Source organism: Thermobia domestica, chromosome 14 (assembly GCF_964235325.1).
Source record: "Thermobia domestica chromosome 14, izTheDome1.hap1.1, whole genome shotgun sequence".
Taxonomy (NCBI): domain Eukaryota; kingdom Metazoa; phylum Arthropoda; class Insecta; order Zygentoma; family Lepismatidae; genus Thermobia; species Thermobia domestica.
The window spans coordinates 31,755,358-32,332,073 of NC_137467.1; the positions used below are offsets into that span (position 1 = coordinate 31,755,358).

Genomic DNA, 576,716 nt, shown 5'->3' on the forward strand with positions numbered 1-576,716 from the left:
ACCCCCTTGCCGATGGGAACTAAAGTTAGACTTGAACGGCGTCGAGTGCGTTACTATATGTATATATGTCAGCGATCCTGAAACTATAGATTTTACACTAATATCGGTCATTTTGGACATGCTATTTTTCACACACCCTAACCCCTGTGGCGACGACGTTGGTCTTGAACAGTGTCGGGAGTGTTATTATATATCTCAGCGACTTCTAAAACTATGAATTTGACACTAATATCATCATTTTGGACACAATATTTTCCATGACCCCTCCAATACCCCATGAAGATGGAGTAAAAAATTGAACTTAAACGCCGTCGAGAGTGTTTTCTTTCTCAACTCCTTTTCATCCCTTCTAGGTCAAATATGAAAAAAAAATCTGAAATATATGTCTAATTATTTTAGATGAGAAGTTCAAATTCTTAATTTTATGTCTCTAACTCTCAGAGATTCCGAGATAGGGACATTTTAATATAATAATTGGCACCCTTATCATCCACCCTTTCTCATCGAATTTTCAAAACTCCTTTCTTAGCGGTACCTTAAGTCACAAATCCTATAAACTGGTATTTCACTTTGGTCTACATTACAAACACCCTCATCCCTGCATGGAAATACATATTCCTTTAATTTCCACCATCAAGGAGTAGCGAGGGATTCCACCAAAGAGATGGTATGGTTTCTCTCCAATATTTATCCTTACATTATGGACTATAACAACGTTGCAAAAGACATTGTGTTAATTCATTTGTTTGATTCCTGGTGTAATATTTGTTAATCATGGTTTCATGTTGTGAATATTTCAAATTTACTTTGATGTTTATTCGTCTTCCCATACTGAAAAATAATATACATTAGTTTTTGAATACAAACTATACGAAAAGATTTGCCAAACACTGTTTCGCTTCAGTGACTTATATTCTAAACGACAAGTTTTACAAATTTGCACGATTAAACTTTGGCGACCTCACACAATAAAATATGTAACTGATCTTATGCTCTGTAGTAGTTATATATATATATATATATATATATATATATATATATATATATATATATATATATATATATATATATATATATATATATATATAACATTGTAGTTATATTTCAGTGCAATGCCTTATTTCCATTTCGTTATCTCACGTGGTTCTCCTGTGGTAATTTAACGGAGGTTAGAAAAGGACTTACCTCTTATTATTATTATTATTATTATTATTATTATTATTATTATTATTATTATTATTATTATTATTATTATTATTATTATTATTATTATTATTATAACTAACTCTATGGCCTATGGAACCCGGAGGTTCAGTGCCGCGTTCACAAAAGCTCTCCACTGACTTCTATCCTTAGCTAATTGCATCCAGTTTCTACTTTGTATTCCTATCTCTGTGAGATCCATCTTAATATTGTCCTCCCATCTGCGCCTAGGTCTTCCTAATGGTCGTTTTCCTATGGGTCTACCAGTCAAGACTTTGAAAGCGTTTCTACTTTCTTCCATTCTAGCTACATGACCTGCCCACCTAAGCCTCCTAGACTTGACGACTCTAACAATGTTGGGTAAACCGTATAAACTATGTAGTTCCTCGTTATGAAGTTTCCGCCATTCCCCATTCTCGTTCCTCTTGGGTCCGAATATTCTTCTCAGGATCCTGTTCTCAAATACTTTCAGTCTATGTTCTTCCCTCAGAGTAAGCGACCATGTTTCACAACCATACAGAACAACAGGCATGATTATCGTTTTATATATTTTAAGCTTCAAATTCCTCGACAGAATTCGCGACGACAAGAGATTTTGAACCGAATAGTAACACGAATTCCCTGCTTTTAGTCGACATTTAATTTCTTCGTGAATATGATTTTCGTCTGTTAATATTGATCCTAAATATTTGAAAGTATCCACTTTATCAAAAGTATTATTTAATATTTTAACGCCTCCACAATTTGCCGTATTACGGTCCCGACGCACTTCCATGTATTTAGTTTTCTCTGCATTTACTTCTAAACCCATGTCCCTGCATTATTATTATTATTATTATTATTATTATATTGCATTTTAACCACATTTTATTTAATGGCACTAAAGGATTCTCGACTTTTTTCCTGGTGTACCTAAAATATATATATAGAGAGAGGTTAATCTTTTTAAATTAAAACTAAATGAAACTATAATTTACGTTTTCCTAAAAATGGTATATTGAGAAGCTATCTGTTCTGATCCTAATCTTATTCTAAAAATCAACTTGAACCCTGGAAATTTGAATAACTTAACTTTCTAATAACGACATTACCCTTGCTTAGATGTCAATTATCTTATATTTCGTTATATACCATGATAATATTTTCTAGTCTATTGTGAATGGCTGTATACATTGATATTTTACCAAATAAAGTTTGCCTAGCTAAGATCTACTGGTAGCACTGAAAATAAAATTATTATTATTATTATTATTATTATTATTATTATTATTATTATTATTATTATTATTATTATTATTATTATTATTTTATGATCATGCTTTTACAAAATAGGACATCTTTCGGGAATTCCAGGCCTGAGAAGATGCCAATTGATTGTATAAAGGCCCTCAGCGCCCATGGCCTGCAAATTACAAAGGGGAAAGGAATCTGAGGAAGAGACCATTAAGGTAAACAACTATAGAAGATTCCTTTTTATAGAGAGATTTATTCCAGGGCGCTGTTCCCCTTCCCTCCGTTGCCCCTAAGTAATCTTAACAGCCAAGTTATAAGCTACCACATTTATATAATTGAGTGCTAGTACTAATGTATAAATCCTTCCCTAAGTGCTAGTAACGTTTTTAACCTCAACGTCACTAGAAAAAAAAAAATCGTGAAAATAAATTCATCTTAATTCATTGCATATTGCCACACAATACAGAGATAATGAAATTAACAACAATTATAATATATGCAAATTAATGTAAAACAAAGTAAGTTACTCAGCATATTATTAGAAGCCAGGTGAACCAAATTCAGAAGCTCGCGGCGTCCAAAGCTGTGGAACGTAGCCTCTGTTGCCGAGCTGAGCCCGTTTTTGATCGATCTTTATTGGAAGATTTGGCTACTTGCCCACTAAATATCGTTCAGTTGAGCCGAGCCTGTCCCTAGCCAAGCTTAGTCACTAAATATAGTGATCTTTAGACTATGGGCTCCTTGCCCACCAAATTTGGTCCAGATTCTGATAGTAGGGCCTAGTTACCGAGAAATAAAGAACTACATACAAGTCGAGCCTATCCCTGGGTAGTGTTGCCACATCTGAAGCTGAAAAACTAGCGAGGTTCTGTTCCAAAAGTAGTGGCTTTGATAGATGTTTCTTTTATTTTTTGTTTTATCTTCAGATTTTGACTTTTGTGTAGCAAAATGCGAAACAAAGTTAAATTTGCATCGTAATTTCAAAGTTTTGTATCACACTCTCGGCAGCTAAGAAAAATTCTTCTTCTTCTTCTTCTTCTTCTTCTTCTTCTTATTATTATTATTATTATTATTATTATTATTATTATTATTATTATTATTATTATTATTATTATTATTATTATTATTATTATTATTATTTTACGTAGTGAAATAGTAAACATTTTCTATGCATCACAAATTACATCACACATCATATAACAAGAAAATATTTTTTCATATCCACGTTCACATTACAAACTTCATTGAAAAAAATGTGACAAAGCATGAATAGTTCACTGGTAGACGCTCAACTCTGGTACAAGAGGACTTAGTTTAGTCTCAGGATGGCAGATAACATTATGTCAGTGAGTTTTCTCGAGGTTATCCTATTTAATGCTACATTCTCATTCCACCCACCTTTTCACAGCCATTTACTTTCAAAAGTTATTTGTCTCCTCTAACCGACAAGGCGTAATAGTGGGGCGTTAAACTAAAGATTTCATAAGAAAATTTTATATGAAAAGATGGAACACTCTTAAGTTTCCTCTACTAGAATTGAAACTATAGGAGTTGCGGTGGCTTAGTGATGCAATGCTCACATCTGGTGTATGGGATCCCTGATTCGATCCCAACTCTATGCAAATTTACTTTATGGTCAACAAAGGCCGAGTGAATGTTTTTCTTTCTTTCTTTTCTTTTTCTTTTTCTTTTTTTTGGACGGTTATAACGTTTCCTTCCATTTTTCATTCCATCATTTCGTTTATTTTTCTCATCACGTAAAACTGAAATATTTCATTTTCATTTTTTGAAAGAAAAAGGAAAGAAGAAAGAACAACATGAACTATCATCGTGAAAAGTGAATACAATTCACTTGCTCTTTATTCGAACCCTAGTCCCCCAGACCTTAGGCAATAAAACTAAGAAACAGTGTTTAGAAATTTTAATGTGTTAGCATTGTTCTGAGTCAATACTCCTAATTTGCTATTCTGAAACTAAAGCGTTTTAAGTACAACAACAACCTGTAGAGTTTCTTCCGAAGAAAAACGATATTAGCCGAATAGCCGTAGGCGGGATTTTATCGTACCTAAGGCGGTCAGATTTCGAGTTCAACAACAACGGGAAAGTGGAGTGTGCGTTACTCATTTCCATAAGGAAATACATACATAAGACGGAAAACTGTTGAGCAAGTGCCACAATGTAAAAAAGAGGATCATAACTTTTATTAATATTCAAAAATTAACCAAAAAAAAAAATGCTTGTGGCTGGCTAATGAAGTCAATATGTCCGGTGGTGACATGACTGATGACGGAGATTTGGGAATTCCGATGCGCCCTCTATTTATGGGTGACGTATACGGTCCGTTTAGTACAATGAATGGCGGTAGTAGTCAGGGAAATGGACGACAATTAGAACGAAGTGCAAGCAGTGACAGAAGCTATGATCCACGACGGCTAAAAGTGAATCGGTTATTAAGTGCTGGAACTCCAAAAGAAAAATGGTTTCTGAAGTTGGTCAGTGTAGCAGCTTTCATTGATATACGAAGTTTTTTGGAGGTAAGTCCATTTTTCATACTGTATATGTATAAAGTAAGAAAGAAAACATACTTTTAAACAGATTCTATTAATGCATGACTTTAAAAAAAAAGCATGGAGAGCGCTGTAAATTTAGAAATTCTTACATAAAGTAACAAACAAAAATTACTTTTAAAAAGATTTTATGTCTGCATAACAAAAAAAAAAAAAAAAAAAAAACATGGGAAATAGTAAATTTAAAATTCTTAAATTCTCAAGTGATTCTATTTGAAAATAAAATGAAATTTTTGAGTTTTACGTCTCACGTTTATGCTAACTAGGCTAAGGAGACAGTGATGATGATAAATTAATGAAATTGAGGAATGAAGAAAGTTGGGGGATACAGGAGAATCCTTAGTAAACCCACACACATAGTGTTTGTCCACCACAAAGTTCATTTAGCGCGAGTTGGGATCGAACCAAGGACCTCACGCACCAGAAAGTGAACGCTCTACCACTGAGCCACTGCGGCCCCGTGACTCTATTTAAGAGAGCTTCGTATGTTTTTTTTTCTTTAGCCATGCAAAGTATATGTTTTTAAGAGTAATTTTCTTGAAAACTTTTTTTTTTACTTTCCAGTACAATTGGTTTAATTTGTTTACTTTTCTAAAAAGCATTTTATTAAAAATACGTTATTTTATTTATTTTAGTATAATTTAGTTGTTTTTTTTAAAAAAAGAAGTATTCTTCTTAAACATTGTTTTATTTTATTTCAAATGTTATAAAAAAATCGTAAAAATCTGACATTTTGTTCGAACTCAGAAATGTTAACCCCTATGTACTAGATAATCCGCTTTACTAAAGAGTAAAGCTGGTTGCACATAAAAGAATCATATCTCACACTAAAATCAAACAGGAAAAAATGAAATGAGCTTTTTGAGTTTAACAACTCATGATTATGCCTTTCAGGGTATAGGAGACGGATAATTAATGAAAGTGAATGATTCTGAAATTAGAATTTTTTTAGGTCCCAGATCGAACTCGGGACCGCGTGCACCAAAGATACACGTGCCAGCCATTAGACCAGCGAGGAGGGCTAAACTCATGCAAGAGGTATAATGAAAATATATATGTAACTATATAGACATATATAAAAGTAACAATGAAGTGTTGTATTTACCACCCGACTTATGTTGCTGTGCAAATTTCATCATTATATGACTTCAGTAAATTAGTATAATTAGAATTACAAGATTTGAGAACACGGTTGGGCAATTGGAAGTTAGAGAAGAGAGTTTAAAAAAATCTTACTGGGTAAAAGTAAATTAGTGATAGAAAGTGCATGTTATATCGTACACGTAAAAATCTGTAAAAGTATATTGTATAAGGCCCACCATTATTTGTTGAAGTTTAGCATCACTTTCCAGCTGATACAAAGCTTTTCGGAAGATCCAAATTCAATAACAGGATAAATTATGTTAAAGTTTGTAAAATCACCCCTAAAATTAGATTAAATTTCCAGAAAAATCGGGATTTTCGGGAGGTTCGGACCCCACTAAACACTCTACAAACATTCATATGTTCCAGCACCGAGGCTATGTATACCTATAAATTGAGGTGCAGTCAGAGCCACCGTAATGCGTTCAGTATAGTCACCCACCGGGAATCGAACTAGATCTCGTGCACCAAAGCCGCACGCACTAGCCACTAGACCAGTAATCACCAAACCGTCGATCACGAGCTACTGGTAGCTCGAGGTGACATTTTCGCGCGGGGGGCGGGGCGGGCGGGGGTGACATTTTCGGTAGATCGCATTAACGCTCCGGTTGGCTAACCTTGATTCCTCCGCCTATTCCTTCCTAAACAAATGTAAGATTTTTATTTTAAAAGTTCGAGCTCAGATTCACTAGCTTCATTGGAGCTCGAGCTCGTTCGGAATCGGAGCTTACTCGGTCTCGTTGTAATTTAGTCTTACTAATCTCAATGAGTCTCACTCTAGCTTAGACTTGTACTTCCTCGAGCTCAGATTCACTAACTTCATTGGAGCTCGAGCTCGCTCGGAATCAGGGCTTACTCGGTCTCGTTGTAATTTAGTCTTACTAATCTCAATGAGTCTCACTCTAGCTTAGACTTGTACTTCCTCGAGCTCAGATTCACTAGCTTCATTGGAGCTCGAGCTCGCTCGGAATCGGAGCTTACTCGGTCTCGTTGTAATTTAGTCTTACTAATCTCAATGAGTCTCACTCTAGCTTAGACTTGTACTTCCTCGAGCTCAGATTCACTAACTTCATTGGAGCTCGAGCTCGCTCGGAATCAGGGCTTACTCGGTCTCGTTGTAATTTAGTCTTACTAATCTCAATGAGTCTCACTCTAGCTTAGACTTGTACTTCCTCGAGCTCAGATTCACTAGCTTCATTGGAGCTCGAGCTCGCTCGGAATCGGAGCTTACTCGGTCTCGTTGTAATTTAGTCTTACTAATCTCAATGAGTCTCACTCTAGCTTAGACTTGTACTTCCTCGAGCTCAGATTCACTAACTTCATTGGAGCTCGAGCTCGCTCGGAATCAGGGCTTACTCGGTCTCGTTGTAATTTAGTCTTACTAATCTCAATGAGTCTCACTCTAGCTTAGACTTGTACTTCCTCGAGCTCAGATTCACTAACTTCATTGGAGCTCGAGCTCGCTCGGAATCGGAGCTTACTCGGTCTCGTTGTAATTTAGTCTTACTAATCTCAATGAGTCTCACTCTAGCTTAGACTTGTACTTCCTCGAGCTCAGATTCACTAGCTTCATTGGAGCTCGAGCTCGTTCGGAATCGGAGCTTACTCGGTCTCGTTGTAATTTAGTCTTACTAATCTCAATGAGTCTCACTCTAGCTTAGACTTGTACTTCCTCGAGGTCAGATTCACTAATTTCCTTGGAGCTCGAGCTCGCTCTGAATCGGGGCTTAGTCGGACTCTCGCTCGCTATCCATTTTTAGGAATCGTGCTCATTTATTGAGTTCAAGCTTGGTTGCGCACGAGAGCCTGGCTCGCGAATTTCGAGATTCAAGACTACCTGATGCATTTCACTTTTGAGTAATATATATTTTACATTTTAAATTTTATTTTACTTTTTGTAACAGTTTCTTCTCCAACTGCTGTCTTCTCCAAATCGATAAATCTTCGTGCTAGTTACTAAGTTCGTCTTCTGCATCTTGACCTGCTTTTGTCCATTATAAACTTTAGCTCTATCCTATTTGAAACTTTCTGGCTGTTTTAATTTTTTAATCTCGTAGTTTTTCGGATAGCTGGAATAATTATAGTGATACCAGCACTTCGCATTCTACGAAAAATTTCAAATAAGATAAGAACAGCTTATATATAGAAAATATTAATTAATACCTACAAGCACGAATATTTATCAATTCGAAGGGGTGGAGAAATAACGGCAGTTGGCGTTAAAACTATAAAAATGCTACTCACAACTGGGATGAATCAGGTAAGCTTCTTCATTGTAATGATGTTTGTGTTTGTTGGTGGTGAACCAAAGGATACAATCTTCAGACTTTAATTAATTTTCTAATTAGGACGAAGAACATCAAATTAATCCATAAAATGAACTACAGTTTTATATCTATCAAATGTTCGTATTTGTTTCACAGCAAATAAATGAAACAAGTTTAAACTTAAAATTTAAACATTTTTTCAGTAACAAAAAAGATGGTAAAAGTAGTACGTAGAAAGGCCCAACGTTGTCCGCAAATAAAGAAATGGCCGCAAGAATTCTGTAAATAGCCTATACGATCTCTTCCCTTCCGTTACCTAAAGCTTCAAGTTAACTATGTGGCTTCACCTTTGTATATAGTTCTAGCCTACATTCTATTCCCTTCAGTTACCTAAAAACTTCAAGCTAAAAATATGACTTCATCTTTGTATATAGTTCAAATTCTAAATAATCAACAAACTTTTCCCTACAGTTACGTAAAAGTATACCAAGTCAACTATATGGATTTGTACGGCGGGCAAAAATACATTCAGATTTTATGTAAGATTGTATTTTATACCGAGATTGTACTTTGAGATCTAATGCTACCATTTATAGCGAAATTAGGAATTATATGTTAGGGAATTCTATAACTAAATGTTTTAACACAATAATGCAAAGATCGACAAATAGGTACAAGTTCTACGTCTCCATTTGCTAGTAGTCTAGCTTCAGATTAATAGACAGAAAACTAAAAAGCTCTCAATCCCTACTTTCTCTCACTCATCTTTCATTTTCGATGTTATTTACTATGTGTTAAAATAGATTCTCCCTGTTTCACAGCAGCCCCCTTGCCTCACCTTGCCCATCACAGGCTATTTAAATTATAACATTCGGAAGGTGAAGATTTGGGTACACAGAGTCTGTAACACCAAAGTTGGAAATTGTACAAAGTATATTCGTACTTCTCTGAGTGATCAAGTCTTGAAAGTCGAGCAGAACATTATAAATATCAACATCTCGTGGAGCTACCATGAACTTACCCAAATCGGTCTAAACATCTCAGCAATGTATTGGTTGGTAAATCCCTACCAATGCAAATTAGATACAAACGGGAATTGAATATAATGTTCTACCTTGCCATAGTGCTCAGTGTTTCACCGATGTGGCAATCTAAAGACATGTCTCGCCAAACACGAATGGTCCTGGAGAGTCGTGACCCCTTGTCAAGAAAGCCGATGTCATTCGTTCTGATATGCGCGACCTTCTTGATACCATTTCAGTTACCAATGCTTATTCAGATAAAGGAAACAATAATAATGAACATGACATGACATTGAATCATATGTAAGACCACTGCCCAGAAGTCTAGCGCGGATGCTCGTGACAATCCGTAACAGCCATGTGCAAAAGATGGTGTGACAAAGTCGCTGAATATCCTGGACGTCGCTGCATCCTTCCTTCCTTGAACCATCAATTCCATATCCACATCACTGTGACTGCATTTCGTCTGTTGTATCCTCCAGTTTCGCAAAAGAGTACCGCTTTCTCGACATGATACCAGGGGTGGATCCAGGACCGACTTTTTTGGAAGGGGAGGTTGTCATACTGCTTCTTTTAAGGGCTCCAAACTTTGGGATGGGTTATATATATATATATATATATATATATATATATATATAATAAGAAAGTTTCCTCTTCTGGAGGGGGGCAATTGCCCCGATCGCCCCTCTCCTGGATCCGCCCCTGCTATCAAAGGCGGGAATCTGTTAGTATTTAACCACATTGTCTCTTCCTCGGTTACTGCTACCATGTAGCGTATCCTGGCATAAATGAAGCAAAGCAGAGTGGAACTTTGCTGCTAATCATCATGTTCAAGAAATTCTGCAAATTTTGGGTCGATCAGGCGCCTTCTTCGTGATCTTTTAACTTAATTCACAGTAATGTACTTTTTTTTTATCGCCCTGTACTTTAAAAAGTTACGAACTGAATGTATCACATTTAATATTTAGAAAAACTTGGTTAGTTAGTGGTATTCCTTTATTTCCAAATTAATTACGTAGGATTCCGAACATTTCAGTTTGCGACCAAGGCCAATATCAGAAAAACCATTCTTTTAGCGACCAAGTTTTATAGACAGGTAGATAAGATTTACGAGCCACGGAAATATGAAGACTGATCAATAAATAATTATCATAAATGAATAAAACATAATTACCCGTACTAATTCTCCAAATGTCGGTGTCTTCTTCAAAATAGTCCCCATTACGTGCAATGCACTTGTCTAAACGTTTTTGCCAGTCATCAGACATGCTGGAAGCTATTTTTGGACAGATCCTTCAAAATCTCCTCCACAATTTTCACTACTGACCCTGAAGATGCGAAAAGCAGTCCCCGGCGGTTTCTTCAAAGTTGGAAAAAGAAAATCATAAGAGGTTAAATCAGAACTATATGAAGGATGGGATACACACGAAACGTTTGTCTTTGCAAGATAGTCAGTACAATTTCTGTACTGTTCTCAGCGGGTTGAGCGGCTGCCAAGGTCACATTCCTGACGCCATGGTCTTCAAACTTGCTCGTCAGTTCTTCCACTCACAGACTTGATTCATTTTCTGTGCTTTACTGTTGTATTCATCTCGTAAACACGTCTTTATTGATCAGCCTACGTAAAATTTTGCTTGCGATCAGTCTCTGATTGGTTCTGTAAATATACGTGTATCTTTTAGAAAGCAAAGTTTACCGAAGTAGTTATCATATTTCTTTTTAAGTTATCAGTAGTCAAAAATAAAAACACAGACAAAATGGATGAAAAGCAAACTTCACTTAGGTCAAAATGTGAAGCAGTTAGTAATTTGTTAAAGCTACTGGAAAGCTGGTTATGAGATTAAGTTAAAATCCTATGACATAACTTATAAAATATGAAGTTTATTTTGCGAACACTTGAAAATCTGTGACATTACATTGAATCAATTTACTCTTCTCTAGCATGACAATGAAACCACTATATTATGGACTATTGTCTTCTTGTAATATCATCTGACGTTTTGACCTATCTCTTCTCTGAGAAGTTCTCATCATCTTTAGCTATTCTGATATCAATGAATAGGTTATCTTATCACACACGTAGTCTTACCTTCCTTATGCGTCAGAGTTTTCGGGCTTCCATTCAATTTTTCTCTCATTCTCTGAATATCAAGTATGATGTAAATGAATAGCTAGAAATTTAATTGTCCACAATGAATGAATACTATATTGTCTATACGTTTAAATAGAATATAATCTATTTTCTTTTATTTATTTACCTTTTCAATGTTCTTTTGAAATCGAGATCTTAAATTAAAGTACAGTAGGGTATCGCTAATCCCAACTAATTGTTACCAAACCCTGTTTGGATTACATGATTGTTCGGATTACCCGGAATAACAGTAAAATCGCGGTTTGAAGCGGGTGAACGGGTCTATTGTGTTATAATACATAGCGTATAGTATTTCCAAACACGTTTTCTGACTACAGTATACGTACTGTACTGGAAAAATGTTTAAAATGTTGGAAAAACTTGATGTCTTTATTCTTCCACGTACAGCACGTACAGTAGTTACAAATCTTTCCGTCAGTACTGTACACTACCAATATTTTACGTTCAGTTTTGTGTTACAGTACAGACTTATTCTACTACCTTACTGTATTTCTCTCATACTAAACCTATAAGTTTCAATATTGTACAGTACGTACTGTATTCTATTTTTAACTTTGTGTAATTGTCGTAATGTAGCTTAAGGCGTAAATACAGGTAGGCTATTAAAGACAAAATCTGTATTTAACGAAAGCTTACTTTGTTTTCTACAAAAGCATGCAGGCATTTTCATCCTTTTACTTATTAATTTCCTAAAACCGCGTGTTTCCACCACAAAAATAAACAAATAAATAAAATTTTGCTCTCGGACTTGTTCGGATTAATCGGATGTTCGGATTAGCGGAACTCAACTGTATTCAAATTTATAAATGAATGAAGAACCTCCTGCGCTATTGTAAGGAAGCATTAGTGTTGCTTCTAGAGAAGTATTTTGTACAATTTCTGCTATTCACGTCACGATAAGTAACAGAAGTCTCAATATTTATGCTACAGCAGGACCTACTGTACAGATGGTGATCAGAAAAATGGAAACACCTGTAGTTGGCAACACGTCAGATGTATGGGTTGGCAGTGGTGTCGTGGCGCCCGCAGCGCCGGACCGCTGGTGGTGGTGTGTTAGGTCGGTCTCCATACTACGTCAGGCGCAGTGGAACAGCAGTGTCCAGTGGCTGCAGCAGACGGAGGTAGTGTAAAATGAGAGACCTCTCAGATTTTCAAAGAGGGCAAATTGTTGGTGCGCGGTTATGTGGAGTGAGTGTGACGGCAGTGGCTACTGTGTTAGATGTGTCGCGTGGGACAGTGTCGAAGGTGATGACGGCCTACACAACACACGGGAAAACCACATCGGGGAAGCGGAACAGTAGGCGGAAGAAAATCATGAGTGACAGGTCACGCCGGGTATTAAAGCGCATTGTCACGCAGAACCGTCGTGCCACTGCGGAGCAAGTGACGGAGGAACTCAAGCACCTCCCCCACCCTGTTTCGACAATCACAGTCGGCCGCGAATTACATGACATGAACTTACGGGGTCGTGTTGCACGGGGCAAACCGCTCAACAGGGACCATAACGCTTTCGCACGCCGCAAATGGTGCCGCGACCATGCAACTTGGACCGTTGAGGACTGGAAACGTGTGATATGGTCGGATGAGTCATCCTTCACCCTATTCCCAACCACGGGCCGTGTTTATGTGTGGAGAACGCCCAAAGAAGCTTATGATCTGCAGTGTCTCCGCCCAACTGTGAAACATGGCGGCGGCTCGGTGATGCTGTGGGCCGCCATATCATGGTTTTCATTGGGTCCTGTGGTCACACTTAGCGGACGAATCACTGCCAATGATTATGTCGCAATTTTAGGAGACCACTTGCATCCTATGGTCCGGATGTTGTTCCCGGACAATGACGCCATCTTCCAGGATGATAGTGCACCCATTCACACAGCTGGCGTTGTTGCAGCGTGGTTTGAGGAACATCGGGATGAAGTTCAACACCTCCCCTGGCCCGCCCAATCCCCAGATCTCAACATAATTGAACATCTGTGGTCCGTCTTAGAAACACGACTGCGGCGACGATTTCCACCTCAATTCTCTCTCACAGAACTGGCCGATGCCCTGCACGAGGAATGGTGTAAAATTCCACTTGCTACCATTCACGACCTCTATGCCTCCATCCCACGTCGCATCAAGGCTGTTCTGAAGGCGAAAGGTGGCCCGACACCATATTAATCTGGCAAGTTGCAATTTCGTTCAGGTGTTTCCATTTTTCTGATCACCATCTGTATATCCTCTGCATACACACATCCTGGAAACTTGTCTTTTTGCTTGAATTTAACGATGTGTGTGTTCTTGAAGGATTTCTACCGGTGCATATAGGCTTATTCGAAGAAGGAAACTTAGCAAGAAAACAAAATTGTCATTGTCCTAATACAGTAGAGCGTCGATTATCCGAAGTAATTGGGGGACATGGGTGTTCGGAAAACTGGTTTGTTCGGATAATCGAACTGTACTGTACTGTACTTCTACAGCCAGTGCCAAACCGACAAAAGTGTGCTGATTGTTGAAACACAGCGACTGGCGGCTTGGCCGGTCAGCAGCGCCTTATGAAGGCCCCATTAGAAGCAATGTTCCGCCAGCGGTGGCTCAGTGCGGCGACTACTGTGGGAAATTTGGTTTGGGAGTGAGGAGGATGATGGACGGTAGGGTGGGAGAGTAACAGGTGCGAGCGAGTACACAGTTCGGTTAAGCGGTCGTTCGGTTGACCGACGTTCGGATAATCGACGCTCTACTGTATTCTTAAACTTCTTCTTCACTATATAATTAGCATAATTCCTTTCGACGCGGAGAACCAGAGTTCGTTACCCAATTAGCTCATGAGGTTCAGATTGCACGTTAAGCTTTAAGGTAGGATCTCTGATCGCGTTAAAGAAAAAGTCATGTTCGTTCTTAATTAGCCTTTTGCCTTTCAAGTGCGGATATATCCGCATATTCTTATATTCAAAGTAACACAAAAGGTATTGTAATAAAGTAGCTCTGTTTAACCGACAATCACGGAGCCTGGCTCTGGCTGGATAACGAAAGAGTCTATTAAAGTGAAAATTGCCACTTCATGTCCCCTAAATTGAATAACATCTCTAAAATGTTTAGTATGGATTTACAATTCAATAAATTTAATTTATCAAAGTCATAAGTTTCGACCAGCAACAATCTGTTGAACGAAATACTATATATTGAATAAAGCACACTAGGCTATCACACCAACAACACAATTTCGACCATCAACACTCAGTTGAACGAAATACTGTGTATTGAATAACGTACACTAGGCTATCATACAAACCACACACTTATCTACAGTATATGTGTGCTGATTGAAGAAAGGAAGAAAAACAACTGAAAACATAACAATTGAGTCTATAATGCTGAATGAAGCACAGTACTATTTTCTATAAATATAATTATTTACTACTACTTAAATATACTCATGCTTCGCACGGGGGCTGTATTTGGAAGTCAACGCCTGTGGGAGTATCACTATTGATCTCAGCGACCGCGAAAACTATGGATTTGATACTAATATCGGTTATTTTGGGCTATTTTTTTTTTTTTTTTTTTACATGTCTCGGATCCCCCTCCCCCCGCTGACAACCCGGCCCGCATAGAATTGTAACTAAATTTGCAAGTCAGCACTAATGGAAGTGTCACCATTGATTTCAGCGACCGCGAAAACTATGGATTTGACACTAATATCGGTCATTTTGGATTACTTTTATATGTCTCGGTATCTCACCCACCCACCCCGGTGACCCCGGCCCGGAGCCGAATAGCGTGAATTTCGAGGTTAATGCTATCGGAGTTTCACCATTGGTAAACGCCCCCTGAGACCCCCCTGGTTCGCATTTTGACAAAAAACGTTTAACTCTGGTCTGGAGCCTAGACCAAAGTATTCGTGACTAAAATTTGGTAACTCTCGGTCAATTTGCCTGGTTCCCAAGCCGGTTCCGGTAAACGCCACCCCGAGACACCCCTGGTTCGAAATTAAAAAAAAAGGAGGCTTCGTCTTGATCTGGGGCCTGGGCCAAGGTACCCCTGACCAAAATTCGGTAACTCTCGGTCCACTCCTCTGGTCCCCAAGCCGCATACAGACAGACAGACAGACAGACAAACACACAAACAACCTTTATTTTATTTATGTTAGATTAGATTTAGGCTTAAAAACAGAAACAAATGAGTTTCGTTTCACGGTGTGAAACTATAGTACACTTTCAAACTATGTGAATTCAATACTCAAACTTGAAGTAGTACGTCTATAAGTGCTGGTTGCAATAGATTAATAAGATCAAAAATAAAACTTATCCCTCGGACGCTGAATTCATATTAAAAAAAAAAAAAACTGTTAGGGCTACCCCCGTTATCTCTTACTGTTTTGGGTCTATGGTGATAAATGCTGAAACCGGAAATCGTTAATTTAAACCGCTTCCGTTTTAAAAAAGGGATAAGAGAGGAAATAGAAGATATTATTGGGACGCTGAATCGATTACAATAATAATAATAATAACAATAACAATAATAATAATAATAATAATAATAATAATAATAATAATAATAATAATAATAATAATAATGATAATAATAATAATAATAATAATAATAATAATAATAAGAAGAAGAAGAAGAAGAACGCTTCCCGATATCTATTAGAGTTTTTGGTATATAGAAACTAAATTTGACACCGGAAGTACTAGTGAATTTCAACTACTTCCGGTTTCAATAGGGCAGGTTGCCATTTTGGGACATGGCAACAGTTACAGAAAACGTATTACCGTTTCTGCTCCATGGAGATAATTATTGAAACCGGAAATACTTAATTTTAACCACTTCCGGTTTGCATAGAGGGTCAAATGAGTTAATGGTAGCTATTCATGGGAAACTAAATCAATTTCAAAACACGGCATCTTGATATCTTTTATTACCGTTTCTGTTCTATAGAAATCAGTATTGATACCGGAACTACTAGTAAACTTCAACTACTTTTGGTTTCGGTAGACTGCTGTGAGTTGTGATACAGTAATCAAGGGAGGGGCTAAACCATCCAATGTAAAGCAAGATTGAAGCCCATTTTATCCAGTGTATACCTGAAGCGTCAAGGGGGCTATATCCCCTTTGGATCCACCACTATATATATATATATATATATACAGGGTTTTCATAAAGCCTGGACGTATTTAATTTGCTTATAATTTTCATAAAAATGCTCATAATGAAATCAAATAAAGTGCAAACGGTAGCGGAAGGATTAAATTTTTAGTTGGCAACACTGTTAGATAAGCGGCAACTCTGAACACGTTGAGAGAGGGAGAGGGAGGGCAAGGGTTAGTTTCTTACCAAATTCCATCCATTGTTGTTTTCATTGTTGTTTCAATGTTGACTGTTAAAAGTAAGTTGTAAGCTGTATTGGTGTGTGTGTCTTTTAAAGAAATAAATAAATGAAAAACTCCTCTGAGAAGACTATTTTTTTTTACCGTATCAAAGATGGTGTCGGTGAAAGAGAAAGCGCAATGTGTTCTGTGGTACGCAGAGCTAAAATCACCAATTCTCGTGTGTCGAAAGTTCACCAAAGAGTTCAAAAAGCCGGCACCGACTGAGAGTGCAATCCGAAAGTGGCATACTAAGTTCTTGCAGACAGGAAGCGTCCTGGACTGTCCTCGAAGAGGGAGGCCGCCAACATCGCCTGCAACAGTGAGCAGGGTAAGGCTAAGGGAAAGCATCATCAACAGCCCACAGAAGTTGATTCCTAGACGGTTCTCAGATGAAGCAACCTCAGATGTGGCGGTGAATGAACTGAGCTGATGCAGATTACAGGTAAAAATTTAATCCTTCCGCTACCGTTTGCACTTTATTTGATTTCAATATGAGCATTTTTATGTAAATTATAAGCGAATTAAATCTGTCCATACTTTATGAAAACCCTGTATATATATATATATATATATATATATATATATATATATATATATATATATATATATATATATATATATATATATATTATAACGAAATACTTTGGATAGTTTAATAATTACCTGTACCTTGGGCAGAAAGTGCTCATACATGTGCACTATACTTAATAGAATGTTAATTTAATATTAACAAAAGAAGAATGTTTTTAATATCTGTAAGAGATATAGATAGTGTTATGTAATTAGTTGCTATGTAGTTGTTGTTTATGGATACCTAATCATCTTGTATGTGTGCATGACAATTTGAATGAAAATACATAAAAGTGTATCAACTAATAAACCATTTGATACCGTTTGTCGACTTTATAATTTTGATAGAAAAGGTGAGAATAATAATATGTATAATTATTAAAGATATTTTTACATGCAAACTATTACTACCACTCGAGATTCATATATCATCGATCGAACCAGGTTAACGACTACCCTTGGTGAGTCGTTATAAAAATTTTGGTGCCGAAACCCGGGACTTGCTGTAAATTCATATCCCGAAGCAAAGTAAGGGTGAATTTACTTTTGTAATAAAGTTAATGAATACAAATTTCACCAGACTAAGAAGTGGTAGAATAATTATAAGAAAAATGAACGGTGAGGCAATTGAAAAAGAATCCAATAATAGTGACGACGGTGAACATAGTGTAGCACCAGGAATGACATCAGAAGACCGAATCTTGCTAGCCTTACAGCGACAATTGATTCAGATGTCTACCGAATTAAAGCAGACGATAGAGCAGAAGTCCGATGAATCCAACAAGCAATACGAGGAATTAAGCAGACGAATGGAACAGAAGTCAGATGAAACGAAACAATTAATTATTCAGACGATGAACGATATCACCTCGCAGTTCGAGGAAAAGTTAAAAGGAATATCTGAGGAGTGCCAGGATAATCACTATCACCTGAGCCAAGAAATCAGTGATGTAAAAAAGGATTTAGAAGTAATAGAATCTTCTGTTCAACAGCAAAAGATTCAGGTCATCAATAATTCTAACAACATACGTGCAAATACGCAATTGATAGCTACTCTACAGGAAGAAATTAGAACGCTACAGGTTAAGGACAACACATACCACAATAATATGGGTAGTGATCGCTTGGGGTTTCCCCAATCACCAGAGATGGTTTCGCCTTCACCTGTGTCTGATGAGGATATTATTTTGGAAGAAATTCATCCGAAGAGGACAGATGGGCGGAAAAGGGATGGTGCAACGACACATCACGTCATGGATAGGAATTGTCCGCCAATAAGTACACGGAATGATAAAAGTAAGGTAAAGTTAAGTGTTAAGATGAGTGAAATACGGGCTATGAGTAAATTCAGTGGTAAATGTAATGAAAACGCTACTTCTTTCCTGGAAAAATTTCAGGACGAATGCAATATAATGTGTATAGATAGATCACAATATATGAAATTAATCCCTCATGTATTACTCCCACCATGTTCTTTATGGTTTAAAGCCGTACGTGATCACATCAATACTTATGAGGAATTCAAAGCAGCGCTAATTGCGAATTATGAAAATGACTTTTTGCTTGCAAATCGAGATGCCACCATTAGAAATCAACATTTCAATCCTCGTTTGCACAAATCAGTTGTTGAATTTGTTGTAAATACATACAACGAATTAAAAGTCGTTAATCCATTGCAATCGGAATCTAGAATAATAGCATCGATTCGAAATTTGCTCCCATTTAAGTTACAACAGATCTTGTTTTCTACACAATGTATGAGTTTCAATCATTTATTAATGCTTGTCCAATGCTATGAAACTCAATACCATGCTATGAATCAACGAGAAGGAGTAGGTAAAAGAAAAAATAATTCAGATCATTTTGTACCTGTTCGGAATCTAAATATCCGTAGTGTGAACGATTCGGAACATAACCTAAGCCGAGTAAATTCTAGCAATCAAAACGAGCAAAATAGGCAAAGTTATGTAAGGAATCAGCCTAACCTAATTAATCGTAGTAATCCTGATGTCAAATCATCCAACAGAAGTAGACATAAAAACAATCGAAATATAGGGCGAAATTACAGGAATACAACAAGCTACATGGATAGACGTAATTGGAGGTCAAGAGATGGCACTTCGTATCAAAATCAGAATCACGATGAAATACATGTACAACATGTTGTGGAACCTAATCATGATTGTGCAGTACAATGTACTTTATTAGAATCATATGCAAGTATGAATGTAAGCTGATTACCGTTAATGAAATTAGGTTAAACCCATATCAGTTATAGATTCTTGTGAACTTTTATTTTTAAGTTTATGTGTTAATATCAATAATGAAAACAATTCTTATAACTTCGCTATACAGACAATATGAGGAATTATAATTCGATTCATAATTGATTAAAAACAAAGATTATTTATATTAGATTGACTTGTGTTGAAAACTTAACTGCCAAAGATTATGTTAAGTGTAAGATTTATTCTATTAAGTTAATTATTCAACGACTATCTTGAATGAGATTCTTCTATATTTTGATGCCTTATTGATCCAATGTTTATTTTAAAATATCACCTAATATAATTATTATATAATGCGCCCTGGATAATGGTAACTCATGTTTGTTTCTTACGATTTTGACTTCGCACCCTTCAAAGATTAAATAAATGGGCGACGACATTTTAATAATAAAATATAATAATAATATAATGAATGATAATGAAATAAATATAATTAATGTAATGAAAAATAAGTATTAATGAAGTGAAAGATTTGTTATAAATGTATCTATATCTATGATATGTAATCAAGATACATACGAGGGGCGATCAAAATGTGATGGGCATAAGTAATGCAAGACCATTATTGTAAACGGACCAGTGGTTCTTGAAGATAAAAGTCAAGCTTTCTTATGACTTTTATATTCAGTCCAATTGTCGGGTGACATTTTATATAACGAAATACTTTGGATAGTTTAATAATTACCTGTACCTTGGGCAGAAAGTGCTCATACATGTGCACTATACTTAATAGAATGTTAATTTAATATTAACAAAAGAAGAATGTTTTTAATATCTGTAAGAGATATAGATAGTGTTATGTAATTAGTTGCTATGTAGTTGTTGTTTATGGATACCTAATCATCTTGTATGTGTGCATGACAATTTGAATGAAAATACATAAAAGTGTATCAACTAATAAACCATTTGATACCGTTTGTCGACTTTATAATTTTGATAGAAAAGGTGAGAATAATAATATGTATAATTATTAAAGATATTTTTACATGCAAACTATTACTACCACTCGAGATTCATATATCATCGATCGAACCAGGTTAACGACTACCCTTGGTGAGTCGTTATAATATATATATATATATGTAGTGTACATATATAAGTTTATTTTCTATGTAACACCCTTGAAATGAAGTAAATTCCATATAATAAATTCATTGTGTAATTTCGTACTGCCCAGTATTTAATCAGCTTATCCATTTGAATAAGATAAAAAGTAAAATTGCGATATTTTATCTAAATGTACTATTATTATTATTATCATCTTCACTTAATATCTTCATTTGAACAAAGATAGCAAAAGCATCAGTGTCATAGAAACATAAATTCTGTTATCAACTAAAAGCAAACACTTTCTGTACGTTACCGGTGCCTATAGTTCTCAAGAACGTGAAATGGAAGAAATACAGATCGAGCCTTTGCCAAAATATTCGAGCAACAATTCGACGCCGGCAAATCGAGTAAGTATAGTCAGTTTTTCTTCTGATTTAGCTAACATTCAGTTCTACTATAACAACTGTATCAACTACTTTTTCCTGTCTCAGCCTTCAGTCTGCTGTACATTATACGTTAAAAACTAGGGATGGCCAATTCCGGAATTTTTACTTTCCGGAATTCGGAAAGTAAAATCGGAAAAATTCCGGATTTCGGAAAAATCCGAAAATTAGGAACAAATCCGGAATTTAGAAAACTCCGGATTCTTTCTGATTCCAGAAGTTTTCCGAAATCCGGGAAGTGAAATTTCCGATTCGGTAAAATAAATTTTCCGGAATCCGGATTCCGGAACTTTTTGCCCATCCCTAGTTAAAATCGTACTCAGTTAAAAGTTCTAATTTGTTCATATTTACCAAATTTATTTAATTATTCTTTTGAGCTCTGTCATGGCTAAGCGGTTAGCGTGCGCGCCTTTGGTGTTGGAGACCTGAGTTGGATTCCCAGCGGGAGTGGATTCCCATGTTAAGCTATAGGTCCACGTCTCATGTGTAACCTCGTTGTTGAAAGAGATGCTAAACTCAAAATCAAATCAAAATTTATTTGTTGGTTTGATTTTGCCCACCAATTAAGATGCGGATACAGTGTCGTAAACAGAAGGCTGACCAGACTCAAGCTCCCCTAGTCTTTAGAACAGTGAAATCGAAATTCGAATCGGTTTACATGCAGTGCTTTTCATTGGTGATTTGTGATGTTATTTCGTTTTTTAATCGGCTTCAAAAAAGATGTAATAAATTCCACCTGTTTATGTGTATGTCCATATCTATATCCTTATATCTTAGGGTGGTCCTTATCATTCGACTTCCAAGGTATTTTACTATATAATAAACAATATAGTAGTAGGTGTAGCGTTATGGCTTAATCGGTTTTGATTGGCTGAGGGACGTCAAGTGACCTGATGGTCATGTGGTATGACGTAATATTGCTCAATGTCTTTTGATATTGGCAGGGGTACCTAGTATTACCCCTTAAATTTTGAAATTATCAAAACAAAATTAGTCATGGTAGCATAAGACCGGCTTATGTACTTCTGTGAATTTTGGGGGTCCATTTCGTAAAAAGTTGGTTTATAAGTGAAAAAAATGCCAAAAAATCGGAGGTTTCTAGCGCATTTTATCCACTTTGATAAGGTTTTATTACCTTATAGGGTCTATGGTTATGTGGGTGAGTATGGGATCCATTCCATTTCTTAAGACATGGGCGTTACATGTGGAGCAATGGTGTGGCTCCCAGATATCTATTTTTCAACATAGAGCAGTGACTACTCGAAAACTCTCATTAGATAGATATAAGCCCAGAGAAAGTGAAGCTAAGGCTTGAAGCCATTATCCGTTTTCAGGGTATGTGACAGCAAGAAGCCTGGCTTTATCTTAGAGGTCATCAGTTGAGCTTAGTAGTGAAGCTATATGATGCTTTATTATAGATTCATTCCAGACTGACTGGATATTTCTTATTGCGAGCACTGACAGATCTAACCCTACTAAATCAGTCCATTTGGCCATGCAGTCCTCCATCTTGATTAGTGTTTATGTCGATTTCCCGCTGGAATAGAGATCCTATTAATTGTCGAGAGCCATACGTTGAAGAGAGAAAAGACGAAATGGCAATTTCTATGGCGCGACGAATCCCAAGACCTCCATTTCCAACTGGTAAAGAAGCTTGTAGCCATGATTTGAAGTCTAAGTAACAGTTGAATGGGTGCTAATCGGGCTTTTTTAATTTTTTAAAAGTCGAATTTCCCTAGTAAGTCATCTTCTCGCCAACAAGAACCTCAGAGGAAGTACAAAAGCCTTGATATTGAAAATGATGCTCTTAATATATAATACGTAGAATGGGCTGAAATTTTGGCTAATCTGGAAAAGAATAAATCGAATTTAGAGATCTTTTCTGATAATATTTTGCTCCGTGCATCGGTTGAGATGGCACCGCCTAACAGTTCAGCATTAGATGATTTTAGAAGCAGAATTCCTGGTGCTGATTCATTAAAACTCTGATAGAGATTCTCATGTTGATCATTTGTGGAGCCCAGAAAACTCACTTCGCATTTGAAGTAATTTAAAATCAAGCCAGTGGTTAATGCATTAGTTAGACTATTGTTTAATGTAAGAAATACTAAATCCGTATTTCCTACTATATGGTTCCATCGTCCACAGAAAGACAACTACACAACTCAGTCAGTTGTCATCTTCCTCACAAATACAGGAACCTGAGAATGGATCAGCATATCAAACAGAATTTCTTTAATGTACTTAAATTCCAGAAGAAAGAAAAAAAAAAAAACTAGGTATTCCACATCACTCCCATTTTACACGGTAAACACAATATATTGCATGATTAGAGATTCTCACTTCACCTATGAGGTCACAGAACTATATAATCTTTAATAATGCAGTATATTGTGTTTACGGTGCAAACTAGGAGTGATGTGAAATATCTAGTTTTTTTTCTTTTTTTTTTTAATCGTGGAATTTAAGTATATTAAAGAAATTCTGTCTGATATGCTGATCCATCCTCAGATTCCTGTGTTGATGAGAAAAATAACTGACTGCGTTGTATACTTGCCTTTCTCTCAGGAGGATTGGCATGATTGATTCTCAGTGTTCTTTTTTATGTCGTCAGCTTCCCAAACAGAGTATAGGCTAAGGCGGTTCTAGAAGGTAAAAACTGGGAGAGGAGCAGCCAGACCCCAGACTATGGTAGGTGTATCATGAGTTTCTTATACACCTTCAAAAATATATAAATAATAGTTAAATTAATTTTGTCACTCAAAAACTGGGGGGCCTAGTACTCCCGCCCCCAAGCTAGATTCGCCACTGGGTATAGGAAGTAAAACATTGAACCTACGAGTGTTTGCGCAAGTGGCCGAAAGGAGTAATATACAGGTTTTAAAATACCTCAACATAGTTACATAGGCATATTTATATATATATATATATATATATATATATATATATATATATATATATATATATATATATATATATATATATATATATATATAGGGTGACCGCGTGACTATGTTACAAAATTTAAGGGATGATTCCTGACACGGAAACAAGAAAAAAAGTTCAAATAAACTTTTGTCCAACGTACATAATTTCGGAGCTACAAGGTGCCGAAAGCGTGGGAAAATTACATTTAAAGCTCTATAGCTCGACTATGGTGAATGATAGAGCTAATGCGGCATGGTCACGTCAGAGACACCGAAGCTGCTGTATTCAAAAATGCTTAGGTCGAGATCGTGCAATTCGTGCACAAGGGATTTCCCAAAGGAGCGTAAAGATTCCCGGATAATCTGTCAAGAAAGATGGGTCGAAAAGGATACGGATGAATAGCTATCCCAACTGCTAGCAATAATGCGTCTGTACTAAGTCGATATCTCGCACAAGCGCAAAATGGCGAACAGTTTTATACGTGCCATGTGTGGTTGCATAACGCGCGCCAAATAATAGTGGGAAAATATGAAAGGAATATGTGAATAAATTGGTACAAATGGTAAATACATGATAGTACACTGTCCTGCTCATTGTACGTATAGACGCGTTTAATAAAGGGAATAATCATGAAACGTACTAAAATGTTGTACACACATCACACTAACATTGTTTTCTTCCATGTAGTTTTGTCATTGAAAGCAAGTAAAACTAAGGAGAAAAACCGGGGGATATGGGTGTTTTCTTCCAGGCAGAAATATTATTTTATTTGATGATACGAGCCGAGGATACTTTTTACGAGAGGGTTTTTTTTCCGCCATCACATGTTAATGTGACCACTGCCAGAGAACAACAGTAAAATATCCGTTTCTTATCATTAGCCGTAATGAGCGTTACCCGAACATTGAAAAAGAACAAGGAAAAACAATTTATCAGGACGTTTGTTTTAGTCGCTGCTTCTGATGTTTTGCAGGACTGATTCCGAGATTTTGTCTAGAATGCTTAACATGTCGTCATATTGTTATCGTTTAGAAGATATTTTGTTTTCACAGACGGTGTTATCACTTGAAGTACGCCACAGTTTGCAAGTTCGATCACAAGCATTTGTTCTTCCTTCTGTCGTAGAAAACAATCGAAGGTAAGAAAAGTATAAGACAACCCTTCTAGAAGGCGTTGTGGAAAGTGGAAGGTCATTCTTCATGTGGTTTGTTCGTAGCGTACGAGTTCCTTAGTGCAGTTTGTGTTTTGCTTGTTCGAATGTAAGATCAAATGCAGTATTCGATAGCAGAACTTGCGGACATGACATTTGGATACGGTCAAGCAAATAGCAACGGTCGAGAAGCTGATAGGTTATATTGACTGAAGTATCCACAAAGAAGACATCCAGCCCGTACTATGTTTGCCAGACTTTTTCAACGCTTACGAAATACGGGGAATTTACAACCTCAATACTACGACCAAGGAAGACGAAGAACCACAAGGACTCCGGACTTTGAAGAACAAGTGCTTGATCGTTTCGCCCAAGACCCAACAGTAAGTACCCAGAAAGTAGCACGTGAAAGGGGAGTAGCACAAGATACTGTTTGGAAAGTAGTACACGAGCAACAGTTACACCCCTATCGTCCGCAGAGGGTTCAGGCCTTACGTCCAACTGACTTTCAACCTCGCGTTCGGTTTTGTGAGTGGTTTCTCCAACGCTCTGTAATTGATCCACAGTTTGCTTCCTACGTGCTTTTCACCACCGAAGCTTGTTTTACGAAAGACGGGATATTTAATAGTCACAATAGTCATGTATGGGCAGACGAAAATCCTTATGCAATTGTGGAAAGGGGCCACCAAGACCGATTCGCCATAAATATGTGGGCGGCTATTATCAGTGATCAGATAATAGGTCCATATTTACTACCACCACGATTAACTGCACCAGTGTATACGAGATTCCTGCGAGATATACTTCCAGAGTTACTAGAGGATGTCCCTCTCGGTGTTCGTCAACGGATGTGGTTTCAACATGATGACGCCCCAGCCCACTTTTCAGCTAGTGCTCGAGAGTATTTGAATCAAACGTTTCGTGACAGATGGGTTGGAAGAGGCGGTCCTTGTAATTGGCCTGCACGTTCCCCAGATTTGACTCCACTTGATTTTGTCTTGTGGGGTCTTGTCAAAACACTTGTCTATGAAACGCCTATAGACAACGCAGAACTATTAGCACGAATACTCGCTGCCTGTGATACTATAAGAACATATCCTGGGTTGTTACAGCGGATGCGTCAGAACTTACTGCGAAGCTGTAACGCCTGTGCTGAAGTAGAGGGACGCCATGTCCATCACCTATTGTAGGATAATTGGGAGATTTGTCTCGTTTACAGATAATTGATGATGTTCTTGGCTGCATTCAACCCTGCTGTAAAATGTTGATTGAAGACATTATTCCCATTCTTGTGACTTTTGTTTTTAGGAAACAACCTCTTTTGCATTATGGTTGTTTCGCTCAGTTTTGTTTATTTGTATTCAATGACAAAACTACATGGAAGAAAGATTTTAATAGTGTGATCCTTTTACAACATTTTATTACGTTTCATGACTATTACCTTTTATTAAAAGCGTCTGTTCAATGATAGGACAGCGTAATATCATGTATTTACCATTTGTACCAAATTATTCACATTTTCCTTTCATGTTTCCCACTCTTATTTAGTGCGCGTTATGCAACCACACATGGCACGTATAAAACTGTTCGCCATTTTGTGCTTTGCGAGATATCGACTTAGTACAGACGCATTATTGCTAGCAGTTGGGACAGGTATTCATCCGTATCCTTTTCGACCCATCTTTCTTGACAGATTATCCGGGAATCTTTACGCTCCTTTGGGGAATCCCTTGTGCACGAATTGCACGATCTCGACCTACGCATTTTTGAATACAGCAGCTTCGGTGTCTTTGACGTGACCATGCCGCATTAGCTCTATCATCCACCATAGTCGAGCTATAGAGCTTTGAATGTCATTTTCCCACGCTTTCGGCACCTTGTAGCTCCGAAATTATGTACGTTGGATAAAAGTTTATTTGAACTTTTTTTCTTGTTTTCGTGTCAGGAATCATCCCTTAAATTTTGTAACATAGTCACGCCTCACGCGGTATATATATATATACACACCGCGTGACTATGTTACAAAATTTAAGGGATTCTGCATTAATCGTCCAGAATACAATCCGCCCTCTCCAAAGGATTCTTCTATATCTGCTAGTGGTACAGGTTTCATTCTACTTTCCTCGGTCTGTGTTTATCCCTGCAAATTCTGCATCGCATTTTCTAGTATAGCAGACAAAACTGTTTTGCTGCTCTCATTCGATACACAGTATATTCGATCGAAAGCGAAAGCGAGTTACAGCGTTATCTATAACTTGTGAGGATAAACAGAGACCAAAATGTTCAATGTTAAGACAAGAAGAAGAATGGAAGGTCACAATGTTTATCACAATAGATAAGTTTGCTTCTTTCTTTTCTATTCAAAGTTTTAAACCATTCGGAGGCTATATATTTCTTTGGCATTGTTCTCAAGTTACCCATTGCAACAAAACATCTAGTTCATAAATGAATAAACAAAAGACTATATAGGTTGCTGTTGAACCAAGAGAAATGTCGTCAGAACGAATGTTTTCATTTTTATATTGATTACGTGTAATGCAGCTTACATATAGAGTTTTAAGTACCGTGTTCATATTCTGCCACAATCAATCTTCTGTTCTACTGCATAATTTTCTTACCTGTTTGACCTCCCTTATCCTGGATAGTGTGCTCGCAGAGGAAAGTCATCTCTCATTAAATAAATTACTAATTGATACAATCTGATATTTAATATTATGTTGTTTTACGTATTCCATGGGCGGCGATTAGGGGGGGGCAAAGGGGGGCAGTTGCCCCCCCCCACTTTTCTGAAATGGCCTATTAATGTATATAGTTTCAACCAGGGAAATTCGTATATGAATATTGATATACAAATATTCAGATCATGTCTTGCCCCCCCCCCACTTTTAACGTCCAATCGCCGCCACTGACGTATTCAGTACATAAATATTATCTTCTAGCATAATAGAAGCTACCAACAGAACCTGTTCTACCATGTGCTACACGTGCGTTTGCACGGGGCCGCAAGTATCGAGGGTTGGTAAATTCTGTCATAACTATACTATTTAAAGTAAATAAATATTCCTTGTTGGGAACAAACTTCATAACGATGCTAAATTTACTAAGCTGACCTTCTATTTGAATAGTATTCATAAATCATGTTTATGCCGCATTGGTTTAAGATCACATGGACAGTGCTAAAACAAAAGGCCAAACAAATCCCAGACGTTTTCACTGGTCGATTCCAAATTTTGCGTAGATTGTCCAGTTCTGATTGAATATTTAAAAAACATGGCCATTATTTCTTTATTACATTTTACGGGTACACTGGAAATGTTGAAATTTAAAAAAAACTAAAGCATCATATCCTACGCATTATACATTCCAACACCACATACTTGTATACAGGAGTTGTATGTGTCTCAGGCGTTTGTTTCATGACCAAATAATAACGAAAAAGGAAGGATAACCATTTATCCGGTCTAAGATGAATCTTTATTTTTGGAGTGTTTTGCCCAATGAACACCATATATGCTCATATGCGAATACGCTGTGTAAAGTGCGCAGGTATATATATATATATATATATTAAAATGCTAGGTTTGTATGTTTTCTCCAATCCGTTCGACAATGAGATCTCCAAAACCACAAATACTAGAAACGTTCCTTTTTCGGTGATCAATTCCAAATTTTGTGTGGATTGTCTAGTTCTAATTGGATATTTTAAAATATCCCTGTTATTTCTTTATTACATTTTTAGGAGTGCACTGGAAGTGTGTATTTTTTAAAGCATCATATCCTATGCGCTATACATTCCAACACAACATAGTTGTATGCACGGGTTGTATATGTCTCAGGCGATTGTTTTATGGGGAAAGTCTTTTTTGAGGGAGGGAGGGGTATAGACAATTTCAGTTAAGGGAGAAGATTGTATTTTCCTGTAATTAAACATTTGTACTTCTATTATTAAAATATGTATAATTGACTAAACAAAGGTAAATTTAATGGAATATCGTTTCAACTTAAACTTTACTCGTGAAAGACGTTTTCCTTTGTTGTTTAGTAATTGTCCAACGAATAAAAAAACTGCGGAAGTGGATAACAGGGAAAAGAAAAAAAAGTTCTCATTAAATTGATAAGTAATCAATGTTTTCAACTTCTACTGTTGGAATTGACTCACGTGTTCTTAAGTAATGTTAAAATATCTCTAGGACAAATGTTTATTTTCAGCTATAATAATAATAATAATAATAATAATAATAATAATAATAATAATAATAATAATAAACAACTCATTCGTAAAAGAGAGTTGAAGTTTGAGTTTCTGTATTTTGTGTCGTTATGCAACACCTAGTTTATGAAGGACATGTCCAATTATTAACGTGGGCTTCCGAATCAGGACAGGGGCTTCAACGCAGTGCAGTTGACGGGCGGATAGTATACACCGTTCCCCACCACACTTTTTCATCTTCAAAGAACCTGGATTATAGGACTGCACGAGATCCGGCAATCTTAAGAGAGAGGTCTAGTGCAATCACCAGCACATTCTTCTTCATATAATTTTAAAATGAATACAACACTTTCAATAAATATCATAGAGAAAATAACATCCTCTAGACCACAGAAATAAGAGATGAAAAGATCAAATCTAGTAAGGAGATATAATACGAATTTTCAGTACTCTAAAATAGTCATACATATATACGATATATACGATTACGATTTCTACGCACCAAATTTCATTTAAAACCGCTTGAGAATCTCCAAGTGCATTGCCAGAACGAACTTTAAAAGAATTAATTTCTCCTATTAACTTCTACTTTATATCAATTGTTAATATGTACTTTATTATTATACTCATTAAACAACAGGATGGCGAACATTTATAATTTCCTTGAATACTAAAGTTTTTCCACATGGTTTGTTTTAGGGTTCTGTTAAAATGTTCCACGATATGTTCTTTTACGAAGATACATGCTCAAAATTGATAATTTCGCAAAATATGATCTCTCTATGACTTACTGTTCCCGAGATATGGCTCCTTGAATATCCCGAAATCCGAACGTTTTTGACCAATATCTGGGGAACGGTTTCCAGTGGCCAGTGACCACTGGTTTGTATTTGGTACTAAAATGTTCGCCATCCTCTTACAGGGTGTCTATCGGTCACGAAAGTCACGAACCACGAAAAAGTCACGAAATCAGAAAACGGTCATGAAAGTCACGAAAAAGTCACGAAATTTAGCTTTTGGGTCACGATTTTTTTAAACTGTACAAATGTAAGTACAGATTGGAAAATGTTGTTCTATGAAACGTCAAAATTCACCACTAAATACGTCTGTGGTCGGCTTTAGACGCTACCAAATCGCAAGCAAAGTACGTTTCTATCTCATGGATGAAAATTCGGCCTAATTCGCACGCAAATTCGCTTTTGAAAATGTTAAATTTTATGATTTGGTAAAGAAAAGGTCACGAAATTTCATTTTGGAATTTTAGTAGACACCCTGTCTCAGGTATTGATCAACACCAATATGATATCTCTATGTCTTACTGTTCCTGAGATATCGGAACTTTTTTGGCCAATATCTCGGGAACGGCAAGAGTGACGCGAAAAATTCCATCATTCTTCCAGATAATTTTGATGCTTTATGGAATGGTGGGCTCAAAATTGAAAAATTCGCAAATCACACACACACACACACACACACACAGAGAGAGAGAGAGAGAGAGACTTCAGTAATGAATTTTGTAAGTTCATTGAAAGTAAGAATTTTGCTTTATTTCTTAAGACATACACATTATACTGTACCTAGATACATTTCCTTGCATCATTCAATTGTTTTAATAAAGTTTAGCAAATCACCGGAGGTTAAATATGAGAAATCGGTGGTTTGGCTTTTACAAAAGTACGTTATGAACTACATATCAGCACTTGAAATGACAGGAATCTCATACTGATGCAGCATATATTTACAGTGTCAAAACACACATTAATACGGAACACCAGATGCCAGATGTATTACGAGTAGATGTATCAAAAGTCCGAAGCTCCGAGTAATAAATAAATAAATAAATAAAATCAATGTAGAATGGTGGAATTTTTCCAATTGCATTCGCCGTTTGACTTCCACACAGGTAAGGCGCTCAGTGTTCGTAGGTCTCTTTTAAGAAAATTTCCCGCAACTGATATAATTTTCCCTCTTCTTAGCAAATTTTCCCAAGTTTTGTTGACTGTCCAATTCCTGACAGAAATTATGTGATAAGATTAATGTAGCTATATTAAAGGAAGTGAAAACATTTGTTTCATTAATTTCCTTTTTGTTTGTATCTTCTTACTTTTTCCTTCACTTTTTTTTTTTCACAAAAATACACAAAAACATAGGCCTACCAAGCCAGCAATGGCACAAATTATGCTACTTTGAACAGACAGACACACACACACACACACACACACACACAAAAAAAAAAAAAAAAACTATTACTTTGTATTGCTTATTTCTGAAGAACAAAGAAAAATTTAGGCCTTTATATTGATCAATCAATCAGCGCGAGAATTTCCCTGGATTTTCACGTTTTATCGAAAATTACCTTTTTCCCTTTTTGCTACATTCCGTACGAAATTTCCCTCAAACTACGAACATTGCTCTATGTTTAATGAAAAGCAACGTTTCCAGTTCAGCCGCGTTCTCAAGCGGAACGTAAGGCTACGCAAAAATGACACGAGGGACATGCATATTGTTATGTAAGAGGAATCTTGAGTACCTTAAACCCGTTTGCCAACAATGCTGTCGAGAGACTAAGGGGAACAGCCTACTGAACTGGCAATATTGCTTTTTCATTTAAAATAGAGCGCTTTACCAGTGTGGAACCTAAATTTCTGATGCGATTGGAAATAATCCACCATTTTAAATTGAAAATAGCCTATTTCCAACAAATTTCTTCTCTTTCCCTTTCTCCATATCTTTACTCACAGAGTAAAATTAGCCTATGCCTCAGTCTTTTGATGCGCATCTTTTGTTGTAAGTATAAATACATTTACTTACAGTTCTTTGAAGATAATAATACATTTTGTAACTCCCCGCTAACAAACACATTTTAGATCTACTTTCAAATACTATGTCTGACTTTCCAGAAATATCCACATCGCACATCCTTTCAATTGTATTGCAGGTCTAACTCAATGTAACCATGTAACAGACTTGCAGAGGATATATGTTCTAACCTCCTTGCAGTAAATATAATAGATTTTCTACTCGGGTTTTACCTGACAAGATATGCAATTAGATCTCAAAGGTACGATCGGGGCAATCAATTTTGCTGCTTAACAATTTGTATGAAAATACAATATTCATATGTTCTCTCCGCTGTTTCAAAGTGTGTATAATGAAGTTTTGTGTTATTTGTGAATATGTATTTTGGACACAGGCCGGTTTTTCAGTAAGTAATTCCAAGCATACCATTTCGATCATGTCAATCTTTGTGTTTGGTTCCAAGAAAGAGTTACGTTGAGGATGGAAAATGGCGTCTTTGTGCATCATAGGAGTGTTTGTTTAGTGTGTTTACAAGTATCTTATAATTATTTCTTATATTTGGTCAACTGCGTATATAAATTCAATTAACTGTGAAAAACATTCACGTTCACTATGAACAGTATGATTCACTGAAATAAGATGTCTAGTTAAACAATTGACGATCACTCATTATCATATCCAAAAACATAATTTACAATTCAATTCAATTTAGCTTACAATACAATTCAATTTAGCTTATTAATCAATGACTCGTTAATACTTCAGGCAATACATCTTGTTAGTGCCAATACTTAATATAACGTATCAAAGAAATGTGATCATTACCGTACAATTCAGAATTAATTTTCAACAGGCGAACTTTTTCTGCAAATGACGGCGGTCAATACATTAAATATCATAGAAACACATAGGGATGCGCACGAGTCGAGATTTAAGCCTGTTTCAACTCGTCTCGAGAAAATGTTGTCTCGACTCGTAAATATGTTTTTGTCTCGACTCGACAGTTTCTGTCTCGACTCGACTCGAATTCGAGACAACATGTCTCGAAATTCGAGTCGAGACAAAATATACGAGTTAAAATATACGCACACATCAACCAAAACATTATGAATACCTACCTAATTGTCAGTATGTCCACCTTTGACATGTATAATAACGTCGACGCGTCTTGGTATGGACGCAGTGATCCTTGGTAGGTCGCTGTAAAGAGTTGACACCACATGTGCACACACAGGTCACCTAATTCCCATACATTCCGGGGAGGGGCGATGCGCTCTGACGTCACGTTCAATCCATATTTCTTATGGTATTGGGAACCAAAACCATAACTACTCTGTGTAGTTTATTGTTTTATACTTTAGTGTTTACATAATCCTTTTAAAAAATATCTATCTACAGAAGTGAAAGGTACCTATATGTTCTAGTTCTTGGCATTCAAGCAGTCTATTTATTGTAATATACTATCTAAAATAGTTTCGTATCATACTATATTATGTACAACAAATGTTACATTATACAGTGTGTTTGAAAAAGAACTCCCTAGTTTTAATGCGTCCTAGAATCTGTACAAAGTGACATACACTATTCTAGTTTGTGGTCTTTGATTCATCAACTCTCCAAATTTGGCTCCCTTGTAGTTGGCAGGTCTGCTTGACCTTGAGACGGCACCAGTGTTGTTTTTTCCTGTTTCCTCAGTTCAGTCCAGGCAGGCGTGCAGTGCAGTGCAACTCAGCAACAATGTTGCGCAGTGTGTTATTTGCTTATGAAAACTGAGTCAGTTATAACAGTGCAACGTAATTTTAGACGTCAGTATGGTGGTGAACTATCTACAGCAAAAACTATAAACCACCTACACCTGAAATGTTGGTTAATACGTGATGAGAAATGGAATATCGTCTCGACGTGCGCAGGGCCACAAATGGATCCCACGTTGAAGTCTACCAACATTAAACAAAACCTGAAGGAATTCTCTTTCATGATATGTACTCATTGATGTAAGTTTTCATTCATTTCGCAATTAAATTTATACATAAAACTAGGGAGTTCTTTTTCAAAAACCCTGTATATTACCCGTAAATCGTGATATGCTGCAACACATTAAAGCCTCAAAATAGTTGGGGAAGAGAATAATCTAGAAGTTATGTAGCCCTATTGCGTTCATTGGAACAAAAATACAATAATTATAACTATACTAAATTACTATAGACTGCCAATTGCTCATTCAGGGAATTTTTGAAGTTCACTTTATCGAAATATTTTTATACAAACTAGATATAGGCTACGGATAATAGTTTTATACAAACTAGATAATCAAATATTATTATTATTATTATTATTATTATTATTATTATTATTATTATTATTATTATTATTATTATTATTATTATTATTATTATATTTGAAGTACAATCAAATATCATGACATTAATTATTAATTTTAATTAACTGGACAACTCAATTGTAAATATCTGACAATTTATTACAATTCCTTTCTTTCATTTTATTCTTAAATTATCTTAACGATCAGCTAGAGTCTACTGCTTCTTCTTCTAAACACTCCTTTCGACATACTGAATCGACTGACAATTTCTTACAATTCCGATCTTTAATTTTATTTTATTCAGTAACTTACGATCAGCAAGAGTGTACTTCAGCTTCTAAACAGCAATTGAGCTGAAAATTAAATCTTGATCTCGAAAGATTAACTATTAAGTTTATGCGTTCTGTACCTTTCTAAAGTAATAAATGCTGGAATTGGTTTCAAGGCTGTTTCTGAGTGAATACTTTTTTCAAAATAATACTAAAAATTATAGAAAGATTTTCGAGACATTCGAGTCGAGTCGAGAATTTTACGAACAGTCTCGAATCGAAAATTCGAGTCCAGAAATATATTTGTCTCGACTCATTTCGAATTTTACAGTGTCTCGACTCGAATTCAGGTCGAGTCGAATCAAGATTCGAGACATGTCTCGACTCGTGCGCATTCCTAGAAACACAATACAGGAGCACATGAAACAATTACGCTTTATATAGCAATTTTGAGATATTAATAAAAAAAAATTCATTACTGATGCTCTGGAAATGTTAAACTTCTTAAACATAAGCCGTCTTATGCAGAGTCGTTTTGAAGTATGATTAACACCATATTAAAGGCCTGACTACTACAGGAACCTTATGTTAGTCGAACTCTTTAGTATGGCACTAATCACGCGTCAAAATGACTCTGCATACGGCCCAAGACTACTTAACATTTGTTACTTAATTATATTTGTAGCACATAGGAACTTCCTGTCTGGTGCACCTACATATAACACCAATAAAGGTAATTGTGAATGAATGAATGAAGAGTTAAGTATTCTAATTGTGATCTCACAAAATAGAATATCATCAATGTCACATCCTTTTGAAAGTCATTACCTAGTCTAATAATAAAGTCAAAGCTTCTATATGAATTGCTTATAATTATCTCAAGATGGCATGTGAAAGTTAATTGAGGATTCAATAAGACTCCTAAATCTCTAATTAACTAAAATATTTTCCTTAAATAGAGTATCCATGTTTAATACTTTTAAAATGCTCTTCTTGAATTTCATCTGCCTTGTTTCTTTGGAAACTAGGTTTAACATATTTTGAAAGTTGCTTTGTAATAAACGATGTTTTCACTTGGAACAGAGATACGATGTAAGTAGCCATTAATATGTCGTTGCTGAATTTATAATAATACCCTGAAGTCATGTTTTGGAAGTAACCGAGGAGCAATTACCACTGTACCTTGATAATAATAATTCGTGAAAGAATGCAGTTGAACAGCAGGAGATAATGTTGATGGGTAATGATTCTGCTTACTAATTTAAAGTGAAAAGATCATAAACAAAATAAAACGCTGGTTACTCATAAACAGTTTCTTTAGAAATACCAATGAGGTTGCAAGAAGTGCCAGTGAACAATAGTTTCTCTTTAGAAACGTGGTATGAATTGGTCGACAGTCTATTTTATTGAAATCATTAACGTTGCACGCTTATACTTGCAGTGTAGCCAAATTTCTACAACTTAAGATATTAATAAACAATTTGCGAATTTCAAGTACGGGAAATCGAACTAGCGTTGTTAATGGTAAGGGAATGGAAAATATTTTGGGTTCCGGTACCGGAACATAAATACAAGTTTTAATTCAGTTCTGTTCCGGAAACAACCGAAGTACAATTTGAGTATATCGGTTCTATTCCCAGAATCGAAAACCACTGCGTTTTAGGTTTCGGTACCTGAACCTAAATAAAAATTTTAATTCTATTCTATTCTGGGAACAAAACCAAAATACATTTTGACATGTTCGTTCTGTTCTCTGAATCGAAAACCACGTTGTTTTTTGTTTCCGATACCAGAACTTAAATAAAAAGTTTAATTCGGTGCTATTCTGAGATTTATTCAAATATGTTCCCTACTAATTATTTTTCAAAATGTAAATAGGCAGTACAATATGCAGTAATATTCTTCGGATGTTCGTTGAGTATTAAAATAAAATGTTCGGAATGTATTTGCAGTTGGTCTGTTTGGATACATAAAGAATATTCACGGAATATTTAGCAATTGTGGAAAAGTAATATCAGAGTATTCAGGGAATGTTCTCCGTCTGTAACCGACCAAATGTTAAGATAGTTTTGGGTATTAACTACGAAGCGTGTCTCAGAGTGAAACTTTTCCCTGGAAATGATTATTCCCTTGTCGGTTTCTAGTTATTTCAAAGTCAAAGTGAAATGTGACATTATTAATTGATATCGTGGCATACTATTCTGGTTTCATATCAGAAGAGCCTAAACAAAAAGGCGAATACAAAAGAGCACGAGCCAAAACGGGCCCTGGACAAAACATCTACGTTAGGAGGGCCCCGGTCAAAACGGCCCTACGTACAAACGACTCTGCATCAAAAGAAACTCGGATCGAAACGGTCTCACATCAGAAGGACCTAGGTCAAAATGGCCCTACGTCCAAACACCTTTGCATTTTGAAACGGCCCCGGATTAAAGAGAATCTTCGTCAGAAGGACCTGAGACCAAAGTATGAAAAATGCATAGGGAGGCAGAGATCGAGACGGAGACTTGTAATTCGAGATTCGAATGTCTTGATCTTGTCTCCCATATTGGCAAAAGTTATTACTTTGTTAATCTATACATACGAAAACGGAATGATTACCCTTAGATGACCACAGCCATAGTCGTGTACACGGGGAAAGGGGGGAAGGTAATTACCACTTCTGATCATTTGGTGATAATTTTATTATTATTATTATTATTATTATTATTATTATTATTATTATTATTATTATTATTGTTATTATTATTATTATTATTATTATTATTATTATTATTATTTCACTAACCAATAAAAGTGCGATAAAGCTTTCTCCCTTTCTTTCTACGTGGATTGCACTTGGAAATGTAATCCAAGGTTTCCGTGTTAGGTACAGTGCAATTTTGATTCATTTAAACACAATAATAAAATCTTCGTCACAGATGACCCTTATTTGTTCTTGGTATAGTTTTAGGCTAATAGCTGGTGGTTCTTAGCTTCTTCTTCTTCTTCTTCTTCTTTTGATTTTTCCTAATTTTACTAACTTACAGTACAAATTAAAAATACTATGTGTCAAAATAATGGGGTTTAATGTTTTCTAGCCCTGTCTAATAACATTTCGAAGTTAAGTCCCAAAGTTTCCCTATAATTATGAATTTATTTTAATGGTTGTACCTATAGAATTTCAAACGTACACTAGCACCTTATTTGCTAAAAGCACATGCCCTGCACAATAATAATATACGATCACAACTTAATTTATCTTAACTCTTGTGTGAGGTTGACCAACTCCGGGGAGGGGGGTGCAGAATAAATCTCCCGGACGTATACCTGGAAGGAACACTACTTACACACTAGCGTGCTAAACATCAAATCATTCAGCTGCTATAAATCCTACTTCCCCACGCTAATACACTGTTAACTATTTACGTGTAGAATATTGAAGACTTGGTTTGAATTGGATACGTTTTCAATGCGCATGTGCCGTCAGTTTCATTCAGTTGTATTGTAAGTTTCTATTGGCAAAGCAATATGTGAGAATTTTCTTTTCATTTTCCTCTCTATTTTGCTTCTGTAACCTGGCACCGGAGTTAAGGTAAATTAAATTGTGCTCAAATGTCACTTCCTGGAAGAAATTTTGTGTTATAAGGAAGCCTGAGTCTCGCTTATAGTCTCGGATTTAGCGCATACCCTTTTTTGTAAACCTTCCGGAGTAAACAAACGTATTCCTACTAGTTATAAATATTTTTTTTTATATTAGCCGAAGGAGAAAAAAAGTTCCATAATAGTAAAAATACCAGACAGCGGCCAATATTCCTACTCATGTCAAGGTTACACTCTTTATAAAAACGCGTATCTCAAAAATCGTTGTGAATTCGATCATGTGATGACAACATTTCTTGATTAGCATGTTTTTCAAAGAATGGTAAAGGAAACCTCGTCCTTTTTTGAGACATTTACAAATCTCTGTCCTTCTATTATAGATAGCCACATCCGTCTGAGTTAGATGATTGTCACGAAACAATACGTAAATGAGGAATCATGGTGATCAACAAGGCTCCGATTTCAATGACATGACCCCGGTGGGAACACTCGGTCGAAAAAGTGTCAAACGCTTTTTGAGGCCAGCCATCCTGAATGAGGTTTCGTGGGTTTTCCTCATTCACACCGGGCAAATGCCGGGGTGGTACCTAACTTTTTAAAGGTCCCAGGCCGTTTACTTCCTTTCGCCATCCTTTCTTCCTTCCCTTTCCCCGGATAGTGTGGTCGCCGACAGACGTCATTCCTCAAACGTGACGGGCTAAATGGCCTTTTATGCGGAAAGCCCAGAAATCTAAATCTCCTCCTTCTATGACATGACACATTCTTATCCTGGCTTTTGTGTGTGTGTGTGTGTGTGTGTGTGTCTAATTAAATATAAACACACTTCTGACTCTTGTGGACACTAAAACATGTTTTTTATTGGTCATGTAAATGTACATTTGAACCATATTTTATCTTTAGTCAGTATTTGTGTTTGAAGTGGTACAAAAGCATATTTTTGATCATATATAGGCGAATTTTACTTGCTTCAGTCAGTAACGAGGTTATTTGGAACTTCTTTAAAAAATAAATATTCGGCCTTGTGTAACAGATCATGTAAGCGGGGGGAACGCGCCCCCCAGATTTTAATCAAATTTAAAGAACCTATACTACTTTGTAGAACTTTTATCGGAAAGAGGATTTTTTTTTTATTCATCCAACCCTACCCCGACTTAAAATGCTAACGACGCCAGTGGACAGATTTTGAAAGAGTGAGGGAGTCAAAGCGGATGACTAGAGTAGAATCAATCATTTCGAAAAGAGGAATCTATCTGTGCCCGTCTCTCTTGCTATTTCCCTGCAAATATACTTGAAATACAATTTTTTGTTGCACAATGCTGGAAAATATTTCCATCCACACCCAGGGGAAGCATTAGGGATAAAAGTAGTACTGTAAAATTACTGATAATCCACATTGAGCACTGTCGGAGAAATTACCCAGGAAGAATGCCCCTTCCCCCATACCACCTCCTGAAATTATCAGTTTCAGTTATAATAAGACCAGTTCTTTTTTTTTTCCCTTTACACTGAACGTACGGTTCTTTTTCGAGTATTACGGATATTTCACAAAAATTGGACGGAATTTTGTCACAGATCCTGGTATCGCTGAATTTCAAGATGCCTAAAATCAGGTGCTCTAGTAACGTGAAGTTACGTGATTTCTAAAAATAGGAGTTTCACGTTTCTCATATTGACTGAAGAGAACCAAATCTTTGCTTTTAGATTTTATAGTTTTCTAATTTTTTTTTTTTAAAGATAAATTCATGCATATCTTCGAAGTTTTTAGGTAATATAGATTCGAGTCCTAGTGGTTAATACAGACACTTTTCAACAGAAACGTGATGAAACGCCCGATAACACGTTTTAATAGTAGCCAATGTTGTGGATTTGTATACCGGACAAACATACAAACAAACAAGTAAGTATTCATTTTCGTAAATAAGATAAACTCTGGTAAACAATAAAAGGATTGGTAAACAATAAAATAACAAAAAGTTTCCCTGGTCTAGTGGCTAGTTCGCTTGTCTTTGGTGAGTTAGGTACTGAGTTTGATTCTCGGTGTAGGGATGGGCACGAGTCGAGTCAAAGGTAATTTTCTCGAGTCGAGTCACTGTTTTGAGGTCGAGTTTCAAGTTGAGTCGAGTTAGATAAATGGCTCGCTCGTTTTAACTCGTTTTGAAATCATGGCCTGATTAGACTGGAAAGCGAAAGCCATGAGAAATCTAAGCTGTAATGTGGAATACTTTTAGTGTTACTCACAACAGGAGTGCATCTCGTCTCGTACTTTTAGTGCATCTTGTGGGGTACTTTTATTATGTCTCATCTCGTCTCGATAACGAGACGACAATAGATGTTTATAACGAGACAGCCTCAAATGTCGTGAGCACCAATATAAGTATGTCTATTAAGTTCTTACCATCAAGGCTGAGACCTGCACGATCGAATTTTTGAGCTCAACCTGGGTAGTGATGTCAACCGGCTCGGTTCGGTTCAACTGAGCGAACTGCTCGAGCCGGCTCGATTGGGACGAGCCATCGGCTCGGTTGGGACAAGCCATCGACTTGGCTCGAACCAGCTTGGTCGAGATAAGCAACTGGCTCGGCTCATGTGAGCCATCGGCTCAAGCCAGCTTCGTTAAAACGAGTCCATTGGCTCGGTTGGACTCAGCTCAACTAGATGGGTAGAACTGGTTCGGTTGGGTGAGCAATCAGCTCGGATGAGCCATCGGTTGGGTGAACTGTTGGCTCGGATCACTTCTCGGTTTGGCTCGATAGTGTTAGTGAAAGAGCCGAGCCAAGCCGAGCCACTCGAGCCGTAGACAACATGTTTGACCGACGCCCTATAACTTTTAACAATTTTTGGCTCGAGCCCGAATACTTGCTGTTCCGGAACTCAAACCCAGAATCTCGTGACCGATGTTCTTGCCTCCTAAAGACTTCACGATGACCGAGATCGACAGTCAACTATTTTTCAGTATTAACATACAAACCGTATACTCTTCATGGTTATACACGGTGTTATTATTATTATTATTATTATTATTATTATTATTATTATTATTATTATTATTATTATTATCATAAGAAGTTGTAGTACTAGTAGCAGTAGTAGCAGTATCATTGATAATTATATTGTCTATGTAGGATACCTGAAGAGAGTACTTGGAACTACACACAAGGTTTAGCTCGAATTGGCCGAGCCGAGTTCTCGAGTCGAGCTCAAAGGTGTCTGTTTCGAGACGAGTCGAGTTTCAAAGAAAACTTGCTCCAGCCCATCTCTATCATGGTGGCACAACACCAAACGCACTTTCCACGTTCAGATTCCACTTTTAACGGTAAAACTTGTTTTATGTACCCTTGTGGTTATATTGTTAGAATACACATCTTGGAATGGGAGACGCGTTTTTGATTTTCGGCAAGGGCTCATGTAGTTCGAAAGGTCCACGTCTCATACAGTCTCGCTGCTGAAACTGACGTTAAACTCCAACTGAACCATTCATTTTATATATCCCTTACAGAGGACATAAATAGAAATAAATTACTCAATAAAGTCACATAGCCTGGGTTCGAACGAGGGACCTCTCGCACCATCGTGTAACCACGTCGTGTGCCAAATTTCCTTTTGCTTTCTATAGGCGATAGAACACAATTATAGGAATAAAAATTAGGATACTAGTGAACAAATCATGCAGAAGCAAGAATAAGAAAATGAAGCTATTCTAAAAAATTACAATATTAGAAATCCCATTAGCGTGATTCTTATAGTTTAGAACATACTGGCTGTTGTTACAAATAATAAGTATTACGTAGTTTAGATCTATAATAACCATAAAAAGATTACTGGAAGTTTTATGTGTTAAGTAATATATATGTTTCGCATTGAAAATGCACCGGAAATTGCAGTGATTGCAGAACAAAGAAGGAGGCGTAACTAACATGTCAGAAACTAAACTTCCATTTAAATATTTTTTATAGGTCATTTAAACTGCAACGATTATTTTTTATAACGCATTACGCCTTTCGAAATAAAATATCTATTTTTACCAATATGGAAACAAAGAACTAGGTCATTAGGGAAAAGAAATATATATTTTTAAATGAATCACACAGGATATGATACATTTACAAAAGGGTTCGTAGTCTATCTTTCGTAGATGTCAATTCATTCTGTTGAGAGAGATCGTACAGTTTGTTTTCACGCCAACATGGAAGACGACAAATTTCAACAAAAGAGTCAATCGGTGACTGAGCAAAGTGTGTTTTATGATTTTTCAATGGAATCAAGTTTCAGGAAGGTGACAAAGAAGGTCAACATGTACGAGCTATTATTAAATTCTGTAAGTTGAAATGAAGTATTTTACTTTCAGTGTCTGCACAGTAGTTATTCTCGCTTGTAAAACATCTGTATGTAGTGTTTCCTTGTTTCAAAATTTCATTCATAAACCTTAACAATAATAACTATCGCTGGCAGAATTCGAAAATAAAGTTAAATACTATACCAAACCATTATAATAAATCGTCAAAAACTAGGAAGAAAGAACACCAACTGTCTTTTAAATAGCACTAAAAATAGGGTTGTCATAATTTTTTATCCAAAATACGGACAGACCTTAAAATGACGACCTATCAAAGATACGTTGCTCAAACACACACACACACACACACACACACACACACACACACACACATACACACACACACACACACACACACAAAAAAAAAAAAAATTTGAAATTTCTTACCTAAAAAATTAAAAATCACCTTTTTTGGTTATCACACAATTGTTTTCTGTAATACTTAAAATACATGTTTTATTTCTGGAAACTAACATGTTTTATATTTTTTCATTAACACAAATATAATAAATCATGCTATTAAATTACGAATATTAAATTCAACCAAAAGAACCCTAGAATGGAAAAATGAGATACTTTTCAAAAACATAACCTACTGTATTAATAGTTACTAAAATATATGTTATATTATAAGAAAAAAAAAATCGCTCGAGATTTTAGTGATTCCCGACTCGGCAATTTTCGGGCAGCTGCAAAAACTGTTAAATACGGACAGTTTCCTATTTCATGCTTTGCACGATCGGAAACGGACAATGACCCAAAAATATAAACAGTTCGTACAAAATACGGACATATGGCAACCCTAACTAAAAGGCATAAAATAATAAAAAGCTGCAAAAAGCAGAAAATAGTAATAAAAACACTTAAATGCAAAAAATAATTCCTTACTAGTATTTATTTTGTTTTTACCTCTGTGTATAGTGTAAAATTAGTTTCGAAGACATTTTATGATGTATTAATTTGTTTAGCTCGCACGGACTTATATAGATATAGATATAGATTGATAGATAGATAGATAGATATAAATAATAGCAATGAATTATGTTATGCTTTTAGGGCTTATTATTTTCTTCTTTCTGGTGCTTTATATTATTTTCTGCTATTTAGAGCTTTATATTATTTTCTACTTTTTAAAGAGCTTTATATTATTTTCTGATTTTTTTGTCGTTTTATATTATTTTCTACTTTTCAGCGCTTTATATCATTTTCTGTTTTTTGACACTTTGTATTATTTTCTGCTTTTTAGCGCTTTATTTTATTTGCTGTTTAGTGTTTTATATTATTATCTGCTTTCTAGCGTATTGTTTAAAGTAGGATAATGTGTTTTGTTTTAAATATTTATCTAAATTTTAGGACTTTTTTGAAGTCGATTATTTATCTCTTTAGTTCGTTTAATTTTTCTACTTTTTTGTTACCCCAGGAGTGTAGATAAATACCTAAGGTACTGAGAGGACACTGACTTCCTATAAAATGGATAATCCTACTAAATATGCGTGAACAAATATACTTTTTAGAATCGGTATATCTATGTTAATTTATGTGTGAACACGTACACAATGAAGTCAGTTTATTACGATATTAATATTATTAACTGTTGAAGAGTTTTATGATCCAGTTCCGAAGACTATCATTAGTGTGAAATCACCGCGAAAGCATACCCTTTCAACCAAAATGTAACTCAATAAAATTAGTGCACCTATGACCAAGTTATATGTGATCATTCACACGATTATGGTATTAATACTGTCAGCTGTTGAGTCTTATGGTCTAGTTCCAAAGATTATCGTTATATCCTCATGAAATTTACATGAAGCCACGGCCGAAGGATATTCTTTTAAAAAAAAATCAAAATTAGTGCACCTATGTCGAAGTTATGCGTGAACATACCCACGACATTATATAGCCACGAGTAATTTTGTAATTAATTGCCTTATGCACTGTGCAACATTTGATAACTGTCAAATAGTGCGCATATTTCCGTAAGTTCTTTAGCTAAACCATTGTGGCAAAAATTACCCATGTCTCAAATAAGATAATTTTCATTTATTTATCACAAAATAAAGAAAAAAAATTGCAGTGAAGAGAAGATCCTTGTGTTATCCTACAACTGTGTCTAAAGCATACGGGAGCAATAAATGAATAAGAATACATTTTTGACTATCAGAAAGAATCTATCTATAGTGCTATATCAGGAAGAATCTATCTATAGTGCTATATCAGAAAGAATCTATCTGTAGTGCTATATCAGAAAGAATCTATCTATAGTGGTATATCAGAAAGAATCTATCTATAGTGCTATATCAGAAAGAATCTATCCATAGTGCTATATCAGAAAGAATCTATCTATAATGCTATATCAGAAAGAATCTATCTGTAGTGCTATATCAGAAAGAATCTATCCATAGTGCTATATCAGAAAGAATCTATCTATAATGCTATATCAGAAAGAATCTATCTGTAGTGCTATATCAGAAAGAATCTATCTATAGTGCTATATCAGAAAGAATCTATCTATAATGCTATATATAAAAATGAGAGTGACCATGTTTTGACTTTATACCTCTTAAGCCACCCGACGATCACGATCAAATTTTCAACATAGATGAGGTTCGGAGCTAGGATGATTTTTATCATTTCACTATAACGGTACGATGTAGGGGAGGCGAGGGAAGAGATACAAAAAATAAATGAAACTTAATAACTCTTGAACCACGAGAGCGATCTCGATCAAATTTACCACAGATGAGATTCGGGTCTGGGGTGTTATATATATATATATATACAAGGGCGGATCCAAGGGGGCTATAGGGGCTACAGCCCCCTCCCTTGACGCTCAGATATACACTGGATAAAATGGGCTTCAATCCTGTTTTACACTGAATAAAACGTCAAACTATGGTTTCGCCCCTCCCTTGATCATATCCTGGATCCGCCATATATATATATATATATATATATATATATATATATATATATATATATATATATATATATATATATATATATATATATATAATTTAACTTTGACTGTGCAACTTAGGGGAGAGGAAGAGATATTTAAAAATAATCGAAAATGACCGATATTAGTGTCGAATCCATAGTTTTCGGGGTCGCTGAGATAAATAGTGACACTTCCGATGCCGTTTAAATCCAAATTCACTCCCGGAAGTTGCGGGGGGGGGTATATAAAAATGATCAAAAATGAACGATATTAGTGCCGAATCTATAGTTTTCGGGGTTGTTGAGATGAACAGTGACACTTTCGATTGCGTTTTATTTCAACCCATCGGAGCCGGTAATCAATTGCAAATAATATACCCCTATGTGTATTACGGTTAGGAGTGTCAATGTTTTTAGGAGAAATCGAACAATTCTAATCGGTTACTTAACAATGGATATTTTTCATATGCAGTACACTAAGAGAAATGCCCGTTCTTTGCACGGGAGAATAGCTTTATATGGAAAATTTTTGAATCCTTTCCCCTTAGGATATACACAGGCGATGAACTTCTGTTAATGCTCTAATATCGGCCCTTTTTGATTGTTTTTACGTCGCCATTTCTATTCAGGGGCGTCATTTAGGGGGACAGGAAGGGGCAATTGTCCCTCCTGAGTTTAAGATTTACATAAATTATATCAATAGAATAATAGTAAATCAGTGAAAAACGCAAAAAATTACTTATATCAAGGGGTCTTGCCCCTTCCAAGCAAAATCTGAAATGACGCCAAGGGCGCCGATCCTGGGGGCCGGGCCCCCCAAAGCTCATGCGGGCTCCTCTATTGTATTTATGAATATACAATATTTGGCATAATTTGAATGCAATTTGTCTTAAAATCCTCATATATATATACCTTCTGCATCTGAATGCCCCCCCCCTCCAAATTTACAGAGAAATCGGCGCTCTTGAATGACACTCCCGTTTCTATTGTTCTTAACAAATAGAGAAGGAGTGTATGAGTTTTCGATGAGGTTTGCGCCGGCCTTTTTCGTGCGTTCTCTCACAAAATAGAACCGGGAATTTAATAACGCATTTCCTGTGTGCTTTGAATATTGATAAGAATGGTTTAGGTCATATTTAAAATAGTATACACGATATTATTATTATTATTATTATTATTATTATTATTATTATTATTATTATTATTATTATTATTATTTGCTTTTATGGGGAAAAACGGCTACACTAATTCAGTTGTAAAAAATCCTTCCTGGCTGAATCGACGTTAAAATGCCGTTTGAGACACGTTGTTTCCACGTACGGTTTTTCTTTAAAAAGAATAATAATACACACTGATAACACGTTTCCATGTAGAGCAGTTATAGTTAGGTGGAAGGGGGAAGATATTAGATAAAGGTTAACACAAACAGGTTCTGTAAAAATGGAGGTCGTGCATAAGAACTGATAAATATGTACACTCAAGACATAACAGAGATACCCTAGTACACCTTCTACGTGATTTTGCTGTATTATATTTTTCTCTTTGTTATTTAGAGATTGTATTTAAGTTCAATGCTCGGCTTTTTGAGTGCCTAGTCTTGTGCTTTATAACTTTTCCCTTATGGTGACTTACTAGTAGTAAAGACAATTTTGTATGACACCACCCATTCACTGTTTTTTCTTTACATATCAAATACTCTGGATAAGGCAGACTCTCTTCATCCTTACAACACGTGAAACCCGTTTTCAGGCAGTCCATATTATACCGTCATAGACTTCGCTAATCACGAATTTCTATGTGAGAAATGGGAGCATAAACAAGCATTTATGCTTTGCTATTCTTTTCCCGTTCGGAATCATTTATTTGAAGTGCTCCGATCATCGGCAGAAAATACAGTTTCAAAATAAATGGACGATTATTTCCTACCTTTCACGAAACAAACCTTCACTGATTTCGCTCTTACTATTTCAAATGTCTCATCTGCCTCGCAAAAACGTATATTCCTTTCGAGCGATAATTTTCGGTCATTTCAGAGCAGTACGGGCTATCTTCAGAAGAGAATTTCAATAATTCATATATATTATGAGTTTTTTTTTTCTTTCTTTCTTTCTTTCTTTCTTTCTTTTTTTTTTTTGACAGCGGTCATCATAAGTATACCTAATTACCTAGATTAAAGAAGGCAAAACTCATACAATTGATCAACTCAATAATAATAATAATAATAATAATAATAATAATAATAATAATAATAATAATAATAATAATAATAATAATAATAATAATAATAATAATAAAAACAAACTACATCTGTTTAAAATTCTGTGTTTATCAACTTAATTTTTGTATACATATTGCTAAAACATTAGGGGCCTTATGCAGAGTCTTTTTGGATAGGTGCTGATTGCCACGGGTGCTGACTGCCACAGCCAATTATTGGTGCTGACTGCCACGACTGTGGCTGATTGCAAATATGAAGGTGCTGACTGCCACGACGGCATGCTGACTGCCACCAGCCTGGGAGAAACTGTATTTGGAAAGAGAGGAATTAATCCCTCATACTAAATTTATGATTATTAATTAATTTAGTAGAGAATAATTAGGGATTAATTTAGTAATCATCACAGCAAATCTATGTGGCATCCTATAAGTTACAAAGTTGCTCACTTAAGTGGAACGGCATACGCTTGGATGTTTATAAAGGGATTGTCTTTTCTGTTATATGTACAATTTGCACATTTTATTGTTTATATTAATTGTTTCATTGCATTATTTAATGGATATGAGGGTCTGAAACCAGCTAACAAGGGAAGTTTGGGAGAAGCTCGCCAGCAGAGAAATAAGCATGTCATTTGAAGGACCAATTCATGCTGATTACAACAGGTAATAAAACTCCTGTACGTTGAGAACTGTTCGAGATATTCAGCTTGGAAATTTATATGAGAAAATGAGTGGATGCACGTTTCAATGCGTTAAGTATTCTCTCCCATGGCGAAGCCTGATGGTTTGAACTTGCTATTGCTTGATTACTGGGGTCCATTCACAGACAAATTGTCCATTACAAGTTGCATGACGGATGGCAAAGACCTAATGGTTGAGAAGATTCCAAAGAATTGCACACGATTTGTGCAACCATTTGATGTGTTTTGATTCCGATCAATCAAAGATTATGGCAGGAGATTTGTACATAGTATGAAACTTCTTCATCTGGACGCTATAATGTACCAACGAAACAATCAAATAAAGTTCGTGTCCATACGAATCACTTCCGATCACCGCTATACATTGGATTGTTTCAGTTTGCGTTCTATAAGGCAGGTTACGAACAAATTATAGGCCTATAACCTTTGAATCACTTGTCGAATTTGCTTTTTGCTTTGGTTCTGCGAACTGTTCTCTTGACGGATGCAACGCAATTGCACATATAAAATGTTCATGGTCCAAGGGAGTCTTTTGCCTCGTCATTTCTTCATAAAACAGAAGAACAACAGTGATCAATTTTCATCTCTAACCTATGATTATTGTGAACAATATAATGACTAATTGTATCTATCAAAACCGGTAGTTATTGCGAAACACTTTTTTTTTCTGTTACTTTCGATAGCTTTTAATTCGTATGTCAATATTCGTTACTAATTATGTTGTACTTAACGCGTATAAATGCGTATATCCTCATTTTCTCATATAAACCTCCAAGTTGAATATCTCGAACCGTTCTCAACCGTACAGGAATTTTATTAGCTTGTTGTAATCAGTATGAATTGGGACTTTAAATGACATGCTTAGTATCTCTGCAGACAAGTGCTTTATCCTGAACTTCCCTTGTGAGGGACAGCCAGCAGTGCTTTCTTGATGGAACTTTCAAGAGCTGCTCGAAACAATTTGCGCAGCTGTACATAGTTCAGGCTGACATAGGGAGTTCAAGTGAGAATACATAAATCGTACCAATTTTGTACGCACCGCTCCCTGACAAAACTGAAGTACACCCATGTCCAAAATTATTGTTGCATATCTATAACTGTCTTCTTGTAAGAATATAATTTGATAATTTTGCAGAGTACTTTTAATACTGATATGTGTATAATCAGGAAATGTATATTTGTGGTAAATTTCATAGGGAAAGAATTATAAATGCGAAAATCATAATGAGTAAAATAAAATGTAACTAATGGACAAGAAAAAATTATTTTCGTTTTATTGTTCTTATTTACTGCTCTTTTGACATGAAATTTACCATATACTTGTCTTTGCCGATTATACACATACTAACATTATAAGAAATACCGGGCGAATTCGTTATCAAATTATATTAGTAGAACAACATATTTATAGTCATGCGACAATAATTTTGGACATGAGTGTACATACAAAGACCTGTTTACCTTTGTTAGGTGTTGGTCTGAACAACACGATCCTAGGGTTCATCTAGTTTCTTTCATGCTTCTTGGCGTCCGGTAATGTTACGTCTAGCAACTTTCTCTCAGGCTCGTGGCAGTCAGCACGCCATCGTGGCAGTCAGCACCTTGATATTGGTAATCAGCGCCAGTCGTGGCAGTCAGCACCAATAATTGGCTGTGGCAGTCAGCACCCGTGGCAGTCAGCACCCCACCGTCTTTTTGAGTATGATTAGCGCCATACTAAAAGCCTGACTACTACAGGAAACACATGTTAGTGAAACTCTTTAGTATGACACTAATCACGAATCAGAACGACTCTGCATAAGGCCCTAGAAATCTTAATTGCCCCCACTTGTGACCCCGAGATAGTGGCAAATCTAGAAGATAAAAACTGGGGGGGGGTAACAGCAAGAACCCAGACTATGATATATACATATATCATGAGTTTACTTATAAACCTTCAAAAATATCTTAATAATAGTGTAAATTATTTTTGTCACTGAAAAAATTGGGGGGAGGGGTTCTAGTCTCCCAGCCCCGGGCTAGTTCCGCCACCTCGTGAATATATCTATGATGTTCTCTGTTCATATTGGATTGAATTGATTCCTTTACATGTTCTATTTTAACTCCCATAACAAAAGCAAGGAAACAGTTGTTTCTCTTGTTAATATATAAGACAAAAGAAGTAATACATTCCATAAAAAGAAAGGAAAAGTCCATCCTTATAAAAAAAATATGAAGAATATGACATGTTAAGTATTTTTATTACTTTGTTGCGAAACATCAAAACATTTCGGTGAAAAGTCAGACTGGAAATAAATTATCTTGAAAGCTGAGTTTGGAAATGAACTAATTACACGGTGTTATAATTTGAGAAATGAACAAACAAAAATTTTTCAGTATTGTAATGTCTTAGTTCGTAATGCAATCAAAGGGACTTATCAGCAGAGTTGCCAAGCTCAGAAAAAAAATATCGATTTTCTCTTAATATGATAAATTATGTTCTTTAAAATTATCATATATTACAAAAAAAAAATATTGTATGTTTGTTATGCATATGATAATTGTGCAAATAAGTATAATACTACTAATAATATATAATGAACTTATCAACTAATCTCCAGTTTCGAACTCCAAATCGGAGTCACTGTTCTCAGCAGTTTTTAAAAACCTTACTAACACCAGTGGCGTAACTAAAGGCTTAGGGGCCCTCCGCAGACAGCCTGGAGTGGGGACCCTTCTCTACGTCCCACTTCACGATTTGGGGGCCTCCTAATGGCTTGAGACCCCCCCGCAATGCGGGGTTTATCTGTCCCTTATTTACGCCCGTGACTAACACTACTGTGAACAACAATATTTCCGCCCCTCGTAAAGGTAATTGAATTTAAAGGACGTATGCAGGCTTGTAATTTGCCAATTCTCAAATAATTATTGATTTATTTTAACAGGAATGATTGTTAAAAACTCAGTGTTTGTGTTTTATAAGATTTAATGTACACCTACAATTTATTTGTACATTCAAAAAGAGTGCGTTCTAAAATTATCGTATACTAGCTGAATCTGTGCTCTCTACACAGCGCATCATACACATATGAGCATGAATCTCCTTGTCATTCCTCATAAGATCTATACATGTCCCTTTACAGACACAAGTGAAAGACGTCTTGATAAAAATTGGCAATGGGTATCATAAAGAGGAGATATTTTTCAATATCTCGCACCGTTTGCAAGATTTAAGCCTACTTCCGGTTGGAGTTAGAATTGTCGTAGGTATGTTATATTTGGTATATGTATGTATCGTAATGAAAATCGACAAAGGGATATCATAAAGCAGAGACTTTATCGATTTTTTTAGTACCTCGCATTGTTTGCGAGATATGATTCTACTTCCGGTTTTGGAGTTACAATTATTGTCGTAGGGACGTGAAATATGGTATAGGTCTATGTATGTATCTTGATAAAAATCGGCAACTAGTGTAATAAAGGAGAGATATTTTCAGTCATTTTTTTCAATATCTCGTACCGTTTGCAAGATTCGATCCTACTACTGGTTTTTATTGATTAATTGATTAACCTTTACCGCCCGTTTTCAGCAGAGATGCTATATGAGATGTCGATTTACACTTTAAAATGTAATCTGAACTATTCTTTCTGTATGCTCCATCTGGGAATCGAAAACAGGACCCTTTACACCAAAGTCGTGCACGCTAGCCCGTAGACTAGCGGTGAATGCTTTACAGTTTTGAAGTTAGAATTGTTGTAGGTAGGTGAAATATGATACATGTATGTAATTTGATAAAAAGAAAAAAAGGAAATGGACATCACAAAGGGGAGATTTTGCGATTATTTTTCGATATGTCGCACATGATCCTACTTCCGGTTTTAGAGTTAGAATTGTCGTAGGGAAATGAAATGTGGTATACGAGGCCTGTCTAAAAAGTATCCGACCTTAATTTTTTCCACGCAAAGTAGTGATTCTCAGGCGGCGCCACCGTGCACGGTGAAAGGAGGAACCTTATGCGCATGCTTGAATTTTTTCACCGCGTGCGCGTGTGCCAGTCGTGAGCTGGTGGTCGCGAAGTGAGATGCTGTTGGTAGTGTTCGTCGGATTTAGTGTTTCTCGCAAGATGACTGAACGAATTGAGCAAAGATACTGCATCAAATTCTGTCAAAGGCTGGGTGATCCTCAAAGCCAAACAATTCGTAAGATTCAGCAGGTGTTTGGAGAAGATGCGATGGGTGTAACACAAATTAAACAATGGTTCAACCGATTCAAAGATGGCCGCACATCAGTCGAGAGTGAGCAGCGTAGCGGCAGGCCCCAAACTGCTCGGAATGCAGCTGTTGTTGAGCGGGTGCGAAATTTGGTGATGGCAGATCGCCGTTTGACAGTGCGGGAGATTGCAGAAGATGTTGGAGTGAGTAAAGATTCTGCACATGCAATTTTGCGTGACGATTTGAACATGAAACGAGTGGCTGCTAAATTTGTACCCAAGTTGTTGTCTCAGGAACAAAAAGACACCCGTTTTGACGTTGCACAGGACCTTCTGGACACCACCAACACTGATCCTGGGTATCTGAATTCCGTGATAACTGGAGATGAGTCATGGGTGTACGGGTACGACCCAGAAACAAAACAACAATCGTCTCAATGGAAGCATCCCGATTCTCCAAGGCCGAAGAAAGCGCGGCAGGTGCGAAGCAAAATCAAGGTGTTGCTGACTGTTTTCTTCGATGCCCCTGGAATTGTGCATCACGAGTACGTACCGGAAGGACAAACAGTGACAAAGGAGTGCTATCAAGATGTTCTCAGGCGACTCCGTGACGCAGTCCGGCGCAAAAGGCCAGACATGTGGACAGCGAAGAACTGGCACGTCCATCATTACAACGCCCCAGCACATTCATCCCAATTGATCCACACGTTCTTAGCCAAACATGGAATTACAACCGTTCACCAACCTCCCTACTCTCCAGACCTGGCTCCTTGTGACTTCTGGTTGTTTCCAAAATTGAAAACGCCTCTGAAGGGATCCCGTTTTGAGAGTAGAGAAGACATAATGCGGAACACGACGACGGAGCTGAACAACATTCCAAAAGAAGACTTCCAGCGGTGTTTCCAGCAGTGGAAGGATCGGTGGGCTAAGTGTGTGGAAGCACAAGGGGCCTACTTTGAAGGGGATTAGGGTCCCAAATCTGTCAGGTATTCGCAACTATTTTTCTGGCCAAAGGTCGGATACTTTTTAGACAGCCCTCGTATGTATGTAGCTTAATAAAAATCGGCAAGGGGTATTATAGAGGGGACATTTTTTCTATTATTTTTTCAATATATCGCACCGTTTACGAGATATGATCCTACTTCCTATTGTAGTTGGAATTGTCGAGAGAAAAATGATTCTTTTTTTTTTTTTTTTTTTTTAGTTTTACGTGCCATGATTATGCCGGGTAGGCTACAGAACACGGTGATTATGAGAAATGAATGAAATGGTGGGATGAAGAAACATGGAGGAAACGGGAGAACCCGGGAAAACTTACACACAACGGTGTTTGTCAACTACAAAGTCCAATGGCGCGATCCTGAGATCGAACCAGGAACCCCGCACACCAGGGGTGAATGCTCTACCATTGAGCCACCACAACTCTAATTGTCGAGTGAGATGCAATTCGGTATATGTATGTATCGTAATGAAAATTGGCAAGGGGTGCATAAAGGAGAGATTTTTCGATTATTTTTTCAATATTTCGCACCGTTTGCGAAATTATGAGCGTACTTTCGGTTGGACTTAGAATTGTGGTAGGCATATTAAATTTGGTATATGTATGTATCGTAATGACAATCGACAAGGGGTATTGTAAAGGGAAGAGTTTTTCGATTAATTTTTCAATATCTTGGTCTGTTTCCGAGAAATAAGCCTGCTTCCGGATTCGAGAATTCAGATCTTGTGTTTAGGAGTTGAGATGTTAGATGTCATATCCTAGCGAATTTCGTTCACGGAATGCAAATTTTGCCACTTTGCTTTGCGCTAATTAGCATAGTAATTATAATTCGGCATATCGGCAGTTTCGCCGAATAGTAGGTGAAGTGTCTTTGATGAATAAAAGTTTTTGTAAAGCATCAGTTGTTTGATTTTGATAAATGGGTGGCTACTGCAATGGACTTCTGTTGGAAAATCTTATTCGACTTAACCGCCACGAAAAGTTTTAATATGCTTGAATTTCAGTTTCAATCCGTAGGTCAGTGGGGCAAGAAATACCTCCTGTAAAGAAGAAAAAAGATATACTCCAATGACGAAGAAAAAGGGGACTGCAGTATGTCAATGAATGGAGAAAGAGATTTACAAGTTTATTTCCTTCAATTATTTTAGATTTGGTACCATTTCTGACTCATGTATGATCAGTGTTTTCTTTCTTCTTGTATGCAGTATGTAATAAGCAAATATATTACATACACAATTAATTATAATGTCATTGATATATATGGTGTTCATTGAGCAAAACACTCCGAACAATAAAGATCCATCTTAGTTTAGAGAAATGGTTATTGTTCGTATTTCATCATTTGCCCATCAAACAAATGCCTGAGAGATATACAACCCCAATATACAACCTTGTTGTGTTGGAATGTATAACGCATAGGATATGATGCTTTTTTAAAAATTCCAACACTTCCAGTGCACCTCTAAATAATTGTAATAAAGAAATAACAGTCTTGTTTTTTTTTTTTTTAATATTCAATTAGAACTGGACAATCTACGCAAAATTTCCAATCGACCAGTGAAAACGTCATCTTCCTAGAGCCTGTAGTTTGCGAGATTTCATTGTCGAAAGGATTGACCACGAACATGTAAACGTCCACAACATATAGTTTAAAAGAACTCGGAAGATGGAAGCACAATTCATATGCATTGATTTTAGAGAAGGCTTATTAAAATACAAAGGCTTTGAACAACAATTTTATATCATTAACTTTGTGAAAAAGATATAGTTAACTAATTTATTTAAAGTACTCGTACTTAAATGTTTGGCTTTGTTAAACGTGAAATCACACATAACCGTAAATGAAAGATTTGAAAGCCATAGTTATACGCTGGAGCTCGGGCGCTTTTAATTGCTATTGTAGGATTTTAATAGATGAGATTCATAAATTATCTCAATGACAGTATCGTATAGCTATAGCGTTAAGAGTTAAATTATTGTATATCATGATAAATTATCGCATGGTTGGATAACCTGCTTATCAGTTATTTGTTTCAGATGAAGATGCTCCGCCCTCTTCACCAATTTTCGAAATTTTTCAGACTGTCCCCGTTGTTTTTCCTTTTCAGATTAGTAGGTTTTCACTTTTTAATTCTTCCGGTTTGTAATTTCCATTCAGGAAACATACGCTGTAGTTTTTGTTTTGAATTCAACCGTGAATTAGTAGTTAGTACTGTCTATGTAAAAATTAAAAATAAAAGCTTGTCTCTGCTTTTGAGGAAGTACATATTAAAAAAGAAAAAAATAATGTTATTTTATAAGAGAAGTTTTTTTTTTTTTTTTTTTTTCAAACGTAGATCTCCATGAAATGGATGGGCTGGGATCTAACCACTGGCTAAGGGAGGACTGGCTCCTCTGGAAAACCGGTCAAGTGCCAGCTAAGCCCTTCCCTTTATTTAATAACGAAAATAAAATGAATACTTTTCCCTGAAATAGTGTCATCATTTTTTTCTGGAATGATGCACAAAAGAATTCGTATACATTGTTTGTCTTTGTTAACAATAAGTTTTCAATGTTAAGGCAAGTATTATGCAATTCAATTTTGCAAGAAGACCTGCCCTTTCACCCTCATTATAAACTGTTTTACATTTTTGAGAAACTAACATTCTATCTGGAATACCTTTTGTTTTGTTAGCCTTTAAAACGTGGGAGGTACTATTGAATTACCCAGTACTATGCTATAAGTTACAGATTTTTCTGAGACATCCTACATATAAGAGGTAATATTTAGTTGACAGTATTGGAGTAACCCTCCACCCCGCCCTCCAAAAAATAACTTCTCTCAGTGTAGCACTGACCAGATATCCATGAAAGGTCCACAGGAAGAATGAAAAAGAAACCAAATGACAATGCTTCAAAAGCATTGCCAGAACGAATTTTTTAAAAAATTATTTTTTCTTATTAACTTCTACATGCTTTATACCAAGTTCTATGCACTTTATTATTATATTCATTCAACAGTTATTGTAATATATCTATCCATTTGTAATTTCCTTTAGTACTCAATTTTTTCCACATGTTTTGTTTAAGAGTTCTGTTAAAACCTTCTAGGACATGTTGTTTTGCGAAGACACATGTTCAAAATGGAGTGCTCAAAATTGAAAAATTCGCAAAATATATGATCTCCCTATGACTTGAAGTTCCCGAGATCTGACTTCTTAAATCTCCCGAAATTCGAACTTCTTTTGGCCAATATCTGGGGAACGGTGGCCAGTTGGCCAGTGGCCACCAGTCACTATTTGATACCAAAATGTTTACCATCTTCTTAGGTGTTGATCAACACCAATGTTATCTCTCTGTGACTTAGGTTCCTGAGACATGACTCCTTAAATCTCCCAAAATCGAAACTTTTTGGGCCAATATCTCGGGAACGGTAAGAGTGGCGCGAAAAATTCCATCACTTCTTTTAGATAGTTTTTGATGTTCTATCGAATGGAGGGCTCAAAATTGAAAAATCTGCAAATAACAGACAGACAGACAGACATAAAGAACTCAGTAACGAACTTTTTAAGTTCGTTGAAAATGCTAGCGTCACATCACAAGTTTTTCAAGAAAGACAATTATGGATGACACTTGTCTGTTTACTCTCACTGTATAGATATTCTAACTCAAATATCTAAGGTAGTGTTTCTACTAGGCATAATATTATGTGGCGGCTTTGCGTCTCCTCGGAACTATGTCAGCCGCCCCTTTCCGGAGCAAAGGTATATTAAATTGCGATTACATGGCACTCTTGACAAAGGCACACCTCTTAACAAATAGCATCCCAGTGTAGCCCCCTCCCTCACATTTTGGTTTTGTCCCACCCCCGGACAAAGTTTTCTGGCAGAAAGGCTCATCTAAAGAACCGTCGCGTTATTAGTTTGATTCGTTTTCTGTCTGATTGGTATCAAATTTCCTGTATTTCAGACGAAAACCGAAAACTGAGTTAGAAGATTGTTCTTTCACTGGACACTTCATGCTTATACCCAAGACATTCTGTACTTCAGTTCGGGAAAGTAACTGAAGAAAAATTTGGTAATAAGAATTTGTCATATAAAAAGTTTTAATTTAATATCTTAATTTTGGTTCTTTGTAGGAGTATCCAGACACCTTTTTAGGATGTTCCAATCACCGAGGAGAGACACCACTGCAGGTGGCTGTATTACGGGGAGACCAAGATATGGTTCAGCTTCTGTTGGACAAAGGCGCTGGAGACATCGAAGATGCGTTGCTCATGGCAGTGCAGGCGAACAACTCTGAAATGGTTGAATGGCTGTTGCAAAGACGAAGAGCCGAGAAACATCGAACAAAGTGAGTAAATACTTACTTTAAAATATTGAAAACTTAACACTCGGAAACATACTTAATGCACATATCATTGCATTTAGTAGCAAGAATCATACATGATGGAAAAAGACCTACTGTAGGAATTTGCATAGGATTTATCTTACCATTAAAATATCAACGTGTGTAATGTCAGATCGCATGAGTTCGTCCTTCATTTGATTTTCCGAAAATCAATCAATCTAGTAAGTAATCAGTAAATCAAAATGACACTATACAGGATGTTCAGAAAATAAATCAACAAACTTCACATACGTGTCGAATTGGCCGTAAGGTGGCTACACTGAATAGAACAGCAGACAATCGTCACATAAATGTTCAGGGCCTGAAAGCAAGAAAAATGTTTACCTGTAACTTTGGTGTGAAACGCCTAATTACAGAGACTCACTCAGCCAAGATAAAAATAAACAACTCTACAAGCAATTAGACTAATATTTACTTTAAAATTGGCTCTAATTAGACGTTTCCGACCAAGATCGCAGAGACACTGTTTTCTTGTCTTAAGGTCCTAACACGTATGCGAAGTTTGTCAGTTCTTTATTCACTATAGTCACCCTACCACCAATTCCACTAACTATCTTAAATTGATCCCATTTCCGTAATTTGAAGTTTCCGTCCAGAATCGCAAATAAAAACATTTCTCTTGCATTGAGGTCCTGAACACGTTTGCTAAATTTGTCGCTTTATTCCCTTAATACCCTGTATATGGTGGGCTTATCCACAGAATCCAACCTATCTTGACCAATTGGTTTGCTTAATATGAATGTGACACAACACTACAGGAGGAAGGCCACAACTGCCCTAGCAGTAAAGACGATAGGCCCAACAATGGGCAGCAATAGGGTCGTCCTACGTTGTAAGGTTTTCCGCTTTGCCGGACGTTTGCCAACGTCAACCCCGAAAAAAAAAAAAAAGAGTTCGAGAACGAAAAGTTTTGATAATGATGGGCAAATTGTTGGTTAACAGATACACTTTAAAACTGCGTCGGGCCAACGTCCTTTGCAACCATTTGCCAATCATGCCGACCATTACCCTACATAGGGCCTACCAACTGTGCAACTAGGATGAAGGCTCTCAGTCGATGCTATGGTTTCTTCCGGTTTGAATATTATCTTAATGCATTACTTATGCAATTCCACAAAGTACGATATCGTTAAAAACTCAACGTTGCACTGACTTGGGGAGATTAACTTTAAAAGAATGCCTTAGACGAGGGTTATCTCACCGTGACAATATTTTATGACTTTTTATTTACCATACTAAAAAAAGTAAGGTCACGATAATAATATAACACGTAACACGTCTATAATCAATTTAGATAAACCTAGCTTTTCGTTCACGATTCTTTTGTTACTATACTAAACTTTAAATTCTTAGTTTCATATCGTGTTGAATACGTTGAAACAAGGAAGGGTAAATCTCATGTGCAAAGCTTCAGATGACTACTACAGTAGGTAAAACTTTTATTTATTTATTTATTGAAGTTTAACGTCCCTTTTCAGCACCAAGACTGTATGAGACGTGAACCTACAGTTTTAAGGTGGAATCCGAACTACTGTAGTGTATTTAATGCTCTTTCACTAGAAAGTGAACCCATGATCATGCACACCATAGTCGCACGCGTTAGCCACTAGACCTACGTGGAGGGCTAATTAAAATATATGATGTTCCGGTTGACTAGTTAATTGGAACTTAATATGTCCGTTTCCAGCACCTATGGTGAATGTATTGATTAAAATATTGTATGAACCTGCTTAGTTTCAAGCGAGTTTGTGGTTCATCAACCAAAAGTCGTCTCTCTTGTATTCACCCTATATATTCGTTAGTTCAACCAACAAACCAGCCACTTGGCGTAACATCCCTTTTTGTGGCCGACTGAATACGTCAAGCCTAACGATGAACACGTGATCACTGCACTACGTCGCTCTGTCTCAAACATGCGTATCAAGAGCTTTCTAGACCTAGTGGTTGTAATGTCTTTTATTCACGTGACTCCTCAGTTTGACTGACGACACTAAGTGGACGCCGAAAATATGGAAATACGGAACGGATATCGAAACCGGGACCACGCGGACGTGAGTCCAACGCTCTAACAATAGATTTCTGGTGTCCTCTTGTTCCTTCGTTCGGAAGACCAAAAAAAAAAAAAAAAAAAATCTCAAGAACTACTTGATGGAACATCATCAGTTTTGACCAGAATGTGGAGGGTCAAAATTACATCTATCAAGATCGATGATAAAGGTGATCCATCCATCGAAAGGGTTAGAAATCGACCATTTTCGATTTAAACGTTGATTGCTGTAAAAAAAAAAAAAAAAAAAAAGTTAATAGATAATGAGAAGCGCTTTTATGCAATCGATTAACCCTTTGCGTTCTGGGTGTCATTTTCCTATGTGCGTACTGTAATACCGGTTTCATTTACTGTTAAAAAGACTGTCTAGACTGTTATATAGGGTATAATTATTGTGCGCGCGTTAGAGGAGAGCATTCACATTACTGATAAAAACAATTTTTTTGCAATGTGCAACATTAGGACTGAAAAAGGGAAATTCTGTTGTTCTGGAGGGATTTATGCTGCTTCAGGTTGGCAACACTGACCGGGGATCAAAGGCAAAGGTTTTCCATTTTTCGATCTTGAAGTTGCTAATTGTTTATCGTCAAAACAAACACATTTGTCTTGTAATTGAATACTGCCTTAGACCTGCCATCAACTGAGACAACACATTTTTAGTCTTTTCTGTCATTAAGGTGCTGTTACCTAAGGAGAAATAGTAGAACTAAGTCTTGCCCTGCATCCACTAACAAATTTCATCATCTCCAGGATTAATACAACCCTTAATAAGGGACAGGCCCGTATCCAGGGGGGTCTAGGGGGATCGCCCCCCTAAATTTTTGCTGCCCCCCTAAATATTTTACAGTAGGCTTGCAAAACAAGTATAATATGTTTATGAACTCTATCATATGTTTGTATCGGCCCCCCTAACTTCAGCAGGCCCCCCCTAAGTTTTAGGGCTGGCTACGGGCCTGATAAGGGATATATTTTTTATGACATTCACATGAATGTTACTGGTACGCAAGGCATTAAGCAACTCATGAATACATTTTATCTCTCTCCTTAATACTGTACTAAAACCGGAAGTGATAGAAATCCACTACAACTTCCGGTTTCAATATTGAGCTACATAGAGCAAAAACGATAATAGATAGCGGTTCTATTTAGCATTCTAAGAAAAGGTACCATCTTCTTTCTTAACACTCTATTCAAAGCGGAAGTGGCACAAATCATCCACTTCCGGTTTCAATATTGATCACTATGCAGTAAAAACGGTAAGATATATAGCGAGAAGTGTTTTTTTCTGAAATCAATTAAGCATCTTAAAGATATGTTCCATCTCAACACTGATCTTAATCCTAAAACTGAAAGTGGTAGAACTGACTATAACTTCCAGTTTCAATATTAATTAAGAAAATGTCATGCTGTGAGAACCAAACTCTTTAACGTGATGTACTCGTGGCACTGCTTCTTGTTTATATGTGCTTTTGCGGCCTCATCTGGAGGTCAAACCCAAAACTACGACTTATACAGGAACTACTGTGTTAAACACCTGTCCACCAAACAGCCTAACTGGATTATCTATGATACCATAATTTGCGTGTCGCATTCTCAGTAAAGTAGATAGACAGAGCAAGGGACAGTTCGAGCAAACCTCACGTTCATACAGGCAATATTGAGAACGTAGATAGTTTTTACAGGTATACCAACTCGTCGGTTGGTGACTACTTATACACTGTTAACACTTTTCTATACATTTTTTCTACAGTTGATTGATTGATTGATTGATTCATACTTGAGTCCTTTGTCAACAGCGAGGCTATATGAGACAAGATCAGAAGTTTAAAAGGAGGATCTGAACAGTTGTAGTACGTTCAACAGTCTACTTCGTTTTCATTTGTATTCATTCGATTGAATTTAGTTAAAACAATCTCTGAGAAATTTTCTTTTAGACTTTACCTATTTTATTATTAGACCTATTATAGCTTCTATCCTCTGTTTCAATTTGTAAGGTGTCTGGTTTTCCAGAAAAAAACTTTACACAGTGTAACGGTATACTGTTACAAAGGTAGGCTGAACTAAAGAGAACCAAGTACCGGATGAATGCCGTTATTGCAATCTAACTCAGGCTAACTAAGAGCATCTCATATATAGTGTGCTCGTAAAATTGCGCGACTCAAAGTTTGATTGAGTATATCTTTTGAATAAGAATGATAAAGATCTGAGACTTGAAACAAGTCTAAGAGTGTTCTACATAGATATTTTCGAAATCATGACCAATATTGGAATTTATAATGTTTTTGTATACGCCAAGAGCTGTTACACTAAGTGTTTGGTTGGTTGATTGAACAAAAGAACGGATGGGGAAAAATACAAAATGAAGGACTTTTGGTCTGTGAACCAAAAGAGTTAAGGCTGAAGATGAAATGTATTATTGAGACGCTTAATCGATTGCAGAAAACAGCTCGCTATCTATTACGGTTGTGTCTCTATAGCGGTCAGTTAAAACCGGAAGTAGTATTACAGTGGAGATGGGATATATTCTTGGGACACTTAAATTGATTGTACAAAACCCCATCTCATTATCCGTTATCGTTTTTATTCCGTAGCGATTAACATTAAAACCAGAACTTGTTTATTTTTGTCACTTCCGGTTTCAGTACTGGGTTAATAGAAAGTATGATACATATCCTTACAAGGAACGGACATGAACGTGTCATCCGAATCAAATCTAGTCCATTCGATAAACATAACAAAGATATGTTCATGCACAAAAAATTAGATGCCATGGACAACGGAGTAAGTCCCTGGGTCCCATTAATCCTGTTAGTATAAAGAAAATCGTAGACTCCCAGTGAAATACCTATTGCATCAACACCTTTCATTGGAAAATCGTGATTTATAGTTCATTATCTTCAGCATGAAACAAGCTTTCCAGAGGTGTTATGTATTGGAACCCATAACGTACTTGAACAGGGAAAATTGGAAGAATGTCGTTAAAATTCCCTCCAGAAATCTCTCCCATCAACCTTGGACTCATCTGGAATGGTCCCGGATAAAAGCACACAATCCAAATGTATCTCTAAAAATACTATAGGGGTTAGGAAATTGTGTATACTAAGTTTTGTATTAATAGACGGAATAAATATGAAGGAAAAGCTTGTTTAACAATACACTTATTTTCCTCGTATCTATTCTGTCTATCAATACAAAACGTTGTACACTATTTTCCTAACCATTATAATATTTTTATAGATACATTTGGATTGTGTGCTTTTATCAGGGGCCACTCCAAAAGGGTCCAAAGTTGATCGGAGGGATTTCTGGAGAGAATTTTCCCGACATTCTTCCAATTTTCCCTGTTCAAGTACGTTATGGGCTCCAATACGTAGCACTTCTGAAAAGTTTGTTTCATGCTGAAGAGAATGAACTAAAAGCCATGACTTTCCAATGAACCGTGTTGATGCAATAGCTATTTAACTGCGAGTCTACGATTTTCTTTATACTAACAGGTTTAATGGGCTCCATAGGGACTTACTCCGTTGTCCATTGCACCTAATTTTTTTGTGTATGAACATATCTTTTATGTTTATCGAATGGACTAGGTTTGATTCGGATGTCCAGATGACACGTTCATGTCCGTTCCTTATTAGAACACTAAATCGATTTTTTAAAAAAAGTTCTAAGTATCTCTTATTGTTCTTCCTCTATGCAGATTAATATTAAAACCGGAAGTTATAATTATTTTGTAACACTTCCGGTATTAGTAGCGAGTTGAGAATTGAGATGAAATTTATTCTTGGGTCTTCAATCAGTTTCAGAGAATCGCTTCTTGCGATCTATTACCGTTTTTGCTTTATAGTGATCAAGATTAAAACCGGAAATGGTTCATTTCTACCACTTCCGTTATGAGTGTCACCTCCATAAACGAGCTAGATTCTTAACTTATGATCCTCTGCATCCTGGTTAAAATAGATGTTGATCCATCCAGTAATTCTGGAAATGTTTTGTCTCGTGGACGAACGGGCAGATTAAATTACGTGTATAAAGGTGTTTTGGTAAAACTCTTAAAAAAACTGCTTGTATTATTATGTACACTATCACATCACGCAATCGGGAATGATTTGTTTACAAATGAAAACATATCTCAGAAAATTATTATCCATCGTGTTAGATTTTATAACACACTAGAAGGTTTCGCAAGCGATATTGCGCACAATTGTAAAAAAAAAAAAAAAAAAAAAAAAAGATCGACTTCTCAAGAGTCTTTGACGTCTGAACTCTGAGAATTGTTTGTGACTCAGACTGTAAACTTTCTTTTAAAAAATCAATGCCTTGTATTATGTTTCTTTATATCTACAATATTACGACTTATCCTTTGAAACAATCACTGCTTGTACTTTTTTAGATCTACGAAATCTCCCAACATCCGCTTCTGTACACGCGCCCATTAGCTGCTAGAGAAAAAAAAAAGCGAACCATCGATGCGATGCGATGCGATGAACGCAGCCAGCACGAGAGTTGTTGCTGACAAAGATGTGTTTTGTTGATCAATATTGTAGTTCGCGAGAGCAGAGAAATGAGGGCTATGCTAATGAAAGACCAGCGATTTAACAACACGCAACAGGTCACGTGACTTCCTGCTATTTCGTACAAGATTTTTGTATTTCTTAATGTGCAAGTAAGGGTTTCATTTATAGTAGCTTGTTGCCCTGTTAAGAGATTTCCTTGTTAGATTTGGTATAAAGGTCATCAACCCACTTTGAATTTAATTTGAATGATGTTTATTTTCATATAATCAAACTCAATTTCAGGATTAGGAAGAAGTTTGGACTAATAGGATACCTAAGTATGTTTCAAGTTTATTAAAATGCGTTTGTGTGTCGTAGACGACAATGTAAAATGAAATGAAATGAAATCTTTCTGCTCAACTCCCGTGATTATGCCTGTTAGGGAACGAGAATACTCGTAGAGAACTCACGGACACGATGTTGTCCACCTCACTTACTTAGCCGGGGATCGAACTAAGGGTCCCACGCAACAGAGGTAAGTGCTCTGCAATTGAACCTCCGTGCACGACAATATAACTGAGCATTAAGTTTGTTGTGTTGTCCTTATGAAATAAATAAATAAATGTATTAATAACAGCGTTGTTGTCTATTTAAAAAAAAAAAAAAGATTTTAAGATTGTGCTTTCAGCTCTCCCCGCTGGTCTTATGGCTAGAGCCAAGGCCGGATTTATGGGGGTGCAAAGGTTCATGTGCACCCCCTCTTCGTTGTAAATATACACTACCTAAAATGAGAAGCTTGCAGTGAAAATAGCAACAGTTTCCGAAAAATTTCTGCTGTCATGTTTCCGTTTGGGCTTAAAACAAAAAGAAGTTTTGCAAAATCGATAGTTTAAGTCAATTTTCTAAAAATTGAAAGAAAAGGATTCACCCAGAACAGACACTTAGCATTTCCAGGACATTTTCTCATTCACACCACAGATACCTAAAGACATTTTTAAAAAGTTTCAATTCAATTCAAATGTACTGGTAGTTATTGGTACACCCCCCTCAGAAAATCCTGGATCCGACCCTGGCTAGAGCGTATGTCTCTGCTCCATGTAGTCCCGGGTTTGATTTTTGGTGAGATCGCATAAAAATAATTTCACATTCATTTTCTTCTTTTAATCATTAGCCTCTTTTAGCCTAAAGGGTGTAATCATGAGATATTAAAAAAAAAATCATGTTGCTTTTTGCATAACAATTTGCAAATTCTGTTATAGCGCTTTCGGCGAAAAAAGAAAATAATTTATTTATTTATTTAATTTATTAATTTATTTTATTATTTTACGTGACATGAAATAATAAAAAAAACACTTTTTTGTATATCACAAACATATCGAAAGCAAAATAAAGAAAAAATAATGACAATTACATTTTAAAGAAACTTAAGTACAATGCTTCTATACACTGAAAAAATCTATAATTAAATTGCCAAATATCAATGTAAAATCTTTTTCCCTTCATTTTGTAAGATGATATACATTTTCTTACATTAAATTCCTTTTTTTTAGAAATTTATAATAAAATATGATATTTTTATTGATAAAATGTAATTTTACAACACTTCGTATTAGTAATATTTACTTTATAGGTGTAAATTAATTTACATAGAGGCTTGGCAAACAAATTGCCACCGTTTTTTTAATTACCTATGAGATACAATGTACAGTGCACAAAAAGGAGTTTTTTTTGGGGGGGGGCATAAAATGAAGACATGGGACTAAGACATGTTAGGAAGCAACATTACTGGAAGGACATAGCAGACTCCCTTATAAATCTCACGCATACATTAATGTCCACTGAAAAGCCCCGATGGGGCAAACTAGGATCAAACCAGTTACACCACGCACCAGATCAGTGCCATGCCGTGGAAAATCAGCGCCCGGGGCGAGAGTATACGACGGTGCCCCCATACATATATTCCAAATAATTTTTCCTTTCTTTGGCCCCTTTTTCTCCCGATTTTTTCGCCCCCCTTACTTCGGGGGCCAGGGCCGTCGCCCCGCTCGTTCCCCCACGGCAGGCCCTGCACCAGATGTAAATGATCTACCACTGATCGAACGTGACCTCATATTATTCACGAAGTCGCAACAACAGAAAGTAAACTCAAATAGGCTCACGTATCATTTGACACGCTACGAAGCAAATATTGCAACAATTTTCAAGATACCAACATGAATATTCGAAAAAGTAGGAGCGCTCTTATCCGGTTCTTTTGTCTGCAAGGAACAAACTTACCTTAATAAAGTAATGCGTTACAGGAAATACAGATTATGAAGTGTGTAAGCATTTAAAATAGTATTCCACAGATATCGATGAAAACCGTATTTCTAAAACAGTATACTCTAAGCGCAATATGTTGTAATGTACCACGTGCTAGTGTTTATAAACAATGACATCTGCTCCTGTTTGTAAACATCAACCACGTGTATTTACGTTAGAGTACTACACACCACGTGTGATTACTACAAGAAGCATACTACGGACTACCAGTACTACCTGGAAACATGGAAACAGCAGCATCACCACCGCCCGGAGCGCCTATTTATTGGAGAGCATCCAGTGGACAGGCATCAGTCTTTGATTGGTCTGTCCCTCCTCTTGCTTGCCTGGAGCATTAGGAGAAACCCAACCTCAAAGCTTCTAGTGTGCTGCATGACTCTAGGTTTTTCCTTTCCTCTTCGCTTAGCCTACTTCGGGGCTCTGTCGGGATCCCAACAACAGTTGCTTAGCTTGCTTCGGGGTCGGGGCTGTGTGACTCTAAACCCCTCATTGCTTGCCTGGAGCATTGGGGTTTCCTACAGAGATCTTGTCCTTGGACGCACCTAATTTCTACCTCACAATAGAGAAAATTGTATTGAAGTATTCCTGTAAATACTGTTATTGTTAGAGGATTTTTGTAATAAACCGGTAGTGGGGGGTCAATTCCGGACTGATTTATTCAACCTAGCTCTACCAACTCCTGCACTAGCAGGACTTTTACAATATGAAGGTGTCGTCTGCACAAAATCTGTACGTGACAGAACAAAACAACTAATGATTTTGAAATTAAACCATTAGATTTAACTCTGCCATTACTATTTCATGTCACAAAATCCTCACAGTCTGTGATTATCCGAATAATTTTAAGAGCACTTTTACAAACGTGGATATACTAAAGACAATTTCGTAACATTCTTTGTTATCTTTATGTACCCATATTATTGGTATGATGCCATTTTTCTTGTTTCATCTTCTTAGGTCTCAAGATGTAGAGAGTCCTTGCGAAAGATGTTGGTATGTTTAGTAATTATTATAACACATCTTGCTTGAGATTATTGTTTCTTTGTTCAAAACTATTTTAGCTTAAAACAAGGAAGAAAATTGATAATAAGACAGCAATTAACTAATCAGGAAATTGTAGAAATTTAGGTTAAAAAAAAAAACTAGTTTATTCCTATCACTGGTACCACAAAGTAAAGTTGTGGTTGCATGTTTCGCACTTAATTATCACTAGATGTTATAACGACACCACGCCACAGTTCGATTTATTTAAGATATCTCACGATGATATCACAAGGATTGAAATGCACTATATTTCAAAATATATTATTAATTGCTTCACAACAATTCAATACACACTTCTATATTACAGTATATGGCGTCATGTTGAATTATATCTATGTTTGCTGCGTACAGTGTGTTGAGTCCAAAAACTTGATTTTGAGAAAAAATAGGTTTAAAGATTTTGTGCTGATGCTTGTAAACGAAATTGTCAGAAAAATATTTACATGCACAATAAGTCAATTATTAACTAACAAAAGTAGCAGGTAAGTAGTTTCAAACCAATGACAAAGGACTAATATACAACCAATATTATTATGAATAAAAAATGTTACACTAAACAATGATGTACTTAACACGGTTTACACACACAACATTGCACATTTCAAGTTGGAGTGTAGATAGAATAATTTGCAAAATAATGTTGTCACCTTATTGCATTTTGAACAGAAAATAACATGGAAATAAAACTGACTTCTTCATAAGTTAGACAAAACAATCTTTGTACTCACAATAAATTAACAATGTAAATTCTTTATCGCAAAGTTTCTAGGTTTCAGTTACTTCCAATTATTTCTCCCCTTTGTCCTGTCGCTAGTTATACTCTTAACTCGACATTTTTCTTCTGCCGGTCCCTTTCTGATTAGTTTTGTTTGTTGCATCTTCTCCGTTCTCATTTTCTTCACAATCAGCATGATCTGGGTATACATACACGACGTCATGGGATGTTTCCAAGTTCTCATAGAAGTGGTGAAAAACAGGTGAGATGAATTGAAGGAGATCTAGAAGATCAGCCTCCTTCTTAGCAGAAATCAGATTAGGTTCTTTGTACCTTAATTGTGGGTTCAAACATTCAGCATTCTTTCCTCTTCTTTTAAAACCGACAGTTCTGAATGGCCCCTATTCATCCAGTGATGTTTTATAAAATATCATACCAGGTTCTGCTTTCCTGTCCTGAAGCCATTTCACTTGTTTCCAAACGAAGGGATTGCCATCTAAATCTTTATGCTGCTACAGATCGCTCGTGCAGACGACATAGAGCAACTGAGTCGTGCTATTGCAATCTCATCAAACATATTTCAAACTACAATAATGTTAGTCACAGCTAAACCTTACTTCAAATTTATTTTGGAATATTTTCGCTTTTATTCAAAAGAACAATAATTACAATGAAAAGATCGCTATCGTTTGAAAGTGGTTCACACAATAATGATCTTGGCTTTCAATTACAATACCGATCAGAGCTAAAAGTAACTTTACAAAAATACAATTGCGATCTCTGTGCTGACAAGTGTTAACTATCAAATTAATTTGACATATGTCAGCTGTGAAAAAGGGGTTAAGTCACAGAAAGTGTAGTCACACTCTACCCTGCCGTCTTGGAATTGAAAGAAGTTCGTGTACAGCTGGATAAGTATTAATGAAGGACTTAACACATTTACCCTGCATACTAAGGACTTATTTTTTCTCAACACTTGGGAACACAATGTTATAACTTGGCTTAGAGTTGGAATGTGACTTACTCTCTTAAACCCACATGTAGCTCTTTGAATTTTCAACCTGGCTACAGTGATAACCCATTTTGCCACTTTTTGGACTTAACACACCGTATGCAGCAAACACAGATATATTGACAATTACTTATAAACAAATCCCTGGTAATGGAGACTGTTACCATAGCAACCGGATTACTGTCCTAACAACAAGTAAACCAACATTTACTTACATCTAGCGACAGAAAAATAAAACATTTACAAATCAAGGTTATTCATGTTTGTTTTTTTTTTCACATTTCTTCTAATTTGTAGCTAGTGCCAGATAAAATAGTATTTTTTTCTTTTTCTTTCAGTTACCTCCCTTACGGGAAATTTATAAAGGAAGTCCCAGCCTTAGAGCCTTGTGGACTATGTCACTATATTTGTTTTAATTATAAATTGTTTGAAATATGATTATGTACTAAAATGGTACGAGCCAAGATGGCCGAATTTGCCTGTTTTAAATAAAATTGTTTATCACACTATTAATGTAATTAAGAAGGATAAGCGGCGCATGAACATGTTGAAAATGTAAAATAGTAACAAATAATTAGTATAAAAATTGTAACAAATAATAAAATTGTCCAAAGTAATGAATTGTAAATAGTAAAAATTAAATAAAAGTTGAGAGCAAAGCTCTCCAATACTTAGTGTTTACAGCACCATCTCTTATCCAAACCAAATAGTATTTTTGTTCTGAATATTAAATAAGATAAAAGAAGTAAATGCAAGATTAATACATGTTATCGTTGTAATGTATGTTTTATTTTTTCCAAAAAAAAGTTTATTTCAAAGTTTTTGGCTTTTTATTTTTGCTAATTTTATATAAAATATCTTATTGAAAGCTAAAAGTAAAAAAAGAAAATTTGTTTTCATGATCGGGTTCGATACACGAATGAACAAATTGTTCAAGAATTTTAGTCTAAACCATCATACCAAATGTATGTATACAATTCTACAATTTAAGGACTTTATACACTACGCAATGTTTGTCAAATGCATCCGATGTGAACATCCATTGACACTATTATGTACAAATACCTTGGAAAATCAGATGAATCAGGACAGCACGGGACACGACTGGGACAGATTGTAACATTTAATTTATTATATATAGCTATTCTGGAACAGTTAGTTACATACTTGCCCTAAGTTCGTCAAAATAGGATTATTGAACTGCTTAAGATGTAATTTACTCCATGAATGTTCAATGATAACTCATAGAATAAAATAGATTCAAATTTACGTATTTTCGAATACTTTTCAACATTCACCTTATATTTTCATAAAATTTATTATTTGTAAATTGAATTTAAATCCATTCATAATGGCTTCCTTATGTTTTATATCTTAACTGCCTGGAAAAATCTGTTTGGCCACAAAACTTAACAGCGTAATTGTACAGGTCTGGCCATAAAAGAATATGGTATCTTCGGTACTGGACCACTGTCCATGACAACATTTACATATTTAGCCTATTCATATTATCGTTACAAGATTTCATAACGTAAAATGGCCTTTATGCCTGTGTAGTTTTAAAACTATATACTTCCTGTGTGAGAGTGGGTTTGATCTTAAAACCAATCTAAAATGAAGAATGAAACCTCAGGAGCAAACATTTCTTGTATAATTTACTTTCTATTTTTTTTTTCAAACATGTTTCTCTGTTTCTGAAGACTAATTTCCCGCTTTGAATACACCTATTTTAAACTTCTTATAAGCATACGTTTTAGAACTAAAATTCCACAGACTAGGCTACTAATAACTAATAGAGTTGTATCAGTGTATTCACAGCTTCTTCCTGTTTCCAATTAGTTCAAAGAGTACAATCTCTCTTTGTATATCTCGGGATAATGATAGACCAATTTCTTTTCTTCAGTAGAAACCAAACATCAACACTGTATGTAAGAATGATTTCTACCTACTGAAACAAAGTTACTGTTTGTAAAACCTCTAATATTTCCTCACTTTGAATATGTGATGTAACTCTATCAGACTGAAATGAAGAATTAGTGTACCGTTTGTAACGTATCCAAAATGCCTATATCTCAAGCGATCAAATCATTTAACTCCAGATACAGAAAGCTGGGTCTTCTAAAGCTTGCAAATAGACGTTGTTTGCATTGACTCACACTTTTCTTTAAGATTTGGCGCTTTCAATAACTTTTCTACTTATTTCAATGATTGGAACCATTAAATGCTCATCACGATCAGAATGCAAGATCAGGGTGCATGGAATGACCTTCCACCCAGCACACGACAATCTCGCTCAATCAATCTATCTAAGAAGTCGGACCATCCGTGAGTCTCTCTCTGGGCTTACTGATATCTGACAGAAATACTGATTTTTATTCTTCTTACCTTTTATTTATTCTTTTATTCTCTAAATGTATCTGAATATATTATATGTTTATTTGTAATACCGTAATCTTTGAGTGCGTGTGATATACAGGATGTAACATAAATGCATGGCCGAAAGTGATGAGGTGATTGTAGACATCCAAATAAGTAAAAATGTTCCTATGAACATGGGTCCGATGACGCTTCGTTTCCAAGATACAGGGTGTTCAAATGTCGAGTTCCTCCAATGGCTCACTATGGGAAATTGAATGAAAATGTTCAATATTACAGGAATAATACAATCAAGTGGAATTATGCCTGTACAAATACATTTACACTAAATAGAGAATAAAACTAATCAATATTTGAGGTTAGCGGGTTGTCAGTGTAGCCAACGTGATACAAAGTGTTATGTTTTCAAATAGCACTAGACGTCCACATGTTTAGCATATGAGTCCTGATATCAAAATGTTCCTAAACATGAGGCAGATTCCGTTTCATTTTCGAAAGTCAAGGCGTCCAAGTTTGAAGTCAATTAATGGCTCACACGGTTCATAGATCACAACTATTGCATGTTTCCAAAGATAAGTAATCGAGAAAGATATTCGATGGAGGCCACAGTGTTCGTTTATACATACATAAACTTCGGAAGACAGCGTCCTATGTTTAGGAACGTTTTGATATCAGTAATCATATGCTAACGTGTGGACGTCTAGTACTATTTGAAAACATAATACTTTGTACCAGGTTGGCAACATTGTCAACCAAATAATCTCAAATGTTAATTAGTTTCATTCTCTATGTTAGTGTAAATGTATTATATTTGCACAGGCATAATTCCACTTGATTGCATTATTCCTGTAATATTGAACATTTCAATTCACTTTCCCATAGTGAGGGGACTCAACATTTGAACACCTTGTATCTCGGAAACGAAGCGGCATTGGACGCATGTTTATAGGAAAATTTTTACTTATTTGGATTTCTGCAATCATCTCGTCACTTTTGACCATGCATTTTTATTACACCGTATATATATATATATATATATATATGTGTGTGTGTGTGTGTGTGTGTGTGTGTGTGTGAGAGAGAGAGTGAATGAGGGTCTGATTGTAATTTTTATTGTCATGTCAATGTGTGCCATTTCAAGTATCATTGTAAAAAATACTTGTCATTGTAATATTAATCCTGAATATTGCATGATCAAGTGTGAGAGAAGGCATGATTAGCCTTAACTTCGCCACGTAAAATAAGACTAAACAGGTACGTATTCTATATTAATCCAGAAGAAGCACAGTGCAAGACCATCCAGAGGAGGGGCAAGGGTATTGAGGAGTCAGAATCTCACTAATTTCAAGTCTCTCTAACAGGACCTACGCAGGGGGTGGGTCCTGTGGGTCCGGACCCTCCCAGAAATTTCGTCTTTTGCGTAAATTTAGCCTAATTTTAGGAGCAATTTTAAAAATTTTAATATAAACTACCCTCATATTGAGTTTGGACACTTCCCGAAATAAATTCCTACGTACGATACTGCTCTTTAATAAGATAAATAGTCAGATCTTTAGTTTATTATCCTACGGTCATGCCCTTTAACCGAAAGGGGAAGGATGAAAAACACAAGTAATGAAGGACTATGGTAAAATAGGTGGAATACAAAAGTGAGGAAGAACCAGAGAGAATTCACAAAAAAAGATGTTGTTCATCTCAAATTTACATGGGCTAGGATCGAATCAAAAGAGGAACCCGAGAAAATATACAAAAAATATGTTGTCCATCCCAAATTTACATGGGCTAGGATCGAATCAAGATTTTCTTCTACCTCAAATTAGAACTGTCCTACTGATTCCGTTCCTCCACCTAATAAGAATTTTATTTATTGTCAGACATATGGATGATTTTTTTCTCAACTATACGACCTGGAAAATTGTCAAATTTTCAGTTTATGAATGCTTACTAATATGTTATTTTTGTTATGGATTGTAGCACATTTAAAAAAAAAATACACAAGAAAAGGAATGTTTGCAATACTGCACTAAACACATACGCAGCATAAACACTTATTTGTGTATAGTTTTTACCATGAACATTTCAAGTTAGAATTAACAGCTTTCAAAAATTTTAAAATTTACCATATTATTGGGATATACGTATATAAAATAAAAAATTCTTCTCGAAACATAGTTCTCAATAAAGTAATGTTGACATTCAGCAAAGTGATTTGTGAAAACACATGTTACTTAAAAAGTGTAAGTTTTTACTGAATAGGCTAACATCCGGAGCGTTTACAGAAATCATCGTAAGATGATATCAATGTTCAGTAAAATGATTTGTGAACATTTATTATTTAGGAGAGTACAAACTTTTACTGAACATTGCCTTTAGAACATCGAAGTAAACTTTAGGAGAGTGACGCCAGGGGCGTCATTTAGGGAGGGCAGGAGGGGGCAATTGCCCCCCCTAAGAGTTTGAGGAATACATATACCTTAATCGGTTGTCTACTAATATACTAGTACAAAACGTAAAAATCTTATGTCGGTGGTGCTCTTGCCCCCCTCAAGCGAAGTGTGAAATGACGCCCCTGAGTGACGCACTTCTTCCAGTGTTCGTACTATTTATTAAAAGTGTCTAAAGGCTATTTTAGGTAATATTATGTACAGCGCGTATCACCCACATCGTTACTACTTTTGTTGAGGCCTTGATTAAGCGTCTGACCTGGAAGAACAGGTATTTATTATCTTGAGCAAAGTCCGGAGAGTTCAAAGACTGCAAGGTATTCGTCCACCAAGTGCTGGACGCGTTCAGTGTGCTGGAACGTTATCATGACGGAAAATTAACTTGCTTCATTGTTGTTATCTAGAGACAACTAGAGACAACACGGTTTCTAGAGATAACTAAGTCGCACTGTACCTTTAGACTGATAAAACAATACGCGGTTTCTAGAGATAACTAAGCCGCACTGTTCCTTTAGGTTGATAAAACAATACACGGTTTTTAGAGATAACTAAGCCGTACTGTGCCTTTAGATTGATCAAACCAAACACAGTTTCTGGAGTTTACTAAATCGTAGTGAAACTATAGATTGATATATTTTATACCGTTCACCTCTTATGGAAGTGAATAAATGTAGTAATATATTTGATATTATTTTGTGTCAACTTAGGTTACGAGGAGAGGAGACTCCGGAATCAAGTTCATCAGGAAATGGCGCCATCCCACAGGCTCGTAGCAATCTCTTTAGCCCAGACCTGACGCCACTGATGGTCGCTGCACGAAATAACAATTATCAACTGGTAGAAATGTTAATCCAAGCAGGAGATACTATTAAAGAACCACATAGACCAGGGTGTAAGTATTAGTATCTAAGATGTTTAATATGTCAAGAGTTCTGGCGTAAATTATTAAAAAAGTAACCCTTGTAAGGAAGAAACAGATGTACAAGGAGATAATCATTGTATTATACTTAGAGTGTGGAAAAATCCTTTCATAGCTAGCAAAATGTAAATGTGTTAACTAAATAAGTTATAGATATTGCTTTTCCTTAAACTTATATTAAAGAACGCTTAAAACAATGCTTATTGGTTATGATCTACTGATTTTCTAATTAATCATTAATGACTTGATTAACTGAATCCTGTCTACCAATACTTGTCTGAAAACCAGTCTAGAAGAAAAAGAATTCCAAAATTATTTCAATCCTATAGAAAGTGAGAATATGCGACATATATTTGATATGCCCAACAACTTTGTCAGAAGCACTACCATAAACCAACTGCAAAAACCCTTACAATATTCTTTAATAAATGTTTCTTGAAGCAACTTTTACTACTACACTTAAAATAGCTAAAACGATTGGCAATTTTTTTCTTTTAGGCAATTCATTCATTTTTGATTCGTTCAATGAGTCTGATTCCGATTCCAAAGGAACTGATTCCTCGCAATACTCCCTTTAATGTTCAGAGGAACCAGTTCCTCCGAAACTGAATCGGGTTAGGAATCATTTTGGTTCCTGTTGTCTTTCCTTCACTAATTATTTAAAACATTGTTTTTGATGTAACAAAAAATATTACTATCTTAACTTTCACTCTTTGAATATTCCTAAATTAATCAATATTACAAATATTCAACGTTTAAAACAATAAACGAAAATACTACACCAGGAACCACCATATTCCCCAACTCCAGTAAGTTATAGAACAAAATTCTGAAAAACCTGAAACTAACCATTATGTCGGATTTTTTGTACCAAAAGCAAGTGAAATACATGAATTTTCATTCATTTATGAGGCAAGTGAAATACATGAATTTTCATTCATTTATGACCATCCAAACATTAACTGGTATTCTATGTAAAAATTAAAATTTATTACAACATAACCTAAACATTATATAGATGAAACAATTCAGCTGCATGCCTCTTAAATATTAAATACTTCTCACCCACACTGAAAAAAAAATTGAAGCAATTCTCTTCTGCTTTGCAAATTTAACTTGACAATTTAAATAAGATAAAATAAAACGACCCGCTCGGGAGAGTAATACTTCGGGAAGTAACTTTTTCGCGCGCTACTTAGCCAGCTGTTTTACGCGATACCCTCGCTAGCTGTTTTAAGTTGATCACAAAATTTATATCATGGGGGTCAAGGTGGGACTAAACGAGCCCTGCGGTGCTTCGAAATCGCCCCCCCTCCTCCTCCCCCTCCTCCTCCTACTACTACTACGGTACTACTAGTACTACTACTTATCTGCACGAAAGTAAGTAAATAATATTTTTGAGTATTATTATCATATTATTTTAACGGAAAAAGTGTTAAGAAATTTTTTTAAAACACTTTCCTTGGGCAGGGTTTGAACTCACGCCAAAAAAAGATTTCCATTACTAGCACGTTGCGCTGTCACGCTCGGCGATGAGGGCTGACAGCAGCAAGCGTTTGGATTTCTGCTATATGTACGCTACGTGCCAAGAAACGGATAACGCGAACCAATCAGAACCGTGTATGTACTTCCTACTTCCGGGAGCATTACTTCCCTGAGTGAGTCCTAAAATAAAAGAGAAATTCCTGAGAAAATAACTCATCAAATATAAGATTTGCAATTTAAAATATTCAAATCTCAAATATACCATTCAACTCCGTGCCATATTTCATTCCCATCATGCACCACTCCATCAACAATTATTACCAGAATGAAGTGAACCAAATATCTGAACCGAAAGAATCAATCACTGAATCGAAAGAATCGAAATAATGAATGAATTGCCTAAAGGAAAGACTTACCCAGCAGCCCTTGACTTAATAATAAACAGTAAAGAAGTTCAAGTACACCATCATCACTGTTTATTTTCAAACAAAGGCTGATAGGAAACGTGGCGGAACGACGATTGATAACTATTAGCAATTAACGTTTCTCACAGAGTGAGATGTTATTGTATTATAAATAGATTTACTATACCTGTTTACTATATTTGTTTACTATATTTAGTTCATTATATTAACTATCACTTAATATCGTATTACTATAATTAATCATTACCTTAACTATATATTAATTAATTCGTTTGTTTCTTGTAATGCTTAATGATAATGCAATATTCTATTCTATTCTATTTCATTATATTCAATAGGCCAATGTACCCAACCAGAGTGCAAAGATCTTTGGACCACGGGCGAAGGCTTATACAGTTCAATGGCAAGACTACATACCTATGAAGCTCTTACAAGTCCTGTGTATATAGCACTCACTTCTGCCGATCCTATTTTAAAGGCCTTTGATCTTGGCATGGAAACGAAGAAACTGGCTTATATGTTACCTGAGTATAAGGTAACACTGACATAATTTCTCTTTGCCTTAATGCCCTGCTTAAATGTCTTTGTAATATTCTTTGGTATATACATGTATGCAGGGGTGTAGCCACAGGTTTGTGTAGGGGGGGCCGTCGTTTTTCAGGGGGGGGCAGCTACAATGTACAAAGCCAAAAAATGTGTTGCTTCTAGTGTTTTTGAGGCCTGAAGGAAAGGAAAATTTTGGTTTCCTTCTGGAAAACTAAAAACACTATTTTAGCTTCTTCTTCTTCTTCTTCTTCTTCTTATTATTATTATTATTATTATTATTATTATTATTATTATTATTATTATTATTATTATTATTATTATTATTATTATTATTATTATTATTATTATTATTCAAGATAGTTTTTATTATGCTTAATCAAGAACTACTGTCCGGGACCAGACGCTGTAGCGGGACAGAAGATATGCCAGGCCTTTGGTGAGGGTGTCGTGACGACGCGAACAGTGCAGCGATGGTTTAACAAGTTAAGGACGATGATGAAATACCCGAAAACACCACGTGCCGGAAGACCAACACATGTACAAAGAGGAACTGGGACTACAATTCAGTGTGTGGAGAAACCATTCGGCAGCACATCCATTAACTTGGGAAGCACTACAAGTTGGGTCGATCGGTCTCACATGTTTTGATTCCGAGCCAGAAGGCAACGCGGCAGTCGCCTGTGTTTATTTACTATTTCGGAGCCATTTCTGGACAGGGCTAAACATGTGATAAAAAGTGGGTCCTATACGAAGCTCCATGGCGCCGTCATCATTGGTTAGCATCCCATGAAGCGATTCCAAAACAGCAGAAACCATCACTGTACCAGAAGAAAGCCCTTCTCTGTGTTTGGTGCATCATGCATCGGGAACTGCTACCAGCTGGTCAGCGTATCAATGCAACTGTGTAGTGTCAGCAGTTGAGCTGTGCTCAAGAAAAACTCAAAATTCTGGAGCCATCACTTCTGAATTGCAAATGGGTCCTCGTTTACGGAACAACGCTAAGTCCCACGTGGCTAGGATGACTCAGGACACCATTCTCCGCCTTGGGTGGGAAACAATATTGCAACCACTATATTCCCCGGCAGTGCTTAAAGTGACATCAGATGAGGTGACGGTATGGAACAAAAATGACCACTTAGAGCAGTAATATTGACAGAACCCTAAAGAGTATCTCTACTTCTGGCATTTTTGCACAATTTTTGACGTGAAAAATCTATAGAAAGAGAGAAAGGGAGTAAATGAGGACTAATATGTAAATGTTTTACTGCCCACTATCATCAGCTTAAGAGAAATAAATATGTATAAAATGAAGAGTTCATTTTTAAAACGTCCCTTGCCCATTTTTAACTCAAATTGAGGTAAGGCTTAAACTAGATTTTTTTTTTTTTAATTTTAGCTATAATTACTGTGATTTAATTTCGAAATCCTTAAGAAAAATATTTTCAGTTTGACTATGGATTTTGAAACTAAGTAACAGCAAAAATTAATAAATAAATTTTAATTTACTCACTATCTGAATTTTAAATCAAAAATGGACAAAAGACGTTTTGAAAACAAACTCTTCAAGTATTCAATGAATATTGTTTTCCGTTGTATTCCATTGTAATGTATTGTATTCCATTCAATAATATGGAAAATTTAAATATTGCTAATCATCACTGTTATTTACTTTCGAAGCAGCAGCAAGGACATTTTTGATAGTACAAACATATTTGTTGACTCTATGCTAACATCGTACGCCTTTCTATGTGTAAAAATTGCTTTTTTATATACATGTAAATTTCAATTTAAATCCGTTACTTTTAACGGTATGCCATACCGGCCGATTTTCTAACTTTCGGATGCATAACCGGCTCATACCGGCTTACTTTAACCACTGTTCCCCGGGTATTGCACCGTCCGATTATCACCTGTTCCATTCTTTGGGCAATCACCTTAGAGGACGTCAGTTCAAATATCTAGTAAAAGTCCAAAATGCACCTGATACCTTTTTCGTTTCACGGCCCACCAAGTTCTACCGCGATGGATTCCATGGCCTCCTAGAACGTTTTCAGAAGGTCGTAGATGCTGATGGGGACTATTTTTGATCTTCCAGGTTAGGTGATATATCGATGTTCGAAGGTGGTGGGTGAAAAAGCAACAAAACTTTTCTTGGTTATCTTTATATTTAAATTTAAGACCTTGTATACAGAACCTATCTACACAAGATTGATTTTATTTGAAATTTCACTTAATTTCTTTAGGGTTTCCTGACAAAAATATTTATTTATTATCCGTGACTAAAAAAAATATTTTATTACACTGAGTAGAAATAAAAGAGAGAGCGAATGAAATCCAAATTAAATAAAAACATTGTTTCTCACCAAATTTTCCATCCTCTATGTCTTTTAAAACACTTGTTAAAGCATATAAAAATATGCTGTACTTACAAATTAGTTTAGTACCTTTGTTTTATGCCTGTATTTATAGTACCTTGTTGAAATGTTTGTCTTCAAACTGTCAAATATAAATCGCAGTAAATTGTGTAATCTGCTGTCACAAAAAAGTATCCTATTTTTCGATCGGTATGGTAAAACAATATTTCTCCATACTATTTTACCGTAAATTATTAATTGTCAATAAACTTTGTTACTTTTAAATGAATGAAGCGAGATAATTTTACTATGATGTTTTAAAAGCTGGTCATTTGGAGGGGCAGGAAACCATTTGAGGGGGGGCTGGCCCCGATGCCCCCCTGGCTACATCCTTGCATGTATGTATACTTCGTTTATTTATATGATATTTTGAAGGCCATTGCATCTTACCTTCCAAAAGGGAAGCTTTGGTAAACAGTAAAATGGATCATGCACTAGAAGTTCCAATTTAGTCCGGTAGATGTTAGCTGTTGTAAGATGTTTACTGCCATCTAACGACGAGATTTGTAACTTCTACTACCTTTGACTCAAATCCCATTTTCGTGATCCTAATAGTAAAAGGTAAATCATCCTTAGGTCTGAGATTGTCTATTTCCCATTTCAAAACCCTGGACCACAAAGATTTGAAAGATTTGTTTCATCATGCATGTTGGAAGAATTTTTTGCCCACACAAGTACCAACTTGCTGTCCAACTTACTAGAAGAAAGAATCGAAGGAAAGAGTCACGTGATTTCTTCCGCTGTCATGATTGGCGGACCTAAATATAAAACAACCAACTTCCATGAAAGAGCACATACACGGTAAACATGCATGAAGAACGGCAAAACCATCATGCATGTTTACAGAAGATTTTGAAAACTTTCAACATGCATGAACGAGGCCATACATGATCAACTTGTCCGTGGTTTTATCATCTTTTCATGCATGTTGGAAGATTTCTTCATGCATGTGTCTGCGTGTATGGGCCCCTAAAACTTATCGGAAACCAAAACTAATCTATATAGCTTAATGTTTATTATTAGGATCACGTATGAGACTTAAAAGGTTATGTTCTTAGTATGTTCGTCTGTCCATAATTCTGCATGATAACTCTTGAACGAATTCGAGCTTCCTCGTGGCTAAGTGGTTAGCATACGCGGATTTGGCGTGAGGAGACCGGGTTCGCTTCTCGGTGGGTTGGGAAAATGCCACATACCCTTGTTTAAACTGTAATGTTCTCACAACAGTACGCAGTATAATTTAGTATTCTGGCTTGAATTAAATTATTTCACTAGTTGTCTCTTCATCCCTTTGTAAATGATTCGCACCGAACAATATAACATAATCATGGCACAAGTGAGGTTGAGAGAGAGTTCACACTCGTATAATTTACTTCCGTTTTCGGAGGTTTTTTTTTTTTTTTTTTTTTTTTTACCTAAAGATGTTTAAAGTAGATTCTATCATGTTCTGTGGGTTAATTGAAAGATTTAGAGAAAGAATGTGTTTTTATATAAATACACATTTCGACACACACACACACACACACACACGCATATATATATATATATATATATATATATATATATATATATATATATATATTTCTAGCTAACAATGCTATATTTTCAACACACCTTCATATTCCTTGAGGGCAGATAGTTAATAATAATAAAAAAAATAATTTGTGTTAAATTAGCTTGCTAATTGGAGCCATTGTATTTAAATCTATACCATATATCACTTTACATTAATTTTCTCCAATAAAACATTTTATGTAAGTTTAACGAATGATACACAATTCTAAGAGTGTTCAATTAATAAAATATGTAATGTAAATGTGATGGCCGATACACAATTCTAAGAAGCCTTCCTCGCTGAACTCGTGGCTAGCACGTGCGCCTTTGGTGCATGTGGTCCGGGGTTCAATTCCCGGTGGGAGAACACAGAAAAATATATTTCACTAGCATTAATTTTCATTAATCGTCCGAATCCTTTGGCTTAGTAACCATGGGACGTTAAACTAAAATTTTATTTCATATCATTGTACGACTCTATAGATGTTTAATTAATGAAATATGTTATGTAAGTCTGTCGAAAGATACACAATTATATGAGAATGTTCAGTTAATAAAATACATAAGAAGAACTAGTAACACGTAAAATTCACAACGTGTTATTCTCAGAAAGCCTAATTTCGATTAGGCTTTGAAATATTGCAGATGATTATTTACAAATATTGTCCTCAGGGAACATGGAGGGGAAGTGTTAAAAATATAAATAAGTCACTTACGTTAAGTCACAATGCTATAGTATAGGTCTAAAAATGTAGTTTTATGTTCCCTTTTCATTTCATGAAAAAAATGTAATCCTTAAAAAAAATCCAAAAGTAAAACCGATATAAGTGACAAGTATATCAGTAAGGATTTGAAATTGCTTTTCTTCAAAAACTTAGCAGTTGTCAACTCTTTTCAAGTATTCTGTAATTACATTTCTCTTTATTGTTATCGTTATTTCTTTATTTGCAGAAGGAGTACCTGAAAATGTCTTCAAACTGTACGCGTTTTGCAGTGAATTTATTGGACCAATGCAGAACTACGAAAGAAGTACAAATCATTCTCAAACAGAAGCCTGGCTGCGAAGATCCAAGACCTCACACTTACTGTCGTCTTCATGTAGCCATCAACTATAGACTTAAAGAGGTTTATTTCTTTATTTCTTTCTTCACTTTTGAATGCGATTCTGAAGCTCCCGTTAATAACTAGTTATTTTCAACTGGCCAATGTATGACGTAACAGCACGCTTTTACAATCGTAGAAACGACAGGGAGAAACAGATAGCGCAAAGTAGGACAGGGGACGAGGTAGAAGAATGGAAATACAAGTGTTGTAGCGTACGTGTTACTATTGGATCCACGAGTAGTGTGTCTGCGAGTAGTGTAGGGTGCTACGGCTCATAGTGTCCTTCTTGAAAGCCTGTTGAAGCTTTTGGTAACCTTCCGTTGCCGATTTTTCAAGCAAGAAACAAACTTTCAAACACACTCTTTGTTTCTTTAAATTTGCCGTAACGATTTTGCGGGCGGCAAACGAGAATAGTTACGAAAAACAACACTACGACAAACGTTAACCTCTTACGCAGTCGCTGCTTGAGCCTCTGATTTGGAAAGGTGTCTACTAGACCCACCTAGCGTAAAGAACTCTCTAGTATGCCCAGAAACGGCCGCGTACTTTCAATCCGGTTTCTTTTGGATTCCTCTCGTATTACATAATGCTTGTTTTTCTTATAAGCAGTTAAGCAGTGCTGACGCACAAGTTTGTACATAGGCCCTTCTATTCAGGGCCGGACTTACGCTGATTGGACTGATTAATACAAATTGAGCCCCGTGATAGAGTGTAATATGCTCTCGGTTGTCAAATATATACAAAAATGCATCGCAATATACGCTTTACTTGACAATCTCAGTGATTGTGGCATCTGGAGAGAGATTTTCCGAATTGAAACTGATCAAAATTTAAGCTGAGATTATCAATTCAGCAAAAACATTTAAACAATTCGGCAATTTTTATCATTAACAGAAGTTTAAACTTCGTCAAAATTGTAAAATATTTTGCAGAGAAAAAAAAGCAAAGAAAATAACAAAAAGAGATATGATTGATTTATAATTTACGAATGTTGGGTAATTTTTAGAAGTTCAAAATTTGTAATTTGTTTCCAAAAGTACATTTAATTTTACTTATTTTTAATTTTTGTGAAGAAAAATATTTTTAAAAATAAATAATTTCACAATCACGAAGTAGTGTTTGATAATTAAAATTAGCTATTAATTTAGGATAACTGAATCAACTACCGAATTGGCAACAATGGGAATAAACTACAGATGGCAACAAATGCATTCACATCAAAAAAAAGTTGTAGTAACTATTTGCAATAAATATTTATAATATCTCTATGTAATGTGTCTAACATTATGTGACATGTAATTCTCCCTTTTATTTTCAGTTTGTGACTCATGCTAATTGCCAACAAGTTTTAAGATCTGAATGGACACGAAATATGCCAAAATGGTGGCATTTTTCATTTTATAGAAAAATTCTTCATATCATGTTTTGTATGCTCTTTATGCCTCTCATCTCCGTTTTATATATTCTGGGTAAGTTTATTTTTAGTTTCATACACTATATTCATCGTACGGTTAGTGTAGCATAAGAACAAAAAGGAATAAAATATTATCGAAATAAAGATCAAATTAAATTGTGTTATATCACTTACTAAAATGAAACACTGAATTCGTAAATCAAATTAAAGAGTGAAATTAAACGAAAGGTGGTTACAATCTCTTACTGTCATGAATGACAATATTTTATTGATGACCCAAATGATTTACAGAGGAACTGGTACATATAGAAAGGAAGTATATTAGTATAGTGGATGTCTTTTGTAACCATGTAGTCACTTAACTGCAAACATTTAATGGAATTCAGATCGACATTTGACACGTTATGTAAGCTTAATTACATAACAAATAATTTATAAACTTACTCAATACTAGCCCGATTATAAGCTGAATATTTAAGTATTCAAAATCCGCGTGTCACTTTAGAGATCTCCCAAAATTATGTCACATGCAAATAGACAGTTTCAGTTTTGTATTGTCATACTTTGCCTACTGCAGATGAAGTTTAGCTTTGACCAGTCAGTGGTCTTTCTTTCTGTATTTGAAATTTTTGCGTTCGTGGAAACTTCTTGGAGACTTCTCCATTGCGACTCCAAGATTTGGTACAGGATGATTTTTCGGTTGAAAATCTGGTCTTTTTGTATGAATTATTGTCCTTGTTTGTTTCAACTAGTTTTCCTTTCTAATTTGCTAAAAGAACATTATATTGTAGTATTTTAAAGTTTAAAAATCTTAGGAAAGTGATAATGACAAAATATCGTTTTTATCTAATGATGGAAAAATAAGAAGTATTTTGAAGTCTAATTCACCCTAAAGTTTGCTTTCAATTTTTCTTGATTTTATCCGAAATGTTAATTACTTTTATCTAGTGACAAACACCGTTATATCACCACAGGTGCTTTTCAACTATTTGCAAAATCCTTGCTTCTGCTTCCAAAATTTAAGAAGGATTACAAATCCTGTCCTTGTGATTTTAAAAATAATATTATGCACGTATACAAAATCTAAAATATTACAAAAATCTTCGTTCAGTTTGTAACGTATATAGGAACCACCATTTATAATATAACGATCAATTTATATTATACATAGATTTTACGTTACATTTCAGCCCACAGTCCGTGTAATTCCTAAAATATGTCAAAATGATCAAATCACATTAAATCAGGCACGACAAATTATATCACTATTACCTTTATTCTCCAAAACTTCATTAATTATACTTTACTTTTCTTTTTCAGTTGTCATGGCAACGTTTTTAAATAAACGCATATTACACCTATAAAACCAACATATATTTTTAACGATTGAGATTAAATCTTATTTCTTTCTATTTAGAATCAACAACCTATAAATTATTTTCTTTTTCTTCTTCTACACGACAGATTGAGTACTTTTATGCACCGTTGCCCAAAACCAAGATATAAAAATAGAAGAAATTATAAAATAAATATACAATATCGTTGTAAGTTTTACCCACAGAACTGACTTTATGATTTTCATTAATAAAATTAGTGATGATTTTTTTTTCATTCATAGTTCTTGATTTGATTGCATTAGCTCATAGCATAAAAGTATAACATAACATGAAGTTTGGGAAATATAGATCATAGATTATGAAAGTGATGGTCATCACTGAATAAACAATAAATTAATAAATTACCAGCCAAACGCTATTATAAAAGAATAGTAGGAAGCAAGGGCGCCCATCAGGGGGGCAAGGTGGGGCGCTCTCCCCCCCCCAAAGAGAAAATCGTACTTGGGAATATCGAAAGCCCAATAGAATTTTTACATTAGTTATATCAAAATTTGAAACTATATTTGAAACCTCGCTTATATTTGCCCCCCCTTGGAAACCACAACATGGACGCCCTTGGTAGGAAGTGTTGCTGTGATAACATTAAACGCTGTTAACTACTAATGCATAACACACAATCTATCGAGAAACGGTTAAGAATTCCAAATTTTTCGATAAGTATGGTATAAAAAAAAGCAATGATAGAAATATGAAAGTGGTTAATTTAATAAAGTAACTTTTAAAAGAATGATTTCAAAGAGAAAATAATAATTTTCGGTAAAATATTCCAACTTTTATATGTTTGTTGTTTAACATTAGATTTATAAATATCTGTGAAATCTTCGAAACTACTAATTGAAAACTTATACATGTACTTTATCTAATGAAGGTATATTGAAGTATACCGTATTCATTATATGACAGTTTTGCTTTCAAATTTAGATTATAAGAAAAATGCGTATATAAATTCAGAAATTAAATAAAATAAATAATAATTAAGAAACATTCATGACATTGATAACTGTTCATAATATTATGGTATCTTTTGTTTCATTTATTTGCAGTTCCAGAAGCAGTCATCACCAAGAAGCCATTTTGTGTACCCTTAAACAGATTTCTATTTATGACGAGTTCGTATATGATTTTTGTTGTGCTCCTAATCATCTCATTGGCAGAGAAGAATGCAAGAAGTTATGAAACATCCGTGTCATGGTAAAATATAGCTAATGATAACTTTCAGTATATATAGTATGATATATAATAATATTAGATTGGTACGAATGAAATGTAGACTTTGAAATTTGGTGGAAAATTCACCTCAGCAACACAGCACATAGATGGACAAGAGTCACGTGCCTAACGTAAAAACTCAATACACTTCCACATAACAGTATGGAAATCCAAATAGTCAGGAAGCAGTGTGCTGTCAAACAGAGCTGCACGAAGGTTCACGATAAGAACACACAATTGCGAGAAATTTCTCGTAATTCAAACTTGGATATTGTGCATAGCAAGTCGTAGAAACAATTGGGCCGGAAATAGCAAATTAACGCATCATTCGCCGTTGATTTGTTAAATTTAATCTCGGTGACAGAGCATTGCAAAACTAGACTCGTGGGCACGGACCAACATAATATTTCGATTAACTCCTCAAGAACATCGTGAAAGCAGGCCTTCAGAAAAGTGTTAGTGCCATTACAAACAAGTTAGGCACATGTCATATCACTGTCGTTCGGGACTCCGCGCAATCAGTAAGGTGAAAAAATTGAATTTATGAGTGTTACGTGAGTTGATACCGATTAATAAGGATTTCTATCTGAAAGTGCGCTGTTTTCTGATTGTATGGAGTAACCAGGAAGTATTTTTTCATTGGATTGTCACTTCTGATGGAAAAAGAGCTATGGCGACAATTGTTTAGATCGTGACCAATGTCCAGAACGGTTTCCAAAACCCACGAAATGTTTTATTGCTTATGAGGTGGTCTATGGTGCGGGTAATAAACCATATATCTCTTCGTCAAGTTGAATTTTCCAGCATCAAGCAATTGTCAACAGACGTTGTGTCCTCGGATTTTTTCTAAAAATTTTAGTTTACCAGTTACTTTAGAAGAATTTTAATAACGGTTTTTTATATATAGGAATTCACAAAGGATATATAGGAATTCACAAAGGATATATAGGAATTCACAAATAGTTAATTTGATTCCACGTATTCAGTTTAACTTTTCACTATAAAATTCCTTTATAACAGATAAAAGCACTATGATCCACTAAACAAATTTGTTATATGTTGAATAAATACCTGTTTAGTGATTTTCACCTTCATATAAGAGAATTTATAGTTAAAAATTAACTTCAATAGATGAAATCAAATTGATTATTTTAAAAATCATTTGTAAACTTCTATACATAAAACATTCTTTTAAACAGGCTAGTAAACTAATATTTTTTAAAAAATCTAGTGACAATGAAAATGTGTCAATTATTGATTTAACTAAATGTTTTTTCAAAATACTCTCGGGTGTATTTGTATTTTACAGGAAAATGCACCCAACCACTTCTGAAACAAATTGGATTCCAGCAACTCAGTAGAAATTGATGAAAAAGATCTCCCAGAAGATTGAAATAATTCAGAAAAAAAAAAAAACTTAGGTACAAATATACAGTAGGTTTACGTTTCAACAGTTCTTTATGCCTAAGACATCGGATAATATGCAATATAGCAGACTCTTCCTTGTCAGTAGTTAAAGTCTCACTGCTGAACGAATGAATCTCCCATTCGGCTAATTCTGAACCAATAGCAAGTAAAAATAGTCTTCAAAATTCGTTTTCAAGTTATTACTCTTTTCTTTTTGTTCTTTTCTAATTCTTACTCCTGAAATTCCGAGATGGAAGCCAATAGATATATCTTGCCTATGCACTTAAATATAAGAAAGCGTTAGTGAGTGTATTTTGTATTTAAGTGCTCAGGAGAAAGATACATTGAATTGAATTGAATTTTATTGCGTTCAATGACCATTTACATTGTTGCTTGCCATGTGATATAGAATATGTCAATGATATGATTATACAAATATATATATTCATATAATGCTAAAAACATAACTACTTTTACAATATTTCCAGATGATAGAAAACATGATAAAATATTGTGGTTCCCTTATACAGAATATACAGGGTTTTTTTTTTTTCTTACAAAATATAAAAATATAATATGCACAAAAATTACATTTACGGCTTAGCAGATCCTAGGTCAGTTTGCAAGAATTCCTCTACACTCTAAAAGCAGTGGTTTAACAACAGAGTACGTACTGACTTTTTGAAACTTTCATGTTTGGAAAGAGATTTAATTTGATTAGGCAAAGAGTTAAAGAGTTGTACACCTTTGTATACAATTGTTTTCGAAAGCAAAACGGTATTATGAAGAGGAACTTGAAGATGTGACTTCGTTCTCGTATTATATCCATGTTCATCCGAGTTCTTTTTGTTCAGTTCTTGTTTCTTGTGGACCAAAAGTAATGTTTCGTATATATACAATGAAGGAAGTGGGAGAATATTTAGGTCTTTGAATAGCGTTCTGCAAGAAGTATAAAAACTTTCTTAAATTCAGTGGACGAACCCCAAAAGGCTATTCCATATCTGATTTTGCTGTGAAACAGTGCATGGTAGGCTGTTAATACTGCTTTTCTGCTTAAAATGGGAACAAGTGATCTTATTAAGAAAATTACAGAGGATAATTCATAAGATAATTTTGCAATATGTTGAGACCAGGGCAAATTATTATCTATCAGAAGACAAGAAACTTGACTGTTTCGGCTTGCTTCGTTATTTTGTCGTCTATTCGAAGTGCTGGGTATGATGTCAATTTATTGTGGTTAGAATGAAAGTATAAACAGGATGCTTTGTCGGCGTTTAGAAACTGATAGGAACATCTATCAGTTTTTATCACAAAATTTGAAAAATGAGAAAAACATAAAAACAATTTCTAATATTGGATTTTCCTATTTATGGTTATCAGGATTAACCGGTCTTAGTTGCCGTTTGTTTAAGCACTAAATTTTCAATATTAGCACTGAGGAAGGAGTTAGAAATATGCCGAAACCGTATGTAAGTATTGCATATTATCGGATGTTTTAGGCATGAATAGTGGGCCTACTGTCTATGTTGTTCGGGTAGATCGTTTTTTCTCAATTGTTTTCGTCTCATTTTTGGAATCTCATTCTGACATCGACTTGGATTTCATTCTTCCGTGAATGCAGTCAAAATGAATGATAGTGACATTTTTAAAATTATATCTAGTATTCATATTCTTTTCCTCTTTTTCTTCTATACACTCCGACAACGAGCTGTTTGTTCCTTCAAAGTTAAGTGCGTCACTGTTTCTATTGGGTCTCCGGCGAATGAATGTAATAATCAATAAGTATCTGATATTTTGATGTTTATAGAGGGTGTTTCAAAACAACACCCACAACGCTTGGGGGGTGATTCCTGACACCAAGATAAGACAAAAAGTATACGCCAATTTAGGTGCACAGATGCTTCTTTTTGGAGTTATAGGCTGCCAAAAACATGAAAAAAGAACTTTAAAGGTCCTTAGCTCCAAAACCATGGGAACTACCGTAGTCAGGTCAAGACTTCACTTGGGAACTAACATGTGGTCTTTAAAAAAATACATGTTTCAGAATCCTAAGGTACTCACGCATCAATTTTTATAGAGGGAGTTTGGCTACGGGCATATAATTTGAAGTACTCACCAATTACCTCTATAAAAATTGTTGCGGAAGCACCACAGGATTCTAAAACTTGGATTTGGATGGGGCACATAATAGTTCCTAAGTGAAGTCTTGACCCGACTACGGTAGGTCCCATAGTTTTGTAACTATGAACCTTTGAAGTTCATTTTTTTTCATTGTTTCGGCAGCCTATAACTCCGAAAGGAAGCATTTGTGCACCCAGGTTGGTCTTATCTTTTTGTCTTATCTTGGTATCAGAAATCACCTCCCAAACGTTGTTGGTGTTATTTTGAAACAACCTTGTATATTAACAATATTGTTTAATTGTGAAGTTATTTAGCTCTCATAAATTTTGTTACAAAAAACGATACAAGTTCGTTTTATTTAACTTCGACAAGAGTGCAATAAAATTTACTCGTACGAAATTCATCTTTAATTTACCTACAGTATTTTCAATTATTAGTTGCTGAACTTTGATTAATATATACTATGAAAAATATATAAAAGAAAAGAAAGATAGAACATGCCAGTACGAATTTACGTCTCTATCTATACCTGGAAGTTACTTTGTATATGAACGAAATGAATATTATTTTTTGTTTTTATTAGATTTATTGTGTTTTGTTATAGTTTCGGTGCAAATGAGTGGCAGCATTATCTATTCTCATTTTTATTTTATTTTATTATTTTTTTTCCAGGTACGATTGGGCAATTTTTGCTTGGCTTTTAGGAAGTATGTGGAGCATTTGTATTAACGTTTTCCATCAAAAATTTTCTTTTCTACTTTTCTTCTGGCATCAATATGACATTGTGATGCATATTATGTTCTTTTTTTATTATGTGGCATGGCTTATAGGTAAGGGTAACAATAATTCTTTGCAAAAATAAATAATCCCAGTTTTTCAACTTTTATGTAATTTGGACCGCTTGGATGCCAAGCTGCCTAAAATCTAAAATATTAAGTCTAAAATATAATGCCTTCATACAGGGGTTCCTTTTGTAAACAATAAGTATGAAACCTTTCAGTTTAACGTCTCACGATTATGCCTGTTAGGCTAAGGAAGACTGATGATTAGGGCAAGTGAATGATTGATGATGGAAGAAATGGTGGAATGAGAGTGTTGAGGAAACGGAAGTAATCCGAGAAAACCCACGGATGCGATGTTGTCCACCACTGTTGTAAACAGTAAATTACAAGACTATAAACTGCATAGTTATGGATTTAATTGCCAATATAATCAGAAAAATGAATTGTTTGTGAAGAGTTCAACTTCAAGTTTCTCCCCTGGAAAATGTTGTTTCGAATTTGAGTCAGTTGTCATCCAAGGGGTCCACTTTAAAAATAATTTAAATAAAACATAATTAACTTTCTGAATAATAATAATTCTTTTTCATTTTCATGAAAAATAGTGTCTTTCAATGAATTTTCAGTAATTTTTTGTTCTTTTACCAATCGGTATCGCACTTGATTCCAGCTTTCTAAATCAACATTTCCTTACCTATAATAAAAGGTTGTATGTTTTGGGACATTAATAAAGCCAAAGGGTGAAAGGGAACAAGCTGTCCATTAAAATTAACTTCTCCAAAAGTACAAGAGGCGGTGATACTATGTTTATTGTTTTATGTCTATTGCCGGCAAGTGCAAAACAAATAATTACGATTAAACATTCCATTCATATTCTGTAAGATACTGTATTTGATAGTTCAGTGCAGACATATTTATTGGGTTATCGATGTGTTTAGTTTTCGTCACGTATGCGCTGGATTCTTACTCTTCTGAAGAGTTAAAAAAAGACAGTCGGATTCATGCTGTACTTAGAAAAAAAAAAATACAAATCTTTTGAACGTACTCATAGATAAGTGCACAATGGGATCGCTTTTAATGTTTTGCTGCTTAGAGGGGTGAGAGAGTGTGAATGTTCTGGGTATTTCCTAGAATTGACGATCTTATCTACATCTATCGTCATAGGTGAAAGAGGGAAAAAAATAATGACAGTAGCGTTTTATAGATAAATTAATACAACATTCAAATCTTAGTAGATGAATGGTAAACTAAGATAGATATTTATTATACGCGGTGTTTTGATATAGCAGAAATAAGCTGTAATATGTATTACTTGAAAAATACAAATTAATACGTAGATAATAATCACTTACTGCCTTTAAAGTGCTTTTATATTGCGAACTATAATTACTTTTATTTTTGTAAATTTGTCACTTGTTGAGGTTGGCCACCAATGTTGAAGTTGAATGTAATCAATGGTGGCTAACTAGACGCATGTTTCACTATATAAATCTGCTCAAGTTTTATTCATTTGTTTAATTTTTTATTCACCTGGTTAACGAAGATAGCTTAATAATACCAACAATATTTCATCTTGTGCACCAAAGCTCAATATACACATGATATGAACCACAACAGAAAATATTTCGTTTATATGTCTTTTTACGATGTCTTTCAGGATATTGGCTATACAATTGTGATACTGTATGTGGAAAGATACATACTGCAGAGTTTCATGGATATAATCCTATTCTGATTGGAGAATGCTTTTATGCAACAGGTTGTACAATGGCGTTCTTAAGAATTCTTTACTGGTAAGTTGTTACAAGTCGATTTAATTTGATGCATGGCCAATGCTTAAAATGAAAAATGGAATGAAATCTTTGAGTTTTACGTCCCATGCTTATGCCGGTTAGGTTAAAGGAGACGGTGATGATGAGTAATGAATGAAATGGTGGAATGAAGAAAGTGGGAGGAAACGGAAGAGCCCCGAGAAAACCCACGCACACGGTGTTTGTCCCCCACAAAGTTTACTTGGCGGGGGCTGGGATCGAACCCGGGACCCCAAGCACCAGAGATGAACGCTCTACCACTGAGCCGCCGCGGCTCAATGCTTAAAATGAGCCGGTGCACGTATGAAAATTAGATTGATTTATTTTGCTGTACGTCCTTATGCAGTGGATTGTTGGATTTTCAGCACTGCCAATTGTATTGTTATTTTCTTTCCTTTTTGTTACAGCGTAAAATATAATTTATTTATTTATTTATAATTATTAAACGAAGCGAGCAAAGATATATGATTCCCTGAGAAATAGAGCTCATCTGTAGGAGTAATTAATTTATGAAATCAGATGAAAGATGCTCCAAAACCAAACCAAATGTGGTAGTAGTCAACTTATGCTTAAATTTCAACTAAAAAGCCTTAAAGCTTCAGCTTATGAATGATATAAGTTAATTGTGTGTGTGTGTATGTTTTTCGTACTGTACATTATAATACAATTTTAGTTTGCTTTTGTCTTGTTATCCTGAGAATGCCCATAGCTTTGTTTCCTGAAGTACTTGTGTACATGTGTTCTGTTATTTTGTCATGAAAAGCTGACGAAGTTTACTTTAAATATTGAACGACTTTCGAGTACATTACAAAACACTAATCATAGTAACCAAGAGACGTATCCCGAAGAGGAAAGGCGTACGGAAATGTGAGCAACACAGAACGTTAAGTTTGCTTTCCCACGCGTCAAAAATACTGTACAAAATTATCGCACGACGAATAGAAGGGAAAATCGAAGAACGGCTGTCGGAGGACCAGTTTGAATTCAGGAGAAAAAGGGGAACAAAGGAAGCAATACTGAGTCTACAATTTATCATGGAACAGCACATCAGAATAAACAAACCAATTGTGATAGCATTTGAGCTTTTGACAACGTAGATTGGAATATCATGTTCAGAGCGTTGAAAAATCTGAAAGTAGATTACAGAGACAGAAGAATAATATACCATCTTTACAGGAACCAGACAGCTGTTATAGGAAGAGATCAGAAGGAAGCAAGAATAAATAAAGGAGTGAGGCAAGGATGTGGACTTTTACCTCTCCTGTTTAACGTCTATATAGAAGAGGCTATGAAAGAATTCTTTGATAAAGAAAGGTGTAAAAGTTAATGGCCAGGTTTTCAGCACAATAAGGTTTTGCTGATGAATAGCACTGATACCAGAGAACGAAAAGGATCTGCAGGGATCACTTTCAAACTTGAACGACCAACTGAAAAATCATGCAAAATAAAGATAAATAAGATGAAAGTGACAAAGTGCACAAGAGCAGGGCAGGAAGGGGCAAACGTATGGCTAAGATGGAGAGAAAATCAAAGATGTTAAGACGTTCCCCTATTTAGGAAGTCTAATATCCTCGGACGTAAGAAGTGCAAAAGACGTAAGTTGCAGAATAACGCAAGCTAAACAAGCATTCAATAGGAAAAGAGAACTGCTAACATTAAGAAATGTGTCGTTTGATGTTCGTAAACGATTTATCAAGACCCTGGCATGAATCGTGGCGCTTTACGGATCAGAGACGTGAACATTGAGAAAAGCTGAAATATCCAAGCTGGAAGCATTTGAAATGTGGTGTTGGCCCAGAATGCTGCGCATATCATGAACTAAAAGGAAAAGAAATGAAGACGTACTAAAGAAAGGTAATGAAGAACAACAGATCATGAAGATAATAGGAAAAAGAAGAAACAGCATGATTGTCCGTCTTATTCGGTACTCTGATTGGATCACCGTGCTGATAGAGAGAAAGATAGAAGAAAAACAGGAAGAGGAAGACTAAGGATAGAGTATATAAATGCAGTTACGAAGAAGAGACCTTATCAAAGTATAAATTCTCTCTTTCAAGGGAGAGAAAAGTTTTAAAATTTCCATATTGCCCACCAACCTATGGTTGAGGAAAACAAGAAGAAGAATCATAGTAACTCTAGGAATGTTTTTGATTTTTAAAATATAAAATGTTTTGAATATTGCTTGAAATTATCCTAAGTAATCATTGCTAGACTATGTCTTATTCCTTAATGCAAGCATCAAAATCCGGGAAAATCCGGATACACATTCATACTATGCTTGGCAACACATATAAATTTCGTTAGATTTGCTTCGCAAAAAATGTTTTTGATATTCACTGAATCAATCCGAATCTAGTTCGAAGGTAGATCTATAAGATCTCTAAGAAATTGCAGGATTCGAATAAAATTGCATTTCGTTGTGCTGAGAAACACGTATCTTATTTTTCACAACTGTTCCTCATACTTCTCAATATTATATCTAAACGTACCATCAAGTTGTTGTACGATGTTATTTTCCCAAAACACTTGATTCTAATACCGCATTCAAGTGAACTTTTGAATTTGTGTGTTTCGACATTTTTTTAAAAATTACTTGAGTCATTAAAACCCATAATATTGGTCCAACTCCCATCTCTCTCAGGGAGCAACAAACATGTAAAGCAGAACTAATGAATCCGTAACTTCACATCCAAAATTGCAATCTAATTATTTCTATTATAAAAATTCTGTAGGTAGAGTCTAAATAATGTATACAGAATATCAAACCTTCAAGTTTTCTTTTATAAAAAGAGTGCCTTATAAATTTTTTTACAAAGTTCTTGTAAGTGTTTTTTCTTAAGTCTTTAAATGTTTCCAGTGAAGTACAAAGATCCTCGGTGCATGATATGGCCTCGGAATAAAGGATAGTTATCTTGGCCACAGCGACCTCAGACGGGATCGGTTATACTCTGTAGCTTATAGCAGCCCCAGGAGAAGGTATTATGGAATATCTTCGTCGCTCATAGGAGCCTCAGGAGATGATTTTAAAAGATTATACTCTGTAGCTCATGGCAGCCCCAGGAGAAGGTATTATGGGATATCGATATCGCTCATAGGAGCCTCAGGAGATGATTTTAAAGGATTATACTCCATAGCTCATGGCAGCCTCAGGAGAAGGTATTATGGGATATCTTCGTCGCTCATAGAAGCCTCAGGAGATGATTTTAAAGGATTATACTCTGTAGCTCATAACAGCCCCAGGAGAGGGTATTATGGGATATCTTCGTCGCTCATAACAGCCTCAGGAGATGATTTTAAAGGATTATACTCTGTAGCTCATAACAGCCCCAGGAGAGGGTATTATGGGATATCTTCGTCGCTCATAACAGCCTCAGGAGATGATTTTAAAGGATTATACTCCATAGCTCATGGCAGCCTCAGGACTAGGTGTTAAAGGAAGTCTTCGTAGCTCATGGCAGCCTCAGGAGTAGGTATTAAAGGAAGTCTTCATAGCTCATGGCAGCCTCAGGAGTAGGTATTAAAGGAAGTCTTCGTAGCTCATGGCAGCCTCAGGAGTAGATATTAAAGGAAGTCTTCGTAGCTCATGGCAGCCTCAGGACTAGGTGTTAAAGGAAGTCTTCATAGCTCATGGCAGCCTCAGGAGTAGGTATTAAAGGAAGTCTTCATAGCTCATGGCAGCCTCAGGAGTAGGTATTAAAGGAAGTCTTCATAGCTCATGGTAGCCTCAGGAGTAGGTATTAAAGGAAGTCTTCGTAGCTCATGGCAGCCTCAGGAGTAGGTATTAAAGGAAGTCTTCATAGCTCATGACAGCCTCAGGAGTAGGTATTAAAGGAAGTCTTCGTAGCTCATGGCGGCCTCGGGAGCAGGTTTTTGGAAGGTTAGCGCTCAGCACAGGTCGGATAATTTCCTCGTCCCGTTGTCCTCTTTTACAGCCATCTTTTTGGAGGGCAGGACTAATGGAGGGAGAGTCGGCTATCTTCATATTTCTCCGAATCCTCTTCGTTTGTTCTTGGAGGTGTATTCTCCTTCCGTCGTCTGTCACTGTTTATAATTGTAAAAAGACGTGTTTGTGATTAGAACATGTGGCTTGCAGTATGTCTGTCTGAGTCTGTGGATCCATACAATATACAGCTAAATAAAATTAGAAAGCATAACCCTACTAGGATGAATAAATTAAATTACAGACAGCACAAAAATGGCTATAAAAATGTTGAAGATAGCGATACAAAATTATAATAAGAAGATTGTTTAGTCACACAACAAAAGAGTGGCAATATGAAAAATAATTAAAGAAGAGTTTAACATGTAAATGCATAGTACCCACATAAGTAGCACAATATATGAAAGCGTAAATATAAAAAATCCAAGGGACAAACTCTTAATAAAAACAATAAAATTAGTAAGACTAACATAATAGAACTATTTTTTTAATGTGAGAAATCGATATTCTTAAAACCGTTAACAGAGAGTGAAATAACTATGATAATAAAAGAAATGAAACGAATTTAATTCACCAGGTGCTGATGAAGTATTAAATGATTCGATGAAAAGTTGTTACAAATACTTAATTAAACCGTTATGTTATCTGCCAAATATTTCAATCGTTACAGAAACATTTCTGATAAACTAAAAATCGCTAAAATTAAAGCGTTACACAAAAAAATAAACGCAATGAAATAGAAAACTATAGACCGATTTCGTTGCTACCCATAATAGTTAAAATTCTGGAGAAAATGTTTAACTGGCTAATGGATTTCATTTGTAAATACTCATTTTATCCAAAGCGCAACATGGTTTCTTGAAAGGTAAATCCACTGAGACTGTCATTTTTCATTTTCTTGAAATCTGTAAAAAGTTTTTGGATGGGAAAGAATTATGTAGAAATATTTTTAGACCTAGCAAAAGCCTTTGATTTAGTAAATCATAATATATTACTAGGAAAACTTCGTTGCTATGGTATTAGAGGCTCAGCAAGTAAATGGCTTAAATCATACATTAGATCGGAGGCAAGTAACTGAAATCGCAGGAATAATTAATAATGAAATTAAAAATGTATATCAAGTGAGAAAGTTGTGGAAGAGTACCGCAGGGATCAATTCTAGGGTCACTTCTTTTTCTTCTTTATATAAATGACCTTTCCAAAAAATATTTGATAGTTTATGTGTGACTATATGCAGATGATATAAATATACTAGTTATTGAGAAAGATGAAATTGAATTAACTTCAAACTGTCAACTGGCAATGAACCAACTTTCAAATTGGATGAATAAAAATGAACTAATTATTAATACAAATAAAACGTATGCCTTAAATTTGCATAATGTTAAAAGTAATCAAACCAATACAATAATAAGAATAAACAATAAAATAATTAAATATGTAGAAACTGATGATCTTTCTCGGAGTTAAAATATCTAATAAATTCAACTGAGAATCACATATAGAACATGTAACAAGTAAGTTAAACAAACTGTGTTATACGTTTTCATTCTATAGTAAAATATGGCTTAACGTTCTAGGGAAGTACACTTAAAAGTCTTGTCATCTTTAGGCTACAGAAGAAAGTAGTAAGGAAACAAAGAACTACTTATATTTATCACATGATCATACAGCAAATGTCATCTTTGAGTGTTGCTATGGACTATAAGGAGACAGGTTGGCACTTAGATTCTTTAGGTATGGGTTCCCGTTGACACATAATCCAACAAAAAGTACATTTACTAAAAACTGAAACTTAGCCCCTTTAGAACTAAATTCATTCAGTTATTTTATTGTATTAGATCAATTTTATCTTACTTTGGTAATGTAAAAACTAAATGAATCGGTGATAGCAGAAAGAGCCTAAGTTCATTTTATGTAGATTTGAGATGTTAAAGGAAAACTATTTAAATTCAGGACTACAGTCTCTTTTGTACTCGATCTATAGTTCATTGTTGCTTTTACACCGCTGTAACACCTTCTACACTTGCCCTTCCTATAGGTCTACACAAAGTTGGTATACCTCTAGAGAAATAGAAAATTCATAAACCAAATTTCAGAAAAATAGGACTTAGTCCTTTCTGCAACCATCGATTCATAGTATATGTTCTATACTTGACGCCTCTAAGTTATGTACACCAAGGATGATAAATTATAAGTATCCGTATGTATATATATGGTGTTTCAAAACAACACCAACAACGTTTTGGAAGTGATTCCTGACACGCAGACAATACAAAAAGTATAGACAAACATGGGTGCACAATTGCTTCTTTTCGGAGTTATAAGCTACCGAAAACACGAAAAAAGAAATAACTTTAGAGGTCCATTGCTCCAAAATTATAAGACCTACCTTAGTTGGGTCAAGATTTCTCTTAGGAACTAATATGTGCGTTATCCAAAAATACATGTTTCAGAATCCTAAGGTACTCATGCAACAATTTTTATAAAAGAAGTTTGGCTACGAGCATATAATTTGAAGTACTCACCAGCTACCTGTATAAAAATTGTTGCGGAAATACCCCAGAATTCTTGAATTTCGATATTTAGATAGGACACATACTAGTTCCTAAGTGAAGACTTGACCCGACTACGGTAGGTTCCATAGGATGGAGCTATGGACTTTTATTTTTTTTATTTATTTATTTATTATTTTTTTTTTACGTTTTCGGCTGTCTATAATTCCGAAAGGAAGCATTTGTGCACCGAAGTTGGTCCATACTTTTTGTCTTGTCTTGGTGTCAGGAATCGCTTCCCAAACGTTGTCGGTGTTGTTTTGAAACACCCTATATATGAATTTATATATAAATTCATATATATATAAATTAATTGTTTGAATCCACAAGAACTTGACTGCTATCTGTTTCTCTTTGTGTCTAAATACAGGTTTGAGCTACATCACAGAATGGGACCATTGATCATTTCGCTCAGTAGCATGATGTACAATATTTTGCTGTTTCTCATTGTGTTTGTTTTGGTAATATTTTCGTTTACGATGGGCCTTAATTCCATTTACAAATACTACACTAATAATATTGTGGATTCAACGGATGGAGACGAAATACGACAACCGGAACAGTTCACAACGTAAGTATTTAACAACCCTTTGCGACTTCCTATCTTCATTTATTTTTTCCCCTTCGTTTGTTCTTTTTTTTTTCCTTTTCGTCCTCAAAAAATAGTAATGACAAGGTAGCTGCCATTATTATTATTATTATTATTATTATTATTATTATTATTATTATTATTATTATTGTATTTACTCAAATTAAAGAACCTGTCGAATATAAACGCCCCTTAAAAAATCTGTTCTTTTCTGTCATATTTCCCGATATCTTAGTTTCCTTCATTTTCAAGAATAGTTGAAGATGTAAAGTTGAAGTTTTTTTTTTTTTTTTTTAAATATAGAAGCAACTCGCACGATGTAAAATAGTGGGAGTCAAGATGTTATTGTGAATATATTTACCAGATGTTTTCAGCAAGGTAAAAAGGAAACAAAATATATAAGCGGATTTATTAAATACGACGCTTCTCAGGCAAGTTATTTTATAATATTCATGTACTTCATGTAACTACTAAATTTTGCGGGGGGGAGGGGGAGGCACGGTGACTCAGTGGTAGAGCGCTTACCTCTGCTGTGTGCGGCTCGTGGTTCGATCCCCGACCAAGTAAGTTTGTGGTGGACAACATTGTGCTCGTGGGCTTTCTCGGGGTAATCATGTTTCCTCCCACTTTCTCATTCCACTATTTCTTCCATCATCATTCACTTGCTTTAATCATCGTCTCCCGTAGCCTAAAAGTCGTGGGACGTTAAACTGAAAGACTTCATTTCACTTTTTACTGAAGTTTGCTATTCATTAAAACAGTTGAGTTGAGTTGATTTTAGTTTAGCGTCCCTTTCAGCAGCGAGGCTATATGAGACGTGGACCTACTGATTAACGTGGAATCCGAACCACATGAGCTCCCGCCGGGAATCGAACCCGGGTCTCCCACGCCAAAGGCGCGTACGCTAACCGCTTAGCCACTCATTAAAACAGTGATCCAAGTGAGACGGTATGCGGTGGTATGCCATACCGCCTCTGATTTTTCAGTAATGAGCACATACCGTCTCTGTTTTTTCAGTGATCAAGACAATATTTAAATAGACGGCATGTAGAGTCAAAATTATAATAAAACATACCGCCTCTGCATTTTTTTCCACTTCGGACACTGCATTAACATCTGAAACAAATCGATTGGTACTTTTTGATAGCTGTAGTAAGCTGTAGTTCGTAATTGTAGAAATTCAACGACTAGATGAGCAGTATTAGTATATACTTTTTGAATACAGTATTTATACCAATATACCTTCTTTCAAATATATTATTTGTAATTTCGTTCCATCATCACTTTCTACACACAATTTTCGATACTTTTAATTAATCGTATGTTTGAATAATGTTTTTGTTACATATTCTTTTGGATAGATGATTTATGTAGTTTGTTTTGATTTTCAGTTTTATTATTGTTGATAATAATAATAATAATAATAATAATAATAATAATAATAATAATAATAATAATAATAATAATAATAATAATAATAATAATAATAATAATAATAATAATCAATCCTGGTCTTTTTCGATCAAGTATCATTTTTTGCCTGATTATGTTACCTTGAATTTCGCTTGTTAACATTTTTACTGACTACGATATTACAAATGATATTAATAAATTAGATTGTTTTGTAAATACGATTGCCAAATACCTCTATATCAAATATATCAAATTTCATAATTTCTAATAACACATATAGAAAATGAATATTATATCTATAATTACTTATCGAGTGTATGGAACGTATTGTAATATCATCAAGTTACTCATTTAGCAATGTTCCTTTAAATTTGTCTTCTAATATTTCAAATATACACACGTTTGCTTATCCTCAGGGCCAAATAGTGGCTTAAGTTCTTTCCTACAACACGATCTTCACATTGTCTTCTTGTGTCTCAACAGAGGTAAATAAATAATATTACGTGCATTCTCTATATACTAATGGTCGCTTATCTTTTCCAATGGTAATAGCTTGCTCTTATTTTTTTCATCAACGTTATAACAATGTATTTATGTTGTCCTCATGTTAGTGCACTAACTAAATTACAATAATCTTTATAGATTTTTAGGTGTTCTCACCAGGTTATGGCGTATGCTGATACGAGAACAATAGGAAGGAATACAGAGGTCTTATTAAACGCTTACAGGGGCATTGATTTAGTAGTAAGTGCACAGAAAACTAAATACATGGAAGTATGTCGGGGTCGTAATTCTACATATTATGGATGCGTTGAAATATCAGATATTTTCGACAAAGTGGATAGTTTCAAATATCTAAGATCAGTGTTAACATACCAAAACAATATTCATGAAGAAATTGAATGTCTACTAAAAGCAAGGAATTCGTGTTAAATTATTATTCAGTTCAAAATCTTTTGTCTTCGCGAATTCTGTCGAGAAATTTGAACTTTAAAATATGCCTGTTGTCCTGTATGCAAAACATAGCCGCTTACTCTGAGAGACGAACGTAGACTGAAAGTATTTGAGAACAAGATTCTGAGACGAATATTCGGACCCAAGAGAAGCGCGAATGGAGGGTGGCGGAAATTTCATAACGAGGAACTGCATAATTCATATTGTTTACCAAACATTATTAGGCTCATCAAGTCTAGGAGGCTGAAGTAGGCAGAATAGAAGAAAATAGGAACGCTTACAAAGTTTTAACTGAAAGTTCAAGCGGAAAACGAGCATTCGGAAAACCTAGGCGTAGATGGGAAGACAATATTAAGATGGATCTCGCAGAAGTAGGAATACAAAGTAGAAACTAAATTCAGTTGGCTAAGAACAGAAATCAATGGAGAGCTTTTGTGTTTACGGTATTGAACCTCCGGGTTCCATAGGCCATAGAATTAGTTAGTTTTAGGTGTCCTTTTTGATAGATCTCTCCTAATAACCACTATACCATAACCACTCAACAACAGATAACTAGCTGTTGAGTAGTTAAGGCGACGTGTTGTTTAGAAGGAATCCATCGGAAAACACAAATTTATAAAGATTATTAGTAATTTAGTTAGTGAGAGCCGTAGTGTTGGAGGAATGTAGTGTAGGAGGAAGATGGAGGAAGTAAAATGGACAGAGAGAGTAACAAATAAAAATGTCTTAGAATGGATAAGATAGATAAGAAGACATCTCTAACATCCTCCTTAGGGAGGCCAATTGGATTGAACACATTGCGAAGAAATTGTCTTCTTCATACCGTCATAGACGGAAAACTGGAAGGAAAACGAGGAATAGGAAGAAGAAGAACATAGCTGATTGATGATTTGAAAAGTAGAAGAAAATATTGGGAATTAAAAGAGGAAGATAAAGATCGAGAAACATGACAGAAATAGAAATATTTCCAGACTCGAACCTAATAAAGAAAAGAAAGAAAGAAAGAAAAATAGCCTCATTAGTTCCAAGACCTGCCGATAGGCAGAATGCTTAGCGCTATTATTCAGATCAAAATAAAGCGAAAATAATATATAATGATATACACTTAGGTCTCCTTCAGCCGCTATAGGGAATCAAAATTTCACTACGTGGCAACATCGCAGATTACCTTGGAACCATTAGCATTGCTCCTCGAATTCATCAAGCAGTTACGCGGATTGTTACACTAGTAAGTAGTGCTAGCGTCAACGTCTATTGATTGTAACTGCCATCTAAAAAGAATCGATATAACTATTTGATAAATTGGTATATCTTCTCTGAGGTTCTTTATCTGCGACGTTGTCACATAATGTAATTCGTGTCTCCAGTTATACAATTATATATATTTTTCGCTTTATTTAGACTTGTAAAATAATGCTCTACAATCTGTGGGCGCAAATTTTAGAACACCCTATATATATATTACTATTGGAAAAGAGCACGATTTTACTATCGGGAAAGATAAGCAACCATAAGTATTGATAAAATTCACGTAATATTATTTAATTATTATCTTGAGACATAAGAAGACAATGTGAAGATCATGTTGTGAAAAAGGACTTAAGCCACTATGTACCCTGAGGATGAATGGCCGATTGTTCCATTCGAAATATTGGAGGAAAATATGAAAGGAACCTTACTAAATGAATAATTTGATGATATTATTCATATAATTAATTTGATTTTCTCTTCAAAGATTCCAAGGTACTTTCAAAGCACTAATTTGGGCAGTGTTTGATGAAGGTAATTCGGAATATGCAGACATCGTTGTTGGCAAAAACGCCACAGACTATAGATCTCACAGTTTTACACAAACGTTTGGTACCAGTTTATGGGGCCTGTATCAATTCGTAGCTGCAATTTTGCTAGTCAACGTTATGATTGCTATGATGTCAGACACGTTCCAAAAAATACAAGTAAGTTCCTTTTAGGTAATGTACTATTAGTATATTATAACGACCACTAAATGTGTATTATTATGAAAATCACCAATTTGTAATTAGTTTAATGCTTGTTTTGCATATTTTATATGTCGTTATAGCCCTCAGTCCGTATATTTACATAATTTAGGTTACTGTTTTATCAAAATCCATCTAAACACTTCATTTAGATATTACTTTTTTTTATTGTAGTACGTAATAAATTAAACATTTACGCACTTTTAAATGTACATGTATATATCACAAGATGGATTCTCTATATATTATATGTTTTTTGTTGCTATGACGACTTACAAAACATGTCATATCACTATTACAACAGAACATCAATCATAATAATAGAAAAGAAATTACATCTATTTCTCTTTATATTTTCTTCTTCCTTTTGAACAGCTTGTGCATATTTTAAAAGCACATTTTGCTCGTAAATACAAGTTATTATATAAAAATTACACAATACCGTTACAATATACGTAAATAACTACCATAAATAATAACTACTGGAGAAATTAAACTGACACATGATTACACACATTTCCTTGGACTATCTTGGTATACATGTATGAGTTATTAATCGCCGAAATTTTCAATAGGAAACTCCTGTCTTCCTCAGCGGTATTTTCTTAAAGCATCAATTGCAAACAAATCATAATCACATGACATCAGTGATCATGGCATAAAAGTTGAGTTAACGTTGATTTTCAGTTTAACGTCCCTTTCAGCAGCGAGGCTGTATGGGACGTGGACCTACTAATTAACATGGAATCCGAACCACATGAGCTCCCGCCGAGAATCGAACCATGGTCTCCCACGCCAAAGGCGCGTATGCTAACCGCTTAGCCACGAAGGAGCTCACATGGTATAAAAGTGCCAATCATAAACCTTTCTTCTAGAATTTATATATATTGGTGTATATATTATCAATTGTATATATTGATGCGTTACTTTCAATAAAGTGAATACTTTCAAATATCTAGGATCAATATTAACAAACCAAAACCATATTCACAAAGAAATTAAATGTCGACTAAAAGCAAGGAATTCGTGTTATTATTAAGTTCAAAATCTTTTGCCATCGCGAATTCCGTCGAGGAATTTGAAGCTTAAAATATGTAAAACGATAATCGTGCCTATTGTTCTGTATGGTTGCGAAATCTGGTCGCTTACTCTGAGAGAAGAACGTAGACTGAAAATGTTTGAGAATAAAATTCTGAGTTGAATGTTCGGACCCAAGAAGAACGGGAATGGGGAATGGCGGAAACTTCATAACGAGAAACTTCATGATTTATACGGTTTACCAAACATTGTTGAGGTCATCAAGTCTAGGAGGCTGAGGTAGGCAGGTCATGCAGCCAAAATGCAAGAAAGTAGGAACGCTTTCGAAGTATTAACTGGAAGTCCACGACCATTAGGAAGACCTCGACGCAGGTGGGAGGACAGTATTAAGATGGATCTCGCAGAAATAGGAATACAAATTAGAAACTAGGTCCAGTTGACTAAGAATAGAAGTCAGTGAAGAGCTTTTGTGAACACGACATTGATCCCCCGGGTTCCATAAGCCATAGAGTTAGTTAGTTAGTTAGGTATTATATATATGTATATGTATCCAATACGGTTAAAGTCTTGAGACTATATACTGTACTAATCTTCTACTTGTGAATAACGTAATGTATTTAATAACTCTCCAATTAATCAATCAATCACACGTATCAATCAGTTATAGTGAAAAACGTGACAATGGAGCATTAGTTGGTGGATACTTATGACAAGCCAAAAGCAATTGGAAGTCTATTGATTTCATCACGTTACTTACAAGTAGAAAATTAGTACTGTTTATAGTCTCAAGGCTGTAACCCTATAGTACACCTGGATCAATCTGGAAAATTTTTGTGTAATTTCAACAAAAGTTACAGAGTTGTCCTCTGAAAGTCCAGATATTTTAGAGTGCAACTTTTGTTACTGATAATAGTAAGGCATTTGTATATAATTTTATAATTCTAGAAAAAAAGTTTTTGTTTGCTACTCCTAAACCACTAACACCATATGATGTAATTATAAATTTTACTTTAAGAAAATGCCACTGAGGAAGATGGGAACACCCTCTGAAAATTTTGACGATTAAGTGATAGGTGTATATCAACATTAGTCCAAATGAATATTTGTTATCATGTGTCGGTTTACTTCCTTGAGCTGATACCACAATTAATATTATTACAACTACTATCATTGTAAAGAATATTTTGTAAGGGTTAAGTTACAAAATCATCAAAATTGATTTGCTGTAGTAAGTATTACTTAAACATTTCATTTTTAATGGAACGTGTATCTGTTTCAGATTTATATTTAACTATGTTGAATGTAACAGGTTTAACACTTATTCTTCTTCGTAATGAAATTAAGTGTTAATTGATAGGTTTTGTGTGATAACTTTTGCCTCGTTTTTGTATTAAGCTAGAAGTCTGAGAATTTCATATATAAAAACCATTTTACATTAAACTATATCCTATTTATTAGCACGTAAACAGTATATACAGGATGTTTCAAAACAATACCGACAACGTTTGGGAGGTGATCCTGACCCCAAGATAAGACAGAAAGTATAGACCAACCTGGGAGCACAAATGCTTCCTATCGGAGTTATAGGCTGTCGAAAACATGAAAAAACGAAATTTAAAGGACCATAGTTCCAAAACTGTTGGATCTACTGTAGTCGGGTGAAGACTTCATTCAGAACTAATATGTGACCTATCCAAATATCCATGTATTAGAATCCTGCTATATTTCCGCAACAATTTTCGTAGAGGTAGTTGGTGAGTATTTCAAATTATATGCCCGTAGCCAAACTCCCTCTACAAAAATTGTTGCGTGAGTACCTTAGGATTCTGAAACATAGGCCCATATTTTTGGATAGTGTACATGCTAGTTCCTAAATGAAGTCTTGACCCGACTACAGTAGGTTCTATAGTTTTGGAGCTACGGAACTTTAAAGTTAATTTTTTTTTCATGTTTCCAGCAGCTTATAACTCCCGGACGGATTTCTTCACGCAGGTCTATACTTTTTGTCTTATATTGGTGTCAGGAATCACCTCTCAAACGTTGTCGGTGTTGTTTTGGAACATCTTGTATATACAGGGAACAGGAAAGATTTCAAGATGCATTTGATCTGTTGTTAATTGCATTTTTTTTCTAAGATATGTTTAACACCAGCACCACTTTCTCATTTTTATTCTGATGACTTTCACGGGGAAATATGCACCTTCTTTTATATTTTTTCTATTACATCGTTGCTTAGATATGATTAATTTTGTAATGAACAAGCGAATATCAAATCGACAATTTTAAGACACTAAATTAAGGGAATAGAATAATATTTTACCATAGAAATCAATTTAAGATGGCGCCGACATTGTTCAAGTTGAAGTCTTAAAATTCGAAGAAGTCAACTAAAAATAACCTAACTTTGTCAGTGCGAGCAGTCTATCCAATAAATAAGCTAATCTTTTCTGTGTTTGGTCCCAGGCTGAATATATGATGGGAAAAGATTTGAATTAACCTATTAGGATGTAATTCGAAGGTATTAAATTAAGACTGATTTTTTTTTTTTTTTTGGTCAATATTAAACACCATCATACTCTCAAAGAAATTACCAAAAAGTGTATCTATTGAATATATATTTAAGGTATAGTTGGAACTAATTTAACATTTACTTTCTATGATACATTTTGTACTATTTAACAATCTAAGAACTACAGTACATATAGAATATTATTTCGGTATATATATTTTTTTTCTATCTAGGACCAAGCTGACACTCAGTGGAAATTTGCCAGAACGAAAGTGTGGATTCATTATTTCGAACCTCACAATACAGTTCCCACGCCATTTAATTTAATTCCATCAGCTTCAGGCATTCAAAGGTTTATGAGGCGTCTTCTGCGAAAGATTGTCAGGAGGTTGAATTCTATCAGTATATCTAAATGCTGTTCAGTAACGGTAAGTATATCAAGTGGAAAGACACATGACATTTTAGATTAAAATATGTTGAAAATTTACAGGATATTCCTGAACTCATATCCCAAGTTTTGGGATGTGATTTTTATAATGACAATAAGCCATAACATTTTTTGTGAAGAAAAGTGAAAAATTGGCTTTGTTCCTGATTGTGTTCGCCGGAATATATGGGAAAATAAACTTTGAAATAAACAACAAAGGCTCTTAGTTAGGGTTCTTAGACTTTTAGACTAAAAATCCGGGACATTCTGTAAAAATGTACACTAAAAACTGGAACACAGTACAGTATAATCATAGTTAGGGTTCCCATATTTCTAGACTAAAATACCTAGACACCATATGAAAATTTATTGTATTTTCATCGTTATTTTTCTTCATTAACTTTAGCTTTGTATTTCAAGAATGGAGGCAATGCCTGATCTGAGTATTTCGCCGATTCAGCAAGTTCCTGTTTCTTTCTTTTGATGCCGTCTACAACATCTGATTTGCCTCTGTGACTGATGCTAAATATTGACCCGTATTTGATATACTCCACTTTTGAATTAATTTGATCGAACTCTTTCGTATAAGGATACTATGTTCTTAAACTGGCTGAAAATATACTCTTTCTCATCGTCATGACGGTGAGTGATTGGGAATGAATACGTAAGAACAACACTGTCTACGCTCTAAAATTATCTTCTCGGTAAAGGCCACAATAATATACAATTTTTAAGTATGATTTCACAATTAGGGGTCCACCCACCATTAACTGTAACTGATAACTGTTATTTACACACTTTAAGCAGGCGACTGTAAAATGCTACAAACCCATTAGCTTATTTCTATCAGCTGAATATGTAACGATTAACTTATTATTGTTATATTTTACATGTTACATTCAGCCCACAGTTCGCGTAATTTTAAAATATGTCAACACGTTCAATAATACAAGAATCAGACACGACACATTGTAACACTATTACCTTTTTTTTTTATACTCTTTCACATTTCCATTAATAATAATAATTTTTTCCTTATAGTTGTCATAGTAACTTTTAAATAAACAACTATCTGTTGTTATGGTAACTAGGGGTACAGTTTATACATATAAAATCAACATATATTTTTAACTACTAAGATTAAATCTTATTTCTTTATATTTAGAATCAACAACATATATCTTCCTTTTTTCCTCTTATTCTACTCAACAGATTGTGTACTTTTAAGCGCCGTTGCCCAAAATAACTACAAGAAAATGGAAGTAATTTATCGCATAGATATACAATACCGTTGTAAATATCAATGACTTTTTTTCTCTCTCTCTTTCTTAAATCTCGCACGAATGATATTAATTTATGTTTTGGAGGGAAACCGAGACATTTTGATGTTCGGAAGAAAAATCTTCGGGACAGGCGGACAGAGGCTGTGAATTCGGGACGGCTGAGATCCCAATACATACTATAAAAGCTAAGTGGGTTCAGAAAAGACTAAGTAGAGATTTTTTTTTTTTACCTGAAATAATCAATAGTGTCTAATTTAGTCTTGTGGATACTGCAGGAATTTTCCAAAATAGAAAAGAGAAAAGTACCATCCTGTAGAAAGACGATTATGTTACAAATCAATCTTCTGTTGAAAATATAGTGTCATGTAAGGCAAATATAAAAAAAATGTAAATAATTTCATTGAATATTATAATATTTTATTGTAACTAATTACGGTATATAACGAAATATTTTTGAAAATAATACACTTCACAATTTAAGTGTGTGGAAAAAGCTAAAAGAATGATATATATCTAATGTAATCTCAACCATCTTTCCAGCAAAAATATTATATTATATTAAGAATCCCAAAGTTCTGATAGGAATAATTTTCTTATAATCATAATTATTCCAACATTCTGATGCGAATATTCTTTTATAATCATTTATTTATTTGTCTATTTACTTATTTATTTATTTATACACTTATTTTATTTATTTATTTATTTATTACAATAAATTTTTATCGTCTTTTACTAGGGGAGCATATGTACGAAAAACATGTCCCATGGCAGCTTTCGTAGAAGATAAGACGAGAGGGCGATTTTTTAATTTAGAGGAGTCTACTGATGAATATTTGCGATGGTATCACTCACTAGTGCGTGGCGTGTAGATATGAAGACGTCATCAAAATGTCAGATAACTCGATTCAAGAAACAAGCATTATCTCCGTTGTTTATGGACTGATTTTCTTTTTTCAAAGCTCATTTTAAATTAAATTGAATTTCCCGTAAAAATTGTTATGTAAATATGTCCTCTAAAATAAAGGTATAGGAGTTATTTAATAATTTAATGAATTATTGAACAATTATTTATGAAATAAACAAAAATAACTCCGAAATCATTAATTTTAGAGAAAATACTTACATAACAGTTTTTATGGAAAATTTAATTTCCTTTAATAGGAGCTATGAAAAAAGAAAATCAGTCCATAAACAACGGAGATAATGCTTGTTTCTTGAATCGAGTTGTCCGCCATTTTGAAGACGTCATCATGTCTATACACTACGCACCAGTGAGTGACACCATCGCAATTATTCATCAGCAGGCTCCTCTAAATTAAAAAATCACTCTCTCGTCTTGTCTTCACGAAAGCTGTTACGGGATGTCATATGCTCTCCTACTAGTATTTAGAAAAACCTTAAGTTTCTAAGGCATTGTCAATATAAATGAATAATAAATATAATGTTTTACAATTAAAAAAATCATGTCTAGATGTTACTTTCACAAAGTAAAGAAATAGTGTTCATTTTTCCATGTGTGTAAACGGAGCGTAAAACAAACTTTATGTCTCGTTTTATCACAACTTTTGATAGTTCGATTTGAATCGTGTGTGCTCTCAACGCCCCATGCATATAAATATACCTTTAACAAAACTCTCCGACTGCTTGTTGTATGGGCGGATTATCACTCTTGCGTCCTAGGCTAGCTATTTCCAGAACCGCCTACCCCCTCCAAAAGAAAAGTAATGTAGTTTCAAATATATTTCTACTTACCAAATTTAAAGAGGCTTTTATTCCTGTTTCCTGTTCTGTTTTAATACATGAAAAAAATTCTGTATCGAACTCGTAGATTTGTTGTAAGTTATAACGACCAAATTGTCGTCGACAGTTCGGCGGATCGAGGATTCAGTGGCGGCTACACAAAATCTGATTGTTGAATATTTGTTTATACGGCAGAATCATTCGAAAAGGGAAAGACATATTGTAATCTATAATGTATAAACGCCCACATAGAAAATTTCTAGTACAATAAATTAAGACATTCTGTAATATATAAGAAGCGGAGAGTGGAAGCCAAATATGCCGCCCCGGGTATCAGCCTACTCAGCCTAGGCGCTAATACTAGGTTCTAGAATGCGTCAGAATTTACTGGACAAGTTTAAGATGGTGGCACAAATTGTTACTTCATAACCAGGAAGTCCCAAATTAGAATACGGTAGCCGTCCATTTTGACAGGTTTTCCAGCTCAGTTTCACTACGTGAATGTTGGGATTGTACTCATAAAGATACTGTGGCCGATTCCCTTCGACATCCTTTCCATTGTTGTAATTGTTGCTGAATGGCAATAACTCTCATGGAAATTGTCCTAGCAAGTTATGTCTAGGATATTGTTAAATAAATAAAGAAAATCTCAAAAAGTTTCGGACAATTCAGAATTAATAATTAATGAAAACTCTTCTTTATTAAAATAAAATTCAATATACGTTGTATACCAAATTATTCATATCGCTTCTCAGCACTTCATAAAATGCTTTTTGTTTAATCAAGCTTCAGTTATTTTTAGATGATAAATTTCTTACATTTAGAGGCATTTTGTTAAAAAGAAAAGAAAAGAAAAGAAAAGAAAAGAAAAGAAAAGAAAAGAAAGGAAGACAGAAAACTTTAAACCAGTATATAGAAAACAATGTTGTGTATTACCTAGCCTAATCAAAAGAATATTAATTAAATTTCAGAAGGAGGTCGAAATCGTAGTCAAGAAAAACAATCGTAACGAAGTGGTAAGTATCAACCTTTTAATTTGATTTTATTATAGCTTCGTACGTACTTCTGATCAAATTATATTTGTGAACGATTTCTTTTCACGTTCAAAAGTGCTTACAATGTATATAAACTAGACACAGTAAGAATTTTGAAATCAATATCTCCTGTTTTGTCCCTCAGGAGCTATTTCATATTTGATATTATGATTTTGTCTATCCTGTTTGACGAACAAAATTGATGGCTTTAAGGATGGGATAAATATTAATGCAGTTTGAAATAATTTGAGGTTGTTATTTTAAACCTAAAGAAAGCTACATTTACAACCTGAGATAAACACGATCTCTATCCGCTCATCCCTTGTTAGTGCCATTTCGTATTACGCCACCTGAAACAAAAGAAAATCTGTCAAAACTTTGCAACGGTTGGCCGTAGAGCTAAAAACATTTCATTACTGGATTCCTGCAAAAATTTCAGTCCTATTTGCTGTATTACACGATAGGGTTCCCAATAAAAAAAAAAAAAAGTTTCCAGCATTTCAAGATGGCGGTCGATGGTGCCATATGTCTCAAACCATTTTCCCCCTCGTCTCTTATTATCACTTTTTCCCCTTTTTCCCAATTTTGAACGGTTTGGATTTTATTTGGGTGTTTCCACACTTTTGGACCATCCTGCATATATTGTTATAGTTATTAGTATTTATTATAAGTATACTCAAAGTTTACTTTCCTACTATTGCAAAGTGTGTGCCTCCAGTAACGACTCCTGAGGAAAGGCGCGTTCAGTCTCCCTCAAAATCCGGCATTGCCTCAGACAAAGCCAATTTACACTTGCCTTTGCTTAGAAAAAAATCTAGTTTCCTTGAGGAATAAAGGTAACAGAAACTGTAACTTTAACTAGAGTAGCGTAATATGTTAAGATTCTCGTTTTGTGCCATGTGCGTCTATATATAAATAAAAGTAAATCTTGGACGTATCTGTTTTTTTTTTTTTTTTTTTTTTGTTTTGTTTTGTTTTGTTAAAGAACAATGATTTCGACATCTGTGAGAATTCCTGGTATTTTCTTTAAGTTCACTTTAGCTCAAAGATGAAGAAGCTAGAATATGTAGAAATTTTCTTCCACATATTGTTTATTTTTAACTCTTAACTAGTACTGCAATAATATTCACACTAAACTGTTAATCAGTTTAAAATTGGTTTATGCTTTAATTCATTCCAAAACTATGAATAAGTATAAAAATCTTGTTTTGTAACCAAACAGCGTTTAGCTAGTATGATATGGTTTAGTTGTATGCTGTACATTTCAAAGTAAGATTTTTGTACTTAAAGTTCATAATTTTGGAGTAAATTAAAACATGAACCAATATTTAATTCATTAACCATTTAGTGTGGATATTATTGAAGTACAAGTTACAAGTTTAAGAATATACCATGTGTGGAAGATAATGAAATGAAATGAAATCTTTGAGTTTTACGTCCCATGGTTATGCCGGTTAGGCTAAAGGAGACGGTGATTATCAGAAATGAATGAAATGGTGGAATGAAGAAAGTGGGAGGAAACGAGAAACAAAGTTTACTTGGTGGGAGCAGGGTTTGAACCCGGGACCCCATGCACCAGAGGTGAACGCTCTACCACTGAGCCACCGCGGCCCTCGTGTGGAAGATAAGTTCAAGATATAAATGACACTATGTTCTATGTCTTAATGGTAAAGTGAATTTGGAAAAGGCACTAGGAATTCTCAGAGATACAGAAATCATTGTTTTATTAAAAAAAAAAAAAAATACGCAGGTACATCCACAATTTTACTTTTATTTACAGAGTAGCGTATTTACGTTGGAAAATAATGTTATTCTTTTCGTACGTACAAGACGTAATTTGGAGACTAATGCTCACTCTATGTTCTCTTAGTAGTTCGCCTGTACACGTATAGTCCTCAGTCCTGTTACGCTAATTCAATTTGTAAACAAGTTTCATGTTATGTGGGTGATTTATGTTTAAGCATGTTGAATACTTTTACCGTCTAGTTTCTCAGCTCATTGATTTAAATGGGAAACTGTTGAATACCTGCACCATTTTGTTTCTCAGTCCATTGATTTAAACGGAAACAGTTGAATACCTGCACCATCTTGTTTCACAGCTCATTGACTTAAATCATAAACTATTGAATACTTGCACCACCTTGTTTTACAGTCTTTCTATTTAAATAGAAAATTATTGAATACCTGCACCATCTTTTTTCTCAGCTCATTGATTTAAATGGGAAATAGTTGAATACCTGCACCATATTGTTTCTCAGTTTATTGATTTAAATTGAAAATAGTTGAATATATCTGCACCATCTTGTCTCTCAGCCCATTGATTTAAATAGAAAACTGTTGAATACCTGCGCCATCTTGTTTCTGAGCCCGTTGATTTAAATGGAAAACAGTTGAATACCTAAATCATCTTGTTTCTCTGTTTATTGATTTAAATTGAAAACAGTTGAATACCAGCACCATCTTGTTTCTCAGTCCATTGATTTAAACGGAAACAGTTGAATACTTGCACCATCTTGTTTCTCAGCTCACTGATTTAAATGAAAAATTAATTATTGAATACCTGCATCACCTCGTTTCTTAGCCCATTGCCTTAAACGGGGAAATGTTCTTGTTATTTCTTCCAAATAAATTAGGATTCATACCGTTTGATTTTACTGATTTCTTCTTGAAGCCTATTTAAATGGCTTTAACTTTTTGAAAATTAAATTGTGTACTACAAGTCTTTAACATTTGTAAATGAAACCTCATTTAAGTATACCTAATACTCAATTTACTCCATATATCATATAATAATAATAAAAAAAAATAACTTTTAGAAAGTAAGGAAAATTTAAATAGACTTGAAGAACAAAAGAATGACAAGAAAATAAACTTTCACCAGTGAATTAAAATCAAAAAGAAAAGACAAACTTTTTCTCATAAAAGTGAGAGGCTATTGTTGAATAAGAGTTAGGCTGAATTATGTGCACTGTTTTATTTTATTTTCTGTCAATATTCTGTCTGAAATTATTCTTTACTTACATATATATATATATATATATATATATATATATATATATATATATATATATATATATATATATTTTTTAAAGATCATGTTTCATATGAAGTAACAAATGTGTATTCTATTCCGATTTTGTTTGTAATCACGCAAATACGTCTAAAATACAGTGTATTATAAAAATAATCACTGAAGCTTGGATTTTTATGACATATTCTTATACCCTGGCACCTTTTCACATGTCCAATTAAATAGAAACACAATTTCAAAGCACATTTTTGGTCATATTTACACGAGTTTCACTTGTTACTTAGAAATATATTTACCAGTATTGGCAACGAGGAGAGGGTCATTCAGCTGTTCTCTTATGAAGCCCTATTTTAACAAATAATTATCATGAAAGCTTTTCCTATATCAGAAGATGAACTCTAGCTGTAGCGTACAAGAAATTTTGTTAAAAACGAAAAAGAAAACTGAAACTTGTTACTGCTGAATTTCAGGGTTGCTGCGGTTGTTTCAAAGATCACGACAAAGATAAGAAGGAAGCAATGAAGCAAGAGTATCAAGAACTCATGTGTGATCTCATCAAAAGATATATGCAGGTAAGACCACACTTAATTATTATGCGGAACAACGTCAAACATAGTGTATTTTTGCAGAAATTTGTGCCAGTAACGCGAAACCGGTGTCGTTATCAGTTGCTTCCTCAGCTTGTATATGCCGAAGTGTTGTGCTGGTACTAGTGAAATGCTACCGAAAGAAAACGTTATTGCGAAGGCTACATCATGGCTCTTTTCCACGTACAGTTTTTGTATAACCGAATAGCGAAACAGTGTTGGGAAAAACGTTTAACTATCAGAGTGGCCGTAGGTAAAGATATCGTGGCCAGGCTAATATAAATAGGACCCATGCAGAAACATTCAGTAACAAAATGGAGCCTATTGTAGGTTATCAGCGAAAGTGTCCTGAAAGGTGCTTCGTAGAATTCGTCGACTGGTAGATTAGCAGAATCCATTATTCTAACATGGAATGGCCCAGAGATTTAACCTGGAGCAGTCTACTACAACCTCCGCAGGTTCACAACTTTCCGAGGTGCCATATTGCTGTACACAAGAAAAACTACTGCAAACTGTAGTATGATACTTGGAGCGGGGGCTCAAAATGGAAGACAGTTGTCACGTTGGATGATGTCTACATTTGCATCACGTATAATGGTAACATTCAGGGAGTTACGTACAGTGACATCTTTTGCAAGAGACGTACCGAGTTCAATGTACCATGCAGAGGAAGTTTATCGCAGGGAATTGCGATTGTCATCGGATACGGTTACAAAGGAAAGGTGATGGTGCGTAAGGTGGACTAAAACGTGGAGATGAATGTTGCCTACTTCCAATAATCCATCGTGAACTCAATCTATCGAAAAGATGTTCCTGCACATGGACAAAGCGTCCATCTATTCTCTAGGGTTTTATCATGACATGAAGCTGTGTTGATTCCTTGCACGACATTCCTGTCAAAAGCTCTGATGCCAGCACAATTGCTTTCTACGCATTTAGATTGTTAACACGAATAGTCTACATCATTCTCACTGCGCATGCAAACCATGCCTCCAATGTAGTTTGTTGAAATGGAAACTACGATCATTCTCACTGCGCATGCAAACCATGCCTCCAATGTAGTTTGTTGAAATGGAAACTACGATATCAGGCGATAGTCCAAAATAATATAGGTAAAATAGAACACCATTGGTGGTAGCGGTGAGATTTCTCGTGAAGTGAGTACTCTTCAAAATCGATCCGATATAAACAGAATAACTTTCTGTATAAAAGCTTGATAGCGGAAAATTGATAGCAGTAATCTAATAGACAAGAAAAACCCATCACCAAAAGAATTTTAAGACTCATAACTTTCAGGTCAGTTGTCCAAATTTATAAGCTTCGACCAGTGTCCGAAGTGGAAGAAAAGCAGATGCAGTATGTTTTATTACGATATTGACTCAACATACCGGCTATTTAAATATTGTCTTAATCACTGAAAAACCAGACTGTATGTCCTCATTATTGAAAAACCAGAAGTGGTATGGCATACCAGTGCATACCGTCTCACTTCGACCACTGGCTTCGATGCATTTTATATTCGCATTGAAAGAAAATACTAGTTCCAGTATTATTCTTCGTTTCTCAACACTTGCAGAATGATTGGTTTTATATTTTATGTAGTTAATTTTCTTTTATTCTGCTCCATATTTATATTTCGAATACTACCAGTTCTTTTCCATCTATCTTCCATTTCTGATCGAAGTTCACGTTTCTGCTCAGAATACTCTGAAAAATATTTGGTACATTATCGTGTGCGAATTTTTTTATTTAATGACTACCAAAGTACGCCTTCTTTCTTACTGTTAAGATTCTTTCACTTTTCCTAATCTTACTTTCATTTTCCGTTTATATACCAGATCATCATTAATAATGCTATCTAGGTACCTGATAATCTAAGAAAATTGTCCTCTTTGTTCCTCCGTGTTTGTTACTTTAATTGAATATTTTCTTCTTTTCTGGAAACGTCATCAGCACCATTTTTATTACTGTATTACCAGATCTTTACTTTTACATTTAAGTTTTGTTTTCTTTATAAGAACAGTTAGTGCAAAGATTCAGTGACTTAATTTTGATTCATTGACTTAATTACCATTTACTCTTAAATTCTAGCTTTTTAAAGGTAAATTATAGACTTTCAGTCAAGCAGCTACAGAATCATCCCTATTTATCCTAGGATCATGGTTCGTACCACATTCTCTTCATAATGTAACAGGCTTTCAAACGGTACCATTCGCATATATTCATCATGTATTTGAGGTGGGAAAATCGCTAAAAAGGGATTTTTTTGTTAAAATCAACCCTTTTTGCCCCTTTGAACATCCCTGTTTTAATAGAGAGATCTGAAAAAAATACGAAAAACACTAAGGGGTACACTGAATGTGTGTGCAAAATTTCAATCTTCTAGGTGCAAAAATAAGCCCGCCAAAAATAAAAATAGGCATAACAAAAAATATTTTTTAAAGTTATGACGTCATCATCTATATTTTGACTCAGAAAGGCGTAAAACCATACATGATGTGTTCTACAATACCTCCAGGCTTGGGAAAAAAAAACGAAGTAAACAGCATTATTGGTACTTTTTTAAATCGAATAATGAAGACATTACTCTATCACCTAAAAATAGGTGATAAAATTTAAAAGGGTTAATAATTGTTCCTGTATTTCCCATCAATTCACTGTTTTTACAAAAACACTATTCACGTTAATAGTTCATGCGAAATTCCACATTATGCCTTTAATTTATGCCCCTATTTGATATCCATCAATTTATTTTTGGTTGCTGTAAACATTAATTCTACTGGAAGATTTAACACTCCGCAAATTTTGTGAATTTTAGGACTAACGGGGTAATTTTTTTTTTTTTTTTTGGTTTGTGTAGTTTGTCAGTAAGATTTTTTTTCTGAAAGCTAGTTCAGCATTTTTATTGGCATCAGGTGTCAATTTGTAAAATGATTTTCAGTTTGACAATTCAACTCCGAAGCAAGGACTGTGTGTTCAGATCCAATATTTGAAGTGATGTAAATATCCTCAGAAAACACCTGTTGAGGTCATATTTAGGTTCCGTAATAATACTGCAAATCTTCTTAACGGTGAAGTTGTGTATGAAGTTGTGCGAAGTTGGGTTTAAGAATGAAAACGCTCGATTTAACATTTGCTCTTGGCCCAGATTCTCTCGACTGTCTTGAGCTCCTCCGTGGCTATGCGGTTAGCGTACGCGCCCTTGGCGCGGGAGACCCGGTTTCGATTCCCGGCGGGAGCTCATGTGGTTCGGATTCCACGTTAATCAGTAGGTCCACATGTCACATAGCCTCGCTGCTGAAAGGGACGCTAAACTGAAATTCAACTCAACTCTCGACTGTCTTGTGTTATTCTTCAGGCTTCCCCCTCTAGGTAGCGATCAAAAATTAGACCAACCCTATTTATTATTTTTAGTCTCATCAGAATGTATGGTTGAACAATTTGGTTAAAGTATTGGTGGGCTGAGGAATAAGCAGCATATGGACCAGGGCAGCTTTACCAACTATAAAGAAAGAAACATCAGGTTCATGAACAAATGTCACAGAAACTCCACTTGACCGGATGATACAGGAGATTATATCGAATTTCTTGCTCGGTCTTCGAAGTTTAAGGAGGTCAGATATGGAAGGAGATTTGTTTTCATGGTTGAATATTATTATTATTATTATTATTATTATTATTATTATTATTATTATTATTATTATTATTATTATTATTATTATTATTATTATTATTATTATTAATAATAATAATAATAATAATAATAATAATAATAATAAAACAACTTTGACATTCAATTAGTCAGACTAGCAACGTAGTACTGTCTTTTCTCAAGTAAATATTTTTCTTTGTCTGTTTTTGGATTTAACTAAATTTTCTTTTCACTTATCAGAGAAGGTCATTTCTTTTAGTAACGTCAGGGGTGTAGCCAAGGAGGGGCCATCGGGGCCGGGCCCCCCCAAATGGTTTCCTGGCCCCCCAAATGACCAGCTTTTAAAACATCATAGTAAAATTATCTCGCTTCATTCATTTAAAAGTAACAAATTTTATTGACAATTAATAATTTATGGTAAAATAGTAAGGAGAAATATTGTTTTTTTCCATACCGATCGAAAAATAGTATAGTATCTCTTCCTTATACCGATCGAAAAATAGGATACTTTTTTTGTGACAGCAGATTACACAATTTACTGCGATTTATATGCTTTAACAAGTATATTTATATATGCTTTAACAAGTGTTTTAAAAGACATAGAGGATGGAAAATTTGGTGAGAAACAATGCTTTTATTCAATTTGGATTTCATTCGCTCTCTCTTTTATTTCTACTCAGTGTAATATTTTTTTTTTTTTTTTAAGTCACGAATAATAAATATTTTTGTCAGGAAACCGTAAAGAAATTAAGTGAAATTTCAAAGAAAATCAATCTTGTGTAGATAGGTTCTGTATACAAGGTCCTAAATTTAAATATAAAGGTAACCAAGAAAAGTTTTGTTGCTTTTTCACCCACCACCTTCGAACATCGATATGTCACCTAACCTGGAAGATCAAAAATAGTCCCCATCAGCATCGACGACCTTCTGAAAACGTTCTGGAAGGCCATGGAATCCATCGCGGTAGAACTTGGTGGGCCGTGAAACGAAGAAAGTATCAGGTGCATTTTGACTTTTAATAGGGATTTGAACTGGCGTCCTCTAAGGTGATTGTTCAAAGAATGGAACAGGTGATAATCGGACGGTGCAATACCCGGGGAATATAGTGGTTGCAATATTGTTTCCCATCCAAGGCGGAAAATGGTGTCCTGAGTCATCTTAACCACGTGGGACTTAGCGTTGTCCCGTAAACGAGGACCCATTTGCAATTCAGAAGCGATGGCTCCAGAGTTTTGAGTTTTTGTTGAGCACAGCTCAACTGCTGACACTACACAGTTGCATTGATACTCTGACCAGCTGGTAGCAGTTCCCGATGCACCAAACACACGGAAGGACCTTATTCCGGTACAGTGCTGGTTTCGGCTGGTTTGAAATCGGTTCATGGGATGCTAACCAATGATGACGGCACCGTGGAGCTTCGTATAGGATCCACTTTTTATCACATGTCAACGCCCTGTCCAGAAATGGCTCCGAAACAGTAAATAAACACAGGCGACTGCCGCGTTTACTTCTGGCCCGGAGTCAAAACATATGAGACCCATTGACCCAACTTGTAGTGCTTCACAAGTTGATGGATGTGCTGCCGAATGGTTTCTCCACACACTGAATTGTAGTCCCAGTTCCTCTTTGTATACGTGTTGGTCTTCCGGCACGTGATGTTTTCGGGTGTTTCGTCAACGTCCTTAAACTTGTTAAACCATCGCTGCAATGTTCGCGTCGTCACGACACCCTCACCAAAGGTCTGGCATATCTTCTGTCCCGCTACAGCGGCGTTTGACCTCCATTTGAACTCGTTCAGCATACATGCTCTTATGACGCTCTGTGGATGTCCCATGTTCCCTCTGTCTTTACGCAAGTTCACGGTGTGTCTGAATTGCCACAACCAGGTAGTATGTTGGATATACCAACACCAACAACTGACGTTCGCCTTATCTCCACTCGCATTCAACTCACGGTGTGAGGTCCAATATACGTTTTGTCCCGGGCAGTAGCTCTTGATCAAGCATAATAAAAACTATCTTGAATATAATTTATGGATAATAATAATAATAATAATAATAATAATAATAATAATAATAATAATAATAATAATAATAATAATAATAATAAGCTAAAATAGTGTTTTTAGTTTTCCAGAAGAAAACCAAAATTTTCCTTTCTTTCAGGCCTCAAAAACACTAGCAGCAACACTTTTTTTTGGCTTTGTACATTGTAGCTGGCCCCCCCTCAAAAACGACGGGCCCCCCCTACACAAACCTGCTGGCTACACCCCTGAGTAACGTTATGGATTGATAGCTTTCTTAGTATCAAGCGGTCATTGATAAAAGTATCAAACCTGTACGTATCAAACACTGTTTTTTTACCTATTACAAATGCTGACATGACAGACCAGCAGAGAAAAATTTACTTCAATTTCATCATGTCGTGGCAATAATTTCTTAACCTTTCATATTATTATTATTATTATTATTATTATTATTATTATTATTATTATTATTATTATTATTATTATTATTATTATTATTATTATTATTATTATTATTTTAAAAATGAAACTTTTTGTAGCTTAATTCAAGATCTTTCAAAAGAAGTATTGAAACTTCACAATATCATGATTAGTAATGGAGATAGGATCATTTAAAAGGACTTATATCTCTCAACACGGCGGCCATTTTGATATCGTCACCACAGGAGTTCATGCCATTTGGCCAAGTGTCTTTCAATGTTTTTTTTATTCCATATATATAAAAATATGCAAAATGGCACCTTGGTGTCAAGAAGTGAAATATTTTGGTTAAATTTGCATTCTCCATTGACTAAAATAAAACAGTGAAATAATGACAGAAAGTGATCGCGTTTCTGTTTTAGGAAATTACTTTTTTTTTCTTTTTTACAAAATTTATTTTCATTTACGCGAAATTTTCCTCCTTAGTTCATGTAAAGAAAATTGGGGCATATGACAAGTTTATTATACTTCCTAAAGATAACAGAGAAAGACTGTAAAGTTTTTCTCAACTATCGAAAAACGTTTAAAATGTCAACCTATATTGAAGACATATGCAAATGCTACATATAATATAATGAATAACACTAAACCTGGTATACATTTATTGATATTACCAGTTATTTATCAAATTTTAATTATTTAATTTTTTCTCTTTTTAGGTTCATTCTGAAGAGAAAGAGAAAAACCTTGTGAAAACTGAAAATCAAAATGGCAGAGACAGCATAGAGGTTGGGATGTATACAAGATAAGATCACAAGCAACAACAGAAACACCAACTGGGCCGCAGTGGCTCAGTGGCAAAGCGTTCACCTCTGGTGCGTGGTGTTCCTGATTTGATCCCAGCTCGCGCCAAGTGGGCTTTGTGGTGGACAAACACTGAGTGCGTGGATTTTCTCGAGGTTCTCCCGTCTCCTCCTACTTTATTCATTCCACCATTCCATTCATTTCTCATCGTCACCGTCTTCTTTAGCCTAGGCGGCAGTAAGATTTCATTTTCATTTCAAAAACACCAATATAATTATTGGAGATTTTATCTGCTATTTTAGCCTTGTCTGGCTACAAAGACAACCTATCTGAAATACGAAGAATGTTCTCCTTCCAGGAGCTCATATATGGGAGTGCCATCCCGGTATGGCCTACTGGGATAGAGAAAATTTCCGGAAAATCCCCGTCAGGACTGGGAATGAGTCGCGTTATACTCCAGAGCGTAATACTGAGAAGGATCTTCAAGAGACCTAAAGGTCAGAAGCAGGCACAAGGAATAAAAGAATTTCGCCTTGGCACTATTCCATCACCTCACTGTATATTTAGTGATTCTAACGTACTTCACATACGTGATCATAACTAAGGGAGCGTAAACAAAAATGCTCCACCACATAATGTATATATATCGTGTTTCACATTACACATGATTCATGAACTCATATACAAATGAGAAAATACAGGGTGTTCGGAAACAACACCAAAAATATTTGGTAGGTAAATCCTCACACAAGTATATATATATATATATATATATATATATATATATATATATATATATATATATATATATATATATATATATATATATATATATATATAGAGAGAGAGAGAGAGAGAGAGAGAACAACATTGATGCACAAATGCGTCACTTTGGACTTATAGCCCGCAGAATATTGGTCGGAACCATAAAATAAAAGGTCAGAAGTCGAGAACAAAATGTTGGATGAGAATCTGTTATGAAAAGAACATAGAGCTTATTTCCAGCCTAGATTCCATGAATGTGCAACAAAAGCGGCGGCAGGGTTAGCCTTGAAGAACAGAAGGAAATTCATGAGGTCTTCTAGAAACAAACAAACAAACAAAAAAAGATAGATGAGGGACTGAAAACTGGCACACATTCCATTTCCACTGGAACTGATGAAATTAACTAATACAGTAAGGCACAAAACAACTAATTCAGTAGAGTCGGGTTTATCCGAACTAATGTGGATCTGGCTAATCTCGGATAATCGGGACTCGGATAGTACAAGCTTTCTGCAGGATAAAGGATGGTATTATATGTATTGTAGTAAAGGCGCGAGGTACAATACAATAACTAAATAGGTTTATATTGAGTGTACAGCAAGTTAAAATGTGAAACATACACAGAAAAATAAAAATGTAGAAACTCAGTAGCGAAAATTACGTCATAAAATAGCCCTGAATTTCGAAGACAGTATGTGTGGTTGCGGAGCTGTTCCATGAATACGCGTAGGGTTGTGAAGGTTTATTAGGAAGAAAAACTAGTGAAAGAAAGGCTAGATTTTCTGAAAATGACAGCAAGAGCAGCTCGATATGAGTTGTAATTAGGTCAGCGGTAGTGATAAACTGACAATGGAAAAGTTGTCGGTTCGGATCTTAATAGGGGAACACATTTCTCAGTTCAGCGCCGGCTACGATGCGAGTAACTTGGCCTCTGCGTTACACTTCAGTCTAGTGTGTCTTTCTGTGCCTTTAGTTTCATTATGTACAGTGCTCTAGTGTGGGTTTATTTTTCACGTATACATGTTATATTTGAACAGTTTCATACCGTGGATACATAAAACATTCGTAAGATGTTATGTGAACGACTTTTATGTACAATGAAGGAGTGGTGACTTATACTGACAGTAATGGAGAGCATGTGCTTTGCGTTGAATTGGTGGATAATTTTGTGGTTGTAGTAAAAGTATCTTTATACCTGATGGAATTCAGTGATAATCAACTTATGTGTTCCTTCTCAATATGGAGAAGTTCACAATGTTGTATATGAACGTTATTCACAGGAACACTTCTATTTTACCCAAACGGGTCGTAAGCTTGTCAAAATTCATATAAAACGTAACATTCCTTCATTGGCACTGTAAGTGGATTACGGTTGTTTATTAGTTTCACTAGAGAAATTCAAAAATGTGCGGTATGTGACTCACCTGAACACGTTTTGTTCAAGGATGTCCAAAGAAAATAACTTATCTGACGGATCCATTAGCAGAACGCAATTCAGTTTCTCGCAGTGTCTGTATACCTCATAATTTACCAACAGATCTATCTGCTCACGATTCCGGTATTTACATTTTTTTCTCCCGGTGCTTTGTCAAGTCGCGACAAAATTACCTTCTTCAACTTCACAGAAGGAAGCAAAACTTCCCATGTCAATCTCCCCATTCGTCCTGCTGAGCCTTTAGGAGAGTCTGCCAACGTTTCGTTCTTCAGTGTATTGTTCCAACCAATTTTTGGTGACTTGTATCTCCGAAATGACTCATTTGTGTACCCATATTGAAATATAATTGCTTTCATGTTTTCGTGTGAGAGATTATTTCCTGTAGGTTTTTGGTGTTTACGAACAACTTGTATATTTGTTTCTAAAAGTATCCACCACATTATTTTTGATGTGAATCAATGTAATTTATTTTGTAAGTAAAATATCAATAAAAATATTTTTATATATACCCAACTTTTTTGTATATTAATTTATTTATACATCATAATTTGTTTCCTTAGAAGATGATTTTGATCAACATGTATGCATTTTTCGGATAATTAGATTAGGATTCTAAGTTTTGTTCATTACCCCTGTAGCACCCTATACATTGCTAAGATAAAGTTATGTAAGTGTCTAATAAAGCTACAGTTACCTACATCTAGAACCATAAAGTGTTAAAAATATCTAAAACCAGCTTTTACGCAGAATATTGACATAAAACAGGACATCCTCTAAATCAAAAGAAGAGTTCTATTGATTGGGTGTAATAAACTGGTTAAGTTTATATACCAGATATATTTATTGTAATGTTCCAAGATGAAGGGGAAACGACCAGATGGAGTGACATTAACCCCTTGGAAAATGTGGCAACGACTGGTATGGGGCATCACATGTGTATATATTTTTGCAAATTCTTGTTTACCTTCAACATGCAGAAAGGCAGGAGATGCTCCTGAGACAACCTGTAAGCGAAAACACGCGAAATATTCCAGACTAAAAGATCATATGTTCGTCGCCTTTGCTACTGAAACCATGGGGGTTTTCAGCCAGGAAGCTAGGGAATTCCTAAAGAAAATTGGGTTGAAATTAATTCTCAAGACGGGAGATCCGAGAAGTGAACAATTTTCATTTCAGCATATTAGTTTAGCAATACAGAGAGGTAATGTGGTCAGCATTTTAAGTTCCTTCCTTTCTTCTAAAATAGAAGATTTTTTTTTTTTTTACTTGAAATGAATTGAAGTTTACGAAAACTCTGAATTCAGAAGCTTATTCAGGTAACTGGACGAATAGCAGAAAACCCATAATGATATGATGAATGGTTAGGAGAAACAAAATATGCACAGAGAAACTCGAAAGACGTTCCAGTATCAGTTTCAATAAGCTCAAAGCAGCAGGTCATTTTTCTTTAAATACGAAATTATAGTAATATAATTTAATTATTACAATTTTATGAATGAGTACTTCTTATTATATAATTTATTGTAATATGTTCAGCTTGAAAAGCCATCTTATCAATAAACTTCTAGATACTAATTTGTGCTCCCCTATTATTATTATTATTATTATTATTATTATTATTATTATTATTATTATTTATTTATTTATTTATTTATTTATTAATCGTTCAAGTATATGATATGCCTAAATTTCTTTGAAAACTTTTTTCAGCATTCTCAAGACTAAGTAAAGAATCTTCTTATTTATAATTTTTCCTATTCAAAAATAAAAACTTTTCGTTGTTCCTCAAAATACACAACTTAACTCTTTTTCCTTCAGGGGGCGCGGTGGCTCAGTGGTAGAGCGTTCACCTCCGGTGCTTGGGGCCCCTGGTTCGATCCCAACATGCGCCGTGTGAACTTTGTGGTGGACAAACACCATGCTCGTGGGTTTTCTCTCCCACTTTCTTCATTCCACCATTTCACTCATCTCTCATCATCACCGTCTCCTTTAGCCTAATCGGCATAACGTGGGACGTAAAACTTACAGATTTCATTTCATTTCATTTTCTTTTTCCTTCAGTGGTTGGTAGCGGCAGTAAAGGTGTCAATTGTAAGAAATGTTGTAGCGTATTTCTGTGTTGACAAATAACTTTTCTGTGCTCGACGTGAGTTCTATTCGCTTCTTCAGCGGTATTGCGTTTCATAAACCAATAATGCCAGTAGTATGCAATAGGACAACCCAGACTTGACTCAACAGTAGTTACACACCACTAAGCAATAAGCCTAACTTGCATAGTTTCCGTTGTCATATCTATCTTTATTACCATAACCTGGTACACCTAGATATAATAAAGCTATCGCTGAGATGCCATTATTTATATACATTAATCTCTAGGCTGCTACACAATTATCGTAATTAGCAACTCCTCAATTGGACTTTGAACTTGAATCACTAAGGCATTGGCTTCAATGACAGCAGACATAAATGACACCTTCTTTATGGACTATTTTATTCACGGACTCGACTTGGGACAGTACGATATGCATAACACGCGTAAAAACAATAATTTAGATTATGTCATCTCAACTTTTCCGCCAGAAAGTGCCATCCAAAAATTTGCTTGTTTCAGACTACGAATCTCTAGAAGTGACCTTCCGCATTCCCTGTCGTACTCCCTCCCCCAACAGCCAGCAATCCAACTCAAAAACAAAGTTTCTACCTGACTGGAAGAAGGCTTCCTGGCACGAAATTTGTAAAGCACTACAGGTGTTACAATGGACACTTCTACTAGAAGGAACAATAGACGAGGCAGTGGACTCCTTCGCCGATGTTCTTCATGCAACAGTAAATGATTTTGTACCACCCAAAAGATAAAAACAACGAAATTTCCACCATGCCACGACGAAGACACTCGTCACACATTGCGGAATAAGAAAAAAGCTTGGGAACTGCGGTGTGAATTTCCAAATGAACATACTTAAGAATTTTTCTGATATACGTCACGCAAAACAACTATTGAGAAGCAAATACCTAGACCATATTTAAAAAATTTCAGATACCAGCATCAACAACCCTAAAGAATTCTGGTCTCTTATCAGATCTGGGTCCAAAACTTCTAGCATACCTCTTGTGACGTACAACAGTGTATCAAGTGCAGAAGCTGACGAAAGAACAGATTTTTTGAAATGAATTCTTTCGTAACAAATTCTCAAACGCAAATATACCACTCACTTACCCCTTGTTCAATCTGTTTGCCCATTCACGTTATCTCATATATCTAACACTCCACCACAGGTTGAGTCACTCTTATTATCTCTCCGGCCCGAGAGAGCCTCTGGCCCTGGCAATATAAACTCTATCTTTCTGCGTTCCACAGTATCTATTATTTCTTTTCCTCTTTCGCTCATTTATAATAGACATTTCTTAGAAGACTATTTTCCCTCTTCTTGGAAAACAGCTCGTGACTCCCCCATCTATAAATCCGGACCGAAAGATCATGTGTCATCCTACAGGCCTATCTCGCTACTCTCAAACATATCCATCGTCTGCGAGAAAATTATCAAAGACAAACTTTTCCAATACACCTCTCCCTATATTAACACAGTCCAACATGTTTTCGTGTCAAATAGCTCTTGCCTCACTAACCTCAGTAACCAGCTTAATCACGCTATAAATAGTGTTTCCAACAATGCACAACTTGACACCATTTATTTCACTTTATCTAACGCCTTCGATTCCATTAACCATTCTTATCTAATTTACAAAATATATAGGGCCTAGATTTGGTGTTCATGGACCACTCTTATGTTTGTTGAATACCTACTTGCAAGGTCGCACCCAGAGAGTTGTCTCGATCTTGGCGGGATCGATTTCTAACTCTCTACCTGTAACTTCCGGAGTAGCACAGGGAAATGTACTTGGACCACTCCTATTCATATTGTACATGGATGACCTGACTAGTTGCTTCAACTCAAATTCCAGCAAAATCCTATTATTTGCAGATGACTGCAAAATCTTCAGAGAAGTGAACAGTATAGAAGATTCTGAGCTACCTCAAAACGACATAGATAATTTTTCCTCCTGGTGTAACACATGGCTCCTAAAAGTTAATCCCGATGAGAGTAAATTCATGACAATCTCCCTAAAGAAAAATATTGTACACAGTTCATACAACATAAATGGTTTGCCCATTACGAGAGTAAATAGTCATAAGGATCTCGGAGTTTTACTTTTGACACAAAACTAACTTTCGCAGAACATATAGGGCCATATGCAAAGTCATTCTGACGCGTGATTAGTGCCGTACTAAAGAGTTTGACTAACATGTTTCCAGCAGTAGTCAGGCTTTCAAAACGACTCTGCATAAGGCGGATAAACACTATCACTAAGCACTCGATGCGTCTTCTAGAGCTTCTGTACAGATTAACAGAAATACGGAATATCTCTTCCTTTAACAACTTTCTGCAAGACAATAATCTCTCCTAAATTGGACTATTGTTCACCTATCTGGACAATAGCAGCTCCTACAAACCTATCCCGGCTAAACTCAGTTCTAAACTTCTTCCTTGCAATAGTACGCCTGAGAGTATTTTGCATACGTATGATGACAAAACATGAACTGCTACAAACACTAAATATTCAACTATCTGACGCTCGTCATAAAATCAGTGACCTCAGATATCTGCATAAACTCACACATGGTCAACTCAGGTCCGAAACGCTACTCTCATAATTGTACTTCCGCATCCCCTTCATACAGTACGACCTAGACTTTCAATTGTTAACCTTCTTTGTTCTACAGCCTTCCTAAACTATACAATGAAATATCACATACACTCATAGAATTATTTAATTCTGAAGCTACATATAACTCTGCACTACGACGTCATTTTAGTGGATAAACTTCAATCAGCTATTGTCAACCTTCTTGTTATCACTTACATATTGCTATTTTGTTGTTGTTCCTATTATTGCTATTGCCATTACTATTATTATTATTGTATTATGTTTAATCTCTTAGATTTGTTAGATATTGCAGTGTAAACTGGCGTTCAGTGTATCTGGAATTGTGTTCGTAAATAACAATTCGATATTTAATTCGATATTTGGTCTAGGAATTAATTCGTGCGGTTGGTACGCACACATTGAAGCTGTAGTACAAACACAAAATACATAAATACCTTAAGAAAAATATTGTCCATCGCTAGCCACCACTTTCGCCCATCTGTCAGGCAATGTACGGATTCCGTGGCGAAAGAAGTCCTCATCCTTGGAAGCGATCCAGTCAGAGACCCATGTTTCGATATCTTCTGAAGAAGTAAACCGCTGTCCAATCAAATCGTTGTTCATGTAATCGAACAAGTAGTAGTCCGAAGGAGCAACGTCTGGTGAATACGGCGGGTGGGGTAAAACTTCCCATCCGACATTTTCTAAATAGGTTTTGACCGGTTTTGCGACATGTGGGCGAGCGTTATCATGTTGAATAATAAGTTTATCAAGTCTATTCTCCCATTCTGGTCGTGTTCTGGCCAGAGCTTGCTTCAAACGCATTAATTGTCGTCGATAACGTTCTCCATTCATAGTTTCACCCGGTTGCAGCAGCTCATAGTACACCACACCTTTCATATCCCACCATATGCACAGCATAACCTTTGCACAGTGAATATCTCGTTTTGGTTGTGATGGACCTGGTTCACCTGGTTTCACCCAGGCCTTTTTTCGTTTAGGGTTCTCGTAATGGATCCACTTCTCATCACCCGTAATAATTCGATGCAGAAACCCCTTTCTGCTCTGTCGTTGAAGCAGCAATTCGCAAATGGTTTTTCGTCTTTCAACGTCTCTGTCTTTCAATTCATGTGGAACCCAATGTGACATCTTTTGAATCATTCCCATGGCTTTCAAGCGTTTGGAGACTGTTGTTTGATCAACGCCTAATGCTGCTGCAAGTTGTTCCTGCGTTTGACACGAATCCTGCTCGAGCAATGCTGTCAATTCTTCGTCTTGAAATTTTTTTGGCTGTCCAGCTCGCTCTTGGTCTGCCAAGCCGAAATCACCACTTCTAAACCGTGCAAACCACTTCTGACACGTTCGCTCAGCTAGAGCATGGTCACCATACACTTCCACCAAAATACGATGACTTTCAGTCGCACTTTTCTGCATGTTAAAGTAATGCAGCAGGACACCCCGCAAAAACACTTTATCAGGCACAAATTGCGCCATGTTCACTTAACCACAAACTGGTGTTGTTGACGCTTTAATCCACTGCCCTATACTACGAACGATACGCGATGACAGGGGTTTGCAACACGTGTGGATACACGGAACTGTGGGACGCTCCGTTCGTTGCGCCATTTCTTGTCCACCCGCACGAATTAATTCTTAGACCAAATAATATATTATAAACAAACATTATTTTTTTTATTCAAACATATTCAAAATTCTGTCGCATTTTCCGTCACATATCCTTCGAATTCCCTACATCAATGATGTTACTCCTGTTCAGATTGCCCGTGTACATATTTAACTCTGATGCCCTCGTTCCAACGTAAAAAGCCTCATATACTTGTCTTCCTAATAGTGTTGAACATTTTGTGATCATTTTTACTTCATCGATGGTATGCTTTAGGTCTTCCAGGTGTGTTAAAATTTGACATATTATATTTTGAACTATTAATATAAAATATAGAGGAGTAAAAGTGAGTACTTAAAATCTTTAGATATATTTAGTTAACCCTTTCTAGGCCACCTTTTCTGTTGTGGGTAGAACGATGCCCCTTTCAGTTTACTGTATTATTGGATCATCTAGGTTACTGGATTTCGGGTTAATTTACAGCATGGAGTCGATCTTGAGGATCGAGGAAGGCCCATTCCCCGAAAACGGCTTCCCCTCCTAGGATCTGGATATTTGACAACAAAACACATCGAACCCCATCGAAGTTATTCTGAAATTGACGCTGTTGGTTTACAATAACATAATTTCATTGTGAACAGGTGCACTACTGGGACAAGGAGTTGTGCATCTTGAACCATCTTTACACAAATGAAACATCTCGATGGTTGCGTACAGTGAATAAAACATCTATAGGTTTGTTGCCCATTTACTTAGCAGCACAAGTCGCTAGCCGTATATCATCGTTGTCAATTCATATAGAATGTTATTTCAAAATGTAGAATAAAAATTGGACTTAGACGAATTAAATACAGTCAATAAAAACCAATATTGTAATGCTAATGAATGCTTTTATACTCTATAGTGTTGCATGCTCATTGCCAAAATAAAGTACTTGGGGAAGAAAATTGAATAATAACCGGAAAACGTAATCAACCATTATTCACATACTTCTAGTAGATGCAAGGTAAGTTCAAAACCAAAAGAGAGATCATTGTTCGAGTGCAATTACCATTCCTCTAATGAAAAAGACTCATGGCTGGGAATTACGATTCCTAGTCAGCAAATAAGAACAAACTGTCTCCTTTACTAGGAAGAATCCTTCCCCCTGCCCATAAAAGGGTTAAGCTGTGAACTAAGAGTTCGAAAACACTTGAGTAAAAGGAAGCACTTTTAAGTAACTATATTCGGATAAAGGACAATAAAACTCACATTTCAACTTTATCCATTGCATACACTATGTTCCCATTCGTCACCGGACACCCCTCAAAAAGTGCTTAGGATCGTCTGTACCCATCACACAACCTAAAAAAGGCGCTGTTGGCTGAGAATACACTCATATTAGCTACAGCGGTGAATATAGACAGACGAAGTGAACTTAGTTGAGCGGAAAGGATAATGATCCTTGGAGCCCACAGGTTTGAAAATTCGACCCGTGAGATTTTCAAAAAAAATCGGAAACCTCGATCAGTACTGAATGATGCTCTTATGAAATAGAAGCGAGAGGGGTTATGACTAGATGTGGGTCGGGTAAATACCCAGTGGGTAGGTAAATAAAAAATGGGTATTTACCCGGGTATTTACCCCTTTTGTATTTACCTACCCAAAAATTGGGTATTTTACGAAAGTTCAACTATTATGAAGTTTTAAGAATTGTTAATCATACCGGTGAAGTTTTTCTGGATTTTAGGGTCTCTCGAGCGTGATTTCCCTTTCATTCACTATAAATATGCAAAATAATAATAAATTGACCCCGTTCAAGTGCGGTGCGGTTTTGCAGGCAATTTTGACCATGGCGCACCCGCGATACAATTTTGGATATGTTATTCTAGATTAAAGCGACATCTAAAACCTATTTTTTATTTTTTTTTTCTCGAAGGTAATCATCATAGGTAAAGATGAGATCAAAATATTGAAACGAATTTTTTGAAAGGAGGAAATAGTGGGGGTGAGCTGTTACAATTTACAGACGATGCCCTCGTGTACACCTATACATACATCTAAGTTTGAACAACATCGATAAAGCCAATCTTGAGAAATAATTCACAAAACTTTTCCGATTTTACGTCATTGCTTACGAACAAATCAGAGTTGAGAATCAGTCGGAATTGAAACTTGAGGGATTAATGTCTCCTCGGGGTACCTTCATTACCACCCACTTGTCGTCTCAAGATTTGATCTGGGGCTATTTTACTAATCCACCTATGCCCTTTCTTCACCAAAGTGTGAACGGTTTTTAAACTTGAATTAGTTTCACCAAGACTTAAAAAAAAAAAAAAAAAAAAAAAAAATGTAGTATGACTTTAAGTTGAGATTGTCCAAACATAGAAATCATATATAAACCCTCTTTGTTGAATCTTTGGGAGACAGCCCCAGTTTTAAATAAAGTCTCGATACGCCACCGATTTTCAAGAACCCGATCAAGTTATTGTGTATTTTTATTTGAGAACAGGTGTTTCGAGACTCCTTAAATCCAACAATTTTTCACGAAATGTGAAGTTTTGAAATTTTAAAATTCTCATAAAACAACTCAGACACCCGACACACAAATAAAAGATAAACTAAAGCTGGATCATGTATCTAAAGCATTACCTATCAGAAGCTACAACTAGTTGAATAAAAATGACCAAAATTATCAAAATCTTTCCAAGTCGAACATTATGGAGTTAAAATTGATCATGAAAAGATTGTGCCTTATGTCTACTAGTTTCGAACTTTAAAGGACATTTTAGAGTAGTTTTATCATGAAAGGAGAAAGTGAGTTCGGTATATTTGGTGTAGTCGCATTTATTATAAGAAGAAATGCTGAAGAAGGAAAACATTACATTAATTTTTCATCAAATACAGACATTTCTTAATTTTTTATGGCTTCTTAGGTTCAACGTTACTATTTAGGACTTTTGATAAAATCTTGATGTTTCTTAAAACAAATACCAACGTATAGAACGATAACGAAGTCTTACAGGAAGTGTTGAACGAAAGCCTTGCCAAAGCGATCTTCGTTAGTGGGTGTCCCCTGTCACTTGTTGATCACCTTTGTGGATTGAATTTTTAAAGAAAACTCTTCCTTCGTATGTTCTTCCGTCAAGGTATCGCTTGACTACGAGTTACTTGGATGCTCAATACAGTGAAATGCAAGGGGAAGTTAAAAAGAAGTTAGAGGAATCAAGAAACCTACATTTACAGTGTGACGATTGGGAGTAACTTGAGAAATGAATCTATCATTTATTTCGTCATTTCAAAGCCTGAACCTGTTTTTGTTGATTTCATGTTGTCGAAAGAAAATAAACACGATGCACATTACTTGTCTGAAGAGATTATGAAAGTTCTGTAAAAATATAACCCTGAAATTTTTTTAGTAATCATAGGAGATAACGCGTCCAACATGAGAGCAACTTTTAAATGAGTAAAACAGAAGTACCCTAGTATAGTATCTTTGGGTCGTCTTGTTCATCTTCTCCATTTGCTTTGTTCTAACATCATCGGATGTCCATCGGTAAAGACATTACTGGGAAGTGTAATTGATGTTGTTAAAACAATCCAACTTAGCCATCGCTTGCAAGCACTATTTGCACAAATCTCAAGGGAGAAATGGGTTACAATTTCGTTAAAGTTGTTGGGAGAAACAAGATGGGGAAGCCATTTACACTGCCTCCAAAGTTTGCTTGTCAATAAAACTGGATTTCAAGCGCTCGCTGTGAGTGAGGAATCGTCATTACCTTCAGAAATCAAGAAGAGACTTCTTGATGTGTATTCTCGGTTTGTATTGAAAACCTTGTAGCCATTTTGAAACCTATAGTGGATTTGATTAATTGCTTCGAGTAAAATGAACCTCAGATAGACACTGTGCACTCAAAATTCCAGAGCCTTCATCAAACTCTGATAGAACAGTTACCATCATCAATCCTTTTGAAAACCGAAGAGCACTCAATCATGGAAAAAATTAAAGAAAGAAGTTAATTCGGCTTGGGTCCAAGTTATCTGACTGAGATCTTCTCAGTCCCGCTTTCCAGGGCTGCAAATTGACCTCTGAAGAATTGCTTGATGAAGTAAACTTGGTTTGTGAAGTTGGAAAAAAAATGTGATTTAATTCTGTTTTACTGAGAGCACATTTGATTGACTGTGGGGACAAGGAAGGACTTTTGGCAAGGAAGTTTTGTGGGACAGAGTGGAACAAATGAGCACACTGCTTTGGTGGAGAGGGTTTCGAAGCATCACTGAATTAGTTGATGTCGCCATTCGAATCCTTAGTGCTCCGGTTACATCTGCTGCCAGAGAAAGAACTTTCTCTACATTTAATGGATCTACAGTAAAACCAGAAATCGTTTATCATCGAAGAGGACAGGAAAACTAAAATATCTTGCCTATAACTGGAAACTTTTCAATAAGAAATTACCTGAAGTTTCACGGATGCAACACTCAGGACCAGGATCTTCAAGGAAAAAGTCACCAGTTGGCATGGAACAGAACAAAACACCGGACATATTGGAAGAGGATACAGAAGAAATGAGTGACATAGAAGAAAATGAAGAAACGAGTGATAGTGATGTTGATACTGAAGAATTGTGTGATAATTCCGACTTTGATCTTACGGTTGATTCTGAATAGGACAGTAAAATTTGTGGTAGTTTTATTTATAGTACTCCAAATATGGTAGAGGTTAATTGCTGTTCTGTACTGAATAATTTAAGGTATAAATATTTCCTTCACTGATTTACTATACAGATTAACGTTGTTTATCACATTAATATTTTAAAAGTATTTATTGCAATAGCATTATTAGTATGCTATTCCAATAAATACTTTCACAAAGCATTATTCTTAAACTCCAATTAGTGAACACTCCTAAAAATCAGGAATTAGTTACTTAAGTGTTTTATGAACTGTTATTCCTTATTTTATTTATAATTTTCTTTCAACGACATATTTAGTAAATAATTTGATCTATCAATTTATTAAATTTAGTTACTTTGATTATTCTACAACTTTTCTAATCATACAATTACTTCTACAGAATGGCAAATTAGGTAAATATTTAGTTTCTAAGTATTTTCTAGGTTATTAGGCTAGGCTACTTACTAAAGTCTTGTTTCTTTACTTTGAAATAACTGTATCAACAACTTAGTTGTTACAATGTAGTTTCTTAAACAGTATTAATTTATTAATTCAGTAAATCAGGAGTAAAATATAACTTTTTTTTTTTTTTTTTTTTTTTTTTTTTGCATAATTGACAATTCAGGACATCTCATTGTCTATAGATAAAATAACAAAAATAACATTATTTTGAGTGAAGAAAGTAACCATCTGTTTGGAATATCAGTTCAGTTTTCTAATTATTAAAAAAGTTGTCTGTCATAAGTACTATTAAATTTTTTTAAGGTAATGTAAACTTTAAATCCTTAAAATAGGAAAGTAATTATTAATAATTCATTTTCCGCGATTAATAAATTTGGTAAACCAAAAGAAAAAGTGGTTATTCATTTGAGTTATAGAGATACTGCTGCAACTTAAATAGTTTAGGTAGTGTGTTCATCGGTGATTTGGAAATCTGGAGAAGGTATTAGAAGATAAAAGAAGATGCGCCAGATCGAGAAAAATGGTGAAAGCAGTTTCGTCAGACACGAACCCGAGGCAGAACTTAAATTCCGTGTCATTAATACCAGGAGCTGGTGACAGACAGAATACTTAATAATAGTGTATGATTAGTTTGGTGACAACTGACTGCAGTTTCTTTAGTCATCGTCATGTTCTGTCATTTTATTTATTTATTTATTTTTTTATTTATTTTCGTGTTGGTTTGATCCACTATCGAATTCCAATGTTCAGCTGATTGGACGCCTCAGGGGCACACTAAAGTAAGAATTCACGGCATAGAATGGACAATAATTTTCCGCCAAGGGTAATAGAAGAAAATTTAGTGTAAGTAGAAAGAGAAATAATGTTGAGTAGCTAGGAAATCCGTACTGTGTTACTTAATAAACATCAAATTCATTCTTTAACTACTAGAAAAATGATTAATTAGATGGTTATTTAGTGCTCCTGTTGCAGGTGATACAAATGACCATTATATTTTTCATTGACAATAATAAAATCCATTTATTGGTAATAGAAACATAAAATATCCACTAAAATACCCATTTTGGGTAAATACCCGGGTATTTACCCGCTGAAATAAATACCCAGGTATTTTACATCCCTAGTTATGACATGCCGATTCACGCCCATTAAAGCGAAAATATTGTGACTCGATGCTTGAAACGTGTGGTGAAGTGAAACCGGAAACCTCATTAGTATGGCAACAATAAAGCATAAAAAGCAGTGAAAGAATAATGGAATTTTTCACCTATGGTTGGTACCATATCTGTGATTTTGACTGCTTTACATTTCCAAATTTGCTAATTTTATAAGCATAATAAAGCATAATTTACAGAAATAAACCTTAATGCTTTTTATTCCAGAACCTGTATGTGTACATCAAAGAAAAATATGTTAATATATTTTATGACAAAGGAAAAAAAATGATCAACAAAGGCTGTTATCAATGCCGCAAACAATGGATATCAACTACCAATTGCCTTCACGTGTAACAATGGAAAGTTCGAATTCCTTCTCTCTTCGCACCTTCCGCTCAGAAGGACTTTTTTGTTTTCTCACTTTGTGTTAAAAGGCAGGCAAAGCTGGTTGTGCTTATTCCAAGATGCCAAAATCAAGAGTTTATGCAATCTCAAAGTAAGAGAATTCTTAACTGACAATTTCAAAGTACAAGGCGGTAACCTACTTTGTACTCTTTGTTCTGAATTCATTAAATATGAGAAGTCTACTGTGCAGCTACAGGTTTCTTCTTGGAAACATCGCTTAAGGAAAACTACACAAAATATAGTATTTATTGATATAATTTTAGTAGGAAAAATAGTTTCATATACATTTTTAATAGAAATCCTTAAAAATGAAGTATAATTCAAGGAACAGCATATTAAGGCATAATTTAGGAAAAAGCATAATAAAGCATATTATAAGGAAAAATAAAGCATAATACACAGCTGTATAAAGCATTAAGTTGGTTGCCCTACTCATTAGAGATGGTGGCATAGGAGTTTTGATCGGCTTCCAATACTGCTGCAAGTGATCGAACGGTCCGGCGGGAGATCGCCGCACTTGGTTTTCATGGTCGAGCAGCAGTTTACACGCTACACGTCACAGCCCGCAATGCGACCCGTCGTTTACAGTGGTGCAAGGAACGCCGCCAAAGGACTCTCGAACAATGGAAATCCGTTCTATGGAGTGATGAATCGTGCTATCAGATGTAGCGATCTGATGGGCGTGTGTAGGTGTGGTGTATGCCCGGTGAACGCTGTTTACAGGACTTTATTGTACCCACAGTGAAATTCGGCGGACGTAGTATGATGGTCTTGGTCCTGTTGTTTTAGTTCGGGGAAACATGAATGCCGAAGCATACCAAACAATTCTAGGCAATTCTGTGCTACCGACATTATGGGCATAATTCGGTATTGGCTCATACCTGTTTGAGCACAACAATCCTCTGTATACGGCAGAAATTACAAACACGTAGTTCGAGGATATAGGTGTGAAAAATCTTCATTAACCAGCCCAAAGTCCATATTTCAATCCCATTGAACACTTTGGGACGAGTTGGAGCACCGTTTCAGAGCCAGGCCATGCCACCCAAAAACACCACTGAACTGTTTCCAGCTTTTAAGGATGAATGGGCCAACATTCTCAACACGTAACATAAATTGGTGGGAAGTCTTCCTCGAAAGGTTGTGGACGTCACTGCAGCAAAAGAGGGCCGTACAAGATACTGATATGGTGCTGGATGATATAGATTAATGTACTGGTATGGGTATCCGGTAACGAACGGTGACATAGAGTAAATATCTATTCTTGGCACATACTGCACCTTCCTAATTCTGATAGGATTAAAAATTAAAAGCAACTTTGACCGATACAAAATTTATTTCCTAATTTATATGTATTTACATCATACATATGAACTTGTAACATATTTTTTTTTTTTCAAAAACTAATTCGTATACTACATTTTTAAAAATTTGCTCCCATTTTTTTCCTACGATTACTAGCTTTTTACTATCTCCAACTAAGGTATGGCACCAATTGGAGTGCAATTTTTATATTATACACAACAGTGAATGTTCACAGACCAGTATAACCTAAAATATTTCTATTTCTATATTCAACCTAAAATATTACATAAAGCAAATCGATAACGTATTTTTGACAAAACCTGATCAACATACTTTATTATTATTAGTATTTTACATAAATGCTCATATTTCAATCTCACAATCATATTACTATACAATAATAAGAAACATTTTAAATTTATTTAAGCTTTATTGTATTAATACTACAGTACATTTGCAACAGAATATTTGACTTAAAAGATCGTAAACAATACGAGTTTTCAGGATAAATAACGAATCAAACCAATATCGCACGCAAAAATTATATGGTTGGTAGCGATTAAGGGAAGGGGGAGGGGGTTCTTCTTTAGATTATTTCAATCCAACTTATATTTTAGAATACAGAGTTTTTACAAGGAAGGCTACCGAGCCCTGAAATAATCTCTCCGCTGCGTACACCTTCGAATCTTACTAGTACATAAACCAAACTATTAAACTGCTTATTACTAAAGATTAGCTGAGAAAAAAAGCTTGTACGAAAAATTTACACTAAGTTAAGACTTTAATGCCGACCATGTCAACATTTGAATTTAAAATCCGTTATAATAATAACACTGCTCAACAAGAAATTGTCTATTTTAATGTTTTTACATTTACGGAATGATTTTGACGTGCTAATTACGAATCTGGTATTAGTTTTCCTCAAATGTCGATTGTTTGGAAGGAATTTTACAAAATCGTCTTTGTTCAAGAACGCCATTTTAGAAGAATTTCAGCCTTTACTTCGGCTGTCCATAGATGACAACACGGAACAAACTCTTGTGGATTAATTAGCAAGTTCCGTTTCGGAACATATGCGTTCTATGGTTACAAATTTTGAATACAGCATTTATTTTGAATGAAAATAACTGTATAGAAAAATATAATTTATTTTCCCCCCTTACTTTTACAAAAAATATCAACTTTTACTTAAGTAAAGTAAGTAAATTTCTATATGACTCGACTTGGATAGCCAGTTGCACACCAATCGCATAGCATATGTCTGCATTAATTCATCTTTTCCTATTTTCCCACTTAGTGGTGTACCCCAAGGGTCAGTGTTATCGCCACTCTTATATATACTATATGTTCGAGATTTGCCTGTTCCTCCTGACCCTATCCACACTTTTACCTTTGCAGATGATACTGCTTACCTTGCCTGTGGGAAATCTATTCAGCATATCAATGCTATACTTCAAGAAGCAATAAATAAGTTCTGTGACTGGTGTAATACTTGGCGACTCCGTATCAACTCCACTAAAACACAGGCACTTGTCATCATACCATCTGGACATACCAGTCGGGTTCGACGAAATAGGCCTCTTTTACATCTAACTATAGCTGGCACACGCATTTCTGTTACACGAACAGCGAGATATTTGGGTGTTATCTTTGATGACCATCTTTCATGGCGTGGACACCTTCAGCATCTCATAACTCTGGCGCAAAATAAACTAAATCTTCTAGAGAGATTAGTCGGCACTTCATGGGGCCTTCATCAAGATACGGTGTTAAATACTTACAAAGTCTTCTTACGACCATCTGTACTCCATGGACACATCGCATGGCTTAATGCCAATAACAAATTCTACACCCGCCTCCAGATAATTGAAAGACATGCATTACGACTGGCATATCGCATCAAACTGCCTAGTCCTACCCGGCTACTCTATGATCGTATTCCATTTCCACATCTCCTTCTTCACTTAGAAAAATTGCGTACCAGGTACATCATTACTCGTTGGAGGCAATGCCATCCCATCCTTCGCAGTAGTATACGTATCGATGCTGAACAAGACGTTCCACCTCGTCTACAACCCACGCCACTTCAGCACTTAATTACAGTGTATGTTCTTACACATCCTGACGAACACATAGACGACTTTCTACTAGCATATCAACCACCAGATTTATCACCCAACATCTATCCATCGTTTGCACCTTAATTCGCACTAACAAGGGCTTCATATTGTCTCTCATTATGTGTCGAGTCGCCCCGGCACAAGAAGATAACCCTTCATCTGTCTAACTAACCAATATCACTGTGTTGTGGTGTCTGACTTGCACTGCATCTTTCATCCCATCATACATACAGAACGACAAATAATGAACATACGTTGACTGACGATTATTAATCAATTGATGAATAAAGATCCCCATATAATGGATAAATAAAGATATCAAATAAATGAAATAAAACCTCTTTGTCCTTCCACTTTATCCTTAGTTTCCCTATATAATTAACTTCACTCCCAAGAGAAGGTATTCCCTTCTACGGGTTTTGCATGGTAAAAAAAAAGCCAGTTGCATACAGTATTGACTAACTGTAGTGATAACTATATTAGTGGCATTTCATTTAATTTCACTAGGTGCTGTGTGGAAGATAAAATGTCAGCAGACTCATCATTTTGTTGTGGATATTACATAAACCCCAAACAACTTAAACATTGTGCTTGGAACAAAGTTCTGTGTTGCATATGAAGCTTACTTTCGAGTGCCCATAGGTGATCAAGACAAACATTGGGCTCCACATGTGTGTTGCGGTAGTTCCCGCTCTACATTAGAAGGTTGGTTACGGGGAACCAGAAAGTGTATGCCATTTGCTATTCCTCTAATTTGGAGAGAGCCTACTAATCACCATTATGACAGATACTTCTGTTCAGTTGACGTGGCACACTATAAAAACAGAAAGAATAGGAGAAAAATAGAATACCCCAGTTTACCATCCGATCCATTGCTCCATTTCCACACAGTGACGAACTCCCTGTATCCAAACCACCAGAGATATTGTCATCGGAAGGAGAGCCAGAGTAATTTTCCGATCTTGATATTAGTTTTTCTCATTAAACCAGGAAAAAGGAACCACATTTGCTTAATCAGCAAGAACTTCATGATTTGATAAGAGATTTAGATCTTCCCAAATCAAAGGCATAACTTCTTGGTTCACGTTTAAATGAGTGGAATTTTCTCCTTCCAACATGTAAAATATCAAAATATAGGAAAAGGCATAAGACATTTTCACAATTCTTCAAAATGGAACGAAGTTTGTGTTATTGTCATGATGTTAGTGGTCTATTTGAAGCTGTTGGTTTCCCACATCAACCAGAGGAATGGCGTCTTTTCATAGACACATCATCTAGAAGTTTGAAGGCAGTTCTTCTGCGCAATGGAAATGTGAATCCTTCTGTACCAGTTGCACACTCAGTCCACATGAAGGAAGCCTGCGAAAACGTGAAATTATTGTTGGAAAAGATTCAGTACCAAAAATATAAATGGGATATTTGTGGAGATTTTAAGATGATCGGTTTTCTTCTAGGTTTGCAGAGTTTCTAGGTTTGCTATATTAAATATTCGTCTTTTCTTTGCCTTTGGGATAGCAGAGCTACTGACCGTCATTAAACACTCAAGGTACGGCCAGAAAGGAAACATTTACTTCATGGCACTCACGATGTCATACATGAACCTTTAGTTGAAAGAGAAAAAATCTTACTGCCACCACTCCACATAAAATTAGGACTTGTAAAACAGTTTGTTAGAGCATTAGATCCTCATTCTGCAGCTCTTTCTTACATAAGACAAATGTTTCCACAGTTAACTGAAGCGAAAATCACAGAGGCGTATTTACTGGCCCATGCTTCAGTCTGAAGGACTTCAGAATAGAATGACTCGAGAGGAAAGCAGTGCTTGGGAAGCTTTTAGGGCGCTAGTGCAAGGTTTTCTTGGTAAAAATAGGAGTGAAAATTATAGGGAGTTAATAGATTCTTTAATGACCTATATCGCAATTTGGGTTGTAGAATGTTGTTGAAATTGCAGTTTTTGTTTTCCCATCTTGATTTTTTCCGTCCAAATTTAGCAGATGTGAGTGAAGAACATGGTGAGCGCTTTCATCAAGACAATGAACAAATGGAAAAAAGATACTAAGGGCGCTGGGACACCGCGATCATGGGAGATTACATTTGGACATCGATTTCTGATGACAAATCAGCTTCGCACACGCGAAAAATCAAGCGTACTCATTTTTAAAATGTTCTAAATTATGTGCTTGTAGTGAAAGTGGATATATTTTTGCAAAGTTTTTATTATTTTGTGCGTTGTGTTCATACTCCATAGTGATAAGTTAATTCTGCATAATTTCTTCAGTGAAGCATATTGTAAGATAGCAATTAGCTCTATATTTCTCGATAAAAATCAAAACCGGCCCAAAACTGCTGCTTATATAGACTAGCCATTTAATATTCACTTCTTCTGCGTATAAAAAGTGTTAGAAATGTAATATATTTTAGTTGGAAATAGAGGTTAGGAACTATTACACGGAAATGAAAAATGACTTTTTTCATTTTTCTTTGTCAAGTTCCAGTTGATTTCATAACCAAATTTCTAATTTTCTCCCCAACATTTTGTGTCGTCTCGTGAATATCAATTCAAAACTTCCAGAATCAATTTCTGATCAAAAAAATATCTGACGTAATTTGACTAACTGTACCAACAGTGTTGCCAACTCAAGAAATTAAAAATACTTAATTTTGAGGAAAAAATAAGAATTTTCTCAAAATTTGTTGAATAAATTTCCTTTCGCATGTAATGTTGCAAATAAACTTACGCAGTTTAAAAGCCTGTTCCTTTGCTTAAAAAGCAAGGCATAACCGGTTGCGTTAGGGCAAATGGTTTCTTAGTTATTACGTTTTAACGAAAAATGGAGGGAAAATACGACAAATTACCCGATTTCTAAGGTTAAAGACGAATTTTAAGGCGATTTTTGACATTTCAGGAAAACTAATGTTATGCACGTTATTAGTACCACCCGACGATATTTAAAAAAGAAAAGAAATCAGATAAACATAAAGTTGGTCAAAATTTGTTACCCAGTGTAATTATTCGAAATAATACGAATAAGATGGAGGTTTCTCCATGCTGTTATTTTCTCCATATTCATAGGTCATAGCAATTATCTTTTGAATTAATTTTCGGAGTTAAAAACCTCTCTAATGCGTAGCTACTGAACGATTTGCTACCGGTTACATGTATCACTTTTGTAGCAGATGCAAAACAAAATGCTTACTAAAAAACTCTTTAGTAATGACATACAATAAAGCTTTGTCTAGAAACAAGTGCATAAAATGCTATATTCAATATGAATATTGTTAAACATATCCTTATTTTTCTATTGTAATTAAATATATTATATCTATTTCAATACGAACAACGGAATTATTTTAAACTCTTAATAGCAATCATACATGAATAACATACTTAAGTATTAATTTTAAAATTACTTATCAAGAAAACAAGGATTTTTTCTTTGCTTTACAAACGTACACGAATATTTCTTCATAGTTACCACGACAGATATAGATAGAATTATTAAGCTTAAATAAGTTCTATAAATTACATTTATAGAAGTAAACATTTTTATATTATGTATTTTAAAACTTATATTATTATTATTACAGTGAATTTTATTCTTATAGTTTACACGCAAACAAAACCAACCTTTTTCTTCGAAGCTCAAGATCTGTGAGTAATATAATTCAGGGGAAAACCAGGCCAGTTTACCTTGTGCCTGCTGGAGACAATAGCGACCAGATAACTTTAAAAAAAAAATGTGACAACACTGGACTCATTTAAAATCCATTTGCGGCCAAAATGTCCTTCAAATAGTTTAATTGCTAATAAGAAAAGTTGGTTTGGTTTAAGTTCTACTATACTACTACTTTTTTAAAGGCTCAAAAGGTATCAACATTAATATAGTTAAAACAAATGTACCGATATTTTTAACTATTGTATAAATCGTTTTTCTTTTGTTGAAGAAATATCTGTGTAAATACATTATTTTGACATTTATATTATTATTAGAGCTATTCTTTTCTAATGTATTTTCTTAAAGGCTCAATAGGTTCAACATTTATATAGTTAATACAAATACACCTTTTTAAAAATATTACATAAATCGTTGTCCTTTTCTTGAAAGAACACCTGTGTAATTACGTAAAGCATTCTTTCTATACACTAATACACTTTACTTCCTTCCATCAACTGCATAAAATATATCTGACGACATTGAATTATTTACATCTCGAGCCAATACTTTCAGTCATCTCTACAACAGTTTGCATACGATTCTGAAGCATAATATATAGCGGGTGTTCTAAAAATGGCGTGCACGGATAACAGAGATCTATTCTACATGCCAAAATAAAGCGAAAATGTTATATGATAGTTTGACCTCCGGGACATTCTTCAGCCGCTATGGGGAATCAAACTTTCACAATGTGGCAACGTCGCAAATTAACTTGAAAGCATTGACATCACTCTGCAAATACATCAAGCAGTTGATTGATTGATTGATTTTGAGTTTTACGTCCCGTTCAGCAGCGAGGCTATATGAGACGTGGACCTACTGATTAACGTGGAATCCGAACCACATGAGCTCCCGCCGGGAAACGAACCATCAAGCAGTTGAATCGATTGCTACACTAATAAATGATCCTAATATCAAACTATATCAACTTTAGCTGCCATCTGGAAAGAATCGATGCAACTATTTGGTAGATTAGATCTACTCTATGGTTCTTTATTTGTGACGTTGCCACATAGTGCAATTCGTGTCTTCAGACAAGATCCCAAAAGGTATACAAATTATATATATATATATATTGCTTTATTATGACATAGAATAGTGCTCAGTGGCCTGTGGGCGTCACTTTTAGAATATTCCGATAAATTACAGAACATGTTTTACAGAAACCAATTAACGATTTTCTACTTTGTAGATTTAAGTTTTGTTCGTGCAGGTTACCTGCATTAAAAAGTTACCGAACAGAATGAAGACTTTCTCTCTGCATTACATTACTAAGAATAAGACTTCTTATACGATGTAACTATTAACAATTAAATTAACAGAATTATCTACAATTTTAACTACATTAATTTATTTTCTGAGTTTAACGTCCCCAATTTTGCTTTTAAGCTAAAGAAGAATATATTAAACATTATTCAAAACCATAGCTTGGTAACTATATTACTTGCTTTGGCTATCATTTCGTTGAATGAACTGAATTTTGAGTTTAACGTCCCTTTCAGCAGCAAGGCTATATGAAACCTGGACCTACTGATTATAACGTGGAATCCGAACCACATGAGCTCCCGCCGGAAATCGAAACCGGGTCTCCCACGCCAAAGGCGCGTACGCTAACCGCTTAGCCACGAAGGAGCTCTATCATTTCGTTGAGAACATAATAATCACATGACCTCTAGGGAGTGATGTCATTCAAATCATTCAGCAGCCGGTTCTGTGATCAGTATAGTAAGCTGACTTAGTATTATTCTTACTATATATATATAATTTATTCCAATCATACTAGTAAAAATGTCTAGGATTAAGTCATATAGCATCTTTATATTATATTTTCTATCTTGATTTTCGACTGCATCTAGAGGTGAAGAGAGACTTTTAAGAACCGCTTTGGACGAACGGGCTGAATGACACCACAATGGTAATAGTATTAAAAATGGAAAACTCCTGCCAAGTTTCAATATCAAAAGAAATACTAATATACAATAGACTTAGCGTGTTTGTTACAACCTCTGCTGCAGAAGATTCATAAGTTTTATTTGAAACAACACATCTAGCACTCAATTGTAACTTTTCCTTTCTTTCAAGTTTGACCTTAAGTTGTATAACATAGTATAAAATATGAAATGCTGTGCAAGTCAAGAAACAAGGGAGTTTGAGTATATAGTTAATACTTGATACAAACATTCATAACGCCATTTTTATTATGCTACATTCTCCAACCGTACATTACATTTAACGAGTCAAGCCAAAATTTACCGACCTTTCATCACGTCACCTTATATAAAACAATAAAACAAATGATACAATCAAAATAATTTCTTAACTAATGTTCACAACTTATTTACATCATGCTCGAGTTGTATAACATGATTATATAACTATCTCAGTTGTACACCTACCTAACATAACGTATAACATATACAACGCTGTTACCACTCTACTTCAAGTTATGGGATGCAAGTGACTCGACGCAATGTCCTCGAAATGTTATCCGTATTTTGCAAACAATAAGAAGAAGAAATGAAAATCCAAAGAATCTTAACTTGAAATGGTTCTTAATGGAAAGAATGAAAAAAGACACACGGCAAAGATCAATGTTGTCATTTCAGCCATTTTGTGGCTAAATCTCTCCATTTCCCCATGATTACCTACTAAGCATATAGTGTAGCTACTAACTATGGTTTCAGCTAATTCCGCATTCATAATTCCTAATTTTTAGTCATTTGTCTTCCAATCAAGCTATCAAGTAACCTGCTATTTTGCTAAACTTTCTACTTACAAGAATACGTATTTACATCGTCACACCATAATGCATTTTACATGCAGTACCTCGAGTGTTTAGAGTACATTTTCGGCTTGGACTTATTTTTTAGAATTATGTTACATTAACAATACTACCGATATATAGCTAGAATTACCGAAGTACTGAAAACGACGAAACTAATCTAAGAGATGTATAGCACCTCTTGTCAGTGATGCCACAAAAGTGTACTGTAAATACGAGGCGCATCCAGAAAGTAACTTTCCCACGCGTCCCATAGCTAGGAAACCGTATGTTGCGCGAAGCGACTGTGTGCACGTGAGAGAGTAAGGTCCTAGCATAGCGCATGCGCCAGCGAAACTTCCCTAGTGCTCTCAGTAGCGACTTGGCAGTGGTTGAAGATGGACGTTCCTATTTCAGCTCCCGTCGAATGTCAAGTGCGAGCAGTAATAAAGTTGTGCGCCTGGTGAGTGCCGAAGCAACTGACTCCAGAACACAAAGCGAGGCGCATGGGATCAGCATTGACATTTTTACAACCATTGCTACAGGTCTCATCATGCACATTTTGGCATCCTGCTACCAACTGCTTGCTTGACTTTAGACTCATAGACGTGATACAACTGACGATGGATTTCAATCGGCGCTATGCTCTGTGCATTCAAAAACTTTATCACTGCTCGCACTTCACACGCGGCGGGAGCTAGAATAGGAACGTCAATCGTCAACCACTTCCACAACGCTAGTGAAAGCACTAGGTAAGTTCCGCTGGCGCATGCGCCATACTAGGCCCTTACTCTCTCTCACGTGGATGCAGTCGCTTCGCGCAACATACGGTTTCCTAGCAATGGGACGCATGGGGAAGTTACTTTCTGGATGTGCCTCGTATTTTAAGTTTGAATTACAGATGAAAACAATTAGTTTGAGAATGTTCAGAAGAATATTATAGTTTGCTTTGGTTGATGCCTAAAATTTGAAAAAAAAAAGAAGAAGAATGTTAATATTTGTAGCTAAAAATTTAGCAACTGAAAAGTCTAAACAATAATTTCATAACCACAAACAAAGAATTATAATATTAAATAATTTCACCTATAGTTTTGCCACTTTTAGGCAAATTATGTGCGTTATTTAGCTATTTCTTTAAGATACTCGCTGGGGACACTACCTACAATTAATTGTAAGAAAATCATTATGATTTCGAGTTTCTTTTTCCTACTACCAATAGTCTGAATTAAATGCTGCTATTTTCATTAGAATTGATATACATTGCTAATGATCAATATTGAAAAGTCGTTATTATCTGTTTATTATTGAGTAAATTAAACGGAAGACAAGGTTTCTAAAAGACCCATTTGTGATTCTTTGTTTTTCTATGTATTTCTTATTAAATATGACAGGATATATAGGTAAATACTTAATTTCAGTAAAATGGATATTTTTGCTAGATTAGTTTGGCAACTGCATCATTGTCATCATCGTCTCACACAAAACTAAATCTATGTAGACAAATATGCTACAATATATTGCAATTTTAATTTTTTTTAGTTGATTTTTTTATTTTTCCTACAACAATTACGTTGACCATAGCTACTATTAAACCATACGCATAGAACATGCACACTCATAAGAAGCAAATCAACAGAAATTACTATTTTATGGAATGCATTATACGACAAGTAAGGAAGCTCGTACACATTTTTATATAGAGGAGTTCGAGTAGCAGACTTTATGGTTATTAACACTTTAAGCCCTTGTAAAGTGACTGTGTTGAGTACTACGACCTGGCTAATCAATAGCTTTTAGAAATTATTGTCATTTCTATTTATCTAAGGATGAAGAAATGAATTTTTATACAGGGTGGTGCCGAGCCCACTGACAAATTTCAAACTTGAATATTGCTCAGTCGCAATGGGGCATGGGAGCACAGAACATGGTGTTATCTCTGTTCGTAGTTATTACGAAACTAAGTCTGTGCCAGGAGTGCAACGATTTTACAGACGAAACTTAAGAGTTCGCACTGTTCTTGGAGCTCCATATTTCACATCCAACACACTACCAGACTCTTCAAACTTGTTCATCCAAGCGAATATGGTACAAGACAGAACCTTATCATGTCGACCAAGTATCATCTATTAATTAATTAAAAAAAAAAAGAAAAAAAAGAAAAAAAAAGCACTTCTGGAATAATTTAGTTTCGTAATAACTACGAACTGAGGTAACACGATATTCTGGGCTCCAATGCTTCATTGCGACTGATTATATAACGTGACATTCTCTCCTCTTTTGGTTCCCACCCCGTCAATCAAAATTATTATGTCTGTGCAATAGTCAGTCGGCTCTGCGCCATACTTAATACAGGATATTAGGTACATATAGTGAATAAAAAGTCCAGTTTAGCTTTATGATCTGCTACCTAAACAGGACGACTTATATTTGAATATGTAAGTATTCGACCACCTTCATCACTTCTATACATACGTAAGTCTTAACCATGACTGGCCTTGATATTCCAGTTTCTCCTACTTCATTGCTTATCATAGTACATTTTCCTACTGGAACATACAGGTTATGGGAATTTAGTTGAAAATCCATTTGCATATTTTGTACCTAGAAACTTGGAAGTACAAATTTACATGTTTGCTTTGCTTGTATTCATTGTAATTAATATTCGTGTGATTTTTACATCAAATAAGTCGTATCACGCCTACAAGAAATCGTGATTCATCAAATACGGACCTCACGATCATTATAAGGCTCAAAGTATTAATATTGGAACATCACATTTTTTGACAATTCTCATTGTTAACAATTATATTTATTTCATTAATATTAAAATTTAGATTTGAACTTGTAGACCGTTCAAGTTTACGTGTGGATTCGAAAGTAAGGATTTTAACATATTAGTCAAGAATGAACTTACGCTAGTGTGGACAATTAAAAACACATACATACATGGCTGTGAGAAGTCAACAGTGAAATGCCTTACCTTTTTCACTCTTCTTTCTGAGAACAAATACGAATTCAATAGTTTTAGTGCTACGCTTTCGCTAACCACCTTAAAACAAGCAGACCCCGTGCTTAAGTGCACAAGCATTGCGATCGGAATACTGCAAACCGCGGAGATAAAAATAACATCAACACAAGTTGTTGAAAATGGCTGCAATGCTTTGACTTGTTTACACATGGATATAGAAGCAAGATCCATACAAGATGAATGTCTCGCAATGTAATGAAGACACTACAACAACATAGCTTATTTGCCTGCCACATTCAAATCTTGGTAAACACTGTAAACACAGAGAACATTAAAGAATATAATTATAATCCTATATTGTGCTTACGTAAAAGAAGAGAAAGAAAAGAACTTGTTAAATTTTATCTGAAACAGACAGAAAAGGTCGCCATAGCATAAAGAAACCGTAAACTTCGCATTATTATCATGACTACCAGGAAGTCCTAGTATTAGGACAATTTTTCGTGAACAATGATCTGGAATACGTATCTGTTCGACGTTATGCCAGAACAAATAACTGCATGACACTACGAAAGAGTCTTCAGTATGATTACATCAGAAAAGTCCTTTTCTACGTCACAAAAGCGTAAGTAAAACACCCATTTAGACACATTGATTTAATAATTATCAAGCGTGGACGGCTTCTCGTCCACTTCGTAGAATGTAAACGAAAAATCTCATACATCCACATTTACTTTACATACACACACATATAAATGTATGTTACCAAAGAATTACAAAATACATTCTGTCCTTATATTTTATCCACATTTGAAGAAACTGCATAGTTATGTGGAAGATACAGTATACAAAAAAGATGCTGCTGATGGCACAAGTCGAATATTTATTTCTTTCACATAAATATTTAAACACACACCTTTCATAAAAAGACAGTTTATTGGACACATAATTGTATTAGTAATTTGCAATTTTATTTTAAGAAAGTGGAATACAAATATTCAATATCAAAATGTCCGACACCTAGAAAAACTGACAAAATTTACAGTCGAGGTAAGGTATGTAAGGGATGATATGAATTACCATTAATTTTGTTTTGACGACGAAATGGTCTTTTGAAATTCAATATTTGATATATGTTATAATAGTCAGTCAGTCAGTCTTGGTTTTGTTAATTGCACACTACAATTCACTTACAATTAACGCACATTTACACTTAAGATCATGATATAACAGCGATTTTCAACCCGTGTTTCCCGATGAACCCATTTTGCTGCACGGACATGATAATGATAAAAAGAAAAGGTTGCAGATCTTAGACGTGAAACGTGTTCAGATTATGTAAAATTTTCAAAATTTCTGTACAACAATCATACGACTAATGAATTTATTAATTTAACTATATTTCTACTAGAAATTTATATTAACCCATCGCGTTCCAGGTGTCATTTTCCTATGTGCGTCCTGTAATACCACGTTTTCATTTACTGTTAAAAGATTGTCTAGATTGTTATATAGGAAATAGTTACTGTACAAGCGCGAGGATAGCATTCACATTACTGATTTAAAAAAAAAGTATTTGCATTGTGGAACATGTGGACTAAAAAGGGAAATTTTGATGTTCTGAAGGGATTTTATGCTGCTTTAGGTTGGCAACACTGACTGGAGATCTAAGAAATTTTTTCCCGATCTCGAAGTTGCCAATTACTTATAGCATTCACATTACTGATTAAAAAAAAAAGTATTTGCATTGTGGAACATTTGGACTAAAAAGGGAAACTTTGATGTTCTGAAGGAATTTTATGCTGCTTTAGGTTGGCAACACTGACTGGAGATCTAAGAAATTTTTTCCCGATCTCGAAACACGATATCGAAGTTGCCAATTACTTGTCGTCAAAACAAACACATGTGTGTCGTAATTGAACACAAATATTGCCAATAGTTTATTGTCAAAACAAACACATGGCTCCCTTACGCCTGCCATCTACTGAAACAAATTTTTTTTTGTCTTTTCTCTCAGTAAGGTGCTGTCACCTAAGGAGAAATAGCAGAACTAACTCATGCCTTACATCCACTAAAAAATTTCATCACCTCCAGGATTAAAACGACCCGTAATAAAGGATACGTTTTCATGACATCCCCATGGATGTCACTGGTATGTTGCAACGGAGTATTTTATGACATCCACATTTATGTCACTGGAACGCAAAGGGTTAATAATAAAAGTAAGTAATCAATGAAGTTCCTCACTGAAGACAAAAGGTTGAAAACCACTGATATTACAGACAACTGCACTTTCGCGACTGTACAGTAATTACACTGTAAGCAACATCCTGATAAAACAACCCTCTCACACAAAGCTACATATATACAATATGGCAAAATAAAAATCCTGAACTACATACTGCATTAAGGAATACATTTAACATAAACGTATTAATACAACGTAGTGTTATTATAGCGTAGAGAATTAAATAGGACTTAGTACTATTACTCACAACGTGAAATGTGAACCAAAGATACATGCAATGGTAAAGATCGCAATTTGAGGGCTCATAAAAAAATCGAATAATACCACATGGAAACTATGAAACCATTATGAAATGTTAGTAGCATTTTTCGAAATATATGTATAAAAAAATGAAAAAATAACATTTATTTAAGGATATGATTTGACGTATATTTATATTATTTTACTTTTCTTTCAGAAAGATTCCACAGATAGGTATAAACCTTCACGTGTCCAGTTTAGAATTTTTTAGAAGACATCAATAAAGGTGTCAGCACACACTGAAACTGTGTGATTGAAATAAAGTTGCTTCGTGATACAAGGTGAAACTGTAAAGAGTTTGTTCGGATACTATTCGGAAAGAAATTCTGTAGTGTGGAGGAAGATTGAGGGGGGGGGGGAGAAAGAAAATAAAAGGTTGTATTGATGTACTATCTTAAAGAAGATATTTGTATTAAGACAAAGTCATTAAAAAAGTGATCCGCCTGTGAAGGTAGAATATTTATGAAAATTCTCTTTGCCCAAACTACATACATACTATTGTAGTTAAAATTCGACTATTTAAACAAAATAATTATTCCAATAAACGAGTATTTCTCTCATTAATAAAGATTCGAATAACGAAGGGGAAAAAATCCAATAATTTTAACAGAATTGCTACTGACTTAATTTTCTTTGGTAATATTTCTGTAAGTCTAACGATTAACCTTCAGAACGAAACGTTACTATATAATTGCTTTACTTAAAAAAAAAAAAAAAAAAAAAGTTTTAAATGTATTCCCACTGCCTACACCAATACAAATAGCTTTTCTTTACCCAGATTGAAATCCGAATTATTTACGCGTACACATACATATATATGTATATACATAGATGATACATTATATAAGCATAGAAGCAACATACAAACATACATGTTGTTTATCATAGTTCCTAAAAAAAAAGAGCCTTATTCTGTCCGTTGGAAACTTGCCACAGAACAAAGCACCACAGCCAGGGTGATGAGAACCAAACGCCACCAGATATAATTGAAAACATGGCCTTTGGTATTATCACGCATGCGCTTCACAGCCAATGGTCTAGATATTTGTAAGCTACGGGGTAACTTACGCAATCTAGACAAACAGATTTATAGGCTATATGTATATATGTATATAGATATATAATTCCAAAAAGTGTTGTAATGTAAATATACATTTATTGGCAGAATGAATTTTACCAATGTTGAGATAAACTCTACTGAAGTTGGACGTACATACAGCATTTTCTACTTTTAATTTTTATATAGTGTACAATACAGTGAAACCTCAGTCACCTACTTATTATGAACTTAGCAGTGTCTATCATAAAAAAATGTTTTCCCAGTATAAATATATGATCATTCTTAATTATTCTTTTCATGTGGTTTATTCCTAATGATTTCCCAGTATAAATAAAGGATCATTCTTAACTGTTCCTTTCATACTGATTTATTCCTAGTGATTGTTTGTTTCATGTTGGTTTAGTCGTAATGATTATTCCTTTCATGCCAGTCTATTCCCAATGACTTCCTAATATAAACAAAGAATCATTCTTAATTATTCGTTTTATGCTGGTTTATTCCTAATGATTTCTCAGTATAAATAAAAGATCATACTTAATTATCCCCTTCATGGTGGTTTATTCCTAACGATTAATGATTAACACTTTAAGACATTAATGGTTTTACTTACCATCACTCAAGTTTACAACTTAATTCAGTTGGCCTCAGGCTTCAAGCAAAGAAAACTCTGCTCAGCAAGCACACAGTCATACATTCCAACATTCCATCAGTTTTCTACACCATACGTAATATTAACTTCATTTGTACGTGTTTTTGTTATATGCATACTTGTGTGTTTACGAGATTTGAACAAAGCAATGCATCAAATGGATTTTTTTTTTAAATGGCAATACTGGTGATATGACTCGTGTATTAGACAGATAAAACTTACTCTGCATGCAGAGAGCTAATGAATGGAATGTTTGTGTGGAAAGTAATGTGAACTCTTACATCTGTTAGTACAGAAATATGTATTCAAAGAGTGGGAATCTACTTGAAAAGTTTACCAAAACGGTTTCGATCATTTACACTGTGATCATTCTCAACAGATAAAATCATTCACACGAAGATCGAATCATTTTATGAAAATGTCTTGCTCCTTAGGTGCAAGAGTTCTGAAACTGAAAACTGAACAAACGAGTTCTTGCAAAGTTTCCACCGACCTGGAAAATCAGGGAATTTAAGCGCGAATTTTTACTTCTTTTTGCCTTATCCGATTATTTTGGTAGTGAATATTCTATATATAAAAAAAGAAGTTAATTGGCTTTGCAAAACTTTTCTGCCCACACACCTCTCTATATATGTACAGGCATAGTAGATGACGAACTTTCTGACGAGAAAAATATAGTTGCTTTTTATATTATATATAGGCCTACAAATTTGTAAATCGTGACCTGGAAAAGATAGAGAATTCGTGCTCGCCAAATAAGTGGGAATCTGTATTCATAAACTTGCTGTTTTTGAAGAAAAGAATTCTTGCAGAGATTCTTCGGTGAAACACTGGATATTTTACTCATCTTCTAAAAACACGAAAAGTCTCAATTCGAATTTTTTTTTTTCTTTTTGAACATAATTTTACAGATAACATATAACATTTATATAAAATTAAAGGGGAAAAATAATAATTCATGTAACTGATAGCATTACAAACTATTTTATACATTAATATTCCATGTCAATTTTAAACTTTCGATAACAACTGTATGCAAGCTAGTTTCAACTTCTGATGTTGACATCATTTCTCTTCTGGTTATTGCCAGCTCAAGCGGAAAGACAAAAGCGACCAAGCAATCACTAAATCTCGACAAACTATATTTTTTTAAATAATATTAAAAATGCGTTAATTGCTTTCGTTAAATACGTATGCAGGGAATTTATCTAAGAGGTTCAGGCAAGTCTAACAGGCTTAGGTAGACAGGTCATATAACCAGGATGGAAGAAAGGAGGAATGCTTTCAAAGTCTTAACTGGAAGACCAATCGGAAAACGACCATTAGGAATACCTAGGCTCAGATGGGAGGACAATATTAAGATGGATCTTGGAAAAATAGGAATGGAAAGTAGAAACTGGATCCAGATGGTTAAGGATAGAAGTCAATGGAGTGCTTTTGTGAACGCGGCATTCAACCTCCGGATTCCATAAGCTATAGAGTTAGTTTTGGTTAATTTCTTCAATACGTATGCATTCATTTCAAATTTGTTCAAAAGATGCTTTAACATACGGTTACGAAACAGAAGCAAAAGAGTTTAGATCAAAATAAAGACACCTCAGGCTAAAATACCAAAAACTGAATAAAAAAAACGTGGTCATTCACCTCTGAGAAACAAGACGATCACTCTGTATGCATGATTATGCTTACGCCATGGCGTTGCACCTAGAATATTATCGAACTCCTGAAGAATGTTAATGATGTACATCCTACGAATTCACCTGACATGAAGCTCTGTGACTGTGAAAAGAGTTTAATGTCTTCTATGCATGTCGGAGACGATGGTCAACACAAATTAAAGACTACATTTGGAAAACACAAGAAATAGCACTTGGATAACATAGTACGAAATTCATTCTGTCAATATCTGCTGTTCTCAAATTTTGACAACATTAAACAACAAAGAGAGAGTTTCAATTATTTTAGGTTTAATATGATGATAACAACATGTAATGATTAGGTTTAATATAGACAAAACTTTATGCAATGTTACATTTGGGAAAATAATACACATCCACTGTAAAATCAAGCTTAATACAGACACAAAACTTTATGCAATATTATATTTGGAAAAATGATTCACATCCATTATAAAATCAAGCTTAATAAAGACAAAAAACTTTATGCAATGTTACATTTGGAAAAATAATAAACATCCAATATAAAATCACGCTATCTTCTTTACCATAAGCGGAGATATTGAGGCCACTGCACCTAAAATTTTTAGTAACAGACATATTTTTCTTTTTTTGATTATGTCTCCCACATTGACTCAACTAACTCCGCCTATGTTCCTCGCATCCGAAAATGTTACATATGATCACATAATTACAATCTACATACACAAATGCATTCAACACTGCTATTAACTTGAACTGACAATATATTGCATACAACATTTTATTAGTCATTTAAAATACTGGCACATACACTGTTTATATTTAATTTTAAATTTACTGACAGAAGCATATTTTACAATTACAGCATACTCCTATATACAATATGCTTAAGAACATGGAGGGAAAAAACGTAATTCATTGGTATGATACACTAAGAGAGAATATTTATAACAAATCACAATGCCCAGTAAATGAACATACTACCCAGATGTGTTTTTCCCCTATTACTACAGAACTAATACATCGATTTGGGTAGCTTTCTTTCGGCACAGAGAGCACAATTCTCCCTAAGTCCATAATTACATTCATTTGTTTACACGTTTAAGTGACAAGAGAAAGCATATGTACTTCTGCCGAAGACTATACAATCAATTCTTTACAAAACATTATCATTTGCAGATCAATTTAATACACAATCTAAACGCTAATGTTTTTCTTCTCATTTACACTTTTTTTTCAACAGTTTATATAGTTAAAATTTTAGAAATATAAACACTGAAGATTATGTACAAAACAGCACACTGCAGCTTGTTCACATTATCCACTCAAGGACATTCACATAAAAAAAATCATTTTCTGCCATGTTTATCACACTTTAGAAGCGCACAACGCGCGGAGATCACTTGTCCATTATTCAGAACGTGTGGCAGAAATCGCCGTCTGATAAAATGAAATAATAGGATTTTTTTCTTTTTTGTTTGCTTGTTTTTAGTTCGACATCTCACAATTATGCCCTTTAGGCTAAATGAGGCAATATTTTGCAATAGATTAGCCTGATTTACAACTGTCTGATTTATCGCTATATACAACGAGGATGTTTAAAACACGTACAGAAGACATAGGGTACACAAAGAGTTTAAACTGGTTATTATAACTACAACAATCTACGGTTGTACCCACAAAAAAGGAAATCGTTGCAAATGTCATTCTCTAAAAAGATGGTTTCAAATGTATTTTATCCAGTGTAAATTAGAGAATTTCGGAAGGTTTTGACTTCCAAAATTAGCCCCCCCCCTCCCCGTCCCTCCGCCTGTTTGGGAACTAAGCACATATCTATCTATATGTATAAGAAAGTAGTTTAAAATATTTATCACAAGGCGTATCAGCGAAAACCTATTCACATTACATTCAAGTTTCTCAGATTAAATTACAAGGTTCGTTTTTAATAAATCTAAGACATTTTTCTCTACGATATTGGCGTAACAGATAATAACTTTGCTACCACTCCACAAACTCAAGCGAACTTTACTCGTTAGAATGTTATAAATCCGAAAAGACAGAATTTATATTTTATATATATATGTATATTTTAAAATTTACTTTTTCCGTTCTTAATTGCATTGAACGGCCACAAATTAACAAAATTTTGATCAAGCTGCAGAGTCTACTTTAACAAAATACAAAACATCTTTTTTTCCCCTAAAATATTTAAAACTTCTTGATACAATTCATCTTATACTAATTCCACTTCAACCATAAAATGTTCCTAAATGAACTATCGTATAGGTACATTCACAGAAAGTCATCTTACTACCAACGTCATACTTCACATTTACTGGTATATCACTAAAATACTCATTCGTTATTAAGCAGGATAATTACATATCTATGCTAAATGTACTTCAATCTTTGTTTTCTTTCTTTTAAATTCCATTATGGCACATACGCTAACAAAAAATAATGATTTAAAAGTTATATATACAATTGGAGTAAAATACATATTTATAATCTGACATCGCCAAACCTAAAATGGCAAGACCTGGGATTGAAATCACGACCATACATTCTGTCACTAAGTGATCACTTAAACAAAAATAGGAACCGTACATTTTAAAAGAAATTAGCTTTATTGTTTGTTGCCATACAATATTTGGATGCCAGAAATACCAGAGATTGAATATATATATCTTTCACAAGTAAACAACAGAAAGGTCCTACTTGTAGATGAATAGATGTCTCTAGTAGTACAAAGTACAGAATATAAGATAAAAGTGCATAGGAAATGTGTTGTAGCAGCGATTCTATCTCAAAAGCGCTCGCGACACACTGTTTGCCGGTACGTTTCAAGAAGGTTGAAAAGTTTGCAGCATTGAAATTTCAGCACCGAATTATTTTTAGTAGATTTATATTCTTATTTTCCTTCTTCTTTATATTATTATTATTATTACTACTAGAACGAGATCCAAGATTACCTTTATACTTGCGAAAGTGTTAATATAAATTTTATTGAAATAGAAATTCCGTATTAAGCTTTTCTTTCTTTTTTTTTTAAAAAAAATCTAGCATAGTTTAAGAGCTTGACACTAAAAATAACACAAAATTTACCATTTTTCTTTTGCTTGTGTTTCATAAGTGGAAGGAAATAATGAAATGCAACTTAGCACAATCGTAGATGTTATTCTGCAATAAAAATTATGAACCTAAAGAATTTTTAGTGTTGCCATCCATAGAAATTACAGTGATGCCAGAATAACATTTCCCTCAAAATCTAAGTTTAACCGAAACATGAATTTCAGAAACGTTATGAGAAACACAAGGTCTCTGAGACCCATAAGTCAGTTTTGTATTATATTTACTTTGATATGTATTTAAGGTCTTTTATAATAAAAGGGCCAAATAAATTTACACCTTCACGAGCAACCAGGGTTGCCACCATTGTGTTTTAAAATTTACTACTGGGTCTCAGAGATCCATGTTTCGGTTGAAGCGTTAAGGCAGCGACTAGAGGAAGGAACTCAACTACATTTGATTATGTATCATATTGCCTTGGTACCCTGTGAAGTACTATTTAAATAACATAATTACTTAATTTTAATAACTGTGTGTGTTAAAACTATTTTGTTTATTACAAACTAAATACAACTATTATTTAAAAAGTAGTTCACAAAGATTCCAAAACAACATGATACCTAATCAAATGCAGTTGAGTTCCTTCCTCGAGTGGCTGCCTTAACTTAGATTTTGGGGGAAATGTTATTCTGGCAATATTGAAAATTCTTCAAGTTCATATTTTCTGTTGAAGAATAACATTTTCGATGACTGTGATAAGTTGCATTTCATTATCTCCTTTCACTTACGAAAAAGGAAAAAAAAAAAGTAAATTTTGTATTATTTTTAGTATGTCAGGCTCCTAAACTCTGCTTTCTAAGCATTAATTCACTACGAAGACTAAATTCTTATTTCGTGCTTTGCATTTACGATTATTTTATTTAAAAAAAGAACAGGAACAAAGGGAAAGAAAGAACAGAAAAAAGAGAAAACAAAAGAAAAAGAAAGATGAAAAGAAAAAATAACGTATTTACAGCGACCTCATATTAATTGATACACAAATATATCTATAGTACTAAAGGTATACTGTAAAATCGATTATTAATACAATCATACTATATTCATAAAGAACCAGAAGACTTTGATCAAACACAATCACATCAATTACATCATTGCTTAGAAATCTAATAATGTGCCTTTTTCCTCATTAAATCAGTCTAACAAAAAAAAAAAAAAAAAAAAAAATCTCCTTTTTTTCTTCTTTTTCATCAAAAAAAGTAAATACTACATTATATATACAGGGCGGTAGGTAACTCCACCTACAAACTTTGGGAGGCGATTCCTTATAGGAAATGAAAGAAAAAAGTTCTAATAAACATAGGCTGAAAAATGCCTCCTTTCAAAGTTATGATCCATTGAAAATTCGAAAAATCATTTTTCAAAACTCCCTAACTTAGAAACTATAGAAACTATCCCAAGCGGTTTAAGGAATTACACAGGAACTAGTGTGTTCTCTATCTAAATATCCATGTTTTACCATCCTCCGTTATCGGTGAAAGGAACTATAAAAAGGAAGTTGAAGTATAGGAATACTCCTTTAAGTACTAATGGTGCGTTCCTTTCGCTGGTACCAGTGAATTCTGAAACATCGATATTTAGATAGAGCGTATACCAGTTCCTGTGTAATTCCTTAAACCGTTTAGGATAGGTCCTATTGTTTCTAAGTTAGGGAGTTTTAAAAAATGATTTTTCGAATTTTCAATGGATCATAGCTCTGAAAGGAGGCATTTTTCGACCCATGTTTATTAGAACTTTTTTCTTTCATTTCATATAAGGAATCGCCTCTCAAGTTTGTTGGTGGAGTTACCTACCACCCTGTATATTTGTTTTCTTTTATCAACACGAAACCAGACATTCTGAAATTATGAACATGACACAGACCACAATGCTTAAAAATGAAGGGGTACGAAACTTCCTATCTCTATACAAGTTTCATTTTAAAAATTCCTGTAACAAATGAATACAAAAATATGCAAAATTCACTTATTGCAAATTATTTACAAGACTCATATAACAAATCATTTTTTTTTTTTTTTTTTTTACATTTAAAATATTGTGAATTTTACTTTTGATTTAATATGTATCCTGGAAATCTTCACTAATTATTATTTCTTTTGTCTTCGCTTGTTTCATATTGTAAAATCACTGCCGATCAGCTTACTATGAACACTCCACAAATTCTAGAAATGAAAAACATATAATTTTATTAGTATATGCAGTATAAAAGACATTTACTTACTATACACTGAAGCCTATATTGTACAGAGTATACATATTTATATATATGTGTGTGTGTGTGTGTGTGTGTGTATGTAAAGAAAAAGTATACACACTTTAATGAAAGATAATTGATATGTGTGCTAGTGCCATGTTTAATTATCCAACACTAGTTTAATACATATTACTATAAAGTACAAGACGAGTTTTTTGCGCCTGTACAGTGACTGAAAGTGTTCGAAGTGACTGAAAGTGTCGGTTGCCGGTTTCTCAAATCATAGCCGAAGAAGTACTACTTGTATTAGCAAGTGGTCTTCCAGATCCTGCCTTGTGCGCATCACAAAATAGTACCATGCGTCTTAAACTTTTCACAGAGCTGTGTAATCGACAGGCCAAGTAGGAAGTTCAACTTTAACACGTTAGCTGCCTTGTCGGTTCGATCGAACCTACTGGATGCTCTCCTTCTAAAATTAATATTTAGGTCCGATGGGACTCACAATTTCTAATTCGTCGAGTTGTCGTTAGAATTCTTGTATAGTAAAGTGCTGCCTCTAGTGTTGATGAACTGTAGTGTTTCTATCACACATGATATGCGAGAGATTTACGCTGTGGATTTTTTATTTGATGTTGCTGATTAACACCGTTAGGGGCGCTGAATATCAAGTAAGAAGTATTTGCTGCTTTTGTAGGGTCAATCAGACCTACGTACTGCTTTTTGAATGACATGTTAGAAGTTTAACAACGGAGTCATTATTTATTCTAATTTATTTTGACAAGTTGGCAGTGTCCACGTCATTTGGTGAAGTTTCAGGAAGGTCTAGATCACTATACTGTTATTGCTAATGAGGTCGAGTTCTGCGCATATTTCTTCGTATTTTTATTGCACAAAGAAACTACTTATTAGCACTAAAACCAAGATGAATACATCCACACTTCTTACACAAAGCTAGCTTGCACATATAATAATGAGAGAATGACTTTTAAACTAAGTTGCCAATTCAACTGTAATTTATCTCCTTCCCCATAAAAAGAAGAAAATAAAAAAGTATGTCCGATCGGACCCCCAACTTTCATGTGCGCGGATTCAATACCTTGCCTTAGATTATGTTGCAACATTAACATCATGTTTAAAAATCATAAACAAAAGAACAATAATTTAAGTAAGTACGTTTGGCACTCTACCGATAAATAACAAACTCACCCTTGGCAGCCAACGTGTTAAACTCACACCTTCAGTGACAGTTAAACTTCAGCGATATTTTCAAACTTTGAATACCATTTTATAAAACTGACTATCCGTTCTTCAAGTGTCAAGTGTGCACAGACATCTATTGAGGAAACTCCACACTACATATTGTAAAGATAATTAATATATTTAAAACACTATACTATTTAAAACAAATTCTGCATTAATGGAATGCACAATATAAATGTGCTAATGTGCTTTTCTAAATTTCTATTGCACAAAATGTGCCAAGTGGACTTTAGAATACAGACTTGGTTTTTGAACTTAAATTGTCTTTCGTCTCCTGTTTTGATGTTATCTTTTGTTATCATGCAACCCTGGAACACAACACTTTTTATGGTACACATTTCTAGAACTGGTGAGAATAAACTTAAACTATTCTTCGTTAAAGCACTCAGTTGGTCTACTAAGTTGTGTTTTTATAACAAGTGTATATATGCTAATCCAGGTGTTACTGTTGTGTACGACTAGCTAATCAAATTAGTTCACACCGTTGTACCGAGGAAATTACGCTTAGCTGTGATGCGTATGTGAGTGGTTTAAAGTGATCAAACGTTTCAACAGTGTGTGTGTGTGTGGATCAAGTCAAATTTCACGAATTCTAGTAAGAACTTTATATTAAATTTAATATTTCATAGGATGAATAGATTGTCAATTAACACATGTTCCATAAAAAAAATAAAAACTTTTAGATATGCAAAAAAAAAAAAAAAGTTATGGCATAATGTCTACAAAATCCTCTTGCTACTACAAAATGGCATTTGTTTGTATTGAGATGTGGGCCTACAGCTTAATATGGGATCTGAAACACACAAACTACTACTAGGAATCGAATTAAGATCTCCCACATACCGTAGAAGACGATATAACTATCCATTTAGGTACAAAGGAGCCGCCAATATTCACACGCACGAGCTAAAGCTGATAAAAAGCTGCTTAAAAAAAGTTTCACTAAATACCAAGTTTTCTGATACCCTCTCAACCTTTTGCGACTTCAGACTACGCGGGATGAGAGCTAATATTGTGAAGAGACTAATATTTATTGACTTTCGTTGATCTCCCACAAAATCATTTATTCTTTAAGACTTATCTTCGGTGTTGTAAGACTATTCCTTTTTTTTTTTCCTTTTCTTCCTAATTACATAAAGCTATCTCTTATGTGTCGAAGAACGCTAGTTATTCGGATGTCTTAGTTTATGAAATTCATGTATGTCTGAAAATTTAGTCTACGTTTCTCTTCCGTAATTTTGTGTTTTCGTGGCTAAATCGTGGAAGTATTTGTTTATGTTATATAATGTATTATGTCAATGTGTATTTTATATAATAAAGCTAAGAGAGCTCCTTTCCTAACTATCTGTCCATCTCTAACGTCATGAGTACCTGTTGGGACGAAAACATCTCATCTACACGTGTCTGGAGTCAGCAAAATTACCAAAAGATCTTCGTCTTTAAATACTCCCTCCATCCCGAAAACAGGGAGTCACACGGAGCCTTTGGAGTCACACGGAGCCTTCGAAGTCACACGGAGCCTTCAAAGTCACACGGAACCTTTGGAGTCGCTTGGAGACTTTGGAGTCGGTTATCGAGGTCTTTAGTCGCGAAGTTATCAAAAAACAGTCATCGGAGTCGGTCCGGGGAGTGCACGGCAGTCAATCGGGCACTTCGGGAGTAACTTGGAAAACAAACCGAACAGTCTATAATTCGGTTTTCGATATATTAAACACCAAACAAACAACAGGAAAAAGCCCAGCAGAGAAGATAAAGCTTCAGGTACTGAGACGTCAGATTTCTTCCTTTATCTTCCTCACCTCTCACCTACCCATTCTCTCTCTTTCTCCAAAAAAAGCTAAAATTCTTATTTTTATTTCTTATAAAATCAAACGGGTGTCGTCCGGTTCCAGGACCCGTTCTACCCTTAAAAAACATCCCAAAAATCTCACTTTGACGACACAGCTTTCTTTGAAAATACTTTTCAAATTAAGCACCCGTAAAAATATGATGGCACAAATACTTTTTTCATACTGATCCTAATTTTAAGTGCCATAAGATAATGATTCTCGATACATATGATTTTTGACGTACACTCAAAGGGAAAAAATAATTACTATATGACATCATGAGACTGAAAAGTTAGATAATTGGGAAGTCACGGTCAACGAATCTGCCAACAAATGCTCCACCCAAAAGATTCATACCATGACGCCTCCAATATGGTGATGCACTATCTTTGTTGCAAGATTTTGTTCAGGTTTTAACTTCTCTATCTTGCAGAAACTTGCAGAACCGCTTAATGTTGCAACATGGTACTGTATATGAGGCAATTCGTGTAGTAAAAGGCGGACCAAGGAAGGCTAGTTTCCTGAAAATGCATTCTAACAGTTAAAATAATCGTCCATTTATGTTGAAACTCTATTTCCAAAGAAAAGAGAAACGATTTCTACAAACTATGCACACAGATACGAGAATTGGTTGCAACGGAACTGTTTCGTTACTACTCGATGATTTCCGAGCATTCAAATTGCAGGAAACTTTGTTGAGTTCCTGCTTACTACTAAGAACGCCTAATACGTTTCACTGACTTTTTTTTTTCGGCCCGCTTGCCTCTACTTAGTGTAGTGGAATATAGTTTGTAGGATTCCATGTAATTAGATCAATATTTATTATTTGTCTTTGCTATTTATAGCTTTTTATGCTAAAATTAAGAAACATGGTTTATTTATTTATTTATTTATTCGTTACTTGAGTTGAGTTGATTTTGAGTTTAACGTCCCGTTCAGCAGCGAGGCTATATGAGACGTGGACCTACTGATTAACGTGGAATCTGAACCACATGAGCTCCCGCCGGGAATCGAAGCCGGGTCTCCCACGCCAACCGTTTAACCACGAAGAATCTCTCTTTTTTTCTTTTTTGTTATGTTTACAACAAAACCAATGTGTACAAAGTACACAGACACTTAAAATTTCACTTTCTTACACTACTTTCTCAAGACATTAATGTTATCTTCCATTTTATATATTATTCCAAAATATCTAGATATTTTTTTAAAAAACCATTGTCAAATTGGTGTGCTCATTTCCACTATAAACAAATTAAATTTTGCATTCAGGCATTAATTGCTACATACTATCTTCTATTCGGTTTGTTTACTCTTGAAAGTTATCATGCATTTAATTTATTTTAACCTCACATAAATGTGTTTCATGCTATGCATTAACAATAATACTTTTTTTTCTGATTTATGGGTATAATTATATTGTTTATATATTTAATCTTTAAAGCCGTACAGAGATAAGAATATGTAAAGGGTTCCATTTATAATGTAATAAATTAATTTTCCTAAGAACTACATAAGCTTCCTAAGAAGTTGTAGCTCCTGAAATATCATGGCGAATCTTAGGAAGGCATGAAGCTGTATTTTCCCCCCTCCATGACAAATGGGGAAATCCTTAATATTTTTAAATAACAAACTTTAATTACAGAAAAAAAAAATCCCGAATACATGAAAGCCGTGAGCGTATTCAAGAGCTACGGCATTTAAAGGATTAAAAACAATGAAATTAATTTATTCTTTTATTTTCTTTGTTTCATAGTACAACTCTCTTTAAACAATATATATTTCTGAACTCCTTTCGCTAAACTCTTTCATTTAATACTCCACAGCACGTGTTTCAAGCACACACTATAGTGCACAGCGTCCGCCATGCTGAGTTTTACGTGACGTCATATAACTGTTATCCCTCCTGAGATTAAGACGAAATCTCTCAACGCCTTATTCGTCAAATTCTTCTACGAAGTTTTCATGCTACGTAGAAATTTGTGTTTCAACATAATGTTTAGCGTCTGTCATATGGAATTTTGCGTCACGTCATTTACCCAATTATCACTTCTGAGATTGTAAGGGTCGAACGGAAAATGAATGAGAGGGCTTTTAGAAATGATGGCGAAAAGAACAACTGAAAAATGAAATAAAAAACTATTCGCTCATTTGGGAATCGCCCAAGGCTCTCATTCCCCGGTAAGGTAATCAAAATTCACCCATTGGGCAACCCCAACTCAAGTTTATGTCTTGAAGTAAGTTCTATATGCAAGTCACCATATTGAAAGCCACTCCACTCTTGTCTGGTAGGAGCGACAGGGTCCAAACCCAGGCTATCTCTAATTACGGTAGAAGTATACCGTACATTACTGCAACTTATGACTCATCCAGACCATATGGGAGGTTGAGTGCTTCCCCGGTAGGTGAGACAATAATTACTTACCTCAGAGCATTCAATTTCTGCCTTAGTCCAATGATCCATGTTAATGACCCATTTCTTTGAGAGGATAGTACGACGCCTGGTTGGCACTTCACGCCTCACAGTAACGGATCCCTCATTACCATCTCACCTCTACCTTATGTCCATCATTGTGCTGTATTACTCTACGACGAAGAGTATTGCCTTACCACAGCAATGCTTTATTTCTTCCAAACGTCGAGCAACTGTCTTTATCTTGCTTCTTTGGATGCCTTCGACATATGGTGACCAGCGCACTAAGTTTAGGCTACTCCCCGTTTCTCAGCACAGGCTTGGAACCGGCCATGGCGAAAGAACCAATCAGTGGTATTTGTTCTTCTTTAACGTGCGTTATCTAATAAGCTCCTATAGCACCAGTAACAAGAAGCCATTGACTCTGAACACAGCAATTTTGTGGGAAAATGCGCTGTTAGTATCATCATCTTTAAGTATAAGAGTTTTATCTAAGATGAGCCACTCAGTCAAGATTTTTTTTTTTTTTTTTTTAACTTTGCTCTACTTTTTCACCTAATTATGAGTTGCAACTCTTTAAGTTTATGGCACTTACTGGGATATGACTTCTGTGACACAGTTTGTCCTTGGCCTGAGTTATTGAAATATCGATCACATGACAATATTGTCGTACGAAATGTTATTTTCAATCGAACAACATGCAATGATGTCGGTTGAAATGAGTTTGTTATTACAAACTTGGCAATATCGCTGTTGCAGCTTAGTATAATTGCTATGGGTCTCTCTCAGCAGCAGGAGCACAAAATAGCATAGCAAATTCGGCTGTAAAAGACATGATAAATATATCTTTCCTTCGCCGATTTAGGAACTTAGAAAAATGGAATTTGCTTCATTTTCCCAAGATTCACCGTAATATTTTTTCAAGACATTTTTTTCCCATAGTTAATCGAACAATTAGTTTAAAACTTTTCGACCAATAGATCCAAAGTTTTATTAATAATGATTTTTTAGGGAAAAAAAGGAAAAGAAAAAAAAAATGAAAAAAAAAATATTTTGAAAAAATATAGTTTGAACATTTGTCGGTGCATATGAATGGTAACATGCTACAAAGATTCATCACTAGCAGATAAGAGATGGGGTAAGTTCTTTGGATTTCGTCTATTTTCGGTTAATATAAACGGATTTACTCGTTTATTCTTTCAATGTATGCCTTTGTTCATGCATATTATGTACACTCAATTAAATTCCTGCCATAGCTGGTCCAGTGGCTAGCGCACGCGCCTACGTTCGATTTCCGGTGGAAATGCACTACAGTGGTTCGGATCCCACATTAAAATGTAGATCTACATCTCATACAATCTCGGTCTTGAAAAGAGACGCTAACCTTCAAGAACTAAACAAACAATTGAAAAAATATATTGTAATGTCCCACATGATGTGTTTAAATAACTCTTTGCGCCAGTGTTTACAAACACCAACACGTGGTTTAGCAAGAGGATTCCACACACTAGATGGATCTATTAACACCTGGAGACGATGGGCTTCTGGCCCCTCCCATGGAGCAGACGAGCAACAGCGCCACCGCGCTCAAGGACCTCTATAAATTGGCTGGATGACGGCAATTCTGTGCCAGTTTACTGGTGCCCCTCCTATTGTTTGCTTCGGAACATTAGGAGTAACCTAACCCAAGTCCTCTAGTCTGCTACGGAACTACGCCTATCTCCTGACTTAGCCTGCTACGGGGCTCTGTTGGCCACTAACCATCCCTCTGCTTGCCACGGAGCATTGGGTCCCTAACTTCACTCTGCTGCGGGGCTCTGTAGAGATCCTGTCTACGACCTTACGGTCAAAGACTATCTGTAACTAACCTTGCAAACTTGGGGAGATTATTTGTACATTATTTTGTAAAAATACTTTTTATAGTGGAAAATTTCATAATAAAAACCGGTAGTGGGAGTCGATTCCGGACACTCTTTTTATTAATGCTCTACCTATATCCTATATGGAACGAAGTTTTACAATATCAAGTGCTATAGTCAGCAGTTCACGTATTATTCGGCGATGAAGATTATGGATTGACATGGGTAATACTAGTATAAATTTTGATTTTAACGAACCACAAAAATAACTTTATTCTTTAAAATGAATTCACTGTATTTGGTTATTAGTATTAGCACACAGCTGCTCACGCCATGCAAAACTCAGATGCGATTTATCTACACTGTAACAAATCATGCTTTTAACAAAAGTTTAATTTTAAAATAAGGTTAATGAAACAAAAATATTTTAAGCATTGCAGTTAAGAAACGAAAATATCTCTAGCATAACTATTAGCCATAACGAAGCCCAGCATTCAATATCTACGTCTAAATAAATAAAAGCATTAAATCATTCTAATATATCATACCATAAATTAAAATTAATGCAACATTAGAAACTAATTCTAAGATAACGAGACGGGATACCGATACAACAGTTCCTACTTGGAAAATGAGAACAACCACCAATGAATGTAACCTTCTCCGCTAACCTAACGGCTATCGCGCGCACCTTTGGTGTACGGCGTCCAGGGTTCAATTGTAGGAGAGCACTGAACGCCTTACGATGGTTCTGATTTCACTTCAAATTGTACGTTCATGTCACACACAGCCTCGGTGGTAAAAAGAGACGCAAAAGTTCAATAAATAAACAAAGAAGCAATGAACGCAATTGTAGCGTTTCAATATGATCGTAACTACATCCATGGACTATTGAAAGAAGCATTTCGTTGTGAAACAGAACTTAGACTTGAAACATAGGGTCAGTGTTGCCAGATATGAAGATTAAAAAGTAGCGAGATGGAGCTCCAAAAGTAGCGGATTTGAACTATTTACAGTCGAAACGCAAAAATGTCAGATGTCTAGGTTGGCAATGGTCAAGCGGTGACCACAATTTCAGCTTGTTGGCGGTGGCGTGTTAGGGCAAATCCCATATTACATCAGTGCAGTAGAACTGCAGTACGCAATGAACTGGGCAGGCGGTGATAGTATAAAATGGGCAACTTTCCTGATTTTCTTGGAGACATGTTTGCTTAAGAGTCTTCATCCCGGCGAAATTAAAATACCGCTAATTTTACAGTAATTATGTGATATCTTCAAATAGATAAAAGATAATCGAAATGTGGAACAAGAGCGCCCTAGACAATATTATTTTACATGAGAAACCGTTATCACGACTCACTTATCTGCTTTCGATTTCGAGCCATTTTGAAAATCGGTATTTATTTTCGCGTTTCAAAACAGCTGAAAACGGAAAGCCACTAGGAGACTTGTGATAACGGTACCTCACGCAAAATAATATTGTCTAGGGCGCTCTTATTCCATATTTCAATTATCTTTTATCTATTTGAAGATATCACATAATTACTGTAAAATTAGCGATATTTTAATTTCGCCGGGATGAAGACTCTTAAGTCAGATTTGTGGACTCTGAAATACACTTTACAACGTTTACAGTGTGTTTATTCACTGTTATTCATCACTCCTTTAATTCAGTTGCTAAATTCTTTATCTGGGAGCCATGCATTTTCGAAGATTTATTGTAACTCCACTTACACATTATGTCACTATGGACAATACAGGAACACAATTAAAATTGTGATGTTCATCTTTACACAGCTCCGCACAACTATAGGCCCCGACACTAACTAATGCAGCAACACGGTCAGTGACACTGCAACAATGCAAACTTAACAAAAGTCTAGTATTGCCAGATCTGGAGATTAAAAAGTACTAATACAAGATCTGAACTAGTATCAAACATGTTAGTTTTAGTAAAACTACTGTTCACTGTGAATAGAATCCTCAACAAACAAAACTTTTATAGTATTAAAGAAAACTAATAATTGGTGATTTCATATATAAAAATAAAAAAGTAGCGTTTTCTTAAGAGTCATAGACTGCAGATTTAAAAGTAGCCCAAAAAAGTAGCATGTAGCCCAATTTAAAATTTTGGTAGCGAGGGAACTTAAAAAATCGCCCAATCCGCTACTTGTAGCCCAGTCTGGCAACACTGCACGAGGATGTATCCCCTAACCATTCAGTTACTAACAACTTTAAAAAAAATAAATAAAATAAAACAAAATAAACTCGCAATAATTAAATCCCGGTTACATTATGGTTAGTTATACAATACTACAAGAGAACACATTAATCGCCGAATGAGTGTGGAACACATCGCCTCCAAAGCTGGCATTTTCGTGGAATCTGTATCGTCACACTATCGTCAGACCGGCTGGTTCGAGGCCGAGATTGTCTTGGCACATTATCACACAACGTTCTGTCTTCTTTCAACTGTCACACTAGGGTGGTCCTTATTTCTCAAGTTGTGTATATCTGAGACCGCACCCCTTAATATTTTTCCTTTTAATGAGAAAAGTGTTATCTGTAAATTTCAGTTCGTTATGACAACGATAAATGGTGCCGCAAAGACATTTTAATCTTTATAGGAATAAGATTTAGAAAACAGTAGTTTCCTATGTTGCTCAATAGATGACAATACATTCACAGACGTAGATTATTCTACTTAATCCCATTTCTTAAGTAATTTGGAGCAGATTTATGAACAAAATTAAATTGGAAATAATAAATAAATGTCAAACAATTTTTTTTACGACCGTTTACAACTAAATCGTTCTCCCCTTTGATCTTAATTACAACTGTTATTGTAAATAAATCAATTTTAGACTACTTGTAACATGTATTTGAATTTTCCTGTTTTGCATTTATGATCTTTTGATATGACTGTTACTTTTAGGGAATTGAAGTTCCATTGTGGGTCTTGTATCATTACATGTGATTAACTGAACAAAGTGATCATTATGTGTTCGGTGTCTAGTGAAATCAGTTATCGTAGTGGGATTTACCTCGTTGGTAATATGAGTGAACAGATATTGGGTTGTAAGTTACTGTCCAACAGACAAGTACTTGGTGCATTCTTTTATAACATACGAATGTGAAATTACCTTTAAGAGAGAATGCTCGGTTAGTAATTCGTGAAACAGAAATTTTTTGGTCTAAAGCAAGAATACCGTTCAAGGATACTCACCACAGCACAGAAAATACAATTCCAATGGAAGGAGTAGATTCTGATGAGATAGTGACAGGATCTTCGAGAAGAGGGAAAGTACGTTTTATTACTCCATGACTCGTTGCGGCTTTTGATCACTATAAATTGATTGATAGAGCTCCATGCGCATATTAATCGCAACAGCAGAGGCATTGGAGTGGATTTTAGTTTAGCGTCCCTTTCAGCAGCGAGGCTATGTGAGACGTGGACCTACTGATTAACGTGGAATCCGAACCACATGAGCTCCCGAGCAGAGGCATTGGGACATAACTTCTTCTAATACTGGACGTATCAATGGAGCTTGTATTCTTCTTGAACAAAAATTGGAAAAAGATCTTTTATATCTTCTGTGTAGGCATCACATTTTTGAATTGATGTTAAAGTGTGTATTTGAAGAATGTATTTCAGTTTCTTCCAGTACAGAAGTACCAATTTTTAAAAGTTTTCAGAAAGAGTGACCGAGATTTCAACACAATAATTTTGTTACATTAATTTCTAATCGAAGTGTTAATTCAGTTCTTTGCAATATGAAGAAAGATAAACTAGTTTCTACTGTTCAAAATTTGGAAATGCAGAGAAGATTACAGAGAACTTTTGGAGCTTACAGTAATTTTTCTAGCAAGTACTCCTCCTGGAGGTATTTCTTTCCGTTTCCCTGGAGCTGTACATCAGGCAAGGTGGATGGAAAAAACCTTATGATGTTTAAAAATATTTCTCTTTAGTAATCAGTTTAAATTAAATGAGCGGGGAGAAGAAGAACTGCGTCAAGTTTGCACTTTTCCTGTTCTAAAAACCTTGGTTTACTTGGTTTTCTTGTCCCAGTGCATCTCGTTCACCACAAGATTTACAATTTTTGAAGAGTTTTCAAACGTACAAACTCATAAACTCTGATGTCTCGAGAGTGACTTTATTTAAGTTTTCCTAACATCTTTGGTACCTCTCGAAGGAGTGTGAGCACTTTTATTTTTTGACGAGAATATCAATAATGAACAAAACACAAAATAGCAGAAAAAATTAAAAATAGTGACAGTTCATATGAAACGATGAAGCGATTTGAACTGCACGCTAGTGAAATTGAAGAAAAAGAAATTGCTGATTTTGTGATAGGAAATACGAAGTTCTTCGAAAGGTTTCGGATTTCTACAGGTTTTCTAGACCTTGATCCGGTTTGTTGGTCAACAAATGATGAATTTCTTTTCGGGAAAAATGTAGTTGATAAGCTGCATGCTACAAATGACGCAGCGGAAAGAGCGGAAAGTAAATGGAAAATCACAATGCAGTTCTAACTAAAAATGAAGAACAGAAACAATTCCTTTTATAAGTGGTGAATAGAAATTTGTTTCCAGGATGTGGAAAAGCTGCTTTGCGTAAAAAGTAAAAGTTATCATTAAGTCGATTTACGATTCAAATATATTTTTTGTCCATTTTTTGGTATATCAGCCACTATCATTACATTTTTTACTTGTATTTATTAGCTGATTGATTTCTAACTCATGTAAATTTTACTAACGAAGCAAGTGGCATGAGAAACAAATCCAAATATCTTTTCCACAGTGGTTCATAACACTATGCATTACCGTAAGTACTATATATACGGACGATGATCATGATGCTTGTAGCTTGTTGCCTGATAACCAACCGACTGTATTTGAAACTCAGTCAATTCTGAATTACAGAGGAAAGCTTTATATTGTCCTATTTACATTTGTGGTAATTATTATACGTTTATTGACAAATAGTAAATCGAGTGCCATTGAAATTCAAATGGATTTATTTTTACAGAAATCAACTGCTTTGCGGCACGGGTTAACGTTGATGGATTTTTGTGAAATTTTGTGTATGATGTTTCTATTACCAAAGGAAAAGAAAGAGGGGGTGCGGCGGAAGAAATTCGAAAATTTATTTTTTCCCATATACCTAAGTACCACCCTACTGTCACACCCACGATGGTAAAATGTAACGTCCTAGGCGAGATAACACCATCTATAAATGTAACGTATATAGGAACCACCATGTAAAATATAACGATCAATTTATATTATACATATATTTTTACGTTACATTTCAACCCATAGTCCGTGTAAGTTTTAAAAAATGTCAAAATGATCCAATCACATTAAATCAGGCACGACATCCATTAATTATATTTTTCTTTTTTTCGGTTGTCATAGCAACGTTTTAAACAAGTATCTGCTGTTATGATAACTATAAATGCAGATTACACTTATAAAACCAATATATACTTTAACTATTGAGATTAAATCTTATTTTTTTCTATTTAGAATCAACAACCGTTGCCCAAAACCAAGATATAAAAATAGAAGAAATTACAAAATTAGATATACAATATCGTAGTAATGGCAGATTAGACACATCCATAACACCATCATCGCATCTACTGGCGAGGAGTTTCAAGCGGCGCCACGACACGCAAATAGAGAAAACGAATGATTACACGCTGTTCTTGTAACGAAAACGTGTATGGTACGTATAAAAAACAGTAATCACTCTCACCGTTGCCGCTCGAGCTCTGTGTGCCGTACGGTGTTGCCATCTCTATCACGCATTGACAACGAGTACTCGCGTATTTTAAAAGAAACAGAACGTTTCTATTTGATACCAGACCTGAGAAAAAAAAAAAAAAAAACTAGAAGTGTTAGAATTTGAATGCACCTCGTACACAATAAGGATGAAATTTGGTATTTGGATTTTTCACTTAAAATAATTAACCACTTAACTTAAAACCACGAATTATTACGTTTTTTCCCCCCTAAAATTATGATCACGAATATATTCGTGCAAAGAAAAAAGATTTGAATATAAATTTAAACGGCGATTCCTTACGTTCGCCATACGCACCGGAGTGTATGGGGTATCCGCTAGATGTGGTACCGATTTCTCTGTAAATTTGAAGGGGGGCGGGCACTCAGACGCAGGTGTATATATAAGGATGTTAAGATAAATTGCATTCAAATTATGCTAAATACTGTATATTCACAAATACACTAGGGGGCCCACATGAGCTTTGGGGGGCCGGGCCCCCCAGGATCGGCGCCCTTGCTTAAGATTCATTTAACTATTTTCGGCTAATATTTTCCATTGGAGGCCAATGCTTATTGACGAAATGACGGAACTGAAATAGCATATTTACATTGCACCGAGAAATCATTTGTCTGTTATTTCTCTTTGATTTTTTTTTTGTTTGTTTGTTTGTTTTTTTTTTTTTTTTGTTTCGTTTTCTCAAGATGCTAGTGTAATTTGGTAATGTTTATTGTGGAACGCACATATTCGGGATTTTAATATTTCTTGCGGGAAAATTTAAATCTCAATTTTGATCAGCTTGTAGTTCAAATAAATTGAACGAACTGAATAAAACATTGTAAAAGATTCGTTGTCGCTTCATGTACACAAAAATGTGTTCAAAAAAGTAAGACTAACAATAAGATACATCTGCTTTTATTACGAACGAATATACTCGTGGTTTTAAAATCGGTGATTTTCAAGTGCCTAATTCGGGCTTAAATTTTAGACAGTTGTAGTAATGTTTTGTTTCCACGTACCTCTACCTTCAACGTAAAAAAAAAAAAAAAAAAAAAAAAAAACCTTTTTGCGAAGAACATTATAAGTTAAGCGGTTAAACAGATGTATCAGAATTTTTATTTATACTTGACCTAGAGGGCGAGGAAAAGGAGAAGGGATGGTTCACTAAGATATTCGAATTCCGTGCGATACTTTCGAGTTCAGATGAATTTTAGAAGAAAGACGCTGAAGGACAAAAACAAAATATTATTAGTAGTAACACTGCGGATGTTTGATAGTATACGGATAAACATATAATACGCTTTTATACTTCGAGTTGCTAAATAAAATGCAAAAAATTCCAACTCTGTCAAAATAAACACAGAATAGCAAGAAAAAAACAACAAACAAAAAACCATCAGACAAGTAAACAAAGACACACAAAAGCGACATTACTACTAGTAACTAGCACAGTGTAATTTCACGCCAAAACATATACCCAGTTGCTAGCACAAATACCGTTTTTCTTTTTAGCTATTTACTGGTTGCAGCTTCTTCTTCTTCCACCAATTTCTTATGGACGGCATACAATTCCTGTGCAGTGCAAGAAGTCATGAAATTCACAATTCATTACTTCTATAACACTATCCTGCTACAAGATTTCAATCACATACGAATTAACTATACTTACATCTACACACATACACAAACACATTATATATGTATTCTAACATACATTAAAACATTATTAAAAATTTGTATAGATGTTTTATGTGCTGAAAAATTAACGTATTTTTTTAAGTGAATAAAGTTGAACAATAGTTTCCGTGAGCTTTAAGTATTGTTAAAAACTGTTTGCTAAAAAAAAAATAATAAAATAAATATAAAATAATAATAATAATAATAAATATTCTTTTATTTTCCTATTTCCACAACGCGATTGTTTTATATTTGAACTAAAGTTTAGTGTACTATATTTCAAAAAAACTTTTTGAACAGCATTATTATTTAAATTTATTTGGCTACAATTACCACTGTATTAAAACTAATGAACAGTAGCATACATCAAAATCCAAATACTTCAAACGCAGAAGCACATACTAAACGAAAAAGAAAGAAAGAAAAAAAAAGATAGAAACGTCAAGACACTATATTTCGCATAACTAATGCAACAGAAAGATATATTAACTTTCATTAATCTGTCTTCTTTAGTCTAAAGTCTCACCCATGGAACGAAAAACTGAAAGATTTTACTTTTCATTTACAATATATATAATGTTTCAAAACAACACTGACAACGTTTAGAAGGTGATTCCTGACACCAAGATATGACAAAAAGTATAGACCAATCTGGGTGCGGAAACCCGTCATTTCTGAGTTATAGGCTGCCGAAAATACACAAACACACACACACGCAAAATGAACTTTAAAGGTCCGTACCTCCAACACTATGGAACCTACCGTAGTCGGGTCAAGACTTTATTTACTTAGGAACTAATATGTGCGCTATCCACAAATATATGCTTCAGAATCCTGCGGCACTTATGCAATATTTTTTATAGAGTGAGTGTGGTTACGGACATATAATTTAAAGTACTCACCAACTACCTCTATAAATATTGTTGCCAAAGTACCGCAGGATTCTGAAACACGGATATTTGGACAGGGCACATATTAGTTCGTAAATAAAGTCTTGACCCGACTACGGTAGGTCTCATAGTACTGGAACTATGGACCTTTAGAGTTCATTTTTTCATTTTTTCGGCAGCCTGTAACTCCGGAATGATGATTTCTGCACCCAGGTTGGTCTATACTTTTTGTCTTATCTTGGTGTCAGGAATCACCTCCCAAATTGTTGGTGTTGTTTTGAAACCAACCTGTACATAGCCCTGTATACAGATAGATAGATAGATATAGGGTGAAACAAATTGAGTGTTATAAGCCAATTTCCCATCACGTATGCACCAGAAAAGTAAAGTGGAAAGGACCAAAGAGACGAGCATAAAGAGGCTAATAAAAGACTGTAAAGAGCCACTGCCTTCAGGGCCCTTATCTAACTTCTCCTGTGACCAACTTAAGCAGGATGTGTACTAAAATTCCAAAATGAAATTTCGTGACCTTTTCTTTACCAAACCTTAAAATTTCGTAACATTTTCAAGAGCGAATTTGGGTGCGAATTAGATCGAATTCTCATGCATGCGATAGAAGCATGATTTGCTTGCGATTTGGTAGAGTCTAAAGTTGACCACAGACATTTTTGGTGGTGAATTTTCACGATTTATAGAACAAAATTTTTCAGTTTGTACTTATATTTGTACAGATTTAAAAAAAAAATCGTGGCTTAAAAGCTAAATTTCTTGACTTTCATGACAATTTTCTGATTTTGTGGCTTTTTTGAGACTTTCGTGACCGATAGACACCCTGTTAAGGTTTCAAATGGCAACATAGGTTGTTCGACACATACTGGAAAACGAAACAACTTTGGTAGGAACCAAGTGTCAGTATGAGGAATTCTTTCCAAAATGGCCGCTTGTTTCAGATAAACTTATGGTCCGTAGTAGGAACAAGCAGGGAGTTGTTAAGATAATGGAATAAAGATTGGAGTACGCAAATAGCATAGGACACATCGAGTGGTGGTGTTGTGGTTAACCAGAGGGTCCCTCTGAGGAGCGTCTAAGGTTCAATTTGAAAATTTCAGATGACAATATGGGTCGAGTGACACCTCGTTCGATACATACTGGAAAACGAAACCTCTTTGGTAGGAAACAAGTGTCGATAAGAGGAACCGTTTCCAAAATGGCCATCAACAATGGGTTTGTTCCAGATAAACTTACATGGTTTATAATAAGGAAACGACATCGTAGTCTACGAACGTAGTAAAGGTCGCTTAGTTCAAGTGTCATCAAGGCCACCATCAGAGGAGTAGTTTCTAATGAACATTTTATCTGTATCACTGTTGCCATAACCTGTGATTAGACTTTGGAAGTTTTGTCGGACCATGACGCATGAAATACTACGAAGCGAGAATTTATGATCACAAAATAGTATATGCAACATGACCTATCAGTGGTTTGTTCTCGCTCAGCGGTGTTGTCATCATGACTGTCCCACTACCTAGCTGTTTGTAAGGATGGTTAATGATTTGAAGTAAAAAGACGTACTCATTGCATTGATGTGTGCACATTATAGTTGAATACATCGCATGCGGAAAAGTCGAACGCAACTGCAAGCAGTACGAAATTTCTACGAGTACTGTGCTGAAGAGTATTTCATGCAAGGAAACAGACACACGATTGCATCGATAGTGTACGTACGAATAGGACAATGGTTGTATTTGATCACTGTGATTAGTGCTAAGCGAATGTAGACGAAACTCTTGAGATGCAACACAAATGTATGGAACACGCTATCTCCAACGCTCACAACCTTCTCATATGGCATTTCTGAGTTTGGAGAGACGTCTGCGACAACAAAGTATTATTATCGAAGACGGAGATCGGGTCGCTATCCCTCTACAACAAATGCAGAACGTGCAACAGCACTCTTGGCAGCAGTAAACCTTCATGTATGTACTAGAAGCCTGGCTCGGGACAATGAACTTGATAAAAAAGATCTTCAGTGAGTATTTTACTCCATTACAAGTCGCATTCATATCATCTCACACTACATCAGGAACTGGCAGTAAGTTATTTAGATGCTAGAACTCACTTTCGTGTATAGTTGGGAAGTATGAAAAACAGAGAATAAACTTTGTATCCACCATATTATTTGGTAATGAAGCTATCTTTACGAATACAGGGCACGTAAACCGACAAAATATCTGTTATTGGGCTAGGAACAATCCACTGTGGCAGTGATTACTTCCGCATCAGTATCAGTGATCTCTCAAAATATGATGTGGCATCCTGGGTGACCATGTTATTAAGCTACATTTCTTTTATAAAAATCTTACTGGTAATACGCATGCCGCACTTATCAATAATATGTTACCACAGTTGTTAAAAGACATTACTCTCGACGAACTAATGTACGTGGTATCGACATGACAGTGCTCCTGCACACAACACACGCCACGTCAGAGCCTGTTGGACCAACGTATAGCTCATACATGCATTAAGCTTGGAGGTCATAATCACTAACCCCCACTATCTCTGACCTAGCTCTACTGAAATTTTTCCTCTGAGGTTTCGTTCAAGATCTTGTAACGTACAGTCATTGATATTATGAAGGCGCGTATTTGAGATGCGTGTACATCAATCACCGCGGAGATGGTACATGATGTGCGTGCATCCCTATGCCGCTGCTTACGGAGGTGTATGGAGTGGAGTGGATTTTGGGTTTAACGTCCCATTCAGCAGCGAGGCTATATGAGACGTGGACCTACTGATTAACGTGGAATCCGAACCACATGAGCTCCCGCCGGGAATCAAACCCGGGCCTCCCACGCCAAAGGCGCGTACGCTAACCGCTTAGCCACGGAGGAGCTCTACGGAGGTGTATGGAACAAACCGGAAGGTACACCGAGCATCATTTGTGATCCGGTAAGTGATGTACGCATTTTGTTTCACATACTGTAGCGTTTTACTTTCCGCCATCTACATGCGATTTGCCTACTCCTATTTCCCTCCCCCCCCCGTATTAGTACTACGGACCATACAAGTTTATCTGAAACATAATCCATTTTTGGCGGCCATTTTGTAAACAGTTCCCCATACTGACACTTGGTTGCTGCCAAAGTTGTTTCGTTTACCAAGATGTATCGAACGAGATATCACTCGACTTGTTTCTCACTCTTATTAGCCTATCTTTTTTCATTTTTGGTTCTTACCAGTTTGCTTTCCCAATGCACACTTGACGGGAAATTGGCTTATAACACTCAATTTGATTTACCCTGTATACGAGAGGGTGCTGATAAAAATTGAACCTTACCAAGAACAAAGTGATCTAGGAAAGCTGAAATTAGCAGGGTACATAGGGCAGGATCTGTATAGACTATGTTGCAAAATGCAATGTTCTATGATATTAACACCCTTTTCTTTTTCATTTCACAAATGAACATGGCTACATCTCCATCAAGCTTCAGTCCAGAGGAGCAAAGGACAGTCATGAAGTTTCTCTTCCTCCAAGGGAAAAGTGCGACGCAGATCTATGATGAAATGAAAGAAACTTCGGGGACCGTGGGCCATCATATGCAACTGTCAAACGCTGGGTGGCAAACTTCAGGACTGGCCATTTTGATGTTGAAGTACGAAACCCAGTGGCAAGCCTGTTTCTGTTCCCGAAAATGTGCAAGCCATTCAGGACATGATAATGGAGATCGTCGAACATCAACCAAAAGGATTGCTACATGTTTGGCCATATCACGTGAAAGAGTTGGTACCATTATTCGTAATGATCTGGATATGAGGAAGGTTGCAGTAAAGTGGATCCCCAAACTTCTGACGAAGGAACAAAAGCAGGAAAAAGTGAGAACTTCGCGGAGAGTTTTGGAACATTTTGCAAGGAGTGAGATTGGTTTGTTGGAGAAACTCATAACTGGTGATGAGACGTGGATCTATTGTTATGATCCCGAGACTAAAGAACAGTCTAAGAAATGGAAGCACAGTTCTTCTCCCTGGCCAAAGAAGTGCCGTGTGAAGAGGTCTGCACAGAAACAAATGGTAACAATCTTTTAGGATAAGGACGGAGTTCTGCAGATGGACTATCTTCCAGTGGGTGCAACAATTAATGCAGCATGCAGCAAATTACTGTGGTCTCTTGAGGAAATTCCGCGAAAATATCAAGGATAAACGTCATGGTAAGATCTCCGAAGGTGTTCTGCTTTTGCACGACAATGTCTCTTCACACACGGCATCTGAAACACAGGATACATTGGCTACCCTAGGCTTTTAAGTGATGCCTCATCCCCCTTATTTGCCTGACCTAGCTCCATTATCATCTGTTTCCGAATCTTAAAAAAAAAAAAAAATCTCAAAGGTCACCGTTTTCGGAGTTCAAGTGGCAACTGATGCTACAGATGAGTGGTTACAGAGCAGACAAAAGACTTCTATTTACAAGGACTTAAAATGTTGCAGGACAGATGTCGCAAATGCATTGACCTACTAGAGGAATATGTGAAATAGTGTGAGAGTTTCTGCTTCCTAGCTCATTTTTTTCTTGGTAAGATTCAATCTTTATCAGCACCCTCTCGTATATATACACACAGGGTGTTAATGAACTCAGTATCATAATTGGGGCCGCGGTGGCTCAGTGGTAGAGCGTTCACCTCTGGTGCTTGGGGTCCCGGGTTCGATCCCAGACCCTGCCAAGTGAACTTTGTGGTGGACAAACACCGTGTGCGTGGGTTTTCTCGGGGTTCTCCCGTTTCCTCCCACTTTCTTCATTCCACCATTTCATTCATTACTCATCATCACCGTCTCCTTTAGCCTAACCGGCATAACCGTGGGACGTAAAACTCAAAGATTTCATTTTTCATTTTCAGTATTATAATTTTAGGAGACGATATCTCATATCAAATGAAAGAAAAAACGCCACGCTTTTCGCTCTCACTAACTTTGTCAATATGTCCAATATGCTACATGTTCATAGGGCCTTTTTTGCTTACTTCGATGTCAGGAACCACCTTCCGACGTTTGTTCCATTAATTAGGTTACGCCCTGTATGTAGATATATAATTCATTTAAAAAATAATAATCAAGATAGAACGCAGTGAAATGTATTAAAAAGATTATCGTTACAAAACACGGAAATATAAACGTGTATGAACGAACACATGAACATATTCGTTACTATTCTATTTACAAGACTCACACATCGGAAACAGGAAATTGCAAGGACAAGTTGACAAGAGACCTTTTTAACATCAATTTACATAAACACTAAACATATGTCACACTCGAGGAGAAACTAATAAAAGAAAAAAAAAGTGTCTTGATTTCCGCATATTATCTGTAAAGAATGACATTTGTCAATGTCATAACACTTGTCTAATGCACTTTATTGCAATGACCGTCTGGTTATATTTTTACTACTCAACCGCATGTAAAGTATGCAATAGTATGCGGTCACTTATTTTAACGCCTGTAATTTCAGATCATGTATTCTTAATGCGAGCAATTCAATTTTAGTTGTAAATATTATCTTGGAAACAGATTTAATTATTTTCATAAAAAGGGTACACCTGCCCTCTTTGAGTAGGTAAAACGACTTTTAAGCTAGGAAAACGCCTATTTTGCACAAGAAACTATGATTTTCATAGAAAGAAGATAATCACTGTTTACAGGTGCAAGAAAACAGCTTTAAGAAACTCATTCAGATGCAACTTCGAAACAACACATGGAGGGTTAATGATTTTCTTGACGTGGGGTGAACTTAGTTTTTGTACAGACGCGGGTATTAATAACAAATTATATATACACTAATACAAAATAAAGAACCAACAACCAGAAATTATGATTCCATGAATGAAATTTTTTAGACGCCCCCCACACGCACTCCCCCCTCTCTCCACACTATACATCATCATGCAGAAAAATTCCTACTCCCTTGTAGAGGCCGAGGTCGGTAGGGTGCTCCTGCAATCCAACTCTCCTGAAGGCGAGATTGTGTGGTGGGGGACGGCCTGGTTGCGGTTATGTCTCGTCTATCATAACTTTGGTGTTACACAAGGACGCAAAACTCCAACTTTACAAGGTGTAATAAAAGACCGTATCAGTACACTAAGTACCCTCCTCCGGCTTCAATGCAGATGATCGTAAAGGTGCCAGGTGTCATCTTCCGAAATAGCTTTCCAAGCTTCTTCCAGCTGGTGGTGTAGTTGATTAATAATATTATAGGAATTTTAGACCGGACCAGATACCGTCTAATCGAGTCCCCACATGTTCAATGAAGAATAAGTCTAATAATCTAGCACGTCTTGGAGACCGCGCTGAACAATATATGCGGTGTGTGAGTGGATATTGTCCTACTGAAAGAACACATTTTCCTGACAGTACATGAATAGAAGCAGAACCACTTGGACTATTTTAGTGGTACGCTGCAGTGGTCAATATTCCTTCTATGAACACCAGAAGCAAACTGTCATTGTAGGTTATGAGCCCACATAACACGGCGCCTGGCACTGTCCTGTATGTTACTGCCGGATACATTGTGGAAAAATGAAATGACATGAAATCTGTCAGTTTTACGCCCCACAGTTATGTCGGCTAATCTAAGGGAGACAGTGATGATGAGAAATGAATGAAATGACGGAATTAATAAAGTGGGAGGAAACGGGAGAACCCGAGGATACCCACGCAAATGGTGTTTGTCCACCACAAAGTTCACTTGGCGCGAGATGGGATCAAACCAGTGACTCCATGCACCAGAGTTGAACGCTCTATCACTGAGCCACCGCGTCCCCGGATACATTGTGGAAGACGCTAGCCAACCAATTGATGTCATACTCGCAAACGTCCATGATTGGGACAGAGGTAAAACTGGTTTATCACAACACAATTACGTACCGTCCATTCCTTCAATTACTTCTTTCGCAAGACCACTGAGTGTGGATTACACGGACACATATGAGGTAAACGCCCTTAATCGTGAACATTTGTCCACTACACTGTAGTACCTATGTAGATGGTCGCATGTGAGGACAAAAGCTACAATATTAGTTTTAATTAGTGATGCGGTCGTTCTCAATCAATCGAAAACACAATCTGGAAACAGTCGATTACTTCTTTGGCACGTTACCAATTGTTGCTACGAGATCGGAGTTTCGAAGATTAGTATTCAGTTCCTATTACAAAAAAATCTTCAAGTTTTACGTCCCACGATTATGCCGGTTTGGCTAAAGGAGACGGTGATGATGAGAGATGAGTGAAATGGTGGAATGAAGAAAGTGGGAGGAAACGGGAAAACCCCGAGAAAACCCACGAGCATGGTGTTTGTCCACCACAAAGTCCACAAGGCGCGAGCTGGGATCGAACCAGGGACCCCAAGCACCGGAGGTGAACACTCTACCACTGAGCCACCGCGCTTCCACTTCCTATTGCATCCACAGCTAGGCGCTGTTGATCATCGCAGCCCTCTACTAGTACGCCGGTACGCACGCAAATACAGCTTTGTGAACTGTTTCCTTCTGGGCGTTTATTTTGCGTTTTCTATCAGTGTAAAGTTTACAGAAAACTCCATTATTCAACTCCTCTGCACAGAGCAAAGTTCGTGTTCCCGATATTTATAAAACGAATCAGATAACTATTGGACGACATTTCTTTCTTCCTTGTCGCTGAATTTCGGTATTCTTTCAAGTCTCCCAAATTGGGCTAAGAGTTTCATGTGAATAACATTTAATTTGAATTGGATTCAACAGAGAACCGATTTTGGTACTTTTCTTTATTTTTTAAAATCAAATTTTGGTTAGAGTCAAGCACGTCATACTTTTCATTAATCAACTCGTCGCAATCTGATTTCCCCAAAAATCTTTGAAAGTAGTTCAAGTCCACACGGCGCGAGCTGGAATCAAACCAGGGACCCCAAGCACCGGCCAAAAATCTTCTGGTTTTATCCACATTATCATTTGCAACTATTGCTAGTATAATTTTAAACACTGAAAAGTATAATTTTGACTATACGTTCAATCACAGTCAACAGTTTCTCAGCGTTATACATTAAATTTCCATACATAGCCCCTAGGAAACATTTGCCCGTGACTGTACAGCAGTCAAATGAGTTTACGGAAAACATTTTTTTTTAAACAAGATGATTCACTGAAATAAACAGATACAAAACCTGGATTCACTGAAATACGAGGGCTGTCCAGAAAGTAGCAGACGTTTTGGCCTATCACGGCCGTGGGCGGAGCTAGAGTCGCCATCTTGGTGTCAGAACGTTGCCACACTCAGTACGCTTTCAGCTGTGGTAGCGTGAGGACCGTGATGCTCTCACTGTGTTTTCTGTGACGTGTTGCAATGTGCGCTGCAATAGAAAATCCCACCTCTTGTGAGGTGCGTTCTGCGATTAGGTTCTGTTGGCAGAGGTATTGTGAAACACTGAGAAAGTTAAGGCGTGCAATTCAAAACAAGCGTCAGGAAAAAACTTAGCGTGAAGGTGTTTTTTCACAACAACGCACGTTCTCACACGGTCAAGTGTACCCGAGAGCTCTTACATGGTTTTGGATGGAAGGTATTCGATCACCCACCATACAGCCCGGATTTGGCGCCAAACGACTATCACCTCTTACCAGCGATGAAGACATGGCTCGCTACACAACGCTTTGAGACTCACCCCGAACTGCACGCCGGTGTAAGCCAGTGGCTGAAATCGAAGATGGCAGATTTCTACCGCAACGGTATTGAAAAACTCGTGCTACGGAATGTGCCTTAATTTGCATGGCGATTATGTGGGAAAATAGCTTAAGATTCAAATATATATAATACAATTTGGTTTGTTCTTTCTGTTATTTTTTTTTACGTCGTTACTTTTTCGACATCCCTCGTAGATCAACAGCATTAATATGTATATATATATATATATATATATATATATATATATATATATATATATATATATATATCTTTAATTGTGTGCGTACATGAATCAGTCCCTCTACCATATGCTACGTCCTTGCATTGTTCCTATCAATATTATATAGTTGTAAATATAGTGTAAAACTAAATAATTCTGTTTTCTTATTTATGTTTCATAATATTAATAATAATATAAAAACATATAAGATTATAAATGAACACTTACCTTGAAATATTTAACTGTTTTGACTCTCAATTCTAAAGTCGCATCTTCATCACAAATCATAATAGTTCGCGGATGCTGCTGGAATGCTGAGACTGTCCACATATGGTTGACTCCTTCTTCAATAGCTTTATACAATGCAAATGCTTTATGTGAACCTGTTATTAGAACCATTACCTAAAAATAAATAAAAGCTTGCTTTATACGTGTGTACCCTTCTTAAGACATGAATATTTTTTTTAGTGTGTTCTAAAGCACTTTTTCTCAAGTTTGATGTTTAAAATTATAAAATTTCTGGTTTGGTGTTCTACAAATAGAAGGATGGTGGTATACTATGGTGAACAGAAGGGATGTAGTTAGAATAATGCCTGTAGCAACCGTACAGAAGAAATACTGAAAAGCAGAGCCGTATTTACGCATGGCCCAAAGAGGCAAAATTATTATTACCATTATTTCTCAGTTCTGCAAATGTATTATGGACGCACATATTGATATCACGGGTACATTCTTTTTTAACACTTTCACTTTGATTAATCAGTTTACATTTTGTAATTTTATACACTGGTATTTATTGATATTGAGGGGATGGGATATTTTCTTAATGACCCAGAGCACAAAAAATGTTAAACATGGCCCTGCTGAAAAGCAAAAATTAAACTATGATTAAGGAAAACAAGTACAAACAAGTATTTATCTTAATTTTTTTCACTATTTTGGTTTGTATAAGTGGCCTATAATCATACTGAAAACTCTCTCTTGACACCAAATTCCTTTAATTTCACATGTTCTAAGAGATATGACAAACAATACAGTGTAAGGAAAAAAGTGAGGGGAGAAAATACTGCAACTGATTAACGACAAGTACTGACTTGGTGAGATTGAGATTTCCAGAGATGACATATACCACTTTCAAAGGGGAAAAAAATAGAAGTAGAATCTACGACGCAAAGTCCTCAACTGCAGGTTGCACTATCCGATCACTGTTCTGCAAAGAACTGATCCAGATTCCAGGAAGGTGGTAGTCGGTGGGAGAGACGTCAGAAGAATACAGTGTTCATACTAAAACTCTCCTTTGAATGATATGTGAACGTGCATCACATAAGGTCACCACGTCTGTTGGATGATTACGGGGAAGTATAAGGTGCATTTAATAAAATCCACAATATAAAGATTCACAGCGATAGTTTCTTTTCGAATGACATGATGGATTACTTCTACCATAATGGATGACATGATGGAACCTCTACCACACACTACCATAATAGTACCAACACCTGCGGGAAGGGGTGCTTTTGGAAACCGTCCTGTAATTGATCACGATCCAACCACTATCTTGACCATTTACGGCTCTATAACCAGATCCATTTTTCATTAGAAGTAGAAATCCGATGTAGAAAACCTCGGTTAATCACCACACTACAAAAACAGACGGTAATTTCTGCCTTTTAACTGACTGGGCACCCCAGCTTGTTTTCTAAACATGTACATCGTAAGCGTGATTTCGGTCCAGCCGTTGACTGCGTTACAGAGTGTGATTGAAAACACACGTTTCAATCGCACCAATCCAACACGTTTAGCTGTGGGAAGTGATCTGAATCTACGATGAATACACAGATATTCACATCTGGAAAATACGCGTGTCCATAAAAATAATATACTTTAAAGTGATATTACTTCGCTTTGGATAATTGCATGTAAATGAAATTGGTCACACTTGTAAGAAAAACTCTTATATTTTTTATGCGTGTCAACAATGGACAACAATGTTAATACTGAACGGAATCGAACAGAGAAAAAGTAAATTCATTCATGTTTACTTTGTGCTCACTAATTGGTGAGCACAGTTGTGTTTACATGCTCACCAATTGGTTATTTCCACAATTGGAAGAAGGCAGCAATGACTGTATTTTCCAACAAGATGGAGCACCACCTCCTCACTGGCATTTACATGTTCGGGAACATCTGAATGAGTGGCTTCCAGGAAGATGGATTGGAAGTGACGGAAATGATGATAATGTCTTCTACAAATGGCCGCCGAGGTCACCTGAATTGTCGCTCTGTGACTTCTTTCTATAGCGTTACGTAAAGGATTGTGCCTATGTATCCCCACTGCCTCAAAACTAGCAAGAAGTACAAATTTGTATCAGTGCTGCCATCCAGTCCATTTCATCAGATATGTTGGAACGTGAATGGGAATGCGTCTTTGATGTCTGCATCACCACTTGTGGGGCCCACATTCAATGTCTATAGTAAAAAATATTTAAGTTTTTCTTTCAAATGTACCAATTTCATTTCAATACGATTATCCAAAGCGACGTTATATTACTGCTGTAAGTATTACAGTATTTTTATGGACACGCTGTAGTTTTTACCTGTGAATATAATAATAATAATAATAATAATAATAATATGAAATGAAATGAAATTTTTGAGTTTTGCGTCCCACGCTTATGCTGGCTAGGCTAATAATACAGTGGAACCATTGCAAGCATTCAGCAGGATTTTGCAACTGAAATCTAGAAACTGACATATAAATAAGGGGTGTGAATCTATTGTTTGCACGAAATTTCATCGAATGACACAGATAGTAGCATTCATCAAAATTCTTTCAGTAACTTTCGATTGCTTAAGGGGATGACAGAGCTCCCTTGCGGCTATGTGAATAGCATAGGCGCCTGTGGCATGGGTGCTCGTGTGATTCAGATTTCACGTTAAGCTGTAGATTGATGTTTCATATAGCCTCGCTGCTGAAAGGGACCCTAAACTCAAACATCTACCAATCCACCTTAATAATGACAACAAACTTTACCTCAACAATTCAAACACAAAAAGGAGATAAGGTACCTCTCTTGCATCCATTACGGTTCCAACTCCAACAGTTAGCGCTTGTTTAGGAACTTTAGCGGAATCATTTCCAAAAAACCTTGCGTTTGCTTCTATCGTATCTTGAGCTAACGTTTTCACTCGGGTTCTCGACACAAGCGATGAACCAGGTTCGTTGAAAGCAATGTGACCATCTGGACCAATACCTGTAATCAAAAATGTATTTGATTATTAGAAGCAACAACATGGAAGAACTTTCAAGTTACATTCAAAACTTTTGATTTCATGAACTCTCTTGACACATTCATACATAAAGTCTTCATGAGTTAAATAATAATAATAATAATAATAATAATAATAATAATAATAATAATAAACTTTGGCCTGGAGTACTCTATACGGAAAATCAAAGATAGCAACTAGGGCCTAGAGCTGAATGATATTCACCATGTTGCGGCGTATGCCAATGATGTAAATCTGATAAGGGATACTAGAAGAATAATAGAAAGAAATGCAGAGACCTTATTAAATGCTTGCAGGGTCATAGGTTTAGAAGTAAATGCAGATAAAAACTAAATACATGGAAGTTTGTCGAGATCGTGATCACAGATACGTTAAAATATCAAATAATACTTTTGATAAAATGGATACTTTCAAATATCTAGAATCGATATTAACAAACCAAAACCATATTCAAGAAGAAATTAAATGTCGACTGAAAACAGGAAATTCATGTTATTCAGTTCAAAATCTTTTGTCGTTGCGAATTCTGTCGAGGAATTTGAAGCTTAAAATATATAAAGCGATTATCATGCCTGTTGTGCTGTATGGTTACGAAACATGGTCGCTTACTTTAAGGGAAGAACGCAGACTGAAAGTATTTTAGAATAAAAACTTGAGACGAATATTCGGACCCAAGAGGTACGGGACTGAGGGAAACTTCACAACGAGGAAATGCATATTTTATACCGTTTACCAAACATTGATAGGGTCATCCAGTCTAGGAGGCTCAGGTGGGCAGGTCATGTAGCGAGAATGGAAGAAAGTAGAAAAGCTTTCAAAGTTTTCACTGGAAATCCAATCGGGAAAAGTGTATTAGGAAGACCTAGGCGCAGATGGGAGGAAAATATTAGATGCATCTCACAAAAACAGGAATACAAATTACAAATTGGATCCAGTTCGCTAAGGACAGAAGTGACTGGAGAGCTTTCGTGAAAGCGGCATTGAGCCTCAGGGTTCCACAGGCCGTAAGTAAGTTAAAGTCTAATATACATGTGCTTAAGATAATTACCTCCAACAAAAAGTTCAATACCACCAGCTTCGGCAATCAATTTCTCATAGTTTTCGCACTCTTCCTGTAGGTCCTTTGCATTACCATCTAAAATGTGCACATTTTCTGGGATGATATCGATGTGTTTAAAGAAATTGTTCCACATGTAGTAATGATAACTTTCTGGATGATCTCTTGGTAGACCTAAAAATGTAAGATAAAACTTCAAATAATCATATATTCGCGTAACATTGAGTATGAAACATACAAAAGTTTTATCGCTGGACTGGTAGGAACTCAAACTCTCCTACATGGTACATAGCTTATAACCATTTTCTAAAGGACCTTTCATACAATAGGTGTACTTCGTTACCTAAAATACAACTATTTTTTGAGTTGAGTTTAACGTCCTTTTCAGCAGCAAGGCTATATGAGACGTAGATCTCATGATTCATGTGGAATCCGAACTACATAAGCTCCCACCGAGAATCGAACCCGAGTCTCCCACGCCAAAGGACAACTTTTTTTTTTTATTACAATAAGATATTTAGTACGGATTTTGATATGAAATTATTCAAGTGAAGGTGGATTTGAATGTAATGTTAGTTATGTTGCTTGCTTGCTTACTATTAAAGGTTAGCCCAGTGAAAATCTCAAGATGGTTTAAATTCAGGAAATTAAGTTTAGATCTACTAGGATTTAATCTGTGGACATTAAAAAAATTACATTAAAAGGATAACCAAGATTTTTTAAAATCAATCTAAAGGAGGAAACAGAACAAAAGGTAGTTTGTCTATTATAGAAAGTTCATCTATCTAAGGAGAACGGGAGGACATACAACGAAATAAAGTGTTTTCTGCAGTGTAGAAAGTTGTAAAGACAAGTGATGCGAAGTGTGTTCAAAAAGTATTGAACCTTTGAATGGCAAAAACGCATTTATTGATTTAGAAATCCGGAACACTAATCCCCTTCGAAGTTGTCTCCTTGGTAATGCACGCAATTTTTGGAATGGTGATCAACCGTGTCGTCACATTCCGCATGATGTCTTCTTTTGACTCAGATCGGGTCCCTTTTAGTGGTTTTTCATTTTGGGAAATAATCAAAAGTCACACGGTACCATGTCGATTGAATAGGGAGCCTGACGACACACAGGAATATTGTGTTTGGCGATGAAAGCCTGAATCAAATTTCGCGGACAATTTCCTTATGCCCAAATTCTCGTTCAAAATTGAATGTACCGATCCGATTGGGTATCACCAAGCTTTTGGCAAAATTTGATGCAATATTGCTGCTCAAGTTTTTCTGTGATTTTACAAAAAAAAAAAAAAAAAAAAAAAAAAAAAAAAAAAAAAAAAAATCGACGACCAATCACTACACGTCTTCACTCGTTGGCCGACTGCCAGCGACTGACGTTTTCTGCGTGCGGGAAAAAAATCATGACTGCGCATGAGTCTCCCCTCTAGATGTACACTAAAGAAACGCTCACGCGCTTCATTGGTTTACGCGGGAAAAAAATAAGGTACAACACTTTTTGAAAACACCTTGTATATACATAACATTGTTTACCGTATTTGTGCAAATATAGGCCCAATTTTTTCCCAAAAGTTTGGCCTGAAAAATCACGGTGCAGCCTATAATCGAGATTTTCCCCTTCAGTTCTTAAATCGTCAATTTCAAAATGACATATATACGTATCTTGTGGGTTGAAATTAATACCATTACAACTCACTGCAGTTACGTTTGTAAACCATCAAAGACCTTGGAAGAAAACAGCAGAAAAACATACGTTGTTCGAAAAAAATGCCACCTTCATTGGCTAGCGGTAACATCTTACACTGGCATAAAAAGCACTTGCACACTTAATAGTTTTATTAAAAGAAATACGTATCTTTGTTATACAGTATATATAATATATCGTCGCTGCGCCTCGAAGAACCGCTATCTGTTAAAACCACAACTTTTCAGGAGAAGCAAAACACATTCCAAACTCTTAAAATTTTGCCAAATACACGGAAACACTTGAAAAATGTAATAAGATTGGTTCTGCATATATTATGCACTGCACATTGTTGTAGCTTGCTTCAAAAGTATTATATTACTATTTTTGTGTTTACGTAGCACCTTTTGCGCCTTTGTAAGCACATAGAGGATTTGTATACATTAATCAATGCGTACGTGATGAGAACAGAAGCCTAAAATTTCAATCTATAATTTTTCATTGTTGGGACGAAACAATTGAATATTAACTTATGACATTATAGGGGACGCCTGCCATCTGAATCTTTCTGGTTTATTTGCACGACATAACTCATTTTCGACAAAAATGCCACATAGCGGTTCTTCGAGGCGCAGCGACGATATACGGAATATTTATATACAGTAACTGTTCTTGAAAAAAAAAAAGAAAAGCAACTTTGTTTCGCAAAACTGTGTCAGCTCGTGACAAAAGTACAGGTGCGTCCTATATTCGCGCAAATATGGTATTTAAAAAACTCTGTGATACACTTTTGTTTTTCAAGGCAGAAAAAAAAACTTATTTAATATCAAGTTACAACAACGGTTGTGATCGAGACCAAGATCACAGAGATGATAGAGATAATACATAATTAAAGGATATTTATTAGTCAAGGTACGAAGATAGGTTCACTGATATTTATGTAACATGTACCCTACAGCTTGAATCAGTAAATAATCAAGAACTACTTGACTGAGTTTTTATTTGTGTGTTTGTTCATATTTTAACGCCCCTTTTCAGCGCCGAGACTAAATAAATCGAGGACAACCAATTTGACGTACAATTCGAATTACAAAAGCTCTTACCGGGAAATGAACCTGGATCTCCGGTTCGAGTTGCGAGAAGTGTTAATTATTTACTCACAACAGCGCCTAATTTGTTATCTGTATAGAACCCTTCATTCAGAAGCATTCAGAAGACTTACCGTTACGAGTATTTCATATGTCATTCATGAGTCTAAATAAAGTTAACTTGTACGTGGGTCGTTCAATATATAAATTTCCGTAAGCTGTAAAATATTTTCTTAAAATACATTTGAAATGAAATGAAATGAAATTTTTGAGTTTTACGTCCCACGGTTATGCCGGTTAGGCTAAAGGAGACGGTGATGATGAGAGATGAGTGAAATGGTGGAATGAATAAAGTGGGAGGAAACGGGAGAACCCCGAGAAAACCCACGCACACGGTGTTTGTCCACCACAAAGTTCACTTGGCGGGAACAGGGTTTGAACCCGGAACCCCAAGCATCAGAGGTGAACGCTCTACCACTGAGCCACCGCAACCCTTAAAATACATTTGTAAATTATACATTCATGGGTAAATGGGTCCTTCCTCACCTCTCCACATTAATCAACAACGAGATTCACGCATTCGTCTCACCGTTGCAGCAATTTATCCAAATCCTTTGCAAAAAAATCAGGGCTCTGGGTATTTAGCCCTCTTCTTCATCACCAGTTGACAGGAGATCAGGTCTCTTCTTGACGATAACGCCCACCCCCCACTTAGCACGCAAACAAGACACAAAATTGAAGAATTAAGAGTGGGAATGCCTGTCCCACTCTCCATAGAGCCTCAATTTAGCGCCAAGTTACTTCCATCTTTTTCCGTTGTTAAAGTTTGCATTGCACGGTGAACGGTTCAAAACAGATGAGTGGAATGTGAGAAAAGTGCTAAATAGCTACCCTTGATTTTTTTGCAAAGGGTTTGGACAAATTGGTGCTACAGTGAGACAAACGTCTGAATCTCAATGTAGATTGCGTGGAGTGGTAAGGAAGGACCCACCTACACATGTATGTAGTTTACAAATATATATATATATTACAGCCTAGAGTGAACGACCCATGTATCATTCACTAAATTTCAATGCACTGATAAAGTGCAGAAACTGCTTTCATAAGGACAAATATGTGGCTGATATGCAGTAGGACTGGCTAAGAGTTCTATCGTTGCTATATGGTTAGCGTACGTGCCTTTGGGGTGGAAACCCGGGTTTGGATCCCGGTGGGAGCTCATGTTGATGGATCCCACGTTAAGATGGCACTTCATGTCTCGTATATCTTAAAAGAACGCTAAACCTCAATCTAACCAATCAATCGAAATTGGTTAGCGTAGTTCTTAATATACCATCCGGTAAGCCAAGCCGAAGACCCAGGTTCGATTCCTGACCCCGTCATACTTATCACTCCTTAAAATTCAATCTAATTTAACTCCAGTAAAAATCAGGTGCTGGGAAAATTTGTTGTTGATTTCAATTCTTAAATAACAATATTCTTATATTTGTGTTTACAAGTCTGAAATCTACATACACTAATTTTCAGATATTTTAACTTTTTCATATTTCATCTACTTTCTGCGGGGAAAAAAAAAAATACTGGTATTGACAATGTTCCGCTTACCTAGGAAGCCCGCTTAGGATAGAAGGGAAGCGTAGTTGTCAGGGTCGTAGCGTCGATTTGCATGTATTGCGATGAAAGTAACTGCGGGACCAATGATGAAGGTTAGAATTCCAAATCAAGCATGAAGAAATTATTTTTCGCTGACTTCGATATTTTTACATCAATAATAATGATTATCAATATCTTAAAATGCTAGGTTTATATGTTTGTCCTTAATCCATTCGACAATGAGATTTCGAAAACCCCACGCGCTAGAAATGTGCCGTTTTTCCCGGTCGATTCCAATTTTTGTGTAGATTATCCAGTTTTCATTCAAATTTTCAAAAACTGTATCGTTATTGTTCTATGCAACATTTTAAGGGCCGTTTTGAACCCATAAGATTAACATAATTGCAGCCGAAACTATGGTATTAGGCAACCAGCAGAGAAGCTAGGTATGGCGGGTTCACGGACATTGTAGGCGCTTTGCTTAAATCTGAATTTCAAAACCTATTGCATGCTGGCAACTTCAAAGGCCTCAAGAGTTGCCTTAATATAACATGGAAAACATTTCAAATCGATACCTCCATTTTTGAGATGCCGCCATTGGCTTCAAATTCGAAAAAAAGAAAAAATGAAATCGTAGATTTTTAAAACAACAAATGAAATATTTATTACTTTATAGAGTATTTCCCTTAGTTATAATTGTTTTGCAAATATTTCAAATATACAGAGAAAAGAAATTTAAAATCGTTAGCCTCTGTTTATGAGGTGGCCCCACCGCTTTGACTTGGGGGGGGGGGGATCGATAAATTTATAATGTTCGTGTGTGGCACCTGCCTTCTCTGCAACTCAATTATCGAAACAAATGGACTTGTCTTGCTCAGACATAACAATCTGTTTGCGGTGACTTATCACATATGAGTGTTATGCTTTTGCTAGTTTGGTATTGTTGACGCGTGATACTGTTTTCTTGCTTGATACTATTGTCTACAAGCCTGTGGCTTTTTCCATATGTTTGTGAGTGCACAATCGTTTTGCTTGAATCAACATGGAATTGGAGAATAAGACTCGATTACGGTCAGAGGACACAAAAAATATTATTCACGTTGTTACTGGATCTCCAGAGGAGTTTAGTTGTGTTCAACTGCCTACAATAGAAAGTGTGCTGAAACAATTCCTGTGGTATAAGGGAAACAAAGAATAATTCCGGTTCTAGAAAAGATCCGCCAGCCTAGGACATTACTTACATAGTTGCTTCTAAAAAATTCAAGTTTGGAAGAAGTCATCTCTATGTGGAAAAGCTACTTTAAGTCAACAACGAATTGTTGCCTTAACTCTTCAATATCACGAAAAATTTCGTCAGCTCCTAAAATCAGTGAAAAAATCCTAATATAGTACAATTTCAAAAATTTGACAGAGAAACCTTATTTGATATTGCTTGGTATAAATGTGCTGATCCACTGATTCACTGTAAATGTGAAAAAGAAAGACGAATGCCAAAGTTAGATGTGTCATTTCTTCTTGACCAAAGAACAAAAAGGGAAATGATTATAGGAGAAATAGACAAAAGTGAATCAAAACGACTTATGAAGCGGTATAAAAGAACCAAGAAACGTGGAAATGAACATTTAAAACAAGCTGAACAAACTTTAAACGAGGACCAAGGAAATCTACATCAGGCGAGGTGGGTGACAACTGCTAGTGGAATTTTGCGTTTTTACATCGGAACGGAAAATCCGTCAAAAGACCTCAAGATTAAGGTTTCCTACATAATGAATATTTATGCTTCTGTATGGTTCGATATTAAAAGTGAACCATGGTGCACACAAGGAGCTAAACATTTATAGAAACTTATGTTATTTTCTAGATCTATGGATTCAAATACTAAATCCATCATAGATCCAGTGATAATGTGAAATATACAGTTTAGTCATCCCGAGAATTTACTTCGGGCAATGATATCGGACACAAACGCGAACATAAGGCGGCTCGGTTGGAGAATAATTTTGAAAGCAAGAACATTATCCTTATCTGTCAGTGTGAGAGAATTCAAAGTTCCTGAGGTCAAATTAGACGCGAAAATCTACATTGATATGATAAACTGATCTGAGTGTGTCTTGACGGAGCCCCTACTATCACAATACCTAAGCAAAGATGAGCTGCAACATAACATAAAAATTGCCACAGTTGCAAGTGAATAAGTAACAAGTTTTCCTTGCCACTCAATCAGTAGAGCGCATGATAACATTAGTGACAGAAGAGGCTAGTTCTGTGTGAAGTGCAGACGCTCACCATGGACTTATTTTGACAACTTCAGAACCAGTAATCTGCAACTACAAAATTAAAGATAAGTCCAGGAGTTGGAGGTAGGGCGGAACTCGAACTGCAGCCACCTCATCGTGGTGAGTTCTGGGTTATTTCCAATGTAATAAATTTACTTGGAAATGAGCTAAGTGCTTCAAGAACTACAATGTTGTATCTGAGCGAGTTTTCTGGAACTTTTAAAATATTATATGTTTTCTAAATGTATGAAAACTTTAATACATTTCATTTTATTGATTTTGGACTCCATTGTGTCTGATACCTGGCAGAAAAATCACTAACATGTTTAAATATTTTTGCGAAATTTTTACAAATATACATTAATACACAAGATCATTGACTCCCCCCCCCCCACACACACACACAGTTCAGAGGGATGGTGGCAACTAAAAAAATTGAAGTAGAGTCTTGAAATCTTTTTACATTATATTAGGACTATCTGGGGAACAATTATTACTACGAAAGTGGAACATAGTGTAAAGTTATAATGTTTCATTTAGTGTCTTAAAAAATCTAAGATTTGATCATTTTTTTAAAAATTTCAAACCGATGGCAGCCCTTCAAAAAATTGAGGTATCGATTTGAATTTTTTTCTGTGTTTTATTAACCACATTTGGCCAAAAATGGCAACTAAGGGTAACAAGATTTCGAAAAAGAAAAAAAAAAGTTTTTTCGATACACACAAACTAATACGCAGGGGTCTTTGGCAGAAGGATTGTTCCAGTATCAGGTGCATGAAGGGCTGGCGATGATTGAATGGGATACAACGGATCGGAATCCACATTAAGTGCTCCGAGTGGGCCCCGGACCCAATCCATCAGGACCATCATATAGAACACTCAAGGAACAAATCATAGTAAGATTACAGGAAATTAATGGTGCATGGGATAAGTGGAGAGTTACGGATTTAAATTATATAGATAAAAACCAAGTGGATGAAGTGAAATATGGAATAGAAATAATACACAGGAGAGAAACATGAAGAAGTGCTAGTGCTAGTGAATAACTGAGTGTTAGCGTTAGTGACTACAGGTGAATAACCAAGTGAATTAAGTGAGCAAATAAGTGATAGGGTTAGTGACTAAAGGTGAATAACCAAGTGAATTAAGTGAGCAAATTAAGTGTAAGGGTTAGTGACTACAGATGAATAACCAAGTGAATTAAGTGATTAAGTAAATGAGATGAAACAACAAATAGAAAAACAAACGGAGAGAAACCTGATAGTTATAAAGAGTGGAAAACGAAGGAAGAAGAAAAGAAGAAGATGACCGTAGGTAAAACCACATGAACACACATAGAATAACAAAATACAAAATACACATAATACAACACAGTACATAGTAACATCCTAAAACTGAAGTCAAGACTTTATTAAGTTTTAGTTGTTTTGTCTTTTCGTTTGTTTGGTTTTCTGTTTTTGTTTGTTTGTTTGTCAATCCATTGTATGTGGTTGTCCAAGACCTTTCCTTCCTTTCTTTTTCCTCTCCCTTTTCATTTACTTAAGAAATAAAAGATACGAAAAAAAAAGAAAAAAAAAGAAACATTCGCAATGATGATACCTCGCCGGTTTTGAATGGTCAAGGCACTGGTTGAGAGTTACGCGATTAAGCGCATGTGGAAAAAAAAAAAAAAATAGCGTGAGCCTCATTCAGTTCGTAGTTTCAAGTGACTGCGTCACTTGCCCCACCCATGGAACTGCTCTGGTAGTTGTTACATATGTTCAGGCGGGCAAAGGTAGCATCTTGTATCATTCTGTTTCACCATGTGAACTGTGAGCTGAAGTATTTAACTAATGTCTCTTGCATTATAATACAGAAAATGATAAGCATAACATTTACACACGAGATTTTATACAAAAGCACTTTTCTACTCCAGAAAAATTAAAATAAACATATCCAAATATTACTTACCGACATATTCATCCATGTTGAAAGTTTTTACATATTTGAATGAAATACGTCCTTCCTTGTGATACTGAATTAATTTTTTATACATTCCTAAAGGAGTTCCACCTACAAATAAATAAACAATTAAAACATTTCCTACATTTTACTGCATTCTAGTTAAAATAAAGACGGAATTAAAAACCTACTTACACAAAGTGACATGAAATTAAAATGTGTGGCTATAGAAGTTACCTAGGAAAGATAACTGAAGACGTGTCTCAGGTTTTAGGGTGTTAGCAACACTTTGAAAAATATTCTAAATAGTTTTTGGCTCTAAAATTTTTGTTCTTTTTCAAGAATTTTTTTTTCTGTTCTGTTCCATAAACCAATACATATGCCAATATTTCTAACGACTGCTGTACAAGCAATTCTATTGCATTCTAACAATATTTCTACATTAAAAGTGTCTAATATGCATCTTTGTACAAGCACTTGTAGAGGAGAATGATTTATGTTGAAAACTATGCTTGCTATTGCTATTTTTATTAATTTATTTTTTAGTCCCTATTATTTATTACTGTCTTATTCTTACATATTTGATATTGATATAATCAATCTCTGACCAGAATACTGTAAAAATGTACAGTAATTTTTAATTTTTGCTGCTGTGTATACAGCTTATGGATTTATTACTTATTTCTTCCAAACATTTTTTCTTTCAATTCTAGCAATAGATTAGAGCCCCGATTACGCTATTTAAGGCTATTTCTCGTATACCGACCCAGAAATGAACGTAAAATTTTTCGAGACGCCTTGCAAGACTCTGAAGACGAACTGCTTTGGCGCGCAAAGTACTGAACTCAGAAATCAGTTACAGAGACTATCTGACAGAGAGAGCGTGATTGAATAAGGACCTGCTGGGTCGTAAGGGAAACGCACTGACTAAGAGACTTCGCGGAATGATTGACGTGATATCCTCTCATGATATATATATATATGTATGTATGTATGTATGTATGTATGTATGTATGTATGTATTATTATTATTATTATTATTATTATTATAGGAATCTGTAGACTTGACGTTAGGAATTGCTGTGAAAATCATAGTTTAATGTGTTTTCCTTTCCCTTATATTTTTTGAAAACCGTTATCTCAGGTACTGAAATATGGGGCCCTATGACCTGGCTAGTATATCCCTCATGCTTTATGGTCAGGGGATTTTATGTTCTAAAAATATGAAAAAATTATTCTTTTTTATTCCTTCGTCCTAGCTGTCCTACTCATGCAGTGATTAGATAGTATCCTTATGTAGCTCGGTCCGGGTTCGAAGCTGGCTGGTGGTAAAGCTAGATAGAAGTAAATCAGTTTCTTCTAGAGAGAATCGAGCAAATGTGGCGCTTGCAGCTGCAACCACGCGCTAGATAAATCTGTCGTTTGAACAGGTTAACGTGTGAAAGTTGTATCTTGACAAAGTCTGATTTTAGTACTTGTAAAGCATCAGAGGTGTCACAACGCTTACACCAAGGGACGACATATTTTCCCTCATTGTTACTACACCATATAAAACAAACAAAACACAATAGCAGATATAAAGGCAGTATAAAACGCCAGAACGGGTGTGATATACGACGAACTTTATTATAAAGGTAACCAAGAAAGTTCTGTCACTTTTTATGGAAGTCTATGTTTGCCCCTCACACCGTGCGAATGAAGATAAGGCGAAGGTCAGTTGTTGGTGTGGGTACATCCAACATACTACCTGGTTGTGGTAGTTCAGTTACACCATGAACGTGCGTAAGAACAGAATGAGCATGCGACCTTCACAGAGCGTCACAAGGGCGTGTATGCTATATGAGTTCAAACTGTAGTCAAACGCCGCTGCAGCGGGACAAGCCTTTGGTGAGGGTGTCGTGACTACGCGGACAGTGTGGTGGTGGTTTAATAAGCTTAAGGATGGTTACGAAACACTCGAAGACGCACCACGTGCCGGGAGACGAACACATATACAAAATGATCTTCAGGCAGCAATTGAAGTGAACAGTTGCCAGCTATGTGAGGAACTGAGACTACAATTTAGTGTGAGTGGAGAAACCATTCGGCAGCACCTACATCAACTTGGGAAGCACGATGGGCCCTACATGATTTGACTCCGGGCCAGAAGGCAACGCGAGCGGACATCTGTGTTTCTTTGCTGTCTCATCTGAGGAAGGAGCCATTTCTGGACAGGATGTTCACATGTGATGAGAGTGAGTCCTGTACGAAGCTTCATGGCGCCGTCATCATTCGGTTCCAAAACAGCCGAAACCAGCACTGCACCTCAAGAAGGTCCTCCTGTGTGTTTGAAGGACTGTTCGCAGCATCGTGCATCGGGAACTGTTACCAGCTGGTCAGAGCATCAATGCAACTGTATACTGTAAGCAGTTGAGACGTGTTCAAGAAAAACAAAACTCTGGAGCCAACACTTCTGAATCGCAAAGGGGTCCTCCTATTACAGGACAACACCAAGCCCCACGTGGCTAGGATGACCTGAGACACCATTCTACGCCTTGGATGGGAAACACTATTGCATCCGAAATACTCCCCGGGCATTGCACCGTCCGATTACCACTTGTTCCATTTCTTGGACAATCACCTTAGAGGACGCCAGTTCAAATTCCTAGTAGAGGTGCAAAATGCACTTGATACCTTCTTCGCTTCACGGTTCACCAAGTTCTACCGCGATGGAATCCATGGCCTTCCAGAACATTTTTTGATCTTCCAGGTACGTTTAGGTGACATATCGATGGTCGAAGTTGGTGGGTGAAAAAGCGACAGAACTTTCTTGGTTACCTTTATACTACACCTGATATAGGCTACACATCGTATATTTATTGTCACTTCCTAGTTTCATATATGGAACTACACTTTGCATTATATTGAATTTACTGGAACCGCATATAAAAATATTACGCCGGAACAAACTATTACTTGAGAACAAGCGCGTTGCAAAAGTACACCATCCCGCGATTATTCCAAAGTCATAACATATTACACATTAACGGGATGGAGAATAAATTGGCGTCACTGTAACAATGGATCGAGGAGGGTTGTCTTATAGAAGTAGCCGAATAAAGCCAGGTTCCAGTTACCATCTGTAAATTATAGCAGAAAAAGTTTCATTAGTGTACTTTTTACACCAGAGCCCAACCCAGAAAGTTAAATGACGAAGTTCATTTAGTCTTCGCTAAGAAACTTGGCATTAATGTCAAAATCCTTATAATGAGACCGATGATTAACCCTACATAGTATTAATACTAACCTGTTGGAAGTCCAAGGACAAAATACTTTTCAGGTCCTGGGTTGAAATCTTTAATTCTTTTAATAACATACTTTGCTGCCCAATCACAGACCTCATCTGAGGTATCCAAGATTACTAGTCTCATCTTGTATCGAACTTCTTAATTAGCACAAATCCTGTATACTAAAAATAAAGAAAAAAATGTTAATTTTCTACCTTCCAGAATATTTTAAAACTTTTCCAGATATCCAGTAAGCAATCCTACTAAAACCATACATGTGAACGGTCTCTTTCCAGGGACAATGCGATATAAGACGAGGACCTACAGCTTAAAAGTGGACTCTACACAACATGAGATCATACCTACCGGGAACCAAGGTTGTCAAAAACCATGGTTTTTATTGAAAAAAAAAAAATAAACTTTTTGTTTAAACCTACTTTTTTTTGTTTAAACCTGCTTTTTTTTTGTTTGTTTGTTTAAATAATTTGCTCTATGTATTTATATCACATATGGACAGAAATAAGTTTGTTTCGCCTTGGTGTTATTATGCAACAACCAGGTTATGCTGGAAGGGGTCACATAAGCTTGAAGCGGAATCCAAACCGTTTCTCGGCTTACATCCGAGAGGAACTGTCCTCCATTTGAACTCGGAAACCGGGACTAATTGGCCACAAATGCGATACGTCTGCCGACTCACTGACGAAGGACTCCTGATAAAAATACGTTGTACTGATCTTAACATACTTGTTAATATAATTGTTAAGAGTCATTTCAGAACGACAAAAAGATAAACAGCTGCACAAGTGAAACCATTACATATGGAGAGTCCATACAGAATTACATATATACAGTTTGAAAATATGGCAGAGTACAGAAGAAACTAATTTAGTCCAAGTTAGTTCACTACGACTTTTATTAGTCCCAGTTAAAGAAATACAAGGACTTAATTTGCATATCAGTAAGAAAAGTGAATAAAGACACGAATTATTTAAGTCCACTTTGGCTCTGACCCATTTATACATAAATAGATACCAAAGATACTTCTGATTTCAATAAATGCCTCTCGTGGGGTTTGTATGAACCTCCCCCCCCCCAAAAAAAAAGTATGTCATTTCGATGTATTTTATCAATAGTAAACATTAATAAAACGAAACAATATTTAGAATTTTTCTTTGATTGCAATTACATAACCAAAATAACAAACTATTAAAAAATCACACAAGAAACATTCATAAACTTATATATAAAAAAAAGATGCATTTGTAGTATAATCTCTGAGTAATGAATGGGGAATTTAAGTCTGAATATAATAGGAATAATATACGGTAGTGAAACGTGATAACCCACAAATATGAGTTCATCAAGATTTTACGAACACTTACACTTTTACGAACATTTTTCGTGTTTTGGTTTAAACCAGTTGGTTAATAATAATAATAATAATAAACAGGTTTAAACCAGCCAACCATACCGGGAACTAAATCTATGCTTCCCGCACCGAATGCGTGGACGTTAATCATTTAGTACAGAGACCTCTAACGAATAATACTAATAAAAATTAGTGCCTTTTATGCACGTGGTCGCAGGTTCGATCCCCAGTGGGAAAGCGTTAAACGCATTGCAGTGATTTGGTTTAATTTTAAACCATAAGTTTACGTCTCTTAAAGTCACGCTAAAAAGAAATCCTATAAACTTTAACAAACAAATATTCTAATAAAATACCTAGGTAATATGTTAAGGTCATCATTTTGAATTTACGCACTCGCATATTTGTACATATAAATATATTACTTTATCTTATGTGTATATATGTTATTTCTCCTTTCACGATAATCTGGCTTTCCAATGATGCTGAAATCCTTCTGCAGGGTATAAATATATTAGATGATCATTTTGACTGCTGGTGGCCTCACATATTTTTGTTGTTCTTAAACTGTGTATTTATATAAAGCTATAGAATTTTTGAATCAGTTCTAAGAATATGTAAATTTCCTTGTGTGTACTATTCAAATGGAAGGACCGCGGTGCCTAAGTAGTAGAGCGCTCAACTCTGGTGTGTGGGGGCTCCTGATTCGATCCCAGCTCGCACCAAGTGAACTTTGTGATGAGAGAACATCGTGTGTGAGGATTTTCTCGGAGTTCTCCCTTTCCCCCCTTGCTTCATTCCATTCATTATCATCCACACCGTCTTCTTTAGCCTCGATGCATAACCGTGGGACGTTACACTTTAAAATATATCCGATAAATTGGATACTGAAGATCACTATAACAAAAGATTTTAAATGTTTAAACTTATAGATAATTTTCCCCGAACATCCACCCGAATAGTACCTACAAGGAAAGGAGTATTTTTCGGTCTAATTTAAAAACAAAAAATAGCTGTTTGTAAATATACAGTTTAAAAAGAACAAAAATATGTACCGCTAACGTTAATTAATATAAGTGTTGTTAATTAACAAGTGCAATTTCCTTATATCTGATATAGAATGCGCTCTTTGTGAGCATTCTAACAAAAATAAATAAATAAAACAAAAAATCGCTTTACAGTTTACATGCTGACTGATCTGTAAATCATAAAAAATTCTACGAATTGCAGAGCTCTTAATAGCAGCAAAAATTAGTTACAAATTTCGTGTATTCTTCTGTAAACCCGACATATATCGAAATAATAATCATAAACTCGTAATAATCATACTTAAAACACTTTTTCCAAGACGTACGATATTTGGTTGGTATCGAAATTTAGCGCAGCATCTGAGTCATGTGTACTCCTACTGGAATCCGAGTCGACTCCACATTATGTAATAAATTGAAAAAAAAAAAAATCTCTCAGCTTTATCCCACGGTTATGCCGTGTATGCTAAAGGAGACGACGATGATGATAAATGAATGAAATTGTAAATGAAGAAAGTGGAAGGAACGGGAAAACCCTAAGAAAACCCACGGTGCCTGTCCACCATAAGTTCACTTGACGTTAGTGGGAATCGAACCAGGGACACCCCGCACCAGCGGTGAACGCTCTACCACTGAGCCACCCGACCCCCTGAAATAAATTGAATTAAGCGGTGAATGAAGGGCAATCTTCTTTCAATATTTCGTGAAGGAAATAGGGAGAAGCACTTAGTGGACTCCTCAATCTTAGTCAGTATTGTTGAATAACACTAGTTAACAAATTTAAACTTTTTGTTTGTTACATGAGAAAAATCACCTGATCTTAAAGGAACTTTTTGCACTGAATTCGAATATGCACTCGGTTTCTCTCCATCACGTACAGTTTTCCCGTAACAGAGGGATTTTCGGGAAATTCCCTCAAAAATTTCCCTTTTTCAGATTTTTATTCCCCTAGCTCCTGTCCCCTTACATATAGTAACATAGAAATTATACCTAAGTATACCTTGATTTATATTTAATAAACCCTAAAAGTTTCGTAAAAATCGCTTTGTTCTTTCTAGAGAAATAAATATATTTGTATGTATACTGTGTGCACTGTTTATTGTACCTGATAGTAATGCTTTCAGATCTCCTGAGTTGGGGTAAAAACGATTTGCTTTATTACTACAAACACAGACATAAAAATGAATATTTACAATAGTCAACAACACACTTGTATTGCTCTCTGTAAATTAGAAACGTGTATAAAAATAGAATGTACTTCCAACGTATATTTTTTTTAAACGTACAGTATATGTATATCTTAATATATATATACACAATTCTCCAAGTTTTTTCGTTTTGTTCATGAAATGGTTATCAATATTTGTTATCAAATGTAACAGAATGCAAAAGAAAGAAAGAATGGAATACAGACTCATTGTTGACAACAATGAACTAATGCAGTCTGGATTTTCCACTACGGTATCGTTTCCCCCCTCCCCCCGCGCATTTCTTTCTTTCTTGTGTTCTTGACACCTGGTGAGGGAGTTTTGTACATTTTTATATTGACGTGTGGTTTAACACTACTTCACTTTCAAAGTTGTCTTTGCTGCTAAGAGTGCTTTCATGTTTGATCTTAACGGCATTATACCCAACTAAGACCAGAAGTTTAGTTTGTGATCAGTACAATGGCGTCAAGAGGACGGCGTTCGTGTGTTAACTCACCAAATAGTTTTTGTTATGTGTGTGGCCAGTTTGTAGTTAAAGGACAGTGTAGATCCATTACGCCATCGGTGAAACTAGCATATTATATATATTTCGGATGTCGTGTGGGAGATCAGGACAAAACCTGGGCACCCAACATAATTTGTGCGTCGTGCTACGTCACTTTACTTGCATGGGCCAAAGGGAAACGGAGGTTCATGAAATTTGCTGTACCAATGGTGTGGAGAGAACCCACCAACCATCTGGATGATTGTTATTTTTGTCTCACAGTAGTTAAGGGACATTCTAAAAAAAGCAAATACACAATAAGTTATCCCAACGTTAAATCCGCAATTAGACCTATTCCGCACGGGGATGAACTTCCACTTACCGACCCCCCTACCAACTGGGAAGAGATATGGCCAAAAGACTCTGATGATGATCATGACCTTGATGAACCATCGACATCAACATGTACATCCAAGGATCCAACGTTCATCCCTGACTGTGTTCGCGAGCCACATTTCATCCGGCAATGTGAACTTAATGACCTAGTCCGTGATTTGCACCTGACAAAACAAGAGGCGGAACTTCTGGGATCAAGGCTCCAGCAGTGGAACTTATTGGATGCAGAAACGAACATATCAGTGTACAGGAAAAGGCATGTTCAATTTTCAAGCTATTTCTCAATGCAAGATAATGTGTGCGTATGTACGGATATAAATGGGTTGATGGCGGAGCTAGGAATTCCTTACGTTCCAGAAGAATGGAGGTTATTTATCGACGCGTCAAAGGTCAGCCTTAAAGCTGTCCTTTTACATAATGGAAATAAAAATCCTTCTATACCACTTGCGCACTCAGTGAAGATTAAGGAATCCTATGACACCATGTCAACTTTGCTAAATCTTATAAATTACAAGGACCATTGTTGGCAAATATGTTGTGATCTCAAGGTAGTCGGTATTTTATTAGGACTGCAATGCGGTTACACGAAGTACCAATGATTTTTATGTTTATGGGGTAGCCGAGCTGATGACAAACATTATGAAGTGAAGGAATGGGAACCTAGAGTGAATTACGTACCTGGAGAATGCAACGTCAAATACGCTCCTTTGGTAGATCCTAATAAGATATTACTACCGCCATTTCATATCAAGTTAGGACTTATGAAAAACCTTGTCAAAGCCATGGACACATCTGGTGAAGGTTTCAAGTATTTGCGAGATAAGTTCCCTAACCTGAGTGATGCTAAGATTTCAGCGGGAGTGTTTATTGGTCCCCAAATTAGGAAATTAATGCTTGATGATAGCTTTGACAGCAAGTTAAACAGTGCTGAGCTAGCTGCCTGGACAGCATTTAAGTGTGTTGTGCGCAACTTTCTGGGCAATAACACAGCTGAGAGTTACACAGAAATCGTACAGGACATGATACAGAAATACAAAGAGTTGGGTTGTAGGATGTCTTTAAAAATCCACTTTTTGCACTCCCACCTCAGCTTCTTTCCTGCTAACCTAGGTGCTCTCAGCGACGAACAGGGGGAAAGATTCCACCAAGATATAATGGCAATGGAGAAAAGGTACCAGGGACGATGGGATCCTTCAATGATGGGGGACTATTGTTGGGGTCTTGTTAGAGAATGCAACATTTCTTACAAAAGAAGGAAGTAGTGTACGTTTTTGTAACCCAATGGAAGTTTCATATATTGTGATAGTTTTGATTGTCTTTTCATGACCTTTTGGTACATTTGTATTATTGTTTATTGTAAATTGTCACACTTGTAAATTATATTGTATTATATTTTATATATGTGTTTGTGGTAATAAAGCAAAACGTTTTACCTCAACTTAAGAGATCTGAAAGCATTACTATAAGGTGCAATAAACAGTACACACAGTATACATACAAACATATTTATTTCTCTAGAAAGAATAAAGCGATTATTACGAAACTTGGAGGGTTTGTTAAATATGAATCAAAGTATACTTAGGTATAATTTCTATGTTAGTATATGCAAGGGGACAAGATCTTGGGGTGTAAAATAAACGAAAAGGGAAATTTTTGAGGGATTTTCCCGAAAATCCCTCTGTTAGGGAAAATCGTACGTGATGGAGAAAACCCGAGTGCATATTCGAATTAAGCGCAAAAAGTTCCTTTAAGAACAGGTATTTCCTTTTATGTAACAAAACCTTTGTTAACTAGTGTAATATTCTGAATTCAGAACAGTGTGGGGATATAGTGGCTTTGTGGTGGAGCGCTCACTTTTGGTGCTCGAAGTCCGTGATTCGATGATTGACGACGCGTGATTCTTTAGAGCAACCTACCGTATCCGTGGATACCGAATGGGTATCGGTTTTTCCGTTTGTTCTAACATTCTCATTCCACAAGTTATTTAGTGACTATTCACGTTCATGAACTGTTCATCTCTTCAATGGAATAATCGTGGGACGTAAAACTCGGAATTTCACTTTCATTTTCATCAGTGTGGCGCCAAGCAATACTTTTGACACTTTACATGGATAGCTATGCTGTGAGCAAATTAAAATCTACACTAATAAATAAAATTACATACCGCGTGCCGAAGACAAATACGAGATTAATCCTGAGTTGCGACTGACTGAAATATTACATGTAATTCGATATTAATGCATATGTACGATGTCTAAACCATTTCTACCATGATCTTCATTATACGAAATAAGCAAGCAAAAAACAGTAACAACAGTCTTATATCACTATATCCATTCCCAATAAATTTAATTTGTTAATACAATGGAAAATAAATTGAAACAAATACAACTTACGTGGCTGAGAATTTATGGTAACTATTCAGTTGATCTGAGAATGCTAATGTCAACGCGCTCTCCTGTCTTGAAACAAATTTCTTTACGCGAGTATAATAATAATAATAATAAAAAGTATATATCAGAAGCAGGTCAAGGGTAAATACAATCTATGACTAAGTGCCAAGAAATCGTCCTTGAACGAATGACACGTGATTATATGACAACTTGTGTAACCTGCTCTACACAGAGATCGTGCATTAACATCTGTTAGTTCTCTTTGAACAGCCAGAATGAATATTTATAGAAACAAGAATCAATTTTCATTTGTTTACATGTATAAATTACAATTAATTTTAACACCCAGTTCGGGGAGTTCTAAAACTTAAAGACTTTAGTATTAAATCCTACAACTAGGCCTTACATGGTAAAGAAGACTGTTTAGAGTTTAGCCTCACACCGTGCTCAAATTATCTATTGGCATGTATCAAGTGCCTTGCTTCTATCTTACAAATTCTGCTGAATTTTGGAGGTTTACGGGGTCACCTTTGTTCAGCTATATAGCTAGGAATGGGTAAAGTTATATGATTAGAAATAAAACGGACATATAACTCGAAAATATATAAACAAGTGAATCAGAAGAGACATTAATTATCCTATTCACTTTCACACAATTCATTCAATTTTCCTTTCACTTATATTAATCATAATGTAATTGTTATAGCAATTTTCAATTCAAACCACTTACGAATAAAATAAGCTGTAAATTTTTTCTGATATGATTATTAAAGGTTGAGTTGAATTAATTTTGAGCTTAATGTCCCGTTCAGCAGCGAGACTATGAGACATGGACCTACTAACTAATGTGGAATCCGAACCACTTGAGTTCCCGCCGGGAATCGAACCCGAGTCTCCCACGCCAAAGGCGCGTAAGCTAACCGCTTAGCCACGAAGGAGCTCCTGAAAATGATTATTAGCAAATTTATAAGTTATTTGATTGAAACTTTTACTTATATGTGTCTTTATATCATTTCATGTTCTATGAAGATTGCCTTCATCTGTGTTCAAAGACATGCTTATACATACGTATCATGACTCGTTATGTACTTCTAATACGTCTAGTCTTAATTCTATGATAGTTTTCACTTAAATGTTTCGAAAAGTTTCGTCAGATATGAAAGTTTCGACATTATCTCTTATAAGCTCTTTAACTACAGTGTTTTGTATTCATTTTCGTCATCCCAATATATACACATATCATCTGGCGTTTTATTTAAGCGGTATCGCATCTCAGTTTTCTACACAAAATCACAGAAGTGTGATGCCAATGAATACTTGAGTATCAAATTATGATTTATGGCCACGGAAACAATTTTTGACTCAAAGAAACACTACTACATTTTCTTTTCTTCACTTTTTTTTAATTCTGATCTCATACATCTCTAAAATCCCCCTTAAAAAAAAAAAAAAAAAAAAAAAAAAACTATATTTTCCACTTCGGTTCTCAACGACACTATTATTAGATACTGACTCTGGAGTTGACAAAAATAAATAAATAAATAAAAAATTAAATTAAATTAAACAAATAAATAAAAATAAAAATTTAAAAAAAAATCATATTTTGTTGCATCTGAAAAAAAAAAGGAACCTCAATGCGATTTACTTATTCCAAGATGAAAACGTTCAGTTTTCTGTTTTTTGGAAACTAGATTACTAAGAAAAAAGACAGGACTTTCCTAACACTACTTTTTCTGGCTTTTGGGGTATTAAAAATGAAAATGAAATCTTTGAGTTTTACGTCCTACGTTTATGCCGGTTAGGCTAAAGGAGACGGTGTTTGTCCACCACAAAGTTCACTTGGCGGGGCTTTTGGGGTATTAAGTATCACGATGTTGTTTATTAAGCTGTTAAGAGAAGAGAATATTGTTTGAACATTTTGTTATTACCTAAAATTGACTATAATTACTGTAATGAGATATTTAAAAAAAGATGAAAGTGAATCTTTGACTTGCTGATGGGTTCTAAATTTGGAAGACAAGTTATTTTGTGACATGATAATTATGTATTGTAAGTGCAATGTGATTATGAAAATAAATAAAGTAAAAAAAATGACATGCTTTCGAGATTACTAGTTTTATATTCTACAACTGGCAGAGCTCCTTTGTGGCTAGGCGGTTAGCCTACGCGTCTTTGGCGTGGGAGACACGGGATCGACTCCCGGCGGGAGCTCATTTAGTTCGGATTCCACGTTAATCAGTAGGTCCACGTCTTATACAGTATAGCCTCGTTGCTAAACGGGACGTTAAACTCAAAATCAACTCAACTCAACTCATCCTACAACTAACCTTTTATGATTTTCCAACTGGTTGAACCTAATTATGGATCAATGTATGCTTGACTAATTCTTTTACAGCATTGGCCTAATAATAAAAGTATACATCCTCCTTTAATTTTCGTTTTTTTTTTCCCGTTTAAAGTGTTGTAAACCGAAGACATAATTTATCAATTGGCAGCATAAAAAAATCTTATCTTGTGAATCGCATAGTGATTCTTTGTAAGGGAATGACAAATTGTGCTTAATTTTAATACATTTAATAATTTGTTTACTTAAGCAATAAGCGCTAACTTCGTACTCATCATTTTGACCCTCTCTGGGATCTTTGTCCCTCTGCTGCTTTTTCTTTATATTTAAGCTCTCTTATGGGTAAGTAGCAGGGTTGGCTGGTTTAAACCAAGGTGGTTTAAACCAGCTGGTTTTTTTAAAAAAAAAAACCAACTGGTTTAAACCAAAAACCAAAAAAATGTTCGTAAAAGTGTAAGTGTTTGTAAAATCTTGATGAACACACATTTGTGGGTTATCACGTTTCACTCCCGTATATTATTCGTATTATATTCAAACCTAAATTCCCCATTCATTACTCAAAAAGATCATACTACAAAAGCAACTTTTTTTTTTTTTTTTTACAAGTTTATAAATGTTTATTTTGTGATTTTTTTGTAGTTGTTATTATTGTTATGTAATTGCAATCGAAGAAAAGTTCTAAATATTGTTTCGTTTCGATGTTTACTATTGATAAAATACATCGAAAATGCCGTACTTTTTGTGTGTGGAGGGGGGGGGGGTCATACAGACCCCACGAGAGGGATTTAGTGAAATGAGAAGTATCTTTGGTATCTATTTATGTATAAATGAGTCTGAGCCAAAGTGGACTCAAATAATTCGTATCTTTATTCACTTTTCTTATTGATATGCAGATTAAGTCGTCGTATTTCTTTAATTTGGACCAATAAAAGTCGTTATTAATTAACTTGAACTAAATTAGTTCTTCTGTACTCCGTAGTACTTTGAAATTGTCCATATGTAATTCTGTATAATGGTTTCACTTGTGCAACTGTTTATCTTTTTGTCCTTCTGATATGACTCTTGGCAGTTATATTAAGAAGCATATAAAGATCAGTACAACGTATTTTTTATCAGGATTCCTTCGTGAGTGAGTCGGCAGACGTATCGCATTTGTGGCCAGTTAGTCCTGGTTCCGAGTTCAAATGGAGGACAATTTCTCTCGGATGTAACTCGAGAAGCGGTTTTTATTCCGTTTAAGCTTAGGTGACCCATTCCAGCATAACCCGGTTGTTGCATAATAACATCAAAGCGAAACAAACTTATTTCTGTCCATATATGATATGAATATATAGAGCAAATCATTTAAACCAAAGAAACCTGGTTTAAACCAAAAAAAACGGTTTTTTTGGTTTTTTTAATAAAAACCATGGTTTTTGCCAACCCTGGTAAGTAGTTAGCGTACGAGCCTTTGGCCGGGTTCGATTCCCGGTGGGAGCTCATGTGGTTCGGACCCCATGTTAAGTTGTAGGTCCACGTCTCATATAGGCTCGCTACTGACACGAGATGCTAAACTCAAAATAAAATCTTTGTTTGCACTGTAAACTTTATCAAGGCTCATCCGAAAGCTCAATGACACTACAAAATTTGAAGGGATTTTAGATGGTTCTGAGTTCTAATACAGAAAGGGTACAAAAAATGTACTCACTGTTTGTAATTAAATAATTTCTAAAATAGGTAAATAAATAAATAAAAAAATACAGTCACTAATCTAATCCTTTGTGTAGGGTAAGGTATTAAAATCGTCGTGGTAGGTGGAGCTGGTAATTTATGCCGTACATACACGAGTGGTTCGTGGTGGAATGACCCAGTTATATTCGATTTCCTACTATCTTCATTCATCGTATGTAGCCATCTTGGGATGAACACATTCCACTTTCCCCTCTTCAGAATGCGTCTTTCACTTGACCGGCTCACACCACTTTTCGCACGCTCCCTGGTTCACTGATTTCTGCGGGGATTGGGTGAAGTGTTCCAACATCGCAGTACTAGCTGCCGGACTTGTAGTTGTCCGTGGTCGACAGGATCTTTCCTTGTGCACATCTTTAACTGTTTCATCATCTTCAAATTTATCATGAATGCGGGCAATTGTTCGACATGTTGATGGCGGTATTCCAAACTGTCTCTGCCAATGTCATTGTACATCGTGAATGTTCTCGTACTTCCAGTACCATTTCAGTATAGCCTTGCGTTCAACAAACGATAAGCGAACCTTAGCCATTGTTGATAATCGATTATCTTTTACTGCACTGGCTAATATGACTGAAATGGTACTGGAAGTACGAGAACATTCACAATGTACAATTACAATGGCAGAGAGAGTTTGGAATACCGTCGTCAACGTGTCGTACAATTGCCCGCATGCGCGAAAAATTCGAAGCCGACGGAACAGTTAAAGATGTGCACAAGGAAAGATCCGGCCAACCACGAACAGCTACAAATGCGGCGTCTAGTGCTGCGGTATTGCAACATTTCACCCAATCCCCACAAAAATCAGTGAACCAGGAAACGTGTGACAGTGGGGTGAGCAGGTCAAGTGTAAGACGCATTCTGAAGAGAGGAAAGTAGAAAGTGTACATCCAAGACTGCTGCATGCGATGAATGAGGACAACCAGATCGAAAGATGGAGTAAAGTGAATGGTTTCGGCACATGTTGGCGAGGATGTGGAAACTACAGGGAAGTTGGTATGAACTGACGAGGCGCAGTTCAAATTTAACGGTACTATGAATCGTCACAATTGTGTGTGTCTACTGGGCTCCTGAAAATCCTCACACTCGTGTGGACAGAATAGTGAATCTACCAAGAGTTGCTGTGTGGTGTAGTCTATCGGTGCGTGATGTGATTGGTTTCTTTATCTTCGAGGGTACCGTAACTGATGAGGCGTATCTTGATATGCTTCAGATAAGGATTTTGCCTGCCATCCGAAATCTGTATAACGATGACAGATAACCCGACGGAGTCCCACTTCATTACCATCGAGGTGACAGGCTGTACTTCGATAAAACTCTACCGGACGGTGGGTTGGTCGAAGAGATCCTGCTGAGTACCCATCTCAATCTCCTGATTTGATACCTCTGGACTTCTACGTCTGAGGACGGTCATGAATGACGTGTATCGACAAAAACCAACAACAATTGACGAGCTACATGAAAAAGTCGTAGGCATGCATTGCCATTACGCCAGAGGGCATAATTATATATATAACCACTTTGGAACCAGAAGAAATGATTTTATTATACACTGAGATAAGTGAAGATCGAGTAAACTTTTCGCCTGTCCTTCGAAGTTTTAATTATTCGCCGTTGTCAAACCTTCTAAATTTCAAGTAAGTTTTATACTTAATTAAAATTTTAACCAGGGAATGAGAATATCTGTAAGCCACTGATATCTTGACATGACTGTTGATAAACTATACGTAATAGAATGAATTTCAATTGGTATCTTCTATAATACATTGCAACTGCTGATATGGAAACGATGAATATATTTACGCAACTCGTTTACTTTAATGAAACTAAAGAGTATTAGAACAAGTCAAGTATGATGTTTATCATCAAAAATACACTTTGAGATGATGTGTTTCAATGAAGATATAATCGACAAAAGAGTATTAGTTGTTCAAATAATAATTTATGTATATAAGAAGCAACACGAGTATAGGTGACTTGACGTGTGGTACATAAACCGCTTCATTTCATTGCTTGCCTTAATGCAAAACATGTTTGTACTCGTACCTAATGCTCTGTTTAAAGTTATGATTGTAGTATCACCTGAATAATGATCATCGTTGTGCACTGCTCGAGATGCTTTCTTTGCAGGTCTACATTTGTGTATGCAGCTGACATATTTGAGCTTCGTATTTTTTATAAAATTCTTATCATGAAATTGTTCGATTCGCTTATTTTTGATTAAGTTAGCTGTTATTCCGTTTATACGAGGTCTTCTCTTCTCATGGTAAGTCTCTGCAGTTTGTAGGATCCAAGTTAACAACACGGAAAACTCTTCCTATCTAGTGTCAAGCCGGTACTGTTAAGTGAGAACTACGGCAGAGTATCACAGATGAATGAAACTGGAATGTGTCACGTACTGATTTCGCCATAAGGAAATCATTATGAAGTAAAGTCAAGTGAAGTACAATATATGAAGGTAGTACCGGTATGTTAACTAATGACGTGCAACCATAGCAGATTCTGGAAGGAAAGTAAGCGTACACTGTGCGATCGTATATCTATACATGTTGCAATAGTGAGTAATGACACAGCTTACTGATACAGTATACAAGTATCAGAAGAAGCTGAAACGTAAATAGGTCTACCAGAAGAAGGAAAACGAAAGACTGTAGGATCTGATGGAATACCGAACCTTCAATTTATCTTAGCCTACCTTTAGATTCTAACAGGGAGTACTTGATAGAGTTTTTACATGGAAGTGTGAGGAAGAAAGAGTGGTGAATCTCGAAAATATGAAGTCACAAGGTAAGATCTGTCCTTTCTATTTTCTTTTGATTACCCCCATCGTATGCATCGTTTTGCGCAAGTGTCAATGCACAAACCATGAGGACAATGCCGAAGGCGTTTCTTTTGCATCATCTTGTCTCCGTTCTGCCCACAGCCTTCAACATGAAACCACTACAACGAGTGGTCTCTAGCCCGTGAGGTCGGATACGAATCCGCTTGATCCCCTTATAAGGGTACCTAATAGATGTGAAAATGATTTTGTAGGCATTCTTGAAGAAAATAATAATTTTACGTGCAGGTTTACTTTTGGTGCACCCTCGAAATAATTGGTGAAATATCTTATCTTCTAAAACATTTGCGCTGGGCGATATGAAAATATCTGACTTGGCATAGATAATATTCAACGGGGCCACCATAAGTAGTTGTTGAAAAATTATAATTCTTTTTCGATCTGCTTATAAATGCGGCTTCCGGATGTATGACATGAAAACTACAGTGCAAACACACACACACACACAAACAAAAGTGTGCCAGGTGGCCACTAAAAAGCACGAATGCTATCTAATCAAGTCAGGGCAGGGCGAAGCAGTCGGGTAAGCGCGATAGTGCGTTCGAATAGAGTTGGAGCGTCAGCGATGATAGGTATACGCGTAAGCGAGGATAGTGAAAAGAAGAGAGTTTGGGCATAGATAAGAGTTTCAATAGAAATTGCCATGGGTTCATACTAGTAACGTTCCACTTGTAAACATAAATTACAACTTCTATACACTGTGCAGCAGTACACCGTCGGTGGAAAATAAGAGAGTCATCTTTCATATGTACTCACTTTATTACCCATTGTAAAGCACTTGCAAAAATTTTACACTAGTAACCCTACACTTGTAAAATTAAAAAAGCAGCTGTATTTCTTTGTATAAAATTCTGTCGCTTGCAGAAATATGTTCCTTATAAATAATCTTATGTCTTTTCATACAAAGTATTCACTTTCAGCTGTAAATCTTCCAAAATATGGTGCGCCAAAACTGCGCCAGCATCTAATCTTATTCACAGAGTTGTAATTCTTGATCAATTACTTCCATATTTAAACCCATAACGGTTCAGCCCTCCTAAAATGAATCTGCACTTAGGAAATGCAAAACTCCCATTCAAAAAATAACTTTTAAAGGTGTAAAAGGGTTAACTGCCGTATCAATTTTAGAAAATTTACCAGATTAATTTTTGTTTGGGAGGAAGTGTGAATGAAAGTCAGGTGAGGGGAATAGTTGAAGTTACGAAAATACTTGTTGTTGTTAGTTGTTTTTGATGTTGTAAGCGGCACTATATATGGAAGTGCAAGGGACTATTTGGTGGAAAGGTACACGTATGATATATGGGAAAGGCAGTGTGGAAATGGTGCGTAAATGACAAGATTGTCACATATCGTGTTTGAGCTTTATACAAAAATAGTGTGTTATTGAAATTGTGTGAAAGGCATGGTCTCTAAACAGGTGAAAGGTTATCGTAAGTTTGAAGACGAAACTACAGGAAAGAAGAGGAGCACCCAACCAAACCTAATCTAATTTAGTACATTTTGGGCTACATTTAGCATCTCCCCCAAAGCTGTGCAACATATAAGCCCCCACTTTTCCTCGTTTTTGCGTATACCCACCGCCGCTTACATGCCTGTTCCCTACGGACGCATCCCCTTGCTACAGCTCGGGCCCCCTGTTGCGCTCCTGTCTGACTCCGCTAGATAGTGTTCGGCTTCTTAGTGGCCACCTAACCCAAGCTGGTCTGTGCTTTATACAATAGTTTTTATATTCTACGTCCACACTGTATTTCAAACAATAATCACTACCAAGTGAGCCATGATCATAATCTAGGAGTTATGTTTAGCAGAAAGGGTCCAGAAACACGAAAAAAAAAAAAAAAAAAAAAAAGAGAGAAATGGATGATGCAAGTACTTAGACCTAATAACGTAACCAACTCTAACCTAACCTAAGCACCTGAACTAACCTAATACTAGTAGAAATAAGATAAATTATATCATTGCTCGGGAAATTATTTTGGACCCCTACACTAACATAATGTAACATCAACTAATCTAACCTAAACTCACCTAATTTGAACAGAAATTGCCTAAATTGTAACATTTTTTAGAAACACTTGCTGGACCCCGTCTGCCCAATGTAGTATTTTGGAGGAGGGACTATTTATTTTTTTATTATTTTTTTTTTTCGTGTGGTCCGGCGATACGGCAGTAATGCCGGTGTTAAGAGTTGATATCGTCAATAGAAAATATATAATCAATATCTGTATGATCTATATTGAGGATCAACACCCTACTTGGTAATATCACAGAGCATATGTGGTATATAAATAAATGCGTTTCGTTATTTTGTTCACGTTTAAAAATATTAATAACTAAACAAGCATGAGCAATGTTTCAACTGAAACCGCCCAAAGGAGAAGTCTTACCTTCTTATGTTAAGTTTCAAAGCAGGTTAATACGATAATCATAAAGAAAGATATTGCAACCTGTCTTCTGCCTTGTCCAAATGTGGTAAGACAAGCAAAGCAAGATAATCAATCAAGAAAAAACGTACCATAAAAAACAAACTACAGTCTAAATCACAAACCGAGTTTGTGCAAGAAGTAAAAATAACATTAAAATACACAACTACCAGATTATAAGCACGTGCGACAAAACTCAACAACGTAAATAATAATAAAATATTTCAAACAAAACTAATCAGCTACAACTCATCACTTGTGCGGTCACCGACATTCTTCTTTTCATCTTATCTACTAAACCTGCCGTGGGAGTCGCTGGCGCCCATCAAACGAGGAACGGGGAGCGGGTGCAATAAGGAAGTACTTGAAAATTGTTTATATTACTTGAAATAAAAATTGATCTTTGAGTTATTTCAAGAACATACAACCACAGAAATTTTTTTCTCTGTGATACAACTTTCTTACTCTCTCAACCTATACAAAAAGATCACTATTAATTAAACTATTAGACAATTAAAAAATAAAAAATTAAAAACTATGTAGTAAAGGGAAGGCGAGATGGGAATGGCCTATATAGGATACTGTGGGGATTGATTTTTAAGTTTAACGTCCCACACATATGTATCGAGACTAAGGGAGACCACAGATAAGTATTCTTGACTGTGAGGAAGACGGTGAAATGAGATGGATAATAATGGTGGAATAACGAAAGTAGGAGGAAACGGGAGAACCCCAAGAAAAAACACAAACATTGTGTTTGCTTTCCACTAAGTCCACTTGTAGGAGGTGGTATTGAATCATGCACAGTACGTTCTGCCACTCGGCCCCTACGATTGATCTTGAATTATGGTCTGAACACCTGGCAATAGAACTGAATTCAAGCCCCGGCCGTGGTTTAGATTCCGTGTTAATATTAGCTCCCGTCCTTCATAACCTGGTTGTATAAGGGGACATAATTCAAAAATCTCAAACTAAATCTTAAAGAATATTATCATTTTTCTTTATGGTCCTTTGAATCTTTCTTCTTCTGCTTTAATATTATTCCTTAACTTTTAATATGCTTTGAAAACTTTATTCAATATGCTATAAAGCTTTCATTTTAGAAAGTATTATGTTCGAGTTATGGGGTCTTAAACAGAGTGAAAAATCATTTTTCCATATGTAGGCACGTATTTAGGAAAGTGTTATTCTGTGCTCGAGCACAGGACGGCAGAATTTAGGGGGCGGCAAAATTTTGGATTTTTATTTAGGATTCACAAATATTTAAAACTATCAACCGGCAGAGTCCCGCGCAAGCGCGAGAAAATATTTTAATGTGCTTATTTGCTCTAATTACAGTAGTTATTAATTAGCTAACTTATCTGATTATTTTTAAAAAGCAGTCCTCTCCCAACATCACCCCAAGGGGTAAGAATGAACTTCTACATCATGAAAACTGATACCGCTAAACTCAACGATCTCGAAAACTATGAATTTAACATTAACATCTGTCGTTTTCGATTACTTTTAAAGTCTCACCCCCTCCCCGGGAAGTGAAGTATGGCTTTGAAGTGAATTGGATTAAAACTCACTATTCATCTCAGCGACCCTAAAAAATTATGAATTGAACTCTAATATTGGTCGTTTTCGATTATTTTTAAAATGCCCCTTGTTATTCTTCTGGGAACTTTGCACCCCGATATCTCAGCTGCCAAGGAACTGTGTCTGCTGCCAAGGAACTTTATGAATCGTTGATCAAGTGAAAATATGAAATATAAAAATGACATAACGGTTGATTAAAATTAATTGAATGCATTTTCTCCGGACAGTAAGTTAAAATCTACATGAATAAATTAAATTACATTTCAGTATTGAGAAAATGTGTCACCAATGGATGAGTGGTTAAGCTCGTTGCCTTGTAATCAAGGTGTTCTGGGTTTGATTCCCCGTGGGGACACAAATGGTTCGGATCCCAAGTTAAGTTGTAAGTCCCGTTCTTAGTACGTCATCATCATCCCATGAGAGGCATGGCAAACTACCATGGGTTCACCTTGCACTGAGACCTTCGGGTCAAACACCTATTTTCGGGCAGAACACCACATCATAATCCCATGAGAGGCATGGCAAACTATCATGGGTTCACCTTGCACTGAGACCTTCGGTAATCGAAAACGACAGATGTTAATGTTAAATTCATAGTTTTCGAGGTCGTTGAGTTTAGCGGTATCAGTTTTCATGATGTAGAAGTTCATTCTCACCCCTTGGGGTGAGGTTGGGAGAGGACTGCTTTTTAAAAATAATCAGATAAGTTAGCTAATTAATAACTACTGTAATTAGAGCAAATTAAACACATTAAAATATTTTCTCGCGTTTGCGCGGGACTCTGCCGGTTGATAGTTTTAAATATTTGTGAATCCTAAATAAAAATCCAAAATTTTGCAGCCCCCTAAATTCTGCCGTCCTGTGCTCGAGTACAGAATAACACTTTCCTAAATACGAGCCTGCATATGGAGAAGTGATTTTTCACTCTGTTTAAGACCCCATAACTCGAACATAATACTTTCTAAATGAAAGCTTTATAGCATATTAAAAGTTTTGAAAGCATACAGGGTTTTCATAAAGTCTGGACGGATTTAATCATCATTAAGAGAATTATACCATTTAAAACTACGTTGTAAGTTTTGTGACTTGTAATACCTAAACTGCTACTCAACAAGAGCTGGTATGTTTACAAAATCACGGTTTGTTTCCTTGTTTGAGACATGTTTGTGTAGGAAGGCGGCAAATTATTTAGAGCACAGGGGCGCACAATATAAATGTCTGTCTATATGTTGAAAGTTTAATAACGTAGCGGAATACTGCACACGCCCTGTGTCCAAAAGATACAAATCCACACTCAAAGCACCCTTATATCTGGCATATATTGTAGGCCTGCACCTAAAGATGAAAGTGGTTCTTTATTTCACGACCCGCTCGGGAGAGTAATACTCCCGGAAGTACGTTTTTCCGCGCGCTACTCTAGACAGCTGTTTTACGCGCTATCCTAGCCAGTTGTTTTAAGTTGGTCACAAAATTTATATCATGTAGTACAAGGGTAACAAAACGACCCTATATCATGGAGTGCAAGGGCATAAGTACTACAACTACTTATCTGCATAAAAATAAATAAATCACTTTTTTAAGTATTATTTTCATATTATTTTAATTTAATAAGTGTTATAAAAATGTAAAAAAAAAACTTTCCTCGGGCGGGGTTTGAACTCGCGCCAAAAGATGATTTTATTACTAGCATATAACGCTAACCCACTCGGCCACTAAGGCCAACAACAGCAAGCGTTTGTTGTCTGCTATTTGAATACAACGTGGTAAGAAGTGTATAACGCCAACCAATCAGAAATGTGTTTGTCGTTTCTACTTCCGGGAGCATTACTCTCCCGAGCTAGTCCTTTTATTTCAATTGATATTTAATACCTTCAGGTGCACATTTAGTACCAGTTACCTATATCATTACACTTTGTTTTGCAGTAAATAATTATTTTGTGATATAATCATTTTAACGTAAAAATTGAAAAAAAAAAAATGGAAGATGACGTATGAATCTCAGTCAATTTTCAGGTCCAAGTTTGCAAAGACACGAGCTCAGAGTGCATAGTGTGTGAAGATTAAATTACGTTAGTGTACTTGTGTACTAAACATAATCGTTGGAAGTAGCATTTTACCTTGTATGTTTTTTTTTTTTTTTTTTTTTTTTTTTTTACTACTACCTACAATTCGTCACGGGTATATGGGTGTAACAATAACACACTGTCCTCAGGGGTAACGACACACTCTCCTGGAAGATCAATCCCATGGCTTTTAGCTATCGATAGATCATTGCTAATAATGAACACCTATTAATGTGGGCTACATTTCTAGTTGACAATGCACGATGGTTTTCGTGTCCATGGGTTTTCTCAGGGTACTCCCGTTTCCTCCCACTTTCTCATTCCTCCAATTCTTCCAACATCGTTCACTTGCCTTAATCATCGTCTCCCTTAGTCTAAAGGGCATAATCGTGATGAGACGTTAAATTGAAATACTTCGTTTCATTTCATTTGCAGCTGGCAAGAGCAGTTTTCAGCAGAACAAGGCTCCTTGTCACAAGACCAACGTTGTAATGTAGTGATTCGAAGAGCACAGGAAAACTTTAATTTCTTCTATAACGCCTAAACTCACCTAATCTTAAGCCAACTAAGCACATTTTGGGACATCATTGAGCGTCACATCTGAGCTCACCCCCGCCCAGGCCCGTAGCCAGCCCAAAAATGTAGGAGGAGCCCGGTTGAAGTTAGGGGGCCCGATCCAACCATATTATAGTTCATTTGCAAGCCTACCGTGAAAATTTTAGGGGGGTGTTCCCCCTAGACCCCTGCATACGGGCCTGCCCCCGCCCCTCCGTGGAATTAACAGGAATTAAGTGACTCGTATGTACAGATGTTCATCAATTCTTCAGCCACCTACTAAGGCAGAATTGTTTTGCGGGCAGTATCACGATTCCCTTGCTATTGTCCTGCAAGCCAAAGGTTGATAGAGACAGGTATTAGATAGATTGTCATAATGTTCTGGCTGGTCAGTGTTCAAGGGCGTCGATTTCTCTGTAAATTTGGGGGGGGAGGCATTCAGACGCAGAAATCATATATGAGGATTTTAAAACAAATTGCATTCAAATTATGCCAAATATTGTAAATTTACAAACACAGTAAGGTGGCCCACATGAGCTTTGGGGACCCGGGACCCCTCGGGTCCCTGGGAATTGGCGCCCTTGTTAGTGCATATTTAAATTTTTAAAACTTTCAGCTTTCCATTTTATAGTACATAACAGTATGGAACATAAGCTTTTATGAAAAACGAAATTTCGCACAAATATCACTATCATACTCACAACAGCAAAAAATACTTTCAGTTATGGCATACTCCATTTAAAAAGTGTTAAGTGGGCTTTACTTGCTGAGATAGAAAAATAATACAATTTTGGTCCTGGGAGAAATATTACCTGCAGTATTTGCAAGTCCTTAACCAAGTTATATATATATATATATATATATATATATATATATATATATATATATATATATATATATATATGCGCAGATCCAAGGAGGCTACAGGGGCTACTATAGCCCCTCCCCTTGACGCTAGGTATACACTGGATAAAATGGGCTTCAATCCTGCTTTACACTGGATAAAGCGACAAATTATGGTTTAGCCCCTCCCTTGATCATATCCTGGATCCGCCACTGTATATATATATATATATACAGCGACTAGAATTGGTAATTGATGACTTATCATGTTTTCTCGGTTCCTTGTTAACTACATTTTAAATAATATTTGTATTTATTTTGTAATAACTTATTTATTTTGCAATAACTTATGTAAATTGTTACAAAAGAAATACAAATGTGATTTAAAAAGTAGTTAACAAGAAACCAAGACAATATAATAAGTTATCAACTACCGTTGATTTCATTTTTCTAGCCGCTGCCTTAACCTAGATTTTTGGATAACTCAAATTTTGGTCACACTGTGATTTCTTTGGATGACAACACTGAAAATTCTTCCGATTCGTATTTTCGGAAAATAAGTTTGCCCTTGTACTATACAGATCCATAGCAAAAGCAGTAGTAGTAATAGTAGGTGACGTCAATAAGACGTGGCCAATAAGAATGCTACTTCAGCCATGCTTTGGATGAACCTCTTGGGATCGGCGAAACATTATCTATAATTGTGGTAAGTTATATTTCATTACAGTGTTGCCAACCGTAGCGGAATTCCGCTACGCGTAGTGACGTTTTGTTGCCCTGGAGACAAAGCGGCGACGGACGAAAAATGCGGAAAATGTAGCAACATGAAAACCTACCTTAAAACTTCCACTTTCCCCCTGATAGCTTGAAAGAATCGAACAAATTAGATTACAAAACATATGACAAAAATTAATCAATTTAGGCCTTCCGCAGAGTCGTTCTGACGCGTGATTAGTGCTATACTAAAGGGTTCGACTAACATATTTCCTGCAGTAATCAAGCCTTTAGTAATCATACTTGAAAACGACTCTACATAAGACCAAATCTATCTTTTGCATTTAATACTTGACCAGGCTTTAATTAGAGTATTGTTTCGGGAGAGAGGGTCCACTTGTTGTAAGGTAGAAGTACAGTTGAGTCAAAAGTATAGAATTTTTTATGCAGCTAAATAGTACTTTTTGTAGAATTTTTTTGGGGGAAAATTGAAATTTTAAAAAATTAGCATTAAACAAAAAAATATTTTTTCTTGAAAGTATTTGTAATGAAACATTTTGTAAAGTTATATTTGATGCATTATCAACATTATTTGCACGTTAATCTTTGTTTAATTTGTTGTCAAGTGACATCATTGTAATTATTCTTACATTATAATTTAGAATTATTGTACAATACACAGTAACGAGTGATTCATATGCATCCCTTTTCTTTCATTTCTTCTATCTTCAAAAGAAAAATATTTACAATTACAACTGATATTACAGAATGTTAATATGTTAATAAAGAACATTATAATAAAAGAATGATAAGCATTGGGTGCAATTTTACTATACGGATCCGCAGATGTAAAATGCATGGTAAAATTGGGGAATTTTTTAATTTGTCCATTTTATGTCGAGAACAGGACCCAACCAACCCCTGTGGGGCTTCTAACCCGTTCCTACTACTACTGATTCTTTTACTCCTACTCCTCCTACTACTACTTCTTATACTATGGGTCAGTGTAGTAAAACTGTACGAAGCATGGACCGTGACTTTTACTTCAATAATATTAATCCAAATAAAACTGAAATTCTTTTGTTAATTCATAAAATTTACTAAATCAGGGCTTTTCATTTAGAATTTAGGCCTATTATTAATGCGTGGAATATTTTGCAGTTTTGTTATCAGCGTTCTTTTTTTTTTTTTTTTTTTTTTACCATTTAAATTTAATTTTATAAATGTAGCGGAAAACGGCGGAGTTTCAGTAAGGGTAGCGGAACGTGGCGGAATTTGGACGGCAGAGTAGCGGCTATTCGAGCTGGGGACCTGGCAGCACTGTTTCATTCTGTTTTTCAATTACGAAAAACGGGCAAAAGAATAATTGTTAGCTTTTGAAAAATATTTAGTAGTCTGCCCCTTAAACTTGCGATTGCCATAGTTGCAAACTAGTCATATTTTATTTATTTATTTTATTTTATTTATGATTTTTTGTAATAATCGTGCCACATATTCATTATCGAAGAAACGGATGATCGAATTCCGGGATTTTAAGTGTGCCAGTGAACAAGCAAATTCCTCCGGGACAAGATGTAAATTCCTGCATAATCCCGCTCAAACCGGGACATTTGTGAGTTATGCCTCAATTTAATCTCGTGGGCAAGGATAGATCTGAGCCACTATTATTCGTTGAAAGCTTTCCCACGGGGCTTCAAGCACAGACCTCCTTCCAGAAAATTAGTCCAGGGTTGGTGGTGCAAAATCAAAATTTGAGGGGTTGCACTGTTTGGTAAAGTGGGGTCCATGGTTTAATCCAGCTTGTGCCAAATACCGTATGCGTTGACTTTCTGGGGGTTTACCCGTTTCGTCGCATTACTTAACCTCAGAGCATAACGTAGGATGCTGGACTTTTAAGTAATGCTAAAGATCGTGTCCTACACAAGAGTGACGTACCATATATTGGAATTAATTTCTTATTCTGGGAGAGAGATACGGCCCCGTGGCAGTAAGCTTGGATGAAATAATGCTCCCGGTCTACCTTGCTTATTACCAACATTTGAGTTCAAAACATTAATTACGTTTTAAAGATTGATAATTTAGTTTTGGTTTTTATTTTGCAAGCCAGGATTATTTTATGTACGTAATGTACATGTACGTAAGTAAGCTATCTTGACATTAATGGAAGTTCATATCGTATCCTTATTTGGAGACTCCACTCATGCAGAATTATGATTTCCTAATTGAATGTGTGTCGAGAATCAATGATTATTTTAATTTTCTTGTTGAGAAAAATTTAAAAAAAAGGAAGATAATTTATTCTGGTATGTAGATATCAATTCAATTACTTTTAAATGGAAGTTGTTTAACTTAACTTTATTATCACCGCATTCGATGCTAAGGGAAAAGACATCCATCATCTTATGGTGTCATGTGAAAATAGTAGACAAACTGGCTTAACCAGTTCACTGACAGCAAAACATCATATTTATAGAACAATCAGGCGTAATAATGGAGTCAGATTTCTTCTTCACTACTTCAACTGAGGTTTTCATAATTTTCAGAAGCAGATTTCAGTTCTTGTCACCTATGTTACTTAATAATAATAATAATAATAATAATAATAATAATAATAATAATAATAATAATAATAATAATAATAATAATAATAATAATAATAATAATAATAAATAGTTGTGTAAAATTGAGTTGAGTTGATTTTTAGTTTAACGTCGCTTTCAGCAGCAAGGCCATATGAGACGCAAATTGTGTCAAGTATATATATATATTGATAATGTATCAGTCTCTTATTGAATATATCCCCTAATGTCTCAAAAACTTTGTAAACCTTGAGAAATGCCCTATTCAGTAGAGGATGTTTTATTTTATACAATTGTTCAGTTCTTGTTCCTTAAGACCCAGGCAATGTACTTTCATGTTTTAATGTTTTTTCTAATATATTTTATATTATATTTAAACTTGTAATACTGATCAATGTTATAAATAGAAATTGTGTTGGTGCACTGGTTTTCAACCATTTTAGACTGACGGCACACTATGTATATATATATATATATGCAGTGAAACCTCTCCTAACGGACACCTCTATAAAGCGGACACCTCCCATAACGGACATATTTTGTAATCCCCAAACACTGTAATAGGATAAAACATATTGGCAAACCTCTCTAAAGCGGACACTCTCTAGTACGGACATGGAAAGTCTTTTCTGTCCTTTATAAGTATTATTTACCTCCGTATTACGGACACTTTCTCTATAAATAAGTTGAAAAGTATTGTAAAAATACATTTTTAGTAATTCATACATGTGTCACCAAGAAAGCATTGTGACATTTTGTCTCCTCAACTGCCTACTCAGCAACCCAGACGAAGAGTCTCTGTTTAACAACACTCTCATGTCCTTTGCTTGTATTCCACTCCCACTCAAGCTGTTTTAAAGCGATTGACAATTGCGCGCCGTTTGGAATAACACGTTATTCTACTGTCCTGCTGGAATCTCTAATCAAGCAGAAGGCAAGTTTGGTAGTTTTTGCCCGCGGGTACGCATATTGTCACAAAAAAGACACTACTGGACTGCAATTAACCCACAAATTAAAGCGACATACTGAAAACGTAAGTGTAAAGTGCAGAGAACTATAACATCTTATTTCTATCTTGTGCCTCGAACATAGAGTATTGGACAGCAGAGGACAACACAGGCACAGTAACATTTTGGTAATAATCGTGAATACATTATTCATCCAAAAATATTGTTACCAATTGCATATTGCATTCTTTACTAATTTACGTAAGAAAATATCAAAACCTCTCTAAGGCGGACACCTCTCTATAGCGGACAATTATTGATTCCCCACGGCTGTCCGCTTTACGCTTCTTTCACATTGAGGCGGCGATTTGCCGTCGCCGCTCGCGGCAGTTTGCCGCGTGAGAAGTGTACCCTTTCATATTAACGCGGCTTTTTGCCGCGAATGAAAAATATGCGAGCAGGGTTGCTGTGTAACTGAAGAAACAAAACCTTGTAACTCTTATCGTGTTGTGGTGGTAACAATGGCCAGACGCAAAAAGTGTCTTCTATTCGCCTTGTTAAGACAGAGAGAAATAAATAAATTAAAAAAAACAGCATTTTTTTATTTTTTTATTTTTTATTTATTTATTTTTTTTTTTTTTTTGAGAAGTGGTACCTTGAAAGAGATTTTTCTATACTGTTTCTACAATTGATAGACTTGAGCAAAATAGCGGCATGGTTCTGGATATTTCAAATACCATCCCGATATTTACCTGTTGTGACTGGGAAAACCAGGATAAAGTCCTTTCGGATAGTCGGTGGTTGAGAACTATCCCAGAATCCCAAGTCAACACTCAACCTCTGAACCCAAGGCTGGCTATTATTATTATTATTATTATTATTATTATTATTATTATTATTATTATTATTATTATTATTATTATTATTATTATTATTATAGTATTTCAGGTTTATTCGTTAGTTTTAAGCCTTCCGACTATTGAACCAAGTCTCTTTAAAGCACTGCTCTAGTCCCTGAATTCAAAGGACTATTCAAGAAATTACAACCATAGAAGTGTTAAGATAGTTATAAAATATATAAAACACGGTACATTTATCAAATGTCACATAACGAATTCTCTTTTGCTTTGCATATATATAGCAACATAGTACATAAATATATAGCAAAAGACTGTAAAATATGTAATATTGTTGAAATATTTGATAGTACATATTTCAATTTTGGGGTACCAGAAATTTATGAAATTAGAAGCTCGTTTGCCCAGCGTTAACCGCACATTTATCCCAATCTTCTATTACATAGAAAAAAATAATTTGTATTGATTTGAACTCTTTTAAATCAACGATCTTTGGATTCGACACTTCGGTAGTATCGGTCGTTTTCAATTATTTTTACATGTTATCTTTTCCCACATATTGTATGTAACAAGTTTGGTTAAAAGCACTCGAGGTGTCCTAGGCTAGAACATAAAAACATACATAAATACACACATATATATATACGTAAAACACACACACATACAAATTATCGCAACCACTCTCTACTCTTTCCTGGCAACACTTGCTCCCTCCCCCAACACCCAAGCGGTAGATCGCCGCCTATATGTAAAGAGCGCCATTGCTTGCAATGTCCCGCTTGGCTGTACGGGGCAATCTGCCGCGCCGCTTTCTAGCAGGAAGAGGCGGCTGTTTTTCCTCGCCGCGCATATATGGAAAGCTCCATTGCTTGCAATGTCTTTCTATCCTGCGCGGCAATTCGCCGTCGCCGCACGCGACAGTTCGCCGTCGCCGCACGCGACAGTTCGCCGCCAAATGGGAAAGGGCTGTTAGAGAGGTTTCACTATATATATATATATATATATATATATATATATATATATATATATATATATATATATATATATATATATATATATATATATGTGTGTGTGTGTGTGTGTGTGTATTTGTTTATGTGTGTTTATGTGTATGTGTTCCAGCATAATTCTAGAATACTTGGAGCAATTTAACCAAATTTTGTATGTTATTTACAGTCTGGGAAACAGTACTGTAGGGCGCAAGCCTACCTAGCCAGGGCCGGCCTTAGGCAATTTGCCGCTCCGTGCAGTGGTATCATTTACCGTCCCCCCTTTCTCAAAAGGAACAAATCTCAAAAGGTATTATTTTAAGTATACTAAATTACTCCATCATGAAGAAGGAAGGGAAGAGGAAAAGCACTCACACTCAGAAGGCGCTAAACACTGCAAATACAATCTCGTTGTGTCTGTTTTTCTTTCTTTAAATAATAATCTATTATGTTGGTGAGAGATAAAGCGAACACACCTGCAGAGGAAAAATAGTAATTCCCTTTTTATAGAATTAAATATCAAGCTTCAATCTCAATATATCAGTTTGCAATTCCAGTGCAACTGGCTCTTTTATCTTTATTTCTTGATTTTCCTTCTTCATCTGTTAAAAAATTATAAGAAAAACTTGTTTCCACTTCAATGATAAGGAACTTGTTTGTGATAAAGACAAGACTAGATTTCGCATCAAAACTGTGATAACTAACTAAATGGAATGTGTGTTCGCTTCTGTTCGAGAATTGAGTTCTTGTATTTGACAACAACCAAGCTATTCATGCTGGGATTTGTTTAACCATTTGCTTTAGCACTATCTATGTGATCATAAACCAATGCGACCTAAACATGATTTATGAATGTAGTATTCAAATAGAAGGTCAACTTAGAACATAATACTGAATAAAATTCAAATTGTGAAGTTTAAATCGTACATGGACGATTATTTACAATAAATAATTCTTGTTGGAAACAGATTCCATGATGATGGTAGTTAAATTTACTTAGTTATGACAGATTTTGTTCCCTGCAAGTGCATACCTAAGGGGAAGGGGTGACTTAAAAATGATCGAAAACAGCCAATATTAGTGTCGAATCTGTAGATTTCCAGTTCGCTGAGATGACTCTTGAAGCCATTTAAGTCTAAATTCGGCTCCTCTTGAGGAAGGGAGATGGTGACATGTAAAAATAACTTAAAATGATCAATATTAGTGTCGAATCTATAGTTTTCGTGGTCTCTGAGTTAAATAGTGAATCTTCCGACGCCGTTTAAGAGCTAATTCAGCCCCCATTATACCCTTGAATGGGAGATGAGAAGTTGTGACATCTAAAGATAATCAAAAAGACCTATATTAGGTCGAATCCAATGGCGTAAATAATGGCTCCGCAGACTCCGGAGTGCAGGGGATACCAAGCCATTAGGAGATTCCAAATCGTAGAAAGTGAATTGATTTGAAACGAAGTAAAATTATTGAGTTTTACGTCCCATGGTTATGCCGGTTAGGCTAAAGGAGACGGTGATAATGAGAAATGAATGAAATGGTGGGAGAAAACGGGAGAACCCCGAGGAAACCCACGCACACGGTGTATGTCCACTACAAAGTTCACTTGGCGAGAGCAGAGTTTGAACCCGGCTAAAAGTACCGGCGGAAATACGTCACATTTGACCCATCAATCGTCAATTCCATTTGTAGCATATTATTTTGGAGCCCATTGGAAACAAACTAGACTGGAAGTACTGGTGAAAGTATATCATGCTTGCTCCATTTATTGTAAGTTCCAATAATGTGTTTCTGTGGAATCCACCGGAATCAAATTATTCTGGAAATATTGGCGGAAACACGTCGTGCTTGACGGTATCAGGTCAGATGCTCAAGTGTGTTTTGCCCAACCATTAAAATGTGGGACATTTCCTCAAGTGTCTTATCTTGCTATTGATCATGAACTGGAAATCCATGGCAGGCGCGAAAATCTTTGCTAATGCCCAGAACGGGAGGTTGAGATTTTCATATATGATAAAATATACGCAGGGTTGCCACAAGTTAGATATCATATTTTCCATATTACGAAGGCAAAACACTGTATCTGAGCAGTTCAAGGTGCAAACTGGATTTCTTTCATTGCTTAAAAGACTTAAGAAAAACAGAATAATTAATTACAGACGATACATAGTATGTACGAATTCATCAATCATGGGCGGCGATTAGGGGGGGCAAAGGGGGGCAGTTGCCCCCGCACTCTTTTTAAGTAACCAATTAATGTTTGGAAATGTAACGATTTTGTATGTGTTACTGATTAATAGGAAAAAATGCTGCCATATAATATTTGCTGTTGCGTGAATACGTATTGGTTGTCTTCCCGTGGAGTAAAGAAAGCTACAGTAATTGCGTTTTAATCGCCACAGAAAATAACCCCCAAAAATAACCTATTGGAGCACAATTTCAGCATACTTTCATTTCTTCTTACAAGGGCTCGATATGTTAGTGAGCCGCTTTGAAGCTAATCGAAAGAACATTATGCAAAAAAGTAGGGCCTATTTCACAAGTTATTCTTTAATTGCACAAAAATTGACAGTTCCTAAAATATCTTTTCTTCTTTCTAAAGTAAGGAATATCGATTAAAAAGAGCGTGATAAGAAACAACTTCTACCTTTTCCATTGTTTTGTAGTGTAATATACGAGTGAAGTGTTGTGTTTAAGGATGTACGAGTGTATATACAATAAAATTTAGTAAATTGAACATAATTCTAGGTTTTAAGTTTATTTTGTATAACTGAAGGGTGGATTGTAAGTATTGTTGTGTTTTGATGTGTTCCAAGAAAGTGAAATCTGCACCTAATGGCAACGAACATATTTCAAGAAGTTGCAAAAGCAAATATTTCTTTAAATGTCGTAGCATATGCTTGTAGTATTTACTGTCTTTCATTTTCTAAAAGTAATAACATACATTTAATAGCATGTGTGGAATTAAATATTAAGTTTTTCATTAATCCTCAGTTTCAATATAACTTTTGCAAAACAAGCATCATTATTCATTACTATGATTAATATTATCCTTTCTATTTATTTGTTTTGCAAATTTATTAAATAATCTGATCACACAATTTTCCAGACAGAATTTTAAGATGTTCATGAGCAAGGAATCAAATCTCTTCTTACACTTTCGTTGTTTAAGAGTACAAAGGGCTAGTATCTACTTGCGTTGTTCTTCTCAATTTACTTAATAAACTATTATATACGATATACGGCATTTTAACTGAAAATATAGTATCCTATTAGTTATACAACCTTTCGTCAAACAAAATGTTAGAAACAACCAGGAAAACTAACATTTATATACAAATATTCAGATCATGTCTTGCCCCCTCACTTTTAACGTCCAACTGCCGCCACTGTCTTCAATAAATCACATTAATTTCTCAGGTTATGTACAGTATAATTCAAATGAGCTATATTGAAGAAAATTATATTAAATGTTCCATTGTTTGAAACAAAATGTTTTATGCATAGAGTATAACAACGATTAAGAATAGTGTTAGCCAAGAGACGAGATTTACGGCTGTTTCGTCTTGAAAAAGAGGCTTGAAAGTGTTGTCTTTAAAAACGACTTTTGGAAGAGTTCGGTGTCATCTCGAAATTCTCCCTCGACATTATGTTGGGTAACACTAATACCATAATCTATATAGTACTATTATATAAAAAAATGGAAGTGATTCGCTCACCATCGCCTAGATCATACTTCTTTAGGTAAAAATAAACGTGAAATTTGGACAGAATATTCCTCGGGTGTACTCCACTAGCGCACAAAGAAATGAAATAAAGTGCTTATGGTATCGCGAGCACATAATATTCGATATTGCGTTGTCATGTTTGGATTTGTTTTTACAAATTAGGGCTATATAAGAGGTTGTTCCTGTTACATACAGAGGCAAATATCAAGAAATATAATAGACGTTTATTATAACACGATTAATTGCCACATTTTGATTTGAGAAAAATACGGAAAGATGTTTTGTATGAAAAGGTAAATAGCAAGAACTGTAACATATACGTAATATTATTATATAGCAAATTTTATATCCACGATCAGTCTTTAATTGACATTTTCCCATTTTTAGTTCACACCTATAAAAAAGAAAAAAAGTGAACATAACCGGCTAACACCACAGTATAAGTGCCGCTAAATCTGTAACTTTCGTCAAGGGGAAGATTTAAGTTTGTTTGTGTACCAGTTTTAGACAATTTAAAATAAGATTGTTGAATTTCATTTATCCACAATTATTCTTACTGTTTACTTTGAAAATGATTACCTTATTTAATAGAGAACAGCAGTTTACTTTTTTTAAGAATATGCTGACAATATGAAGGTATAAAGAGGTGACACATAATATGTTGACCTATCTCCAAATTCTGTTTCCTTCTCCAGCGCGAAATAAATTAACTAATCTTGTGCCCAGTGATAATGCAATCTTTGTTTCGAGGGTGGAGGATGGTGATTTTGAAAAAAAAAAAAAAAAAAAATCACTATTGCCAAAAACTGTTTGACCCAATGGAGTATCATTGCATCATATTTTGTGTACTCGAGGTTTCTTATTTATGTCATGATCGCACAGAGGCCTTTATTTGTGCACTCCCGGCCTATGGCCTATCCCTTTTATTACGGAGGCAAGAGATAAGAAAGAATTTTTTGGAGCATGTATTCCAAGGGAAATAAAGAGGTTTTTAAAGTTTTTTTTTTCTTTTTTAAGAATTAAGTATCTCACACATTCATGACATTAGAGAGATGAAACTCGGTATATAAACTCTTCTTTAAAATAAGGGAATACGTATTTCAGCGCTTTCAAAAATGCCGCTTCGAACGGAGCCATGTCTATAATATTCAAACTTTTCTTCCTTTCTTCAGAGACTGTCGAATGTGAAGATTCGCTTAAATTGGAGATGTGGAATTCAGTACATAGATTTTAAATTAAAAATAAGGGAACACGTATTTCAAGAGCAAAAAGGTCATATTTATTATATTGAAAATTTCTTTTATTTATACATAAAGTGCCGAGTGTGACAATTTAAATTTCCGGTTTTATATTTATTACACCTTGCCTTCCTGTAAGGAAAACGGAAAGTTCTGCTACTGTATGTATAATCATAATACGATAAAATATGTATTTAATAACTAGCCTTCGGTTGTCTGGGCACTTCGCCCAGAAACCGCGGTGTTTTCTGGCCTACGGCCTCACATCTCATACACCTGCAAGCATACCGATTTTCAGTTCAAACATCAAGTTTCATGTTTCTAACTTTCGGGATCCGTAGATATGAATGTATTATTATAATAAACTCAAAGCCCGTAAAGAGGATTTCGTAATATTTTATCATTTAATATTGAATATGGAAGTTTGTATGGTTCTTTCAATTCCGGAGTTTATCTCTGTCTATTTCCGTTTTTCCTTTACAATGATAAATGTGGAAACCGGAAATGACTCATTTCTACTACTCCCGGTAGGCAAATCACCTCCATCAACGAACTCCCTCGAGATAATAACTCTATCTATATATGGCAAAAACAGAATTTAAAAATTCGCATTCGTTCAAAAGTTATCGTGTGGAGTATCGGACGTATGTACTAGCATTGTAATCTTGTAAGTACCACTACATGATCCTATACTTCGACTGCGTGCGTGGGTTTTCTCGGGGTTCTCCCGTTTCCTCCCACTTTCTTCATTCCACCATTTCATTCATTACTCATTATCACCGTCTCCTTTAGCCTAACCGGCATAACCGTGGGACGTAAAACTAAAGATTTCATTTCATTTTTTTTTCCTATACTTCGACTAGCTGAGTGTTTCGCCCTCAGACTCTTGTGCCCGCGAAAATAGTTTCAAGAGGACATGTTAACTATTAATGAAGTGCAAGGCTACCAACGAATGCGAGCTAGACCAATTTTAAAAAAATCAACTTTCGCCTAATAAGAAAATTAAATCTCTATCATCACTTTGATTGACGTTTGTATAGCTTGCAGGTATTAGGCGAATCTTGAATAGGCGAAACTTGAAGCCTCGACTCAGATAGGACTGTCTTTCATATAGAGAGATATATATCTAGTAAAAATTATGTCTAGTACGTAGGATAATAACTAAACATTTGGCCAAAGAACCTCACTTTAAATTAAAATTCAACGTCTCTTTCGAAACAATAATAATAATAATAATAATAATAATAATAATAATAATAATAATAATAATAATAATAATAATAATAATAATAATAATAAACTGACTTATTCAGCATATATTTGAAAACTTGGTCCTAAAGGCGTCAAACCTCTGGTTCGTGGGGTTCCTGGTTCGATTCCAGCTCGAGCAAAGTAGGCTTTGTTGTGAACATCGTGTGCGTTGGTTTTCTCGGATCCTAGAGTTTTCTCCAACTTCCTTTACTCCAGCATTGTGATCCGTCACATCCTTGTGTCCTTTAGCCTCGGTGCATAATCATAAGACGTTAGGCTAAAAAAATAAAATAACGGCGTCAATAGAAACTCGATACTTAATCAATATAACTTCTTGTTTTTGCTTCGTTTTCACCTTGAGGTAGTTTAGTCAGTACTTTTAGGTTGTGATTTGTTTTTAAAGAAAAGTTCAGTGAATTTATTGTAAAACAGATATTTTATATTGTAAAGTCTTAGTTTATACTTCTTTTTCAGTTGAACTAGTTTCAACTATGCTTAGTTTACCATATTTTTAAAAGCAACACAATTTTATCTGACACTCTGCAACCCAGTCTATCGGAGATATTTCATAATAGCCTGCAGCGAAACCACTCATCCCCTTTCTGGTATTTGCTAAGAATGCAGTAGGTGTCCCTTCAGTTTCGGTTGATGATCACCAGATTAAGAAAAAAGATAACCACTGTAGGAAATGACTCTGGTTTAGAGACTTGAGGAAATAGACAGTTGAGCAAATGACCCTATTTCGTGCTTGACTCATCCACCGAAGCCTAGGACTAACTCATATAGCCTCGAGGTTGAAGGAAAGCTAATCATCCAGCATCAGGACTGGTTCTTCCTGTACGTTAATATGTAACAATAATCACAGGCTCACTTCTGAGGTTTTACTCATGTCAGGGTAGCCAGTAATAGGTCAGTATTCTTTATACCTAGTTGAATTCTACCCTGTTAAGTAGCATCATCCAGCATCAGGAGTGGTTTCTCATGTACATTAGTACAATAGTAATGGTCACATACTTATTTTTGGGATCTTATTCATGTCAGGATAGTCAGTAATAGGTCAGCATTCTTTACACCTAGTTGAATTTTATCCTGCTAAGTAGCATCGTTAATTAGGTTTTTAAAAAATGTTCCAAGATCAGTGTTTCTTTCAGAAAAACTGTTCTGGGGAGGTCACACTTAGTATTTGGAGGGGCACATATTATTTTTACACGGTACTATTCCATTTATTATTATATTATAGACGTATTTTTTGGTCTCCTCCGGGGGGTGCACTCTGAGAGCTCCAGGGAGAGCAGTGCCCCCCCCCCAAAAAAAACATGTCTGGAAGAAACACTGTCCAAGATACACTACATTCAAGGTACAACGACCTTACCCATCATATACCACAAATCAGCTGGAATGACCTTACTCAATACTCAATAAAACATAAATAAAACACGATACATTTCTGTTAAGATTATTTTTATTTCTCAAAATGTTAATCATCTGTACACTACCTACATCTGAAACAATTGCACAGCTTATTAAGGATCCATCTACGATTATAACTAACAGTTACAATATTGAAGAAAGTTTTCAGAAAAAAATATTCTCATCTTTTACTTACAAGTTTATATAAGTACATATACAGTATATAAGAATTTACTTATTCATTAATACTGCTATTTACATAGTGTAGAAAGCTCTTTTGTTTATATAAATTAATTGCAGGCAAGCAGAAATGATGGGAACTTAAGCAGAGACAATGGACTTTATTTTATGTTAAAGGAAATCTGAAGTAATCAACATTAACAGTAGTAATGAGAGAACACTGAATTAAATATTTTAGTTGCTCATATGAAATATAGTGGTCATAAGAAAAGGAAAAAAAGAACAGGCACATAACATTACATATATGGTAAACAGTCACGCATAATAAGAATCTCCTTTGCCCTCAAACCAGTTTTATTTCCCGGCAGAAGAATGTTTTTTTATTTTTTAATTTTGTGTTGTGAGTTGTATACAAAGGGAAATATATATATACTCGTAAAAACACAGCAATATTTAATATAAGTTTTAAGTATCCTTTTCAATCAAGTGATAAAATATGTTTTGCAGTTTCACTTTCTTCGAAATTATTATGGTACGAATTGGATCTCTTAATCTCCAATGAAAACAAATTCTGCATCTTTTACAGTACAACAGTATATAAAATTGAATTGTTAGGAAATTAACTATTAAAGCAATATTCTTTTACATTATCCGCTACGTCTCAACAAAATCTTCTTAGAACTTTCTCACTTAAGAGACTGACATACTAAAAATAATACTAAATTTACCATTTTTCTTTTATTTTTTATAGGTGAAAGGAGATAATGAAATGCAGCTTACCACAATCATAGATAATGTTATTCCACAGCAGAAAATATGAACCTGAAGAATTTTCAGTGTTGCCGTTCATAGAAATTACAGTGTTACCAGAATAACAATTCCTCCAAAATCTAAGTTACGGCAGCGACTAGAACTCAACTGCATTTGATTACGTATCATGTTGTCTTGATGTCCTGTGAACTACTTTTTAAATAACATTATTATTTAATTTTAATAACTGTATGTTAAAACTATTTTGTTTATTACAAACTAAATACAACTATTATTTAAAATATAGTTCACAGAATACCAAGACAACATGATAAGTAATTAAATGCAGTTGAGTTCGTTCCTCTAGTCGCTGCCTTAACTTAAATTTTGGGGGAAATGTTATTCTGACAATATTGAAAATTCTTCAGGTTCATATTTTCTGTTGTAGAATAACATTATCTATGATTGTGATTAAGTTACATTTCATTATCTCCTTTCACTTAGGAAAACAAGCAAAAAAAAAAAAAAAAGTAATTTTAGTATTTTTTAGTAAGTAAGACTTTTAAGATCAAATTTGATTTTGGCCTTCTACGCTATGAATTGGAGCTAAGTTCGGATTTTAGATTTGCAAATTATTATATGGATAAGTATGGAAATTTTAATAGAAACAAAAAATATTCCATCCGTCCGTCTATCAGTCGACAAATATCAGAACGAAAACGATACAAGATAATGCCAAATATTGTTTTTTGTCGATTCAGCATCCTAAGTTCCACTTCCACTCTGAAACCAGAAATGGAAAATCTAAAACTTCTGGTTCCATTGCTGGACCCCCATACTTCGGGATTCTCTCGTAGCTTTATGAGAAACGAAGTTACGTTTTGCATAGAAATTTTCATTTTAAATATTTGTTTATCATTGAAGTTTAAGCCTCGAAAGATTATTTTAAAGGATACAGCTTTAAATGTTTAGTGCTAATTTTTATACTAAACATTTAAAAAGCGAACGAGGTCTTAACAGGAAATTGCAGCACCAACTTCAACTACTTGTATTGAAATTGTGCTGAAAAGTCCCCTATTTAAAATAGCTTGTCTTTCAATATTAATCATTTTGCTCAAATGATGAATATTGGAAGAATATATTTTGTTCGAAATTGGGATTTCTTTTTTACAAAATACAAAGCTCTTTCTCAACTTCGTCTACACTGATCCGGTGCATTTGAACTTAGTTGTAAGTTTGCCAATACAATGTTGTTTAACTTTTCTTGTATTTGGAAACTGTGTACCATCTTTCTGATATACTCTTCCTTAAAAAGAACATTTAAAAAATAAGGGTATGCAGATATTCCCTTTGTGTAAGGTTTTTAAAATTAAATTTATACCATGGGATATCATGCCTAATATTTGTCTTGATTGTTTGTGAGATTAATATGCATCATTTAAGTTAAAATAAGGCGATCTTCAAACTAATGTAAATCAAACAGTTAAGAATGTAGGAATCGATCTCCCTCTAAAGCTAAAACCATGGTGGAAAAGGTTACTAGAAGAAGTAAATGTTTGATTTCGAAAACATCACGGGAAATGTTATTATTAGAAACGAGGTGTTAAAAACGATATTTTTTTTAGATGTAATTGAAAAGAGGAATGGAAACTGATTGGGACATTAGCTAAGAAGAAACTATATAGTGAAAGACGTGCTAGAAAATGTAGTGGCAGGAAAGAGAGGGAGAGGCGAAGGCCGCAGTTGATGGACGATATCAAAACCGAAAAATCGTAGCTAATGACGAAGAGGTTAGTGGAGGACTGTGAAGCATGGAAGCTTTTCAGTTGCGGGAAATGACCTACCAATAATAATAGAATACATGTGATGATAATGATGATGAGATACAGACTGCAAAGTTTAAATAAATATTTGAAGTAATACAGTTTCTAAAAGAGCAAATCTCTTTGTTTGTTACTATTAGTGTTAAAAAATTAGGAAAGCATTAATAAAGTAGTAGTACTAGTAATTATAATGTTAATGATGCTTTATTAATTTTATTAAACAAACATTTAAATAATGATCCCAAACCATTGAGTTTTCGCACTCTGCACCGCGATGTACTCTTGTTGCTACACAATTTTACACTAATTCCTGTTTCACTTAAAACTAGTTGTCACGTATTTTATTTAAACGGTCGAGATAATTTAAAATTTATTTCGCATAAATTTTGAATTTAATTCAATTTTTAATTCGCACCAATTAAGGAAATCGGATATTTCTATCTTATATTATGGTTAATTTCACTATTTTTTTTTTCCTATTTACTAATATTTTCTTGGTTTTGTGTTTATGGCTGTAATGTTCTTCTAGATGGAGATGTTTATAACAGTGGTTTCTATCATTAACTTGATCATAGTCAAATAAAGCACTAAGCAGAAAATATTGTGCATATATCTGTGACAGTATTTTAGAGAAATTTTGAATGTCCTAATTTTTAATTCCTCCCCGATAAACACCACCTTTATGAAGACACTTACGTGTCGGGTGGAGAGGATTGCATGCTACAGTGAAATTTAGAGCTATGTCTACGGTAGTTCACTTCCAGAAGGACCACTTCTACCGAATTGTCCTAAATGAAGTAGACAGACAAAGAGTGTCCTGGGAGAAGGCAGCAGTTCTCCAGCAGTGGCCAAGTTTGCAGAAATCATAGTGATTGGCAACTTGGATATTAGTTCCAGGCATGGTCAGGGTGACTTTAACGGCTGGGATACTGCGGGGTGGAAGGCAACGGGAAACCACCATTCTATTTTACCCTAGTTTGCTGACAGCAGAAACATTACGTACAATGGTCTTTCGCAGATTTAAGAGGAAGAGGTTAGCGGAAGACCGTGGAGCATGGAAGCTTCTCAGTTGCAGCAAGTGACCTGCCAATAATGGCAGAATACCTACGATGATGATAATTTTTAATTGTTTGATTCCTTCTTTTCCTGATTTTGTTTCGAGTCGTTACGCTTATAAATTTATGACATTGTAATGTAAGTGCCCTAAAATAATTATAAATAAATATATGCTGCAAATATTAAAAAAAAAAAAGATGGACATAGATTACATACTTGAAGAAAGTCATAAATATAATATTCAGTGTGTTTCTCATAGAGCCTACAATAAGTGTTGCCAGAGAAAGGTACATTTAATTCAACTTTTAAATAAAGGTTTGAATTCTTGAAAGAGTAAATAATGTAACAAGAAGAAAGTACGTTTATATACATTTGAAATAATAATATTATCTTTTTTTCCATTATGCAAATTAAAACTACAAATAGACCTAAATACCAGTCAAAATTCACATAATGGCTATTAAAATAGAGTACCTGTACCACAAATAAATCTAAAACTAACCGAAATTTGATCCATACGTATAAGTTGATACATACTATTTACCACAGAAGATAATTCAATGAAATTTTAAACCTTATTTTAATTATATTTTCTAAACATAACATGAAGTAGAGATCAATATTTATAATTAAAAATGGCAACAATTAATTCTTATCACAGTTTTTCTTTTTTTCTTTTTAACAAACTCTTCTTCTTTTGAACACAGCCTAACCTAAAGAAATTAATTTCACATATTGACACTTCACGAAGCAAAATATTTACTTATATATATATAAAACTACTTTTTTGAATTTGTTTTTTTGCCTTTTCGTTTTACAATTACTGAAGCTTATGAACACATTTTGTTTTCATTTACATAATTATGCTTTTCACTTGACGTACAGGTACTTCAAACTATGTTGTCTTTTATGTTAATCACTTAATTGATATTTACTTAAACATCCTATTAGAAAAAAAAATGAACTAAATAATTTCCCTTGTTCTTATATATGTGTCTAAAGTAATAACAAAGATGGTTATGTATTTTACAAACTGCAAACAGAACTAAATGATATATTAAGTTAAGGAAAATCAAATGATAAATATTACCCATAAAGACATTCACATTATATTCTTCTAGAATATTACTGTAGCATCTACACGTTTTCTACGTTGTTTCTTAGTCAGTGACATCCATGTCTACCAACTTACATATTTCTTAAACTTTGATATGTGAGGGAGAATCCGAAAATAAGTTTCCTTTCTCGTTTTCTCTTGGGTGAGAGCGCCTTGCCCATCCGCCATACAGTTCTTATTTCACACCCGGTAACTTCCATTTATTTCCGGCTTTGAAGAAGACTCTCGGCGGCAGACGCTTTGGAAGCAATGTTGAAGACACAGAAGCTGTTCGACGCATCTTCTGTATGCAGAGCCCTGAATTTTTTCTGGAAGGGTTTTTGAAGCTTATAAACCGGTATGACAAATGTCTCAATGCACGTAGTACTTATGTGGAAAAATAAAGATACGTCTGATCTGGAATGTCACATGCTACTTTTGGTCTTGCATCCCCACCAGTGTCCACAGTCGCTTGGGGAAACTTATTTTCGGACTCCCCGTCATATTACCGAACATATTTATTGCAGTAACCAAGTAAACAAATACTAAAATATTATCTTAATAGATACAATCAGTTGCAGATGATTACTTAACACAAGTACATAGAAGATAAACATTATTTTACTTTTGTTTTTCCAATCTCGCTTCAAATTGATGTTTTGTATAATAAGCGCTAACATTAGTCTTGATTTCAATTTATAAACAAATATTTATATATATCAGAACCTACCTAAAATGCTATAACTCTGTACAATTGGGCAGACAAATGTGGTATTAATAAGGAAAACATTTGTGATATATTCTTAATTTTGTTATTTGGCACTTTTCGTTCTTAGGGCTTTTTTCCAAGTCAATTTTTTTTTCATGTTTGTAATTACTGCCAATGTTAATTTCAGTGGTTGCTTCCGAGGTAAAAATCCCTCCTCCCGACAATACGAAATTCCCCCAGAGGCACATCTCTTATCGTAGTACTTTTTATCCCCACTATAACTAAATTTTTCCCGTGGAAAATCTTCTGAAATCACCAAGGGAGAAACGAGTAATATGCTGTACTGTAGTATTTATAAACATCTTTCAAGTAGAAGGAATATGCATGTTAGTACTATTATTACTTGTAAGAAGAATCCTTAAGGAAAGGACGGTTAAATGGGATTCAAAAACCTAGCGAAAGATAGAAAAGTCTGGAGATCTCTTCAGAAAACCTCGATACCATGAAGGTAGAAAAGCACGACTAAGTAAGTAAGTCAGCCAGTATAATAACCAATTTACAGAAGCACACAGGGTTGAAATATACACAAAATATCATTGATTTGTGATATTAGTTTTATCTTTTCCAATATTCATGTTTCACAACCTAGTAAAGGGAGTATATTATAATGATAGTAACTTTAGAACCAGTACCGGTACAAAGTAAAATAAGTATACGAAAACATTTTAAGAAAGATAAATATTCATAAATCACAATATGTGATATTTTCAAGCACTAAATCATTAAATTTCAATAATTTTTGCTGTACTAAACACTTATCTTGTTTTTTTTTTTTTATTACTCGTATACAAGTGCTATTTGCATCATTGTAAACTGACATTAAAATATATAATCTAACATTATTGCAAATTTATGCACAATATTGATGTAGTGTAATTGCACACTAAATCAACAATATTTTTATTCTTGTAGTCTGTAGCACTCACACGAAAGATCGTGACTATTTTTAAAAAATTAGATTGCTTATACTATCATCATTACCGTATTACACATGTATCTGGTTATAGAGTAAACTTGATTAACTAGCTTGTTTAACGGTATCACCAATTTGTGAATATTTTATTATTTATAATTTACAATATAAAAGTACTAATACATATATTCTTCATCTTCTTGTTTATGCATAGTTAACATTGTGGTCCTTTTCAGAAAATATATCTCAACAGACTATTAGTTTCAAATTTGCTCCTCTAAGTTACTCAATAATTGAAATTAATGTTAGTGTAGTTTCTGTCTCATCATTACATAGCAAACAAATAACAAAAAAAAAAAAAAAAGATTATTTTCTACTTGCCAAAATAATAGTTATTAAATAATATGTATTTTACGGCATATTTTTGGAACTGGGGGGGGGGGACCAGAGTATTTGGCTCAAATTTCTTGCTTTCTTGCTATATTTTCTGTATATTTATGGTTTACGTTAGGTTAGGTCAGTTTAGGTTAGTTTGTGTTAGTTTAGTTTAGGAATTTGGATTTGCGGAGCCAGAATTCTTTGCTTAAAATTCATACTTTCTTCCTATATTTTCTGTATTTTTAATAGTTTAGGCTAGGTTAGGTTAGAATAGATTAGGTTAGTTTAGGCTATATTAGTACTTGGTAATTAAACTTATTAAAAATCAGCTCATTTCTCCTGTAAACATTGGTGATTTTACTTGATTCGCCCCCCCCCCCAGTTCCAAAACTATCCCGTATTTTACCTTGCACTCAAGACAGGGTACAATCATACTGAACTAAACAAAATTCTAAAGTTAGTAAGTGCGTGAAGTAAATAAATTATCTACAAATTTCTCAATGTAAAAGATACAAGTTACAAGCAGGTGGGCAGGCCATGTAGCCAGGATCGAAGAAAGTAGGAACGCTTTCAAAGTCTTTAACTGGAAGACCAATTGGGAAACAACCATTAGAAAGACCTAGGTGTATATGGCAGGACAATATTAAGATGGATCTCGCAGAAACAGGAATACAAAGTAGAAACTGGATCCAATTAGCTAAGGATAGAAGCCAGTGGAGAGCTTTTGTGAACCCGACATTGAACCTCCGGGTTCCATAGGCTATAGAGTTAGTTAGTTAGTTTTATGAGTTTGAGAAGATACACATAGTAGAAATATCCCAGAAGTACACGTCCTTACACTATACATTTGCATCAGTAATTTTGAAAAGGTCATGAGTCAGAAAATAGCAATTTCGCTTTAGTCCAACTTTTTATTTGTTTATTTTAGAGCCCACAAGTTGTTAATTTCGTACAATGGCAAGAAAACTCTAGAGGTCGATCATTTCTTGTCTATCAGCATTTTCAAAGCATTAAAGTTTATTTTTCGATTTTTTTCATAACTTCTATGACCTTTTCAAAACTACTGATTCATTTAATGGATAGTCTAATCTTACAGAGAATACGCTATAGAAAACGATTATATATTGGCAACTAAGTTCAAGCATGATTCATTGACTTGGTATTACATAAGTAAGAAACTTAATTATGTATGTGCCCCAAGAAGGTGAACTTTTAATTTTCAGTACATTATTTTAACTTTAAAAAAAAAGTTTGAGGACAGACTTATTTTCAGGGTTAATTCAAATATTGTTTTTATCAGAAATATGTGAAAGAAACCAAATTCGTTATTACGTGTTATTTATGTTGGTTCTCGTTGAATGTACGAAATTTAACTTTATTCCTTTTAGTTGTAAGATATAAAGTATAATTAGAGTGACTAACTTAGAAAACAATTAAAGACTCATATCTTGTTATATCTTCCTCAGGAAAGGTTAAATACTATAAACATCATATTGTGCCACTGAAATGTAAAATTATTATTTTTTTTTAAAAAAAAGTCATAAATCCATAACTGTTTTAGTTTCCTTATTCCTTACAGCATATGCAAATATTAATTAAACCTGTATCATTTTTGATCTTTAATTAAACTGTATCCAAGATTTAACTTGAAATTAGATTTATTAAAAAAAAAAAATACATTGCCCAATTTTAGAATAAACATAAATCTTCAGCTAGTCATAATATTAAAAGGCAAGTATGATTCGAATAATCTATTTAACATATTAAATGTTTCTGTCTAGTACTATCTAGTCCAGTGGTTCTCAACCGATGTGTCGCGACACACTGGTGTGTCATGCAGTCCCCTAAGGTGAGTCGGGAAATTTAAAAATCATGAAAAAAAAGTAGTAATAATTAGTTAAAATCGAGACAGACTGTACCAGTCAACACCTGCAACGGTAGCAATAATGCTCAGTGTTATATAGCGTCATTATAAAAACTTATTAATTTCACTATTACAATATATATTATTATTATTAGTAGTAGTAGTAGTAGTATTTATAATAAAAATATTAAACAAATTTGTCGTGATCTCCTGGACGTTCAGTAAAATGTGCCGTTACTCAAAAAAGGTTGAGAACCACTGATCGAGTCGATACCTACTTAGAAATTCATTAGAAAGTTCAGTTATTAAAAATTTTCAAGTCAAGCATCTATCTTGTTCTGATTCTTTTTGACAGAAATGGTATACATATACTAGATATTCAGAATTTCTTACACAACAGTTTCCAACACTGATATTACTAAAGCAACTGGAAAGAATGAACAAACGGAAACACAGAACAAAACGTCAAAAAACATACAGGATAGCCAGGAAGTCCCTTTACACTCGATCTAAATGCGTTTAACAATGTAAGATGTTAAGTTATTTAAAATTTGAACCTCCCATCCTGATCATTGATATGGTAACAGTGCTCCTCACGTAAATTGCCACCTGCTGTCCTCGGAGGGAAGAGAATAAAGCCTGTGCGTTGAGCAGTTCATTATCTCGTCTTATCATATTTGGTGTGCAACAATGGCAGATACCAGTGACTTCACTGTGGAGGAGCGCTTAGTGGTACATGTATTGGTCTATAAACGGAAGCACAATACCGAAAATATCCCGCAAGTGATGGATAGGTTTCGTGAATGGTTCGGTGAGGAGCATTTAATCATGTGGGAGAAGAAAGCTTTTCCCCTGGGTAGTATTATGGATGCCCCTCATTCTGGTCGTCCATCAAACCGAAAGGAAACATGTGCAGAAGTTAGTGCATCAGTGATGCATTCATCCTACAAGCCGACCAGAAACAGTTATTATTAAGTGTTATTAATATAGGGGTGAAATAAGTGCAGGTATAAAGGGACTTTTTGACCACCTTATAGACACAGATCAATAACTTTCACATATGAGAGGAGATAAGCTTACAAATTAACCATCTTTTTACCAACAATAAATTAAAACCAGAAAACTATCAAGCATCAATACAATTATAAACTACTGAATTCACCATCACTTGTATGTACTCAACGCAGCATTTTTCTGCAGGTAGGAATATGTTAGGTTTCATAAAGTTATTTATTTCAAATATATACGTATGTGAGTGTTCCACAGTTAATGAATTATTTGTATAATATTTATAAAGTTGGTAGCTTAAAGAGCATGTACTAACTGGGCAGTTGCTATGACGTCAGGCTTCATGAATGCTCATCCTCTACGCTTTAAAATCATTGTATCAAACCAAAGTCAAACTCAAAATTTACCCATCATTTTTAGAGAAATCAGTGGCACTAATGTAAGTCAGATGACAAAATAGTACAAAATTACACTAAAATTTATACAAAATGTCTTTTGTAGTAACAGGTACTACCATTAAAATACATTACAATGTAGTATTAATAGTGGCACATATATATTATGATTTTTTTTAATTTTTACATAAAATTGCACTATTCCTGTTACATGTGATAGAACTGAAAACAGAAGCAAACTACACAAAAAAACACAAAATAAGTTATGAACTACACACTGTCCAACAGAACAACTATTAATATTTTATCATTACATGTTATTGTGAACAACTTGTTACTATTTCATTACTTCAAAACAAAAGTGTTAATGTAGAACTTTTTTTTTTTTTTTTTTAACTTATGATGTCGAATTGAGAGCAGTCCTTTCGCTGGCATTCTCTGTAGCTTCGTCTCCTATATACCAAGTGTCTCTAGCTTCTTCAAGTAGAGTTTCTTCTTGGGCCGTTCTCTCCTAGAAAAAGGAAGCACAATCATTGAATGTTTCCTCTAAGGCAGATGTTTAAAATTTTAGTGATGATTAAAATGTACTTACATTTACAACCATTACAGTCCGAACAAAAATATATTAAACGACTATGCTTGTCTATGATAATACGCAGGCTAAACATAAATTTAATGACGATATTCGCCTATGATAAGCAGGACAAAATAAATTAAAGGCTATACTTGTCTATGATAATACGCAGGATAAACATAAATTTAATGACTAAACTCGCCTATAATATGCAGGACAAAAATAAATTAAACGACTATACTTGTCTATGATAATACAAAGGATAAACATAAATTTAATGACTATACTCGTCTATGATACGCAGGACAAAAATAAATTAAACGACTATACTTGTCTATGATAATACGCAGAATAAACATAAATTTAATGACTAAACTCGCCTATGATACGCAGAACAAGAATAAATTAAACGACTATACTTGTCTATGATAATACGCAGGATAAACATAAATTTAATAACTATACTCGCCTATGATACGCAGGACAAGAATAAATTAAACGACTATACTTGTCTATGATAATACGCAGGATAAACATAAATTTAATGACTATACTCGCCTATGATACGCAGGGCAAAATAAATTAAAGACTATACTTGTCTATGATAATACGCAAGATAAACATAAATTTAATGACTATACTCGCCTATGATACGCAAGACAAAAAAATATTAAAGACTTACTTGTCTATGATAATACGCAGGATAAACATAAATTTAATGACTATACTCGCCTATGATGTACAGGACAAAAATAAATTAAACGACTATACTTGTCTATGATAATACGCAGGATAAACATAAATTTAATGACTATACTCGCCTATGATACGCAGGACAAAATAAATTAAAGGCTATACTTGTCTATGATAATACGCAGGATAAACATAAATTTAATGACTAAACTCGCCTATAATATGCAGGACAAAAATAAATTAAACGACTATACTTGTCTATGATAATACGCAGGATAAACATAAATTTAATGACTATACTCGCCTATGATACGCAGGACAAAATAAATTAAAGGCTATACTTGTCTATGATAATACACAGGATAAACATAAATTTAATGACTATACTCGCCTATGATACGCAGGACAAGAATAAATTAAACGATTATACTTGTCTATGATAATACGCAGGATAAACATAAATTTAATGACTATACTCGCCTATGATACGCAGGACAAAATAAATTAAAGGCTATACTTGTCTATGATAATACGCAGGATAAACATAAATTTAGTGACTATACTCGCCTATGATACGCAGGACAAAAAAAATTATTAAAGACTATACTTGTCTATGATAATACGCAGGATAAACATAAATTTAATGACTATACTCGCCTATGATACGCAGGACAAAAATAAATTAAACGACTATACTTGTCTATAATAATACACAGGATAAACATAAATTTAATCACTGTGCTCGCCTATGATACGCAGGACAAAAGTAAATAAAATGACTATGTTTATCTTGTTCATCCATGATAGGACTTAAATGACTATGCTCGTCTATAATACGCAGGACAAAAATTAATAAAACAACTATGTTCATCTATGATACGCAGAATGAAAGTAAATGAAATCTTTAAGCCCGCCTATGATACACAGGACAAAAATAAATAAAACGATTATCCTCATCTATGATACACGGAACAAAAATAAATTAAACAACTATGCTTATCTTATTCATCTATGATAAGTAGGACTTCAACGATTATGCTCATCTATGATACGCAGAATGAAAATAAATAAAACGACTATTCTCATCTATGATAAATACGTTTAAATCAATTAATCCAAATAATCAGTTAGAGGGTAAAAATGGTCTGTCTTCTGAGTATACGGTGAAACTAATTTGAAACTCTTTACTGATACAGAATAAGAAAAATTATGGCCCGTTAGTGTCGCACAGTCGATTTTCTGATTTGTAGTCTGAAACGCCAATATTTCTGACTATCCACACTGAAGTTTATTGTCTCTTAAACCAATTATTACGCGATGATAGGCCACACACACACATAAAGTGTTTCCATTAGAAATCGAAAAGGGGCATAATAGTTTTATTTTTAAGGTGATTTTAAAGGGATGCTAATAATCGATAAATGGCAGCGTGTCTCCTATCTTTCCAATGTATTTTGTAAGAAACGACAATATTCATAACCATTCAGTCAAATTCAAGAAATGAATAATGGTTACTTTGCATATAAATACATTTAATCAATAATCAGATAATAATCCCAGTAAACAAGCACGTCCATACAGGGGAGGTCTAGGGGGCCCTAAATTTTTGCTGCCCCCTAAAATTTTCACGGTAGGGTTGCAAATTAACCATAGGGTATAATATGGTGATGAAATATAGTTGCGGGACCCTCTACATTTTTGGGCTAGCTACCGGCCTGCGTTCATATAAGTCTAAGTTTGCCGTTAATTTTCCTAGATAGGCTTAACCTTAGAGATTCTCTGCGAGTAAGGATTTGCCAAATATAAATTTTAAGTCATACTTCGAGTCCAGATAATCTTAACACATAAATCTGTACACGCTTAGACCAGATGTAAGAATAAACGCAGCGCTACTACGCGAGCACGTTAGACTTAACCTCAGAAATTTTCTCTGTGGATAGCTTTGGCGAGTGCAAGTTTTAAGTCATGCTTGATAGGTACGTCAATTTAAAGAATTTTAAGGCTAGTCTTATATTACGTATTATTGACAAATCTGAAGCAAGCTTGCAATCATGGAACTAGCAACTTCGCTCTAGGTCTGCAGCCGTGTAAATGCAAGCTTCTACAAGCCTACAGACTTAGCCTTGAAGACTTGAGTAAAGTATTAAAAGTCTGAAATGCTATTAGGAATCCATATACAGGGTGTTTCAAAACAACACCGACAACGTTTGGGAGGTGATTCCAGACACCAAAATAAGAAAAAAGTATAGACAATCTGGGTGCACAAATGCTTCCTTTTGGAGATATAGGCTGCCAAAAACATGAAAAAGTGAAATTTAAAAGCCCATAGCTCCAAAACTATGGGACCTACTATAGTCAGGTCCAGATTTCACTTAGAAATTAGTATATGCCCTATCCAAATATCCAAGTTAAAGAATCCTGTAGTACTTTTTATAGAGGTAGTTGGTGAGTACTTCTAATTAAATGCTCGTAACCAAATTCCCTGCACAAAAATTGTTGCGTGAGTACCTTAGGATTCTGAAACATTTATTTTTAGGTAGGGACACATTTTAGTTTCTAAGTGAAGTTTTAACCTGCCCACGGTAGGTCTCATAGTTTTGGAGCTATGGATCTTTCAAGTTCATTTTTTCATGTTTTCGGCAGCCTATAACTCCGAAAGAAAGCATTTGTGGACCCAGGTTGGTCTATACTTGTTGTCTTATCTTGGTGTCAGGAATCACCTCCACAACAGACTTCTCAGGAGTAAAAGTAAATACTCTCAACAATAAAAAAACTATATATATATATATATAAGCTGCAAGGATTATTCTCTGATTACTTATTCAACTTTTCCTTTTACAAAGTTCGAATATTCACCTCTCTTGGATTTGACTGAATTATTTTAAATATTGCCGCTTTCCTGAAAATACACTGGAAAGATAATGGTATGTGCTGCTATCTATCCGTAATAGTCAAAACCTTACACTTATCTTTAGAGAAAAAAAGTATTGAAATGCGATTCAGTAAATTTCAGATTTCGCTGGTTTAAGAAAATGACTTAACTTGCTAAGCTTACCTTATCTTCAACGAGGCACGTTTTCAATCGCCGGGCAAAGAACCAAATTCCTCCAACGGTAATGACTAGTAGGAACATCTGGAGACCCACGATGAAAACAACTTCCCATCTAACATTAGAATTCCCTGAAAGAAAAGGAAAATAAACAACGTTAATGGTGATACATTCTGAATAGTCAACGATTTTATGTAAACATTACAACAGCAAAAGATAAGTTCAAACAATCTATCCAGAAATTCATTTTTTAAATGTTTTTTCCGAAAGTCGCTGTTTCGGGTAATCGGAATCACAATGACCACAGATAAGATGATTCTTTATTGTACGTTTTCAAATGAATACATTTTCAAAAATTACAATGAGAAACGGTTTTATTCGTTTCAATAACCTTATCCCTAGTAGCAAGAAAGTTTTCGGCCAGTTGGCGCGTGCTTGGCTTTTGGCTTTCTTACGCTTGCACTTGAAACACATGCTTTCAATACAATCTGCCTTTTGTTGCACTTGAATGCGATGCTTTAGACCCTTCGTAGAGCGTCATAGCATTATTGGCCGATCATTGGCTATATGACTTGTAAAACGCTTGCTTCAAGCTTGAATGAAACACTGTATGCAAGGTTGCACCATGTAACTTCGTTACTGGAATCCAGCTTGCGGCAAGCTTGCACGTTTTTCAATCAAGCTGGATGCAAGCTTGGCTAACTTGCAATTTAAGCTTACAGCAAGCGGTTTGCAAGTTGTCTCTGGTATGTTACGGTGAATGACTGTCCTTATAGTTAAAACGAAATGAAATCTTTCAGTTTAACGTCCCACGTTTATACCCTTTAGGCTAATGGAGACAGATGATTAATGGAGATTAATGATGATGGAAGAATTGATGGAATGATAATATGGGAGGAAACGAAAATACTCTGAGAAAACCCACGCACACTATGTTCATCACAAACTTACTTGACGGGGATTCGAACCAGGAACCCCATGCAACAGAGGTAAGCGCTCTACCACTGAGCCACTGTTCATCCTATAATTAAAAAGAATCAAACTATTTAGTTTATCTTTATATACTATGTTATTTCTGTAATACGAGATTATTGATGATCCCAATTGCCTCAAAATGTAGGAAATGGTGATCAAGGTAGTTGGTAATTTTTTAGGTGTAGCTACTTTTTGGTAAATTTGAATCGTATCTTACGTGTACACAAAACAAAAGAAGATTCCTAGAATAGTAGTCGATAGTCGATACTGCATTTGAAGAATTTGTTTCCGTTTGATATAAGATTTCCCTTAGGTGATGCCCATTACCCCTGTTTCCCCTAATAGTTCATATTTTCTATCCTTGGGAAATCATTTTTTTCTTTTACATTGTGGTCTTGGTCTAATTTTAGCTTGTGTCCTTTTAAAGGTCACGGTTTTTTTTTTTTTTTTTTAAAGATTGATCTCTCTGCAAACTAGTATCCTATTGATATTAGCGAGGTTATTGGTGCAGATACAATATCTACGCTGTATAACTAATATTGTGTTTCAAACCCTTTAATAAACGAAAAAGAAAAAGCCGCCAGAAACCTAATATTGTCTCAGAATATTGCATCGACAGTGTTTTGTTTGTTTAATGTTTCGTTGCTATAGAAACATCGACGTCACTCTTTTCAACATCTAAAGAGCGCCAATTACACAGTAAATTTGAACACGATTAAAACTGAATTGAGTTTGCTAATTTTCGGGGAGTTTACTTTTTATTGAGTTATGCCCTTCCTTCCTCTGTGTTCCGTCGTTAGGCTTTCTCGTAGTCAGCCATTTTTACCGTTTTTCTTTCTGTTTTGAGAAACGCGGTATTATTTAGGACCATAATGTTTGTTTCCTTTATCATCATCATAATCATCATCATCACCATAGTCTAATCCCTATTATTATTATTATTATTATTATTATTATTATTATTATTATTATTATTATTATTATTATTATTATTATTATTATTATTATTATTATTATTATTATTATTATTAATCGGGGGAAGCCGAAATCTCTAGCTACGGCTCTGAATGCAACAGAATATGTGTAAACTACTGTAATTGTTAATCTTCTCCTGGATTGATCGTGTCTTTAGTTATGTGAATTTTTCCAAACAGGGAAAAAGTGCAGGTAAATTTAAGAGGAAAAAGATATAATCAGCACAATAACATGATATAGAGAAATTTCAGAATAAAGGTTTCTTTCAGTTTGAAAGGTCCAGGTAGGCCTAGGTAGCTACTAGAAAAAACTTTAGAAAATCAGTTTCTATTCAACCGTTTCTACAAAAGATGTGAAAGACGGTTTAAAATGTCTTTTCTCTTCTTGGTTGTACCTGATAACCAGTTCCCACAGTACATTCTTCACGTCCATTGTTGAGATATAAATAAAGCAAATGTATTTAAAAAAAAAAAAAAAAGAAAAGAAAAAGTATCTGCACAAACAGCAATTTTCTCACGGTTTGATCAAAATAGTCTATGAGTATTAGGAAGGTAACACAACTTGAAACTAAGCTATATTCTGTTCCTAGCCAGAAGTGGCTGTTTTGCAACTAGAGCTCACTTGGGCTCGCGTGGCGTGCGTGGCGTTTTCTGAACAATGAGACTTGCTCTCATTAATTTCAATGAGACGCTAGCTCAGACTTCTACTTCGTTAAGTTTAATCTCAGTATCCTTAATGTGGCTTGTGCTCATTAATTTCAATGAGGTTCACTCTAATTCAGACTTGCACTTGGTCAAGTTTAGCAGTATTCTCACTGTGATTCGCGCTCACTAATTTCAAATGAGGCTCACGCTAGCTCAGACTTATCCTTGGTCAAGATTGAGCTCAGCGTCCTCAACGTGGCTCGCGCTGACTAATATCAATGAAGCTTATACTAGCTCAGACCTACACATGGTCAAGTTTGGGCTTAGCATCCTCAATGTGAGTGGTGCTCACTAATTTTAATGAGGCTCACACTAGCTCAGACTTCCACTTGGTCAAGTTAGCCTCAGTATCCTCAACGTGACTCGCACTTACAATTTTAATGTGGCTTACGCTAGCTCAAACTTACATTTGGTCAAGTTTGGGCTTAGTATCCTCAATGTGACTCGCGCTCACTAATTTCATTGATATTCACACTAACAGACTTCCACTTGGCCAAGTTTGGCCTCAGTATCTTAAAAATGGTTCTCGTTGACCAATTTCAATGACACGCTAGCTCAGATTTGCACTTGGTCAAGTTTACCTCAGTTTGCTCAATCTGACTCGCGCTCACCAATTTCAATTAGGCTCACGCTAATTCAGACTTGCACTTACAAATTGCAATGAGGCTCACGCTAGCTCAGACTTCCACTTTGTCAAGTTTGAGCTCGGTATCCTTAGTGTGGCTTGCGCTTGCTAATTTCAATGAGGCTCATGCTAGCTCAGTCTTGCCCTTGGTCAAGTTTGTGCTCATATCCACGAGGCTCAAGTTAGCTCAAACTTACACTTGATCAAGTTTGCTAAATGAGACTCGCATTAGCTCATGTTCAAACTCGCTATATAGGAAGGTGTATAGCCAGTAAGGATTATGAGTTTCAATTTAACATTTGTCCCAAACACTTTTCCATATAAAAGGAAATAAATTATTAATCAGCAGCTTTAAAAGCTTTACCTGTCTATCAACGGCGTCGCCAGAAATCTACACTTTTCAATGGCCGACCGATGTTCTAGCTTATACAACACAAAAATTATGGAGAGTAGGACCTACTATGACCGTGGGTTTCGAACCATGAGTGGGGTTGAATAAAGTGGAAGATCAACCTTGTTCCCCTCCATACTACCTCCCCTCCAAGAGGAGGTGCAGCTTACACGACCACACAGCTGCAGTTAATACTTAATACTAAAATATTACTGGTAGCGCTGGCAATAGTGATTCCGAATATTAAAGGTTCTTATACACTTTTTTGTTTTAAATTACATGCATCGTGGATACCCATGGATACTACTTAACAAAAATAGATTGCAGAAACTATACGGCAAATTGTGGATGCGTTAAAATATTAAATAATACTTTTGATAAAATGGATACTTTCAAATATCTAGGATCAATATTAACAGACGAAAATCATATTCACGAAGAAATTAAATGTCGACCAAAAGCAGGGAATTCGTGTTACTATTCGGTTCAAAATCTCTTGTCGTCGCGATTTTTGTCGGGAAATTTGAAACTTAAAATATACAAAATGATAATCAAGCCTGTTGTTCTGTATGGTTGCGAAAAATGATCGCTTACTCTGAGGGAAGAACATAGACTGAAAGTATTTGAGAACAAGATCCTGAGACGAATATTCGGACCCAAGAGGAACGGGAATGGGGAATGGCGGAAACTTCATAAAGAGGAACTACATAATTTATACGGTTTACCCAACATTATTAGGGTCGTCAAGTCTAGGAGGCTTAGGTGGGCAGGTCATGTAGCTAGAATGGAAAAAAGTAGAAACGCTTTCAAAGTGTTGAGTGAAAGACCAATTGGAAAACGACCATTAGGAAGACCTAGGCGCAGATGGGAGGACAATATTAAGATGGATCTATCAGAGATAGGAATACAAAGTAGAAACTGGATCCAATTGGCTAAGGATAGAAGTCAGTTGAGAGCTTTTGTGAACGCGGCATTGAACCTTTGGGTTCCATAGGCCATAGAGTTAGTTAGTTAGTTAGATTGCAGAAACAGATTAATCAGGACAGTACAGGATAATATTGAGACAGATTGCATGCAACGAATGTATGGTGAATAAATGCCTTTAGTAGGGTGACAGTAAAATTTTCAGCTGAAAACGGGACATGTTCCGGCTTTTTAAAAATCATGAGAAATGAGAAACAAGTCAATGCGTAAATTAGTTGCTGTTTACCTTTGCAATACCTAATACAATATATTGTAATATAACATAATATATAAAAACTATAAAATATAAACTGCATTTAACTTACAATACACAGTAGTAGGAAATAATGCTGTCTGCATTTGTTCCTTTGCCCTAACTCGAATCCTTAATATTATGTTGGGTGAGAAGTTGACTCTTGAACTGAGCAGTACTGCAAACTGCCTCTTTGTTATTATTAATATTATACCTTTACAAGAAGTAAATGTACTGGGTTTGTTAATTACTTCTTTCACTTGCATAAAATGGGACAAATACTACTTTTTTCCATCTACTGACGGGACAGATGGGACACGCCCCTAAAGCGGGACTGTCCCGGTCAAAACGGGACCTATGGTCGCCCTAGCCTTTAGGCAAGCGTCCTAATTATTATTATTATTATTATTATTATTGAAAGAATGAGTGTATAAAAACCAAAAGTATGTTTTTAGATGTACTCTTTCTGTACAGACATCTCTATAAATGTTAGATTCAATTCTATGAATAACAATATTCCACAAATTCATCCTACCTATGCTACAACTCACAGATACCATATCTTTCCTGCAATATTAAAAGCTCACTGTACAAACTTTAACCCTCACCGCTGGTCTAGTGGCTAGCGCCGCGCACACCCGAATTCTATTCCCGGTGGGCAGTAGTGATTTCAGAAGACTTTCCCGGGGGATTTTCATACACGAGGGTAAAAGTAGTACTTCGACAATACTAGTAATTCAAATTGTGCACGATTGGAGGTATAGTATGGTGGTAATTTTCCCCCGGATCGCTCCTTGGATTCATCATTGCCGGTGGAAGAGCATTGAACACATTACGGATTCCACCTTTCAAACCGTTGATTCGCGTTTTATATAGCCTCGGCACTAAAAAGAATGCTGTTAATAGAACAGTAGAAACTAAAAAAAAAAAAAAAAAAAAAAAAAAACATAATGGAAATTCCCTTGAATTTCAAAGGAAGGTGCTTGTCAAGGGTAATATTTGGATTTCCAAGAGTTGTCCCACAAAGAACCCAGAAGTATCCCACAGGAATCTGTCAGAAATTCCCGTTTCCTGAACATAAGCGGACATCCGGACGTTCCGATATCCTTATATCGTATTGAATACGACAAGTGAGTTTCATTAACCTTCAAACATACTATGTTTGTGAAACTATTTTCGACCATTTGTCTCGCTTTCATCCAAAAGGTTTGATTTGTTTATTTAGAGAACATTTTGTACTCATACCTCTGAATAAACTGCGCAATATAATAGTAATAATAGTAGTGTTCACAATCCTCTAACAGCGGAAGATTTCACTTTGTGCAATTTTTTCGGTAAGGTATTTTTGCACGCGTTAGTGACTACGTTTGCAAGCTGTTGCACATCATCTTTCCCGCTGGTATATACGTACGCTGTAGTATAAAGTAGGTGGTTCAAGTGATGGTATTATACTGACCGGAGCAAAAGAAGCATTGGGGGGACAAGAGGGTGTGTGACCATAGCCAAGGGGCGAAAGGAAGAGGTGATAGCAGGGGATAAACAGCAAAATAAAAATTAGAAATAAAAAAGAAACAAGCGAAGAGAAGAATTACTGCCAGAATGAAGAATTGTGGTTGTTATCCGTGCTCCCTACGCCCTTCCTGTTGCACTGGCCAATGGTCAAGCGAAAGAGATTGAGGATGTGAACAACAGAAGGTCTGGGTCAATGGTGCTTAGTAGGCGGTGTCCGGTTTTATAAAGTATGGTAAAAAGAAAGAAAGAGATAAAAAAAAGCATGTGGAAGATGTGTGCTTCCTGTGACGCATGCATGCTTCAACGTTTCAAACATAATTTGTTCTGTAACTCGTTATACACTTACTTAAAAGAGTGAATATGTGAACCACATACTCACTTTTTCCCGTGGCAAAGACGCTCTCTGTATACACCATCGACATCTTAAATAATATGTTGAACAAAATGGAGTAATTAAAAGGCAATGGAACTTTAACCGTGCATCCAAGTTGTTTCATAATATGCATGGTGTGTTTGGTGATGCTCGATTTGAAATACCCGCTTTAGAAAAAAAAAGTTACGCAATGTTTCCGTTCGTGGCGTGGAAGTTGTTAACATGAGAAAAGCATTTACGTTATACTTTTTTTTTTCAAAGATGGACGAACTAAAGAGAAAAAAAAAAGTTCTCACACTGTGAACAAAGGACAATATATATTAGCATGCAAATGTACTTCTATATATCCCGTGTTTGTTTGCTCGAAAAACTCAAATGTATTTTTAACACTCTAAAGTTAAAAGAAACTGGTAAACTCTCGTGGGATTTTTGATATGGCATTGAAGCTTAAATCGCATTTGACTTTGAGTTGCCCTCGGTACGCTGATGATATATTTATTTATTCAATAGTTCTACATTCAGGTCATTATATTATTCTGCAAATCTGTTGTTGTGTGAGACTTATATACAGGTTTAATATAATCTACCAAAATCACTACTTTTCAGGTGTCTAGAACTCTACAGCACAACATACTGGAAGATTCTCTATGATGGAATAATAGAAGTGATTTTAGGTGACTTCCGCTGACCAAATAGTATAGTTTAAACTAAATAATTCATTGTTAGTTTGTTGTGGTGTGATACTTGAAAACAGGACTAAGGGCTTCCATGGAATAGGCTGACTCTAAAAACAGTCACCAGATTAGAGAGAGAGAGAGAGAGAGAGAGAGAAAGTATGAGCTCTGTAAACTGCAACATGCATTTACTGTGATTGAGGCCGTAGAACATAGTTAAAGCTGGACGGTTCGAGGAATCACAAACCACAGTTTCGGTTTGTAATATGAACCGATTTCAAGCGGTTTACCTTGGGTGCACGGTGGCTCAGGGATAGGGCCCTTACCTGTGATGGGTAGGGTACGTCGTTTGATCCCAGGGCAAGTAAACTTGAGATAGATAACATCATGCTCGTGGGTTTTTCCGGGACACTCCCACTTTCTCATTCCACCAATTTTTCCACCGTAATTCACTCACTTTAATCATCGTCTCCCTTAACCTAAGAGGCATAATCGTGGGACATTAAACGCAAAGATTTTATTCCATTTCATTTTCAAACGGTTAACCGAAACCAAACGGAACCGAAAATCGGTTGTATTTTCTACTAATCATTAACGCGTTCTCACAAAAAATATATAGAGTAGAACACGAGAAATCGTAATTTCGTTCAAAAGTGAAACAGCAGATTCATAATACCTTACCCTGAAAAGAAAGCATTACATATCTTTCGGAACTTTCCCAAAATATGTATGGATATTCTGAAAAGTGTCAATCTCGTGTCTCTTTTCCAACAAAACTGAAGCAAATTACGGTTCAGTTGCTGAAATAAACCGACACATTCTGTTTGAACCTTAGCTTGAACCCAAATCGGTTAACCGGGTTTTGGAACACGTCTAAACACAGTAAGATAATTCGGATTGAGTTGCCAACTACCGAAAGAAAAACACGCTAAATCACGAAAATTATCAATATAACGTAATTTGAACGTATAAACTCACAATATACGAGAAGTATTAAACACATTGACTGCCACACTAGAAATATTACAGCATAAAACATCATGAGTCACATGCACATCATGCGGCTCCCAAGATACAGATACGTTTGAGTTTATTTCACAAGACACCGGAGAGTTAAAACTTGCGTAAGGTAAGTTCAACTTGTAATGACAGTTGGTGCGTCGATCATTTTAACTTTGTGTTCCAGCTACATAATAACTTTACAATTATATTTGCTTACTAAAACTAGGAATGCAATGGATATACCCGATTGCAATGAAATGAGCTGAGCGAGCTTAAACTACGTAATCAGGAAGCGTTTTTCGGTGATTATTCCTCGATGGTACATCGGATTTTTGATTTCGACCTATGTTGTCACTCAGCACGACATACTCTATCAGCGTGCTAAGTTTGGTTAAAATCGGCCAAACGGTCTAGGAGTAAGCGTTTTTCGGTGATTATTCCTCGATGGTACATCGGATTTTTGATTTCGACCTATGTTCTCACTCAGCACGACATACTCTATCAGCGTGCTAAGTTTGGTTGAAATCGGCCAAACGGTCTAGGAGTAAGCGTTTTTCGGTGATTATTCCTCGATGGTACATCGGATTTTTGATTTCGACCTATGTTCTCACTCAGCACGACATACTCTATCAGCGTGCTAAGTTTGGTTGAGATCGGCCAAACGGTCTAGGAGTAAGCGTTTTTCGGTGATTATTCCTCGATGGTACATCGGATTTTTGATTTCGACCTATGTTCTCACTCAGCACGACATACTCTATCAGCGTGCTAAGTTTGGTTGAGATCGGCCAAACGGTCTAGGAGTAAGCGTTTTTCGGTGATTATTCCTCGATGGTACATCGGATTTTTGATTTCGACCTATGTTGTCACTCAGCACGACATACTCTATCAGCGTGCTAAGTTTGTTTGAGATCGGCCAAACGGTCTAGGAGGAGTTCGCGGACAACCAAACGGCTAACCCGAGTATAAGAGCTTCGCTTCGCTAAGCTCAATTACATTTTTATGATTGGAAAAAGTTATTATGTAAGGTTTATAAGTGAAAATAGATCTTTAAAAAACAATGAATTATTATCAAATTCTTCTGTAAATATAATCAAGAATAGACAAAGGAAAGGGGTTCAAACTCTTGAAACAAAATGAAAGGTTTTAGATTTTCAATTGCTACGTCTTATAACAGGAACCAAACATGCTAAGTCTAAATGTTATAGAGCAGGCAGAAAATTATCGCACAAGACTTTTAGAATAATATAAACTTAAGAAAAATATGGTCTTGAATACAACAACAACAACAGCAACAACAACAACACTACCACTAGTAACAATATAAGCCTTTAGGAGGAAGAAAAGTTTATTTTGTGGAACCTTGAATAAAGAGTTGAGAAAAAGAATTATAAAATGTTTCGTGTGGAGTATTATGCTGTACGGGTCAGAAAAATGATCATGACACAAAAACGATGTAAAACAACTGAAAGCTTTCGAAATGTGGGTGTGAAGAAGAATGGAGAGCATTAGCTGGGTCGAGCGGAAAAGGAATGAGGGGATGTTAGAAATGGTGAGGGGAAAAAGAATAGTTTTAGATATTATTAAGAAGAGAAAGATAAACTGGTTAGGATATTGGCTAAGAAGGAACTGTATCATGAGGGATGTGCAAGAAGGTATGGTGGCAGGAAAGAGAGGAAGGAGACAAAGAAGACTACAATTGATGGACGATATCAAAACACAAAAATCGTACATGAAGGCGAAGAGGTTAGCAGAAGACCGTGGAGCATGGAAGCTTCTCAGTTGCTGCAAATGACCTGCCAATAATGGCAGAATATCTATGACGATGATGAAGAAGAAGAAGAAATGATGTCAAATAAAAACAGGTAACAGGGCACAACAGGTCAGTATTCTAAACTGTACGTTGCAAAGGACGAATGTAGAGGAATTGTTAATTTTCACATTGTTAACGAGAAATATTAGGTTCGAATCCTGAAGCTGGCCATATTTCTCCAGGTGCTACTTGAGTTTCACAGGCGATGATATGGCACTATAATAATACCTAGACCTCTCGAGACCTTTCACGAGAGTTTTTTTTTTTTCATTTTCTAGTTTTTAAATTATTGGATTTTATATTTAAGATGATAAAAACTATCAAATATTTTATGTCCGGTATTATTAATTATTATCAGACGATATGGAATATACATGTAGGCTACATATTTATATATACACATCCCACACCTTTTGTAAACTTATCAGACTTAAGGGTCTTCACTATAGAGAAATTAAACTATCGTTAGAGTTTTTTCTGTAATATTTTCAAAACAAATAAAAATATTCGATAGTGAACTAGACAATATTATTTTGCATATGGTACCGTTATCACAACTCAACTATCTGCATTCAATTTTCATCTGTAGATAGATATAGCATTTTTTGCGGATTCTGTGAATCGCGGCATACCAAAAGCAGATAGTTGAATTGTGATAAAGGTATCACATGCAAATAATATTGTCTAGTTCACTACGTTTTTTGCTTTTCGAATATTTTTATTTGTTTTCAAGATATTACAGAAAAGCTTTAAAATTAGCGGTAGTTTAATTTCACTGTAGTGAAGACCCTTAAGAGTTCTCCTATTGGTGTAGTCGCCAGCGCGCTCGCCTTCGATGCACGTGGTCCCGGATTTGCTTCCGGGTGGGAGAACATTGAACATGTAGTTCGGGTTCCACCTTACACTGAAATCTACATTTCATGTAGCCCCGGTGTTGAATGAACGTTAAACTACCAGCAACTTAGCAGATAATCGTAGAACTTATTAGTAAACTTCTTTCATTATCATTTAAAAAAGAAAATAAACGAGTCAGCCATAAACGAGAATCATTAGATGAAAACGAAACTTTAGTTACAGTTTGTGAAAACGAAATTAAATATTAAAACAATAAAAAAAACACGTTAATTAACGAGTTAACATATTCTTGCTTAATCTAAATCATTCATAAACTCCATTATTTTCGCATTAACTCGAACACTTCTCATGCTATAAGCATAACTGCACATTACGAGAGCTGATATCCTAACAGGTTGACTTCGTTTGCGTGACGTCACGTTAAAATGCTTCTGTTAAATCTTCAGTCATGATGAGTCCGGCGACAAATTTTGAATTCCTTACCTGCAGAAGAAGAAGAAGACCAAAAACTCATAACCGAACATCAACATTATGGATGAAGAAAAGCGCGGGACCAACAGAATAATAATAATAATAATGATACAAAACACTTGGAACTGTTTACTAAATTAAAAACTGAACCCTAAAGGGCAACGTTCGAAAGAAACTGTTAATTACGGAGGAAAGAAAATATTAAGGGGGAAAAAAATATAACACGCACAAAAATAGTTAACAGAAACATGAACATTAATACGTATACACTATACACTAAATTTGTAAGTTTAACTGACCACAGATTACTTCCTACATGGGAAGTATTATAATGAAAATCACTGTATTTTTTTTTTTAAAAATCATGAACTTTCTTTTTTAATTTTATACTACAGTATATTGAATCTCATCAGAAACTTTCATTGCCTACAAGTATTGCTTTTTTTAAGCTGTGGACATAATGAAAACAAATAAATCTTGACAATATGAAATGTCAGAGATACGCTTACCCTAAATGTGTATACAAGCGATATGTTTGTAGATTATTCACAATATGACACAGAGAAAAAGGTATGTGGCGTATGTAAAAACGTAGATTACATGCGTAAATCCTGTAGTTTTTGGATTTAATGTACGGCTATGTAACATCCTGTAGCAAACGTATAACTGAAAACGTGTCCTTTATAATACTTTCCGTATAAGTGTTCCATCTGTACGTGCTTTCCGTACGAAAGAAAGAACTGTATATCAGCGGTAAGCATCTCACATACAGATGGCCGTATGAAACATATAGCTGACGTATGTAACATACGTATAAGTATGTACAGTGACGTATTTACGATTTTGTATCGGGGGGCTTTGCTAACTTTAGGGTGGCTTTGCCTGGAAATGTGAAAATTCCGGAGCTCTGATTATTATGCCCCCCCCCCCCCCCCCCCGGAGCTCTGAGAGTGCCCTCGGAGGAGATAACGTTAATATGTACTAGAATAGTACTATCAATGGGAGACAGATACATTAGGCGGTGATTTATGTCTGTAACTGCCAACCTTGAACAGATAACTGACAATTGGACGTCTTGTTCCGCGTACTTCTGAGAACTGTAAGGCAAGTAGCAGTAGGCTTTGTTAAGGGGATGCGGCACAGGATCGACACGGCACAGGATCGACACGGCATACGACCGACAATTCAGCTCAGAAACCTGTTTCGGTCCTGTGCCGTGTCGATCCTGTGCCGTTTCGGTCCTATGCCGTGTCGATCCTATGCCGTGTCGATCCTGTGCCGTTTTGCTCTCACACCGCTGCTCTGAAATAATTTAACTTTTAATAATGTGCCTAAAAAAATAATATTTTTATTATCTGTTTAATCTTTGCTCTTACAAATTATAAAGTCCTGTCGATTCTATGCCTGTGCAAGTTATATGCATAGAATACGTACGATCGAAACGGCATAGAGCCGACACGGCATAGGACCGAAACGGCACAGGATCGACACGGCACAGGATCGACACGGCGCAGGACCGAAACGGCATAGGACCGAAACGACGCACGATCATCCCCACTGCGTAGTATCTATAAAACCAAATATTTATTTCTCATAAAAGCAATCAGAGACCTGTCAATTGATTTTAAAATATAAGAATTATAAGATTTTTACTATATGAATATTAATAATTGTGAGTGACAAAAGAATGATAGTGCTAAATGGACAAAATATAATTTCTTGTGTGCTTGGTCAAAAGCATTTCTATATGTATGGAATACTTATATTTATTATTATTATTATTATTATTATTATTATTATTATTATTATTATTATTATTATTATTATTATTATTATTATTATTACGTTTTAACTCGTTTTGAAATCATGGCCTGATTCCACTAGAAAGCGAAAGCCATGAGAAATGTAAGCAAAGTAGTAATATGGAATACTTTTAATGTTGCTCACTAGAGGAAACATGCTCGCATGTCTTCTCGTCTCGATATCGAGACCACAAGAGACTTTTTTAATAAGAAGCTCAGTTGGGAAGTAATAACTGAGCCGATGGCTCGAGCCGGCTCGCTTGGGGTGAACCATCGGCTCGAGCTGGCTTGGTTGGATGAACCATCTGCTCGGTTCGGCTCATCTGGGCCGAAGGCTCTTGCTGACACGGTTCGGTGAGCTGTTGGCTCGGCTCACTTCTCGGTTCGGGTCCATAGTGAGTGAGCTGTGAGCCCAGCTGCTCAAGTTGTTTACAATTGTAAACCCGGGCCGAACAGTTTTGAAGATATTTGGCCAGTGCCCTATAACTTTTAACAATGTTTGGCTCGAGCCCGAATACTCAACCTAAACCCTCAACCCAAATTCACAAGCTCGTGAACAATATCCTTGACTCCTAGAATTCACGACTACCGAGGTTAGCAATCAACTAGTTTTTTAGTATTCAAACACACACCGCGTTTCTTTCATGTTTAAACACAGTGTTGTTATAATTATAATTATAATTATTATTTATTATTAATAATAATAATAATAAAAGTTGTACTAGTAGTAGTACTAGTATCATTGATAACCTATATTGTCTATGCAAGATACTTGAAGAGAATACTCGAAACTACAAACCAGATTTGGTTCGACTCGACCCGAATTCGAGTCGAGTTGGAGGAAATTTTTCGAATCGCGTTCAAAGATGTCTGTTTTTAGTCGAATCGAGTTTCAAAGAATACTCGCTCGTACTCACTCGTGCCCATCGTAGGATGACCACATTCTAACAATCGAAAAATAGGACACAAGTATAATAGTACTGTATATGATATCTTACTGCGTCGGCAATACGCATATCATTATTTCAATTAATGTTAACCTTAAGTTAATGAACATTTTTGTTAAGAAGAAGCACTGAACAAAATTATTAAAGGAATTAAACACAACTCCAAATGCTTTGATGAATAACAAATTGGTATATTTTATGAACGTACAGTCAAAGTTCGTGTTGGGCTAAATAATAATAATAATAATAATAATAATAATAATAATAATAATAATAAATTTCGAAGCGTGGTATTATTTTAAGAAATGAAAGAAAATTTAGACCGGCACAAAGGAACTTCTATTTAACTTGGTTAGCATCACTGTCATAAGTTCAATAAGAAACCTTTCCTACTTTACCGATATCTCAACAAGGCCTTCTCAGTAAAAGCGATGTATTGTAAAAAATGGTTTGTTGATTGTTCTCCATCCCTAGTCTTCTGAGGAGTGTTAAAAAACACAGCGGTTCATCATTCAGGAAAAGAGTGTGTTTGATTCAAAATATTGTGAATAAAGAATGAAACATTAAGATATTGCAAATAAATTAACTCTGGACATTTCGCAGGACATTTTAAAGAAGAAGGATATTTCTCGATTTCCTAGACATCTTCGCAACACGCAGGACAGCTCTTTGAAAAACAGTACTGTACTGCAAAAATCAGTACGTCTGGTTACCCTAGCCCATCCCTACGAGTAACGCAGTATGGCATTTTAGCCAATGTTACCTTATATGAAAATATTCATAACTTATAGCTGTCAAGTAAAAATGTGTCCTTGCATTTGCATAAAGCAATTCAGAAAGGGCAATAATAATAATAATAATAATAATAATAATAATAATAATAATAATAATAATAATAATAATAATATGGAACCCAGATACAAAAATTAACTCACTAAAAATAGAAAAAATCCAGTCCAAATTTCTTAGATATCTTGTATATAAGGAAACACTAATTCATTAAATAGGAATTTTGAAACTCTAACCCTCAAACAAAGAAGAACGTTATCTGACATGATATTTTTGTACAAGGTACTTAATAATAAGTTAGACTGCAACGAATTGCTTTCGAGCTTTCAAATAAGCATTCCAGGTAGGAAAACACGTCCAGAAAACTATAACTTCTTTTATTGTGCAAAAGCAAGGACTAATATCCTAAATAAGTCGCCAACATGGAGGATTAGTGCAACCTACAACAGACTCTTAAAAATTACAAATAATATAGATATTTACGCTGATTGCCTCACAAGGTTTAAAAGGGAAATTGTAAACATATTATTTCATGAAAGATGAACACTGTAATTGGGTATAATACCTGTTGTGTTCTGTTTCAATAAATAAATAAATAAATAAATAAATAAATAAATAATAATAATAATAATAATAATAATAATAATAATAATAATAATAATAATAAAAGCGATAGTAATAGTAGTACGGAAAATTGAAGTGATAACATTTGTTCACATATTCTAAGTTTCAGACCTAAAAGTAACGCGTTACTTTCGAAGTAAAGTAACAGTTACTTTTTGGGGGCAAGTAACGCGTTACATTTTAGGAAAAAGTAAAGTAACTTGTAACGCGTTACATTTTTACATGTAACTTACCCAAAACTGTCCATGGGAAAATTGTTCACTGCTCGGGCCAAGATTGTTTCTGACTGTCGACAGATGGATGCCGTTTATGGCAGACCTTTGCCTGAAGTACTGCCCAAAGTTTGTAGTCCAACGGGTTAAGATCCGGGCTGCTAGAAGGCCAATCAGTGGTAGAAATGAAGTGAGGGACGTTCCGCGCCAGCCAGTCCTAAGTTGGTTTCGCTGTGTGGCCTGGAGCGGAATCCTGTTGGAAGGTCCACCTTTCTCCAGGGAACATGGTAGCAGATAGTGGTTACACTATAGGTGTTAGCACTGTGTTCTGGTATACCTTGGCAGATGTTTTAACACCTTGTTCGCAAAAATACAGCTGGGTTGTGCTTGAGTAGCTCACTCCCCACCAAACCATCACTAAGGCAGCATGATGTGTCGGGTGTCATCCAGAAGTCCTAAACGGCAGAACTCCTAAAAATATAGGCACTAGACCTGAATTTTAGTACTTCTGCAGTTTAGGACTTGTGGCACGGTATGATTTTTAGGATTTCTGCCGTTTAGGACTTGTGCCGCGATATGATTTTTAGGACTTCTGGCGTTTAGGACTTCTGCCTTTTAGGACTTGTGCCGTTTAGGTCTTGTGCCTTTTTCATTCACTTGCTTTAGTTCTGAAATTCGCCACCACCCCACGAAATTGCGACGATGCAGCAACTAGTTGGCAATAATGTCACGAACGTAGCTAATTCCAACAATAACAGCTATATTTGTACTACTAAGATTATTATTATCACTATCTGTTCTGCACTTATACGTGAATTACATAATACAACTTATTTCATTCTAAGAATTAATTACATAATTAGTTAAGAAATTCGTTTCTTTCGAATGGAGATACGAGAATCCCAAGACAAATTCCTAAAACAAAAATAAATAAATAAAAAATTGAAAAAATGTTTAAAAAGCATATTTTACCAGACTTCTGAAAGCAAGAAAACATTCAGAATTTCAATATATACTGTGTGGAGTGAATTTTATTAAGAGTAAGACAAAAATCCACCAAAGTTTACTTAATTAAGACAAAAGCTCACTAGACATTTCACGAGTGAACATTAAATACCAACGGTATACATAAAGAACGCAGTAGATTTAAAATTGAACAAAGAACATTTACTATGCAATACATTGGGTGACATTCATAAGTTCTAAACGGCACAAGTCCTAAAAATATAGGCACTAGACCTAAATTTTAGGTCCTGTGCCATTTTTGCAGAAATTACTACATAGTCATTTAGGGGTGTAGCCTGCAATTTTTTCTAGGGGAGCTTGATTTTTATATATTAAAAGCAAATCAAAAGTTTATTTTCAGATTACGAAAGCTTCAATAAGACAATAAATTTATACATATTACACATGTACATAAATACATAATATTATTGTATTTCCAGTTACTTCCTTTTTGAAACCTGGACCTTGACAGAGCGTAAATTTAAAACCACAGCTTGTGGGAAATGTACGAATAAGTTAGTTATAAGAAATCGGAAACTGTTCATGGAAGTCCATTTGTTTGACTGTATTTATCTTCTGTACTCTTATATAAAAGAGTAAAGATGAGTGATTTTTGGGCATACTACTACAAGTAGAGTCGATACATTTTAGTTATAAAATATAATTTTCTTATGAAAGCAGTACATAAGAAAGAATTTTTGGAAATAAGTATCGTAAAAAGGGTGGGGTAAGATTTTTTAAAGGGTAGTGTATCTCGCAAGTTTCTAAAGCTAGTAAAATAAAACTTGGCATATAAGCTTTCCTATTAAAAAAAAAAAAACTGAAAATTGAAAATTGAAAATTGAACACATAAAAGGGAAAGAGCAAAGGGAGCACATTTTTTTATGTTCGATTTCCCCATTACTTACTCAGAAAATATGTAAATAAATTAAGGAAGGATTTGTTTAAGCTAGATGCGTGAAACTCGGCATTTGAACTTTTAACTAAAAGTAATAAAATACTATATGTTTCAGCGTCTTGAAAATTGCACTTCTAAGCGAAAGGAGGGTCAGTTTCTATAATATTAAAATATCCCACTGCTTATGAGATTTGGGCAGAAAACTCTTTTTTCTTTAGGCCTCGGTTCATCCAGTTAAGCAAACGAGAGTACAAAGTGGCTGATTAATTAGGCTCTTTTAATTATTTTAACATGTTGACGTAGTTTAATTCTTTTAAAACTGTATTCTTTCACATTCTATTATAAACATATTTCATTTGCTGTAATTATTAAACACGTTTAATAAACATAAAACAGACTAACCTCCGGTCCCGGCCAGAATATGTTTTTGGTGTTAAGCCATCATTTGCCGTCCGTAACATAACCTTTGATTTAAACTTCACGTACTATCAAGACTCAAGTCTCAGAAATGTAGCGTATATGAAATATACTACTTCTACTACTACTTTATATTAATTAAAACAATATATTTTTCTTCTTGAATGGTCAGCGCAAAATTACCAGAAATATCGATCAGGGATTATTGATTAAAATATTTGTGAAGCAAGATGAAGATTGAAACAGAGTATTAAAGATAACAATAAGATTGAGCAGTAAAAGCTTTTGTCTCTGGCCCAATGAAACGAATGCTTTGTTCAATGTCAAAGTAGTTAAATCGTGAAGTTAATTAAGTTAGTGTTTTATGTATTCCTTTTTTTTTCAGCGTTTGAATTGGCATACTCAGAAGTTGAAGAGAATAATGATATACCTAATCCTGTGAAAAAAAAAAAACTGTAATATTCCCTTCATTTCTTCTTCACTGAAATTCGGGTCACTTAAGAGTCCCGAGAAATATTTCCGGGACGCAGATCTCGATTCTGTAACGGTCCCGGATTTTCCGGGACGAATTGCAACTCTACGTCGAGAGCTTCTGATTTCGGTTCACTTCAGCTTGTTAAATTTTATATTTATCTGGTTGTTTTATTTTTATTTTTATGATATTGTTCTAAAAGGAAACGTTGTTAAAAAAAATTGTGCAGCTACCAACTGTGTAGTGTAATAGGCGCGCACCCAGAAATTCTTGTTAGGAAGGCTCCGATAATAAAAGATGTTTAGGTAGTATCTGAAATGTGTTATTCAAAGGCAAAAATAAAAAAAATAAAAAACCGGTAATTTTTAAGTGCTAACTAGGGATGATTCATCATGCGAAAATCTTGAATGTTTTCATTAGTTGGCAACACTGCCAGATTTGTATGCTAAGAACGCGATTACACACACATTATGTTTTCCATTGTCCAATGCTGCTTCTGTCACATTCGTTATATATTCTTTCGATGACACGCACGTCATTTGCAACATTGTGATGCTTACACTTGTTTGGCAACACTGACAGCCTAGAATGGTTGGGAGACGGTCACACTCATCGTCTTTTATAGCAGGGGCAGCAAGAGAAGGTTTCCGACAGTTCACAACGGCCTTGCCACTACTCACGTATCAAGGCTTTTTTCAGTGCATCTATAATGACCATTTAACTAATGGTGTAAGACAGACTAACCGTGTTTGGTAACACTAGCACCAACGTAGAAGTTGCATTATCCCTCCGCATGTGGTAAGAAACTTCAGAGACCATCTTTTGTTGGCCCTGCTATAGTTATAGCGTAGTTTTTGCTAAGCTTGGTGTATAAACGTTTCATCGCACGGAACCTGTTTTACAGCTTCTTATTTTTAAAATTGGTTGCCAACACTGACAAACTGGAGTTCTTGGGAGATGAATACGTTCACAGTATATTTTCACTAGTGGTGAATGATATTTATGCCACATTTCATGGATATGCATTCAGTGGCTCAGAAACCATCTGCCACATTGTATTTACAATTCATTGGCAACACTGATCGAATGGGTACGCGTGGGTACAAAGCGATATTATAATACCCTTGCCCGGGTCACTTTCTAGCAATTAGCCGTAAAGGATCATGACGGGCTGAAGCACTTACGCGTGATGCATCGTAACATTCAGTTTTACTTCTGTCGAATACGACATACATAGGGTCAAAAACACCAACAAACACTTCCCTTATAAGGTCAGATTGCGGGTTTGCCCGTGATTTGAAAACTGTTTCGTACTTGTAATGGCAAAAGCTTTCAGAAGATATATAGGGTTTCCTAAGGTACTGTACTTGGTCCCGGTAAGAGCTATATTTTCACGTAAAATAATGAAATTAGATTGTTTTTATCACAAAAAAAAAAAAAAAAAAAAAAAAATAGTACAGATGATGAGGAAGATCAAATCTTTGGTTTATGACAAGTATTTCTCTGGTATACAAGTAATTACAATTTGATTAAGAAAGTGTGCAAATGTACACAGTATGTTAGAAAAATAACGGAACTTTTTAAATTAAACCAAATGAATTAGGTATTTTACCAATTGTACTTTATTTATTCAAAATACATCACTTCCGCATCAATACACCGCAGGGCACGTTCAACGAATGCTAGTAGAGTTTGTAATGTCCTTTCGGAAGCGCCTCAATGACCCTCGTCACGGTAGATTGCACGTGTGTAACATTTTCATTGAATGTTCTTTCCTGGCTAATTTTAATTTTGGGAAGGAAATAGTCAGACGGCGATATAGAACGGTTCAGTTAAATTATTGAGCCATTAAAATGCCAACTCCGTTGAATAAAAATCCATTTATTTATTGTTTTTGTTGTCCTGACAACGACATTCCAAAATCCTATTATTTAAAACATATAAAAACATATGACTATCTTTTTATATCGATATTATAATTAAAATATTTCTTTTTCTTCTTATTCTTCGAATTATATAATCAGCCTAGTACATATTTTAAAATATCTTACGCCCTAATAAAATAAGGATTTACAAGTAGTAAAAATATACAAATATACAACGTACTGTTGTATATTATGGCGCTCAACGGAATTTTCCTTTTTATTTATTTACTCAATAAAAAGAAAAATAATTCTGGACCGTTCCTTTAAATGTTAATTATTCGAGTTTTCGAATGCACCTCGTATACTTGAAAATTACAATTCATATAAATATACATATATATCATATTTAATTTTACACACTGCCCCAAATCCCAGGGGGGACGAGGGGGACATGTCCCCTCAATCTTGGACCTGGGGGACTGTCCCCCCCCCAATAATCTGACTTAAAAAATGCTTCTTGAGATAAGTGTAATGATTTGTGTCCGACTGCCACAAAGGAATGTAAGATGAAATTGGTTTCTCTTGGCTTTTCCATTTTTTAAAAAGAATCGTATTCTGTAGTATTTCAAACTGAACTTCGTGCTGTAGTGCGTTTAGTAATCTCGTCAATATGTATTAATTCCACTTCCACTACTTGGGTACAAATTGCAATAAATGCCAGAGAACGATATGCCCCTCTCCTCGTGCTGGAAAGTTGTCTCAGCTGTAGATACGGGCACAAATTCCGGGGAAATGGGGAGACATGTCCCCCCCCAACATTGGAACTGGAGGTACTCCCAATAATCCGATTTGAAAAGTGCTTTTTTTGCAGATAAGCGTCATGATTTGTGTCCGACTTCCACAAAGGAAAGTGAAATGAAATTTGTTTCTCTTGGCTTTTCCATTTTTAATGAAAATGAAGGCGTGCGACTTTGCGTGACGTAACCTGATATGAAATCTTATCTCCTCCTCTCTCCTACTCCCTACACACGAAGAGTATATAGACTATCCAGTGTCGGTAGAACCCATCTTTTCAGTAAATGCGCATTTAATCTATTTGTAGTATCAGCCTAGGCATCTACTCATGCTTCTTAAGCTAACTAAATCTATAGCGTATGGAACCCGAAGGTTCAATGCCGCGTTCACAAAAGCTCTCCACTGACTTCTATCCTTAGCCAACTGCATCCAGTTTCTACTTTGTATCTTATTTTTGCGAGATCCATCTTAATATTATCTTCCTATCTGTGCCTAGGTCTTCCTAATGGTCGTTTTCCGATTGATCTTACCAAGAAACACTTTGAAAGCGTTCCTACTTTCTTCCATCCTGGCTACAGTATTGAATTCAGACATTTTCACCCGGGGGGGAATTTCAACATCTCGGGGGGAAGCGCTGTTTTTCTGTATTTTTGCAAGAAAGCAGCATACAGGTGTTGAACAATTCCATTCGCATTCACATCTTACCTAATATTGAGACTAATTGCTGATAAATATTCAATGTGAGATTATATTTAAAAAAAAAAACAATCGTTTAATTTTATCTAAAACATTAAATAAAGACTGGCAAAAATATTTTAGATTAAACTTTAACTGCTATTTACAGTAGCTATTTTTGTTATTATTTCCTATATTCAGTAGTTACTGTTTGTTGCTAATGTAGAAGTTTTTAAAAAGATTTAAATTAACTCAAATATTTTTTGTCCTAAAACAAACATACATAGGAATATTTTAATAAAAGGTATCATTCTTTCTCATACTTCTGATTCTAAATCAAACATATTAGCCTTGGTTTCTGCACTGCAAGAGTTTAGTTTACGAAATCTACAGTAGGATTAGTGTCGTGTCGTGGAAAATCAGCGCTTGGCGCGAGAGTATACGAGGGCACCCCTGTATATATGACTGAGGTCGACAGACCAGCCGCGAAAGGTGAGAAAATTCTCAAAAGTAAACCCTGCTTTTCCTTGATTTTGAGCACTTTTTATTAATTTTTTCCTTTCATTTTATACAGTATATGTGCACATGCCCACATGTGCATATATATCTCATTCCTCTTTTTTCTTTTCTTTTCCCTTCCGAATATTGCGTCTCTTACTTCGGCGCCCGGGGCCGTCGCCCCGCTTGTCCCTCCCCCATGGCACGGCACTGAGCAGGATCTTCATCACCTTCAATAGCAATCTTTCACTTCTACTATTATATTGCTATTATATTGACATATATTACTATTATATTGATAAATTCTATATAAATATCTAACCCAAGAGGGGTAACTGTTCCTCCCTGATCCCTCTTAATCTCACCCCTTAACTAACTTATTTTTAATTAAAGAAAGGTGTTTTTACTTTAACAATCGTAAAACACATTTACGTCTGTTACTTCAGATGCGAGAAATGGAATTTAGGCGCTCTATTTCAAATAATACAAGAACTGTACATTTTCAAGAACTGGTCTGCTGACATCAGAGATCATATGGAATGATCGAAAGATCTTCCCTATCTTTCCTTTCCTATCTCAATCTGTGCTAGTGCTACCTACTAATATACAATATAGGGCGAGAGTATAGTACCTACTAAAATACAAACCTTTCTTCAACAGTTAACAATTTCATGTTCTGCCAAACTCGGTTATAGCGTTAAGAAATACAAGTTTTATCGACTATTTGGCAGTAGCGACGCGTAGTCTGTACAAGTACCGGTTGCAATGTTGCAATATCAAAGGTATGTAGGTACGCGCAAGTGTTCCCCTCCCCCAGCATTCTTGAGTCTTATCCAAAAAATATTCAGGAAATATGAAGAGGAAAGTCTTTTAAGCTCTATTTATATATTACTGATTAAATTATTTCTCTAATATTGATTTAAAATATAAGCTATTTCCTTTTTTTCAAACAAGCACTATCAATGTACGTTTATACACTATTTATATACAAAACCTCTACACTCATGTTATTGAACACGAGATAAATCGAATATATAGTATGTGCTGTAAGCCATGAATGATGGCGTTAATCCGAAAAGAAGAAAAGAAGCAAGAAAATTGCACGCACGAAGTTAAACAAAATTATTTAATTATATAAACTATGCATTATTTTAGAATGGAAGGTCTTTCTTCGATCTTTTGGGCTTCAAATTTTTATATTACTTTGAAATCTGAAATGCTACTCGCCAAGTTTTTCTGAATAGAAAGCATCGCTACTACAAATATTTTCCGCTTTATTTTCTTTAGAGTCCAGAAACACCTCTCTCCTCCGACAATATGCATTTTGTTAGCATTTCTTTGTATAAATATACGGTACCAAAAGTCCATTTTTCAGAAACTACGTATTTTTGTCTGTAAAGAAGCATGAAATCTAAGATGCTTTCCTTCGAAAATGAAAAAAAAAAAAAAGTTTAAGATTCCAGCAAATTAGGCTAAAGAAGACAGATGAGTATTGGAAGTGAATGATTTGATATTAATTTATGCTCTCCGCCGGAATTCGAACACGGAATCATGTGCACGAAAGACACAGAACTAGGAATTAGACCAGTAGTAAGACATTTTCTTCTTCGAGACTCGATCGACCCCCCCAGAATAGGATTTTTTTAAAAATAAAACTTATCCCAAGAATTTTCACCTTTGTATTATAAATGTTAAATAAAATTTATTGACTTCGAACAACCGCCACCCCAAACTTTCAGCCTGGATACGTCCCTGCTACCACCAGACTTTGCGAGTTTGTTTTGTGAATAACTTCTTTCTTCCAAGCGTCTGTATCTCTCTCACCCTATCAATTGAGTCAAGCGCTGCTAAGCGGAGGAATTCGTAACTATTACAGAAGCTGACCAGTTGCGGGAGAAAATGCAATCGCAAGAGAGCAATACGGGAAGATAGGAGCGATGCAAGAATAAATCCACTTCTCCATGTTAAGAAATAGGAGCTCGCTGCCATATGCTCAATGTTACTGCTTCCAGTGACAACGTTGGCTGCCACTGGAAATGTAAATCATCTCTTTCTTTCCGTTTTTTAATTGACTTTTTTCAGAAATGCATCAATACTGTTTTGCGCTCAAGATCAAAGGTTTATTTTTCACTGATACACTACTTTAATACTTAAAAATATTTTAAGTATTAAAAAAATGTCCGGTTGCACAACCATGCAACATTAGTACCAGCCGCCGCTGCTATTTGGTATTCTATCTTACATGTTATATGCTTAATACTTATATAGAATGGGTCTGCGTCATTTATATGTATATTGAGAGATCGGATTTTGTCTGCACGTGCACGAAAAGAAAAGCAAATTTCTACATTTTGTGACTGATTTTTTTTTTAATTTCTCCGGGGGGGGGGAATGAATTTTCTTCGGGGGGAGATTCCCCCGGGCCACCCCCTGAATTCACCCCTGCCTGGCTATATGTCCTGCCCACCTAAGCCTCCTAGATTTAATGATCCTAACAATGTTTGGTAAGCCGTATAATTTATGTAGTTCCTCGTTATGAAGTTTCCGCCATTCCTCTTGGGTCCGAATATTCGTCTGAGCATCTTGTTCTCAAATACTTTCAGTCTATGTTCTTCCCTCAGAGTAAGCGACCATGTTTCGAAACCATACAGAACAACAGGTATGATTACTGTTTTATATATTTTAAGCCTCAAACTCCTCGACTGAATTCGCGACGACAAGAGATTTTGAACTGAATAATAACACTAATTCCCTGTTTTAGTTGACATTTAATTTCTTCGTGAATATGATTTTCGTTATCCTAGATATTTGAAAGTATCCACTTTATCAGAAGTATTATTTAATATTTTAACGCATTCATAATTGGCCGTATTACGTTCCCAACCCACTTCCATGTATTTAGTTTTCTCTGCATTTACTTCTAAACCCTTGTCCTGCAAGCGTTTAATAAGACCTTTGCATTTCTTTCTATTGTTCTCCCATCATCCCCTATTAAATTTACATCATCAGCGTACGCATAACCTGGTACCATTTCTTTCTTTACTATACCTAGTGCTCTCAACGGGTCGGGTCGGGTTCAAGACCGACCCGACCCGACCCGTGACTAGAATTGACTGACCCGACCCGACCCGAGTGACCCGACCAGTGATCCGATCCGATTGTCCTGACCCGACAACCCGACCCGAGCTGACCCGATTGACCCGACTCTACAACTCGACCCGAATAACCCGACCCGACAACCCGACCCGAGCTGACCCTATTGACCCGACCCGATAACCCGACCCGATTGGCCTGACCCGACAACCCGACCCGAGTGACCCGACCCGAGCTGACACGATTGACCCGACCCGACAAACCGACCCGAGCTGACCCGATTGACCCCGATCCGACAACCCGACCCGAGCTGAACCGACACGACAACCCGACTTGAGCTGACCCGACTGACCCGACACGACAACCCGACGCGAGTTGACCCGACCCGACCTGACCCATTTGAGAGCACTAACTACTCCTTACATATATGTAATAACAATAAGTAAGATGTAGTACCCAAATAGTATAACAGTTGAAGTACAATGACATTATATTTCTGTTCCCATGTTACCTGCTATTTAGTGGGGAGGAAAGCTTTTATATATAAATATTTCGATGGGGTAACTTGCAACATCTGTTGCAACATGCCGCATGCCATTGAAATAGAAATTTTTGCGGTTAAGCATTGTTATATGAACAATTGTTGTTGGTAATAAAACTAAGAGTATTATTATTATTCCATTATTATTATTATTATTATTATTATTATTATTATTATTATTATTATTATTATTATTATTATTATTATTATTATTATTATTATAGGACAACCGTGATGGCTTATTGCTTGCAGTGCCTAGTAGTAGTTGTTTCCTTTCATCTTCTCAGTTAGAACTTCAGACTGCAGGTCAAAGTGAGCTTCATGGATCACCTGCAAATGCATCTAAGAAGATAGTGTAGAATCCTTCAGATGATCTCCTGAACATGTATGGTTCTATCCAAAATCTGGAACTAGAAAACTGACAGCTCGGAAAAGGAAGAGATGTGCTATTCTCACAGACACTCTAGAAAAAAGTACTTTCGAAATGAAAAAGAAGCATCTAAAAGCAACCGAAAACGTAAAATCATCAGCTGAGAAGAATTTATTCTCAAGTCGTCTGTTTGGTTTCTGAAGAACCGTACGAAGAACAGGATACAGAAGAAGACTGGGTACAGTGTTTATGTTGTGAGAAGTGGTCTCATTGGTCGTGTTCCGAGAGAAATCCGTACTACAACTGTATAGATTATAGACATTGACTGCCACAGTGAAAATGAGTGAAGCGATGTTCAAGCTGTAGATTTGATAGCATTAAATTTCTGAATCAAGTCCGATTGTTGCAACTTACCCCAGATGATGTTGCAATTTACCCCATGGGTGGGGCAAGTGTCAACAGTCGGACTTAGTTCAAAAAGTGGATGCTATCAAAACTGCCGTTCGATGTTTTGCACTTCTCTTTTTTTGGTATGTAGTTAAGGCATGTACCTTTTAGTACACTCAATATAGTTTTTATATCTATAATAATTTTCGAGTAAAAAACAGACCTGAAAATTGTTGCAACTAGCCCCATCTTCCCCTACAATCACTTTTTCAAAAAAAAAAAAAAAAAAAAAATGTATAAAGCCAGTAAAGCAATTAACATGTAGGTCTATTTTCGAAGATAATATAGGAATTTTTCGTGCTGCTAATTATTTATTTTTAAAAAATCAGATGCTGAAACCAATCGATATAGCGCAGTTTAAGCAATTCAGTTTGTTTTATTTAAAAAGAAAACTCTCTATTTACAAATTTGATTGTTCCTATGTATTAGAGCAGTCTTCGAAAAATCAGTGCCTATTGTATTTCTAAAATATAGCTGGAGCCGCGGTGGGTCAGTGGTAGAGCGTTCACCCCTGGTGCATGGGGTCTCGGGTTCAAACCCTGCTCCCGCCAAGTGAACTTTGTGGTCGATAAACGCCGTGTGCGTGGATATTCTCGGGGTTCTCCCGTTTCCTCCCACTTTCTTCATTCCACCATTTCATTCATTTCTCATAATCACCGTCTCCTTCAGCCTAACCGGCATAACCGTGGGACGTAAAACTCAAAGATTTCATTTCATTTTCTAAAATATAGCTGTATCGATTTATTGGTATATATTTACCTTCAGTTTGTTTGAGAGAAAATTATTACAAGAACTAAAAAGTGTTTCTCTAGTAAATACGTTTTCATAGTTTAGCTATTTACGTTACTAAACAAATTTGGTTTTTTTTAATACATAAAATGGCGCCCGTATATATATAGGGTGTAACTTAATTAATATAACAAACGTCGTTAGGTGATTCCTGACACCGAAATAAAACAAAAACTATACAACAACCTGGGTGTAACACCCGAAAATTTGTCGGAAAAATGTATAAACCGCCATAAATCATGAACAAAACGTAGGATTGAAGTCGGGCAAAAGAATGTCCATTGTTTTTAGTCGTAGATTCGATTAGTGTACAGTGACGATGCAAGGATGACTTCCAAAGAAACTGGAGTATTCCTTTGAGTATTTTATCAAACGTTGAATGAAGAAATGATCAATCAAGTACAAGATTTAACATTAAAAAATAATAGTGCATCGTTCAAGTTAGAAGAACACTCAGAATTCGAAAGAAAGAGAGATACACATGTGTGATTCATCTATTTTGTCTCAGTACATAATGACGTCTCGAAAGAAGATTTTAAATGGAACGAAGTCTTTAACGTATCACACTTATATCTTCTAGGCTAATGGTAACGGATGATAAATGAACGGCTTCCTGTCCAAGAGTGTGTGAAAAAGGAAAAATAACTTTGATCCAGATTAGGTTTAAAACGACTGTGCATAGGACAGTCAGGCGGCATGTAAATAAATATAACATCGAAAAATGCAAAGATCATATGTGATGAACGAGTGTACAAGGAATTCTCCACATGACCCAGGAATTCCAAATATTGTGTGAATAGATATGGGGCAAAAGTAAGCTGCATTAAACGGTTTCTTCCTCGTAATATGTAATTCCGTGGAATATGGTACTTCTGTGCACAGAAGCAACAAAAGTGGAGAAACAAGGGATGTTGTACACGTTGCATAACGATACCAAGAAGTGCGCTGGAATAGTATACTTGATTTATCCGTTAGATGAATCTTCTCCCAGGAATACTTTTGATGGCGTTTTCCCCTTCCTTCGAGTTGGCAAACCTCAACTTTTCCCTGAGCTATGAAAAACTTCATTGCTATTGTGAATATACCAAAATACTATCCTAGTGTAGACCACTTACATTTTGATTTTATCATTGCCGGAGAAATTTTCTCAAAGGAAGCTCGTTGAAAGTACATTTTAAAAAAAGGATAGTCTTTTTTCGACATTCTAATGTACATACCTTAGAGCTGTATGGAATACCTACACGGAGGAATACCTACGGAACTATCGTCCCTTGTGCGCCAATTGCTAGTGGCTTACAGAAGGCTGTCTTGAAGTTTTATTGTGGAATGGCTTCAGTTAGCATGGCTGAGTTGTAATAAGCATCTACGCAACTTGTGAGTGATATACATAGTCAGATGCTCTACTGTTACACGTGTAATTGCTGTATAACAGGATGGGAAATGTTGTGTTCAACGGTAGAGGGTTGTGTCCAGGTATTTAAGGTCGTGTAAAAGTGTAGACGTTGGTGTTTAAGTAAAATTGATTGTGTTAACCTGTACACGCCTGCGCGGTGGAAGATTACCCTGTCCACGAGCTGGCAGATATGCAACTCATTTATGGAGTAGCAAAAGGGCAATAGCCCAGAAGTGAGGCGTTTATATCGCCCGCCCCTCAAAAGAGAGTAACTTTCCTTGTATTTTTCCACGCCTCCATATTCGACTTCGAGAGAGGGGTCCCTTCGGTTTCTCGTACGTGAAATCGGAGGAAATAGCCCCATATGGACAGCTGAACTTGAAGACAGCGTACGTCGAATGATAAAAACCGTCTTGAAACTATCATGTGTATGGCGTAAAAACCCACATGCAACTCTAGTAAACGATCAGCAGCAGAAATTTGGTGTGGTGTGGTGGATAATTTTGTGGTAGGATCTTATTTATTATCGGTCTGCCTGTGTGGGAGTACGTATCTTTTATTTTTACGTAATTTTCTCCCAAAATTGATAGAACATGTGCCCTTGAACATAAGACAGCAGATGTGATTTCAGTATGATAGTATACCTGCACATTTTGACAGGAATATGCAGACTTACCTAAATGAAACATTCCCAGATTGGGAGAGAAAAACCTGTGTTATGACAACCTCGTTCATTCTACCTCACGCTGCTTGATTTTTTATTTCGGGGATACGTATGAAACTCCGGCCACGACAGTCGAAGAACTTGTAGCTCGATGTAATATAGCTGCGGCAATCATCTACGAAATTTCAGATGTGCTTGATCACACGCGGAAAAATTTGCTTCGCCGATGTCATCTTTGCAATGCGGTCAACGGTCGACAATATTAGACTGTGAACTGTTATTCTTCATAGCTGTCTCGTGTACACATACTGCATTGCACAAATACTGTACAAGGTACCTCTGAGTATTTCAGTTATCCTACCTTCTCCGAAACAGAATAAATCGATAATTTCAAATTGTATTTCTTTCTTTCCTTGTGCAACACGCGCAAAACCTTGAGTATCGTCGAGTTTCATTCCTTCTGTACTCGTAGTTATTATCTTCCACGAATTTACGCATTACGGGGAGGAAATCTTTTAATCTAGCTTACTTTGGCTCAAATTATATTCACATAATTTGTGGGAATCACTGTTGTTATGTGAAGAATCCCTTATACTCTAGTTCACCGTACATGATCTTTTGCCCCTGACTGTCTTATGCACAGTCGTTATAAACCTACTCTGGATCAAAGTTATTTTTTTCTCATTTTTACACACTCTTAAGTTGAACAGGAAGCCGTTGATTGATCATCCGTTACCATTGGCATAGAAGTTATAATTATGATAAGCTAAAGACTTCGTTTCATTTAAATTCTTCTTCCGAGTCCAGGAATCACCTCCAGACGTTCATTACATTAATGAAGTTACACACTATATATATAATGATAAAAAATAATACCGATATTAGTGTCGATGAAATAGTATTTGGAGTCACTCAGACGAACAGTAACACTCCCGATGCAGTTTAAATCCATACTCAGATTCCATTGCCCTTTATGCTCAAAATGAAACTATTCTCCCCGTGCGAAGAACGGGTATTCTGTTAATAATTTATTATTAAACATCACACCATAAAATACAAAGTGTATCACGTAATGTACACGTTATACTGTTACTTGCTTAATGTATAAATGGAGGATGAAGGACTATTATTGGATCAAAAGATCCAATATATTTCAGACAATAAATTTCTTGTAGGCTTTATATCTGGAGAACAACATATAGTGTACCCAAACCTAAACTATGACTGAACTCAGTATGATGTGCTTAGTGCCTGAATAAAACGAAAGCTCGATTTAGGGGCCATTCAAAAATTCTGTTGCCCTTGATCCAAAAAATCTAATATATTTCATTCAATAAAAAAAAAAAAATCTTGTACGTCTTATATCTGAAGAACTACATATAGTGCAGCCAAACCAAAACTATCACTTAACTCAGCATGATGTGCTTATTCCGAAAGTAAAACGAAACCTTGATTTAGGGACCGTCCAAACGTTTGTAGCCCCTGATCCAAAAAGTCCAATATATTTCATTCAATCAATAATTTTATTGTATGTCTTATATATGGAGAACTACATATAGTGTAACCCAACCCAAGATATCACTTAACTCAGTGTGATATGCTTATTGCGTAAAAAATTTGAAAAGTCGATTTAGGGACCGTCCAAAAATTTTGTGGCCCGTTATAAAAAAAATCCAAAATATTTAATTAATCGAAATTTTTCTTGTACTCCTTATACCTGGAGAACTACATATCTGGAGAAAACTCGATTTAGAGACCGTTCGAATATTTTATGGTAACTGATCCAAAAATTAATATTAGCCAAGATCATAATATTTTGATCCATTTTTTAGATCATTCCTAAAATTCTTGTTTTTATCCAATCTTTCTTTTAAACAGTATCACTCTCTTTGTTCTCAATTTGAAATTTATCAAGCAATTATAAAGCATTGCTTATTATCCAATTTGTATTCGGTGTAGAGCTTCAATTTTCTCAAAGTTTCAAATAAGATAATAAAATATGATTTACTATCGGAATTCGTGTCAGGTATTATTATTACTTTTATTGGTGTTTTCCTTTCTTTCAATTGTTAAAACAAGAAACTACCTTGCACTGTCATAAAATATGTGCTCTTTTCCAATAGCATAATAAGTCCTCATATAATTTTGAACTTTAAAATTAAGGATTGAATCAGTACAAGAAGTACAATTTGGATAACGAATGACTTATAATTGATGTTTAGTGGCGTACTGAAGTAAAGGGATTAAGGACTTTGAAACCCCCCTTGAGCAAGGTATTATGCAAAATTAAGCACGTTTATCATATTAGCACGTTTATATATATAAACACTTGATATTATATAAACTTGTGTTCCTAAAGCCCCTGAACCCCCTAAACATTTGCGTAGAGTACTGATTGTGTTTATCTTATTATTTTAACCGTTTTATGCTTTGAACGAAATTTGAAGTGCAGGAACCCTGTGAAGGTGACCACCTTTACTATAAAAAATTCTTTAATGGTTCTTAGTTTTTCTTCAAAACAATCAATAACGAACGAAAAATAAATGATTGAGTTTGATTTTAAATCGAAATTTGAAATACCACCAAAAAGTTGGCCCACCCAACCTTATTTTGTAAATGACTCTTAATAATTTTCAAAACAAACTATTTCCTCTTCAAACCAATCAATAAGAAAGGAAAACATGTTATTAGCTTGAGTATTGAATCGATATTTAAAAGCAGAAAAAACAGTATGAAGTTGACCACCAAATGTATCCTGGAAATAGATATATTTTACTGGTTGTTTTGAAACAAGTGATTTTTTCTTCAAAATAAGCAAACCGCCCCGAAACAAATCACCTTCATCAACATTATTTCTTAATTATATTCTTATGTTTTTCGAATCAAATTACTTTTCTTCCAAACAAGCAACAACAAATCCATATCAAACGATTGATTTTGGTCTTGAATCGAAATTTGTAAGTAAAGGAATCAGATTGAATTTGATCACATTCTAAATTTATTTTGTAAATCTCTTTCTCTATTTTTTCGAAACAAGAGATTTGCTCTTAAAAAAAAACCAATAAGAAACGCTTGGCTTCGGTTTTGATTCGAGACTTTAAAGTGGAGCCAATATGAAATTCCATCACCCATTTCTCTTGAAAAGACTCTTTATGTTTTTCGAAACAGACTATTCTTTTTCAAAATAATTAGTAGCATACGCATATCAAACAATTGATTTTGATTTTCAATCAAAATTTTAAGAGGAGGAACAAGGGTAAATTTGGCCATATACCAACTTTATTTTGTAAACATCTCTTTATGTTTTAAGAAAGATACGATTTTTACTACTTTTCTTCAAAAAAGTCAATAACAAACGAAAAACAAACGATTGGCTTCCGATTTCAATTCGAAATTTGAAAGGAGGCAACTTAACATAGGTGCATTGCTTCGCTTAAAAAAAAAAAAAATCCAAACGCAAATTCTAAGCCTACAGTTTTAAAATTGCAGTTACATGTACATACTTCAACTTAGTATACATAAAAAATTACAGCATTATAAAAATATCAGACAAATAATATTATTTATTCGGTATTGAAAACCTCGAATCAACTATTGGAGTTATTTAGCGTTTTTTTTTTTTTAATATCACAAAATTAAAGGTGTATTTATTACGGCATGGATATATTACGCACAATATTTTTATACAATTTGTATATATATTTTAAAAATAGACCATTTAGAATTATTTATCCTTACAATTTTTTATATCCACAAATTCAAGGTGAGGGATATGCGATATTGATATTTTCAGAAAGTGTTGACCACCCTACAGAATGTCGATCCTGTGCCGTGTCGATCCTATGCCGTTTCGGTCCTGTACCGTGTCGATCCTGTGCCGTTTCGGTCCTATGCCGTGTCGGCCCTGTGCCGTTTCGGTCCTATGCCGTGTCGATCCTACGCCGTTTCGTTCCTATGCCGTTTCGATCGTATGACGGTTCTCTCCTATATATCCTTGAGAAAATAATTGTTACTTAATATTGCGTAATTATAAAATAATGTATTTTTTATTATTTCGATCGTATGAAAGTTCTGCTGTCGATCCTATGCCGTGTCGATCCTGTGCCGTTTCGGTTCTGTGCCGTGTCGATCCTATGCCGTGTCGATCCTACGCCGTGTCGATCCTATGCCGTGTCGATCCTACGCCGTGTCGATCCTATGCCGTGTCGATCCTACGCCGTGTCGGTCCTGTGCATGTAACCCCTTTGTTAATACGTAGTTCTAGAGCTTCCCTCCATCACATGTTTTCTGGAAGAAACACTACACAGTAATACATGAGGGATTTGTTGGTCAAAAAATCTTTAAAAATATCACACAGACACAACATTTTTACTCTTCTTGGCCAAGGCATAAAACACTAATCTTCGCGTTATTTTCTCATTTTCAATAGAATAGCTGTCATTAAATTAATGGAATGGTCAGTCCATATAAATCAAACCTATATTATGTCTCATCAATAATGTTGTTCACGAGACGAGAGGTGCATTTTCAAATTCGAGACGAGACGAGTCGTGTCCGGGAAGTAAGTACCGTTTTGAAAAAAAAAATAATAAAACAGATTTTGTTCAAACCAAATTTATTTTTATATGAAAGAGCACACCTTAAAAGTATTTTTCGACATAGTGTCCACCAATGTTCAAACACTTGTCATAGTGTGACCAACTTGCCCAAACGGTTGGTAACAATCTCATGCAAAACAGTTCTCAAAACTTAAGAAAATTCATCTGAAATAATTGTCATTGTGCACCATCTATTCATCAACGTTTCTCATCCACTTCCCTTCCACTCCATTCATTCATCAATTTCCATTCACAACAGAAGGCCGCCTACTTCGTGGTTCGTCGTGGACATTTGTCCGCCCTTCTTTGAACTGCCTCACCTACTTTCGCACCATTTCATCTCTCGTTGCATGTTCACCGTAGTCTCCACAATTGATCGTTGAATTTTGGCCGGCGTAACATTCTTTTGCATTCAAAAACCGGATAAGAGAACGAATCTCAGCAATTGTTTTACACATTGTAAACGATCAGAGAACACAGTACACTCGGACAACTCAACCATAGTGGCGTCAGTGGATAGGCAATGAACCAGTGAAACTACCAAGCATGCGCGGAGAGCAGACAATAGTGCTGTGATAGTGTTCAAACGAAATGATACTTACTTTCCGAACGCTCCTCGTATGACATTTCTCATCTAGTTTTTGAAACACGACTAGAAATTTCTCGAGTCTTACCAGAATCTTCGATCTCAAGCAGTGGTTTAGTATTACATGATTCATAGTATAAAACTATAAATTAATAAAGTGATAATGTGAACAAAATGATGAACATTTTTTAAATCAACGATCAAAGATACGCAAGCCATTTTACAATATATTCCAATAATAAATACAGTTTAAAGGATGTTATATCGTGCCCTTTGTGATGTGGAAGGATTCTGGTAGCTTCTATGTATATCAAATTAAGAAATCAGGGCATAAATTAACAAAACGAGACGAGACTACAACATTACGAGACACGAGCCTTATTTCTCGTCTCGTCTCGTCTCGTGGGGAAGACTACTAGTCAATGAGGTGATAGAGATATAGAAGAACGGGAACTAAATTAATGAAACATAAGGAAGAGCAATTAACATATAAGCTAGGTTGACGGCCTTGAAATTAACATATGATATTTTGTCATTCACAATTAATTAATGCATATCTTTAAAGGTTATCTGCAAAATGCGTGACTAAATAGCAAATGCTCATAGCTTTTAGTGTTCGAATCAGTTGCACGATAGATAGGAGTATCTTGATTTAAAAGTTATGTCCGAGAAGAAAAAGAGTGGGGCAGCACTATTGCAAAATTTAATATATTATTGATACCTCCTCCCTTTCAACATACTTACGTTGTAGGTATACAGTATGCATGTCCAATTATTAACATAAATTAAACATTCATTTTTTATAAAAAGTGAGAAATGACAGAAAAATTTAAGGGTTGCTTTCAAAAAAAAGTGTACACTAGGTAATTATACGTATTAATATTGCATACAATGACTCTCAATTTGCATAGAATATTATTTACAAAGATTTGTGTGGTAATTATTAGTTGTGTGAGGTTAAACCAAGAACTGGTCACTGAACTTTTTTTCTTTCTTTTTTTTAGTCTAGCTAGTTTTAAAATATTCTGTGGCTGACGTCACTGTTTAACGTTTCTGACTACCTGGCTACTATGATGAGGAAGAACGAAAAGAATATTAAAGTGAAAAAAAGGAGAAATAAATCACCCTGATGTGAAGGTTTTTAAACTGGTACTTTATTCTTCATTCTTATGTATAGGTGTACTATGGTCAAAGTGTTTAAAGTTATATAGCTAGAAGTCTTATATTTGCTAATGGATACAAGCAATTGATTTTCTCTACGCAATTAAAGGCCTAAAGCAAGAAGTTTTTCAACAAAGCATTTAACATTATTATCGTACTTCAGAACACTGGGATGATCTACTTTGAAAACAGGCACTCACTAGTCTTGTAATACAAGTGTAGGATTGATTTTAAATGATTATTTTTAAAACATACAGTTGTGTACAACATAGAATTATGACAAATTACCGTGCAGGTTTAGTTTTGGTGCAGCACTCGAAATAATTGTTGAAGAATTATAATTCTTTCAGTAATTTCCTTCTTATTGTTTCCTAAATGATTTGTGCTGGGCGACATAAAAATATCTCACTTGACATTGATAAAAATACAAGGGAGTCATCAGAATTAATTGTTGAAAAATTACACACATTTTACGGTTTGCGTATTAATATGGCCTCAGAATGTATGGCATAAAAAGTGCAGTGCAAAAGCACAAACCAATCTGTGATAGGTGGCCACTAAAACGAATGCTATCTAACCGAGGCAGAACAGGACGAAGTTGGAGAGACCGACGGTAGCGAGGCGGTGTGTCCGAAGAGAGCGGGCGCGTCAGCGACAGTGGGAATACACGTATGCGAGTGTAGTGAAAACACGTAGGTTTTGGCAATGATATGGGTTTCAGTGGCACTTGTAATGGTTGCACACTCGTAGCACTCCACCCGTAAACATGAAATACAGCTTCAATATAGTATGCAGAAATATACTGCCGGTAGAAAATAGCATCTAATACAATAATCTTTCATATGCACTCATTTACTTTACCCGTCGTAAAGGACTTGTAATGATTGGTAGAAACCGCACACTTATAACGTAAAATACTGGTGTATTATTTAGTATTTAATTCTACCGCCTGCAGAAATTCGTTCTCTATAAATATGTCTTTTCATGCAAAGTATTGAATTTTACCTGTAAATCTCCCAAAATGTGGTGCGCCATAAGTAAACCAGCACCCAAATTACTTTGTTATTATTATAGTGTTTCTGTTTAATGATATTTTACAAGTTATAAAAAGAAAATGCGTGCAGAATTTTTTGATCTGGAAAAATTTACTGCTTTTTAAAAGGGATCATGGTGTTATTTCTTCTTTTCTCTTAAACCATTCATACATACATATATGGATCTACAAATACCATAAAGTGTCTTTTTCTGACTTGTCAATGAATGGAAGAAAAAAAACTGGTTTTTATTTCTCTATTTCCTTAAACTATCTTTTACATAAAACAGTATACACATACCCGTAATATCGAGCAAAATATTCCTTGTAGGTAATCGATATAAGATCAGACCAACAACCTGTTCTCCACTTCTTGCACGATTAGAATTCTTGGTAGAAGAATTGTGCGAATTTACAACGGAAGCAAAATCTTCAGCTGAGCCTTTCATCGGCTATGCCTTGTGTTGGTAGGTATGGAATGAGGCAACGAGATGATAAGGTTTTCAAATAATGCCACATACACATATTAATAGGTTGCTGGAGCACATACTGTGTAAACATGTTAGTTTATGTGATGATATAGATTATGATGTAGAGACTGGAATCCTAGTATGTTATGTGAGTTATGTAAAATCATGATGGGTAATGGTTATGTGTGTTCTGTAGTTGGAAATACTAAGATATTGGAAAAGCAAATATAATTTAAAGGTAATATGATAATAAATGGAGATACTTGTATTTATTGTTGGAAATATGTATCAGTTTGCCTAACAGTATTAGCATACAGTCACTTGGAAAGTGATTCTGCAGTTATATTACGGTAAAGGTGCAGAGTAAGATTAAGAGGTCACGGTTGAATATTTTGAAGAATCTAACATTACTTTGTTACTAACACCTTGTAAGCTAAAGGAGCTGTTTTTTCTTTTTTTTAATTATATAAATGTAGGATGGTTTAAAGGTAGGTAAACAAGGAATAAACACATTCAGGATGCAGAGTTGAGCTGAACAAACTAAGTTTCCTTTATATGGTTCAAATAGTCACGAACTAATTTGATCGAGAATGAACGGAAATAACTTTAATCTGTTGATGTTAAATCTACGGGGCTAGAATTTCTCAAAGACATGCTAGATCGTAGCCTTTTGCTTTCAAGCCATTATGAACTAGAGCCATCAATATAGAAAGTCTGGTCAGTGTAGATAAAACTGTCTCGGACTAATGGGGTCAGCAAAGAACGGATGATATCCTCAATATACAGAACAACTAATCGGTCAACCTTTCACACTAATGTGATCGATCTTAACTGTCTTGCTACAGAATTATCCACACTATGACGATCCATAGCAGCACAGACGGTAGAGCAACAGTGGAAAACGTTAGGCTAGTCAGCTCTCAACGTTGGCTTTGCGTTGGCATTGAACACTTAGCCTAGCGTTTGTAAGTCACACGATAGCTTCTAAAAAATAAGTATAATTGTGATTGGGAATGCGAGATCGAAATTGTTGGGTAAATGATGGCAAATTGTTGGTTGCCCAACACACATTTTAAACCACCTTGAACCAACGTATTATTCAACTTCTTTACAACCAATTACCAACCATGCCCACCATTAACCTACCAAGTGTAACCGCTAGAGATATCAATGTATTGGAGAAATCAATGCTGATGACTGATACGCTTTTCCGGCTATTATTTTGCAAAAACATAGCCAAGCCAGTCTATTTGGTTCGAAACGTTTTACATCATTGTACAAGAATATACTCAATGTTGCTCAAATCATCTTCAAGAAAGTTGGCTTTAAAGATACGAAGAAGTGGACGCATAACAGATTCGTTCACTCGGCTAAATAAAATAGCGGGAAGAATCTTAAGAGAACTGTTGGACACAATATTTTCCACCACAAACTCGCTTGACCTGGAATTAAATCAAGTAAAGTTGCAGAAGTAAATGTTTTATCACTGATAACCTATGTCATCAGTAGCTAAGACCATTGCTTGACATTGTAAAGAAGTTAAACGTATTATTGGTAAACTCTTCCGAACAAACGACAGTGTTCAATTCAGTAGCGTAATTTGACATTGATAACAATTAGAGTTGTGTGATGTTTCGATATATCGATCATGTTTTGGCATTTTGTCGTTGCCCATTTTCGATATTTAACTCCGGATTTCGCACAGCCTTAATGACGGTACCATTTAAAAAGAAAATCATTCATGGCACTATTAATATATCCGAAAATGTTGAACATTCCAAGGTTTTGATACTTCTGTAAAGTCTAGTGGGTTCCCGAATTCGGTCTTCGGTGGGGGAGCACTTAGTTTAGTTTCGTTCATCATTGTTGAAGAGATTTGTACTGATTGTTTTAACATTGTTGCTACAGGAATTACTTGAAAAATGTGCCTGAGAACATCTAGGGTCAACGACCATTAAATGTTTTAAATAACAATATGCGATATGAGGTCTGTATACGATCTATTCAAATATACTCTCAGTCTCTATATCAAGAGTATTCCGAATCTAATCAAGGCATTTTGTTCATCTCATCATGACATACTTCTCAGCTTTGTTCTTAATGACTTCGTTAAATACGTCTATCGTAATTATGTTTTAATTAAATACAAATTAGCACATACTAATTTATAATTTTCAGATGCTCCCACGAATATAATCAATCCCTTATATGAGAGTCTGTAAAAAGACTGGAAGAAGAATATGATATATGCATTGTATATTTGGAATATGTTAATGATTCTAACATTAATGTAACATTAATATGAGAAACAAATGAATTGTGATGCTCTTCGTTTTATTTCTTTAACGGAAGATCTTAGCTTTGTCTAAATTAAGTGACACTGGTCACGTTATAAAATTGTTAATTTTACCCTCAGCTTCTAAAACGCCATATCGGTCTGTTTACAGTAAAAAGTATTCTCAGCTATAATTTGGAGATGGCAGAATGAACAAGAGTGTATTCTCCTTTATGAAATATTAATTTAATTTGGCAACATTGCACATATTGTCAAAAGGTTTCAGATCATCGGAGGAATCTTTTACCACCCTCCTCAAAGAAATTCGTCCTGGACCTGCCCCTGTCATTATGACACTAGCCAGAGAACAATACACTATAGTTAATAAGATATTACAACCTGAACTTATTATTAGCGTTTATACTTTAAATATATTTCGTTTAATGTTTTCAGAGTTTTTTGTATTTATTATATGCAAGTACAGAGATGGGAACAGAGATATGGATACGAATGGAAATGTTAAGAGCCTGCGTTGCTAAAATTAATCCAAAATTTACAAATGTTTCTTTTGCTTGTTTCTCATAAGTGAAAGGAGATAATGAAATGCAACTTACCACAATCGTAGATAATGTTATTCTACAACAGAAAATATGAACCTGAAGAATTTTCAGTGTTGTCATCCATAGAAATTACAGTGTTCCCAGAATATGATTTTCCCCAAAACCTAAATTAAGGCAGCGACTCAAGAAACGAACTCATCTGTATTTGATTACGTATCATGTTGTTTTGGAATCCTGTGAACTACTTTTTAAAAAACATTATTATTTAATTTTAATAACTTTATGTTAAAACTATTTTTTTATTACAAACTAAATACAAGTATTATTTAAAAAGTAATTCACAAGATTTCAAGACAACATGATACGTAATCAAATGCAGTTGAGTTCGTTTCTCTAGTCGCTGCCTTAATTTAGGTTTTGGTGAAAATGTTATTCTGGGAACACTGTAATTTCTATGGATGGCAACACTGAAAATTCTTCAGGTTCATATTTTCTGTTGTAGAATAACATTACCTATGATTGTGGTAAGTTGCATTTCATTATCTCCTTTCACTTATGAAAAACAAGCAAAAAAAAAGTAAATTTTGTATTATTTTTAGTATGTCAGCTCTTAAGGATGCGGTACAGACGCAAACCTTCGTCCTTGCATGGTCAGCCAATGGCGGATCGTTGTAACATATGGGGAAAAAGCTCTGTATAGCTTCAGAAAGCTACATAAGAATTAGTAGGTCTATATCAGATAAGCTTTCTCCCTTAAACTTGCAGTAATAAAATACACTTTTTTTTCGATGTTACTTCTCTCAAAAATTGCCATTGCTAATACTCCATAGGAGAAGCATACATTAAAAAAAAGAAAAAAAGAAAAGAAAAGAAAAAGAAAGAAAGAAAGAAAAGTAAAAACTGGAACTTACCTTCTTTCACGTCTCCTTCCAGAAACTGAGATCGTTGGAACAAAGTTAACTTCTGTCTTTCAGCAGTTCTGGTCTTTGCAGGAACTTCCCTCGCAAAAGTATTGCGATTTACCAAGAATTTACTACTGGAGTTGTTTCCAGTTTCTTCTAACAGCATAACAGCCGGTGCACTAGTAGTGGTAGTAGTAGTATTTGTTGTTGTGATTGTAGTGGTAGTGGTGGTTGGAACAGGAGAAGTTGTTGAAAAAATATTGGTAACTTCGGATTTGTTACGAGTGTCACTGTGAAAGTCACTAGCGCTGTCACTGCCACTGGCATTAACGATTCTTTCACCACTATGATAAAGGTCTTCTTGAACATAAGAATCAGTATTTGTCACTGGAACTTTGGCACTAAAGTTACTAGAAGATGGAAGATTGTTCTTTCGCAACCCATTGAGTAATGTTACTCCCGTAAGCTGCTGTAGTTTAGATAGTTCTTCAAGGGATGACGATGATGTTGATGACACAGGTGATGATTTTGTACTTTGAACATTATGACTTAAATCTACAGTAGAGTCAGATGCAGTAGTTGTTGTCACTGGGTTACCAGTGACGGAAGATGATTCTGGCACTTCAAGAAGATTCAGTAACATTGAAGGCACACTCATGACTTTTTTAGGTACAAGTGGTGCTGACACAACATTGGTGCACTTCCTTTTAAAGTCTTCATTGTGTGGTCCTTCATAAGTGTGGCACGAATCACATACAGTGTCCGAAAATGGGGTGCAAGGATGAGCTTCGTAAAGATCATCCCCACAACGGGAACACAACCAGCAAGGGTTGTGGAACGAATTGTGTGGCGAATATCGTCCAGGTTCACATTTCTCACACACTGTGTCGTTATAAAATGTACAGGGAACTTGGACTCCGTACCCAGGAGGACATTTCGAGCACCGGAATTTCCTATGGTTGTGACGTAATCGGTGGCGTCCGTGAAGACTCTGTAAAGAAAAGAATAAAAAGCAATTAGTTGTAAGTAATAACAAAATTAGCAATACTGTGCAAAAAGAGTAACACAAATGATCATAAAAGACAACTATTTAGAGTTTACAAATCGTCATAGCTAAAGGTCCTGTAGAAATGGGTGTGGCATATAAACACACAGCAGGTCGTATTGATTAAAGTGTGGCATATAAACACAACATATGGGCAAAGAGTGTGTTTGTGTTTTATAAGCCTCATTTACGTTTTTCTGAAATAAGTCATTCAACACCCAATGATAGGCTTAGACGGTTTTTAGGGCATCCAGTTTTTGAGCCTCTAAAGAAAGATTGATAGCCGTCCCTAAAAGCGGAGGTAACAAATAAACACCTAGCCGATTGTTTCGTTTAAGACGGGTGTGGTATATAAACACATCAAGACGGAGAGGGTAGGTGTGGTTTATAAGCCTCATTTACGTTTAATTTGTCAAACAAGTCGGATATATCGCATTTCAAGGGTACACATTTTATCATCTCTTTCAATCTTCAATAAGAAAGCAAAAGTCTTCCTTGTGCTCATCCAACCGAGGAATGTCGTTGGAAGCAATCAGATAAGAAATTTTGCAGATGTCCACTCAGCCGTGGACCCAACACTTCTTGTTATCTTTCGATCAGCGTTTTTCTTCTAAGATCACTATAAGCATTCTCCAAGGAAGTGATTCCTTGTCACGCATTAAAAATAACAGGAAATCACTAACTAGTTCATTTTTAAAATACTGGTTCTATTTCACAGGTAGTGAGGTATATATAAAGGTACCATTATATATGAATCTCCAAACGTCACTGCTATTCCAGTTAAAGTTGTCTAGTATATGTTTCAAATAAATATTCTTGTTTTGAATTTCTTATTGCTGATCATTGGGAATAGTTTATAAAAGTGTAGAAATATATGGACGTTCAAGTTAGGGCTTTACGTTGATTGACATAGAACAAAAAACGATAATACATAGCTAAAAACTGTATTTTTAGAATTGAATCAACTTCTCAATAAAATATATCATCTCTACTCTTAACATTCTTCTAAAACCGAACATTTTTGAAATTTACTAGTACCTCTGGTTTCATTATTGATTTCCATTAAGCAAAAACGGCGAGAGTTACCGAGAAATGTTTTAATGGAATCGATTAAACGTCCCAACAATACATGCTATCTACTCCGTTAACCTTCTATTGAAACCGGGAGTGTTAAAATCAACAATTTCTAATTTTAACGTTCATAGCCGTACCATAAAAACGGTAATAGATAGGGACGAACGGTTTTTGGAAATCGGTTCAGCGTTTCAAGGAATCATATCATTTGCGCTCGTAGCACTCTACAAAACCGGAAGAGTTTAATTTTTCTTACTTCTTTTAAAATTTGATTACCGTAGATCAGAAACTGTAAAATATAGCGAGTAATGACTTTCTAATACAGGGCCGTCATTTCGGAGGGCAGGGAAGCAATTGTTCCTACTTAAGTTTGAGAAATACATTTATTAAAATGTAGCCTATACTAATATATAACAAAAAAACGTCAAGCTCTTGTCGGAGCATAATCTTGCCTCTCTGACAGAATCTAAAATGCAGCCACTGTTCTCATATGGATTCAATGTCCCAAGAAAGGAACGTATTTATTTCTCTATCCTCAAAGTTTTACATTAGTTATACTTATTTATATGACAAGCTGTTGTGGGCCCTGTAATAAGACAAAAATATTTACTTTCACAATTTAATGCACGCTAATCACATCTCAGGTGCGTTTTAATCTAAATATATAATATGTATTGCACTTTCTAGAAATCAGTTTTCCTTAGTTTATTCCCAATTAGACTAGTGCATAAATTTTGAGTTCCTTTTTCAAATCGAAGTATTGCTTTTTTTTTTAATGCCAACTTCCGTCTGCTCTTGTATTGTAGCTCCGAAAACCTCCTCTTTGATACTTCGTATTGCAATTCACATGCTTATGTCCAATCAAGTGCGAAAAGTCTTTGTTTTACGCTTCGCAGAATTTATTCGTACGTGATAGACAACATTCATTCTATGCTGGCAGATATAATGCCATTACCGTTCGGTTCCTCAATTAGTTACTGAGTTCGACAAAAGACTTCCTCACATAAGTCAAAATAATCTATCAAGTCTGTCTGCTGTTCCTCATTCTTCAGTATGCTCTGCAATACGTTCTACATTACATATATATCTCAAGCCACTTTCAACTTGGTTCACTGCTAGAAATGCTAAACACAAATCATTCCACTACGTGTACGCACTGATTTATCTTCCTTGTATACAGCTCGTGAATCTAATGCTTGAATCTTCCTCCACACAGACTGCGACAAAAGGTAGAAACAGCCTTTCACATTTACACTCGGTCCGAAACTTTTTTAAAGCATTTATTATCGCCATTTCGAAGCCCATCCAATAGTCAAAGAGTCAAGTATTATACTTAAAGAAACATATTTTTGATACTATGTATCTCTTATCTCTCTGAATAGTATAAATTTTAGCAATATTGGGTAGGGATGGCCAAAAATTTTCGGATCCGGATATCCCGGACTCAATGAGATTCGGATCCAAATCTTGTCAGATCCGGACCTAGAACCGGACCTCGGATCCAAATCTCAGATCCGGATCTCGGATCTGGATCCGAAATTCGAATCTCAGATCTTGATTCGTATCCAAACCTACATCTGAAATTGTGATGATAAAATTGAATATCTAAAATTCGTTAAAACTTTTTTCGGATTCACTAATATAGTAGGTTGCTGTGCTTCCATAAAACGTCTGTGCTACCTTTGTTCTTTATTTTATTTTAACCTTGCAATGTTCTTTACATGTTGCACTTTCTGACGAAGTGTAGTAAAATGTTTCCAAGTTTGATTTCTTCCCATTTCAGAGTATAGTGAACTGTCTGAAAACTGATGTAAATGGTAACAAATTCTTCTGTTTAGCTCCTCTTCAAAACTTAATGTTAGCTTCACATTGAAAATGTTTATTTTATTCTTAGAAAATAAACTTTACTATTTTCTCATATACGAATGAAATATCTTTTAGATAAGGCCCTTCTAATCGCAGGAATACTAGACAAAACAAACTCTTTATTAATTGTAATTTCTGACTCACTAGAGTCCAACAAATGTAATAATGAATATCTTTCACTTCGAAGGTACAACAACAAATAAGACTGGTTGGCGTGGAACAACAGTAGATTTTTAAACATACACACGAGAATTTCAGGAAAGCGATATGGTTATGTAGTATTATTAGTATTAATAAAAGTGTTCGTTGTGTGACTTTATCACGTACTTTATGGCTTGCCCTTCTGAGGTTGGGAGTTTGTTGAAGGAGTAAATATAAGAGATTTCTGTTATTTTTCTTCACCCTCAGGTTTCTTTTATCATACATGGCAGGACTTAACCAAAACACATTCATGCATCGTATCATTGAAGCGTTTTGTGTTTTGTCTATTAAAGTGTTCAAAAATATTTAACATATTTGCATTTGTTCATGTGATCTCAGGTTCAATTCTCGGTGGGAACACACATGAGACAATTGGAAGCTAAAACAATATAAAAATAGTATTTAAAAGTCAGTAAATTGATATTAAAACTTGAGTTATCTGTTGGGACTGTAAGGCCGTAGTTAAATTAACCCACACGTTTCGTAAAGATATATTATGTCGTTATTGTTTATTTACTATAAGCTACCAGATACATCCTCAGAGGCCACTTTACACTGTAGTAATCAACAGATGAAAACAACATTAAAAAAGGAATGAAAGGAAGGTCTCCAGAGCCTTAGATCAAGGTACTAACCTAGCATTTGCCCAGTATTTTGAAACGGAAAATTTTCCGATTCATAAAAACATACTCCACTTATTCCTACATCGTTGTTTAGCCGTGATGTGAGGTGGAAAATTTTCTTCTATATTTTTCCGGAAAATTTTCCGTTCTTAACAAATATCAGTGATCAAGTAACAATTCCTCAGTATTCATAAAATTGATTGAATTTATGTATAGAAATGTCAAAAATGGAAAGATCGTTTAAAGAATTTGAAAATTTTCATGGCTCTCACACTTTTCAGTACTATGTAGGAACAAGTGAAACAATGTTTCATAAATCGAAATATTTTGTGTCTTGTATGAAAAAATTGAAATTTTTAAGAGTCGGAAAATTTTAATTATTTTGAAGCAAAAAGTAAAACAACTTTTTGTGAATCGGAAAGTTTTATTGCTCTGTAGAAGCAAATTTAAGGAATTTTCATGAATCGGAAAATTTTCATCACGATGTAGAAACAAGTGAAAACACTTTTCATAATCCGAACAGTTTTGGATATTATATATAGTGATGTTAGGTGGAAAATTTTCCACTATATTTAACTGCACATTGAGATATACAATTCCTGTAGAGGAAACTTAGACAGCAACAAATTATAATTTTCTAATTAGATTTCGGGAACCAGAAAATTTTCTAATATTTCAAGTTGGGAAGTAAAAATTTACATAATGTTTCTCTCTCTCTCTCTCTCTCTCTATCTATCTATCTCTCTCTCTCTCTCTATTATATCTACTTATTTCTAAATGTTGCAGAGTGTAAATCTATAAAAGTAGTAAAGCTATGAGAAAACCGTCTTATGCGTATTAAACTGACGAAATCTAATATTGTAAGATCAAAGGTGGATTCTGAGGGAAGAACGCATTGAAGTTTTTGAAACATTCTTGAAATGAAGAATCCTTAAATTTTCATTTCATGAAACTTTTTAAGACAATATTTATTACCAATAAATTCTACGGCTAAACAACGATGTAGGAATAAGTGGAGGATGTTTTTATGAATCGGAAAATATTCATGACTTTTAATAAATTGAAATTTTAATTAATAGAATGGGATGTACTCTACGAACTCATGTTCTCTGCTCTTTGCATACACACACACACACACACACACACACACAGAGAGAGAGAGAGAGAGAGAGAGAGAGAGAGAGAGAGAGACAGAGGAGTTGAATTGAGTTGGTTTTGAAAAAATGAAATGAAATCTTTAAGTTTTACGTCCCACGGTTATGCCGGTTAGGCTAAAGGAGACAGTGATGATGAGAGATGAGTGAAATGGTGGAATGAAGAAAGTGGGAGGAAACAGAAGAACCCCGAGAAAACCCACGAGCACGGTGTTTGTCCACCACAAAGTCCACACGGCGCTAGCTGGGATCGAACCAGGGACCCCAAGCACCGGAGGTGAACGCTCTACCACTGAGCCACCGCGCCCCCAGAGTTGGTTTTGAGTTTAACGTCCCTTTCACCAGCGAGACTAGATAAGACGGGACCAAGGGACCAACTGATTAACGTGAAATCCGAACTACATGAGCTCCCGCTGGGAATCGAAGCCAGGTCTTCCATGCCAAAGGCGCGTATGCTAACCGCTTTGCAACAAAGGAGCTCGCAGATGAAGAGAGAGAGAGAGAGAGAAATACTGTGTAAAAGTTTACTTCCCAACTTGAAATATTAGAAAATTTTCCGGTTCGCGAAAGCTAATTGGAAAATTATAATTTGTTGCTGACTAACTTTCCTCTACAGAAATTCAGTTTTGTAGCTGAATGTGCAGTTAAGTATAGTGGAAAAGTTTCCAACTAACATCACTATATATAATATCCAAAATTCTCTGGCTTATGAAAAGTTTTTTCCACTTGTTTCTACATCGTGATGAAAATTTTCCGATCTATGAAAATTCCTTTCACTTGTTTCTACAGAGCAATAAAACTTTCCGATTCACAAAAAGTTGTTTTACTTTTTGTTTCAAAATGATGAAAATTTTCCGACTCATAAAAAGTTCTTCAATTTTTCCATATAAGACAGAAAATATTTCGATTCATGAAAAATTGTTTAACTTGTTCCTACATACTACTGAAAATTGTGTGAGCCATGCAAATTTTCAGATTCTTTAAACTATCTTTCAATTTTTTTTTTTTTTTTTTTTTTTACATTTCTGTACATGAATTCAACCAATTTTATGAATACTGAGGAATTGTTACTTGATTACTGATATTTTTTTTAGAACGGAAAATTTTCCGGAAAAATATAGCTGAAAATTTTCCACCTCACATCACTACATATATTGTTACAGATGGCTGTGGGTGCTGTTGTTCGCTCTGAGAAATGCATCTTCTTAATAAATCTCTGTTAGAAATTCCATCAGACTAAATATGCTTTGCTGAGTGAGCGTCAGTGAAATGGACATACACCATTTCGCCGTCTAAAATGAAATAAAAATCATAGCTGGCGACAAGAAAATTGGTCAAACGAGAAGACACCATTAGAGACACATGATCCTAGGTTTTAACCCCTATGGTCTCACTGGCCTCACTAACTGCCTCCAATAAATAATTAGATATATTAGTACAACATGTGGTTATTTTTGATCTCTTGCGTACTATTACATCCAAAAGTTTCTTTCCTTTTACTTTTTTAATTCAAAGCTTTAAACATACTAAATTTTAGTGTTCGATTCGTGAGAGGAAGGTTGGGATACAACCGCTTGTTTTTAGCCTACTTCTGGTACTTGAACCACATTCAAAAATTGTAATTTTTGTCATCCAGCTCTCCTTTTCTAAATTTCATAAATCGTAAAGTATTCTAGTAATCTGTTCTATGTTTCCATTTGAACAATCTATTTATATTCTTATTCTTTAACTCTGTTTTTATAGGTATTGCATTTATTTGAATCTGGTCTCTAAACTTACATTTAGACAATGAAAATTCAAAGTATATACGTATATTCAAACGGATGTAAATGCTCCCCTAAGCCATCTCTTGGAAGCGAGAAAAAGTAGTAAGAAAAATCTACGATATACTCATAACATGATTTTTGATTTACTAATTGATTGTAGAGTTAATGGGCACATAATTATTGATGCGTTTGTTCCCCGTTACGAAGAATTTGATTTTGTATGATTGTTTATGTTCGCGCCAATTCCTCCGGATATAATTATAGAACCGTGTTAACCGGGGAAATACAAACTTGAGTAGTGGTTCAGATCTACTTATGTTCCGTCTCGCATATCAAAAAAGGAATATGTATTTATTATATATATTAGACAATTTGAATCGAAATAGCAACTTGAGCTTTTGTTGCTTACGAGTTTAAAACTCATATAAACGAATTTTATATAAATCTCAATGCACAGATTTTTTGTTTTAAATATCTGATTTATAATTCAATTTTGGAGATTTATAAATAATTGTGTCTTCATATACCTCTGTACCTCTGAAATCGAATCAGTATTTTAAAAATGAACTAGTTAGTGATTTCCTGTTATTTTTAATGCGTGACAATGAATCACTTCCTTGAAGAAAAAGCTGATCGAAAGATAACGAGAGGTGTTGAGTCCACGGCTGAGTGGACACCTGCAAAATTTCTTATCTGATTACTTCCAAAGACATTTCTCGGTTGGATGAGCAAGGGAAGACTTTTTGCTCTCTTATTGAAGATTGAAAGAGATGATAAAATGTGTACCCTTGAAATACGTTATATCCAACAAGTCATTCAATACCCAATCATATGCTTGAACAGTGGTAGATCTAGCCCGAGGCCTGGGCCCCTCTACTTTTATGAATAACAAAAATAATTGAAGCTATTATTTATATATTTTTGAAACTTTATTGTAAACTCATGATATACTTATCATAGTCTGGGTTCTGGTTACCCCACGAGTAGATCCGCCACTGCACTTAAATGGCTTTTAGGGAGACCATTCTTTTCGTTTCTGACAAAAGACTAATAGCTTTCTCTAAAGGGACCTTTTATAGACGGGTGTGACATTTAATCACACAGTCGATAGTTTCGTTGAGGACAGGTGTGGTATATAAACACGTCAAGACGGAGAAGAAAGATGTGGTTTATAAGTTTTAGTTGCATTTAATTTGTCAAATAAGTCATTCTCGACCTCAAGACAACCCCAATTCTTGTCTTTTGTGCAAAGTCGGCTCTATCGTACATGCAACACGTGCACTTGCAAGTGGTGACAAATTTTGGAGGGCGGAAAAAAAGTGTCATAAACTTAGATATGAAAAGCATTTTGTTTAAAATACATGTTTATACTTCAAATATAATTTCTAACAAGCACACTGTAACTTTGTACGTTTTTCACCGATCTAAACTGTTCTTATTAGGGATTGGGAATTAGATTTCTGGGTCTTTCGACATCTATGAACACATTAGCTTGTCACGTATGAAGGATGATATCCCTCGGCGATCGCACTATTCGAGGAAAGGGAAGAAATAAAGGAAAGAAGCGACCTAGGACCTGTATGTTAGGTACCATCCCGGCATTTGTCTGGTGTGAATGAGAAAAATCTCAGTCAACATGACTGTCCTGAAGTTTTTTTTTTTTTTAACACTTTTTCAACCGAGTGTCCCCCCGGGAATGCAATCCTGGATCTCGCGCATCATAGAGAAGAGAGTTATCGACTACGCCACGCGACGCCACAACTCTTCTTCTTCTTCTTCTTACGTTAATCTTATGTTTTCATTAATGCTACTATAATTATGCGGTGATCTACTTAAAACTATGTTTTTCTTAAGACTGGGGACAGCAAATGACACTATTACACAGGGGCAGTAAATTCCCTAAGGCTTTCCTTGCTCTTGTCAGCAAATGTTCTTAATACTTCAAAGTTGAGGCCAAGCCCAAACTAAAGAACAGTCTTTGCTTTCTTCTAGAATATTCTTTAAAATAATTTTAATATTATAGACTAGTAGAATACCCGTTCTTCGCACAGGGAGAGTACGTTTCATTTTGGACATAAAGGGGTGAATTTGAATTCGAACGGAATCGGAAGTGTCACTATTCGTCTCAGCGACCCCCAAAAAGTTTGGATTCAACACTAATATCGGTTATTTTCGATCATTTTTATATATCTCCCCCAAGTTGTGGGGCTGAATTTGGACCTAAACAGCATCGAAATATCACTGTTCATCTCAGCGACTCCGAATACGATGGATTTGACACTAATATCGGTTATTTTCGATCAATTTTAAATACCTCTCTCCAGGGCCGTGCTGTGGGGGGGGGGCGAGCGGGGCGACGGCCCCGAGCGCCGAAGTAAGGGGGCGAAAAATTCGGGAGAAAAAGGAAAAACATAGGAAAAATTGCTTGGAATATATGTATGTTGGCGCCGTCGTATAATCTCGCCCCGGGTGCTGATTTTCCATGACACGGCCCTGCCTCCCCCTTCCCTAAGTTGCATCATCAAAGTCAAATGATAAAAAAAAACAATCCCAGGCCCGAATCTCATCTATGTTGAAAATTTGATCGTGGTTGGTCGGATGGTTCAAGTGGCATGAAGTCACAAAGGTACATAGATTAGCTTCCAAGATCATTAGTCATGAAATGTCAGTTGTTCCTCAAATGTCTGAGCGTTTTCGGATATCGTCTTGTTAAAAAGTGAACATAATGAAAAAGAAAGAAGGAAAAAAGTACAAAGAAATGAAGTCAATTTGCATCTTATTACGCGTAAGGGTGAATATGAAAGTCAAGTTAGCTTTATCTTACGCGTCCATCTGACGCATATTGTACCCCATGCATCTTCTAATCATAATTAAAATATATTTATATATAATTGGGGCAAAAACTAACTATTCCTTATGTTATTTTTTAACAGTTCTGTGATATGGATGCGTTAAATTTGAGTTGCGTGAGTGCGTATGAAATACTATTTTTTTAAATATAAAAAACTTTAGTTATTTCCGCCTAACTTTATCCTCTTATTATTAAAAAAATTATAATTGCGTGTTAAGAAGAGTTGCGTGGTGGTAGACAGTATCTCTGGAGTAAAAAAGAAAAAAAAAGAAAAAAAAGCAGCTTTGGAATAATGAGATGCGTACAGTTACTAAGATAACATATACGCATCTTAACGACAATCTTTCTTATACGAAAGCTCCAATGCGTACACGTTCAGTATTGCCACCAGAATAATCAGGAACTTTCCTAAATTCTGTTTTTTTTTTTTTTTTTTTTTTTTTGCGTCCAGCCGGTAAAAAAAGTCAAGTTGTTGTGGGTAAGTATAAATTAGGAATGAATTAGCGAGGCCAGCGAGAATAGAACCAAGAACTACTATGCACACCAAGGTCGCGCGCACGCTAACAATGCAGGTACACCGGAGTTAAATAATAATATAAATCTACTTTCTTTTTTCATGCACCATTCACATACGCAGATGGTAAATTTTAATGCCTATGGTAACAAGAAAGAGTTGAATAAGAATATAGTATACATGGTGTTTCAATACAACACCGACAACGTTTGAGAGGTGATTCCTGACACCAAAAAAAGACAAAAAGTATAGATCAAACTGGGTGCACAAATGCTTCCTTTCGGAGTTATAGGCTGCCGAAAACATGAAAAAAAAAACTTTAAAGGTCCATAGCTCCGAAACTATGGGACCTACCGCAGTGGGGTCAAGACTTCACTTAGGAACTAACATATGCCCTATCCAAATATCTTAATTTCAGAATCCTGTGGTACTTCCGCAACAATTTTTGTAGAGGTAGTTGTTGAGTACTTCAAAGTATATGCTCGTAGCCAAACTCATTCTATAAAGATTGTTGCGTGATTGCATTAGGATTCTGAAACATGTATGTTTGGATAGCACACGTATTAGTTCCTAAGTGAAGTCTTGACCCGACTACGGCAGGCCCCATAGTTTTGGAGCTATGGACCTTTAAAGTTCAATTTTCCATGTTTCCGGCAGCCTATAACTCCGAAAGAAAGCATTTGTGCAACCAGGTTGGTCTGTACTTTTTGTCTTATCTTGGTGTCAGGAATCACCTCCCAAACGTTGTCGGTGTTGTTTTGAAACACCCTGTATAACTAATCTGCTGAAATCTTTCGTAAAGTTAAGAATAGATCTTATGTGTTAAGTAAGTGTTTATTTAAACATATCTTTGTAAAGCTTTCTTTTTTTGTGACAAATTATCTATTGAAAGGAATCGTAACATGTCTATATTAAAGAGTTACAAATGAAACACGCTAGTATATGAACGTAGAATCCATTTCGTTATCACTGCACTAAAGATGCGAAGGCTTGAGCCTAGTTTTTACTGATCAATCATGAGCTTCGTTCCTTTTATTTACCTAACTGGATGCACATAGGTGCTACTTCATTAACCTACTATACTATTGCGTTCCTGTCTAGGAGTGATATTTTAATTTCGATTTTTCTCTGTTTTCCCATTTATACTTTCGAACAACGATAAGAGAGAACAAAGTATGATAATCGTTTAAAAAAAATCAAGATTTCAGTGGAATTGAACATTTCATGGACTCTACATGCCGAAAAACGGATTTTTGAATCTATCAATCTATTGGTCCGTTTATCCCAATGTACAGAGTTCACTCGTCTAGAGGCATCCCCTTCAACATATCGAGACCAAATTAAAAACTTTCATAAGATTCACTAGGGTCGTTTTTCTTTTTCTTTTTTTTTTTTAATTTTCTTCCTACCCTTAGAAATAAAGGTAGTTTACTGAAGAGTCGAAAATTAAAATTTGCTTTTTTTTCTCAAAAATGGCTCTAACGAATTCGTTCATATTTCATAATTCAATTTTATACTAACAGCTCTATAATGCGGTATTAGTGAAGTTTCTAGGAAAATTTCAGAAGGGGTAGTTTATTCTTGGGTGTGAGCTTTCCATACTATTTTCTCAAAAAGCAACACAAACGATTTTGTTCAAATGTCATAAATACGTAAATATTTCATTACTAATATGACAACATGACCATAACTCGTTTGTCTGGAAAAATATCCAGAATAGGTAGATTATTCTTTGGGATAAATTATTCTCAAAAAATGATTCAGATGATTTTGTTCATATTTGAAATAATAACTCTACAGAAAATAACGTTGTGCAAATCACTTGTCATAAAAATATTTACAAGAGTAGATTCCCTTTTCATCTTTATTAACTTCTGTATCTCCTCGAATACGACTTCATGAGACTTTGTTGGTACCTTGTAAATAAATGTTTCATGTATTAAGGTTATTTATGAGATATCACCTAATCTAAATAACCATAATACATGACAATCATTTGTCATTACAAAGTCCACAAATGGTAGTGTACTTTTGACACTGAATTTCCTTCGAACGAAGTTTTCCGAAAACATAATTTTGTTTGTATTTCACAAATAATTATTTCAGTATTAACTGTAGTATGACACTGGAAGAAATTAGAACAAGAAAGCTCATTGCGGTGATCCATATATTTTATTTAGACACATAAAGGCGAAATCAAACAAATGAACTTCCGAAAACATTTTTTCCTTTTCCTATGAATAGGTTACTGGTACATTTCCAACAACCTGTGATTTTGATTTTGTCCAGTTTCAAAACCCATGTTTCAACTGCAAATAATAATAATAATAATAAACAATTTATAGGACAGTAAACGACAATCAACTGCCTGGCTCAAGAAAACTGGATTCTTTTCTAAATAACTAGGATTTATGATTGCCATTCAGGACTGAGCGATATCAACCAGAAACTAGTGTAAATACACATTGAAGCAAGAAATACCGCATGAAAAATGCAGAAAATGAGAAGAAATATCAGAAACAAACGCTCATGCCGTATTATAATGGTTCCCTCAGACTATGCAAAAAGACACAACAATGTTGCAAAAAGCATTTAATATGGAGCTAAAGCAGGTTTTGGCACTTATAAAGAACTAATAATCGGTATCAAGCCATACTACACACACCAGCCAAGCCCAGTACTTGAAAACGGTAAGTACAAACTCTAATTACTGGGACTTAGAAATCAGAACGGATGTAACGGTACCTGCAAATAGACCCGACATCACTAGTATCAATCAAATGGATCAAGAAATAATCCTCGTAGGTGTAACAGTACTTTTGACTCGTAACATAGTACAACATTCAATATGAAAATAAGCTAATATAATGACCTGGCTGATGAAATCAAAAAGTCTTGGAAATATAATAAAGTTACAGTGAGACCAATTGTCAACTACAACAATTGTCCCTGAAAGTGCCGTGACACAATTTGAACAGATAAACGCAAAACATCTCTTAACAAACCTACAAAAATCAGTAATACTAGACATCTGCCATACAGTTAGGAAATTCTTTGGAGAAGAACTCTTCAAATAATCTCGGCTTGCCAAAGACGGCCGTCAGGTTATTAAACTGAAACCAGTTTAAATCGAGATATAATAATAATAATAATAATAATAATAATAATAATAATAATAATAATAATAATAATAATAATAATAATAATAATAATAATAATAATAATAATAATAATAATTTAAAAATTATTATTATTTGTTAATATTTTGCCTAAAAATCCAGTGTATTTACTGTTAAAATCATTAACGGGCCCAGTAACGGATTAATCAAGTTTGTATTAATTTAAAGGGAGAAAAATCTTGTTTCTGAATTCGAATGATTTGGAATTTGAACAGAGTTCTGGAACGGGTTAAGTTCGTATTCGAAGGTATCACTGTATATCCAAATTAGACATTTTTTTTCAGGATGCCAACACTGTTAAAGATGGCTAAAAAGAACAAGATAAATGTATTCGTTTCTTCTGAAAACCTTGACCGTTAAAAAAAAAGAAAGAAAAACGAAATAAATAAAAGAAAGATAAAGAAAAAACAAATTGTCTTGATTACTTAGTACGATTTTCTTCCCACATTAAATGCATAACCATCGAGATACAAAGTAAGGCAACAAAGTAATACAGTAGCTTCCGAGAGATAATCATATCAAAAAGGGCCATCTTTCAGATTGGGCAGATAGCACTTTGACTCAGAGAAACTCCGTAAAAGGGAATGTAGATGGTTAGTAGCTTTTTAAAAATTCTTAATATCTTTTTCTTTTTAAAAATCAGATTCTCTATTTTTCTGGCAGGGAAAACGTAAGTGTAGTAATTCTTGTAAGATTAATCCTTCCTTCCGCTATCTTGATGATATTCATTTATTTTCAGACATCAAAACTTGGCATAAAAGCTTAACGAATCAACAGTGCGAGAAGATTTCTTCTAGAGATTTTGTTTCTCTTAAACGAAATTATTATACGTAGTAGGGTAAATAGGTTATACATCCGGTAGTAGTAAATGTATATATAAATTTGGTATACAGAGTGCAGAAAAGAAACGATATACGGTAGAGTACAAAAGACAAAAATATGGCATAAGAAGGGGGAAAAATAAAAACTGGACTTCTCATGGCTGCTTTTGGTTGCAGATTCAAACCCTGATGGAACGGTTGCTCATTGGTCGAGCGTTCATCTTTGGTGTATAAGGTTCTTGGTTCGATCCTAGCTCGCACCTAGTAAGCCATGTGGTGGACAAGCACCGTGTGTGTGGGTTTTCTCAGGGTTCTCCTGTTCCCTCACGTTTTCTTCTTTTCACCATTTCCTTCATTTCTCATCATCACGGTCTCCTTTAGCCTAGCCGGCATAACCACAGGGACGTAAAACTTAAAAGATTTCATTTCATTTTTTTTTCAAACCCTGCTGAAAGTACACCGCCTCAGGTAAAATATCCAATAGTAGTTCGTATCTCACTTCCATAGTGCCTTTTTTGCTGGTCTAGTGGTTATAGCACGTGTCTCTAGAGAGACAGGGTCTTGAGTTCGATTCCCAGTGGGGAAGTATACCTATTTGAACGTATTGCGGTGATTCGAATTTCATTTTAAATTGTATATCCACATCTCACGTCGTATTTGTACTGAAAAGGGACGCTAAATTTCAACAAACAAATCAACAGAGCGAGAAGCCGGAAAATGGTAAATTTCTCATTTGGCTGCAAGTGACCTACTGGTAATATCAAAACGATGATGATGCTTGATTACTTGTATTGTTTATGTAGCGGTTCCCAACCTGTGGTGTGCGTACTTCTAAGAGTGCGCGCCGCATAAGACACATTTACCTTTTATTACGACATAATATATAATTATTATAATTATAGACTTCGAGTTGTAATGATAAATGAAGGAGTGTGACAAATCAAAATTGGGACAGCTTAGAACTGACATTAGCCCCATCCCAACCAATGTTCATACGTGATTTCATACGCCAAACATTTTTCTTGAAACTATTATTTAGAGTATTGATAGTTGTATTATATGTAAGAATAATTTCTAATTAAAAATGACTTATCGAAATCATGGGTACGTCCTGTGAAACAGGTTAAACAAGATTCACAATCTATAACAAGATGTACAATTTGTAAAACAAGTTGAACAAGGGGGTACAATCTGTAAAACAGGTTTAACAAGGGGTACAATCTGTAAAACAGGTTCAACAAGGGGTACATTATGTAGAACAGGTTTAATAAGAGGAGATACAATCTGTAAAACAGGTATAATAAGGGGTACAATCTGTAGAACAGCCTTAACAAGGGGTACACTATGTAGAACAGGCTTAACAAGAGGGGATACAATTTGTAAAACAGGTTTAATAAGGTATACAATCTATAAAACAGTTGAACAAGGGGTATAATCTGTAAAACAGGTTTAACAATGGGTACAATCTGTAAAACAGGTTTAACAAGGGGTACAATATAAAACAGACTAAACAAGAAGGGATACAATCTGTAAAACAGGTATAATAAGATATACAATCTGTAAAACAGGTTTAACAATGGGTACAATCTGTAAAACAGGTTCAACAAGGGGTACAATATATAAACAGGCTAAACAAGAAGGGATACAATCTGTAAAACAGGTTTAATAAGATATACAATCTGTAAAACAAGTTGAACAAAGGGTACAATCTGTAAAACAGGATGAACAAGAGGGGTTATAATCTGTAAAGCAGTTTTAACTTGATACAATTGTAAAACAAGTTTAAGAAGGGGTATAATAGGTAAAACGGGCGCAAACTACAGAAAAGTTTTGAAATTGCTAGTTTATGCTATAGAATCATGTTAAATTTGTCGATCCTTTTAAACATGTTTTGCAGTTTTCATGCTTTCAAACAAAGAAAACAAGTCAGAGAAAGGCGTTAGGAGAATGAATAACAGAAAGCAACTACCGTGAAAGACTTCTTTAAAATCGATGCGCAAGCGATGAGCGATAATAAGAACAACAATGTTCAGTCCTTTGCATTCTTTCTCTAAGACCGTGCACATGTTTTCAGTACATTGACACATACAAATGCAATAAACTGCATTAGCTTTAGTGACTGAGTGACTTAACAACAATTTACGGAGATGGCATCGTGCAGAATAACCGGTTTAAAAAAAATTGCAATTATTCACACAACCAGCATTTTGAAACGCTCAACTGCAGTAAAATGCACTAGATGCACTATGCCGTTACACCCTAAGTGAGGTCCCAAACACGTACTGCCACTACATGATATCCAAATTTGATAACTATCGGTCACAATTATTACAGTGGTCTTTGTTAATTGCTTCCTACATGGTGCCTACAATAAATAAAGACCAGCAGTTGTGGTAAAATAAATTTAAAAAAATGGAAGTTTATATTGCAAAAATGAATATGTCTTTTGTGTTTTTATGACTTTAATTTACCAAAAGTTTACATTAAATGAATCAGATAATGCCAAAAAGGTTTAGCTAAACACAGTGGCGGTGGTGAGGAGGAGCGACCTCCACCCCAATATTTTTCCTTAGCCCCTATTTTTCTATGTATAATCATCGAATAATAATAATAATAATAATAATAATAATAATAATAATAATAATAATAATAATAATAATAATAATAATAATAATAATAATAATAATAATAATAATAATAATAATAAAAACTACTATGGCCCATGGAACCCGGAGGTTCAATGCCGCGTTCATAAAAGCTCTCCACTGACTTCTATCCTTAGCCAACTGGATTCAGTTTCTACTTTGTATTCCTATTTCTGCGAGATCCATCGTAATATTGCCCTCCCATCTACGCCTAGGTCTTCCTAATGATCGTATTCCGATTGGTCTTCCACTTAAGACTGAAAGCGTTCCTACGTTCTTAAAATCCTGGCTAAATGACCTGCCCACCTGAGCCTCCTAGACTTGATGACCCTAACAATGTTTGGTAAACCTTATAAACGGTGTAGTTCCTCGTTCTTATTATTATTATTATTATTATTATTATTATTATTATTATTATTATTATTATTATTATTATTATTATTATTATTATTATTATTATCAATAGTAATAGTAATAATATCTACAACCGATAATAATAATATTCAAAGCAAAACAAATGTGATTGCCTCGCCTACACAAAATTTTTCTTGCCTCTCCTCTTGCCCCCTACTATTACATGTCTAGCGCCGCCACTGGTCAAACAAACTTAGTTTTGAGAAAAATAATAATAACAATAAAACAAACATTGCAGTTTTGAAACTATAAAATCAAGATGAACATTTTTTTCATGTAGATAAAAATTACATTAATCGAATGCTGTATAGGATTTTTTTTCTCATTGCCATGGTAACAAAATTGTTTTCCGTTATGGATTGAAGCCCTTCTTGCACGTAAATTATAGAAGAAGCCCTGTATACCTGTAATTTTATTTCATTATAATTATTATTTCGTTGCTCTTTTTAAAACACAAAACTGTGTTAAGACCTTTTTTGCCAGATAAAAATCTATAGTCGGTAGAAAAAATGTAACTCCAAATGGAAACAAAGATATGCTTATTGACTACATTACTTTACTAAAAACAATGTATTGAATATTGTGTTACAGTTCGTTCTTCTCAAATAAATAAAAACTATTTTCAATTGTTTTGAACTTCCGGCTCGATCTGCTCAACTGTAGGCCAATTCATGATCAACTCATAGAAGTGTTTGTGCTCATCTGGAACATAAGGCAGAAGTTTCCTTACGTCATTGATTTTGGCACTCTTTATGGGAATTTTGCGTCGAGGTGATGGCAATGTTGGTGTTTGCTAATATCTTTGCACATTTTGAATGAGTATCACTACACTATCAATGGTTTGACTTGCAAAGATTTTGCCAAACTTCTCTCTATAACAAGACCACTGCAGTTAATTTTAGGTTAGGTAAGTTAGTTGAGATACAATTAAATTAGGAATCTAAGAACAATATAATAATATGTTAGGGTTGCCACACGCCCTGGTTTTCCCGGACATGTCCTCTTTTCGGATCCTGCAACTTGCGTCCGCGCAGATTTTCCATGTAGATAAAAATTACATTAATCGAATGCTATTGCCACTAACATATAAAACAAATTCAATTACTCATGAAGAAAGGGCTTCAGTCACTGTCTCAAGCTCATTCTGTGTAGATTAATCAAAGTTTAAATCTATATATTAAAATTCTGGGTTTATATGTTTGAGGACATTTATATGTTAGAGACGTTTATTTGTGTGGCCAATTATTTTGACAAAGATATCTCGGAAAGTACAAGCTCTAGAAAGATGCCGTTTTCATGGATCGATTGTAAATTTTGTGTAGATTGTTTAGTTCTAATTGAACATGTAAAAAAAAAAAAAAAAAAAAAAAACGTTATTTCTTTATTACATTTTTAGGGGTACATTGAAAGTGCTGAAATTTTAAGAAATAACCATATCCTACGAGTTATACATTCCAACACCACACAGTTGTATACTGGGTATTATATCTCTCAGGCGTTTGTTTTATGGCCAAATTATAATGAAAAATGAAGGATAACCGTTTCTCCAGTCTAAGACGAACCTTTATCGTTTGGAGTGTTTTGTCCAATGAACACCATAAATCACTGATATTACAATTAATTGTTTGTGTAATGTATTTGCTTATTACGTACTGTATGCAAGACGAAAGAAAACACTGGTCATACGTGAATTAGAAACTCCAATCAAAAGTAGGCTCAAATCTTGTAAACGGTGCGAGATATTGAAAAAATAATCGAAAAAATCTCCCCTTTATGGTACCTCTTGCCGATTTTTTAAAAAAATCAAGATGTCTTTCACGTGTGTCTGTAAAGGGATATGTACAGATATTGTGAGGAATAACAAGGCGATTCATGCTAATATTTGAATGATACATGTGTAGAGAGTGCATGTTCAGCTATTCTGTTTATAAAAAATGTTAGAAGAATGAAATTGAAGCTCTTTAAGCATAGAAACAGAGGTACCCTACAGGAACAAAAATCCGTTGTTAACTTTATTTCGCTATTTGACTGAAGCCCTTTCGGTGACTCAGAGAGGCATAAGCACTACAAATTAAATTTCGTATGTCTGTTTTTTTTTTCTTTAAATAATAATCTATTATGTTAGTGAAAGATAAAGGAAACCCATCTGCAAGGGAAAGATGGTAATCCTTTTCATAGAATTCAATATCGAGCTTCAATCTCAATATATCAGTTTGATATTCCAGTACAACTAGCCTTTTATCTTTATTTCTTGATTTTTCTTCTACGTGTGTTAAAAAATTTAAAAAAAAAGTTTCCATCTTGAATGATAAGGAACTTGTTTGTGACAAAGACAAGACTAGTTTTCATATTAAAACTGTAATAACTCACCAAATCAAGCAATTCATGCTGGGGTTTGTTTGACCATTTGTTTTAGCACTATCCATATGATCTTAAACTAATGCGACCTAAACATGATTTATGAATACAGTATGCAAATAGAAAGTCCGCTTAGTAAATTTAACTACTGTTTCATCATCATGAAGTCTGTTTCCAACAAGAAATGCTTATTTTAAATAATTTAGTTATGACAGATTTTGCTGCCCCTCCAAACTTGCAGCACTATGCAAATGCACATATTGCACATATGGTAGACCCGGCCCCGAATTTAAGTGAATGATTATGAAATTATTAGTGGAATGATAATGCTGGATAAAACAGGAGAATCCTGAGAAAGTAAACGAGTACAGTGTTATTCACCATGTGATATGAGGTTAACTCTCATGTCCTGGTATTGAACCCGGATCTCTAGGTCCAAAAGTGAGTGCTCTACCATTGTTTCACCATGCCCTATTATTATTATTATTATTATTATTATTATTATTATTATTATTATTATTATTATTATTATTATTATTATTATTATTATTATTATTATTATTATTATTATTAGCATCGTTTTGATAATCGGATTGATGAGAACGAAATGTATTTTATATTTAAAAGATAATTACACAGAGATTTTCTTTTAATGTTATTCTTTGATTTGTGTAGACTAACATTTGAAAAGACGTGTAAAAAAGTGTGTGTGTGTGTGTGTAAGCGGGAGAAGAGCCAAAACTCATGATTACTTTTTAAATTACTCATCGGACAGTTACGTGGTGATGATAGAAATCTGTTTAATTTATTTACTACGGATGAAATAAAGAGGAAAATTATTTTTAAAAAAAAGCATAATCACGTAATCATCTGCAGTAGAACAGGAAGGATACTGCTTTGTGTTCACATAGCCATGACGTAAACACATTATATATATATATATATATATATATATATATATATATATATATATATATATATATATATATATATATATATATATATATATATATAAAAGTGTGTGTGTGTGTGTGTGTGTGTAGTGTTACACCACACTGGCTGCCGCTGGAGAAGTGAAAGGTGTTACAATGATGTTCAATAATAATTATGTTTGGCATACGAGACAATGGGGTGAGAGATAGGGGTGAATTGTGTGGAAAAAAGGGATAGGCTGGGGACAGATTAAATTTCCCAAGGCCAGGTGAATGACCATGCTCAACAAGGTATTAATAATAAATGACACTGAAAAGAGGAAGTGATGCATACAAGTAACAGGGGACGTGTGTACATATTATATACATAGATGGACTGAAATATGTTAAAAATCCTCATATACCACACATTTAGGGTTAACACCTGCCAGTCACCCGTCCTCAATTTCTCATATATATATATATATATATATATTCTTCTTTGTTACTAAATGCTGGCTGTAGAAAGAGAAATACTGTATTAACACATAACACACGCCCTAAAACAGCGGTATATGGCAGCTGCTTCTTTCTTTTTTTTTTTAAATTAATATCATCTGCTGTTATTAATTCCATCATCATCATATCATCTGCTCATCCCTTTGGAATCACATGTGCTTATTTTTATTTATTTATTTATTTTTATTTTAGAGAATTACCAATTTTAATGTTTGAAATTATTTAATAACAATGTGCCTTAGTTCTATTTCCTATCACATTTGTGCTGAGTGAAAGTTATGATATAATGCAAAAGTATAAAGTGGGGACTGAGTTAATGAGCATCATCCACGGAAAGTCTTATAGCGAATGAATACAAATTTGTTAAATTAAATAACGAAAAACTAGTTGAATCTACGTTATTTAGACAGCGCACAGTTCTAATATGAGTGTGAATCTCCTTCCCACTTCTCACTATATCTGTGCAAGTCCCTTGACGGACACAAGTAAAAGACAGGAAGAGTCTTAAAGGAAGTGAATTGCTATAGACAAATGTATAATTGTAGTATTTTAATATATAGAATGCTGGGGTGAGTTCTCTACTGGTTACCATTCACAAGGGTATCACAACCTTAACATCCTAGTGGCAATATTAAGCTAATAAGTTCAAAACGACACCTAAATGTGGAATAGAAAATGAAGACAAGGTTTTTACAAAATTTGAAGTCGACCAGCGAAAACGACACGTTTCTAGCACTTTGTAGTTTTTGAGACCTCATTGTCGAAAGGATTAACAACAAACCTTTCTTGACCACAAGCATATAAAAATAGCATTTTAATAGAGAGATAAAATCTATGAGTTTAGTGTCTCTTTGAGTTTCCCGAAAAATGCCTATAAATAATTGTCTGTTCATTTAGAATCAAAATATTTTGCACATTACGTAAAAATATTGTGCACTGAATATACGAAGTAAGATGTAAAACAGCTTGAAACTCTTTTCCAAATGAAAATAATAATAATAATAAGAAGAAGCTCCTCCATGGATAGCACGTTTGGCTTTGGTGTACGTAGTCCGGGTTCGATTACCGGTGAGAGAGCACAAAAAGTTAATTTTACATTCATTCATTTTCATGAATTATTCGTCTCCTTTAGCCTAAAGGGCATAATTAATTTATTAACTTTAATGTTTGTATTACTATGTTGTAACTGATAAATACATTCGAAAAATAAGAATAATATAATGTAACAAAAATATAATAGCAACAAAATATTGAAAATTGCAACACATAACGACATTTCTGTCCTATTGGCGGGACGTTTCTGTTCTACTAGCAAGGTTATAGCGTTGTCCTACCAGAAGAATCAATGCCTCGACTTTGAATCATTAACTCTGAATTGCCGTGCAGTGGAAAATCAACGCCCGGAGCAAGGGTATACGACGGCGTCTCCATACATTTGAATGAGGTCTACAGACCAGCCGTGAAGAGCCACATAGTTGGTGCGAAGCGTAAGAAAATTTTAAAAAATAAACCCTGCTTTTTCTTGATTTTGAGCGCTTTTTATTAGTTTTTTTCTTCCATTTTATATACATATATGCATATGCATTTTCCTACCATGAGTAACTTTGTCCTAAAGCAGGAAAAGGATTTAAGTACATAGTAGTACATAGTAAGTACATAGTGATATGTTAGCAAAATTAAATTAATACCTTTTTAATTCTAAGCAATTTTTCCTCTATCTTTTTTCCCCTTCTTTTCTTTTTCCCTGCCGAATTTTGCCCCCTCTTACTTCGGCGCCCGGGGCCATCGGCCCGCTCGTCCCCTCTCCCTTCCGCGGCACGGCATTGGTTATATCAATGCTAAAATATTAGAAATGTCGAAAAATTGGTTGTAAAATCGTGAGAAAACTCTAAAGGGATTCATTAGCTAAAACATTCAATACACAGAAAGGGCGACAATATAAATGACCCATATAACATATCTATCAACATGATCAAAGTTCAGAAAATGACATTTTTAAACTATGAGCTTAAAAAATGCCTTTTTTGTTATATTTGTCAAATGGCAACGCTGTGAAATACTGTGCAAAAACTGCAGATAGGGAGGCTGGGCTGAAACAAAGCCACGTGTTTCGCGTAATTCGCACCCCACCCCACTTAACCGCATCCAGTACTTTGTAATTACATCTGTCTTTTTTTATAAAATCGAAAGAACAGAATAACTATGATCAGAAGGAATGGGGGAGGGCAAAACAAAAGAAGAAACCGTGAGCGCATCTAATCAATACAAAAAAAAAAAATAAAGTGTGGACATAGGCATAACGTATCGTATAGGTTCGTATTGTCTTTGATCGCGCCCATATGTGTTGTGAGAAATTTTTACACGGTACAGTACCACCACTTTATTTGGCAAATTCTCTTTTCACAGCTGAAGAGCAGAATTTCACACAACACACATAAACACACAAGAAGTAACAAAAGAACTGCCATTAATTGGTGTTAAAAATAGAAAGAGATCTAATTCAACTTTCTAAAAGGGAGAAACAAATATGGGTGCCAGTATTGAGGAAAATAAAGCTACTTTTTTTTTTTACGTAGTTGTTTCTCGAAATTCCTTTCAGAATGTGGAGAACATAAAATACCAATTGTCAATGGAGATTTTAAGCTCCTGATGATGTACGTCAACTGATACATTTTGTCAGAGAGGAATTTCATTCTAACATTCATCCTCACTATTGTATTGGCTTGTAAAAAAGACTCATCTTTGAGGGGGCAGACTACTAAATATTTTTCAAAAGCTAAAGCTAACAATTTTTCTTTTGCCCGTTTTTCGTAAGTGAAAAGAGATAATGAAATGTAACTTACGTCAGTAATAGATAATGTTATTCTACACCCGAAAATACGAATCGGAAGAACTTTCAGTGTTGCCATCCATAGAAATTACAGTGTGACCAGAATTTGAATTACCCAAAAATCTAGGTTATGGCAACGACTAGAAAAATGAACTCAACGGCAATTGGTAACTTATCATGCTCTATGTGTTCCTTGGTAATTACTTTTTAAATAATAGTTGTATTTTAATTCTACTGTTTATTAAAAATTATTTATTTTATACTCTTTATTACAAAATAAATACAAACATTATTTAAAAAGTAGTTAACAAGGAACACAGACAGCATGATAAGTCATCAATTGCCGTTAAGTTTATTTTTCTAGTCGTTGCCATAACCTAGATTTTTGGGCAATTCAAATTCTGGTTACACTGTAATTTCTATGGATGGCAACACTGAAAATTCTTCCGATTCGTATTTTCGGGTGTAGAATAACATTATCTATTACTGACGTAAGTTACATTTCATTATCTCTTTTCACTTACGAAAAACGGGCAAAAGAAAAATTGTTAGCTTTTGAAAAATATTTAGTAGTCTGCCCCCTTAACATTGAAAGAAGAAAAAGGACGATATCCAATTTAGGATTTAGATTTCTGGGCTCTCGGCATCTATGGCCATGTTAGCCTGTCTCATTTGAGGGATGACGTCCCTCGGCGATTACACTATCCGGGGAAAGGAAAGAAAGGAAGCACCCTGAGACCTATAAGTTAGGTACCACCCCGGCATTTGCCTGGTGCGAATGAATAAAACCGAGGAAAACTTCATGCAGGGTGGCTGGCCTGAAAAAGCGTTTTACACTTTTTTCGACCGAGTGCCCCTACCGGGAATCGAACTCGGGGATGCTCGCACAGAAGGCGAGAACATTAGTGACTACGCTACGCGAGGCCACTAGGACGATACCAGAAAATAAGTCACTCTATTATTATTGTTATTGTATGCCTCGTGATTCTCTTAAATCACACTTAATTTTTGTAAAGCAATTTCCGATTCTTTTTTTTGAATTTTCAGTACCTTTGAAAAATGCTAATAGTATTCATTTTGCACTTGTAATCTTAAATTTGTTGTCTTTATTTACATATGAATTTTACAATATTATTACCATTTAGCGAGAAAGGAAAATATGTGTAGATGGGAGATATCACAGTCGATAGATGTTATTTAGCTAAATCCTCAAGTGCAATTTCTCTGAAAATCCAGAACGAAGATTTTTTTATAAATCTAAAATAATGTAAAAATTCAAATTCAATTTTCATGTTGTATACACAGTAGGAAACCAAACTCTTTTACGTGATGTACATTATAGCACGGTTATTTTGTTTAAAAAGCCTTCGACATTGATCAATGTCTTATTTATATCGCCTTAAAAGAAAGAAAGACTTCCAATTACGTAAGACAAGAAGATTCATTAGATCAAACAAATGAAGAACGAAATACGAGAAACAAACCATTATTCTACGAAGGAGGAAAAAAATAAATTCCTTGATTAAAAATAAAACAGATTTCTTAGAACCCGCCCAATCTATCAGTGACAGTAACCCGAAGAACGATTCAATTAAAAATTTCTGTAGCTCTTTTCGACCATTGATTTATTATCTACAAAACAAATTTCAAACAGTTTATTCTCTGCCAGTCTGTACAAAGGAGTTTTAAATAAACAGACAAGATTAACAGATAGATGAAAAAAAAAAAACACACGTGTAATTTTCACACGAAAAAGGAAACATTGTGTAACACTATCTTCTTGCTCTGTAATTTGCTCCTTCAATAGCAGGACTCAAAAATACTCCTTTTCTCCACCACGCAGCAGGAATTTTACTGTAAATTGACTATCAGCCTCAACGATGTCCGTTAAAATTAGCATATCGTTAAGAATCTTCATCACATCAAAATTAAACTACCGCAAATTTTAGAGTTTTTCTGCAATATTTTCAAAACAAATAAAAATATTCGAAAAGCAAACATGTAGTGCACTAGACAATGTGATTTTGCATGTGATACCTCTATCACAACTCACCTATCTGCTTTTGGTGTGCTGCTATTTACAGAACACGCAAAAAATGATAAATCTATCAATAGTTGCAAATCGAAAGCAGATAGATGAGTTGTGATAACGGTATCACATCCAAAATAATATTGTCTAGTGCACTACGCGTTCGTTTTTCCAATATTTTTATTTGTTTTAATGATATTATAGAAAAAAACTCTAAAATTAGCGCTAGTTTAATTTCGCTGTGGTGAAGATCCTCAAACACAATGATGCCACCCCGTGGGAAAATTCTATTTTGTGGGATTTTTTTCACATTAACTTTTCGAAAAGGGGTAAAGGAAATTTTCGTCGCAATTGGTAGCAAATATCGGATTTTTTTTCATCCATCGCAACATTCTGTATGGGCAGAAAGAAGATCAATTATTCCTCAATAACACTGAAATTAGTCTCAACTGTCAAATTTTGTTACCGGAAAATGCATGCATACCAATGAAGAAGTAACTTGTGATTAAAAAAAAAAAATGCAGCTCTGGCACTTTTTAAATACAAAGAACATAATTGAATCGTTTTTTGTTAAAAGGGCGTATGAGCAATAAAAAAATGTCGAAAAATGACAAAAACGGTTTTCTTACGAGACGGTTTGGTTTATGAGAGAAAGAAAATTGCCTTATATTTATAACACGTTTCAAGAAACACACGTTCTTTTAACACAAATCGTTACTTCTACCTCTAAAGTATTTATTCATCAACTACTTGAAAAACGTTGAAGATCAAAATTTAGTAGTTTACTCATATATTGAAGAAAATATGTAACATACAATAGTTTCATTTTTCATGTTTTTCTTTTTAAATTTTAATGTTGTAATTAGTAAGCCCCCTATAACGTGGCAAATCTAAGAGCACAATGTGAATTTCTGTCTCTCGTGATGAGATTTTATAATGTTTCAGGCTGGCATCACTGGTTAAATACTATTTAGCATCTTTTTAGTCTATCCAACGTCCGTTTTATAAGTGACTAACAGAATACCCGTTCTTCGCAATCATCCTGAGTGTTTTTTCCTGAGTTTTCCCCATTGACACAAGACAAATGCCGGGATAGTACCTAATATAACGATCCCAGTCCGTTTCCTTCCTTCTCCATTCGTTCCTCTCCAATTTCCCGGACAGTGTAATCACCGAGGGACGTCATCCCTCATATGTATTACGGGCAGTGCCGGATTTACGTATAATCTAAACAAGCTATAGCTTAGGGCCCCGAAAACCTGAAGAAAACTGGATATCCATTTCCAAACTATAAGAAAATCAATCAATTAAAAAAAAATACATATACGTAGCAACAGTGCTTCCTGTTGTGTAGGCTATTATGTAAGTAAGTAATGGTGCCTCTTCTGCTAGCCTGCTTCCTAAAATATCATTAGTAGAGACCGGATGTTTAGGCACTAAAAACCTGGAAAATAGGCAGGCAAATAGGCACTTAAAATTTAAAAAATAGGTAGTAAAATAGGCACTAAAATGTAACTCTAAATAATGAAGATAAGTATTCGATACAATTAAAAATAATAAAGTCAAGTTATAGATAATATTCAAGAATATAAGAACATACATATTTATTAATATCTTCGTTCGTTTTAAAAGCGAAGTTTGACATGTGTTTCATGTTCTAAATGACTACATATAACGGTCCAATACACTTTATCAGTACACACATCAATCCAAAGTTTTACAGCACTTTATCAGTACACGTAGCAGTCCAAAGTTTTACAGCATCTTATCAGTACAAACTGCACTTATATTTCTCGGAAGAGGCAGAATCCTTTCTTTAAATACTAAATTAGATATATTTTCCCCAGTTAAGTCTAATTTTGAAGCAAATGCATAGAACAGGCAACATTAGGCACTAAAACAATTATTTAGGCACGAAGGTGCGAAATAGGCAAAATAGGCCAAATAAAATTGGCTTAGGCCTAAATTAAAACTATAACTCTACATATAAACTTTAAACGTTATTTTTGATCATATCTTTAATATTAAAGAATAGGCATTTTGCCTAACGTCCGGTCTCTAATCATTAGTTTATCCATTTCTGTATATATGGTGCCTATGTTCACCTGGACACGTAAAGGACCCCATTACCGTACCTTGAACAGCTTAGGGTCCCACTAAACCTAAATCCGACTCTGATTAGGGGTTAACATTGTTATAGATGCCGAAAGCCCAGAAATCTAATTTCTAATCCTAATTGTTTTTTTTAATGCGCCTACGTAGTTTTATGAGCAATATTTTGTTATTAAAATGGGGAAAATACACTATTGACCTCTGTCAAAAGTATAGGCTCGAGTTAAAAGATGTGTTTTTCAGTCAGTCTGAGACTTCTGGCTCTTTGATTCAGTTCTTCACATATACATCTATTGTTTACTTAGGCGTAATTCAGTATTTAAAAAAATGAACAGAAATGCACATACATGCGCATGGGTTGCTAAGGACAAAACATAAGGGTTCATGAGTATGTTGACTGGCACGGGGAGAGGAAAAACTCAACAGAGCATAATTCCGAAATCTTTTGCTGGTCACATTCTAGTAATTAGCTTCACGTTGTTAAGTGTGGTTCATTTATTATCTACTGTTTATTTCAGGTTCATTCATTCACCCGAAGATACGTAGCTCTCTATGTTGTCTCCCAAGTGAAGGTATGTACGGTATATATAATATGTAAAGCAAAGGCATTCTTCAAATTATATAAAAGGTCAAAATAAATATATTTTTCTCATTCTTTTTAATTTTCATAGGCTGTTCAATCATGATTTTTGTTTATTAACATCAAGAATACTTACACCAGTTTTAAATTTCATATTGACAAAATTTAATAATAATTCTTATTATAATAGCAAGATATCTAGTGACAGTAACATTTATATGCAAACATTAAAACATTTAAGAGTCACGGGATTGCATAATCATCTAGGCAATATGTTTATGCAATCCCTTGTGTGTGTGTAAAATAATAATAATAATAATAATAATAATAATAATAATAATAATAATAATAATAATAATAATAATAATAATAATAATAATAATAATAATAATAATAGATATAGATATATAATAGCTCAGTGGTACACCACTCACCTTTACAGCCATGTGAGTTTGTGGCTGTGCCAAAGAGAGGGCATAACCTTTTAATGATAATGTTGGGAATATTTCCTGCAATCGACTGATGAATAAAGAATTCCCTAAATCCTAATCCTTTTATTATTACAAAAAAGAAAAGTTTGTGGTCATATATTTGTTTTTTCCGCACTGAGAAAAAAAATTGTAGGTGGCGTACTTAAAAAGATAGGTTACATGCGTAATTCCTGTAGTTTTTGGACTTAACGTACACTAGACGTATAACTGAAAACGCGTGTTTTATAATACTTTCTGTATAAGTGTTCCATCTATACGTATTTTCCGAATGAAACAATGCAGGCGGTCAGGATCTCACATACAAATAGACGTATATAACATATAGCTGACGAAGGTAACATAAGTATATGCATGTGATATGCGGAAAACTGTTAGATGTCAGACATCCTGCAACGGCATGATGTAACATCTAAGGGCAGTGCCTATGTAGCATACGGATAACGTATGCTCCGTACTGATTTCTGTAGTAAGCAAGAGGATACCGTATATTTGTACAATATACCGCTGTCCGGAGAACGAATTTTTCTCTGTGCGCATCAAAGAACAACTCTGCAGTCAGAGTCCTAGGAACACAACCTCCGCAACACCGAAGATCGTATAGGATGCCACAGGCCCAGTAATCCAACACGGCTCAGAGAACTAGAGTCTGTGACATTTGGGAACTCTCACTACAAAAACACTCACACTCCACTGCCAAAGAACCTACATCAGATGCAAAGTAAGGACTCCGGGCCTGTACTTCGGACCCTCAAGACAAGACAGATTCAAGACTCGTCCTACATTCTCATGCCAATTTTAGAGAGGCTATCGCATCGTATCTCAAACGCATTGGAGGAATCCAGAAATCGAACCCGGTTCGTTAGGTAAACGTCTTCCGAATACTCCACCATCGCGGCATTTTGTTAATCTAAAGATTAGAATTTTCGATCTGTAAATCAGAATGAACGAAACTTACTCTGACAATAGGTAAACATAACGGGTCAGAAATTCGCTATTTTCTGTATAAATCATAGTATAAAGTTAATGTTCCTTGCTACGGGTTTAATTTGATTTGATTTTACGAATATAACAGTGTTTATTAATCTGGAAAGATTTTTGTGCGAGTGAACGGGGAAATTTTGATCGGAGTCCTAAACGAGATTGGTTTAGGAGAAAAGGATCAGAAATTTATTAGAACCGTACACATGAAATGAAATCTAGCTTTCAGTTTTACGTCTCACGACTATGCGCTTTTGGCTAAACGAGACAAGGATGCACCGGAACCGGACTCCTCTCCAAAACTCAACATATATTTCATATAATTGTATATTTTCAAATATATATACAGTGGCGGATCCAGGATATGATCAAGGGAGGGGCTAAGCCATATTTTGCCGTTTTATCCCGTGTAAAGCAGGATATAAGCCCATTTTATCCAGTGTATACCTGAGCGTCAAGGGGGGGGCTACAGCCCCCCTTGGATCCGCCACTGTATATATATATATATATATATATATATATATATATATATATATATATATATATATATATATATATATATAGGCCTATATATATACCGGTATATGTTTAACAGGGAAGTGATTGGTGTTGCATGAAAATTTGACTTTTCACTTCATCTGTACTCTTTCTCTTATAAAAACAATCTAGTTGTATCATTTATTTTTCTAAAAATATAGGAATAGAATATCGGAGGAGTCCTTACAGTACTAGATAGATGTACCTAGGTAGTGTCTTATAGTATTGGTTCTCCCCCAACAAAGCTTGGATTCCTACGAACAAAAATTTCTAGGTGCGCGCCTGATGAGATGTATGATTAATGTGAGAGTGAATTACAACGAAAGAATTAGTGGAATGAGAATGTGGGAGGAAACAGAAGAAACCCCGAGAAAACCCACACGGACCTTACATATGAGTCAACATGTAAGATGATTGAGGAAGATATGAAAGAACGTGGTATTATATAACTGAAAGCTGAGTATGGCAGGAACTTTGCCTCTCATTACGACTCTATGCTGGGAGGCCAAGGCTGCTTCTCTCAATATATATATATATATATATATATATATATATATATATATATATATATATATATATAAATCTGCTGTGGCATCTTAAGATCTGGATAATGGATATCTAACATGGCCTCTTCCTTCAAATTACACAGAAATCGGCTGCACTATCTCTCACAACACTGCATAATGCCTATTAAAAAAAAATGAAATGAAATCTTTGAGTTTTATGTTCCAGGGTTATGCCAGTTAGGCTAAAGGAGACGGTGATGATCAGTAATGAATGAAATGGTGGAATGAAGAAAGTGGGAGGAAACGGGAGAACTCCGAGAGAACCCACGCACACGGTGTTTGTCCACCACAAAGTCCGCTTGGCGGGGGCTGGGACTCCAAGCACCAGAGGTGAACGCTCTACCACTGAGCCACCGCGGCCCCCAGTACCTGTTTTACAGAAACTTTTACCTCTAACAGTAAGTATTTGGTTCGTCTTTATACTCTCTGCACGCTAGTGACATCTCTTGGCGACAGGTAGAAAGCAATGCAGCTAGTGACATCTATTAGTCTGATTGTAAATTATAAGCACTTTAACTCACAGATTAAACTGTCTTGCATTTATAACAAGAGTAGTGAAGAAGGATCTGCTTGGACAGAAGAGTATTTGAAAAGGAGCAAGAAGGATTGTGTGATATGACTCTCGATGCGAAATCTGGTACCAAAATTGAGATGTTAGAAAACATGAGGAAAATCCGAGAAGAATAAGGATAAAAACGAACGTTAAAAAAGACAAGAAGGCAACTGTGATTGGAGCGAAGCTATCTGTATCGATTGTAGAGATAACGTTAACGGGGAAAGTTTAAAACAAGCACCTGAGCAAACAAAGTACTTGTGAGCCATAAAGACAAGATTAAGAATTGGGAAAGAAACCTTTATGAGGAAAAAATTACCATACTTTGTGGTTGGTCTAAGGAAGAAATTAGTCAAGTGCTATATATGGAGAATTGGACCGTATGGTTCAGAGACTTGGACATTACGGAATATAGAGAAGAAATACTTAGAGAGCTTCGAGATGTGGTGTTGGGGGACGATGGAAAAGATAAAATGGACAGAAAGAGTAACAAATGAAGATGTTTTAAAACAGATAGGAGAGAAGAGGACGCTTCTAGCCAGCTTCCTTCGTAGAAAGGCCAATTGGATTGGACATATGTTGCGAAGAAATTGTCTTCCTCATACCGTCATAGAAAGTGGAAGGAAAATGAGGAATAGGAAGAATAACACAACTGATCGATAATTTGAAAAAAATCGAAGAAAATATTGGGAGTTAAAAGACGTAGCTGAAGATCGAAAAACGTCGAAGAAACATTACCAGACACCGAGTCTAAATTTGAAAAAAAAAAAACCTTCGTTAGTTCCAAGACTTGCCAAAAGACAGAACACTTAATAATAATAATACGAGGAAGAAACCTTAAAGCTGGTTAATAATTATAATTTTCGAATTAAGTGTTTGAACTAATGGGACCAATTGTATAACTTAGGATGGGAGGGGGAATTCAGGATTATCAGACAGAGAATTTTTACCACAAATATGTAGGACCAAGCAAATTTCAGGGAGGCGAGCTTCCTCGGCCTCCAGGATCGGCGCCCATGGTTTCAACTTTCTTCTTTCTTGGCAGAGGACTAATACATAACACTGATTACATAACGAACATTACACATTTATATGTGAAGCAACAATAGCAAGATTCCCATCCATCACAGTTAAGACAAATCGTAAATACAGCAGAGAGTCAACTAAATAGGCTGTTCTACTACCAATGGTTCTCACGCATCGAAGTCACGGAGAAGAATGTTTGAGAATATATATTACTAAAAAAAACAGGAAGAGAGGAGTTCTCAGTTCAAGGAGCAACACCAGACACTAGCGCTCACTACTGAATTGTGATCTCCTTGAGTGCATCAGTCGACTGCACTCTACAGCAAACGGAGTAGGAAATGGGTTTTAACAAGCACACACAAATCACGGAATGGCAATACCTGTCGCAAAACAACCATAAAAAAATCTCTCTTTTCATTCTCGCTTTTGTTACTGTTCTCCTATTAAAAAATACTTTTATTTTCTCATTGTCATGGCAGTAACGGCATTTTTTCACTCTCTCCATTTATTTTTATATTTTCTTGAATAACGAAAAGACAATAAAAAAATACTATATTGGAAATCAAGAAATAAGGCACCTAGTATCTGCAAAATGCTATAAATCATTGGTATTCAACCTTTTTTTCTGGCGTACTAGTAAACACAGTTTGCCATGCAATTGTGTACCAGTGAAGCTGTTTAAAATAAATTAAGTCAAAATGAACTTATTAAAATTATTAACACATGTTGTGTATACGGACTTCAGATGTAATTATAAAGACTACAAACTACATGACTGTTTTTTTATTTTTGTCAAGTTTCCAATGATATACAGAGGTGTAAAAAATGGATTCATGCGTGTGGGGGGGAGGGGAATCTGAGATTGTATGCAATAAATGTTAACCGATTACTTGGAAATATTAGACGCGTGTGACGTAATCTCGAAAATCGTCCATTGCAAAGAAAAAATCTCCAACTATGATCATTCAATAAATATTGGCAATATGCTTATTTTAGGATAAGGTACCCCCAGAAACATCTTCGCGTACACCTGGGGGTACGCGTACCCCCGGTTGAATAGCACTGCTATAAATGAAAGTAAGAATTTATGGAATGAAAATGTAAGAGAAAAGGGAAGGACTTCGAGAAAATCAATCATCACGATATTATCCACCACAAACTTACATGTCCAGGAATCGAACGAAGAATCCTTACACCAAAAGTGAGTGTTTTGCTAGTGAACCACAGTGGCAATACCAAATTAATATGATACTTGGTACAATTTGATTCGTATTTTAATATGGACACAAATCAAAAACCAAATTTGAATGCTCCTAATGGCTGAAACTAAAACATATGAGGACGCGATTTAGTAATCGTACACAGCACAAAGTGGTGTTCAAACATTTCGATTTTTAGCTACAGCACGATTGCCACTTTACTGTGTTATTTCAGCTCCAAAAGTCTGGTGTTGGGGTGAGGCCCGTATTTACATATTGTGCGCTCCTGTGTTCTAAATAATTTGCCGTCCCCCGAAAACAACCAATATTAGAGTTGAATTCACAGTTTTTGGAGTCGCTGAGATGAATAGTGACAGTTTTAATCCAATTCAACTTCAATGCCATATTCCACTCCTCAGGGAGAGGGCGAGATTTTAAAAGTAATCGAAAACGACAGATATTAGTGTTGAATTTATAGTTTTCGAGCTCGCTCAGTTTAATGATAGTTTTCATGATGTTCATCTTCATCCTCACCCCATGAAGGGGGTGGGGAGGAGAGGATGATTTTGTAAAAATAATTAGGTAAGCTAGCTAACTGGTAACTATTGTGATTAGAGTATTGTGTGTAAAAAAAAAAAAAAAAAACTATAAAATGATAAAGGGATTTTATGAATAAAATAAAAATGATTTATCAATATTTAATGATACGCAGATACATTCTAATATAAAAACCTGGTTTACATGTTGTTATATGACATCCTTCATGGACCTCTCGTAACGAGAAAGAAAGAAAGGACATCTTTGAGTTTAACGTTCCATAATTATGCCTGATAGGTTAAGGGAGACGATAATTAAGGCAAGTGAATGATGACGTAACAATTGGTGAGAGTATCTCGAGAAAACCTACAAACACAATGTGGTCCACTAGAAACTTACTTGGACGGGGATTGAAACAGAGACCCTAGATACCTGAAGTAAGCACTCTACCACTTTTTTTTTTTTTTTAAGTTAACTGATTCACCGAACGTGCCTCATTAACTTCCTTAACTACTTATTCCAAGGATTTACTTGCTTAACTTATTTTTCCAGTATAACGACAGGGACACGAACACAGAAACATCGAGGACAGTTAAAATTCCAACGGCTCTCCCACCGGGAATCGAACCCGGGACCCCGTACATCAAAGGTGCACGTGTTAGCCAATTAGACCAGAGGGGAGGGCACCACTAAGCCACCGAGCCCAGTTAAAAAGATTCAAATTGCTTTCTCTTTCAAAATCTTAGAATTGTGATACAATGGGAATCAAGACAAGAAGTCAATGGGTTGGTTGAAGTTCAGCGATCCCTTTAGCACCAAAGCTAAAATATATGAGGCGTGGACCTACAGTTGAAGGCGATACCCGAATTATGTTGTTAAAATTTCACGACTCTCCCATCGGCAATTGAACTCGAGAGCCCGGGCTCCAAAATCGCGCGCTAGCCACTAGACCATCAGGGAAAGCTAACAAGTGTAACAATCAAGTATCTCTCCAACTCAATTACGATGACAAAGCAACACCGAAAAGGCTCTGTCCCCAACAGACAGGGGTCTCAGATTTTCAGACTAGAAACCGGAACGCTCTATGAAAATTAACTGTAGAATCACAGTTATCAACTTGCAAATAATAATAGGCAGCACTCACCAAGAGTGACTAACAGAGTAGATTATTCCTATTATTGAGTATCAATGTCTAATAAAAGTGGTATTTTTTAAACTATTGCACGAAAGATATTAACTTATATTTTGGAGAAAACCCGGGACTCTTGGAGTTTTGAACATTTTGAGGAGAGAGGGAGCAGATTGTGTAAATCCGGGTTGTCTAGAAGACATACTCACAGGTAATCAAACCCTGGACGTCTAGGAACCATACTCACAGGTAATTATACCCGGGGTGTCTAGGAGCCATACTCACAGGTAATCAAACCTGGGACGTCTAGGAGCAATACTCACAGGTAATCAAACCCGGTATCACATGTATAGAAGATCAAGGCAAAAATCTGCAAAGCACCAGTATAGGTGTCTCGCCATTCTCTTCCTTAAGAAGAACGTGTTTACGAACTTATTTGACTATATATAACATAACAACATAACTAATAACTGTTAATAAAAATAATAATATTGTCAATTTTGGTAAGGAAAATCTATTTCTACAATAAATCAAGGGATGAGCAGCCTTTTCAGAAGATAAACAGCACATTATTAATGGTAGAACATCAAAGGTACCGGCACAGTATATAACGTAACGAAACGCTGAAGTAGATAAGATTATGTTCCGAATGTATAGGTTAACATACACAGGGTTAACGTACTTTAAATCGAAAACTTCATTCTTGTTGCTTACATCATTATTATTGAAGAGAACGACGCAAAAGGGCGTAGTCACTGAAAAAAGATAGAGCGGAGATAAAGCAAATGTTTCCTGACAAACTTATCTTGTATAACATTTGTTGATTTCAATGACGAGTCGACAAGTGTAAGTGCGATGGACAAGTTAAAAGTTGTATTTGTTGCAGTGCTCCGTACATTGAATTCAGTTTGGAAGAGCTTCTGCATTTTTATTAACTCTGAACAGTGTTGCAAGCTTTAATTTAGTTTATGCAGTCATCTCAGTCAAGATTATATGACACCAAATGACAAGAAAAATATACCATTTAATAGTTAATTTTTTATATATATATATCAATTTGTCTCTCCCAAATGTACCATTCTTTTCCCCAACAAATTCACGTTCTCATTCCAAAATTTACAATTTTCCTTCACAATTTACCATTGTGGCCCCAAATGGAGCCTAGCTTTCTTCCTGCCACAAATTTACCGTTCTCATCCCAAAACTTACCATTTTCCTCCCCAATTTACCATTTTAGCACCAATTTACCATTTTAGCACCAAATATACCATTCTTCTCCCCACAAATTTACCATTCTTATCCCAAAACTTACCATTTTCCTCCCCAATTTACCATTTTTACCCCCAAAATTACAATTACAATTAACAATTACAATTATTCAGTTTGATTGTACCATTTGCAATGAAAAATTATGTCATCCTAAATAATCTGGTGGGTTCAACCTGTACTCTAAAAGACGTCTGCAGGCACTACTCCTGGGGTGATAAGGCCTACAGATATGCAAAGTTATGATCTTCAGACTTTCCAAACTATGCGATGCATGAGTATGAGAAGTCTTACAGGGCAGGGATGTCTGGGTGTCTTATCTGTTGACAGGTATCAGAAAAAAAAAACGGTAAGATATAGCGAGAAATAGTTTGTTGGAATCGATTTAGTATGTCGGGCGGGAACACATTCTATCTTCACTCGTATCTCTCTACTGCAACAGGAAGTGGTAGAAATCCATTTCCACTTCCGGTTTCAATATTAATCTTCACATAGCATATACGTAAGAAATGGCGTTTCGATATGGATTCAGTACCGTAAGAATAGATTTCATTTTCTACTTTATTTCTCTATTGCATGATTGCGTTATTTTCTTTTTCCTTTTTACTAAACAAGTAGTAGTGTCACAATGTATGCCACGAAAAGAAGTTTGATTTGTCACAATGTACACCATGGTAAGTTCGATTTGTCGAAGGAGTTTGATTTAGCACAACGTACATCTCTTTCGTGAAGCAGTTTGGGTTGTCACAATGTACACCACGTGAATGAGTTTGGTTTGCCACTATGTACACCACGTGAAGGAATTTGGTTTGTCACAATGCACACTTTGTGAAGGAGTGTGGTTTGTCTCAATATACACCACGTAAAGGAGTAAGGTTTATCACAATGTACACCACGTGAAGAAATTTGGTTTGTCACAATGTACACCACGTGAAGGAGTTTGGTATGTCACAATGTACACCACGTGAAGGAGTTTTGGTTTGTCTCAATGTACACCACGGGAGAGAGTTTGGTTTCGGACAATGTACACTACGAAAAGGAGTTTGGTTTGTCTAATTTACACTATGTGAAGGAGTCCGGTTTGTCACAATGTACCTAGGTACATAACTCGAAAATTAAAGTTTGAATTTTTGCATTTCCTCTCATCCTCTATTCTCCCCTCAAAAATTTCAGTAAGATGAATGAATATTTGAAAATAGAAAGAAGTCTTTAAATTCGTCGAGTAGAAAGTCATTTAGTTTCACTTGCAAGTTATATTCAACTATTCATACTAGTGTTTTGTATCCTGAGCATTATACTAACCCGCTAATTTCATAGGACTGCAAGTAGTGACTAAAGACAGAATTAAATCTGGGCTGTATTTTGGATGATGAATTTCCCCGAAACCACAGTCCTTCACTGCAGTCCTGGTATGAACTTCAGCATTATCATGAAATATGCAAGCTCAACGTACTGTAATTCATTGAAATGACTGCCGCTAATGATCTGACTTTCAGCTAGGCAGTTCAAACTGATACATTATTTCTTTCATAGATGGCACTGTATTCCATGAACGGTTTATTACCAGTGGTGCGATATTTCAGTATCCTGCTGAAAAGCATTTGAAACTGCCCTCGTACGTACAAAATAACTCAAGATATAGGAAAGATAGACTACAAAAAATGAGAAGTTTGGCTCAGGATGGGATAGAGAAGAAATTGTGTGACATGATCCAATATATGGTAGAAGGTAAAATCGGGATGGGAACAAACTACAATTGATGAATGATTTAAACACAGAAAACTGCTAACTCAAGACAATGAAGTAAGTACGATTCACTACAGAACCGGAATATTTTGATATTTCGTGACAATTCGTTTAAATCAAATGGTTTGGAATTTCGTAACGATTCATTTAATCAAATGATTTGGAAATTCGTAACGATTTGTTCAATCAAATTATTTGGAATTTCCTAACAATTTGCTCAATCAAATGGTTTGAAATTTCGTAACGATTCGTTTAATCAAATGATTCGGAATTTCGTAACGATTCGTTCAATCAAATTACCTGTTCCGGTGTAAATCAAAGACTAAAAAAATCATCAAAACGCTTCTCATAATTTGAACGGTGTAATTATTATTATAGTTGTTGTCTCGTAATTTTTGCGCTCGTTGGGCGCAATAAACACAATGAAAGAAATACATTTTCTTTCTAATTTTCGAAGTACAAAAAGAGGACAAAATATGACAGTAAAACAAGTCATGCTTGTGAGATTTTCCCAAACTAATCTTCGCACGTAAAGGGGAAAAAACGGACAAAAGAAAAAAAATACAAATCAAAGTAGTTACTTAGTAGTTATTACTTAGATATGCAAATGAAGTGACTATAAGAAAACAATAGATTGTACATTATGCGTAGGTTGTTTCCACTTTCCATTTTAGATGCTGTTTTCTCATAATATTTTCTATAATCTTCTTTTCTTTCCTTTTTGTCAATTCTTTGGTCTGTTTTTGTTTTATTCCCTTGTATGCCATCCGTTATTTTTCTTTCCCTTAGCCTTGTCCAAGAAGCAAAGTAAACACAGTATGTTACACATATGATTTATGTTATTTAACTTGTTTTCCCAGTACAATTAGGGACAAGAAGTACTTGTGAAAATTATGTTCTTGCATTGAATATTACCCAGCTACTGTTGTTCTTTAAAAACAAAAGTATTTAGTTAGTAGCTACTTTATCTTTATTCATGTTAATGGAAATGATGAGAACGAAAATAAAAGTCTCGAATCGCTAAAGTTGATCTTATCGAACCAAGCAGAAATTGTATACATAGAAGCGTGATTTATTGTGGTTTAGTGGGGGCGTCTGAATGATTGGATTCTTTAGAGAATCGGATCTGTTAGAATTCACTGCATTTGAAAGATTGGATTACTTAGAGAATCGGAAACTGTTAGAAATCAATGCAATTTGAATGATTTGATTCTTTAGAGAATCGGAGGATGTTAGAATTCACTGCATTTGAAAGATTGGATTATTTAGAGAATCGGAAACTATTTGAAATCAATGCAATTTGAATGATTGGATTCTTTAGAGAATCAGGGATGTTAGAATTCACTGCATTTGAAAGATTGGATTCTTTAGAGAATCGGAAACTGTTAGAAATCAATGCAATTTGAATGATTGGATTCTTTAGAGAATCGGGGCTGTTAGAATTCACTGCATTTGAATGATTGGATTCTTTAGAGAATCGGAGGGTGTTAGAATTCAGTGCAATTTGAATGATTGGATTCTTTAGAGAATCGGAGCTATTAGAATTCACTGCATTTGAAAGATTGGATTCTTTAGAGAATCGGAGAAATCAATGCAATTTGAATGATTGGATTCTTTAGAGAATCGAAGGATGTTAGAAATCAATGCAATTTGAGTGATTGGATTCTTTAGAGAATCGGGGCTGTTAGAATTCACTGTATTTGAATAATTGAGTTCTTTAAAGAACAGAGAGGTGTTAGAATTCAGTGCATTTGAATGATTGAATTCTTTAAAGAATAAAGGGATGTTAGAATTCAGTGCATTTGAATGGTTGGATTCTTGAGAGAAGAATTGAGTAGATTTGAATGGTTGAATTCTTTAGCGAATCAATGTTGGAGCAGTTGATTCTTTAGAGATTCCGAAATTTCATTGGTTTATATGTAATCCCAGTGAAACATTATTACAATAAGAAATATAATACACATTCATTTTTCTTAACGCTAGTCAGTGAAAAGAAAGGAAATGAAACGTATATATAATACATTGTACGAGGCATATATATGAGAAATAATACATTGTACGCACGGACTAAAGAAGGTCATACACATACTCTTTAGGGAATTAGTACTACTCATTCATCGCGATACATATCTTAACAACTTCTCAGAAGCGACGAGTTGCTCCTTCACAACTAACCCTTTCCTACCAAGCTTAATTCTGTTAGTAAAGGAACGTTCACCCTTAAAGATAGCGTGATACACATCCATTTCGTAACGCCCTGCATTTTCATATCGTGTATATGAATGTTAAGTGGGAAAATTTTCTTCATGTTCACATGTTTAAAGTATGTGTGTATGTATGTAAGTATGTGTATTTTGTATAACGGAAAGTGTCATCCTAGAACTGATCTTTTAACTATATTATCTTTTACAAGCATAATTTTATACAGTGTGTTCTGAAATTTCTTATTACAACGTTTGGTGGTAGCTTTACTCTCAAAAATCAACAAAGCGTATCCATTCACTTAATAGTGTCCGAAAATAAGACAAGGCATATGGATTTCTTGGATGCCAAGTGACCTGACTCCAAAGCTGAAATTTTTCAGAAGTAAAATTTGAAGTTCAATATTTCATGAATAATCCGTATTTCTGTTATGATTGAAACCAAAATCATAACTATGAAGTTTATGCTTTTATAATATACTGTTTACAAAAATATTTGTATGTTATTTAGATTGATTTTTGAGTTACACGTTCGTTTCAGCTGCAAGGCTACATATAGGACACATGGACGTACAGCTTAACGTGGGATCTGAACCACGTGAGCTCCACCTGTGAACAAGAAAACTTAAAAAAAAAAAAAAAAAAAAAAAAAAACGTGCCCATGAATAGAAACGGATGTAAGCTTTAGTCCATTTTTCATATTTTGAAGTTAGACCACTTGGCATCTAAGCTCTGCATATACCAGTCGATAGGCCACTCGGCATCCAAACTCTCCATATACCAGTCGATAGACCACTTGGTATCCAACATCTCCATATACCAGTCGATAGGTCACATTGCAGCCAAGCACTTCATATACCAGTCGATAAGGGACTTGGCATCCAAGCGCTCCATATACCAGTCGATAAGCCATTTGGCATCCAGGCTGTTCACATACCAGTCGATAGATCATTTGGCATCCAAGCTGTCCACATACCAGTCGATAACCCACTTGGCATTCAAGCTTTCCATATACCAGTCGATAAGCTACTTGACATCCAAGCTGTCCATATACCAGTCGATAGGCCAATTGGCATCCAAGCTCTTCATATACCAGTCGATAGGCCACTTGCCATCCACACTCTTCGTATACCAGTCGATATGCTACTTGACATCCAAGCTTTCCATATACCAATCAATAAGCCACTTGGCATTCAAGCTTTCCATATACCAGTCGATAGGCCAATTGGCATCCAAGCTCTCCATATACCAGTCGATAGGCTACTTGACATCCAAGCTTTCCATATGCCAGTCGATAAGCTACTTGACATCCAAGCTATCCATATACCAGTCGATAGGCCAATTGGCATCCAAGCTCTTCATATACCAGTCGATAGGCCACTTGCCATCCGCACACTTCGTATACCAGTCGATATGTTACTTGACATCCAAGCTTTCCATATACCAGTCGATAGGCCACTTGGCATGCAATCTGTCCATATACCAGTCGATAGGTCTTATTGACTTGAACAAAATGATATTAATGAGTATAAATCCTCATGCATAGATTTTAAGAAAACTGTTATTCTTGCAAACCTAAAAATTGATCTGTACGATGAGCAAGGTATGTATTTAAGACGGAACTTACTGAAGTATACTCTCATCAAATTTTCCATTATGATGCTAGCAGAACGAAAGCATTAATGAGATGTAGCCTAAAATTATGATAAACTTTAACTTTTTAACTATAGTATTATTCGAAGGTTGAGATAAATACTAGAGATGGCCACAAAGTTCCGGTTCCGGCGGAATCGGTTCCACGAGGAACCGGTTCTCGGAGATTCGATTTTCAGAGCCGGTTCTGGACCTCGATCCGAAAACCCGGTTCCAGAACCGGATCTTAGGAACAGGTTCCAGACCTGGATCCGAAAACCCGGTTCCAGAACCGGGTCTTAGGAACCGGTTCCAGACCTGGATCCGAAAACTCGGTTCCAGAACCGGATCTTAGGATCTTCTAGAACCGGATCCGTTCAGACCCGAAAACCGGTTCCACCAGGAACCGGTTCTGGCCATCCCTAATAAATACGGAGGTTGATTCAGTTATATTGAGCCAAATTCAATGTGTAACTGTACCGCGCATGGACAACCCATCACCGTGAGATTTCCAACAGGCAATCAACAGTAGAGCAATTTGGCCGAGCGTAGTCTGATGCTGCCGAAACTGAACAGATTCTGGGAAGGGAGGTTCACTCTGGCTCTTTCCAACACAAAGTTCACGGCATCGCGCGTTATAGAAATTTGTAAAGTGCGTAATTTTCGTTAGGTCGTGCCATTGTGAATCATATTATACGGGAAAATGCGGTACAAATTCCTGGGCCCACAACACCTAGTAAGCAGCTAGAATCGTTTCAGGAAAGGTTCATGATTGTGGTCGGTTTCTCGTGCAGGTGCAAACTGTGTCTTCGAAAGGTGGAGCGAAGCTGTGCACTACCAGACTCATGTCCTGATTGAAAGGTACCACCATGATATTTCCAGTATTGTACGGACAAGACTTGAACAAAGTTGAACTGAACAAGACAAGGCATTCAGCCACACAGCGAAAACATCGCTGGAATTCTATCGCCGTATGGAGCAGGAAACTAGAATTACAGCAATTCCCTTCTCTGACATGCCTGTCAAGAATACAGATGTCAGTCCAATGAGCTATTGTGCTTTCGGACTCCTCAAGCGGCACTTGACCCATTATTGAGTCTGCGCCGTCTCCAGCCTGTGGAAAGTCTGTAAACAGAAGTGAGATGCAATAGCCATGATCGAGCTGCAACGTAGTCTCCTACAATGGAAAGTCTGATGCCAGGAAATACTCAGTAGAGGTTGCCTATAGATCGAATACAAATGGGTATTGGAAACACGCATTCACTAGGTAAGAGGCACATTCAAATTCGGCTCACTGTTGCCACACTTGGTACAATTGTATCAAATTCAGCCCTTTTTGTCATTCATCGGCCCGTTGGTACCACGCTGGCATTTTCAGCCCCTTTTGTGAAAAAGTTGGTACAATTCTGCCCAATTCAGCACTATTTAACAAATACAAATACACATGTTCAAAAGTATCAGTAAGATTTTTCCTACATCTCACGTTACTCATACTGTGTTGGACTCTTTAAAATAAATGATGTTCAACATTTATTCTGTGACATTGCATCGCATAACGCCATGAACTTTGTGTGCAAAATTCGTAATTCGAACTATACCGGGAAACAAGTGACGCTAGATGGGCGCATCCTGATAATTTGTATTTTAATATTTTATTATAACGTACTGTTTACACGCGAACTCGGAGATGATTGATTTGTTCCTCATTTTATATATATATATTTCATATATAGACATAATACCGTTTAGGTTTATTGGTCACTTTGTAATAGAGGCGCGTTTGGTTTCCTTACAATCCATAACGAAGATGATAACTGTTTTCCCTTTTAATTTGCGGACTCTGTTATACTTCCTACGTATGAGAAAAAGCTTCATATACTCCCATGGTTGTTCGGGATCCTCCTATTTGAATGTTTTTATTAATGTAATTTTTAAAAAGAGCACTTTCTTTATTTAGACTCTTGGAAGAGGAGAGGAGTGTTCTAATACTTTACTCTTTTAGAGCCATGTATTACAATTGGTATAAAGAAATGAATTTAGCCCTTTTTCTTTCAATTTGGTACTATTTTTCAGCCCACTCCAGAGCTAGGACTGTGGCAACACTGATTTGGCTCAATATAAATGAATCAAGCTCTGAATCATTGAAAAGACGACATCAAGCTGTACAAAATTAGATGCTTGACGATGAATTATCATGCATAATTTTTGAGAAAATACAGAACAATCTTATGGCACTAAAAAAACAGCCTAACAGGAAACACGTACTACTTGTAAACCCTGACTCCATGTTTCCCTTTAGCCGCACAAATCTGATAAAACATATTCATTTTCTTAGCAATGAACAACTCGATAGTACTATAAATTTAGATGAACGCACCGTCGAATGTACCGTTTCAATATTTTGGTAATTGTATTACAAGCACTGGTTGTAAGAATATTATCCATTTTAATTAAAAACCAAATATAAACGTCAAAACAGGCTTATAGTGGTTCGAAATCGAAATTCAAACCGAAATCGAACCTTTTAATACAAAGAAACACCGATGATTATAATTTTTAAGTTAAAAGGACAGGTTTAATGTGATTTGTTATGAAAAGTATTCATAGAATAGAATTATGAAGAGAAACGGGAATAACTCCTGTATTATCCACCAGAAACTCTCATCGTCTGGAATTGAACCTAGGAACTCCCGCAACAAGATGACCATACTGAATCATGCACGGGAACTTTTCCAAGATGTCCAAATTCTCAAGTCTGGCTCTCGAGGTCAATAATTAAGATCAAGTCCGTTTGACTACAAACAAACCTATAATTAGGTAGCGAACAAGAGTCTCATTCCGAGCGAACACGAGCCCCAATGAGATCAGTGAGATCAAGCCTGCTTCAGCACTAGTTCTGTAAGTAGATAGCAAATAAGAGCTTTAGTTCGAGCGCGAGGCCCAATTTGCCCAATTTGCTTAGCTCGTTTGAGCACTAGCTCTGTAAGTGGATAGTGAACAAGAGCCTTAGTCCGAGCGAACACGAGGCCCAATTAGGTTAATGAGAGCGAGCCCGTTTGAGAACTAGCTTTGTAAATGGATAGGGAACAAAAGCCTTAGTTCGACTGAGCACCAACCCCAACAAGGTAGAAGGATAACTGGGTTTGTAAACGATTATCATAACAAGAAATTACTTTCGTCAGGAACATATTATCACGTTATAATAATAATTCGGCCTAAAAATGTTTATCATATCATGAAGTTCCTTTCGTCAGTAACAAATTATGTCTGACGTCATCGGATAACATTCCAAAAAAGACGGATAGCTGGTCCTCTAAATATATGTCATAGCAAGGAGTTTTTTCGGCAATAACGTATTACATCAGACGTTATCGGATACTTTTCCTGGGAAGAAGGATAACTGTGCCTATAAACGGTTATCACAACAAGAGATTCTTTTCGTCAGTAACACATTATACCACATGTAATCGGATAACATTCTAAGGCAGAAGGACAACTGGACCTGTAAACAGTTATCATAACAAGAAATTATTTTCGTCAGTAACGCTTTATCAAATGTTATCAGAATAATTCGGCCTATAAATGGTTATCATAACATGAAGTTCCTTTCGTCAGTAACACTTTACCAAATGTTATTAGAATAATTCGGTCTATAAATGGTTATCATAACATGAAGTTCCTTTCGTCAGTAACAGATTATGTAAAACGTTATCGAATACCATTCCAAGGAAGAAGCATAAACGATTATCAGACAAGAAATTCCTTTCGTCAGTAACACATCACATTTATCAGAATTCGGCCTATAAATGGTTATCATAACATGAAGTTCCTTTCGTCAGTAACACTGCCAAATGTTATCAGAATAATTCGGTCTATAAATGGTTATCATAACATGAAGTTCCTTTCGTCAGTAACACTTTACCAAATGTTATTAGAATAATTCGGTCTATAAATACTTATCATAATATGAAGTTCCTTTCGTCAGTAACAAATTATGTCAAACGTTATCGAATACCATTCCAAGGAAGAAGGATAACTGGACTTATAAACGGTTATCACAACAAGAAATTCCTTTCGTCATTAACACGTTATGCCACACGTCATCGGATAACATTCTAAGGTAGAAAGATAACTTGGCCTGTAAACGGTTATCGCAACAAATTTCTTTCGTCAGTAGCACATTATCACATGTTATCAGAATAATTCTGCCTATAAACAGTTATCATAACATGAAATTCCTTTCGTTAGTATGAAATTAAGTCCGACGTTATCTGATAACATTCCACAGGAGAAGGAAAATTTGTCCTGTAAACAGTTGTCATAGCAAGAAAGTCATTTTGAGATGCGTTTTTTCTGAAGAATTAGAAGCTGTTTATTTGGCAACAAGAATGCCAAGAGGTAGGGATGGGCACGAGACGAGTCGAGACAGGGTTTTCCTGACAAAATTCGAGTCGAGACACGACTCTTTCAATAGAAAAATATACATTTTTCGAGTCGAGACATCACTTTTACAGCACATTTTCGAGACGAGACAGCGACAAATCTTGTCTCGTGCGCATCCCTACCAAGAAGACATGATCATTCGTTAGTTTGTATAAGTGTGTTCTAAAACTTAATTAAACACGTTCTTATTACCTGCACTCTTATTATGTACTTAAATTGATTCTCAGAAATGCATCAGCATATTCTGTTAAATAAATAACGAGTAAATAATAAGAAAAAAATCTTGCCTTTTTCACTCCTCTAAAAAAATCCGTCTAATCATATTTTTTGTTTTGTTGTTTTTTTCGGTCTTCCTTCTTTCGTGTTTAGCACCTATGCGCCCTTCTTGTTTAATTCTTTTGGTCACCTTCGCATGTCGTTACGCATGGGAACCCTCTTTCCATGTAACGACTACTCAACAGTGCTTTCTCTCTCTCTCTCTCTCTCTCTCTCTCTCTCTCTCTCTCTCTCTTTCATCAAGTACAAATGGTTTCATTGCTATGGCTTCCGTGATGGTCTGATGCGTATGAAGGATGCTTCTTCGTTATACACGTACTCATACGCGAATTTCTGCATTTCTCTTTACTTATATTCATAGGTGATATGACTATTTGCATGTAATATGTGTGCAATTGTTAACAGAAGGCAAATAACAAAAGACACAAAGTGGTGTGTATTTTTCACATTTAAATTGCACAAACAAATAAATAAGCAATCTGTACCAACAGAACAAAAGCTGTCAATAATTACTGACAAGGAACACCATAGGGGAAAAACCGCAAATGGCACTCACCCTTCTGTAACTGTTTTGAAGCCTGTTTTAGCCTACAGGAAGAGGTTGTGGTGGCTCAGTGGTAGAGTAGTCTCTTCTTGCGAGTGAGGTTCTTCGTTCGATCCCAGCTCCCGTCAAGTGAGTTTTGTAGTGGACAAACACTGTATGTGTGGGTTTTTCTCGGTGTTTTCCCGTTTCCGTTCACTTTTGTCATTCTATTATTATAATCCATCTCATCATCGCCGCCTCCTTTAGCCTTGGTGCATAATCGTGGGACGTTAAACTAAAAAAAATATCCTATAGAACCTAACCGTGCAATGTAAAACTGGAAATTTCATATCATTTTATTTTGCTTCTTCGTGTCATATCACTGTAGTTTAATATGGATTGAAATGTTTCTCTCTGATTCGTTATAATTGTAGCGAAAATGTTACAGTCAAGCTGCATTTGATCTATGAAGCATTTACATTGGCACAAGGAACGTAAGAAAACTAAATTATTCCTAGTATTTTGTAATCCAATATAGAACCTATAAACAATGAAATTTTTCAGAGTACGTAGCCTTGCTCTTTGCTTTCATTACCCTGCCCAGTCAGCTGTTACATTCCAAGAGGTCAGGAAGTACAAGAGATTCCTGGAAGCGGTACAGAGTGTGGGATCGGCACTGGAAACGATAAACATCATTTAAGTACTGTTCTGGATTATATAATTAAACAGGTGACTGATTTTCAATTGGATCACCAGCTTTACAAGATACATACAACAAAGCAAAGATAAAATGAAATATTGAAGGTCTTTTGTTTGCTCCAGTAATCATACTTAACTGGATAATTCGCAAAGCCCAAATAGCAGTTCTTTTCTTCGAAAAGTTAACTTTATAATAAACAAATATGTGCATAGACCTATATTAAATAAAGTATTCAGACATATTTTTTTCTAACTTTACTTTGGACATACTAACGTATATATGAAGCTATGTGGAATCAAGTGGATGCGCAAATGTTTACTGTTCATCCACAAATTCCTGGCATAATTAATCTATCGTTCTGTGGTAACTTCCAAGGATCTTATAAAATAGAGGATGTGCCCTTGCAACAAAATCTTGAAGTCAAACGTCACAGTTTCGTCACCCCTACTCTGCCCACTCCGCCCAATAGAACCGCAATGTTTTGAGCCAACAATCATGGCGGAAACGAAAGTAGCCAATCAGACGTGCCGATGTTCGGTTGCTTTTTGGCTTCACCGATTTAATAAAATGAAGATACATATGGGCAGATCCTCTATTTATAACATCCTTGGTAAATTCCCTGTTTTGGTAGTTATGCTTCAGCAACATAACATCGTGATGATCTAACATTCCTTGATACACTTGGTAATACGAAATGTGATGCTAAACATAAAGAATGGCAAAATTGAATGATCATTTTGCTCAAATACACTCCTATATTTAAACGTGAGATCTCGAAAAATATTTTCTTCTTCTTCTTCTTCTTCAAGTAATCGAGACGCAGGCATGATCCTGTGTTAAAACCAACCAAGGCAGCAGGATTAGAATGTCAGTTTATTTTTTTTTCTTTACACTTTGCAACGATAATATGTAGGTGTTATAAAGGACAGTGGTTCCGTATATAAGACACTCTTTTTGTTGATATGAAGAGCTGTACATTTATGCTGATATATGTTGTGGCCATACTTGGACATTTAGGCTGTTAAGATGAAGTGAGAACGCCACCTTAGAAAGGTGTGTTTTTGAAATTACAGCTAATGAATGATAAGTATTAAATAAATTCAGTGTCAAATGTAACAGAATAAAGAAATAATTTAATTTCTCGGACTAATTATCGCAGAAAGTTTTGGTGTTAAATAAAGTGAGTTTAATCAAACCGAGGCAGCAATAAATATTATAATTTTAATGTTATAACTTGTAATGGCACAGAGAAAGGGCTGGATGAATGAGACACCCCTAGACCAAATAAGATGCTAAATTACGTGTTATCACTTACGTGTTCATCATCATTTTATATAATGTTGCCATTTTTCTTATTAAAATTTATTTTTATAGTATAAAATATTCTCTGAAAAGTTTTTTTTTTTTTTTTTTTGATTCCTTCATGGCAGCCTGGGACAATGTTTAGCAGAAGGGCTTCAGCTATTTTTTCTAACAAATTTTACAATTTCGGTACTTTCTGTTCACATTAGAATAGTTTAGGTTAGTTCGGGCTAGTTTAGGTTGAGTTAAGTTAGTTTCGGATAGGTTAGGTTACTTTATGATAGATTATATTAGCGTAGGAATCCAGCATAATTTCCGAACAAATGATAGAATTTCGCTTATTTCTATTAATATTAGGTTAGTTTAGGTTAGTTCAGGTTAGTATAAGTTAGTTTAGTTTTGGTTAGGTTAGATTTGGTTAGGTTATGTTAGGTTTAAATACTTGCAACTTCCATTTCTCCCGTAAATTTTGTATTTTTTACGTACTTCTGGACCCCATCTGCTAAACATTTACCGCAGCCTGCAGCAGGCGGTAAGAGGCCAGTTGCCTCCTTAGGTTTTAGGAGCAGTGGCGGATCTAGTCTGGGGCCGGGCGCCCTATGCCCCCAGTTTTTTGAGACAAAAAATTAAGCTATTTCCATATTTTTTGGCAGTTTATAGTAAACTCATGATATACCTATTATAGCCGGGGGGCCGTCTGCCCCCCCCCCCCAGTTTTTACCTTCTAGATCCGCCACTGTTTAGGAGGAGTTCGGTTCTTGGAAATATATGTCAAAACGTATTAATTTGCTCCCACATTCTATTATAGTACTCAGTATATATTACATACTATAGCATTATAGTATTACCGTAGTTCATGAGAATACTCTATGTGCCTAAATAAGTGTTGATTAATATGGTGTAGTACACACATGCATGAGAGCATATGTGTATATTTGGGACGGGTTGTGTGTCGATCATTTGCCTCCCTCTCGGGAATCAGTCTTTTGCTACACACACTCCCCTTGGAAAAAATCCTGCGGGTGTCTCTGTTAATGAGCATTTGTATATGGAGCCATGTCGGAAACAGAAAAAAAAAATCAGGTCTTCGAGCAGTGGCGAAACTAGGGAATAGGGATCCTAGTTTTTTGAGTGACAAAAATAATTGAAGTATTATTAGCATATTTTTGAAAGCTTGTGGAAAGCGTTGCATTTATTCTTTATTGGGAAATTTTGAAACATTAGATATTCGTAGTTCCTCTTAACGAAGTACATAAACGGATTTCGAATTAAAATGATTTGCGTAAACTTATGATATACCTATTAATGTCTGGGTTCTGGCTGCCCCCTCACCAGTTTTTAACTTCTAGACCCGCCACTGTCGCCGAGCCAATAAGCAATTGAACTACTCGATATATCTATACGTAATTGTACTGGGAGGAATCAGCGGGAAACAGAAAACTGCTAAGTACCACAGAATTATATATCTATTCAGATTTTCCGACATAGCCATTTAATGCTACACAATTTAAACGGATAAGATATTTAAAAAAAAATATCTCTTTTAATTAACAGGAAAACTACCGTACTATATAAATGGGGTAATAAAAAGGAATAGAATTCAATTATACCATATCAGTTACGATATACGTAGATAAAAGTAAGAACCCTTGCACCACCAGCGAGAAACCGTTATTCTCTGCGAAGTAGGGCGCTTTTTCTCACAATGGCTACTCAAGGATCAACAGATCTTTCACTCACAATGCTGTAGGGGGAGTTTGCTTCACCCATTTACTAGATAGACGGGAGAGTCTTGTACTATAGGTGTACCTATGTGGGAACAGAAGCTGAAGGGCAGGACTGGAATGTAATTTGTAAAAACTCGTGAGATATGTACCGAAAAGTGTACAAAGCAGAACACATATTGTGAAAGAAGTTGTGGACAAATAGAGAAGCGAATATGAGTGAACGACGAAAGGTGGAGTGGAAAGGTGATGGATTATAGACCTACATTCAGTTGTTTACCGACGCTTTTCAATTATACATATTTCGACACGTTATTTCTTGAATTTTGTTCAGATCCATCATGTATATGATTCAGCAATAGTGTTAGTAGATTGGTGACAAATTCAGATCTTTTCAATCGATCGAGCAGATTATGAACCCTTTGAGTGGAGCAGAGTCTTCTTCTTTTTTCTTCTTCTTCTTTTCAACGAACTTAAAACGTTCGTTACTGAAGTTTCTCTCTGTGTGTGTCTGTTATTTTCATTTTATTTTTTTTAATTTTGAGCCCTCCATTCGATGGAGCATTAGAAAAAGTGATGGAATCTTTTACCGTGTCCGAGATATTGGCCAAAAATGTAAGGGCTTCGGGAGATTTAAGGAGCCATATCTCGGTAACCGTAAGTCATACAGAGCAGATATTTTGCAAATTTTTCGATTTTGACCCCTCCATTTTGAGCATGTGTATTCGTAAAACAACATATGGTAGAACGTTTTTAATGAGAAGGAGATTTATGCTCATATGCGAATGATGCGCTGTGTAGAGAGCGCAGGTTCAGCTAGTATAGTTTAAAAGAAGTCCAAATATAGCAGCACAATTCATTTGCATTGATTTTGGAGAAGGTTTATTAAAGTACAAAGGCTTTGAACAATAATTTTAAAACATAAACTTTATATAAAAAAAAAAGATGTATTTAAATAATTTACACATAATAATTTAAAGTACACATAATTTAAAATACTTGTCTTTATTAAACGTGAAATCACAAATAACCGTAAATCATAGGTGTGAAATCCAAAGTTAGAAGTTGGAATTCAGGCGCATTAACAATGAAGCCAATACTAAAATACTTGTAAAATTAAAAGAATACAGCAGAGGACAGTGTTTTTTAAAAATTCCGAAAAGAAAGAAGAAAACAGATAACATTTGAAGTTCAAGGTCTTCTGGCACTTCTTTTCTTTTTCTTCTTTTTTTGCCATCAGACCAATTCATTCGCTTATGAGCAGAGAAGGAAAATGCTATATATATATATATATATATATATATATATATATATATATATATATATATATATATATATATATATATATATATGTTTTAGATCAAACAACGTTAAAATCAGATACTGTTAACCATGCTCCTTTTTTTGACATGGTAGAAAGAGCATGACGAATTGAAAACAAAGGGGTGGGGAAGGAACGACAAAGGAACAGGGTTGTGAAATCAGCGAATCGTATTTATCTGTTTTCGAATGGATGCCTCCTACTACAGATTTTGAAGTTAAATGAGACAAAAAATTTTATTTATTTATTTATTATTTTTTGTTTGTTTGTTTGTTTGTTATTGTTCACTATACAAGATAAGATATGAAGTACTTGCATACAAGTTCCGATTATTAATCATTTTTTGGCGTGTTTTTTTTTTCTTTCTGAAATATGAACAGTTTTATTTTTGGTCAAATGTCTTTTTGTTGCTGTTGCATAAAATCCCGTTATGAGTTGAAGGGATTCATTTACTACGAGACAGAGGCCATTGAACGTGAAATGGTTTTAAATCTCCCGTCATGCATGCATTTCTTGTGTGACACGTCATGTGAGGAAATTGTCAACAACCAACAAACACATTCACATATGAATGGAGATCGCACTCCTACATCCTCATATTCTTATATTTTCCCCTTTTTTTCCTGCGTATTATATGTATTATGTTCATCAAACTTAGTATGTATGTACACTCATGTCCAAAATTATTGTCGCATGTCGATAAATATGTTGTTGTAGGAACATAATTTGTTAACGAATTCGCCAGGTATTTCGTAGGCTATAATGTTAGTATGTGTATAATCGGCAAAGACATGTATGTGTCAAATTTCATGTCAAAAGAGCAGTAAATAAGAACAATAAAACGAAAATAAAATTTTCTTGTCCATTTAGCAACATTTTGTTTTACTCATTATAATTTCCGTATTTTTATGAAATTTACCACATATATACATTTCCCAATTATACACACAGTATCAGTATTAAAAGTACCTGCAAAGTCATTATCAAATTATATTCTTACAAGAAGACAGTTATAGATATGCAACAATCATTTTGGACATGAGTGTACGTGTAATGTCATATTTTTTCACACTTTGTAATGTGAAACCATGTTGTATAATGCAGCTATACAAAATGTGTACTCTCTAAAACAGAGTTTCAGTGTTGCCAAAAAGCTGATACAGAAAAAATGCCAAAAAGTTGATACAAAAAAAAGTTGCTAAATGGAAGATAAAATCAAACCAATTTCGGCTAAAAAATATTCGTGAACTTAAACGTATTTCTCTCTGTATTACTTTTGTGGTCAGTTCGTCATAGTCTTACCAGCGCAAAAAAAAAAAAAAAAAAAAAAAAAAAGTAAAAACGCAATTGAATGAATCACATGTAGAGAGGCACGGTGGCTCACTGGTAGTACGTTCATCTCTGGTGCGTACTGCGTAGGGTTCTTGCTTCGATTCCAACTTGGGCCAAGTGGGATTTGTGATGGACAAACACCGTGTTCGTGGGTTTCTTTGGAGTTTTCCCATTTCCTCCCACTTTCTACATTCCACCAATTTTCATCATCATCGTCTCCTTTACCCTAACCAGCGTATGCATGAGACATAGAAACGAAATATTTCATTTCATTTTTCATGAAAATCATATGTAACAGTGATATGTCATTTACATTACAGTACTTAATAACAATTTTGTTTTTAGTACAATACACACACACACACACACAAACACACACACACACACACACACACACACATATATATATATATATATATATATATATATATATATATATATATATAGCTTTATGATTAATTTCACTTCAACGAAATCAAAAATGAGTTTAGAAAAAAACATAAAAAATCTATCAAGATTAAAAAATCTTATATTCACTTCCTTTTTACCTATGCTTCTACAGATAATACGCTTATCGGCCACGTGCTATGTACTTGTCCACCTTGGCGTTGCTTGCACTGATTCAAATAAACAAAAGAAAAACAAACATATGCCATATGCTATGTACTTACAAACATATATCTAAACTAGGGATGGTTAATTCCGGAATGTTTATTTTCCTGAATCTGGAAAGTAAAATCGGAAAAATTCTAGATTTCGGAAAAATCCGGAATTTAGAAAAATTGTGGAATTCAGAAAAATTCCGGATTTCAGGGGGAAAAATCTGAAATTTGAAAAATCCGGAATTTTTCCGAAATCCGAAAAGTGAAATTTCCGACTCCGGAAATTTTGGCCATCCCTAACCTAAACTGATTCGAGTTAAGTAAGATTAGTTATTCTCCGTACAAAAGTGGCTAGATTTGTAAGTCCCAAAATCATCGCTTAAAAATCACCTAAAGAAACGTCCATAATCGGAAAAAGTTATTTTTTGTCGTCATCTTAGAAATCAAATCCTCTTGATTTAGCGACTTTTCCCCAAAATTAGCAACACTGGCAAAGTTTTTCAAACTGTTGTCCTCGACCTCTTCCCTTGTGGTCCGCTTTAAGTTAAATATTAGTCAAAAAAGACAAAAAATAATAAATAAATAAATAAATAAATAAATAAATAAATAAATAAATAAATAAACTGAAATGAATTAGATATGACACATTACAGTTGAGAATCTCAATCAGGTTTAGTTTACACAATAACCTATACAGTTTTTAATAAGGTGAAATCTACACAGACTTATATAGCTTCATATAAGCTTACATAAATGCATATATATATATATATATATATGTGTGTGTGTGTGTGTGTGTGTGTGTGTGAGCGCAATTCAATAAGTAAATGAAGTAACAGCAATATTTTCCTATTTCTTTTCAGATTAGCTCTACGGCATTGTGTGCTCACCAGACACTAGGTGTCACTATTGGCTTAGTCTGTGGTAGGTTGCAGCGTTATCACATCAGTCCGCTTTGCGCTACTGCGAAATAAGGATGGACGCGCCCCTCTCTGTGCACGTTCTATACACAAAAGAACACCACCATTGATGTGTTACTAAAATCGCTCCATACTATGAGCTACTACTTCATTTAACCAGTTCCATTTTTACTTGAAAACTCGATAGAGTGGAAGTAGCACTAGGAATGTAATAAAATGAGCACAACTAAAATGAAAATGAAATGAAATTTTGAGTTTTACGTCCCACGGTTATGCCGGTTAGGCTAAAGGAGACGGTGATAATGAGTAATGAATGAAATGGTGGAATGAAGAAAGTGGGAGGAAACGGGAGAACTCCGAGAAAACCCACGCACACGGTGTTTTTCCACCACAAAGTTTACTTGGGGGGAGCAGGGTTTGAACCCGAGACCCCTAGCACCACAGGTGAACGCTCTACCACTGAGCCACCGCGGCCCTGTAGCACAACTGGGCTAACACATAAATTATCCATTGCATTCAATTAACACAGCCATTTTTTTACTGTGTATAAGCAAGAGGAATTATTATTATTATTATTATTATTATTATTATTATTATTATTGCGTTTATTTCTCTTGTTTGCATGGAAAAGGACATTAGTAACGTCATATTTTCTCTTCATAAACACGATTTGGGATTCGTTTGCTCTCACTACATGCATTATTGACGTACTTTTGATAATTTATCTCACTGGTTCCCTGGAGGCCTCCTTGTTTGTGGTTCTGCCCTTATCTAACAGGGGAGCGCAGTCAGCAGGCAAAAATAACTTTAATGTAATTACATTTACTGAAAATTGACATAATAAATAATAGTATACATATGGCAGTGGTGGAGCTATATGCGGAATCTAGGAGAAACTGAACTTCTTACTCGAAAACTCAACCCCTCCCCTCCCAGAGTAGCTCTCTACTTAGCAATGGTTATGCTTATTACTAACTACAACATTGAAAAATAGTATAGGTCGACTTTGTACTATTAATATTTGAAACTATTTGTAATGTAACAGCAATACGAATAATTAGTAAAATACTAAATAATTGCTCGAATTGACTACTATGAAAAGAAATCGTTGACTATAATGGAGTAACAAATTTCAAAAGGAAATCTTTTCACAAGTACTAAATTGTATAGTAGAAGTGCATACACGAGGAAGATTCATTCACTTTTAGACACAACAAACTTTACATTCTGATATCTACCAAAAACTATTTCTTAGTAAAAATCAAAAAGGATATCAGAATACCCGTTCTTTGCACGGGGAGAATACGTTTCATTTTGAAGTACTATGGATTTAAACGGTATCGGAAGTGTCACTGTTCATCACAACGACCACAAAAACTATGGATTCAACACTAATTTCGGTCATTTTTGATAATTTTAAATATCTTCCTCTCCTCCCCGAACCCCTATGTTCTACCATCAAAGTGAAATCATAAAAAAAAAAAAAAAAATAACCCCAGGCCTGAACCTCGTGTATGTTGAAAATTTGATCGAGATTGGTCGGTTGGTTCAAGAGTTAATTAATTAGTCACAAACGTAGTCACTTTCCTTTTTATTTATATAAATTTTAGCTTTGCTTAAATAAATTAAAGGCAACAATCATTTCATATTTTATATTTCAGGAAAGAAAAAGAACTGACTACATTTAATTGAACTTTCATAAGTTTACACACTTTATCTTCTTCTTCTTCTTCTTCTTCTTCTTCTTATTATTATTATTATTATTATTATTATTATTATTATTATTATTATTATTATTATTATTATTATTATTATTATTATTATTACCCTAACACGTGAAACAAAATTTCCAGTTCAATATCCCACGATTATTCACTAGTTAACAAATTTAAACTTTTTGTTTGTTACATGAGAAAAATCACCTGATCTTAGAGGAACTTTTTGCGCTGAATTCGAATATGCACTCGGTTTCTCTCCATCACGTACAGTTTTCCCGTAACAGAGGGATTTTCGGGAAATTCCCTCAAAAAATTCCCTTTTTCAGATATTTTATTCCCCTAGCTCCTGTCCCCTTACATATAGTAACATAGAAATTATACCTAAGTATACCTTGATTTATATTTAATAAACCCTAAAAGTTTCGTAAAAATCGCTTTGTTCTTTCTAGAGAAATAAATATATTTGTATGTATACTGTGTGCACTGTTTATTGCACCTGATAGTAATGCTTTCAGATCTCCTGAGTTGGGGTAAAAACGATTTGCTTTATTACTACAAACACAGACATAAAAATGAATATTTACAATAGTCAACAACACACTTGTATTGCTCTCTGTAAATTAGAAACGTGTATAAAAATAGAATGTACTTCCAACGTATATATTTTTTAAACGTACAGTATATGTATATCTTAATACATATATATACAATTCTCCAAGTTTTTTCGTTTTGTTCATGAAATGGTTATCAATATTTGTTATCAAATGTAACAGAATGCAAAAGAAAGAAAGAATGGAATACAGAATGGAAAAAACCTTCTATACCACTTGCGCACTCAGTGAAGATTAAGGAATCCTATGACACCATGTCAACTTTGCTAAATCTTATAAATTACAAGGACCATTGTTGGCAAATATGTTGTGATCTCAAGGTAGTTGGTATTTTATTAGGACTGCAGTGCGGTTACACGAAGTACTAATGTTTTTTATGTTTATGGGATAGCCGAGCTGATGACAAACATTATAAAGTGGAGGAATGGGAACCTAGAGTGAATTACGTACCTGGAGAATGCAACGTCAAATACGCTCCTTTGGTAGATCCTAATAAGATATTACTACCGCCACTTCATATCAAGTTAGGACTTATGAAAAACTTTGTCAAAGCCATGGACACATCTGGTGAAGGTTTCAAGTATTTGCGAGATAAGTTCCCTAACCTGAGTGATGCTAAGATTTCAGCGGGAGTGTTTATTGGTCCCCAAATTAGGAAATTAATGCTTGATGATAGCTTTGACAGCAAGTTAAACAGTGCTGAGCTAGCTGCCTGGACATCATTTAAGTGTGTTGTGCGCAACTTTCTGGGCAATAACAAAGCTGAGAGTTACACAGAAATCGTACAGGACATGATACAGAAATACAAAGAGTTGGGTTGTAGGATGTCTTTAAAAATCCACTTTTTGCACTCCCACCTCAGCTTCTTTCCTGCTAACCTAGGTGCTCTCAGCGACGAACAGGGGGAAAGATTCCACCAAGATATAATGGCAATGGAGAAAAGGTTCCAGGGACGATGAGATCTTTCAATGATGGGGGACTATTGTTGGGGTCTTGTTAGAGAATGCAACATTTCTTACAAAAGAAGGAAGTAGTGTACGTTTTTGTAACCCAATGGAAGTTTCATATATTGTGATAGTTTTGATTGTCTTTTCATGACCTTTTGGTACATTTGTATTATTGTTTATTGTAAATTGTCACACTTGTAAATTATATTGTATTATATTTTATATATGTGTTTGTGGTAATAAAGCAAAACGTTTTACCTCAACTTAAGAGATCTGAAAGCATTACTATAAGGTGCAATAAACAGTACACACAGTACAAACATATTTATTTCTCTAGAAAGAATAAAGCGATTATTACGAAACTTGGAGGGTTTGTTAAATATGAATCAAAGTATACTTAGGTATAATTTCTATGTTAGTATATGCAAGGGGACAAGATCTTGGGGTGTAAAATAAAAGAAAAGGGAAATTTTTTAGGGATTTTCCAGAAAATCCCTCTGTTACGGGAAAATCGTACGTGATGGAGAAAAACCGAGTGCATATTCGAATTCAGCGCAAAAAGTTCCTTTAAGAACAGGTATTTCCTTTTATGTAACAAAACTTTTGTTAACTAGTGTTATGCACCGAAAATTAAGGCAGACAGTGATTATGATCATCAATGAAATGATGGGATGAAGAAGGTAAAAGAGAACGGGAAAATCTACACATACGGTGTTTGTCCACCACAAAGCCCACTTGATAGGATCGAACCAGGGATCCCACACACCAAAAGTGAGCGCTCTACTACTAAGCCAACGCGAACCCTTTTATCATTCGAAGTTAGAATCAACAAAGTGCAATTGGTGTTAGAGATGTAGGAAAGGAAAGTGTTAGGATCTGTATTAAAATGAAATCAAACCAAATCTTTCACTGTAACGTCCCGTGATGAAAAAAAAATGAAATTTTTGAGTTTTACGTCCTACAGTTATACCGATTAGGCTAAAGGAGACGGTGATAATGAGAAATGAGTGAAATGGTGGAATGAAGAAAGTGGGAGGAAACGGGAGAACCCCGAGGAAACCCACGCACACGGTGTTTGTCCACCATAAAGTTAACTTGGCGGGAGCAGGGTTTGAGCCCGCGACCCCATGCACCAGAGGTGAACGCTCTACCACTGAGCCACCGCGGCCCCACGTCCCGTGATGTTAGGCTAAAGGAGACGGTGATTAAAGCACGTGAATGATATGGGAAGAATTGGTGGAATGGGAATCTGGGAGAAAACGAGGTTACCCCGAGAAATCCCACGAACAGGATGTTGTCCACCACAAGCTTACTTTTTCGGGATTTGAAGCAGGGACTCCACGCACCAGAGGTAAACTCTCTAGCACTGAGCCATCGCGCCTCCAAGAATCTGTTTTAAAGCTGACAAGAAGTTACAGTTAACTGGTAAAGCTGAGGGAAACCCTCAATCAGGACGATAACCAAGTTTCGAACCCAGAACCTCCATAATGCTAAATCGTACGTAGTGCGTGTGTGTCAGCGTCAAGTTATAATCGAATTTATTTCTCCAAGCGTGGTAAATAAGATTGACAAAATTTCGGTCGCCCTCTTACAGCCGACCCACTCCTAGAATCTTACCTACGCTACTGCACAAAGAGTAAATATATTTAAAAAAAAAAAATAAACATACACACAAGCTTTGGTAGTTTAGAATAGAATTAACCCTATGTCCATCAGCCCTTACTTATTAAATGTAAATGGGGACAAATCGAAAAAAGTGAGTTATTGTGCGTGTGTGCATTTTACTTTTAAATAGAAATATTTCATATTCGTTGCCATGACAACACCATTTTCCCTTCATATTAAAAGTCGACAAGGAGTTGTGAGTTGAATGGGGAATATCATATATATATACTGTAGATACATATAAAACCTTAAGGGATTCTATTTTTAGAAGTAAAGAAAAAAATGAAGTATCATCGTCTAAGGCTACGACGAAAACTCTTACGACTTCTCATAACGTATTATTAAGAATTCACGTTCAATTTCGCTCTCAAGAAAGATGAAAAAGAAAGAGAAGAAAAGAAAGAAAGTAGAAAAATAATTTAAGTGAAAGAGCAATATTCTGGTACATACAATGCTTCACTAAACAAAATTTTTCAATTTCTGAACTTCTAATTTAATTTTCACATGTAATTACTCGGTTTATTTTTGTTATTTCTTTAACTAAGCATATACAGTAAAGTATCGATAGACACATCTCTTCCAATAGAAACAAATACACTTTCCAAGACGAGACAAAATTATTGTGAGAGACAGATCTCTTCCAATAGAAACATATACACTTTACGAGGCGAGACAGAGATCTTCCAATAGAGACAGACACACTTTACGAGACGAGACTGAGATCTTTCAATAGAAATAGATACACATCCCGAGAGAGACAAAATTATTGTGAGAGACAGATCTCTTCCAATAGAAACATATACACTTTACGAGGCGAGACAGAGATCTTTCAATAGAGACAGACATACTTTACGAGACGAGACTGAGATCTTTCAATAGAAATAGATACATATCCCGAGAGAGACAAAATTATTATGAGAGACAGAGCTCTTCCAATAGAAACAAATACACTTTCCGAGACGAGACAAAATTATTATGAGAGACAGAGCTCTTCCAATAGAAACAAATACACTTTCCGAGACGAGACAAAATTATTGTGAGAGACAGATCTCTTCCAATAGAAACATATACACTTTACGAGGCGAGACAGAGATCTTCCAATAGAGTCAGACACATTTTACGAGACGAGACAGAGATCTTCCAATAGAAATAGATACACATCCCGAGACAGACAATATTATTGTGAGAGACAGATCTCTTCCAATAGAAACATATACACTTTACGAGGCGAGACAGAGATCTTCCAATAGAAACAGACACATTTTACGAGACGAGACAGAGATCTTCCAATAGAAATAGATATACATCCCGAGAGAGACAAAATTATTGTGAGAGACAGATCTCTTCCAATAGAAACATATACACTTTACGAGGCGAGACAGAGATCTTCCAATAGAGACAGACACACTTTACGAGACGAGACTGAGATCTTTCAATAGAAATAGATACACATCCCGAGAGAGACAAAATTATTGTGAGAAACAGATCTCTTCCAATAGAAACATATACACTTTACGAGGCGAGACAGAGATCTTTCAATAGAGACAGACATACTTTACGAGACGAGACTGAGATCTTTCAATAGAAATAGATACATATCCCGAGAGAGACAAAATTATTATGAGAGACAGAGCTCTTCCAATAGAAACAAATACACTTTCCGAGACGAGACAAAATTATTATGAGAGACAGAGCTCTTCCAATAGAAACAAATACACTTTCCGAGACGAGACAAAATTATTGTGAGAGACAGATCTCTTCCAATAGAAACATATACACTTTACGAGGCGAGACAGAGATCTTCCAATAGAGTCAGACACATTTTACGAGACGAGACAGAGATCTTCCAATAGAAATAGATACACATCCCGAGAGAGACAATATTATTGTGAGAGACAGATCTCTTCCAATAGAAACATATACACTTTACGAGGCGAGACAGAGATCTTCCAATAGAAACAGACACATTTTACGAGACGAGACAGAGATCTTCCAATAGAAATAGATATACATCCCGAGAGAGACAAAATTATTGTGAGAGACAGATCTCTTCCAATAGAAACATATACACTTTACGAGGCGAGACAGAGATCTTCCAATAGAAACAGACACATTTTACGAGACGAGACAGAGATCTTCCAATAGAAATAGATATACATCCCGAGAGAGACAAAATTATTGTGAGAGACAGATCTCTTCCAATAGAAACATATACACTTTACGAGGCGAGACAGAGATCTTCCAATAGAAACAGACACATTTTACGAGACGAGACAGAGATCTTCCAATAGAAATAGATATACATCCCGAGAGAGACAAAATTATTGTGAGAGACAGATCTCTTCCAATAGAAACATATACACTTTACGAGGCGAGACAGAGATCTTCCAATAGAAACAGACACATTTTACGAGACGAGACAGAGATCTTCCAATAGAAATAGATATACATCCCGAGAGAGACAAAATTATTGTGAGAGACAGATCTCTTCCAATAGAAACATATACACTTTACGAGGCGAGACAGAGATCTTCCAATAGAAACAGACACATTTTACGAGACGAGACAGAGATCTTCCAATAGAAATAGATATACATCCCGAGAGAGACAAAATTATTGTGAGAGACAGATCTCTTCCAATAGAAATAAATACATATATAAATGATCGAAAATACCGTATTAGTATTTTTGAGGGTTCCTGAGACGAACAGCGATAGTTCCGATGCCGTTTAAATCCAAATTCAGTCCCCATTAGTACTCCTAAAGCCGGATGGTGACATGTTAAAATCACTGAAAATGACCGACATTAGTGTGGAATTCACATTTTTCAGGTTCCTAGGTTAATTGGTGACAGTTTTGGTGTCCTTTATGTCCCAAATGAAAGTATTCTCCCCGTGCGAAGAACGGGCATTATGCTAGTAAATAAGTAAAATGAAAACCCATTTAAAAAAAATCAGTCTGAAGCGCAATTGCAAATTGTAAACACTCAATAATAGGTTGGTCGTTCGCAGTTTTTCACTTCGGAATGTGGAATCCAAAAACCATTAGAAGTTTGGCAAGGTCTTATATATAGATATATGCAAAATCTCATTTCTGATGTTCTGAAAACATTGAATTAATAGATTACCAACAGTGTTGATTGAAGCCAGTGTGTTTTATTTCGTCACTTACGTGTTTGCATTCAAACAGAAAACAACTTTTATATGGAATATGTGAATCACATACTTTAAAAATAAAAGTTGCTGATACTCAAAATAATCACAACCAGATTAGAAAGGAAACAAATGTTTCTTCCATTTTTTTCAAAAAAAAAAAAAAAAAGCATTTTTGACTAGATGATCTACTGCTTCGTTTTCACGGAAAATTGAGTGGGTCACAGTCTAGAATCATAAGACGATCCACCAGGGTTTCGCTGTCGCTGTTGGCAACTATATACCATATTGTTCAAAAACACATTTCACACCAAATAGATTAGATAGAAAAACCCTTTTGTTTCTTTAAAGAAAAGAGGACAGGCAGGTTTCTTACAGATGTTCCATGTCTTTTTGCATCTGCCATGATGAGAAATGCTGCAAGATGCTACTCATCATCCTTACGATTTTTTTTTTTTTTTTTTTTTTTTTTGTGCGTGTGATGGTTCCATTCGCCCCGGAGGACATCTAGTTCTTGCAGCTGGTAGATGGACAACTTTCGATGTACAACTGTTCCCGGCACGCGACCACGGCCTTCGAGTAATTTAAGATGAAATGAAAATTGTGATAATATATACGGAAGCAACAGCTGAAGACAACAAAACATATCCCAGTTATACTACACATATGTATCGGATATTGGAGACCCGAATCTTATTAGTTTTTTTTTTTTCTGTTTACCGATATCGACAGTTTTTACAACTAACTTTTATCCTAAATTTACAACCCCTTCAGAGGGTTTCTTGCTTCTGACAGGCGTTTCTCCGAAAACTGTCCTGACTTTCAACTCATGACATCTGCTTAGTGTGCAGCCGTCAGATGAGAGCTTTTAGTTGTAGACATATAACCAGTGGAAGGAGGTTTTTCTACGTCTATCAGACAGACGACTAGTTGAGAAACCGTACCATTCTTTTTCTATCACCTTTCTTCTCATCGTGCAGATGCCATTAGAGGCGCTGAACAGATGGAAATCCACATGACTAAGGTATTTTTATGCCTTAAAAAAAAAAAAAAAAAAAAACATTGCTACAAGCTATAAGTAGCACCTTAGGTACTCTTCTTCCGTATTTTTTTTTTTTTTAATTAACGTTCTAATTGTAGGTCGAAGAAGAAAAATCTTTTAGGATAGGAAACAGCTAACGTTGTCACTCCAATGACCCCCAAAATAACAGCCAGTGAAAACGTTTTAAGGTTAGTCTAAAGGGACATGTTTTGCCGATAGATGCCACTACAGTCTTCGTATCTCTTCCATGTATTTTTTATCTTTCACGAAAATTTACAATTTCTTTTATAAATTTCAACCTACAGACTTCAAATTTTTAGAGAAGGAACTTCATAACCTATTAAAGGGAACAATGCGTGCCGATTTTTTTATTTAGAATTTTCTTCATTGTTGAAACAATTCCATTGTTAAAGCTTTGGATATCCATTTCAATAATGAAGAAAATTCTAAATAAAAAATCAGCACGGACAGCAGCCTTTGACAGATTATGAAGTTCCTTTTCTAAATATTTGAAGTCTCTAGGTTGAAATTTGTAAGAGAAATCGTTAATTTTCGTGAAAGATAAAAAAATACATGGGAGAGATACGAAGACAGTAGTGCCATCTATCGGCAAAACGTGTCCCTTTAAAACAACCTTAACTTGTTTTGCTTAGTAAAACGGATGTATTTGAATCGTTACTGTTCACATATCATAATTGAGAGATCTCAGGTTCAGAACACACGGTTGTCATGCTGAGTAATTTTTCTAGGGACTTTTCTATTCTATCGTGCAAATTCAAGGACGCAGGTGTATAACTACGGGGAAGGGGTTATAAACGATTTCTTTCCCCCCGAAATAGTGTTTGTCTATTATGTTTATTTTCGGTGGCCGCACTGGCTCAGTGGTAGAGCATTCATCTCTGGTGCATGGGATCCTTGATTCGATCTCAGCTCGCGCTAATTGAGCTTTGTGGTGGACAAACACCGTGAGTGTGAGTTTTCTCGGGGTTCTCCCTTTTCCTCTTACTTTCTTCATTCCACCATTTCATTTGTTTATTATCATCACCGTCTCCTTTAGCCTAGCCCGTATAACCGTGAGACGCATAAAACTTAAAAGATAACGTCCCACGTTTATGTCCTTTAGGCTTAAAGGGCCTTATGCAGAATCGTTTTGACACTTGATTAATGCCTTACTACGAGTTTGACTAACGGATGGTTATCAAAAGTGTATTCAGAGTCTCTGATTAGGACGTAGTAGTTGACGAAGTTAATCACATATGACTAATTAATCTAGAGCAGAGGATACACTTTTAACCACGGTTTAGCTTGTGCGACACAACATTTCGGATTTCGTATTTTTTTAAATGTATTTTCATTTTTACACACTACGCATGCGCACATCTACATTCCGTAGTTGCCACATTCATTTTTCCCACCCGATGCATTGGGATTATATTAGTTAATCATACCCAAATAAACTTTTTAGTTCTACTCAAAGTAGACTCTGAATACCAAAAAGTACATTTTCCTTAGTAAAGAGCTAGTATTTCACTAACTAGTATGTGACTAACCATTGATTAACGAATTCTCTCTGAATACCGCCCAAAGAGACGATTGATTAATGGAAGTCTGAATGATTATGAAAGAATTAGCCTAGCCTGCCTTACTAAAAATAATACAAAATCTACCATTTTTCTTTTGCTTGTTTATTCATCAGAGAAAGGAGATAATGAAATGCAAGTTACCACAATCATAGATAATGATATTCTACAACAGAAAATATGAGTCTGAAGAATGTTCAATGTTGCCTTCCATAGAAATTGCAGTGTTGCCAGAAAAAAATCCCTAAAATCTAAGTTAAGGCAGCGAGTAGAGGAACAAACTCAACTGCATTTGGTTACGTATCATATTGTTTTGGTTTCCTGTGAACTACTTTTTAAATAATAGTTGTATTTAGTTTGTAATAAACAAAATAGTTTTAACATACAGTTATTAAAACTAAATAATAATGTTAATTAAAAAGTAGTTCACAAGAAACCAAAACAACATGATACGTAATCAAATGCAGTTGAGATTGTTCCTCTACTCGCTGCCTTAACTTAGATTTTAGGGAAATTGTTTTTCTGGCAACACTGTAATTTCTATGGATGGCAACATTGAACATTCTTCAGGTTCATATTTTCTTTTGTAGAATATCATTATCTATGATTGTGGTAACTTGCATTTCATTATCTCCTTTCTCTGATGAATATCAAGCAAAAGAAAAATGGTAAATTTCGTATCATTTTTAGTAAGGCAGGCTCTTAAACGTCTGAGAACCTCGAGAAAATACATGGCCACATTGTTATTCACCAAAATTAATTTGGCTTGGGATTGAGTCAGGAACCCAGGTGAGCGTTCTATCAAAGAGTCTCAAACCCCCTATTTGCTGAAGCAGGCGCGCATCCAGAAATTTTTGTTGGGAGGGTTCCTAGCTTTGGCAGACGATGAGTAATTGTAAAATACTTCCACCTATATTTTCAGGGGGAAAATTATAGAACTAGATTGTTTTTGAAATTAAATGAAATCTTTTAAGTTTTACGTCCCATGATTATGCCGGCTAGGCTAAAGGAGACGGTGATGATGAGAAATGAAGCAAATCGTAAAATGAGGAAAGTAGGAGGAAACGGAAGAACCCCGAGAAAACCCACCCTCACGGTGTTTGTCCACCAAAAAGCTCACTTAGTGCGAGCTGGGATTGAAGCAAGGACCCCATGCATGAAAGATGGACGCTCTACAACTGAGCCACCGCGGCCCATAGATTGTTTTTATAAGAAAAAGGAGTACAGATGAAGTGTAAAGTCAAATTTTCATGCTACATCTATTATTTCCCTGTAAAATAAGTATAGTTTTATTAAGAAAATGTACAAATATATTTTAGTGTAGGAAGTTTTTTATTTGGGGGGGGGGAGGGGTAAGTGTCTGCTGAACCCTTCCCTTCCGCCGTGAGTGCGTCTCTGGCTTCTAGTTTATGCTGGCTACCATTAATTTGTTAAGAAGAATGGTAAAACGTTGGCTTTGCGTTCGGAAGGTCGTGGGTTCGATTCCTGCTGCCAACCATCCTTACTGGGGTTTTCCAAGGTTTTCTTCATCCTACAAGGCAAATGCCGGGATGGTACCTACTAAAAAGGCCCTGATCCCAAATCTTTTCCATTGTTATTGTTAGATATGCAGTATAAGGGGACTCTGGACTGTCTGGTTATTTTTAAATAAATAAATAAATAAAAAGAAACATCTGCAAAGTCTTTAAGTGTTATTAGACGTATCGGAATGAATAGGCAATGGATTGCTGTATAAGTAATGACAGGAGTAGGTCAACGTGCTGCTAAGTGTCAGAAAGAAATAACAAGGCTTATCCTATGCAGATGTCATTGGTTATAATGGAAATACAAAATTGCAGTTGCCATTGGTACGTGAGCAGGTGCTTGCTTGTTGGGCTGGACACACAACGCACACTCTGTTGCTGTATCTTTGTCGCTTTAATTAAACTCTTCCAAAATGAGCCTTAGCATATGTAACTAACACATCTGTCGATGCAGGTGCCTTGAGTTGAGTTGATGCCACAAGCAAACCTTAAAAGAAATTCCACTTGTACAGCTCGATTTATGTTTTTTCTGTTAGTGGCCACTTTCGAATGAAAACATTCATGTTTTTCAGTAAACAGTATTGGGTCACGTTCGTATACATAAAATAACTACTCGTATGAAACGCTGAAGATTGAATAACACTTCTTTGTTGATACTTATTGCACTGTACAATTTTTTAAAAGTAAAATTACAACGAATTTCTGGCAAAGTGCTGCGATTCTATTGTTGCTAAATTAAAGCAAGAAATCTGGAATGTCCATTTTCCCAAAGTCATGTACGCAACCTTTCCCAAGGGGGAGAGGTGGCTCAGTGGTAGAGCGTTCACCTCCGGTGCTTGGGGTCCCTGGTTCTATGCCAGCTCGCGCCGTGTGGACCTTGTGGTGGACAAACACCGTGCTCTTGGGTTTTCTCGGGGTTCTCCCGTTTCCTCCCACTTTGTTCATTCCACCATTTCATTCATATCTCATTATCACCGTCTTCTTTAGCCTAACCGCCATAACCGTGGGTCGTAAAACTCAGAGATTTCATTTCATTTTTCAACCTTTCCCAATTTACCATTTTCTCCCCAAAATTTCACTTCTGCTCACCCAAATTTACTGTTTTTCCCCACAAATTTAGCATTCTCCAGTTTGATTGTTAGACTCTATCATTTTCAATATGAATTATGTACTACCCAAATAATCTTATGGGCGCAACGTGCACCGTAAATCTCCTGTCCCACATAGCACACGATAGTCCACGGAAGCCCGAGACTAATCCGCAACGGACAACGGGACATCCCGGGATAATCAAAATTTGCTCCCGGGACCTCCATAGAATCTCCATGGGATATCCAGATGTCTGCTAATATCCCTGGAAACGGGATATTCAACGGGACCTCAAAGGGATGCGCACTAGTAAATCGTGGGTTGGCTAATGTGGTCTTAGATATGTCCGGTGTGGGATTTCTCAGGGATCTTCTGTCCCATCCGGGACGTCCCGTGGACATCCTACGTGGAAATCCTTTAGGACGCCCATGGGATGTCCTCTCTTCGTCCGGATAATCCCGGGAACTATATAGAATAATTAGGATCAAAATGGGACGTCCTAGGGACATGGGCTGTGGACATCTTTGCAGAAAATAACCCATATACTTAATATGAATTTATATTAGAAGAATATTTGTAGCACTTGATATGTACGCTGTACATATCAAGTGCTACAAATATTGTACAGGGACATTAAACTAAAGATTTCATTTCATTTCTTGATATGTACAACTAACTTATTTAGATATTTGGGCTTTGACACATATTTTATTCTATGATTTGACTATTTCTTTATAATAACCAAATACAAGCTCTGTACCCACCAAATCAGTTTAACGTCCCTCGATTATGCCCTTTAGGTTAAGGGATACGATTGTTAAAGTAAATGAATGATGAAGGAAGAATTTGTGGAATGAGAAAGTGGGAGTACCCCGAGAAAACCCACTGACACGATGCTGTCCATCACAAATTTACTTGGCTGGGGAACGAACCAGGGACCCCCACGCACCAGAGGTAGGCGATCTACCACTGGACCATCGTGCTCCCTTTCACCAAATGGTGTTGGTATTGTAGGATCCATCGAGTGTCGTGAGGACAGTTGGGGAGCTACTAGAAACTAAGCAGTAGCGAACTCTAGTGTAGAAATTCTGTAATAGTGGCAAAGGGACCCGATGTGTCGATCACACATCTCACCAAAGGTAGAGTGTAACAAGCTGGCTGGTAGGTCCTAGGGCTCTAGGGGCCTTTTTCTTTTAGTTGACAGTATGTATGTCAGTAAATTCTCGAAAAATTAGTTTCCATATTGTTAACAGCACTTTGCTATCTATAGAATGATTTTATGATATATTTGAAAACTTCACATAACTAGCAAAATAACCATTGTGTCTCACGGTTATTTTTCCTTAATATTTCTATTGTAAAATGATCTTAGCTCAGTAACTGACAAAAAAAAAAAAAAAAAAAAAAAAAAAGAGCATCGTTTCGTTTGGAAATAGGAGTATAGGCATGTAACTGATATTTTGAAAGATTCTTAATGCTTGAACGAACAAAAAAATATTTGCCTCACGTATATCTATACATTACAAAAAAAGCCATCATGACTTCAATTTCAAAATATGCTTTCAAAACTTTGCCATGTTGACATATTACAATGTAAGCACAGCGTCATTGTGTCGTGACTAAGTATATAGCTTACTTTAAACTCTTCTTCGTCGTAATACTCGGAAGGTTTGGTATATCTTTCCAAGACTAAACAAAGCATCACAAACGTCTTTGACGATTAAAAAATATCATTATGCTCTACAAATATTTTGTAAAGGAAGAGAAGAAAGAAAGAAAAAGAAAACTTTTCAACAAAACTGTTTCTCCGATTTCTATACATTTTACAGCAACATCAAGACAAAGATTGCTGTAGTTTATATGAAGAGAACAGGGAAAATACGCCCCCTTCCCCCCCCCCCATTTTACCTCTTCGAGTATTAAAGCTTTCAAACTTATGTCCTTTACTTAATGAGAAAGCAAATAATCATTTGAACGACAAGCCTTCTGTGACTTCTGTTATGTGTAAAATGTGAATTCAAAGAAAGTGAGCTAGGGGAAATATTAACGTTTTGTGGTTTTAAAGCAAACATTGACAGAGACGCCTTGATGCAAACGGTTCTGTTTTTGACCTTGCATTCTCAGCACCAGCTCTGAAGACTTTTTTTTTTTTTTTAAGTAAAAGTCTATAAATAGAACACAAAGCGATATTAAGACATGCATAATTAAGTCTTGCGTTTTTACGAGACACTACGTGAAAATATGATGCTGATGGGAATTTTGTTTCTCCGCAGTTTTCCATAATTACAGAGTGCAAATTACTGGGGGAAATGAGGGGGATTTTTCCTTCTCAATTACATTTCGATCCCCCCAAAGAAAGTATTTCAGCATCCCTTCCAAGGATGGTTCCACCCCCACTCCCCCAAACCATGTTTATGTATATTGCTAAATTACGTTAGTTTGTGCCCTTTCGCCTCCTACTACCAGAAATGAATTAAGCCACACTGCAGAGATGTTAATAAATGAACGAATACAATCACTGTGATCGTTTATGAGAAAACTGTCTAAAAATAACTTTCTTCCCTGAAGAGTGAACCCTTGTGGTATTTCGTCTTTTCCTTAAACATGTAATTTACGTAAATTGTAGGGTTGCTAGTCAAGTATTTATTTACGAAACATAAGTCTTAGTCATTTTTTGAGAAAATGACCCAGAAATAACTCACCTCAAGTGTAAACTACCCCTTCTAATTTTCTTCCCCTTTTTTTCAACAAAAATATAGTACAATTAATAGGAAAATGAAATGAAATATTTGAGATCTACGTCCCACGCTTATGCCGGTCAGGCTAAAGGAGACGGTGATTATGAGTAATGGATGAAATGGTGGAATGAAGAAAGTGGGAGAACCCCGAGAAAACTAACGCACACGGTGTTTGTCCACCACAAAGTTCACTTGGCGGGGACTGGGATCGAACCAAGCACCAGAGGTGAACGCTCTACCACTGAGCCACGGCGGCCCCTAATTTATAGGGATATTAACGACATATTGTTCTGTGAAATATATACAAATTCGTAAATGTACGTGTAGCATGTAAAGCAGTGTTTCCTGACCTGGAAGGGGGAGGAGCGTGAAGAGAGAGAGAAATAAACTGCATTCATAACAACAAATATTACGGATATTGTAACAAAGAGGCATTAGATCAAATACCGTATAAAGACAAAATAAGTATTGAGAAAGAACTGGTTCCATGAGTAACAATGCTAGTTAAAATATAATACTGCATTACAATGACATGCAGAATTTTTGCTGAAAAATAAATATAAATTGCTGAGAATTATATTACTGTATTATTATTATTATTATTATTATTATTATTATTATTATTATTATTATTATTATTATTATTATTATTATTATTATTATTATTATTATTATTATTATTATTACTGAAGATTTGAGAATTCGATGCTGCATCTGACACAACGAAAGGAGGTATAGATCAACGAGCGGCAAGGACAGCATGATGCAGGTGCGCACCCGGAATTTTTAGTTGGGAGGGGTCCAAAGTTTGGAGGATCCAACTAGAAGGCACTTTGCCTTAGTAGTACTGAACCGGTGTTATTTTGCGGCGTCCGAAAAGACGATAAGTAATTGTTAAGTGCTATCATTTATACTATCAGAGAAAATTATTAGATTGTTTTCTAATAATAATAATAATAATAAAGAGCGCCGATGAAGTGTAACATCAAATGTTTATACAGCACAGATCACTTCTCTGCTAAAGAAGCATAGTTTTACAAAGAAAGTGTGCAAACATATGTCGAATTATGAAATTTTGGGAGGGGTCCGAACCCGGTGGACCCTTCCCCACGTGGGTGCTCCCTTGGCATGATATATGCAGGGTTCATGAAGGTCCCCAGCTAAACAAGTTTCAAAATTATTGATGTAAAGCTATCCAACCAAATTATTCTTTTTATCAGCCCTCCTAATCAGGCCCGAAACCAGCCACAGAAGTTTGGGGAGCTATGAATATGTTAGAGGGGGCAAGTCATTAGAAACTCCCTTACAAATATCTATTTTTTTTTTTTTTTGTATTAATAATAGCATTTTGTATTGAGGTCTGAAGGGGCCACGAAATGTTTAGGGGGCCAGGCCCAGGCCAGTAGCCAGCCCACAAATGTCGGGGGGCCGGCTGAAGTTAGGGGGGGCCCGATCCAACCAATTATAGTTCATCACTATATTATAGTTCATTTGCAAGCATACCGTGAAAATTTTAGGGGGCCCAGCAAAAATTTAGGGGGGGCGTCCCCCCTAGACCCCCTGGATACGGGTCTGGCCAGGCCTCCTAGCCCCTCTCTGGTTGCAGACCTGCTCCTAATCCTGGCCCTGGAACATATCTCCATAGGGAGATACACAAAACCTGCAATCTTTAAAAGAAACGCTTGCTTGCTTGCACCACTGTTCGCTTAGCTACTGTGTTTAATTTCGTAACAAAAACCTGTCTCCGAGAAAAGCTTAATTGTTGCCCAGCCAGAGGGCGCAGTAATTATGTGAAGAAAATTGATTCTGCGACATGATTAAACTTGATGAAAGAATAGGGAAGATCGAGCGACAAGGAGAGCAAGTTCAAAGATTAACTTCCGCGAGGATCAATTTGACGTAAGAAAGGCAAACGTAATTGGTTCACGAGGGACTTGGAACAGTGTCTTCGCTCAACCATTAACATCGCTCGCTATCTTTGTAGCTTTTGTTGTGAAATCCAACAGAATATAATTGACATTATCTTTCCTTTTTCTTTTCTATTTACCTTAGCTCTTCAGTGATTAGTTCAATTATTTCTGCCTAATTATTACAAATACTAATAATATATGAGCATCAGTGTTAGCGGGGCGGTATGGACAGCGACGACGATTTCTGCATGATTTTGGGTATGTGAGGGATGTTCGAGTGCGTGAGTATCATTGTTATATATCTAAGTAAAAATTCAAGTAGCAATTCAAAAATTCAGGTTCTGGGAGGTTCAAGCAAACTTTGGAGGGTCAATGACTCCTCGGCCCACAGGATCGGTGTCCATAAGTATGGGAGAAGAAAAACAACAAATAGACTAATCTGTTACTTAACAGTGTGTGCGTTTTTCACATATACAAATACATAGATAAATAAATAAACATGCCATAGCAGAATAATAAAAAAATATATCTATTATTTGCAATGAAAGAGCAGCATAAAAGATAGTTTTTCTAACTAAGAATTTTAGCGTCATATAACTAGTTTTTCTACACAAGAATTTACTCTCAGGCATATTTTAGGGGCATAAAAATAGTTTTCCTACATAAGCGTTTACCCTCAAACGTATTTTAGGAGCACAAAAATAATTTTCCTACATAACAATTTACCTTCAGGCATATTTTAGGGGCATAAGAAATAATTTTTCTATATAAGAATTTATCCAGAGACATTTTAGCGGCATAAAAATTGCTTTTCTATATAAGAATTTTCCTTCAGGCATACTTCAAACGGCATAAAAGTAGTTTTTCTACTTAAGGATTATCATGAGGGTGGGGTGCTGACTGCCACAGCCAATTAATGGTGCTGATTGCCACGACTGGCTCTGATTGCCAATATCAAGGTGCTGACTGCCACGATGGCGTGCTGACTGCCACGAGCCTGAGAGAAAGTTGCTAGACGTAACATTACCGGACGCCAAGAAGCATGAAAGAAACTAGATGATCCTTAGGATCGTGTTGTTCAGATTAACACCTAACAAAGGTAAACAGGTCTCTGTATGTACACTCATGTCCAAAATTATTGTCATATGATTATAAATATGTTGTTCTAGTAATATAATTTGATAACGAATTCGCCCGGTATTTCTTATAATGTTAGTATGTGTATAATCGGCAAAGACAAGTATGTGGTAAATTTCATGTCAAAAGAGCAGTAAATAAGAACAATAAAACGAAAATAAAATTTTCTTGTCCATTTAGTTACATTTTATTTTACTCATTATGATTTTCGTATTTATAATTCTTTTCCTATGAAATTTATCACAAATATAAATTTCCTGATTATACACATAATATAAGTATTAAAAGTACTCTGCAAAATTATCAAATTATATTCTTACAAGAAGATAGTTATAGATATGCAACAATAATTTTGGACATGAGTGTACTTTCAGTTTTGTCAGGGAGCGGTGCGTATAAAATTGGTACGATTTATGTATTCTCACTTGAACTCCCTATGTCAGCATGAACTGTGTACAGCTGTGCAAATTGTTTCGAGCAGCTCTTGAAAGTTCCATCAAAAAAGCACTGCTGACTGCCCCTCACAAGGGAAGTTCAGGAGAAAGCACTCGCCTGCAGAGAAACTAAGCATGCCATTTGAAGTCCCAATTCATGCTGATTATAACAAGCTAATAAAATTCCTGTACGGTTGAGAATGGTTCGAGATATTCAACTTAGAAGTTTATATGAGAAAATGAGGATATAGGCATTTATACGCGTTAAGTACGACGTAATTAGTAACGAATATTGACATACGAATTGAAAGCTATCGGAAGTAAAAGAAAAAAAGTGTCTCGCAATAACTAACGGGTTTGTTAGATACAATTAGTCATTACATTGTTCACAGTAATCATAGGTTAGAGATGAAAATTGATCACTGTTGTTCTTCTGTTTTATGAAGAAATGACGCAGGGAAAATACTCCCTTGCACCATGAACATTTTATATGTGGAATTGTGTTGCATCCGTCAAGAGAACAGTTCGCAGGACCAAAGCAAATTCGACAAGTGATTCAAAAGTTATAGGACTATAATTTGTTCGTAACCTGTCTTGCAGAACGCAAACTGAAACAATCCAATGAATCGCGGTGATCGGAAGTGATTCGTATGGACACGAACTTTATTTGATTGTTTCGTTGGTACATTATAACGTCCAGATGAAGAAGATTCATACTATGTACACATCTCCTGTCATAATCTTTGATTGATCGGAATCAAAACACATCAAATGGTTGCACAAATCGTGTGCAATTCTTTGGTATCTTCTCAACCATTAGGTCTTTGCCATCCGTCATGCAACTTGTAATAGACAAATTGTCTGTGAATAGACCCGAGTGATCAAGCAATAGCAAGTTCAAACCATCAGGCTTCGCCATGGGTGAGAATACTTAACGCATTGAAACGCGCATCCACTCATTTTCTCATATAAATTTCCAAGCTGAATATCTCAAACAGTTCTCATTACCTGTTGTAATCAGCATGAATTGGTCCTTCAAATGACATGCTTATTTCTCTGCAGGCGAGTGCTTCTCCCAAACTTCCCTTGTCAGCTGGCTTCAGACCATCATATCCATTAAATAATACAATAAAACAATTAATATAAACAATGAAATGTGCAAATTGTACATATAACAGAAAAGACAATCCCTTTATAAACATCCAAGTGTATGTCGTTCCACTTAGTGAGCAACCTTGTAACTTATAGGATGCCACATAGATTTGCTGTGATGATTATTAAATTAATCCCTACTAAATTAATTAATAATCATAAATTTAGTATGAGGGATTAATTCCTCTCTTTCCAAATACAGTTTCTCCCAGGCTCGTGGCAGTCAGCACGCCGTCGTGGCAGTCAGCACCTTTATATTTGCAATCAGCGACAGTCGTGGCAGTCAGCACCAATAATTGGCTGTGGCAGTCAGCACCCGTGGCAGTCAGCACCTATCCATCATGAGGCATATTTTAAGGGAATAAAAGTAGTTTTTCTATATAAGAATTTACCTTTAAATATAGGCACAAAATTAGACATATTTTAGTGGCATAAAAATAGTTTTTCTATGTAAGAATTTAGCCACAGCCAAATTTAGGAACACAAAAATAGATTTTCTAAATAAGAATTTACCCTCAGGTATATTTTAGGGACAAAATATTTTTTCTATATGAGAATTTACCTCAGGGATATTTTAGGGGCTCAAATATAGTTTTTCTAGTAAGAATTTACCAACAGACATTTTAGGGGCATAAAAGTAGTTTTTCTACATAAGAGTTTAGTTTTAGACATATTTTAGGTGCATAAAAAATAGTTTTCCTATGTGAGAATTTACGCATATACATTTTATGTCATAAAAATAGGTTTTCTCCATAGGAATTTACCTTCAGAGGTATACAAATATTTTTTTTAATATAAGAATTTACTCATAGACATTTTAGCGGCACAAAAATAGTTTTTCTATACAAGAATTTACCTTCAGATGTATTTTAGGGTATAAAAATAGTTTTTCTATATATGAATTTACCCACAGATATTTTAGCGGCACAAAAATAGTTTTTCTATATAAGAATTTACTTTCAGATGTATTTTAGGGTATAGAAATAGTTTTTCTATATATGAATTTACCCACAGACATTTTAGTGGCACAAAAATAGTGTTTATATATAAGAGAATTTACCTTAGGATGTATTTTAGGGTATACAAACAGTTTTTCTAAATAAAAATTTACCCACAGAAATTTTAGTGGCATAAAATAGTTTTTCTACATAAAAAAATTGCCCTCAGGAATGTCATTTTCTTCATTTCTATTTGATCTATAGAGTATATTTATGATATGGTAAATATTTTAGTTAAATGAGAATTAAAATTAAAGAGTTAATCGTATTGTAATTTTGGGTTATGTTTAGGGTTTCCAAATTTTGATGAGTGAAAAGTAAGAGAAATATTCGAAAATCAGGACAGATTAAAAAAAAAAATCATATAACCAGATTTATCCAGCAAAATTTACAAAATAATCCTATGCTACTACCATTTTTGTTTACTATAAATGGAAACGAATGCACTACAGCACCGTGTATAAACTAAAACGTGAGGCGAGATAGTGAGATGGGGTATTACCTATACTTAGAGGGTTGATCGATCTTGCATGAATAGGTCCCGTCGTCCATAATCTCGGTGTTGTATAAGAAAATTCCAGAAGAGCATACAGTACACTTATCTGGTCTATATTTTAGCGGTCACTATCGCTCACTGGCACTCGATGGCAATAACAAAGAGTCTCTTGGAGGCAGGTTCAGAAAACAAGGCTCAACCCATCAAGGGGTTCGAGGTTTCTCTAAAGAGAATATGCGTTTCTAACTAACATTGATGTTCCTGTGTTCGTGTCCTGTTGAGTCTTGTAGTCATGAAAACAAGACAGCGAAACTTGATTGAGAAAAAAGTTTTAAAGAAATGGTAGAGCACTTACTTCTGGTAATGTGGAGTATCTGGTTCAATTCCAGGCCTTGTGAGTTTGTGGTGAACAACATCGTATTTATGTTTTTTTTTTTTTTGGTGTTCTGCTATCATCATCATTATCATTCCACCAAGTATTTCATAAGCATTTACTTTCATTAATCATCCATCTCTTTTAGACCAAGGATCTCCAAACTTTAGACTAAGAGCTATAATGACTTCTCCACTAAGTCCAAAGGACCAAAACCTAGTAGCTATAGATAAACCACATTGACTCGGCACCTAGTCTTCCGTTTCAAGCGCTGCTATCGCAATAGCGTAGATGGCTGCAAGGCTCTCTCACTTAGTAACAGGTGAATCATTCTTGGCTCAACGCGTGGATGTGTCGAGAGTGTGAGCTTTAGTTCGCATTTTTGCCACGGATCAAGATATTTTGGAAGCACTATAGCTCATAATACCAACATACTGTAGTACCAGCGCCATCTTGTTGGGAGCGGCGGAATTACGCAAAATGTCAATTATGCTTGGTTAGTCGAAGTATATAGGTGGTGCTCGTGGGCTGGTTTGGACCGCGGACCGTAGTTTGGAAAAATGAAATCATTAAGTTTTACGCCTCATGTTATGCTGGCTAGGCTAAAGGAGAAGGTGATGATGAAAAATAAATGAAATGGTGGAATGATGAAAGTGGGAGGAAACGGGAGAACCCCGAGAAAACCCACGCACGCGGTGTTTGTCCACCAGAAAGCTCACTTGGCGCGAGTTGAGATCGAACGGCAGTAGTTTGGAGATCCCTCGCTTAGACTAAATGACATAGACGTGAGAATATAAAGCTAGAATTTTCATTTCATTTCATCTTCTATATTGCACCATAACTTCTTGAGTAAATTCTGTTATTCCTTATTCCCGTGTAGTTTTGTTCCGAAGTTGTCTTTATAAGGAACCATATATACTTATATGCACATACTACCGATTGGAGAACATTATACACATCAGATAGCATTTTGGTGTTTCAATTATAGATTACTGAAAATACATTCATGCAGGCGGACAAACGAACGACCAAGACAGCTAACTAACAATGCCGCCCTGTGGTCATCATGGTCTTTTTTTAATGTCCTTCGCGATGTGTGTGTGTATGTGATCAACCACAGTTATAATGTATTCTTTGGAAGTGCCTATAAAAAGGCGTACGTCATCACGATTTAGTTTTAACGTCGGACTTTTTGGAGACCCTTCTGGTTCTCGTCGTGACAGAATGGAAGATCACGACATTACTGGAGTCGGCGGTCCGTGAAATATATCCTGTTGAATTAAGGATTCTTCAAAAAGCATATATAACCAAATAACACTCACGACTAAAATTCCTTTATATGGTCAAGGAGACCGGTAAGAACAAAAGGAAAGAAAAAATATACCCCTATGGCAATGTTCATCCATCTTATTTCTAACACAATTATGTAGTTCCGGGTTCAATCCCCTCTAATATACATTGCGATGTTTTTTTTAAAGTAATTTTGGAGGAAACGACTATATGGTCGCCTGTTCGATCCCAGAACATGTACTTACATGTCTGGTCAGTTGCGGCATGTGTTTAGTGTCGCCCACGAGACGAAAATCGAATTAGGAATGATATTTTTAGGTTTTCGACATCGATGGCCATTTGAGTCTGTTACCAGGGCCAGATTTAGGGGGGCAAAGGTGCACGTGCATCCCCCCCTCGTTGTTAATATACATTACCTAAAATGAGAAGCTTGCAGTGAATTTTGCAAAATCAATAGTTGAAGTCAATTTTCTGAAGGTTGAAGGAAAAGAATTCATCGAGAGCAGACACTTAGCATTTCCAAAGGAATCCCTCATTCACATCACAGATGCCTAAAGGCATTTTTAAAAAAACTCAAATTTAATTCAAATATACTATTAGTTATTGGTGCACACCTCCCCTCAGAGAATCCTGGATCCGGCCCTGTCCGTTACGTATGAGGAATAATGTCCCTGGGCGACCACACTACCCGGGGAGTAGGAAAGGAAGAAAACGGCCTGGGACAATTATGTTAAGCACCATTAAGAGGCATCATCACTGCGAAATTAAAATACCGCTAATTTTACAGTAATTATGTGATCATCTTCAAATAGACAAAAGATAATCTAAAAGTGGATCAAAACCTCCCTAGACAATATTATTTTGCGTGAGATACCATTAATATGACTCACTTATCTGCTTTCGATTTCCAGCCATTTAGAAAATCGGCATTTATTTTCGCGTTTCTAAATAATTGCAAACGGAAAGCTACTAGGTGACTGACTCATGATAACGGTACCTCATGCAAAATAACATCGTCTAGGGAGGTCTTGATCCACTTTTCGATTATCTTTTATCTATTTGAAGATATCATATAATTACTGTAAAATTAGTGGAATTTTAATTTCGCAGTGATAGGGACTCTTAAGCACCGCATTTGCCTAGTGTAGATGAAGAACAGGACCGGCCCTAGACACTATGCCACCCCGTGTAATACCATTTGCCGCCCTCCTTTCTAAAGAAAGAACAAATCTCAAAAAGCCGCGATTTTAAGTATGTTACCCAGTGCCGGATTTATGTATAAGCTAAACAAGCTATAGCTTAGGAGCCCACTCTCTTGGGGGTCCCAAAACTTTAAAGAAAATACTGGATGTAGCGGTACATTTTCTCAAAAACTAAAAATAAAATAAAATCTACATACACCAACAGTGCGCTTGTGTGAAGTAAGTAATAGGGCCCCTTCTGTTAGCTGCTCCCTAAAATGTTAGTTGACAATGAATAATCGGACATATATTTATATGTACCGCTTCAATAGCTTAGGGGCTCAAACCTAAATCCGGTTCTGATGTTACCTCATCATGGACAACGAAGGGGAGGGAAAAGGACTCGCACTCAGAAAGGCCTAAACACTACAAATACAATCTCGTTGTGTCTGATTTTTCCCCTTAAATTAATAATATATTATGTTAGTGAAAGATAAAGCAAACATACCTACAGAAGAAAGATGTAGCTAATCCTTTTTATAGAATTCAATATCGACTTTCAATCTTATTATATCAGTTTGCAATTCCAATGCAACTAGCTCTTTTATCTTTATTTCTTGACTTTCCTTCTACCTCTGTTAAAAATTAAAAAAAAAAAAAAAAAAAAAAAAAAACTTTTGACATCTTCAATGATAAGGACCTTGTTTATGACAAAGACAAGACTAGTTTTCATATCAAAACTTGATAACTAACTAAATGGAACAGGTGTTCGCTACTGTTTGAGAATTGAATTCTTGTATTTGATAACAGTCAAGCAATTCACGCTGAGATTTTTTTGACCACATGATTTAGCGCTATCCACGTGACCTTAAACTAATGCGACCTAAACATGATATATGAATGTAGTATTCAAATAGAAGGTCAGCTTAGTAAATTTAACTACCATTATCATGAAGTCTATTATTGTGCTGCCAAAATGTCTTGAGCCGTGGCAAAAATGCGAACTAAAGCTCACACACCCACGCGTTGAGCCAATAAGGTTCAGCTGTTCTAAGCGAGAGAAAGCGAGTGGAATTCCATCAGCCGATAGCAGCGCTTGCAACGGAAGACTAGGGATCAACTCAATGTGGTATTAGTATAACAACGAGAAATGGCAGGTTTTGGCACTTCGTGCACATGGAGTGTTGCACGTATGGTAGAGCAGGCCTTGATAAAGAAAATCCAGGAAAAATCACTCTTCGGGTGTCTGGCCTGAAAAGGCGTTTATACTTTTATAATCGGCTGGACACGAGAACCGAGACGAGATAAGAAACTTATCGAGTCTCGTGAGGAAGACTATAGTCACCCAAGTCTTACATCCTAACCACTGTTTTGATGTTATATGATATAGTTTACAAATTATAGATTGCTAAAGTGACTGAACAAACGCACTGGGAAGCACTCATCAAGAATTAAAGATACACAATCTAATAATATAACTTCAATGACTTCAATGCTGTTATAAAATAGAGACCTGGACGGGTCGAATTTTTCGGCCCGAGCCCAATCCAGCCCGAATGTACCTAGGCCCGGTCCAGCCCGGGCCCGAAAATTTTTGGAGATTTTCGACCCGAGCCCAGCCCAGCCCGATAAGTTTTTTAAAATTCTTGGCCCGGGCCCGATAAATTTTAAGTTTCATTTTGTAACATTTTTCACCGGCACACTTCTTCAACGTTTGCCTTTATTCTAATTATCGTTTAACGAATGTCAATAATTATTAAAGAATTGCAATTAATCGGCCCCAGCCCGGCCCGACCTGAAGAGAAATAAGTGTCGGCCCGCCCAAGCCCGGCCCGGCCCAAAGAAATAACAGAGTCGGCCCGCCCAAGCCCTGCCCGCGGGCCGGGCCGGGCTTCGGGCCTAGGGCCGAACCCAGCTCGTGCAGGTCTCTATTATAAAATACCCTCAGTGAATCTCTTGTGACGCGAAAGAATTCTGATAGCTTCTAAATGGATTTTAAAAAAAAAATACTGGCATAAGCTTTGTTACATAAATATGTACAAAACTAAATTAGAAAAATGCTTTCCGAGCATCGAGGCAAGGCGAGAAAGATTTTTTTTTTTTCAGATTCAACAACAAACGAAAATTCTACAAAAAATTACGTGGTGAGACGAGAAAACCTTCTCGTTCTAGTCCCTTCTCGTGGCCAACGCTATTGCTGTAGTATTTACATTAAGTTATTTGTTGACAAAACTAAATCTTTAAGTTCCACGTCCCGCACATATTCCGCGTAGGCTGACGGATACGGCCATGATGAGAAATGCATGGAATGGTGGAATGAAGAAAGTGTGAGTAAATGGAAGAACCCCGAGAAAACCCACGCGCACCGTATTTGTCCACCACAAAGCTCACTTGGCGCGAGTTAAGATCGAACCAAGGACCCCATACACCAGAGGTGAACGCTCTACTACTGAGCCACCGCGGCCCCCTCGTTATTTGTTGAAATCGGTGTTGCGGGGGAGGGGAAACGTATGTGGCTTTCTGCATTCTTTACAGGGTTGCCATAATATAAAAACAGTAGACATAATTCTTTTATTCTTTTCATTTATTTATTGTTATTATAGTTTAACGTCCTAGTATTTTTCTTTGAGACTAACGGGGACGGTGATGTAAAGATAGATGCTAATGGTGGAATGAATGAAATGGTAAGACCCTGGAAATATCAATACACATGGTTTTTGTCCACCATAAAGCACACTAAGCTAGGGCTGGGATCGAACCTAGAATCCCATACACCTGAGGTAAGCGCTCTGCCACTATAAGGAAGGTTATATAACTTGTATATAAGGATTAATGGTAACTTATCTGAGGGCCATGGTGGCTCAATGGTAGAGCGCTCACCTCTGGTGCGTTTGATCCCTTGTTCGATACCAGATCGCGCCAATTGGATTTTGTGGTGGACAAACACCATGTGTGCGGGTTTTTTCGGGGTTGTCCCGTCTCCTGTCACTTTATTCATTGCATTCATTTTCTCATGATCACCGTCTCCTTTAGCCTGGCCGACATAGCCATGGGGCTTAAAATTGAAAAGATTTCATTTCATTTATCTTATCTGAAAATTACCCGATTTTTTACAAAACCCTGAAGTTAGTGAGGACTTTTGAGTTTCTTCTGTTGTTTTAGGGGTGCAAATTGGTCAATTGTAAGGGAGTAAGTTCACCCAACTTTAAAATAAAAAAAAAAAAACACCTTCACTAGCTTGTATTGTGCATGGCACTGTACAACGAGTTAACGCGGTTTCAAGTACGTATAGTCAACTCACTTAAAAAAAAAAATGAAGTTGATAATACCTTTAGCAACCCTATCCTTACTTTAAAGAAAAAAAAACTGTGTGGGCTAGTAAGCTTGGGAACAAAAGTTCACTTACCATTTTATTAAGAAATAAGTTGAAGAGCGTAGGTAGCGTAATAATTATACTTTTCTCTCCTTTTTAACTTTTAAGTGTATTTAACTATGGGTGTTTGCTTTTCCCCGATTTCAAGGTCAACTAAATTGTTTTTAAAGATATTTTAGTGCATTGAAAAAAAAATTAAGAAGGAACGGAAGCAATCCTTTGATCTTTTCTTGTGTGTATGTAATGTTAACATACTTATGGCTTATTCACTGCTACTGGAAGTGTCACCTAATACACAGAAAAAAAAGTGTAAGTATATTGTTTTACTAGCTGCAATTTGAAATTCTCGTTTTTCTCACGGGAAGAGTAAGTTTATGGAAAATATTTGAAAAGTATATTTGAGCCCAGGGGTAAAAGTGAAGGGGAACTTAGGAGGGCGACGTCATCCCACTTCCAAAAATATCTATGGCGTCCCTCCACTTCCTAAAAAAATTACAAGGGGCAAAGATAGGCACTAGGGATGGCCACAAAGTTCCGGTTCTCGGAGGTCCGGTTTTCAGAACCGGTTCTGGAACCGGTTCCGGACATGGAATCGAAAACCCGGTCCCGGAACCGAATCTTAGGAACAGGTTCCAGACCTGGATAAGAAGAACCGGTTCCAGACCAGGAACCGAAAAACCGGTTCCGGAACCGGATCCGTTCAGACCCGAAAACCGGTTCCACCAGGAACCGGTTCTGGCCATCCATAATAGGCACGAGCGACGGCGTGACGTCATCCATTCCGCTACCTTTTCAAATTCACTTTTACCTCTGTTTAAGCTCCCTTCCCCACACCCTTAGGATATGTATTGAATCGAGAAGGGCACGGTAGCTCAGTGGTAGAGTGGTTGCCTCTGGTGCATGGGGTCCCTGGTTCGATCCTCATCCAAGTAAGTTTCTGGTGGACAACATCGTGTCCGTGAGTTTTCTCGGGGTCATTCCATTAATTCTTCCATAATCATTTACTTCCTTTAACCATCCATTTCCCTTAGCCAAAAGGGCATAATTGTGGACGTTAAACTGAAAGATTTCACTTCATTTCACTTTTGTGTATTGTAATCGAATGAAACGATTAAAAAAAAATCTTAACCCAAGTACTAACTCACGCACTTCAACCAATAAATAAAAATGAAATGAAATCTTTAAGTTTTACGTCCCACAGTTATGCCGGTTAGGCTAAAGGAGACAGTGATGATGAGAGATGAGTGAAATGGTGGAATGAAGAAAGTGGGAGGAAACGGAAGAACCCCGAGAAAACCCACGAGCACGGTGTTTATCCACCACAAAATCCACACGGTGCGAGCTGGGATCGAACCAGGGACCACAAGCACCGGAGGTGAACGCTCAATCAATAAATAAAAACGCAGGTCAACCGATCTGCTAACAAAAGTCAAAAATTAATTTTAAAGGGTTCATCGGTTTTCTCACTTTCGCTTTTTAAATGTATGGAAAGTAAAAACTTAAAACTATTAACAGAAATTCCTCTCTTTCCCCTTGGACACGGAATTTTCGAATACACTTGGACTCGTGTCTGCTTATTTTTAGTGATAAGGTTACGTATATAACGAGTTTTGTCTTCCTAGCTTGAAGGACTCATGAGTAGGGGCACCTGAAGAGAATTTGCTAGGGGCAGGGGCGAATTAAGGCTTTTGGGGCCCCGGATCCAACTATTTCAAAGGGGCCCTATATTACTAATAATTCCAGCGCATAAATTTTCTTTGCTGCCTTCCACTGCCTCATAGGCTTATTGAAACACCAAGAAGTATGCTGTATAATGAAGATAAGAATGCTGATGCTGTATTAGATTCTGATTCGCAGATATCAATAATTAGAGAGGATTTAGTTTCATCTAAGGCTAACATATTGAACATCGACAGAAGAATAAAAGGCATAACTCAGAATTCTCTTTTGATAAACAAGATAGCAATTGTACGTTTCAAAATTAATGAGAGATCATTTTATCATGCTTTTTGCGTGCAAAGTAATTTTTCCTAAGACATGTTGTTAGGGAATGACTTTTTAGTATCTCAGAGAGCCCAAATTGATTTGAATAGGAACGTTTTATAGTTAAGGAGGTTTGGAAAACCTCCTAGATTTGCTCTAAGTAATGACAGAAATATTTCAAAGGAATTATCACCACAAGCTAATAATTTGGTTTGAAATAGAGGTCCAAAATAGCTCACTCCCTCACAAAATAAGTATCATGAAGACGCTAGTGGAAGATTTAACTCTAGCGAGTGTAGCGAGCGGAAAAAATTAGCATGGGTCTGAAGCCTGTAATATAATAAGTTGATTGCTATATTTTAGTATTAAAGAGAGGGATTTCTGGGAGCCCCCTGAGCCTAGGGGCCCCGGAGCCTGGGCTCATTTGGCTCCATCTTTAATCCGCTCCTGGCTAGAGGGGCATCACCATGGTTGTTATATTACGTCTGGTATATCTGGCATTTAATATACGTGGTTCGCTAGATTACGTTTACATATTCGTGAGCGACGGGGGGGGGGGGAGTTGGACCCCACCGGCCTCCACCTACGGGCGCCCATGATCATGAGATAATCTATTGTTGGCAGAAATTTAGAACCTCATCTCCCTTCTTCAGGAGACGCATTTCAATCAAAGTGATATGATTTAAAGCTCATTGCAAGGTAGGTACTCTGGGGTGTTTCAAAATTAATTTTGAGCGATTTTCCGTGACGTGATCACAAAGATGAATTTTCAGTTTTTACTTTCGAAAGGAGAGAAGAAAGTATAGTGATATTTCAGAGATTCGGGTTATGCATCATAGCAGCCGTAAAGTGCAACATGCTACAAAACGTTTGGCAAAAAAAGTTTATTACATTTCTTGGCACATATCTTACAATAACATATACTTATTAGATATCACAGAACACATTTCTGAAATCGGGTCCATCATTTTGACTTGCCCTGTATATGAAATATACGTACAAAATGAGGAACATATAATATTGTTCGTAATAGACGCATTTGTTAAACCATCTACAATAATACATAATTATATACTTCACGAAATGCTCGTGTTAAATCTGTAGTCATAGGCTAACACACATAAATCTTAAAAAATATTTCATAAATCGTTCCTTTATACATATGATCACAGTTTATTTGTAATACATGAATGACTAGCGCTTCTGTTAAGGTAAGTACTACTTCTTTGTAAATGGTATTACTTACGTTAGTTATGACAGACAATTTACATCAGAAGGCAAAGAATGTGTGAATCTTACCTATAAAGAAAAGAAAAGAGAAAAATAATATAAATATTTCAATAATTATTAATAACAGTGTCATTATAAATTACATTTTAATTATGATTTACATTTTAATTACACCTTAAATATGAAGAGCTTATTGCAAAACGGTATATTTCCACTTCTTTTCGTCGTGAAATTCACTTTTCAACGATTTCTGAGTCTTTGGGATGAGTTCTATCGGAATATGCAACAGGATATGTGCAAATGACAAGGTTTATATATACGTATAAATGAAAGTTACTATGTTTGTATCTTAGTAACTCTTGAACTAACCGAACCGATCTCAATGAAATTCTCAACATAGATGAGGTTCGGGCCTGGGATGGTTTCCATCATATCACTTTGACGGTGCAACTTAGGAGAGGAGGCAAGATATATATATATATATATATATATATATATATATATATATATATATATATATATATATATACAGTGGCGGATCCAAGGGGGCTAGAGGAGCTATATCGCCCCCCCCCCTTGACGCTTAGATATACACTGGATAAAATGGGCTTCAATCCTGCTTTACACTCGACAAAACGGCAAAATATGGTTTAGCCCCTCCCTTGATCATATCCTGGATCCGCCCCTGTATATATATATATATGATCCAAAATGACAGATTTTAGAGAGCTTCAGTAATAGTAACGTTATTGACTAACAGGACATATTAATAAAATTTCTGATTTTAACCGATCAAAGCGAGTAATTAACGCTAGTTATATACATGCATTAAGTTTTTTTTTTGAAAACAACATATTTTGAGAAGCACTTTTAGTCATATTATTTTTTTCCTCTTATTGTTAAATTAGCAATTGTAGAAATGTTCCGTTTTGAAAATACATTTCTCATATGATATGATTATCATACACATATCATACACATATCATAAAGTAATTATAAATGCTTGCTCTATTCGGTTTCTTCGGTCTCACGTTCAGCTACTATTGTACTTATTTTGTGGTCTAACCTAACGGTAATCTTATAATCTGCAATTTAATTTCTTCTTTTGCTTTTAAAAAAAATCCACAAATATAAAATATCTCAATAAAATACAAGCGTATAAGTAATGTGGACGTAAATTTTAGTCAGTAGCGTGTTATTGAGTATTGCTAGTTTTCTCAAAAATTACGCATGATAATTTAGCCTCAAACACACCATTTTCTTCCTTATCTTTGAACAATATGATAGTTAAATAAAAATAAACTTTAAGAGTTATTGTAATTTTAAATTCTATCAAGTTTCATCTCGAGAACTACGCATGAGGTTTTACTCATCCACATCGTTTTGTTGATCTATCGATTGTTACTCGTTCCATGTTTGACATAATATTGGACACATTTTTACACGAGGAGCTGCGGTGGCTCAGTGGTCGAGCATTCACCTCTGATGCATGGGGTCAGAGTTGGCGTGGGTCAATGAAAACTTGACCCACGACCCACGGACCCACCACCCACCGTGACCCACGACCCACTGACACACCACCCACCGTGACCCACTCTGACCCACGACCCACCATGACCCACCACCCACGGTGACCCACTCTGACCCACCACCCACCATGAACCACTCTCATCCACTGTGACCTATTCTGACTAACCAAAATCCATCGTCATCAACTCTGCACACGATTCACGGCCTCTTCTGTACTGACTAAAGAGTTTACACTAGTAATAAAACATGACTGTGAAATTGTCACTAATCGGAGTTTGAATTTCTAGTCAATCGCTCAAGCACCGCTCTGTCAGAATAACGGTGGATCTGATCTTTATGATATAAAATGGTAAAGTGTTTGTCAGTGAGGAAATTGAAACAGTTCGAGGTGCGGGGAAATTAGTGTGTGCGTAAAATATACTTGCACTAAGAGAGTATTCTTGCAAGTGTTAATTTCTCATCGCATTCCAAAAGAAACTTCTATTCGCAGGAAAATACCCCTGTACAATATGGAAATGGTTTCTCAGTTCACAGTATTTTTCTCATAAAAGACTTGAAAAATCAGTTTTTCATAGTGTATAAAGGTGCTCGGGTACCCTATGTGAGAGCATCTCCATAAAGTATGCTCATAATTGTAATTTGTGTAATCACTAAACACCACGTTAAATTTAAGTTACAAATATGCATAATTGCAATTATTATGAATATTTATTCGAAGTAGTTTACCTAAAGCAAAGAAGAGACTTACTAAAAAATAGGTACAAAGTTGAATAGCACAAATAAGCCATTAGTAATACAAGGAGGCTTATACATTTTCTATAGCTCGTAATTTTCCACTTTAAAACAAACCTGAAATCGGGTTTATTTCCTATTGGTAACATTTTCGTGGTTAATCATCCGCAGCGGAATGGTGTCCATCCTTCAGCCAAGAAATAAATAGCTTGTCTACTTTGAGCTTGTCTAGCGGTGGGCCATTAACATTGATGAACAACAAGTTAGACAATTTTTGAGCATTAGTCTATTTCTAATATCAGTCATCTGTAAATTTATAAGGGGAAGTCCCCGTTCGCACTCTGTCGTGGAAATTGATAATACTTCTACCCGATTTCTGCAAAACGATTTTCCTTGGTCAGTTTTGAAATACTCAGCAAGAAGTATCATCTCTCTATCACCATACAACATCTTTTCCATATTGACCATGTCAGTTGGCAATGTCGACTCATGGAGAACAGAAACTTCACCTACCACGCCTTCGATAGGGAATCTTGTGAATAAATTATCAATTAAAGCCTGATGAACTGATGATTTCTTATTTGTTTATAAATTTATTTTTTGTAATTACACATGAAGGTCTGATGCCATTACGAAGTTCCCTCTCCCGTCTAGAAAGCGAAAGAGAACGTGGTTCCTGGAAAGTGTTCAGAGGTGAATGGGAAGTTCTCTCCTTCTTCCCCTTCAATTACCACACTGCTGTTTGCCATGTGCCAAATTACGATGAATTTCAATTAAATTATCATAGTATAATTATTTCCTTGTTCAATTATCAATACTTTTCAGTGGAAAAAAGGGTGAAATTTGAAAGTTCCAAATCAAGGTAAGTAGACCAACGTAAAGGGAAAAAAGTGTAAAATTTTCCATATAATTATGCGTATAATTCAAACATAAAATTTCCGTGTAATTAAGCTTACAGTACAAATTTTATGCCTATTTTAGTCACAAGTTGTTGGGTTGATTGCCCTGTGCTGTAAGCGCTCCATATAATAAACATAAGCTTCAGCAATTATTATAGTAGAAAGCAATGGATATATGAAGCTAAGGACTGTAATTTTTTGTTTCTGATTTTTTTTCTTAAAAAACATCGATCGTTTTCGATCATTTTTACAAACCAACTCACTACCAATTTTCCATATATAGAAAGTGCCCCCTCCATAAAGGAGAATTTAAAAATATGCTATTACACATTCTGTTTATTTTCAATAAAGAGTTAATACACTGAATTTCAGCTCAGTAAGTATAATGGCTTGCGAGATACTAATTTTTTTTCGCAAAAATTCGGATCCTCACCCTCCTTAGGATATGTAGCTATTATAATGAAAGCAATACAACATCCCAATTTGGATTAAGGCTTAACTACATACCAAAAGTAATTTCATTTGACTTTGCAATTCGGCCGTGATGATCAGGCACACATAGTTACATTTAATTTTTTATATAGTAATTTATATATTACAGTGATTCAGAAATGTATTTTTTCCAGTAGTTAGCTCCTCTAAAAACTCACAGATCTCGAAAGTCAAGTAGTAGTATAAGTCTTATTGTTATTCTTACAATTAAAAATATCAATATCCAAAAGCGCCTGAAGTTCTTTTTTTACTTGGTTAGATATACTCACCTCAGAAAGTAGACAGAAACAAGTGGAAAAGGAAGGGAAATGAAGGTCTTGGAAGTAAAACGAAGATAAATTTACCAGTCTTCAGAAGATACTGTCTACAATGCAGTGAGCAGAGAGGGTCGGTAGATCATACTGAGTCGGTGGATCGCAGTGGGTCACGGTGAGTGGTGGGTCGCAGTGGGTCACGGTGGGTGGTGGGTCACAGTGGGTCATGGTGGGTGGTGGGTCGCAGTGGGTCACGGTGGGTGGTGGGTCACAGTGGGTCACGGTGGGTGGTGGGTCACAGTGGGTCACGGTGGGTGGTGGGTCACAGTGGGTCACATGCCGTTGACCCACGACCCACTTGACCCACCGACCCACTCCAACTCTGCATGGGGTTCTTGGTTCGATCTCAGCTCGCGCCAAGTGAGCTTTGTGCTGGACATACACCGTGTTCGTGTGTTTTCTCGGGGTTCTTCCGTTTAATTCTACTTTCTCCATTCCACCATTTCATTCATTTCTCATCATCACCGTCTCTTTCAGCTTAGCTGGCGTAGGGGGTCTAATCGTGGGACGTAAAACTCAAACACTTCATTTTATTTTTTTTTTACACGACTGCTTGCAGTAAAGCTAAATTTCTTTATACACTATACTACAGCTTTACATGTAAGTTACATGCAATATGGATTTCCATATGTACACTACCCATACCCATGGGCACCCGCAGTTCAAGGGAAGGTAATTGCTCCTTTCCCCCCTTTGGATTTTCGATAGTAGTGAAGTTCTTCTAAATACATGTCGAATTCACCCGCTACAGTACATACCATATTTATTATAATTAATAAAGTTAGCAATGTTAAATAATAATTATCTTACATTAAGTAATTTGTGATCAAGTTATATTTATTCGCGACATCGGTCGTGTTCCGATCTCTTGCCTTCCTTTAGGGATGCGCACGAGACAATATTTGTGGCTGTCTCGACTCGAAAATGTGCCGTAAAAGTGATATCTCGACTCGAAAAATGTATATTTTTCTATTGGAAGAGCCGTGTCTCGACTCGAATTTTGTCAGGAAAATCCTGTCTCGACTCGTCTCGTGCGCATCCCTACCCTCCTTGGAAAACTTCCTAAGGGAGGGGAAAAATCACATAAATTGGGAAAACAGAAGGTATAGTATTGGGAGATTTCGTGTTACTACATACTACTACATAAAGATTCAAAGGAATAGTAATGTTTCACACAGGAATATATACTTATGGTAAGTTTGAGTCTTTTCTTTATTCCTGTGTATGTGCGTGTGCGTGACCCTACGTTAATACATCGCCAATAAACGATGAAAAAGTAAGTTTGTGAAAGGAAAGAGTTAAAATGCGTAACACATATACTAAACAATCAGGAAGTGTATTTACTGCTAAAACATATAGCCTACTGACTATATAGCAAAACGCTTCATTTGACACTTCCTATTGACAAAACTCTATCATAATTTTATGACTATTTTGAAAAGCTTGTTTTTTATTTTTATTTTTTTTTCATAATTTCCTTTATTTATTGTGCACTAACTACATATATCTATATTTTTAAACTCAAATATGACACAAAATCATTATTATATACTGTTCTGTGCAAATTTAGTGCGTAGGCCTACATATGGCTGACACTATTATAATATCACTCTTGCAATAAAATAAGATTTCCTTTTTGATAATAGAAAAAAAAAATCTCTTATGCGTAGATCAAAAATCTCCAAGGACATAAACCTTTCCAAGAATCTACCAATTGTAATTCAAGAAAGTATAGTTGTGACCGCCTTCAATTTGTGACCAAGCCAACCACAAAATGGTGGACGATTCAGCCTGCTCTGAACAAGAGAATCATGGGAAGATATTTTATGAAATTATCCATTTTAAAAATAACAACAATGACAATTGGTAGTTGTATAAAGATGTGTTGTTGTACCCCCTCCCCCTTACAAGAAAAAAAAGTACTTCAAAGTCACTAGTAATGGAACTGCATGTCATAAGAGGAAGCTACTTCATCGCAAAAAATGTCAACTGCACCGGAAGTTCACACAAAGTACTTTGCTTTAGTGGCGTTAATTTCAGTATGGACACTAAGTATTACCGTCACAAACACTGCCCACAATTACTTTTATAAGCTGTACACTAACCATAATCATAAAGAGGAGGGTCTGTAATGTGCTTCAACTGCTCAATAATGGCTTCTCGTATATATAAAAAAGAAAGAACAGAGAAATATACGAATATAAAAAAAACTTCGCATTATTTCTTCCCAGATTTCTATGGTGATAAAACTTACGTAATACGCGATGACCAGCAATCAACTCTTATCACAAAGATATCAGAAGGTGATTGGTTACAAAGATTATACTATTAAAAACATACAAACACACAACATTGTCCAAGGAAGAAACAACATTGTTGAAAGAATTTCTTGTCATAAGTATAAACAAAATGGCGGCATCTTGAATGTTAGGCTTATTTATTTAGTTTAACACTACAAGTTTCTCTCAATTTCAGTGACAAATACATTTTTCTACAATATCAGTTTACATTATTAGAGACCGGATGTTAGGCAAAATGTCTATTCTTTAATATTAAAGACATGATCAGAAATAACGTTTTAAAGTTTATATGGGGGAGTTATAGTTTCAATTTAAGCCAATTTTATTTGGCCTATTTTGCCTATTTCACCCATTCCTGCCTTAATAATTGCTTTAATGCCTAATGTTGCTTATTTTATGCATTTTTTTCAAAAGAAGACTTTATTGGGGGAAAATATACAATTTAGTATTTCAAGAAAGGATTCTGCCTCTTGCGAGAAATATGTGTTATTTGTAGTGATAATATGTCGTAAAACTTTGGACTGCTATGTGTGCTGATAAAGTGCTGTAAAACTTTGGACTGGTGTATCTAGTGATAAAGTGTATAACGTTTGGAGTGTTATGTGTATTGTAGAGAATGTATTTACCAAATATACATGGAATATATGTCAAGCATAGTTTTTACTGTATATATAAAATAAAAAGAAGACGTTAACAAACAGGAATGTTTCTATATTTTTTGAACATTATGTATGACTTGAATTTATCTTTTTTATTGTATTGAGTATTTATCATCATTATTTCGAGTTACATTTTAGTGCCTATTTTACTGCCTATTTTTTAAATTTTAAGTGCCTATTTGCCTGCCTATTTTTCAGGTTTATAATGCCTAAACATCCGGTCTCTACTGATAATACTAATTGAATTTTTTAATTATTACTTTAAATTTACCGCCATGCATTTCTTTTTATTATTATTATTATTATTATTATTATTATTATTATTATTATTATTATTATTATTATTATTATTATTATTATTATTATTATTATATAGGCTAAAGGCGCTGTAGTTAACCATTCCTAGTAATCAGCTGGGGTTTGTACCACTTACAATACAAACGAATCGTAGCTGTCAAATTCTAATTAACTCAGACGCTCGTTGTAAGAATTGACATCCGTTGTGCGAGAGCAATGCCTCGACCGATTTGAACGATTCCTTTTTCTAAATTATTATCGGTTCGAGTTATATTCGACTAGAACTATTACATTTAAATATTTACAAGTTAGGTAAGATAAAAAGTATCGTCGAAATGTGATTTTTTTTTTCAAATTCGACAAACTTTAGAACACATGCGTGACCAAAAATGAAATCTTCAAGTTTTACGGCCCAAGGTTATGCCGGTTAGGCTAAAGGAGACGGTGATGATGAGAGATGAGTGAAAATGGTGGAATGAAGAAAGTGGGAGGAAACGGGAAAACCCCGAGAAAACCCACGATCAAGGTGTTTGTCCACCACAAAGTCCACACGGCGTGAGCTGGGATCGAACCAGAGACTCCAAGCACCGGAGGTGAACGCTCTATCACTGACCTACCGCGCCCCCCACATGCACGACCAGAAGATATAAACCGATTGTATTTATTTTACTCTTTTTTTAGTGTTCTCAATTCGTAACTTTTCCGCAGGAGTACGACTTGAAAAAAATTTTTCATTTTTTCGATCCACCCTATTATATATTACTGTAGCAATTTAACTTCAAACTATAACTCTGGGTTCCTGTTAGTAGTAAAAGGTTTCAATACAGTAATTATTTATATTTTGTATTACAAACTACATATATATATATATATATATATATATATATATATATATATATATATATATATATATATATATATAACCTGTGATTTTCTGACTTTGAGCAAGATCAATTTTAGGGGAAAAAGCCACGAAATCAGTCAATAGGGAATCGCCATGACGGGGAATAGCCACGGAGTTACTGAAACATTGGAATTTTAGGAGTGAAAGTGGAGCTAAGTAGAGATAAATTATTTGCTGCTGCATTTGTGAGGAATCTTAAGAACTTATTCTACACGAGGTGCTGGTTGCAAAAATCGTTCTGCCCTTTATAGTGGAGCAGGTTTTTAAAGATGAACTACTCGTAGTAACAGCTGTCAGGATTACAATATCAAAACATTCTACAATACTATTAATACTAATTTGCATGTGCGTGGATCGTTTTTTTTTTTTTTTCACCAGTTCGTAAGGAAATGATATGTTTTGGAATTAATCTTGAAGCAGGTGTCGTGCAAGTAATGAGGTAGTCTTTCATGTATGATACTACGCATTGGTGGTTATTATAAGGCCTATGTATTAGATATGATCTCATTACGACGATGATTTTTTTTTTTTTTTTGCACACCTGTTTAACGAATACATTTTGTTCTTATAACATGAGTTTATTCGTTTTGCCTCCTTTGGCGCAAAATTTTCAATCAATTCTTTATATGCTTTTTTACTACAGACATTCAGGTGATCAACTTCAATGAGGATAGACATGTTACACAGGGGGGCACTCACGGGGTGGACCACCGGCTCTGGATCCCGCTCCCAATACTTCGTAACTCGACTAACAGGCGTACACTTTCTAAACATGACTATCCTTGTTTAACAGAGAAATGATTGGTGTAGCCTAAAGGTTTGATTTGACACCTCATCTTCCCCTTCCCCTTTTTCCTTCCTTATAAAAATACTCTAGTTCTATCAGACTAACTAAGAATATAGAAAGCAGTAATTAACAATTACTTATTGTCTTTTGAGATGCAGGATAATACAAGTTTCATAGTACAGAGATATATTGGACCCCTTCCAAACAGTGTTTCTTCCAGATATGATTTAGGGGAGGCACTCCCCCCCGCAGCTCTGAGAGTGCCCCCCCCTCTTGGAGGAGACCAAAATAATACGTCTATAATATAATAACGAATAGAATAGTACCAGCAGTGCCCCCCCGGAATGCTGTGTGCCGCCCGGAACATTTTTTTCTGAAAGAACGACTGCTTCCAACAAAAAAATTTTAGGTGCACGCCTCATGTAAAGTCTTCAAGAATGTCATAGAATTGTGTAGAAGGTACTAATATCAAACGCATTACGCTTGTTAAATAGTATTGTTCTCAAGAAATAAATAAAAAAACTGTTATAGCTTTAAAACTTTAAAGCTTTAAATATCAAGGTTTTAAAGAACGATTTCAAGTAGCTGTGCTATTTTGATTTTCAGCCCATTGGTTTTGTGAGAACCTAACTGAAAAGTCCGGTCTTCGCACAGTGAAAATAGAAGTACAGTATGAAAAAAAAATATATAACTTCTATTTTGGACATTATTTTTCGCTCCTTCTCACACTCATGGCGATGAGTGCGGAACTTAGACTTAAAATAATATTGGAAGCGTCACTATTTATATTACCAACCCCGAAAACTATAGATTGGACACTAATATCAGTTGTTTTCTATTATTTTTGCATGTCACACCCTTTCAACCCCAACTTCTCAGCCAAATCCCAATGGGGGATGAATTTGGAATTAAACCGCATAGAGACTGTCATTATTTATCTCAGCGTCCTCGAAAACAATGAATTGTACACTAGTATCTGTCGTTTTCGATTATTTTTATATATCATCACCCCACCTCTCCTCTTGCCGAAAACTTGATATAAACCTAAGTTATATGGGGTCCACTTATGTAGCAAACATCATCAAAATCGGTACAAAGATCTAGGAGGAGGAGTCATAAGTGTTTATAGGAGGGCCAAATTTCAAAGCAACACGTAGGGAAATGCTGTCGCGCCTTCAAAGAAAGACGGACCAATATTGCTAATAACAACCCTGGACACCTACCACTGATGTTACGTTTGGAACGACTGGAGCACCCCTTCTACAGCCCTGATCTAGCCCCAGTGACTTTCATCTTTTCCCTCTTCTAAAGCAAAAAATGGCTGGCCACCATTATCTGGCATGTGATTATGTCAAAAGCGTTACCTCGCGGTGGCTAGGAGAACTTGACGCGGATTTCTATGCAAATGGTAGACTATAGAAAACTTGATTTGCCGTTGTGATAAGCTATTAACAAAAACTGTAATTACATCGAAAACTAGTGTTCAGTGCTCTCTGTCATTAGGTGTGTTGATTTTTTAGCTATGCTTCACATAAGCTATAATAGGCTTTGTAGTCTTTTTAATTTATCAGTCCTTATATAACGTATCTGCATGTCACTATTCGTACACAATAATTACTAAACCTTCATTTAAAAAGGTTAACTATGAAAAATTATTATACGTTTTCTTAAGTCTTCCAAACGAGACGAGACATTTCACGAGTCATTTTATCTAGGAATGGCCAAAACCGGTTCCTGGTAGAACCGGTTTTCGGGTCTGAACGGATCCGGTTCTAGAAGATCCGGTTCCGGAACCGGTTTTTCGGATCCAGGTCTAGAACGGTTCTTCGGATCCAGGTCTGAAACCGGTTCTTCGGATCCAGGTCTGGAACCTGTTCCCAAGATCCGGTTCTGGAACCGGGCTTACGGACCCAGGTCTGAAACCGGTTCCGGAACCGGTTCTGAAAACCAGATCTCCAAGAACTGGTTCCTCACGGAACCGGTTCCGCTGGAACCGAAACTTTGTGACCACCCCTACGCTAAACCCGAGCTGCTGGCAGATTGTGAACAGTGTGCTAGATGAAATGGTGGAAGCGACAGGCGGCGGCCGCTTGTCTCATTTGGCTAAATAAACGGGGTAACTGGAACCGGTTCCTAAGATCCGGTTCTGGAACCGGATTTTCGGATCCAGGTCTGGTACCGGTTCGTAAGATCCGGTTCTGGAACCGGATTTTCGGATCCAGGTCTGGAACCGGTTCTGAAAACCGGATCTCCGAGAACCGGTTCCACCGGTACCGGAACTTTGTGGCCATGCCTAGTTTTATCTTGTGTTGGAATTCCTCAAAAAGCTCTTCTTGCCTCGTTCATAGGCTACAATAGTGTCTTTCAATAGCTACTACTACTGCACGAAAGTGACGATGTATACATAGGGCCTACAATGTTTGAAAACAACAATGACACATTTGGGTGGTGATTCCTAACACCAAGATAAGATATAGACCAACCTGAGAGCACATGTGTTCCCCATCGTAGTTGGGTCGATACTTCACTTAAGAATTAGTATGTGCCCTATCCTAATATCTATGTTTCAGAATCCTGTGGTACTTCGGCAGCAAATTTTATAGGGTAGTAAGTGAGTACTTCAAATTGTATTCCCACAGCCGAACTCTTTCTATAAAAATTGTTGAATGAGTACCTTAGAATTCTGAAACATGGATTTTTGGATAGGGCATATATTAATTCTTAAGTGAAGTCTTGACCCAACAACGGTTAAGTCCCATAGTTTTGGAGCTGTGTTCCTTTGAAGTTTAGTTTTTCGTGTTATCGGCAGCCTATAATTCCGAAAGGAAGCACTTGTGCACCCAGGTTGGTCTATAGGCCTACTTTTCGTCTTATCTTGGTGTCAGGAATCGCCTCCCAAACGTTGTCGGTATTGTTTTGAAATACCCTGTAAAAAAACAAAAGAAAAAAAACGTATTCCTGGAAATACATACATCATCTTGATTTTCAATGAAAAGAAATTAAATAATAATAATAAAAAATAGAATCCCGCCCATTTTCCCAAAGGTGAGAAACGCCGAAGTATTTTCACACTTTACGAGAAGCAACTTAACTGACGAACCAAGTCTATCCCACCATTTTCTTTTTTATTTCTTCTTCTTCTAGACGTTTGCGTGTTTAAAAGGCAGACGTGAAGCCGTCTCAATTAAATTAATTGTATTAGGTGCTTCTGTTCGTAAACCACAGAGAGAACAATAAATACAGCAAAGCCATAAAAGAGAGAGAGAGAGAGAAAAAAAATGACTAGAAGCTATCTAATATTCTGTATAAATTGCACAAAACGATATCTTCATCGCGTGAAGAACTTAAATTGTTAAAAGAGATCTTCACAGACAGAGAGAGTTGGCTGCCTGTATCAGTTACGGTGAAGAAATAAACGTTAATTTAAGGCGCGTGGCAGAAGCAGTTTTGATTAGCTGCAACACCTTTGTGTTTCTGGCCTTCTGGATCCGAGTTGCAGTTTTGATCTAAATCTGGGCGCGTTTTTGCTCTTCAACTGTCTGAAAATAATGGAAATTTGACGTAATGAAAGGAAATTTGGTAGGTATACTATGACCATTCTCAAGAATACAAAAGCTGATCCTGGAACAACTTGTAGATAATGATACCTGGTTCTACAGATCAACAAAACTATACGTCCACGCAGTGGCGTATTTAGGGGGGGGTGGCTTCCGGGCTTAAGCCCCCTCCGAAATCTTACTTACTATAGTAAAGTAAATGAAATATCTTGCATAATTTAGACATTTCCAGGCAAACCCCCCGCGAAACAAAATCGTAAATACGCCACTGCACGTGTGTGTTTCAGCTGTTATGTAGCAAAGAGTAAGCAGATAAGACGCCCCGAAAAAAATCTTTTGAGCAGGGTGCAAGACTCCCTCCATGGGGCATGATGCAGGCCCGTATGCAAGGGGGTCTAGGAGCCCTCCCCTAAATTTTTGCTGGTCCCCCTAAGATTTTCACGGTAGGCTTGCAAATGAATTATAATATGGTGATAAACTATAATATGGTTAGATCGGGCCCTCCTAACTTCTACCGCCCCCCTACATTTTTGTTCCGGCTACCGGCCTGGCACGTAGGCTCAATGGTAGAGCACTTTCCTCTAGTGCGTGAGGTCCCTGGTTCGATATCCGACCAACTAAGTTTGTGGTGGACAATATGATGTACGTTTGATTCCTCGAGGTATTCCCGTTTCCTCCCACTTTATCATTCCACCAATTCTTCCATCATCGTCTCCCATAGCCTAAAGGGCATAATCGTGGGACGTTAAACTGAAAGATTTCATTTCATAGAAAATTATTGGTTAGGACATGCCCACCCCTCTAACGACGACCGTAACCAGAACTGCATAAACTAATTACGTGGGAGCAACATTTCTTCCAGATATATTCATTGAGCAACTGCTCCTCCACCGGAGCTAAGATTAATTAAACTACAATTACATGATCATTCTTGTACAGAGTAGGGATGGCCAAATTTTTTCGAAAAATACCTTTTCGAAAAACGAATTTTTCGAAAACGAAAAACGAATATTTTTGGAAAACGAAAAACGAATTTTTTTTCGGAAAACGGAAATTTTTCGAAAAATCGAAAAATTAAATTTCCGAAATTCGAAAAACAGATTTTTCAAAAAAGGTCATTCCTAGTACAGAACACATTGTTTAGAAGATAACATCGCAGTGCAGTCCCCTCACATAATGATTTTGCCCCCATTAATCCTGAACAACATTTTCTCCAAGAAAGTGTGTATGTGAGCACGTGTTGGCGTACACAACTTATGAAACACCAAACTGCAGAGAAATTTTCTTGTTCTTTAGACAAGTCTAAAACAATCTTTTACTGTTTCTACTCTGAGTACTTTTTTAATAAGAAATTCAGATGATAAACCGTGCATATTTTGGTCTCATTTAATTTTTGTATTCTTGCCAGAAAGAACTTCAAACCATGACAGGTGTTACTCAATCAGGTATGGGTTGTGAGGAGTCTATTCTTCTACACAGCTTTTTTGGAGTCGTCTTCAATCGTTTTTGGGTGTCCATGGACGGAAGTCTTCCCTAGCAGCTGGTCGATGAAGTGTATTAGAAGGAAGATGTACAACAAAACCCGCCAGCTACTCTGGATATCTTGAAGAAAGTCCTTTTCCTTCCTTCTGGTAGAAGACGATGGTTTTAAGAACATGCATTTCTTAAACAGACAGCCCGCTGCGATCTTCCACCATTTTGAGTACAGGGGCCATCTGAATAGCATTCGCCTCACAGGAACTACATTAAGACTAGGGACAGCTGCATATTGAACAATACTTTATTATTATTTTTTTCATTGAAGCACCAGGTAAAATGATTTAATACATACACAAAACACACATGCAATACAGATATACACACACTTCTTTTCATTCCTTATTTTCCTGATTTCCTATTTTTTAAATTCCCCCCCCCCCCATCAAAATATTGTTTGACTATGTTCACAAACCTTATGTGGTTAACTTACAGAGTTTTAATGAAATATACAGTAAAGTTGAGTACTTGAATACTAATAAAGTTTCGTTACTTCGAAAAACTAAGGGAGCCGCGGTGGCTCAGTGGTTCCGACTTTGGTGTACAAGATTCCGGGTTCGATTCCCGGTGGGGAAAGCCTTTGGAATTTTAACTGTCCTGGAAATGTATGTGTTCGTGTCCCTGTCGAATTTGGTAAAGGTTAAAGCTTTGTAAACGAGGAAACTCGGGTGCTCAGAAAACAGGTATGATCGGTTGCTTAAAAAAAAAAAAAAAAAAAAAAATGCAGAGCGTTTACCTCTGGTGCACGGGGTCCCTGGTTCGATGCCAAATCGCTCCAAGTGAACTTTGTGCTGGACAAACACCGTGTGCATGGATTTCCTCAGAGTTCTCCCGTTTCCTCCTACTTCCTTCATTCCATCATTTTCACTCATTTCTCATCATCACGGTCTCCTTTAGCCTAGCCGGCATAACCATGGAACGTAAAACTCAAAGATTTCATTTTTTGAAAAACTAAATGTTTTAAGTCCCCATGATTATGCCCTTTAGCCCTCTCTGCTAGTCTATTGGCTAGGGCGCGCGCCTTTAATGCACGAGACCTGGATGTTACATATTCCTATTGCATGCAATATCTACGTACACCCTGGGGTTCGATTTAATAAAAAAAAAATAAATAAAAGAAAGTTCTGGATTGACTTCCACGTCACTTGTAGATTTACTAAAAATGCTTTAATAAATATCTACAGAGACGAATTGCAGCAAAATTAGAATTTTTAATGAGTGATTTTTTTCTGTTGAGCTACCTTTATTTAACGTGAACGAAAATAATTTTTTGTAGAATAAATCATTTCATTCCATTTTAACGGTTTCTGGTTTAAAAAAAAAAGAAGAAGAAGAAGAAGACGATAAAAAAAAAATACGATGAAGTTGTCTATGCATGAACAAACAAAAGGTTAATACTTGAGACGACAGCTAATACCAGGAGGCTGTACGCTAATTTCACGGACAACAATTCTCAAGATAAGGCAGAGAGAGAGCTCTTGAGAGTTCAGTTTACTGAGAAATTTCATTTGATGCCATGATACTTCCGTAAATTTATATATATACATGATCTTTGGGAGGCAACCGTCTTTTGTGCATTCTTTTGACTGACTCACTCACTCATAAAAAAAAAAAAAAAGTTAAGATGCTTGGTTTCAAATCGTTTTGGTAATGCTAGAGTAGTTTTGTTATGCACTTGCATGATAATACACACATTTAAAAGAAAGAAACGAAAAAAAGTCATCCTGCTCGAATGCATTTCAATTTTCCAACTCAGATGAAGTAATGTCAACCTGAAACGTTATGAAATCCCATCTCGAGAGGTAGAAATTCCCATTTTGTTGTAGAATTTCCCACACTGTACTAATAACATTTTCTAAACTTAGAAAATATGAACACTGAAATTAGCGTGTAACAGCCATTTTCTTCAATATATGAGTGAATTATTTTAAAATTCCGATCGTCTAAGTCAATGGTTCTAAATCTAATTCCTATCACCACCCCAATTTTATCACACCCTCTTGCCAACGACCCCCTTATAACTTCTGGTTTGTAATAAGCTTGTGTGGGGTTTTTAATGTATCATCATGAGGAAATCTCATGATATCAGTTTATCTCTATAATAGTAGAATCCATTTGTTGTATGCAATTAAGACAGTAATTTCCCTAAAAGAGAATGGAATAAAAACCAAATTTGGTCAGGTTATTCATATTAAAATTAACGAATCCGATTCGTCATACTGTTTCAAAATGGCGGCCGTTTGAAAATTTTAAAACTTCATAACTCCTTTAATTTTGGGTCATATGATTAAAAGAATAAAGTGACTTCTAATTTTGTTTTTTCCGTAAATTTAGTCAAATTTCAGGAGTGAATTAACAAATTTTAATATAATTTATCCTTGTACTGAATTTGGATCTCCCCAAAAAGTTTTGGACCCCTCCCGAAATAAATTCCTGCGTACATGCCTGCTCTTAACAACATTTAAGCGAAAACAGAAGAAGATGGTTGTAACGAAATAGTTCTATCTCTTGCTGGAGAAACAATATACTTAAATATTATTCAAAATATGAAACATTCTTAGTGCTGTTGAGTACTACGCCATCTTTGATTGTAGTTTATTACAGTGTTGCCAATCTGAAACGGTAAAAAAAAATCCCATGTCGAGAAGAAGAAATTTCCATTTCGCTCTTGAATTTTTGCACGTTTTCATCTGTTTCTCGAATAGTTATTCGCCTGTCTGAACAAATCATTTGTGCCATTTTTTTTTTTTTTTTGCATGTTTTCATCTATTTTTGATGTCAAAGGAGGTCTCGATCGTTGTTCGTTTTCAACCGACTCTTTGCCGCTTTTGAATCGCTCATACCACTTGTAAACAGTCTTCAGTACCACCGCTTAATCGCCATACACTGATTTTGACATTTCGTAAGCTTCTTTGGCACACTTTTTTTTTTTTTTTTTTTTTTTCAGCTGAGCAAAACTTAATGTTTGGCACGCAACAGACACTCTTAACACGTCCTCATTCTTCTGTCTCTGGAACCCAACTAACATGTCACAAGTTCAAATTAGACATTGACTGTACCAAAGATTTAGGCTACCTGTTTTACTAGTTGAAATGGATACAAAATCGAGAAATGGCACACTGTGCAACTACATTCACCGTTTTGATCACACTTGGAAGTTCTTGAAAACTAAGCGTAGTAGATGTTTCCTTACATAGTCATTTACATTTAAGAGCAAATTTCTATAATTTACATATTTAGATTTTTCAAAAATGACCATGTTACGCATAAGTAAAACAGTACTATACTTAGTGTCGACGCTAGTTACTTGCAAGCGGAGAAACAAGACATTTTGGGGAGGGGTATCCAAGGACGCAGATCCTGGGGGCACAGGGGGGTCCGGGCCCTCCAAATGTCATGTGGGCTCCATGTATTTTTATGAATATGTATTTTTATATGTATTGTTATATGTGTTCTTTTATGAATATACAAACTCACATCTCAATGGGCCCCCCTCAAAGTTGCAGAGAAATCGGCGCCCTTGGGGGTAGCTATTTTGTGTACATCCGGAATAATAATTTTGTATTACTTGATATGCATTATAACACATCTTGTCTAGATGGTCATTCGGTGGTCGTCCTCTTTAGCCTTCACTTTAACGTCATCACTGACTACATTAAGGAAAAACACACATATGCGTATAATTAACCTCTAATATAAATGGGCTAATTTCAATTAAGGATTTCATTCAGACTCCTGGTGTTTTATTAGCACCAGTACGGCATTAAAAAAGACAATTTGTACAGTATATATATGGAAAAAGAAAATTAACGAACAGTAATAGGACTAAGAGTCCAACGCATAATATACATACGGTCTACCATCTGTTGACACGAAATTTGTTTTACGTACGTAATATACAACCGGAAAAGTTTGAATGATAGATACATGAACTGTGAAATAGATAAAAATTAACACAGAGCGTCACTAACATGCAAATTCCTCCAATCAACAAACATTTTGATCTCTGCCATCTGTGATGGGCTTGACCTAACACAATATCCTCTTTGTAGTATATCAAATTAGGTCTTTTCTTTTATAAACTAATTTTCAGCCAGAGGTCGTTTTAGCTTTCTTTATGATGAGGCCGTTACGGTTAATTTTTTTTGTTGTTGTTGTTGTTTCTTATTTTAGAGATCAAATAAAAGTGTTGCGGGGGTGGACACAGAGCTGTTCAGGTTTTATACGCTAAACTTTGGTAATTTGATGCCTTCTTTGTAATTATACGTCTGTATCGGAAACAACAGAAATATATATATATTTTTTTTAAAAAAAGGAGGGTTCATAAATACAACATATGGTAATAAGTTAAAAAAAAAAAAAAAGGTTTCAATTCAGCATAACAGTACAATGACTCCCCACTTGCGTTTAGCAAAACAAATGAATTCTTCCTTTTCTTTCTCATAAAAGGGTTAATATACGACTTTCATATGTTATCTTCCTGTTCAGGACAAATGAATTTAAATACGTTATATGTTCTTGTCTTGAATTACAACTGGTAGGCGTAACAAGGACGACATGGGGTATCCAGAAGAAAACGAACAAGACGATCTTCCAAGCCAAGGCTCGTACTCAAGGAAAGGTACTATCTCTTATTATGCAGCAGATGTAAGACACAAGGAATAGGGTCTCTGCTTCAATTCTATGATAAATATACTTGTAGCAACTACTAAGTTCCTTGTCATTCTACCCGGGACGCACTCAGATTTTTTTTTTTTTTTTTTTTTTTTTTTTTTTTTTTTTTTTTTTTTAGGGATCCAAGCTTGGGAGAGGATTGGCCATTACGTCTATGTAGTATTGTACGGGTATTATCTGCACTCGAAAATACGATAAGTAGACTAGTTTTAAAATACTTCCCCCTATATTTTCAGAAAACATGATAGAATTAGATTGTTTTTGTAAGTGTAAGATCAAATTTTCATGCTATGTCAATCATTTCCGTGTTAAACAAGTAGTTTTATTCAGAAAGTATACAAATGTATGTTAGGAATTTTGGGGGGGGGGATGAGTATCCGGACCCGGTGGACCCCTCTCCCGTGTGTTCGCCTTTGCATTCTACCAACTCTGTAATCATTAACTTAGATTTATCCTCCAAAATATTTACATGTATCTCATAGGTGGCCAAATCATAATACATCATGTGTCATTGGCATGTTATAATGTTAGCATTATTTTAGAAAGAAAGATTCGTGTTGGGATTCGCTTCCAGCTCAACGCTCTTTAATGCGCGACCCCCAACTTTACCTGTTCCAATTGGACAGAGGTGCATGTCTCCTCCAATCTTGGAAGTGAGGGGGACTGTCCCCCAATAATCCGATTTGAAATGTGTTTTGGGGAGAAATTTGATGATTTTTGTCCGATTGCCACACAGGAACGTGAGATGAAATTGATGTCCCCTCAGAATAAGCCCCAAATCTGCCTGCCTCCCAACGTTGAAAACAATTCTGCTTCTCTGATCCTCCACAACATTCTTTTTCAATTTCATGAATATTTTAGCCATCGCAAATATATATACATATATATATATATATATATATATATATATATATATATATATATATATATATATATATATATATATATATATATATGGGAATGGTCTCACCCCCTCCCCCAATGTTGAAGACAGATTTGCGCCGCTGCAAGTGGGATATCTGCATACGCCAATAAACGAAGAGTACGGAAGGCATGATGATACTACTGTATTTCCACGAAGAAATATTTCTTTGTTAATAACTTTTTCCCATGTGTTCTTAAGCTGTACGGAATAAAATATGCTGTATGTGGTATGCAGTATGCACCATTATTATGAGTGAATTCCAAGCAGTGATTATTTCAGGGGATCATCCAGGAGTAAAGGAGCAATGCCGTTGATTGTGCGCAACATAGGTCATCACTATCTTTACAGTATTACTTTTAATGTTATCAATTGAAAGTCTCTTGCCTGGCCCCCCACAGGGAGAATGTTCTGAAATCATCACTAACTCCAATAAAAGAATTGGATATGCATGGAAAGTAGCTACACATACGACCACGGGATACAGTATATACGTGAAAGAAAAAGAACATTTCAACTGAACTGAAAGACAGAATACAGCAGGCCAACCGACCTGTTACCAATTCCGTTTATCTTGTAAATAAACATGAAGAGCAATAATAAATCGTTTTGTCGGAAATCTCTGGCTTCAAGCAGTGAACATTAAATAAACAGAAGAAAATAACTCTTTTTTAAAAAATAATAATAAAAAAATGTTCAGCTACTTCCTTCTAAGACGTCATCAACATCTGTCATTGTGTTTTCGTAACTACAATATAATAATAACTTATTTTTATGCATGCGTTTTAAGAAAAGTGCATAGACCTGTTACATTATATGACTTAACCCTATCTAAAAAAGCACTTTGACTATGTAATACTAAGAAACACTACCTAAAATGTCTACTCTTCTCACGGGAAGAATACGTTTCAGAACAATGCTTGAAAAAGGAATATTTGGATTATTTATATATACAGTATATTTATGTATAGACAGTGGCGTATTTAGAATTTTATTTCGGGGAGGGGCTATGCACAACACGTGAATAAACATTTACATTTTTCCTTTTGGGTGTCATCAAATTTTAATGAAATTGTGCATATACGAAAATTATTTCGGGGGGGGCTTGAGCCCCCCTAAATACGCCACTGTGTATAGAGTACATCGATACAGTAGAAATTGCTCTCTTCCTTATTAGAAGAGGAATTTTCTATAAGATTGGAGCACAATACTTTTGATAAAGTGAATACTTCCAAATATCTATGCTCAATATTAACAGACAGAAACCATAGTCATGAAAAATAAATAAATAAATAAATAAATAAATAAGTGTCAACTAAAAGCAGGGAATTCGCGTTATTATTCAGTTCAAGATCTCTTGTCGTCGTGAATTCTGTCGGGGAATTTGAAGCTTAAAATATAAAAAACGATAATCATGCCTGTTGTATTGTATGGTTGCGAAAAGTGGTTGCTTACTGTGCTGGGAAAACGTAAAGGGAAAGTATATGAGACGAATATTCGAACTCAAGAGGAACGGCAATGGGGAATGGCGGAAATTTCATAACCAGGAATTGCATAACTTATACCATTTACCAAGTATTGTTAGGGTCATCAAATCTAGGGTCTCAGGTGGGCAGGTCATGTAGCCAGAATGGAAGAAAGTAGGAATGTTTTAAAAAAAATAACTGGAAACCTAATCGAAAAAAAAAGTATTAGGAAGACCTAGGTACAGATTGCAGTGTAATATTACACAGAAATAGGATTAGGAATTACCTCACAGAAATAGGAATACAAAGTAGAAACTGGATCCAGTTTGCTAAGGACAGAAGTCAATAGAGAGCTTTTGTAAAGCCAGCATTGAACCTCCGGGTTCCATAGGCCATAAAGTTTATATGCCAAATGTCATTTTCCTAAGTTGAGAAGCTAGTGATATACTCTATTTTTAACATACTCCCCTCCTCTTCCCTTAGGATACACATTTAAATGACGGCAAGTGGCTCGATACAACTGCTATGGGAGGCGCGGTGGCTCAGTGGTAGAGCGTTCACCTCTGGTGCCTGGGATCCCTGGTTCGATCCCAGCTCGCGTCGTGAGGACTTTGTGATGGACAAACACCGCGCTCGTAGGTTTTCTCGGGGTTCTCCCGTTTCCTCCCACGTTCTCATTCTTAGCCTAAAAGGGCATAATCGTGAGACGTTAAACTGAAACATTTCCTTTCATTTGTAGGTCCTATCCTATATAGACTCTTTCCTGACAAAGAATTTAAATGGAAATCAAAAAGCACCAGAAAAATATTTTTTTTCTTTAGTACAGTCTCGCTGGTGGGCCCGCGTAGTGTAGTCACTGACGTCTTCGGTGCTAGCGGTCCCGGAATCGATTCCCGGTAGGAACACTCGGTGGAAAAAGTATAAAAGATTTTTGGACCAATCATTCTGACTAAGTTATCCTGGGTTTTCTTCGTTCACACCAGGCAAATACCGGGATGGTATCTACCATATAGGTCCCAGGCAGCTTCCTTCCCTTCCTTTCCTCGGATAATGTGATCCCGAGGGACATCATCACTCATACGTGACGAGCTAACATGACTATATATAGACGCCGAAAGGCCAGAGCTCCATCGTCGCTAAGTGGTTAGCGTACGCCCCTTTGGTGTGGGAGATCCGCGTTCGATTCCCGGCGGGAGGTCATGTGGTTCGGATTCCATGTTAAAACTGTAGATCCACGTCTCATATAGCCTTACTGGTGAACGGGATACTAAACGCAAAATCAAACCAAACCAATCCGAAAGCCCAGAAATCTAATTCCTAATTCTAAGCAGTCTGAAAAACCTCGAACTTCGTCTTGGGTGAAGGTATTTAAATTCCAAACTGTTCCATCACAAACATTAGGCACTTCAGCGTAGTTATATTCCAAAAGGAATAATTTGCTTATACCTTCTAGAAGGGCATGAATTTTAGATTTGAATCTGGTATCCTTGTCAGAGCGTTTGATCGTCAAATAAACGCAAAAAAATACACACTGGAACATATTACAGTAAATGTTTATCGCCTAACTAAAACATTTGGTCGCCAATAGCGACCTGGCGACCATTAACAATTCAAGAGCAATAAAGGAATGTTTCAAAAAATCAAATACCTTTATGCAGCTGCCGTTCTTCTAGTGGCAGAAGTTCTTAACATTATTTAAATCAAAGAAGAAGAAAAAAATAACTTATTCGGCCATCTGTCTCAAGGTATACCATGCATTAGCACGTAATTATACGTTTCAACGGCCAAAGACCTTTTTCTCTTCCTTGCAACACCTTGACTTCTGCTAGATTCACATATTATTCAAATACACTAAATACGTACATAACAATATTTTTTATTTCTTTCTTATTCTAATAAGGATACGAATTTTCTTTGAAATGCATACTATTTTGTTAAGACTAACTTTAGAATTTGTAGTTTCATTATGTGATTTCCCTTGTATTATATAGCTTACGTGTTTCTTTTCGGTTTCTCTTAAATTAATGAAGGTATTAATTATACTGAAGTCAGAACTACATAATTAGGTTTTTTCCTTAAAGTAAACCTATATTATGAAGTTCCAAAATCCTATCCACGCGGACAAATTTGACAATTTACAATTAAAATTAAATCTATGTGGTAGACCACCAGGGGTGGATCCAGGACAAACTTTTGGGGGGGGGGTAGGTTGTAATACTGCTACTTAGAGCTACTTTTAAAGGCTCCAGGGGGGCGATTGTCCCCCAAGATCCGGCCCTGCAGACCACTTCCAAAATATGAACATCTGCTTAAATTGGACAAATTGTTGTGAATGTAGCAAGTTCATATTTCTTTGTTTAATCTTTGTTGAAGTTGAGCGACCCATCTCACCGTCGAGGCTATACGAGCTGTAGACCTACAGTTTAAGGTAATATGCAAACTATTGTAATGCGTTCAAATTTTAATGGTCTTCCACCAGGAATCGGACTCGGGAGTGCGTGAACCAAAGGATTCACGCACCAGCCACTGCACCAGAGACACTATTGTTATTTTACCTTCGTATTTGTTATTTTTAATTTATATATATTTATATATATTTATATATATATTTAATTTATATTTATTTATATATAAATAAATAAAAATGACTATGTTTTTGACTTAATGACTCTTGAACTACCCGACCGATCTCGATCAAATTTTCAACATAGATGACGTTCGGACCTAGGATGTTTTTTTTTCTTATCATTTCACTTTGATGGTGCAACTTGGGAAAGGCGGAATATATATATAAAAATGATCGAAAATGACCGATATTAGTGTCGAATCCATAGTTTTCGGGGTCGCTGAGATGAACAGTGACACTTCTCATGCCGTTTAAATCCAAATACGGCCCCGCAACTTCGGGGAGGGGGAGATATATAAAATAATCGAAAATGACCAATGTCAGGAAATGCTTCAGAAATAGTGAAAAGTGACTGACTAACGAAATAGATTACTATTTTTTTCTTATTTTAATCCAGCGAAGCGGCTTACTGACGCTAGTAAATAAATAAAAATTTGGCCAAAAGACCTAACTGTATATTAAGTAGTGTTACAGTTTTGGTAACTTATTTTTGTCTTCATCAGACACGTTATCTATCTGATAAAGGTAATAAAGGTACTTATTTAAATGAAATATTGAATTCCATGTTCCCCTTTTATACATCATTGGCTAAGGATACGGATAATTAATAATAGTGAAAGATTATAAAAGAATTGGTGGAATGAGGCTGTGGGAGGAAACGGGTTGTACCCCGAGAAAGCCCACGGACACGATGTTGTCCACCACAAACTTACACCAGGAACACCACGCAGACTGAAAAAAATCCATTCTCTGGACAGCGGTATATTTTACAAATATACGGAATCCTCTTGCTTACTACAGAAATCAGTACGGAGCATACGTTATCCGTATTTTTTTGCTACATAGGCACTACCCTTAGATGTTACATTATGCCGTTGCAGGATGTCTGATATCTAACAATCTTCCTTATATTTGAAACATATATGTATGTTACCTTCGTCAGCTATATGTTATATACGTCAATTTGTATGTGAGATCCTGACCGCCTATACTGTTTCGTCCGGAATGTACGTATAGATGCAACACTTATACGGAAAGTATTAAAAAACATGCGTTTTCAGTTATACGTTTGCTGTACGTTTAAGTCCGAAAACTACAGGATTTACAAATGTAACCTATGATTTTACGTACGCCACTTACGATTTTCTTCTCAGTGCACTAGAGGTATGCGCTCTACCACTGAGCCACCGTGCCCCGAAAAAAACTGGTGAAATGGGACTGTGGGAGGAAACGGGAGAATCCTTAGAAAACCCAAGGACACGATGTTATACATCACACACTTATATAACCTTAACATCGAACCAGAACCTCCCAACATCAGCATCCTACAATTGACCTACAGTAACCCTCCTCCATTTATTATCCTTTCTCTCACCAGACCATTGCGCACAACCATGATAGCAGATATGAATTAGCTTTGCATTTAGAAACCAAATACAAATAATACATAACGAAAGAGCAGGATTTATTTTCTGACATATCGTTTCCTTGTTTATACATACGATTGAACATCAATCACTTTTCCATTAGCAAAGCTTTTAAACTGATCTTACATAAAAACTCGTATAATTAATGTTTTTGATAAACTGAACCCAATCTTAAAAGCATCTATTATAATATACATAGAGAAAAAAGTGGTATAAAAATGGAGAGAGACTAAGGATATACTAACCACACCCTTGATAATAAGCTGAGTAAAGCGATAAATTACTTATTTCAGCGTATACTAGAAAATTCAATTATTATTGTTATAGTGCTGACTGAGAAACGCTTAACTGTAATGTAAATTCCTAATGGAATAAATATTGCCATTTAAGTGTATTTGCTGAGAGCTCCTTCGACGCTATACGGTTAGCGTACACTTCTTTGGCATGGGAGACCCAGGTTCGATTTCCGGCAGTGGTTCGGATACCACTCTAAGCTATAGGTCCACGTTTCATATAGCCTCGCTGCTGAAAGGGACGCTAAACTGAAAATCAAGTTAATCACTTTCATTAATCATCTCCATTAATCTCCATTAGCCTATAAAGCATACGCATGGGAGACCTGGCTTCGATTCCTGGCGGCAGCTTATATGGTTCGGATTCTACGTTAATCAGTAGGTCCCGTCTCATATAGTCTCGCTGCTGAAACGGAAGCTAAACTCAAAATTAACTTAATTAAAGATTTCATGTATTATTTTTTTTCTCAAGAGGGTACTTGTAAGTTGAGATATTATCGCATTTTGAATGTTTTTTTAAATCATAAAAAGTCAGTAGTATCTCCTATATATGTAAAAAATTAATTGATGATTTATATTCATCTTTTAATTAAACTTATACTAGCAACGAAAAATTGGATGAAATTATCCGGTTTGTCCTTGTCCTTTTGAGAACACCCACAGACAATTAATAAAAAAAATATTTAAAAAAAAATATGTTTACTCATCATTATCTCAGTTTATTATCATTAACACAATTTTTGTAGAATATTTTTAGGTGTTTTACGTTTCCATAATGAACCTTAATCTTATTTCATTTTGCTTTAATTTACTCAGAAGGTTACTATGTAATGATCTTCAAGTCGCCTTTTTATTAATTCTGATGTAATGAATTGAAAATGTAAGCTGGTGACGTGAATTACATTTCAAGCATATACATTTTTTTAAATATAATGTTCGAAAGAGTGAAACTGTACCATAAGGACGCGGAACGTTAATTGAAAGAGAACAGAGTAACAAAATTTATTTATATGCCCTTTCATTGTCTTCCCCCCTCTTCCAAACACTTCCCGATCCCCACAAAAAAAAAAAAAAAAAAAAAAGATTTGTATACCGTAAAACCGTGTCTAAGCATTGTTATCTGCAGAAGGAGAGTAAACGAAAGATTGTTTTAAACGATTACCACGAAGTCCTACTATAATCAACACTAAATTGTACATGGTTTATACAGCTCTTAAATAGGCTTGTTTAGTCGTATTTAATTGCTTCGACTCTCACGAAAATATAACCCAGTAGTCTCTATCTGTACAGTCTAGTGTGTTTCCGGGTCACCTTTTATTATTATTATTATTATTTCTTTCAAAGCTCCTTTTTTGAAATTCAAAGCAGTTTTTTTAAATCTTTTTTTTAACACACGAGTGAAAGAAAGATAAAAATCGAAGAAAAGGGGGGCCTAACTGAAAAGAATCGTTTATCAAAAAAAAAAAAAAAAAAAAGTTCCCACCACAGAATGGAGGAAAATGTTAACGCTTGTTCCTCGAAAATGTGCTGTCCTGTGGAACGACCAGGAAAACGTTTTTGAGGGTAATGTGGGGTGAAGGCTGTTCAGAATGATAGAAGGAACTTCTTCAGAAAAACGGTTGAATGAAATGGAGGCACTCATGTCAATACCACGGAATAGGTTCAATAATAATAATAATAATAATAATAATAATAATAATAATAATAATAATAATAATAATAATAATAATAATAATAATAATAATAATAAAGGGTAAAAGACGAAATTTAACTAAGGAGCAGGGTAGCTCAATGGTAGAGCGCTTATCTGTGGTGAGTGGAGTACCTGGTTTGATAATCCCGCCAAGTAAGTATATGGTGGACGGAGTATCCCCGTTTCCTCCCACATTTACATTCTACCAATTCTTCCATCATCATTCACTTGCCTTAATCATTGTCTCCTTTAGCCTTTAAAAAGGTCATAATCGTCAGACGCTAAACTGAAATATTTCATTTCATTTCAATTCCGAAACGAAATTTATTCTTGAAACGATGAATGCATATCTGAAAGATAGCTCTCGCTCTCTCTCTTACCATTTTCGCTCTATACGGGGTCATTATTGAATCAGAAGTAGCATCTCTCCCACTTTCAGTTTTGGTAAAGAAATGATACGCACATGGAGATCTATTCTTGAAATGCTGAATCGACTTAAAAAAAAAAAAGCATTTCTCATATCTGTCACTGTTTTTGCTCTATGATAATCAATGACTTTCGATTTGACTAGACTTAAGGAAGGAGATGGAATCTATTCTTGGGACTCTGAATCGATTAAAAAATGTTTCTCGCTTTCTGATATCTGTCGACTATAGTCGGCTATAGTTGTTTTAAAGACTTCCCATCTTCTGAATGTTCTATAAGACTTCCCATACTTATGAATAGCATAGGTTAGACGGACATAGCCGTTCAATAAGACTTCCCGTACTTATTAATAGAATAGATTAGACGAACATAGCCGTTCTATAAGACTTCCCATACTTATTAATAGAATAGACTAGACGGTCATAGCCGTTCTAAAAGACTTCCCATACTTATAAATAGCATAGGTTAGACGGACATAGCTGTTCTATAAGACTTCCCATACTTATGAATTCCGTACTTTGGAAGTCTAAAGATTATATGGCGCCTACAGTGTACGAAGAAATCAACTAAATTTTTGGTCATTTTGGACTTTTTTCATTATTTCAAGCTCTTTTATCTGCGATCCTTTCAGAGCTTAAAATATTTATGTTGTAAATAACTACTATAAAGTAAAGGACAGTGTTATTTTTCCAAGTAGTTAAGCGCACCATACAACTTTGTTTCTTTTTGTCAACTTTGGTAATTGAATTTGGTTCCTTTGTATTCGGAACACCCCACATATAGAGAAGACTCGAAGCCAATACTATATGGCAAAGGGAGTCGAACAGATCAAGTCTCTTCCTCCCGAATTCAATATCTCTTGCTATTAGACAACAAAGTTTCTGACGCGCCTTTTGCGTGGGAGACCCGGGTTCGATTCCCGGCTGAAGCTCATCTGGTTCGGATTCCACGTTAATCAGTAGATCCACGTCTCACATAGCTTCGCTGCCGGAAGGGACGCTAAACTAAAATCAACTCAACTCAACAAAGTTTCTGAATCGATGATATACTCTCACCATAAGGTCATGCAGAAATATACCCTAACTACCTGTTGACCTGCCCTTATCCCTATTGGCGAAATTTTCTGATGTCATCTATGATTGGTCATCATCGTATTCAAAGATACCATCATTAAACATTTTTATCATCTTCGGCTATGACGTCATATTCAAAACAACCTCTGAAAAACACAAAACTGTGGAATAACAAAGGTTTCAGATAATTAACTATTTATATTCATTGATACATTATTAGAAAAAAAAAACAATATTGTAGTTCAAATGATGATAGAAATGCATAAAATCCCATTTTAAATTTGACACAAAGAGACAATAATGTTCTATGATTATTTTACCACAGTCGACATAAAGCTTTTTGATCTAGCTACGGAAGGGATCGATCGGGAGGTATAATTAAAACGAATTATGTAAAATGCATCATTAGGCACTGTTAAAAAAAAAAAGAGGACATTACCCAATTTTACGTACACAAAACACACACAAAAAAGTGAATACTCATTGTTTATCGAATTGTTAAAGGTTGCAATTAATCTGTTTATGCCTTTTGTTTATTCCCTTTGATTAGCTTTTCGGTTAGAATTGTCAGAACAACCGTTAACAGATGTTTTTAAAAAGCTTTTTATCTATACTTTTTTTTTTTTTTTTTTTTTGCAATTACCTTCTATGGACATACGAAGAGTAATGTTTACTTTCCTCTCGTACAGATGGTAGGTAACCCCATCATCTGATGAATGTTTGCGGTTTACCCTTGTTATCAATGTTGATATTAAAAAGAAGATATTGATTAGAAGGGTTAGATTGGCTGTGAAATGTACTGCTCACACTTTGAAATTGGAAACATGCGCCATTTTGAAAGTTTATTTCCATGAAAAACAAATTTCTCCCTATAAAGTAAAATATTATCATTCTGAATAAAATAGATCTTTTTCACTTTACGTACATATAAAATTGAACCATATCGTATTGTTAATAGATTATTTATTATGTATGTCTATATCAAGGATCTTATAAAATAGAGGATCTGCCCTTACAACAAAATCTTGAAGCCATACGTCACAGTTTCGCCACCCCTATTCTGCTCACTCCGCCCAGAGCCAACAATCATGGCGGAAACGAAAATAGCCAATAAGATGATGGCGGAAACGAGAGTAGCCAATCAGACGTGCCGATATTCGGTTCTTTTTTGGCTTCACCGATTTAATAGGATGACGATACATATGGGCAGATCATCTATTTATAACATCCTTGATCTATATGATAGACCTTATAACAAAGATTAAATGTTGGAGAATTGTCAGAATAGCAATTATGGTGGGAATAGATGTGAAGTGGTCGAACCGCATTTGTTTTTTTCTTTCACGCTCTACTCTAGCCAACCGTTTTAAATTGGTCACAAGAAATCGGATGAGGGTTGATTTAGGTCGAAATCGCACAACCCGAGTGTGACAATGACACGTAGTATTATTATGGGGGCCAAGATGGAACAAAACGAGCCCTGCGGGCAGCGCCGTGACTTAATTTTTTTTCTGGGGAGGGGCAAGCATTAATGCGTATTTGGGCCCCCCAGAAAAGTTGTTTTTCTAATTCTTGGGCTCCTCTTTGCATCTTGCTCTTTATGGGCCTCCGGAGCCTGTGGGCCCTCCCGCATGGTAAGGTATGTGAGGCCGTTAGTTACGCTCCTGGGCCAGTTCCATACATGACAAATTAATTAAGGAGACAATATTGAAAAATATCAAAGCTATACGAATAAATATAATTTCTAGGGCTCCTAATAGTAGACATTTTTTTTTCTTTTTTTGCTAAAATGGGCCCACGACTCATGTTTGTTTCATTTACTTTTTCTGTGCTGTTTTGTTTATGTAATGCAGTGAACCTGTTTGATGCTTCATCTATAATTTCATTTTCGTATCGTCTATGGAGTAAGAAAATTTTGTCTTAAAATGGGCCCCCCTCGAACAGCAGGGAACTTCTCTGGGGCAGTTGCCCCTCCTGCCCCCCCCCCACAAGTTACAGCCCTGCCTGCGAGGCTTCTAACCTAAGTAAATAACTTTTTATGCATTATATATTACGTACAAGTTGAAATGAGTATTATTTTTTCTTATTTTAATGATAAAAGTGTTACGAAAATTTTCAAAAATATATAAAAAAAAAAAATACCTTGAGCCGGGTTTGTGAGTCCACGCCAAAAAAGGATTTTTATTACTAACGCGTTCGCTAGCACGCTCGGCCACAAGGACTGAGAGCAGCTGTCGTTTGATTTGTACTATATGTATGCTACGTAGTGAGAAACGGATAACTTCAACCAATCAGGACTGTGTATTTAGTTCATGTGACTAGGATCGAGCATGATTAAAATATATGCAACTGAACCACACCATACTGTTATGTTGTATCATATTGTTACAATATTATTATTATTGTATGTCGATTTGATAGACCTTGTAACAGGGGCTAAATGTTGGAGGATTGTCAGAATAGCAATTATGGTGTGGCCAGATGTGAAGTGGTCCAACCATTTGAACTGACAGTCAGGTCTTTTTGTGTTTAAAATGCAGATGAACTTGGTGTTCTGAGAATTCATCCGCCATATTTTATCTTCAACTTGAGGAAGGGCTGTGAATAATATGGGATGAAAATAAATGTTAGAAATACAAACGGCATGGTGATTGGAAGGAAGCGGTCGGTGTCAAATATAGAAGTAGGGGGGCGGGGTAGAAAATAGAACAAGTTAATAGTCTTCGATACCTGGGCAGTGTTCTTAGTAGTGACATGAAATGTAATCGTCAAATAAAAGTAATGATAGGAATGGCGAAAGGAGTCTTTAGGAGGAAGAAAAGTCTGTTGTGTGGAATCTTTGAAAAAAAGACTCATAAAATGCTCCGTGCGGAGTATTGTACTGTATAAGGCGGAAACATGGACATGACGCAAAAGTGATGAAAAACGACTAAAAGCTTTCGAAATGTGTGTGTGGAGAAGAATGGAAAAAAATAATTGGGTTGAGCGGAAAACGAATAAGAGAGTGTTATAAATAGTGGAGAAGAAAAGAACAATTTTAGATATTATTGAGAAGAAGAGAAACTGGTTGGAACATTGATTAAGAAGAAATTGCATCATGAGGGACATGCTAGAGGGTATGGTGGCAGGATAGAGAGGGAGAGGGTGAAGGAGACTACAATTAATGGATGATATAAAAGCAGAAAGATCATATGTGAAGACGAAGAAGTTAGCGGAGGACTGTGGAGCATGGAAGCTTCTCAGCTGCGACAAGTGACTTGCCATAAGTGCAGAATACCTATGATGATGATGATGATGATGATAATTTTCATGAAATTTTTACATTCAAATTATAAAACAATTAGTTATAGCAAAATCTACTGACATAGGTGATTGGAACCTAGTTCTGCACCGGCAGATATAAATGATCAAGTAATGTTAAAAAAGATAAGAATTTGTCCGCCATCTTTCATCATCCATAACTTTCACCAATTTTGACGAATCAGAGCTGTAACTAGGGTTCATGTCATCCGGGGCAAACGTGAAATTCGGCGCCTCCCGTCTCCCGAGCTTTGATAAGAGAAGTATTAGTTACGTTGTTGCAATACAAATTATACATGCTTACTAATATATAAAAGAACGTGTGTGCATATCCGTGCATGTGTCTGTCTGTCATCAAATTTTCGCATATAAAGAACTCTCCTAAAGCAATCATATTTTGTACACATTAAGTCTTCATCAGGTCTAACTGAGTACGAAACAGTTTTTTTTTCGACTCAAGAAGGGATTGCTGAGTTACACGTTTTGAAGGTTCCAGAAGCATAGAGTATCTCAGAACCACCTCAAGTTACAAACCCAAACTACTTCCACTTCTGTTTGGCAACTCAAATAGTTTATTCAGTTGCATAAACAAATGAAGAGCTACCAGAATTCATTATACTGTGTCATGAAAACATAATAAAGAACGTTTGTATGTCAGTATGTCTCTTATGTGTACACCATTCACAGCACGGCACACGTTCAGGCACTAATCAATTTCACACCAAACCCTGTCGAGCGTGTATAACAGTGCCAGTTGCCTTGTTCATTATATTGCTTTCCGTTGGTTTCACATTATTGGTTATAATATGGTACACATGGGCGCCCATCAGGGGGCAAGGTGGGGCGCTCACCCCCCTAGAGGAAATTGTACTTCAGAATATCGAAAACCCAATAGAATTTTTACATTAGTTACAGCAAAATTTGAAACTATATTTAAAACGTCGCTTATACTTGTCCCCCCCTTGGAAACCACAACATGGGAGCCCTTGATGGTACACAATGTCTTTGATAAACCCTCCACACGAAATACCAAAATTCACTTCTTTTCTTGTCAAAGTAAACCTTTTTATTTCAACTGTGCCACTGCTTGTGCTGCTGTCGATGTGTGTTTTCCCGTACCTTCTTCGAAAGACGAGGAACAAGTTTCTGTGGCCGAGATCCTTCAATAGTTGGATGCGGACAGTTTTTTTTTTTCCCGCAAAGCAAAGGAAAGGTTTCCTTCGTAAAAGGACGGCGGGGATAAGGTCGAAGTATGGTTCACACATTTTCCGACGTTACACTTGAAATAGAAAGGTTCTAAAAGAGTCTAGTACCACTGCCCCAAACAAAACGATGTATATCATTCAACCACCCAAATGCCATCATTCGCCCACACCCAAACCCCACGAAATCTCACCATTGTTTGTCGAAAAATCCTGTTTATATTTCTAAGATAATCAATAGAGAAAATGAAATCTTTCAGTTTAACGTCCCACAATTATGCGCTGTTTGGTAAGGGAAGGCAAATGAATGATAATGAAAGAATTGGTGGAATGAAAACGTGGGAGGAAATTGGAGTACCCCAAGAAAAACCACGGATACGATATTGTTCACTTACTTGGACGGAAATTGAATCAGGGACTCCTTGCATCAAAGGTAAGCGCTCTATCACTGAGCCACCGTGGCCCCCATAATCAATAGAGAAACCAACATTAAACTAATTATTATTCATAATTATACTTAATTTTTTTGTTGTAAATTACATTTTATTTTAAATTTGTAGTTTATTTAATATCTTTCCAAACAAACTCTAGTAGCAAGAAAGCTTTCGGCCAGTTTGCGCGTGATTGGCTTTTGGCTTTCTACGCTTGCATTTGAAACGCATGCTTTGATATAATCTGCCTTTTGTTGTACTTCCAAGCGATGCTTTAGACACTTCGCATAGCGTTATAGCATCACTGTTCGTTCATTGGCTTTTGATTTGACTTGTATAACGCTTGCATGAAGCTTGAATGGAAAATTAAATGCAAGGTTGGCCCCATTTAATTTCATTACTGGAATTTAGCTTGTCGCAAGTTTGCACGTTTTCCAATTAAGCTTGATGCAAGCTTGTCTGACTTGCAATTCAAGCTTACAGCAAGCGCTTTGCAAGTTGTCTCTGCTACTAGGAAATAAACTTAAATCAAGCGTTAGTTACAAGTATCATAAATAGATTCTTTTGCTGAGAGAGATATTAAATTTGCAACTTAGTATAAAGTTATACAAGCACCCAGAGCAATTATAATAAAGCAATGCTTGAGAATGGCAATCTGGTCATGGGCGTCACACTTTTTTCATCTACAGACACCACTCTCAAGACGTTGATTGATTTAAGGTGAACCACAAGATTTTTCTTCGCAGATAGAATTCAGCTTTTTTAAGAATTCAAAATCTCTGAATCAGATAATGAACTGCTCTGATTCAAAGAAGTGGGCATTGACCATGAAACCGTTAAATTTTACATACTATAATGCGATTTTAATTACCCTTTTCCTCACACAACTCCAGTTATAATTTTAAATTCCTAAGTTTGTAACAAAGTGAAATATGCATAATCGTAAAGAAAAAAGTCCTTTACCTGATATGTTTTCTTATTCCAAGACTGAACTTCAGTCGCTATCTGAACAGTGATTATAATTATAATTATTATTATTATTATTGTCTAAGACTTCTTTAATTGGTATTTAAATTAGTGGTGGGCACAAAAATCGGGTTTTCGGTTTTCTCCAAAACTGGTTCGGTTTTTCGCCGAAGACCGGTTTCGGTTTTCTCCAAAAACCGGCCCAGTTTCCACCGAAACCGGTTATCGGTTTGCTCCAAAACCGGTTCTTTTTTTTTTCAAAATTTGTTCTATTTCTCATCAGAATAGTGTTTCGTTGTTCTCCGGAAACCGATTCCGTTTCCACAGAAATAATTTTATGTGTTTTCCAAAAGTTTTCACCGAAACCAGTTTCGGTGAAAACGGAACCGGTTTTGAAGAAAACCGAAGCCGATTTTTGGAGAAAACCGAAATGTCGGTTTTTCGGGTCTCGGTTTTTCTAGGAACCGGTTTCCGGTTTTTATAAAAACCGGTTTTGCCCATCCCTAATTTAAATATATGGGGTGAGTACAAAAGTAGTTCTTGATTTGGAAAAGGCATAACTTTAAAACCAAAAGTATTCTACTCAAACTTTCATAACCTCAAATTTAGCTGCAATGGAATTACAAATACGCAATGAGCGCGCCATCTGTTGCGTCGGAAACCATCGAGACGATAATCTAGCTTCAGCCAAATCTTGTGAAGCGTAACTGATGTAGTGGAGTTTATAGTTGCACTAATGCGTTCCTGAAAATCTATGTTTCTACACTACCAGAATGCGAACATCATATTCGGAATGAGTTGAGGAACACCGTGGAAGCAGACTCTTGGAAAAGTGTTCGTGTCTCATAGGAGACGAGGTAGACATAAACCATGCTACTGTCCTTTGGCGATTCCCTGCAATCGGTAATGTGAGAAAGTTTGACTCATGGGGGCACATAAGTTGACACCGGCCAACTAGTATGGCCATCTGGAGGTTGATGGCTCGGATCGGATCGTGATCAATGTCCAGGGCTGTTTCCTAAATCACCTCTACACAGTGGATTTCTTTTATGTTGATATTCTCATATAAAGAAGACTATGTCGCAGAGTTGAAACAAGTCATTTCACTAATCATCAGACAAACCTTCAAAAAACACGAATACATTTATTAACGCTATGCAATATTCGAGAGAAAACAAATATATTTCTAGAATTAGGCCTTAGAGAAACATAAATGTATTCCTGGAACAAGGAATTACGAATAAATTCCACGAAGAGTCTGTAGATAAACGTTCATATGCTCCTAGAGTAGGGCTAGTTAAACAGTCACAACTACATACCAAATTCTAGAATAAGATGTTCTTTTTATAGTACAAAAAAGCCAAATCATTACAGAGATTAATAAGGTGCTAAGCAAGCATAAATGTACCGTATCCCTACAATTAGGCGCTAATGTTTCCCTTGAGTTAGGTGCTAAATAACAATAAATGTATCTCTAGAATTAGGTTCTAGATAAGCACAAATGTATCCCTGAAATTTGGTACTAACTAAGCATAAAGTATTCCTACAATTAGGCGTTAGATAAGCATAAAATTATCCCAAAGAGTTAGGCACTAGGTAAACATAAATCCCTATAATTGGACCACACATAATCATAAATATATCCCTAGGATTGAGAGCTAGATAAGTACAAACATATTCCTAGAATTAGGCGCTAGGCAAGCATCATAAATATATCCCTACAATTAGGTCCTAGCTAAACAAAAATCTTTATAATTGGATCATAGATAATCATAAATATATACCTAAAATTAGGCGCTAGATCAAATGTATCTCTAGAATTGAGCGCTAGCTAAGCATAAACGTATTCCTGAATTAGGCTCTAGGTAAGCATAAATATATTCTTAGAATTAGGCACTAGTTAATCATAAATCCCTATAATTGGACCATACATAGTCATAAATATATCCCTAGAACTGGGAACTAGATAAGCATAAACGTATCCCTAGAATTAGGTGCTAACTAAGCACAAATGTATGCCTGGAATTGGCGCTAAGTACAAAGGTTCCTTTAGAATTAAGCACAAATATATTCCTAGAATTAGCGGTAGATGAGAATAAATGTATCCCTGAAATTAGACTCCAGGTAAGCATAAAGGTATCAATAGAATTAGGCACTAGGTAAGCATAACAAATGCTTTGGATTAGGAGCTAGGTAAGCATAAATATATTTCTAGAATTAGGCGCTAGATAATCATATACCTATCATGTTTAAATATAGTACATGATTTGAAACCATTTAAGCACACTTTAGGAGTATTATATTATGAAAAGATAATGGGTAAGAATATACAATATTTGTGCATTGTACTGAGCATTCGTTACCGAAAAAAGAAATAAAAAAAATACAACATACTTCCCCTTCATTCAGTTGTAATGGTGATCATCATGTCATTACATGCGTGGCGATTTATGTAACACAAACTAAACAGACACATTCACTTTCATGTGTGTATATATATTATTTATTTTCTCCATTTCTCAGTAGCGTGCTTCGACACGCCTCACAGATCCCGAGAGAAAGAATGGAATCATTACAACCCGTAGTTACGACCCTTCGTTTGTTCTCATTTTCTTTTTATATATATATATATATATATATATATATATATATATATATATATATATATATTTTTTTTTTAAACATCGGTCATTAGGATACAATGTGGACCGGCGTAGTGGAAAAAATTGGAGTGGAAATATAGCATTAAAAATAACAAAGCTCCAGAGGTGAAAAAGGATGGGGATATGTAGGGTGGGGAGTATTTTAAGGGTTGAATACGGTTAAAGATTCTCCTTTCACCACTCTTCTTGATCTAAAATAAAAAAAACAAGAGTAGGTAATTCGACCGCACTCTTAACCGCCATGCCATAACAAATACAAGTTATCGCTCAATTTTCATGCATAAATTGCGTTCAGTTTCCGGCAAAATTAGGATAGTGGGAAGATGTAACTTTTCCCTGTAATAATTTACACATTTTGTATTAATTTCTGAGCAAAAGAGATGGCGTGGGTCAGTAGATTGTGGGTCAAAATTTGAGAGTGGGTTGTGGGTCAACAGGGCGTACCTACCGTGACCCACTGTGACCCACCATGTTCCACCGACCCACTCTACTCAGTGTATTGTAGACACCATATTCTCTCAACGTTGCAGAATTTGTCTACATTCTGCTTTCAAGGCTCCCATTTTTCTTACTTTTCCATTTGTTTCTATTTACTTACCTGAAATGAATATATCGAAGTGAAAAAAAGAACTTCAGGCACTTTTAGATATTGATATTTGTAATTGTAATAATAGCAATAGGATTTGCTACTTGGCTTTCGAGACAGTCGAATATTATACAGTTTTTCCTCTTTATGTTAACCTACTTTACTTTGATTTGAGACGTTCAAATTTCATCCTATTTTCCACTGAAAAGTATCTGTAATTCAACAAGGAAATTATTATATATAATAATTAAATTGAAATTCATCGTAATATGGCCCATGATAATGTAAATATCAGATCCATCGGTATTGTAACAGACCGGTGTTAGAGCGATTGACCGTAGAAATTCAAACTCCGATTAGTGATAATTTCACAGTCTTGTTTTATTATAAGTGTAAACTCTTTAGTCAGTGGAGTGGAGGGCGTGGATCATGGGTCAGAGTTCATGACGATTGTTTTTGGTGGGTAATGGGTCAGAGTGGATCATGGTTGTGGTGGGTCAGACTGATCACGGTGGGTCGTGGGTCATCTTGAGTGATACGTCACTGGGTCATAACCCACGCCATCTCTGGTGTGCAATATAATTGTCAAAGTATCTTCATAAAGCATAGAAAATATCTTATTGGGAGAACTATCCCCCAGAAATTCACACTCTAGTTTTAATATTGATTTAATTTATGCAACCAATTTTCCTTATTTTCCAGATTAACTACTGGAAAATATGTGGAGAAAATTGTTAAAGTAGTGTTCTGTTAATTATAATATAGACTTATTCCTTTTTGCATGCTTTACTTTGACTCACATGGTAAGGGGACACGCTTACCTCAATTGCGTTGGGTCTATAGCTTGATTCCCGGCTAAGTAATTTTGTCAGTCCTTTTATTTCACGTCTTTTGAATCAAACTGGCAGTGTTTACAATTAGCAGCATTGTAAGTTTGGTTAGTTTGAAGGTTAACGTTCCTTTTTAACACCGAGGCGATATGAGATGGAGATCTACAGTTTAATGTGCGATTTGAACGACATGAGTTCTCGCTAAGAATCGAACCAGGTCTCCTGCGACCAAGTCGCATACAATAATCGTATAGTCACGAGAGATCTCTGAGGAATTTAATTCGAAATGATCATAATCAGAGGTGGTAAGGGTCAATGAAAACTTGACCCACCACCCACCGTGACCCACGACTCACTTGACTCACTGTGACCCACTGGAGAGATACTCAATTTATCGAAAAAATTCGAACTCCAACTCCCCTCTTAGGATATGTATTATAATGAAAGCGATATGATAACATCCCAGTTCGAATTGGGGAGTAACTTACATTTCATTTGTCTTTGACATTTAACCGTGATTATCATGCACACATGGTTACATTCAATTTTTTTTTGCATAATAATTCATATATTAGAAGTGATTCAAAAATATTTTTTTTTCAGTAGTCAGCTCCTCTAAAAACGCAACGGCTGTGTAAACCAAGTAGTAAGTCCTATTGCTATTATTACAATTACAAACATGAATATCCAGAAGTGCCTGAAGTCCTTTTTTCACTTAGACATACTCATCTCAAGTAAGTAAATAGAAACAAATGGAAAAGGAAGAAAATGGAGGCCTTGAAAGTAAAACGTAGACAAATTCACCCAGTGTTAAGAAGATGCTGTCTACAAATGCATTGAGCAGAAGGGGTCGCAGTGGATCACGTCCTGCGACCCACTGACCCACTCAGAAATGTTGACTCACGATTCACTGACCCACTCAGAATTCTTCACCCACGACCCACTGACCCACTCCATCTCGGCTCATAATATTGCCGTCTCCGCAAGCTAAACGAAAAATATTTTAGTGTCTTTGTTTGATTTTCATTTTCACCCATTATTGCGTCGTACGAGTTCAACAGAACTTATCCGACCTGGATCAAACTTGCCATGGTACCATGGTTGCCCGAAGAAAATTTTCTAGGGGGGCATTTCATGGTTTCTATATTAGGCCCTACGTCTGGTATTTAATATACGTGGTTTGCTATATTACGTATATATTTTCGTAAGCCAGGGGGTGCGAGGCCACACGCTGCCCCCCTTCGGGTGCCCATGCATGGTACTAGATTGTGACCTGCTATATAGACTTATGAAATATTATATTGTGTGGATCTGTAATTCCTAAGTTATACCTACGTGAAATAGAAATTAAATAAATGGAGATTTTTTAAAGGCTAACTTGTAAGAGTAAGTTTCCCAGTTTAAAAACAGCACACCACTTTTTAAATTTCAGACAGGTGTAAATCCAAAGAAAGATTTTTTTAAAACACGAAACAAACATAAAAATACGAAAATATACAATACAAACTTACAGATATGACGAAAAAAGCTAAAAAACTCCACAAGTGCGTCAGTTGCTATATATATTTGTATACTTTATACAGAAATGCCACCTGTTACTTCAACTACTATCGACCTTCCCCCTTCATATCCAGACTTCTGGCCCCATCTGTGCACCACCACCCGAAAAGGACTACTATATAAATGTTAAGTCCCAACCACTTCCGCTTATCCAATTGGTTCTTTCAGTGTTGCACAGCTGTGCATACTTAGCCCCCCGTCTCTCCTCCAGCCCCTTGACAATCCTTCATCATTCATCATATAGCCGTACGTATGCAAGTATTTAATAATAAATCTTTAGCCCACTAACGAATGATGAAACAAAAATAATATTGATTATTATTATTATTATTATAGTTTCGCCCTTCAACTCCCTTCCCCTCTCGTTTTGTTTCCGCAATATAGTTTTATCCTAGAACTACTAACATTTTCATAGCACTTTTAACGGTCATTAAATTCAAATACTTTCTTTGCCAGTCATTAAAAAGAAACTCGGTCATTAACTTCAGTATGTTATTATAATCTTTTTAATAGCTACAAAACAATGACTTGGGATTTATCCTATTCAAACAATTACAATTCATTATCCGTTGAGTATCCGGTTTCGCATATCCAAAACTTTGCAAACTGCACATTTACTTGGTAAAATTTTATATTACAATACCGCGAATCGTACTAGAGGTAATATTTAGTTCAGTGTTTCTCAAACTGTGGGTCCTCAAGGTCGGTCCTTGTGGTCCTCTTAAATAAAATTGTGTAATGCTAGAATTTGCATAGAGAAAAAACATGTATGTGGCGTACGTAAAAACGTAGGTCACATGCGTACATCCTGTAATTTTTAAACTTAATGTACGACTATATGTTTCACATACAGATGTACGTATATAACATATAGCTGACGTGTGTAATATACGGAAGACAGTTAGATGTTAGATATCCTGCAGGGGCATGACGTAACATTTAAAAGAGAAAAGGGCAGTACATATGTAGCATAGACCCTATGGATAACATATTCTCCGTACAGATTTCCGTAGTAAACATAAGGATCCCGTATATTTATACAATATACCGCTGCCTGGAGAACGAATTTTTGTCAGTATGGATATCGAAAATCGATAGCGATAAAATATCGAAAGATGATCGATATAACGAAATATCATTCATTATTATTTATATTGATCGAAATAGTATTATTTACTCATATTTGTATCTTACATATAGATATACATTTTATATAAATGCCATTTTCACAAGAGGTTGCTTTAAAAATCGATTGCACTCTATGTTTATGTCATGTAGCCTATCAAAAGTTATTTAAAATTACGCAAGGTAGTAATACAAGTCTATAATAATTCAAAAATATTATTGGAGTTTAACGAAAAAAAAAAAACACATGTCTAAACATGGGACATGGAGCAATTATTAGAGGTCTTCGATCTGGATAAACGAAATGGGTAATTGCAGATCGTCATGCGTAGTTTTTGAGAAAAACTTTTTTCTCGAAAATCTAAAAAATTGGCGCTGTACGATATCCATGATATCTATTGAGATAGAACTGTTCCTCAACAAACTTTTAATTACAACACCAACAAGACTACAGTACACAGTCTATCTAATTGGTTGAGTGATTTGAATTTAGCGTCTCTTTCCCCACTTAGCACAGGACGTCCCTAGGACGTCCCAATTTGATCCCAGTTATCCCGGGATTATCGGGATAATGAGTAGACATCCCATACACCAAAGAATTCCCACTTAGGTTGTCCACAGGGCATCCAGGATGGGACAGGAGATCTGAGGGAAATCCCACGCCCGACATACCTAGGACCATATTATCGCACGATTTACCAGTAGATATCTTTTTGAGATTCCGTTGAATATCCCGTTTTCCAGGATATTAACGAACATCTGGATATCCCGCGGAGGTCCTATGGAGATCCCAGGAGCAATTCAGATGTTCCGGGATATCCCGTTGTCCATTGCGGATCAGTCTCGGACGTCCCGTGGACGTCCGTGCGCTATGTGGGTCAGCAGCTAGGCTATGTGAGACGTGAATCTACAGCTTAATGAGTTCCCACTAGAAATTGAACCCGGATCTCTCGCGCCAAAGACGGGAGAATACCGAGAAAATCCTCGCACACGGAGTTTGTCCATCATAAAGTCTGCTTGAATCACGAATCTACCTCCCTGGAGATGAATGCTTTACGACTGAGCCACTCTATTGTATACATTAGCACTAGATCATATACCAAGAGATATTTTTAGGCCTTCCAAGAAAGAAACATTATTTGTCACATATAGACGATATTACATGAATAATCCGTTTTAAGATTCTCCTGAAACTTTATAAAGTGTCTACATATATATATATATATATATATATATATATATATATATATATATATATATATATATATATATATATATATATATATAACGAGAGATTACGAACTTACTCGTATTATGTAATAACAGGAACCTATTGAATAAGAGACAAAAGCGCCATCTACTGAGCTACTTAGTATTCATGGTAAATCAACCTTTTTTTTTTATTTCTCCCTAAACAAGCTCAGAAGTGCTGAAAATTGTTCTCGAAAACGTCATTTTTATTGAAGAAGATGTGACGTCATAGTTTCCATAATCTGCTATTCATGGTATTTCACAAATTTATGAAAGAAAGCTTTAAAAAAAACTTCCCTGTGGTAATACAGAAATAATATATAAATCCTCTGCTGAAACTCCCTGCACATGATGTAAACATACATGAGTACCTCCCTTTCACTCAAACAACTGTTATGCTTAATTTTAAATCTTTGAGTGCTGATCCACTTGAACATCCACGCTGCTGGAAAAAAAGAAATCAAGTGAAAATATCGAAGAAAGAAAGTTCTTTTTAGCTACAAAATGAATTGAATTTTTCATCGTCGCTACGGGAAATCTGTTTTTATAAAAGAAGAGGGGCAGCTTCTTATAATTTTCCTTCCCTTCCTTTTCTTTTCTATTTTAAAATAGAGAGTACGGTAATTGTTAGCGTTCTGTTTCATAATTGAGAGGTTCTGGCTTCGGACCCAGAAACCTACTACCCTAACTGAACTCTTTTTCCATTGTTTTCCCTAAGTTCCATAAGCAGAATGCCGATATGGTATATATAAATACGAAGGTGATTCGGAAAGTAATGCCTCCAAACCCACTACTTGGCCAATAGTACTGCAAACATTCTGAACTGTTTATCATTAATGCATTGATGTTTAATCTATAGAATGTCATTTGTTTCACCTTCCTATCTCTTCTCGATCCGGAGCAATGGAGCAATCTATGGCATCCAATGGTGACATCCGTTTGAAAAAGCGGGCAGTCATTGAATTTCTGACTGGACTGGGATCGAACCACAGAACAGTACGTATGTAGATAGGTTAATCTTGGTAAATATACCTGCGGATGGCAGGAGAAGCTTGTTTAGTACGTGTTATTGTATTGAATTGCATGGGAATGTACTGAGTAAAATCCTTTATTTTTTTCAGTTTATTTGAAAGTTAGAAATTATGGCATTTCATTGTTTCTCCGAATCTCATATACAATAGTGTGTCTGTGTGTGTGCGTACGTTTATACGTTATTGACACCACCTTCTGCGTAGTCAGAAATCTTTTTACACATTCGAAGCTGTCACTTGACCAGAGCAACACATCATATTAAGTCTTTGATGGCAATAAATTATGGCTTAAAATACAAGTTGTTCTTCACGTTAACCTCTGGACTTTAATAACAGTAGGACTACGTGAGAGCAATAAAGTATTAGGAAGCCTTTCTTCTTCTCCTTATGCTTTATAAAAATCCAATTCTAATATCTAGAAGAATTGTTATTCATTGACATTCACTACACCTTATGTAGTTTAATTTAAGGCGTGAGTTGAATATATATATATATATATATATATATATATATATATATATTATTAGGGATGGCCAGATCCGGATATTTTTGGATCCGGATATCCGGTATCCGGATATCCGGACACTGGATCCGGATCCGAGATTTCGGATCTTGGATCCGGATCCGAAAATCCGGATCTTGGATCCGGATCCGAAATTTCGGATCTTGGATCCGGATCCGAAATTTCGGATCTTGGATCCGGATTCGAAATTTCGGATCCATTTCTGGTTTCAGTAGAGAGAGAGAGAGAGAGAGAGAATGTTGGAGATGAAACTTGTTGTTGAGACGCTGAATTAAAAAAAAAAAAAAAAAAAAACATTTCTCTTGTCATACAGTTTTTGAACTATATTGGAATTATTATTAAAACCGGAATTGGTAGCAGATTTTTACCAGTTCCGGATTTAATAGAAGGATAAGAGCTGAGATAGAATTTATTCTTCTGGCCTTGAATCCATATTAAAGTACCTTTTCGAGACCACGTTAGCTCAATGGTAGAGTCAGTGGCGTATTTACGATTTTGTTTCGGGAGGGGCTTTGCTAACTTTCGGGGGGGGGGGGGCTTTGCCTGGAAATGTGAAAATTCTGCAAGATATTTCATTTACTTTACTATACTAAATAAGATTTCGGGGGGGGGGCTTAAGCCCAGAAGCCACCCATAAATACGCCACTGGGTACAGTGCTCATCTTTGGTGCGAGACGTTTGATTCCCTAGTTCGATTTCATGCCATGCAGGTTTGCAGTGAACAACACCGTGTCCTTGGGTTTTCTCTTTTCCTCCCACATTCTCATTCCACCAATTATGGCATAATCGCTTTATCTGTTTCCTTTAGTCTACAGAGCATGACCATAGGATGTAAAACTCTATAAGATTTCAAGTTTTCTCCATATCATTCTTCTGTAATTGTTGACTGCAATGATTGTAATACTATGTTCCCTACTGGAAATAAACATTGACTGATTTTCGCTGTCATTTTTGATCATTACTTTAACACCCAATTCAATTTATTTTAACGTAAATTTATTCTTCGTATTATATGTTGCTGTAACTTAACAATGATCGATTGACAATATAGTTGTCAACGAGCAGAGAGAAACAATGAGGAAATCAGGGAAGGAGATGACGTAGGTAAACATCTCTTGGCAGTGGTCTGTGGCAGTTATGAATTCACGAGTAGTATACCTATTAAATCTTGCTAGTGATAGATTTGTTTGCCTATCACTAGAGTCTCTTACCAACGTCAACTTACCTGTCAGCTTCTTCTCCACACACTGAAAATGCGAGCATAAAACTGTGACGTCTCAGAGCATTCAATTGGAAATGACTGATATACAAAGTCAATTACATTGGAACCATTAATAATGAACACTGCTTCAGTTGATAATAGTTGGTTTTCTGGACACGAGCGATGGAGCACATCTCCAGTCAAGATAGTTTGTTTCTCGACGGAGAACGCTTCTGTACAGCACGAGGAGCACACACAGATTCATTAGATGCATAGTTCGTATATGAAAGTACTTAGCTGTAGTATATAGTAAATAAACACACTAAAAATTACGCTGACATTGCTATTTGTGATTTCCAAACCTAGAAGTACAAGGTTTTCTCGGACACCCTGTATACCTTTTACATAGAGTATAATTCTTTCGTCGTATTCTGTGTTTTTAAAATAGTTTTTTTTTAATGCATTAACTATACCATAAACATGAGATTTCTTACATGTAATACTACCTTTTTATGGTATGTGCATATATTATGACCCTAGTCCGTGTATGGAATACAGCCAAAAGATGATAACTTCAGATTATAACGTTGTACTTTTGTGAATTTATAAACAAACACAGGATTGAAATAAAGAAAGCAGTTCTTTGTTGACTTATCTTTACTACTGATACAATCTCCTTCTTTATTATTATTACTATTATAGTTTTGTGTAGGCTGTAGATGAATTTTAGTGCAGCCAAATGAAGTTCTTTTTTATTATTTCTTTTTATTCATCAAGAAGGAACATATACTTGAAATCTTTCCTACTGGTTACTTTATATAGCATTATTTATGATGTTGATATGGAGAGTACATGTATTTCCTTGAAAACATGTTCTTTGATTTGTTTTTTTCAACTTACCTACTTAATTATCATATCAGGGGTAAAAGTGGATCTGAAAAGGTAGGGGGATGCATGACGTCATACCGTTCCCGTGCCTATCTCTGCGCATTGTATTTTTTTTAGGAAGTGGGGGACGCCATAGATAATTTTAGAAAGTGGGGTAACGACGTCCTCCCGCGTTCCCCTTCACTTTTACCCCTGTATCATACGTATTTACATAAATACAACATATAGGAATAAAGGTCCTATACAGGACCGAATCCAGGATTTTCTGAGGGGGAGGTTGCACCAATAACTATCAATACATTTGAATCAAACTTATTTTTTAAAAAATGCCTTTAGGCATCTGTGATGTGTATGAGGAACTGACTTAAACTATTGTGTTTAGCAAAACCGCTTTCTTTTAAGCCCGAAACGGAAACATGACATGAAATTTTAGGAAAGTATTGCTATTTCCACTACCAATTTCTCACTTTAGATAGTGTATATTCAGAATGGAAGGGGGGAGGTGCACGTGCTCCGGTACACCCCTCCTAAATCCGGCCCTGGTCCTATATGTTCTTTTTTTTTGAAAGTGAATAGCAAACTGGAACCAGGGCAGCCATAAGGGAGGACCCGACTAATGTTGCAGGGCGTGATTTTTTTTTCTTTTAGATTTCTTCATTCAGTTGTGATTTTTTCGAGTTTGAAATTCCCGGTAGCGAAAAAATAATCATAACTTTCTCGCCACCGGCCTCATCAGTGACTGCTGACAAAGGATGTAAACATAATAATAATAATAATAATAATAATAATAATAATAATAATAATAATAATAATAATAATAATAATAATAATAATAATAATAATAATATATTCTTTGGATTATTATTTTCGAAAATACAAATAAGAATTTACGTAGAACGTGATTAAATTTTACCATTTTGACAATTTAAAAAAAATGCGTTGCTTACACCCTAAAACTATTCTAGATTTTTCTAGAAAAAAATATTAATGGAAACTACAGAATATTTCTAAAATGAAGTTCTATCAGTTCGCACGAAAATTTCAGTGTTATCAAAAGATATTAATCTGCCATAATTACGTTATTAGTACTTATATACAGTATATTTTTTTCCTTGCTGAATCAGAGATCCGAACCCATATACACCGAACACACGATAAGCTACACATATAAGGCATCACATATACTACACACACAACACATTCATGAGGACGAGAAAAATATATGTAACGCGACATTAACTGGCCTTCACCACGGTAAGGCAACCAACCGAGTTAATAAAAAAAAAAGCCAAAAAGAAGGTGTTCTAAAGGAAGAGAAGAAGCTAATATAAGAAAGAGGGGGAAGAAGACGAAGAAAGGAATTACACCCACCCACCCTTCATACCGTAAGTCACAAACGATATATAGTATATAAGACGAAAAAGGCTATCAGAAGATTGCATCGCCTGCCACTTCGAGGTTATAGCACCCCAAAGAGTTTGGTGCACTTTTTGCTGATAAAGGAAAATAAACTTGACAAGTAAAAATATATGTATTTACTCTCTTAGGAAAAAAATACATTAAACTATGTACGAAGTTTCTTTAACAATTATTATTATTATTTCTGGCGAAATTGCTGCAAAACAACATGAAAATTGCACTTACATATGTCAACTTTAAGAATTTATCTTCACCTAGAAAGATTAAACTGGCTGATTTCATTAAAAAGAAAAAAAAGACAACTTCTCGCAAAATAAAGGCCATAACCTTCACAGAGATTTGAGGTAAATGTTAAGAAGCTTTAATGTCCAGAAGATGTCAATGTACGTTTCCCCTCTCCCTTTCCGTTTACAGAATCACAATATTCACAATAATTCAGGAGATGGATGCTAAAAATATGCCCCAAAACAATAATCAAAGGATTAACCGTGTTTCTCCTAATTGACAATATTCACAATAACTCAATCAAATTCAAGGGATGAATGTTTAACCTGCCAGAAGACAAATTGAATCAATAATCAAAGGATTAGCCGTGTTTCTCCTAATTGACAATATTCACAATAACTCGATCAAATTCAAGAGATGAATTTTTAAATTGCAAGAAGACAAATTGAATCAATAATCAAATTATTAACCGTGTTTCTCCTAATTGACAATATTCACAATAACTCAATCAAATTCAAGGGATGAATGTTTAACCTGCCAGAAGACAAATTGAATCAATAATCAAATTATTAACCGTGTTTCTTCTAATTGACAATATTCACAATAACTCGATCAAATTCAAGGGATGAATGTTTAACCTGCCAGAAGACAAATTGAATCAATAATCAAAGGATTAGCCGTGTTTCTCCTAATTGACAATATTCACAATAACTCGATCAAATTCAAGAGATGAATTTTTAAATTGCAAGAAGACAAATTGAATCAATAATCAAATTATTAACCGTGTTTCTTCTAATTGACAATATTCACAATAACTCGATCAAATTCAACAGGTGAATGTTTAACCTGCCAGAAGACAAATTGAATCAATAATCAAAGGATTAGCCGTGTTTCTCCTAATTGACAATATTCACAATAACTCGATCAAATTCAAGAGATGAATTTTTAAATTGCAAGAAGACAAATTGAATCAATAATCAAATTATTAACCGTGTTTCTTCTAATTGACAATATTCACAATAACTCGATCAAATTCAACAGGTGAATGTTTAACCTGCCAGAAGACAAATTGAATCAATAATCAAAGGATTAGCCGTGTTTCTCCTAATTGACAATATTCACAATAACTCGATCAAATTCAAGAGATGAATTTTTAAATTGCAAGAAGACAAATTGAATCAATAATCAAATTATTAACCGTGTTTCTTCTAATTGACAATATTCACAATAACTCGATCAAATTCAACAGGTGAATGTTTAACCTGCCAGAAGACAAATTGAATCAATTATCAAAGGATTAGCCGTATTTCTCCTAATTGACAATATTCACAATAACTCAATCAAATTCAAGAGATGAATTTTTAAATTGCAAGAAGACAAATTGAATCAATAATCAAAGGATTAGCCGTATTTCTACTGATAGACAATATTCACAATAACTCAATCAAATTCAAGAGGTGGTGAATGTTTAACCTGCCAGAAGACAAATTGAATTAATAATCAAAGGATTAGCCGTGTTTCTCCTAATTGACAATATTCATAATAACTCGATCACATTCAAGGGATGAATGTTTAACCTGCCAGAAGACAAATTGAATCAAAATCAAAGGATTAGCCGTGTTTCTGCTGCTTTGACAATATTCACAATAACTCAATCAAATTCAAGAGAGGGACATTGAAACTTAGACCGAAGACAAATTAGGAACCAAGCAAAGGATAAGCCATGCTTTTACAAATTGACGATATACTGTACACATTAACTCAGTCAAATTCAAGAAAGAGGAGTTGAAACATCCATATATAGAGGACCTACTGTAGATTCTGGAAAGGGAGTTCAAGTCAGGAGGGGGATACCAAGACTGAACGTGATTTTAAATTTTCACGTAGCAATATACAATTTTTTTCTGATCTATACCTACTTAATGATAACATAGAGCAGGGGCGGGTCTAGGACGCACTTCTGGAAGGGAGCGGTGGGTTGTAATACTGCCACTTGAAGCTACTTTTAAGAGCTTCAAACTGTGGGAAAGATTTTATTTGTATATATCACACAAAAAAGTTTCCTCTTCTGAGAGGCGATCTCCCCGATCGCCACCTCCTGGATCCGCCCCTGATATAGAGGCAGTGACACAATCTACTATACGATTACTGAACATTTTGTTGTAATTTTACTGTTCATTCTCGTATTTGTTTATTTATCTCTCACTTATAATAGAAAATTTAGATGATTGAGCCACCTGGCAGGTTTCTCCCATATTTTCTATTGAAGTTCATTTTTATGGTCAATCATGTATCTTTGCTTGCTGGACAAGGTTACTGTTTAATGAAGGCGAGAGCAGGCTTTTTCGATCGACGTTGACGTCCGAAAGGCAGGAACGTGGGTGGGGAGCTATATCGTATCAAATTTCGCAGACTCATACACAAACAAAGAGTAAAAAAATCTCTCTCTCTCTAGAAAAGAAGAAAATAAAAACCCGTTTCCTCTTGAAAAACAATCGATACAGCAATACTGGAAGGAGAAACGAAAGTGTGAAATGACACATAAAAAACAACATTTGCTTTTGGATTTATGGTTTTAAATTCAAATATGGATCAAAGTAAACTATGCTAAGGGACAACGTTTATGGCGTTTGTGAAGGCGGAACTGTGAGTTCCTTTAAACACCGTTAGCAAATGAGAGAGCTGCAGTGTTGCCACACCGTTATACACATTGTATCAGTTTATGGACGAAAGAAGCAATTCACCATTTACTCGCATCTGTTTAGTCACACCTCCTCTTTAACACATAGTAACAGCGCATCGCAGTTTTCTTCTCATTCACCTAGCCCATACATTATCGATTATCTTCCACGCTTTAAATACTATTTTTTATTTCTACGATTGTCCGGGTGCAACTGGTACAACAACAATAACTATTACTACTACTGCTGCTGCTACTACTACTACTACTACTACTACTACTACTACTACTACTACTACTACTACTACTACTACTACTAATAATAATAATAATAATAATAATAATATATTCAACTCATGAAGTGCTTTAGTTGACAAGATGGCGAATGTTCAACTGGATTGTGTGTGGTCAGCGCATCGATTCTTAACACCAGTCAGTAATTGGTTTTCTTGACTCTAGTCAGCTGAATCTTAATTCAAGTAGCTTTCAATTGCTTTACATTGTTGCTAGTATTGAAACAGGTCATAAACTTTGTAATCTGTGACCCGGAAGCAGTTAGACTATATGACCCATCAGACCCGGTAACTCGAAAAACCCATAATGCGAAGAAACCTCGTTTGACTCTGTTATCTGCAACCCGGAAACGACGAAATAGCATCATATATGTATATGTATAGGTAATAATAATAATAATAATAATAATAATAATAATAATAATAATAATAATAATAATAATAATAATAATAATAATAATAATAATAATAAAGGTAAATGTATTTTATAGCAATTCGCTCTGGATCGCTCTAGAAGATGCACCTTTCATCCACATTGGAAAACAAACTATGCGATATATTTGACCTAGTTTCCTTTAATAATTTCATACCAATGTCAAAGGAAGATATTAAATACACTACAATGTCCATCCATTTAATGTAATCTAATTTGTCAAACACTTTAGTCAAGTCAGCAGTGACGAACAACATTGCTTATCAAACCGTATATTCTAAGTGACAGTGTGAGTCAACAGCTCCTTCGACTGTCAGCTGCTGTTAAGGCGATAATCAATTTTGCTTTCTTTTTGTAACGTGAAAAAATCACTTTCCTCAGCTCTGCGTTTTAGTCGGATTGTTTAAAAGTTCGTAAACAAAATATGACACTATTCGTATTCCAACTTAAATAAACTTAAGTAATTATTAATACCCAACGATCTATGAATAGTGTGTAGTGTCTTTCGTACACGAATGTCCCAGATTCAATTCTCAGTGGGAACTACTTGGATTGAAAAGTATCAAACTCCAGTCTAGAATGAAAAAAAAAAAAGATCTATTATATGTAAAAGTTACTGCACTAATGATGAATTCCTTAGTTTAACATACGCCATTTGGTCAGCCCTTTGCAAACTGTAGCGTCAGGAAATTTGGATTTTTTTCATCCTATACTTAAACTAGGTCTACTTTTCTATAGTGTGTAATTGAATGACAATGATTCATTTTTGAAAAAAGAAAAAAAAATGAGGTTTATAGTATCTAATAATTGTTTCTAGCAATAAAGGTGTGGGTTACTAGATCATTTGGGTCATAGCTTTTGTCTGATCACTCATGTCGAATCTGGGCATTGTTTTTCAAGCCCGCTCAGATCCGATGACCCGGACAAACGTGGAAGTAGTCAAAACTCCGTATAAATTCTATAGAATTATTGCAAAGTTTTATATTGGGTTAATGATGTCCGTTACCCGAACTAGAATACTATTTTTGCGGGGAAAGATCTGAAAGTATGGCCTAGGATGCAAGGGGAGTATAGCCTAAATTACAAGGGAAGTATAGCCTAGGATGCAAAGGAAGTATAGCCAAAGTTGTAAAGGAAGAATAGCCTGGGTTGCAAAGGAAATATAACCCAGGTTGCAGAGCAAGTATAGCCTAGGTTGCGAGGGAAGTATACTCTAGGTTGCAAGTAAAGTAAGTATAACCCAGGTTGCAATGTAAGTTTTGCCTAGGTTGTAAGGGAAGTACAGCCTATGTTGCAAAGAAGTATAGCCCACGTTTCAAGAGAAGTATAGCCTAGGATACAAAGCAAGTGTAGCCTAGATTTTTAACAAATGTATGGTTTCGGTTGCAAAGAAAGTATACTTGCAAAAGAGTACAACCTAGCTTGCAAAGGAAGTATAACCTCGGTTGCAAACGAAGTATAGCCTAGGTTGCAAGAAAAGTATATCTTAGGTTGCAAGGAAAGTACGTATAGCCCAGGTTACAATGCAAGTATTACCTAGGTTGTAAGGGAAGTACAGTCTATGTTGCAAGGGAAGTATAGCCTAGGTTTCAAGAGAAGCATGAACTAGGTTTCAACAAAAGTATGATCTAGGTTACAAAGGAAGTATAGGTGCAGAAGAGTATAGCCTAACTTGCAAAGGACGTATAACCTTGGTTGCAAAGGAAGTATAGCCTAGGTTGCAAGAGAAATATAGCCTAGATTGAAAGAACATGTTAATGTGGCCCTAAGTGAAAGAATGAATGTTTGGTAAATATGCTACATTCCTATGTGGATATATCCGTCATCGGCATCCTTTACCTTTTTATGCAGATATATCTGCACATGCAGGGCATAGGAAATCTTTTTCATACAACCTCGGTGCCGCAAATAAAAGTTTAATTAATCAATTATCACACATGCACATATGCGCCATCCTGTATGGCACAATTTGATGAACTAAGATGTTTAGAAACAAGGACAGGAGATTCCCATAAGTGCTCTGCTTAAAAAAAGAAGTGATAGAGCCATCATGTGTCACAACAGTAAGAACGACCTTTACACACACACACACACATGCACACATATAAAACTGATACCTTAAACAACGCATAGTCACAAATTGAGGACATGTGTTATCTCATTGGGCCAAGGAATTCTAGTACCTTCATAATAACAGAATGTTTTTTTTCTTTTAAAAAAGTAAAAACAAAAACACAGGGAAGTTGAACAAACAAGCTTTAAAAAAGGCGATTGTGATAACGAAAAAAAAAAGAGCATGAAATACATTGCACAGTTGTTAAAGGATTTTTCTGTGTATGTATGTGTGTGCGTCAGTTGTGAAAACAATACACATTTCCGCATTTGTTCTACAAAATCTGCCTATCTATACTTTCTTTTAATGTCCTTACTTAAACAAAACAAACAAACAAACAAACAAAAAGTTTCCGTTCCTTAGTAAAACAAAATGGACACGTGTAACAAGCATTGGTGTTCTTATGTATAATGCAAGTTCTTTCAATCCTTTTAATATTTTATATTGATTAACAAAAAGAAGGAGTAACAAAAAGAGTAACAAAAAGAGGAAAGGAGAAGAGGAAAGGAGTAACAAAAAGAAGATTGGGTGCACCGACATTGCGCAAATTTTCCCACGCTTATCTGTTGACACAGATAAAGCCTTAATGAGCAGGCAACAAAATTGGAAATTGCGAAAAAAATCTTGTGCAACGTTGCCATCATTACCATAAGTATATCGACTAATAAAAACAGTCACCAAAATGCAAGTCGTTTTAACAAAAAAAAAAAAAAAAAAAAAAATACAAAGTAATGGATAACAATAGCATTTTCAGTCATCTATATTATATGTGTGCAATGGCGTCGTTAGAGAGGGTGACTGGGGAATGTGTCCCAGTCATTCATTTTCCGTATCATATCTAACTGTAAGATTAAAACTGTAAGAATATAGTTATTGAAAGCAAATAGTTTTGAAATACTGTAAGGAAAACAAACATATATAAAATAAACAATATATATAAATATTTCTAGAAGTTCTCTTGAAATATCGTGAACAGACGTTAGACCAATCAGAAATAAAGATTTGTCTATATCTTCCAGTTTTGGCCAATCAGAAACAAGCACTTGTATACATATTTCAGGTGTGTCTACCACATATCTTAATAACTATCCTTTCACCTTTCTATAAATGATACTTAGATGTATTAGAGATAAATAGGGCCCCATGCAGTTAGAATTCTAAAGCAGCATGTCGAATGTTGTGTCTCGCCGCGGTTTTCAACGAACTTAAAGAGTTCTGGTTTGGCCAATGGCCACCAATTAATATTGCTACCAAAGTGTTTACCATCCTCTTAGGTATTGATTAAGACCAATATCGTCTCTCTATGAATTACCGTTCCCATGATATTGGCCAAAAATGGCCGATTTCCAGAGATTTAAGGAGCATTATTTGAGGAACCGTAAGTCATAGAGAGGTCATATTGGTGTTGGTCAATATCTAAAAGGGTGGTAAATATTTTGGTAGCAAATAGTAACCGGTGGCCACTGTGCAACTGGCCATCAATTAATATCAGTACGAAAATGTTTAATGTTCTATTAGGGATTAACACTGATATCATCTCTCTATGACTTACCGTTCCCGTGATACTGACTAAAAAAGTTCGAATTTCTAGATATTTAAGCAGTCATATCTCGAGAACTATAAGTCATAAAGAGATGATATTTTGTTAATTTTTGCGAGAAAGAGAAGAGGGTGCGGATAAAAAGATTTACCTTTACATCTAGGAACAATTACAGCTATCCTTCCCGCTAGATCTCTCCATTCTTTTAAAGTTCGTTCTGGCAATGCTCTTAGAGCATTCTCAACTGTTTTATCCTGAAGATATTTACCGGACAGTGTACATTAGAAAGGTTTTGGACCTGAAATTGGTTTGTGGGCCTGAAAAGGGCCTCAGTTCTTTAATTACTGTGTATTTGCTTCACTCCCAGAGAGATAACAAAGCGTTTCCGTTAGCCGACTGTCGGCAAAGCGTGTTCAACGTATATGGCCAGAGCAAATGTTGAAAACATTCTCAAGATGGGTGCTGGTCCCTCCTTTGTTTGGACACGAATGAGGTTCGTGAACTGTACGTTTTGCTGTTTTAATGCATCTCTGATGTTATCTATGTTGGTTGTGGTTGGAACACCTTCTTCAGGAAAGCAATGCATCTCAGCAATTCTTCTCTGCAAAGCTTATTCTTCTCCGTTGTGCACTCTCCCAAATGTCACCAGCAACTGTATGTCAGACCTCCTCAGGTTCTGTTAAAACCCCGAACGAATTGCGGATATAATAAACCAATAATAGAACAAGCCAATGAGGAACGAGAATCACAACGAGCCAATCAGGATCGAGAATTAATCGCAAGTTTTAGTGAGGAGGGTAATATAAACAGGAAGCAATAAACTGGAGAAACATAAGTGAAACTTTCAGAATGGAGTTTACATTGACGAAAACAGAAAAAGGTGTACCTTGTGTATTAATGGGAGGCTTTAAGTATCGTTTCTTTCGCCAAGGAAAAAAAGGCTCAAATTGGAGGTAAGTTAATGTAGTACATAATTTTTGCATGTATATAAGCCTATAGCTTGCTAAGTTATGCAAAGCCTACATTAGTATTTTCAGTAGTCAGCTTGACCTATATTTTAGTAAGTTCTGTAAGCCTATATTAGTATTTATGCTAGTCAATAGGATCCATATATACTTTGTTAAAAGATGTAACACACTATTAGTATTAATGTCGGGAAGTTGGACCTATATTTTGTTAAGTGATGTAACCTATATTAATATTTATGCCATTCAGTTGCTTCTATACTTTGTTAAGTAATGGAAAGTTACATTAATATCCATGTCAGTCAGTTGGGTCTATATTTTGTTAAAATATGTGTCTAGTCCCTATTTTAATATTTATGCCAGGCAATTTGTCCTATACTTTCGTAAGTGAATAAGTAAGCCTGCATTAGTATTTATGTCAGTCAATTGGACCTATACTTTGTTAAAAGGTGATGGAAGATATAACATTTTTGCCAGTGAAATAGTGAATACATTTTTCTTTAAATAGTAAGTTTAGAACACGTGATACGATTTAATTATTATTTCCTTTCTTTCAGATGTACTAAGAAAAGCTGTAATGCTAGTATAACAATGGATGAAAATACAAGTGAAGTTTTAGAAAGGAAAGATATTCATAATCATTGTGAAGATGAAGATGGTGTTCAACGGCATTTTCTTAGAGAGAATTGTAAGCGACGAGCCACTGAACAATTGAACGAGAAGCCAAATAAAATTATAAGGCAGGAAGTTTCAAAATTGGAACATCATGACACACTTGATCATAAAGAAATTAAAAGATGCCGAGACGTTATTTATAAAAATCGAAGAAAGGTGACTCCTCGTCTACCCAGAAACACCGTAGAGGCTATACAGCAAATGGTTCAGAAGCAGGATGATATAGCAATTGACGGAGAAAGATTCATCTTTGTTGATGATGAAGCTAATATAATTCTTTTCACGTGTAAGAAAAATATCGAGTAAGTATAATTTCATTTATAACCATTAACTTTGAAATGAGTTTCATTTACAGCATCAAGAAGTAGAATAGGAAGTAGTTGCTTGAACAGAAAAGTTCCTTTTTCCGTCTTATTTCCAAATTATAGTAAAATAGTTTTTTTTTTTTTTTGATTCTCACAAAATATATCGTAACATAGCATTTCACCTAACGATATGACACTACAGTCTTGTTTACTATTTTCTTTTCTGACACTAATCTTATTTTCTTTTCAGTTTTCTGTGTGAGTTCAGCGGGTTAGAAGTATTTGCAGATGGAACTTTCACTTATGCTCCTAAGCATTTCACACAGTTATATACAATACATGCATATAAAAATGGATATTATCTACCTCTATGTTTTGCATTTTTGCCGAAGAAAGACAAGAATACGTATGTGGCCATGTGGAAGATGATAAGAAACTTAGACAGTAGATTCGACTTGAAAATCATTTACGTTGATTTTGAAACAGCTGCTCACGAAGCCATCAAGAATGTGTTTCCAAATTGTGACATTCGTGGCTGCAGATTCCATTTGGGACAAACATGGTGGCGGAGGATTCAAGTCGACAATGATCTGCGACAAGCATATATGGATCCAAAATCTGAACTAGGTATTATTGATATTATTATGGTCTATTATTCTTTATTATTAATTTAATAATACCATGTGGACTTTGTTTTGTTATATATTAATACAGAATACAGTTGAAAATAGAATCTTATTCTGTTTGACTGAAGAATCTTAATTCAGTCACCATTCTTAAAAGCAAATAAACTGCTGTTCTAATAATGTACGAAATGAAGAAATTATAAAGCCAACAGTAAGATCCATCAATTTCACTACTTTCCCAATGCTTGCTTATTCTAACAAATTATTATTATTATTATTATTATTATTATTATTATTATTATTATTATTATTATTATTATTATTATTATTATTATTATTATTATTATTATTATTATTATTATTATTATTATTGCTTTTCTTACAGGTTCATGGATAAAGGCATTTTTTGGGTTGCCATATTTACATCCAACAGAAGTATCAGATGCCTTTACTCAACTAATATCAATGACGCCGGATGATACAGGGCATAAATTTTCCGATTACGTCCTAGAAAACTACATAGAAGACGGTTGCAAGTAAGTAGCTTCCTTTTGAATTTCATCTATAGTAGCACATGCTTCAATAACTCTTAATACTGCAAAAACTGTTGTCCTAGTTTGAACACAACATTAATGGTTGTGCTGATATGGTATTTTCTCTCAATGCAACTTAATTATAGTGAAATTTTCTTCTGTCTTCATGTAAGACGTAGATTAAAATGCAGGTTTTGATAGTTGTAAACAAATTACGGACCAAGACTATAAATATTTCTTGAATCTAGTGTTATAAATGTTTTAGTGTTTTATATAAATTGTCAATAATTGTGTGCATGAACTAAGGATCTTTTTATTTTATTAATTTTAGGTATCCACCTGTCATGTGGGCGTCTATACCATCCACGATGCGTCGGACGACAAATGGACCAGAAGCTTTTCACAGACATTATAATAGTCAATTTTACTTCCCTGCTCCTGATATTCATACGGTGATTTCTGCTTTGTTAGAGATCCAAACGGAAACTGCCATGAAAATAACGTCCATATTAAAAGGAATTTCAAAGGCCCAAAGACCAGCAGAAGTCAAAAGGAGCGAGTTTGTCATGAGGAAGTATGCTGAGTTCAGGAATTCGCAGAGAAACTATGAGAAGGCACGTATGACATTTTTAAAAGCTGTAGGATTTAAATTTCAAGCATTCAAACTGTAAAATGAAATTTTCTGTAAATAAGTATGTTGCTTTGTAAATATTAGAATGCAATAAAATATATCTCATAAAGGAATAGCTTTATACATTTCATTTCGATGCAAAATTTCACACAATTCCTTAAATCCTGTTGTTGGCAACGTCGCGGCGGAAATTTGCGCAATTTCAGCACTTTCTGCTCCTCGTTAATAAGACATAAATTACTTAGATTATCAACGATCTAATCTTTAGAAAAATTTGCGCAATGTCGTTGCACCGAGAAGATTGCTAATCATTTCAAATTTTATGGAGTACAAATTTCACATACTTTGTTTACGGGCCCCGGTGCGTTGTATTGCTTAACTGCCCATTGTTACAGATGTATTTTCAAGACCCTTAATGCAGTGAATAAATTTGAGTGCTCAACAGTTATGATGTCAAATTTCGGGTCCATAATACAGAGTGATTCAAAGAAACGGGAAATTTTGAAAGTTGTGTTGGTAACAGTGGGCGTTTGGTAACACTGAATAACGTACGCCAGCCTGTCAACAACACACAGTCATTTAGTTATCATAAATGCTTGGACTGGTGCGGAACGTACTTTCACGATCTAAGCGTTTTACAAGAACAACGACAGTGTGGAGGGGGGTACGTAGCGAATTCCGCCGTCATTTTCATTTAGGACACCACGATGGTGTTCCATCAGCACATGCAATTAAAACATGGATATGTAATTTCGAGCAAACTGGTTCGGCAATGAAAAAGAAATCTCCAGGCCGTGTGCGAACCGAACAATGTAAGAAGAGACTGCAGGAATGTTTGTGTAGACGAGCTCACTTCCAAGATGTCATCTTACAGAAATAAATTCTACTGTATATGTTCTAAAACGGAATTATTTTTACTATTAAAAGTGATAAAAGTTAAAAAAAAAAAACGTTTACATGAAATTATTCAATTTTCAAAATTTCCCGTTTTTCTGAATCACCCTGTAGTTTTGAAAACAAAGATACTAACCAGTGTTCGTAGGTTTCCTTAAGAAAATTTCCCTCGGCCGACACAAAATTTTCCCTTTTTAAAATCAAAATTTCCCTAGTTTCTTGTGTGTCCAGTTCCTATGATGGAAGTTATATTGAGATTAATTTATTTATATTAAAGGAAATGGCAACCACATTTGTTTCCTTCATTTGCTTTTAGATTCTATCATTATTTTTTTACTTTTTCCCTCATTTTTTTCACAAAAAAGTACACGAGCTCCCACGTGGCTAAGCTGCTATCGTATAGTCTTTGGCGTGGAAGACCCGGGTTCGATTCCCGGCTGCAGCTCATGTGGTTCGGATCCCATGTTAACTTGTAGGTTCAAGTCTCATATAGCCTCGCTGCTGAAAGGAATTCTAAACTCGCATATCAAATCAAATTAAAGAAAAAAATACACACAAAGACACCAAGTCAACAATGGACGCATGAACACAGAACACTACAAAACACACACCTATTTCTATTATATTACTTTATTTATGAAGTAAGTTTAAGCATTTATATTAAGGAAGCTCACTAGACGAGACGAGACAGAATTTCCTGACAAAATTCGAGTCGAGACATAGCTCTTCCAATAGAGAAATATACACTTTTCAAGTCGAGACACAGCTCTTCCAATAGAGAAATATACATTTTTCAAGTCGAGACACAGCTCTTCCAATAGAGAAATATACATTTTTCAAGTCGAGACACAGCTCTTCCAATAGAGAAATATACATTTTTCAAGTCGAGACACAGCTCTTCCAATAGAGAAATATACATTTTTCAAGTCGAGACACAGCTCTTCCAATAGAGAAATATACATTTTTCAAGTCGAGACACAGCTCTTCCAATAGAGAAATATACACTTTTCAAGTCGAGACACAGCTCTTCCAATAGAGAAATATACACTTTTCAAGTCGAGACACAGCTCTTCCAATAGAGAAATATACACTTTTCAAGTCGAGACACAGCTCTTCCAATAGAGAAATATACACTTTTCAAGTCGAGACATCACTTTTACAGCACATTTTCGAGTCGAAAGGGCCTCAAATCTGGTCTTGTTCGCATCCCTAATTTATATGGTCAATCAATCAGCGCGAAAATTTCCCTGGATTCTCACGTTTTATCGAAAAAAAATCGTTTTTTGCTAAATTTACCTACGAAATTTCCCTAGATTAGAGAAATTATCCTTAAACTACAAACATTGATACTGCCTCCCTCACTCTACATTTTAAGTGGAAAAGAACCCGCCTCTACGGACAAAATACTCATAGAAAACAACGCTCTAAAAGAGCATTACTAATTAATTCTATAATAGTTTTTGAATTGTCAGTATTTCAAAGCCAGCGGATATCCTCCCTTAAAAACATAGCTTTAAAATAAAGAAATAAAAAAAGAGCTTCATCTACCATTTCTTCATTTGTCTATGGTAAATAAGAAAAAAGTTTGTTCTTCCGGTTTTTTAGATATAAAATCGTGGGAAGAGGCCGAAATGCAATCTCAACTGCCTTTTGTTTAATGATTATTGCGAAAGGAAAGACTCCCACTGGATTGCACTTATGAGTTGCATTAATTGCACTTCCAACTTTTCAAGTTTAACTACTACTGTCTTACATTAAAGCAGTAATGGTAATGAAGCAGATATTAGAAACGCTTTGCCACCCCCACGAAGTAGTTTCCCATCAAGGCATGACTACATAATCATATTGCAGGGTTTTATGTTGTAATCATGGCCGCCCACAGTGAGGGACAAGGCGGGCAGTTGCCCTCGCTAGATTTTCGAAGTGTGTTCAGTTCTTTTAACTACATGCTAAAATTATAATTGCTTACTCAGACGCTATAGTACATATTATAATTATATTAAATACTATAAGACTATAGTTTATTTACTGTAGTTAGTACGGATACGTGTGTAAATATCTGTTGTTTTATTGGCGTATTATGTACGCACGTGCATCAAAGTGTGTGTGTGTTCACGACTATGCTTGTGTGTCAGTCTTTCCCCCACCTGGAATCCGCATTTTCCTGGTGTGAATAAGGAAAACCCAGGCAAACCACAGTTAGGATGGCCTGGCCTCTAAAAAGCTGTTACACACTTTTCGACCGAGTGCTCCCACCGGGAATCAAACCCAGGACCGCTAAATTTAGCTAAAAAGAACGTGTATAAAGTAAACAGAGTACGGTGGACACGAAAGAAGTTTTTCGGTTTTCAGAAAAATCGAAACAGGTTTCTGAAAACTTAAAAAAAAAAAGATTTAGTTTCCTATCAAAACCCGGTATCGGTTTTAAAATCGAATCGGTTTTTGAAAAAATCGAAACCTGTTTCGGTGGAACTGCGAACTAGTTTTGGAGAAAACCGAAATGATTTCCCGGTTTTTCTAGAAACCAGTTTCCGGTTTTAATAAAAACCGGTTTTCGCCATCCCTTAAACAGAGTGACTAGCCTCATGCTTGTAATGCAAGTTCAATGGTACACGCAGTGGAACAATAACTTAGCTGAGAATGTTATGCAACCAATAGTTCACTTTTGTACCGCGGGTTGCCTGCATACTCAAAGGACAATACTTCGGTTGGTCACCACTTATTTAAAAAACAGTGCACTACATATAAGTAATACCGCTTTTGGTACAGATCACCCGGGTGCGATTCCCGAATGGGAGCACATGCGTTTTGGATTCGACATTAAGCTGTAGGTTCACATCTCATTTAGTCTCATTGCTGACAGAGACTCTACCTCAAATCAAATACAGGTCAAGAAACGCAATGAAAACGAGAAATTTTATAGCAAAAATACAATACATCTACGATCATTTAAAAAAAATTACATTATTGTCTTTCAAAATGAATGAGTGCTTCTCTTTCTATACATACAAGTTAAGTGATAGATGTCTCCTCGAAAACTCGTTTTTCTATTGGTGCTTCTTAAATTCTCAATAACACAAACCAATCTCGGACGGACTACAAACCATATTACTAAAGACTGGTTGTAGAATTAACGATAGAGAGGTTGTGTGCACTTCGGTATGTTATTGAAACTGGAAATAGAGCATCTCGATGGTGGTTTGGAGATACACTACTTCAGCATACTTTTCAGAAACTAGTCCAGTACCAAAAAACATACGACTTTAGCAAGACCCATTTTACCAAGCTCTGAGAATTGGATCATAAATGATACGTCTAATCCTTTCATAGGAATGGTTTCGATATATTCTACTTGATAAGTACTTTGTTTATCTATATTATTATTATTTTCATCTTCGCTGATGAATACAAATTGTGATGCAAATTTAAATTTGTTTTAGCAGTTTGCAACGCAAAATCTGAAAAGCTGATGTAATAGGTCTTGCAAAGGTGCTCGAGATAAGAATTCAATCTTTCGGTTGAAAACACACATGACTATTGACGATACACACTTTCCCCTTTCATTTCAAGTTGAATATACCTATTTTTCTTTACTTTTTAATATTGTAAATTGGCTGAAATGCCCGTTCTTCACATGAGGAGCAGGAACGTCATTTCAAATTTTGCTTCAGGGGGGGGCAAGACCCCTTGATATAAGTAAAATTTAGCGTTTTTCACTGATTTACTACTATTCTATTGGTAAAATCTATATAAATCTCAAACTCACGGGTTGGGGGCAATTGCCCCTCCCTGCCCCCCCCCCCTAAATGACGTCCCTGATGAGGAGAATAGGGTTACGGAGAAATTTTGAACTCCAGGCCAGGTGCGCACCCAAACAATTTTATTGGGAGGGGATCCAAGCTTCGAGCGGGGAGGGGGGATAAATACTACAAGCCACTAACTGTATTGAACGAATATTACACTGCACCCGAAAATAATATTTTCAAACATATTTTCAGAAAACAATGATAGAACTAGTTGTTTTTAATAAGAGAAAGAATACAGATGAAATGTAAGATTAAATTTTTATGCTACATCAATTATATATCTATTAAACAACTATATAGTTTTATTGAGAAAGTGTACTATAGGAAGTTTTTTAGGGGGAGCGGTTGAACCCAATGAACCCCCTTGTGGTTGCGCCCCTGCTCTAGGCCCAGAGACAGCCCTATTTCTTAGAGGGGGAAGAAGTGAAAGATAAGGGGGCAATGACAAACAAATATATAATGAAAATGAAATCTTTAAATTTTACGTCCCACGATTCTACCGGCTAGAGTAAAGCAGACGCTGGTGATGAGAAACAAATGCAATGGCAGAATGAATAAAGAGAAGGAAACGAGAAAACCACGAGACCCCCCCCCCACACACACTGATAAAGAGCTCCGTGGCTAAGCGGTTAGCGTACTCGCCTTTGGCGTGGGAGACCCGGGTTCGATTCCCGGCGGGAGCTCATGTGGTTCGGATTCCACGTTAATCAGTAGGTCCACGTCTCATATACCCTCGCTGCTGAAAGGGACGCTAAACTAAAATCAACTCAACTCAACACACACTGATAAAGATTTAAAGGAAAACCACATTGCAGAAGCACCTTGTTTTTCGCACAAACTGACGAGCATACAACCTGCAATACAATGGAATGGTGTGGGTTGTCTAACTTTAGGGGTTTCTGATATACTCAAAAAAAACTTCAGAACGTGTGATCACCCCGCCCGTTGAGTCTTCGAACAAAATTTGATAGCTCTAGCTGTGTCCTTTCTATGTGAAAATTTGATGACAGAGACACAGAGTCAGACACGCACATACACACACACACAAACACGAATTCAGCTTGCAGAAACATGCTTTAACAAAACATTTCATATTTTTTCTTCTTTTTTTCTTAAAGACTATTTAATGCAGCAATCACGTTTAGTTGGACAAAAGGAAGAAAAAAAATGTTTTCGTAAACTATGAGGCATGTTTGTTTAATATAATATGAAGATTTATTTTTTCTCGTTCTCTCTCTGGTAAATGGGCATTGAACTTTTACAGTAAAAGCACGTGCTTTACACATTCACATTAACTCGATTATTCTTGGAAATAACCAAACAGTAAATGAAGCATTATAACAATGCTCCTCAAGATCTTAAGACACATTTGTTTTCCTTTAAAATAATAATAATAATAATAATAATAATAATAATAATAATAATAATAATAATAATAATAATAATAATAATAATAATAATAATAATTTATTATTATTATTATTAATAATAATAATATTATTATTATTATTATTATTATTATTATTATTATTATTATTATTATTATTATTATGGTCCTAGGAGCAACGGTATGTAAGAACGAAGTCCGGCTTTGACAATCATCCCTTAAAATGAACACATAGGATCCTCATCGGGAATGCTGGTTTCTTGATCGAAAAAAAAAATGAAAAAAACCTTTGAGTTTAACGTTCCACGATTATACCTGTAAGTCTAAGGGAGATGGTGAATGATGATGCAAGAATTGGTGGAATGAGAACGTACGAGGAAACGGGAGAACCCCGAGAAAAACCACGAGTACGATGTTATCCACCATAAACTTACTTGGATCGGGATAGAACCAAGGACCCCAAACACCAGAAATAAGTACCCTGCTACTGAGCCATCATGCTCCCCTTTCTTGATCGAAGTTCGCAGCAACTTTAAGAGACTCCATAATTATCCCCACGCCGTAATGTCTATACAGGGTGGCCCAAAAGTAGGTATACAGTACCGTACCGTACATCTCATTGCATTTTGTATCATACTTAGTTTCTTTATTATTTGTTCTTAATGTATTTTTACTTACATCTTAAACTCGGAAGAACCGAAACAAATGAACCCATAAACTAAGATGTTATACTTGATTAATACAAGGGTGTATACCTACTTTTTGGGCCACCCTGTACAATCTGAAGATTCCCAGCGGTGCTGTGGTCTAAGCACTGACCATACCCAATACTGCTTTACTTCAGCGGACCGCTGGGCCACAGCGGTTTGGCGACGATTGTTTTTATTTATTTGTTAACAAACTTTCAAATACGGGAGGCGAATTTATCTTGGAATATCTTACAACAAAGTGAAAGAAAGTCGGCTAGATCATGTATTTAAAGATACTCTTCCGTATTTGTTTTCTAAGAGTGATGAAAAAACATGGAGAAAATTGAGTTCGAATCGTCGTTCACCAAATTCGAACCCAGGATCCCCCGAAATCAAAGCGAGAATCCTAACGACTTTGTTTTCATTAATTCCTCCCAATAGAGACTCTTTCCTTCATGGTTTTCTTTCATTATTTTCTTTACTTCAATGTTCTACTTAATTCAAAGCAACAGGACATGAACACAGAAAATTTGTAGACGGTTAGAAACGCTCGTTCTTCAGTGGGACTGGAACCCACCATTGGCTGCGTTGGCTCAGTGGGAAAGCATTCAACTTTGGTGTATGGGATCATTGGTTCGATTTCAGCTCGCGACAAGTGAGCTTTGTGGTGGACAAACACCATGTGCGTGGGTCACCTCGGGGTTCTCCCGTTTCCTCCTACTTTCTTCATTCCGCCCTTTCCTTAATATCTCTTCATCACTATCTCCTTTAGCCTAGTCTGCATAACCGTGGAACGTAAAACTTGAAGATTTTATTTCGTTTCATTTTTGAACCCACAATGGATTGCGTCTCATGATACGAAGCCAAACGACCAAGATCACTCGGCTATTGCTATCAGTTACTAGTCTATACACCTTTCGACATTATTATTATTATTATTATTATTATTATTATTATTATTATTATTATTATTATTATTATTATTATTATTATTATTATTATTATTATTTTTACAGATGGAAATTATTTGTAAGCGAGAACACTGCGTTGTTTTGGTACAAAGTATCTCCTTATGGTTACAGAAATAAATCCGGAATTAAGTTTGTTGTTTATAAAGCTTGTCCTGAAGGGTTAGGAGAGGAGGGCAAACGAAAAACCGGTTTCCCTGAAAAGAGCAAAGAACCCGTGGGTCTTCTTAGCACGCGTTTGTCTTACGCTACACACACGAATGTTGATGACACGTTAGACTGGTTTTTTGGTTCACTAGCTCTTACTGTATACGGTAAGCACAGTGTTAGCTTCTTCCTCGTAGAACCACGTTGCGTTTAATTGTGTAGGGTCCTAACATTTTTATTTATCAGTTTGGCTCCATGACGCACTCATCTCTAAATTTGCATGAATAAAGGAAACTTCCATCCCACCAAACGATTTGCTTTCAAACGTACTTAAACAATGTTTTTAATACTTCAAATAGCCCCGCCCCCAAACCGTTGATCAAAAACTGTATTTCCTGTATAAATTAAACACTACTTATGAAATGTTTTTAGTTTCTCATTACTTTCAACAAATTTCCTCTTGACTCCCTACATTCCAATGACGCGTCATTTTCGAGGACGTCGTTTTACGGTGTAGTGAAGCAATTCCGCACGCACCTACACGCTTTTGATATAAATAATGGAAAACCATGTAACTCAGTTATATCGGTGAAGAGTCATGCAATCCACCCACAACTCCTCCCAAAGTAAACCTGAAATGACACTATTCTGGTAATAAGGCCTTCAATTGTGGGCAGCTTTGTATCAAGACTTTAACCCTTGGACTAAGTAGGTAATTTTTGTAACGCGAACTACCAACGGGGGAAGGGCGTCATTTTGTGCCCACTTGTTAAGAGTCTTCATCCCGGCGAACTTAAAATACCGCTAATTTTACAGTAATTATGTGATATGTTCAAATAGATTAGAGATAATTGAAATATGGAACAAGAGCGCCCTAGACAATATTATTTTGCGTGAGGTACCGTTATCACAAATCACCTAGTGGCCTTCCGTTTTCAGCTGTTTGGAAACGCGAAAATAAATGCCGATTTTCAAAATGGCTCGAAATCGAAAGCAGATAAGTGAGTCGTGATAACGGTTTCTCATGTAAAATAATATTGTCTAGGGCGCTCTTGTTCCACATTTCGATTATCTTTTATCTATTTGAAGATATCACATAATTACTGTAAAATTAGCAGCATTTTAATTTCGCCGGGATGAAGAATCTTAAGATTAAATATAGCTCGCAAAAGAAACAAATTAAAAACTCTCACAAAAATCTACAGGGACTGAAGTAAATAATAGGCCTACACAGGATAAGACTAACGACTACTTATGCTGCCATCTAGGAATGACACTTCTAAATGTCAGTCACATCTCCTACCAAGGGGAGTTACTTTGAGCCCAGCAACTTAAAATAGCAAATTTATGAGACATGCTAACGTGAAACTCTCAAAATGAGCAGTACACGGGATAAGATGAACCGCCAAATTCAGAAAAGGCGGGATACATCTGTTTATTATTCTGCCATCTAGGAGTCACACTACTAAATGTCAGTCATATCTACTACCAATGGGAGGGTACTTTGTCCCCATCAACTTAAAATACCAAATTTTATGAGCTAGACTAACGTTAAATTTGAACCACCGTGAGCTATACATGTTTTAGCTATACATGTTGAGCAATAACATATTCTCTTACAATTTTAAAGAAATGATCAGAAGAGTAATTACAAAACAAACAAAAAATGTACTTGGTGGGCACAAAGTACCCCCCTCCACCCCGTTGGCAATCCGAACGGGTTTGTAGGTTTTAGTGTACAAAAGTTTATGGTGATCCAGATGAATCAATTAAAGAGATATACCCATAGAACTTGAATTCATGAACAGATTTTTGACGCACTGAATATATGTCGAATAGAAATAAAATGAAATTTCTAGATATTACATCCGTCTACGTTTATGCTCTTTAGAATAAATAGAATGGGTGATTAATGAAATGAATTACGTACTATGACAGAATTGATGGAAGGAAACTGGCGAATCTCGAGAAAGTCCACGAATACTATGTTATATACCACAAACTCCCATGACCTGAGATCGAATAACGGATGCATCAAGCTGTGGTCCTGTCCTGAGTTATTTTGGAAGCGAGATAGTTTGGAGGGGAATGGCCCCACAACAATGACAATAAATTTTCCTTGTATTTTAGTCCCGAAGAAAGGCCGTGAAGAACGTGGGATGGAAATAAATGTGAGAAAAACAAAAGCCATAGTAATTGGAAGTAACCGGTAAGCCATGGTAAGCGGTCGGTGTCAAATATAGAAATAGGAGGGGAGAAAATAGAACAGAAATATAAAATACCTTTCGATAATTGCGTGGTATTTACTAGCAATGATATGAAGTGTGAAGATGAAATAAAACCAAGGATAGGAATGGCAAAAGAAGCTTTTAGGTGGAAGAAAATACCATTTTGTGGGACCTTGAATAAAGAGTTGAGAAAAAGACTCATAAAATGACTGTATGGGTCAGAAATATGGACCTTACACAAGAATGATGAAAAACGACTGCATGCTTTCGAAATGTGGGTATGGAGGAGAATGGAAAGAAATAATTGGGTTGAGCGAAAAACGAATGAGAAAATGTAAGGAATGAGGGAAGAGAAAAGAACAATTTTAAATATTATTAAGAAGAGGAAGAGAAACTGGTTGGGACATTGGCTAAGAAGGAACTGTATCATGAGGGACGTGCTACAGGGTATAATGGCAGGAAAAAGAGGAAGAAGACTATAATTAATGGATGATATCAAAACAGAAAAATCGTACGTGAATACAAAGATGTTAGTGTAAAACTGTGGAACATGGAAGCTTCTCAGCTGCGGGAAGTGACCTACCAATAATGGCAGAGTATCTGTGATGATAATAAGTCCCAGACGTGTTTCGGAGCCTACGTTTCGTCCTTTATAACCTTGATGTTGTATAACGATCCACAATAGTAAAGAATTCAACTTCTAACTACGCCTATATTAGACTAGCAGCAACGATTTGCAACAGTAAGACCTTATCAACTTTTCTTGATACAGGCCTACCTCATTCACGATAATATGCTCGATAAATATGCAGATGAAACATACTTCTGCACGACACTGTACGTAATCGCATTTTGGGGGACAACAAAATCAAGAACAAATATATATCACCTTGTAAAGTATAAGCAAATGTGAATTATCAAGGTAAACAGGTTACTAACAAATGCTATTTCGCGTTATGATTGGCAGGATAAGAAGTCTCCAGTCTTTCCATTTTGGCTGCAAGCTAAAACAAGATCCATGATTAATGTTATTGTACAGGGAAGAATGTTGCTCAGGACACGCTTTCATTAATTCGCTATCTAAAAACAGTTGATTTTCAATTGTTAACAAGAGACTTGTTTCTTTTGTCAAAGGCGTGGTTACTTTAAACTCGAGAACAAAAGAAGTTTTCGAACTTTTTTGTCTTCATTTTCGTGATGTATTAACAAGAAATATCATTCACCAGTATGACCCTGAGGGGAAGGGAAGTCGTATTGTAATATAATTGTCGAAGCCTAAGAGATTTATCATAATTTTGCGATAAAGAGTGACCCTAACCTTAAGACATAACACGACTTTTTTTTTAAGCAACTACCTGAACCTGCGCTCTCTACACAGCGCATCATTCACACATGAGCATGAATCTCCTTGTCATTCCTCACACCATCTGTACATGTCCCTTTACAAACACAAGTGAAAGACGTCTTGATAAGAATCGGCAAGGAGTGCCATAAAGGGGAGATTTTTTAAATTATTTTTTTCAATATCTCGCACCATTTACGAGATTTGAGCTTACTTCAGGTTGAAGATTCTAATTCATGTATGATCAGCGTTTTGTTTCTTCTTGTATGCAGTATGTAATAAGCAAATACATTACACACACAATTAATTATAATGTCAGTGATATATGGTGTTCATTGGGCAAAACACTCCAAACAATAAAGATTCATCTTAGACTGGTGAAGTGGTTATCCTTCGTTTTTCATTATCATTTGGACATAAAACAAAAGGTGGAGAGATATACTAAACTTATTTTAATACATAGATAATATGGTATCAGGCACAATTTGACCACAGAAATTTACTGAACGACATATTTGTTTTTTAGAGCAGTCAGTAACGAATTTATCTACCAATTAGGTGGCTCGGGTACCATATCCAGTAATACTGTGTGATGACTTCTACCTTAAAACATTAATAAATCTTGTGTTCATAGCATCACTTTTTATATCAATTACGTAACACTGAAACAGTGTTTAAGATCTAACGTAAGACTTGGGTGAACTACTTTTGCCCACCAAACTCGTGTCATATCCATGTTTCTCGTCTCAATTAAAAAGGACCCTCTCGTCTTGCTTTCAACATTATCCGTACAGATTTATGTGCCTGAAAAACTCATATGGCATAAGTAAAGTGTATGCAAACTTAAGTAACATAAGTAATAAGTTTATGACTGGAAACTTATTTATCTTTAAAATGACAAGTGCAAAAAAACGTGCACTAACCTGTGCTACGCGGTCACCAAACTAGCTTTGCATCTATTCCGGTTCAGGGCAGAGCGAAATTGGAAGTTCTCTCTTAGGATAGGTCTGTTTAGCGACGGGTGTGTAATAGAAGACAAGTGCAAAAAATATGCATAAGCCTGTGCTTGGTGATCACTACAAGCTAGCTTTGCATAGTAATTGCATAATACAATGAACCATACTTTTTAACGTTGTTTCTATGTTCACAGATGTCTTACTTGCTGTGTTTCCTGTCTATATAAATAAATTCCTTAAATATTACGCCTCCTCTGTGAGTTAGGAAATTTTAATTCGCAAAATACGTGCAAAATAATAAAAGAAATGACCCGTACTCATAATCTGCATCATAACATCAGCTTATGCATGCGTTGAAAAATTCGTTGCACATAGCAGAACTTGGCAAAAGGATATTCAATAAAGCCAGATAGCTAGTAAGTAGTTAACAGAAGTTCAGTGACCTTGAGACTGCGATCAAAAAGTACAAGAAGAAAGAAGAAAACGAAGAAATAATAAGATAATGAGAGAACTTAATAATTTACTTGTCACACAATGCTTGTTCATATCAAAACACAATCTAATTTAGTGGAGTACATAATCTTGACATTTGCAAGACTTCCTGATACCAAAATACATAATGATACTTATGAACTGGAATAACCTGAAAAATGTTATGCTATTTTCTTCCCGTGATCGGTGGATAAATTTAAATATAACAACCTCTTATAAATCTTTCTTCATCGTCCATTGGGCGCTACTGTGTTTTCTTCTTCTTCTTTTAATGGCTAATGTTTTTCAGTCATGCTCGCCAGAACATAGAGAATGACAAAAAGTGATTATTACATGATGGCTGGGGGACTTTGATGTCTAACCTTTATTTGCATACAATGTTACGCTCTCCCACGACACTTTTCTTGTTCATTTTGACGAACACGTTTTAAAAACAAAAACAAAAGTTAAAAAAAAAACTGCTTGTGTGAAAATTTATGTGGTAGAAAAACAGTTGAGTGTAGTCGAGTACCTGTCTGTCCCTTTAACAGCTTCTGTTAAAAACTGCTTCGGACATTACCCAACAGTGTTGTTGTTGCTTTCGGCAAAATGGAGTTTAGGAAAAAAATATATATATGAGAAAACTCTTTAATGGAAGCTTTCATTTCTACTGTACTTGGATGATTTGCAGTTATATTGCCGTGATTACAGAGACTCAACTGAAAAATATCCATGAACTAGCTGGAACAATACATTAACTAAGCAACCCTGGGTCAAGATGTGAATTATTTGCTATTATTTCTGCAGAAGGTGGAGTTGGGTTTAGCCTAATATTTTAAAAGAGAAATGACTCGATTACAGTGAATTTATGAACAGCAATTCTGAAAGCAAAAATGATTTACGTGATTCGTTCAAATGTTTTTGTACATTAAAATACAAATAAAATGAAATTTCTACTTTTAGGTTCCATGTTCAATGATGATTTTAGGGGGGTGCTCAGTGTAGATTATCAGCGTTTTGGAGTACTTTTCAGTTCCCCGTATACTGAAATTTCCATCCTTAAAGAAAAAAAAAAGAAGAAGAAGAGAAATTTTCACTCTCTACGATTATGCCCTTTAAAATAAAGGAGGTGGATGATTCACTTGCATTAATTACCTTCTCCCTTAGCCTAACGGACATAATTTGTGGGACGTTAAACTGAATGATTTCATTTTTTCACTTTGGAAACAGTAGCTCCCGTCTCATACAGCCATAGTATTGAAAAGGGACGTTAATCTCCAAATAATTAATACTTTAACCGAAACATGAGTTTCAGAAACGTTAAGAGAAACACAAGGTCTCAGAGGCCCATAAGTCAATTTTGTATTATATTTACTTTGAAATGTATTTAAGGTCTTTTATAATAGAAGGGCCAAATAAATTTAAACCTTCACGAGCAACCAGGGTTGCCACTACTGTGTTTTAAAATTTATCACTGGGTCTCAGAGACCCATGTTTCGGTTACCAATTCCCTCCTCCTAAATATGCCTTCGCCACTGGTCTAGGTTAACGTGCTCAGTTTTGATACACGTATCCTTGGTTCGATTCCTGATGGGAGTGCGTTTAACGCATTATGTTGCTGAAAATCTACCTAAAATTGTAGGTTCACGTTTCATTTAGCTAGAAAGATGCTGAAAAATGGACTTTACAAGCTCCAAAATATCTAACCGGCCAATCCCTTCTTCTAAATCTGCGCCTAGCATGGGAATGTATCCGGGATCTAAGTCATCTCTTGGATGTGAGTGTCTAGTCTCCTTAAGCCCACCGGTACTGTACTACAACGTGTAAACTGAACCAAGTACATTAAGTTATTCCTCCAAACGTGATGTTTATGACAAATCGTGTATGGTCAATAAAATTTTACAACATACTCATATATGTCGTAGGTACTGTAAAACGGTTTCTTAACGAAATAAAGTGCAGTTAGCCCCAAAAGCGTAGTCTTGTAAAGGCTTTGATGTACCGACTGGGTAATTTGTAGTGTTGGAAAGACGAGTGGGCAATTCAAAGGCAAAACAGCGATTATACTGTGTAAAACTTGAAAAGTCACTTTCGGAAAGAAAAAGACAGGGGAAAAAATACAATATCGTTTACCTGTCATCGGAAGCTGGCATCATTATCACCAACAAAGATGGCGTCGTGCTGGCACCTGTCAACATATTTTCAAATTGTACGTGGTTGTAAAATAATTTACTATACTTTCCGTTGGACCAATACACCTATGAAACACCTACACAAGGCTATATAAGTCATTGTCCCATAAGCTACAAAAGGATTTACTACTCCCCTGACATTCTCCGTTTATGACCGATTATAATCTTGTAAGAATAAAGAGAAATGGTAGATATTTTTTTTTTATTTCTTCTTGCCCGAAGCTTGTTTCATTTCTCTTTACTTCCTTTCAACTTGATTGGGCAGTGAATTAAATATGGTCGTTCGCTGTTTTCAGAAAAGATAAAAATCCATTACCTTTCCAGCTTTCTCTTCTATATTGTATAAAGTTTTCTCGGTTGAAGGAAGCGTCTTTATTGGGAATTAAATAAAATAGATACAGGTAATCAATGTTACAGCATAAAGTATAACTTGTAAGATATATCAAGCTTATTTTTCTCCCTTTGATTCCATGTATTATTATTATTATATGGGTTTTATAAGCATACGAGGGTTATTTATAATGCAACATCAGATTCCATTCGTAGGTTAAGTTTACTTTTTTATTCCTTAATCTTAGAACGTGCAATGTCCTTCCGACAGGACGTAACGTCCTAAAAGTCCTACCATGTTTATCTATAAGTTAGAGTACTTTATATACATCAGCAGGACAGAAAGTTCTCCTGATGGAAAGAGCATGAAATCTAGTTTTAGCGCAAGAAAGAATCATGTTGGTACGACTCTTAGTTCAGTATTGGTGGTATGTTCTATTAAGGTGATCGAGTACACGTTTACGCTCCGTATTTTGATTTAGCAAACACCAATCATGTGTGGAGTAGAGCGAATTTCGGTGATAACTGGGAAGCACTAAACCTAATCTTATATTGTTTATTGTATATTTTAAAATGCATACTGCTGGAAGGCTTCCGTCCTTCCGGAAGAACACTCATCTTCTTTCCATTAAGACGGTGCATCCTGCCGCCAGGACGGCGGCTCGTATATACAGAAGTCCTTCCGGAAGACCCTTCCGGAAGGACAGAGGTTTGTACGTTCTATCATTAAGAACGTATTAATTAAACACTGGATATATGCGATGCTTGAATTGTCTCAAGATAGTGAGCATCGAAAATTCAAATAATTCCATTTAGGGACGACATTAAAAACAAAAATTTAAGAAACAGCTCCCTAATTGCGAAAACAACTAGTATCCATGACACTAAATGAAAGGAGGTGAGTAAAGATCGACCTTTTTCCACCAATGACAGTCATTAAAAGTAGAAGTGTTTATAAAAATTAGTATATAGTATAAATATCATATGAAGTTCAAGCATTATCCATTAAAAGCCGATTGGTGCAACTGCTGAGTTAAGGCTCTTAGTCTCAATAGCTCAGCCTCTAATTAAGCTAAGAACATAATTTTATCAATGTATTCCTAAAGGACGAAGCTTCCCGCTAATATGCATTTTATGTATGTGGGGGTACCATGGCGGAGGGGGAGAGTGAAGTTCGTACTGTTTATGCATCAGATTTTTTTGGGCACCATTGGCCCCTGGGGGATAGACTCATAAAAATTGAAGTAGTTCACTACATGGTAATACTCTATAAGTGTACTTGTTGCTTACATGGGGGGGGGGGGGAGGAAGAAGTTGGAATTTTTTTTTCATAGGTTACATTTATTTTTAGGACGGTTCCATATAAGACAAGATATCTTTTCACTGAATTGGTCTGCACAAATATTACTTCGTTGCAATCTGTGTTCCATAAGCTTTCCAACGATGTACCAATCATGACTCTCTGATAGTTAAGGGTCACCAACGCGAAGGTCTGCAACAGCCTTTCGTAAATGATATACAGTTTTTTATTATAGGAATTTCGTTCTGAATTTTTATCTCGCTTTGTATTGCGGCAATGGCCACCTCTTTTAAGTATATTGTATACAGATTAGCATCATTTTGCCAGCGTAGGGTGACTGCAAAATTACCCGGAGCCCCCAATTTTATTTTTTAAATATATATATGTTAGGATTTTTTGTTTTTTCTTCTTCTTCTTCTTCTACGAATAGGGTGGGAATCGCACAAATATTACCTCGTTGGAATTTGAGTTCTATAAGCTTACCAATGGTTTACCAATCATAACTGTGGTAATTAGGGAGATCACCACAGCCCCCAACGTAAGGGCTGACTATTTCGTTCAAATCCCTGGCGGAAGCGCAAAGGTTAAATCTTACATCTGTGTAAGATGCATACGAAACAACATTAGGGAACCTCGCAAACACAGGATGGTTGTTGATATTCTGCCAGTTTAGAGATTTTACTTTCGAACTTGGTAACAACAATTTTAGTATGAAACGCTTCTTGGACCATTATACTTCTTGTTCTTGTGAAGACCAGAATTAATAAGCATAGCAACAAGCATTCGTGTAGTGTGGTTTATGAACCACATACTAAAACTGTTGTTGCCAAGTTCCAACAAAACGTCTGAACTGGCAGAATATCAACAAGAATGCTTTATTTGCGAGGTTCTTCATGTGACTTGCTACAATAATTTTCATATCCATCTTACAGAGAGGTAATGTTTGATACTTGAATTTCACGTTCATTCGATATACTACTTTTTATGACTATCATAGGCGAAAAAAAGGCCGATCTTCACCCTCCTACTTTGTGCTTTGACGTTGCACTATTATACCCTTCAAGCTAAAGAAGACAAATGATAAATGTAAGTGAATAATAATGACAAGAATAGTGCAATGAGAATGTGAGAGGAAAAGGAAGAAGTCCGAGAAAATCCACAGACACAATAGTACTCATATCGCCTGAGATCGATCCAGGGACCCTTTACATTAGAGGTGAGCGCTTTATCATCGTGGCTCGGACTGGACTTCATTTCGAGTCCCCTACAACAATAGTTGGTAAAACTTCTCCCTGCCCATTGAATTTCTCCTTATTCTTCATTGTTTTTCTCTGCCCGCTCTATTATATTTTTAAAAAATCTCCACTATTTCAGGTTTGTTTCCTTTAAGTTCATTTTACCCACTTCTCTTCCTTTATTCCTTAGTATCACCTACAATATTTGCTTTTCTTCCCCTACTTACTTTAATTTTTTTGATTTACCCTTTCCTCACTACTTACTTCCACTTGTTCTTTAATCACATTCTTCATCATGGGGCCGTGGTGGCTCAGTGGGAAGCCCTGTCAGCTAGTCTAGTGGCTACCACGTGCGGATTTGGTGTACGGGGTCCCGGGTTTGATTCCCGGTGGGAGAGCCTTTGGAATTTTAACTGTCCTCGATGTTTCTGTGCTCGTGTCCTTGTCGTTCTAGGTTAATAGAAAAATGACTTAATCGAGTAAAACAAATAAAAACTAGTAATAAGTAGTTACGGAAGTTAATGGGGCACGTTCGGTGAATCAGTTAACTTTTAAAAAAGTGGTATAGCGTTCACTTCTGGTGGATGGGGTCCTGGTTTGATCCCAACTCGCTCCAATTGAACTTTGTGGTGGACAAACATCGTGTGCGAGGGTTTTCTCGGGATTCTTCCGTTTCCTTCCACTTTCTTCATTCCACCATTTCATTCATTTATCATTATCGCCGTCTCATTTAGCCTAACCATGGGACGTACCTGTAAAACTTAAGAGATTTTATTTTATTTTGCATTCATGATCATGTACTCCATAGCTTCTTTTTTAAATAAGTGGTTCAAAATTCTGACAACTCTTTCTCATAGCTTAAAAAAAAAGTTATTGTTTCCAAGCTTTAATTTCAACTTTTGTTTTATTCTCTTTCTATTTCTTCCTTTGTTTTCTCTTTTTTCTTTTCTTTTTCTTTTTTGCTTTTTAATTGGTCATTGAAACACAATTCGTATCGTAAGATATACGTGAAAAGCTGTTACGTTTCTAGCATATAGTATATCCGGTGCAGTGGACGCGTACACATAACCTCATGCAAGATCACGTCTTACAAAAGGTGATTCTGTACCATACTATCTATTTGTTCTCTTTTTGCTCACAAAAAAAAAAGAAAAGAAAAGAAAAAAAAAAGCTGGATCACAAAACTGTGCCATAAATCGTAGTTTCAACTTTCAGTTGGGTAATAGTGTTCCCACGAAACGTGAAGTAGTACCTTTCGTCAATTCGAGACGAGACAAGACGACAAACATCGAGAATTCTCGTCTCGTTTTAACGACGAGAAATTTTTCAAGTCTCGAGAGCAACCGAGTTCACCCCGAGACACTCAAACACCGTTTTAATGACACATGACTCATACTACACAAACTGCTAAAGTGACTGTAAAAAACGAAATGAAATCTTTAAGTTTTACGTCCCACGGTTATGCCGGTTAGGCTAAAGGAGACGGTGATTATGAGAAATGAATGAAATGGTGGAATGAAGAAAGTGGGAGGAAACGGAAGAACCCCGAGAAAACCCACGAGCACGGTGTTTGTCCACCACAAAGTCCACACGGCGCGAGCTGGGATCGAACCAGGGATCCCAAGCACCAGAGGTGAACGCTCTACCACTGAGCCACCGCACCCCAAAAAGTGATTGTACAGACATAATGAAGAGAGAATTTATCAACGTTAAAAAATACATAAGTCGTTACGCAATATGTTTCAATAATAAATATGGCTTAAATATAAGTATTGTTATATCACACACTTTGTGAACTTTTTGTTACGCGGAAGGATTCTTGTAACTTATAGATGAAATTAAGACAAAAATAAGGTCATAAATTTTGTACAAGGATTTTACAAAAACGAGACGAGACGAAGAAAATTTCCCAACAATCGAGACGAGACAAGAAAGAAATCTTCCGGAATCGACACGGGACGAGACTTCTACAAAATTTACGAGAACGAGACGAGACTTTATTTCTCGTCTCTTGGATAATACTGTAGGGTGATGTGTCTTGAACATATCGGTTATTATTATTATTATTATTATTATTATTATTATTATTATTATTATTATTATTATTATTATTATTATTATTATTATTATTACTATTACTGTTTTCTAGTTCGAAATTTGTTGCTTCGTAGGAGATTTGCAATTCTCTTATGGTATTAAGTAAACGCTAACACTTATGTCTCCCATTGCCTATACAGCATAGAAATCAATGACTGTTGGATATTTAAGGGACATTTGTACTGGGACATCGAAATGTCCATGAGACTTTTATGGACATCCGATGGAAATTCAGATTCTCGCTTATGTCCCAGAAATGGGACTTTCTGTGGGATACTTGCGGGACATCTCTTGCTCTTTGCGGGATAATCATAGGATGACTTTTGGACAATCAAAAATTGTCCTGTGACGGGTATATTTAATTGAAATCCAGGAGAAATCCTGTTGACATTTCCATTATCCTTAAGGTTTCTACTGTGACAGGCACCTACCATGGGACTCTAAGGGTAATCTCGTGGATACTTCCATTATCCTTAAAGTTTTTATTGTGACAGACACATCCCATTAAAATCCAAGGGTAATCCTATCGATATTTCCATTAGGTCTATCCTTGAAGTTTCTACTGTGACAGTCACATTCCACTGAAATACAATGGAAATCCCGTGGATATTTCCATTATCATTAAAGTTTTTACTGTGACAGACACATCTCATTGAAATCCAGTTGAGATCCCGTGCATATTTCCATTATCCTACCATACAATCCCATTCCATTAAAATCCAACGGAAATCCCGTGCACATTTCTATTGTTGTTAAAGTTTTTACTGTGACATCCACATCTCATAGAAATCTAACGGAAATTCCGTGCATATTTCCATTATTCTAAAAGCATCTGCTGTGACAGGCACAAGGGAAATCCCGTGAATATTTCCATTATCCGTAAAGTTTCTATTGTGACAATCACATTCCATTGAACTTCAAGCGAAATCCCGTAGATATTTCCAATATCCTTAAAGTTTTTACAATGATAACTCAAAACATCACTGTAGTATATTTCATTGAAATCGAAGGAAAATTCTGTGCACATTTCCATTATCCTTAAAGTTTCTACTTATGACAGGAACATCTAATGGAGAGCCAGGGATATCCCGTGGATATTTCCATTATCCTTAAGGTTTCTACTGTGTCAGGCACATCCCATAAGAATTTAATGGAAATCATATGAATATTTCCATTATCTTTAAAGTTTCTACTGTGACAGTCACATCCCATAGAAATCTAAGGGAAATCCCGTGGATATTTCCATTACCTTTAAAGTTTCTATTGTGACAGACACATCCCATAGAAATCTATGGAGAATCCTATGGATATTTCTATTGTCCTTAGGGTTTCTACTATGACAGGTATATCCCATAGAAATCTAAAATAAATTATGTGAATATTTCTACTATCCTTAAGGATTCTAGTGTAACAGATACATTCCATTGAAATCCAAGGGAAATCCCGTAGATATTTCCATCATCCTTAAAGTTTCTATTGTGACAGGCACATCGCATTGAAATCCATGGGAAATCTTGTTGTGCGTTTCCTTCATCTTTAAGGCTTCTTTATGAGTCTGAACATCGCAGGGCGGGTATCGGACTTGTAAAACGTGTTGCGGATGGGAATTCAAAAATTTAACCACGTGTATCAAAGACATAAGCATTAACAGCTCGAGTAGCCGACACAACAAAGGAGGGTGTACACAATTGAAAGCACTCAAAATTGACATGCAAATGTAATAGCGACGAATATCGAAATGTTAACCTCCCAGTTACAATGCTATTGAGAGGTATCTGTATCGCTTTTGCCTATAAAGATCAAATTCTAGTAATGGACTCACATGTTCCTAAGAACGCCCTTTTCGCATTCAGTGCATTAAGTAAGAAAGTGATAGCGACAGAGAGAAAAGCCATGTTCTTGTTTGTCAACATAATTTACATTAAATGTCCATTACCACAAAACACTTCCTCATGCCTCGGTTTATTTACTATCTCTTTTTTTTTTATTTTATTTCTGTTTCTTGTGCAATGATATTACCTCTTTAACGTTCAAACAACACCAATGATTAATGGCGTTGTATCAATCACATAAGCTGTAATGGACTACAGTTTCTTAAGTGCTTATATTACTATAAAAATGCCAACTCTACAATATTTATGTTATCGCTCAGGTTGTTATTGTCAAGCTAAGTAATCATTGCTTCATTAAGTATACAGAGCTACCAAGTTAAAATCTACCAAATTATAGTTTTTTTTCTTTTCAAAAAAGCATTTAAGTCATAGAGGGTCTAAATGAATTCAGTTCAATGTCCGCACTATTTTATGTCCAAAAATTCTTTAAAGGTTTAAGAGTGAGCGGTATTCGGTACAACTGGTATGGATTAAGACCTGGTATGGATTAACCCTAGACCAGTGATTCTCAACCTAATCCCCATCACGACTCCCATTTCAATCATATCCTCTTGTCAGCGACCCCCTTATAATTTCTGGTTTATAATAAGCTTGTGTGAGATTCTTAATACATCTATTGCGGAGATCTCACGATATTTACCTATTTCTATAAGAGTAGAGTAACTTCCCTAAAAGCGAATGGATTAAAACCAAATTTGGTCAATTCATTCATATTGCAAATATCGAATACGATTCGGTCATACTGTTTCAAAATGTAGGCCGTTTGAAAATTTTAAAATTTCATAACTCCCTTAATTTTGGGTTATATGATAAAAAAAATTGATTTTTAATTTTGGTTAAAAACTTGGACAGCTGTTAAAAAAGTAATTGAGTATTTTAAATGACTTGATAATGTGCATCACGAAGATTGAACCGAACATTGCCGCACTAGTGAAATCACACCATGCTCAGGTATCCCATTAGCCCATTAGCTTCCAATTTTAGTTACATATCAATATGCAGATTTTGTTGCATTTATATTTCTCTTGCATTTCACAATATGTAGTTCTCATTAGTTTCATATAGTAGATCTTTGATTTAAATTGATTTTTAAACAACTCTGCATCTGTTGAAAATGTTTAGTAGACCTATTTTTTGTTGTTCTTAACAGCATGTGTAAAAATTAAAAAAAAAAAATGCCTATCAGAACAAAATTCAAAATAATATTTAGGAATATTTCGCGGTATTAGATTCTAATTATAGTTATATCTTTCGCTTGTCTTTGCAACCTCTCTAGGGGTCGTGACCCCCAGGTTGGGAAACCCTGCCCTAGACTGTATACGTAAGGCCAAAGAAACAACACAGTATACAGACATGGGGTCTGAGAGGCCGTTGCTTATTTCTATGATTTCTAATAGTATCTTAATTGAAATTACTTTTCTTTGCATTTTTAACATTATACCATTTACAGCGTTTACTTTTAACATTAAAAAAAAAAAATCAATCCTACTCCGGAGAGGGGGGATTTCCTCCCACGCTTCGTGAAATCATAATTGCCAAGAATCAAATTCGGAAACTGTTCTAAATCGTTTTGTTTCATTGTAGTTTATAGAACAAAGCCAACAATAATGTTTGTCATTCAGCCAGATATGTTATTTTTATGGATTCCTTAGAAATTACATTTTCAGTTTACGTTAGAATAGTTTATTTTTGCTCATTATGAGACATAATGAAATCCTGGATAAATAACTTTCAGAATAAACGAAACTGATGAAATTGATAGTGAAGTGAAAAGAATGAAGGAAAAGGAAGAGTGAAGGAAATCCTGTGATCCACGGGCGGATGGACACCCCTTGAATTTCCTAACTTACGTTAATGATATCTGTAGTGTCTTCTAACTTCAAATTAGATTGTAAATGAAAATGAGAAATATCTTTCAGTTTAAGGTCCCCGGATTGTACCCTTTAGGCTAAGGGACACGCATTATCAGGTCAAATGACGTGATGGAAGAATCGGTGGAATGACAATGGGGGAGGGAACGGGAGAACCCGAGAAAATCCACGGTCACGATGTTGTTCACCACAAACTTGCTTGTCCCGGGATCGAACCAAGAAGCACCACACACCAGAGGTAAGCGCTCAACCACTGAGCTACCGTGAAAATCAAATTGTTCTGTCTCAACCGTACGGTTTGTCCCGTGAAATTAAAATAGCTGTTTGTACCCATACAACACAACATATCCACGGGACGGCCTACGGACAAATAACTAGGTTCCATACTTATCCCAGAACACTCACGCTCAGCGTTCACAACAGAAGCTTAATGGATAATGGAAGTATCTATGGGATTTCAATAGAATGTGTCTTGTCACGTGAGATTTGGATGTATGTACAAAAGTGTAATATGATTGTCCTACAAAAGAGTCCAGAAATATCCAACAGTGTCCCGTAGGAACTTCCCAAGCGGACAGCATTCAAAATTTTTACTGAGTCTTCAAGTGACAATCACTTTATCCCGGATTGGACGTCCAAGATGCATCTGTATGCTACGTCGGTTGTTAAGAGAGTTTAAACGGGCTCTAATCTCCCAACCGATGGCAGGACGTTTCTAATATCTTTGCAATGTATTTTGATAAGGGAGAGACAATATTAATAAGAACCAGCGAACATCAAAAGTTCGATTTCTAAACTTTGTCAAAAAAAAAAAAAAAAAAGTAAATCAATCAGCAGAGAATAATGCGTGAAGTTTCTTGATATCTTGTTTCTTTCAGAACTGATAGACTTAAATTGTTCGGAGCATATTTTTGAAGAGTGGAATGAAATGCTCTCAACAATGAATAAAGTAAAACAATTAAAAACAACAAGTAACTATCATCTGAATGTATATTTCAGTTGTCTTCGAATAAAATATGGATATTCATTTCTTGAATTTCATTGAATTGTTGTGGATTTTGTCGCTTCTTACAAAATACATAGGAAAGTTAGGTATTATGTGCTGCCATCTAGTGGCGATAGTCGAACCTTAACACTCTAACTAAACTAACTAACTCTATGGCCTATGAAACCCGGAGGTTCAGTGCCGCGTTCACGAAAGCTCTCCATTGACTTCTATCTTTAGCCAACTGGATCCAGTTTCTACTTTTTTATTCTTATTTCTGGGAGGTCCATTTTAATGTTGTCCTTCCACTTACACCTAGGTCTTCCTAATGGTTGTTTTCCGATTGGACTTTCAGTTAAGACTTTGAAAGGGTTTCCACTTTCTTCCATTCTGGCTACATGGCCTGTCTACCTGAGTCTCCTATATTTGATAACCCTAATGGCAAACGATATAGATTGTTTCCACCATTCCCCATTCCCGTTCCTCTTGGGTCCGAATATTCGTCTCAGGATCTTTTCTCAAATACTTTCAATCTACGTTCTTCCCTCAGAGTACGCGACCACGTTTCGCAACCATAGAGAAAAACAGACATGATTATAGTTTATATATATATATATATATATATATATATATATATATATATATATATATATATATATATATATATATATATATATATATATATATATATATATATAAAGCTTCAAATTCTTCGACAGAATTGGACGACAAAAGATTTTGAACTGAATACTAACACGAATTCCCTGTTTTTAGCCGACATTTAATTTCTTTATGAATATGGTTTTGGTCTTCAATACCACTCACCTTTTAAACATTTTGCTCACAGTTTTAAGCAGCAAAGATTTTCACAGGAAGACTTGGTCAGTTTTCTGTTAAATGAAGCTGCACCTAATGTCTTTTGATTCCTAAGAGAATAAACTGGTCTCTTGTTTTTTTTTTTTTCTTAGACTTTGTTCACTTGTTTTATACATGTAAAATTCATGACTGAAAATACTTGGACACCCCTGTTTTAGACATTTTTTTTTGCAGCATTTCTTATATATTCAAGTAAACGGTATATCACATTACTAACATCATAAACAAATGCATTACAGAGAATATATAATAATTTTCCTTCCGGCTTCCTGTTATAACATACTTTTTCCATTTTTTGCAGGATTAAAGAAAAAAGCAAAATATAACCAACGGAAACAGCAAAAAAAAAAAAAAGCTTTTTAAAACAGATGTACTACACCCATACATACATACATAGTTTTTTTTTTTTTTTTTTTTTTTTTTAACGCACCTAAGAACAGCTAAACTGCAATATGAACACATGAATTAAGATACAACCCAGACATGTAAAACGCATCATGGTCTGGCAGTTTTTACTGGTTTTCATTTTCTTGAGAAAATATATTTTCACAGAGAAATAAAAATAATGAATTTTAAGGAGAGTGTTTACCCCTGTGTCAACAACATGGAAGCAGTTAAAGTTAGAACAGTCAAAGGTGATATACGTATACTCATATACTATAAGACTAGACACATATCATAATTCATGATTAAATAGGGAAAAAATAATCCTTCGGACCCATATGTATATAAGAAATGCATTCATCACTTGGAGAAAAAAAATGAAATTTAGATTATATACATACACAGAGGCGGATCCAAGGGGGGAAGCTATAGCCCCCTTCCTTGGCGCTCAAGTATACACTGGATAAAACTGCAAACTATGGTTTAGTCCCTCTCTTGGTCATATCCTGGATCTGCCACTGTATATGATATAGATATAGATAGATAGATAGATATAGATATATTAGTGCAGTTTCATTTTCATCAATAGATAGGCGGGCCAAAAAGATGGTAACGCCTTCTCTTGGGCTAGTGACATGAATTCAAGTGTAGTAAAAAAGTATTAGGAGTGGGTATCAGGAATTATTTATTTATTGCCATTAACACTTAACAAGAATTTTAGAATAAGGACAAGAAATTAAACGAGTAAAGTCGTTAATGGTATGCAATAATAAGGAAAATATGAAATTAAACGGGTAAAGCCGTTCATGATATGCAATAAAAAGGAAGATAATATAGGAGTAAAGTCGTTTACGGTATGCAATATAAAGAATATAAGAAATTAAACGATTAAAGTCGTTCATAAGATGCAATATAAAGGAAAGCAAGAAATTAAAAGACTAAAGTCGTTCATGAGATGCAGTATAAAGGAAGACAAGAAATTAAACGAGTAAATTCGTTCATGGTATGCAATATAAAGGAAAAGAAGAAATTAAACGACTAAAGTCGTTCATGAGATGCAGTATAATGGAAGACAAGAAATTAAACGAGTAAAGTCGTTCATAAGATGTAATATAAAGGAAAAGAAGAAATTAAACGACTAAAGTCGTGCATGAGACGCAGTATAAAGGAAGATAAACAATATAAAGGAAGATAATGTATTAAATGAATAAAGTCGTTAATGGTTTGCAATATAAAACAATATATAATATATTAAACGAGTAAAGTCGTTCATTGTATGTAATATACAGAGAGATAATATATTAAAGGAATGAAGTCGTCAATGGCACGAAATATAAAGAAAGAGTAAATTAAACGCATAATGTCATATACAGGTCAGAAATCAATTGAACAAAATTTTGTTGGCATCAAACAAGATTTTAATGATTTCACATCAGCAAAAGTAGTACTGTATTTAGTAAATTTTATAGGTTTTACTGTAACTGACAGATATACGATATTTGCCAAATACTTTAACACAGTGGTTCTCAAACTAATTCATATCACGACTCCCATTTTATCACATCCTCTTGCCAGTGATCCCCTTATAATTTCTGGTTTGTAACAAGCTTGTGTGGGATTTTTAATATACCAATTGCGGAGATCTCACAACATCCATCTATTTCTATAATAGTAGAATCCATTTCTTGTATATATTGGATACAGTAACTTCCCTAAAGGCTTATGGATTTAAACCAAATTTGGTCAGTTCATTCACATTGCAAATATCGAATCCGATCCATCTTACTGTTTCGAAATGGAGACCGTTTGAAAATTTTAAAACTTAATAACTGCCTTAATTTTGGGTCATATGATAAAAAAAATAAAGTGATTTCTAATTTTGGTTTTTAAAAAAACTTGAACAGTTGTTAAAAAAAGTTATTGAGTATTTTAAATGACTTGATAATGTGCGTCACGAAGATTGAACTAGACCTTGCCGCACTAGTGAAATCACACCATGCTCTGGTATGTCATTAGCTTTTAATTTTAATTGTATTTCAATATGCATGTTTTGTTGTATTTGTAGGCCCTACTTTTCTGATATTTCAATATGCAGTTCCAATTAGTTTTATATCGTACTTCTTTAATTTAAATTGATTTTTAAACAACTCTGCACTTGTTGAAAGTGTTTAGTAGGCATAATTTTTGTTGTTCTTAGCAGTATGCATAAAAAAATGACATATCCTTACGAATTCCCTGTTCCACATTTATAGACTCGAAAAATTTTATCTACTGTTAAATGATCGTATAGAATATAAATTTATAAATAAATAAGTAAATAAGCCAAATTTTGTTTTTCAAGCTTAAAAATTTTATTTACCCGATTTCAGTGGAGCGTTCACATTGACTTTGGCCCAACCTTCAGCAACCAATTTCACGGTGAGCGGATTTAATATACTTGAAATTATTACTCAGGAAGACAAATAACACACGAATCTTTTTTCTTCTTTCTTCAGTGAAAGGAGTAGACCATCCAATATGCCCTTGATTTCTTCTTCAAGGTAAATTAATATTACAGTATACACAGAGGGAGAAAAATATCTATTTGCTTCATCAGAAAGAATGAAAAATACTTGTGTTGCATGTGATGGTAGTATTGTGATTTGATGCAAAAATTGATTCCTTCTTACAGCAACAATGTTATTCAATGTGGTCTTGGTTCAGATCTTCCTTCGGTGGCTCAGTGATAGAGCCTTCCTCTCTTGTGCGTAGGGTTCCGGGTTCGATCCCATCTCGTTCCAAGTGGGATTTAGGATTTATATTTCTGGGCTTTCGGCATCTATGGGCATTTAGCCCGTCGAGTATGAGATATGGTGTCCCTCAGCGAGCACACTCTTCGGAGAAAGTGAAGGAAGGAAACGACCTGGGACCTGTAAGTGAGGTACCACCAAGGCATTTGCTTGGTGTGAAAACCCAGGAAAACTTCCTTCAGGATGGCTAGTGTGAAAAAGCTTTTTACACTTTTTCAACCAAGTGCCTCCACCGGGAATCAAACCCGGGACCGCTCGCACCAAAAGCGATAGGGTTAGCGATTACGCTACACGGGGCATCACGCTCCAAGTGGATCTGTGGTGGACAAATACCACTGTTCGCGCGTTTTCTCGGGGTGCTCTCATTTCCTTCCACTTCATAAATCCATCATTTTTATTCATTTCTCATTATCACCGTCTCCTTTAGCCTAGCAGGCATGACCATGGAACCAGGGCCACATTTAGAATTTCTGCGCCAGTAGACACTTTTGCCATCGGTGCCCCTCCCCCCTTCCGACAAATCCGTCACCTCCTTTTCCCTTCTTCACCCATTCGTTCCCAAATTAATTGAAGGGCCGTTTGGACCATGCCTGGCAGACAAAAAGAATCGTGCTGTATCGTTATTGAGTAGATTCGGGGCGCTTCTATGGTAATGTAGAAGAGCGTTTTATTCTTGTATTTATTACTACATAGATTCGAAATGGACGACTCTAGTATCAAACGTTAGAGACACGTGCTTCATTTTTGCTCTTAGTATTTCAAACTTTGAAAATTAAAAAGTTTTAATTTTTTTAAAAAAAAATTGCGCCATTAAAAAAAATTGCGCTCTAGGCACGGGACTAGTCGGTCTAATGGGAAATGTAACCCTGCGACGAGTGTAAAATTGAAAGATTTCATTTCTTTTTCCGAATTTTTAATTCTCGTTTAACTGGAAAATAATGTCCAAAAATGTAGAATATACAAACAAATCAATAGATCCCATTATTCTGAAGAAAATGATATTGAGGATCGTAAATGCTCATGAGTAGTTTTTGAAAAAGTAGAGAAAAACGATTTTTTGTAAACCTAGAAACATCAATACTATATAATAATCACGACACATATTAATATGAAACTGATATTGAAACAAATAGCAATTTAGTAGCTATTATCATTGAGCTAAGCAATATGATATGAGTAAGTATAAAATCCTCATGAGCCGTATTCGAAAAAATCTTTTAAACCTAAAAATTGATTTTGCACGAAACGCAAACTATCTATTAAGATGTTACTGATGCTGATATATTTAATTATCAAGTTCTTCACTATCGCAGTAGTAAAATAACAGTACATAATATTGTTTATGAGATATATTCCAAAATTACAATTACTGATTGTTATATACATTATCTTCATGTAATGCTAAAGTTAAAAATTAAAGCTTAAAAGTTAGTCACAATTGATTTTGCACGAAACGCAAACTATCTATTAAGATGTTACTGATGCTGATATATTTAATTATCAAGTTCTTCACTATCGCAGTAGTAAAATAACAGTACATAATATTGTTTATGAGATATATTCCAAAATTACAATTACTGATTGTTATATACATTATCTTCATGTAATGCTAAAGTTAAAAATTAAAGCTTAAAAGTTAGTCACAATTTTACGTTATACCTAGAGACGAAACTTTTTCTCAACAATTTTGAAATTTTGTAGCATTAATTATCACAATTTTCGCATTTATGTCGCATTTATTTTTTTAAATGTAGAACTAGTTTTTTTTTTTTTAAATATTATTTTCGGTACTAAGGTGTATTTGATACAAAAATGAGGATATACCTTGATTAGGTTTCACATTCTAGCTAATTCACTGAAATATAGAAATTAATGCAAAAAATTAAGCATTTTCTCTAACCTCATCCTTAGTTAAAGGACAACATGCAGCAAGACACTACCAATTCTTTTAAATTTGTTTTCCTGTCAGTAACAATCATATTATACTTGGAAAAGAATCTCTCGGCATCAACACTCGAGATTGGCAACCATATTGAACGTGATAGAAAAGTCCCGTGGTTAACTTTTAAACCGTTTAACAATGATACAATGCCAACTTCCTTAAACAATGTCAAATACTAGAAAGTGACATCACCCCATGCAAGTTTACGAATTTTATGGATAATTTAATTTAGCGTCGTGAATGTTTTCGGTAAAATGCAACGATTTTTAAGTTAAATAATATTGGAAATGCGCTTTTTAGTAATTATTAACAATAATTACCAAGAATTTCACTTCTTCATTTTCATTCGCGTTTATCGCAAGTAATGCCGAGTTTCGCAAATATTCGCGGTAATATAAACGTGATTTTGGCTCTGAAATGAAAAGTTCGAGCTTTCCTGAAACATATAAGCTACGGATTTTCTTTTTTAACGTTTCGCACATATAGCATTAGCGAAATTTTTTTTGTCTCTAGTTGTATCTCATCAACCGCAGGGGTAAAAGTGCGGGGGAAAGCGGGAGGACGCCATCCCCCCGCTTCCAAGAAATATCCGTGGCGTACCCCCACTTTCTAACAAAATTACAATGGGCAAAGATAGCCACGGGGGACATCATGCGTCCCCATACCTTTTCAGATCCATTTTTACCTCTGATCAACGGTATCTATCTACAAGTATCTATACAAAAACGAAAGTGATTATGTTTGTGACTTAATTACTCTTGAATCATCCAACCGATCTCGGTCAATTGTTCAACATAGATGAGATTCGGGCCTGGAATGGCCTTTACTAGTATTATTTCACTTTGACGGTGCAACTTAGTAGAGGGGGATATTTAAAAATGATCGAAAAATGACCGATATTAGTGTCGAATCCATAGTTTCCGGGGTCCCTGAGATGAACAGTGACACTTCCGTTTAAATCCAAATTCAGCCCCGCAACTTTATATATATATATATATATATATATATATATATATATATATATATATATATATATATATATATATATATATATATATATATATATATATATAAAAGAGAACGTACAAAATCCTTTGTCCGCTCATCACGCTAATACGGCTGAACCAATTTCTTTCATTTTTGGGGGGTTATTAGGATTTGGACCCTAGATGGTTTTTATCATATCACTTTAATTTTTAATTACCAGTGTCTTGAGATAATTGACCATTCAAGTGTCCATAACGTACAAATCCTTTGTTATTAGTTCATCATAGGTAAAAATAAACGTATTTATATGCAACCCGCATGACCGTGTCACTCGGCGGGTTAACATAAATGACAGGCGATATACAGCGGAAAATAGCTTGAATCTTCTGTTTAAAATTTTTTAATTGATTTGCTTATTTTTACAGACACTTTTACAATATGCCAGCACCGGGATGACCGCAGCGAAGCGGGGCGGGTTAACATAAATGACAGGCGATATAATGTTAAGATTTACTGCAATCTTCTATGGTTTTTATCATATCACTTGAAAGCGAAAAAGTAAAAATTATCTAAGTAACAAAGTTTATTGCGTTCCGGGGTGACCGCAGCGAAGCGGGGTGAACGCTGCTAGTATATATATATATATATATATATATATATATATATATATATATATATATATATATATATAGATAGATAGATAGATAGATAGATAGATAGATAGATAGATAGATAGATAAAATGATTTTATTAACGGAACATATTGCTAATTTTTCTAATTTTAACCCAGCGAAGCAGGTAATTGACATAATTGACATTATAGTCTGGAAATATAAAGGTGTCGTCTATGGAGTGGTTCTATGATCCATCTTTTTCGAGGGCGAAATAGTGTATTGGGAAGACACTTATTTTATGGTAATAGCGCATGATGATATGTTCAACCACAAACTGTATCAAATACAGTGTCGTTCTCAGTCCGTGTAAAAAACCGATGTCATAACATTCGTATTACATAAAGGCATAAGGCAAGAGAGTAATATAGACATCATTTTGGGATCAAAAGATCCAATATATTTCGGGCAAAAATTTTCTTGTATACGCTTTATATCTGGAGAACTACGTATAGTGTAGCCAAACCCAAACTATCACTTAACTCAGTATGATGTGCTTATTCCGCAGAAAATACGACAACACAATTTGAGGGCCGTTCGAAAATTTGTGCCTCTGATCCAATTGGCCCAAAAGATCCAATATATTTCAATTTTAAAAAAATCTTGTAGGCCTTATATCTGGAGAACTACATACATTCTAGAAAAACCTAAATTATCACTTTACTCAGTATGATGTGCTTGTTCCGTATAAAATACGAACACTCGATTTAGGGTCCGTTCAAAAATTTTGTGGCCCTTGAACCAAAAACTAATTATCGGCCAAGATCGCAATCTTTTGACGCATTTCTTGGATCATTCCTAAAATTCTTGGCCAAGATCGCAATCTTTTGATCCATTTTTTCTGATCATTCCTAAAATTCTTGTTAGTGTTATCCAAAACCAACCGTCATACTGGAGTTAAAATTAAAGATCATTTTCATACAGAAATATAGTAAACTCTCACTAATTCGGTAGATATCAAACTAGGTTTTACTAGAATTGCGGGGAGATTTCTACAAAAGTAAGTATTTAAATAATGAAAATCAGTGATCTCAAACCATTTTTGATAGACGCAGAGGTGCCCATAAGGGGGGGGGGCTATGACGCAAACTGCGTCATTGAAATATTTGGGGGGTTAAAAATCTATATAAATATGTTTGAGGGGGTGTAAAAATTAATCGAAAAGATTTATTTTTCATGGAAGAACACCTATGGATAGACAATTGGGAAGCGGGGTGCGTCATGGACATAAGGGGGGTGGGCACCACTGGATAGACGACACACTTTACTGAGCGCTTAATAATAATAATAATAATAATAATAATAATAATAATAATAATAATAATAATAATAATAATAATAATAATAATAATAATAATAATAATAATAATAATATAATGTAAACCTGTAAGTTTCTACAAAGTAATGAATGTTCAATGTTAGCTTTTCATTTTATATAGTGTATATTTACAACGAGAATATATATATATATATATATATATATATATATATATATATATATATATATATATATATATATATATAATATCTTTGAACAACATGTTTTACACTATATTCGTTAACATTATTATTATTATTAATATTATCATCGTGTTAATGTCATAATGAGGAATTTAATGAGAGTATATATTTCAGGATCAGTTTCGCCTAAGTAAGTGTCATGGTTCTTGCACACTCTTATTGATTGTTAATTAAACATACCTAGGTAATAATAATAATAATAATACGTTTTAAAAACAATCCCTTATAAAATACACTAGAAAAAGAGAAACATTTTATTTGGCGTGGCAGAATGAAGAAATCACGATAATACTAAAAGCACTGGACAACCTTTCTAAGGTTGAGGATCAAAGTTCTTACCCATACAGTAGAGACCTGATTATTCGAGTCTGCACGTTGAATACCAGCAATTAATATAGGCTTATTTAGATATTGAACTGCACCTCACGTTTTTACGAGTGTAATACAAAAAAATTACAAAGCTCTGGTCGGTATAAAAAGGCGTGAAAATTAGGTTCAAATATTTGACTTTAAACAAAAGTCAATATGGAAACTGGGAGATTAAAAGTAGATCTAGTAGAGAATTTTTCAGAAATACGGAAGAATTTATTAATTTATGCGTATATGAAGGGTATATCAGTGTAGATTTGTCACTATGAAGAGCTTCCCTATGTGCATAGCGTGCATGCCTTTGCCGTGGAAGATCCGGGTTCGATTCCCGTCGGGAAGGCATGTGGTTCGGATACCACATTAAGCTGTATAGGTCCACGTCTCATATAGCAGTGCTGATGTTTGGAATGCTATAAACTCAAATCCATTCTATTGGTCAGTATGAACACAGAAGATTGAAACTCAGGCATTTTGCAGAAAGTCTGTATTTTCTTAGCTCCGATTAACAGAGGTTAGTGAGGTCCACATTAGCTAAGATAATCGTGCACTACTGTATTAGGGACATCACTTAATCATTAAAAGTTGCACCCAATGTTCTTTGTGGCATTTATTCATTTTACTTTATCAAAACAATTATTTTTTCTTCGTAATACATTTTTATAAAGCATTGTTTTGAAAAGTTATTTGTAGTTTCTGTTACAAGATATTTTCACAGTCAACCAGTAATTGATGTCTATTGTAAATACATTTTTTTTTTAAAAATGAGAAACAAGACTTAACATGAAGAGTTCCTGGATGTTATACTGTAAATGCCAACTCCAAGGAATTTCTGGTTGCATAACAGTATAGGATATATAGTTAGTAGAGAACAAGTTTCTGTACTTGAATTAATTTTACAATAAAACGCTAAAGCTACAGCGAAAGTAATAGAAAAAATATACTATTATCATCGGTTTTACATATCTGTACATACTTTCAGATTTCTGGTTAATAAAGGCAAAATAAATAAATAAATAAATAAATAAAGTAAAAATAAAAAATAAAAAATAAATAAAAAGATCAATACGAAAAACTGGGAGGATAAAAGTAGATCTAACAGAGAATTTCTTTGAAATAACGGAAGAATTGATTCATCTATGCTTGGATAAAAGTGCGACTCGAACAAAAATCATTGAGATAGAACATTCATTCGTACATGAAAGGTAGTTATCAGTGTGGACTTGCCAGTATGGACACAGAAGTTTAAAATATTCAGGCAATAATCACGAATATAAACCTCACAGAGATGAATGAAAACCGTTACTAAATAAAGGTTCTATTATTCCGTGGACGAGAGCTTGCATTTGTTATTTATTTGCAGATGCGTTGTCAGAGTGTAGGATAGGTGGATTATGAACTTAAAAAACGTTTTGCAGCTATTTGCGTGCTGCGACAATTATTCGTGCGAATACATGTTGTTAGTGGATTCAGACAGATTCTGCAATCCATACAAGACAAAGATTATAAGTATTTAAAATACCAACATTGCTGTGGTATTTGGTAATTATTCTATATTTTAGTTTCTAACAGTGCAAATTCCAATAATAATAATAATAATAATAATAATAATAATAATAATAATAATAATAATAATAATAATAATAATAATAATAATAATAATAATAATAATAATAAGAAGAAGAAGAAGAAGAAGAAGAAGAAAAAGTACAAGGACAAAGTGAATTGGGTCCAATTTTAGATAAATATATTTCCAGTAGGCTGAAATAGAACTTTAATATTATGTAATGGGATACGAAGGCTTAGTTATATAGAGCTCATTATTGGTGCGAAAAATCTTTATTTCAATTCTAAGGCATGAAGCTGGTTTGACGAAACTATTTCTAGTTTCTCCCACCTTCTCATTCCACTATTTCTTCTCATTTCCTTATATTAGCCATTCCTTCTCGCTAGTCTAGTGGGGTAGCGCGCGGGCCGGAGTAACGGTTTCCAATTAGCGGTGGAAGAACATTGCAATTTAAACGCATTAGTCAGTGGCGAATTTAGCCCGGGGCCAAGGGGGGGGAGAAAGAGGGCTAGGCCCCTATAAACAACGAAGGGAAGGGAAAGTGCACTCGCACTCAGAAAGGACTAAACATTACAATTACAATCTTGTTGTGTCTGTTTTTTTCTTTTCTTTAAATAATAATCTATTATGTTAGTGAAAGATAAAGCAAACACACCTGCAGAGTAAAAATCGTAATCCCTTTTATAGAATTCAATATTGAGTTTTTTTTAAATCTCAAAACATCAGTTTTCAATTCCAGTGCAACTAGCTCTTTTATCTTTATTTCTTCATTTTCCTTCTAGATCAGTTAAAAAATTAGAAATTAAAAAAAAATAATAACTTCTTTCCACCTTCAATGATAAGGAACTTGTTTGTGACAAAAGAGAAAACTAGTTTTCATTTCAAAACGGAGATAATTAACTAAGTGGAACAGGCGTTCGCTAATGTTCGAGAATTCAGTTCTTATATTTGACAACAATCAAGCAATTCGTGCTAGGATTTGTTTGACCATTTGCTTTAGCACTGTCCATGTGACCTTAAACTAATGCGACCTAAACATGATTTATGAATGTAATATTCAAATAGAAAGCGAGCTTAGTAAATTTAATCATCATGTAATCTGTTTCCAACAAGAAATATTTATTTTAAATAATATAGTTATGACAGACTTTTCCGACCCTCGAAATTTGCCGGCGGTGCAAATGTATGTGTTGCACATATGGTAGAGCCGCCCCTGTATGGGAAATTATGATGGATTTTTGCTAGAGCCTATAAGGTATTACATATCTGAGTATTTTCTTTGTAACACAGGGAATTTCTGGGAGAAATCCAGTCAGGTTTGTTTTGATATTCTGATAACAATGTAATAATGTCGCTAACCGATCATCTACGCCTTAGTGAGTAAAGAATGTAAGTCAGTAGCAAAAACATACTGGAATAGTTCAGCACAATGCTATATGCAGAATGTTAAACATACAGAAAGTATATATTTCTTTGCAACAGAATTATCACCGCGCGTGATGCTGGGTTTGGTTTCCGATTAATTGTTAGCTTAACATCCGGAGGCAAGTGGGGAAAAACTTGAATTAAAATTTAGTGCACTCAAGTCTGGAAAGCCACAACGTAACGGCACTGGGAGCCAATGCAGTGATCAGCTTCAGCCAAAGATGCGACATCTGGCCAGCCATAGTCCTTCATGTGTTATGGCATCAAAAAGCCTAACATAGTAGAAATTTGATTGATTAAGAATTTGAATTCCAAACTAAATTTAATTACAGTGTTTTCGTAATGTAATGAATACAAGTTTCAGTTTCAAACCTGACTATTATGTTCCTAGGCTAAAAGAGACAGATATTGTTTTCAAGTGAATGATTATAGGATAATTCGTAGACTGGGAATGTGGGAGAAAATTTGGGAACTTTAAAAAGAAGAAAAAACGATGTTGCCCATCACGAATTCACTTGACACGGAATCGAAGCAAAGGTCTCTCACAACAAAGATGAGAGCACTCTGCCACTACCAGTTTTCTACCGCGAGGTAATTACGAATACATGTAAATAGTTTACAATTTAATGCAAACTACAATTATCTATATACGCAACAACAGAACATTCAAAGTGGAAAAAAATAAATTCAGTTGATTTTATGTAATAGCGCTTCTTAAAATGTGAATTGGACCACAACTCCAGTTTATGGACTCATTTCAACTTTTGTAACATTTTTTTTTCAGTACCGGTATATTTATTGTATCGCATCTCACTCGGTAAACACGAGTCGCTAACCCTCCTCTGATATTTCATGCTCATCGTGGTATATATGGTTACCACATAAGAGATTTTTTTAAAAATGAGGGCATTTTTAAATTTTTCAGACGATAATTATATTATTCGACAAATATCTTAATAGCGTAAAGAGAAAATCGTAATTTATACAACTAATCATTTACAAAAGTGGTTACAGAAATTTCTTTGCTTTGAACTTACAATAGGATGTGTTGTGTTTCCCTGCAAATTGAACACTGAAAAAAATATTAATTCTTTATTCACATATATTTGAGTGTTCCTTTCATTAAAGCAGCTGTCAGTACTTTTTTTCTTTTTAAAAGAAATCAATTTCCTAAAATTCACAAGGATTAATTATTTTAGAGCCCGATTTTTGATTTTGAATTAACGCCTCTTTCAGCAGCGAAGCTATATGAGACGTAGACGTTTAGCTTAATGTGAGATCCGAACCATATGAACTCCCGCCGGGAATCGAATTGGTCTTCCACTCCAAAGGCACGTACGCTAACCGCTTAACCAGCAGGGTGCTCATTTTTCAACCCGGGGGTGGGGATATTCACTCCTTTGGGCTACAAAATTTTCTTCTCGGACATTTTTCCGATCGTGCTCAACCAGGATTGTCAGTATTTTAGTAGTACTAATTTCACTGCCCGTTTATTCGAAGTCCCCACCCTCTGAGGAAAATTTTCTGAATATACACATCCTGAATTAAACACTCGTAAGTAGCTACACGGAAGCCTCTAGAAACAAAGAACATTTAAAACACATAAAAGCAAGCGTCACAAATATTCGTCTCAAATGTTTCAAATACTTTAAAAAGCGTATTGGAAATTATGAAAACATTATGCCAATACACGACCAGCGATACAACTAGGCTAATTGTCGCCCAGAGGAAGAATTCGCCTTAGCGCCCCCTTCCTGACCAACCAAACCAAAACGCACCCCGTCTACTCCTGATTTTGGCATCACATAGTAATTCTAAGCAGTAAAGCTTGATTTGAAAATTACAGTACATAATTTATTTTTTTAGTACAAGATAAAACACCAAACTATTTAGTATTTAATTGCCAAATCTAGCACGCTCGACATGTACTTATAGTCTTATCATAATAACTGCAAATCACAATGTTTTTGGAATTATATAGGGATGTACATATGTGTAGAATGAATCAACAGTCTGTTGCTTTAAAATAGAATATTTAATTATGACAGTCAGGCTGTTATCTCGAATATTATACTCGGACATATTACAAATCTCTTAAATCGATGTAAATTAAATGAAAACACAAACAGCTGGAGCTAAAATTTAACTTTGCGGGCTCTTTGGGCTGCAAAGGTTTTTACAATGTCCTCAAAAGATAGTTTTGTATCTAACTTAAGCTCTATGGATATGATACTAAGGTTGGTGAGTCGCTGTTGTCCTGTTAAGTTTCGTGCTAATTTTTTTTATGATCTTTAGGTTGCTAAAACTCCTTTTCTAGCATTAATAGTGAAAATAAATATTTGCCCAGTTTTGCGCCCCCAATCCGGCGCCCAGGGCAGAAGCCCCGTTTGCCCCTACTTAGTTACGTCGCTGTACTCAACATCACGATATAATCATACTTTTAATTAGTAGGAGTACAGAGAAACAAATCAAAAATAATAGTGAAACGACTTACCTCAAACAACAGAAGAAATATTAATCCAACAAACGGCCAATATTTAATCACATATGAAGATTTTGCAGCCATAGTTCTGTAACTTTTTTCCCGTATACGTATATATTAAAAAAAAAATAACTCACAACATGTCTAATTAACACACTGTTTGTAATTTAATTTGTGTTTAAGAGTACACAAGGAATTATTATTATTTTTTTTAAAACTTGAAAAGAGCCTACATTCTGATCACAAAAAATATGTCCAAGACACTTTTCACCCACTGGATATTTTCGCAAAGAATCGTACACCAGACCTGAGACATTAGTGCACTGAGAATTTTTTTCTTTTAATTTTATATTAAATGTTTGTGGTTACATTTCGTAGACAAAACATTACTACAGTTATGTCTAAACGAACAAAATGTTTTCTAATTACACAGTACGCACTAATTACACATCAAATTTCACAATCATTTGTTTCTTCATAATCTTTCACAAACATCTTTCAAGTTTTCCTGTGTATAAACAGTTCACAAACTGCCTTTCTTTGTGTATAAGTAAAAATTAATGATGCGTAACTATACTAATAAATCACGACACAATTTTTAATGATCTTGAATGTGATTTATCATTAATAATCATGAATGTCACAAAATTCGTTTCACAAAAAAAAAGATTATCGTAACTCGTTCATGACTGCTTTTTTCTTTCTTTCGTTTTGTGATGAGGAAACAAAAAAATAATGAAATTAAAAGATCGGAAGAATATTCGCGGTGCTGGAAGTATGTTCCATCTGGTTTCACCAGTTGAGGAAAAACTCTTTCGCGGGCAAACCCCCGTCGTTTCTAACCTACGGTGAGCGCGAAGTTACCGGTGCGCGCTTCACACAAACTGTCGCACACCCTGGTGGCGCATCGAGCAAGCACCACAACTTCACTGACCGAGGGATATATCGCGGCTGAGTAGAGTGGAGTTGTGGTCCTGTGGAACAACAACACTATACAATAGCAGCAGCAGAAAAGGAAACTTCTTCGGAATCGGTGTTGCCAGTTTGTTGTACTTATTCGGAAGTAACTGTCTATTCAGGTGCGACAACTGTCGATCAAAAGTTAAAAGGAAACGATAGGGCTATGGAGGGATTAACAAAAGTTATTAAAATCCTGAAACATAATATAATAAGAGAGTTTTTTCCTTGCTAATGTTAATTAAGTATGAATAACTAGAATAAAAAATCGTTTTACAAGTTACTCCAACCAAACTCCCATCTCAAATAACTTCAATGGCGGATCTAGCCCGGTTCCATGACACAAATAAGTTAAGCTATTATTTACATTATTTTTCAAAGCTTATAATAATCTCATGATATACCTATCATAGACTGGATTCTGGCTGGTCCACCCACTTTTTACCTTCTAGATCCGACACTGAATAAACTCTGCTAAAACAGTAAATAGGATCACGCGATTGCTGGTAGTTGAAGTGATCAGTATTCAATGTATAGGATATGGTGTATGGATAGCCACCGTTAAATTCACCGTTACCCATTAACGGATTGACTCAATTAACGAACTCAGTCTAGCCATTTACCGCTGTTAAATTCACCGTTACCCATTAACAGATTGACCCGATTAACGAACTGTCTAGCCGTGTATCACTGTTAAATTTACCGTTATCCATTAATAGATTGACTCTATTAACGAACTCAGCCTAGTCATTTACCACTGTTACCTATTAACGGATGGATTCCATTAACGAACTGTCTAGCTGCCTACCACGGTTAAATTCATCGTTACCCATTAACGGATAGACTACATTAACGAAATCAGTCTAGCTGTCTACTACGGTTAAATTCACCGTTAACCATTAACGGATTGACTTCATTAAGGAACTCAGTCTAGTTATTTTTCACTGTTACCGATTAACGAATTCATTCCATTAACGAACATAGTCTAGCTGTCTACTACGGTTAAATTCACCGTTACCCATTAACGGATTGACTACACTAACGAAATCAGCCTAGCTGTCTACCATTGTTAAATTCACCGTTACCATTAACAGATTGACTTCATTAACGAACTCAGTCTAGCTATTTGCCACTGTTACCGATTAACGAATTCATTCCATTAACGAACTGCCTAGATGTCTACCACGGTTAAATTCATCGTTACCCATTAACGGATTGACTACATTAAGGAACTCAGTCTAGTCATTTGCCACTGTTACCGATTAACGAATTCATTTCATTAACGAACATAGTCTAGCTGTCTACTACGGTTAAATACACCGTTACCCATTAACGGATTGACTACACTAACGAAATCAGCCTAGCTGTCTACCATTGTTAAATTCACCGTTACCATTAACCGATTGACTTCATTAACGAACTCAGTCTAGCTATTTGCCACTGTTACCGATTAACGAATTCATTCCATTAACGAACTGTCTAGATGTCTACCACGGTTAAATTCATCGTTACCCATTAACGGATTGACTACATTAACGAAATCAGTCTAGTTATTTGCCACTGTTACCGATTAACAAATTCATTCCATTAACGAACACAGTCTAGCTGTCTACTACGGTTAAATTCATCGTTACCCATTAACGGATTCACTCCATTAATGAACACAGTCTAGCTGTTTACCACGGTTAAATTCACCGTTAACCATTAACGGATTGACTTCATTAAGGAACTCAGTCTAGTTATTTGCCACTGTTACCGATTAACGAATTCATTCCATTAACGAACATAGTCTAGCTGTCTACTACGGTTAAATTCACAGTTAACCATTAACGGATTGACTCCATTAATGAACACAGTCTAGCTGTTTACCACGGTTAAATTCACCGTTAACCATTAACGGATTGATCCATTAATGAACATAATCTAGCTGTTTACCACGATTTAAATTCACCGTTACCCATTAACGGCTTGAAATGAAAAATGAAATGAAATATTTAAGTTTAACGTCCTACGGTTATGCCCTTTAGGCTAAGAAAGATGATGATCAAGGCAAGCGAATAATAATGGAAGAATTGGTGAAATGAAAAAGAGGGAGGACACGGGAGTACCTCCCAAAACTTTCAGTGCTTCATAGAGACACCTTGCGTGGTTCCTTGCGTAAAGATTAAGCACAACAGTATGCCTGAGCTTAAAGTAATTGATACAACTACTTTTACTGTAAAAGGTCAAAAACATTAGTACAGCTTCAAGGTAAACCCCATTCTAGTTTATACATGGAAGCAGGAATTATGAATAATATTTTTATGTTACTTCCTTGTTTGTATCTCCAGGCATTCGAAGTTTATAATGTAAAAAAAAAATATCATTTATTGTATACTTAGTAGTATATTGATTTTGGCTGCTTAGATGCTAAATGATCTACGTCCAAACTTAAAACTTAGCAGAAGAGAAATTTAAAGATCAATATCTCATGACAAAATTGTTATTTCTGTCAAATTGGCAACCAAAATCATGAGAATGCAGTTTATGATTTAATGATTGACAAGGGGCACGGTGGCTCAGCGGTAGAGCATTTACCTCTGGTGTGTGGAGTCTCAGGTTCTATCCCCGGCTAAGTAAGTTTCTGGTGGACAACAACGTGCTCGTGGGTTTTCTAGGGGAACTTCCATTTCCTCCCACTTTCTCATTCAACCAATTCTTCCATTATTATTATTATTATTATTATTATTATTATTATTATTATTATTATTATTATTATTATTATTATTATTATTATTATTATTATTATTATTATTATTATTCATTTGCTTTATTCATTGTCTCCCTTACCTTACGGGCTTAATCGTGGGACATTAAACTCAAAGATTTCACTTCATTTCATAATAATTTACGCAGTGAATTAATAAGTAATTATTTAGATTGTAATGTAACCATGTGCATTAATAAGTAACCATTAATACAGTAGAAGTAAATGATGCAATAAATTCACTTTTCCATTTTTTTGGATTTAGGTCGCTTGGCATCCAAACTGTCCATTTATATATATATGCTTATTTCGGTAATATTCTAGAAAGTGTATCTCCAAAAATTTTGGCCTACATGTCAGGCGCACATTTCGTTTCTTAAGAATTTTTTTTTTCAAAAGTTTCTTGGGTTCATATATAAATCCAACAATATATTGCGGAAACATGGCAACTCAATGGTAGAACTTGTCTCTTTCCTGATTTATTTTCAGCCCTATGTGAATTTACTAAATTTGTTTCTTTGTTTATATTTCCATTCTCTTTTCAGCATCGACGCTACACAAGACATGGACCTATAGTTTAAGGTGGAATTTGAACCAACATCACCGGCAGGGGCGGATCCAGGGGGGATCGGGGCAATTGCCCCGCCCCAGAAGAGGAAAATTTCTTGTTTTGTATATATAAATAATATCCATCCCAGACTTTAGAGCCCTGAAAAGTAGCATTATGACAACCCACCGCCCCCCCCAGAAGTCGGTCCTGGATCCGCCCCTGATCACCGGAAGGCGAACCCCGGACTTAGTACATTAAAGTCTCGCGCGTTTGCTACTAAACCATGTCCTCTGTAAATTTATGGCAAACAACATTATATTTATTAATTTGAACAGAATCCATGGGGGTAACTAACTTCTACTAACTCTCTCTCTCGATACTCATGTGAGAAAATATTGAGATGAAATCTTTCAGTTTAACGTCTCATGATTATAACCTCTAGGCTAAGATGATTAAGACAAATAAGTGACGATGGAAAAATTCGTGGAATGAGAAAGTGGGAGGAAACAGGAGTACCCCTAGAAAACCCACGGAACACGATATTGTCCACCACAAACTTACTTGGTTGAGGATTGAACCAGAGACCTCGTGCACCAGCGGTAAGCTCTCTTCCACTGAATCACCGTGCCAGCCTCATATAAAATACTGTTTGTCATTACTAAAGAAAGAGCACTGTCATCAAACAAGGAAAAATTTAAATAAAAACGGGAGCTTTGTGTGTCATTGATGGGAAATTTGACTCAGAGAACCTAAACACTGCATGGTATTTAAAAAAAAGTTGAGAAAAAAGCTTTGAATAAGAAAATATAAACATAAGCAGAAGCAATGGTGACTGGAACAAAGCGGTCCGTATTAACTATAGAAGTAGTATATGGAAGAGAGTAGAAAAAGAGGACAATCTTTCGACAAATTATCCAGAAAACCAGTGACATTCGTCTATTCATAACATTAATTCGGATCATCAATACCTGTACATTTCTGGCTATGTTGGCTATATACAGACAAGATGTAACCTTCTAAGAGCTGTCTATTTTTGAGGGGTGAAAATGAAACTTTTTTAAAAAACAGAAAGTAATTTTCGGTATCTGGATAGTATTTTATTAATGGAGGTCTGAAACGTAAGCGTAAAACTTAAACTAAGGAAATATGGAATAAAGTCCTTACCAAAAAGTAAAATGTAATTTACTAGACCTAATATTTGAATAAATAAAGGGCACGGCCAATGTACTAAACTAACTCGCTCTAATTTTTAAAACTGAAGCATATTATCGCGTACTGATTACTGAATTTTTTATTTGTGAAATACTATATATATATATATATATATATATATATATATATATATATATATATATATATATATATATATATATATATATATATATATATATAAGGCATTTTCGGCTTTGTTCGAAGAAAACGTATGATTTGTGTAGATCCCAGTGTTCAAATGTGGTCGCGGTCACTATAGTACAACGGGAGTACAAAGAAAAAAAATTCACGAACACGATGTCGTCTATACAAATTTACTTGAGGCGGAGATCGAATTATGGACCCCACGCACCAAAGGTAAGCACTTTACCATTAAGCCACAAGGTAAAGTTTTCAACTATCTTACTTTCGAATTTTAACTACTGCAACAAAACATGTACAAGGAGCATACTTGGAACAAGTATATTTCTCCATAAATTGTGTCTTTAGCTCCTAAAATATGTTTATAACTAAAGTTTTAGTTTACTAATAAATTGTTAATTATATTTTTTTTCAACGAAATCTAACTATTACATTTTCAGAACGTTTATTGCTAATGCTATTTAAAGTTTTTAGTAAAGTATTCTTGTCGTAAAACTACTCTAATAGATCTACGAACAATTAATTAGAACTAGAAAACATACTATCCTTTTTAATTCCTTTCAAATGGTTGATTTTCTTTGATTTCTGAATTTTTTTTCCCCAGAATACCAATACAGTAATGTTTTTGATGCTGTAATGAGAAAATAAAGTTGGAACGCAGTGTTATTTCTTCATTAAAATGGAAATGTTTAAAAAAAATGAGAAAGAAAAGCTCAAAATTTCCGAACCAAAATCCTTCTGGAATAAAACATTAAAATGAAAGAAAAAATCAGTTGTTTTCCGATCGCATGCATCTCCAACTCTGAGGAACATGATAGAATGTAAAGGAAAAAGAAGACAACGATTCATGAATAATATTGGAAGGAATAAAGTAAAGGACATGGTAGCTAGGAAGAAAATGATATCTTAATTATTTCTCCACTAATTTTAGTGTTTACGTACCTTTTGTTTTAGTAGGGTTACAAGTTTGCTGTAGTCCTAAAACTTTCCCAGATTACATGCTGTTTTGTGAACATCTTTGATAGCATAAAAGATATGTAAAACTCATGTATTAATAATTCAATTAAAATATACTGTTTTAAAGTATAGAAAAGTATTTTATACTATTTTCTTGATCCTATTCCTTAGAAAAATCACTTCATTATTATAAGCGGGTGTAGGCACTAGGCAGTAATGATGGCCAGAAAGTACCGCGAAAAACCAGTTCTTGGAGATCTGGTGTTCAGAACCGGTTCCGGAACCCGTTCGAGACCTGGATCCGAAAAAACCCTCTTTCGGAATCGGATCTTATGAACCGGCTCCATACCTGGATCTGAAAACCGGTTCCGGAACCGGATCTTCTAGAACCGGATCTGTTCAGAGCCGAAAACCGGTTACACTAGGAACCGGTTCTGGCCATCTCTGAAAGCAATCAGCAGAAGGTGAATTTTGACAAAAAGGTTTTACATTCTTTAGATATACATGTTTGTCAATAGGCACATGTTTGTGTATAAAAATATTTGTTGGATGCAGTGCAGTGTGCAAGCAAAAAATGGTTAGTTTTTTTCTGTAGCTGTAATTTTGCCTTTGTATTGCAATGTATTTAGAATTTGCAGGGAATTGAAATTGTTCGTAGACACATTATTGTGGTAATTTTTCATCAGAAATACTTAACTTAAATACACACAGGAAAAGTAAAAGTTACTTAAGTATTGAAAGCTGGAATGAGTCCGCGCTATTTATGTTCAGTAGTGATTTTATATTACACCATTTATTTCAGAACTCGTTTGCAAAAAATAAAATCAGTTGTAGCTTATACACAAAAAAAATCTTGTTCGATTACGTTCACACGTTCCAATTCACGAGACAAAATCGCACATAAATTCAGAACCAGTTCCGGAACCGGATCTCAGGAACCAGTTGTAGACCTGGATTCAAAAACCTGGTTCCGGAACCGGATCATAGAAATCGGTTCCAGTCCAGGTTCCGAAAACCCGGTTTCGGAACCGGATCTTGGGAACCGGTTCTGGACCTGGATCAGAAAACCCGGTTCCGGAACCGAAAACTGTTTCCACGAGGAACCGGTTCCGGCCATACCTAGTAGGCAGAAGGAACCAACCCATTGCGAGAAGAAACAGAGAAACTCGCGTCTGTACCAAAAGGTCTTATGAACATTTTGGTAAGAGACTACAATGGAAACCTGAATATCTTTTCAATTTAAAGTCTCCATTATTACTCCTTTTAGGGTAAGGGAGACGATGATCAAGGCAAATGAATGATGATGATGATGATGATGGAAGAATTGGTGGAATGATAACGTGGGAGGAAAGGGAGAAAACCCACGAACACGATGTTATTCACTACAAAGTTACTTTGCCAGGGATCGAATCAGAAACCACCAGAGGTAAGAGCTCATCCATTTTATTTTAGCAGGGTTACATTCGATTGGCATAAAAGACATGTAAAACACATGTAGACTATTAATGATTCAATTAAAATATAAAAGCTGCGATATTGTTTTATAGTATTTTATGCATTTTAAAGCATTTTATTTTAAAGCATTTTTTGCTGTTTTCTTGATAACATTCCTTAGATCAGCGTTTCCCAACCTTTTTCAACTTGCGGCACACTACGGGTGTTCCGCAGTGTGCCTCGCGGCACAATTATAAATATTATTATTTGTAAATATGAAACACAGAATTATTTTCTCTGTGATTATTGATCTCCTTCTCAGCTCTATCACTGGGTTTTCCCCGTGGTAAACCATTATATTTATTTTTCATTCTAATTTAGAAATAGAAAACAAGTGCAATGAAATATTGGACTCAGATTTTTAAAAATACGCTTTCTTTTTTTAAAAAAACTGTATCCAACCTTTTAATAAGAAGGAAGATCACTAAATAACGAACGAACAAACAAATCTCTTTTACTTTTAAAACACAAATGTAGGTAATTTGTCGAAAGGATTGAATGATATTTTAAATTTTCAAGTTACGAAATAGTCTACAACAATAAAGAAGCAATAATGGGCATAACAATAAAAACAAATACTTTTTTCAACATTAGAAATGTACAGAACCCGGCATGAAACTTAAAATTGTGGATTCATAGTAGAGGTGCATAGTAATGTGAAATACAAATATACATTTTTCCTTTTGCAATTTGATTCCTATAAAATTAATAATTTTGTTTCGATTCCTCGCGGCACACCAGCGGCCCATTCACGGCACACCGGTTGGGAAACGCTGCTTTAGATAAATAACTTCATTAATAACATTAGTGGGTGTAGGCACGGAGAAGAAACCGACGCTATTGCGAGAAGAAACAGAGAAGATCGCGTCCGATGTATCAATGCGAATTATGAACACTTTGGTGACAGTAATACAGTGGAAATATGAACATCACAGGGAAACAAAGATTTCGTAGTGATATTCACGGATGAAAAAAAAACAATTGAATTTAGGCGAGTACTAGAGTGGAAATATGATGAATATCACATTTATTCTGCCTTCATGTTACCCCGGCGTCCATGAAACAACAAGGGGTACGGTCGTTCCATTGTACACCCATCTGAAGCCACCAGCATTTCGGACTGTCACTCTTTCCGATCGCACCGTTCATCCGCCACTGACTGAAACTTGTCCTTTATCTATTATCACATTATTAAAGAAACGTAAACACTGACTCCTTACAACTGGAGTGATAAATTCCAGTACGCTTGATATATTCTTTTAATATCATGGAGAATGGATTCTATCTGTCTTGGCCTTGCACTCAAGGTCTTAAACAGCATTCCAAAGGTGTCGAAATAAGCATCTTAAGTTTTTATATAAAAAAGCACAGGAGTTATTTTCTGATATGTTACTTCAGACAAAAGGAACGCACAATTGTTTTGATGAAGCTGATTCTCTTTTGTGTTTACTTGATTCAGACCTTCATCAGCACGAATTTACAAAAGAACGCTGCTAGATATACAGGGTGGTCCATTTGTCATTAAACTAACAAGTAGTGAACGCTGTAATTTTGTGCAAAACAAATATCAACAGGAGAAAACGGGACCGGTCCTGAACAATTTGTCGCAGCATGCAATGACATAATTCGTATCCTCCTTTCTCTAGAAAGAACAAATCTTAAAAGCCACTATTTTAAGTATGTTACCGCATTATGAACCACAAAGGGGAGGGAAATAGCACTCGCCCTCAGAAAGGACTAAACACCAGAAATATAATCTCGTGGAGGCTGTTTTTCTTTTTTTTCTTTAAATAATAATCTATTATGTTAGTGAAGGATAAAGAAAGCACACCTGCAGGAGAAAGATAATAATCCTTTTTATAGAATTCAATATCGAGCTTCAATCTCACATCTGTTAAGAATTTAAAAAAAAAAAAAAACTTGTTTCCATCTTCAATGATAAGGAACTTGTTTATGATAAAGACAAGTCTAGTTTTCATATTAAAACTGCGATAACGAAACAAATGGAACAGGTGTTCACTAGTGTTCGAGAATTGAGTTCTTATATTTGCCAACAATCAAGCAATTCATGCTGGGATTTTTTTGATTTTTGCTTTTGTACTGTTCATGTGATCTTAAACTAATATGAAGGGGGGCGCGGTGGCTCAGTGGTAGAGCGTTCACCTCCGGTGCTTGGGGTCCCTGGTTCGATCCCAGTTCGCGCCTTGTGAATTTTGTGGTAGAGAAACACCTTGCTTGCGTGTTTTATCGGGGTTCTCCGTTTCCTCCCACTTCCTTCATTCCACCATTTCTTTCATCATCACCGTCTCCTTTAGCCTCACCGGCATAACCGTGGGACGTAAAACTTAAAGACTTCATTTCATTTTTAAACTAATACGACCTAAACATGATTTCTGAATGTAGTAATCCAATAGGTCAGCTAAGTAAATTTAACTACCATCATCATGAAGTTTGTTTCCAACAATAAATATTTATTTTAAATAATATAGTTAAGATGGATTTTACCGCCCCATACAAAGGCATGTGTTGCATATATGGTAGAGTCGGCCCTGGGAGAAAATCCTTTGACATACTTTGAAATACCATAAGATAAACAGTGCTGCAAACCCAGTATAAAGTTTATTATTATTTTTTTTTACAAATAATGTTACGTTCGTCATTCCATATTTAAAATCCAGACGTTAAACGAAAACTTACTGTGACACATTTATCATATGATTTCCACATTTGCTCTGTGGAAATTATTTTTAAAACCGGAAATGATTTTAAAGTTGGACCACTTTCGGTTTTGGTAGAGTGTTGTGAATAGTCATGACTTGAGACGCTAAATAGTTTACAAGCACCGCTTCTCGCTATTTGTTGTTGTTTTCGTTCTATGAGGATAAACGTTGAAACCAGAAATGGCTGAATTGAACCATTCCCGGTTTGAATAGAGCTTCAACGCAGGAGATAGCACATATCCTTGCGAACCTTAATTGATTACAAAGAACCACATCTCGATATCAATTACCGTTTTCGCTCTGACACTTATCGACAGACGGACGGACAATGCCGATGCATAGCATACGAGTTTGGAAGTCTAAAAAATGTTTTATTTTAGAAAACTCATGCGATAAGAATGAAATCTATGTATTTATATGGTTTCTAATAGACAAAGAAAATCATAATGAGATTTACGGCAAATTTGCCGGAAATCAAAAATAGCAACCAGGGCCTAGAGCTGAATGGCACTTACAAGCTTATGGCTTATATTGATGATGTAAATCTGATTGGGGGACGATAGGAGAACAACACAAAGAAATGCAGAGGTTTTATAAAGTACCCATAGGGCAGTGTTCGTAATTTGAGCTAAAATTCCCTAATCTAGATAAATTTTTTAGGTAAACTTAGGAAAAAGGGAATTTTTCGATAAAACGTGAAATCCAGGGAAGTTCTCGCGCTGACTGATTGGTCAATATAGTCTAGGCATCAACATGACAAAAGTGCTGTCCTTTTCGAGTTTAAGGGCAAATCATGTAACAATTTGGTATCCGATATTTTTTTGAATATATATCCATCACTGATCACAAAAATGCCGGATGCCAGGAAAAATACCTCATGGGAGAGGAGAGGGAGGGAGGGAAAGAAAGCCGAAATTTTATATCTTTCTATTATTCACTATATCTCAGTAACTATTGGACCTAGAGCATCCAAACTTTTTTCATTTTGTTTGTCTAAATGTCTTCTACAATTCAATTCTAGTGCATTTTTTAGCTATATATAATGGTTTTCTTGTTATTTTCATTTTTACCCAATATTGCTTACGCGTGACGTCAGTTTTTAGCCACAGATTCTTTACAAGATTGAATTCGGAAAAATATTTCCTCTAAAAGTTTTTCGCCATTTTATGCTCTTTCAAAAAATGTATACTTATATTAGTGTAGGACTAATAGTGCCTCAATTATAAGCGACTTTATTCTGTCGTGTGCGAAATTGATCACGGCGCGGCCCAAGAATTACCTCGCCACAAATGATAGATATTAGCAGCTGATGATAATTAATATACATATAATCTTTCTACCTGCAAGTATATAATCCTGATGATTAAGTCTGTCTATAGTCTAATTAAAAATATTCATATTTAATATCAATTGAGGGGCTTTTCGGAAATGAACGCTCGTCAAAACACAAAATTTCTCTGAAGAATGTAAAGAGAGCTTTCTCTAGTACACAGTATGAGAAACTCTGCAAATCTGTTTCTTTATACGTGTCTCTGATACCTTCTAAAACATGCACAAATATCCAGCTTTCTATTCATTTTTCTATAAAGAAAAAAAACTTTCTTAAACAAATGTTTTTGCTACAGGTCCTTCGATTTATGTACTACACTGGTACTGAGCGAAATAGAGCATTAACCAAATTTCAAAATTGCCTTCAAGAGAGAATCATGAAAAATTTGCTATCCACGTTTTTATATATTGTCACCTTTCTCTCTTAATACTTACTGTAACGGTAAGAAAAAAGTATAAAATAAGGTATGCCTAACACATTTTATAAATGATCAGTTTTTAAACTGTTAAATCTTATTTACAGAAGAAGCACTTGCCTATTATTAAGATTGTGTATAGTTGCTATAATTCAATAAATCTATAATATGGAACGTAATCGAAAGGAACCATATTGTAAAATTTCTTGGGTAGAGCAATAAAATTGTTGTAGCTGGCCTTGTGAAGTTCGTTCGCTCGACGGAAAAATGCTGGCTTGCAATTAGTGTTGTAAAAAAAACGTTTTTTTTCTGTGAAGTTTTTTTTCAATAAAAAACATCGTTCTTTTTCATGTTTTTTTCAAATATCTGTTTTTTTTCTGGCAGCTATTATTTATTAATTTATGTTTAAGATTATTGAAATAATCAATAGAACTTGAGTCGAAGCCCTCGTAACTTACAAATCGTTTGTTTCCTTGTACCTATACGAGCAAAATAGTGTGATTATTCCTTCCGGATCCAGATCATTTTTGGCGTTTTCCTACTTTGTCAGTTAGTGACTTATTGCTCAAAAACCATTTACCCTATTGATATGCTTAAGACCTTGTTTTTTAGAAAAGGAATGTGGCTATTTTTTGGTGTACGTTACATTGCAGTGTTGCGAGCGGGTGGGAAATTACTGAGGGAAATGTAGGGGGTGAAAATTTACAAAAAATCCCTAACCGAATTTCAAGATTTTTTGTATCTCGCACCACTGTTGCCATATGGGTCTAAGTCACCTAAAAAGATTCTTTGGTGCGTTGACAAGGTACAGTGAAAACCTGAAGTCGCTGGCTTCCATTCAAAGAGAGAAAGAAAAAATTGTCTGTTTCCATACACATGAAATTTTGACACTTTTTACGCCTCAGAAGCAAAAATCAACAGATATGCCGGGGCTACAGCTTCTCTAATTATCCTATTGAAACTTTTTATGGTGTGTTCTGTAGGCTAAAGAGAAGGCTTTCAGGTAGTGGTACATTTGTTCCAACATAGCGAGCAAGAGGGACATAATAGACGGGAAAGGGAAATTTGAAGAATTTTTCACTTAAAATCGGGAATTAATTGTTCTGGCTGGAAACACTGCCATAAAACAGACGTACACTATCTGAAAGTAAACCTTGGTACCCTAAGAATATATCCTACAAGTATCATAGCGATATCTAACAAAGTAAGCATGAAATTAAAAAAAAAAAAAAATATCATTCTAACTCAGAAATGCACAATTTTCTTACCATTTACAGAACATGGTTTATTATAAGCCTCAACTGTACTTCCCCTAATTATTCTACCGAAACTTTTTATGGTGCGCTGTTTAGGCTAAGAACGAGGCTTTCAGACAGTGATACGTTTGTTCGAATGTACTAACAAGAGGGAAATAACAGAGACAAAAAGGGATTTTTTCCAAAATTTCCCCCTAAAATCAGAAATTAAAATTTTCTGTAGCTGGCAACAGTGCTAGCAGACATACACAAACTATCTTAAAAGAAGCTTTGGTATCCCTATAATATACCCTACAAGTATTGTGACGATATCTAATAAAGTAAGCAGGTCATTAAAAAGTACTTCAGTCTACCTAAAAAAAAATCACAGTTATCTTTCCACTTAGAGAACAAGGTCTACTGTAAACCTCAACTGTACATCCCCTAACTATTCTATTGAAACTTTCTATAGTGCGTTGTGAAGGGCAAAGACAAGACATACAGATACTGGTACTTTTGTTCCTATGTGGCGAACAAGAGGGATATAATAGACAAAACACGTAATCTTCCCCTAACATCTTGAATTAAAATTTTCCGTAGCTGGCAACACTGCTACCAGACAGACGAAAACTACCTTAAAATAAACACTGGTACATTACTAATATATCCTACAAGTATAATGGCGATATTTAAGAAACAATGCTTTTAATTACCAAAAATATATTTCGATAAACAGAAAATTAGGGGAAAATCAAGAGTTAGAACCTAAATCCGAATTTTTCGTGCGTCTCCTAATTACCCCACTGTAACGATATGTACCCGAGTTTGTTCAATAAGGACAAATGTTCGACTGGCGTAAGTTGACTTGCATTCGGACGCATAGGTACGGTTTGTAACAAAAATTTCGAATTTTTTGCTCAAATTTAAGGAGATTTTAATTTCCGTAGTTGACAACACTGCGCGCACGCCCGTCCAATTGATGTCAACAATTAGGTATCCATCCGACGTATCTACCTCACAAGTCTTAAGCAGGTCTCTCTACAACGAATTAAGCTATAGGGGCAAAGTAATAAAGAAAATTCGAAAATTCTCGAATTTTTGACTGGGGTGAAATTTGAGAAGGAAATTCGACACACAGAAGAAAAAGAAACTAAAATGATAAACTATGGACCAACCATATTTGGCAAAAAGATATATACCGATATCTTAATTAATGACCATACAGGAGCGGATTTAAAAAGTGACACACCCGTATGTGCCACTTTGGCCACCTGGGTCCGAAAGGGTTATGAGTGTACATTTAATTACATTTTTTGACTACTAACTTGTGTTGTTGTAGTAATTATAGTCTTGACTAATAATAATTTCGTTGTTGTAAACAATCACAATCTCTCCTTTTTATATCTTAGTTCCAATACTGATGTTGGGAAATGCAGGGTGTTTCAAAATGAATATCGGGGAATTAAGTCTTCGTAGTACTAATTACATTTTACGCACAATTATAAACAATACATCATATAAAAAAAAACACCTCAAACAGTTTTTGCTTCAAGTGTTCGATGTGAGCTTCATTCGTCACATGGCACACATTGGGTCAATAGGTAAGAAAGGCCCATAAACTTTCCGCCATATGACACAAAACATTCAATTCACACAGACGGTTGCACTGTAACTACAGATTCAGTCTTTGCAAAATTAAAACACACAAAGCTTTCTGGTCTCTAGTCTCCATCTTTGCTACTTGCTCTTTCTAACGGCAGACAGAGGAAACAATGCATAGCATGCGTGTGTACAAAACTGTTTGAGTTGCTCTTTCATTTGATAACACTTATAATTGTAAGTTAATTGTAATAGATACTACAGTTTCAAAACCCTAATATTCATTTTGAAACACACAGCATTACTTCAAATTATGTCATCCTATATTCATGTCTTGTATGTACACTCATGTCCAAAATTATTGTCGCATGTCTATAAATATGTTGTTGTAGGAATATAATTTGATAACGAATCCGCCTGGTATTTCTTATAATGTTAGTATGTGTATAATCGGCAAAGACATGTATGTGGAAAATTTCATGTCAAAAGAGCAGTAAATAAGAACAATAAAACGAAAATAAAACTTTCTTGTCCATTTAGCAACATTTTCTTTTACTCTTTCTCATTTTCTTATTTATAATTCTTTTCCTTTGAAATTTACCACAAATATACATTTTCCGATTATACACACAGCATCAGTATTAAAAGTACCCTGCAAAATCATTATCAAATTATATTCTTACAAGAAGACAGTTATAGATATGCGACAATCATTTTGGACATGAGTGTACATATCATCGGGCCGGCCCAAGGCAATTTTTCGCCCGCGCAATGACGTAATTTGCCGCCTCCCTCTTTCTCCACAAAGAACAAATCTTAAAAGTAACGATTTTAAGGGGGCAGACTACTGAATATTTTTGAAAAACTAATAATTTTTCTTTTGCCCGTTTTTCGTAAGCGAAAAGAGGTAATAAAATGTAACTTACCACAATAATAGATAATGCTATTTTACACCCGAAAATACGGATCGAAAGAATTTTCAGTGTTGCCATCCATAGAAATAACAGTGTGACCAGAATTTGAATTACTCAAAAATCTAGGTAAAGGCAGCGACTAGAAAAATAAACTCAACGGTAATTGATGACTTATCATGCTGTCTATCCTTCTTGTTTACTACTTTTTAAATAATATTTCTATTTATTTTATAAACCTTACATAAATTCTTACAAAATAAATAAGTCATTACAAAATAAATAGAAACATTATTTAAAAAGTAGTAAACAAGAAGGATAGACAGCATGATAAGTCATCAATTACCGTTGAATTCATTTTTCTAGTCGCTGCCTTTACCTAGATTTTTGAGTAATTGAAATTCTGGTCACACTTTAATTTCTATGGATGGCAACACTGAAAATTCTTCCGATTTGTATTTTCAGGTGTAGAATAACGTTGTCTATTATTGTGGTAAGTTACATTTTATTACCTCTTTCCACTTACGAGAAACGGGCAAAAGAAAAATTATTAGTTTTTCAAAAATGTTTAGTAGTCTGCAGCCTTAAGTATGCTACTCCAGCATGAACAACGAAAGGGAGGAAAACTACACTCGCACTCAGAAAGGCTTAAATACTTACTACAAATACAATATTGTTGTGTCTGTTTTTTTTTTCTTTAAATATTAATCTATTATGTTAGTGAAAGATAAAGCAAATACATCTGAAAGATGGTAATCCTTTTTATAGAATTCAATATCGAGTTTCAATCTCAACCTATCAGTTTGCAATTATAGTGCAACTAGCTCTTTTACCTTTATTTCTTGATTTTTCTTCTACATCTGTTATTTTTTTTTTAAGTGTTTCCACCTTCAACGATAACGATCTTATTTGCGACAAAGACAAGAGAAGCTTTCATATCAGAACTCTGATAACTAACCAAAGGGGACAGGCATTCGAGAATTGAGTTCCTATATTTGACAACAATCAAGCAATTTATTCTGGGATTTATTTTACCGTTTGCTTTAGCACTGATCATGTGACTTAAACTAATGCGACCTAAACATAATTTATGAATGTAGTATTCAAATAGAAGATCAGCTTAGTAAATTTAGCTACCATGATCATGAAGTCTGTCTCCTACAAGAAATATTTATTTTAAATAAGATACTTATGACAGATAATGCAGCCCCGTGCAAATGCACGTGTTGCACATATGGTAGAGCTAGCAATGCATATCATATATCTAGTCGACAAATTATTTATATATGATATTCAGAAAAATATTAGTAGGCAAATTAGTATTAGTTTTTACCTTTAGACAAGTTATTTGCATTTTATACCGTTCGTGATAATATTTTTGTACTTATTAAAGGCCTACTTTCACGAAAAAAACAAATGTTCATTTATACCTTTATTTCTTGGTTGATATTGGTGAAACAGTACAGAAACCCGGATTATTAGTAGGTACGCTACTCATATAAATTGTAAAATATTTGTACCGTATCAGTATATAGTGTTTAATTTATGTTGCATTTTATGGTAATTACACCTACATGAAAATACTTCAAACTTAAATGACGTAAGATAAATTACAAATGACTATTTGAAAAAAAAACGAAATTTAGAAAAAAAGAGAGGCAATGTTTTTTTCTAAAAGAAACGTACATTTCTGAAAAAATACAAACTTTTTTTTTCTATTTACAACACTACTTGCAATTTTGTTCACTTAAGGAAATTGTATGTATGGATGCTTGTTTATATGACAGAATGCAGGCTGGTTAGGAATTATAAGAGTTAAAAAAAAAAAAAAAAAAAAAAAAAAAAAAAGACAAGGGATCGCTTGCGATTTGAATTCTAAGGTAGGTACTAGATTTGGTCACTTCAAATAGTTAGCTGTATCAGATGATGTATCTTGTTTTCTTCTATTTCATGTTTTTATTTCTTTTCTCGCTTTTTTTTTTATGTCGCGGAAACATGAAGAGTGCGCTTCGCATGTCGCACGTGTATATCTGCTGGGATGATGATAATCTTGGTTTTCTCTCTTCTTATCTTCTTTTTTCTTCTTCCTAGCTGGTGCGTACGTCATCATTATCATTGTATATATATTCTTCGGTGGTGGAGATGCTGGGTAACGTTCCCAGTACCTCTCGCACGCGAAGCCTCTACCATATATGCTATGGTAGAGTTTTCTGGAAAATTCTTATTACACTTTTTCTCTAGAAAGACCAACAGCTGCAGGATGCTTGCTTGAAGAATGTTTTAGGGATGGCCGCAAAGTTCCAGTTCCGGCGGAACCGATTCTGCTTAAACCGGTTCTTGGAGGTCCGGTTTTTCAGAATCAGTTCCGGAACGGGTTCCAAACCTGGATCCTAAAAACCCGGTTCTGGAACCTGTTCCAGACCTGGACCTGAAAACCCGGTTCCAGAACCGGAGCCGTTCAGAGCCGAAAACCGGTTCCGGTCATCCCTAGAATGTTTAGGGCACTGCAAAACAGACTGTCTCACAGCCTCAATATTCTCAGGCGTACGAGCACTTTTAGGTCCTCAGCTGTTCCGCCGAATCCGATGTTCGAAAGTTCTCGATCCACTGAAAGATAGTCTTCCGACCAGGAACATTTTCTTTAAGTGGAATAGCAAACCTTAAGCAAAAATCTCTTTGCAGGTAAAGGGCAGCAGGCAATACGGTTACCAAAAGTATTATGCAAGGAAGAATCCGGCATAACAATCCAACATGAGGAAGTAACTTCTTGTCCATTGGTGATGTAGAGTGTAGAAGACGGTGCCTTTGTCCAATAATGCTGTAAAATTGAAAGGCTCCAACAATTCAATGCATTTTTGCAACATAGTGAGTATAATTCACTTCAGCCATAGTTAATTGTCTGCATTTACTTTTCAGTGCAGGTATTAAAACTGTAAATCCTCTTTCTTCCAAAAATTCCGTGGCATTCCGAAAGCCGCGATCCACACAACAAATATCACCTTACTCCATGAGACTCGCTAGTCCGTTTGGATCTTCAAATACACATTTTACTATTGCTGTGCCATTTGTAGTTGCAGTATATGGCCCGATCACATCTACAATATGTATTACAAATAGTCGTAGTACAAATAGTAAATGGCTTACATAGAGGCAACTTTTTTTTTTTTGTTCAGAGTACGATTTATGTTGATACTTATGACGTGAACTCTCCCCGCATAGGCGCCGACTTGAAGAAAACATGGGGGGGGGGGGAGCATACAATGAATAAATATCATAATAATATTCAGCCATTTGCTACCAAGTGCTTGATGAAGCCCCCTCCCCGCAGACTTTTTTTTGCGCGTTGATCTTGACTTGTTATATCAGTGCTACCAGACTGTAGGTTGAAGCTTCAGTGCTCTTCTAAACACCGTTTTAAAACCGGCGTTTTCTATCGAATAAGAAGACTGTTCGTAATATTGAATTAAAGGCACGTCGAAGTTTACGACAGAAATTCTTGCTCTTCTTTGTTCATTCTTCCTCGACTGGATTATATTGGGGGAGGGGCGAGGACCCCACCTTTAAAAATTAGAAGGACCAAAAGTGTCCTGCCCAACCAAAGTCGACGCCTATGTCTACCCGTGTCGAATATACAGGGTGGCGCACAAAATGTCATACCACTTGTTTTCTTCATTATGCATGTAATATTATAGATGGAATGTTGAGAACTTGAGTTGAGTTGATTTTGAGTTTAACGTCCTGTTCAGCAGCGAGGTTATATGAGACGTGGACCTACTGATTAACGTGGAATCCGAACCACATGAGCTTCCGCCGGGAATCGAACCCGGGTCTCCTACGCCAAAGGCGCGTGCGCTAACCGCTGAGCCACGAAGGAGCTCTGTTGAAAACTTGTATGCGTGTACTTTGATTTATGGAAAATCCCGTAGATGTCACGGAAAGTTAGTATCGAATATTTAAGTGCTTGGTACCAAACAGCAATTTTCAAGACTTTTTAAAACAGAAATGAGTAGTTTTGTAGCGACACAAAGACGTTTTCGTGCACACTTTCGTACAAAATGGGCTCCAAGTAAACAGACTATTCGGAGATTGTATCGTCAATTTGAAACAACTGGCTCTGTAGTGGAGAAGAATCGATGGCGCGAACCAAGTGTCCGCACCCCTGAAAACATTGAAGCAGTTCGCGTTGCTTTGACACAAAATCCTAACAAATCAACAAAGAGGACGGTTGCTGAGGTAGACTTCTTCTTGTGGGGTTACTTGAAAGATAATGTATATACACGTGCCCTATAATATATATATAGGGCCGGATCCAGAATTGTCTGAGGAGGTGCACCAATACGTAGTATACATTCGGTTTTCTTGACTTGATTTGTTTTTAAATACACCGACTGGATTTTTTGCACGAGAGGACACACTTTGTCCTCTGGTTTTGTACCTAGGTATTTTTATAATAGCTTAATAAGAGAAAAGATATGCAGAAAAGTCGCACTGAGACTGATTTATTTGATACCATCTAGGTATTCAAGGTAGTATCGCATGATAATCAGTAAGAACGCCAGGAACTTTTACGTAGTGGAGTATTTAAAATAAATGGGGATGAGCACCCGGAATAATGGTGTATATTTTTACATTAACTCAATGAAAACAATATTTTTATCACCAGGAATGTGTATAAGAAAATTTGGAGGAGTGTTAGGGGTATTTGGGGTTTGCAGAATACTCCTTGGACATAATATCTATTTTTGCAACAGAAGTTGTAAACTTTAAATAATAAAGAAACTATTGCAGCATTATATTTAGAAAATGCAGCTTATATCCGGAAACTTTACAAACTATTACTATATTTACTATATTTCTATAATTACTATACAGGGTGAGTCAAAAGCCCTTGGACACCTGCATAAGTTTGAAAATCGACGGGAAAAGTAAAAAGTGATGATGGGAACAGAGGTTTGATGAGGGACCGCAACTTTTGGAGTGTATGTCATTCATGGCCGCCATCTTGAAATCCGCCATTTTGGATTCAAGTCAATTTTTTAAATGGGAAGGGGGTGTATAACACATCAAATAACACTAGCTTGAGCTCAGGAATTTAGTGGTGTAATTTGTTTTTTCCTATGTTGTACAGTTTAGAAGTTATTAATGTTCAAAGGTGGGAAATTACCTTGATACTGACCCAGTTCTCTCTTTGTTCCAGGTGATCTAAAATGGATCTGACACGTGAATAGAAGATTGAAATCATCCTTATATCAGGGGAACGCAGCTACCGAACAATAGCAGCTGACTACAACAGACGGTACCCAGACAGAGAACCGGTATCGCACAGCACGGTGGCTCACGTGATCACCAAATTCCGGGAGACGGGCTCTGTTTAAGATAGGGTACGTAGTGGGCGACCAAAGACTGCCACCAATGAGGAAACTGCAACGGCGGTTGTCGCGCCGTTTGTGAAAAGTCCTAAACGAAGTACCCGTCGCGTGTCCCTAGCATGTGCAATAACCCAATCCTCTGTTGTCCGGATATTGCACGCCAATCAGTGGCATCCTTACAAGCTGCACATGCAACATAAACTGAACGAGAATGACCCTGATCGCCGGTTGGAGTTCTGCATGTAGGCTACTGAACAACACGAACTGGATCCTGCGTTTGCCAAGGGCATCTGTTCAGCGGCGAGGCGTATTTCACTTTGAACGGGGAGGTTAATCGACATAATTGTCGATACTGGTGTGACGCAAATCCGAACTGGGTTGACCCGAGTCGAGAACAGTCCAGCGAAGGTGATGGTGTGGTGTGGCATATGGAACACCGACGTCATTGGGCCATTTTTCATTTACAACACCTTAACTGCACCACAGTATCTGATGCTGCTGCAGGAACTTGTGCTCCCTGCCATACTGAACGCTGACGGCATTTTCCCTTCTTATTTTCAGCACGATGGAGCCCCTCCACACTATGGGCTTGGTGTCCGTGAATGGTTGGATGAACAACTGCCAAGGAAGTGGATTGGTCGTCGTGGTCCCGTGGAGTGGCCGCCCAGATCCCCTGACTTAACGCCCCTTGATTTTTATCTATGGGGACATCTTAAGCAGATAGTGCATGCTGAGACAATCCGTGATTTGAGACACCTGGAGGAACGCATTCAACAAGCCTGTGACCAAATTTCAGGAGACATTCTCCTCCGTGTGCAGTCATAGTGGTTGCAACGACTACAGTTGTGCATTGCACGGGATGGACAACACGTAGAACATGTGTTGTAGCATTCAGTATCAAGGTAATTTCCCATCTTTAAACATTAATAACTTCTAAACTGTACAACATAGAAGAAAACAAATTACATCACTAAATTCCTGAGCACAAGCCAGTGTTATTTGATTTGTCATACACCCCCTTCCCATTTAAAAAAGTGACTTGAATCCAAAATGGCGGATTTCAAGATGGCGGCCATGAATGACATTCACTCCAAAAGTTGCGGCCCCTCATCAAACCTCTGTTCATGGATATACCTGTATTACAATATGTTTTTGTGTGTACTTGACAACCGAGAGCAGCAGAGCCATCTTAACGGTACCATAGCCACTTGACCGGGGGCCTCGCGAGCAGAATGGCATGTATTAGGAGCAAAATATAAATTAATGAAATGAAATCTTTAAGTTTTACGTCCCACGGTTGTGCCGATTAGGCTAAAGGAGACGGTGATTATGAGAAATGAATGAAATGCTGGAATCAAGAAAATGGGAGGAAACGGGAGAACCCCGAGAAAACCCACGAGCACGGTGTTTGTCCACCACAAAGTCCACACGGCGCAAGCTGAGATCGAATCAGGGACCCCAAGCACCGAAAGTTAACGCTCTACCACTGAGCAAGCGCGCCTGTAACTGGTTGTATTAACTGATATATAAACAGCTTGTAAGTAACGAAGTGCTAAAGTGCTAACTCCCGTTTCTTTCGGCAACAACCCCAAGAAAATCACATGACTTAATTATTCTGGGTTGTAGTTGTAATTGTTATCTCGTGACGAGGGCATCAAATACATCTTTTCTATTTTGGGTGACGATGATGTCAGTGATGACGAAGATGACAGTCTGAGTTGATGTGCAGTGACGTAACTAAGGGGGACAAACGGAACTTGTGCACCGAGTGCCGTGTTGGTGGGGGGGGGGGCAAAACCGGGCAAATATTTATTTTCACTATAAGGCACAAGGAAAGGAGTTTTAGTAAACTAAAGATCATAAAAAAAACATCTGTCTCAGAAACTTAACAGGACAACAAGAAATCTCACCAACCTTAGGGTAGGGACATGCCGAAGATACCTCGCGATCGAGGTCGAGGTTTAAGTCGCGGTCCCTACCTCGATGTCTAGGTTGCGATGGATGAAGGGCGCATAGCGAGGAGGTCTCAGTTTAAGGAGAAACATTGCTGTGACGCATGTGAAATTATTCTGTCAGTGCATAAAAATCACTGCGAAACCACATTTTGAAATTGAAAGGGCCAAACAGTTTATAAATAGGGATGGACGCGAGACGAGATATGAGAAATGCCAAAGTCCCGTCTCTTATTTCGCAAAAATATTTGAGTCTCATCTCTTGTTCATCTCTATCAATATTCTAAATCAAAGACTTTTACCTTTTATTCAATTTTCTGTAAAAAAAAAATGCTTTCTTTCAGCACTCAGGCGAGAAATCGTTTCCCAGTAAAATTCAATAAATAAATAAATAAATAAATAAATCATGTATATCTGCAGGTTTCGAGGTGGAGGGGGTATTAACTGCAGCAAATGAAGTTTCGGCACTAAAATTCCATTATCCTCCCTATGGATACGTGCCTGTCTTTACAGATATTTCTTTACCTTATATTAATAACCAATTTAGAAGAAACACTTTTTATTAATCTCGGAATTTGGGGGGGGGGGATGGAGTTTTTAAGCATAGATAGGATTAACAGTAGCTTCTTTTTTCTTAAATATTCTACAATTTACGGTCTTCAGCCAGAAAGCTCCCTCTCTGTGATTGCCACTGCCTTATATAATAATAACCTACAGTATAATTCTCAAATAAATAATTATCTGACATTCCCATTTCAGTTGCTATTTTCTTCCATTCTCTATTTAAAACGTACCTGTTGTTTGTGTTTCTTATTCCATATTGCTGGAACATTCTTCATTAGTTCTACTAATATGTCTTTCATAATCAAATATAATAGTGCAGCAAAACCTCTCGAGCATAGACACACACAATCCTCTGCAGACGGAATTCTAAACAAATGAAAACTTTATTCCATGCAGCGCTTGAGGGAGAGCCAATGAGAAGACGAGCCACAGCGATTCTTCAGCTGAACATCGATGTAAAAACAAACTCAGTTGTTCATCATCGCAACCATTAATTCAACGTCGCGGTCGACCTCTAGGTCGCGATGTAGCGTACATCTTCGGCATGCGCTTACCCATTTGAATCCATGTGTTTGTGTCAGTATCGAGAGTGCGACCGCAACTTAAACCTCGACCTCGATCGCAAGGTATCTTCGGCATGTCCCTACCCTTAGGGTCTTTCCATAGAGCATAAGTTGGCTTCAAAGCTATCTTTAGTGGACATTGTAAAAAAAACCTTTCCAGCCAAAAGAGCCCGCAAACTGAAATGTTAGTTCCTGCTTTTTGTGTTTTCATTAAACATACATCAATTTAAGAGATTTACAAAATGTCCGAAACAGTACTCGAGACAACAGCTTCACTGTTTGTGATAATTAAATATTCTATTCTAAAGCAACATATTATTGATTCATTTTACATATATGCACATTCCGAAATAATTCCAAAAACAATGTGATTTACAGTAATTATGATAAGGCTATAAGAATATGTCAAGCACGCTACTCTCAGATTATTTGGCAATCAAATAGTAATTAGTGTTTTATTTTGTACTAAAAATTAAATTATGTTCTTCAATTTTGAAATCAAGCTTATTCTAGTTTTGGTTGAGTCGGCACATGTAATTTTGTAGTCTACCATCAATAAATATATCGTATTTAAAACAGAAAAAGCAAATATAATTATGGCATACACAAAATATACTTGAATCTTACCAGCTTCACTGAGGCTGGTAATGTCTCAATACCTACGTACTTTTACTGGATCTGCATGCATTATTTAATTGGAAAGTGTAGGTAAGGATGAAATGCTAGCTGCGCTTTTGAAAATGTACTTTTGTTGACCTTCAGCAGTTTTGATAAGTTCAGTAAATTTTCCAACCTTCTGTGAAGTAGCTGTGTATTAGATGTGAAGTGACCATGTGATAATTGTATAAACTCTTTAACTTAATTCGCCAAATTCAATTATTTTATTAATTCACATTTATTAACGACAGAACTATGAACATTTAAAATCTATCGGAACTAAAATTTTTATTAATGTTGTACATTGACAGACAGTCAGAATAAGCATGTATTTGTTAATTGTTACTTTTGAAATTGTCAATAAACGCGACTAGCTTCCTTCTTGCCTTTCCGCGTTCCTTTCCGCCCAGCTTGACATATTCAAGTTCACTGAACGTCAGACTCATCGTTTATCGATTAAGCAAAACCACGGAGGACACATTAACAGGGGGTATTCGACACAAGGTTTAGGAAAGTACAGGATCGTCGTGAGAGGCACGTCGCTCCATTGGAGAACAACCAACTCCATGTCTTGGGAGTACCATTCTGTCGGTTCATCGCCGCAGATTCAATAGACTCCAATTATCTGACTAGTGGAATAGTGGAATAAAGGTGTAGGAGAACATCATTGGAAACGCATCAAGACGAGAGAACCTGGCAATCCAGCAGGATTAAGATCTAGTTGTTGGCTGACTCCAGTATATCCAGGCTCTCCAGGGAAAACCATCCATCATTCAGATGATCGGGACGACACGAGTCTCATCAGAATATCAGGCTAGTGCTCATCCTTTATATCTTAATCATAACCTATCTCTCTCTCGCCTTTTCCCCTACTAGTCACTTTCAAAATTAAAACATTTGAATTTTATTTAAATAATTTTAAATTCAACCACAATTTTAATAATTTTAAGTTCAACCATAATTTTAAATTCAACTGTTCAGCAAATTCAGCGCACGACATATCGATATCAAAACGAATTATAACCTCTACTTTAACCATTTTCATTGACAAATGATTCCTCTCGTCACTCGAAAATAAGCTGAATAGAGCAGAGAATAGGACCAATAACAGGAAGAATTACCGGATAGTTAAGGCCCGATTTTGAGGTTTTACCGGGCATTAGACTAGCAGGTCAAAAACCGAACTGCCCAGTAAAATATCGGACGATTGGCAACTTTAGCTGCTTAAAGAGAATTTCTCAATATTCTGTAAAAATCATTCGCTTATATTAACATTACATACTTACTAACAGTGTAATTGGAAACGGGTACAAAAAACTAAGTAATGGTGCAGCGTTGTCCATTCTGCCCATGCATGGGCGGAATTCCCCCTAAGCTAACCATTTTCCCACCCTAGAAGTAGTAGAGAAGACGCTTCCCCAACAAAAATAAGTTTTTTCACTGATTTGAATGTTAAATACATAGGAGGTTACTTGGTAGCCTACGTCCCCTACTTTTTAAACTGAATCAGTTTCAGATCACTTACGCCTCCCGCTACAATTGTGTCCTTTCAAGTTTTCCTCTCACAGAGGTTGATTCATTTATATTGAGCCGAATTTGAATGTGTCATTTACCTAAGAAATGCTGTGTTTCCACCACCAACTGTGTTCATGCTAGCCACTTGCTACTGTCCGGCATCGGAGTTTCCATTACAGGAGACTGCGTTACAGCTATATACCATGGGTGTTACATCCCACTACTCTTTAGAGGCTTTCCACAGGCCTATGACGATGCGAACTCAATGATGGGACATGCGCCGCTCCAGGAGTCCGAAAGCACAATAGTCCATTGAGCTGGTGTCTGGACTCTTGCTACGAATGTAAGTGAAGGGGATTACCGTAGTTTCAGTTTCCTGTTTCATACGGCGATAGAATCCCTGCAGTTTCTTCTTCGCTCAGCTATATGACATGATTTCAAGGCGTGTAGAATGTACATTGCTCTTGTGAACGACAATGATGCGTAAATCTTTGTGAATGGCGCAGTTGATTGTTGGTTGGATTTGTTGACTATCGCATAATGTGTGATTGATTTTCGGAGGTCGTCATATGCCGAACCAAACGCAATAGTGGCGGGATCCTCCTCACGGAAGGCGTTTTCTAGCTCCTCGCGTCGGTGTGTTGGGCACAGGACTTTGTGTCGCATATTTCCGTATAATACGATTCACAGTGGCACGATCTTGACGAAAATTACGCACTTTACACATTTTTACGATGCGCGATGCCATGAACTTAGTGTCGTAAAGGACCACAATGAATCCCTCCCTCCCAGAATCTGTTCAATTTCAGCAGCACCAGACTATGCTCGTCTACACTGCTCTACTTCGTTACTGACGAAATACTGTGGCTTGTCTCTTGGCAATCTCAGGGCAAAGGGTTGCGATGCACGGTACAATTGCACACATCTTTGGTTTAGTATAATTGAATCAACTTCTGAATCAAAATATCAAAACAATATTGAAATGTTGAGAAAGATCGAAGTATTGACACACTGATTAGTAGTATTATTGATATTGATATTTCGATATTTGAGAATGTCTATCGATCTTTCGATATACCAAAATATCACACAGCCTCGTCAGTAAGCAAGTACGTCTACGGTAACTCTAAGTTTGGCCTTAATTTTCCTTGATAGACTTAGCTTAGAGATTCTCTCTGTGTATGACTTTACCAAGTGTAAGTTTTAAGTCATGCTTCCTCTTCAGGTAGCCTTAGCGCACGTGGATAATTCAGAAAATAATGCCTCCAAGCCCACTACTTGCCCTTGGAACTGCAAACATTCTGAACTGTTTATCGTTAATGCACTGATGTTTAAGCTATAGAATGTCACTTGTTTCATCTTCCTTTCTCTTCTCGTTCCAGAGTAATGGAGCAATCCATCGGATCCAGTGGTGACGTCTGGTTGAAACACCGGTCTGTCATTGAATTTCTGGCTGCAGAAGGTTGTGGGCCCAGGAACACTCATCACTGGTGACGAGTCATGATTACATTACATTGTAGTCACCATTACGACCCGGAAACGAAGCGTCAGTCGATGGAGTACTACCACACGTCCTCTCCTCTGCCAAAAAAAAAAAAAAAAAATTAAAAGTTGTCCCATCTGCTGGAAAAGTGTTGACGTTCTGCCTCATCCTGCGTATAGTCCGGATCTTGCGCCCTGCGACTTTTGACTCTTCCTCAAAGTTAAGAATTACCTTAAGGGCCAACGCTATAGTTGTGACGCGGAGGTGAAAGCATCAGTTCGGCAATAGTGTTACTAGCAGCCACCACAATCATTCGCCAACGGCATGAAAAACCTTGTTTCACGTTGGCAAGTGTGTTACCCGTAATGGGGGCTATGTTGAAAAATGATGGCACCATTTGTAGCTGACATTGCAAGCTTTCCACTGATACCTGTATCGGCGCAGCTTGTCAAACACAAATAAAAGTATCACCTTGGAGGCATCACTTTCTGAATCATTCTCGTATAAACATGTATACACTTTTACATGTTAGAATAAGGCTGCACATAAACGCGTCGACGTTAGACTTAACCTTAGAGATTCTCTCTGTGTATGGATTCACCAATTATAAATTTGAAAGCATCCTTGACAGGTGTGTCAATTTAAACAAATTTTAAGACTAACCTTATATTACGCATTAATTGCAAGTCTCAAGCAAGCTTTCAATCAAGGAATTAGCAAGTTTGTTATAACCTATGTTAGACCTACAGTTGTGTAAATGCAAGCTTGTGTAAACCTATAGATTTAGCCCTGAAAGCTTGAGTAAGGTTATTTAAAGCTTGGAATGCTATTAGGATAAGTTTGTGATGCTTCATGGAAGAAGAAGAATGCTAAAATTTAAAGAAAAGTTAGTTGAAGATTTTAGTTCTTAAAATGACTGAAACTTTGTTTCTGCCTTCTGAAGGTGAGGTAGTAGTTGCAACACAATGGCAAGTGTAGTCTCATCGAAGCTTTATAAAATAAAATAAACTTTTCGAGCCTTAACGGTAAATCCAACTTCAAAAATCTCGAAGGTATAAAAATTTTGTTGGTTATAGAAAGAAATAGTTCTAAAAAGGTTGAAAAAATATTGTCAACGATTCGTGTAGTATTCCTCTTGTCCAATCATCAGTCGCCTTTGGCATTATCAGAGCTTTTGCAGAGGAGATATCGTTTCTTTTCGAGATGATACATCAGATTTATGAGACGAGACAGATCTTCTTCAGTCTCACAGTGCCGTTACAAATTTCTTTGCGACTTTGATGCAGGAGGATATTCTAATCAGCTAGTTATATACAGGGGGTGTTCCGGGAATAAACCAACAAACTTCGTATACGTTTCCAGGACCTCAATTCAAGAAATGAAGTTTATCTACCACTTTGGTGGAAACACCTAATGGGGAAGATGAGGGGAATTTAAGGTAATTAGTGGAATTAATCATAGGATGGCTACACTGAAGAAAACCGTCAAATTTTGCATGCATGTTCAAGACCTCAAATCAAGAAAAAGAGTTTATTTGTACTTTAGTTGGAAACTCCTAATTACGGAGATGGGACCAATTTAAGATAAGCCACTCTACGACAATAAACCTAATTTCGATTCATAGCATCTCAGTGTCGTATCAAGTCAATTATTCGTACCATGTCCATTAGTGACACTCTCCTCACATGACAGTATTACCAACTGGTACGCTTTTTTTATGACGAAAGCTATTGATTTCTTGGAAATTACGTTTTAAATTTAAGAATGACAACGTTAAAGCACAAATCCATAAATTACTGAACAATCCTCCATTCCCCAAGTATTTTCTCGGAACAGAAAATTCCAATATGGAAGTATCTCGTAAAGTACAGCAGATACACGAAATTAAGAACCCTACACATAAACACCTCCATACGTAGAAAATATGCGAAGGGCACTCTGAAGCAGGTGACCAATAATGAACTTCCCACCCAACACCTTTATGGCAAGCTGTATAAAAACTGGGAGCAGGGCCGGTTCTACCATATGTGTAACACATGCACTTGCACGGATCGGCAAAATCTATCATAACTACATTATTTAAAATACATATTTCTTGCTGTAAACAGACTTCATGATGATGGTAGTTAAATTTACTAAGTTGGCCTCCTATTTGAATTAGGGATGGCCACATTTCTCGGAAAAACGGAAAATATTTTTTTCCGGAAACCGGAAAATTGAAAACAGAAGACGGAAAATTTTCCGGAAAAATGGAAGACGGAAAATTTTCCGGAAAAACGGAAAATGTGATTTCCGGAAACCGGAAAACTCTTTTTCCGGAAATGGTCATCCCTAATTTGAATACTACATTCATAAATGATGTTTAGGTTGCATTAGTTTAAGGTCATATACGAGCAGTGCGAAAACAAATGTTCAAACAAATCCCAGCATGAATTGCGTGACTGTTATCAATTAACAAGAACTTAATTCTCAAAAAGTATCGAACATCCGTTCTATTTAGTTAATTATCACAGTTTTGGTATAAAAACTATTCTTGTCTTTGTCACAAACAAGTTCCTTATCATTGAAGTTGGAAACAAGCTTTTGTTTAGTTTTTAACTGATATAGAAGGAAAATCAAGAAATAAAGATAAAACAACTAGTTGCACTGGAATTACAAACTGATATACTGAGATTGGAGCTCGAGATTCAGTTCTATAAGAAGGATTGCAGGTGTTTTCTCTTTGTTTCACTAACATAATAGATTTATTATTTTTTTTAAAAAAAAAAAGACAGACACAACGAGATTATATTTGTAGTGCTTAGGTCTTTCTGAGTGCAAGTGTCCTTTCCCTCCCCCCTTCGTTGTTCATGTTGGAGTAGCATAGTAAAAATCGTGGTCGTGGTTTTTTGTTTTTTTTTTTCTGGATAAAAGTGGGGGTTGGAAAGTGATCCTATTGCACAGGGAGACAAATTGCCTAGGGCCGATCCTGACTAGGAAAAGCGTATTACTACCTTAAGAAGGTGGTCTTTTATTAAAAAAGGTTGTATTTGATTTGCAATAAAAGTTTCTTTGAAAGTCCGGTTTATTTTTTTTTGGTTGTACTAGCATTATGAACAGTATTTTAAGCAGAGAAAGAAAATATTTTTGTTGTAATGTTGAACATAATCCTTATGTTATGTCCTTTCATTTCCCAGATACGACGACGATAGATCAAAACTGAGTCATATGTACAGAACATTTGGACTACACGACCCAGGAGGCAAGAATAGAGGAATTTGTTGTTGCCTATGGAAACATGGCAGATGCCGTACCAAAATAGTAATTTCCACAAAAGAAGAAGAAGAAGAAAAGTATTTGTTATTGTAAATTATAGTTTTGTTCCACTTTCTTCTACTTGTGGGCACGAATAATAATAATAATGACAGTTGTTTATTACAATACCACTGATGGCTCTTGGAAACAAAACAAAAAAAGAGAGCCACATTTAGATACCAAACAAACGTGTGCCTTGTGTTGTGCCTATGGCTCAGGGTGCCGGTGTCATGGTACCTGCAGCATTACCAAATCCAGCTGGAGCAGAGGAATAGGTATGAATGTGGTCACCTTTCCTCCTGTCACAGTGTTGCCAACTTATAAGAAATCAACGAAAGCAGGCTGCTTCTTTTTTTTTTTTTAAATCTAAATATTTAAATTAACCTAAACTTGTTATTACTAGATGCTCTTTTATGCCCTCTAATGACTATTCAACAGGAACAGAACGTCCCTGAAAGCTGCGACAGAATACCACATTAAGAATATAGTGTATTACTCTCTCTCTTTCTCTCTCTCTCTCTCTCTCTCTCTCTCTCTCTCTCTATATATATATATATATATATATATATATATATATATATATATATATATATATATAGAGAGAGAGAGAGAGAGAGAGACAGATAGGTTCTAGAGACCTTGGCGCAACTTAGTTGTAAACCTGGGACCCCGCACTACCTAAGACCGACCCTTTATATACTACATTAATGTCACTGAGGTGAGGGGCCAAAAGGACCCCATGATAATACACGAAGGTTGTCTGCAATCTCCATACAACATACATGTTCAAATCTGAAATATGAAGCAAAGCAAGTGTATATGCAAACAAATGCTTCTCAAAAAAGTTATAACGAATATGTTTATATCTAACCCAAAAACAGCGTATAGGTTTCTAACCCCAATTCATAATCTATAACCAATAAAATACGGTTATTTGCGATTTTATGTTTAAATAATATAAACACTTTAAAGTATGTGCAGTACAGACGAAGTATTTAAATGGATATTTTTACTGAAAATGCACTTCTGGAAAATATTGCTCAAAGTCTGTTTATTTCAATAAAGTTTCTCCAAAATCCATATAGGTGAATTATGCTGTTATCTGTGGAGTTCTTTTGAAATATAGAGTATATAAAAACTTAAGAATATAGTATATTACTCTCTCTCTCTCTCTCTACACACACACACACACACACACACACACATATATATATATATATATATATATATATATATATATATATATATATATATATATATATATATATATAGAGAGAGAGAGAGAGAGAGAGAGAGATAGTGTTGCCACGAGACGAGACGAGACGAGACTTCAGGTTATCTCGTCTCGTCTCGTGCAAAGCTTGTCCCGTCTCGCGTCTCGTCTCGAAAAAATGTGCTCGTCCCGTCTCGTGTCTCGTCTCGAGAGGTTCTGTCCCGTCTCGTCTCGTCTCGTCTCGTTTGTCTCGTTTTGTCTCGTCTCGTAAAAAATATAGCAGCATACTATGGGAACGAAAGTAAAATCTAGCAGGCTGCACCATGCTAATCAAGATACAACTAAGTTATTACCCTGAACACACAAGACAAGAACAGAGGTGGATTAGGTCAGTGGATCGGTGGGTCAGTGGGTCGTTTTCTGAGTGGATCAGTGGGTCGTGGGTCAACAGCATGTGACCCACTGTGACCCACCACCCACCTTGATCCACTGCGACCTCCCACCCACCGTGACCCACTGCGACCTCCCACCCACCGTGACCCACTGCGACCTACCACCTACCATGACCCACTGTGACCCACCACCCACCTTGATCCAGTGCGACCTCCCACCCACCGTGACCCACTGCGACCTCCCACCTACCGTGACCCACTGCGACCCACTGCGACCTACCACCTGCCATGACCCACTGCAGCCCACCGGCTCAGTATGATCTACCGACCCACTCTGCTCACTGCACTGTAGACAGAATATTCTGAAGAATGTAAATTTTTCTTCGTTTTACTTTTAAGACCTTCATTTCCCTTCCTTTTCCATTTATTTCTGTCTACTTACCTGAGATGAGTAAATCTAACCAAGTGAAAAAAGATCTTCAGGCACTTTTGGATATTGATATTTTTAATTGTAATAATAGCAATAGGGCTTATACTACTACTTGGCTTTCGAGACCTGTGGCTTTTAGAGGAGCTAACTACTGGAAAAAATACATTTTTGAATCACTGTAATATATAAATTATTATATGAAAAAATGAATGTAACTATGTGTGCCTGATCATCGCGGTCAAATTGCAAAGTCAAATGAAATTCCTTTTGGTATATAGTTAGGCCTTAATCCAAACTGGGATGTTATATTGCTTTCATTATAATGCATAATATCCTAAGGAGGTAGTGAATAACCGAATTTTTGCGAAACAAAATGAGTATTTCGCAAGCCGTTAAACTTACGGAGCTGAAATTCAGTGTGTTAACTGTTTATTGAAAATAAACATCCTAGCAGTTTTTAAAATTCTCCTTTATGGGGGAGGGGGGGCACATTCTATATATGGAAAATTGGTAGTGAGTTGGTTTGTAAAAATGATCGAAAACGATCGATGTTATTTAAGAAAAAAATCAGAAGCAAAAAATACAGTGTTTGGCTCCATATATCCATTGCTTTCTACTATAATAATTGCTGAAGCTTATGTTTATTATATAGAGCGCTTACAGCACAGGACAATCAACCCATAAAGTTGTGACTAAAATAGGCATAAAATTTGTACTGTAAGATTAATTACACGGAAATTTTAAGTTTGGATTGTACGCATAATTATATGGAAAATTTTACACTATTTTTTCTTTACGTTCGTACACTTACCTTAATTTGGAAGTTTCAAATTTCATCCTTTGTTCCACTCAAAAGTATCGATGATAATTTAGTTGAAATTCATCGTAATTTGGCACAGGACAAACAGTAATGTGGTAATTGAACAGGAAGAAGGAGGGAAATTCCTATTCACCTATGAACACTTTCCAGGAACCTCGTTCCCTTTCGCTTTCTAGACGGGGGAGGGAACTTGGGAATGGCATCAAACCTTCATGTGTAATTACAAAAATTAAATTTATAAACAAATAAGAAATCATCAGTTTATCAGGCTTTAATTGATAATTTATTCACAAGATTCCCTATCGAAGGCGTGAAGTTTCTGTTCTCCATGAGTCGAAATTGCCAACTAACATGGTCGATATGGAAAAGATGTTGCATGGTGATAGAGAGATGATACTTCTTGCTGAGTATTTCAAAACTGACCAAGAAATATCGTTATCAGACTTAAGTCGAACAAGCAGATGGTCGATGGCTCAGTGGTAAAGCGTTCACCTCTGGTGCTTGAGTTCTCGGGTTCGATCCCAGCCCCCGCCAAGTGAACTTTGTGGTGGAAAAACACCGTGTGCGTGGGTTTTCTCGGAGTTCTCCCGTTTCCTCCACTTTCTTCATTCCACCATTTCATTCATTACTCATCATCACCGTCTCCTTTAGCCTAACCGGCATAATCGTGGGACGTAAAACTCAAAGATTTCATTTCATTTCATTTTTCGAATATGTGTGTTTTCTGGAAGTTGTCTAATATCCTACCACTTTCTTCATTCCACTAATTTTCCCATCATCATCTATTCGGGGTGGTCCAAAGTTGCCTAAAGGTTTTAAAAATAAAATCAAATAAGCTCACAAGGCAAGGACAAATAGTTTACAAGATAATATGTCTCTGCTGTTAGTTGTCTGAGGCTTCTCGACCCTGTTTTTACATTCTGAGACATTAAAATTTGTTTAACCAGTTTCAATACACGAATATACAGTAAGTTGCTCATAGGTACGTCGAAGATGAAGACACTAATGTCAAATAATGTTTACACGACAAGCAAAGTTCGATCTAAAGGTGTCACCATCCCCGACACTATCGTATACTATCAGCCCACTTGCTTTATAGTGTCTGTATATATATATATATATATATATATATATATATATATATATATATATATATATATATATATATATATATATATATATAGAGAGAGAGAGAGAGAGAGAGAGAGATGGAAAGATATATAGATAAATAGAGAAATAGATATGTATGTACACTTTGATTTCATATATTCCAGCCTTTAGGTTTCACAGTGTTAACCACACCAATCCAAAAACTACTTTCCACTTTAGCATGTTTAGATTTGTTGCAATAATTTTTTTAAAAAGAAAGCTCGGAACCAAATAATTTTATTGAGTAATGGAAAGTATTTGATTGAAATTTTATATGTTACTGCACAGTAAGCTCTACTTAAAGTGCCATAGTAATGGGAGCTGAACGACACATCGGACGAAAGAATGCTTGGGACCAGTCTTCACCTCCATGGTACAAATCTCTTCCCATAACAGCGGGGTTGTGTGACACTATATGGTGGTTGCCCCGTTTGTGTAACAAACTTATGACAGTACACCCAGATTAGCTAGTGGCTAAAAACAAGTTGATTTTTGGTTGGCCATTTTGGATTAAAGTTTCTTATATTGTCGTGATCTATTCGCAATCATACAACGTACATCTCCATACCAAGCCGAGCGGTCTGCGGCGATAGACCATGGCTTGAAGGCCCCGGGTTGAGTCCTAGAAGGGTCATGTGTATGGATTTTAACAGCATTTGTTTTTTCGTATTGTGTCAGGGGACGAAATCGTACGGGATAAAAGGATTTCAGTCTGAAAAAAATTGGAGAGAATATCCTCCCCAGGATATTTTCATGGGAGTAAGGAATTAGTAAAAATATAGGATATACATTTTATGGCAAGTTTAAAAATATGGTTTGGGTATCCTATTTCTTTTCTGTTAATTATGTTCTTCAATGTTTGAATTTTGATCATTCTCATGATATTTTCTGCTTTCAACGGAGTTCCATGAATATTATACCAAATGTTCTTTACACTCTGTAAGAAACCATTTCTGAAGATAATTCAGGTCCTAATGAATATTATTCACTAGGAAAGGGAAGTATTCCCCTCCTCACAACATGGAAACAGAGGGCAATTTCGCACTCTGGTCAGATGAAATATTTCCGTGTAGTAACAAAACGAAGATCCCCCTGTAAAACCTCTTCACTTCCAGTGTTATTGTTAGTATCATAAATTTGCTGAAAGCAAACAATTTGAAGGGTTCGTCAATAATATCTTTGCTTTCTTTGTCCTTCGCCCGCCTTCCAAACGAAGAGATGAATTTTACAACATGACTGCTGTATAATAAGCGAGCGATTGGTAAAATGGTAAAAGTGTGTTTTTATGTGTGTGTGTGTGTGTGAGAGAGAGAGAGAGAGAGAGAGAGAGAAAACAAAATTTTAGTTGCAAGATGACGTACTTAATGACGATGACCGTAATACTGCAAATTGTGGATACGTTAAAATATTAAATAATACTTTTGATAAAGTGGATACTTTCAAATATTTAGGATCAATATTAACAGACAAAAATCATATTCACGAAGAAATTAAATGTCGACTAAAAGCAGGGAATTCGTGTTACTATTCGGTTCAAAATCTCTTGTCGTCGCGAATTTTGTCGAGGAATTTGAAGCTTAAAATATATAAAACGATAATCATGCCTGTTGTTCTGTATGGTTGCGAAACATGGTCGCTTACTCTGAGGGAAGAACATAGACTGAAAGTATTTGAGAACAGGATCCTGAGAAGAATATTCGGACCCAAGAGGAACGAGAATGGGGAATGCCGAAAGCTTCATAACGAGGAACTACATAGTTTATACGGTTTACCCAACATTGTTAGGGTCGTCAAGTCTAGGAGGCTTAGGTGGGCAGGTCATGTAGCTAGAATGGAAGAAAGTAGAAACGCTTTCAAAGTCTTGACTGGTAGACCCATAGGAAAACGACCATTAGGAAGACCTAGGCGCAGATGGGAGGATAATATTAAGATGGATCTCGCAGAGATAGGAATACAAAGTAGAAACTGGATCCAATTAGCTAAGGATAGAAGTCAGTGGAGAGCTTTTGTGAACGCGGCACTGAACCTCCGGGTTCCATAGGCCATAGAGTTAGTTAGTTAGTTAGATGACCATCTCAGCCAGAACTTTGAACTACAACCTGTAATGAGTATAGACCTTACCCAGTTTTCAAATTGAATAGATGGTGGTGGTAGTTCGGTTTCTTGACCTTGTAAAAAATCTTCCCTGTCTTTGATTTTGTTTGTCATCATTCCAGCCAGAAATGAAAAAAAATGAGAATTCCTCAGTTTACAGCAAGAGGAATTGCGGACAAGACATTAAGGATGATATTCCTGGAAGCTAATGTATCACGATTGTTTCATTCAATAAACCAAGGACACTTTTCTATGAAGGCTTTTCAACATGTTTTCTCACAAAGGGGATTTTCCTTTTGCAATCAATATGACCACTGGCAATTTCAATCTTGGCCATTCCCGCCAGCATTTTCATTTTCGAGACACGAGACGAGACGAGACATTTCACGAGATGTCCCGTCTCGTCTCGTGTCTCGTCTCGTTTTCAAAACGGGGCAAGCAGTCTGTCTCGTCTCGTGTCTCGTCTAAAAGGGTTCTGTCCCGTCTCGTGTCTCGTCTCGTTTACGAGACGAGACGAGACGAGACACGAGAAATGTCTCGTCTCGTGGCAACACTAGAGAGAGAGAGAGAGTAATATTTATTTTAGTTCAATATACTATTCTTAATGTGTTGTTTTAATATATATAAAAGATTGATCTCCCTCATGGCTAAGCGGTTACTGTATGCGCCTCTTTGTCGTGGTGAACCTGGGTTCGATTTCGGCAGGACCTCATGTGGTCTGGATCCCGTATCGCACGGACTCACTAGCTTCGCCCTACTGTGAATCCATTAGGTAGTATTCGTGCTTTTCAGTGGTCACATAGCACAGGTTGGTTTTGTGCTTTTGCACGGTAGTTTTATGCCATATATCCGGATGCCATATTTATACGCAAATAGTAATTTTCTATTCCAAATTATAAAAGTTTTCACGGCTCTATTTTGAAGGTAACTGACTTGTAATTGAACCTAGTCTAATGTATCGTAACCTAACGTAATGTAATGTAATCTCACCAAATGTAGTTCATTTTGGTACTTTCTTTTTTTCGATTTTCGTGTTGTCCGGCGATATAGCACAAATGCCAAGGAATGAAAGAGTACGTTAGTTTGGTGGAACATTGATAATTTAAACATAGCACATATATGATAATATTTACTAAAGAGGTTGGCAATGCTACAATTATATGTAGTCAGTCATTCCTTAGGGTTGCATCTGACGATATTAGAGGACTGGTGTCCCAAAACCTGTCCTGCTGTCCAAAAAGAAAGCAGCTGCCCTATCATATAGGCATACGAGAAGAAAGAAAGAAAGGAAAGCAAAATCAGCGAAAAGCACTTTTATCCAGCTGCTCCTTCAAGAAAACAGATCACCATAGGGAAAAAAAAAGGTTTTTCTTTCGTGTGCCACGCGACCAGCCGTTGGTCAGCAGGTGAGTGCATTCAGAATTGGCTCTTGAGGGAAGAGAAATGTGTTGTGTGTGTGTGTTCATTTCACATGCTCCGAGCAAAAATAAGAGAGAGAGAGAAAAAGAAGGAGATCGCCCGAGGTGTCTTGGATATATTCTCATCCCCCTAAATTAAATAAACCTCCCTCCACTTGCAAGATGCCTTTGTTCTGGCACGCGCCACGTTCTTCATCTACAATGCGAGCATTCCCCCCCCCCTTTCTCACACATGCATTTACTGTATCACGCTTTCCTCATTTTTGAACCAAACCTGAGTATTTCCTTATTCATATTCCGAAACCATTGCTGACTCTCAAATTGTAGGGGTCTCAGTGGCGTTAGTAAGGGTATACTCTCGGTATTTAATCCCCTTGAACAAAATATTATGGAAAAACAAACATGTACTAAACAATACGATTTTATTTTTTTTTTTAACTCCTCTTTATTCTCCGCCAATTTACAACTTTTCCGCAGTATTATGACTTGAAAAAACAATTTTGCTTTTTTTTTTTTGACCACTCTAGTGGTTAGTGGATAGCTTCCAACGCAAAAGTTTTGACCTTCACACACTGTATATACAGCATGGCTTCTTCGACATAGCAATAATCCCCAGCATGATGATTTTCCCGCTACATCACTGAAAGGATGGAAATCCTTCGGATATCATATCATTTGCTCTGGAATATTCCAATACCCACCGCTTTCTCTAATAGTGTCCTATTTACTGAACTTCTGTTTCTTTTCGGTACTTGCTTCAAACTCTATTGAGCGTTTACTATCGACAAATTTAGTTGTTTTATAACATTGTCCCAGAAATATCAGGAATATTCTTTATTTCTCTTTGTTACTACTACCACTACTACTACTACTACTACTACTACTACTACTACTACTACTACTACTACTACTACTACTACTACTACTACTACTACCAATTGAGAATGCTCCAAGAGCATTGCCAGAACGAACTTAAAAAGAATGGAGAGATGGAGTGGGAAGGATAACTGTCATTGTTCCTAGATGTAAAAGTAAATCTTTTAGTATTCGCACCTTCTCTTTCTCACAAAAATTCTCAAAAAAATATTATCTCTCTATGACTTACGGTTTCCGAGATGTCGCTCCTTAAATCTCCATAAATTCGAACGTTTCTTGGTCAGTATCTGAGAAACGGTGGCTAGTTAGCCGTAGGGCACCTGTTATTATTTGGTATCAAAGTGTTCACCATCCTCTTAGATATTGATCAACACCAATATGATCTGTCTATGACTTACGGTTCCCAAGACATGGCTCCTTAAGTCTCCCAAAATTCTAACTTTTAGGGCTAATATCTTGGGAACGGTGGCCAGTTGAACAGTAGCCAGTTCTCCAGTGGCCAACGGTTACTAGTAGGTACAAAAATGATCACCATCCTCTTAAGTATCGATCAACACCAATTTGATCTCTCTATGACTTGGCTCCTTAAATCTCCCGAAATCGGAGCTATTTTTTGGCCAATATGTCCATAACGGTAAGTTATAGAGAGATAAATTCTTGTTGATCAATACCTAAGAGGATGGTAAATAATTGGTACCGATATTAACTGGTGGCCAGTAGCCACCGGTTACTATTTGGTACCAAGATCTTCGGCATCCTCTTTGGTAACATCAATCATCATCATTAACATCAATAGGCCTATCATCTCTCTATAACTTACGGTTTCAGAGATATTGCTCCTTAAATCTCCGGAAATCGGCCATTTTTTTAAACCAATATCTGGGGAATGGTAAGAGTGACGCGAAAAATTCCATCCCTTCCTCAGATAGTTTTTGATGCTCTATCGAATGGAGAGCTCATTTTTTTAAAGCAAATAACAGACAGACGGACAGACATAGAGAATTTAGTGACGAACTTTCTAAGTTAGTTGAAAATTGTTAAATTAAGTTATTGTGTCCTCCTCGTGAAAATAAACGTTTTATTTCGTGGACTGCATAATTCAGATTTCTCATTTCTTGACAGCATTATGGATTGAGGGCTTTCAAGTAATAAACAGCTGCATATTGACACATTCGAAAGCAGCTGCCGACTTGGACAGCTTGTAGGTGACAAAGTACTTTAGAAAGTTTTTAAATATTCACTACTTTTTCTCTATTTTATTTTTCATAATTATATTTTCTTCTGATGTACAAAAATGGTTTATTTTTATTGTTTCATGTTCACATGATATGAGGGCCAACCCTAGACAATTTGCCTCCCCCCTTTCTCCAGAAAGAACAAATCGTAAAAGCCTCGATTTTAAATATGGTATACCATCATAAACAGCGATGGGGAGGGAAAAAACACTCGCACTCAGAAAATCTTAAATAGTACAAATATAATCTCGTTGTGTCTGTTTTTTCTTTAAATAACAATCTATTATGTTAGTGAAAGATAAAGCAAACACGCCTGCAGAGAATCATTTTTTAAAAATATAATTCAATATCGAGATTGAATCTCAATAGAGTCGGATCTAGGATTTTCTGACGGGGGTGCACTAATAACTACCACTGCGTTTGAATTAAATTTGATTTGTGGTGTGAATTAGGAATATTACTTTGCTTGGTGAATTCTTTTCCTTTTACATTCAGAAAATCGAGTTAAACGAATGTTTTTTCAAAGCTCTACTTTCTTTTAAGTCCCAAACAAAACATGATGACAGAAAGTTTCGGAGAGTGTTATATTTTCACTGCCAGCTTCTCATTTTATATAGTGTATATTTAAAGGGTGGTGCATGTGCGCCAGTGCACCTCTCCTTTACCAGTTTGTAATTCCAGTGCAATTAACTCTTTTATCTTTATTTCTTGATTTTGCTTCTACATCTGTTGAAAAATTAAAAATAAAATTTGTTTCCACTTCAATGATAAAGAACTTCTTTGCGACAAAGACAAGACTAGCTTTTATATCAAAACTGTGATACCTAATTAAATGGAACAGGTGTTCGCTACAATTCGAGAATTTTTGTATTTGACAACAATCAAGCAATTCATGCCGGGGTTTGTTTGACCATTTGCTTCAGCACTGTCCATATGATCTTAAACTAATGCGACCTAAACATGAGTTATGAATGTAGTATTCAAATAGAAGTTCGAGCTCCTTCGTAGAGAAGCGGTTAGCATACATGCCTTTGGCGTGGGAAAGCCGGTTTCAATACCCGGTGGGAGCTCATGCAGTTCGGATTCCACATTAATCAGTATTTCCCGTCTCATATAGCCTCGCTGCTGAAAGGGACGTTAAACTTAAAATCAACTCAAACGACTTGTATGTGCTAAATCTATGGTCAACGGTTTCTACTGCAAGAACAACATAAAAAAGCTTTACTCTTTTAATTCAGTCAAATAGTAATATAATAATAATAATAATAATAATAATAATAATAATAATAATAATAATAATAATAATAATAATAATAATAATAATAATAATAATAATAATAATTATTATTATTATTATTATTATTATTATTATTATTGTTATTATTATTATTATTATTATTTCTGTGCCATGAACAGTGTATTTGCAAAAATATAGCACCTTATCAGACAAAAATAAACATATTCTATACAATGTATGCTACCTACTGAAACAAGATAAAGTAATGATAAAACAAAATAGTATCACATTAAACAATAATTCCTTGTCAAATTAATACCAAAGATTTTAGTCTCAAAATATAGTAGATACAAGATACGTCGGCAAAAATACTACCTATAATATTTGTCGAACTTTAAAATTTATGCTTCTGTACTGATACAAGTAGATGTTTCAAATTAGATTTTAAAAATTGTCTATTTTTCTTAAAATTACAGATTTTGAATTCAAAGGAACTAATGTTGATCCATTTCTCAAGTTATACATTGGTACCCTTATGTTTATAGCCTATTATGTAAACAGCAGTCACTATGCTATCTATTGTCTAGTATTTTCTGAATAAAATCTCTTTCAATAATTTTTCATCTGTTATTTAATCCCCAGCCTTTATGCCCCAAAATTAATTCCAGTATTCATAATAACGTGAGTACTAATCTTTAATCATTTTACGGCATAGTAGCCTAATAAAACATGTCTGAACTGACCCAATTTTGTTTGCCAATGTTATAAACAGGGCCCGGATCTTGTTGACAAGTCAACTTTTTTCTGTTACGCATAAGACAAGGCAACTTCAAATAAAAACGTTATCCGTCAACTCAAGGTTCTAAAAGTGTATTGTTTTAGGGTCAACTTTTGGTCACTTTTTGCCTTTTTGAAGTTTCAGGTCATTTTTTAATATTTTAAGGTAACTTTCAGGTAACTTATGGTCTTTTTAATCTTTCTTCTTATACATAAGACACTCTTAAAATGAACTCTGTTTACGGATTTGAAAATACAAAGTTATATCTTTTCCTGCTTCCTGACTATTGGGGTGGAAAACTGCATTTCTAAAAAGCTAATGAACACTAAGCTGTAGCTGGTTGATTAGGGGTAAGGATTGGTACGTGTCCAAATAGATGGCTTTGGATTATTGACCACAAAGGATGTGATCACGAGAATTATTAAAAGTGGATTAGAAGACTTACAGAGATTTTAAACAGTTTTTTTTTTTTAAATTCTTTTATCTATTATTCTCATGTATTCAGTCTACACTTGCGAACTTCTATTCTTTAAGTGTGCTCTTAATTTCAATTCGGGAGTGAATTGACGCTTTCAATACGTAAAATGCCGTACAATGGACTGATCAATAGACTGAAACAAAACTTTTGAGAATGAGTGAGAAATGGTAATTAAAATCCAATAGATATTCAAAAATGACAATGTTTAACAAAATAAACGTTTTAAAAAACAAATTTTAAGGTCAATTTTTGTGAATTTTAGGGTCATTTTACAGGAATTTTAGTGTCATTTTATAGGTCACTTTTTAGAAAATTTTAGGTCAACAAGATCCGGGCCCTGGTTATAAATATACTATTCCAAATAACTACACCAAACTCTAGCCTTTATCTTGCAAACATTTGGATATCTATCTATCTATCTATCTATCTATCTATCTATCTATCTATCTATCTATCTATCTATCTATCTATCTATCTATCTATCTATCTATCTATCTATCTATATCTATATATCTATATCTATATCTATCTATCTATCTATCTATCTATCTATCTATCTATCTATCTACGTATGAGCTGGCATTTTTAAACTCAGGTCATTATTTTAAAATGAACCCTGTTATTCTAGTTCTTGGACTATATATTAATATGATAGCTAAATGACATATTCCTGTCAAACAGGGGCGGATCAAGAAGGTAAAAACTGGGGGAAGCAACTAGAACGCAGACTATGATAGGTATAAACTTTAAAAAACATTAAAGTAATAACTTCAATTTATTTATGTCACTCAAAAAAACTGGGGGATTCTAGGCCCCCCCGGCCCAGGGCTAGATCAAACACTACAGACAGGATGTTTCAAAACAACACTGATAACGTTTGGGAGGTGATTCCTGACACCAAGATAAGACAAAAAGTATAGACTAACCTGAGTGCACAAATGGCTCCTTTCGGAGTTATAGGCTGCCGGAAACACGAAAAAAATTAATTTTAAAGGTCCATAGCTCCGAAACTATGGGACTTACGATAGTCGGGTTAAGACTTCACTTAGGAACTAATATGTGCCCTGCCAAAAATAAATGTTTCAGAATCCTAAGGTACTCACGCAACAAATTTTATAGAGGCAGTTGGTGAGTACTTCAAATCATGTGCCTCTGGCCAAACCCCCTCTATAAAAATTGTTACGTAAGTGCCTTAGGATTCTGAAACATGTGTTTTTGGATAGGGCACATATTAGTTCCTATGTGAAGTCTTGACCCGACTACGGTAGGTCCGATAGTTGTGTAGCTATGGACCTTTAAATTTCCTTTTTTCATGTTTTCGGCAGCCTATAACTCTGAAGGTAAGCATTTGTGCACCCAAATTGGTCTATACTGTTTGTCTTATCTTGGTGTCAGGAATCACCTCCCAGATGTTGTCGGTGTTGTTTTGAAACACCCTGTATAGCCTACCCAAATCTTTAATGTGTTTGGCTTTATGGAATGTTACACTATTAACTACGTGTTTGCTCAACGTAGTATTGGCTTTTGTTAGTATAAGTTTTCACACGATTTATTTTTAGTAAGTTATTTTTATATCATGTAATACCGGTACCAGTGTCTAAATCTTTTTGTAAGTAAATAGTTATCACACTCATTATTTACTATCCTAAATAATTCTGTATATAATAAAATATTAGAGTATTTAATTTTTTCAGGCAGATAATTAATAAACATAAGAAGAAGAGTCCCAAAGGAGACCTCTGAGGTACTACTACCATGGGCGTCTCTGGCGGGGGGGGGGGGGGACGAGGGGGACGCGTCCCCCCAAAATATTTTGTAGTACAAAATATTCAATATTTTATTTTAATTTAATTTATTTACTAAAGATAGAATAACATATAAATAATAATTATATTTATTTGGAATATAATATTCAGGCTGTGAAACGATTATAACAGTTCTTGATATAACTTAGGGGGTCCGTGAAGTTAAGCAGAAAGGTGACAAGTGAAATCGAAGATAATAAGTAGGTTGGGCTAGATACTACCATTTAAATGACTTTCTTTGATGTCCCCCCAAATTTTACATGCCAGAGACGCCAGTGACTACTACTACTACTACTACTACTACTACTACTACTACTACTACTACTACTACTACTACTAATAATAATAATAATAATAATAATAATAATAATAATAATAATAATAATAATAAATTGCAAGTTTGTACGACCTTAGCATCAACATACTGTTCGCCATTTTTTTTTTTTTTTTTTTTTTTTTTGCGACTTCTGTAACCACACCCGCTCAAATATAAAGGTCGTAGATGGAAAGCTGCGAAAACATTATGTCTGTTTAACGTGTGAAAGATTGTATTTGCGTCATTTCCCCCCTTTTTTTATGCATGAGAACCTACTAGTGGTTGCGCAAACTGAAGATGCGTGTTTCAGAGCAGGAGTAATATGTATATAAGTTATTCGTCAGGGTAAAAATGAGCATGTAATTAATACTACTTTCTTCATCTTTTTCTTTGTTCCTTATTCTGAGAATAAACAAGGACCTTTTTGTTTTAAAAAAAAATGGTAAAAGGGAGTTTCTGTACGAAAAAAGAAAAGAAACTGGTTTGGGGTGAAAATTCTCATATTTTAGGTGGACGGTTATATTCTGGCCAAGGAGAAATAACAGTCATTTTGTTATATTTTAAACGTAATGGACTACTTCTTATTCTTCTTCTTTTTTAAAATTATTAATAAGAAACTTATGAATAATAAATGTGTTAAAACACTAAAGTAAATTTGGGCTAGTTAAGATTTTTTTCTGCACGAATTATGAACATTACCTTTTCGTTGCATATTATATCAATGAAATATAAGATTATGAATATTTTAAAATGTATAGAAATTGCTCTGAAGCGTAAAATTTATAGATAATAACGGTGTCCCAATGTTGCAGTATCCTATTTTATAGTGTTGTCTTATTAACCTTGAAAAAACAGATTGCTTCTAAGTTATATTGATAATGAAGGATGCTAAATTTTCAAGAGCAATAAGAGGTCAAGAGAATGTCCGAATATTCTAGCTATACACAGAACACTGACCCCATATTTTTAATTTACATTCTGTAAAGTTAGACTATAGAGTCTGTTAGTAAAATCTCAATAAATTACTAGAGAAAATGAACAGACGTTCCGATTGTGTTTAAAAAAGAAATATAGCTAAGAACAATAAATTAATATGAAAGTAATAACCAAGAAATCTCTTCCACAATATCTGAGGTGTGTTCAAAAACTATCGAAACATTTCTTCCCGCGTAAACCAATAAAGCGCTAGAGACGTTCTTCAGTGTAGATGTAGAGGGAACACTCATGCGCAGTTGTGAATTTTTTCCTGTTCGCAGATGCGTCAGTCGTTAGCAGTAGGCCAACGAGTGAAGACGTGTAGTGAGCGTTTGTCAGATTTCTTTTCTTTCTTTCTTTTTCTTTTTTCTTTTTTGGTAAAATGGCAGAGAAACTTAACCAGCGATATTACATCAAATTTTGTCAAAAGCTTGGCGATACCCAAGTGGAAACCATTCAATTGGATCGGTACATTCAATTTTGAACAAGAATGTGCACATGAGGAGAGTGTCCGCGAAATTTGATTGAGGTTTTCATCGCTAAACACAACACATTCCTGTGTGTCGTCAGGCTCCCTACTCACCCGACATGGCTCCATGTAATTTTTTGTTATTTTCCAAGCTGAAAATCTCACTAAAAGGGACGCGATTTGAATCAAGAGAAGACATCATGCGGAATACGACAGCACAGTTACTCACCATTCCAGAAATGTTTCTAACAATGGCGAGAGCACTGGGTGTATGGCAGGTGTATGCATTACCAAGCAGACTACTTTGACGGAAATTAGTGTTTCGGATTTCCAAATCAAGAAATGCACTTTTGCCAACCAGAGGTTTGATACTTTTTGAATACATCGCGTACATATATAATCTCCCTTTTTTCACTCTAACGTCCCCACGATTATGCACCAAGGCTAAGGGAAAGGGCGACGATGGGATGGATGATAATGATAGAATGAGGGAAGTGGGAGGAAACAGAAAAACCTCGAGAAAATCAATCCACATCGTGTTTCTCTACCACAAAGTTCACTTAGCGAGAACCCCATGTACCGGATATGAATCAAGGACCCCACGTACCGGAGATGAACACTCTATCATTGAGCCATTATGGGGCCCCACATATTCTCTTATAACTTACATATACTACCAAAAGCAAGGGCGTCGATCCTGGGACGGCGAGGGGGCCCAGGCCCCCTCAAAGCTCTTGTGGGCCCCCCTCTTTGTATTTGTAAATTTACAATATTTGGCATAATTTGAATACAATTTCTCTTAAAATCCTCATATATGCTTTCTGCATCTGAATGCTCCCCCCCCCCCAAATTTACAGAGAAATCGGCGCCCTTAACCAAAAGGTATTTTAAGTCATAAGTAACTTCAAAATGACTCTAACTGTGTGATAGTCGCCTGCCTGCGCCCGCTTAGACTTTCATATTCCCTGATGGGTTACAAAACAAATCCCGTAATCAAAATTAAATTACTCAATAGCATAAGTATTATCAAGGCGTTAGGAATCCATTTAACATATATAATTACCACATGTACGTGCACCTAGTCCTGGGTTATATTCATGGCAAAACGGCACTAATAATAATAATAATAATAATAATAATAATAATAATAATAATAATAATAATAATTATTATTATTATTATTATTATTATTATTATTATTATTATTTCCTAATCATTCATTTTCATTAGTCATCTGTTTCCCGAAAGAGTATAATAGTGGGGCGTTAATTTTTTTTTTAAAAATCCCTCCCTGTATAAAATTTTCTGGACGAAAGCCTACATGTGGGAAAAGCAACGTGGTAAAATTCCAAATATGCTAATTCAGTATAATCAGTGTAGCAATTAGACGAGAATTAATAATAATAATTACAGTATAATTATAATAACTATTAAAGTGTATTAGGTGACGGCATCCAGATTCCTAATCTGCATACTGCATTACTGAGCGCCCGGAATTCTAGGTGTACACTCATGTCCAAAATTATTCTCGCATGTCTATAAATATGTTGTTGTAGGAATATAATTTAATAACGTATTTCTTATAATGTTAGTATGTGTATAATCGGCAAAGACATGTATGTGGTAAACCATGTCAAAAAAGGAATAAATAGAAACAATAAAACGAAAATAAAATGGGTCTTTCCTAGTAAGATAGTGAAATCGGCCCTTGATCCAAATTGGGTCGCTATTGACACAAAAGGTTACCCTTGGCCTAAAACTACCTCCAAAAAAATTGATTCCCTCCCCCCTCCCCTTACCGAATTATCGAATCATACATTCTCAAAATTGAATATTTTCAAATTTTGGTGGGAGTGGTCGAAAAATGTTGAAAGTTTCTCAGATTGTAGATACTATCTAGATGTAAATGTATACACGACTCCAAAAGTGTATTACCACCTGCAATTCTCCTTTTCCTGCAATAGCAGGCAACCCAACACACACCTCGCGTCGGCTCTTCGTATCTATCAGTGCACAGTGCTTGCTTCACTGGCGCTCTCTACCGCGAGCTGTGTAACTTCGTTGTGCAAGAGTCAGTTGAAGTGGAAGCACTGTTACGGAGATATATTTGGTGTTTATATTCCGAAATGGACACAATCGAAGTAACCGAAGAACGACAGAAGCGGAAGGGACACAAGAGAAAGGAAAATTGTGAACGTTGGCAAAGGATTGTTTGAAGGGGCCCTCAACTTGAAGGCTCTAAAATGATGGGAAAACTGTGCGAAAAACACGTTCGTTCTCAGTTTTATTTCTTTTTGACAATGTTGTCATCACTTTCAGACCACGAAAAAATATATGTTGTACCTAAGGGTATAACAATTTTTTTAACGAAAAAATCAGCGACGTGTCCCCCCAAAATTTTTTCTACATTTTTTTGAAATTTTCAACACGCAAAAAGTAAAGAAAATACGCATCGATGGTTTTGAAAAAAAATTGCAGATTTACATCTAGATAGTATCTACAATCTGTGAAACTTTCAAAATTTTTCGACCACCCACACCAAAATTAAAAATATTCAATTTTGAGCATGTATGATACGATAATTTATTAAGGGGAGGGGGTAGGGGTCAATTTTTTTCTAGGCAGTTTTAGGTCAAGGGTAACCTTTTGTGTCAATAGCGACCCAATTTGGATCAAGGGCCGATTTCACTATCTTACTAACAAAGACCCTTTCTTGTCCATTTAGCAACATTTTGTTTTACTCACTCTAATTTTCGTATTTATAATTCTTTTCCTATGAAATTTACCACAAATATTCATTTCCCGATTATACACACATATCAGTATTAAAAGTAATCTGCAAAATCATTATCAAATTATATTCTTACAAGAAGACAGTTATAGATATGCGACAATCATTTTGGACATGAGTGGTATAAGTGTGAGTTCATACTCTGAAATATCTCTCGTGAGCCGAAGGAAAATTGTTAATAATAATAACAATAATAATAATAATAATAATAATATTAATAATAAAAACTTTGTGAACCGACTCTTTCGTGGGGAGTGGAGTTCGTGAACCGGGATTTCACTGTATTCGTTTGCTTAAGTCAGCTATGATTACGGTTGCCAACTTTTAGAAATGGAATACCGGACACTCTCCTGAAGTATGCATATTCTTAAGATTGTGACATCTTCGCTCGTCAAAAATGTGAACAATCTGAAAATGGTTACTTCACATAAAATTGAGCGATTAGGAGTTCAAAGTTAATAACTTTTGTTACTTTTGAAGCATTTATTAAACTTACTAATTCCAGTTTTGATTGAGTCGGCACATAAAATTTTTGTAGTCCACCATCAATAATGCATCGTATTTAAAATAAAGAAGCAAATATAATTGGCAATACAATTTTCGCATGCCCAAAGTATACTTGAAAAATAAGTCTTACAACTTCACTGGGGCTGGGAATCTCATAATGCCTATATACTTTTATAGGGTCTGGATGCATTATTTAATTGGAAGATGTAGCTGAGGACCAATCAGTGTTAGCTGCGCTCTTGAAAATTAATTTTTGTTGATCTTTAGCAGTTTTGATAAGTTCAGTAAATTTTTCTGCCTTCAACTCTTCAGCAAATTCCGCGTACCACAGATCGATATGAAAGCGAATTACGTATAAGCACTGTTTTTAAGCATGTTCATCGACTAACGATTCCTTTCGTCACTCTAAAATATCTAAACAAAATAGAGGATATGACTAGAAAGCGAAAAAAATAGCGGACATTTAACGTCCGGTTTTGATGTCGTATTAGACACCGGACAAGGAGGTCAAAAACCGAACTCTCCGGTAAAATATTTCTGTATTTTCCCAGAAGTATGCAATTAGATTACCTAAGTATTAAGCGTGGTCGGTGAAAGGGTTATAGAAAAAGGGAAAAAAGTGTATGTAGTATTTATTGATCTAGAAAAGGCTTTTGATTGCGTGAATTGGGAATTGTTGGAAGTTGTAAAAAAAAGGTTGAGTTGAAATGGAAAGATCGAAGACTCATAAGAAAGTTATATATAAATCAACAAGTAAGTGTTAGAATAGGGGAGGAAATAACAGAGGAGAGTGGAATTGGAAGGAGATTTTGACAGGGATGCTGTCTCTCGCCTACATTATTTAATATCTATCTAGAAGAGAAAGTGGGAAAGAGCCTACAAAATGAAGACGGTAGGAGGTAGATAATGAAGACGGTATTTTGGTAGATAATGAAGACGGTATTTCGGTAGGAGGTAGATAATGAAGACGGTATTTCGGTAGGAGGTAGATAATGAAGACGGTATTTCGGTAGGAGGTAGATAATGAAGACGGTATTTCGGTAGATAATGAAGACGGTATTTCGGTAGGAGGTAGATAATGAAGACGGTATTTCGATAGGAGGTAGATAATGAAGACGGTATTTCGGTAGGAGGTAGATAATGAAGACGGTATTTCGGTAGGAGGTAGATAATGAAGACGGTATTTCGGTAGGAGGTAGAATGATTAGTTGTATGGGGTTTGCAGATAATATGGTGCTTGTTGCGGAATCTGAAGAGAAAATCAACAAGATGTTAGAAAACTAGAGGAAGGGCTGTGAAGAATATGGTATGAATATAAATGTTGGAGAAACAGAGGCCATGATGATCGGAATGAAGCAGTTGGTGTCAAGTATAGAAATAGAAGAGAAGAAAATAGAATCGGTGACTAGTTTTCGATACCAGGGTGCTATTAGTATTATTAGTGATGATATGAAATGTAAACGTGAAATAAAAGCAAGGATAGGAATGGCAAACAGGAAATTCGTACGTGAAGACGAAGAGAAGACCGTGAAGCATGGAAGCTTCTCAGTTGTAGCAAGTGATCTACCAATAATGGCAGAATGATGATGAATTGTCATTATCATCATCATCATTCTGTATTAAAATAAATAGGGTATCAAAATTTATTTAGAACAATTTAACATCGAAAATCTCGGCATAATTTAGCCATCTGAAAAGACTTACCTTGACAGTATTTTCAGAGGAAGGTCACTTTCCTACTTAGTTACTTGTATATCCGAGCCCAACATATATATATTGGAAAACACGTGTGTTTTGTCTTGTTTCCTGGAAAAATCACGCAATGAATTAATACACGTAACATACAATGTAGAAAAAAAATAATATCATGGGTCCAATGATAAAAATATAAACAAAAGCATGAAAATACATGTAATAGTAAGAACTAATGTTTTGATGTGTACTAACAGCTGGTATGTTCTTGTAAAATCTCGCGTGTACCACAAATGATTTAATGAAGGAAACAGTATTGTTAAAATTAAAAAAGGTCGTGATAGGAGAGGGAGGGGGGAATTAATGTCAAGGACAGGAAGAAACTGGTAGACAAAAGAACGTATATATATATATATATATATATATATATATATATATATATATATATATATATATATATATGAAAATACATATATAGAAGTTTACATGTAAAAAATAAGGGAAAGTTTTTTAATGGTAATTGCAGCGAAGTACATACAGTAAAATTGTTCTCCAAATAATTTATATTTAATAATTTGCGGTTTTTCTCTTCCTGTCAATTCTGCAACTTACGTTCCTGATATTGGTTTCTTCCTGTGCTAGAACCAGTTTTCGTTCATTTTTGATGTTTTCTTAAAAATCAAGGGTGTATATATATATATATATATATATATATACCTCCCCTTGATTATACATCACACACACACACATATATATATATATGTATGTGTGTGTTGTACGAATTCGACCGACTCATCCGATGTGGATGAAACTTAGTGTGATGATTGACCTTGATTTTGTAATGCGCCATAATCCCATGGACATGAATAATTAACGTTTTCTAAAATTCCACTCCTGAAAGGGAAAAAAGGGGAAAACTCACAATTTTCAATTTTTCGGTTTAATGTTTGTTAAACCTTATTTATCCCATATGAAGAATGGACACTTCTATTTGTTCTAATTGCAGTGTTTCTCAAAGTGGGGTCGCGCGACCCATTGGTGGGTCTTGGGCCATTTTTTTGGTGGGTCGCCAGAAGTTTATCCTTTTAATTATGAAAATTTTATTTTGATGCAGAAACAGATGTTGTAAATTACTATTCAGAAAATAAAAATTGGAAACACTTGTTAATGAGGTGAAGAGTCAGATCCTGTTACTCAGAGCCCTTCCCTGTTGTACAGTCAATAGAAATGCTGGGTTAGGATGGAAAGAGAGTGGGTGAGTCAAAATCTGTCAAGGGATAGGGAATTGCGTCGGGAGTATAGTTTTAACTCTGCGTTACCTTTCTATGGAAAAATTAGAAATATGATTTATAAAATTTAACTGCTTTGAAATACACCACCATTACGCAGAATGTCAACGTGTATTTGAATAAAAGTAGATGGGCCACAAAATACTTTTCAAATTTTAATGTGGGTCGCGGTAACAACAAGTTTGAGAACCACTGTTCTACTGTATTATAAGCCAGTGGTTCTCGACCGATGTGTCGCGCAGTCCCCTAAGGTGTGTCGCGAAATTTTAGAATTTAAAAATCATGAGGACTTTAATAATAATTAGTTAAAATCGAGGCAGACTGTACCTCGATCAACACCTCCAGCGTTATATAGTGCTCAGTGCTATATAGAGTCATTACAAAAAGTAGTTGGTTTTACTATTATAATAGATATTATTATTATTATTATTATTATTATTATTATTATTATTATTATTATTATTATTATTATTATTATTTATAATACAAAATATCAAACAAATGGGTCGCGATATCCTTGACGTTCCGTCAAATGTGTTGTCAGACAAAAAAGGTTGAGAACCACTGTTATAAGCACTCGTCATTTACTGTAGTAAACATATTTAAATAAACACCTAACAGTAGAATTTCATTTAAGGAAGGGTGAGGAAGTCGTTTTTAAGAAGCGAAATCCCATTCTTCCACCTGGTTACACTCCTGAGTGTTTGCTATACCTATTATCAGTGGCGTATTTAGGAAGGCGCTTCCGGGTTTAAGCCCCCGCCCGAAATTTTACTTACTATAGTAAAGTATATGAAATATCTTACAGAATTTTCACATTTTCAGGCAAATCTCCCCTCTCCCCGAAAGTTAGCAAAGCCCCCCACGAAACAAAATCGTAAATACACCACTGCCTATTATGATTCGTTTATTAGAACATCCGTCCCTCTGTTACTTCGCACGATAACTCTTGAAGGAAGTAATTCGTTAGCGTATTAATCAATTACCTGCCACTTTACACGTAAGCGATTTTTTAAAACCCATTGCATCCCCTTTGGCAACTGAAGTTGTCACGGCAATTTTTCGTCATAACGCAGAAACTTATGGGTTGGCATTGCTGGTTTTAACTGTGAAGTGACTTTGGAATCTGTTTTGTCATAATATTGTTGCATTTTCTTTCTATCATAAAATATCGCGAGGTTAGCACTTTTTTTTTTTTTTTTGCAACATACTTTGAGGAGAAAGACTCAACTGGATTGATTTGAAAGACGCCAGAAGGAAGGATTGAAGGTCTGTAAAGGAAGGATTAATTTGATTTTAATAGTTATGTTTTTGCAGTGTATTTCCCCCCTCAAAATTGTTACTTTTCAAAATAATCCCTTTTTTGAACATGTGCCTGTTGGAACTTAAATTGCCGGGCTAAAATAACAGTAAAAAAATTAAATATTTTTCAACAATATTCTATTTTAGAGTACAATTAGGACTAAATAGACGAAAAGAAAACTTTTCAAAATACCAGTGGGGAATTGTGGGCACTAATGGGTTAAAATTGTTTCCTTGCAACAGATAGTTATATCATTTATCTAAATTGAATTCGTTAATGAACTTAACTCGTTAACCTCGTAACGGATAACGGCGACTTTAACAGTGGCACTCTATACCCCATATCTTATACACGTAAACATTTTAATTTTTTTTTTTTTTGCAATAGATAGCTAGACCAATTATCTCGTCCCAGTTCATTAATGGAATCAATCTGTTAACGCATTAACGGATAACGGTGACTTTAACGGTGGCTACCCATAGTCTATATCCCATGCAAGTAAGCGAATTTTTTAGTTTATTTTTTTAATGAACAACTAGACCGATTATCTCGGCTGAGGTAGTTAATGGAGGTAATCCGTTAACAATTAACGGGTAACGGCGGCTATCCACATCCCTTACATGAATATATTTTTGCGTGATCCTCTCTCTTGTCTTTACCACAATTTGTTTATATGAGTTTCTTTTCGGTTCAAAAGTGGATGTTCATCTTGTTTAAATGAAGTAAAAACAACAATCATTTCAGATTTTACATCTCAAAAAATAAATTAATTAATTAATTAAGGTAACTATATACGAGGGTTGTTTGAAAAAAGAAGCGTTACAGAGCATAAAATTTTTATGTTATTCACTGTAACTTAACGAAAATTTATTTGTAGATTAATGACACGTCTGTCTTGATGCGAGTTTGAAGACTTCGGATTCTGGTCATGTATACCCGAGAAGCGGGCATTAAAATGATGACTCGTCTGGAAAATTGGTCAAAAGTAGAGAAGTCAGTAATGCGGTTGCTGTGGGTCAAAAACACTACACCTGCTGACACTCATAGGCAGATTGTAGAGGTGTATAGAGAGGACTAAACTTCAAAGCAACTTCTAGGGAAGTGGTGTCGTGTTTTCAAACAAAGACGGACCAATAATGACAACCCTGGATACAGCAATAGACCCAGCACTTCAATCACTGACGTTACTCTTGGAACGACTAGAACACCCCTTCTACAGCCCTGACCTAGGCCCAGTGACTTTCACCTTTTTCCCTGTTCTAACAAAGCAAAAAATGGCTGGTCACCATTATCTGGCATGTAATTATGCCAAAACCTTTCTCACGGTGGCTATGAGAACTTGACTGAGATTTCTATGCAAATGGTATAGGGAACTTTATCTGCCGTTGTGATAAGGAGTCGAAGAAAAACTGTGATTACATCGACGACTATTGTTGAGTGCCCTCTTATCATCAGGTGTGTAGATCTTTCAGCTATGTCTCACACATAAGTCATAACAGGCTTTGTAACTTGTTTTTCGATCATTTCTCGTGTAATGGATCTTAAAACTGTAGGAAAACTTTAATCAGGATGACTATTGGGTTTCGAATCCAGAACCATCTCAATACCACGACAATGTATATCTACCAACTGAACTAGTTACAGTGTGCTAGCGTCAAGTCATTCCTTATTTCTTTTTCTCGAAGCATGTTGAACACAAATGGCAGCCCCAAAATTTTAGAGCTTCTCACTGTCTACCCAATCTTCGTAGTTTGAGGGAAATTTCGCTAATCTAGGGAAATTTCGTAGGTAAATTTAGCAGAAAGGGAAAAAGGGAATTTTTCGATTAAAAGTGGAAATCCAGGGAAATTCTGTTTTGACTGATTGACCAATGTAAGTGCTTAAATTTTTTCTTTGTTCTTCAGAAATAAACCAATACAATAACAATAAAATTGTGTGTGTGTGTATCTGTTCAAAGTAGCATAGTTTGCACCAACTGTTGGGCGGGTGATTGTATTTGTGTGTATTTTTTGTAAAAAAAAAAATGGAGAAAGTAAACAAAAAATAGAAGCAAAAAGCAAATGAATAAAACAAATTTGGTTGGTGCTTCCTTTAATATAGCTAAATTAAGCTTATCACATAACTTTGTCACAGGAATTGGACATAAGAAAAGGAAAAAAAATTGTGATAGTTGAGGGAAATTTTCTTAAAGAAACCCACGAACACTGCCTACCCCTGTTTAAAAAGTCCTTGCTATGCCACTGTCTGCTTCACTGATTTATGGGCTTCCTCAGTGCCGGATTTACGTATAAGCTAAACAAGCTATAGCTTAGGGCCACATTTCCGAAATATAAGAAAAATAATATATAAAATAAGATCTACATAAAGCAACAGTGCTTCGTGTTGTTTAGATTCCTATGATGTAAGTAATGGGGTCCCTTCTGCTAGCCTGCTTCCCAAAATGTCCTAGTTTCTTCATTTCTGTATATAGATTGCCAACGTTCATCTGGTCACATAAAGGGTCCCATCACCTTCAGTAGTTTAGGGACCCACCAAACCTAAATCCAGCTCTGGGTTTCCTTCAGACAAGATATCAACAAAAGAAGATGCATTGCTCCAGATACATACATAGTGAGTTCACCGACCTTACAGTACGTAGGCAAATTAAATCTCTTAAAAAAAATGTCCAGAGAAACGGTACTTATTGTATATAGGCGAACTTGTTTTTTGAGATCTTTCTTTGGAACAAGGCGTAATCACTCGCAAATGATAATAGTACAATGTATTTCCCTCTTCGGACTTTTTTTTTTTAAAGTTCATTTGAATATTAATACTACAGTGCTGACCTCTATATTCAATTGACATGGTATTTCATACATGGTTGGCCTACTTAATAAGGTCTTTGTATTGAATTAGAACGTGCCATTGTGTTTCGTCGTATCAAGCAATATGTAAATTTTAAAGAAAAGTACCGTTATGATCACTGCAGTAATGTCAATTGATTGTTTCTTTTTTTTTTTTTCAAAGATAAAGAATACTGCAATATGAGAACAAAAACTTATAATGCAGATCGTCAATTGTTTTTAATACCAAAGACCTATATACTTGCATGTTTTAATTATCCGAACAAAGCCCTAGAAATCTGCTTCCCTTTTAATTCTGTCTGCTTTTTGTTCCTTAGAGACAGTTTACATTAAAATATATTTTTGAAATGGGTTTGCTTTCATATTGTCTTTCTATCAAACATCTGCCCGGAAGTTCTTTTATGCTGCAAAGTGAATGTTACGTATAAGCGTGTATGCAAGTATGCAAATGGTCTTCCTATAATCAGAGTAAATAGAAGTTGTACGGTACAAGTAATGACAACCTATTCTCCATTCAAGAATGGAATGACCAATGAGGAACGCTGAATATTCTTTTTAGGCATTTATCATTTTGTTCATTTCAGTGTGATATATCGATCAATATATCATAAAATATTAACGTAACACACACACACAAAGAAAAATCATAATTTTGGGCTCTATCTCATGAAGGATATTATGTCGGTGCTGGTCAAGTTTTGGCACATCATATTTTTGGAAAATTTACAGTTAAAATTCAATATTCTGTATGAAAAAAATAAATTATAAGGAACAAAGGGCTATCCGATTGCAATGATGTGAACAGACATTTTGGGGGAGATGACTGAAATTCAGTTCAAACGTAGAACAAACTATATAGATTCCATATTCTAAAAGCAGTGGTGCCCACCCCCCCCTTATGTCCATGACGCACCCCCCCGCAATTGTCTATCCATAGGTATTCTTCCATGAAAAAAAAACTTTTCGATTAATTTTACCCCCCCCCGTCAAACATATTTATATAGATTTTTAACCCCCCCAAATATTTCAATGACGCAGTTTGCGTCATAGCCCCCCCTTGTGGGCACCCCTGCTAAAAGCAAATTGTCCTGAAATGAATGGAACTCATGAGCGGAGTTATGGGGGGGCATTGCCCCCCAATTTTTTGACAAAAAATAAAAATGGCACCCAATAAGATGGCCACATACCACCCCCGAACAGAGCAAAAGGTCTGCCCCCACTGCTTCCCAGCAGACAATTCCTAGCTCCGCCCATGATGGAACATAGTCAATAAAAGTACGAAACATTAATAGTAATGCGAATGGGAAATCAATTTTTAAAACATTCTCTACTTATCTCAAAAACCAAACGAGGGAGATGGCTGAAATTCAGCTGAAATGTAGAAGAGACTATGTAAATTCTATATTCTAAAAGCAAGTGGTCCTAAAATGGATGGAAGATAGTTTTTTTTTAAAGCACGAAATATTAAGAGTCTTCATCCCGGCGAAATTAAAATACCGCTAATTTTACAGCAATTATGTGATATCTTCAAATAGATTAAAGATAATTGAAATATGGAACAAGAGCGCCCTAACAATATTATTTTGCGTGAGGTACCGTTATCACAAGTCACCTAGTGGCTTTCCGTTTTCAGCTGTTTAGAAACGCAAAAATAAATGCCGATTATCAAAATGGCTCGAAATCGAAAGCAGATGAGTGAGTCGTGATAACGGTTTCTCATGTAAAATAATATTGTCTAGGGCGCTCTTGTTCCACATTTCGATTATCTTCTATCTATTTGAAGATATCACATAATTACTGTAAAATTAGCGGCATTTTAATTTCGCCGGGATGAAGACTCTTAACGCTAATATGAATGAAAAATCAATGAAAAAAAAATGTCGTCCGCATATTTCAAAAAGTATAATAAGGAGATGGCTAATTGAAAGCTTATTTCAAAGACATAATAAAGAGCTTGAAAACGATGTATTGCACGTAAGGTAAATATGGATAGATCATTGTCAAAAGTCAAGTTGTTTGAGTAAAATCAATAATAATGGTAAAGAATATGTATCTTCTGTGTATTACCCAGGTCACCCCACGCGGAGGTTACGTGCTAGAAATATCTCACATCTGGATTTGGAATCTCCAGACTCAATTTAGCACGAAATGTGATTTTTGACCTGATCACGTGACACAATCTGGTCCTTATGACAAATCAGAAGGTCCTTTTGAAGGTAACAGAATTAAATAGAAAGTAATACATCTGTATTTTAGGTTTACAAGTGTAGGGTTACTAGTGTAAAATCATTACAAGTGCTTTACGACAGCTCGACAGGTAAAATGAGTACATATGAAAAATAACTGTATCAGATACTATTTTCCACCGGCGGTGTACTTCTGTACCATGTACAGAAGCTGTATTTTATGTTTACAGGTGGAACGTTACTAGTATGAAACCATGACAAGTGCTGTTGAAACTCGCATCATTGCCAAAACCTACTTGTTTTCACAATCCTCGCTTACGTGTATACTCACCATCGCTGACACGCCTGCTCCCATATTTTATTTATGTTAAATGGAGTAATGCCATGTCCTCTAGCTCTAATCTTTTGGAGAATAATAAGAAGGAAATTAATGAAAGAATTATAATTTTTCAACGAATGTTTCCAGTGCTGTATTGCTGCCATCTTGTTGGTGTCACAACGAAGAGTTTTAGTATTTTGCATCATCAAAATAAGTTACGTGATTATTGTACTATATTATATTTTAGGTTTACAAAAAAGAAAGTTTTCTTGATAACGACTCATGAGGGCTTACACTGGTTCATATCATTTTGTTCAGCCTAATGTACAATCTTTAGACATGTATCTGTCCCATTTTAGGTATACATACACAAATTCCGTAACTTATGTACTTCTTTGAGAGAAAATGCATTCCTGGTTCCTTATAAACGATTCTTGTTAAGAGTTAGTTGCATACCTGGGTGTCGTTGGCGTAGATTCACATTAGAGGGGTTTAACTTCTACCGGTATGAGTATAGCGTCTGGACGTATGCTGTAAAAACTAGAGTGAAGAAAAAAAAAAAGCAATATTTGCAAGGTTCCCACTAAAACTCACGAATTACGGTACACCTAACCGAGTTAAATGTGTATTGGTATACAAGCTTTTCCCTCATATCTATTCTGTCTATCAACACAAAACTTAGTACATGCATTTCCTATTCCCTATAATATTTTTCGAGATACATTTGGATTGTGTGCTTTTATCCGGGACAAACTCTAGAGAGGTCCAAAGTTGGTGAGAGAGATTTCTCGAGGGAATTTCCCTGAAATTCTCCCAATTTTCCCTGTTCAAATACATTATCAGCCCCAATACATAGCACTTCTGGAAAACTTGTTTCATGCTGAAGAGAATGAACTTTAAACCATGACTTTCCGATGAACAGTGTTGATGCAATAGCTATTTCACTGCGAGTCTACGATTTTCTTTATACTAACAGGATTAATGGGCTCCAGGGACTTACTCCGTTGTCCATGGCATCTAATTTTTTTGTGCATGTACATATCTTTGTTATGTTTATCGAATGGACTAGGTTCGGATGTCCAGATGACATGTGAATGTCCGTTCCTTGTAAGATCGAACCAGGGAATCCCACGGACCAGTAAATAATGTACCATTAAGCCACTGCTGGCTCAATTTACTCGTCTCCTCCTTGTGTTAATGTTCTCATTACTGGTCTACCACAAGGCCGTGCCGTGGAAAATCAGCGCCCGGGGCGAGAATATACGACGGCGCCCTCATACATATATTCCAAGCAATTTTTCCTATCCTTTTTTCTCCCGAATTTTTCGCCCCCCTTACTTCGGCCCCGCTCGCCCCCCTACGGCACGGCCCTGGTCTACCATACATATACTAAAACTTAATATACACAAAAATGTAAACAGTTACACGAAGAATTAACAAATATACCTTATTATAGTATCTACATGGGTCATTCAATATATGTTTCCCTAAGCTGTAAAATAAATTTTTTAAAGATACATTTGTAAAGTATTCATACATATGTAGATGGGTCTTTCCTCACCTCTCCCCATTGAAATTCAGGCATTTCTCTCACCGTTGCACCACTTTGTTCAAACCCTTTGCAAAAAATCAGGGTTCTGGCTATTCAGCAGTCTCCTCACACATTCCGTTTCACTTCTTCATCTGTTTTGAAACGTTCACCTTGCAATGCAAATTTTAACATCGAAAACAAAAAGATGGATGTAACTCGAGCTAAATTGAGGCTGTATGGGGAGTGGGGCAGCCATTGCCACAGTAATTTTTCAATTTTGTGACTTGTTTGCATGGTGAGTGGGGGGTGGACGTTATGGTGAAGAAGAGAGCAGGTCGCTTACGTCGAATTGGGTTCCCTGCAGAGGAGTTCCGATTCGTCATAAGCGACCTTGTCCCCTGTCAACTGCCGATGAAGAAGTAAAACGGAATGTGAGATGAGTGGTAAATTGTAGGGATGGCCACATTTTCTCGAAAAATGATTTTTCGAAAACGAATATTTTTTGAAAAACGAAAATTTTTCCGAAAAACGAAAATTTTTTCCAAAAACGAAAAATATTTCAAAAAACGAAAAACGAAATTTTTTTCGAAAAAACGAAAGCCGAAAAATTTTTCAAAAAAACGAAAAACGAAAAATTTTTCGAAAAAGCGAAAAACGAAAAAAACGAAAAATGAAATTTCAGAAAATCGAAAAACAGATTTTTCGAAAAAGGCCATCTCTAGTAAATAGCCAGAGCCCTGATTTTTTGCTCTGGCTATAAATATATACAGATATTTTAAGATATGTTTATAAATATATCTTAAAAAATAAATATTTTACAGCTTAGAGAAACTTATATATTGAATGACTCACGTAGATACTATAATAAGGTATATTTGTTAATTCTTCGTGTATCTGTTTACATTTTTGTGTATATCACATTTTAGTATATGTATGGTAGATCAGTAGTGAGAACATTAACACAAGGTGGAGACGAGTAAATTGGCCTGGCAGTGGCTTAATGGTTCACTTGTTAGGGATACTTATACATTGAACTACCCACGTATTTAAATGCAATATGCATATAATATATACTGCACGTAACTGAAGAACATTTAAGAAAATCCATGGTACCCTACGGACTAAATAAGAATTAGTGTAAAGTGCAAGCATTTAAAGCATTAGTGCAAGAATTTAAAGCAAAGTGCACCGACATCTATATGAGGATACTTTATTAGATACTGATAAAAGATGTACGATACATTATAATATACATATCTTGTATCAATTTCCCAAGAGCTTATATATATTTAAATATTCTATATTCTCTACAACAAGTACACTTTATATAAAGGGGAAAAAACTAAAACAGAAGCAATGTTTCGCGTGTTACCTAGCCATTTATTATATTAGCGGAAAGTCAAGAATTTTAACGTTATTTTTACTAAAGAAAAAAATAGTGGGCCGCTATTTATGTTGACATTTCGGCGTGTAATTGTTTTCTGGCTCTGCGGTTCTGTTCTAACCTCGGAGTCTTTTTCCTTTTAAAGCACAATGTTACGTATACATGTTCTATAATGTCATATATAAGGGTCAATAACTGATATACATGTATTAGTTATTATTTTTTTGCGTGAAATTGAACGTGTGATGTGGGGTTAACGACTTTATACTATTATTATTATTATTATTATTATTATTATTATTATTATTATTATTATTATTATTATTATTAACAATAGTAGTAGTATTGATAGAATAGTTATCCTTGTTGGTCCTGTGCCTAGCGCGTGTGTCTTTCGTGCAGCAGGTTCCGGATTCGACTCTCAATAGGATATTACTACAGTGACTCAGATCCTACTTTAAATCATGGCTTTTCTTCTAAATAGTCACGCTACTAAAAAAGGACACACAAAAATGAATCTATCTATCTATTGTTATTATTATTTATTGTTAGTCTAGTTCCTAATACATGTTCGTTTGATGCACAAGACCCGGGTTCGATTCCTAATAGATCAATACAGTGATTCAGATCCCACTTTAGAGTGTACACCCCGTCTTTAGTTGCTACTGACGACTTAAAACACACCGATCCTAATAATAAACAAGAAATGTCCCAGTGGAGAAGCCATTCGCCAGCACCTCCATCAACTCGGGAAGCACTACAAGTTGAATAGATGGATCCCACATGATTGGACTCCGGGCCAGAAAGCAACGCGAGCAGACACCTGTGTTTCTTTGCTGTCTCGTCTGAGGAAGGAGCCATTTCTGGGCAGGGTGTTGACATGTGATGAGAGGTGGGTCCTGTACGAAGCTCCATGTTGTCGTCATCATTGGTTAGCATCCCATGAACTGGTTCCAAAACAGCCGAAACCAGCACTGCACCAGAAGAAGGTCCTCTTGTGTGTTTGGTTCGCTGCATCCTGCATCGGGAACTGCTACCAACTGATCAGAGTATCAATGCAATTGTATACTGTCAGCAGGTGAGCTATGTTCAAGAAAAACTCAAAACTCTTTTGCCAACACTTCTGAATCGCAAAGGGGTTTTTCTGTTACAGGACAATGCTAAGCCCTACATGGTTAGGATGACACAGGACACTACTCTACACCTTGGATGGGAAACACTATTGCATCCGCCATACTCCCCGGACATTGCACCGTTCGATTATCACCTGTTCTATTCCTTGGACAATCACCTTAGAGGACACCAGTTCAAATCCCTAGTAGAGGTGCGAAATGCACGTGATACCTTTTTCGTTTCACGGCCCACCAAATTCTACCGCGATGGGATCCATGGCCTTCCAGAACGTTGGCAGAAAATCGTTGAAGCTGATGGGGACTATTTTTGATCTTCCAGGTACGTCTTAGGTGACATATCGATGTTGGAAGGTGGTGGGTCAAAAAGCGACAGAACTTTCTTGGTTACCTTTATACTGTGTATATATATATATATATATATATATATATATATATATATATATATATATATATATATATATATATATATATATATATATGTGTGTGTGTGTGTGTGTGTGTGTCTTAATATCAATATTTAATCTTCTCACAAAACAAAATATTAAAAAATAATAATTAAAAAATACGAATGAACTAGCTTAACATATATAAGGTTTCATTTTAATAACATTTTCCCGTTCTTTTACCGTGCATTATTAATTCTGTAGTATGCAAGGATCACGTTTCTCGTTCCCCTAACCATCATATACAGCCACCTAATCATTCGCACGACATACGTGCGCGCTTAATTTAGTAATAATCTCGGAACTAGTTCAATGCAATTACATAAAATCAATTAACTGGTGGATAATATAATTTCCTGGAATGTAACTGAACATAACATTGCATAAATAAAGTAATATATATATATATATATATATATATATATATATATATATATATATATATATATATATATATATATATATATATATACGGTAACGCAAATTTCGTGGGTTCTTGGTATTGGGTACCACACACACACGCACGCACACACACAACCTGAAAGGAAGGATAAAATAACAGCTGGTTGAATTTCGTTCTATGAAAAACTTATATTTACAGCATATTTTCTGTTAAATAATACTCTATATCCTAGTAAGGGCTGCAAGGGCGTCACTTGGGGAGGGTAAAGAGAATCCTTTCCCCTCTGAGTTTGAGAAATGCATGCTTTTAAAAATAAATTGTGTACTAAAACGCTAATAAAAACTGTGAACCTCTTATGCCTTTGGACAATTCTCTCCACTTCTTCCCTGGCAAAATTTGAAATGTCGTTACTACAAGGCTAGATCTATCGTATGTGCAACATGTACATTTGTACAGAGCCGCAACGACTGTCATAAAGTACACAAAATTTAAATATGAGAGAAGTGAACATGAAAACGGACAATACGTGTACTACTTTGAAGTTACTTCCGGATTTGCGAGTTTGAAAGGTAGATAAGTTTATGTTTGAAAAGAATGTATTAATGATCCACTTTAAGAATAACAGTGTATTAGATTTGAGTTTACCGTCTCTTTCAGTAGAGAGGCATCTGACACGTGGACTTTCATCTTTAATGTCGGATCGGAACTATTTGAACTTCCACCGGGAATCAAACCTGGGTCTCTCACCTCAAAGAAACGTACGCTAAGCACAATGCCACGAGGGAGTTCACAACATGATGAGAAAGTTCACAAAATGACAATGTAGTAATATATACGTCTGCGTGATTTGACATGCATTGGTGAATTACTCTCTGAAATATCGTGACCAGCGTTTTCAACAATGGAATATTCACAACAATGGAAACAATGAGAAAATCCAAATTTTGCACTTATAATGCACTAGATATTATACTAGTTCATACATCTGTGTAATTTGATATCCATTGGTGAATTACTGACAGATATCGTGGCCAGTGTTTTCAACAATGGAATACTCACACCAATGGAAATAATGAGGAAATCAAAATTTTGCACGGATAATGCAGTAGATATTGTACTAGTACATACGTCTGCGTGATTTGACATCCATTGGTGAATTACTGACTGAGATATCGTGTTCCGCGTTTTCAACAATAAATGGTTGTAACAATGGAAATAATGACCTAATCAAAATTTTGCTCGGATAATGCACTAAATAATGTTTAGGTATGGTAATGTTCTAAGTTTGGTTTTATTATTGCTTTAAATAATGTAGTTATTGTGTCCTAATCTTTTTATTTCTTTTCAAATGTATTTCTATTGGGTGAGGGTTTCGCCATTTAATGGCTCAGCTTCAAACTACAGGGTGCGGCACGTAAAACCGGCCCGTAAAGTGAACACATAAAATGAAATGTAATGTATTGAATATGATTAACTACAACACATAAATGAAATGTAATGTATTGAATATGACTACTCACCTTCACAGCAGCCTTCACAGCAGGTGCTGAAAGTGTCCTCCGCCCACTTCAATACACATGTGAGCACGATTGAGGAGATTCATATATACCCTTGTCAGTTCTTGTGTTGTAATGCTATTGGTGACATCCTGGATCCTGGTCTTGAGTTCTTCAATTGTGTGTGAATTTGTTTCGTATACTCTTCCCTTTAACAGTCCACATAAGTAAAAGTCACACGTGGACAAGTCTGGTGACCGAGGAGGCCACAAGCCTTTGCTGATTGTCCTCTCTGGTGTAAACATCTCATGCACAAGGGACAATGATGCAGCTGATGTGTGGCATGTTGCACCGTCCTGCTGAAAGTAACATAACTGACGCTCCTCTTCGGTCAAGTGTGTATAAAACTCCTCCATGATTCCCATATACACGTCACTGTTCACTGTCGTCTCAAAGAATATGGGCCCAATAACGCGTGTGGCGGAAATGGCACACCAAACACCAATCTTCTCATCATGAAAGGGTACCTGGTGGATTGCGTGTGGATTTTCTGTCGACCAATACCGGTTGTTTTGGGAATTTACGTACCCAGACAGGTGGAACCACGCCTCGTCACTCATGATGAGCATTAGTGGATCCAAGAAACCACTGGCAACATTGCTCAAAAGCCATAAACAGAAATGCACCCTCTTCTGCAGCTCAGGCTCCTTCAGTTCTTGCACAACACTTATCCGGTACGGTTTTAACTTCAGTCCCCTTAAAACACGTCTGCAACTTCTCTCACTCGCTTGAACCTGTTGACTCAATTTTCTGGTTGACTTTCGAGGACTTCTTGTCATTATCTCCTCCACCTGCATCTTTAATTCAGGTGTGCAGACAGATGGTCGTCTGTTCCTGGGAGCATTTTGAACCGATCCTGTATGCCGCCATTTTTCAATCAATTCCTGAATGGTGCTTTTTGCTGGCACAGAACGTCCTGGAAATTTCTCCCGAAACAAATTCTTTGTTTTCACAAAAGATCCAGTGAGAATGAACCCTTCAACAATGGCAACACGCTCGGGTATCGAATACGGCATTATCACACACTGACACTCACCCGGCTTAACACAACGAGGCCTTTTTCTCAACTGGTTTCGACTGCAGCTGGTCACGTAAGTCGACCCGACCTCGACACGCCATCTCTTGGTAGGAAGGTAGATTATTTAAGTGTTGCCAAAAACACAATATACCAGAATATTACGACGGGCCGGTTTTACGTGCCGCACCCTGTACTTAGAGGTAGGGAAGAACCTTAAGGTTGGTTTAAGGGGACAAGTTTTGCCGATAGATGGCACTACAGTCTTCTTATCTCTCCCATGTATTTTTTATCTTTCACGAAAATTCACGATTTCTTTTACAAATTTCAACCTACGGAACTGTTTCAACAATGAAGAAAATTCTAAATAAAAAATTGGCACGGATTGTTTCCTTTAATAGGTTATGAAGTTCCTTCTCTAAAAATTTGAAGTCTCTAGATTGAAATTTATAAAAGAAATTGTAAATTATCGAGAAAGGTAAAAAATACATGGGAAACATACGAGGACTGTAGTGACATCTATCGGCGAAACTTGTCTCTTTACACTAACCTTAAGGGTGTGTGTGTGTGTTTATGGTTCTGGATTGTAGAAGATGAGATGTCAAGATCATAATAAATACTTTTATTTATTTCTAGTAGCACATAGTCCGGGGCCAGGTGCGTAGGCATCCCTCAGATTTTTGACTGAAGCAATCATTTATATATTTGTGAAAGTTTCCATGATATACGCATCGTAGTCTGGGTTCTGGCTAGCCCCCCAGTTTTTACCTCCTAGATCCAACACTGTTTCCTTTTGTTTTGAATTAACAACAAACTTGATGCAATACGTTTGACGTGAATTACTCTCATAAGTTTTTCATTACTTTGCTTTGTGTAGAACCAAAGAATAAGTAAACTTATGTTAATTAAAATAATAATAATAATAATAATAATAATAATAATAATAATAATAATAATAATAATAATAATAATAATAAAGACACTCCAGCAATGTATATTCTAAGTTTTCCGAACGCTACTGAAATTATGATGGGGTAACGTATTAAATTTTTTCTTTTAATACTTTTTTTTTAGGGTAAAGGGGTGACCAATAGGGGCTATTGCACGGTGCAGCAAACTACCTAGGGCCGGATTTAATCCTAGCCATATTTGCTAGAATTTCAGCTATGAACATATGTGCTGGCGAACCTCCCTATTTCCTGTGAGAGGTTGTAGCTTCAGCATATTCTAGACCTGTTTGCCGTCACGTGTTTTTATTCACGTGACTCCCCAGTTTACCTGACGATGTGGGGTGGACGCAGACCACGCGGATATGAGTCTACGCTTTAACCATTAGTCTACAATGTCTCCAAACCTTAATCAATCAGCAAATTTAAATAATAGAGTTTTAATGTTGTGTTATAACAATAACTTTTTTTTTTTTTTTGAATGATTGCTCGAAATTGGAGAAAATGTGACAAGTTGGTAGAGAAAACCAACACGTGACCTTTTAGCGGGTTGTAAATCTCAAGATATCGGCAACAGGAATCCAAATTAGGTTTTTCAAAAATTTCTGTTAAAAGTCTGTTTTTCTAGAACGACTTTTTTTTTTTTTGTCGTCCTCTTGTAAGGTTTTATTCTCTTATTGCTTGTAATAAATAACAGAGGTAAAAGAAAAGGAAAAGTACAGTAGCTCTGGTGATGCAAGGCAATGGTAGTTTTTTTTTTTTTCAAATAAAAAGATTTCTTGTATTAGTTTCTGTCACTTTTCCCTCCTTAATTCAATTCAAGCCTCCATGGTTTCCTGCCATTCTCTTTTCTTGATCTTTCGTAAAACGTTTATTTTTACAGCCTATTTCGTGGAGAACTTTCGTTGGAGACAGAGTAAAAAAAAAACATTAAAGCAATGCCAAGGACATGAGAAACGCGTATGGAAGATAACATTGATAGCGTTTCGTGTTGGTCGGATGACGCGATGTGATCATATGACACAGCAAGAGATGACCATCTCTATAACGTCGTGACTCGGTCCGTCGACTATGGGACACCAAGATTGGTTGCTATGAGCAATGTTGCCAACCGAGGAAACCAAAGATATCAGTTGCGAGAGCTTGATAATTTCACTTGTTTCAGTAGATATCTTTTAAAATTAATAAAACATTGAACAACGAATCAATGCACTACACGAATTTAGATTTTAAAAAAAGAGATCTCACTTTAAAAAAAAAAATATCAGGAAAGGAGGCAATACAATCAAAATGTGACGGGTGTATGCTAAGAAACTAAGCTGGTAAAGGTCCCACTATATATAAGAGTGACATGCTATTGTAGTTTTATTTTAGCTGTGGGTACGGGAGGCGGTTAGGTAAAGCCTCTCCAAAAATAGTCCTAAAAGAAATATTGATTCCAAAAGTCTTGGGTGCTATTCCCAATTAAAATCAGGGCCCGCTAATATATGTCCAACACGTGCATATGCACGGGACGGCAAAATCTATCATAACTACGTATATTATGTAAAATAAATAATTCTTGTTGGAAACAGACCTAATGATGATGGTAGTTAAATTTACTAAGATGACCTTCTATTTGAATACTACATTCATAAATCATGTTTAGGTCGCATTAGTTTAAGGTTACATGAACAGTACTAAAGCAAATGGCCAAACAAATCCCAGCGTGAATTGCTTGACTGTTATCAAATACAAGAATTCAATTTTCGAACACTAGCGAACACCTGTTCCATTTAGTTAGTTATCACAGTTTTGATATGAAAACTAGTCTTGTCTTTGTCATAAACGAGTTCCTTATCACTGAAGGTGGAAAACAAGTTGTTTTTTTCTTAATTTTTAAGAGATGTAGAAGGAAAATCAAGAAATAATGATAAAAGAGGTAGTTGCACTGAAATTACAAACTAATATATTCAGATTGAAACTCGATATTGAATTCTATATAAAAAAGGATTATCTTTCTCCTGCAGGTGCGTTTGCTTTATCTTTCGCTAACATAATAGATTATTATTTAAAGAAGAAGAAAAAAAAACAGATATGAGATTGTATTTGTAGTGTTTAGGTCTTTCTGAATGCTAGTGCACTTTTTTCCTCTTCGCTGTTTACAATGGGGTAGCATACTTAAAATGGCGACTTTTAAGATTTGTTCTTTTTGGAGAAAAGGGACGCAAATGATGGCATTGTACAGGATAGCAAATTGTCTAGGACCAGCCCTGAGTGAAATATTATTGTTTCGTAATCATCACTATTCAGTATCAATTTGTTGAAATTGTTCAGCTGTCACTATGGTTGAAAATGCTATCACAAGAGGAAAAATGGATTTAAATGACCTAATTTTTGTGATATCCAGTATTTGGACCCCTCTCATGATATTATACTTCTTTGAAAAATTTGTCTAACAGACTCCATGTAAAACTCCAAACACATTGTTTAAAAAAATATCTTAAAAATGAAATGAAATCTTTTAGTTTAACGTCCCATGGTTATGCCGGTTAGGCTAAAGGAGACGGTGATTATGAGAAGTGAATGAAATGGTGGAATGAAGGAAGTGGGAGAGCCCCGAGAAAACCCACGAGCACAGTGTTTGTCCACCACAAAGTCCACATGGCGCGAGGCTGGGATCGAATCAGGGACCCCAAGCACCGGAGCTGAACGCTCTACCACTGAGCCACCGCGCCCCCCTGTAGGCTAAGGAAGACGGATGATCAAGGCAAATGAATGATGATGAATAATGAAACCTGAGTACCCCGAGAAATCTACGGGCACGATGTTGTCCACCATAAATTTATTTGGCCGGGAATCGAATCAGAGACAGCACGCACCAAAGGTAAACATTCTACCACTGAGCCACAGTGATCTCTTATTTTGTCTTGAGTCAGGAGAGGAAAAAGCTTCCTACCCTCACATCAAAACACATTTCTTCTAGAGGTAAAATGGCAGTAGAATTTCGATAGTCAATTCTTTCGACTCCTACATTCATTAACTGTTACGGCTTTATGTATCAGTCAAGAAACGTTCTCAAAGAAGTAACAATATTTATGCGTGATATGAAAATCTGAGCATCTTCACCGTGTATATTTCTGTTTAAATTAGTAAAACAAGGTGGTTTATTTTTCCCTTCAGGAGCGTGGCGCTGTACGGATCAGAGACGTGGACACTGAGAAGAGCTGAAATATCCAAGCTGGAAGCATTTGAAATGTGATATTGGCACAGAATGCTGTGCATATCATGGACCGAAAGGAAAAGGAATGAAGACGTACTAAAGGAAGCTAATGAAGGACGACAGATCATGAGGATAATAGGAAAAAGAAGAAACAGCATGCTTGGTCATCTGATTAGACACTCCGATTGGATCACTGTGCTGATAGAGGGAAATACAGAAGGAAAACCAAGAAGAGGAAGAGCAAGGATGGAATATCTAGATGCAGTTACGAAAGAGGCCTTATCAAAGCATAAAACAGCTCTCCCAAGCGAGAGCAGAAAAGTTTTAAAATGTCCACGTTGCCCACCAAACTATGGTTGAGGTGAACAAGAAGATGCATCAGTAGATGAGTAGATAAATAAAATAAAAATCAGATCTAATAAAAAATTAGTAAGGTTGGCAACACAGGGTTTGAAAAGGTAAAGCTGTTGGAAGGGGAGAGACACCAGAAAGTGGCTTTTATCACGAGAAACTTATTATTGTATTTTCTTCTTCTTTTCTCTCTCAACATTCTGATTAAACAAAGAAGAAGAAGCTGGACAGAAGCGATTTTCCAGAAGTAGTACCAAGAATCCACTTTAACCATAAGCTTTCCTAATGGTTCCATCAAGAACTGGATGGAAGAGAAGGATATTTGGTCATAAAAGAAATGCCTGCATTGTGATAAGTGAGGAAATATGGGAGTCCATATATTATCTGGCAATTATGTAGTCAAGTCATTGGACAGAACAAATGAAAAGCCGTCTCCGTACTAGACTGTCCAGTAAAGTGGACGTTAAAATTTAAGTGAAAACTTAAAAGCATTAAACTGCTGATGCTTACGTCATCAGTTGGTTAGCTACTGGAGTTTATTATAGACGGGGACCTCTTTTTGTTTATATTCTGCAGTACGTGTATGTATGGAAAAGAAAGGGAGATAAAGTTTCGACCTTTAAAATAACCATACAATGACCAAACAACGGTCAGTTCCTCAGCCATAACTTCTGGCTGAGATGACAGCTAAGTATTTTTTTGAAGAAATATGCTAAACTTGAGTTTTCTCTTCAAATTTATTGGAACGATATTACTTAAAATAGTGGAAGTTCATGAATCAAGCTACGAATGCTATACGCTGTCAAGTTTATATATATATATATATATATATATATATATATATATATATATATATATATATATATATATATATATATATATATATATATATAATCTATGATTCAGCTTCGGACTTTGAACCAGATAGACTGAAGTGGAGATGTACTTCTGCAATGTACTTTATTGGATCAAATTACTCCCTTTTTCCTAAGATTTCTTACGAGAAAAGAATTTACAGTGTAGCCCAAGATCTAGCCTACCCATCAAGATTAAAGTTGTATTGTACTGGGACAAATAATATTTAACAATTCAAATTAGACTGATTACAATGCATACTATTGATATTTATACCTAAACTGTGGATCGATATGCACAATAAATAAATAAATAAAAACAAAAAAAAAAAAAACGTCAAAATATGCTTCACTTATGCAATAAACTTAAGAAAACATACATTTAAATATGCAATAAAGAGGTAAATATACATTCAATTTATTTATTTATTTATTTATTTATTGTAACAACAACACAACAGGCATTCTGACCATCTACAGTGTTCGTTTACACAAACGGTAAAAAAAATGAAATGAAATCTTTGTTTTACGTCCCACAATTATACCATTTAGGCTAAAGGAAACGGTGATGATGAGTAATGAATGAAATGGTGGAATGAAGAAAGTGAGAGGAAACGGAAGAACCCCAAGAAAACCCAAGCACACGGTGTTTGTCCACCACAAAGTTCACTTGGCGGGGGCTGGGATCGAATCCGGGACCCCAAGCACCAGAGGTGAAGGCTCTACCACTGAGCCACCGCGGTCCCTTTATACAAACGGTATCTATATGGTAGGGCTATATGACATTATTTTTTCAGCTTAATAGATTACAGATTGTATTCCTAAACACTCTTTCAGACATATCGAATACATATATCATTTCACATTTTTGTTCGATGTCATTGTACTTAGTAATAACTTATTCTGCATAAAGGGGATTTATATAGGATATCAGTACATGCTTTTTTACAGTATAGGATACTAGTATTGCTGATCCTTGTTATAGACATTGGCACATATAGAAATATACTAGAACAGAGCTTTATGCAATCAGCTTTATTGTTTGCTATTGAACTACTTTTTAAATATAGGGTGCGCGGTGGCTCAGTGGTAGAGCGTTCACCTCTGGTACTTGGGGTCCCGGGTTCGATCCCAGTCCCCACAAAGTGAACTTTGTGGTGGACAAACACCGTGCTCGTGGATTTTCTCGGGGTTCTCCCGTTTCCTCCCATTTTCTTCATTCCACCACTTCATTCATCTTTCATCATCACCATCCCCTTTAGCCTAACCGGCATAACAGTGGGACCTAAAACTCAAAGATTTCATTTCATTTCATTTTTACTTTTTAAATAATATTGTTATTTAATGAAATGAAATCTTTAAGTTTTAAGTCCCACGGTTATGCCGGTTAGGCTAAAGGAGACGGTGATGATGAGAGATGAGTGAAATGGTGGAATGAAGAAAGTGGGAGGAAACGGGAGAACCCCGAGAAAACCCACGAGCACGGTGTTTGTCCACCACAAAGTTCACTTGGCAGGGGCTGGGATCGAACCCGGGACCCCAAGCACCAGAGGTGAACGCTCTACCACTGAGCCACCGCGCCCCCCCTATTGTTATTTAAGTTTAATAGCTGCGTGTTAAAACTATTTTGCTTATCACAAACTAAATACAACTACTATTTAATAAGAAGTTCACAGGATACCAACACATGAGACGTAATCAAATGCGGTCAAGGGCGCCCACCAGGGGGGGCAAGGTGGGACGCTCGCCTCCCCTAAGAGGAAATTGTACTTGGGAATATCGAAAACCTAATAGAATTTTTACATTAGTTACAGCAAAATTTGAAACTATATTTGAAACGTTGCTTATACTTGCCCCCCTTGGAAACCACAAAATGGGCGCCCTTGAATGCGGTTGAGTTTGTTCCTCTAGTTGCTGCCTTAACTTAAATTTTGGGGGAATTGTTATTCTGCAACACTCCGGCAACACTGAAAATTCTTCAAGTTAATATTTTATGTTGTAGAATAACATTATCTACAGGGCCGGATTTAGCATTTTGGCGCCCCTAGGCCCAATAATTTTTTCCGCCCCTAGTCTGGTTTAAGTTACTTTCCTAAAAACCTTTATTAAAAAATTATATCCGGCCTATATGTTAATTGCTTAAACACCACTCCAAGATGCAATTTTATCACTGCAAGTTTTTTTGAGGAATTTACTTGGTTCTGGGCTTAACAAAATACCGTTAATGTATTAACAAAAGATTGGTGAATAAGTTTGGTTTTGTTCAATTTAGCCATTTGGGCAAATAAATAAAAAAAAACTGTAGTAAAAAATAAGTAAATAAGTAAAAAAAATCTCACGTGTTTGAGATCAATGTTGTAACGAAGTTGATGCATAATGTTGAAAAATAGTTTAAATTTACCAACAATTATTTGTTCCAATGAACTTCAAAATCAGAATGCTTTATTAGCTTGATTTTTAAAAATCAATTCAAAAAATATGTTAAGTTATGGCTATTTATTTTTATTTCTAGATATTTTTTATTTTTTTTCTCTCGGCCGTGCGCCCCCTGGGAGCTTGCGCCCATAGGCCCGGGCCTACCGGGCCTATTGGGAAATCCGGCCCTGATTATCTAGATTGTGATAATTTCCATTTCATTATCCCCTTTCACTTATGATAAACAAGCAAAAGAAAAATGGTAAATTTTGTTTTATTTTTAATATGTCAGGCTCGTAACAGCCCTCCCTTCCTGTGCTTGGAAAAACACGGTACTTTAAAAACAGTCCGTCCGCAAAGAGTTAATACAAATACACAGGGCTGGAGCAAAGCTCGGAGGAAAGGGCCCCATCGGCCCTCCAACATTGGCACCTATGGAGACGACCTTGCTCCCATTCTTGGTCAATACTAAAATATCTTAGGCTACGACGTGAATCAAACCGGGAACCACATTCAGTAAAGGGAAGCACATTAACTACTTGAATACACGGGAGGCAGGGGCGGATCCAAGGGGAGGCCATCGGGGCGATCTCCTCCCCAGAAGAGGAAATTTCTTATTTTATATATATAAATAAAACCTATCCCAAAGTTTGGAGCCCTTAAAAGTAGCAGTATGACGACCCACCGCCCCCCCCCAGAAGTCGGTCCTGGATCCGCCCCTGACAGGAGGGGAAGGAAGTATGCACTATCAAGTAAGGAGTGTTGTGAGAATCTTGTTATAACTTGGCGTACCGCATTCTTTTATCAATTTCCAGCCTCACAATTAAATTGTCGTTAACAGCTATAATGGGTCCCTTTCATAGACGACCTATTGTCTGTGCGAATGAGTGTGTGTGAAAGACAGGGAAAGTGTGTGTATGAGTGATGCATATGTGACATCAAAGAGAAGGACATTAGGTTGTTGACTGCAACCTTGACCATCGTATGAAATTCCCCCTTCCAATCTCTTTTCTGATTATTATTTTTTCAAAAAAAAAAAAAAAAAAAAGTTTTAATTTCCCCTGTTTTTTTTTTTTTCATGGAAATATTCCTCGTGTGAGCACAATGTGACATATACATACTCACAAACTTACATAATGATATTAGCACTTCACAATTATTAAAAAGGTATCTCAACCTTGAAATTGCTTCATGAATCGTTGAGAGATCTACCTTTGATTTCCTTGTTTTCTGTCCTCTTCACGTTCCTTGCGTTGTCCATCCTACACTTCTGTCGTTTTCCACTAACAAAAATGTGCTTATATTAGCAAGAATACATAGTGTGTGTATTCTATGTAGACCCGGCACGGTATGTAATGTGGTCTTGCAATAGCACAGCAACGATCTTAAAATACAGGGGCCATTCATTAGAAATAGTAGACTAAGTGTGTCAAAATTAGAAACAGAGAAAAATCAATAGCGACAGTCTGTTTGTTGACCAGAAGGACCCACAAACGGATTATAAGGGGCAGATTGCACCCTGAAATCATTTGCGGGTGGGAAACTACTTTCTCATTGAAAACGCTACAATCAAACTGGAAAATAGCAAATTTTACGGGAGGCAAAGTTATATTTGGGGAGTAAAATGGTAAATTTGAGTGGGAGAATGGTAAATTTGGGGAAAAGAATAGTAAATTTGAATGGCAGAATGATAAATTTTAGGGAAGAATATTTGAAGCAAAGAATGGTAAATTTTGGCGTAGAGATGGTAAATTTGGGTAACATAATGGTAAATTTAGGGAAGAATGGCGTATTAGAAGCGAAGAATGGTAAATTTTGGCATACAGATGATAAATTTGGGGAGAAAATGGTAAATTTACGTAGCAGAATGGTAAAGATAGGGAAAAATTGTATATTTGATGCAAAGAATAGTAAATTTGTGGAAAAGAATGGTAACTGTCGGTGGCAAAATGGTATATTTAGGGAAGAGTGCTATATTGAAGCGAAGAATCATAAATTTGGGATTACAGATGGTAAATTTGGGAGAAGAACGATACATTTGGGTGGCAAAGTGGTACATTTAGGGAATAATGCTATATTTGAAGCGAAGAATGATATATTTGGGGTACAGATGTTGATTGTGGGGAAAAGAATGGTAAATTTAGGAAGAATACTATATTTGAAGCAAAGAATAGTAAATTTTGTCGTACAGATGGTACATTTGGAGGGAAGATTTGTAAATTTGAGTGGCAGAATGGTAAATTTATGAAGAATGGCATATTTAAAGCGAAGAAGGGTAAATTTTGAGGTACAGATGGCAAATTTGGGTAAAAAATGGTAAATTTTACGAATAATGGTATCTTTGGAGAGAAGAATGGTCAATTTAGGAGAGAAGACGATAAATTTGGGGAGAATGTATATCTTGAGGAGAGAATGGCAGATTTAGGGATAAAGATGATGAATCGGGGGAAAAAATTGTATATTTGGAGGAGAGAATGATTAATTTAGAGGTGGAGATTATAAATTTCGAATGTGAGTTTCGAAGAATTGTATATCTTGAGAATAGAATAGTAAACTTGCGAGTAAAGATGGTAAATTTGAGGTTGAAATGGTAATTTAGGGAAGAATGATATATATTTAGAGGAAAGAATGGTAAATTTGGGAGTGAAAATGATAAATTGGTGAGGGAAGAATGGTAGATTTGGACGAGAAAATGGTAAATTTAGAGATGAAGATGGTAGATTGGATAGAATGATAAATTTGGGAGAATGGTGAATGTGGGTGGTAAAGATTTAAAATTTAGAACAGAGTGGGATCTTTGGGGGCAAGAATGATAAATTTGGGGGGAAAATGGTAAATTTGGGGGAATGAATGGTAAATTTGGGGGAAAATTGCGTATTTGGATGAAGAATTGTAAATTTAGAAGTGAAGATGGTAAATTTGGGGGATATGGCAAATTTGGGACAGAATGATTAATTTAGGAAGAAAGCAGATGTTTCATAATGCCACCACAGGATGTCTGACATACGTATACGAATGTTATATACGTCAGCCATATGTTATATACGCCCATCTGTATATGAGATCCTTATCACCTGTATACAGTTATTTCTGTTTTCTGAAAAGACGTAGAGATGGTACATTTATACGAAAAGTATTAGGGTATTAAACATACGTTTTAGTTTACGTTTTCTTGCAGGATGTTATATATATATATATATATATATATATATATATATATATATATATATATATATATATATATATATATAGTTGTACGTTAAGTCCAAAAACTACAGGATTTACGTATGTAACATACTTTTTACGTAAGCCACATACGTTTTGTGTGTGTGTGTGTGTGTAGGGTACTATTTAGTATTATTCAATCGAACTATTAAAAAAACAATCATGGGTTCCTTTGGCCTAATATGGAACCAGTTTAGAGGATGGAAGTAAAAAAAAAATAAAACATTTCAAAATTCGAAAATTATTTTAAGGATGGTCGTTTCTATCAGTTAATGAATAAGTAAATGCTCATTCTTACATCCTTTATACGCTAAACAAAAATACACTGAAGTTAGGGAAGGTAGGGATAATATACGTACAGACATGCATATATATATATAAGCCTATATGGAACTTGTATGTCCACCCATCCACTTTCTACGATGGCTACCGGTTATAGTTGTTGTGATGTGGGCAACTACGCATTTTCCAAGGACATTCGCACGGCCTCTGCATGGAGATTCATCACCTTGATTAGCTCTTCCAGAGGAAGAAACAGAAAGAGAAAGGAAACTATTATAAATGATGGAAAGACGTGAGTGATGTGAATGTGATTCGTTTTATATGCTAAAATGATATTCGCCATCCCATGTCAGCGGGCTGTCAGGTGTTCACGTTGCAACTGGCTAGCAATAATTCAAGTCAAGTTACGGGAAGTAGGAGAAGACATAGGCAGCCGAAGTGTTGGACCTTTTCTCACCGTGGGAGAGCAACTTAGTTCTTCATCAGCAATATATTTCAAACAAGCATCACGATTAGTGATCAAAGTCTATCCATCAGTTAGCAAGCAAACGTTTTGATGGGGTACAGAAAAAAAAAATCGATCGGTAACGAGTCATCGAGTTTTGATCTTTTAAAATAAGTTTGTATTGAATGTTATCTAATTCTAAACCTCTTTATTACTCCACACACCAAATTTTGACTTGAGTAAAGTAACGAGTTGAAATTTACAGAGGCAGGATTGTAACTTGTGGGGGGGCAGGGGGGAAACTGCCCCCTCAGGGAAGTTGCTCGCCGTTCGAGGGGTGTCCACTTTAAGACAAAATTTTCTTACTCCATATATGATACGAACATGAAAATATAAATGAAACATCAAACAAGTTCACTACATTGCAGAAACAAAAGAGCACAGAAAAGGTAAATAAAACAAAAATGAGTCGTGGTCCCATGTCAGTACAAAATCTCTACTATTAGGGACTCTAGAATTAATATTTATTTGTATGGCTTAGGGATGCGCACGAGTCGAGTCGAGACAGAATTTTCCTGAGAAAATTCGAGTCGAGACACAGCTCTTCCAATAGAAAAATATACGTTTTTCGAGTCGAGACATCACTTTTACAGCACATTTTCAAGACGAGACAGCCTCAAATCTTGCCTCGTGCGCATCCCTAGTATGGCTTTGAGATTTGTCAATATTGTCCCCTTAATTAATTTGTCATGTATTTAACGGACCCAGGGGTGTAACTAACAGCTACGGATGGTACCGAGACCGAGACGGCCTTTTATATACCGAGACGAGACCGAGACCGAGACGGCCTTTTATCTACCGAGACGAAACCGAGACGGCCTTTTATCTACCGAGACGAGACCGAGACCGAGACGGCCTTTTATCTACCGAGACGAGACCGAGACCGAGACGGCCTTTTATCTACCGAGACGAGACCGAGACCGAGACCAAGCTCTATAAATCGAGACGAGACCGAGACGAGACTTAGGTCAGTCTTGAAAGTCTCGGTCTCGTCTCGAATATTGATATAGACAACTATTAAGATTGACCTTTACTCAGAATTTCTTTCGTTGCTGTATTAGGTAATATGGGAACAGTTGACTAATGTTCAGTGGCGTATTTAGGGGATAGGTATCGGACTGAAGCCCTTCCCGAAATAGATTTGTGATCATTTTTTCGCATTGCACGTACAACACAAATATTTCTTACTCGTTCTCAAGCCTCTCCCGAAACAAAATCCACTACAGATGTGTATAGTCATCTCTGTCTCTCTCTCTCCCTCTCTCAACATATATCTATCTATCTATCTATCTATCTATCTATCTATCTATCTATCTATCTATCTATCTATCTATCTTTAGCTGCTAGGGGTCTAAAAAGGACGAAACAATAGATATATTCTAAATTTTCTAACTTTGATTTATTTGCTCCTCTCTATACTATATTGACTAAATCTTGATCTGAAGAAATGCATGAAGGAATAAAACTATGAATATGCTATTGCCATCAACACTTTCTGTTCTAATGTAGTTTTCGGAATGTCATGATATTTTTCCTAAAATATCACTTTTTTTGCAGAAATGACTTTTGATGTCACCGTTTTACAAAGAAATAAGTATAAAAAGCTTTATCGACCCTATTATCTATTCACAAATAAATATTTTGTTGTTTTTTGAAGAAATAAAATGTATTTTGTTCATTACATACCACCAAGGCATCTTCCTGTGAGGCGAAAAAGTCGAAGGACAAAAAAGTTTATATTTTCCAATAAATTTTGTTGAGAGTGGTAAAGGACTGTGAGAAACATCGTTATAGAAAGTTTCGTTAATTAATTTTAATAAATAACATATTTATACATATCTATAATTTTGAGGGGTTTAAACGGGACGAAATGTTTCCAATAATTTGGACTTTTTTAAAATAACAACGACATTTTACATCTTATTGCAATGAATCTGACATAATTCAATCTAAGTAGCATAAGAAACGTTTTCCCGAGATGTGTCACTAATTCGATAGAAATAACGTTGATTGATATGACGATATTTTTTATGGTCAAGGGGTTTTTTCGGGACGATTTTTGGTTATTTCCAGGTATCCAACTCTCAACAGAATGTGTAAGAAAATGTCGGCAACTGTGAGCGTATTCTTTAAAACGTCTCTTCTCAAGCATTTCTCATTTCATAATCTATTCTGTTTAAACAGTTCACAGAAATTAGGATGGAAAATTGACTAAAACAGTGTCTACCAACATTGCAGATAGAACATAATCGCCATACACAATTGCTTCGGAGAAAGTCGGACCACCGTTCGCTCATAACAAACGCTATTGAGAAGGGGGAAGTATGTAGAGGAGGAGGCCTCCCCACGTGCGTCACGAAGCAGCTCAATAGTTGATTGACACCTGAAGTTCCTTTATAGCTGTTTTCTTCCGCTCGTTATAAAGCAGTAAAGCGAACAAGAAAGACTGGTTACAGATTTCAATAACAATTGTATAGGCTGTGCTCTACACAAACATATTTAAAGCTGAGAAAATATGTAGAAGCCCTAGACTAAAAGACACACCATTTGAAATATTATAATATATAACTACAATACATGTATATAGAATAAGAAATACATGTTACTCAATGATAATTAAATAATCCAATGTAACACCACTCTACAATATATCCCATATTTTTAGGAACACCATCAATAAGACCGTTATATTAGTTTTATTTATGGTTTAGTGTCTCACTGGTAATTACACTGAAAGGAGAGGTTCCGACTTCATCTGATCGCATGCAGTTTTTTATATGGTTTCTTGCCTTTCACTCCTTACATTGTGTCGTTTATTATTATTATTATTATTATTATTATTATTATTATTATTATTATTATTATTATTATTATTATTATTATTATTATTATTATTACATTATTAGTAAGTTGAGTTGATTTTGAGTTTAACGTCCGTTTCAGCAGTTAAGCTGTATGAGAAGTGGACGTGCTGATTAACGTGGAATCCGAAACACATGAGCTCCTACTGGGAATCGAACCCAGGTACCCCACGCCAAAACGCGTACTCTAACCGCTTAGGTATGGAGATACTACTACTACTACTACTACTACTACTACTACTACTACTAATAATAATAATAATAATAATAATAATAATAATAATAATAATAATAATAATAATAATAATAATAAAGTTTAAATTAAAAGACAAATTCTGACCAAAGCATATATTAACTAATAAATAATAGTATTACAGTTTCGGCAAATTAATTTGCTGAAACTGTAACGCTATTATTTATTAGTATATATATGCTTTGGTCAGAATTTGTCTTTTAATTTATACAAGAAGTTCCAAAGCTAGAATGAGTTTTATTCAAATAATATAGTTAATAACATCAAGAAATTTTGAAAACAATAACTTTGGGAGAAAATAGTTTTTGTGGTGGTAAATTAAAGAAATGAAATTAACACTAAAAGCATTTGCGAGATTAAATGTTTCTATAAACTAAACTACTTCCCTGATATTCCAGAAAACCACACTCAATGTTTTTTAATTTCTTCATTTTACCTTCTCAAAAATAGTTGTCTTCTTTTTAATGCATTTTATAAAAACTTTGCTTTGTTATAATTTCAGCATCATCTTTACCAAAGGATTTACCAATGAATAAATTAGAATTTATTTATGACCTCTTTCTAGTACCGAAGCTATACGTTGCTTGAAAACAGTAATGGTTTTAGATTTTCCCTCAGGGGTGAGGATTTTAATACACTAGGTGTGAAAAGTAATATTGTTGAAATGGTGGGAAATCCACATTTACCATGTCCAGGAGGAATTCAATAGCTCCAAGGGGCTCCCTGTCACTCTCTGAAATAATCATTGCTTGAAAATGAAATCTCTGAGTTTAGTGCCACACGATTATGCTCCAAGGCTGAAGGAGATGGTAGCGAATGAAACAAACAAATGATGGTAAAATCTTGGTGATATAAAAAGAAGGAGGTAATGGAAGGTCTTCGAGAAAACCCGTGCACATAGTTTTCATCCTCAATGAAACCGGCTTGGCGAGAACCAGGACCGAAGCTGGGGCCACATATCCTAAGAAGTAGGTAGGTGCTCTATCAACTGCGCCACCGAGGTTTCCGTATAAGTGAATCCATACTTTAAGATCGAATCAGATCTACGTTAATGAGTTCAAATTTTAAGACTGATCAAGAATCGAACTCGGAGCCTCTTACATCACGCTCGCTATCCACTAGACAAGAGCGGAGACTGTAGGGGAGAAATACAGGGACCTGATCCCTATTAATTGTAACTTCCTGAAGTTAGCTCCCCACTCATAACAAATATAACTTTATTCCTTTTAAGACATTTTTAGTACTCAAAGAGCATTCCCTAAAAATCTCGAAATCTAATTTTGTAAACCAAAACGCAGGGGCGGATCCAGGATAGCGATCGGGGGCGATCGCAACCCCAAGAATAGGATTTAAAAAAATAAAACCCATTACAAAGTTGTAGCTCTTGATTTTTTTTAAAACTTTGTATTATAATTGTAGAATAAAAACCTAAAATAAGTAGATCTTCAATTGCAGAAGTTAAATGAATCAATACATCACAATAAATTACTTGCATTGGGATTCTTGCTCAGAAAATGCCCACTTTCGAAAATGTAGGTGGCCGCTTCTCTTGTTTCTTTTCAAGATGCAATATTTTGAGCTATCCGTTCCTTTTCAAAACTAATTTCTGCTTCTTGTTAACAATTGGTAAACAGTATCCGCAAGTGTTTACCAATATTCCTGTTTTAGAAAGTCCAGTTTGACAGTACAGAAAGTCAATAAACGTAATGGTTCTGGCATTTTAGATGCAAGTGCAATTGAATATACAAAGAAGGAAGTAATATAACTAGCGTATGAATAGAAATTAAAGTTCATGATTCAAGAAGAATTCGTATTCTTATTATTATTCTTATTCTACTGCTACTACTGTTTATTATTATTATTATTATTATTATTATTATTATTATTATTATTATTATTATTATTATTATTATTTGTAATCCATCAGTATTTGTAATCCATCAGTATCACTACAAGTCAACATGCATGGCAGTGCATGGCAGCCAAGTTCCGCGAAGAAAATGAAAACTGGCCTGCACTGCCGTAAGCATATTATACACGAACAAGAGTTTTGGGTGGGGGGGCACGGTGGCTCAGTGGTAGAGCGTTCACCTCCGGTGCTTGGGGTCCCTGGTTCGATCCCAGCTCGCGCCGTGTGGACTTTGTGGTGGACAAACATCGTGCCGCCGTTTCCTCCCACTTTCTTCATTCCACCATTTCATTCATTTCTCATCTTCACCGTCTCCTTTAGCCTAACCGGCATAACCGTGGGACGTAAAACTTAAAGATTTCAAGAGTTTTGGGTAAAATCGCCGATTTCGAGGCTCTGTAAAACCGATTCTAGTAACGGGATGAAACATGAAATTTAGAATTTAAGGAGATATCCGAGAGATGTTCTCATATACCAAATCTCACATTCCTACCTTCAACCATATTCGAGTACTGGACCCCTAAAATATGCAGTTTTCAGGCTCACTGACTCACTCATCAAATTGATTAGATACTCCCCAATGAGATAGAGACGTGAAACTTTGTGTAAAGGTACTCTATAACGACTTAAGTATACAAAATGTCAGAAATCTAAGGAATGTACTATGGGAATTTTTTTATGGGCAAGAAACTGTCCTTAGCCAGGCAGGAAATCGTTTCATTGACTCACTCAACAAATTGATTAGGTATTTTCCAGTGGGATAGAGACGTGAAACTTTACATAAAGGTACCCTATAATGACTTGAGTATTGTGCTATGGGAATTTTTATACGCAAAATACTGTCCATAGCCAAACAAGATATCGTTTCACTCACTCACTCATCAAATTGATTAGCTAGTTTCTAACGAGATAGAGATGGGAAATTCTGCATAAAGGTACCCTACAATGACTTGAGTATGGGAAAAGTCTGAAATTTGAGAAATGTGCTATGAGATTTTTTATAGGCAAGAAACTGTCTTTAACCAAGCAAGAAATCGTTTCACTCACTCATTCATTAAGTTGATTAGGTATTTTCCAGTGAGATAGAGACGTGAAACTTTGCGTTATTAAACACATCATGTGCATTGTGATAATGTTGTCAATCGTCCGAGTAGTCGAGTTGGTGCCCTCCTCGCTGTCTATCACGTGCGCCTTTGGAGTATGGGGTCCCGGGTTCGATTCCCGGTAGAAGAGCCTTTGGAATTTTAACTCTCCTCGATGTTTCTGTGTCCGTGTCCCTGTCGTTCTAGATTAATAGAAAAACGAGCTAAAGTCACCGAGAAAAATTCGTTATCCGGACATCGGTATATTGTACAGCGGTGGACACTTCTAAATGGTACACTTTAGCCGTAAATTTCCATATGGCTGTACCATTTAGAAGTGTCCACCGCTGTACAAATATACGGGATCCTTATGTTTACTATAGAAATCAATACTTAACATACGTTATCCATATGCTACATACGTACTGGCCTCTTTCCCGCTTAGATGTTACTCAGTGGCGTTACAGGATGTCTGACATCTAACAGTCTTCCGTACATTACGTACGTCAACTATAAGTTACAAACGGCCATCTGTATGTGAGATCCTGACTGTCTACATAGTTCTTTCCTTTGTGCGGAAAGTACGTTTATTCGGAACACTTATACGGAAACTATGTTTAAAATATACTCTTTCAGTTATACGTTTAGTGTACGTTAAGTCCAAAAACTACAGGATTTACATATGTAACCTACGTACGCCACATACCTACCTATGTAACCTATGTCCCTACGTACATTTTTTCTCAGTGTGCGAGTAAAATAAGTGAAAGCTAGTAATAAGTACTTAAGCAAGTTAATGAGGCACATTCTGAGAATCAGTTAACTTTTAAAAATGTGGGCTAAGACACGTACATACTGCCGTAAATTTCGTGGTTGGAAACCCAGACAAGGGGAGCCAATATTTTTTTCTTTTTTCAGTGAAGATTTTTCCTTTATTGCAGTCATTTGTATTAAATAGATATTGAAATTAATTGATAAGTAAGAGATTGTAGAAGTAAGGATATTTAGAATTAATGAAGTTTCCGAAGAAATGAGAAATTTAATTGTTCGAGTTTACGTGAGACTAGCAACAAAATGTAACCGATTTCGTAAATATATTGGTACCACGAGTTGTATTATGGTTACCACAGTCATTATGTAAAAATGTTCTTGATGCTTCGTGTCTCTATCTGCGAACAGTGTGTGATTCTCTTACGTATCGGCCTTTTCATCAACAGTGAATTTTGTGCCTTTGCTCTTCATATTTCCTGAATTTGCCCACCTGAGGGTCGCCCCCACGCGTCCGCCTTTGCTCGGCCTACTTCCTCACACCTCTTAAGCTCACAATTCTACCGAATTTCACATTTCTTTTCCTATTTCAACTATCTAAAACATAAGATTTTGTATCACAGGAAAACGCCTATTTAAATAACATGGGGATTTCTTCATCTCCCTTTAGATTCCTTAAATTTTTTTTTTTTAAAAAATCACTTTTAGCAATTTTCTTGTAGGTTAGTCGCGAGAGGCTACAATCGTGCCAAATTTCATCATTCTAATCTTGCCGGAAGTGAATAAACATTTTGGGGTGTAGAAGACGTCCAATATAAATAACAAGGAAATGTTTTTTCAGTTCCTCATAAAACCACTCTAAAGTTGGAATTGTTTATTTTTACTGATTACTTAGGTAATACTAACAAAAACGTAGAAGCATACTGAATTTCAAGTTCCTATTCCAATTCCAAGTTCCTAAAACATGAGATTATAGGTCCAAAAAAAGACCCATTTAAACAACATGGGGAAATTCTTCATCCCCCCTCATCATTTCAACTTTCCACGTCAACCGGAAGCACCTCTTTAATTTATGTCAGTTCATGTAGTTTTATATACAGTTAGGATATGTTGGTGGCAAATATTATTAAGATTACAAGCTATTTGAAAGGTGCATATAATTGGAAGGAAAACCCGAGGCAGTATGAAACTGCGCAACATGCGCGCCATGTAATGAACTCCGTAATTTCGCAATGTGGAATGGTAGAGAACAATTAAGTATATTGAAACACCAGCCATGTTTAATTATGTAGCTGCGAGGATTCAGCATTAAGGGTTTTGGGCCCTGTTGATACTCTTCGTATTTAGGTAATGAAAAATGAGATGTTAGCGATCGTGATTTTGTAGTTCTGGTAAATGAATTAGAATCTCGTTTGGACCTAACTCTCTCACATATATTTAATAGAATGAATCCTCCCCGCTGTTCTAGTGGCTAGCATGTGCGCCTTTCTTGTACGGCGTCCTCGATTCGATTTCCGGTGGGAGAGCCCTTGGGAACTAATGTTGCATGTGACACATTATGACTCCTTTAAAAATGTACAATTTTAAATTTAAATCCAATAATATGCCACAATTAAGATATACGATATTGACATGGTGAACTACAAAAAGAAGTGAAATATGAACAAAAACACCAGAGGTACAAAAAGTGCAGCCAAGTTCGTCAGCCTCAAAAAGTGTTGAGATGAGGATGGATGAACCAAGTTCCTTGGTCCTGCATCTGAAACGAACACTGGAACTTGGCGCGAGATGTCAACGAAAATTATATTAACGAACCTTAGGAATAGTGGTGGTGGGCGTGGTGGGTTTGGGACCACCACCAACATTAGGAATATCAACTTCGCTAAGGCGCTAAGGCACATATACAGTATATTGCAGTAAGATTGGTGGTTCGAAACCCAGACAAGGAAAACTTACATTCCTTCACGAAGTGTCAAGGTAAATGATGTTAACGAACCTTAGGGATGGTGTTTGTGAGCGTGGTGGATTTGGGGGTCACCATTAGCCTTATGGCTGAAATGTCCCGGCCGTGAAACTAGGAACAGACATCTTAATGTATTCGAATATGTTAGACATCTCGCGCCAAGTTCCAGTGTTCGTTTCAGATGCAGTGGTAAGGAACTTGGCTCATCCATCCTCATCTCAACACTTTTTTAGGCTGACGAACTTGGCTGCACTTTTTGTACCTCTGGTGTTTTTGTTTATATTAATTCTAAAGAAGAGTCCATTCCCTTTTCTAAAATTGTTTGACTTTTCGTTTTTTCTTTCTTCTTTCTTTGTTGCAATATATTATTACCTTGTTTTGAGCTCGAACGACTGCCCCCCCAATATTTAACTTGGATCCGCCTCTAGTTACACAGTTAAGAAATTATCCACAGAAAGATACATTTAAAATTTTTTGTTGTTTATTACAAGCGCTTGCATGCGAGGAATAAAAAGAAATTTCTATTTTACGTAGATACCAATGTAAAGCTAATTAATGTTAACTGGAAAGCAAAGTTGTTAATGTTTAATTTAGTCGACAATGTTCTAGTGAGATCAGCGAAGTTAAATAGTACCGGATCTGGCCCGAGTGACCATGCGTACTCATTACATGGTATCGGCATTTCGGTATACACCCAGCGTCGTGAGGACAATTGGGGAACTACTTGAATGAAAGTATTGAACTCGGTGACTTCAACTTTCGGCTATTCAAGATTCGTCTAATAACCTCAGGCAATGAAATTTGCAGATGTTAACTCAAGAAAAAGTGTAAGCGAATCTTGAATTCAAGATTGCCTAATGTGGAATTATGTTGGTAGTACTGACAAGAAATGACACAATTTAAGAAATTTGTAGTTTCTAAATATAAAAAAAAAAATAAAAATAAAAAGTACACATCAAAACAGTATAAGCGCAATTACACTATATGACTAGATATTATATGTTTGACTCCAAGATATGAAAATATTACATGGAGTTGCAAAATCATTACAGAAAATATAAAATGAAGTCACAAATTCGACGAGAGTTTGCATAATTCATAAAATAAAATTAAACAAAGCACCAAAGATCAGTATAAGCACAATTACGGTATAGATAGTATACGCTTGACATCGAGCATCACCATTAAAATTGTAAATTTTTAATTAAGTGCGAACTGTTTTAGTGCAGTATGCAGGGGTCTGAACCGAAAAAAAATAGTAACAATAAAACTTATGGGACAGCTTCTTCCCATCAAGTATAGGCATATTGTAAAAAAAAATGAAATCTTTAAGTTTTACGTCCCACGGTTATGCCGGTTAGGCTAAAGGAGACGGTGATAATGAGAGATGAGTGAAATGGTGGAATGAAGAAAGTGGGAGGAAACGGGAGAACCCCGAGAAAACCCACGAGCACGGTGTTTGTCCACCACAAAGTTCACTTGGCGGGGGCTGGGATCGAACCCGGGACCCCAAGCACCAGAGGTGAACGCTCTACCACTGAGCCACCGCGCCCCCGGCATATTGTAAAAGTGACCAGATATTCACTTAAGCTTCACCCAATATGCCTGCCATATCTCATGTAATCGCCGCAGTCTATAGAATATCCACGTTTCCTTGATTTCTTACCTTTCGTTCAATTATACGATTTTGAAACTTATAACAAAATATTATGTAAACAAATTTCTTGTCGTTTGATATAAAGTACAATCTCTGTAGGTTAGGTAGATATAAAGTTACAAATGGAGGAAAGGGTTGTGTCGTTTAATCTTGTATCTGTTTCTCTCTCTCTCTCTCTCTCTCTCTCAAGCGTATTTTTCTGATTTTTCATAAAGAAAGCAGATTTCATCAATCAGTCAAAATGTTTAAATACATGAAAATACAGGAGGAAACATGGATGATATGATGATATTTTTATATGAATTTTCAGGAAGTAACATGGCTTTGTCTTTGTTCCAAAAAGGGAAGAAAACCTTTGAAACTACTCAAGAGATAGACAGTTAATTGTAACAGGTTATGAGTATATTCAATAATTCTACCACGAATCCTGAAGAACTAGTAAAAGTGGGATAACGTTTCCAATTATACTTTTATGCATCCCATGGGGTGACGCACTGGCTTTCTGTCGATATTTCACATACAGAAGACTTATTTCACACCAGTCACTTATCTCAGTTTTACTCTTAAGAACAAGTGTGAGCAGACGGCACGCATAGAAAGTGTGCCATAAGGAGCTAACTTTGCTGGAGGAACATAATCAAGTAATTGATATGGGGGAGCAACATATTCAAGTATTGGGGATCAGAAGAGAAAATGGAGAACGCAGTTTCGATTTGCTCGACTACAAACACGGAAGTGTACGATAATTTGGAATTATTCATACTGTTAGGTGCAAAAAAAAAAAAAAAAAAAAAAAGGTTGTATACCTATATAATACATCACAGTCTTATGAGCTTGTATAAGAAACAGAAAGTGAAATCTGAACTAGGAGAGATATCTGAGTTTGAATCTCGTGTTTGATGACACAACCCGAGACCATAGATAATAAAAGATGATTGTTGGATTTGAGTTTAGTGTCCCGTTCTGCACCAAGGCTATATGAGACGTGGACCTACAGCTTAATGTGTAACTATAATATTATGGAGAACAAGCGCATCGTAAGGTTGCAATAAGCTCGTGTTATAAAGTGTCAATTAAAGTTGGTGTTGTGAAAGGTAATTAAGGATTTCATCCATTTGAAACAAATATTGTATTAGTAAAATATCTATTTGTTAAGATAATGAACGTGATTTTCTTTGTTTAACATGGCAGTCAAAGAAGAATTAATGGATAATAAATACGAAATTGTAAAATTTAAATTTCCTATCGTTTAAATACATTCTTGCTACTATCGACGGCATTATCTGGTAGGAATGTTGAATAACCCTGGTTCAGCAGGAAGAAAATAAGCTATAGTATTGAAGTTGATTGATTAGAGTTTCACTATATAACAAATATTGAGGTTATATGAGACAAGATATGTTGTTTAAAGTGAAATGTGGATACTATTCGAGTTTTATCCAAGGTTTGATATACGTACTAATGATTGAATCCGCAAACACGCATAGGAAGCACGAGCATTGCAACTTAGCTACGAATGGACACGCCATTCAATAATTCTAATTCAAGAATGAAGGCTAAAAATAAGAAAGATGAAACGACAGTCTGTAAGATGATACTACTTTCACATTTTTTATTTCACACTACTTATTCCGAGACGAAATCGAGACTTGACATTCTAGATCGAGACAAGCGTACAGTGTGTTTATCGAGACGAGATCAGGATCGAGGCCATTATTTGTCAAACGAGACAAGACCTACACTGCGGTCTCGTCTCTATACCACCCCTAATCGGAACTCCTCTAAATTGGACGATTTTCTAAAAGAAGTTGAAAGAATTACAGGCTCAACAACCATTTGTAACATAGTTTAGAAAATTTTCATGAATTTTTGATGATGAACTTTATACCAATTTACCATCATTATTAGGGAACTATTCACACAGGTACTGAGAATATTCAAGAAATCACCACTGGAACTGTTCACATAGGCGGTGACAAATATAACTATGTCTAAAATTTTGGATGGCTGATGCCGTGAATGATAAGAAATAGTAGCATGTTTTGTGAAGCTTATTTCTATGTGCTAAACAAAAGGAAAGACAAACGGAAACAATAAAAGCAGAAATTTTATCTGCTTTAAATCCACTTGCTCATTTTAAACATGGGAGAGTGCGACAAGAAGTGAGCGATGAAAAAAAAACGAAAGAAAATAGGAACGAAGAAAGACAACTGTCATAATTTACCTGGAATATTGATCATAAAAGAAAGTTCAAAACAAAGAAAACATTTTACTGGATGGTAGAATAATTATTTCGTTCTGATCAGTAACCTTAACAAAAATAAAGGTGTGTAAAATTAAGCATGTCTGCATGAACTCGTTTCAATCCCTGTACTCGTTTCAAAATTAACGTGACATTTCTAGACATTTTCTACGTTCTATCTTCTATCTGGATTGAATGAGGGATTCAGTACCAGAGGTGAATACTATACCACTGACCCATCGCGGTCCCCTATTTAGAGGTCCAGGTCTCAATCCTCCCTCCCCCCCCACACACAATTTTGAAATTCAAAGTCTTTTGTACGGCAAAGTCTTGTGGTATTTTCTTACCTTTTGTACCGAAAACCCCAAGTTTTGTGCTCTCGCTGTTCTTAAGTTATAGCAAGAATAATTTGGGAGGGCTGGAGACTTCGGAAATTGAAAATTCATTCTATGCAAAAGTTTTGTACTAGTTTTGTGCTGAAAACTACTACTTTTGTTCTCTTGCCGTTTTCGAGTTCTCTCTCTATTAAATATGGGGTACCCATCTCTCCAGCCACTACTTTAGAAATTGAAAATCTTTTCTATGCCAAACTTTTTTAAAACCCTTTTACTCTGAAAACCCCAGTTTTGTGCTCTTGTCGTTCTCAAGTTATAACAAGAATAAATTTGGAGGGCGGGATAAAGACATGCAACCTCCCACTTTAGAAACTGAAAGTCTTTTCTATGTCAGTTTATATCCCCAGTTCCGTGCTCACATTTCTCAAGTTAAAGCAACAATAAATTTGAGGGGGCTGGAGAAATGCAACAACCCACTTTAGAAATAGGAAGTGTTTTCTATGCTAAAGTTTGGTGCCGTTTTTTGCTGAAAGCCCCGAGTTTTGTGTTCTCACAGCTTTCGACTTACCCCCATTTTAAATGTGGGGGATGCATATCTCTAGCCTACATTTTAAAAATTGAAAGTTTTTTCTATGCGAAACTTTTATGCATCTAGTCCAACTTCTCGCGAATATTCTTAGAACGTACACCAATCGGTTATGATTTGTTTGGGAAGATATAGGAGTGAAGTCCCGAAGTTAGAAGTTACTATTTTAAAGATACATTACCGCAAATTGGGTCCAACTTCGTGAAGTTAGCACCCCATACGTCACATATAATTTTAAAACCTACATCAATTGTTTTAAAATTGTCTGAGAGGATTTAAGACTGAAATCCTAAAGTTTAGAAGTTTACACTTCTCAAGATACAGCCAGTAAAATAAAGGATTGCCCATTCGTCACGAATAATGAAACCTACGTTAATTGTTTTGGATTTGTTTCGAAGGATTTATGGGTGAAATTGTTAAGTTTATGAGTTAAAAGTTCTGGATATACAGTACAACAAAATAGTGGGGTCTCCCATTAGTCAAACTCTTCGTGAATATCAATCGTTTAGGAGTTGTTTGCGAGGACTTAGAAGTGAAGTTCCAAACTTCAGGAGTTTTTTTTTTTTTTTTTTTTAAGGGCTGGAAATAGTTTACGTGTTGTTTTCCACGACTTCATTTTGGTGTTGTTTGCCACGGTATTATCTCTGGCTTATCTTATATCACAATCGTGAAGATTTATAGATAATGGACTCATAAGCCGAGGGTTACCAGATGACCATATCATAAAAATCAAATCTATTATATTTATAAACATAATACATACAATACAAACTGTCCCAAGCACGTTATTGGGTTACGCTGTTAAATTTATTCAAGTTGAGTTCAAGCACTCGAGGTAATCATTTGTGTGCTTAAAATTTCCCCAAATGCATTTTCAAAATTTATATGACGTACAATTTGTGTGTGTTCGAATATGTAGCCAACGTTGAATGTAGGCATTTCATCAGGACCACCAATAAGTAGGAGATAACCATCCCGAAAAATGTGAACCCGGACCTTCAGGAGGCATGTTTTTTTTCTTTTTCTTTTATCTTTCTTAGCTTTCCTAGAGATTAAATTAAACAAAATTAGATTTAAATATATGGATTTAGCAATCTTTTAAACATCTTTGGTGAGAGGAAGGAAACTTCTACTGGTAATACAAAAATTTAGTGACTTTTGTATTGTTAGTTGGCTATTTTCAAGCCCACTCAGAAGGCTCCTTTGTGGCTAAGCGGTTAGCGTACGCGTCTCTAACTTGGAAGATCCGGGTTCGATTCCAGCGGGAGCTCATGTGGATCGGATTCTACGTTAAAACTGTAGGTCCACATCTCATATAGCCTCGATGCTGAGCGGGCCGCTAAAAATCAAATCAAATCAATTCAACAGAGATTATTAAAATACATGGGTCAGCAATCCCTTCATAGCTTTTTGAAACAAGATGGAATGTGCATGAATTGGAGTAGATTTGAGTTAAACATCCGATTCAGCAGCAGACTGAGGCATGAACCTACAGCTTAACATGGAATCTGATCCAAATAAGTTTCCGCCGGTAATCTAACTCAGGTCTCCCACCCCAAAGGCGCGTACGCCCATGCACATAGCCACAAGGGGATATCCACATAGCCACAAGGGAGTACTGTGTACGATTTGATACAATAAAACCTATGGCAGAAGTAAACTAGCAGATTACATTTCTCTTGAACCATTAATTTTCTCGGACGTTTGAAGGTAAAATTTAGACTATATAAATGTAAGAAGTTGAATTCCGCAATCAAAAGATAAATCATTCGATACTGAACCACCCCCAGAAAACAAAGAATAATTTAAAATATTGTTTTTCTGATGTAATCGTACACAAGATCGTATCTCAGGTGGATTCTCGGAGTGCAGAAATGAGAAATATTTGCTTAATTTTTCCAGCAAGTCTCAGAGTAAACACTTTAGATGACAGTGATGCAGTGGGTTCTTGTTTCCTACCACTTTCTTCATTACACTATTTTTCATTCATTCTGATCATTACCATATCCTTTAGCTTACACGTCATAACCATGGGAAGTAAGACTGAAATATTTCATTTCATTTTTCTAAAGTATATAAAACCCAGTTCTTTAGTCGCGTAGCATAACAGAAAACGTAACATTTTGTAACAGCCCATATTAAAAACTCGGTTAAAAGAGAAAATGCAGTTATATCAATTTACTAAGCTTTTGTGTTCAAAGGCGAAAACATTTACCACTTGTTCCAGAGAATCAAAAACAGAGGTGCCTTACAACCCTTCCTTTTTACTCCAGGTGTGTGTGAACTTTCACGATAATGAATGTGGTAAGATCGGAATGCAAATCGTGGCAAAATCGTGGCAATCAACACGAAAATCGAGTCGTGGCAAACAACACGCCACTTGGAAATACTGGGGAATAACTTCGTGAGAGAGTAACTTCCTGAAACTAACTCGTCACAAAAAAAGAAAAAAAAAATCAAGCTCACTCTCCAAAGTCTCGGTCTCTCGTTTCGAATATCGACAAAAAAAAAATACATAGACACACACACACACACACATACAT

General features: G+C 35.7%; 3 protein-coding genes across 7 annotated transcripts; 1 reads left to right on the forward strand and 2 right to left on the reverse strand.

The window, feature by feature from the left end:
* Positions 1–4,518: 4,518 nt before the first annotated feature.
* LOC145670585 (short transient receptor potential channel 5-like) lies at positions 4,519–124,103 on the forward strand. Of its 2 annotated transcripts, XM_081739385.1 has the most exons (15): positions 4,519–4,970; positions 58,046–58,260; positions 75,478–75,662; positions 77,938–78,134; positions 83,065–83,238; positions 84,536–84,686; positions 87,072–87,219; positions 91,438–91,595; positions 93,202–93,337; positions 100,221–100,421; positions 104,542–104,761; positions 108,584–108,778; positions 112,775–112,819; positions 116,339–116,440; positions 123,273–124,103. In XM_081739385.1, the coding sequence occupies exons 1-15, from the start codon at positions 4,698–4,700 to the stop codon at positions 123,360–123,362; spliced, it is 2,490 nt and encodes an 829-aa protein (XP_081595511.1). In that variant the 5' UTR covers positions 4,519–4,697; the 3' UTR covers positions 123,363–124,103. The 2 variants fall into 2 exon arrangements, with proteins under 2 accessions (XP_081595511.1, XP_081595512.1); XM_081739386.1 differs by lacking the exon at positions 112,775–112,819.
* A 15,779-nt stretch (positions 124,104–139,882) lies between these two features.
* Positions 139,883–220,012, reverse strand: Oscillin (glucosamine-6-phosphate isomerase Oscillin). Of its 4 annotated transcripts, none has more exons than XM_081737844.1 (8): positions 219,882–220,012; positions 203,523–203,684; positions 200,246–200,347; positions 191,643–191,825; positions 190,373–190,557; positions 187,532–187,705; positions 177,314–177,388; positions 139,883–162,638 (listed from the first exon to the last, which is right to left on the reverse strand). In XM_081737844.1, exons 2-7 carry the CDS (start codon positions 203,644–203,646, stop codon positions 177,329–177,331), a joined length of 828 nt encoding a protein of 275 aa, XP_081593970.1. In that variant the 5' UTR covers positions 203,647–203,684; positions 219,882–220,012; the 3' UTR covers positions 139,883–162,638; positions 177,314–177,328. The 4 variants fall into 4 exon arrangements, with proteins under 4 accessions (XP_081593970.1, XP_081593968.1, XP_081593969.1 ...); XM_081737842.1 differs by having other exon boundaries at positions 219,676–219,996; XM_081737843.1 differs by lacking the exon at positions 219,882–220,012 and adding an exon at positions 210,381–210,463.
* Positions 220,013–239,942: 19,930 nt separating this feature from the next.
* LOC145669613 (uncharacterized) lies at positions 239,943–481,947 on the reverse strand. The gene is made up of 4 exons (XM_081737846.1): positions 481,005–481,947; positions 294,482–295,463; positions 253,015–253,139; positions 239,943–249,203 (listed from the first exon to the last, which is right to left on the reverse strand). Exons 1-4 carry the CDS (start codon positions 481,074–481,076, stop codon positions 249,090–249,092), a joined length of 1,293 nt encoding a protein of 430 aa, XP_081593972.1. The 5' UTR covers positions 481,077–481,947; the 3' UTR covers positions 239,943–249,089.
* Between the last annotated feature and the right edge of the window lie 94,769 nt (positions 481,948–576,716).

Coding starts and splice junctions, on each gene's coding strand:
- Oscillin (XM_081737844.1), bottom strand. CDS start 203,646: ATGAGACTAGTAATCTTGGATACCTCAGATGAGGTCTGTGATTGGGCA. Junction 190,558..191,642: donor TATTGAACTTTTTGTTGGAG/GTAATTATCTTA, acceptor TTTTGATTACAG/GTATTGGTCCAGATGGTCAC. Junction 177,389..187,531: donor AAACAGTTAAATATTTCAAG/GTAAGTGTTCAT, acceptor TGCACTGCACAG/GAATTGTATGCCGTCCATAA.
- LOC145670585 (XM_081739385.1), top strand. CDS start 4,698: ATGTCCGGTGGTGACATGACTGATGACGGAGATTTGGGAATTCCGATG. Junction 104,762..108,583: donor ACACGTTCCAAAAAATACAA/GTAAGTTCCTTT, acceptor TTTTCTATCTAG/GACCAAGCTGACACTCAGTG. Junction 116,441..123,272: donor TCATCAAAAGATATATGCAG/GTAAGACCACAC, acceptor TTCTCTTTTTAG/GTTCATTCTGAAGAGAAAGA.
- LOC145669613 (XM_081737846.1), bottom strand. CDS start 481,076: ATGGCTGCAAAATCTTCATATGTGATTAAATATTGGCCGTTTGTTGGA. Junction 253,140..294,481: donor GGAAGGAGACGTGAAAGAAG/GTAAGTTCCAGT, acceptor CTTTTCTTTCAG/GGAATTCTAATGTTAGATGG. Junction 249,204..253,014: donor CGTGCCTCGTTGAAGATAAG/GTAAGCTTAGCA, acceptor TCCTTTTTCTAG/GAGAGAACGGCCCAAGAAGA.